The sequence below is a fragment of the Macaca thibetana genome, chromosome 4, assembly GCF_024542745.1.
Source record: "Macaca thibetana thibetana isolate TM-01 chromosome 4, ASM2454274v1, whole genome shotgun sequence".
Classification (NCBI taxonomy): Eukaryota; Metazoa; Chordata; class Mammalia; order Primates; family Cercopithecidae; genus Macaca; species Macaca thibetana.
The window spans coordinates 18,116,477-18,553,093 of NC_065581.1; the positions used below are offsets into that span (position 1 = coordinate 18,116,477).

Here is a 436,617-nt window from a genome sequence, read left to right on the forward strand (position 1 = left end):
CACATGCCACCTCCTTGCCAAAAGTATTCAGTGGGTTCCTATTTTCATATTTCAAATCAGATCGTCAGCCTGGTAATCAAAATCTTCCAAGATATGACCCCATAAAATAGCCTTCCAAAACTATTTCCTATTACCCTGCCCCATAGCCCATATCTTTTATTTACATGGCACTGACTTTGCCATCTGTTTTTTGCTCAGGCTGTTCCCTGTTTCTGGAATGTCCCTCCCTTTTTTACTCATTAGTCAAATTCTGAGGCCCAAAGAGGTTCAGTAACTTGCTCAAAGTCACAGAATTTGGATGAATATCACCTTTTCCAGTCTTGAGCAAGTAACTATCTCTTTGAACCTCAGTTTTGTCACTTGTAAAATGGGGTATATGAAAATATCTACCTTGCAGTATTTCCCACCATGAAATAATTTACTTGGTGATAGAAATGGACTTTCTCATACTTGTATTTCCTTTGGCTCTTAACGCGGTGTCTCATAAATCATATAGCTCAAAAAATGCCAATGGAATGACATTCCCTGAATATTTTTGAATCATGCTGTTAAGTTCCTTAGTCTTTTCAATTTTTTTTTTTCTTTGAGACGGAGTCTCGTTTTGTCTCCCAGGCTGGAGTGCAGTGGCACAATCTCTGCTCACTGTAACCTCTGCCTCCCTGGTTCAAGTGATTCTCCTGCCTCAGCCTCCCCAGTAGCTGGGATTACAGGCGCCTGCCACCATGCCTGGCTAATTTTTGTATTTTTAGTAGAGACATGGTATCAACATGTTGGCCAGGCTGGTCTCAAACTCACTCCTGACCTCAGGTGATCCACCCGCCTCGGCCTCCCAAAGTGCTGATTACAGGCATGAGCCACCGTGCCTGACCTGTCTTTTCAATTTTTAAACTTCATTGCTTTTCAAGTCACAGTGAAACTATTTGGGTTCCCTTCCTTCTTAAAATGAATACTTATTCCATGGATAGTAGGCATTTTAATGCCTTTTAATTTTTCCTTTTTTTGTTTTGTTTTGTTTTGGACACAGGGTCTCACCCTGTTGCCCAGGCTAGAGTGCACTGGCGTGATCTTGGCTCACTGCAGCCTCCACTTCCTGGGTTCAGGCGACTCTTGTGCCTCAGCCTTCCAAGCAGCTGGGACTACAGGTATGGACCATCACATCCAGCTAAGTTTTTTGTATTTTTAGTAGAGACAGGTTTTCACCATGTTGGCCAGGCTGGTCTCAAACTCCTGACCTCAAGTGATCCGCCTGTCCCGGCCTCCCAAAGTGCTGGGATTACAGGAGTGAGCCACCATGGCTGGCCTTTTTCCTTCTTTTTCTCCAGGCATGTGTTACTTTCTTAGAGGCCTAGGAGCATTTTTGTCTGGAACTATTGAAATAATTTCCATGTGGGAGTCTTCTGGTTTCAAAGAAGGAAAGAGAGTGTTTACACAGAAGTTGTCTGGTTTCAGGAAAAAAGCCAAGGGTGTTTTTTAATATTAGGGAAATTTGCCTCTCCTTGTATGTTTTTTAAAAAGAAAGAAACCAAAAGCTTGTTTAAACAGGTTCACAGAGGATTGTTTTTGACAAACATTTGTTTTATGTGGCAAACTGATTTTGTTGTAGGGGACGGTTTAAATAGGAACAAAGAGTGTCTCTAGCTGGTGGGTGGCTCTGTAATGAACACGCTCGAAGAATAATCACCATGCTCAGAATGAATGGAGCTCAGGCATAATGGGAAATGCACAGGAGTTGGGTTTATGTTTTGATTTTGTTTTTTACAGGTTTTATGATTTTGGGAAACTCCAAACCTGTTGTCTTCTAAAGTAGAAATAAGGCTGGGTGCAGTGGCTCACACCTATAATTGCAGCACTTTGGAATGCCGAGGCAGGCAGATCACTTGAGTGCAGGAGTTCAAGACTAGTCTGGTTCACGTGGCGAAACCCCATCTCCACCAAAAATACAAAACAAATTTAGCCAGATGTGGGTGATGTGCACCTGTGGACCCAGCTACTGGAGAAGCTGAAGTGGGAGGATTGCTTAAGCCTGGGAGGCGGAAATTCCAGTGAACCAAGATTGTAAGATCCTGCCACTGCACTCTAGCCTGAGTGACAGAGTGAGACCCCATCTCAAAAAAAAAAAAAAAAAAAAAAAGTTGCCACCTATCCCAAGTATATCATAGACTTATAACGATCAGGGGAGAAAAATAAATATAGAATCATTTTGAAGAATGAAATGATATAAAATATGAAGAAGTACTATAAAGCCTAAATTTGCCAAATTCTAATGCCCACAAATTCTGTTTGAAAATAGGTGGAATAGGCCGGGCGCGGTGGCTCAAGCCTGTAATCCCAGCACTTTGGGAGGCCGAGACGGGCGGATCACGAGGTCAGGAGATCGAAACCATCCTGGCTAACACGGTGAAACCCCGTCTCTATTAAGAAATACAAAAAAAAAAACTAGCCGGGCGAGGTGGCGGGCGCCTGTAGTCCCAGCTACTCGGGAGGCTGAGGCCGGAGAATGGCGTGAACCCGGGAGGCGGAGCTTGCAGTGAGCTGAGATCCGGCCACTGCACTCCAGCCTGGGCGACAGAGCGAGACTCCGTCTCAAAAAAAAATAAAAAAAAAAAAAAGAAAATAGGTGGAATACAAATAATATATAAATACTGCCTGTACATAGCTTAAGAAAGAATAGTATACAATTATTTAACAAAAGGAGATAATCTATAGTTTTGGTTTATAATAAAATATGGAATAATAAGATATTTAAGGTACCAAAATTCTCAGTTCATCTTATAGGCAAGTATTTTACTGATTTTTTTGTTTTGAGACGGAGTATTGTTCTGTCACCCAGGCTGGAGTGCAGTGGCATGATCTCAGTTCACTGCAACTTCTGCCTGGGTTCAAGCAATTCTCCTGCCTCAGTCTCCCTAGTAGCTTGGATTACAGGCATGCACCACTATGCCCTGCTAATTTTTGTATTTTTAGTAGAGATGGGATTTCACCATGTTGGCCAGGCTAGTCTAGAACTCCTGACCTCAAGTGATTCGCCCGCCTTGGCCTCCCAAATTGTTGGGATTACAGGTGTGAGCCTCTGCGCCTGGCCTTGCTGATTTTGGACAGATGGCAATAGGTCATAGTCATAAAGATATTTTCATTGAAGTCTGAGAAATTGTATATCCTATATTACTAAAGCTTTTGAAGGAGCTCATAATTGTAATTATAGTTTGCTCAGCTCACCTGGGTTTAGGTAGAATACAGTTGCCATATTTTATTCTTTTTTTTTTTTTTTTTGAAGACAGGGTCTCGCTTTGTCCCCTATGCTGGAGTGCAGTGGCACAATCTTGGCTCACTGAAACCTCTGTCTCCTGGTTTCAAGCGATTCTCATGCCTCAGTCTCCTGAGTAGCTGGGATTACAGGTACCTGCCACCACACCTGGCTAATTTTTGTATTGTCAGTAGAGATGGGGTTTTACCATGTTGGCCAGGCTGGTCTCAAACTCTTGACCTCAGGTGATCCACCTGCCTTGGCCTCCCAAAGTGCAGGGATTACGGGCGTGAGCCATCATGCCTGACCTATTCTTTAATAAAGTAGTGTTATGTGAGTTTTCAACTTGGAGGATTATATGCAATCTTGGACTAGTTGGAATTTTCTCTAAAGTCAGTAGTAGATATAAGTAACACTGGAAGATTCTGAGACAATAATATTTGTATCTTCCAATCTTATTAACTAACCATTATGAAGTTGTGGTAAGAAGCCTCTAAGATGTCCCCCAATGTCCTCCACCTCCTCATTCATATCCTGGTATAATTCCCTCCTCCTGTGTGTGGGCTGGGCTTATCGATTCATCTCTAAGGAATAAAATACAGCAGAAGTGATAGGATGTCACTGTGTGATCATGTTATAAAAAGACCACGGCTTCCTTCTTTGCCACACTCTCTCTTGCCCTCTCTCAGATTTCTCACTCTGAAGGAAGCTGGGTGCCGTGTTGTGAGGTCTCTGTATGGAGAGGCCCATCTGGTGGGAGATTCTGGTCAGCTAATAAACACACGAGTGAGACTGGAAGCACCTCACCACCACCACCCCATCCCCACTCCAGCTGAGACTTCAGATGAGACCCTGTGAGCCTCTGAGAGCTTAACTGCAACCTCATGAGAGTTCTTAAGCCAGAGGCACTCAACTAAGCTGCTCCTGAATTCCTAATCCACAGAAACTATGAAGTAATACATGTTTGTTGTTTTAAGCCACTAGGTTTTGGGGTACTATGTTATACAGCAATAGATAACTCCTATGAAAGCCCTGTTAAGGTTTCATACGTCAATATGTAAAGATACATGTTTAAAAAGAAATGTTATTACTAACAACAACAAAGGTTTACTAATATCAAGTAGTTCAGGACAATCAAATGGAAAGGGAGAAAACTAAAGACATTTTACTTTTTATTTTTTAGGAGACAGAGTTCACTCTTGTCACCCAGGCTGGAGTGCAACAGCATGATCTTGGCTCACTGCAACCTCTGCCTCCCAGGTTCAAGTGATTAGCTTGCCTCAGCCTCCCGAGTAGCTGGGACCATAGGTGTGCACCACCACCACACCAGGCTAATTTTTTTTTTTTTTAGAAATAGGGTTTCGCCATGTTGCCCAGGTTGGTCTTGAACTCCCGACCTCAGGTGATCCGACTGCCTCGGCCTCCCAAAGTGCTGGGATTATAGGTGTGAGCCACTGTGCCTGGCCCTAAAGACATTTTAAATTGAGAAATATGAGATCTCTAGAGATTATAACCTTAGGAACTTCCATTAAAGTTAGGGATGCTGTTGTCTATATCGTATCTGGCATATTGCCAAATTGTTATGCCTATGTCCAACTGCAGCAATATTGCAAACTTTCCAACTTAAGATCAAAACTTTCAGAGCAAGAAAGCTGTAAATAACAGGATACTAAAATAAAATTCTCTATGGCTTGATTTCAAGTGAGCTCCCCAAAGCCGAGAACAAAGCAGTAGTGCCAAGTATCCCTCAGATGATAGAGGCAGATGCTGGTCTAGCCATGCAGGGAACATTAAGGGTTGGGGGGAAAAGAAAAAAAAAAAGACCGGGTATAGTGGCTCATGGCTGTAATACCAGCACTTTAAGAGGCTGAGGCGGGAGGATCGCATGAGCTCAGGAGTTCAAGTCCAGTCTGGGCAAGATAGTGAAACGTCATCTTTACAAATAATAAAACTATTGGCTAGGCATGATGGTGCACGCTGTGGTTCTAGCTACTTGGGAGGCTAAGATGGGAGAATGACTTGAACCCACTGTTGGGGATGGGGGTCAGGGGTTCGAGGCTGCAGTGAGCCAAGATCGTACCACTGTACTCCAGCAGACAAAGCAACAGAGCAAGACCTAGCATCAAACAATCTTTGTTATTAAAAAAAAAAAATTGGCTGGGCGCAGTGGCTCACACCTGTAGTCCCAACCCTTGGAGAGGCCAAAGTGGGTGGATCCCTTGAGCCCAGGAGTTCAAGACCAGCCTGGAAAACATGGTGAGACCCTGTCTCTACAAAAAAATAAACAAAAATTAGCTGAGTGTGGTGGCATGCGCTTGTGGTCCCAGCTACACAGGAGACTGAGGCAGGAGGATTACCTCAGTCCGGGAGTTTGAGGCTGCAGTGAGCCAAGATTGTACCACTGCACTCCAGCCTGAGTGACAGAGCGAGACCCTATCTCAAAATGAAAAAAAAAAAAAAAAAAAAAAGAGAGAGAGAGAGAGAATCAGAAACCAGTCATGCCTACATTATTAGCCTATCACAGACACCTACTTTTTTAAGATGGAATTTCAATCATCAGTAGTAGAGGGAGGATATTTGTGAGAATTTTCAGTGTGCTGGGTATCCCATGCCCACAGGCAGGAAAAGGATGCACTTCAAAGGAAGTTTCTAGAGAACACTTGTGGGGACTGGTGTCCCACTCTTGCCTAGTGAGAGATAGCTGGGACTGCTTCTGCCTCACGGTGAAGACAGAATGCCTCAAAGGCCCATTACATTTCCACTGCATTTTACTAGGACCTGGATATGAAGGCAGCTGGCCTGGAATTTGCTTAAACATGACTTTTTCCAAGACACCTGCCTCAAGGGACAGTGCCACCCAGGCAGATGGGTGGACATGGGATGCTGAGGGGTCAAGAGCAATCAGGAAAGGCATATTTTCTCCATCAAAGAGTAAGTGGGCAGCTCTCTGGAAAGCCTTCGAAAGCTCATCAAGAGAGAAGGCATCTGCCATCCAGAGGGTACAGGCAGCAGGACCCCAGCCATTCAACTGAGTCGAGCTGTGTCCTTTTCCTGAATCTCCTCTTCCCAGGACCCAACCCTGCAGGGGTCACAAACACCAGCTATAAAGTGGGAAGCAAGAGGATTGGGAAAAGAGAAAAGAAATTGATGATACTCTCAATTCTGCCTGCCAGTGTGGCCAGGTCCAAAGTGGAGAAGGGAAGAAATCTTAATTGGATAAAGATTTGGAGTTAATTGGAGTTCTGATTTTTATCCTGGGCTGGATTGGAATTATATGATTATGAAACAGACTTTATTTGTTAATAACCAAACAAGGGGCTTTTCATTTATTTTCCAGGGATGACTGGAAAAGTCATGGAATGTGCTCATGATCCTATCCTGGGGCAAGGAAGAATTAGACCGTGGAGTGATTTGAAGAGGCCATGGAAGAAAAAGTATAAAGTTATTTTGTGTTTATAAGCCCAGCTAAGTCCAGCTCATTCAATGAAATGATTATAAGCATTTATGGAAAGCAGAAAGGGAGGGTTCCTCCTGCCAGGAACCCGCCTCTAGCCACAGAGGATAACGATCACTGAGGATAAGGGTTTTCCCAGTGAAGAGCTTTGGAAATGTTTCACTTGACTAGAAATGATCCTGACCCCAAGGTTCTGGCCCACCAGAGAACAGTGGGAACAATAGTTTATCTCCTTGAGTAATGAGAAGGATTCCAGTTCTCAGGTGAGCTGCGCCTCTTGACAGGTAGTCCAGAGCCTTTTAAGTCTAAAGCCCACATCAGTGTTTTCAAAAGTGTTTCCACAAAGCATGACATCCACGGATTATGAATAGGCATTACCAAGGAAAACAGGGTTCCATGGTTTAAAAGTTTGAAAAATGTGGGCTGGGAATGATGGTTCATGCCTGTAATCCTAGCACTTTAGGAAGCCAACACAGGAGGATCACTTGAGCCAAGGAGTTCAAGACCAGCCTGGGCAACATAGTTAGACCTTGTCTTTTTAAAAGAAAAAAAATTAAGTTTGAAAAGTGCTGTTAAATAAAACTAAACAGTTATCTTTCCTGCAGGACTTATCAGAGCCTTAGAATGCTAAGGTATGTTGGTCATGCTTCTATAAGCATTGTTCATTTCCTGCAGCTCGTTTTGCTACAGAACACTTTAGTTTGTTCCTAGGAATGCTCTGGAGTGGTTGGAAGTGCACTTCACTCCCCTGTGCAATGCCCTCCTCCTGCTTCTGTCAGCATCAGCGACTATAGCCTTTAGCATTCTCAGGTGTATTTCAGAAATCATTCCCTGTGATCTCTGACTCCAGGGAAGGTTGTCGAGTTATTTGAGTGCTCCTCTTGAATGCCAGTTCTACTTAGCTTCAGATAAAGAAGAAAACCCTCTTTGCCTTCTCCTCTGGAGAGGGTATTGGAAGTTTATTATACATTGAAAATGTCTCCAAGGTATCTCACTTCCCCCAGCCTCTTCTACCATAACTCTTTTGCAATCTGGGGGTGGACTAATACCAGTTTTTAGATCTCTCTATGTACCCTGCAGTGGTGGCTGTAGCAGGTGATTTTGGTGCCCTGCCCCGTGGTCCTCATGGTTGTTCACCTTCTGACTCCGGGATTCCAGTGTTTGTTCTATGTAGTAAATCAATTGTTGTGATAAATGAATCCCATTTTATTCACACTCAACCTTTGTTATGTAATGTACATTTAGTGACAATGAGTATGGGTAGTTATAAAAATAATAATTACTGTTTATTGAGAGATTAATATGTGCCAGTCATCTGCCACAAGCGTTCTCTCAGTAATTAAAAATAGGTATTAATGCTTCCATGCTACAGACGAGGAAAGTGAGGCTTAGGAGACTTAACTCACCAGAAGGCACACACTGTGTGGATGTCTAGATCCAGTCGCCTATTCTTATATGCACTGTACCAGTCTTACCAGTGCATCACAATGTATCAGACTCTTGTTGTCTGAGGTAAACCCAAAGTTCTTCGTCCCACTGAGAGGTGAAGCCAGCTGGATTTCCTGGGTAGAGTGGGGACTTGGAGAACTTTTCTGTCTAGCTAGAGGATTGTAAATGCACCAATCATTGCTCTGTGTCTAGCTAAAGGATTGTAAATGCACCAATCAGCACTCTGTAAAAACACACCAATCAGCACTCTGTGTCTAGCTAAAAGATTGTAAGTGCACCAATCAGCACTCTGCAAAATGGACCAATCAGCACTCTGTAAAATGGACCAATCAGTGCTCTGTAAAGTGGACCAATAAGCAGGAAATGGGCAGGGCCAAATAAGGGAATAAAAGCTGGCCACCCCAGTCAGCTGCGACAACTTGCTCAGGTCCCCTTCCACGCTGTGAAAGCATAGTTTTTTTTCACTCTTCACAATAAATCTTGCTGCTGCTCACTGTTTGGGTCTGCAACACCTTTAAGAGCTGTCACACTCGCTGCAAAGGTCGACGGCTTCATTCTTAAAGTCATGATAAATCTTGTTGCTGCTCATTTTTTGGGTCCACACCACCTTTAAGAGCTGTAACACTGGCTGTGAAGGTCCACGGCTTCGTTCTTGAAGTCAGCGGAGACCAAGAACCCACTGGAAGGAATAAATTCCGAACACACCATGACCAAGAAAGTTGAGGAGCGCAGACATCAAGGGTGAAGTTGGAGCATGAGTTTCATGAGCAAAAGTAGAAAACTCTCTGCCATGGAGAGGGGACCTGAACGAGGGTTGCTGCTTTTACAGTTTAATGTAAAAGCTTTTATAAGAAACTGATTAGGGCTGCGTGTCTCATTTGAATAAGGGGAATTTCTTATAGCTCCACCCAGTCCTCCTAATGTACACATGGACCCTTAGCTTGAGTTACTCCATATTGTTTTGTTCCACTTACTGCATATGTGTCCGGAGATGGAAATTTCCAGGGTGGGCATGTCTAGGCAAGTCACCTGTGCAGACTTTTTAATCTTTGAGAGTGTGGGCATGTCTTAGGCAAGCCCCGCCCCGACCCCCCTGCCCCCGTGCAAATTCCCTTATCTGGCCTGCAGCTTGATTTTTCAGGCTGTTTTTTTCTTTGAAAGAATTCAACCGAGGACCCACCCTAACTGCCTGCCTGACTGATTTCTTTCTTTCTCCTTTCTCAGCCCTAGGTTGTATTACTTGCTTGTAGAGGAGATCATTTCAATGTCTGAGATGTTACTTAAAAACCTTATTATAATCATCTTCCCACAGCCTGATTTCTTAGGACTCCAGTCTAATTTCTGTTGGGTCTTCCTTAAGCTTCTATCTAATTTTAGAATTCATGAGCTGGTCAGAAAGAGTACAACCAGTGACAGCCAAAAGACATTTGGGGAAATAATTAGAAAAAACTACTGAAAAATAGCCTGCTGATTTGGCCAAATGGAAATGGTCAATGGGCTCTCTCTGGTAGACATGGCTTTTTTCTTTTGGTCTGAACATTATGTGATTTCCTCCCTCCTTGCCATTGCTCACTCTGTCTCCTCTGCCAGCTCCTTCATCTGTTTACTACTATTCACCCTTTTAAGCCTCTGAGAATTTCCTTGAGGAAGCCTTCCCTGTCCTCTCCCACTATCCAGTCCTGAGTTGGATTACTATGATTATATATTACTCCATAGTTCTCCCCAGAAGTGTCATGCACGTATCTATCACTATTGGAACGGGCTGTCTAGTGATCTGCTTCCCTCACTGGTTTGTAAGCTTCTTGTGATGCCTTATCCATCTTGAATCCTTGCACATAGTTACAGCTTACTAAACCCTTACTAAACCCTTGCAGAATGACTGGTTCACTGCCTGGTTCACTGCCTGGTAGAATACAGGATCTCCTTTTCCAAGAACCTTGACCACCTGAGCCTCCCCTAGGTGAAGGATATAAAGGAAGAAGAATTGGCTGCACAAATTGCTCAGAAAGTAGAACTCTTCCTGGTGGATGAAAATAACAGCTGGTCAGAGCCCAAGTGTGATCTGAAAGGGAACATTCAATATCAGACCACACCCCTGGACTAGGCTGGTTCTTCCTTATTTGAAGGTGTGTTGCTCTTTTGTCAGTTGTTACACCGCTCGAGGAGGTGTTGTTATTTGCTTCTAGTTTGAATGATGCAAGAACTAGGTGCCCTGAGGGTCTCTGGGCCTCTTATGAACAAATGGTTTTCATTATAGATCGCTTGGTACAATGGGCATAAATGAATACAATCAAGCCTGTAATCCCAGCACTTTGGGAGGCCGAGACGGGCGGATCACGAGGTAGATCGACCATCCTGGCTAACACGGTGAAACCCCGTCTCTACTAAAAAAAAATACAAAAAACTAATGGCGGGCGCCTGTAGTCCCAGCTACTGGGGATGAGGCAGGAGAATGGCGTGAACCCGGGAGGCGGAGCTTGCAGTGAGCTGAGATCCGGCCACTGTCCAGCCTGGGCGACAGACGAGACTCCGTCTCAAAAAAAAAAAAAAAAAAAACCAAAAAAATAAATGAATACAAGGCCTGAAGATAAACACTGTATGAGACAGTTTTTATCAGCTCAACATCCTCCAGGCTTTACTGACAAAAGCAAAAATGCACAGATTCCAGGAGACGACATGGCGATGGGATTTTAGTGACAAATAGATTCAGGGCAGAACGAGGTGGCTCATGCCTCTTAATCCCAGCACATTGGGAGGCCAAGGCAGGAGGATCCCTTGAGCCCAGGAGTTTGAGACAAGCCAGGGCAACATAGGGAGACACTGTATTAAAAAATAAAAAAATGGCTGGGTGTAGTAGCAGGTGCCTATAGTCCAGCTACTCAGAAGGCTGAAGTGGTAGGATCGCTTGAGCCTGGGAAGTCGAGGCTGCAGTGAACTAAGATTGCAGTGAACTATGATTACACCACTGCACTCCAGCCTGGGCGGCAGAGCAAGACCCTGTCTCAGGAAAAAAACCAAAGCAAAAACAAAAGAAATGGATTCAGGGCTCACTTTTTTTTTTTTTTTTTTTTGAGACGGAGTCTTGCTCTTTTGTCCAGGCTGGAGTGCAGTGGCACAATCTTGGCTCACTGCAAGCTTCACCTCCCGGGTTCACACCATTCTCCTGCCTCAGCCTCCCTAGTAGCTGGGACTACAGGCGCCCGCCACCACGCCAGGCTAATTTTTTGTACTGTTAGTAGAGACAGGGTTTCACTGTGTTAGCCAGGATGGTCTTGATCTCCTGACCTCGTGATCCACCTGTCTCAGCGTACCAAAGTGCTGGGATTACAGGCGTGAGCCACCACGCCCAGCCTAGGGCTCACTAGTTTTTTGCAGTTTTTAGACGAATCACTTAACCTTGTTCAATCTCCCATTGATCAACTTTGAAGTAGAGATTAGAATATACCTAATTTTGTAGTGTTGTTGTCAAGTTTAAATGACACAGTTTCTATACCAGGAACATAATGGAGACTGTCAATAAATATTCCCTCCTTGACCTCCATACTTGTTTAGCTCAAGGGCATTCACCTGCAGTTCATCTCTGGCGACCTTCCTCTAAAGACTGGTTCTCAAGCCTCATCAGTTTAAGAATCACCTAGGATCCTTGTTAAAGTGCAGCTTCCTGGCCCTGTGCCCGGAGATTCTGGAGCAGTGGGTCTGGGTATAGCCCGGGGAGTTTCCTTTTTAATTGTCCCAGGTAATTCTGTTTATTTATTTATTTATTTTTTAGATGGAGTCTCACTGTGTCACCCAGGCTGGAATGCAGTGGCAAGATCTTGGCTCACTGCAACCTCTGCCTCCCAGGCTCAAGCAATCCTCCTGCCTCAGCCTCTCGAGTAGCTGGGACTACAGGCAAGTGCCACCATGCTTGGCTAATTTTTGTATTTTTAGTACAGACAGGGTTTCACCATGTTGGCCAGGCTGGTCTCGAACTCCTGACGTCAAGTGATCCACCTGCCTGAGCCTCCCAAAGTACTGGGATTATAGGTGACAGCCACCGCCCTCAACCCTGTTCCAGGTAATTCTGAGTTTGGTGAGCTGTTGTCCATCTTTCTGGAAACATGATTTTAAAATTTCAAAGTCTTTCTTCAGGTTGATATGAAGACTATTTTCCTTTCATTAGTGATAACCCAAGGAAAAGCCCTTTTTAAGTTAGAAGGTTTAATTGTATAGTCTGTCCGGGAAGTGGTGAGAAAAAAAGCTCAGTAAACTGAGGAAGTAGAGATGGTGGTGGAGATGGTGGTGGAGGTGGTGGTGTAGATGGCGGGAGAGATGGTGGGAGAGATGGTGGTGGAGGATGGGGAATGTTGGCATTTTTCATTGGCCTTCAGAGCACCATACCCCCTGGGAAGTGAAGTACAGGGAGAAATGGAGAAATGGAGGAGATGACCTATATTGGAAGTGGGGCTGCAGAACGGGGGGCTGATAGGGGTGGAAAGCTTCCAGCTTATAGTAAGTCAGCACTTGGAAGTACAGCTTTATTATCTTACTTTAAGAACTGTAGATATTCTCTATGTCAGAACCATTCAAATTTAGCATCAATCTTAATACGTTTCCCTGAGCCAAATATAAGAGATATTGCTATTATCAGTAGTTTTAAATTGCCCAGTCCCAGTGGCTTTCACTAGAATGGGAAATTGAGAGGCGAGTAGACATCTGGCCAACCTGACTCTTGCAAAAGCCGCGCTGAGGCCTGCAGTGGATGGGACCTCAGGCTGTCTCACCTTTCCTGGCTCTCAGCAGGGCATTTTGCCAAAGAACACCTGGGAGGGGCTCTCAAAAAGGTGGTAACCAACTAGGCGTGGGCTATTTCTGGAATTTCGCTCTTAATTCTTTTTTTTTTTTTTTGAAACGGAATCCAGGTTGGAGTGCAGTGGCGTGATGTAATCTCCACCTCCTGGGTTCAAGCGATTCTCCTGCCTTAGCCTCCTGAGTAGGTGGGATTACAGGTGCCCACCACCACACCTGGCTAATTTTTGTATTTTTAGTAGAGTCGGGGTTTCACCATATTGGCCAGGCTGGTCTCTAACACTTGACCTCAGGTGATCCACTTGCCTTGGCCTCCCAAAGTGCTGGAATTAAAGGCATGAGCCACCATGCCCAGCCTTCCCTCCCAATTCTTATTTTCCACCCTCGTCCCTCTTAATTATCACTGGAATTCATAATTATTGCTCTTTAAAGAATGCAATCTGCTGTTTTCAGAGTACTTCTGCCCCATGCAGCTTCCCCATTTTTGCCCTGACGCCAGCTAGCCACTAGTACAGAAGGCAAGTGGAGCAAATTCTCAGCTCTGCATCTGTTTAACAAACATCTTTAAAATCGTGGTCAAATCCACAAAGCAAAATGTACCACCTTAATCTTTTTGTGTGTGTGTGTGATGGAGTCTTGCTCTGTCTCCCAGACTGGAGTGCAGTGGTGCGATCTCGGCTTACTGCAACCTCCCTCTCCCAGGTTCAAGCAATTCTCTGCCTCAGCCTCCCGAGTAGCTGGGATTACAGGCACCTGCCACTACGCCCGGCTAATTTTTTTGTATTTTTAGTAGAGACAGAGTTTCACCATCTTGGCCAGGCTGGTCTTACAGGCTGGTCCAACTTCTGACCTGGTGATCCACCCGCCTCGGTCTTCCAAAGTGTTGGGATTACAGGCGTGAAACACCGTGCCTGGCCCACCTACACCATTTTTAAGTGTATAGTTCAGTGGCGTGAAGTACATTCATTTTGTTGCACTACTATCATCATTATCACAATCCAGCCACAGAACTCTTTCATCTTGCAACACTGAAACTCCATACCTATTAAACAATAACTTCCCAGTCCTCTCTTCCCCCAGCTTCTGAAACCACCATTCTACTTTCTCTATGAATTTCATGGCTTTAGGTGTCTCTTGTAAGTGGAATCATACAGTATTTTTTTATCTTTTTGTGACTAGCTTATTTCACTTAGCATAATGTTTTCAATATTCATCCTTGTTATAGAATGTGTCAGAATTTCCTTCCCCTTGAAGCTAAAAAATACCCCATTGTACCACACATTTTACTTATTCATTCATTCATCAAAGGACACTTAAGTTGCTTTCTGGGCTATTGTGAATAATGCTGCTATGAACATGGATGTACAGATATCTCTTTGAGACCCTGCTTTCAATCATTTGAAGTGTATTCCTAGAAGTGGAATAGCTGAATCATATGGTAATTTAAAAAATTTTTTTAGAGGAACCATTATACTGTTTTCCATAGCAGTGGCACTATTATGCGTTCCTACCAGCAGAGCACAAGTGTTCCAATCACCCACGTTCTTGCCAACACTTGATATTTTCTGTTTTGATAATAGCCATCCTAATGAGTGTGAGGCAGCACTTCATTGTGGTTTTGATTTGCATTTCTCTAATGATTAGTGATTTTGAGCATTTTTTCATGCACTTGTTTGGCATTTGTGTATCTTCTTTGGAGAAATTAAAGAAATCTTTTTTGATCTGTGGGTTGCATATCCAATAGACATTTCCTCTCATTTTCCTGACTGGGGTTGAGTTTTATCTCTCCCTGACATGATTCAGGGGTAATTCCTGATTAGTCTAAGTCAGTGGTTCTCAATCCTGGCTGCACATTAGAGTCACCAAGGGAAGCTTTAAAAAATACCCAGGTTTGGGCCACGTGCAGTGGTTCATGCCTGTAATCCCAGCTCTTTGGGAGGCCGAGCAGGTGAATCACTTGAGGTCAGGGGTTTGAGACCAGCCTGGCTAACATGGTGAAACCCCATCTACGAAAAAAAAAAAAAAAATAGCTAGGCATGGTGGGAAGCACCTTTAATTCCAGCTACTCAGGAGGCTGAGGCAGGAGAATCACTTGAAGCCAGGAGGCAGAGGTTTCCGTGAGCTGAGATCACACCACTGTACTTCAGCCTGGGCAACAGAGTGAAACTCCATCTTGGGGACAAAAAAAAAAAAAAAAAAAAGAAACAAAAAACTCAGGTTCAGGCCTCCTTCCCAGACCAATGAAATTAGAATGTCCGGAGGTAGTCCTGGGCATTGGTGTTTTTACGAATTTCCAACTGAGCCCCAGATACTCAAATATGTTGCCACAGTCCAGGCACAGTGGCTCATGCCTGTAATCCTAGCGCTTTGGGAGGCTCCCGTGGGTGGATTGCTTGAGCTCAGGAGTTAGAGCCCAGCCTGGGCAAAATAAGGAGACTCCATCTCTACAGAAATTTTTTTGAAAATTAGCCGGGCATGGTGGCGCACGCCCACAGTCCCAGCTACTCAGGAGACTGAGGTGTGATAGTCACTTGAGCTCAGGGAGTTGAGTCTGCAGTGAGCTATGATCATGCAACTGCACTCCAGCCTGGGTGACAGAGTGAGACTCCATCTCTTTAAAAATAAAGTAAAATAAGTGGCCTATGTAAGCTGTTTTGAGTTGGTTTTTCTGCTGAAAGTGCCTCAATGGTACACTGACTATGTACTAGGGATTTCAGGAAGGTACGGGACTATGTTATCTGTTACGATAGGAAAAGGGAACCAAGGCATTGTCTTAGATAGATTTAACCCCTGAATCCTCATGTTGAAAGTCTGAAGCTCTACTCTCCAAGGTTTTTGGGTTTCACTTAGAAGCAGGTGAGACAGGAAACCAGGAAAGTTGGATGGGCTGTATAATCAGCTGACAGATCTGAACTGGAGACATCCCGAACTTAAATGTAGAGCTGGAAGCATTCTCAACTTAAATGCTGTCTCTTCTACAGCTTACCTGGTGGTCTAGGTCGGCCAAGTCGTTAAATCTGGGTCAGTTACAGGGCTTGGATGCAACATGACAAGGGAAAGAAGTGTGTTCAACGAGAACATTCTGAGTCCAAACCACATAAGTCTTTAGAGATTAAATTTAACACCTTGGTGTGATACCTGAGCCCAAGCAAGTAACTTATTTAAACTAATGGCCAGCCAGGCAGTACTTATCATGTTACATGATTCTCAGGTTTATAGCAGGAGTAATCTTCTCATAGCGGGAGTAATCTTCTCTAGCCTCTTCTTCCCTGGAAGAGACCTCGGTGTTATCAGATCAGGCCTCACATCTACTACAGTTTCCTTCAATCATACCTGTGAGGGTAGCTTCTGAGTAGGTAGTGAATTCACCAATTAGTGAGTCTCAAAGGTAAGGCTGAGTGAGGAAGCGTATGAGAGATCCTGTTGGCTGGCCACAGTTCTCTGTTGAAATGTTAATTAGAGCATATATTCAGGACTGACAAATCCCAAGATACACCAACATGTTAAAAAACAACAACAACAACAAAAACAACCAATCAGCTGCTTAGCTAATCGCACTGTGTGACAATAAAGTTTTGGTTCAATATAAAATAGTGAAAAGAGTACGTATGTGTCTAGGAAAGCCATTGAAGTGGAAGATACTAAAACCACACTTTCTGTGGACCTTTCAGAGCTATTTGCTAATCTATTCTTGTAGAGAGTACTAAAATTTGAAGTGAATGCTGATGAGTATTTATAAGTTTATTTAGAGCTCCAGCTGTCAATAACTCACACCTGGCCTTTGAAATTGCTTGTTTGGCTGTGTAGTCTCTATCGTGAAGCCAAAGGCCTGCATTAGTCTTTCTGAAACTCCTTAAAATAGAGACTTACATAAAATGCATCTCAGTTTTAGAATGAATGTGAAAATGTTGAGGAAAAAAAGTGCAAGCAAGAGAAAAAGCCTATGGCATTCATTTAATTGGATCAGCACTAACGTTGGTTCTAACGCTGTGTTGTTTGCATGGAGGCATCACAGTGATGCCTGCAAGGCTGTCATTTGGTCTGTGAAGACCCTTGAAAGTAAAGGAATTTTGAGGAGCTGGGCGCGGTGGCTCACGCCTGTAATCCCAGCACTTTGGGAGGCCGAGATGGGCGGATCACTTGAGGTCAGGAGTTTGAGACTAGCCTGGCCAACATGGTGAAACCCCATCTCTATTAAAAATACGAAAATATTAGCCAGGCGTGGTGGTGCACTGCTATACTCCCAGCTACTTGGGAGGCTGAGGCAGGAGAATTGCTTGAACCTGGGAGGTGGAGGTTGCAGTGAGCCAAGACTGCACCACTGCACTCCAGCCTGGGTGACAGAGCAAGACTCCGTCTCAAAAAATAAATAAATAAATAAATAAATAAATAAATAAATAAGGAATTTTGAGTGTGGAAATTATAAATGAAGATAAATTCTACCCAGTGTGCAAACTATACTAAAAATTTCTGCTAGAATTTTGAGGACATAAGGGTAATGTAGAAGACACAACACTTTTTAGGACAATAAAAGACAGCACCATACTTAGTGACGACTGTGGCAAATCTTAATCAGGGAGGCTGATTCTTTCAGTGAAAACACAAATGTCACCCTGGACAGAGGGTCAGCTTGTCAGCTTGTCGGGGGAGAAGGGGCTAAGTGCTAAGCTGGAGCTGACTTTCTCATGAGATGCTGGAAGTCAGGAGAGGGGCTTCCTATGTTTGGGAGCTTCGTGGAGATGTTCTGCCACTGGGCTTGGGCCTGGGAAGATAAGTAGGACTCAACAAGGGGGACAGTGGCTTTCTTGGCACTTCTGGGCAATCTTTGAAAGCATTTGTATGTACTGCTCCCTCCCACAAGCACACCTTGGGGGGTGAGAGTATTGAGATATAATTATTATAAGTCAGGGCTGATCTTGTCTTTCTGAGAGTGTTCAAGCTGATCATTCTTTATTAAACAGAACTCGCCAGAGACATTGTCTCAGCAGAACTCTTCACCCCAAAAATAAAGGCCACACACAAAGAGACTGAGAAAAGGAACCACAGCCAGAAAAGCAACCACATACAGAAACTTGGAGAAACAAGAGGGAGTATGAAAATTGAAGGTGAAAATTTTAAATGGAGAACTGGGCTGGGCACGATGGCTCACGCCTGTCATCCCAGCACTTTGGGAGGCCAAGGCGGGCGGATCGTTTGAGCCCAGGAGTTTGAGACCAGCTTGGGCAACATGGCGAAACTCCATCTCTACAAAAAGTACAAAAATTAGCCAGGCGTGGTGGTGCGTGCCTGTAGTCCTGGCTACTCCAGAGGCTGAGGTGGGAGGATGGCTTGAGCCCAGGAGGCAGCAGTTGTGGTGAGCTGAGATTGTGCCACTGCACTCCAGCCTGAGTGACAGAGTCAGACCCTGTCTCGAAAAAAATAGAATTAAAAAATAAAAATTAAAATAAATTAATAACATAAAAATTAAAAGGATATCCAGAAAGAACACCAAAGAATGAGGCAGAACTGAATCAAGGGGTAAGATGATTGTTCAACCTTGGAAAACAATGTGAAGATTCATGCCTCTAATGCTGCATTTCCCAGAACACTAGATCTGTGGTAAGATGAGTCTGAAAACACTGTATCCTATGTCTAACCGCACCCTGCCCTATTTATAACACAAAACAGCTTATTAAAGGCTCTGAGAAGTACTGCAGTAAAGAAACCAATTTAAACCATACTTTTTTTTTTGGACTTGCTCTGTCACCCAGGCTGGAGTGTAGTGGTGCAATCTTGGCTCACTGCAACCTCCGCCTCCTGGGTTCAAGTGATTCTCCTGCCTCAACGCCTTGAGAAGCTGGGAATACAGGTGCCTGCCACCAAGCCCAGCTAATTTTTATATTTTTTTGTAGAGACAGCGTGTCACCATGTTGGCCAGGCTGGTCTCAAATTCCGGGCCTCAGGTGATCTGCCCACCTCAGCCTCTCGAAGTGCTGGGATTACAGGCATGAGCCACTGCACCCAACCAACTCATACATTTTATTTATTTATAAGGGTTGAGATTGGGTTTTGCTCTGTCACGCAGGCTGGAGTGCAGTGGTGCTATCATAGCTCACAGTAACCGCAAACTCCTGGGCTCAAGCAGTCCTCCCGCCTCAGCCTCCAGAGTAGCTGGGAATACAGGCACATACCACCGGTAATTAACTCATTAATTTATTTAAATACAGAACTTCTTTTTCTGCATTACTGCATTCTAGAAACATTCTGTAGGGCTAGAGCTCTACACTGCACATTTGTTACTTGCTGTGTACTGTGTAGTCTCTCCTTATCCACAGCGGTAGGTGCCAAGACCCCCAGTGGATGCCTGACACTGCAGATAGTACCAAACCATACATACACTATTTTTTTCCTATACATACATACCTTTGATAAAGTTTAATTTATAAATTAGGCACAATAAGAGGCTAAGAACAACAACAATAAAATAGAACAAATAAACAACATGCCGCAATAAAAGTTAGACAAATGTGATTCCTCTCTTTCTCAAATATCTTATTGGACTCTCCTTACCCATGCTCAGACTGTGGTTGGCCACAGGTAACTGAAACTGCAGAGGTGAAACTGTGGATCGGGGGTGGAGACTATTGTATTAAGTAAACATGGTGGCCACAGGAAAAGTGTTTAATGATAGGAAGAAGCATGATACAATGAGAGAACCACCAAGCTAGGTTAGGAGTCGGGTGAGCTGATATAAGCTGCTGACTGTAATTCTGCATGTCTTTGTCCAAAAAAAAACCTATGTGCAGCTTATATTGCTGAAAATCCAAAATCAGAGAGAATTCAAATGACAGCAAGGTTTAGAACCTGGTTATTCTCCTAAGTAGACTAATCAGCTTGTCCAAGTTACGTAATCTTTCCAGGTTGCAATTTACTCATTCGTAAAGTGGGAAAGTTAAGACATCAGGGTCTTATGAGCCTGCCAAACTGTAAAACCTGTGTGTGAAAGGAGCTATAATAATCCAAAAAAATCCTTTCAATTGGTACCATGCAACTCTCCTCCCTCTAGTCAAGGAAAAAAAAAAAAAAGTTCCAACAACTTATAAGTAGCTTGACTTCCCATTCAACACTCAAGGGAACCAAATTATTTTCTTCTATTGTAGAACTCTGAGCACAACCAGCTTTATTAGCTGCCTTGACACAAGGCTAAAGCAAAGACCTGGAAATGCACATTGTTTTCTAGAAGTGTCTGCCTGAGACTCTCTTAAGGTTCTTCTAGACAAAAGTCATAGGTACCCAACTCAAGCTTGTTTAAAAACAGAGAATTTATATTGGCTCAGATAACTAGGACATTTGGGGTTGCATCTAGCTTTGGGAACAGAAAGATTTGAGGGCCCAAATAATGTTACATGGATGTTGTCTTCCTCAATCTCTCAGCTCTGCTTTGTTTTCAATGGGCCTCATTGTCAGGCGGGCTCACTGTACATGGTAACAAAGAGCGCTTTCTGCAATTCTAGGCTTCGTGGTCCTTAACTGCCATGCTTAAAAAAAAAGAGAGCACTTTACTCCAAATACTTGAAGCAAAATATTAATTGCTAGGAATTTACTGAGCACTCACAACGTGCCAGGCACTGTTCTAACGTACATATTTAAACTTACATAGGCCTCACCACAACTCTAGAAAGTAAGTACTATTACATTTCTATGCTATAGACAAAGAACTAAGGCTCAGAGAATTTACAGAGTGTGTCTACTTTCTGTACAAGTGATCTTGGGCAAATTATTTAACCTCTCTGTGCCTCAGTTTCCTCATCTGAAAAATGCCGATAGCAACTGTTTAGTAGGCTGTTTTGACAGTTAGGTAAGTGTATTAGGCCGTTTTCACGCTGCTGATAAAGACATACCCAAGACTGGGCAATTTACAAAAAAAAAAGAGGTTCAATTGGACTCACAGTTCCATGTGGCTGGGGAGGCCTCACAATCATGGCAGAAGGCAAGGAGGAGCAAGTCACATCTTAGGTGGATGGCAGCAGGCAAAGAGAGAGCTTGTGCAGAGAAACTCCTGTTCTTAAAACCATCAGATCTTGTGAGAGCAATTCACTATTAGGAGAACAGCACAGGAAAGATCTGCCTCCATGATTCAATCATCTCCCACTGGGTCCCTCCCACAGCATGTGGGAATTATGGGAGCTACAAGAAGAGATTTGGGTGGGTGCACAGAGCCAAACCATTTCAGTAAGTATATGTAAGAACCGAAGGAGAGTATCCAACATGGAATCACTGCATGCAACAAGAAGCCAATAATTCTTGGTACCATTTCCACCTGCCATTCTCTTATTTCCTGCATCTTTCCCTTTAACGGTTCAGAAAAATTCAACTTTATAAATTCCATGTTCTCGCTGGGTGCAGCGACTCATGCCTGAAATCCCAGCACTGTGGGTGGATGAGGCAGGTGGATTGCTTGAGCCCGGTAGTTTAAGATCAGCCTGGGCAAAATGGCAAAACCTCATCTCTACAAAAAATACAAAAATTAGCTGGGCGTGGTGGCATGCACCTGTAGCTCCAGCTATTTGGGAGGCTGAGGTGGAAGGATTGTTTGAGCCCAGAAGGCAGAGGTTGCAGTGAGCGGAGATGGCACCACTGCACTCCAGCCTGGGTGACAGAGGGAGACCTTGTCTCAAAAAATAAATAAATAAATAATAAATTCCATGGTCTTTAGTAGCATTAGATATGATAGAAAGGGACACAATGGATTACAGCTGTATCTGGATACAGGGAAGGAAGCCCAAAGCAGCAAAACTAGGGCGAAGCTGAGACCAAGATGTAGTATGCACATTCGGAAGGGGAGCTGAAAGTAAGCACGAGGTCAAGGCTGTCAATCTAGCCTAGATGGGAGCCAGTAAGGAGACCTGTGCACCGGATGGCCAACCCCAGACATCAGGCAGGAAAACCTGTATAAGAGGCCTCTTATACTTCTCCTGCTGGGGCAGAAGCCAGCTTCAGAGTGTGCCAGCAGGAAAGCTGCAGGTGGTAGCCTATTCTCCTCATGAGGAAGATGGTAATGCATTAACTTGACTGGAAGAGAGAGTATGGAACACAAGTGAAGGTCATATGCTGACAGGAAGCCTTTTATTGATGGTGATTGCATGAAGAGATGGTGCTAAATAGTATTCATAAATTATTTGGCAAGTTTCACAACAAAGATAGGATCTTACAGAAAATTTAACACATGCCCTGGCAAAAAATACTTAGTTCAATTGTGAAATAGCCCATTAAATCAACCTGAGTGTGGTTTCCATTAGAACTGGAGCAGCTATTCTGGAATTTCCTGACCAAGCGATAGACGCCTGGAGTCAAAACTTTTCTGTTTTTTTGTTTGTTTTTGTTGTTCATTTGTTTATTTTTGAGACAAATTCTTGTTCTGTCACCCAGGCTGGAGTGCAGTGGTATGATGTCGTCTCACTGCAACCTCCACCTTTTGAGTTCAAGTGATTCTCCTACCTCAGCCTCTCGAGTATCTGGGACTATGGGCACACGCCAACATGCCTGGCTAATTTTTGTATTTTTAGTAGAGATGGGGTTTCACCATGTTGGCCAGACTGGTCTCAAACTCCTGACCTCAGGTGATCCACCTGCCTCAGCCTCCCAAAGTGCTGGGATTACAGGTGTGAGCCACTGCACCCGGCCTGGAGTCAACACTTTTCTGAGGCTCCGTATTTCTCCTACACTGTTCTTCAAAATTACTCAGTGCTCTGACCTCTTTTAACATGCAGTTCCCAATCTGTTAATCAGAGCCACCAAGTGAAAGCTTGTGGTATCTTTAGCTTGAATATTTTGCTCTACTTGGTCCCTTGATAAGTGCGTAGGAGCTATGCCACCTGATTTACTACAGGTGGACAAGGGGAGGACTCAGGTGATACTCTCAGCACCAAAGTATCTAGTACTGATCCATCAGTGCTTGTTGGCAGGTGTCAAGCATCACAAGATACCAAGAGCACAGAAGGAGAAGGCAGAAGGACATCTTCAATGTTAAACATCTCTGAACTAGGGAAATATTTTCAATGTCAGTTTGACTCCTCCTCTCATAAAATCTTTAGTTGTCATAATGAGAAAGAACTAAACATCAGAGGAAATTACAAAATACTATGGGAAATATTTTATCGTAACATACACAAGCTTTGTTCAAAATAGGCACTCTTGACCTAGGCAGATATTAATAGATTTACTACTGTGGTGTTTAGCTTAATGCCAAAATATCCTACCCTCAGATGCCCTGAAATACAGCTGTCATCTTGTCTTCTTTATATAACCCCAGAATCCTGACTGGGTACAGCTACAGAAAAAAAGATCCTGGTATTGGTAACACAAAGAAATAATGCAAGCTTAAATACAGTTGTTTACTTCTAGAATTTGTACTTCATTTTAGATGAATCATCTAGAATTTATGACATTAGTCAGTCTGAAATTCTAGAGTTGCATATATGCCTGTTCCAATATATGCCTTTTTTGCAGTAGCCATTTTGGGGTTATCTCTCCCCCTTCACAGTGACTTGAGCATGTCTTTATATAGCACTCCCCATTCCTTACCATCTTCTTCTGGTTATCTTGCTCATCCCCATGCCAGGTCATTAGTCCCTTGAGGACATCTTTATATCCCACTGCCTAGCACATTGCTTAACATACAGTGAGCACATAGGACAGATTTACTGAATAAATGCTTGCCAAACAATAAATAAATACATTTAAAAAAATTTTAATGGATAAACTTCCTTTCCAGTATGGTTGAAGAAGTTCCAACTGGCTGATCTGCCTACAGAAAACAACTACATACACACACACACACACACACACACACACACACACACACACACACAGATTATTTCCTAGAGAGTAACCAGATATTGGAGAGCAACCAAATGCAAACAAATTTTGGAGAGGATTTTATCCTTGGAAAAAACAAAAAATGGCACTGGGTGAATGTGTTAGTTCGTCTCTGCATTGCTATAAAGAAATACTTTGGTCAGGCACAGTGGCTCACACCTGTAATCCCAGAACTTTGGGAGGCCAAGGCTGGTGGATCACGAGGTCAGGAGTTCAAGACCAGCCTGGTCAAGATGGTGAAACCCCGTCTCTACTAAAAACTACAAAAAAATTAGCCAGGCACGGTGGCAGGTGCCTGTAATCCCAGCTACTCGGGAGACTAAGGCAGGAGAATTCTCTTGAACCCGGGCGGCAGAGGTTGCAGTGAGCTAAGATCACGCCACTGCCGCCAGCTTGGGTGACAGAGCGCGATTCTGTCAAAAAAAAAAAAAAAAAAAAAAAAAGAAAGAAAAGAAAAAAAGAAATACCTCTGTGATGAGGTGGTGTGGCTCATCCCTGTAATCCCACCAATTTGGGAGGCGAAAGTGGGTAGATCACTTCAGGGCAGGACTTCAAGACCAGCGTGGTCAAGATGGTGAAACCCCGTCTCTACTAAAAACTACAAAAAAATTAGCCAGGCACGGTGGCAGGTGCCTATAATAATCCCAGCTACTCGGGAGACTGAGGTGGGAGAATTATCTTGAACTCGGGTGGCAGAGGTTGCAGTGAGCTAAGATCACGCCACTGCCACCAGCTTGGGTGACAGAGCGCGATTCTGTCAAAACACAAAAAAAAAGAAAGAAAAGAAAAAAGAAATACCTCTGTGATGAGGTGGTGTGGCTCATCCCTGTAATCCCACCAATTTGGGAGGCGAAGGTGGGTGGATCACTTGAGGGCAGGACTTCAAGACCAGCCTGGCCAACATGGTGAAACCCCATCTCTACTAAAAATACAAAAATTAGCTGGGCATGGTGGCGGGCACCTGTAATCTCAGCTACTCGGGAGGCTGAGGCATGAGAATCACTTGAACCTGTGAGGTGGAGGTTGCAGTGAGCTGAGATCACGCCACTGCACTCCAGCCTGGGCAACAGGGCGAGACTCTGTCTAAACAAGAACAAGAACAAGAACAACAACAACAACAACAACAACAAAACTTCTGGGTTATTTATAAAGAAAGGAGATTTAATCAGTTCACAGTTCTACAGGCTCTACAAGAAGCATGGAAGCATGGCACTGGCATCTGCTCAGCTTCTGCTAAGAGCCTCAGGAAGCTTCCAACCATGGTGGAAGGTGAAGAAGGAGCAAGTGCATTGCATGAGAAGAGCAGGAGCAAGAAGGAGAGGGAGGAGGTGCCACACTCTTTTAAATTTTAAATAACCAGATCTTGTTTGAACTCAGAGTGAAAGCTCACTCATTACTGTGAGAATGGTGCTAAGCTATTCATGAGAGAATCTGCCCCTATTATCCAACACCCCCTACTAAGCCCCACCTCCAACATGGGAGATTACATTTCAATGTGAAATTTGGTGGGGACAAACATCCAAATGAAATCAAGTAAGTTTTCCCATTTTCATGGCTTCTACCCTTGGGACTTGTCCCGGTGTGTGTCCTGCAGTGTGGCTAAAACTTCAATAGAAAACCTTTAGTCATTTGGTCTGTTAATCAGAGCACTGCCAGAAAGTGAAAGAGAAGTTCTGAAGAGGAAAGAGTCAGAGAGTATGCCTCAAATTTTGTGGGAACGTAAACTCTGCCCAAATCTCTAGTTGATCCCTAAACCACGTGTTCACCAGGCAAAATTTAAGCAACCTACCTAAGGAGAAAAGAATTGAATGGAAATTTAAGCCAATGATTAAAAAACGTAATTTGTAGTTTGAGTCCAATCCGGTCAATTGTCTGTTACAACAAACTGACAAACAAAAAGTCTGACAATCTTGGAAGTAATATATCAGAATTAAGAGCCTCTACAACACAACATTCACAATATTCAGAATATAATTCAAAATGAATCAAAATAGGAAAAAAAACCCAGAAAAATGTGATCCATTTTCAAGAGACAAGATTATCAACTGAGATCAACCCTGAGTAATCCAGATGTTGGAATTATCAAACAAGAAATTTAAAGCAGTCATTTTAACTATGCTATGATATAAAAGAAAATATGCTTATAATGAATGCACAGATGGAAATTTTAGTAGCAAAATAGAAACAATAAAGAACAAAATAAAAATTCTAGAAATAAAATTATAACATCTAAACTAGAAATTCACTGCACAGGCTTATCAGCAGACAGGAGACAAAGTAAAAGTTGATGAACTTGAGAATGGATAAATGAGACTATCTCCACTTGGAACAAGAGAGGGAAAATAGATTTAAAAAAAAAAAGAACAGAATCAAGGACCTGTAGGATAATATCAAAAGATCTAATGTATGTATGGTTAGAGACCCAGAAGAAAAAGTGAGAGAGAATGGGGCAGAAAACATATTTGAAGAAACAATGGCCCAAAACTTCCCATATTTTATGAAAGACATAAATTTACAGTTTCAAGGAAATCAGTGAAATCTCAAACAGGATAAATATAAGGAAAACCACATCAAACACCTCATAGTAAAACTGCTAAAATTTAAACATAAAGAAAAAAATTCTGAAAACAGGCAAGATGAAGACACATGACAAAGAGGAAAACAACTATTCAAATTGCAATAACTGCTTATTAGACACAATGGAGGCTAGGAGGTAGTGGAACATCTTCAAAGTGCTCAAAGATAAAATGGAATGTCAGGATTCTATATCCAGAAATTTTTTTTTCAAGGAAGAAGGCAAAATAAGGACATGTCCAAATAAAAGAAAATCAAAAGGATTTGTTGTTAACAGATTTACACTAGAAAAAAATGTTTAAGAAAATTCTTCAGGCTGAAGGAAAATGATACTAGTTGGAAACACAGGTCTTCAGGAATGAATGAAGAGCCCCAGAAATAATGAATGTCTGAATAAATATAAAAGACTCTTTTCCTCTAATTGAAAAGAACTACACACATATGAATCTTTAAAGTAAAAATTGTAACATTGTCTTGGAAGGTTTATATGTAAAACAGGTGTCAAATAAAGTGTAAAAATTGGGCATAAAAAGACCTATATGATTACAAGTTTTTTGCATTAACATGAAGTGATGCCGGATGTGGTGGCTTATGCCTGTAATCCCAGCACTTTGGGAGGCTGAGGTGAGTGGATCACCTGAGGTCAGGAACACAAGACCAGCCTGACCAACATGGAGAAACCCCCTTCTCTACTAAAAATACAAAATTAGCCAGGCGTGGTGACGCATGCCTGTTATCTCAGCTACTTGGGAGGCTGAGGCAGGAGAATCACTTGAACCGGGGAGGCAGAAGTTGCAGTGAGCGGAGATCGCGCCATTGCACTCCAGCCTGGGCAACAAGAGCAAAACTCCATCTCAAAAAAACAAAACAAACAACAACAACATCATCAACAAAAATATGAAGTGGTAATATTCCAAGTAGACTGTTTAAGAATATATATTAAATTTTCTAGATCAACCACTGAAAATAATGCAGAAAAGTATGGCTAAAAATGCTATAGATGAATTAAAATAGAATTCTGAAATATATCCAACTAATCCACAAGAAGACAGGGAAGAAAGAATAAAGGAAAAAAGCAGAGGGGATAAACAGAAAACAAACAATAAAATGGTAGCTTGAAATCCAACCCTATCAAGAATTACATTAAATATTAACAGATGAAATAATACAATTAAAAGAAAGAGACTGTCAGAATGGGCTTTTAAGAAGCAAAACCCCATTGTATACTTTCTACAAGAAATACAATTTAAAAATAAAGACATAGATTGAAAGTAAATTGATGAAAAATATACATCTACCATGCAAGGAGAATGGCCATATTAATAACAGATAATAAACTTCAAGGCAAAGAATATTGTCAGAGATAAAGGGGGACAGTTCATAAAAGAGTTGGCTGAAACTGCTGCCTCAGGCCTGTAATCCCACCTCTTTGGGAGGCAGAGGCAGATGGATCATTTGAGTCCAGGAGTTTGAGATAAGCCTGGGAAATACAGCAAGCCCCCATTTCTACAAAAAATTTTTAAAAATTCGCCAGGTATGGTGGTGCATGTCTGCAATCCCAGCTATTCAGGAGGTTGAAGTGGGAGGATCACTTGAGCACAGGAGGTCAAGGCTACAGTGAGCCATGAACATACCACTGCACTTTAGCCTGGGAGACGGAGCAAGACCCTGTCTCAATTTTTAAATAAAAATAAACATAAACATGACATGAAAATATCAATTTATCCGGAAGCCATTGCAATTATACTTGCAATTGTGCACATAATTGTGTGTGTGCCTAAAAATAGAGCTTCAAAATATATAGGGCAAAAATTGACAGAATTAAAGGGAGTAACAGACATTCCATAATCATTACTACAGATTTTAACATCTCTTCTTAGCAAATGATAGAAGAACTAGACAAAAGAATTAGTGAAGACACAGGTGAAATAAACAATACTATTAACCACATTGGCCTAAATTACTATTTATAAACACTATCACCTACATAACATATATTCTTTCAAGTGCACATAGTATGTTGAACAAAATAGACCATCTGCCAGACTGTAAAACAAATATGAAATCTAGAAAAATACCAAATATGGCTGGACGCGGTGGCTGACATCTGTAATCCCAGCACTTTGGGAGGCCAAGGTGGGTGGATCACCTGAGGTCAGGAGTTTGAGACCAACCTGGTCAACATGGTGAAACCTCGTCTCTAATAAAAGTACAAAAAATTAGCTGGGCATGGTGGCGGGCACCTGTAATCCCAGCTACTCTGGAGGCTGAGGCAGGAGAATCACTTGAACCTGTGAGGTGGAGGTTGCAGTGAGCTGAGGTTGCGACACTGAACTCTTGGCTGGGCAATAAGAGTAAAACTCTGTCTCAAAAAAATAAACTAAAATAAATAGAAAAATGCCAAATTTTTAGAAATTAAATACCATATTTTGAAATAATTCATGAGTCAATTAAGAAATGAAAAAAGAAACTAAAAAAATGTTTGAACCAAATGGTAATAAAAATACCCATCTCGGCCGGGCGCGGTGGCTCAAGCCTGTAATCCCAGCACTTTGGGAGGCTGAGACGGGTGGATCACGAGGTCAGGAGATCGAGACCATCCTGGCTAACACGGTGAAACCCCGTCTCTACTAAAAAAATACAAAAAACTAGCCAGGTGAGGTGGTGGGCGCCTGTAGTCCCAGCTACTCGAGAGGCTGAGGCAGGAGAATGGCGTAAACCCGGGAGGCGGAGCTTGCAGTGAGCTGAGATCTGGCCACTGCACTCCAGCCTGGGCGACAGAGCGAGACTCCGTCTCAAAAAAAAGAAAAAAAAAAATACACATCTCAAAATATCTGGGATGCTGCTAAATCTGCACTGAGAAGGAAATTCCTAGCTTTTAGTGCTTACATTGGAAAGGAATAAAGGTCTAAAATCAATATCCTGTATTTCTACCTTAAGAAGCTAGAAAAACTACACATAATCCAAAGTAAATAGGAAAAAAAAAAAAGAAGCATAAGAAGAAGAAGAGGAATCAACGAAATAGAAGGCAGACAAATAATCGAGAAACACAGTAAGGCCAAAAGCTGGTTCTTTGAAATTGTGAGGAAAATCAGTAAACCCCTAGCTAGACAGATCAAGAAAAATAAAGAGGGATGGCTGGGAACAGTGGCTCACACGTGTAATCTCAGCACTTTGGGAGGCCATGGTGGGTGGATTACTTCAGGTCAGGAGTTCAAAACCAGCCTGGACAACATGGCGAAATCGTTTCTACTAAAACACAAAATTAGCTGGGCGTGGTGGCATGTGCCTGTAGTCCCAGCTACTTGGGAGGCTGAGGCAGGAGAATTGCTTGAACCCGGGAGGTGGAGGTTGCAGTGAGCTAAGATTGTGCCACTGCACTCTAGCCTGGGGGTAAGAGTGAGACTCCATCTAAAAACAAAACAAAGCAAAACAAAACAAAAACAGAAAGAGAGAAAATACGTAATACCAATATCAAGAATGAGCAAATAGTTACCACTACACAGCCTACAGACATTTAAAGGATAAAATGGGGCATATTTTAACGTTATTGTCAACAACTTAAATTAAATGGACAAATTCCTTGAAAAATACTAGCTACAAAGCTGACATGACAGGAAGCAAAAAATCTGAATTGCCATATATATATGTAAGAAATTAAATTAATAATTAAAAAATTGTGGCTGGGTGCAGTGGCACACACTTATAAATCCCAGAACTTTGGGCGGCTGAGGCAGGAGGATCACTCGAGCACTTGAGCCCAGGAGTTTGCGACCAGCCTGGGCAAGATGGCAAAACCCCGTCTCTAGAAAAATACAAAAAAGTCGCCAGGCATGGTGGCATGTGGCTGGAGTCTGAGCTACTCTAGGGGTTGAGGTGGGAGGATTGCTTGAGCCTGGGAGGTGGAGGTTGCAGAGAGCTGAGATCACACCACTGCACTCCAGTTGCGTGACAGAGTGAGATCCTTTCTCAAAAAAAAAAAAAAAAAAAATTAGAAACCTTTTAACCAAGAAAAGTCTTGGCCACAACATTTCACTAGTGAATTCTATCAAATGTTTAAGAAGTTATAGTAATGATACACAAATTCTTTCAGAAAATAAAGGAGGGAGCACTTCCTAACTCATTTTGTAAAACCAGCATATAACCCTAATGCCAAAACCTGACGAAGATATTACCCTCCCCTTCAAAAAATGTAAATTGACAAACATAGATAATTAAAGAAATGCATTTGGATATCCTCTGCAAAGTTTTAGTTGTGCGGATAGTTCTAGCAAGTTTAACGAGTACTTGCAAAGCATTTATGTATTCATTAGAATAGAGGAAGTGATAATTTTACAATTTATATTTTAGTGTCTACCAGGGAGAACTGGTCTGGCCTTGAGGAAATTCACTCCAAAATGTGATGGAACTGGCCTCCTATATCATCAATTTCACAGTCACTCCAGGCATATCATTCAGTGGTTTGAAAACAGAAATAGACTACACACAGTTGTATATCTAGGAAAAAAAGTCGTTCTGCTGAGGTTTATTTTGGAACACCTTGCTCATCAGAAAGCAAGCTGGGTAGAGGGCATAAATGGCTGATGGGAAGAAATTGGAGCAGGAGGCTGCTTTGATCCTACTGCACAAGTCACACTGGGTCCCATGCAGCTCACAGCTCTGCTGCTAATGTTTGAGTTCACATATTTATAGAGCTCTCCACCCTTTGTCCAGCAGCAATAACAAATGACCCCCATGACTGGTGAAAAAAATATCCTGAGTACATACACTAAATTGAATTTTCCCGGTTATCATGCAAACTTTGATATGATTGAAAAGACGGAAAGCTGTTATATTAATATCAAAGTGAAATTCAAGACAAAAAGCATTAAAAGGGATAAAGAAAGTAATTTTTCTTGGCCAGGCGTGGTGGCCCACACCTGTAATCCCAGCACTTTGGGAGGCTGAGGCTGGCAGATCACCCGAGGTCAGGAGTTCGAGACCAGCCAACATGGTGAAACCTCGTCTCCACTAAAAATACAAAAATTAGTGGGGCATGGTGGCATATGCCTGTAATCCCAGCTACTCTGGAGGCTGAGGCAGGAGAATAGATTGAACCTAGGAGGCAGAGGTTGCAGTGAGCCGAGATTGCGCCATTGCACTCCAGCCTGGGCGACAAGAGCAAAACTCCATCTCAGAAAAAATAAAAATAAAAAGATTAGGAGCTTAAGTAGAGTTCATGTAAATTTTACTTGTGTAAAACTTATATACAGAATTTTCCCTGTGTAGATTATGACACTTTCATTATGAAACTTGAGACTTCTGCTTAACCTTGAATTTTATTTGTATCTTCATCACTTTCTTCTTCTTTGTTCTTATCACTTCACAAAAATTGGGTTCACGGCAAGAGCTGATCACATCGCCCCTTGCAATTAAACTGCAAGGAGCTAGGAACTGTGGAAGGCAAATGGAATATTTGGTAAATCAATTGCTCTCTGTCTCTCTGAGAGTTCCGTATCCCATGTTTTGGAATTTCCAAAATTGAACTTCAATTAAATGCCACTAAAATTTACTTTTTGGCAGAAAATTTGCAGTTTATGTGATACATGCACTGTTTTACAAAATTTGTATATGTGAAATGATTTTCAGGAATACGAATTTCATAGTGATGAGAGTCAACTCAATTCAAAAATGGTAACAGTTTTGTCTAATAAAAGTGATTAAATGTCTGTATGCTTATCTGCATTTTCCAATTCCACAAAGAATAGGTGTTACTTCTGTTCAGGGGGATAATTCAGGGGGAAAATTCTAAAGAAATGATTCCCAAGTCGAAGGCACATAAGAGAGAAAAATGGAAGAAAACTCTGGGGTCTCAGTGTTTGGAAAGAGTGTCCTCTTACAGGCTAGGCTTCTGCCATTTGGCACATGGATATTTTTTTTTGGAGACGGAGTCTTGCTCTGTCGCCCAGGCTGGAGTACAGTGGTGCGATCTCGGCTCACTGCAACTTCTGTCGCCCAGGTTCAAGCGATTCTCCTGCCTCAGCCTCTAGAGTAGCTGGGATTACAGGTGCCTGCCACCACGCCCCGCTAATTTTTGTATTTTTAGTAGAGATGAGGTTTCACCATGTTGTCCAGGTTGGTCTCAAACTCCCGAGCTCAAGCAATCTGCCTGCGTTGGCCTCCCAAAGTGCTGGGATTACAGGTGTGAGCCCATGCCCGGTGGGCACATGGCTCTTAAAGTTCCACCCCACCTTATGGGTTAAGCCCGACACAACACTCTGGCATTAGATCAGAGAGCTGCAGAGCACTGTGTGCCGGACAGCCAAAGAACTACATTCACGGATTTCTGAAAATAAGAACATTTCATTTAAAAACAAAACAAAACAAAACAAAACAAACAAACAAACAAAACACAAAGACATTTGGTTTAAGGGAAATAGCAGAAGCTGACCCCCATCGCCAAGTCTTCCCCTGAGACCCTTGCTCTTGTCATGTCAATAGGTGTCTCTCCACAGTGCCTCTAAGTAAGGACCATGTGTGGATCCTGTGACACTCCGAAATTGACAGGATCCAGCCTACGTTATGAGCTGAAGTTCTGAAACAAGAGGGGTGTCAGTATTTCTTCCCAAAGAACATTACCTAGGGCTTGATATGAATGATAACTATAAATCCCACGAAGGGATGGTTGGGATATTTGTTTATTCTGTAGAGCAGTGCTACCCAACTCTGGCTGTAAAATAGATGTACTTGGGAGAGATTTTTAAAAATAGCTGCCCTCCTCCAACCTAAAGCACCAGGCGTTGGTTGGGTAACCTTGGGCAAGTCACTCCATCCCTGTGGATCTCAGCTTCTTCTCCTGTAAAGTCAGCTTAGTAAAACCTGCCCTGTCTACTTCAAGAAATGTTAGGATCAAATAAATTAACAGCTTTGTGAAACAATGTATGAGTATTATGAAAATGTTAATTATGTTTAAGTTCTTTAACCACACTCTTTGTAACCAAAGGCCTCTTTCTATAACAAGGACAGGCACTGCTGGAATACATGGCCACGAATGAAGTTATCTGGCCCCTGTAGGAACTGATTCTTAGGATGTTGGACTGATTAGGCCCTATTTATGCAATGAGTAAAAAGTCTGGCCTCATGATTATGGTGTAATTGGTTAACTTGGAAATACTACAGTGTTCTCTTGGGCCCGCATGCATACAAACCTGGATGCCACCTGAAAAAGAAACACTAAAATGTATATGCGGAACCATGAAAGACCCAGAATAGCCAAAGGTATCCTAGCCAAAAAGAACAAAACTGAAGGAATCACATTACCTGACTTCAATTTATACTACAGTAACCAAAACAGCATGGCACTGGCATAAAAACAGATACATAAGCCAGTGGAACAAAATAGAGAACCCAGAAATAAATACATGCACCTACAGTGAACTCATTTCCAACAAAGACGCCAAGAACATACACTGGGGAAAGAACAGTGTCTTCAATAAATGATGCCAGGAAAATTGGATATCCTTATGCAGAAAAATGAAACTAGACCCCTATCTCCCACCATATACAAACACCAAATCAGAATGGATTAAAGACTTAAATCTAAGACTTCAAACTAGGAAGCTGCTATAAGAAAACATTGAGAAAACTCTCCAGGATGTTGGACTGGGCAAAGACTTCTTGAGTAATATCCCACAGGCACCAGCAACCAAAGCAAAAATGGACAAATGGGATCACATCAAGTTAGAAAGCTTTTGCCCAGCAAAGGAAACAATCAACGAAGTGAAGAGACAGCCCACAGAATGAAAGAAAATATTTGCAAACTACTCATCTGACAAAGAATTAACAACCAGAATATATAAGGAAATCAAGCAACTCCATAGGAAAAACAATCTAATAATCTGATCTAAAAATGGGCAAAAGATCTGAAAATGGGCAGAAGATCTGATTTCTCAAAAGAAGATACACAAATGGCAAACAGGTACATGAAAAGGTTCTCAATATCATTGCTCATCAGAAGAACGCAAATCAAAACTACAATGAGAGATCATCTCGCCCCAGTTAAAATGGCTGGAGAGGACGTGGAGAAAAAGGAACCCTCATGTAGTGTTGGTGGGAAGGTAAATTGTGCAACTGCTATGGAGAACAGTTTGGAGGTTCCTTAGAAAACTAAAAATAGGGCCTGGGCGCAGTGGCTCACGCCTGTAATCCCAGCACTTTGGGAGGCTGAGGCGGGCGGATCATGAGGTCAGGAGTTCGAGACCAGCCTGACCAATATGGTGAAACCCCGTCTCTACTAAAAATACAAAAATTAGCCAGGCATGGTGGTGCATGCCTGTAGTCCCAGCTACTAGGGAGGCTGAGGCCGAAGAATTGCTTGAACCCGGGAGGCAGAGCTTGCAATAAGCTGAGATCACACCACTGCACTCCAGCCTGGGTGACAGAGCAAGACTCCATCTCAAAAAATAAAAATAAATAAGAAAACTAAAAATAGAGCTACCATACAATCCAGCAATCCCACTCCTAGGTATACACACCCCAAAACAGCAATCAGTATATCAAAGAGATATCTGCACTCTCATGCTTATTGCAGCACTATACATAATAGATAACATTTGGAAGGAACCTAAGTGTCTGTCTACAGATGAATGGATAAAGAAAATGTGGTACATATACACACAATGGAGTACCATTCAGCCATAAAAAAGAACAAGATCCTGTCATTTGCAACAACGTGGATGGAACTGGAGATCACTATGTTAAGTGAAATAAGTCAGGCACAACAAAAGTCAAACATTGCGTATTCTCATGTACCTGTGGGAGCTAAAAATTTTAAAAATTGAACTCATGAAGACAGAGAATAGAAAGATGGTATAAGAGGCTGGAAAGGGTAGTAGGGGGAACTAGTTGGGATGTGGGGGGCAAGTAAAATATCAAGCGCCAGCATGTGTGTGTGTGTGTGTGTGTATGTGTGTGTATGTGTGTGTGTATGTGTGCGTGCGTGTGTGTGTGTGTGTGTGTGTTTATCCCCAGCCTCTGACTTTTAGATCTTTTCCCACTAGAGAGGTTAATGTGGAATATGGAAAGGTCCATTTTCTAGCTCTGGTTCTGCTCTTAACTACCTGTGTGACCTAGACTAGTCTTTTCATGTATGTAGGTCTCAGTTGTCATTTGATGGCATCATAATAAAAACATGCCTAAGTTTCTTTTCAGTACTAATACTCTATGGCTTGACACACAATTTTATCTGATCATTTTATAAGTGATTTCAAATTTTCAGTGTAGGTACTTTTGTGACATTGTTAGTGAAGCCAATGATTGATTTCACCAAAGTCCTTTGTCAGGAAATTAAGCTCCTATAAATAATATCATTATTTTTACAGAAAAAAATATGAGCTACTTTTTAACTACCATAATGGGTATACTGTATATTATAATTTGCAGCCTATTAGTCAACAAATGACTGTGGTTGGGCTGTCCACGCTGCATGGATGGCTCCTGGGAAAGGCAGAAGCTTCTTTATGTGCCCATTATTAAGCAGATTTAACCCAAAGATGAGTTTGACAACACTGCAAGCGCACCATCAGGTGAGTGATCCAGGAACACTTTCAGTTCATTCTCTTCCCTCCAGATGGAGTTGGCATCACTGCTATCACTTGATATTGGAGAGCTTGCAGAGCTGTGTTTTCTCCACTCTTCATCGTTTGACAAAGGATGTGACTCATGAAGATCAGGCAACCTCAACACCGCAAAGTCCCATGTACTTAGGTGAAAATGGAAAACGTGGTGGTTGAGAACATGAAGCTTTTCATGCAATTCCAACCCAGACTACCACAAAGTCACCATAATCCTTTGTAACTCTTTGAGTCACTCCGCAAACCCACCACAAACCACTTTAATTCTAGACCAGCTTCTCCAAGCTACCCGGCTACCTATACCACTTCCCTTTTATCAATGAAAGAAATACATAGTCTAGAAAAATTCCTTGGGAAAAACATGGTAATTCAACAAATATTTTTGAACGCCTACGATGTGTAGAACACTGCTCTAGACACTAGTGATACACTTAGGAACAACACAAACATCTTTCTTGGAGTTTACATTCTAAATGGCTAGAAGCTAACCAAAAACAAAAACAAAAAAACCAAAAACCTGATGCTTTAGCTTTTGATTCTTCTTCATATCTTTTAAACATGCTCCAGGTTGTCATGATCTTTCTTAAAATGTGGCATCCGAAATTGAGCAAAAACTCCATGCAAGTATTCTAAAATGAAACCTGGCCTTCCAGATCATAATGAAGGTATATTTTTAGGGTTGGCATGGTGGCTCATGCCTGTAATCCCAGCATTTTGGGAGGCCAAGGGTGGAGGACCACTTGAGCCCAGGAGTTTGAGACCAGCCTGGGAAACCTAGTGAGACTCTATAAAAAAAAAATTAAAAATTTGCCGAGTGTGGTGGTATGTACTTATAGCCCTAGCTACTCGGAGGCTGAGGAGGGAGGATTGCTTGAGCCCAGGAGTCGAGGCTGCAGTGAGTTGTGATCACACCATGCACTCCAGCCTGGGCGACAGAGTGACACCTTGCCTCTTAAAAAATATCTATCTATATATAATCTTTTATAAATATTTAAATAGAGATGGGATTTCACCATGTTGCCCAGGCTGGTCTCGAACTCCTGAGCTCAAGCCATCCTCCTGCCTCGGCCTCCCAAATTGCTGGGATTACAGGCACGTACCACTGATCTTGGCCAAAAAAAATGGTATATTTTTAATATGTACATTTACCTTTGTCAAGATAGGAAGATCAAATGTATTTTATTTAAGCTTGATTGATGTATAGGTCTTAAATATTTAGACCTGTGGTATGTAAGCCTGTACTTGTTCTTTGGTCTCATACCCTACCAGTATTAGGGAATTGATGAGTTAATGGGAGAGTGTTCCTCTCCACAGAATTAGTTTCCTACTCATGGCATCAAAATCCGTACATTTAAGACCAATTTTCTTCAAACCAATCATCAAAATATTACAACTCTTTTTTGTTTTGAGATGAAGTCTCACTCTGTCGCCCAGGCTGGAGTGCAGTGGCTCCATCTCGGCTCACTGCAACCTTCACCTCCCAGGTTCAAGCAGTTCTCCTGCCTCAGCCTCCCGAGTAGCTGGGATTACAGGTGCCTGCTACCACGTTAAATTTTTTTTATTTTCAGTAGAGACGGGGTTTCACCATGTAGGCCAGGCTGGTCTCGAACTCCTGACCTCAGGTGATCCACCGGCCTCAGCCTCCCAAAGTGCTGAGATTACAGGCGTGAGCCACCATGCCCGGCCAAACTTTCTGTTGCAAAAAAAACAGATTTGTGCAGGTTCGCTGAAGCAGTGGAGCATTTAGTATAAGAATTTGCATGGGATAGGAGAGAGTTGTTGGGACTCCAAGAACAGAAACCATAGGGCAGCTGGGCCTTGCAGAGAAGCAAAGTGGAGTCAGGGCAGCTCCACAGATCTTGCAGTAGGGACCATCATGCTGGTGCCCTGGAGGTAACATGGCTCCAAGCCACTGCTTCTCCGGATGCATTTCTTCCTCCCATTCTTACCTGGATTCCTGTGAGTTTTGTCTTCCCTCTGCCTCATAGCTTCTTATTCATGATGTGGCTTGTCCACAGGGACTCTCTGCACCCCTGTAACTGAGTGTATTTCTGTCATTCCCCAGGCTGCCATCAGCATAACATGCTCCATATTTCTGAATTCAAAATATCAAGGATGGCCAGACGCGGTGGCTCATGACCAATCCCGGCATTTTGGGAGGCCGAGGTGGATGGATTACCCGAGGTCGGGAGTTCGAGACCAGCCTGACCAACATGGAGAAACCCTGTCTCTACTAAAAATGCAAAATTAGCTGGGCGTGGTGGCACATGCCTGTAATCCCAGCTACTCGGAGGCTAAGGCAGGAGAATCACTTGAACTTGAGAGGCGGAGGTTGCAGTAAGCTGAGATCACGCCATAGTACTCCAGCCTGGGCAACAAGAGAGAAACTCTATCTAAAAAAAAAAAATCAAGGACCGGAATGTAATTGGATCTCTGTGCTCCTTGTAAGGAAAATATGTTTATCCCAAGCCAATTCATAGTCAGTTTCCTGGTCTAATTAATACATCGGGTAGAGTATCATTGGTTGATTGGCTGTCCTTCTGTTAGGTGTGCACCCCTATCCAAGTAGCTATGGTCCGAGGGGATCGTGTAATAGAAAACCCGGCTGCTGACGGCTGGCTCATGATGGGGCAGTTTTTCTTAGACGTGGCCGTGGGCACAACAGACACCATGGTTACTCAATACAGTAGTTGTGGTGAGTCTCAACTCACCCTGCCCTATCATATTTGCTACACATTCTCCAAGAAAACAGTTCACCTCCTGACTAGCCATGATACACCACCATAGCATATCTCTATAGTGGAACACTAACACCAGTATATATTTCTTTTTAATATGGCATGTGTAAGGATTATTAGATTTGCTATCATCAGTGGTTCTTCCTCATTTTTCTGAGGTGCACAGGTTAATGCTTGTTCCTTAGAAGGTTCATAATTCACTTTAGGTGGGGTCTGCACCCCACTTAGTTGGGGGCCGGGGAAGGTCTGCATAAGGCACTAGCAAAATCGTGATGGTCTGGATCCTGGGGTCCAGAGCTAGATTTGCTAGAGGGGAGATTTACGAATATGAACCAAGGTCTTTACAAAATGCCAAGGAAAGAGATTGAGAAAACCAACTCCAGGCGGCAAGTCCAGAGGGTGGAACAAGGTCAAAAGCAGGAGACAATCGAAGGATTGGGAATTGGGCAAAATTGGAATAGATGGAGGGTGATATGAGAACTGCTGACACAGGAGCCAAAGTGTCTGTGTTTGCTTTTATGGACTCACCAGGCAGGCCATGGGGGATATTCTGGAAGAGCCTATTTTCTTTTCCTTCTCCCTTTACTCCTGGGCACGTTCTTTTGTTTCAACCTCTGCGAGTCATTCCAACCCTTCTTCATCACCTTGGAAGCTTTTACTTTCTGTTGGGGTTATTTTTTCCTGCCTGTCTCAGAATTCTCCAATTTCTTCAATAACCTGGAGTTCAGCATGACATATCTCAAGCCTTTTAACCAGCTTGCTTTAAAGAACACAGTCTGGCTGGGTGCGGTGGCTCATGCCTGTAATCCCAGTACTTTGGGAGGCCGAGGCAGGTGGATCACTTGAAGTCAGGAGTTTGAGACCAGTCTGGCCAACATGGTGAAACTTCATCTCTACTAAAAATACAAAAATTAGCTGGGCATGATGGTGGGTGCCTGTAATCCCAGCTGCTGCAGAGGCCGAGGCAGGAGAATAGCTTGAACCTGGGAGGCAGAGGTTGCAGTGAGCAGAGATTGCACCATTGTACTGTAACCTGAGCAACAGAGCCAGACTCTGTCTCAAAAAAAAAAAAAAAAAAAAAAAAAAAAAAAAGAACACAGTCTGGAAGATGAATTTTGCATCTGCCTTACAAGTCACTGAAACTATTCTCTCAGCACGTGTGTGCCTGATAATCAAGAACAACAAGCTTCGTGTCTTCCTCAAGGAAACTCTGCTCCTGTCCTAGGACATTCCTGGGAAGTGCTGCTTTATACAGTTCTTTTTATGTTGTGCATCCAGCCCCATTCCAGTCCCAAGCCTGATAATCTACCAAGGAAAGATACCAGTTACTAAGATGGCTTGTTATCACAGGTCTGATACACTCCCACATCATCTCACAGATGCGCACCTGATTCTTGAAGTCAGGTAATCCACACGATGACCAGCAATGCTACCTTGCTCACATACCTCCCTGCATTGCATATTCCACACCTTTATCATGACTGCTGTCTGAAAAGGACACATGTCCAGCTTTATAATCAGAGACGATGCCATTAATAATTCCAAAGAGAAAAATCTTTTGAATTGGCTCTACTAATCCTAAAATCATTAAACTGTCATTGTTCTTAAGGAAAATGGTCTAAGATCTGTCCTCAGTTGCTCTATTCATAAATGACCAAATAAGTCTGAATTCACATCTCCACTTGGAATGTTTCTTGGTATGTATTCAGAACACCTGTGAAGTCACCAACCTAGGGGTGACTTTAATGGTGGGATATGTGCATGTGGGGACAAGAGATTTGTCCATAGAACTTCTGTTTAGAATGCATTTATAAATCGTGGTCTAGGGTGCCCCAAATCTTACTATTAGTGCTATATGATGAGAGCATTGACAACAAAATGGGTTTTTGTGGACTGGCACGGGAGTTAGGCTCTCACTTTTACTTTACATGGGTGAGGCACAGTGGCTCATACCTATAGTCCCAGTGCTTTGGGAGGCCAAGATAGGAGGCTCGCTTGAGCCCAGGAGCTTGAAACCAGTTTGGGCTACAAAGCAAGATCCCATCTCTACGAAAAAATTAAAAATTAGCTGGGCATGGTGACACACCTCTAGTCCCAGTTATTCAGGATGCTGAGGCAAGAGGATCGCTTGAGCCCAGGGCGTTGAGACTGCAGTGAGCAGTGATTACTCCACTTCACTGCAGCCTGGGCAACAGAGCAAGACCATGTCTAAGAACAAACAAACAAACAAACAAACCCATAAATATGTAACATAAACATGTAACAGGAGTGTCATCTGGCCCTCTGACAATAGTATGTAGTGTGTTCTGCAATAGTTTAGAACTTATGTAAATATAGGCCTTTCTCAAACAACCAAGTGTTATTTTCTGAGTATGTATAGTGGAGAAGATATAGGCATTACAAGACATGTTTACCTTTTTAATAAGCAGTTCAATTGTTTTTCTTATTCACGTAATTCAGGATCAACAGTAACTTCATCTAATGTGCCATCAGAGCAGTCACAAATTGAATGAAAGTGATGGCCACCACAAAATCCTTTTTCTCCTGAACGCTCCATAAAGTCTCCTTTCTTTGCACATCTTTGTGCTAAAATAATTAGCTACTTGTAGAGACAGTACACATAGCAACACTATTCATTCACCTACTTTTCCCCACATCTGCTATCTTATTTAAGCACAACTTATTTGGAATCAGAATTGAATGCAAATTGTGACTATGGCAGTAAGTAACTATGACCTCGAGGAAGTCACTTAAGCTCTCTGGGTTTCAGTTTTCTCACTTGCACGATGAGATTAATAATAAAAATTATGGCTAGGCAAGGTGGCTATGCCTGTAATCCCAGCACTTTGGGAGGCCGAGGAAGGTGGATTGCTTGAGCTCAGGAGTTTGAGACCAGCCTGGGCAACATGATGAAACCCCATCTCTATCAAAATACAAAAATTAGCTGGATGTGGTAACGCACGCCTGTGGTCCCAGCTACTTGGGAGGCTGAGGTGGAAGGATCACCCGAGCGGTGGAAGTTGAAACTGTAGTGAGCTGTGATCATGTTTCTGCACTCCAGCCCGGGTGACAGAGCTTGACTCTATCTCGGGGGGGAAAAAAATTACCTCACTGGATAGTATGGATTAAATGAGCTAATATTTGCAAATTTCCTTGCACAAAGAGTATGCATTCAATAAATGGTAGATTAATCTCTAATAATTGTCCCAAGCTTTGTAAGTCTACCAGACAGTTTTAATTATCCCTGCCTGCATAGATGAGTTTAAGTGACTTATCCAGGGTTAAACAATTCATTAATGGCAGCACTAGTGCTTCTGATTCCAGGGCCCCACCCCAGCCCATCACCCCCAGTCAACTTTATAGACTTTTATAGAATGAGATGCTGTGTCGAGCACAAGAAGAGAATTCTCCTTGGTGAAGGTAAGAGCCACAGGATGGGAAAGACCATGAGTGACCATGGGCTTCAGTACTGGAAACTCCTCAGGTTTTCCTAAGCAAAAGATAGCGGGACCAGAGGTATCTGCAACAATTACATTTCCCTGGTGATCAAAGGTCACAGCGGAGGCAGTTATTTTGGAGGGAAAATAGAGGCTCAACCCAAAGGTATCCACCTGGCCGACAAGTTGCATACTTGAGCTAAACACTTTCACCCTGGTGCTGCAAACCCCAGTCCCCAGGGCCAGGGGGTGCTCCAGGACTGCAATGGCCCCCGTGAGCCAAGACACTGCCACCCCTCGGGGACTGCACAGATGAGCTTGCAACTTTTCAGTTCTCCGAAGGACCCCTTCCGCGAAGTCGACGTCCAGGAGGTGCAGGGACCCTGCCTCCGCGTCAGTTACCACAATCCCATTCTGAGGGGTGGTCTCCACACCCCAAGGTAAGGAGAATTGGCCTCCAATGACAAGCTTGATCTGGCCAAAAAAATCAAACACTTTGATGGAGCGATCGCCGGCGTCAGTGACAACCACATGGCAGTCGTTGGTGATGGTGACATCCACAGGATACCTAATGTCTTGGGAAGCGTCCCCCTTCTCTCCAAACTGATGCGCGCATCCTCCCCCAGAGTCAAAAATCTTGACACGCCTCCTGCCGTCGTGCACCACCACGACCCGCCCCGTCTTGGGACAAAGCGCCAGTCCGGTGGGGTTGACCAGGGTCCCCCAGCCGCCAAAGGTATGGTGGCAGGTGAGGGCTCCGGGGGCGCTGGGGGCGGCGCGGTGGGCGGCCGGGGACTGGCGAAGCGCTGAGCCCAGGAGCTCTATGAGGTGCAGCACCGGCAGGCAGTCGCTGGTGTCGCAGCCCCGGCAGGCTCGCCTGCAGAATGGGCACTCGAGGGCCAGCGTGCGCGGGTGCGCCAGGGCGGCCACGCAGGCCAGGCAGACCACGTGGCCGCAGGACAGGTTGCGCGGGCGCCGCTGCTGCCGGTGGCCAAACTTCTCAAAGCACACCTTGCACTCCAGCAGGCTGATCTCCGCCTCGCGCATGAGCTCCTGCAGAGCCGGCTCGCTCTCCGAGGCTTCGGCCGCCATGGCGGGTCCTGTGCACTCCCGCCGCGCCGCCCGGCCGTGTCCCAGAGACGCTCTTGGTCACGGTCACAGTCACGGTCACGGGGTGGGACGTGCGCCCTGACGTCAAGCGCCGCGGGCCTCTGCACTGCGATCTGCTGCCCCTTGGTGGGCATGCGCGGCACTGTTTCTTGAGGGCCTGGTCGTGGACGTTTGCAAGACAAATCCACATGTGCATTGTGTAGACCTGTAATCGTCACATCAGTCATGGATGGATTTTGTACACTTTCAGGTGAGGAAACACACCTATTGAGGACAACAGGATTGCTCCCTGTTACCCAGCCTGTAAGTGCCAAAACAAGAACCAGAACCCAGTCTTCCAGCCCGGGTACCTAGCAGTGTCTCCAATCCTCAGCGTTGGGTGCTAGGGCTGTCCAGGCATCAAACATGGTCCCCTAGCTCATGATGCTTTTGATCTGAACTGGAAAACACGAGCACACGGGAGAAGACAAACTCCAAGGGAGGTGAGGCAGATGTGTATATTTCTTTTGTGTCTTCTTTCACACTCGTTAAGTCAATGAATACATACTTGTAAAATGAATTCGTGCATGAATGAAAGAATGTTATAGAACAACAACAAAAAATCAACTAGGTGAATGAGTGTCAGACGGGGGAACCACGCTGGAAGTGTCTTGCAGAGTAATTAATATGAAATAAGAAAGCTGTTAGTTAATAATAATTACCATAGAACTTTTTTTTTTTTTTTTTTTTAAAGACCAAGTCTCACTCTGTCACTCAGGCTGGAGTGCAGGGGCACGATCACAGCTCAGTGCAGCCTCCATCTCCCAGACTCAAGCAATCCTCCCACTTCAGTAGCTGGGACTACAGGCATGAACCACCACACTAGGCTAATTTTTAAAATTTTTTTGTAGAGAGGAGGTCTCTCTGTGTTTGTCTAGGCTGGTCTTGAACTTGTGAAAATTGTTCACAATCCTCCCCACCCCTTGGCCTCCCAAAGTGCTGGTGTGAGCCACTGTGCCCAGCCTATAGAATTCACATATGCCTGCCCTGTTGTGTTAGGTTGGTGCAAAAGTAATCGCAGTGTTTGCCATCACTTTTAATGGCAAAAATCGTGATTACTTTTGCAGCAACTTAATAGTTTACATAGATTATCTTGTTTAAACCTCATAGCAATCCTACAAGAAAATGTTATTTTTATCATCTTTTTTTCTCATAGAGTTCACATAAATCAAATATCTTGCCTAGGGTCACATGGCTAGGAAGTGGCTGGCCTGGAATTTGAAGCCAGGCAGTTTGACTTCAGAGTTACCTATTTTAGTCATTTTCAAACTTCTTTGCACATGGTAAACACTTGGGTCACACCCGAAAAGTTTAGTTGGCCCATGGTGTGGTCTGGACAGCTGGGATTTATAAAAGCTCCCCAGGTGATTATAATGGACAGCCAAGTTTGAGAACCGCTGCATTATAATAATTCCTTCAAATGGCACTAAATTCAGTTTTTCCAATCTCAGTGAAGACCAAAAGCAAAGAGAATTTGCCATATGTTGGAAAATCTTCAAACAAGGGATAGCATAATCTGCGTGAAGAATCCATTGTGGTATTATGAATCTCTCATTTTTCTTTTTTCTTTTTTTCTTTTCTTTTTTTTTTGAGATGGAGTCTTGCTCTGTCACCAGGCTGGAGTGCAGTGGTATGATCTCAGCTCACTGCAACCTCAGCCGCCTGGGTTCAGGTAATTCTCCCGCCTCAGCCTCCCGAGTAGCTGGGATTAAAGGCACCCACCACCACATACGGCTAAGTTTTGTATTTTTAGTAGCGATGCGGTTTCACCATGTTGGCCAGGCTGGTCTTGAACTTCTGACCTCAGGTGATGCACCCGCGTCAGCCTCCCAAAGTGCTACAATTACAGGCATGAGCCTGGCCCTGATCTCTTATTTTAAGGGGTTCTCCCCCAAATGTCTTATGTGAACATTGTGCTTAACAAAACCTTATATCAGAGAATTTCTGTTCCTTCATAGATCATAATCATGATCGTTCACCTTCTGATTTGCTGGATTTCTGAGAAAACACAGCATTTTATACCCTGTTAAGGCCCCTGCAAAGAGTTTTAATGTAAGACAAGAAAGAACGTTTGCTAATCAAATGTCATCTGACCCAAAGATTGTACAGCCTGTACCCCTAAGACAGCCGTACCATGCTATATAGTAAAGTTCAGTGTTCAGCCCCTACTCCTACAACCTGTGATGTCTGAGAACAGGACTATCTTCAACAGTCAATAAACCTTTATCTGCTAGCACACCCAACAGTACTTAAATTGCTGAATGAATGCTGACTCTAATAACACGAGAAAGACTAAATAATAATGGTACTGCCACATTACAACATTATACAGCTATTTAAAAATCTTGCTTTTGGGCCGGGCGCAGTGGCTCACGCCTGTAATCCCAGCACTTTGGGAGGCCGAGGCGGGCAGATCACGAGGTCAGGAAATCGAGACCATCCTGGCTAGCAGGGTGAAACTCTGTCTCTAATAAAAAATACAAAAAATTAGCCAGGCGTGGTGGCGGGCACCTGTAGTCCCAGCAACTCGGGAGGCTGAGGCAGGAGAATGGCGTGAACCCGGGAGGCGGAGCTTGCAGTGAGCCAAGCTCGTGCCACTGCACTCCAGCCTGAGCGACACAGCGAGACTCCATCTCAAAAAAAAAAAAAAAATTGCTTTTGAAAACTATTTAGTGATGTTGTAACCAGTAGAGGGTCTTGACTACAAGTTGTCCAGATTCTTGGCTTTTTCAACAAAGAATTGGACAAAATGAAGCAATGAAAGCACAGATTTATTGAAAATGAGGGTGGGACCTGGCTAAGCAGTGGCTCAAGGGCCCTGGTTACAGAATCTTCTGGGGTCCAAATACCGGCTAGAGGTTTCCCATTAGCCACTTGGTATTCATCCCATGCAAATAAATTAGTGGCCTGCCATCCGTCTGATTGGTTGCTTTTGCTTTCTGCAACCAGAGGCTGAAGTGAAGTTACAAAAGTTACACTCCCATGCAAACGTCTGATTGGTTGCAGACGTTTCTGCCACTCAGAAAAGGCAGGGAGGCGGGGGAGGGGGGGGGTTGGAGAGGTGTTACAAAGGGAGTAGCCTCTGGTCCTTTTGTTACTTAGGCATGGAAAGTTGAGGTTTTCCTTTCAATTTAGTTCTAGGAAGTCAGCATCAATCAGCCTTAGGTTCCTTGCCTCCAGACCCTATTCTCCTGCCTCAACATGGCGAAGGGCGAATAAATAGGAAGGAAGATAGTGGAGATGCAATGCTGTATCGTAATATGATCACAACCTTGTGAAAACATACACATGTATGAGCAGACAAAAAAGATGAGAAGAAAATACATCATCATCATGGCAGTAATTATCTCCAGTGACAGGACTTGATTGCTTTTGTTTTTCTTTTTAAACTTCCTAAATTTTCAATGCATAAAGGATTATTTGTCTTGTTTAAATATAAATAACTTAATATTTTATGGTTTATTTCATTTCTAAATATCTGCCTTGATTATCCTCCTGTTGTTGAAAGTTAACACTGATAGTGAAATAAATTTCTATTAATACTCACTGTTTAGGAATCACAGATTTTCAGACATATTTTCAGCCCACAAATTACAGCTACACATAATTAATAAATCTGGGACATGGCTATTTTCTGCAAATCAGAATGACTATGCTTAAGGCACATAAATAGAATTCTATCCGATTCCCATTAACTCAGCCACTGATCAGTTTGTCATATAATGTTTTATAAGGCAAAAAGCCATCACATAAGAAGCGATTGGAGTCAGAGCTGTGGGGATTAAAGATAATTTTGATTTTTTTTTTGAGACAGAGTTTTGCTCTTGTTGCCCAGGCTGGAGTGCAGTGGCGTGATCTCAGCTCACTGCAACCTCTGCCTCCCAGGTTCAAGCGATTCTCCTGCCTCAGCCTCCTGAGTAGCTGGGATTATAGGCACATGACACCACGCCCTGCTAATCTTTGTATTTTTAGTAGAGATGGGGTTTCACCATGTTGGCCAGGCTGGTCTCAAACACCCGACCTCAGGTGATCCGCCCACCTTGACCTCCCAAAGTGCTGGGATTACAGGCGTGAGCCACTGCACCCGGCTGATAATTTTGATTTTTAAAAAGCACTCAGTAGAAATCTTACTCTGACTTTTCAGAAAGAGTAGGTGTAGGCTGAGCAGTACTTTGGGAGGCTGAGGTGGGAGGATCACTTGAGGCCAGGAGTTCGAGATCATGCTGGGCAACATAGTGAGACCTCATCTCTATTAAAAAGAAAAAAAAAAATTAGCTGGGTGTGGTGGCACATGCCCGCAGTCCCATCTACTCAGGAGGCTGAGGCAGAAGGATTTCTTAAGCCTAGGAAACCGAGGCCGCAGTGAGCTATAATCACACCACCGTACCCCAGCCTGGGCGACAGAGTGAGACCCTGTCTCAAAATAAAAAATAAAAATAAGGAGTAGGTGCAACATAAACATATACATGTATCCACAAACACACATTGAAATTGCTCCCTTGTATTAAAATAAAACAATGACAGGTATGTACTGCAGTTGTGACTGGGTAAATTACTTGAACTAATATCTCCGTGGGTTGGGTTGTATTTGTCACTTCATTCTGCCAACAAATCCCGTCAGCTGGGAGCTCTCTCATAGGTACATCTTTCGGGCCACCTTCCGTGGTCCCTGTGCCATTCTTTATGGAGCCAAATCTCTAACTTGCCAGTGATAGCTGTTTAAGCTTTGGTTATATTTCTTTGTATTTTTCTTTCCACATTCACCCAAACAGACTGATTATTACATACCTTTCTTTCTTTGTCCTGTCTGCTACTGATAACATTGTCTACACTGGAGCATTCGTGCCTGCTTCATAGGCAGGGCAAGGCATTTGTAAACCACAGTGTGCAGGGTACAGAGGCTTAGATAATCTGTTACTTAAATAACAAAATGAAACAAGCAGCATTTTTGGAAAATCCTAAAAACAATTCAATTGCTCTAAAATAATTTATATGTGGTATATCTTCCATCTTGAGACTTTGAGAAGTCAGTATTCCCCAATGAAGACACATATTACATAAAAGATCAACTACGGAAGGATATCTCATTTGTATTATTGAAGATTCTTTGAGCACAAGTGCAAGAGGAGAGGACTCTATCCCATGGACACAGGGTGTTCTTCCCCACCCTGGGCAGCTGGGCTTCAGGAAGGATGAAAATGGACCCAGAACACAGGTGGCCTCTCTTTCCGCAGATCAGCATTCTGTTTCTCAGATCCACGTGGTGGAATGTGGCTGCCCCACAGCCCCCAGGCGTACACATTACAGATTCCCCATTCAGCAGTCAACTTGGCTTTCTTTCTTTTCTGTTTTTTGAGATGGAGTCTCGCTCTGTTGCGCAGGCTGGAGTGCAGTGGCGTGATCTCAGTTCACTGCAACCCCCACCTCCCAGGTTCAAGTGATTCTCCTGCCTCAGCCTACTGAGTAGCTGGGAGTACATGTGCGTGCCACCACACCTGGCTAATTTTTTGTATTTTTAGTAGAGACAGGGTTGCCTTTCTATTCCCAAGTCCAAAAGTCTATGAAGAGGGCCAGCGCAATGGCTCACACCTGTAATCCCAGCACTTTGGGTGGCTGAGACAGGAGCACTGCTTGAGGCCTCACATCAAGTTCCACATCAGCCTGGACAACAAAGTGAGACCCTGTCTCTACAAAAAAAGTAAAATCAAAAGTCTCTGGAGAGAATTGTGTTGGTCCAGCTTGGGTCAGTTTTCCATTCAACTGGTGATGCAGGCAGAGTTGGGGAGTCATGGCTTCTGAAGCCCACACGATAGACTGGGAGCATGTCTCAGAGATGCAAGAATCATTGTGGGCAAGGAGGTGCTTCAAATTAATAGCCTTACAAATCTATTAGAATACATCAATGGCAGAGAGCTTCTAGGGTAGAAGTTTGTACATGCAGGTCAAGGAGAACTAGAGAGGTTGACAAGACATATCTCTGGGGAGAATACCATAGCTTTCACCAATGTTAAAGGGGACCCCAAACCCCCCCCATTAACAACCTTTAAGCCAGCACACACGCATGCGCACACACACACACACACGTAACTCATTTTTTATGATGCACAACTATCCTATTAACATGAGCTGAACAATCTAAACCATTTAGTTGTTGGGTAGTACAGAGCTGTAGAGGACTGTCTGATATAACAAAATGTGATCGTTAATGAAAAACTGAAAAATCTAAACTTTCATAATAAACAGCCATGAATCCAGCTCTAAGTACATTATACTTTATAAGACCTGATGATGTAAACAGGTTAAATTATAAAAAACAACAACTGCCAAACTAAGAGAAAACTCAAAGAAAAATTTACTCTTAGAATTTGGGAATGTTTATTCCACATAGATTATTTAATTAAAGTTTGTTTCTTGATTCCATTACAGATTGTTTAATTAAAATTTGTTTCTTGATTCTGTTATATATGGAGACACCATGTGAAAAGGGATGCTAGGATCTGAGTAAAAGACTTTAAAAAAAGGTTTATAGGGCCGGGCGCGGTGGCTCAAGCCTGTAATCCCAGCACTTTGGGAGGCCGAGACGGGCGGATCATGAGGTCAGGAGATCGAGACCATCCTGGCTAATATGGTGAAACCCCGTCTCTACTAAAAAATACAAAAAACTAGCCGGGCGAAGTGGCGGGTGCCTGTAGTCCCAGTTACTCGGGAGGCTGAGGCAGGAGAATGGCGTGAACCCGAGAGGAGGAGCTTGCAGTGAGCTGAGATCCGGCCACTGCACTCCAGCCTGGGTGACAGAGCAAGACTCCGTATCAAAAAAAATAAAAATAAAAAAATAAAAAATAAATAAATAAATAAAGGTTTATAGTAAAAACTAATCTTTTATATAACTTTTGGGACCACCTTGAACGCTACTGAAGTGTTATATTTCTTCGACAATTCTAAATTTCATAAAGAATGTCAGGCCAGGTGCAGTGGCTCATGCCTGTAATCCCAGCACTTTGGGAGGCCAATGTGGGCAGATCACCTGAGATCAGGAGTTCAAGACCAGCCTGACCAGCATGGTGAAACCCCGTCTCTACTAAAAATACAAAAAATTAGCTGGGCGTGGTGGTGCACACCTGTAATCCCAGCTACTCGGGAGGCTGAGACATGAGAATCACTTGAACCTGGGAGGTGGAGGTTGCAGTGAGCTGAGATTGCATCATTGCACTCCAGCTTGGGAAACAAGAATGAAACTCCATCTCAAAAAATAAAATAAAATAAAATAAATGCCAGTTTTTCCGTGTGTATTATATTTAATATGCATTGCATTTAAAATTTTTTTTAATTGTACAGGTAACACATGCTGATTGGTAAAGTATCTTGTAATCTGCACGACACACAGGTATAATCTTCCACATCATAATGTCCTCTCCTAAGGAGCTACTTTAAAAGTTTAGTTACATCTTTTTCTTCTAAAACTTTTTTAGAAAAAGTAAACGGCTTTACTAAAAAGCCATTTTTAGTAAAGATCTATCATATGATTTATAAATAATTTAAAAAATTAATCTGTTACATTTTCAGGTGTTAGCAGAATTTTCAATTCCTCAAAAACATGTCAATGTGATTTTATTTTATCTATGTCTCATTTACTTTTCTGTAAGTAGATACAACTTTTCAAAAAGATAGTCAATTCCCCAACTTTTATGTCGTTCTTCAAAAGCATCAACCTTCTCTAGACAATGTATATTGCATATTTTACCTGAAACAAGAAAGAGTAACACATTAAAATACTATGAAGAATGACATCAGGGATTCTTTTAAAAATACTTAAAATTGGCTGGGTGTGGCAGCTCACACCTGCAATCCCAACACTTTGGGGGCCGAGGTGGATGGATCACTTGAAGTCAGGAGTTCATGACCAGTCTGGCTAAGACAATAAAAATACAACATGAGCCGGGTATGGTGGCACATCCCAGCTACTTGAGAGGCTGAGGCAGAAGAATCGCTTGAACCTGGGCGATAGAGGTTGCAGTGAGCTGAGATTGCACCATTGCACTCTAGCCTAGGCAACAAGAATGAAACTCCATCTCAAAACAAACAAAACCTTGAAATTATTTTAAAAACAGTGTATACTAAAGGTTTTTCTCTTCTTTTTAATCAAAACAAAGGAATGCTAAGGCCAAATTTCCTGAACTCTGAATTGCTATCATCACTTTTAACTCCCAAGAAAAAAATAAATATACCACTGGGCATGGCGGCTCATGGCTCTAATCCTAGTACAGCGGGAGACTAAGACAAGAGGATCGCTTGAGCCCAGGAGTTCGAGACCAACCTGGGCAATGTGGTGAAACCTCATCTCTACAAAAAATTACAAAAATTAGCTAAGCATTGTGGTGCATGCCTCTGGTCCCAGATACTTGGGAGGCTGAGGTGGGAGGATCACTTGTGCCCAGGGAGGTCGAGGCTGCAGTGAGCTGTGATTGCACTTCCGCACTCTAGCCTGGGTGACAGAGCAAGATCCTATCTCAAAAATAAATAAATAAATAAATAAATAAATAAATAAATAAAAATATACCATCTCTCTAGAAAAGTTCAAATGCCTTTAACATAAAGCATATAGCATATATACAGAGCATATTTACAGAGATTAGTTCCTTTTCTAAGATAAAACAATTTTAAATAAAATGATCTTTATCTTTTAAATTTTATAGACATACTCTAGATACTAATATACTAATAGTTCACAACAGATTTTTTTGGTGTGGTTTTTTTTTTTTTTTTAGATGGAGTCTCACTGTTACCCAGGCTGGAGCACAGTGGCACAATCTTGGCTCACTACAATCTCTGCCTCCCAGGTTCAAGCAATTCTCAGGCCTCAGCCTCTCAAATAGTTGGGACTACAGGCACATGCCACCACACTGGCCTAATTTTTGTATTTTTGTAGAGACGGGGTTTCGCCATGTTGGCCAGCCTGGTCTCGAACTCCTGGCCTCAGGTGATCTGCCCACCTTGGCCTCCCAAAGTGCTGGAAATACAGGCATGAGTCACCACGCCTGGCCTAAAAGAGTTAACTTGACTTTATTTAAAAAGTTACAGCATAAGTCCACAAACTTACCAAGCAACTTTTCAATTTCAGCATGTGGAACATAAAATGGTGGACCTAGGTAAAAGAGAAATAAATTCTCAGTTTATTTCCAATGACCTAGGTGTACTTGTTCTATATATAACTTCGTTATCCAAATAGGTGATGATGTGGCATGTTCTTCTCATTCTTCTTTTGCAAATCTCATACTGAATAAATACATTGGCTTGCTGAGAGGATGGCAATGTTACATACCCATCATATCCATCTTTAGCTTCGATGAGACAGCTAAGCCAGTCAAGAGACTTAGGCTCATTGAAATCAGAGTGGAGTCCATCAGCAGATTCCTTTGGGGCTTCAACCATCTTCTAGTATACTGATTTTCTACCAACTCCTGCACTTACCCACATTTTATACACCCCTCCTGCTCTGCTGCAGGATATAGACTATAAGGAAGCTGAGCTTCCGTCCCCTTCTAAGAGCAGTAACCTCAGCCATCCACCTCCAGACAGGGCCTGCTGTATTTTCTTCCCAAAGGTTCTTTGTTAGGGCTCCTATTCATGAATGGAATTTAAATCAGATTAGCAGAGCTAACTTCTGCCTCTATTAATTTCTATTTCCATTTGATTGTCTCTGATTTAATTAGGGACACTAGGTCTCATCTTTTAATGAGTTTTTTAAGACCTCAATTTATTCAAGCAGAAACAAAATACTAGCTGGGCACAGTGGCTCATGCCTGTACCGAGGAGGGCGGATCAGCTGAGGTCAGGAGTTCGAGACCAGCCTGGCCAACATGGTGAAATCCTGTCTCTATTAAAAATACAAAAATTAGCTGGGCGTGATGGCATACACTGTAATCCCAGCTACTTGGGAGGCTGAGGCAGGAGAATCGCTTGAACCTGGAAGGCAGACATTGCAGTGAGCCGAGATCAAACCACTGCACTCCAGCCTGGGCCACAAAGTGAGACTGTGTCTCAAAAACAAAACAAAACACAACAAAACAAAAAACAAAATTCTAACATATGTAAATACTTAAAAAACAAGCATGTAAAAAGGCTCAGTTGAAAATCAAAAAGGTGATTCTTACAAATTAAAAGTCTACGTATTTCTCCCTTTACAAGTCCAGCCATGACAAAGGTTAAGTTTCAATGTTCGAATGCATTAAAATGAGTCCAGGAGAAAACATACCCCCAACAGATTCAAAACAAATAAAAGAATGCAATAGATAGATTTTAAAACTTCAGAAATTAAAAAAGGACAATAATTTATAGCTTTTCCTGCACAACTCCTACATCCCCATATTCACTTCTCACCCCGGGCTTGTGTATGTGAAGGCATCCGTCCAACACATCACTACCACTTGGATGATATGGATATGCAATATCCAACCACATTCCACCTTCCTCCCAATAGGGCTCACGAGATTTCTCTTGTATATCAGGATCATCCACTTCCCCCCTTTCTCCAGTCTGAGTTGTGAATGGTAAACAAAATGGGAAAGGAATACAGGAAAATCATGGACAATATAGGAAGAGAAAAAATTATTATAGTTCCCATTAGCCAAAACTGGAATTACCTCCATGTATATATGCAGTATGCTTCCTGTGAGATAAATTAGGAGAAAATAATGCTTTTCCATGTCAGAGAATTTATATCAAGAAACTAGGCAACTAGTAAAAGAAAAAAAAAACAAAACCCAACAACTTTACCTGGATGTTTAGTTGGATCATAAGAAAAAACACACAGGAGATATTGAAACTTCTTTCCCAGGAGGGATAACATTGTATCTGCATAGCTAAAAGAACACAAGAAGGTATTCGTTACATTTCTCTACACAGGCAAAGGCTGGAGGGACAAAAGGCAGGGAAGGAAGCCAGAAGTTACTTTGGATGATATTACTGAGTTTAAATTCTCCTAATAATCACAAGAGGTTGATTCTCATTTTAAAAGTGAGAAGTGGGTTTAGCAAATTATGGCCCCTGCCTAAGCTGGGAATTGGTCCAAATGGGAATCAAATCGAGGCCTGCTTCCAGAGCTGATTAGAGCAGAAGACATCACATAAGGTTGGGTAGAGGCTCCTGGCCTGAAGAAGTACTCGAGGGCCTGCTTGGATGCCTGTGTGCTTGAGGGCAGTGGTTTCTAGACCAGGCTGGGTGTCAAAATCACCGGGGTGCTTGTTGAAAGAAAAGATGCCCAAGCTCCATCCCCATAGACTGATGCAGTCAGTTTGCCATGGGGCCTGGGATGCTGCAATTTAACAAATATCCTGGGTGACTGGGACCCCTCCAGGGGCCTTATGTAAGAGAAAACACAATTCTTTTCCTCTATTAATTAGAGAGAAATTAGAATAACAAGCAGGTCAAAAAAAAGGTGGCACGAAATGAAAGCTCTGCAAGTGTGGCGTAAACCATGAGTGCAATGGAACTGTCCTTTGACAGCCAGGTCTGATTGGCTCAGAGCGGGAAGCTGATGCTAACAGGACCCATCGATGGACTGGGCAGAAGCCAGGGCTGGACCAGGGACAGACGATGAGTTGCCCAATCAGATGACTGACTTGGAAATTGAATTAAGAGACCGAAGAGGAATTGCTAATTAGCTGTGGTCCTACTGAAAGTTGGAGCTTTTCTGTTGTATGGTGATTGGAGCAAGGAGGCTGAGGGTTGAAGGCAAGTCAGCTATGTGGGAATAAAAATGGAGGAAGCTGAGGGATAAGGAGAGGACAGGAGATGCATGCAGGGAGGTAGAGAGGCCACGAGAGACAGGTCAAGGACAAAGATGGACACTCTTCCCCACACTGAGGAAGGAGCCTGTGCTCTTGGCACTCCAGTTTCTACAGAGCCTGGCTAGACTATGATCTGTGTCCAGAGGTCTGTGAGAAGTTGGGGAGGCAAGTGTGGAGATTAGGAGTGTGGACTCTACGAGATGCCCAAGCTCAAACCCTAGTTCCTCTACTCATTTATTTAAAAAACATTTATTAAGCTCTTACGAGGTGCTAAATATATACTATGCCAGACACTGGGGAAATAACTGACCTCAGGTGATCTGCCCACCTCAGCCTCCCAAAGTGCTGTGTCTACTCTTGGTCTGCACTTGGTGACTTTCAGTTTGCTTCCCACTGCTTGGTGGATTTTACCATGCCAACCAGAGCCTGTAGAAGGACTAACCTCTAAGGAGTGGATGAACATCTTTAGGGAGTGGGAAACACCTACAAATTTAGACATTAGCAGATCAGGTTTCATATACAAATGTGTCTTATGGAGACAGGTCTCAGTGATATTTTGAGTTGTTAAAGGACACTGATGTCACATGGGAAATGCAAAGCAGACACTGGACATGTGATGTGGATGTTTGGGAGAAAGAACAGAGCTGGAAATGTAAAGATTGTCAGAGCAAATACCATGTATAATCTGTTCAGTTATTTCCCCTGCTTCTGGCACAGTATATATTTAGAGCATCGCAGGAACTTAGTAAATATTTGTTGAATAGCTGAATGAAAGTAACAGAATTGATCTTTAAAGATTTGATTTTTCAGCCAGGCATGGTGGCTCACGTCTGTAATCCCAGCACTTTGGGTGGCCAAGGCGGGTGGATCAGCTGGGGTTGGGAATTCGAGACTAGCCTGACCCACATGGAGAAACCTACTCTATTAAAAACCGTCTCTACTAAAAATACAAAAAAATTAGCCAGGTGTGGTGGAGCATGCCTATAATCCCAGCTACTTGGGAAACTGAGGCAGGAGATTCGCTTGAACCCGGGAGGCGGAGGTTGAGGTGAGCCAAGATAGCGCCATTGCACTCCAGCCTGGGCAACAGGAGTGAAACTCCATCTCAAAAAAAAAAAAAAGAAAGAAAGAAAGAAAGAAAGAAGAAAGATTTTATTTTTCTCTCATAAAATGTTTTTTTTTTTTTTCTTTCTGGTAGGACAAATATTGGCAATTTTTGGGTGAGAGCAAAAGGCTGAGGATGGTGGTCCCTTGGGGAATCACGACTTTTAGGCATGCAAGGAGGACGGGAGTTCTAGAAAAGAGATAAAGGAGGAACAGTGACAAAGAGGGGGAAACAGGAGCATGAAAATTAAGATGTGGCATGGTCTAATTTAAAAAGGTTAGGTTTGGCAGTAAGCCTTACTGATGAAACAATTTTTTAAAATAAAAATCTTATTTCACTGATGTGGAGCCTAACTTGTTTTTATATGTTTACTTATTTTTTTGAGATGGCGTCTTGCTCTGTCACCTAGGCAGGAGGGCAGTAGCACAATCTTGGCTCACTGCAACCTCTGCCTCCGGGGTTCAAACAATTCTCCTGCCTCAGCCTCCCAAGTAGCTGGGACTACAAGCACATACCACCATAGTCAGCTAATTTTAAAAATATTTTGCAGAGGTGGTGTCTTGCTTTGTTGTCCAGACTGGTCTCAAACTCCTGGTTTCAAGTAATTCTCCTGCCTTGGCCTCCCACAGTGCTGGGATTACATGTGTGATCCACCACACCCCGCCCACATAAAGTGTTTTGAACAATACCCGGCATAGGCAAGTGACCAATAAGTATTACCTGGTAATATTAGTGGAGGTGGTGATGATTGTGTTAGTATTACAGAAATATTCCCATTTTGCAGGAGTAAACCAAAGCTTAGAGAAGTTGCATACTTGGACCAAGGCCACACAGCTTGAAAGTGGTACAGCCACAAGCCTTATAGCCTTATACCCAGGTCTCTGTAGCCAAATCCTATACTTTTTTAGACAAAGCTGGTATTAGATTTAGGTCTTTATAAATTCCAAATATAATAAGCTATTTCAAACTCATAAAAGTGTAGCTGATTTTCTAGAACCCAGAAAAAGTAGAGAATACTAAAAAATTAAGAAGGCTAAACAAAAAAAGAAAAATTACTTACCGTTTGCGATCACCTGGATTAATGGCAACTAATGCTCCTCTATCCCAAATCATGTCAAATTTGCCAATATTTGTCCTACCAGAAAGAGAAAAAACATTTTATGGGAGGAAAATCAAATCTTTAAGAAGATGAACAGCGCCCCCCATGGTGCATGCTGGTACTTCAAACATCGTCAAGATACTAGGATCTCACGTCTGCATTTCCTCATAGAGTCCATAAGGATGTGTGGACCTGAGTGTGGAGAGCTGTCCATCCCCTCACGGTTTTAGGGGCCTGTGGCAGCAGCCTCCCCACTCTGGTATGACTTGGGGACATGAAGAAAGAACAAAGGATGGTGTGCAACAACTCTGTTCCCAGCCTCTGGCTCAGGTATCAGGGACTTTCAGGAGATGAGCTCTTATCTCCCTCGGCCACTTGAAATTCATTTCTATTATAGGCCCAGGTGCAAGGTAGAAGACACTGTCTTACTCACCTTTCTTTTTCCCTAGCTGCCTCAGTTTCCCATAGTTTGGGAGCTAACCAAAGACAAAACACATTAAAGTGTGCAGACAAGAATGTAACAAAAATACCTGCAGAACAGACATTCAAAAAAATGCTTTGTGGGCAGGGCGCAGTGGCTCAAGCCTGTAATCCCAGCACTTTGGGAGGCTGAGATGGGCGGATCACGAGGTCAGGAGATCAAGACCATCCTGGCTAACACAGTGAAACCCCGTCTCTACTAAAAAACACAAAAAACTAGCCGGGCAAGGTGGCGGGTGCCTATAGTCCCAGCTACTCGGGAGGCTGAGGCAGGAGAATGGCGTGAACCCGGGAGGCGGAGCTTGCAGTGAGCTGAGATCCGGCCACTGCACTCCAGCCTGGGCGACAGAGTGAGATTCCGTCTCAAGAAAACAAAAACAAAAACAAAAACAAAAACAAAATGCTTTGTGGATGTTACACAAGTGGAGGAGAGTGATGAAGAGACCTCCACTCCCATGCCTGCACTGCTTGGCAAGCATTCAAGTTTTTTAAAGTGCAGATGTAGTATTCAACCTACCTGGGAAAATCAAAAATGCTGCAACAGTACAATGAAATGTTCCCCGAAGAACTCTGTAATGAAATAATGAAAACAAAATTTTTTTTTTACTTAGTACTTACTTGAATAGTCAAGAAAAGAGGGCCAAGCAAAGCAAAAGTTCTAGGGAAAGAATGTGTTAATAAAACATAATTAAAGTAAATAATTTTACTGTACTTTATTGGCACTTTATTTTTTTCTTTTAAAACCTGTGTGAGGTTCTTTTGGGCCAACTCAGAGGCATATCACAGAGGACAACCTTGAAGATCAGTTGGCTGTTATTCACTTCAGAGCTTGCTATAAAATTCTAGCAATGTTTCCTCAAGCAGAGTGATATTTTTACTCTGCTAAAGATAAATCTGCAGGTCAACCAATTACCAGGCAGGGTGGTACTGAAAAGTCAGGTATTTTAAGTTATTCCGGAAATGTGCAATTGTGCTGATTCTTCCATTTTTGCTCATTCATTCAGCCAATGAGCATTTATTTGCTGAGTGCCTAGTAGACAAGACACCTATCCTGGGTTCTAGACAGATTTGAATTAGACACAGTCTCTGACCACAGTGAAGACAGACTACAGCAGAGAAGCGTGGGCACAGAGAAACATTACAGTCCAGAACGGCCTGCTCTGTTATGGTTCTGTGCCTGCGAACTATGTGAACATATGAGGCAGAGCAGGGGCCTGCCTGTGAGCATCAGGGAGACCAAACAAAAGGTGACTTTTGGCCAGGTGTGGTAGCTTACACCTGTAATTCCAGCACTTTGGGAGGCTGAAGCAGGCAGATCGCTTGAGCCCAGGAGTATGAGACCAGCCTGGGCAACATGGCAAAACTCCAACTCTACAGAAAAAATGAGATGGGTGTGGTAGTACACGCCTGTAGTTCCAGCTACCTGGGAGGCTGAGATGGGAGGGTCACTTGAGCCCAGGAGGTCAAGGCTGCAGTGAGCTGTGATTGTGCCACTGCACGCCAGCCTGTGTGACAGAGTAAGACCCTGTCTCAAAAACGAACACTTGGAGCAAAATAATCCTAAGAAATAAACAACAACAACAAAAATCAAGAGAACAAAACAAAAAAGAGGTGACTTTTGAAAGGGTGACATTCTAGGGTGTGGTCTGGGGGTGCACTCCAAGAGGGGGCAAAATAACATAGACTTTAGGATCCTGGGAGCTGGGATGAAGGGCAGTGTAGGAAAGGTGTATCAGTGCACAAGACTGCTAGATTTTATTCTGAAATGAGGTCCCCACACAGGTTTACAAGTAGAGGAGGAAGGGTCTTTGACAACCAGCCTGGGATCACTGGGTCAGCCCAGAGACGGGTGGGCCTGGAGGCAGGAGAACAGCTGGGTCTCAATTTTGCCTGCAGATTGGAATCAAGGGGAGCGTTAAACAGTACTGATGCCAGGGCCCCACCCCTAGAGATTCTGACATAACTGGCCTGGGGTAAGACCTTTGGATTGGGAATTTTTATAAGATCCAGAGATGATTTCAAATGTGCAGCCTGGACGGGGAACTGCTGCTCCAAGAGGGGCCTGGAAGCAGGACTAGCCCTCTTTGGACTGAGTAAACTCCTTGGATTCTCTAATGCTTTGAGAATGGGGTGGGAGGAAGATGTGAAATAAAAAATACCATCGAGTTTCCTACTGATCTGAGCAAGAATTTTTTTTTTTTTTTTTTTTTTTGAGACAGAGTCTTACTCTATTGCCCAGGCTGGAATACAGTGGTGTGATCTTGGCTCACTGCAACCTCCACCTCCCAGGTTCAAGTGGTTCTCCTGCCTCAGTCTCCTGAGTAGCTGGGATTATAGGCACACATCACCACAGCCAGCTAATTTTTGTATTTTTAGTAGACATGGGGTTTCACCATGTTGGCCATGCTGGTCTTGAACTCCTGACCTCAAGAGATCCACCCACCTTGCCACCCAAAGTGCTGGGATTACAGGCATGAGCCACCACGCCCAGCTGAGCAATTAATTTCAATATTTAGAAAAGAGTACTTTGTGAGACACTGAGTATACAGATGGACGATAGATCCTATATGACAATACAACTCTGACCCCACAACTGATTCAGGAGTTAAGAAGAAATTACCACCGGGCGCGGTGGCTCAAGCCTGTAATCCCAGCACTTTGGGAGGCTGAGACGGGCGGATCACGAGGTCGGAAGATCGAGACCATCCTGGCTAACACGGTGAAACCCCGTCTCTACTAAAAAAACACAAAAACTAGCCGGGCGAGGTGGTGGGCGCCTGTAGTCCCAGCTACTCAGGAGGCTGAGGCAGGAGAATGGCGTGAACCCAGGAGGCGGAGCTTGCAGTGAGCTGAGATCCGGCCACTGCACTCCAGCCTGGGCGACAGAGCGAGACTCTGTCTCAAAAAAAAAAAAAAAAAAAGAAGAAATTACTTAGGCAGATAGTGAGGGTATGGAAGGTTTTCCTCTTAATGAAAAGCAGCCTTACATCATTTTTCTTTCTAACAAAGAGCAGCCTTTAAAATCGAGCTGCAGACATAGATGCCAGCAGTTTGTGCCAATCATGTTCAAAATGGTGGCTCTATCTTCCCTTCTCTGCCAGCCACCTGTACAGTAAGAAGCAGACAACATGGCGCCAGCCAAAGGAAGAGTTCATTTGCATAATAATTAGGGCGGGGAGACCAGCCTTCCCAGCACTTTATGTAAACATCACACTTGATCGAACCAATCTGTGAGCCCTATGTAAATCAGACACTGACTCCAAGGCTGCACTATAAAATCTGGTGGTTGCATACCTGGCAGGTTTTTTCCGCTCAGAAGTCCCCTCTCTCTCACTAGAAAGTTGTTTTCTTTTCTCTTTCTTTCCCTCTCTTTTTTTTTTTTTTTTGGCTATTAAACCTCCACTCCTAAACTCCTCGTGTGTGTCTGTGTCCTAAATTTTCCTAGCACAAGACGACGAACCTGGGGTATTTACCCTAGACAAGGTAGCCGCTTCACAACCTCTGCAGTGACTTGGTCAATGACTGTCAGCTTCCCTAACTTTTACCATCACACTTCTTCCATTTTAGGACCAGCCAGAGAAAGGCAAACATGCTCTCCAAACCAATTACATAGGATGCTCCATTCCTAGTTGCCCACCTCCAGCTTCCCTGTGCCAACAGCCTCCAACAGCCGGGAGTTTTACTTTTGTCCACTGTAAAGCTTTTTCACTCCTCTGCCTGCCTTTGCGTCTCTGCCAAACTGATTCTCTCTGCTTGTTCTCACTTGGGTAGTGTTTATTTACAGTGGATCATTCTGCTCATAGCATAAAGACCACTCCCAAACCTATCATTTTCAGCCCAAACCCCACTCCATGCTTCAGACATAAAACCTTTGCCACTCCACAGGTCCCTTAAACTCATCATCTCTAGAAAAAGACTCGTTCTTTCTGCCCTTCTCACTTATTATTGACCATCCAGCCAGTTATCTGCGCTGGAAATGTGAACTCATCGCTCCTTTGGTCCTCATTCGGTCACAGAATCCTGTGGGTCTATCGTACATGTTGCTTTAATCCATCCTATCTACTCGCTATGCCCCATCACTCTTCTCGCTCAGGGATTCATGATGTCTTTCCTGGACCACGGCCACAGCCTCCTGTCTGGTCTCTCTGCCAGGAGGCTACTTCCCTTCAAATCACTTCCTATGAGGCCTCTTGGGTGACTGAAGTAGTATCTTCCCCAGGTGTCCAAGGCCATGGACCCAGGCCCTGCCTGATTCCAGCTCTATCTGTCACCCTGCTTCAGGAAGCACTGCCAGGCTGGGCAGGTGTAACTCCCATCTCTTTCCTTAATACCCTATGTCTTTACACTTAGCTCCACGCATTACAAATAGCTTTGTCCCTGTTTCTCTTCTCTCCTAAACTAAGAGATTCTTTGGCGGGGAGGGTTGGGGTGGGTGGGGGGTGGGGGTGTTATCTTTATCTCTTCAATATCTTAGGCGGGGTCTGGCACATGATGGGTTCTCAGAAAATGCATGTTAATAAAAATAAAACAAATGTAAAAACTTGAGTACAGAAAGGCTTTGACCTCAGCTTTTATATACATATGTCTATATCTGTTTAGGTAGCTATCACCTACATTTTTAAGCCCTTGCTCCTGATACTATATAATGTCTAGGATGAATCTGTGTGCTAAATAGGAACCACTGGACACATATATGGTATCCTCATAATACTCATGCTGAGAAAAACTTTTGTGGGGATATGGATACAATTATTTACCCAAACCAAAACAAACCTTAAATACTTTGGCTCCAGGAATTTCGGTGATTGGTTCTTCTGTGTAAGAAAGATTCTGCTCTGTAAAAAATTCTCGTATCCCAAGTTCACTGATTTCCACACCAATTACACTGTGTCCCCGGTTTGCAAACCTGCATAAAATCATACATTTACACTTAAATTATGTTCTCAAATGACTAAATAGAGGGTTATATTGGAGTAAGCATATATTTTCTTTAATTTAAAGGAATTTATATGAATTCGGGTTCACAGGGTTTCAAAGAACATGCAGGAAAGCAGATCTATATTATTTTCAAACCTTATAAAAATTCTGAAAACCTGACTTATATGACCTCAGGAAACAATAAACATTTGGAAAATTATATATATCTTATTTTTTTATGTATGGAACAGTTGGAATATAATTATAGATATGTAACTTAAAATACTGATTTAATACGAATTGATTTGACTAGAGGAATGCTTTTCAATTTCTCTAAATCAGTACTGCCCATTAACATTTTCTGCAATGATGAAAATGTCTGTATCTGTGCTGTCCAATAAAATAGCCATTAACCACGTTGGCTCCTCGTGATTGAGGAACTGAATTTTAAATTTTATTTACTTTACATTTAAATAGCCACATGTGGCTAGTAGCTACTGTACTGAAGTGAACAGGTCTAGAACATTAGCACTCATTTGTATACTAATCTTGTAGTTTCCACTTGCTTAAAATAAACACTATCCAAAATTTGTTATATACAATAGCATTTTCCTGGTAATTTTATCTGTTTGTTTATTTATTTATTTATTTATTCATTTTTTGAGACGGAGTCTCACGCTGTCACCCAGGCTGGATGGAGTGCAATGACGCAATCTCGGCTCACTGCAACCTCTACCTTCTGGGTTCAAGTGATTCTCCTGCCTCAGCTTCCCGAGTAGCTGGGATTACAGGTGCCTGCCACCATGCCCAGCTAACTTTTTTTTTTTTTTTTTTTGAGACAGAATCTCACTCTGTCAGCCAGGCTGGAGTACAGTGGCACAATTTATCAGCTTGCTGCAACCTTCACCTCCTGGGTTCAAGCAATTCTCCTGCCTCAGCCTCCAGAGTAGCTGGGATTACAGGTGTGCCCCACCACACCCGGCTAATTTTTGTATTTTTAGTAGAGACAGGGTTTCACCACGTTGGCCAGGCTGGTCTCAAACTCCTGACCTCAAGTGATCTGCCTCCCAAAATGCTGGGATTACACTCCTGGTAAGTTTTATAATTAACAGAACTCAGTCTCAAGATCTTGGACTCAAGAGAAAACAGTACCGGTGGCACAAATACCTAGGACAATTATGATTTTATGTCAAGTGAAATAAAAACATAGTTCTGCTATAATATAACATGTGCCTTCCTACAATCACTGCACTATGCTAAATCACACAATAAAAATCACCAGGCTGGTGGGGAAAGTGAGGGCACAGCATTTAAAATCTTTGTCAGTGCCACACTGAAAAACAAAAACAGGAAGCTAATAACAACAGTTTTACATATGTTAAATGGTTGAGAAATAGATAAATACTACAATATGGGACTTTACTGTGAAAAAGACCTCATGCTTACTGAGGTAGCTGAGGGATGTTTGTGCATTCCTTCTATTCATACATGGCTCAGTTCAACTGGGTGCAGTTTTCTGCTTTTACCTAAGGCTTCTTATAGATGAAATCACACACAAGCAAATGTGAAATTTATTTCATGCTCAAATTGTTCCCTAATATATCAATTGAGTTAGAATTCAGTTTTGAAACAAGTCTAGCAGGACTGACTGTACCTTTTATCTACAAAAGAGTACATACTTTCAGTGTGGGCAGAGCATGAGCTGTTGAGTTGTAAAATGAAACATCAATAAATTGTCTTTCATCTTTCATATTTCCTAGGATATTTGTAAACATACAGGGAGTTTTAAAATTCTCCATACATTTTAAAGTAATAAAATGTAAACAAAAATGTTATTCAAATTGGCTGCATGTGTTTTTATTTCTCATTCAACAGATGGAAAAATGAAGCATAGCCTACTACAACCTGTAATAAAAACAAAATAAGACCAAGTGCGGTGGCTTATGCCTGTTATCCCAGCATGTTGGCAGGGAAAATCTCTTGAACCCAGGAGTTCAAGGTTGCAGTGAGCTATGATTATGCCACTGCACTCCACCCTGGGTGACAGAGTGGGACTGTCTCAAAAAACCAAAAACCAAAACCTAAATATCTTAAACATTTTGTTTTAATGCTTTTTGGCCTTAGCTCATGATCAGTTTTTCTATTCACATCTGATGTCTGTGTAGACCTCAATACATAGATCAGTTACATAAATGAAAAATCATCTACTACCATAACTTCTTACATATAATTACAGTAGCTCAGTTCTTTTATATATATATTAAAAAACTGTATTTACATATATATACACACACGTATTTTTGGAGATGGAGTCTCGCTCTGTCACCTAGGCTGGAGTGCATGGGCTCACTGCAACCTCTGCCTCCTGGGTTCAAGCAATTCACCTGCTTCAGCTTCTCAGGTAGTTGGGGTTACAAGTGTGCACCGCCACGCTTGGCTAATTTTTGTATTTTTAGTAGAGACGGGTTTTCACCATGTTGGTCAGGCTGGTCTTGAACTCCTGACCTCAAGTGATCCACCCACCTTGGCCTCCCAAAGTGCTGGGATTAAAGGTGTGAGCCAACACACCTGACAAGTTCTGATATTTTTTGTAATTTTTTAAAAATGACTTTAGACCCCAAATATTCAACAATCACATTTAATTGGCTATTTCATACCATTTTCCTAATGTTTGCTCAGAACCTGTTACATTGTTACCATTTATGATGACATTGCATGACAATCTGTTTATAGAGTTAATATTTTTTTGAGGGTAGTTTTGAAAGTATCTCTTCTAGGCCGGGCGCGGTGGCTCAAGCCTGTAATCCCAGCACTTTGGGAGGCCGAGATGGGCGGATCACAAGGTCAGGAGATCGAGACCAGCCTGGCTAAATACGGTGAAACCCCGTCTCTACTAAAAAATACAAAAAACTAGCCAGGTGAGGTGGCGGGCGCCTGTAGTCCCAGCTACTCGGGAGGCTGAGGCAGGAGAATGGCATAGACCCGGGAGGCGGAGCTTGCAGTGAGCTGAGATGCGGCCACTGCACTCCAGCCTGGGCGACAGAGCGAGACTCCATCTCAAAAAAAAAAAAAAAAAAAAAAAGAAAGTATCTCTTCTGGCTCAATGAATTGGTTAAAATACAGGTGTAGTAATATAGTTTAAATATTCTCAATTTCACACGAATTGAAGACCACACTTGAATCTTAAAGTCATAGCAGCCCTCTAACAAAGGCTCTCAGCTACAGTTGAGTGTGTGCTGGCTGCAAAAATTCTATCATCTCTACTTGAAAATCAACTCCCAAAAAATACATGCATACTCTATGTTAGTCACCGATATTTATATTCAGAATAGACCATTTTTACGTTATATTTTACATTTATTAATCTTTTAGTTTTAATTTATTTTTTGAGGCAGGGTCTCACTATGTTGCCCAGACTGGTCTCAAATTCCCGGGCTCAGGAGATCCTTCTGCCTTGGCCTCCCAAAGGGCTGGGATTACAGGCGGGAACCACCACACCTGGCACATTTACTAACCTTTTCATACATTCTTTTTTCTTTCCTGCTCAATGATCAAAGTTCTCAACATTCAAGCTTATAAATAAATGCATATTTTGGCAGGTATGATTGTGTCTGTATATTATCATTACAACAGAGTTCTGTATAGAGAATGATGTCGAGGTGACTTTAGGGTAACTCACAGTAAAAGTGGCTTGTGAAAGTGAATTCTCTTTGTAGAGAATGACTCACAAGAAATACCTTCTTAATCACTGGTTTTATAACAACGGTTCATGATAACAGAAACTCCTGTGTTCCCTGGTGGGAGGGGAAGGTTGAGCTGAACTGTGGACTATGAACATTGTCCTGCCAAAAAGCTGTAATTCATTTTGAATTTCTCTGTCCACCACCATTTCAAATATCTAAAAATTAACTTAGCTAAATTCCTAAACCACCTACAAAAACTGAACCACATACAAGGATCCAGGAAATGTAAGAGGGAAGGCTGTTTTTTCTCCCCACATTGGCTCCAAACTGATTTTTTGATTTTGAAACTCAATCCAGAAAGACTTCATACCTGTTTCTGTTGTTTCTTACTGTTTGAGAATATTATTTCCAATTATATACCCATCACTAACAGAAACATAAGGAATTCCTGTGTATTTCCTGAAAATGGAGTTTCTAAATTCACATCCTGTTAAATCACCCAAAGAATTCATCATTAAGACAAGATAATTCTGTTAATGTTTATCTGCTCATACCATTTCATCTCAACCGCTTTTCCACAAAGAGGAAAAAATACCCTCAGTCCACTCTTGTCTTTGAGAAAAGTATCTAAATGCTTCTTTAACAGCCTGAGGAGGAAAAAAAAAAAAGTTTTCAGGACAATTGTATCATGGGTGAATACTTTTCATTCATTATCTCACTTAATATTCCCAACAACCTTAATAAGCAGATGCTATTAATTATTATACTCTCCAGCTTACATATGAAGAAACAGGTAACTTGCTCAGACACCCACTCAGTCAGTGATAAATCTGACTTACACCCAGGGCTCTCCTGATTAGTAATTAAAAATAATTTTTTTTTCTTGGGTATGTTTTGAAAATTCTTTATTAATTCCCTAAATATATACTATTTTGGGGGTGATGGAGCCTCTGGAGCCATGGATTTTTCAGCATTCATTTCGTGGTAAGTTCTCTAGACATGGACTCAAGTTTCAGAAGTAAACCTGAGAAGTGTAACTCTTGTAGTTTCTTGTAATTTCCTTCGTGGAGATGTGGCTCTTCTAAGGCCATCCACACGACAGAAATAAGCCAGTGTTTCTGGGATGATGATGATGATGATGTCATCTCCTGGGGAGATGGGCGTGGCTGCCCAGAACAAGCAATGTCTATAACAACCACTTTACTCAGCACTGGTCCCATGATTTACTTCTGCTATGAAGACTACTACTACATTGCACAACATCCTAGCTCACTTTTTAATTTTTTGCAACTTCTCTTCTCCCACCGTAGAGATAATTCTTCAGCATCTGAACACATCCTATTGGAAAGCAAAGTCAGACACTGCTGGTTTTCAGTATAAAGAACTGTAAGCATAAACATTGCCTGAGTACCTGTTGCAGGTATAAATATTCATGACGAATACACAGATGCTGCAGGGATCAAAGAACGTATTTTATAAATCTAAGTTGTCATCATTCGTAAGTCACACCATTATTTACACACTGTGGGAAGAAAAGACACTGCCAATTAAACTACATCATGCCATAGATGCACTGTGATTCAGGAGACACAAAAATGTGAAGAATTAAATGTGCATCTGAAAAATTAGTCAAATAATGTGTACTTATATGATTATTTCTATCTCAAAGTCAGTTTCTGATAGAACGTTTCTCTATTATATACTCAATATTTCTTACTGATGTCCTTGTTCCAGATGAAAAGCAGTTTTGCCGTTCACCCACTTGTCTTGCCATTCTTCCAGAGTTAGTACTTGGTTTTTCTGTACCTCAGTATCGGAGTACTCTTCGATGTCAAGTGAAGTTCTTGAACCATCCATAGTTTCATAGACACCTTTGTCTCACAAGCATATGTCTTCCCTGCCTAAGTGGAAAATATTTGCAATGTTGTCATTTAAGGTTATTGGAATTCTATTGATGAGCTAAATGAAAACCTATTATTCTTAGCAGTATGACTTTTAAAAAAATATTTCTTTCTTTTTTTATTTTTGTTTTTACTTTTGAGACAGAGTCTCGCTGTGTCTCCCAGCCTGGGGTACAGTGGTGTGATCTTGGCTCACTGCAACCTCTGCCTCCCAGGTTCAAGCAATTCTGCTGCCTCAGCCTCCCAAGTAGCTGGGACTGCAGGTGTGTACCATCACGCCCGGCTAATCTTTCTTTCTTTCTTTTTTTTTTAAGAGATAGGGTCTTCTCTGTTACCCAGGCTGGAGACCTTGGCTTACTGAAAGCCTCAACCTCCTGGATTCAAGCGATCCTCCAACCTCAACCTCCCAAGTAGCTGGGACTTCAGGTACACACCATCACACCTGGCTAACTTTTGTGTGTGTATATATGTGTGTGTGTGTGTGTGTGTGTGTGTGTGTGTGTGTGTGTGTATATATATTTTTTTTAGAGAGATGGTTCTCATTTTGTTGTCCAGACAACAAAGAACTCCTGGGCTCAAGGGATCCTTTTGTCTTGGCCTCACAAAGCCCTGGGATTACAAGTGTGAGTCACTGCACTTAGCCATTTCAGCATCCAATAAAAAGTGATACAAAAAATTATTTTCAGTGCGCCTGGTGGTAGAGGCAAACCCCTTAATACACATTATAAGAGATAGTTAAATAAACTGAATTATATCTTAATACAAGTGTTTCCTCTCTCTCACGCCCCAATCATCCAGATTTCTGCGACCAAATGTGGGGGTTCTTCCCCCAGCACACCACATATTGGACACCAGTTGGGTATCTTCTGATTTAATTCTGACATTACCTACCTGGAGATAGTGTCAGATCTGTATGTTGGGAGTTCAATCCCTACGACTTCCCTCCTCACTTAGACCTACCAGTCGCAAGTCCAGGTCTTGATCGGCTTCAAGTTGGGGTTCCCACACCCTCCACTTTGGGTTTAATTTGCTACAGCAACTCACAAAACTCAGAGAAATACTGAGTTATCTTTGCACATTTATTATAAAGGATACTGCGGAGGATTCGGATGAAGAGATGGGTTAGCTGCAGGTACCTTCACCTGTTCGGCTATTAGGAGGCTCTCCAAACCCCATCCTCTTGGGTTTTTATGTAGGCTTCATCATGAAGGCACGATCGTACTTACTCCTAATTCAACTCTAAATTCTGCCAATTGTCCCAATTTCCTATCAATACGCTCTCAGTCTCTCCAGTCATCAGCTATACTATCAGTATCATCTTGGAGAATTCTCTCCTGGAATCTGCCCTGACTATTCTCTATTCCTAGCTTTTTGGGATCTCTCTTCATCATCATTCTGGAGATTTCCTTCTTGTCTAAATCTCCAGCTTTATTTCATATCTTCCTCTTTTTTGTTGGTGTTGTTTTTTAGTGACCACCCTTATATTGGTGAAGCCCAACCTCCAGAGCTTCCTGAAAAAGCGCAAGGAAGAAAAATATTGTTTTTCCATTCGGTTAGACTTTCTCATCCTTGATGTATAGCTCTGCTGGGTATCAAATTCTTGGTTAGAAGTGTGGGGGCCATAGGGTGTTGGCACCCTAAATGTTTTCACTAAACAGTGAAAAATCACGCCCACCTCAGCCTCCTGAGTAGCTGGGATTACAGGCGTGCACTACCAGGTCCAGCTAATTTTTGTGTTTTTAGTAGAGAAGAGATTTCACCACGTTGGCCAGGCTGGTCTTGAACTCCCGGCCTCATGTAATTCACCAGCCTCAGCTTCCCAAAGCGCCGGGATTCCAGGCGTGGGCCACTGAGTCTGGCCATCCCTCTGCTTTTTTTATTTCTCCTTTTGGGACCCCTATTATTTGTCTCTAGAATCTTCTGACATGGTACGGTAAATTTCTCATTTTTTCTATTTTTCTGTATCTTCATCTTTTCGCACTATTTTCTCAAAGATTTATCTTAATTCTTATTTTTAAAACTTCTTCTTCTTCTTCTTTTTTTTTTTTTTTTTTTTTTTTTTTTTTTGCTATCAATCACCCGGTGCTTTGGGCGAGCAAGGCAGGATGATGGCTTGAGGCCTGGAGTTTCAGACTAGCTTGGGCAACATAGTGAGACTCCCATCTCTACAAAAACAGTTTTAAAATTTGCCAGGCATGGTAGTGCATGCCTGTAATCTTAGCTACTCAGGAGGCTGAGGCAGGAGGATGGCTCAAGCCTAGGAGTTCGAGGCTGCAGTGAGCTATGATGGTGCCACTGCACGCCAGCCTGGGCTACAGATCAAGACCTTGTCTTAAAAAAAAAAATAGAATAGGCACTAAAATGAATAAAGGCACAGAATGTGGGTGGGGCTTATATTGTAGGGTGATGTGAGGGTATTTCATTTGGAAACCTAGATGTATTTATTTATTTATTTTTTAGAGGTAGGGCCTCACTCTGTCACCCAGGCTGTAGTGCGGTGGCACAATACAGCCTCAAACTTCTGGGCTCAAGTGATCCTCCTGCCTCAGCCTCCAAAGTAGCTGGGACTGCAGGTGCACAACCCCATGCCTGGCTAATGTCTTTAATGTCTTTGTGCTAGTCAGACTTTCCATAGATGGATCTCCCAATTCCTGTCTTAAGGATTCTGTTGTTGGAGCCACTGTTATATACTCATATAAGAAAAGAAGCAGCAAAGTAGGCGAGGGTCCCAGTATCCAGTTTGCTGTACTCAATTAATCCTCATGTTTTCTGTATGTTCCCATGCTCAACTGTGTATTGTATCTTCTCAGTCTAGACACTCTTTGTTTTACCCTTTCCAGAGAATAAACCCCCAAAGTGTGGTGAGATGCACACACTCGGTTGCAAGAAGTTGAGAAAGGGATCTGGGAATTTGGCCTGTTCTGAACCAGCATTTCAAGCAATCCTTCTTGTTTCAACCATACTCTCACACTTCATGGAGGTACCTGGTGCTGCTAATCCTGAGCATTTGGGGATTCTGTAATGCAAACTGGGCTGCTCAATGGCTTTCCTCATTGCTGGTTTAGAATTCAGCTTCCTTGAAGTTGCAAAATCCTTTCCCACTTGTCCGTTTGCCTTTCCAAAATTTTATTAATTTTGTCTCTCCTGTCCTGGCTATCCTAGTACTTTATGCCTTAAAAAAAAAAAAAATCCTGTTACTTTCAGGAGGCAGCAAAAACAGACTAAAGTAGATATTGAACCATAGTTTAATATCCTATCTCTACTCCACACATTTGTATTTTCAAGTAATTTTCTGCAGCTTCTTTTTTTGCATGGGAAATGCACACTAAGGAAACTGATAAAAGACATGTACAATGTAAACTAACAATAAAATTCAAAGCCTCCCAACTGGCTGAAGGCACAGTTTCTTCCCTTTCCTTTCTTTTTTTTTTTTTTTTTTGAGATGGAGTTTCACTCTTGTTGCCCAGGCTGGAGTGCAGCAGTGCGGTCTCGGCTCACCACACACTTTCTTGGCTAACGGGACCCCCAGAGTAACCTTGAAAACTGAGTTCTGGGCCAAGAGTAGATAGAATGTCAGATACAACTCTATATCTCCTCTCCTGCTAACCACAGTTAGGCTTTGTTTCCTAAGGGCTTAAGGGAAACCAGCCCTTTCAGAAGATTCTACTATTGATATCAACCAACCCCCTGATGCTGCCCCTCCTTTTGTGCCTGATAAGAAATCACAGACCACAGAATGGTTCTGGCCAGTCTACTGAGAATGCACAGTAAGGGTTTTTCTGTCCTCTGCTTCACCTTTTGATGTAAGAGGGCCAAAAACTCCATCCATCCTGTGATCGTGGTAACACTGCCATTTTTTGTGCATGGTACCCATGAAGCTCAATTACACATGGGTACCTTTCCTCCTTTCATAAATATTCATGAGTCATCCTACAGCTTACTGAATATGTATATTTGGCCACCTTCCTCAGCATAAATTCCTGTTCCCTTTGCCCCTCCCTGGAAGTGTCAGTTTCTGGCTTCTGGCCTGAGGCTACACTTTTCAGCCTGTGAGAATGGCCACTCTACAGTCCGAAACCATTCATGAGAAAAAGATCTCCTTTCTAAATTAAGAACTTCTCATTCTTTAGCTGACAGACCATAACTGCAGATCCATCTGAATGTATGAGGAAAATGCCTGTTCTTTCAATGTCAACTTTGCAATATTAAGGACAATATAACACCATCATTCCAACATTCCCTTTAAATTATCAGTGGAACTAGTTTGGATTATACTAGCATGCCATTATTGGTGGGTCTAATTTAATGATTAATCTGTGAAATAGCAAACATTGCATAAAAGCATGTATTTCAGGAAAATTTCCCCTTTTGTTGCCAAATTTGGCCTCAGTATGGTTAGGCTATAGGGAGGAGGCATTTCTCTCATTACTTGGGAACATGAATTCACTTCTTATCAAAGACTTGTTGACAAATGGCTTCTGCAAGACCCTGGTGGTATCAGGAGGTGACTCTCAGAGTTTTCTGAGAAGTCAGTGGAAAATTTCTGATTTATATTGGGTATAGAAAAGCAAAATAATGTTACAGTTTTCTCATCTTCATTTTCATTCAGAAACTCTGGAACCTAAATTCAAGGCTTCATAAAGCAGTTCTCTACTTAAAAGAGAAGCATAATCTTTATCATAGTGCCACAGCAGCTGGAGTAGCACAACTCTATTGCTTTCACACAAACTTGAACTGTCTAACAAAATCATGCACATAATTTAATCACGTCTTAGCTGTTTGTTTTTGAGACAGGGTTTCCCTCTATCCCCCAGGCTGGAGTGCAGTGGTATAATGACACTTCCATCTCCAACACTGGGGCTCAAGGAATCCTCCCACTTCAACCTCCTGAGTACCTGGGACTACAAGGGTGTACCACCATGCCTGGCTAATTTTTAAATATTTTGTAGAGACAGGGTCTTGCTAGGTTACCCAGGCTGGTCTCAAACTCCTGGGCTCAACGTCTTAGCTGTTCTAACAATTTCTCAGCATGGACTCCACTTGTACACACCATTTCTAGAGAAATAAAGTTTATTGCTATAATAAAAAAAAAAAGTGCACATTACAAGAATTAAGGAAGGGAAATTTCACAATAATTCGTGCCCACAAACAGAAAGTGTAGATGTGCTCCTTTGGTCATACAAGTCCTCAAGTTGTTCTAGTCTCCATTCTCACCTTTTCAAAAGCATCTGCTATAGTTTTGTTTTTAAATTTCATAAAATTGAAGAGAAACTTCCCTAAGGTGCACAAATCTTAAAAGAGTATGACTCGGTGAATTTTTTACATATGCATACACCTGTGTAACCCACCACAGAACAAGACAGAATGTTTACAGCACCCCAGTTTCCCACATCTCCAGGGAATCACTCACTATTTGGCAGTATTTCTCTTTTTCTAAAAATCATTAATACACCAGGCCGGGGCAAAAACCAAGAGTCCGTTTCCATAAAAAAAAAATTTGAAAAATTAGCCAAGCGTGGTGCAGCGAGCCTGTAGTCCCAGTTACTGAGGAGGCTGGGGCGGGAGGATCACTTGAGCCCAGGAGTTTCAGGTTACAGTGAGCTATGATTGTGCCACTGCACACTAGCCTGGGCGACAGAGGGAGACCCTGTCTGTAAAAGAAAAAAGAAAAAAAAAAAATTAAAACACACCAATGCTTTGGACACACTTTAAATATTGGACCTTGGATTCAGGTCATTTATTGTCCAATCTCGTTCTTCCCAGTTTCCACTTCAGCCCTGAACCCCACTTCACAGGCCTGATTGCTGGGTTGTCTACGCTTGTAAGAATTCCTGGGAGCCCTAGCACAAGCGCATACACTCCTAGCAAATCGTTCCGTTTCTCACCCGCACCCTCCGCCCCCTAGGGAGCCTACCTCGCTTACAGCGCGTTGCCAGCCTTTGCCTCCGCCACCGCCGACGTCCTCAGGAGCCAGTCCAGGTCCGCGCCAGCCTCCGCCACCTCTCTGCGCCCCGCCTCCGCCCGCGCCCCGCCTCCGCCCGCGCCCCGCCTCCGCCCGCGCCCCGCCTCCGCCCGCGCCCCGCCTCCGCCCGCGCCCCGCCTCCGCCCGCGCCCCGCCTCTTTCCCGCGCCCCGCCTCCGCCCGTGCCCCGCTTCTTTCCCGCGCCCCGCCTCTTTCCCGCGCCCCGCCTCTTTTCCGCCCCGCCTCAGTTCCCGCCCCCTCCCTCGGCGCCCCGTCTCCACTCCCGCCCCGTACCTCGTTGCACAGACTCCACCCCCTTCCCCAGGCGCCTGGGTTTGCGCAGCGGCGGAAATGGGCAGGGCGGAGCGAGCGCCGCGGCTAAAGCGAAGGCGGGGACCCTACCCATCCCTGGTCCCGTCGGCTCCTCCCACCCCGGGTCACGCCGTGACAGGGGCGGAAGCGGCGGCGGCGGCGGCGGCCGAGAGGAGGCTGGGGCTCGCGGCGCGGCTCCTGCCGTCCTGTGCGCGCGGCGCGCGGCTCCGGAGAGGCGCCCGCAGTCCAGGGCGGCGCGCACCGCCTCGCTGGCGCTCAGAGGTGGGAGACTCCCCACTCCGGGGGCGTGCGTGGGGACCGTGGCGAATTTCGGGTGACAGCGTTGCATAAAGCAGCTTGGTTGGGGTGCAAGCCCTCCCTCTCCCCCTGTGCAGCGCCCCTCGCCGTAGTGGGAGGTGGGCGGGTGCCCCAGGGACGGATACCTCATGCCCCGGATTAAAAGAGGGTGCGGGGTGGGTAGCTGTCTGAAGAAGGGGGAATTCCCGGGCTAGAGTGTTGGGGTAGTGGGGTCGCCAGATTCGTCGCGATGTTGCCGGTCTCCTAACCGCCCTACAATGTTTCCTTTCTGTTCAGCGGTGCCTTTTCCCCGAGACTCCCGGCATCTCTTCAGCGAAAAGGTGAGCCCCGGGGCAGTTGCTTCTCCGACTTCGAAAAGCTTCCGAAAGCTTCTTGGAAAGCGAGGCGGCTGCAGCTGGCACCGGGAGTTTGGGGCTCCCTCCTGGGGACTGTCAGAGCCGCGGGAGAACCCCACGGTCCTGGAGTAGGAACTCCCTCGCTCGTTCTTCCCGGCCGGTAGGGTGCGGCCCGGAGCCCACACAGCCTTGCAGGTGTTGTAGTAATCCTCTGGCACAGCCACCACGCATTGAGACTTGATGAGCATTGCCAGGTTGCTGGGGTAACTCCTCTGGGATTGGAGATTTGGAGGAGGGGTGGCCCGATTAGGGTAGCTGTTAGTCAACGGCCGGGCAGCTGACAGGTGAAAGAGGAAGGAAGAGGCCGACCCAGCTGTAGAAAGTTAGGGTTCAGTGATGTGGAAACCAGCCACATAGAGGCCCAGTCTTCCCTTGGGTGAGCCTGGAGGACTCCCCAGTCCACTCCAGTTGGGGAATCCCCCACACCACGTATACACACATAACTCAAGGCTTTGGCCAGTTTTGTTTTGTGTTTTTAAATCTATTTTAGTGGCAGAAAGGCGAGTGGGAGGGAAGGCTTCTTCAGGAGGTACATGAGAAAATTACCATCAATAATTAATTGTCTTGCAGGGAGAGTCAACAAAAGATATCTAGGCAATTGGGGATTTAATATTGAATCATTGAACTGCATGCTGAATATTGAATAATTCAATATTGAATTGTACTGGATCCCTATTTCTGAAGATTTGATTAGTGTGGGAGTAATAAGGTGCTAGTCCCCCATTTTAAGTGTCCCAAGGAAAATTTCTGTTTCTGTTGTCTCTGAAGAAGTTTCTAGTAGTTTGTCCTATTTTTAGAAGTTGTACTGACTCCACTATGAATTTGTATTTTAGATTGGTCCTTTTGATTCATATTTGTATGAATTCTGTGTGTTTCTTAAACATCTTTTTGAGGCCGGGTGCCGTGGCTCACGCCTGTAATCCCAGCACTTTGGGAGGCCGAGGTGGGCGATCAGTTGAGGTCAGGAGTACTTCAAGACCAGCCTGGCAAAGGTGGCAAAACCTGGTCTCTATTAAAAATACAAAAATTAGCCGGACGTGGTGGCACACACCTGTAATCCCAGCTACTTGGGAGGCTGAGGCAGAAGAATCCCGTGAACCTGGTGGGGTGGAGGTTGTAGTGAGCCGAGATGGCACCACTGCAGTCCAGCCTGAGCCACGGAGGAAGACTCCGTCTCAAGAAAGAAAAAAAAAAACTTTTTGAATAAGCTGCTTCAGAAAAACCTAGGAATTATAATGAAATCTACATATTGATATATCCACTTATATATTTACCAAAAAACCCCACTTTTTTCTTTTTTTTTTTTTTTTTTTTTTTTTTTTTTTTTTTTTTGAGACGGAGTCTCGCTCTGTCGCCCAGGCTGGAGTGCAGTGGCCGGATCTCAGCTCACTGCAAGCTCTGCCTCCCGGGTTTACGCCATTCTCCTGCCTCAGCCTCCTGAGTAGCTGGGACTACAGGCGCCCGCCACCTCGCCCGGCTAGTTTTTTGTATTTTTAGTAGAGACGGGGTTTCACCATGTTAGCCAGGATGGTCTCGATCTCCTGACCTTGTGATCCGCCCGTCTCGGCCTCCCAAAGTGCTGGGATTACAGGCTTGAGCCACCGCGCCCGGCCCACTTTTTTCTTTTATCACATTAAAAGAAAACCAAAGCCAAATTTTAAATGCTTGAATTAAAAATTAGAAATATGTGTATAATGTTGAGCATGAAACCAATTGATTATATTTAGGTGTGTTTATTAATTTGAAAAATCAAAAAGGAAAACATTTTAATATACTAAAAAGTTTTTTCTTCATTTTAAGACCTAAGGACCCAGCAAGTGGAAATATATGAATTACATTAAGTGTCAAAAATTCTTAGAATGGATTCATATAACCCTCAATTGTATAATTAAAGTTGAAAATATACTACCATAAAAACCTTCAGTCAGATTTAATAATGGCTTTTGTAGCTCATGTTTTCATTTCCTTGTTAACTATTTCTTGAATTCTTTGTTGCATTAAGTACATATTTTCTAGTATTCAGTTAGATTAAAATGTTTGATGAAATTTCAGGAAACTATACTTTCTTTTGAGAATGCACACCTTCCCAGGTGACAGGGTCAAATGTTGCATGAACCTAAGCTGATTCATTTATGTTCCTAAACCTCACATTTGACTTCAGATATTTTTGCTATAATACTTACACATGTAAGTATTTTATGTATGCTATATGTTTACAAATACTATATTATATATTTACATATGCTATATTTGTGGTTCATGTTGTGAATAATGTCAGGTATATTTTATATATAAATGAAGAGATTTGTATATTTACATATATAAGAATGCATATTTATATGTGTCTGTGGAGAGATTTGTTAGAGTGGACGGCCTGTTTAAAATAGAGTCCAAAAAGCCTTCTTTGGGTATAACAATTATAGGTAGATAGTACTTTTTCTTTTTTTGAGACGGAGTCTCGCTCTGTCGCCCAGGCTGTAGTGCAGTGGCACGATCTCAGCTCACTGCAAGCTCCGCCTCCCGGGTTCACACCATTCTCCTGTCTCAGCCTCCCGAGTACCTGGGACTACAGGCGCCCGCCACCATGCCCGGCTAATTTTTTTTTTTTTTGTATTTTTAGTAGAGATGGGGTTTCACCATGTTGGCCAGGATGGTCTTGATCTCCTAACCTCATGATCCGCCGGCCTCGGCCTCCCAAAATGCTGGGATTACAGGCGTGAGCCACCGTACTGGCCGGTAGATAGTACTTTTAACATTATTAGCATTTTCTCCAACAGCGTGATAGATGCTGTAGAACTAAATGGCAGTTTATTTAATGCTTAAAGAACTATAATGCATTTCAGAACATGTAGGGATTATGTGTTCACAGCTAACATAATATGTATTGGTTCTGAGAAAGTGAAGATTAAGTCAAAGAAGTCCGGGCGCAGTGGCTCACACCTGTAATCCCAGCACTTTGGGAGGCCGAGGTGGGCGGATCACGAGGTCAGGAGATTGAGACCATCCTAACACAGTGAAACCCCGTCCCTACTAAAAAATACAAAAAAAATTAGCCAGGCCCATGGTGGGGGGCGCCTGTAGTCCCAGCTACTCGGGAGGCTGAGGCAGGAGAATGGCGTGAACCCGGGAGGTGGAGCTTGCAGTGAGCCGAGATCACGCCACTGCACTCCAGCCTGGGCAACAGAGCAAGACTCCGTCACAAAAAAAAAAAAAAAAAAAAAAGTCAAAGGAAAATTATCTGTAACATTGATGTCAAGATGTCCCAGAGTCAATGTAGATGGCAAAGTGAATTTTTCCATAGGATGTTAATAATCCATGAAAAATACTCTTATGAGTGTTAATACAGCTCACAAATATGAAACAATAGGATTACAAGCTCCTTAAAGCTTTTCTCCAAGACTAAGATTATATATCTGGAATTTGTATTTTATGGTTCTACTTTTCCACTTTCAAATTCTTTATCCATTGTTATGTCCTATTTATTTTTTGTTTATCATTTTGTGTGTGCATGTGTAGTTAAATCCAATGGATCAAGAAAGGAGATGAATGATAATTATAGATTCTATATATTACTGAGTACTTAGGCTAAGCATTTTTCATTTCTTATCTAATTGAAAAAAATGCTGTTAGCTCTTAATCTTTCATAGCTGCTACACATTATTTCTCTTGTAGACTTTGGTTCTTAATATTTGTTTAACCATGCTGTTATTGGACTAGTTTGGGAAATTTTTTCCAGTAGAAGATACCAGTGCTTCTATCTAATTTAGATCTGTATATTCAGTAGTGACTAGTTGGTTTTCTTAATATTTATTTGTTGAATTGTACTAAGAAGGAATGAATGAGTTTTCTTTTATTTTTTTTTGAGATGGAGTCTTGCTCTGTTGGCTGGAGTGCAGTGGTGCAATCTTGGCTCACTGCAACCTCTGCCTCCCTGGTTCAGGCAATTCTCCTGCACTAGCCTCCTGAGTGGTTGGAATTACAGGCACATGCCTCCACACCTGGCTTATTTTTGTATTTTTAGTACAGATGAGATTTCACAACGTTGGTCAGACTGGTCTCGAAATCCTGACCTCATGATCCGCCTGCCTGGGCCTCCCAAAGTGCTGGGATTACAGGCGTGAACCACTGTGCCCGGCCATGAGTTTTCTTTTTGAAGTATAATAAGAGATCAAAGTGCAGGAACTGCTAAGAAGACACAGTAAAATGGGGAGGAACATAGACAAAACTAGGTGGTTTTCCTCATTGAATTTTATAAACATAGTGTGATTTGTTTATTGGTCACACTACTTGGAGCTGAGGTGGGAGAATCGCTTCAGCCCAGGAGTTCTAGGCTAGCCTGGGCAACATGGCGAGACGTCTCAAAAAAAAAAAAAAAAGAGAAAAAAATTGTAACTTTGTATTCAGGCAATCTAACATACATTCTTACCTACTAAAGTGTGTAATAACTTGCTCCAGACTGTTAAAAATATTTGCAGATGCTACTATTTAATGCTCTGATTTTTCTTTTGCAGATTATTTAATGTAATGGCAACCCCACGGGGGAGGACCAAGAAAAAAGCATCTTTTGATCATTCTCCGGATAGCCTTCCTTTGAGGAGCTCCGGTAGGCAGGTAGTGTTCATTTATTCATTCAACAAGCCTTTTTTGAGCATGCAGAATTACTGATTGGGACTGGAGAATTAGAGTTGAAAAGACTACTCCAGTCCTCAAATTGCTTGTATTCTAGTGGAGAAATTCTCAGTATGGTCATAACACAGTGTGATAACATGATAGAATATAGAAAATAGAAGCATTATCTGGCAGAGGGAACTGTAAGTATAAAGGTGTAGAGTGTGAATCAGCATAGGATGTTCAGAGAATCACGGCTGTGTGGTTGCTTCCAGAATGTGAGGCTGGGGCCAGATCATGGCTGGCTTGGATGTCATTCATAGGAATTTGGACTTCAGCTTGTAGTTGATTGAGTGCTATTGGAGGGTTATGTATAGGGCTTTTGGGGTAGGGCTTTTATTCTTTTAAAAGAAAAAATTGAGCAATATAATTCTTTCTCTATGATTTTTCTAGCTTTTTATTTAAATTACTGAGAGGACGCTGGGCGTGGTGGCTCATGCCTGTCCCAGGACTTTGGGAGGCCAATGCGGGTGCATCACGAGGTCAGGAGATCGAGACCATCCTGGCTAGCATGGTGAAACCCCATCTCTACTAAATATACAAAAAATTAGCTGGGTGAGGTGGCGGGCGCCTGTAGTCCCAGCTACTCGGGAGGCTGAGGCGGGAGAATGGCGTGAACCTGGGAGGCGGAGCTTGCACTGAGCAGAGATTGCGCCACTGCACTCCAGCTTGAGCGACAGAGCGAGACTCTGTCTCAAAAAAACAAAAAAACAAAAACTGAGAGGGTATAACTGCTCTACGTAAAGAAAGAAAAAAAAGTCTCAATTTGGGGAATGACTTGTTTGTTTTTTGACTCGTGTCACTTTTTTTTTTCTTTTGAGACAATCTCCTCTGTCCCCCAGGCTGGAGTACAGTGACACAATCGTGTGTGCCACAATGCCTGGTTGATTTTTTTTTTTTTATTTTTAGTAGAGACAGGGTCTCGGTATGTTGCCCAGGCTGGTCTTGGACTCCTGAGCTTAAGTGATCCACCTCAGCCACCCAGAGTGCTGGGGATTACAGGCATGAGCCACCACACCCAGCTGATGTCACTTTTTTCTAAGAAAAACTCATGTGAATTTAGTTATTTGCTTAGACATCTGTTGTTAAAATGCTAGTTCTCTATCTCTAGCAAGCTAGTAAATTACTCGCACAGTGCAGTCACCAGGAAATTGCTGTATTGTCATCCCTAACCTACTGCCAGGATGGTTTTCACCTTCATGTTTAGAACTCAGATGTGATTTCAGTAGTGAACCTTTATCCTTAGTCATTTTGCCATCATCAGTGAAATTTTAACGTCAGCTGTGACTCCCTTAGGCGAAGAAGAAAGCAACAGAGACAACGGATGAGGATGAAGATGGTGGGTCAGAGAAGAAGTACAGGAAATGTGAAAAGGCAGGCTGTACGGCAGCATGTCCTGTGTGCTTTGCAAGTGCTTCTGAAAGGTCTGTTTAGATGTGTGTCTGACCTCCCATTTCTGCTTGTGAGAAGTTCTTTGTGGAAACATCATCCTTGAAGATAGTTTTCCTAAAGATAGATACAGATACTATAAGTCATCTAATCTAATAATAGAGACATTGCCCAGACATTCTGTGCATACCACACCCTCCTCAAGGCCCTCCCTGTGTTAGCCCTAGCCTACCGGGAGAGGCCACACCCATGTCAACTTTGCAACACAGTGTCCTCAAATCCAGCCAACCATATCTACCTCTCCGAGGGTTGAGGGTGGGATGGTGTATGTCATGGGGAGACAGTGGAGAGAACTCATGAGCTCTCTGTAGACACCAGCATTTGTTTACTTCTCACTGTGCTTTTCTCTCTCATGTAATGTGCCGCCTCTTCCCATACGCACGTAAGGGTCTCATAGAAACTACAGCTAACTGCAGCCTTGCCATTTTTATTGTGGGGTGACACAAGTATGACCTGTTTTTTTTCTTTTTTACTTCCAGAGGAAAATCTTTAATTAAGGGTTAAGGTTCAATAAAATCTAGAAAACAAATCCTATTTGTTTTTAAACACAAAGAGGGCCAGGCATGGTGGCGCGCGCCTGTAATCCCAGTACTTTAAGAGGCTGAAATGGGCGGATCACTTGAGGTCAGGAGTTCCAGACCAGCCTGGCCAACATGGTGAAACCCCGTCTCTACTGAAAATACAAAAATTAGCTGGGTGCAGTGGCAGACGCCTGTAATCCCAGCCACTCGGGAGGCTGAGGCATGAGAATCGCTTGAACCCAGGAGGCAGAGGTTGCAGTGAGCCTGAGATCGTGCCACTGTACTCCAGCCTGGGAGACAGAGTGAGACTCCATCTCAAAATAAATAAATAAACAAAATAATAAAAATAAACACAAAGATGTGGCGGTGATCGTGTTCATAGTGGCATGATTTTTCATTCTTTTGCTATATTATCCACTGTTTGACAAGTTTTCTTTGCCAAATTGCCTGCTTGATGTTCAAATTACAGCTGACCAGATTCCCTCGCTGTTCAGTACTGGGCCCCATGTTATTCTCTCCTGTCCACATATGCAGCCAGCAGCAAGCACAGTGGTATCTGCCCTTATGTGTCATAAAACCCTATCGTTGCCCCACGGAGTCTTCTTAAGACTGCTAAACCCCAGGCAGTCGGCTAGCTTAGGTCCCATGGTCTAAGTCCCTGCATCCTCCCTGTGTGTTGTTATCTGCTAGTAATCCATTCCTGTTTCCCCTGTCATTAGGGAGCTAAGTGGAGATAGCGCAAAATGGGTTCATAGATGGTGCTTGCAAGATGGTTTTTTTTAAAAATGGGAGGAGAAATGTTTATTCATTCCCAAAGCTATATGTTTTTCACTGTTTTCAGATGTGCCAAAAATGGCTACACCTCCCGATGGTATCACCTCTCCTGTGGGGAACATTTCTGTAATGAATGCTTTGACCATTACTACAGAAGGTATGTTCACTAACTGTGTGAGATTTCCGTGGAGAAGGGGACCGTGGCAGGGGCAGTGCGTGTTGTCAGCTGATTAAAGCTTAGTCCCCAGGCTTACTGAATTATTCAGCTCTTTCAGCTGTGCCTGCGATGACTGTAACTTGGACAAGAACTTTGAAGTTGTAGTTTGTGTGTGTGCATGTTTATGTGTGTGTACACTCAGGGATCAAAAAATACTGGCCATGAAGTAGATATTTTTTTTATTTTTTTATTTTTTGAGGCAAAAGTCTTGCCCAGGCTGGAGTGTAGAGATATAATTTCAGCTCACTGCAATCTCTGACTCCTGGGTTCTTTAGTAGAGACGGGGTCTCGCCTTGTTGGCCAGGCTGGTCTCGAACTCCTGGGCTCAAATGAACTGCCTCGGCCTTCTGAAGTGCTGGTGTTACAGGCGTGAGCCACTGCATGCAGCGAAACAGTTATTTCTTTAGTCTGCAAGTTCTGGAACGTCTAGGAGATGTTGATTCTGTTTTATTGTTTTCAATTTCATTCATTTGTCCTCTAATTTTTTTTATTGTGTTTGCTTTAGGTTTGATTTTTTCTTATTTAGTTTCGTAAGCTAGTAGCTGAAATTATTTATTTTTAGATCTTTCTTCTTTTCCAATAAATACATTTTTTAAATGCTATAAATTCCCCTGCAAGTAGGTTGTGATATTTCACAACTTTTGACAACTTTTATTTTCATTTAGTTCAAAATCTTTTTTAATTTCTCTTGAGTTTTCCTTTTTGATCCATAGGTTATTTAGAAGTAAATTGTTTAATTTCCAAATATTTGGGACACTTGCAGCAGTTTTCTGTTACTGCTTTCTAGTTTAGTTCAGTAATGGTCTGAGAATATACTTTGTATGATTTCTGCATTTTAAATTTGTCAAAGTTTGCTTTATGGCCCATAATGCAGTGTATCTTGGTAAATGTCCCACGTGCAGTGGAGAAAAGTGTGTATTTTACCATTGTCAGGTGGGTCTATCAGTGTCAGCTAGACCAAGTTGGTTGGTAGTGCAGTTCAGGTCATACACACACACACACACACACACACACACACCCCTTTCTGATTTACTCCTACCTGATCTTTCAATTACTAAGAAAAGTGTCTTAAAGTCTGCAATTATAATTGTCTCTTAACATTTCCAACTATAATGCAGATATGTCTATTTTTCCTTTCAGTTCTATACATTTTTACCTCATGTATTTTTTTCTTGAGATGGAGTATCGCTCTGTTGCCCAGGCTGGAGTGCAGTGGTGCGATCTTGACTCACCATAACTTCTACCTCCTGAGTTCAAGCCATTCTTCTGCCTCAGCCTCTCAAGTAACTGGGATTACAGGCATATGCCGCTGCACCTGGCTAGTTTTTGCATTGTTAGTAGGGACGGGATTTCATCATGTTGACATAGCTGGTCTCGAATTCCTGACCTTGGGTGATCTGCCTGCCTCAGCCTCCCAAAGTGCTGGGATTATAGGCTGGAGCCACCATGCCCGGCCGTCATGTATTTTTAAACTCTGTTGTTGACATTGTACTTCTAACATTGTGGATTCTCTCAAAATTAACCCCTTTATGTAATATCCCTTGTCTTCTTATCCCTGATAATATTCATTATTCACATTAATGTGGCTGCCTCAGCTTTTTAAATGTTAGCATGATACACCTTTCTTTGTTTCTTTACTTTTTACCTTTCTGAGTCTTTGTATTTCAAGTAGATTTCTTTTCTTTTCTTTTGAGACAGGGTCTTGCTCTGTTGCCCAGGCTGGAGTGCAGTGGCGTGATCTTGGCTCACTGCAACCTATGCCTCCTGGGTTCAAGTGATTCTCGTGCCTCAATCTCCCAAGTAGCTGGGATTACAGGTGTGCGCCACCATGCCCAGCTAATTTTTGTATTTTTAGTAGAGACTGGATTTCCCCATGTTGGCCAGGCTGGTCTCAAACTCCTGGCCTCATGTTATCCTCCTACCTTGTCCTCCCAAAGTGCTGGGATTACAGGTCTGAGTCGCCATGCCCAGCCTAGAGATTTCTCATTTACACATACAGTTTTTTGTAATCCCACTGACAATCTGTCTTTTAATCTGTGTGTTTATGCTATTCATGTTTTAAGTGATTGTTGATATAACTGGATTAAAATATCTTGCTAGCTGTTTTCCATATGGTGCATTTTATTCTTTTTCCCCTTGCTCTGCCTTCTCTGATTTTTTTTTTTTTTTTTTTTTTTTTTTTGAGACAGAATCTCGCTCTCTCCCCCAGGCTGGAGTGCAGTGGCGCAGTCTCGACTCACTGCAAGCTCTGCCTCCCGAGTTCACGCCATTCTGCCTCAGCCTCCCAAGTAGCTGGGACTACAGGCGCCCACCACACCTGGCTAATTTTTTGTATTTTTAGTAGAGTTGGGGTTTCACCATGTTAGCCAGGATGGTGTCTTATCTCCTGGCTTCATGATCCGCCCACCTTGGCCTCCCAAAGTGCTGGGATTACAGGCGTGAGTCACCGTGGCTGGCTGCCTTCTGTGATTTTAACTGAGCATTTTTATGATTGTATTGTATTTCATCTACTGATGTAATTTTTAATGACTGCCCTAGGATTTACTACACACATTAAAAAATATTCTAGGCCAGGCGGAGTTGTTCACACCTATAATCCCAGCACTTTGGAAGGTTGAGGCGGGCAAACAACTTGAGTTTAGGAGTTCGGGACCAGCCTGGCCAACATGACAAAACCCCGTCTCTACTAAAAGTACAAGTTAGCCAGGCATGGTGGCAGGCGCCTGTAATCCCAGCTACTTGGGAAGTTGAGGAACAAGAATTCCTTGAACCCAAGAAGTGGAGGTTGCAGTGAGCCAAGATTGTGCCATTGCACTGCAGCTTGGGTGACAGAGCAAGTCTCCATCTCAAAAAATAAAATAAAATAAAAATATAAAAGTATTCTGAGCCAGTTCCAGCTGCTTGGGAGCCTGAGGCAGAAGGATCGCTTGAGCTTAGGAGTTCGAGGTTGCAGTGCACCGTGATTCATGATTGCATCTGTGAACAGTCACTGTACTCCAGCCTGAGCAACATAGCAACACCGTGTATCAAGGGGGAAAAAAATAAAAAAATTTAATTTCCCTTTCAAATAATATTATGACTTTCTTAGTTTTAGATACTAAAACTGACAAGAATATACCCCTTTTGACAGCCTGTTTTATAGGTGCCATAATAACTTCTTCTACTTTTATAACAAGGCTAGTTAAGTTTGTTACGTAAGATTTACTAACCTGCTTCTTGTTTTGAAAAACCTGATTGCTTGTAGCTCGATATATTAATTTTTCTTGTTTTCCAGCCACAAGGATGGATATGACAAATATACTACATGGAAAAAAATATGGACTAGCAATGGCAAAACTGAACCTAGTCCCAAAGCTTTCATGGCAGACCAGCAACTCCCCTACTGGGTAAGGAGAATGGTGCTCTCCATCTGTGAAGTATTTGTGGAGCCAAATGCAAGAGGAATGGATGAAAATGCTATATTTAGGAAATCTCTTGTTACAGTTGTTGTTCTTTCTATGACTATTAAAGCAAATATTTTTTATTTTTATAGAAAGCTCAGATATTTCAACATAGTATGAAAGAGGAAACTAGGCTGGGTGTGGAGGCTCATACTTGTAATCCTAGCCCTTTGGTAGGCTGAGGTGGGAAGGTTGCTTTGTGCCCAGCCTGGGCAAAGTGAGACCCTATCTTTACAAAAAAATTTTTTTTTCAAGTCGCCAGGAGTGGTGGCAGGTGTCTGTAGTCCTATCTATTCAGCAGGTCAAGGTGGGGTAGTTGCTTGAGCTCAGGAGTTCAAGGCTGTGGTGAGCTGTGATTACACCACTACACTCCAGCCTGGGTGACAGAGTGAGAGGCTATCTCAAAAAAAAACAAAAAGGAAAAAAAATTGTTTTGAAAAAGAAAAAACTAAAGGCTCACCAGCTGAGCTGGCTGAGCTTGGTACATAGCTTTTTAATCCTTTTTTTTCTTTTCATATTTTTGTCTGTTTAAACACAATTTCATGCTTTATATACATGTACTGATTAGGTTTAAAATCAGGCTTCAGATACTATTTTTGTAATATTTAGCTTTTTAAAAATTAATTTGGGCCAGGGCTGTGGCTCACACCTGTAATCCCAGCACTTTGGGAGGCTGAAGTGAGCAGATCACAAGGTCAAGAGAGCAAGACCATCCTGGCCAACATGGGGAAATCCCATCTCTACTAAAAATATCCAAAAATTAGCCAGGCGTGGTGGCACGCGCCTGTAATCCCAGGTACTCGGGAGGCTGAGGCAGGTGAATTGCTTGAACCTGGGAGGCGGAGGTTGCAGTGAGCCGAGATCGTGCCATTGCACTCCAGCCTGGTGACAGAGTGAGACTCTGTCTCAAAAAAAGAAGAAAATTAATTTGACTTCGTATTCTTTTTTCATTTAGTCATTCTTTGAAAATATATTTTCATTATTACATAATGTTGTTGAAATATACCACCATTTAATAAATGATTCGCTATTTTTTTTTTTTTTTCTGAGACAGGGTCTCACTCTGTTGCCCAGGCTGGAGTGTGGTGGCACAATCTTAGCTCACTACAACCTCCACCTCCCGGGCTCAAGAGATCCTCCCACCTCAGCCTCCCTAGTAGCTGGGACTCTCTGCACACGCTACCACGCCTAGCTGACTTTTGTATGTTTTGTAGAGATAGCATTTCACCATGTTGCCCAGGCTGGTCTTGAATTCCTAGACTTAAGTGATCCACCTGCCTCAGCCTCCCACAGTGCTGGGATTACAGGCATGAGCCACCACTCCCAGTTTTTTTTTTAAAGATGGGGTCTTGCTCTGTCACTCAGGCTAGAGTGCAGTTGTGGGATTATGACTCATTGCAGCCTCAGTCTCCCAGACTCCAGTGATCCTCCCACCTCAGCCTCCAGGGCAGCTGGGACTACAGAGTGCACCACCATGCCCAGCTAATTTTTTAACTCTTTATAGAGACAGGGCTCGATATCTTGCCCAGGCTGGTCTCAAATTACTGGATTCAAGCAATCCTCCCACTTCAGCCTCTCAAAGTGTTAGGATTACAGGCGTGAGCCCCTGTACCCGGCCAGTTTGCTAATTAAAAAAATATTAGTAATGCTGAGCTTTGTGCATGCTTAAAGATTTTTTTCATTGAAGTAAAATTCGTATAACATAAAATTAACCATTTTAAAGTGTGCAGTTCAGTGGCACTTAGTATATTCAAAATGTTATGCAATTACCACCCCTATCTAAATTCCAAAGTATTTTCATCACCCACAAGGGAAGCCCTAATTCTTGCTACCCCCAGTTCCTGGTAACCACTAATTTGCTTTCTGTGTTTATGGATTTATCTATTTTGGATGTTTCATATGAATGGGATCGTGCAACATGTGACTTTTTGTATCTGAACTTTTTCACCTAACGTAATGTTTTTGAGGTTCATATCCATTGTAGGATGTGTCAGTACTTCGTTCTTTTTTATGGGTGAATAATATTCCATCGAATGGATATGCCACAGTTTTTTTAAGCATTCATCTATTGATGGACATCTAGATCATTTCAAGCATTTAGCAATTGTGAATAGTGCTGCAGTGAACATTCTTTTACAAGTATTTGTTTGAATACCTGCTTGCAATTCTTGGGCATGTACCTAGAAATATAATTGCTAAATCATATTTGTTAATTATATGTTTAACTTCTTGAGGGACCTCAAACTCTTTTCCACAGTTGTTCTACTGTTTTTCATTCCTGTCTGTAGTGTATGAGGGTTCTGATTTCTCCACGGGTTTGAAGTGGTATCTCATAGTGGTTTTAATTTGTGTTTCCCTAATGACTAATGCAACCTTTCATGTGCTTGTTGTCCATTTGTATATCTTTGGAGAAATATGTTATCCTTTGCCCATTTTTGTTTTGTTGTCTTTGAGATGGAGTCTCGCTCTGTCGCCCAGACTGGAGTGCAGTGGTGTGATCTTGGCTCACTGCAACCTCTGCCTTCTGGGTTCAAGCCATTCTCCTGCCTCTGCCACCTGAGTAGCTGGGATTATAGGTGCGCGCCACCACCGTGGGCTAATTTTTGTATTTTTAGTAGAGACGGAGTTTCACCATGTTGGCCAGGCTGGTCTTGAACTCCTGACATCAGGTGATCTGCCCGCCTCGGCCTCCCAAAGTGCTGGGATTACAGATGTGAGCCACTTCGCCTGGTCTTCCTTTGCCCTTTTTAAGTTGTTTGTCTTTTTGTGGTTGAGTTGTAAGAATTATATATAATTTTATTTTTTTTTTTTTGAGACAGTTTTGCTCTTGTCACCCAGGCTGCAGTGCAATGGTACCATCTTCGGCACACTGCAGCCTTCGCCTTCCGGGTTCAGGCGATTCTTCTGCCTCAGCCTCCCGAGTAGCTGGGATTACAGGCACCCACCACCACGCCGGGCTAATTTTAGTAGAGATGGGGTTTTTGCCATGTTGGCCAGGCAGGTCTCAAACTCCTGACCTCAGGTGATCTGCCTGCCTCAGCTTCCCAAATTTCTGGGATTACAGGTGTGAGCCCCGTGCCTGGCCTTTTTATGTATTTTGGATACTAAACCCTTATTAGAGCTATGATTTGCAAGTATTTTTTCCTATAGGTTGTTGTCTTCTTTGGTAGAGCCCATTGGTGCCCAAAGGTTTTTAATTTTAAGGAAGTTCAATTTATCTGTGTTTTTGTTTTGTTGCTTTTGGTGTTATCACTTAGAATTCATTGCCAAATTCGAGGTCATAAAGGTTGACTTTGTTTTCTAAGAGTTCTGTTGTTTGAGTGCTTATGTTTAGGTATTATTTTATCAATTTCAAATTAATATTTGTGTGTAAAGTAGGGTGTCTAACGTTGTTCTTTGGCATATGGATATCTGCCCACTTTTTAAAAATAAACTTTATTTTGGAATCATCTTTTTAAAATTATTTATTTATTTGTTTATTTTGCGATGGAGTCTTGCTCTGTTGCCCAGGCTGGGGTGCAGTGGTACGATCTCAGCTTACTGCAACCTCCACCTCCCAGGTTCAAGCGATTCTCCTGCCTCAGCCTCCCGAGTAGCTGGGATTATAGGCATGCACCCCCATGCCCAGCTAATTTTTGTTATATTTTTAGTAGAGATGGGGTTTCACCATGTTGGCCGGGCTGGTCTTGAACTCCTGACCTCAGGTGATCCACCTGCCTTGGCCTCCCAAAGTACAGGCGTGAGACACTGCACCAAGCCTGGTATCATTTTAAATTTGCGGAGTTGCTAAGATAGTACAGAGAGTTTCCATATATCCTTCATACAGCTTCCCTTAACGTTGTTGTCTTACATACCATGATTATTTGTCAAAGTAAGAAATTAACTTTGGCATAGTACTAATAACTGTAGATTATATTTGGATTTCATCAGTTTCTTCACTAATGTTCTAGGATCCAACGCAGCATACCACATTGCATTTAGTGTGCATACTTGTTGACTAACTGAAAGTAAATTTCAGTTTATTTTATGCTTTTTTTTTTTTTTTTTTTTTTTGAGACAGAATCTCAGTCTGTTGCCCAGGCTGGAGCACAGTGGTGTAATCTCAGCTCACTGCAGCCTTGACCTCCCCAGGCTCAAGCCATCCTCTTACCTCAGTCTCCTGAGTAGCTGGGACTACAGGCATGAACCACCACACCCATCTACTTTTGTGTTTTTTGTAGAGACGGGGTATCACTATGTTGCCCAGGCTAGTCTGGAACTTCTGGGCTTAAGCAGTCTGCCCGCCTCAGCCTTCTAAAGTGCTGAGATTACAGGTGTGAGCCACCATGCCTGGCCCTGATTGTTTCTTTAGGTTAGAGCTGGAAAACCTTTTTTTTTTTTTTTTGAGATGAGTCTCACTCTGTCGCCCAGGCTGGAGTGTAATAGTGCGATTTTGGCTCATTGCAGGCTCCGCCTCCTGGGTTCATGCCATTCTCCTGTCTCAGCCTCCTGAGTAGCTGGGACTACAGGCGCTCGCCACCACGCCCAGCTAACTTTTTGTATTTTTAGTAGAGATAGGGTTTCACCGTGTTAGCCAGGATGGTCTGGATCTCCTGACTTTGTGATCTGCCCGCCTTGGCCTCCCAAAGTGCTGAGATTACAGGCATGAGCCACTGCGCCCGGCCTAGAAAACCTTTCTGACAAGACTCAGATCCCCTTGGCACTTTCCTCACCCTGAGAAAGTGTTAAAGCAGAAATTATCCTAATGAGGTGAAAGTGGATTATATGGATGGTGGTGATGCAAGGAGGAGAAAAAATACTTAGGATTGCTAACAGGTTGGAGAAGATGGCCAGGTGGTGGAGAATAGAAATGGTAACTGAAGATTAGCTCACTTGTTCATCTTGACTTGATACTTCCCATCTAGGTTCAGTGTACAAAACCTGAGTGTAGAAAATGGAGGCAGCTTACCAAGGAAATCCAGCTTACTCCACAGATAGCCAAGACTTATCGATGTGGTATGAAACCAAATACTGCTATTAAGGTATGTTCTCTATCTTTTTGCTTTTGAATTAATTGATACATTAATGTAGTCAGCAAATAGTAATGGTGTATGTTTTTCATGTATTGTGTTGATCATTCTATCAAGGTTGTATTTGCATGCATGTAATAGAATCCCAAGTATAATGGCTTAACCAATTAAGGATTTTACTTTTCCGTCATTATAAGCAGTTAAGACAGGCTGTCCAGGGTTGGTTTTGTTGCCCAAGGAAATCTCTTTGTAGTTTCCACTCCAGGCACCTGTAGTCTAACTTCCATCCTCAAGGCCACAAGGTAGTTGCTACACCACCAGTCATGTGTCCAAAGTCTAAGCAGAAAAGGGTGGAACAGTCAAAGGGTAAGAGGGTTGTATCAGCTGAGCCTGTCCCTCTTTTATTGGGGGAAACAGGAACTTTCCTGAAACTTCCATCAGTAGATTTCTATTTATATCTCATTGGCCAGAACAGGATCATGCAGGTACTCTAGTTTTAATTTTTTTGTTAGGTTTGGTTTGTTTTGTTTTTATATAATGATGTTGATACCATAAATGCAGCTTCCCTAACTACAGTGAGGACAGAGGAAGAAAATATTTTACAACTGAGCATGTTGCAACAGTAAACAAAACCGGATCCTATTAGTGAGGAAGAAAAGATTAACTGATATGCTTGGCAGTTAGGAATCGGCCATCGTTGTTATAATTTGCCTTTTTTGAAATTTGGCAATTACTTACTGTTTAAAAACTTAGTGCCTAGTGCGTTAAAGGTGTTAATCTATGTAAATGCCACTGGTACCTGCAGTACGTTAAAGAATATTAGGAATCGTTTTAATCTCGAAAGTAAAATACTTTGTTTCTAGAAATTGAGATAAAATTAACATATTATAAAATTCACCCTTTTAAAGCATACAATTGAGTGGTTTGTGGTGCAGGTTGAGCACCCTAGTCTGAAAATCTGAAATGCTCCAAAATCTGAAACTTTTTGACCACTGAGATGATGCTCAGAGGTTCTGCTCAAAGGAAATGTTCATTGGAGCATTTCAGATTTTCAGATTAGGGATGTCCAACTGGTAAGTATGTTGCAAACATTCCAAAATCCAAAACGCTTCTGGTCCCAAGCATTTCAAATAAGAGAAATTCAACCTGGGATTCAAAATATAAACATCATATTTTTATAATGCCTGGGATTCAGTAAAAGCCTGGGATTCAAAATGTAAATATATTATATTTTATTATATTTAATAATAAACTATACAGTTTATTTTCTGTGCCTGGCGTATTTGTTTCTTATTAATAAAAATATATTAGGAGTGGCTGGGTGTGGTGGCTCATGCCTGAAATCCCAGCACTTTGGTAGTCCGAGGCAGGCGGATCACCTGAGGTCAGGAGTTCGAGACCAGCCTGGCCAACATGTTGAAACCCTATCTCTAGTAAAAATACAAAACTTAGCTGCGTGTGGTGGCATGTGCCTGTAATCTCAGCTACTCGGGAAGCTAAGGTAGGAGAATCACTTGAACCCTGGAGGCAGAGGTTGCAGTGAGCTGAGATTATGCCATTGCACTCTAGCCTTGGCCACAAGAGTGAAACTCCATTAAAAAAAAAAAAAGAAAGAAAAAAGGAGGGTAATCAGTGAATTATATCATAAATTTATGTTTAATGTTTGCAAAACTACCAAATGTCTTTCATGGTTGTACCATACTACAACATTTTGTAGTGTTACATGTATATACACATACATACACACACCCCACAGTTTCTTCATCCACTCGTTGATTGATGGGCATTTGGGTGGGTTCCACAATTTTGCAATTGTGAACTGTGCTACTATAAACATGCGTGTGGAAGTATGTTTTTTGTATAATGACTTCTTTTCCTCTGGATAGATACCCAGTAGTGAGATTGCTGGATCAAATGGTAGTTCTATATTTAGTTCTTTAAGGAATCTCCACACTGTTTTCCATAGTGGCTATACTAGTTTACATTCCCACCAGCAGTATAGAAGTGTTCCCTGATCACTGCATCCATGCCAACATCTACTGTGTTTTGATTTTTTGATTATGGCCATTCTTCCGGGAGTAAGGGGCTATCACATTGTGTTTTGATTTGCATTTCCCCAGTCATTAGTGATGTTGAGAATTTTTTCATATGTTTGTTGGCCATTTGTATATCTTCTTTGAGAATTGTCTATTCATGTCCTTAGCCCACTTTTGATGGGACTGTTTGTTTGTTTCTTAATGATTTGTTTGAGTTCATTGTAGATTCTGGGTATTAGTCCATTGTCAGATGTATAGGTTATGAAGATTTTCTCCCACTCTCTGGGTTGTCTGTTTACTCTGCTGACTGCTCCTTTTGCCTTGCAAAAGCTCTTTAAAGTCCCAGTTATTTATCTTTGTTTTTATTGTATTTGCATTTGGGTTCTTGGTCATGAAATCCTTGCCTAAGCCAGTGTCTAGAAAGGTTTTTCCAGTATTGTCTTCTAGAATTTTTGCAGTTTCAGGCTCTAGATTTAAGTCCTTAATCCATCTTGAGTTGATTTTTGCATAAGGTGAGATATGAGGATCCAGTTTCATTCTCCTAAATGTGGCTAGCCAATTATCCCAGCACCATTTGTTGAAAAGAGTGTCTTTTCCCCACTTTGTTGTTTGCTTTGTTGAAGATCAGTTGCCTCTAAGTATTTGGGTTTATTTCTGGGTTCTCTGTCTTGTTTAACTGGTCTGTGTGCCTATTTTTATACCAGTACCATGCTGTTTTGGTGACTATGGCCTTATAGTGTAGTTTGAAATCAGGTAGTGCGATGCCTCCGAATTTGTTCTTTTGCTTTGTCTTGCTTTGGCTATGCGGGCTCTTTTTTGGTTCCATATGAGTTTTAGAATTTTTTCTAATTCTGTAATGAATGATAGTAGTATTTTGATGGGGATCACTTTTAATTTTTAGATTGCTTTTGGCAATATGGTCATTTTTACAACATTGATTCTACCCATTCATGAGCATGGGATGTATTTCCATTTGTTTGTATCATCTGTGATTTCTTCCAGCAGTGTTTTGTAGTTTTCTTTGTAGAGGTCTTTTGACTCCTTGGTTAGGTTTATTCCTAAGTATTTTATTTTATTTTGCAGCTATTGGTAAAGGGGTTGAGTTCTTGATTTGACTCTCTGCTTGGTTGCTATTGGTGTATAGAAGAGCTACTGATTTGTGTATGTTAATCTTGTATCTGGAAACGTTGCTGACTTCTTTTATCAGTTCTAGGAGCCTTCTGGAAGAGTCCTTAGGGTTTTCGGGGTGAACGATCATATTGTCAGCAAACAGTGACAGTTTGACTTCCTCTTTATCGATTTGGATGCCCTTTATCTCTTTCTCTTGTCCGATTGCTCTGGCCAGGACTTCCAGTACTATGTTGAAGAGGAGTGGTGAGAGTGGGCATTCTTGTTTTGTTCCAGTTCTCAGAGGGAATGCTTTCAACTCTTCCCCATTCAGTATTATGTTGGCTGTGGGTTTGTCATAGATGGCTTTTATTACATTGAAGTATGTCCCTTGTGTGCTGATTTTGCTGAGAGTTTTAATCATAAAAGGATGCTGGATTTTGTCCAGTGCTTTTTCTGCATCTATTGAGATGATCATGTGATTTTTGTTTTTAATTATGTGGTATATCACATTTATTGACTTGCATATGTTAAACCATCCCTGCATCTCTGGTATGAAACCCACTTGATCATGGTGGATTATCTTTTTGATATGTTGTTGGATCCGGTTAGCTAGTATGTTATTAAGCATCTACGTTAGCTAGTATTTTGTTAGTGTCTGTGTTCATCAGGAATATTGGTCTGTAGTTTTCGTTTTTGGTTATGTCCTTTCCTGGTTTGGTATTAGGGTGATGCTGGCTTCATAAAATGAATTAGGGAGGGTTCCTTCTTTCTCTATCTTGTGGAATATTGTCAAAAGGATTGGTACCAATTCTTCTTCAAATGTCTGGTAGAATTCTGCTGTGAATCCATCTGGTCCTGGACTTTTTTTTGTTGGTAATCTTTTAATTACCATTTCAATCTCGCTGCTTGTTGTAGGTCTGTTCAGGGTATCTAATTCCTCCTGATTTAAGCTAGGAGGGTTGTATTTTTTCCAGAAATTTGTCCATGTCTTCTAGGTTTTCTAGATTACGTGCGTAAAGGTGTTCATAGTAGCCTTGAATGATCTTTTGTATTTCAGTGGTGTCAATTGTAATATCTTTTTTTTTCCATAATGAAGTTATTTGGATTTTCTCTCTTCTTTTCTTGGTTAATCTTGCTAATTGTCTATCAACTTTATTTATCTTTTCAAAGAACCAGCTTTTTGTTTCATTTACCTTTTGTATATTTTTTTTGTTTCAATTTCATTTAGTTCTGCTTTGATCTTGGTTATTTCCTTTCTTCTGCTGGGCTTGGGTTTGGTTTATTTTATTTTTAATTTTTAAAATTTTCTGTAGTGTCAGGGTCTTGCTGTATTGCCCAGGCTGGTCTTGAACTCTTGGCCTGAAGTGATCCTCCCTTCCCAGCCTCCCAAAGTGCTGGGATTACAGGCGTGAGCCACCGCACCTGGCACCACACCTGTTTTGTAAATACGGTTTTAATTGGGACATAGCCATGCTCATTCCTGCTCCTGGCACCATACCTGTTTTGTAAATAAAGTTTTAATTGGGACATAGCCATGCTCATTGTTATGTATTGGCTGCTTTCATGCTACAATGACAGTATTTGCGACAGAGCCCAGAATATTTATTATCTGGTCCTTTACAGAAAATGTTTCCTGACCCCTTTTCTGACCCATGGGCATGGTATTTGTCTCCATCTTTTAAAGGTTAATGTCTTCCAACAGTGTTTTCTAATATTCACTGAGGATATTTTTTATGCCTTTGTTCAGTTTATTTCTAGATACTTATTTTTTTTTCCCGTAGTTGTAGATAAAATTGATTGATTTTTTTGTTTTGGACGGAGTCTCACTCTGTTGTCCAGGCTGAAGTGCAGTGGCACCGTATTGGCTCACTGCAACCACTGTCTCCTGGGTTTAAGCAATTCTTCTGCCTCAGCCTCCCGAGTAGCTGGGATTACAGGCACCCACCACCATGCCCAGATAATTTTTTTATATTTTTAGTAGAGACGGGGTTTCACTGTGTTGGCCAGGCTGGTCTCGAACTCCTGACCTCAGGTGATCTGCCTGCCTTGGTCTTCCAAAGTGCTGGGATTACGGGCATGAGCCACCGCGCCTGGCCTATTTTTTTATTATTTATTTATTTTTTGAAACGGAGTCTTGCTTTGTCGCCAGGCTGGAGTGCAATGGCACGATCTTGGCTCACTGCAACCTCCGCCTCCCAGGTTCAAGTAATTCTCCTGCCTCAGCCTCCTGAGTAGCAGGGACTACAGGCACGCACCACCACACCTGGCTAATTTTTTGTATTTTAGTAGAGATGGCTTCCCTGTGTTGGCCAGGCTGGCCTTGAACTCCTGACCTCGTGATCTACCTGCCTCGGCCTCCCAAAGTGCTGGGATTATAGGCGTGAGCCACTGTACCTGACTGATAAAATTTGTTTTTAACTCCATTTTCAAGTTGTGCACTGTTGCGACTATATAGAAATACAATCGACTTTTGTATATCGGCCTCGTACCCACAGACTTTGTTAACTTCACTTAGCAAGTTTCATAGATCTTTTTGTAGATTCCTTTGGGTTGTCTGCAAATCAGTCATACAAACAATCATGATTGTCTACAAACCTCTTCTCAGTCTTTTTTCCCTTTTTGTTGCCTTACTACATGGGTCAGGACCGCCAGTGATAGTGTTCTATAGAGGTGATGAGAGCAGGCCACCGTCCTTTGTTCCTGACTTCAGGAGGAATGTGTTCAGTGTCATATACAGTGTCGGCTATAGCTTTTTGTAGACATTCTTTATGAGATTGAGCAGTCTCCTTTTCTCTTCCTAATTTGCTGATAACTTTCTATGATGAACAGACGTGGGCTAATAGTTTTCCTGCATCTTTTATGATGACCATTGCTTTTTCTTCTTTCGTCAGCAAATGTAATGAATTACACCAATTTGGGAATGTTGAATCAATGTTGCATTCCTGGGGGAAAAAAATCCATTTGTTTTTAATATATTGTTCTTTTTATATATTCCCAGATTTGATTGAATTTTGTTAAAGATTTTTGCATCTGTGTCTTGGATACTTTGTTACTTTCCTTTCTTGTAATAACCTTGTCAGATTCTGCTTTCAGAGTTATGCTGGCTCTGTGAAACGAGCAGTATATCCTCTTTTCTATTTTGTTTGTCATATAAGTTTGATATTACTTCTTTTTTTGTGTGTTTGGTTGAATTCACTAATGAAACAATTTGGGCCAGTAGCTTTCTTTGTAAAAAGTTCAGAAATTGCAAATTCAGTTTCTTTAACAGATACATGGCCATTTAGGTGGTTTATGACTTCTTTCCGTTTTAGAAGGTTGTGTTTTTCAAGCAGTTTGTCTTTTTCATCTGTGTTGTCACATTTTTAATTTAAAGTTGTTCGTACTGTTTCCTTGTTCTCCTTTTAATGTTGGTGGGCTCTATCTTGGTATCCCTTCTTTTATTCTTGATGTTGGTGATTTGAGACTGAGGGAAGGAAAGCACTGATCTAAGCATGGGATTAGATTCCTGAAATTGGTAAGAGCCTTTCCAAAATCTTTCCATTTAGCACTAGATATTTTTCTTTTTTTTTTTTTTTTTTTTTTTGTAAGGCAGAGTCTCACTCTTGTCTCCCAGGCCAGAGTACAGTGGCGTAATCCTGGTTCACTGCAGCCTTGACTTCCTGGGCTCAGGTGATTCTGCCACCGTAGTCTCCCGAGTAGCTGGGACTACAAGTGTATGCCACCATGCTTCACTAATTTTTGTTTTTGTTTTGTTTTTTTTTTTAAATAGAGACAGGGTTTTGCTATCTTGCCCAGGGTGAGGCCCTTGATTGATTCTGGAACTCAACTTTGAAAGTGGAAGGCCTCTCTGAGAAGAGGAAGAGAAAAAAAATGGGAGGGAGCTGACATGAGGGCGTGGGCAGTTCATATCCAGGCTGTGTGGCTGCACTGTTGGGAGCTGGGAACTGACCAATGAAAATACCATGAACATGTGAGGCATAGGGGAGCGTGTCCAGCTGGCAGGAACAATGTCTTGGTGGCACTAAACTTAATTAACTACCTGTGTCCCAGATTACTTGACAATGAAAAGTTGACTCAGTGTCATTTCATTATAATATTTAAAGGAGAGTTCAGCCAAGCAACAGTCAAAAAGAGCTATTTTAATAGATTCTATTTTTTTTAGCCATTTTCAGTCAGCCTGTGTATGCGATGATTCTAAAAATTGTTTCAGATAATTTTTTAAGATTTTGGGTGATTTGTGTAATATTACATTAGTCAATACTAGCTGTGATTTTGTTGTTGTGGTTTGGTTTTGTTTGAGAAGGAGTCTCGTTCTGTTGCCCAGACTGGAGTGCAGTGACACCATCTAGGCTTACTCCAACCTCCGCCTCCCAGGTTCAAGCAATTCTCCCATGTCAGCCTCCCGAGTAGCTGGGTCTGCGGGTGCTCACCACCATGCCCAACCAATTTTTGTATTTTTAGTGGAGACGGGGTTTCACCATGTTGGCCAGGCTGGTCTCAAACTCCTGATCTCAGGTGATCCACCTGCCTTGGCCTCCCAAAGTGCTGGGATTACAGGTGTGAGCCACTGCTCTCAGCTACTCTAGCTGTGACTTTTACATTTTGTTCTGTGCTTTGACTAAACTGTAATTGGAGTGATCCATAATCTGACCTCTCTTTTACTTGCTGACAATTGAATGGACAACTTTGACTTGATCTCTACTAATTCAAACTATGCCTTGCTTTTTGTTTTTTAAATTTTTTCTTGGGTGGTGGTCATCACTTTCAGTTTCTCTAAGTAGTTTTTGAAAACTCAAAGGTTTTCTGTAGAATAACTTTACTTTTAGACAAATGATATATGTTCATTATTGAAAAATTCCAGCAATATAGAAAAGAACAAAGATAGAAAAAATGCATGCAGTCATCATTGTGAAATAACCACCATTGAGTGAGATTCATTCAAGAGTATCTATATAGTATACCTCTGTGTATATTCAGGGAGAAGGCCTGATTGACAAAGAGCTTCCTGTTAAGGAATAGTACTATACACACTTTGTTTTCTAAGTTGGTTGTGTTTAATATAACATCAATTTAAAATAAGAAAAGGAAGCCAAAGTGAAATAAGAAATTGTTGAACATAAAATACTTCTTTATCCCAAGAAATAAGTTTCTAAAAACTCTCTAAAAGGTTAAGAAAATATGAAAATAAGAAGTGGGAATCAGCTGGGCACAGTGGCTCATGCCTGTAATCTCAGCCCTTTGGGAGGCTGAGGCAGGAGTTTGACCTGGGCAACATGACGAGACCCTGTCTCTGCGAAGAATACAGAAATTACCTGGGCCTGGTGACATGCGCCTGTAGCCCCGGCTACTTAGAAGACTGAAGTGGGAGGAACCCTTGAGCCCATGAGGTCAAGGCTGCAGTGAGCCAAGATCGCACCACTGCACTCCAGCCTAGGTGGCACAGTGAGACCCTTTTCCAAGAAGAAAAGTAAAAAAGTTGAAATCACTCTTAACTTGAAAAAAAAATAAAACTTCATGTTTCAATTTTAGATGATATTGGTCAATACCCTGTTATGAAATCAGAAAAAATAAATTATATAACACTTTCTTTTCTTCTCTCCCAATTTTTGTTACGGTTTTGTTTTTTGTTTAGTTTTCTTGGCGATTTTATTATTTTGTATAACTGTATTCCCTCCATTGTTCACTCTCACTTACATGTTTATGTAGATTTACTGCTCTCTGTAATTTCTCTTACCGTGGTTCCCTCTATCCCAGGTTCTTTATTTTGGTTTGAAACCTGGCTGGCTGTATTTTAACATCAAGCATTTTTTTCCAGGAGGGCCTCAGAGGTGTCAGATTCCTTACATTTTTGAAAACTTAATTACTTTTCTTCTCACCTCACCTTAGTAAAAGCCTTTATAGTCTTTTTAAATTCCAGCTTTTTTTTTTTTTTGAGATGGAGTCTCTCTCTGTCACCCAGGCTGGAGTGCAGTGGCGAGGGGACTACAGGTGCCCGCCACCACACCCAGCTAATTTTTTGTATTTTTAGTAGAGATGCGGTTTCACCGTGTTACACAGGATGGTCTCAATCTCCTGACCTCGTGATCCGCCCACCTCGGCCTCCCAAAGTGCTGAGATTACAGATGTGAGCCACCGCACCCAGCCCTTAAATTCCAACTTCTATGGATAATATCAAATCTTGTCCCGCAACCCAGTCACCCTCCTTTGAGACCCCTTCATCTTACTGTTCCAGTATGAATCGATTGCTCTCCATAACCTGAGCTTTTGAAATACTAATTTAAATGGTATTTATTGACCCTGAGTAATTTTGGTTTTCAGTGTAGTATGCTGTCAAGGAGAAAGTCAGTGAAGGTTTATTTGTAGAATAACATGAAAAAGAACAGTTGACAACTCTGTATACCGTTTTTGATCTTGCTCTTTCTCATTTAATATGTCTTCAAAGATGTGTTCATATAAGTATATAAAGATCTCTTCTTTCTCTTTATTTTTATTTCATTCTTTTTTAAGTGATGGTGTCTGTCTCTGTCATTCAGGCTGGAGTACAGTGGCATCCTCTTAGCCCAGTGCAGCCTCAAACTCCTGAGTTCAAGTGATTCTCACCCTACTCAGCCTCTCGCCACAGGCACACCACCATGCACAGCTAATTTCTTTTAGTTTTTAATGTTTTTGTAGTAACAGGGTCTTGCTGTGTTTCCCAGGCTGGTCTCAAACTCCTGGCCTCAAGTGATCCTCCCAGCTTGGTCTCCCAAAGTGCTGGAATTACAGGTGTGAGCCACTGTGCTCAGCCCTTCTTTCTCTTCAATGGCTGTCTCATAAGTAGTCCACTGAACAGACGTCCCGTGCTTAATTTAGTGCTATTGAAGGGCGTTTAGGTTACTTTTAAACGTTTACTGTTCCTGACTGTGCTTTAGTGAAAAGCTTTCTATTTGTGCTGTTTTTGAGTATATTTATTTGTAAGATCAGTTCCTACAAATGAAATTTCTATATCAAAGGGTAGATGCTGTTGTTTTAAGATGAAATAAGTTATAGACACAAAGAATTATAATTTGCATATAAGGAGGAAAGAATAAAAGCAAACACTGGTGTATCTCCCTACTACTCAGTTGAAGAAACAGAGCGCTCCCAGTGGCTTTGTCCCTCCCTCCAGTGTGCTCCTCAGTGGTTATTATTGTGCTTCCTCTCTTGCCCTTACAGGAGTAAACAGTGTCCTGAATTTTGTGGGTTTTTTTTTTTTTTTTTTTGAGACAGAGTTTCGCTCTTGTTACCCAGGCTGGAGTGCAGTGGCGCAGTCTCGGCTCATTGCAACCTCTGCCTCCCAGGTTCAAGTGATTCTCCCGCCTCAGCCTCCTGAGCAGCTGGGATTACAGGTGCCCGCCACCACACTCGACTAATTTTTTGTATTTTTAGTAGAGACGGGGTTTCGTCACGTTAGCCAGTCTTGTCTCGAACTCCTGACCTCAGGTGATCCATCCACCTCGGCCTCCCAAAATGCAGACATTACAGATGTGAGCCACCACGCCCGGCCTTGAATTTTGTGTTTCTTATTCCTTTGCTTTTTGTTATAGAGTTAATACATATTTCTGAAACCCTAAGTAACATAAGTTTTGCCTATTTTTATACTGGTTACAAATTATATCACAATTGTTTATATTCCTCTTTAACTTGCTCTTTTCACTCAACATTAAGGTTTTGGGGATGCATCCATGTCAATGCCTAAAACTTTGGTGTGTTAATACCAAAGAGTAGTATTACATTGTGTGAACCTACCTTGGTGTATCTATTCTTGTGTTCATGAATATAAGGGCTGTTTCTAGTTTTTGGCTGTTAAGTACAAATGCTACTGTGAGCATTCTTGCCTGGCACAAGGACAGGAGTGTCTTTGAAATATAGTCCAAGGACTAGAACTGCTGGGCCATATGGTATGACAATCTTGTTTATTTAGGCAACTTTTCTTAGTGAAATAGAACATATAGAAAATGCACAAATCAAAATGCATAGCTCAATGAATTTTCACCAAGTACCCATTTAGCTGGCTCCCAGGAAAGAAACTGAACACACACCAGCCCCTTAGGAGCCCCGTGTCACTTTTAATCACAGTCTGTAACGCTTGCTGCCCTAGAGTAACTGCCTACTTTCCTGACTTACAATCATATCGTTTTGTTTTGTTTTGTTACTTGCTTTTAAGTTTTACATGAATAGTATCCTACACTGTGATTGTTCTAGCTTCTTTTTTTGTTTTGTTTTTGAGACGGAGTCTTGATCTGTCGCCCAGGCTGGAGTGCAGTGGTGCGATCTTGGCTCACTCTAACCTCCTTCTCCTAGGATCAAGCGATTAACCTGCCTCAGCCTCCCAAGTAGCTGGGATTGCAGGTGCACACTACCATGCCCAGCTAATTTTTGTATTTTTAGTAGAGATGAGGTTTCACCATGTTGGCCAGGCTGGTCTCGAACTCCTGACCTTAGGTGATCCACCCACCTTGGCCTCTCAAAGTGCTGGGATTACAAGCATGAGTCACTGCACACAGCCTGTTCTAGCTTCTTTTGCCCGACATTGTTTGTCAGATGCATCCATGTTGTAATGTGTGGTCGTAGTTTGTTTTCATTGCTGTGCAACATGCCATTGTTTGACTGTAATACAATTTGGGTGTCCATTGTACTGTTGATGACCTTTGGGTATTTGCTAGCTTTTTTCCTTTTTTTTTGAGACAAAGTCTCCATTACCCAGGTGGAGTGCAGTGGTGCTGTTACAGCTCACTGCAGCCTCAACCTCAAACTCCTCAATCAGTCCTCCCACTTCAGCCACCCAAGGAAGTACAGGCATGCACCACCAAGCCTGGCTGAGTTTTGCAATTTTTGTAGAGATGGGGGGGTCTCTCTGTGTTACCCAGGTTGGTGTTGAACTCCTAGGCTCAAGCGATCCACCTGCCTTGACCTCCCAAAATGCTGGGATTACAGGTATGAGCCACTGAGCCTGGCCAGTTTCTAGCTTTTTTTGAATACAAATAATGCTCCTTTGAACACTTTGTAATACTTTGGTTGATGCAAATATACAAGAGTCTCTCTCTGGAAAATATAACCCAGTTAGAATTGCTGGATGTATCATATGTATTTTCAGTTATAAAAGATGATGTCAGATGATTGTGCATTTTAAATGTTTGTATTTTGTCCCCACCCTTCATGGTTGTTGTAGGCCTTTATTTTCCACCAGGAACGTCCTTATGAGAGTGCCTGTCTCCCCACACCCTAACTTTTTTTTTTTTTTTCTGAGATGGAGTCTTGCTCTGTCTCCCAGGCTGGAGCGCAGTGGCGCAGTCTCGGCTCACTGCAACCACCACTTCCTGGATCCCAGCGATTCTCCTGCCTCAGCCTCTCCAGTAGCTGAGATTACAGGCACCCGCCGCCATGACTGGCTAATTTTTATATTTTTAATAGAGCCAGTGTTTCACTATTTTGGCCAGGCTGGTCTCAAACTCCTGACCTTAGGTGATCCGCCCACCTTGACTTCCCAGAGTGCTGCTCGACCTCCCAAAGTGCTGGGATTATAGGCGTGAGCCACAGAGCCAGGCCTCCAGACACTCTTATTTATACGTTGTTTCATCAAAATGTTTTTCTTTGCCAGCCTGATAGGTGAAAAGAGATATCTTACTGAAGACAAATTGATACCTGAGACTATTTTATAAGCAACCCTAATTTAACACTTGGTTTTCTTTTGTAGCCGGAGACCTCAGATCATTGTTCCCTCCCAGAGGATCTAGTGAGTACTTCCGCATGCTGTGGATTGGGGTTAATTGCGTCTTTGATGATAAGTGTTATAAGGAAATGATAGTAACAGCTTCATGAATTTCTTTCTCTTTGGTTGATGATCAGTGACTTTTTAATCTTACATGATCATAACTATATTATGAAAGTGGTAGCAATAGTGATATTATGGGTAGTCTTTCCCCCAACTTAAAAAATAAAAATAAAGTTCTATTGGTTTTCTTTAAAAGGAAATGAAGAGGAAGACACAGCTCTCCTGCCTTGCTCTAGGGCTCAGGCTTGCTCTACTTGTTTTTCAAGGATGACTTTGTGACCTTTTCTCCACTTGAGTCCTCCTAAGAAAAGCACAAGAGGGCCACAATTTGATTGTCTTGGCTTGGATTCAGCTGCAGGAGTGTTCTTGTGCATTTTGACCTCAGCATGTTGGCTTTGTCCTGTCCTCGCCCAGATATGGAAGGGGGAGCAGTACTTCCAGCTGGCAAAGCTGGTCACATTTCCTGTGTCTTCGTAAGACTTTGCTACCTGAGTTGACAAACTCCAGTGTACCATGTAACCAGATTCAGTGACTATTTCAGAAAAGAGTTTTTTAAATTTTGGGTTTCTTGAGTTTCTAGAATCCTGAGTCATTCTGATTTTCAGTGATTCAGGATTGGATTGTTCTAGATGTCTGAAACTCAGGAACTACGATAGCTTTTCAGGCAGAGACAGCATTGTCTTTTAGCAAATCTCCTTTAAATCCATTCTGTTATATAAAAGGGTGTGTGTGTGCGTATTAGCTATAAAGAACTGCCTGAGACTAGGTAATTTATGAAGGAAGGAAGTTTAATTGACTCACAGTTCTACATGGCTGGAGAGGCCGCAGGAAACTTAGAATCATGGCAGAAGAGGAAGCAAATGTGTCCTTCATGATGGCAAAGGGGGAAAAGCCCTTGTAAAACCATCAGATCTCGTGAGAACTCATTATCAGAAGAACAGCATGAGGGTAACGCCCCCATGGTTTAATTACCTCCTACCCGCTCCCTGCCATGACACATGGGGATTATGGGAACTACAATTCAAGAGGAGATTTGAGTGGGGGCCCAGCAAAACCATATAATTATGTATATATGTGTGTGTACACACACACACACACACACACACACACACAGATTTTTTTTTCTAGGCTCCAGAATAGACATTTTTTTTTTTCCGAATTCCTGGAGCATAAGTGTCGGATTGCATTTAGAAAAGCCTGTCTACCATGGATTGTGGCAGTGTTGCTTTAGAAGCCACATAACTTTCTTTTTTATTTCAGTAGTCATCATGAGAAGGCTCTGATTTGTTGACTCCATTTGTTAAGTCAACTCTGGAACAGGATCACATATTTGAAGACTGAAAGTAACTGCTTTTGTTCAGTTCTACATTTGGCATCTTATTCTGATGGTTGCAGTGTACTTTCCCGTCTGAAAGTTTTTTAGTAGTCTTTGGCAAAAAGCAGTAATACTTACTACTTGGGAGCATTATTTTTTATGCCCAGTTTCCCAATTTTAACTATCTTGAGGTCCTAAGTTAAAGGCGTGGGGCTTGAATGATAGATGATTACTGAGCAGAGATACATTTCTCACATCAGACTTAAACCTAGGCTTGCGATCTAGTAAATGGGCACAGCTTTCAGACTCACCTGGCGCTGGGGGACTTGTTTTAGGGGAGGGGTAAGGGAGGCTGTTGCTGTATGTCGGAAATAATTCTGCTTGGGAGACATTCTTGCCAGGTGTTAATCAGCCCATTTTTGTTTCTACATCTGTGTGTGTAGAGCTCTGGAATAGAATTGTTAAGTCTGAGCGAGAAAAAGCATAGTGGGTTAAAGATGAATAAAACGAAGAGAACCCTCTTTCCTTGGCAGAATCTGCTTGTACATTTCTTGTCTGTGCTTGTCTCTCTTCTTCCTGCCTGGCCCATCGCAGAGAGTATTGGAAGTTTCCAATCACTGGTGGTACTCTATGCTCATCCTACCTCCTTTGCTGAAAGACAGCGTGGCAGCGCCCCTGCTGTCTGCCTACTACCCTGACTGTGTTGGCATGAGCCCCTCCTGTACCAGCACAAACCGCGCCGCTGCCACTGGCAATGGCAGCCCTGGGAAGCTGGAGCACTCCAAGGCCGCCCCCTCCGTGCACGGTGAGAGCCATTCCTGGGACTCCCTGCTTTCCATTCCCCACTCCCCTCCCTGGGGAATGTATGAGTAAGCAAAATGCAAAGGATTTTTTTAAATGTGCAGGCTGGGCACAGTGACTCATGCCTGTAATCCCAGCACTTTGGGTGGCCGAGGCAGGACGATCCCTTGAGGCCAGGAGTTCAAGACCGGTTTGGGCAACATAGCGAGACCTTGTCTCTAAAAATAAATAAGTAGATAAAATTTATTTTTTAAAATGTATGTGACCTATGATATAAAGCCCCTCATTATTTCATGGAAATGGTTGTACTGTGGATCAGTCATATCATTTATGTATAGTTTGTGGTTAATTTTTCCTCAGTAATTTGGAAAACCTGCAACACTCTAATTATCTACAGGACTTAATGAGTGTTTATTTGGAAGTTGGATTGCTGTCTCGTTTAATGATAATATGAACTCTGACTTACCGGGAAAAAGTTTTCAACTACATGAACAGTCCTTTTTCCTCTGAGTCTTTCTGCCTCTAATTATTGCCATTGGTGATTCCAGAAAAATGACCTACTCTCAAAAAAAACTGCAGGGCAGGCATGCTTTTGATTATTTACTTTATTTTATTTTTTTTGAGATGGAGTCTCGCTCTGTCGCCCAGGCTGTAGTGCAGTGGCACGATCTCGGCTCACTACAACCTCCAGTTCCTGGGTTCAAGCGATTCTCCTGCCTCAGGCTCCCGAATAGCTGGGACTCCAAGCATGTGCCACTACACCCGGCTAATTTTTTTTTTTTTTTTTTTTTCATTTTGAGACAGTCTCACTCTGTCACCCAGGCTGGAGTGCAGTGGCACGATCTTGGCTCCCTGCAACCTCCTCCTCCCAGGTTCAAGTGATTCTCCTGCCTCAGTCTCTCGAGTAGCTGGGACTACAAGCACATGCCAACACACCTGGCTAATTTTTATATTTTTAGTAGAAACGAGGTTTCATCATGTTGACCAGGCTGGTTTCAAACTCCTGACCTCAAGTGATCCACCCCTTTCGGCCTCCCAAAGTGCTGGGATTACAGACGTGAGCCACTGCATCCAGCCTGGTTATTTACTTTAAAGGCATCTTTAAAATTCTACATTCGAATTCTTGGTGTAGAAGCAAGAATTCTGGATTTCCTACACCTGGACAGGAACAAATGGCATTTTTGATTATGCAAATAGATTTTTGCACTGTGGTCCTGTCTTAAGGTTTTGTTTTTTGTTGTTGTTGTTTTTTACCAGTAACACTGAAATCTAGATGTGGTGGAAATCAAAGCTAAAGTGTAATTCCCAGGGTTGACGAAGATGTGATGAAGAGGCACTTGACTACTGTTAGGGAGAGTGTATGTTCACGAAGGAAGATTTGGCAGCGTGCATCAAAAACTGGAAAACAGAGACTCTTTGACCCAGCAGTGCTATTTCTAGGAATTTATCCTAAACAGCTAATCAAACGTAAACCCAGAGATTAGGTACAAAGAAATTTCTTTTCACATTGCTTGTAATAGTGAAGTAATTGGATGAAATTTAATGCCTAGCAATAGGGAAATGGTTAAATAATAAGAAAATATTATACAGCCATTGAATGCATATGTAGTGACACAGGAAAGTATTCATGATATTGTACACATTAAAAAGCAGGTTAGAAAACGACACTTTCATGACATTTTTTTCCGGTTTTGCAAAGGCAGATATCTATTATATGAATATTCTCCATTAATAGACACAGAAATAAGGATAATGTATACTCCTAAATGTAACTCCACTACTGACATAATCAGGGGTTAGTGATTGTTATTTACGTCTATGAACCTATTCATTTTATAGTCAGAAAAAAATGCCATAAAAGTTATTTTAGGCTGGGCACAGTGGCTCACGCCTGTAATCCCAGCACTTTGGGAGGCCGAGGTGGGCAGATCACTTGGTCAGGAGTTCGACATCAGCCTGGCCAAAATGGTGAAACCCTGTCTTTACTAAAAAAGAAAACATAAAAAAAATTAGCCAGGTGTGGTGGTGCATGCCTGAAATCCCAGCTACTCGGGAGGGTGAGGAAGGAGAATCGCTTGAACCTGGGAGGTGGAGGTTCCTGTGAGCTGAGATTGTGCCATTACACTCCAGCCTGGGTGACAGAGCAAGAGTCTGTCTCGAGAGAAAAAAAAAAAAAAGTTATTTTGAAAACGTATCTCCATGAGGAATGGGCATTCAATGGATACAGAGTTTGTCTTATAAGATGAAGAAGTTCCAGAGATCTATGGCACAGCAACATGAATGTACTTAACACTACTGAACTGTACACTTAAAAACAGATAAGAAGGCTGGGTGTGGTGGCTCATGCCTGTAATCTCAGCACTTTGGGAGGCTGAGGTGGGTGGATCACGAAGTCAGGAGATCAAGACCATCCTGGCTAACACAGTGAAACCCCATCTCTATTAAAAATACAAAAAAAAAAAAAAATTAGCTACTAAAAATACAAAAAAAAAAATTAGCTGGGTGCAGTGGCAGGTGCCTGTAGACTAAGCTACTCGGGAGGCTGAGGCAGGAGAATGGCGTGAACCCAGGAGGCGGAGCTTGCAGTGAGCCGAGATCGCACCACTGAACTCCAACCTGGGCGACAGAGTGAGACTCCATCTCAAAAAAAAAAAAAAAAAAAAAAAAAACAGATACCTGGGCATGGTAGCTCATGCCTGTATTCCCAGAACTTTGGGAGGCTGAGATGGGTGGATCATTTGAAGCCAGTACCTTGAAACCAGCTTGGCCAACATGGTGAAACCCATAGCTACAAAAAATAGAAAAATTAGCCGGGTGTGGTGGCGAGCACCTGTAATCCCAGCTACTCAAGAAGCTGAGGCATGAGAATTGCTTGGACCTAGGAGATGGGAGATGGAGGTTACAGTGAGCTGAGATCAGACCACTGCACTCCAGCCTGGGCAACAGAGCAAGATTCTGTCTCAAAAAAAAAAAAAAGTTGATAAATTTTATGGTATGCATTTTTTTTTACCACAATTAAAAATAAAAAAATTTTTCCATGCTATAGAAATTAAAGTTGAGAATACTGTGAAGAAAGAATGAGAAAAAAATTTATGTACGTTTTGTCTAACTGGGTGGAGGAAGCAAAGGTATTTATGTAGGGTAGACATGGAGCTTGTCTTGGCTTTTTGGTTTGCTTTTGCCCTTTAATTCTTCTGGATTTGGAAGTTACAGCTTGCGGGAGTTGCCCATTTGTGTTACCTATCAGTTCCAGGCATGAACCGATACTTCCAGCCTTTCTACCAGCCCAATGAGTGTGGCAAAGCCCTCTGTGTGAGGCCGGATGTGATGGAACTGGATGAGCTCTATGAGTTTCCAGAATATTCCCGAGACCCCACCATGTACCTGGCTTTGAGAAACCTCATCCTCGCACTGTGGTATACTAACTGCAAAGTAAGTAAGGGCATGTTAGCCAGTAGCACTGGACAGAGAAGGACCATGTTGAAAAGGAGGGAATACTTTATCTGGGGATGGACACTTTTACGCCAGGGTTTCTCAACCTTGGCTTTGTTGACAATTTGGGCAGATAATTGTTTGTGGTGGGGGCTGTCTTTGCACTGTAGGATATTTAGCAAGATCCCTGGCTTCTACCCACTAGATTCCAGGAACACTTCCCACCTGTGAAAACAAAGTATGTCTGTAGACATTTCCAAACGGGGACAGAATCACCCCTTGTTGAAAACCACTACTTTAGACCACAGATAGAATGCTGACTCTCCAGTGGTGAGTATAAGGTGCAAGGTTTGATCCGAGGAGTTCCAATGACAATGGCAAGAGGGAAAAACATCGAAGATTGAATTACAAATCCTTGAGGACAGGAATTTTTATTCACCCCGGCGTCCTAAATCAACCAAGACCAGTACTTTTCTTCTGTTGGGACTAAATAAATGTTAGGGCTGTCACACTGTACCCACCTTGAAAAAGAAAAAGGTGGGGAGAATGGGAATACTAGCTAAAAACAAAAAACAAAGGGGCTGGGTGAAGTGGCTCATGTCTGTAATTCCAGCACTTTGGGAGGCTGAGGCAGGAGGATTGCTTGAGCCTAGGAGTTCAAGACCAGCCTGGGCAACATAATGAGACCCCCATCTCTACAAAAAATTAAAAAATTAGCCATGTGTGGTGGCACATGCCTGTAATCCTAGCTACTTAGGAGGCTGAGGTAGTAGGATGGTCTGAGCCTGGGAGGTCAAGGCTGCAGTAAGCCATGATTGCGTCACTGTACTCTAGCTTGGGTGACAGAATGAGACCCTGTTTCCAAAAAAAACCCACAAAGATTCTCTTGACCCTAGCATTTTTCTGATTTATTAATTTAATCAGCAATTTGAGTCATTGCTGAATTCAGAACGTTGTGCAAGACTGCCAAAGTAATCTTAACTAAAGAAAGATATGCCAGTTTCACCATGGCATTTCACTGGATTAGAATCCAGAATGAAATGACATAGCCTGATTAAGTTATGGCTGTTAATGTGACTGTATGAATTATAGCCAGGTGAGTAGGCTGTGCAACTGATTTTCTGCCCAGTAGCCTTGAAATAGGTGCTCAGTAAACCAACTGAACAAAATTATGGTCAGAATTTCCTATAAATAAATTATAAAGAGTGGTGGTGTGGCCCTGTAGTCCCAGCTACTTGGGACACTGAGGCAGGAGGATCACTTGTGCCTAGGAGTTCAAGACCAGCCTGGGCAACATAGTGAGATCCCGTCTCAAAAAAAAAAAAAAACCAAAAACACAACAAAGAAACAGCCTTGGATTCATTTTTCTTTTGGCCACATTTCTTTTTATTTGACTTTGAAATTTGACTTATACAGGGGAAGAATCTTATAGCAGTCCTAAACTTACCTGGATCTATTTTAGTTTTTCGTAAGATAGAATTTATTGTGTATACTGGCCGGGCGCGGTGGCTCACACCTGTAATTCCAGCACTTTGGGAGGCTTAGTTGGGTGGATTACTTGAGGTCAGGAGTTCAAGACCAGCCTGGCCAACGTGATGAAACCCCGTCTCTACTAAAAATACAAAGAATTAGCTGGGGGTGGTGCCAGGTGGCCTTTAATCCCAGCTACTTGGGAGGCTGAGGCAGGAGAATCGCCTGAACCTGGGAGGCGGAGGCTGCAGTGAGCTGAAATCGTGCCACTGCACTCCAGCCTGGGCAACAAGAACGAAACTCCGTCAAAAAAAAAAAAAAAAAAAAAAGAATTTACCGTATATACTTAATATTAGAGTGGGAAAACATAAATATATTTGGTTTAAAAGAATCAAAGACTTTGAAATGTGTGCTTTCTTTTTTTTTTTTTTTCTGAGACATGGACTTGTTCTGTTGCCCAGGCTGGAGTACAGTGGCACCATCACAGCTCAGTACAGCAGCCTCGCCTTCCCAGTCTTAGGTGATTCTCTCATCTTAGTCTTCTGAGTATTTGGGACCACAGGCACGTGCCACCATGCACAGCTAATTTTTTTGTAGGATGGGATCTTGCTATGTTGCCCAGGCTGTTCTCAAACTTCTGGGCTTAAACAATCCTCCTGGCTTGGCCTCCCAGAGTGCTGGAATTACAGGCCTGAGCCACCACACCTGGCCTTGAAATGATTCTTGTTAAACTTCATGAATACAAACAAATGTATTATCTTCTGCAGCAATCCAAGCCGGTGTTGTATGTGTTATTTCTTGAATATTCGGTTCTGATGGAGCTGGGGATTGGTGACAAGGGGCAGAGGAGAGGCCTGGGGTGGGAGTTGCTTGGTGCCTGTTCTTGCTTCCTGACGCTGGGTGGAGGTAGTGGCATCATTACTCTTGAGTCTTTGAAACAGATCAAGGCCATGCCAAGGCTAGGTGAGCAGAGAAAGATGGTGTCTTTTTTTTTTTTTAGATGGAGTTTTGCTCTCGTTGCCCAGGCTGGAGGGCAATGGTGCGATCTTGGCTCACCGCAACCTCCGCTTCCTGGGTTCAAGCGATTCTCCTGCCTCAGCTTCCTGAGTATCTGGGATTACAGGTGTGCACCACCACACCTGGCTAATTTTTTTGTGTTTTTAGTAGAGACAGGGTTTCACCGTGTTAGCCAGGCTGGTCTCTAACTCCTGACCTCAAGTGATCCACCTGCCTCGGCCTCTCAAAGTGCTGGGATTACAGGTGTACTACGCTACCACGCCCAGCTAAATTTTTTGTGTTTTTAGTAGAGATGGGGTTTCACCATGTTGGCCAGGCTGGTCTCGAACTCCTGACCTCAGGTGATCCACCCGCCTTGGCCTCTCAAAGGGCTGGGATTACGTGCTGTAAAGGCATGAGCCACCATGCCCGTGCCCCCGTCCCCCGAATCTTATCAGTCACAAGAATCCAGCTTTTTCTGTGGTCAGTAGTATCAGCAGCCTGGATTTCTGTAGTGGCCTTTGTTGAGTCAGGAGTGTGATGTGCTCTCCCCCCATGCACCTGCTGCAGTCGTTCTTGCTCAGGGAAGACCGACATGATAAAGTGTAAATCGCCGTATCTTCCTGTTGTCTCCTCCTCCTGCTTTTTCCCCACTGGGGAAACCTCCCTTTGTTCTTACTGTCTTAGTGATAAGTGATGGATTTGAATTACCCAGAGAGATTTTTTTTATTATTATGGTTAAGTACTCATAACATTTATTTGTTTTAAATGGAGAAAAGGTCTCGCTGTGTTGCACAGGCTAGTCTCAAAGTTTTGGGCTCAAGTGATGCTCCTGCCTCAGCCTCCCAAAGTGGTGGGATTACAGGCATGAGCCACTGTGCCCAGCCCCATTCCATCTTAACCATAGTAAAATTTACAGCTCAGTGGCATTAAATACATGTATAATGTATAACCATCACCGTTATCTGGTTCTAGAACTTTCTCATTATCCCAAGAGGGAACCCGATACCAATTAAACAGTCTGTTCTCATTTTCTCCTGTTCTCAGCCCCTGGCAACCACAGATCTACTGTCTGTCTGTATAGATTGTGGTAGATATTTCCAGTAAATGGAAGCATATAATATGTGGCCTTTGGTGACTGGCTTCTTTCGCTTGGCATCATGTTTTCAAGGTTTATCCGTGTTTTAGCACATGTCAGAACTTCACTCACTTTTATAGCTGAGTAATATTTCATTGTACACATCACATTTTGTTTACCCGTTCATCCATTGATGGGCATTTGAATCGTTTCCTCCTTTTCCCTATTTGAATACTGCCGCTGTGAACATTTTGTTTGAACGTCTGTTTTCAGTTCTTTTTGGTATATACTAAGGATTGGAATTACTGGGTCATATAGTATTTTAGGTTAAACCTTTTGAGGAACCAAAAAAAGTTTAAAAAATTAATTGGTTTGCTTTTTAAATTGAGAAACATTGTATATGTTTATCATGTACAATCTGATGTTTTGAAATACACATATATATATGTTGTGGCCAGGCGCGGTGGCTCACGCCTCTAATCGCAGCACTTTGGGAGGCCAAGGTGGGTGGTTTACCTGAGGTCAGAAGTTTGAGACCAGCCTGGCCAACATGGTGAAATCCTGTCTGTACTAAAAATACAAAAAATTATCCGGGCTTGGTGGCAGGCGCCTGTAGTCCCAGCTACTTGGGAGGCTGAGGCAGGAGAATTGCTTGAACCCAGGAGGTGGAAGTTGCAGTGAGCTGAGATCGTGCCACTGTACTCCAGCCTGGTGACAGAGCGAAACTCCATCTCAAAAAAAATATATATATATACATTGTGGAATAGCTAAATTGATGTAATTAACATATGCCTTACATCATATACTTACCTTTTTTTGGGTCTCTGGGAACTTAAAAATCTCTCCATGATATTCAAGTATATAATACATTGTTATTAACGATGTATTGTAGTTACCATGTTGTAAAATGGATCTCCTGAAATTATTCCTTTTGTCTAAACTGAAATTTTGTGTCCTTTGACCAACATCTCCCCGCTATTCCCCCTCCCCTCAGCTCCTGCTAATGCCTGTTCTACTTTCTGCTTCTGTGAGTTGGACGTTTTTAGATTCCACGTGTGTATGTGAGATCACACAGTATTTGTCTGTGTCTGGTTTATTTCACTTAATGTCCTTCTGGTTCAACCATGTTGTTGCAAATGACAGGACTTCCTTTTTTTCTTTTAAGGCTGACTAGTATTCCATTGTGTGGATATAGCACATTTTCTTTATTCATCCATCAATGGCCTCTAGGTTGATTCCATATCTTGGCAGTTGTGATAATGCTGCAGTGAACATGGGAGTGCACATCTCTCTTTGACGTGCTGATTCATTTTATTTGACTACCCCGCAGTGGGATTGCTGGATCATACGGTAGTTTTACTTTTAGTTTTTTGAGATACCTCCATACTGTTTTCCATAATGACTGTACTAATGTACATTCCACTAACAGTGAATAAGGGTTCTTTTTTCTCTTCATCATTTTGTTACCTTTTGTCTTTTTTGATAATAGCCATTTTAACAGCTATGAGGTGATTTTCATTATGGCTTTAATTTGCTTCCTTGATGATTAGTGGTGGTGAGCAGTTTTTCATATATACTTGGCCTTTTGTACCTTTGGGTTCCACATCTTGAAAATATTTGGGGCTGGGCGCAGTGGCTTACGCCCGTAATCCCAGCACTTTGGGAGGCCGAGGCAGGCGGATCACAAGGTCAGGAGATCGAGACCACGGTGAAACCCCGTCTCTACTAAAAATACAAAAAATTAGCCGGGCGCGGCGGCAGGCGCCTGTAGTCCCAGCTACTCGGGAGGCTGAGGCAGGAGAATGGCGTGAACCCAGGAGACGGAGCTGGCAGTGAGCCGAGATCACGCCACTGCACTCCAGCCGGGGGGACAGAGTGAGACTCCGTCTCAAAAAAAAAAAAAAGAAAAAAGAAAATATTTGGGGAAAAAAATGGATGGTTGCATCTCCACTAAACGCTATACAGACTTTCCTTGTCATTATTTCTACACAATATTATGTAACAGCTATTTACATAGCATTTACATTGTCTTAGGTATTATAAGTGATCTAGAGATAGCGTAAAGTATGCTGGAGTCTGTGCATAGATTATATGTAAACACTGTCATTTTATATAAGGGACTTGAGAATCTATGGATTTTGGTCTTCTTAGGAGGGTTCTAGAACCAATCTCCTTCTGGAAACCAGGGAGGACTGTTCCTGTTGGCCATTTGAGCATCTACTTTTGAGAAATGTTGATTCACATCTTTTACTTGTCTTTTAAATGGATTGTTTTCCTGCTATTGTTTGAATTCCTTGGGACTTTTTTTAAAAAGCAGTTTGGTTTTATTTCCAAACACAGGAAGCTCTTACTCCTCAGAAATGTATTCCTCACATCATCGTGCGGGGTCTCGTGCGTATTCGATGCGTTCAGGAAGTGGAGAGGATACTGTATTTTATGACCAGAAAAGGTCTCATCAACACTGGAGTTCTCAGCGTGGGAGCCGACCAGTATCTTCTCCCTAAGGACTACCACAATGTAGGTGATTGTAGCTTTAGTGATAGCCTTGCCATTGATCAGCACAAACGCTAGTCTATTGCTGTTAATAAATATAGTAAAAGCCACATCATCACCATAAAACTTACAGAAGCAAGGCTTTCGCAGAATGTGTTTCTCCTGAAAGGCAACTATCAAGCACTCTTTCCTGAGATTGTAGGGGAAAAGGAAAGGGAGTAATAAGACAAGTGCCACCACATGCTTTTTGAAAATAACTTTCTAAGGACATCAAAGAAATGTAAATGAACGAATTTGCTCTGCAGTTCCAGAACAACTAAAACAGGACGTTGTTATCATCTGCTCTAATTGGAATTTTGTTTCTTTTCTTTTTAAGAAATCAGTCATCATTATCGGGGCTGGTCCAGCAGGATTAGCAGCTGCTAGGCAACTGCATAACTTTGGAATTAAGGTAGGATTTTGGGGACATGGAGTTAGAACAGATGGTTGGCTGCTCCTTTTGGTCCAAATTTCTAAGATTTAGAAACCAGTTCCTATTTTTATTGAAGAATACTAAATATATTGTATGTTTATATTAGGTCCTAGAAAAGTTATAAAACTTGAAACTGATTTCATAAGGAAAGGTAAATAGAAATTCTCACAGCTTTGGAGATAATTTTAGACTCTAATGAGCAAGTCAGAAGAAATTCTAACTCGGCATCAAAGTAGAAATTCTGTTTTTTTGAGACAGAGTCTTGCTCTGTCGCCCAGGCTAGAGTGCAGCAGTGCGATCTCAGCTCACTGCAACCTCCTCCTCCTGGGTTTCAAGATGGGATTACAGCTGTGTGCCATCATGCCCAGCTAATTTTTGTATTTTTAGTAAAGCAGGGTTTCACTATGTTGGCCAGGCCGGTCTTGAACTCTTGACCTCAAGTGATCTGCTTGTCTTGGCCTCCCAAAGTGCTGGGATTACAGACGTGAGCCACTGCGCCCGGCCAAAGTAGAAATTCTTGACAGGTTATTGTTCACACAATAGAAATGATGAGAAAAGACTGTTTCCGCAGTAGTTTGAGACAGCAAAAAGTGCTGGATATTCGCTGTTTCTCGTGTAAAATTTTCTGAAATACTCAGTTCTAAGTTTTTTTTGTTTTTTTTAATCTAATTATTTATTTTGAGACAGTGTTATGAGACTGGCTAATTTTTGTATTTTTGGTAGAGACAGGGTTTCACCATGTTGGCAAGGATGGTCTCAAACTCCTCAGTTCAAGCGATCTGCCTGCCTTGGCCTCCCAAAGTGCTGGGATTACAGGCATGAGCCACCGTGCCTAGCCTCCAGTTAAATTTTTTTATGCCTGTCAAAAACGCCCTTTGCGGAGCTTGCAGTGCGCTGAGATTGCACTACTGCACTCCAGCCTGGGCGACAGAGTGAGACTCCATCTCAAAAAAAAAAAAGAAAAAGAAAAAGAAACGCCCTTTGAATCTCATTTCAGACATGACCCACTGCTCCGGGCCTAGCACATGTTTCAGTTGATTGTTTATTTCAGTGTTAGATATTTGGGCCAAGGTTATTTGAGTTTTACTTGGGAAACCTACAGATTATATTATAAGGAAGGTTATTAAAATCCAAAATCTAGGGAGTCTGGTCTTTAATGTTCAGCTCTCCTCTTACACTAAAAAGAAACTAGAAATGGGCTGGGCACAGTGGCTCAGTGCCTGTAGTCCCAGCACTTTGGGTGGCCAAGGTGAACAGATCGCTTGAGCTCAGGAGTTTGAGATCAGCCTGGGCAACATGGCAAAACCCTGTCTTTACCGAAAAAAAAAAAAAAAGCAAAAAGAAAACTGACCGGGCATGGTGGTATGCACCTGTGGCCCCAGGTACTCAAGAGGCTGAGGTGGGAGGATCTCTTGAGTCAAGGAGGCAGAGGTTGCAGTGAGCCGAGATCTAGCCACTGCACTCCAGTCTGGGTGACAGAGTGGGATCCCAACTCAAAAAAAAAAAACAACACAAAACCAGAAAGAAAAACTAGAAATGGATGGTTCTGTGTAAAATTGAAGTCAGAGAAAGAGGGTAGAACTACAAGGTGCAGCCTTCCTAGTTAGAGAAAGTGAAGAATTTATGTTTGAGAAAGCAGTTTGGAGAATCAGTATTACTTTCTGCCCCATCCCCAAGTGATGGGGGAGATCCCCAGGAGGCCCTTCATTCCCCACATGGGTGGGAAATAGATTCCTCTGAGTAGCCTGAAAGATGGTTAACTTGGGAAACCTCTCCTTGAGAATTTCAAGTAGTTTCTAGAGATCCAGAAGTGAAAGACTGGCCTTGTGATGAATAGGACTCACGTTTTCAGGTGATGCAACTCAGGGAATGTGGCACTTGGAATCCCAGGGCTGCAGGTGAGGCACTGCCTATGCACCCAAGAGCAGCTTCTCATGCCACCAGCATTAGAAATTTGGTGGCAATAAAATAGCCTGGGTATGAGACAAACCTCATTAGGCCAAGCCCATGAGGTCATATTTATATGGAGTGGCAGACTTTTTTTTAAAAAATAATATATCTTAGGGAAGTTAAGGCTTATTCGCAGTGCTAAAGGAATTTTGCTACGTAGATATTTCTTAGGAAAAATCACCTAAAGAAGTTTTTAACTGCTTCTTAACTTATGGAATACTATTTTATAAAAAGCTTTCAAAGTACATTTCATGTACTAGTTCATTAAATCTTTTTGTCTTTTTGAGACAAAGTCTCGCTCTGTTGCCCAGGCTGGAGTGCAGTGGCGTAATCTCTGCTCACTGCAGCCTCCACCTCCTGGGTTCAAGTGATTCTTGTGCCTCAGCCACCTGAATAGCTGGGATTACAGGTGTGTGTCACCACGCCAGACTAATTTATTTCTGGTAGAGACGGGGTTTTGTGATGTTGGCCAAACTGGCCACAAACTCTTGGCCTTATGTGATCCTCCTGCCTCTGCCTTCCGAAGTACTGGTATTTCAGGCGTGAGCCATCTCATCTGTCCTAGTTCATCAAATCTTATTATCTGGTTTGAGTGATTCTTTCAACAGACCACTCAGTTTTTCCTTGCTAGAGTCTAGATGGATTGTTTTGAACATCTGTTTTGGCTTCTGTTCACACTGCCTGCTTTTTAAAGTTGTTTTTGTAGAAATATTTTGAATTAACTAAATATAGAGGCTATTTAACAGTGTCCTTCTACATTTTTATAATACTGTGTCTGATATAACTCTTGTGTCCTATTTAGCTTCCCTGACTGTCTGTCTTTTTAGGTGACTGTCCTGGAAGCCAAAGACAGAATTGGAGGCCGAGTCTGGGATGACAAATCTTTTAAAGGCGTCACAGTGGGAAGAGGAGCTCAAATTGTTAATGGGTGTATTAACAACCCAGTAGCATTAATGTGTGAGCAAGTGAGTTTCTTTTAGCTTTGTGTTGTAGATAAAGGAAAGAAAAACAGTTTCAATTTGCTTGCGTGCAGTATTAATATGCTTCTAAAGTAAATTACATACAACAGCCCCCTCATCTCCTCTGCAAAGTAGTAAGAATTACACTTCTGCCTTTCTGAGAAGGTAGAACTAGAGGATGTAAAAGACTTTTTTCCTTTTTCTAAGCTCTTTAATTTCATTTCCTTGTTATTTGCAGGTCACTTGGTTAGCTCGTAATTTTAGGGTTGCCGGATTTAGCATATAAAAATATAGAATTCTCAATTAAATTTCACTTTCAGATAAACAAGTAATTTTTTACCCAAGTATTTCCCAGTATTATGTGCAATATTTACATGCAATATTTGGGACATACTTAAAAAATTATGTATTACTAATCTGAACGTCATATTTAATGAGGCAGCCTGTCTTTAATCTGGCAGTCTTACAGAGTTTATTTGAAGAGTTGGTGGGCCCAAGGCTTTTTCTGAAATGTTTATTGATGGTCAATTCAGTTTCAGCTTCTGCTGTGAGTGTTTGTGTGTTTGTGTGTTCATTTACATGAGGGTCCACAGAAGAGAGAGAATGTTCGAGCAAGGACAGGCAGTGTCTAGCATCTGAAACATTAGCCAAAAAGTTACAGTGGGCGTGGCGTGGGAGCTGTTGCTGCCCCTCTCACATTCTCATCAAATAAAATCTTGTAGATTTCACACTTTTTTTTTTCACTGCCTGCCTTTGCTGCCATTCCCCGTGAAGCATATTTAGCTTTATTTTTGAGAGGTATTAGCCCATTTTCTCCATGAGAGCTCTGTCTGATGTTCAGCTTAGAACCTGTAAATATTTTTTTCCAGGAAAAATTTTCACCTTCTTATTCTTATTATTTTGAAGCTTGGCATCAGCATGCATAAATTTGGAGAAAGATGTGACTTAATTCAGGAAGGTGGAAGAATAACTGACCCCACTATTGACAAGCGCATGGATTTTCATTTTAATGCTCTCTTGGATGTTGTCTCTGAGTGGAGAAAGGATAAGACTCAGCTCCAAGATGTCCCTTTAGGAGGTATGGGGAGAACGGTGTTCTGATTGTTCCATCTCAGTTTCGTTGTTACCTAAGCTTCATCAGCAGTGGCATCGTTCATTTGCTAGGTTGGATGTCAGCAACAGGGAAGCTCTCCTGAGCACTTCTTTTGGACTGATGGATTCTCCAAGTTCTCAGGGGAGAAGAACTTTTTTTAGGGAGCCTTAGATGCTTGCATTGTGTACACACACACACAGACCTTACTTTACACAATAGCTGGTGTTTTACAAAATTACTACCTACATGTTTAATTTTAAATTTCCCAGAGTAGCTTACTTTTATGGAAACATGTGGTAAGCCCTGTGTGATAAATCATCACCTCGTAATGTCTTTTCTAGATAAGGGTTTCTGTGTGCCAGGATTTCTTTTTGTTGAGCAGTGAGTTAAGGTTTTTTCCAGTATATTTTAAGAATGCCAGAGTATTACAGTTTAAGAATTTTAATCCATTAGGCGCAGTGGCTCACACCTGTAATCCGGGCATTTGGGAGGCCAAGCGGGGAAGATCACTTGAGCCCAGGAGTTCAAGACCAGCCTGGGCAACATAGTGAGCCTTGTGTCTACAAAAAAAAAAAAAAAAAAAAAAAAAAAAAGGCAAGCATGGTGGTGTGTGTCTGTAGTCCCAGATACTTGGGAGGCTGAGGTGGAAGGATAGCTTGAGCTGAAGAGGTTGAGGTTCTGGTGAGCTGTGATCCCACCACTGCACTCCAGCCTGGGCAACAAAGCAAGACCCTAGTTCAAAAAAAAAAATTTAATTCAAAATCTTTTGGCTTTTGTACTTAAATGGGCAATGTTAGGCACAACTCTTTAGAAAAGTTGACCACCCATAGTGGCTCATTTTCACAAGGGTGCCAGCTGAAATTTCACTGTATTGCTTCTTAAATTGGTATTTATTTGGCCTACAATTTTGTGACCTGAATGTATTCACTTGTAGTTATTGGAGGCATATTGGAATTTCTTGTAGTGTGAACATTTGAACTCAGTTTGCAAGGTGTTCATTTGCTTCAACTATATGTTTCTTTGCAAGAGCTCTCAATTCTTCAGGCTGATGTACAGTTCATCTCTGTTTGGGGTAAACTTCTTAGTAGCAAGGACTATCTGTCTCTTCTTTTTCTCTTTTCCCTCCGCCTCTACTGTGGCAACCCACCACCTCTAAGAGATCTACACTGTAATTGTCCTTAGTCAGTTTTGACTGATATACTATAAGAGAACATTTTCAGAAATATACTCCCATCAACAGGGATCATTTAATCAAATGTTGTAGTGTCCAGACTAATTCATAGGTTGTTAAATGTTCTGGAGTTGAGAACAGTTGTTAGGCTAACTGGCAGGATATTCTCAGGACTTGGTTAGTGTTTTGTACCTGTGTTGCAGTTACTGACTGGAGTTTTCGTTGCATTTCTTTCAGTGTCACCCAATAAAAATGTTTAATGATAATGCTTTGCCTTACCCTTACCTAGAACAAGCTGTAGGCCAGGCATGGTGGTGCGCACCTGTAATCCCAGCTACTTAGGAGGTGAGAGGATCGCTTGAGTCCGGGAGTTAAAGACCGCAGTGAGCTATGATCTTGCCACTGCACCGCAGCCTGGGTGACAGAGTGAGACACTGTCTCACAAACAAAACAAATAAAAAACCCAAGTTGTTAAGGCAGGCTCAGCAATTCTTACTGGGTAAGTAGGTATTTCATCTTACCAATAGCTTGTTTAAAAGCTTTGGTAATAGTGCACATATCTCTGTGTAAGGCTATAGTTATATCCTGCCTGTTAGTATCTTAGCTGTCTGAGATCTCATCTCACCATCACAAAGCTGGGGAAACTCGAATCTATATACTAAGGGACTAGATTTCATTTCAGAAAGCACGTGCACTAAAGCTATTTTAAATATTATTTACATAACATTCACACTGGGCTGGGCGTAGTGGCTCATGCCTGTAATCCCAGCACATTGGGAGGCCAAGGCGGGTGGACCACCTGAGGTCAGGAGTTCGAGACCAGCCTGGCTAACATGGTGAAACCCTGTCTGTACTAATAATACAAAAATCAGTTGGGCATGGGTGGCGCATGCCTGTAATCCCAGGTACTTGGTAGGCTGAGGCAGGAGAATCGCTTGTACCTGGGAGGCAGAGGTTGCAGTGAGCCAAAATTGGCCCATTGCACTTCAGTCTGGATGACAAGCGAAACTCCGTCTCCAAAAAACAAAAAAAAAAAAGAATCACATTGCGGCCTCTCTCAGTCTGTTTATATTTAATTTTATGTACTATCCTAGCAATCTTGGTTCCCCGCCCACCCCCTCCACAAAACCAACAGGAATGTAGAAACTGCACATCAGGAAGTAGGGATGGGACTTCTACAAAAGTCACAGAAAGTGGCACAGAGCCCAGGGGTCTGGGAGTGACAAAGCGAGGCACAAATCTAGAGGTCTCTTGGGTTTCCCCGTGTTACAATCTAGTGCAAGAACTGAACATTTTGATGAAAGCCTTGAGCTGTTCTAAAAAACTTTTTTGAAGTAACTGATACCTCAGTTCTGCTTCTAGTCAGACAAGTGTGTGACACTCTATAAACTTGGGGGCCAGGCCTGGTGGGATTACACCTGTAATCCCAGCACTTTGGGAGGCTGAGGTGGGTGGATTTCTTGAGCTCAGGAGTTTGAGTCCAGCCTGGGCAACCCGTCTCTAGCTGGGAATGGTGGCAGTTGCCTGTGGTCACAGCTACTTGGGAGGCTGAGGTGGGAGGATTGGTGGAGCCCAGGAAGTTGAGGCTGCAGTGAGTCAGAATGGCACCACTGCACTCCAGCCTGGGTGACAGAGTGAGACTCTGTCTCGGGAAAAAAAAAAAAAAAAAAAAAAAAGAAAAAAACACCAGAAAAAGACACTTGGAGTCTGTGATGCATGTTTTGGATGGTTGTCATCACTGGAACAGCTGTAAGGAAGTAACCTGGACTGAGATGCTGAGAATTAGTCAGACATGAAGCCAGAACCCTCTTCCAGCCCTGCTGCAAAGGAATGTAAGACAATAATGACATCACATGGCTGTGTCCATGCAGTTACAAGGTCCGGTTGAGTGGGACAGACAAGGGCTGGAGTTGATGACAGGGAGAAATTCTGGAGGCTTGCCATGGCCCATTGATGCCGGATCATAAAGAATGGATGGGATTGGGTGGGAGAAGGCATTCCTGTGAAGGAGAGTAGGAGGTCTCAGACCCTGCAGGGTAGGAATTTACCAGGAAAAAGATTCAAAGCACCACAGCAGAGCCTGTGAGTGGGCAGATAGTAGCTGCTCCCTTCGGAAAGGTTAAAATATGTGCTAGCTTTGCCTGGCTGTTGTTGGGGAATTTGTTACATAGGCAGCCAGTAGTTGTAGATATGGAGGCAGAGGGCTGACAGCATACGAGCCCATAATGGAATATTCTTATTTGGGACAGACCGTAGCCAGTAGGTTACAGGTCTCTTAGTTGAGGTGAGATGTTGTAAGCATTGACTTTAAGGTGATGGCAGCAGGACCAGAAAGAGAATGGTAACTTCTGTGTGTGTGCATGTACATCTATGTGTGGGGACACTTTTTCTGTATCTTGAGCAAAAGACGAAACCGTTTCTCAACTAAGCAAAATTGAGACGTTTCTGAAGATATAGAACTTACATATTTTTGTTACTGGTTAAGATAAACTTTCTCTTCCTGAGAGAAATGGACCTTGTCAAGAGATCTTTTCCCCTCTGACTTTACTTGGGAAAAGACTTTGGAAGTTTTGGGTGTTGCTGGGTGACAGAGGTTGAAAGCAAAGGAGAAGGAATTGGAGAATCTCATTACAGCTGTTTTTTTTTCTGCTTTGATCCATTCCCATTACAGAAAAGATAGAAGAGATCTACAAGGCATTTATTAAGGAATCTGGTATCCAGTTCAGCGAGCTGGAGGGACAGGTGCTTCAGTTCCATCTCAGTAACCTGGAGTATGCCTGTGGCAGCAACCTCCACCAGGTGCGGTTGAGTTTTGTGAAAGGTGTGCTCTGAAAATACTTGGTTTAGGCCAGGCGCGGTGGCTCACGCCTGTAATCGCAGCACTTTGGGAGGCTGAGGTGGGCGGATCATGAGGTCAGGAGATCGAGACCATCCTGGCCAACATGCTGAAACCACGTCTCTACTAAAATACAAAAAGTTAGCTGGGCGTGGTGGTGCACGCTTGTAGTCCCAGCTACTTGGGAGGCTGAGGCAGGGGAATTGCTTGAACCCGGGAGGCGGAGGTCGCAGTGAGCCAAGATCATGCCACTGCACTCCAGCCTGGAGTCTCAAAAATTAAAAAAAAAAAAGAGAGTACTTGTTTGTGTATATGTGTATGTGTTTTGTGTGTCAAAATATTGAATTTGCGCTGGTTTGGATAAACAGGAAAGAATGGTTCTGCTTAAAAGTTTGAAAACCATGACTTCTGAGCATATTAACCCTATAGTGGTTTTGGTTGTTTTTTCAACTTTTTTTTTTTTTTTTTTTTTTTTTTTTTTGAAGCAAGAGAAACTCCTCTTCAGATAATGCTTGTGAAAGAAGCTCAATACATAAAAACAAAGGAAGAGGCTGGATGCAGTGGCTCACCTCTGTAATCCTAGCACTTTGAGAGGCCAAGGCATGTGGATTGGTTGAGCCCGGGAGTTTAAGACCACCTTGGACAACATGGCAAAACTCTGTCTCTACAAAAAAAAAAAAAAAAAAAAAAAAGCTGGGCTTGGTGGCATGTGCCTGTAGTCTCAGCTACGTGGGAGGCTGAGGTGGGATTGCTTGATTCCAGGAGGTTAGAGGTGCAGTTAGCTGTGATGGTGCTGCCACACTCCTGCCTGGGTGCTAGAGTGAGACCCTGTCTTGGGGAAAAAAAGAAGAAATCAATCACTCCAAAGGACGGAGGGCTACGGGGCTGAATCAGAGCAGGGTCTCTTATTTTGTTCTTATTTTTTGTGGAGATGGGGTCTTGCTATGTTCCCTAGTCTGATCTTGAACTCCTGGCTTCAAGTGATCCTCCTGCCTCGGCCTCCCAAAATGCTGGGATTACAGGCGTAAGCCGCTGCACCAGGACTTGGTCTCTTTAACTACCCTCCTTTCCCTGACCTCTGCAGAGGGCCTTGTGTCATTTCTGTGGAACCTTGGAGTCTAAAACAAAACACTGCTCTCAAGAAGCCAACATAGGGTATCCTTGCAAGTCTGGTCTGTTTACCTTGTTAAAGTCAATTTAAGCTTGCCTGACTCATTTAACCAACTGTGAACTTAATACTCCAGTATTCTGTATTTTGAATAGAACTCCACGGATGATTTCAGAGGCCCCTTTGGGACCTCTCCATTTCTGCTTGGTTTTGCATTGTGATTGGAATCGTGCTATTTTCCAAAATCGTGCTGGGTTTCTACTCTGTAGAGCTTCCATGTTGAGGACAGATAGCATATTTATAAATGTTGATCAAATACAGTTTTACCCTCATAGAATTCTGCTTTGCCAGAGTTGTCAATACATAAAATCAGCTTCTGTTGTTATCAAGGAGTGGTACCCATGCCCAAGTCATATAGACCTTTTGTTCTCAAATAAGCTTTCCTCCAATAAAATTATCAAGATTTCCTCCCTGCAATGGTGGTCTCTGCCTGGGCTGGTCTGCCCATCTCCTGCCCTCCTGCCTTGGTGACTGTTCCCACCTGGAGCTCCTCGTATTGGCCCTCAGGCACAGGCACAAGGATTTACACAGCTGTGTCCCCGACCTCTCGTTTCCCAGGTATCTGCTCGCTCCTGGGACCACAATGAGTTCTTTGCCCAGTTTGCTGGTGACCACACTCTGCTAACTCCCGGGTACTCGGTGATAATTGAAAAACTGGCAGAAGGGCTAGACATTCGACTCAAATCTCCAGTGAGTATCAACTGCTGGGAGGCTCTGGCTCTGCCTTGTTTGGGGAGGATGTGAAGTTCTGAGCATGCGGCTCACGCAGGAGAGTGGGGCTGGCTTTGGTGTTTAGCCAGGGTCTGGAAGTGCTTTTGTGGCTCATTTGTAGCCTGTTTAGCATTATCCATGTCAGTGAGGCAGCTGCTGCTGCTTGGAAACCGTAGTGGCCCCAGTGCATTTCTATTAAGAAGTTATTCAAATTGCTCACAACCTTCCTAACCCAGTGCAGTTATTTTCACTTTAAAATTTTCCCTCCAAATCTTTGTCTCCGTGCATTTGTATTGTGTGCTATTGTAATCATGGGGGTGATAACTTATCTGTATTTCCCTTCACACCATATTATAACTATTTTCTATATTCTGACACAGTATTTATTTTGTATATTCTGACCTAACTCCCTGAGTTCAGCTATAACAATTGTTTAGATCTCTGAATGCCAGGAAAAGATTCCCCTTAGCCTTGGAGATGTAAATTCATGTCATATGAGAATCGGAAAGGATCCTGGATCCCGTGGTTCCATCCCTCACTTTTTGTCATAATTGCTTTTTGGGCAGGTGCAGAGTGTTGATTATTCTGGAGATGAAGTGCAGGTCACCACTACAGATGGCACAGGGTATTCTGCACAAAAGGTAAGAGCTTGGGCAGTACAAGGGTGGGTAGAAACCCTTGCTGCCAGGGGCTTGGAGGGAAGGAGAAATCTTTCCCATCAAGGAGTTTGCCTTTGGGAATCTGCCTGGAGCCTTGTTGGATTTCTGGTAAGTTATATATCTCCACTTAATAGTGTGTAGATATGCAAAGCTGACTTCATTGCTCTAACACTGTATAGATGCATGGCAGATGGAATTCTGAATTGCATTCCTTGAGGTGAGTTCTAGAGCACGTTAGTCCTGAGAGTTGAACAAGAAAAAACATTCCTTGGTCAAATAAGTTTGGCAAGGCCAAGTAAGTTTGGGAAGTATTGTATATGATACTCTACTTTTAGAGTTAAATAGGAGTTGTATAGGGTTAAATAGAAATATATTAAAGGCTCTGAGAAGTCCTGCATTGAAGAAATCTATCTTAATTCATTAAAGAAATCTGTTTTATTTTGTGCTTTCCACATTTTGTTTTTAACCACGGAATCCTTTTTCAGATCAAGAAAGTTGTATTTTCATCTTGAAATCTTGAAACTGTCAGAAGTACTTTTATATGGCTTAAGTTTTTTGTAAACAGCTTTAGTAGGTGAACAGTACAAGGTACTGCTGAATTGAATACCTGAAATCACACTGAGATTTATAGTACTGGAGAATAAAGGTGCCTGCTTGGGTTAGAGGGGATTTAGTAAACCTTGAAAATTTAAGTTTAGTTATATCTTAAGTGACTATGAAAAAATGTAATTGATGAACTATCACTAGTTCCGAGACTCGCTATGCTTCCTACGCTTCAGCTATCTAAAACTTGTTTCATAGTCTTTGGTTTTCATACAGAAATAAAGGAGTGCGCATCACATGGGAAAGACAGGTCTAGGGAATGAGTTAGGGTTGGGGCAGGGGGTCCTAACATTGCTCCTGCCATTAAACAACTAGGAGATTTTGGGCAGCAATCCCTGGGCTGCACTTCAGAATCACTGGGAGGTGCTTACAAAGAAAGGTTGCAAAGCCCCACCCTGATACATTCTTGTTGAATTGGCCTTGCTTTTTTGTTTTTTTCAGAGACAGGGTCTCGGTCTGTTGCCCAGGCTGGAGTGCAATGGCACAGTCATAGCTCACTGTAGCCTCGAGCACCTGGGCTCAAGGGATCCTCTCACCTGAGCCTCCCTCGAGTAGCTGGGACTACAGGCATGCACCACCATGCCTGGCTAGTCGTATTTTTAAAGCTTCTCAAGTGATTCCCGTGTGCAGCTGTGGTTAAGAACCTTGTCTGCAGTGACCTTCTCTGTAAGCTCTTAATAGGTTCTGCCTGGTGGTAAACAGTGTTTAAAAACACTACCTTTTAAAATTGCAAGTCATCCGACAGTTCAGCCTCTGCCGTTCTGTGGCTCCGCTTCTTGGTGTCCGGGACAGCAAGCTGGTTATGACCCCCCTCCTTCGCTGGCCCTGGCCAGTACTTGTGCCTTTCTGTGTTTGTATTCCAGCCTTCTGGAGAAATTAGGGCACAGCTTCAGGCTGCACTTTGAGATGTTTAAAACAAATATTTTTATTGTAGCTAGCACACATCACAGTTTGCATTGGAAGTTTCCCTAAACTTGTAAGAGAAAAATTTTCAACCTAACGTGATAGACCAGTGAACCTCTGGCAAACTCACTCAGTCTAGGCTGCTTCCATTGACATCTCGCTTTAGTTCCTTACTAGGATGTGTTTATATCATTTGCCTATTTGTTTACCCAACATTTATCTTTTTTTTCTACAGGGTCTTATTCTGTTGCCCAAGCTGAAGGGCAGTGGTGCAGTTTGTAGCTCACAGCAGCCTTAAACTCCTGGGCTTGAGTAGTTCTCCCACCTCAGCCTCCTGTGTAACTGGGACCACAGGCACATGCCACCACACCCAGCTAATTAAAAAAACTTTTTTTTGTAGAGACAGTGTCTCCCTATGTTGTCCAGGCTGGTCTTGAACTCGTGGTCTTAAGCAATCCTCTCGCCTTGGCCTCCCAAAGTGCTGGGATTATAGGTGTGAGCCACTGCACCTGGGCTACTCAAGTTCTTATGCTTTTCAGTGCTCTTTTGTCATTAAGAAAACATCTGGTTATTTGGGCATGGTGGCTCACGCCTGTAATCACAGCACTTTGGGATGCTGAGGTGAGAAGATGGCTTGAGGCCAGGAGTTTGAGAGCAGCCTGGGCAACATGGTGAGACCCGGTCTCTACAAAACAAAAAGATCACCACCATGGGTGTGGTGGTGTACACCCGTGGTCCCAGCTACTCCAAGAAGCTGAGGCGAGAGGATCACTTGAGCCCAGGAGTTTGAGGCTGCTCTGAGCTGTGATCATGCCATTGTACGCCAGCTGGGGCAACAGAGCAAGACCCTGTCTCTTTAAAAAAAGGGAAAAAAATCTAGATTTTATTTATTTTCTTGTAGTTCTTATATGTAATTTAATTGGATAGTAATTGATTTTTTGTTGTGGTTTGCCTGATTTTTTTTTTTGGTTGCATGGCAATTATCTATAAATAGATTATAAACTTGATGATAGAGAACATATTTTATACTTTATAAAATTTTCATGTGGCAGAAAATAGTGACAAAATCACAGAACTCTGAGCTTCCTGTGATCCTAGAATTGAGAGTTAAGCCAAATATACAACATACAACATCTTTGAAGGCTCGGGTAGATCAGGTGGCTGGTCTTCAACTCCATTCCAGTCTGAGCCTAGGGTGTCATCCTGTACTGCAGATATCAGAAAGTAAATATGCACACCCTTCCTCAACTCCCTACAGCAGGTTTCTAAACATCATGCAGCCCAGGCAATCCGATGCACTCGCACGAGATTTAGAAGGTGTAGGTTGACTTTCGCTTCCCTTCTGCTGCCTCTGTTGGAGAGCACACAATGGTGGAGGTGTTTGGCTCTTCTGCAGCAGGGTTCGTGAAAGACACAGGGTTTAGTCAGTAACCACAAGTCAAGAAGGAGGCCGTAAGGCATGCATTTTGCTGGTGCACATTGTTCTGTAGGTGGTGTGATTCTGGAGCTGGCAGTAGTAGTAATGGCGTCCTGATTGTAGCAGCAGTAATGGGGTCTGGAGCCAGAAATATCCAATTCCTAATGTTTGTGATGTGCTTTACCACTTATGAAACATATTGATGTATCTTGTAAATTTTAGTTTTAAAGCATCACCCTAATTCTCAGAGGTTAGTGGGGCACATACTACCTTCATTTTATAGCGGGATGGCAGAGATGAGTAGTGGGCTTGGCCACACAGTAGAATGTATCAGGAATGATGCACAAAGCACTCCTGACTCCATAGTTAGGGCTCTTTCCTCCCCAAGTACTGCTTTGCAGGGTTGGGTTCTGCTGACGCTTTTTTTTTTTTTTTTTTTTTTTTTTTTTTGAGACGGTGTTGCTGTGTCACCCAGGCCACTCTGTCACCCAGGCTGGAGTGTAGTGGTGCAATCTTGGCTCACTGCAACCTCTGCCTCCTGGGTTCAAGAGATTCTCCCACCTCAGCCTCCCGAGTAGCTGGGATTACAGGCACCTGCCACCACGCCCGGCTAATTTTTGTATTTTTGTACAGATGGGGTTTCACCATGTTGGCCAGGCTGGTCTCGATCTTCTGACCTCAGATGATCTGCCCACCTCAGCCTCTCAAAGTGCTGGGATTATAGGCATGAACCACTGCACCTGGCTTCTGCTGACTCTTCTTATCCAAGATTATTATTCGCCATCAGTACATTTTTTTGCAGATTCTTCCCTGTGGTTGCCACTTCTGCTTAGCCAGGCACTGGCACCCTTGTGCAGTGAACAACCTGCACAGTTGCACATGGCAGCCCTGTTCTTGCCCATATAACAGCGTGGGTTGTTGATACCGGTGTAGTTGTACTGTGAGGTTCTGTTGCTGTTTGTGTGTTAACTGTTAATTATTTTCCACAGGTATTAGTCACCGTACCACTGGCTTTACTACAGAAAGGTGCCATTCAGTTTAATCCACCGTTGTCAGAGAAGAAGATGAAGGCTATCAACAGCTTAGGCGCAGGCATCATTGAAAAGGTGACTTAAATGACTTCATCCTCAGAAAGAGATTAATGTCAGATGATAGATGTTCACTTCTGATATGGAGAAGTAGGGGGTACTATCTGAATAAAATTCAAAGATTTCCTTGTCATTTGAGTAATAAGAACACAAAAGAATATCAAAACGAAAGGAGCAGAGCTGGCTGAGGTCTGTGGGTTTTGACTTTAGGAGAAAGAATCTTGTTATTCAGAATTTGAATTTGGGATAAGCAATTCTTTTATCTCTTTTTTTCCCCCCTTGTGCTTGCTTTCTTGGCTGCTTTCCACTCGTTGGCCCCAGTGAGGACAGTGGTTTATTTCTCCTGCCTTTAATATCTCCTGTAGCAGAATGTGCCAGTGCTGTGGCAGATTCTGACACACCTATGAGTAGTGAGAGTTTAACTTAGGGACATATGCCCAGGAGTGAGTCTTAGGAATGCTGGGCATCTTCAGACTAGCTTGTAGGCTGCCAGTGAGTTCCATTATCCATGGGAATGGAACTGAGTGGCATCAAAGGAAGGAGCTGGGCTGGGCGCGGTGGCTCACACCCGTAATCCCAGCACTTTGGGAGGCTGAGGAGGGTGGATCATCTGAAGTCAGGAGTTAGAGACCATCCTGACCAACATGGTGAAATCTTGTCTCTACTAAAAATACAAAATTAGCTGGGTGTGGAGGTGTGCGCCTGTAATCCCAGCTACTTGGGATGCTAAGGCAGGAGAATCACTTGAACCTGGAAGGTGGAGGCTGCAGTGAGCCAAGATTGCTCCATTGCACTCCCACCTGGGCAACAAGAGCAAAACTCCATCTCAAACCACCTCCCCCCACCAAAAAAAAAGAAAAGAAAAAAGCAAGGAGTTCACAAGGAGAAAAGGAGGTGAGGAAAATGGAAAGAGCGGTACTTGGGTTTGTTCTTTCGGGCAGTGTGTGTGTGAGAGTAGAGCTACAGCTCGCTGCTTAGAGATTGCGTGTGGTTTTGTGACAACAGACACCTAACCATCTTTCTTTTGCTCACTTTGCAGATTGCCTTACAATTTCCATATAGATTTTGGGACAGTAAAGTTCAAGGGGCTGACTTTTTTGGTCACGTTCCTCCCAGTGCCAGCAAGCGAGGGCTTTTTGCTGTGTTCTATGACATGGATCCCCAGGTAAAAGCATTCGTGAACTGTGGTTTGAATTTCCGTCTTAAAGTTTAGAACTTGATGTGATAATTACTCACCTATCAAACTCAGGAACTAACAAACATTGTGGAGACCCTTAGTCTGTATTTATATTCTGGGAGGACACTTGGACTGGACATTTTCCTATAGGAAAGGAGCCCCAGTATTTGCCATGGCTTTTTTTTTTTTTTTTTTTGGAGACAGTCTTCCTCTGTCACCAGGCTGGAGTGCAGTGGAATGCACAATCTCGGCTCACTGTAACCGCCCCCTTCTGGGTTCAAGCCTTTCTTCTGGCTCAGCCTCCCGAGTAGCTGGGATTTCAGGTGCCCACCACCACACTCAGCTAATTTTTGTATTTTGAGTAGAGATCAGGTTTCACCATGTTGGCCAGGATGGTCTTCTGACCTCGTGACCTGCCAGCCTTGGCCTCCCAAAGTGCTGGGATTACAGGCGTGAGCCACCGCACCTGGCCATGTCTTGTCTTCTTGAAGTCCTCATGTTGCTCCCTGGGACATGAATTGGATGCTTGTGGAAACTGTCATTTCAGGCTCTAGGGGAGTTCCTCTTAGGTGAAGTTGGAGACAGCAGAGAAAATGAGTGGTGCTTGGAACTTCCTCTGTTAGGGCCCTCTAGGGAACTGGGAAGGGGTGTATGATTGGTGAGGGAGGATGTGAGTGTCAACAGATGTGAGAGCTGAGGGAAGGAAGGAGAGAGGAGAATGGCATACCCAGAGCTGGATGGTGGTGGTCACTTTCCCTGCCGTCATGGCGCTGCCACGCAAAAGAATCACAGCTGTTTCTGACTTTCAATTTCAAGAAACTGTCTTAAAAGGTTTCACATAGGAGCTGAGGGCAGATTTTCTTTACCATTTGAGGGTTCTTTTTTTTTCATTGTTTTATCTGGAGATTTTCCTTCTCCATCTCTTTCTACTTCTTCTGAAGCAAGCTTTAATCAGTGAACAGCCAAGGGAACTCTAAATTTGCTATTTACATTTCTTAGTGTTTTTTTTTTCCCCCCAGCAGGAAGCAATAGATGGATGAATAATGAATAGATGGATAAATAATGTGTGTTTGCGAGGAAAATGGACTGGCGAGTGACATGAGGATAAGGGGCAGCCAGAAATAGTGAAATTTAACTCGTGAGAGTGGGGCTCTTGGCCGGGCACAGTGGCTCATGCCTGTAATCCCAGCACTTTGGGAGGCCGAGGTGGACAGATCACCTGAGGTCAGGGGTTTGAGACCAGCCTGGCCAACATGGTGAAACCCTGTCTCTACTGAAAATACAAAAATTAGTCGGGCATGGTGGCAGATGCCTGTAATCTCAGCTATTCGGGAGGCTGAGGCAGGAGAATCACTTGAACCCAGGAGGCAGAGGTTGCAGTGAGACAAGATTGCGCCATTGCACTCCAGCCTGGTGACATAGCAAAACTCTTGTCTCGATTAAAAAAAAAAAAAAAAGTGAGGCCCTTATCTGTGGGAGCTGAGCACTCAGAGACTTTCTGCTTTTTTCCCTTTCATGTCTCCAGAAGAAGCACAGCGTGCTGATGTCTGTGATTGCTGGGGAGGCTGTCGCGTCCGTGAGGACCCTGGACGACAAACAGGTGCTGCAGCAGTGCATGGCCACGCTCCGGGAGCTGTTCAAGGAGCAGGTGAGAGAGAGAAAGCCCTCCCTGAAAGGGGCAAGCCATGCTTGCTATACAGAGCAGATGTGGAAGCCCAGGCAGCCAGCGTCACTGAGAATCACAGGAAGGAAGGCAGAGGCCACAGTCTTCTTTCTTTCACAGTCCCACTGCCCACCTCAGCACTGAGGGCTGTCATCACAGAGCACCACAGACTGGCTGCCTTAGACAACAGAAACATTCCTCACAGTTCTGGAGGCTGGAAGCCTGAGACCAAGGTGTCGGCAGGGTTGGTTTCTCCTAGGTCCTCTCTGCTTGGCTGGTAGATGCCATCTTCTCCCTGTGTCCTCACATGGGCTTCCCTCTGTGTGTGTCTGTGTCCTCATCTCCTCTTCTTATGAGGACACCAATCAGATTAGATTAAGGCTCACCCTGGCGACCTCACTTTAAAGTAATTACCCGTTGGAGACCCTGTCACGAAATACAGTCACATTCTGAGGGTCAGGGTGTCCACGTAGGAATTTGAGGGGGACATGATTCTGCCTGTAACAGTGCCCTGTGCCCTTTTTTACACAATTGTCTTCCTTTTTTTCTTCTCACATCATACACACTTCCTTTTTTTTTTTTTTTTTGGTAAGGATATAAAAGGCTCAGTATTTTCTACATGAATTCTATATTTACTGAAGCCCTACAAGCTTTGACTACAGCTTTCCTTTTCAGAGGAGCCTTGTCCAGCTTTTTAAAATACCCCACACATGGAGATAGTCTCTTTTCTCCAAGGAGCTCAGGATACTTTGTTCGCCAGTGTACTAAATCTCACCATCTCTAGAGATTTGTAAATGGCCATGGCCTATGTCTTTTTCAAATAAAGGAGCAGAAATAGAAGTGAAATGACTCAAAAGTTACATAAATTAAAGAGAAAAGGGCATTCAGATATGTTGCTTATTTTATTTCATTTTAATTTATTTATTTTTGAGACGGAGTCTCTTTCACCCCGGCTGGATTGCAGTGGCACAATTTTGGCTCACGGCAAACCTCCGCCTCCTGAGTTCAAGCGATTCTCCTGCCTCAGCCTCCCGAGTAGGCTGGGATTACGGGCGTGCTTCACCACACCCGGCTAATTTTTGTATGTTTTATTTTGTATTTTCAGTATTTTTAGTAGAGACAGGGTTTCACCATGTTTGCCTGACTGGTCTCGAACTCCTGACCTCAAGTGATCGGCCTACCTCGGCCTCCCAAAGTGCTGGGATTACAGGCGCTCTGAGCCACTGTGTGGCCGGCCTTGTTGCTAATTTATATGAGAGGATCTATCTAGTGATGCAATCCCTTGGTTGGAGTTTTTGTTCAAAAGTTTGTTTTTTACATTAGTTGTTTGGAACTTAGCATACTGTTTCTATAGAAATATTATTCATGGCCGGGCGCGGTGGCTCAAGCCTGTAATCGCAGCACTTTGGGAGGCCGAGGCGGGCGGATCACAAGGTCAGGAGATCGAGACCACAGTGAAACCCCGTCTCTACTAAAAATACAAAAAATTAGCCGGGCGCGGTGGCGGGCGCCTGTAGTCCTAGCTACTCAGGAGGCTGAGGCAGGAGAATGGCGTGAACCCAGGAGGCGGAGCTTGCAGTGAGCCGAGATCGCGCCACTGCACTCCAGCCTGGCCAACAGCGTGAGACTCCGTCTCAAAAAAAAAAAAAAAAAAAAAAAAAAAAAAAAAAGATTATTCATGGTGATGCTTGTTGGAGGCCAGTTGACAAATTACAGTCATTCTCTCTTACTCGAGGCCTTGCTTTCGTGGTTTCAGTTACTGTGGTAAACCAAGGTCTGAAAATATTTGATGGAAAATTCCAGAAATAGATTCCTAAGTTTTCAGTCATGCACCGTTCTGAAGAGCATGTCCAGTACCTCCACACTGAAGATGTTGCCTGCCCTTTAGTCACTCAAGGGTCATCTGTTATCAGAGCCATGTTCACATACCTTTTATTTCAGTATAGCGTTATAATTGTTCTATTATTATTGTCATTAATCTCGGTACCTAATGTATAAATGAAACTTTATCATACGTATGAATAGGAAAAAACATAGTATGTATAGTATCGGTCCTGTCCATGGTTTCAGGCATCCACTGCGGGTCATGGAACATACTCCTGGCAGAGAAGAGGGACTGCTATATTTTAAATTGAGTGAATGTGAAACATACCCTGGTATCACTGTTTTGTGGAGAACCCTGTTGAGAATTCCAGCCTGTGATCCTGAGACTCCACCTTTCCCTTTTCTTCTTGGGCCAGAGACTCCTTTCTGCTGCCACCCGATGGAAAAGGGAAGGCCCAAACTCTTAGCCATGGGTGATAGCCCCCAGTAGAGCGAGTGTGTGTCCCGGGCAGAAGGAGGAGGTATAGAAGTGAGGGAAGTGTGTGTGGGCGGGGGCAGGAGAGAGAGGATAATATGCAGATACCGGCCTGGGTAGATTTAAAGGCAGCAGGAGGAACATCTTGAGAACTGTTTCAGAATGATACAGGAATGGGCAGGGGGCAAAATGTACGAGTTGGGTTGCACCATGTCTACGTCCCTTCTTGATTCTACTTCATCATTCCTTTCTGTTGGACACAGGAGGTCCCAGATCCCACAAAGTATTTTGTCACCCGGTGGAGCACAGACCCATGGATCCAGATGGCATACAGTTTTGTGAAGACAGGTGGAAGTGGGGAGGCCTACGATATCATTGCCGAAGACATTCAGGGAACCATCTTTTTTGCTGGTGAGGTATGGATCTTGATTCCAAACCCAAGTTTCATCTCAAATGATATCTGCCCAGAGTTCAAAAACCAATTCAAATACTGTCAAAAGTCTTATGACCACAGACAGCAGAAGCCTTCTCACCGTCCTCTTCTTGCTCCCAGAGGCAGCCGTTTTTAACCTTCCAGCTACTCCTTCTGGACTTCACTTCATATTTTGAAAGTCTTTATATTGCATCTCTTTTTCTTTTTCGTTTTTTTTGAGACAGGGTCGCTCTGTGGCTCGGACTGGAGTGCAGTGGTGCCATCGCAGCTCACTGCAGCCCCAAACTCCCAGGCGACACTCCCACCTCAGCCTCCCAAGTAGCTGGGACTGCAGGCATGTGCCACCAAGCCTGGCTAGTTTTTTAAAAAAATTTTTTGTAGAGACGGGGTCTGTGGTGTTGCCCAGGCTGGCCTCAAACCTGTGGCCTTAAGCAGCCCTCCCACCTCAGCCTCCCAGTGTTAGGATTATAGGTGTGAGCCACCATGCCCGGCCTATGAGTCATCTTCTGATTTAACATTACACAGACATTATTGACTGCCTCCCTATTGGGTTAAAGACTTAGCCTGTTCAGTGTCTGCACCATTTGCTCAACATGGTTATTTCACACTTTTCATTAAATTGGTGTCAGTATTTATTTAGGTGGCTGTGTAAATGTTGTTGACTGCCGAGCCAAGGAGGTGTCCATTGATACCTTCTTACACAGTTTTCTGTTTTCTTGGTAGTTATAATGGCTCCTTTGGTCATTAGCTTAATTCCTTTGTACCTCTCCCCACGTCTCCCATACCCTGCGTTTGTCTCTCATTTACAGTTGACACTGTCTGAGCTGGCCTGCTAGCTCCAGTCCCTGAAATGTCCCCTTCCTGAGTCCTCTTCCCTCTGCTCTGGTCCACACTGGTTGACCTCTGAGATGACTGCAGAGTGTCCTCCTGGGTCTCTCTATTTTATTTTATTTTATTGAGACAGAGTCTCGCTCTGTCACCTAGGCCGGTGCAATCTCGGCTCACTGCAAGCTCTGCCTCCCGGGTTCACGCCATTCTCCTGCCTCAGCCTCCTGAGTAGCTGGGACTACAGGCGCTGCCACCACACCCAGCTAATTTTTTGTATTTTTAGTAGAAACGGGGTTTTGGCCGGGCGCGGTGGCTCAAGCCTGTAATCCCAGCACTTTGGGAGGCCGAGACGGGCGGATCACGAGGTCAGGAGATCGAGACCATCCTGGCTAACATGGTGAAACCCCGTCTCTACTAAAAAAATACAAAAAAACTAGCCGGGCGAGGTGGCGGGCGCCTGTAGTCCCAGCTACTCGGGAGGCTGAGGCAGGAGAATGGCGTGAACCAGGGAGGCGGAGCTTGCAGTGAGCTGAGATCCGGCCACTGCACTCCAGCCTGGGCGACAGAGCAAGACTCCGTCTCAAAAAAAAATAAAGAAACGGGGTTTCACTGTGTTAGCCAGGATGGTCTCGATCTCCTGACCTCGTGATCTGCCCGCCTCTGTCTCCCAAAGTGCTGGGATTACAGGCTTGTGAGCCACGGTGCCCGGCCGGGGTCTTTCTTTGTTAAAATCACTCTCCAGCACTGGGCCTTTATTTCCAGGATCCCTCTTTCTTGATCTACTTCTGTTGAAAAATGTTTTGCTATTCTGATTTCTGATCCTTTTACTTCATTTTCTTATTTATCTGCTCAAATAAAGATGAGTTTTTCTTTCTTTCTAGAAATTCTGTTCCGTATCTTGGAACTTTTTAATTGACCATCTGATTTTTCCTCTTTGCTATTATTCATCTCTTTCTCTACTTTTGGGGGAGATTTTAAAATCGTCCAACTCTCTAATTGACTTTTAAAATTTTGGCTTTTACTTTATGAGCACTTTCTTGTTTGCAGAATGTTCCTTTTTGGTAGCATCCTCTTGTTATAACTTGCTTCTAAGGTTTTAAAGCTTTGGATGTTTTTGCTTTTCTGCTCCCTCCCTCCCTGGTTTCCTCAGAGTCTCAGAGTTCCTGTTTTGTGTGCTGTAGTCTTTGCCTGCTACATGTCCAAATCCCTGATCCGTCACTGTCGGCTTAGATTTGAGCGAGGCATTTTTTTTTTTTTAAATCTTTGTGAAAGCTCCAGCAAGCTTATCAACCAATGGCCAGAGTCCCAAATATCACTGTCTATCTGGGAACAGTTAGTTTCCTGTGTGGTGGAAGCTCAGCCCCTGGCATTGTGGGCACTGGAAGCTTCATTGTTAGTTATGAAGGCTTCATTTCACTTCATCCCCATTTTATTTGGTGCTTCCCCCTGATCTCTAAGTCACATCTCTGAGGAGTTGCAGCCGGTCAATGGGGAATCTGGTGAGGGACGTATTAATAATTGTTCTCTATAGTCTTTAAGCCAATCCTGTTTTTACCCCTTGCTAACCTCTGCCTCCATGGTTCCTCATACTTCCAATGACTGAGATTTTTTTTTTTTTTTCTTTTTTTTTTTTTTGAGACGGAGTCTCGCTCTGTCACCCAGGCTGGAGTGCAGTGGCGCAATCTCGGCTCACTGCAAGCTCCGCCTCCTGGGTTTACGCCATTCTCCTGCCTCAGCCTCCCGAGTAGCTGGGACTACAGGCGCTCGCCACCTCTCCCGGCTAGTTTTTTGTATTTTTTTTAGTAGAGACGGGGTTTCACTGTGTTAGCCAGGATGGTCTCGATCTCCTGACCTCGTGATCCGCCCGTCTCGGCCTCCCAAAGTGCTGGGATTACAGGCTTGAGCCACCGCGCCCGGCCATGACTGAGATTTTCTAAGAATTCTTTGGGATGAATTGGTTTGCTTTTTGTTGTTAAAACCCCTGCCCCCAACCCCAAACTTAAAATGAACTGTTACCACTCTTTCACCTGTGTTCCTACTTTGTCTAATATGGTTTGGAAGTACACATCTCATTGTTTCATCTAAAATATAGTTAATGTTTTTGTTTACAGAAGTATAACATCGGCCAGGTGTGATGACTCACGCCTGTAATCCCACCACATTGGGAGGCTGAGACAGGTGGATCACCTGAGGCTAGGAGTTTGAGAAGAGCCTGGCCAACATGGTGAAACCCTGTTGCTACTAACAATACAAAAATTAGCCGGGCATGGTGGCGGGCACCTGTAGTCCCAGCTACTCAGGACGCTGAGGCAGAAGAATCGCTTGAACCTGGAAGGAGGAGGTTGCAGTGAGCCAAGATCACGCCACTGCACTCCAGCCTGGGAGACAGAGACCCTTTCAAAACAAAACACAATAATGACATCTGAAAACCAGATGATTTTGATGACTCCTTGGCCTATGAAGACCTTACTCTGTGGAAAGGAGACAAAGGCTGCATGCCAGACAACAAATGCCAGCAGCTTCTGAGAGACAGCTGTTTCAGGCTGCCGTGCCTTAGGGTTATGAACATGGCCTAGATGGCGTCTTGCTTTCCTCTGCTGCTTTGATGCAATTATCATCTTGCCTTTTTCTTTTTTTTTGAGATGGAGTCTCGCTCTGTCGCACAGGCTGGAGTGCAGTGGCGCAATCTTGGCTCACTGCAACCTCCGCCTCCTGGGTTCAAGCGATTCTGCCTCAGCTGATGTGCGCCACTGTGCCCGGCTAATTTTTGTATTTCTTTAGTAGAGACAGGGTTTAATCATGTTGGTCAGGCTGGTCTCAAACTCCTGACCTCAGATGATCTGCCTGCCTCGGCCTCCCAGTGTTGGGATTACATGCATGAGCCACCGTGCCCAGCCTACCTCGCCTTCTTCTAAAAACCTATTTCTGAGGCTTCTTTCCCTCACTGCCACTTTCTCCCCGTGACTAGTCACTGTATTCCTGCTGACGTAATCACTCCCCCATTCATTGAAGCCTTTGGCCCCTGGATGTTTTCCCTTCTACCCAGGCGTCAGTTTAGGTGACTGCACTTAACTTCACCTCTACATTTCTTATCCTCCATTTTCTGTCGTCTGTTCAGCTCCTCTTCAGCTACCCCTTTCCACAGCCACATCTGACCTTGTCATAATTACTTAAATCACCAATTTAGGGTTCCTCCTATCCTGTCCTCCCCTATCCTCCTGGTTCACTTACTCTATTCCCACCCCAGCCATTCCTTGAGTGAGGTTCTACTGTCATTAAGTCGTTTTACTTCCTCCCAATCCAACAGCCCTCACTCACATTTGGTCTTTTTCTTACTGAACTTATGGTCCCTGGTCTAGCCTTTGAGTAACTTAATTCTCTACCCATTTTTTCTACCTATCTAGCAAAACTCTATCTGCGGCTTGGCTGAATTGCCTTTCATCTTTTGTACTTGTTTCACCTGTGATTGTACCAGCTACATTACTTGTCTGATGGGAGGGATTGTGTCTTAATTATTCTTAACTCTAGTACCTGTCACATATAGATACTTAGTATTTTAAAGAGTGCAGCATAGTACTTCAAGATAGCATACACGAGTGAATTTGACAATGCATGGCTAGATAACCAGAAAAGTTCCAGTGTTACGATGGGTGAGTGTGAATATGAGCGCATAGGAGTGGCACAAATCTTTGTTAGACCGGATAAAGTCTAAGCTTGTTTACCTTTTGATATCGACTCAATTCTTTATGCATGATCTCCAATTATGTAATTGTTTTACAGGCAACAAACAGGCATTTTCCACAAACTGTTACAGGGGCATATTTGAGTGGCGTTCGAGAAGCAAGCAAGATTGCAGCATTTTAAGAATTCGGTGGACCCAGCTTTCTTCTGTACCCCAGATGGGACAATTTGAATCACATATTAAACCTCAGTTTTATAAGATGGGAAAAAACCCTCTCTACATAGCAAAACTGAAATGTTTCTAAGATGATATGATAATGTAAACCTATTTCATCACTCTGAAAGCACTGACTCCAAAAATCCTTATAAGCACTTAGATTTAATTGCATTTTCCATAGGTTCAACTACTGCTGAAAGTCTGGATTTCAGAATAAAGCAGAATATAAGTTTCAGTTGAGGCCATGGATATGATTGTTCCATGGCTGGAAGTTCCCTTTAGATTTCACATTTTGTATGGCTGATCAATTTTCATACACTGAGAAACCAAGTCAATCAAGCAGGAATCATTTAAAAACCAGATAAAGCCATGTTTTTCTTCTGTGACAATTTATCAATATCTTTACCAATGAGCCTTAATATTTTTTATATAGCTCCAAGATTGAGCTTTTACTTAAAATTTAGATAGAACTTTTTTTGGATACAGCACAAACTCCAGTTGACATTAAATGAAGCTTCTAGTATTTTATATTGTACATATTTCCTCCCATTGGGTGTTCAAAAGAAATTTAAATTCAAGTATCTTTTGTGATAAAATGTTTTAGATTTGTGCACCCATTGGCAAAACAGTAAAGTTTCCAGATAGGTATTGCATCATTGAGAATGGAGCACAGATAGTGTGGGCCTCACACTATAGACACAGAATATACCTTTTTCTTAAAGCCAAATTTGGGTGATAGGACACTTTATCCTTAATTTTGGCAACCACTAGCAAAAAAACTTGTCAGAATAATTTAATCAAAGCCCCTCTCCCCTTCTTTTATTTAAAAGAACTGATTCAATCGCTAGAAATATTTTTGCAGACTTTTCTTTACAGTATTCCATAGGCAGGTCCACTGGAAAACTGCAGAAAAATGTGAGCTCTCCTGGTCAATAGCACATTTTATAAGCCATATTTTAAAGGCCTAAGAACATGGCAAGTATTCACTTTCCTTTTTTTAAAAACCCTCATGGCAGAAAACAGTTTAATAATATCTCCTTCTAAAATAAACACTGGTTTCAGGGTCTTCAGGATGCCTATTTTGCCAAGAAACTTCAGTATACAGGTTAGAAATATGCTTTTGTTTTTGAACAATAATTATATTGGTTTGCTTTAAAAAAAGGGAGTAAATGTGACTTTAAAGAGACTTCAAAATATTGAATATTTTAAAAATTAAAAGTAGGTCAGTTTATAACGAGTAAATACCTAACACACAAAGAATGTGCAGTGAACCTCAGGCATTTAAGACACATCCCCCACCGCCCGCCCCTCCGAAGTATGGTCCAAAAACAAGCTAACAGCTGTATGTCTCAAAGAAGACAACTCTGATACTTAGGTTATTTGTTGAGACTCATTGGTACTGACTGGCAAGTATTCTGCTTTAAAGTATCATGTATTAAAATGTTTAGACAGCATGTGTTTTGAAGTGATAAATGTAAAATGTTAAGTTTGAAATGGTTAACAGTAAATTATTATGTTAGTTTCTAGGCACTTGAACTGTGCTACAAGTAGGGAAAGCCTACTTTAAAGTATGGTAAATGTGTGTTTTAAAGTTCCTATCAAGTGACATACTTCATTTGATTTTTTGTTTAAGGAGCCGTGCAACTTTTTTCTTGTGTTACTTTGGATATGTTTTTTCAATGCCATCTGAAGATTTTGTAATTGAGTAGCAGTAAATATACAAATTTACCATGTTCTAACTACAGTTCATGAATAGCTGATTGTGTAAAACTACTTAATAAAAAACTAGACTTTCAAATGTACTCTGTACTGTAGTGGTGATACATCCATTTAATAAGTGTGCACACTCATCAAGAACTTTCATACAGAACAGCTCCATTTCCTCACTTCCAAATACTCTATGCATCACTACTTTTCTTCTTTATAGTAAATGGTCAGGAAATTAACCTTCATTATTGTTTTGTGAAGTCACTCCAAGAAAATGCTCCATTATCACAAGAGTGCTCCAAATTGTATAGGTTACACGGCTCAATCAATTTAAAAATCCCCTTTCAGAATGATTCACCATAGGGAAGGAAATGCTATATAACCTATAAGACATCAAATGCAAGAGACTTAAAACACCAGTGATTTAGATTAATTTTATTGACAAGGTTTATAAGAACAAATTAAATATTTAAAATCGAAGGCCAATTATTAGATCTCATTTAGTTGCTTATTTTGTTCACTTCTATTTACCTTTCCCTAGTGTCTGAGTAACTATCAAACAAGTCAAACCTGTGAAAATACCTGTTAACATTCAACATATGTATTTCTGTTCTATGATGCAAAGATATTTTTCAACACTTAATTGGTACATCAAATGTGTCATTCTGTCATAAGCAGCATGTTTTAAAATTCAGATTTAATAAACTGATTTAAGACAGTAAATTGAAAGACAAAATTAGTCTCATTCAGGAGTGGTCCGTTGTGTTGATCATCTAGAATCAACACTGATTAGACAAACTTTAAAAGCCAGAGCCCCAACTCCAGAGAAACATTAAATTTCTTTAATGTAAAAGTATATTATTTTTGAGACACACTTTGTCAGAGATATCCACGATTACTTGCACATTATATTCTGGCATTATAATCTGGTACTTTAATCGTAATCATGAAGGTGGCTAGGTTTCTGGTAAATATCAGTATTTTATATGGGCAAAAGCAGTTAATAAAAATCGGTTCATTTACTATAAGCCAAATGTGCTTGTACTTAATCCCACCCTTTCCCGAAGTTTTTGAAGCTTTGATATGTTGATTTTTGGTCTGTCCTTAATATAAAACGTACCTACAGACACTTTTACAGAGTTAATACTAAAATTACAAATTGATGACACTTTCGAGCAAAGCAGGATAACTGTCTGTTCCTTCAGTGTTCCATCACTGAATTGACTTTCCATGCTCCATCATACTGTCTGGCTGAACACTGACATTCCATAGTCTACAACTGTAAAGATACCTACCTATGTGAGTTTAAAAAGTGGTCTGCACAAAAGAAATAAAAAAACTTTATATACAACAAATTGTTTTTTAAAAATACAAAAATAACATCTGTCACTTTTGTCATGCTAACAATCTGACATATATACACATGCGAGGAAAGTTCCAATTCAGTCATCTGGACAACTGTAGCTTGTATATTTTTAATATGATGGACACACTGCTGCTGAATTTTCACACTGACAGAGATGTGTATTCAAAATATTTCATATACTAAATACCCAATCTCTGTGTGTATAAATCCCAGTCATAATAGTTTCTGTTCTACTTGATTAAAAGTATGCCTTAAGCTAATATTAAGCGCACTAAAAACCACGACAGTTCAAGAATCTATGACCTTATATAAAGAAACCCAAAATGTACAAAATACAACTATAAAAGCAAGGAACAATTAATGCCATGCAAGATTTTAAACTAAAAATGGCATAGAAATGCAATTTAAAATAGCAAACTCAAATTCACATAACACTCAAGATAAAAAGGTCAGCAGTAAGTTCTAATGTTGCTTAACAAGGATTTAGAAAAGGAAATACATTCTCTTTGCTGGTATAATGGTATAAATCAGATCTTTGAAACTATGGGAACGAGTCATCTTCTCTGTCCTCTATCTCAAGAAATTAGCTGTAATGAAAGAGAAACATTTTGCCATAAATCATAAACCTTTATCCCATTTTTTCCACATCTATTTTACTATTTTGTCCTTCAAAAACCAGTTGAGCTCAATACAGAATTATAGCTACCTGCTGATCTTCCCCTCACCTTTGCCTGGTAGACAGGAACTTCCTCAAGTATCTGTGAGAGCAACTTTGAGATGCCCAGCTACCCAGGTACACCAGGAGGCCACATCATAATCTGAGTTCAGGTCTTATCACTAACTGTTCAAACTTTAATTTTAAGCTTTAAAGTGGGAATGAGAAAAAATATACTTCCCTGTTATGAAGAAATGTGAGAATCAAATGTATTTAGTGACATGAATATTTTGAAAAATACGGAGTATTTTATGTAATTATTTTTGTCTTATATTTCTAAAGTCAAACTTGAAAGATTGAAATATTTACCTCTTTTACAGTTGTTTTTATGAAATCTTTCCTTTCAGTTAAATCATAAGTAGGATAATTTTCATAGACCTATGTATAGTGAAAAGGAAAAATGATGTTAAAAGCAGATTTTAATATCCAGTAATATTGTCTTTGAATAAAAGCAGGAAATCTGCTACATTCAAATAGCCACAACCATCCCAACTGTACTCTGGTTCACCCACATGGAACTGTATTCCAAATGAGTATTTTAATAATATTGTATATGATGTGGAAAACTAGCGTGCAAACATTCTCAGTGCGTTCAGGCTGAGAGTTTGGGATGAATTAACAATAAACAAGCCACATGTGATGTCTCACGCCTGTAATTCCAACATTCTGGGAAACCTAGGTGGGAAGATCGCTTGAGCCCAGGAATTCGAAACCAGCCTCAGGCAACCTGGCGAGACCCTGTGTCTACAAAAAATTGAAAAATTAGTCAGGCATGGTGATGCATGCCTGTAGTCCCAGCTACTGAGGCAGGAGGATGGCTTGGGCCCAGAAGGTTGAGGTTGTAGTGAGCTGTGTTAGTGTCACTGCATTCCAGCCTGGACCACAGAGCAAGAAGACCCTGTCTCAAAAACAAAAAACCCCAACAATCATGGGTTAAGAAAACCCATCTAGATAGATCTCAGATAAGTGAACTCAGTTCTTTACATTGGCAAGTCATTTGCTAAATGTCTTTTAGAGAAAGCTTCTTTATTCTCCAACCCTTGTTATCATCCAACACCCTACCTACGATTCCACAACCTGAAACACAATGAACTGCTTCCTCTACTCCACTGCTCAGTCCCTCCCTAAAGTTAAATCCTAAGACCCAGGTGGTCTCAAGAGTCCTCTACTACTAAAATTTGACTCTAAATTTCTCCCTTTTGTCAATTTTCTCAGTCCTATTATACTTGCTGCTTGATTCAAATCCTGACTATAAGCTCAGTCTGTAAGAACCCTGCGGGCTTTACTTCCGCTGTATAGTTCACGGTCAGCAACTTTTTCTGTAAAGGGCTAGATGGTACAAAGAGTTTCAACTTTGCCAGTCAGTTTCTACTCAACTATGCGTAGACAACAGTTAAATGAGTAGATGTGGCTGTATTACAATAAAATTTTGCTTACAAAACCAGGCAACAAAGATAGAATGGTTTGGTCCACAGACTATATAGTATGCCAACCCTCTAAAATATGGTCGATCATTTAAATTACTCTAATTGTTTGCCCGGGAGGTTCCAAGATGGCCGAATAGGAACAGCTCCAGTCTACAGCTCCCAGCGTGAGCGACATAGAAGATGGGTGATTTCTGCATTTCCAACTGAGGTACTGAGTTCATCTCACTGGGGCTTGTCAGACAGTGGGTGCAGGACAGTGGATGCAGCCCACCCAGCATGAGCCGAAGCAGGGCGAGGCAGCGCCTCACCCAGGAAGTGCAAGGGGTCAGGGAATTCCCTTTCCTAGCCAAGGGAAACCGTGACACACAACACCTAGAAAATCGGGTCACTCCCAACCTAATACTGTGCTTTTCCAACAGTCTTAGCAAATGGCACACTAGGAGATTATATCCCGTGCCTGGCTTGGAGGGTCCCACGCCCACACAGCCTTGCTCATTGCTAGCACAGTAGTCTTAAGATCTTAACTGCAAGGCGGCAGTGAGGCTGGGGGAGGGGCGCCCACCATTGCTGAGGCTTGAGTAGGTAAACAAAGCCGCCAGGAAGCTTGAAATGGGTGGAGCCCACCTCAGCTCAAGGAGGCCTGCCTGCCTTTGTAGATTCCACCTCTGGGGGCAGGGCATAGCTGAATGAAAGGCAGCAGAAACTTCTGCAGACTCAAATGTCCTTGTGTGACAGCTTAGAAGAGAGGTTCTCCCAGTACAGAGTTTGAAATCTGAGAATGGACAGACTGCCTCCTCAAGTGGGTCCCTGACCCCCGAGGATCCTAACTGGGAGGCACCTCCCAGTAGGGGCTGACTGACACCTCACATGGCCTGGTGCCCCTCTGAGACGAAGCTTCCAGAGGAAAGATCAGGCAGCAACATTTGCTGTTCTGCAATATTCGCTGTTCTGCAGCCTCCGCTGGTGATACCCAAGCAAACAGGGTCTGGAGTGGACCTCCAGAAAACTCCAACAGACCTGCAGCTGAGGGTCCTGATTGTTAGAAGGAAAACTAATGAACAGAAAGGACATCCACACCAAAATCCCGTCTGTATGTCACCATCATCAAAGACCAAAGGTAGACAAAACCACAAGATGGGGAGAAACCAGAGCAGAAAAGCTGAAAATTCTAAAAATCAGAGCGGCACCTCTCCAAAGGAACGCAGCTCCTCGCCAGCAATGGAACAAAGCTGGACGGAGAATGACTTTGATGAGTTGAGAGAAGGTTTCAGACCATCAAACTTCTCCAAGCTAAAGGAGGATGTTTGAACCCATCACAAAGAAGCTAAAATCCTTGAAAAAAGATTAGACAAATGGCTAACTAGAATAACCATTGTAGAGAAGTCCTTAAATGACCTGATGGAGCTGAAACCATGGCACAAGAACTACGTGATGCATACACAATCTTCAGTAGCTGATTTGACCAACTGGAAGAAAGGGTATCAGTGATGGAAGATCAAATGAATGAAATGAAGCGAGAAGAGAAATTTAGAGAAAAAGAGTAAAATGAAACTAACAAAGCCTCCAAGAAATATGGAACTATGTGAAAAGACCAAATTTACATCTGATTGGTGTGCCTGAAAGTGACAGGGAGAATGGAACCAAGTTGGAAAACACTCTTCAGGATATTATGAACTTCCCCAACCTAGCAAGGCAGGCCAACATTAAAAAATTCAGGAAATACAGAGAACGCCACAAAGATACTCCTCGAGAACACCAACTCCAAGACACGTAATTGTCAGATTCACCAAAGTTGAAATGAAGGAAAAAATGTTAAGGGCAGCCAGAGAGAAAGGTCAGGTTACCCACAAAGGGAAGCCCATGAGACTAACGGCGGATTTCTCGGCAGAAACTCTGCAAGCCAGAAGAGAGTGGGGGCCAATATTCACCATTCTTAAAGAAAAGAATTTTCAACCCAGAATTTCATATCCAGTCAAACTAAGCTTCGTAAGTGAAGGAGAAATAAAATCCTTCACAGACAAGCAAATGCTGAGAGATTTAGTCACCACCAGGCCTGCCTTACAAGAGCTCCCGAAGGCAGTAGTAAACATGGAAAGGAACAACAGTACCAGCCACTGCAAAAACATGCCAAACTGTAAAGACCATCCATGCTAGGAAGAAACTGCATCAACTAACGAGCAAAATAATCAGCTAACATCATAATGACAGGATCAATTTCACAGATAACAATATTAACCTTAAATGTAAAAGGGCTAAATGCTCCAATTAAAAGACACAGACTGGCAAATCAAGACCCATCAGTGTGCTGTATTCAGGAGACCCATCTCATGCGGAGACACACATAGGCTCAAAATAAAGGGATGGAGGAAGATCTACCAAGCAAATGGAAAACAAAAAAAAGCAGGGGTTGCAATCCTAGTCTCTGATAAAACAGACTTTAAATCAACAAAGATCAAAAGAGACAAAGAAGGCTATTATATAATGGTAAAGGGATCAATTCAACAAGAAGAGCTAACTATCCTAAATATATATGCACCCAAAACAGGAGCACCCAGATTCATAAAGCAAGTCCTTAGAAACCTACAAAGAGATTTAGACTCCCACATAGTAATAATGGGAGACTTTAACACCCCACTGTCAACATTAGACAGATCCACGAGACAGAAAGTTAACAAGGATATCCAGGAATTAAACTCAGCTCTGCACCAAGTGGACTTAGTAGATATCTATAGAATTCTCCACGCCAAATCAACACAATATACATTCTTCTCGCCACCACATCACACTTATTCCAAAACTGACCACATAGTTGGAAGTAAAGCACTCCTCAGGAAATGTAAAAGAACAGAAATTATAACCAACTGTCTCTCAGACCACAGTGCAATCAAACACTCAGATTGCAAAATCAAACATACTGAACAACTGAATGACACTGGGGAAATTAAGAAATAAAGATGTTCTTTGAAACCAATCAAAAAACCCGACACATTTCAGTGTGTAGAGGGAAATTTATAACTACATAGGAAACTGAAAACTAAAATTGACACCCTAACACCACAATCCTAGAGAAGAGAATGACTACTGAAGGAGATAGGTAAAAAACCCTTCCAAAAAAAAAAAAAAAAAATCAATGAATCCAGAAGCTGGTTTTTTGAAAAGATCAACAAAATTGATAGACTGCTAGCAAGATTAATAAAGAAAAGAGAGAAGAATCAAAGAGATGCAATAAAAATGATAAAGGGGATATCACCACTGATCCCACAGAAATACAAACTACCATCAGAGAATACTACCAACACCTCTACACAAATAAATTAGAAAATCTAGAAGAAATGGATAAATTCCTGGACACATTCACCCTCCCAAGACTAAACCAGGAAGAAGTTGAATCCCTGAATAGACCAATAACAGGTTCTGAAATTGAGGCAATGATTAATAGCCTACCAACCAAAAAAAGTCCAGGACTGGACGGATTCACAGCCGAATTCTACCAGAGGTACAAAGAGGAGCTGGTACCATTCCTTCTGAAACTATTCCAATCAATAGAAAAAGAGGGAATCCTCGCTAACTCATTTTATGAGGCCAGTATCATCCTGATACCAAAGCCTGGCAGAGACATAACAAAGAAAGAGAATTTTAGACCAATATCCCTGATGAACATCGATGCAAAAACCCTCTATAAAATACTGGCAAACCGAATCCAGCAGCACATCAAAAAGCTTATCCACCATGATCAAGTGGGCTTCATCCCTGCGATGCAAGGCTGGTTGCACATACGCAAATCAATGACATAATCCATCATATAAACAGAACCAAAGACAAAAATCACATGATTATCCCAATAGATGCAGAAAAGGCCTCTGACAAAATTCAACAGCCCTTCAGGCTAAAAACTCTCAATAAATTCGGTATTGATGGAATGTATCTCAAAATAATAAGAGCTATTTATGACAAACCCACAGCCAACATCATACCAAATGGGCAAAAACTGGAAGCATTCCCTTTGAAAACTGGCACAAGACAGGGATGCCCTCTCTCACCACTCCTATTCAACATAGTGTTGGAAGTTCTGGCTAGGGCAATCAGGCAAGAGAAAGAAATAAAGGGTATTCAGTTAGGAAAAGAAGTCAAATTGTCCCTGTTTGCAGATGACATGATTGAATATTTAGACAACCCCATCGTCTCAGCCCAAAATTTCCTTAAGCTGATAAGCAACTTCAGCAAAATCACAGGATACAAAATCAATGTGCAAAAATCACAAGCATTCCTATACACCAATAAGAGAGAGCCAAATCATGAGTTAACACTCATTCACAATTGCTTCAAAGAGAATAAAATACCTAGGAATCCAACTTACAAGGGATGTGAAGGACCTCTTCAAGGAGAACTACAAACCACTGCTTAACAAAATAAAAGAGGACACAAGCAAGTGAAAGAACATTTCATGCTCATGGATAGGAAGAATCAATATCATGAAAATGGCCATACTGCCCAAGGTAATTCATAGATTCAATGCCATCCCCATAAAGTTACCAATGACTTTCTTCACGGAATTGGAAAAAACTACTTTAAAGTTCATACAGAACCAAAAAAGAGCCTGCACTGCCAAGACAATCCTAAGCAAAAAGAACAAAGCTGGAGGCATCACGCTACCTGACTTCAAACTATACTACAAGGTTACAGTAACCAAAACAGCATGGTACTGGTACCAAAACAAAGATATAGACCAATAGAACAGAACAGAGCCCTCAGAAATAATACCACACATCTACAACCATCTGATCTTTGACAAACCTGACAAAAACAAGAAATGGCGGAAGGATTCCCTATTTAATAAATGGTGCTGGGAAAACTGGCTAGACATATGTAGAAAGCTGAAACTGGATCCCTTCCTTACACCTTATACACAAATTAATTCAAGATGGATTAAAGACTTAAATGTTAGACCTAAAATCATAAAAACCCTAGAAGAAAACCTAGACAATACCATTCAAGACACAGGCATGGGCAAGGACTTCTTGTCTGAAACACCAAAAGCAATGAAAACAAAAGCCAAAATTGACAAATGGGATCTAATTAAAGAGCTTCTGCACAGCAAAAGAAACTAGCATCAGAGTGAACAGGCAACCTACAGAATGGGAGAAAATTTTTGCAATCTACCTACCTAAGGGCTAATATCCAGAATATACAAAGAACTTAAATTTACAAGAAAAAAATCAAACAACCCCATCAAAAAGTGGGCAAAGGATATGAACAGACACTTCTCAAAAGAAGACATTTATGCAGCCAAGAGATACATGAAAAAATGCTCATCATCACTGGCCATCGGAGAAATGCAAATCAAAACCATAGTGAGATACCATCTCACACCAGTTAGATCGGCAATCATTAAAAAGTCGGGAAACAACAGGTGCTGAAGAGGATGTGGAGAAATAGGAACGCTTTTACACTGTTGGTGGGACTGTAAACTATTCAACCATTGTGGAAGACAGTGTGGCAATTCATCAAGTATCTAGAACTAGAAATACCATTTGACCCAGCCGTCCCATTACTGGGTATATACCCAAAGGATTATAAATCATGCTACTATAAAGACACATGTACACATATGTTTACTGTGGCACTATTCACAATAGCAAAGACTTGGAACCAACCCAAATGTCCATCAATGATAGACTGGATTAAGAAAATGTGGCACATATTCACCATGGAATACTACGCAGCCATAAAAAAGGATGAGTTCATGTCCTTTGTAGGGACATGGATGAAGCTGGAAACCATCATTCTGAGCAAACTATCATAAGGACAGAAAACCAAACACCACATGTTCTCACTCATAGGTGGTAACTGATCAATGAGAACACTTGGACACAGGAAGGGGAACATCACACACTGTGGTCTGTCATGGGGTCGGGGGATGGGGGAGGGATAGCATTAGGAGATATACCTAATGTAAATGACAAGTTGACAGGTGCAGCACACCAACACGGCACATGTATACATATGTAACAAACATGCACGTTGTGCACATGTACCCTAGAACTTAAAAGTATAAAAATAAGAAAAATAAAAAAAATTGTTTGTCTCTTGTTCTTTCCCTGCAAAACCCCAATCCTGAATTGGTCTAACTACTCATTCTTCTATGGTTAAGCCTAAACTACAGATTGCTGTGGGAAAGCAGCTTTGAAGAGGCGGGTCCCATTTTCAGTTCATGGTATTCACCTCCAAAGGCTCCTCCCCCAAAACCTCCCAGTCAGGCTCTCCTTTCATTCCCACCAATGGCAGTTTCACCTCCTTATTTAAGTGTCTGACACTCCTATCACAGCCAAAAAAGCCGTTATTATGAATTCCTTCAATTTTCTGACAGCTCTTTCCCCTCCAGTTTTATCTGGATTCATCAATGGTACTTAATTTTCTTTGCCTCCACAGGACCACCCTTCAACTCTCCTGGAACTTCTCCTTTCCCACCAAAATGCTTTCTCCCCTCCACCCCTACTGCCCATTAAAAATACTTTGTCACCTACCCCATTTACCTATTTTCCTTCCAAAGACAGCTGCTTGAAACAGAAGATTTACTTTGTTCATTTTCCTCACTATTCATTAACTCTTGCTTTTACCACCCTAGGTCATCGTCTCCTAATTGCAGACTCCAAAAAAGGTCAGGTCCTTCTCACCTGACCTCTCCATGTTAATAATCCCTTTTAAAAAATTACATGAAGGTATTCACAAAAATCCTTCTAATGAACAGAACTAGTTTCTCTTTGACTTCCTCCTCACTTCACACTGTCATTTTAATGATGACATAACTGGGTGTCCTGCTTCTCTCATCTCATCCTTTGCCATTCCATTGTTCTTAATGTTTCCAGGATAATTTTTAAAAAACAAAAATACATCTTATGCCCCTGCTAAATCTCTCTCAATAATCTACACAGCCTCTCAATTCCTCATTTATTTCAGGAAGAAACTGAAACTTTAACATGGCATATTTAAGATCTGCAAAACTCTAGTATTTTCTCCTAACTTCTGTGAGGACTTCTTTCTAATCCTAGTCTTGAGACATGTTGAACTAATACTATTCCTTGCAATTATCATTTTGGTTAATGTGTTACTGTTCCTCAACTGTATGGAATGGGTGATGGTCCACTAGGAAATTCAGTTAAGAGCTCTTCCAAGATGCTTTTCCAGATTCCCCCAGCCTCAAGTAGGGTGCTTGTTCCGTGGTGCTGCAGCACCTTCCATATTCTCCTAACACGGCCCTCACTTACAATATTTTAATTACTAAAATACTTATCTCTTTCTATCCCACTAGACTGTAAGCTCCTCTTAAAAGCCAAGTAATGGCTTCTCTGGTTCCACCTGTAACATTAAAAAAATTTTTTTTTGGTAGAGATGGGATCTCACTATGCTACCCAGGCTGGTCTTGAACTCCTGGCCTCAAGCAGTCCTCCTGCCTCAGCCTATCAAAGTGCTGGGATTACAGGCGTGAGCTACCACATCCAGCTTCTAGCTGTAACATTTAGCCCAGTGCCTGAAATGTAGTAGAGAATCAATTAATGGTGAATGAATAAACAAAATAATAATCAATGTCCTTTAAAAAAGCATAGACTATTTCACTTTCAGTACATTCCAAATTGTAATTTTATTTTACCGCAACAGACAAGTTTCTAAAATTTCCATAGAATCCCTTGGAATCATATTCAAGACTAGGCCACTTTATTTCCTAACAAATATTAGAAATATTAGAAAAATGCCACAGAAGTCTGAGTTAAGAACCTAATCTATAACAGCTCATTTATCACACTAACAAGAGAATAAGGCGGTTCATGAGATTCTGCTTCTTTGAACTAACATAAACTAAGAATGCATCAATAGAAACAACCTCCAGATCAGAAAAAGAAAGTTTCCTATGTGGTTTGGAATGTATCACTTTAATTTTATTCACTCCAATTTTATTCATTCTAATGTTATTTATAAAAATAAACCCATCAGGACAAAAACTTTGACTATTTTATTTAAAGTGGTATCCCAGCACCTGTAAGGAGATCTGGCATATAGTAGTTCAACAAGTATTTCTTCAATAAGTGAATGCACATTAAGTATTTAGCTTCAAATTAAGAGATAAGTGAAAGAATTTTTCTAGTAAAAGCAAAATAATCTAAACACTTGTCTAATTACCTTTTTGCAAATCTGTTTCATTGTGACTTCTTCCAAGTTAGCACTGGCCAGTAATTTCTTTATTGTTTCCTTTAATTCTTCATCTGTAGGGGGTTTCTTCAACTTTTTAATTAAAGGTTCATCATCTGAACTATCCTCAGACTCACTTTCTAAAAGTAATATAATAATAATAATTTTTCTTACATAGTAAATTAATATTTAACAAAGGTTGAGATGAATTTTAAGCTTTCAACAGATTCTCAAAGGGGTGTTGGATCAAAAAAATTATAAATCACTACTCTATAGGTTACCTATAAAACATGCATACAAATTTTATGTCAATTTGAAATATCAAAAACTATAAAAAACTGGTATACAGGTTGGGCATCCCTAATCAAAAAATCCAAAATCTGAAATATTCCAAAATCCAGCTTTTTAGAGCACCAACATGACACCACCAGGAGACAATTCCACACCCGACCTCACTGACGGGTCGCAGTCAAAACTTGGTTTCAAGCCAAGGGTAGTGGTCCAAGCCTATAATCCAAGTGCTCTGGGGGGGCCGAGGTAAGAGACTCGCTTGAGTCCAGCAGTTCAAGGCTGCAGTGAGCTGTAATGGCATCACTGCAATAAATAATTTATTTAGCTAAAATATTAAACTACCTTCAGGCTATGTGAGATGAATATGAAACATGAATGAATTTCATGTTTAGACTGGGTCCCATCTCCAAGATCCCCCCCATATATATATTTATCAAAATCTGAATCACTTCCTGTCCCAAGCATTTCAGATAAGGGATGTTCAACCTGTATTACTTCTCCTCGCAATGTTCTCTGCAATTTACCTGTTTCCCCCACACACTTAAATACTATGTTCAACACATTAATATATGCTGTATCTTTAAAGTTGCTGATTAATGTTATTTCTAACATACCTTTTTTGGAACTGTTTTGATTCTTCTTGGTGGTGCTGCTATCTGCCTTCTTAACATTGGCACTTTTCACAGATTTTTTACTTTTAGAAGTAGCTTTCTGTTTAGGTTTTTCTCTTTTGGTTGTCTTTTTTGGTGGCTGTTACAAAGGAAAGCAAAAGTACACATACTGATGAGATTCAATGCTATCCCATCCCATCTCTCTACTTCCCCTATACCCCCTTAATAATATTAGAGGAAAATTAATGTATTTGGTATCACCAATTAAAAATTGTTTTTGGGAGATGATTAATATACAACGAACTATTTTATCCCAACACAAGTCTAAGCATGACAAATCACAATCACACACACAAAAGAGTTGCCCATATTTATTCTGCACTATGGATAAACTATATATGCATTACTCTACTTAATCTTGGGGGGGGGAACCCCTAAAAACAGATAATATTATCTTCTCTATGTTCCCTCTCTCTCAACTACAATCTTTTTTTTTGAGACACAGTCTCGCTCTGTTGCCCTGGCTGGAGTGCAGTGGCACGATCTTGATTCACTGCAACCTATGCCCTCCCGGGTTCAAGCGAATTCTCCTGTCTCTGCCTCCCTAGTAGCTGGAATTACAGGTACTTGCCACCACACACGGCTAATTTTTGTATTTTTAGTAGAGATGGGGTTTCACCATGTTGGCCAGGCTGGTCTTAAACTCCTGACCTCAAGTGATCCGCCTGCCTTGGCCTCCCAAAGTGCTGGGATTACAGGCATGAGCCACCACATCTGGCCTAGAATCTTGTGTTCACTGATGGTTCCCTAACTCCTAAAATAGTCTCTGGTATACAGTAGTTGCTCAATAAATACTTATGACTACATGAGAAAACTAAGGCTCAGCGTGGTTACCTTGTCTACAGTCACATTAATAAACAGGCAAGATTCAAATATAGATGTGACTCCAGAACTTGTGTTCTTAAACACTAACCCACAGGTGATTAGACACAAACAAAACACATAAATATGGACAGATTAAAATGACAGGCCGGGCGTGGTGGCTCACGCCTGTAATCCCAGTACTTTGGGAGATCAAGACGGGCGGATCATGAGATCAAGAGATTGAGACCATCCTGGCCAACATGGTGAAAAAAATACAAAAATTAGCTGGGTGTGGTGGTGGGCATCTGTAGTCCCAGCTACTCAGGAGGCTGAGGCAGGAGAATCACTTGAACCCTGGAGGTAGAGGTTGCAGTGAGTGGAGATCGCGACACTGCACTCCAGGAGACAGACTGTCTCAAAAAAAAAAAAAAAAGACAAAATCAGAGTTCATACTTTGTCTCATGCGGAGCCTATGAAATTAGAAAGCATTAATTCTTAGTTTAATTAATATTCCCAAAGGAAAAGCATCCTATTAAACATTCCAAGATAATTTAAATTCTCCCCTTTACACACCAAAACTACTGAAATCACTTGACAGAATGTTTCTCCAAATGTTTAACACTTTTGATTCCTGAGTATTATCCTAAGTCAACCTGGTTTTTTTTGAGATGCAGTTTCGCTCTTGTTGCCCAGGCTGGAGTGCAATGGCGCGATCTCGGCTCACCGCAACCTCTGCCTCCCAAGTTCAAGTGATTCTCCTGCCTCAGCCTCTCGATTAGCTGGGATTACAGGCATGTGCCACCATGCCCGGCTACTTTTGTACTTTTAGTAGAGACGGGGTTTCTCCATGTTGGCCAGGCTGGTCAGGAACTCCCGACCTCAGGTGATCCACTTGCCCTGGCCTTCCAAAGTGCTGGGATTACAGCCATGAGCCACCATGCCTGGCCAAGTCAACCTGTTTTTAAAGACATAAGCACTGTGTTGAACCTGTCCTTTAAAGTACACAGACCAATCTGTTCTAAAAGTGGCCTCAAGTTATTCATTGGATTTTAGTGTCTTTAAAAAAAAGAGATGGTCTCGCTATGCTACCCATGCTAGACTCAAACAATCCTCCCACCTCAGGCTCCTGAGTAGTTGGGACTATAGGCACATACCACCTCACCTGGCTGGATTTTACGGTTTGTCTTTCTTTTTGCCAATATACCATCACTGTACCTATTTATGCAAGCCTATCATCACCCTGCACTCCCTCAATAATATACCACTAGCTGGGAAGTATGTAGTTTAACTGCTACTAAAAAAATACATTTTTAAGGTGTCAAGGGGCTGACATGCTTCTAAAAGTAAGTACATGAATTTCCCATGGACTTGTGCAATTCACAGGCTATTTTAACTTACTCCTAATTCTGAGAGATGTTCTAGATTGTGTGGGGCTAGGGGACAAGTATCAATGATTTATTATGATCAACTTAAACCAAGTTTTAAGGTTTATTAAGTGTCCACCCAGTTCACGTGAACTATGTATCAGGCTCTGAAAGGGAATCCTAAAAGTTCTTAAGTTCTTTAGCACACTTAATACACAGAATAAAATAATCATGATTATATATCATTTTTTAGTTAAAGGGTAATAAAATCTGGACTTTGTAGGTACAAGAAACTAAGTTATTCCCGAAAGGGTTGAAGAGGCTGAGCCTAAGAAACAACAGTATTATTAGTAATTACTCAATCTCCATTCAAATTAGAAAATCAGAATTAGATAACTGAAACACTTCCAAAGCCTTTTAAGGCCTGCCATTAAAATTTTAGATGGGATACACAACATGGCATCATTTTAAAACCTGCAAATTGCAAGTAGTGATAGTTTGACGAAGCATAAACATTTACAGTAATAAATAACGAGTCATCTCCATGAAATTTTACTTCTGTATAACAAAACTACATCTTTCTACATTTCCTATCTGCTGTAAGGGGTAATATTCTACAGTTTTTCTAAATGGACAACTAGCCTGTCATCTATTAAAATTTCTAAAAGATTGCAAATATATTGCACAAGCACTAAAGAAAAAAATATAATAGTTCAAAGAATACAGGCTCTAGTGGCAAGCCGCCTGGTTTCAAATTCCAGCCCCAGGACATCTCTAGGCCCTTGTCTCATTTACAAAACAAAAAGAAACAATAGTTCCTATGGTTTTATGAGGAGTAGATACATTAACACGTAAAAGTATTTTTGGTAGTACCTGGCAAATAGTAAACACTATTTTAATATTAACTATTATTACTGAGTGCTCCCTTTTGTAGAATGAGAAGTTCTTTCATTATGCAAATATAATTTCCTCTAATAAGTTAAAATTTCTAAGTGTTTTCAAAAAGCAGGGTGCAGTGGCTCAATCCTGTAATCTCAATACTTTAGAAGGCTGACATGGGAGGATCACTTGAGGCCAGAGCTTTGAGACCAGCCTGGGCAAAATCAGAAGACCCTAACTCTAAAAAACTAATTTTCTTTTTTTTAAAAGCAGGGCAGATACATAGACTGTAAATTATAAACACAGTGAGACAGACTCAAAAACAACTGTATTAACTAGCCATGATATATCACACTTATTTCACTACACTATGGTAGATATGACTTGGCCCACAAACATCTATAGTAGTATGTCATGTCATTTATACAGGATTTCATTTATCTTTAGCAACCAGCTGCAAATTCTTCTGTGACAACATCAAGGTAGGAATTTGGTAAAGTCTCTTTTTTAGATTAACGCTGAGTTAAGAAATCATGAAAGCTGAACAGTAAAACAACTAATGAAATTCGTATCTTGTGCTTTAGTCCTGCAGGTGTTCATCACTTTGGCTGCCCTGAAGGTTATTGGGTATAGGAGGAACAGGTCTCTGGAAAATGGGGGCATCTCAAAGGACATACCTTGGTATTAGGACACAATGGACAATTTTTGCTGTCAAGGTAAACATGGGTAACCAGTATTTGGAGGTAACAGAAAAAAACCCAGGGAGAGCTGAGAAGGCAAGTTAAACTATGTCCACTTTAATTTTACATGAACTTTCAAATCTTCATTTCTCTCATTCCTCTCCTGTACTTAGGAAAATCCCACTCATGATTCTAAACCCAGCTTAGCAATTACCTCCTCTAAATCTTTCACAAGGCCATCAATTTGATTAATCCATACTCTCAAAGTACTTGGCCTACAATTCATTATCCCTATTTTATGGAAGGTATTGTGAAGCTTTAAGAACAAGGGTGTCACAGCCAAACTTCCTGATTCCTGAGCACCTGTATATATTTTTGAAGCTCCAGAGCTGACTCATCTAGCTATACCACATAAAATGAAAAGCACATTTATAGACTAGATTTGTCACCAAGACTTTTCTTTAAAGTGCAAGATAGTAAATATTTTCGGCTTTCCTGGCTACATATAATCTTTGTTGCATATTCTTCATTTTTTTAAACAATCATTTAAAAATGGAAAAACCATTCTGAGCTTGAGGGCTGTATAAAAACAGGCAGGAGGCTGGACTTGGCATACAGGCTACAGTCTGCTGATTCCTAGATTATGAATTATTGGAGCTATACACAGAAAAGGCAGGAACCAGATAAAGCAATCAACAGGTCAATTCCTCCAATTATCAAGTTTTTAATAGCTTTTAGTTTTCAGTTCTGATAAACACAAGTGGATTTATACACATTAACTTTCTTAAAGTTATTGCTTAAAATCACATTTTGATCTAAATCAGGAATTCTAGAGAACTCTGAAGATAGAAGTACATAAACAAGAAGCTTTTAGAAAGAATACTAAGCCATGCACGATGGCTCAACCCTGTATGTAATCCCAGCACTTTGGGAGACCAAGGTGGGTAGATCACTTGAGGCTAGGAGTTCGAGACCAGCCTGGCAACATCGTGAAACCCTGTCTCTACAAAAAATTAGTTAGGCGTGGTGGCAAGCACCTGTGGATCCAGCTTCTAGGGTGGCTGTGCCACCAGAATTGCCTGAACCTGGGAGGTAGAGGTTGCAGTGAGTAGCAATTGTGCCGCTGCACTCCAGCCTGGGCAACAAAGCAAGACTGTCTCAAAAAAGAAAGAAAGAATAATACGGTAGTCTCCCTTTATCTATGGTTTCTCTTTCTGAATGTGGTTTCAATTATCTGTTGTCAACCATAGTCTGAAAATATTAAATGGAAAATTCCAGAAGTAAACAACTCATACATTTTAAATTGCATACTGTTCTGAGTAGTGTGATGAAATCTCATGTCATCCTGCTCACTCCTGCCCAGGATGTGAATCATCCCTTTGTCCAGCATATCCACTCTGTAGATGCTCCCAGCACCTTGGCCCATTAGTCACTAGCAGCCATGTTGGTTGTGGTATCAATTGTTGCAGTATCGTTGTGCTTGTGCCCAAGTACCCTTATGTGACTTAATAATGGCCCCAAAGCCCAGGAGGAGTAATGCTGGCAATTCAAACATGCCAAAGAGAAGCCATAAAGTGGTTCTTTTAAGTGAAAAGGTGAAAGCTCTTTACTTAAGAAAAAAATCATATGTTGAGGTTGCTAAGATCTATAGTAAGAACAAATCTTCTATATGTGAAATTGTGAAGGGAAAAGAACTTTGTGCTGGCTCTGCTGTCAAACCTCAAACTGCGAAAGTTATGGCCACAGTGCAGGATAAGTGCTTTGTGACGATGAAAAAGGCATAATTTGATGGTGGAAAACATGAACAGAAACATGCCTCAAATGACAGCAATCAGGCTTGGCAGGATCCGAAGTTTCAGGCATACACTGGGGGTCCTGAAACGTACTCCTTTCAGGTAAGAGGGGACTACTGTAAAGAGAAAGCACTATAAAAGTTCCTTATATATCGTCATATACAAAAATGAGGATATATACCTCACCTCTCATGGAGTCAAGACTAAATGAGATGCAAGATGTGAAAGCACATGGCATACACACTTTGAAAAGTTTCTTCCTTGTAGGAGATAATAAATGCTTACTGAATGAGTGGTACTTCCTGGAAGACAGAGGACGTGTCTCATTTTTTCTTCTCCCACTTAGCAAAATGCTCAGATATAGAGTAAGACAATCATTTTGAATGAGTGAGAATAATGAATCTACCACCAAACATATTAGTCACACAACAATGCCCAGACTCATGGGTTCTCTATAGCATGGATTCAACCTACACTACTCTAGTTTCACCTCTCATTGCTCTACTTCTGGGCACACAACTCTAACCACAAGTTAGTCAAAGGCACCCTGCCTTCCCTGCTCCTTATCTTTGTTCACAGTACTTTTCTCTCTATTCCCAAGGTCAACTTGAATTGGTAGTACTTCCACTTCTACCCAAAGCCTTTCCTCAACAGGCATGAAGATGTTCCTTCTTTAGAAATCCTATAATGCTAAGTATCAAAGAGCATTTGCTTAGAAAATACCTTCTGTAACCCTAACAGCACTTAAGCATACTCCCAATTCACTAACTTGAGCAATCAAAAAGTGGTTACCGCAGAAATCAAAAGCCAGTGGGCAACAGAGCAAGAACCTGTCTCTACAAAAAATTTAAAAATTGCTAGGCCTGGTGGCAGGATCACTTGAGCCCTGGAGTTCAAGGCTGCAGTGAGCCATGATCTCACCACTGTACTCCAGCCTGGGCAACAGAGTAAGACATACGCCTCTGTCTCAAAAATAAGTAAAGGACTGACCCCCATTTTAAGTCTCTTTCACAATATCTTGAAAACTTTAGTGATTATAATAAAAACATTATGTGAGCTGGGCGCGGTGGCTCAAGCCTGTAATCCCAGCACTTTGGGAGGCCGAGACGGGCGGATCACGAGGTCAGGAGATCGAGACCATCCTGGCTAACATGGTGAAACCCCGTCTCTACTAAAAAAAATACAAAAAACTAGCCGGGCGTGGTGGCGGGCGCCTGTAGTCCCAGCTACTTGGGAGGCTCTGTAGTCCCAGCTACTTGGGAGGCTGAGGCAGGAGAATGGCATAAACCCGGGAGGTGGAGCTTGCAGTGAGCTGAGATCCGGCCACTGCACTCCAGCCTGGGTGACAGAGTGAGACTCCGTCTCAAAAAAAAAAAAAAAACAACACATTATATGGCATTATGAGGAAATAATGTTGAAAATACTCATAATGGTCAACATCTTGTTATTTAACCTAACTGGAGACAAGACTGAGTCTTTTAACAAAATGGGGGGAAAATTAGGTTTTTTTAAAAAAGAATAAAGAAAAAGCTGACTTCCAAATTGTCATGAGATTTAGATTCTTCTCTATATGCTGAGTGGTTCAATCAGGACCATCAAGTATTTCTGATGTTCTAAAGGGGAACAAGTAAAAATGAACAGCTGCCATTAATTTCAGATAGTACAATGTACTATAATCTAAATTTTTAAAGGATCAGTAATACAGAAGTTTCAAAAATTTGAAGGGGATTTTCCCTGTCTCTGATAACCATGAAGGTACAGAATCAGAGGAATGACATAAGCACTTTTTGAAGAAAGGCAAAAAAATATCTTGGGAAAGCAAGGCTTACCTATCATTTATAGGCAGCAGGGCTCTTGAAGGAGGGTCTCCAAAAAAGACGCCTGTCACAGAGCCAGAATTCTGTCCTCACAGCAGAAAGGTTGTACTGGGTGAACAGACGAACAAAATAAAAATTAGCTTAAAATACACTATTCTTTCAACAACTTGGCTGAGAAAACTCAGAATGCCAAGAGGAAAGAATGTGCAAGTCTAGTTATATTTCACAGAAGATTATGAAAGCAAGTTTAAATGGGTTTTAGTATGGTGATTATTCAATTCTGCCTTCCAACAAAAGGTTTCAATGGTTTATACAGACTTTGCAATTCCTCTGATCAATGTGTGAGAGGAGGAGATAGTTTAGTTTTTTAAAACACAATGTGAAAGGACTAATAAAACTTTCACATTCACCTTACCACTACCAGATAATCCCCTGAATGGTCCAAATAGATAGTTCACCAAAAATTATAATGGAGTTTCTCTGACTTGGCAAACATTGTAGGATGGCTCACTCAACAACCCACTTTTGATTTGCCTTCCTCTTACAAAGGTAGGAAAGCTGATACCTAGATCTCAGAGCTTCTTTTGCAGTTAGGTGGGCAGATGACAAAGTGCTGGCTGATGCCATGTATATGGAGATCTCCAGTAAAAGGCATCCCATTCAGAGAAAAAAGTCAAAACATCACTAGAAGAAAACCTTTTGCTCTTCCTTATCTGGAACATGAATACAATGTCTAAAGGTAAAACAACCACCTTGTGGTCATGAAGTTAATTGCCATATACTAAAGATGAGAGATCAGGAAAGGATGGTACCCACATTCCTCAATACCTTTCTTGAGCTGCTGTACTGGCCCTGGAATTCCCTGTGGGCTTCTTGTCATGAAAGACAAATAAACTCCTGTTTTGAACATTATTGGTAAGGTTGAGAATTATTTCAGCAGAAAACATTCCTGATAACATATGGCAACATTCAGATAAATTCTAAATACTCATAAAGTAAAACTCCACAGTTTGTTTCATACTTTCTGGAAATACGTATGTGCTATAAAAACACTAGAAAATGAAAACTGAAGAGGTATTAGGGTAAGATGAAAAATAAGTAAAATACGCTTTTAAAGGGTCTAAAAGACTATTAGAATTGTTTTCTCCAATAGGTACTGTTTCCCCCTTCTTTTTTCTGTACTCTGTAGTAATTTCCCTATGCCTCAAGATTAACACCTGTGAATAGCATGACCAAATGTGGTTTAACTTGACTGGCTGATACGGTCTGGCTCTGTGTCCCCACCCAAATCTCACCTTGAATTGTAATAATCCCCACATGTCACGGGAGGGACCCAGTGAGAGTTAACTGAATCATGGGGGCGAGTTTTTCTCATGCTCTTCTCATGACAGTGAGAAAGTCTCACCAGCTCTGATGATTTTATATAACGGGGAGTTGCCCTACACATACACCCTCTTGCTTGCTGCCACCTAAGATGTGTCTTTGCTCCTCATTCGCCTTCCACTTTGATTGCTAGGCCTCCCCAGCCATGTGGAGCTGTGAATCAATTAAACTCCTTTATAAATTATTCAGTCTTGGGTATGTCTTTATTAACAGCGTGAGAACGAACTAATATACTCATTTTAGCAATCTGCCCTGAAGAAGCTAATCCAACATAGGAACCAGCTGATTTTCATAATCAATTTAGAGAAAATAACCTGTTTATTTTCCTATTCTCATCAACAGAAAAAAAAAGAAAAAAAAATTCATCCACCACTTCCTTCCCAACTGTTCTCCTTTTACTGCCCTAAAAAGCCAACGTCCAAGAGACAAGATAATAAGGAAATTCAAAATGGCTCTTTTATAAAGGAATTTCTTTCTGAAGTTACTCTCACAAAGAATATCCGCTTTTATTTAATTACAAGGAAAACAATTGCAAAACTATTGTGAATCACTCACTGCATATCATAAAAACGGAGGTATAGGTACAGAAAACCTCAAACAAGTGCTTTAGCAATTATCAGCTAATATGCTAAATCTGACATTTTCTTTTAAATTACTTTTTTAAAACTCTCATTTCAATTAACTATATGGATTTCAGTGACTTCAGTTTAACATGAATTTACTTATAAACACCTTAGTCTTCTACACATCTAAAGTTAAATATGAAACAGGAAAATAAATACAATTTAACCTCACATAAAAAGCCAAAGGACAACTACAAACTTACTCTGCTTGCATAAGATTTCTTACTTCAACAATGAATAAAGTACATTTGACTATACAGTTCAAAATTCTCATTTTACAGAGGAAACTGAAAAAAGTAAAATCAATCTACCCAAATTAAGTTATTTACTCCAAGAAAATCAGAACAAGAAGCTGATCTTAATGAATAAGAGTCTTTTATTTATCAAAGAAAAATCCATTTTAGGAAATAAAATTAACTCAGTAATTTCCTATCATAAATAAGTCTATAGGCAATCCAAAACTTTTGTGACTGATTGCAGCTTTCCTTCATGGCTTCTTAGAAAAGAGGTCCTTTCATAGTAATGACCAAAAATAGCTCCATGTATGAAGCTCCTAACGTGGCTGCCATTTAGAACTCAGTCTTCATAAAATGGAATAAGGAAAAACAAAGTTGCCACAGATATACTGTTCCTCCTGCCAGAACTTACCTTTCAAAGGCCTTTCACAGAAACTGAATCAGCAATAAAAAGTTGAAGACAGTGCTAAATTTAAATGGCCTGTAGAGTAGTAATACCTATGCTTGTTGAAAGGACATTTACCAGGGAAAAAAAAGGGGGCGGGGGGACAATTTCTCAGTCCAAATTTTATTTTACATTTTATAAAATCTGTCAAGTACTAGCAAAGTTAGGGGAAAAAATCCCTCTAATAAAATACGATATAGCTTTTATATTGTGATTTCATGTACCTAATGTTTGTAAAAGCATTTTTACATTTTCTTCTCCCATGGATTTTTATCAACTGATCTGGGTTTCTAGCCACAGATCCCAGATTAGGGCACTACAGAAAGTAAAGGTTTGATTTATAGTGAGATGGTTCCACTTGTGATTATTATCCTGGAACCAATATGGGTATAAATCAGGTATCATCTGCATACACCAAGTTCAACTACCTCTACTTAGAACTATGGGACAACAATTTAGAAAGCAAATTTTAAAAACGAGTGTAAAATGCCCTCATTTTTTTTTTTGAGATGGAGTTTCACTCTTGTTGCCCAAGCTGGAGTACAATGGTGCTATCTCAGCTCACCACAACCTCCACCTCCCAGGTTCAAGCAATTTTCCTGCCTCAGACTTCCCCCATAGCTGGGATTATACGCATGCACCACCACACCCAGCTAATGCTGTATTTTTAGTAGAGACGGGGTTTCTCCATGTTGGTCAGGCTGGTCTCAAACTCCCAACCTCAGGTGATCCGCCTGCCTCGGCCTCCCAAAGTGCTGGGATTACAGGCATGAGCCACCACACCCGGCCTGCCCTCACTTTTTAACCTGCACCTAGTAATGACAAGAAGATTCAATTTAGAAGTTTTACTTGTCATAAAACATCATTTTAATTCTAATAACAACAGCAACTAATACATACTACATGCACCAGGCATCGCTCTAGGTATTTTAAATAAAATCCTTCAATATGACCCTATGAGGCTAATATGATTATCATTCCTCATTTTACAGATGGGAAACTGAGGTACAGAGTTTAAGTAACTTGCTTATAGTCATACAGTAACAATCCAATATAGAAGTCGGATTTGAACTCAGTTTCCAGAGCCCATGGTAATGTCTCTATGAAAAAATTAGACACTTATATTCTATGACATTTCGTGCTTTAATTCTGCCCATAAAGAGAGTTTAGGAAACTGAATGGCACATAGTAGACACCAAGTATTTCCTGAAGATACTTAGTTTAAAATATTCCCCTATTTTACACACACACACACACACACAGTTTTCCTCCCTCCAATCCAAAAAGACCTTAGTGCTCAGATTACTTATTTTCCTTCGTGCCAAATATATATTAAGATATTTATGAAGCACCTGGTAGATTTGTAATCATCTTTCTTAAATGATGAAGTTATTTGATACTCAGCTTTATAGAAGTCTTTATAAAATTTGACGTTAAAACAAGCATGAATTGTAAATAACTCAAGACAAACATACATACTGAACACACACACATATCATATAATAACAGAGTTCACTATATCTTTATTTCTTCTAATTCAGTGGAGACGATTCCCTCTTTATCTCGCCCCAGGGACATTTGACAATGTCTGAAGAACATTTTTGGTTGTCACAAGGGGGGCTTGGGAGTATCACCCACAACTAAGAATCACCTGGCCCAAAATGTCAAGTTGACATTATCCATGTCCCTAAATAAGGCAAGGTTGATTACTCAATCTATAGAGCAAGTTCTGACCTTTGCAGGAAAACACCAAAGCAAAGTTAAAATACAGTCTACCACAACATCATTAACAATAATAGAAACCCATCTCCTGTACCCACTCTCCACGATCTACTTGACTGAAGAGGTTAACCCTCTTATTTAATTGCTTCAGCAGTTCTCTTCTTCATGAAGTTTCATTTTGGAAACTAAGTAGTCTCAACTTTTACAAATATTCCCAAATAAAATGACAGGTAATACAAAACTTATCCACTCATTACATAAACTTCAAATGCTGTTTATTCTCATTACGTACTCCCCAAAAGGTTGAGGGGGGAAAATGGCCCTTAAGTCCCTTGCTTTTTCCATAAAATGATTCAAGTCAATTACAAAATATCAATATATTATGAAAAAAATCCTCAAAAAATCTGCTCCTATGTGGTCCCATTCAGGATATGCATCACTTCTGCTTCCCTTCCCATTTATCTACTCTAGTCTTCAAGGTCCAGCTCAAGGCCCACTTCAAATTCAGTTCATCCCAACCTCACTCTTTTCTGACTCTCATACTCTGACATGGTAATGAAACTAAAAGCTCTTTAAGGAGAAGAAATGGGTTCATACTTAATTATTTCTGCATCTTCAGAATTAAAAACAACCAATAAGGAAGTGTTTTTCTGGCTGTACTTAATATATAACAGAAATATTTAATTCTCCCCATGGAAAGAAATGATTTAAAAATATAGTAAAGCATTTTACCTCCTCTTCACTTTCTTTATCGTCATCATCTGAAGACTCTTCCTTGTTTTTCTTTTCATCTTCATCACTACTAGATTCATCTGACAGAATTTCAGGACATTTGGTTCGCTTAGCCTTCCTTGCCATTCCAGAACTGTTCCGTTCCTTTTTACTGCCTTTGCTAGAAGTTTTTTTAGATTTTGGCAATGGCTGCATAAAAAATTTATAAAGATAACACCAATGAGGTATAATATTTCAATCAATCCTGTTCTTGATAACTTATCAACTCAATTTCTTGTTCTTCTCTCAAGAAATTGTATTTACAAGCCCAGCAGCTTTACAGAGAATAATCTTAAACTGTGTCAGATTAACCTAAAACTGTTACTAATACCATTTCATTTGTGTTCTAAACACCTAATAAGACCCTTCTCAATTGTTGAGAAATATGTATTCTAGGTTCTGACACGGGACTAGAAGCTCAAGACACATTATGTTAAGCTCCAACGGCTGTTAATACTTTGCCATGATAATATTTTAAGTTAGAGTTGTAATTTCTTTCATCCCTACAAGCATTAAAACTGTCACACTGCCAGAGAAGCTCCTTGCTTTAGAAGGCCCAACACTCCAATCAAAGGAGTGGGAGGAAAACCTTTTTTTTTTTTGAGACAGAGTCTCCTTCTGTTGTGCAATAGCTGGGATTACAAGTGTGCACCACCACGCCCAGCTAATTTTTGTATTTTTAGTAGAGATAGTGTTTCACCATGCTGGCCAGGCTGGTCTCAAACTCCTGACCTCAACTGATCCACCTGCCTTGGCCTCCCAAAGTGCTGGGATACAGGCATGAGCCACCACACCTGGCCCATAAAAAAATGTATAATTTGATTACCAATTATACATCTTGAATTTATGAATGAACTATAAAGTTTATATTCATATTACTTCTGGCCTCCACTTTCAATGATGTCAGGATCATATTCTCACTGATGCCTCTAGGTATACAATAAATGATAAGTATGTTAATTATGAAATTAATTAAGAATAAATATGTTGCTATTATTCTGATAATCAAACCATGTATATTTAAAAGGAGAGATCACCTGAGGAAAATGAGTTGATTAAACAACAAATTTAATTTTTAAGTGCTTTCTCAAGGAAGTTTTGCTAAATTCTAAAATTGAAAACCATAAAATTACCTAACATCAAGAATGTGAAAATGCGCATTACGGAATTAATATTTATTTCTGGGATTGAGCATCTTTTATTTCTTTTATTTCTACCTTTGTTACTTTGTTTTCTGCAATAAGCAGAAACATTAAGGTAAAATTCCAAAACATAACCTTAAGGTTTCCAATTGTGTAAATGTTTGTGATAACTTTAGGCAGTCTTTTTCACGCAGAGTAGAACGGCAGGTCCTTTATCTCCCAGGAACCTCCAGTCTCGGGGGGTCACTGTCACCTACCCCAAAATTAAGAAAAAGTGGGGGCTTTGTAATAATATGGTGCCCTCGAGCTCTCTGCAAACAAACCACAAGATAACCTCTAGATTGCCCCAACAACCTACCCTTCTGAAGGTACACTAGGAAACAGCCAAATTAGGTCATTCCAGGAACTTGAAGTTGGTGGATCAAAGACATTTCTCAGAGAAGATTCTCTATAAGAAACTGTGAATGCATACACATATCCTTGCTATGTGAGATACTACCATTATCAACTATTATCAGAACCTTAATCCAGGTGGATAAATTCTTTGATGACACGGTTTGGAGAAAAGTTAACTCTCACTGTCCAAGCTCTTACTACTTGTTATATGATTTCCAGGTCTCAAATTTATTAGAAAAACATAATATCCCTCACAACCTCAGTTCAGAAACCAGACACAGGTAGCAAGAATGTAATCTGTATATCGAATTATTAATATGAGGACTGAAACAGGTTCTGGATAAATCTATCCAGGTAAGTGAAAGGATGTTTAAATTATTCAAGCAGCCAATAAAAAAAAATGCAATTCCCAAAAGTAAACAAGGAGTTTTAAAACCAAAATCCAAAAAGTAGTAATATATAAATGCCTTAGAGTTTTCCTATACTGACTCTAAAAATAGTTAAATCTATTAATCAAAATCCAGTGTCAATAGCATTACCTCTTTTTGGAAACAAAATCTGATTAACAAATAAAATAAGTACAACAGAAGGATAGGAAAGCAATCAATGATTAATGCTGTGTTCATTTAACAACTGAAAAATTGTTAAAGAGGAGAAAAAGGAAACTTCTGGTAGCATAGAAAATAGCTCTAGGCCAGACATGGTGGCTCATGCCTGTAATCTCAACACTTTGGGAGGCCAAAGTAAGAGGATCACTTGAGTTCAGGAGTTTGTGACCATCCTGGACAATACAGTGAGACCTTATCTCTAAGAAAATGTAAAATTTAGCCACACATGATGGCATACACCTATATAGTCCCAGTTACTTGGATGGCTGAGGTGAGAGGATCACTTGAGCCCAGGAGGTCAAAGGTGCATTAAGCCATGATCATACCACAACATTCCAGTCTAGGCAACAGAGTAAAACAACGTCTCGAAAAAAAGAAAAGAAAAGAAAATAGCCTGAGCTCGATACCATCAGATTAAGGAGTAATCCTCACAGAGTCACATATGAAAAACTGGTGTTAAGAGTTAGACTCTATATGACAAGAAAAAACAGATTCTCACAGTGTGGTTCAAGGACTCGGGTTTCCTGAGACCTTTTTCGGAGTCCATGAGGTAGAAACTATTTTCATAATAATGGCAACACTATTTATTTGCTCTTTTCACTGTGTTGACATTTGTACTAACTGCAAAAGCAAAGGAAAGCAAAGGTGGGTAAAATTGATGGCACCTTTGTACCAATGAAGGAATTAACATATATTAGTCATTGTATTCCTCACAACACACAAGCAGAAACGAACAAAAAAGGCAAATGGTTTCACTTAATAATGTCCTTGATAAAGCAAAAATTACTGTGCTAACTCTCAAGTACATGTCTTTCTAATATCTGTGATAAAATGGAAGATATACATAATATGGCTACAATTGAAGTTCAATGGTTTTCTGAAGGAAAAGCATTTGCGTATCTGAGTTGTGAGCTAAACACGCTCCAAGCTCCTTTTTCATAGAACACCATATATATATATTTTTTTTTTTGAGACAGTCTCGCTCTGTCGCCCAGGCTGGAGTACAGTGGCATGATCTCGGCTCACTGCAAGTTCCACCTCCCAGAGAACACCACTTTTTAAAAGAACAAATATGGCTAACTCAGACTTAGGTACTTGATAAAGATCCTCAAAAATGAACAAGGTGAGCTTGTCACTTCAAGGAAAACTGACAGCATTTATCACCAATGATAAATGTTACGATTTCAAGAGGAAATTTAGAATTCTGGAAAATTCACATCTACTACTGCGAACTTAATAGTTTTCCAAGGCCTAAGTAACGTTTCTGATGAGATGGTGTTTATATTAATGAGCATGATTTAATGACAGTGTTCAATAAAACATGCCAACATTTGGAAGATATGATTCAGGGAACCAATATTTACAAATGGTAAATGCATGTTACAAAACTATATATATAAGACCCAAGTTAATTAACATGGTTTCAGACCTACATTAAACATTACAACTAACCTTTAGGAAACTACAACTTACGTAGTTTTCGTATTGTGTGGTATCAAAAAGAGAATACACACAATTATCTAAAAGGACTTTAAAAACATTCTTTTTATGTGAGGCTCGGTTTTCTTCATACACTTATTATATTTTGAGACAGGATTTCGTTCTGTCACCTAGGATGCAATGCAGTGGCATGAATATAGCTCACTGCAGCACTGACCTCCTGAGTTCGGGCTTCCACCTCAGCCTCCCAAGTGGCTGGGACTACAGGAGTGTGCCTCAGTGCCTGGCTAATTTCTTCGTGAGACAGTCTCACTCTTGTCACCCAGGCTGGTCTTGAACTCCTGAGCTCAAGTGATCCACCTGCCTCGGCCTCCCAAAGGGCAGGGATTACAGGCATAAGCTACTCCATCAGGCCCTTCATAAATTTTAAGCAAAACAATACACTGCAAAAGACTGAATGTGGCTAGGCGCGGGAGCTCATGCCTCTAATCCCAGCACTTTGGGAGGCCGAGGTGGGCGGATCACCTGAGGTCAGGAGTTCAGCCTGACCAGCCTGACCAACATGGCAAAACTCTATCTCTATTAAAAATACAAAAATTAGCCAGGTATGGTGGCACATGCCTATAATCCCAGCTACTGTAGAGACTGAGGCAGAAGAACTGCTTGAACCTGGGAGACAGAGGTTGCAGTGAGCAGAGATTGTGCCACTGTACTCTAGCCTGGGCAACAGAGTGAGAATCTGTCTCAAAACAACAATAAAAAAAGACTGAACACAGAAGCAAATGGTAATTAAGCTGTTTTCTCTTAAGCCAGATATTAAACGGATGTACAAAAACATAAAATAATGCCACTCTTTAATTCTTTTGAAAAGTTATTTTACGGCCGGGCGCGGTGGCTCAAGCCTGTAATCCCAGCACTTTGGGAGGCCGAGACGGGCGGATCACGAGGTCAGGAGATCGAGACCATCCTGGCTAACAAGGTGAAACCCCATCTCAACTAAAAAATACAAAAAAATAACTAGCCGGGTGAGGTGGCAGGCGCCTGTAGTCCCAGCTACTCGGGAGGCTGAGGCAGGAGAATGGCGTAAACCCGGGAGGCGGAGCTTGCAGTGAGCTGAGATTCGGCCACTGCATCCCAGCCTGGGCGACAGAGCGAGACTCCCTCTCAAAAAAAAAAAAAAAAAAAAAAAAAAAAGAAAAGTTATTTTTCATAAAAAATACTATTTTTAACATTTTAAAATAAAAATTTTCAGTTCTAATGTCAAATACAGTGAAGATCAAAATAACCCATATTTTAAAAAAAGCTCTTGGGGTCCTCACTAATTTTTTAAGAGAGTAATAGTATTCTGAAACCAATAAATTGGAAAACCACTGAGAAAAAGATAAATATAAAAATATCCATCATAACAACTTAGTAACTGCTTCTGAGGAAATAGTGATCACCTTGCCTCACACTAAATCCTTAAAAAGTACAAGTATAGCTACAGTAAAAGTTAGGGAAAAAAAAGTATTTTGTCGTCTTTCAATGAGCCAATTTAAAACACCAAAAATCATCATACACCTTGTGTTTGTAGTTGTATAACCAAAGTTAACACCTTAAGTGCTCTCTATCTGTCCTCGTGCAGCTAATGGTAATAAGGACCAAGGGCAGACCAAAACAAAGTCCCAGAGCTATTTTCTGGTTTTGATTCTTTAATGCCCTCTCCCATCCGAGATGGCATTCCCCTGAACTCCTAGACCTGCTCGCTCTCTTCACACCTCCTTTCCTGTCAAGATCGGGAAGAATAGAAAAACATTTGCTGACAGACCTAAATCACCCTAAAAATACAAGGTCATATAACACTTCAACAGACATTTTAAGTCACCTATGTTGTTTGTTACCATTAAATAATTAGGGCAAATCGACTAGCTTTTAGGAAGAGTGAGAAAACTATAAGGCCATTTTACTTCCCTCTCCGGCTCCTGGGCTCTGCTGCGGATTCTGGAAACCCAATACAGGAAACTTGTAAGAGCTTTTAAATGTCACTTTTAAATAATTCATTCCAGGATCCAGGAAAACATCCAGTTCTAATATACTCCCCATTTTGTCTTCACTTGATTATAGGTTGCACCCCTTCCCTCCAGCCTTGCACCTCATCCTCAGCCCAACCTCTATTCATTCTTCCAGTATCTTCTAGATACCTAACCCTGACTACTAGTACTTTCTGTCCCTTCTGACATTAATTCACTATTCTTAACCTTATTCCCTTGTATCTGATTTTCTGAAGCAACACATCCCTATGGCATCTGTATTATTTCTATCAGGAAATTATTGCAGATACAACAACAGAAGTTATATTCTTTGAATGTAGATATTAATAAATACTGACAGCAATGCTGTTATTAATCAATTTTTGTTTCGTATAAAAAAGAGGCTATGAATAACTGATTTCTTATGAAAAAAGTAAAAATTGATCCTCACTTTGCCAGAGGGCTTTGGATGCATTAAGAAATTCAAGATCCTCTTCACTAGTTCACTATTTACACCTGATCTCTCCAAATCAAGAACCTCACAGATGCTCTTTAACATGGCATTTCTAAATCTGAAACAGAAAATGGAAGAAACCAAGGTGTTAATATAGGAAAGCTTACAAATGTTCTCCACAATATAAAGGGAAAGCCAACCAAATTAGCTGACTTACATACATTTTAAAAAGTGGCCAATGCTTCTCTGAATCTTTCTTTCTTTTGGAGACAGAGTTTCGCTCTTGTTGCCCAGGCTGGAGTGCAATGGCCCAATCTCGGCTCACCGCAGCCTCTGCCTCCCAGGTTCAAGCGATTCTCCTGCCTCAGCCTCCCAAGTAGCTGGGATTCCAGGCATGTGCCACCACGGCCAGCTAATTTTGTGTTTTTAGTAGAGACAGGGTTTCTCCATGTTGGTCAGGCTGGTCGCCAACTCCCGACCTCAGGTGATACACCCGCCTCAGCCTCCCAAAGTGCTGGGATTACAGGTGTGTGCCACTGTGCCTGGCCCGAATGTGATTTTTTTAACATTAAAAAATAAACTTAAAGCATATTGATTAAAATATAGTATTTATAAACATAACTCACTTTTTCAACATTTCTTCCTTCTTTTTATACTGGACACTTCCTTTTTCAAACGGAAAGCCACTGAACTGACCCACATTCTTCTTTAATGAGGACACCTGAAAATGTTCCTTATTATTAACGCTATTTACTACCCAGTAATATACACAAGAATAAATTCAAAGAGAATTCAAAGCCAACATCTTTATTTTCATATCTATCTGTAACAATACTGGCTCAACAGTCAACCAATTCAATACGGGTTCAACATTCAACATTTCTTGTTCAAAACTGAAAAATATGTTACTAACATAATAACATTATAAAAATCCTACAAACAAGTCTCTGAAAATAACGATTTGAACAAATTTTCACTGGGGAATTATTACCACAATCAAAAGTTATCTGACAGTACCAGAGGATGTGGAAAGTTACTACTTAAAAAGATATCCTTTTCATAAGTAATAAAGTTACTAGTAATTCTTCTTTTCCAAATCAAGGACTTTATAGTTAATACTGTTTACTAGTTATGGGACTTATGTAAATTAGATTGGTTTAAGGATTAAATGAGATTAACAGACGTGAAAATAAATTATGTCATGCGTCAGACATTCTATTCTACTTCAGGCATTCTAACACCCAACTTTACTTTGCCCATGTACAACCTAAAGCAGTTTCCTCAATTATATAAAATACTAAGTTTTATGTACAGTATAATAATCCTTTAGCAAAAAACTATCATCCAATTTATCAGGTATTTGCTAAAAATGTGATACAATTATACCAAATCACTTATTCTGAATGACCAGAAAATCCAAAAACATGAATTTCTTTCAATACATTTAAAGGTCACTAAAACCATCATAATTTGGATTTCATAATTTGAAATTTCAGTTTGGAATAAAAACTACTACAGGAGAAAGAGCCCTAGAGCTGGGCATACTGGCTCACACCTGTAATCCCAACACTTTGGGAGGCCAAGGTGGGAGGACTGCTTGAGCTCCAGAGTTCAAGACCAGCCTGGGCAACATGGCAAAACCCCACCTCTACAAAAAGTAAAATTAGCCAGACATGATATGGTGGCATACGCCTGTGGTCCCAGCTACTTGGGAGGCTTAAGTGAGAGGAACACTTGAGCCCAGGAGGTTGAGGCTGCAGTGAGTCATGTATTGCACACTGCACTCCAGCCTGGGTGACAGAGTGAGACCATGTCTTAAAAAAAAAAAGAAAAAAAAGGGACAGAGCCCTGGATATTATAATCCAACTGCTAATATTCAGCTATATTTCCTGTGATAAATCATTTAATAAATATATATCTCAGTCTGCTCAGTCATAAAGTGTGGAAATTGAACTAGTGGATCACTAACATTTACAGAAACTGATTCCATTGTGAAGTAATATACAAGTAGGTTTAAAGTGTAAAACAGTCTTACAGTGCCTGGCCTGTTGTAAAGCAGTTTGTGCAGATTTCTAAGTTCATCGGTTTTCTTCTTACTTAGAAAAAAATGTATCCTCTCAATTTCACAAAGTTTCTGCCCCTTTCCTAGAAAAAAAAAAAAAAATCACAATTAAATACCCATGGCTTACTAATACATTTTACAAAGTTAATTTAATAGGAATTATTTTCACAGCATAATTTACATGTAACTTTGCTCTTACAAAGCAAATTAAATAAAATTATAATGAAAGTATAAAACACTACTCTGCTGATACTAAGCTATAAACCATCATTTTCACAAATTTAGACATTTTCACCACAAAATCAAAGAAAGCTAGAAGAAACTCACCTTGTGCAATTGTAAATGGTTCTCTCTGTAAGGAAGAGACTTGCATTGTCAGCCTCTCTACTTTCTTCTTTTCCCTCTTGCCTTCCACGATGAGACTCTTTTCTGGAAATTAATTTAGTATTTCTTAATTAACAAAAAGCTTAAACATTGTATTAACTTTATTAGATAAACATGTAGAACAAAGTCCCAAAACCTAACACTTTATTCTTCCTCTGGGCATGGTTTTGGAAAGCAAATAACATAAATGATGACAACACTTGATTAGTTAATAGAGCACCACGAAAATTTTTTCAGACTAACATTTTACTCACCTGGCAAACTCACAGGGACTCAGTTAAAAAAAAAAAAAATTAGAAAGCAAACTAATTTTTATCCAACTAAAATTATTGCCATTACAGTCCAGTCACTTCGTTTGTGAAATAAATCTAGCTCTGTTTAATCTTTGGACATAATTCTATTTAATAACTGTGATTCAGTTTGCTGTACTTCAGAAATAATCAAATTTAGAACTGAGAGATTATGAACTTCAAAAGACATACAGAGAATACTAATAATTTAGTCAACTGACAAAAGAGACACAAATAAAGACCTCCAGGCAGAACAGCCTGAAGTACCTGGATAAGATAAAACTCTCCAAGTTTACATCTAATGCAATCAACTGGGAGGGCATTACTTTGTAGTTTAGAATAACATTCATAATGATGGCCATAAATCACTCTGAAAAAAGTTAAATTGTTTAGTCGAGAAAGGGGAAAAAAAAAAACACAAAAATCTACGGCTGGGTGCAGTGGCTCACGCCAATAATGTTAACACTTTGGGAAGCCAAGGCAGGAGGATAGCTTGAGCCCAAGAGTTTGAGACCAGCCTGGGCAACATATTGAGACCCTACCTCCATTAAAAAAAAAAAGAAAGGAAAAAAACAAGACCAGGTGCAGTGGCTCACGCCTGTAATCCCAGCACTTTGGGAGGCCAAGGTGGGTGGATCACAAGGTAAGGAGATCAAGACCATCCTGGCTAACTCGGTCAGGCGATCGAGACCATCTTGGCTAACTCAGTAAACTCCCTTCTACGAAAAAATACAAAAAATTAGCTGGGCATGGTGGCAGGTGCCTGTAGTCCCAGCTACTCAGGAGGCTGAGGGGGGTGAATGGTGTGAACCCAGGAGGCGGAGCTTGCAGTGAGCTGAGATCACGCCACTGCACTCCAGCCTGGGCAACACAGTGAGACCCTGTCTCAAAAAAAAAAAAAAAATCTAGAAAACAGGTAGCATATACTTCAAAATTCAAAACATTAAGCTCCATTTATCTAACATAAAATCATTTTTTGAATGAAATAAAGTCAGATAAAAGAATACTATACATTGCTCGAGGTTCTGCCATTTATTCAATGTCTGTATTGTGCAGCTGCACTCAATACTAAGAGGGGATAAATGGATGATAAAGACTGCACATCTTTTGAAAGAGATGCTACTAAGGAAATGAGACATAAATATACACCAACATAAAAGATAATAAAACATCTTAAGAAAGATATAATACCAACAAATTGCTGTGCACTGAGGAGGAACTCATTATTTTGGGACTAGGGAAAAAGGAACAAAGCATGTGCGCTGGCTTTTAAAGACAACTTAGATTTAGTAGTATAAGGATTTGCACAGAAAGAATACTTCAGGACAAAGGGCTATCAACAAGTATATTCTGGCCATGTACAGAATGAAGACAAAACACACTAAAACAACCTCTACTATCACTCAACTTCATCAACTTAGTGATTTAAACCATTTGCTTGTCTCTGATTACCAACTACAAGCTAATGACTTCCCAGTCAATCTCCAAGCCATAACTTTCATCTGAGATTCATATTAACTAATATTGTCTCTCAGTATCCATGAGGGATTGGTTCCAGGACATCCCTCAGATGCCAAAATCCACGGATGCTCAAGTCCCTTACTTTAAAAAAAAAAAAATTGTGTAGTATTTACATATAACCTATGAACATCTTCCCATATACTTTATATCATCTGTTGACTACTCATAATGACTAATATAACGTAACTGATACGTAAACAGTTGTTACACTGTACTGTTTAGGGAATAAAAATATCTGAACATGTTCAGTACAGATGCAACCATCCATTTTTACCAATTTGTGGTTGATTGAATCCACAGATGAGGCACCCACAGATATGGAGAACCAACAGTATATGCCTGTCTGTCATTTGGACAGCTCCAATTCATGTCCTATAGCACCTAAACTCAAAACATTCAAAAGAAAAATCATAATCATCTCCAAACTTGCTCACTTTCTGAATTTTTTTCAAAAAACATTAATACCATCCACCCACCTGCCAAAGACAGAAACTTAAAAGAGTCATCTTTTACTAGTCATTTCTCTCACTTCCCTTTCCACCAAAATCACTGCCAATTTTGGTTAACCTGACCGCCCTTTTTAGGACAGACTTCAGAGGATGTATGAGAAAGCCTGGGTGTCCAGGCAGAAGCCTGCTGCAGGGGTGGAACTCTCACAGAAAACCGCTACTCAGGGCCAGGCGTGGTGGCTCATTCCTGCAATCCAGGCCCTTTGGCAGACGGACAGGTCACTTGAGGTAAGGAGTTTGAAACCAGCCTGGGCAGCATGGTAAAACCCTTCCTCTACAAAAAATACAGAAAGTACCCGGGCACGGTGGCACACGCCTGTGGTCCCTGCAACTGGGCAGGCTGAGGTGAGAGGATTGCTTGAGCCTGGAAGGCAGAGTTTGCAGTGAGCTGAGATAGTGTTACTGCACTCCAGTCCGGGTGACAAGTGAGACCTTGTCTCCAAAAGAAAAACAAAAAGAAAACCTCTAGTAGGGCCGTGAGAAGAGGAAATGGCGGGGGGGTGGACCCCTAGATTCACCACCAAGGCTCTATTGGCTAGTGGAGCTGTGAGAAAGGCGCTGCCACCTCCAAACTCTGGAATGGTAGAGCCACAAGCAGCTTGCATCCTGAGCTGCCCAAGGCCTTGGGACCCCTCACCCCTTGTACCAGCATGCCCTGGATGCCAGACATGGAGTAAAAGGAGATAATTTGGGAGTTTTAAGATTTAAAGACTGCTCTGCTAGGATTCAGACTTGTAGGCCAGGCATGGTGGCTCACGTCTATAGTCCCAACACTTTGGGAGGCTGAGACAGGCAGATCACCTGAGGTCGGGAGTTTGAGACCAGCCTGACCGACATGGAGAAACCCTGTCTCTATTAAAAATACAAAATCAGCCAGCCGTGGTGGCACATGCCTGTAATCCCAGCTACTAGGGAGGCTGAGGCAGTAGAATTGCTCGAACCCAGGACACAGAGGTTGCGGTGAGCCAAGATCAGGCCACTGCACTCCAGCCTGGGCAATAAGAGCAAAACTCTGTTTCAAAAAACAAACACACACAGAAAACCAAAAACCAAACATAAGCCAAACCAGACTGTGTGGGGCCTACTGCACCTTTCTTTTGGCCTTTCTCCCTTTTGGAATGGAAATTTTACCCAATGCCTGTACCATCACTGTATCCTGTGAGTAAATAACTTGTTTTTGATCTCACCGGCTCATAGGTGGAAGAAACTCATCTTCAGATGAAACTCTGGACTTATAGACTTGGGACTTTTGAGTTAATGCTGAAACAAGACTGGACTTTGGGGGACTACTGCGAAGGCACAACTGAATCTTGAAATGTGAGAAAGACATGAGATTTGGGGGACTGGGGGTGCAATGGTATGCTTTGGATGTTTGCCCCCTCCAAATTTCATGTTGAAAAGTGATTTGCAATGTTGGAGGTGAGGTCTGGTAAGGTGATTAAATCATGGGGGCAGATCCCTCATGAATGGCTTAGCATGGTAACTCTTAGTGATAAGTGAGTTCTCTCAAGATTTGTTTGTTTAAAAGAGCGTGGCACCTCCCCCTACCACTTGCTCCAACTTCCAAATGAGATGCCGGCTCCCCCTTTGTCTTCTGCCATGACTGGAAGTTTCCTGAGGCTTTCACCAGAAGCAGATGCTGGCGCCATGCTTCTTGTACCGTCTGCAGAACCACGAACCAATTAAACCTATTTTCCATAAATTACCCAGCCTCAAGTATTTCTTTATAGCAACGCAAAAAAAAAGAAAAAAATCCTAATACAGAAAGTATTTCACTGTCTGGCTTCCATGATGCCTCAATTCTAAAGTTAAATATTCAGGGTTAAGTAGAATAAAAACTTTCACAATCCTACATGTCCCACAAACACCTCAAATTAGTAAAAAGAATAATAAATCAGAGCTACAATAAAACTGTTAGGGGATAAACTTTCTACAAAATCATGTTTTAAAAAATAATGTGTCTAGAACAAAACATGGGATTATTTCAACTACCAACTGTTCCCCAAGCATTACTGCGTTGGCCATTTACAGTATATTTACATGACTTCTCTAATTCTTTCCTGACATGAAAAAAATTCACCATTTCTTTGGCATCTCAACCCTGCCCCCACAAAAAGACTAAAATACAAACAAAAAATTGGAGAAAAAGTGCAGAGCCTCTTTGGCTAGTAGTGAGATAGTGCACCCAGTTTTGCTGTTGTATTAAAAATAATTTTAAAATAACATATTAAGCAATAGTTTATATAAAAACTTATACTCAAAAAGCCATGCTTTACTTAAAAATGCCCTTCTTAGGGCACATACCACTTTAAACAAACAAAAGGCACATCTTGTAATGTTAACCCAGATTGTGACCACAGGCTGGTTGAGGCTTTAAAAAAAAAATCCGGGTTTAGGAAGAGAGAGCTTCAACCTCTTCCCAAGTGTGCCTGAGTCGTAAACATATACGAAGTAAACCCAGACTAGGCTAATATCAAAGAATGCTGAGAGACGCGACTTATACGAAATAAATTCAGACTAGGCTAATATCAAAGAACGCTGAGACGCGACTTGGATTTTTAAATGTTTGGAAACAGTCAAGAAGCGGGTACACCTGAAACAGACACTGCATGCATCCTGGATAAACTGACGCGGCACACTCCTCCATTCTGTTAAGTTTCCGTTTCACATCTCCAGTCAAATCAGGGTTCATAACGCCCTCCCTTAAAACAGACTCAGGTTCGAAACCGAGACAGTGCTGGGCTCACATTTAACTTTCTTTCAGAGTTCACTTTTTTCATTTTTAACTACTTTCTCAAGTAGCAACAGCTTTCACCGCTGTTTGCCAGGGAGGGAAACTTTTTGGCAAATGTAAAAATATTTTTAAGCATTCAAATACTTACAGGTCTCGCCTTAATAACTTCAGTCTTAACAGACTGCACTAAGACCTTACAATAACTTCAAAAGGCAAAAGATGTGTCATGAAACGGACAAAATTAGAACATCCACTTAGCAACTTCAAAGGTGCACACACGGAGTTAAAAAAAAAATCAAATCCAAGACCTACAAACTTCCCGTCAAACGATGAAATGTTAACGAGCATTCAGAGCGGGCGAGAAGTCGGCTGCACTCCAATACATCACTACTACGGTAACAAATACTTTAAAAACCGGAATTCACAAAGTCAATTCTACGCCATCGCTCAGCACAAAAGCAGATAAATTGTGCACACGTTCTCGCTGAAAATTACTCCGACTTTACGCCTCTAAACACGAAAAGAGCAAGAAAACTTGTTTCCTGGGGGAAAAAAACAAAAAAACTTCGGTCTGAAAAATCCATCACTTGGGACGCGACTCCCCCCACCTTTTTCCTCCTCTTCCTCCTCGTCGTCGTCCTCGTCTTCTTCCTCCTCGCTCTCTTCTCTGGGACCAGGCATTTCGGGTTCTTTCTCGGATGCGGGCTGGGCGGGGGTTCCCTCTCCCTCCGCAGCAGGGGCCGTGGCGGACATGCTGTGAACCTTCGTACGGGGAGAAAGCCGGACGTCTCTGTCCCCCTACTCCTGCGGGTAGGACCCGGCGGCCACCCTGAAGGATGCGACCCTTCCCGCGGGACACCTGCCCTGAAAGTTGCCTCCTCCCGTAGCGCTCAGTCCCCAGGGGCGGCTTCCCTCCCGCTACGCCCGCCGCCGTCCAGGGATTCCCGAGGCGGGAAACCGCGCCCGCTGCCCACGCGCGCGCGCGCGCGCCCGCCCGGCCTGCGGTGTTCCCGGCCCGGCCCGGCCCGAGCTGCCGGCCCTCCACGTCCCCTCCCCCGCCCCAGGCCGCCGTCCAAATGGCCGCGTCCCTCCCCCGTCGGCCGCGGCAGGGGCAACCGGGCCTCTGGTGTCCCGACGCAGCCCTCACCGCGGATCCCGGCCGCCACGGGCCTGGCACGCGAGGGCACGAGGAGGTTCTGGGAGGCGGCGGCGGCCGACGCCGAGGAGAAGGCGCGCGGGCCGCTGTCTGGCGTGACGCTCGCTGCCGCGCGCTCGGCTCCCCAGAATCAACAAGATTTTCAAAATGGCGGTTCGGGAAGGAGAGCGGGAATGCGGCGACCAATCAGGGCCGCGAGCTGGGAGTTGGCGGGCGCGGGGCGGGGGAGGCGGGGTGGCCGGGCGCCTCCACGGGAAGCCCGGGCGGGCGGGACCGCGAGGGGTCGCCTCGGCCGCGGGCGGAGGGATGCGCTCTCGGGGCTCTTCCCGGCTGCGCCTGGCGTGCGGTCGGCGCTCGGGCCCCGGAGTGCTTGCGGGCTGTGTCCCGCGGGGCGGGCGGGAGCGGGAGGCGAGGCGGCCTGGCAGCGCGGAACGGAAGGACGCTAGGGGGCCTGCGTGTTTATTGTCTTCACCGTCGCTTCCCGGAAAAGATGATGAGCAGTCCCGGGCGCGGAGGGGCGCGGCGGGCATCGGTAAAGAAGTTGAGAGATCCCTGAAGTCGCTATCTACAGTGTTTCTCCGAGGCGGAGGGGTATTAATCAGCCGTCTCATCAATGCCCCAGAAATCGTGCTGGGTGATAGATAATTTCCAAATCTGCTGTATTTCTGAGGACCCCATCGCTTGTAAGGTCTACCGTAAGGAAAAAGATCCTACCTGCCACGTTAAAGGTTCACATAGCCAACCACATAGATTTACACCCCTGTAAATATAAGGGGAATGGCTCCCTCCCACCCCATTCCTTCCCCTCTCCTCCTTCACACACTGTTCTATAGTAGAGGTAATTTGGCCGGTCCAGACCCTTCTACCTGAGTTCTAGGCCATCTATGCAAATGTTTTTACACATTCAACACTGCAGACACTCAAAGAAGTATCTTCCCTGCTCAGTGCTGCCTTCTTTTGTATGTGATTTCATTTTCTCCCAAATCTTCAACCACTAGCTCACCCAAAGGATCCTTGTACTCAGTGGACTTAATGGAAATGTGATCAGTGAAATTTGCTAGGACTCCCGGTTGCAGGACAAAAATTTGACATTTCCTTTGAATCTTCCCTTTTCCCTTTGTTCCCCTTCCAAAACATACACAAATAGTGTCATTTCTACCCTCAAATTGTATACCATTTTTCCCACTATTGATTCCACTCAAATCCTATCCAAACTCTACAGCTCGTCTCTCCTTGTTGCCTGAAATGTGGTTGGGAGTGGGGGGTTGTGTTTCAGCCCTATTTGTGTTACAACTCTTTCAGTCCTACCATTTGGCAGTCCCTGAGTTCTGGTCCTGTGTCCAGGAAGAATGAGGCACGCAAACGACTGGAGGGTGAGCAAGGTGGACAGGAGCTTCACCGAGTGACAGAACAGTTCTCAGGAGACCTGAAGTGGGTTGCGCCTTTCTGCAGGGGGGTTGTCCCGACTAGTGTCCTGCCCTCAGTGGAGAGGAGACCCGAAGTGGACAGCTGCTTTCTGTAGGCAGGTCGTCCTGACAAGTTGAGGAGACCAAACCGGGTAACTCCTTTCTGCAGCTGGTAGTCCTGACCTCTGGCTGAGTCTGGGTTTTTTTTTTTTTGTTTTTTTTTTTGAGACGGAGTCTCTCTCTGTCGCCCAGGCTGGAGTGCAGTGGCCGGATCTCAGCTCACTGCAAGCTCTGCCTCCGGGGTTTATGCCATTCTCCTGCCTCAGCCTCCCGAGTAGCTGGGACTACAGGCACCTGCCACCTCGCCCGGGTAGTTTTTTCGTATTTTTTAGTAGAGACGGGGTTTCACCGTGTTAGCCAGGATGGTCTCGATCTCCTGACCTCGTGATCCGCCCGTCTTGGCCTCCCAAAGTGCTGGGATTACAGGCTTGAGCCACCGCACCCGGCGAGTCTGGGGTTTTTATGGACCCAGAAGGGACCCAGAGCGTGTGCTGATTGGTCCATGGGTGGGCCCAGAAAAGGCACCATAAGTTCTCGCTCTGGGCTGCTTGCAGACTCTGCCTGGAATTAGCCACCGGGTCCCCCAGGCTTCAGGCCATCCCTGGCTTGAAGATGGGCAGGGACCTATCCCTTTCCTCCCAGGAAGGTGGCTGCCTGCCAGCATCAACATGTCACCCGTGGCGCCCAGGCTGTTTGTGCCGAGGGGTACCTGCAGGCCCACGCCGAGCCACCCTCAGCCCCACCAGCCTCTTTCTTGCACCCGTCGGTGCCCAAAGTCCAGAGGCGGCCGAGGCGGCAGGGGGCTGGTGTGTCAGTGCTGCCGTGAACACATGCACACCCAGCTGGGTTGCAGCAGTGCCCATGCTGGGCCACAACTTTGCTCTGCCATGGAGTGGGCCCTGGGAGTGGGTGGAGGGTAGATACCTGGCATCAGGCACATTTTTTTTTTTTTTTTTTTTTTTTTTTTTGAGACAGGATCTCACTCTGTCACCCAGGCTGGAATGCAGTGGTGTGATCTTGGCTCACTGCAACCTCAGGAGCAGGTACTTTTAAGTCTGCAGGGGCAGAGGCTTCCTGGGCCCCCAAGATTGCAGGGATGCCTGGGTCCAGAGCTGTGGCTGGACAACTGCAGCTGTGCCCAGGAACATGGGTCTCCTGCCTTGCCAACTTGATAGGGGACGGGGCTCTTGTGTGTTCCTGGGCCCTGCTGGCTCTGAGGAGTGTTCAGCTCTGGCTACGCCTTCCACGCTGCAGTTGGCATCCCCTCAGTGGCTGCTCCAGATAGGCTGCCACTGCCATCAAGACAATGAGCAAGTGAATATATATTCTATGACGATTAGTGATAGCAGTAAAGCAAGTTAAAGAAGATAGGAAGTACCAGTAGGGTGGATGGGATTTTGTTTTACATATTCAACAATTAAGCAACGTCTTATTAATAAGATGACATTTGAAAAGATCCTAAGAAAATGAGAGCTCTGAAGACCGACTAGGTTATTCCAAAGAATTCTCTAAAGTTTTGGATGTGGGGCACGAGAGTCAGCTAGAAGTCAATGATGACCTTGGGGTTTTTGGTTCAACAACTGTAAGGACAAAAGTAGCTATTCGTTAAAAGGAGAAAGACCTCGCGGGTGGGGGTGGGCAGGATGGTTTTAGAGGGGAAAGTGGAGGAGGTGGGAATGAGTTGTTTTGTTTTAGACATGTTAGTTTTGAATGAGTTGTTTTGTTTTAGACATGTTAGTTAGAATTTAAAATGCAGATTCAGGAGTGGCTGTTGGATTTGAGAGTCTGGCATTCAGCAGAAGAAACTCTAGCTCAAGAAATAAATGTAGCAGTTGTCAACATGTAGATGGTATTTAAAGCCCTGAAACTGAATGAAATCACTAATAGTGAACATAGGTAGGGATGAGATGTTCAAAATCGTACCTTGGCGCTCTCTGGTGTTCAGAGGTTCAAGAGTAAGAGGGGAACCAGCAAAGGAGAAGAGAAGAGCAACTGTAGCCAGTGAAGTGGGAAGAGAATTACATGAAAATTGTGTCCCGGAAGCCAAGTGACAAAGGCGTGTTTTTGAAGGAGAATGATCCACTGAGTCACATGCTCATAAAAGGTCGGGTAAGACGAGAACTGATAACTGACCATTGGATGTTCCAATGTTGTTTTATCAGTGGCATGGACTATTCTGCGGGGTGGTGAGTAGAAAGGTGCCAGGAGTGGGAATAACAGAGAGACAGGTAGGCAAAGAATGGATTCAGACACTCTTTCCAGGAATGTTGCTGTACAGGAGAACAAAGAAGGAGCAGTAGTTCAAAGGGAGTTTGGTTTTGAAGAAAGGAGACACATGTTTGTCTGATGATGGGAATGAATTAGTGGAGAAGGGAACACTGATGGTACAAGAGAAGGAGGAGACAGTAGCCGAAGCCAATCTATAGTAGGTAGGTCAGGTTGGGTTCTCTGTAAGCAGAAGCTGAAACAGAATTTGGGACACCAGGTGTTTATTAGAGGTGAAGAACTGTGAAGGGAAGGGGGAAGAAGCAAGATTTGGCAGAGGAAGAGGTCAAACTGCAAAGCTGGCTTGACAGAGCTTCAGACAGCTACGAGGGGAGCTCTGGAGGGAGTGCTGCTCTTCAGGGTATCCTGAGTGGCTGAACTTTTATATCCCCATACTGCTTAGTCACTGCATGCAGGCAGCCCCAGGAAGGTGTGACCTCGACTGAAGTGATTCCACTTTAGTGGCTGTGGCAGATCCTGAAGGAGTTGACAGATGGAGGCTGCCTGCTAACTCTGAGGTCTGCAGCTGGGCAGCAGATTCTTCCTTGAAGAGGCATCTGGGTGACACATCTCCATGTCTGCCACAGGAGATGAGAGGACATGGGATCTAGTGCACAAGTAGAAGAGTTGTCCTTAAAAAGGACAACAGAAAGCTGTTCCATTGTAACAAGAGGAAAGACAGTGGACTTGAGTACCCATGCAGGGCAGGAGTTGGCAGATGTAAGTGGGAGTTTTTGAAGTTTTTATTCCTTTAAGTTTCTCAGTAAAATCCAGGGCAATATTATTGACAGTGAGTGAGTGTGAGAGAGCCTGTTGAAGGTTTTTGGACAGAGGAAATGTGAAGTGATCATGTAGAAGAATGGGAGATGGATGCATTAGGGAATGTTTTAGGCTTGCCATGTAGCTGCAAGGACTCTCTGGGATCAGTGACTATAAAGTGAGAGTGAGACCAGTCAGCATTATTGTTTTTCTCCAGCCATATTCAGCTACCTGGGAGTAAGTACGAAGATGGCAACAACAACATCCAAAAAATGCATTTAACCAGATGGGGATTTTGCTAGGCAAGTAAGAAGGAAGGAGAAAAGGGTAAGTGAGTTGAGGATACACACAGGACAAGGAAGGTAGTGATGGACTACAGAATCTGAGCTGAATAAGGAGGGAAGTAAAGACATGAGAAGGGTGAAGCTTAGTGAGAAGGGTATAGAACCAATCAGTAATAACTTTATTTCTGTTTATTACATTTATCACTACCAGAAAATTTTATTTATTTATTTTTGTTTATTTATTTACTACCAGACATATATATGGAGAAACCTCGTTTCTACTAAAAATACAAAATTAGCCGGGCATGGTGGTACATGCCTATAATCCCAGCTACTCGGGAGGCTGAGGCAGGAGAAGCGCTTGAACCCGGGAGACAGAGGTTGCAGTGAGCCGAGATTGCACCATTGCACTCCAGCCTAGGAGACAAGAGCAAAACTCCATCTCAAAAAAAAAAAAAAAAAAAAAAAAAAAAGTCTGGTAATATCAAGTCAGTAAACTAACGTGGCTTGAATAAGCCGATGACCAGATTCTTTTTAAACCTGGTTACACAAATGTAAACTCCCCGAGGCTGCAGAGACTCTGTCTTGTTCTTCACTGTATTCTCAGCACCCAAAGCAGTACCTACCACATAGTAAGTATTTTGCTGAATGAATGAATGCCAGCCAAAATAAACCCTTACTGTGAAGATCCAGAATATTTTTTGGTTAATGTGATGAGAAAGTATATTAGGATAAAACGGGCTATTTCAATGGCCTAACTGCCAAGTTTTTTTCTTGCTCTATAAATCTCTGTCAGTTCAGGCAATTCTCCAGGGCTTCCGTTCATGTGGTTTACTCATTGCTCTAGGCTACTTTGATCTTGTAGATCTACTATCTTAACACATGTCCATCGTGTTCATGGTGGTAGGGGAAGAGAGCAGGAGGAGAACCCATACCTGCTGTTCTGTGGTTCTGCTCATTGGTCAGCTCAGTCATATGATCCCACCTAACCACAAAGAATTTAGACAATATAGGGCACACAGGAAGTAGCTGATGAGTATTGCTGTCTCTGACACAGAAGGGCTAATTGCAACCATATCTGGGACAATTGGGATGAACAGAGGATGTGCCTGAGAATATGTTGGTTTTATTTTGGCAATTATGAAAACCCTGGTTCTTAAAACACTTCCCTCCTTTTGCCTGTGAGAAGTTTTTATATAAACTGCACACACATACGGATCTTTCTCATGCACATAATCTATCTCTTACATACACAGATCAATTTTTCCCAAAATGTAAGTTTCGGCTGGGCGCGGTGGCTCAAGCCTGTAATCCCAGCACTTTGGGAGGCCGAGGCGGGTGGATCACGAGGTCAGGAGATCGAGACCATCCTGGCTAACATGGTGAAACCCCGTCTCTACTAAAAATACAAAAAACTAGCCGGGCGAGGTGGCGGGCGCCTGTAGTCCCAGCTACTCGGAGGCTGAGGCAGGAGAATGGCGTAAACCCGGGAGGCGGAGCTTGCAGTGAGCCGAGATCACGCCCCTGCACTCCAGCCTGGGTGACACAGCGAGACTCCGTCTCAAAAAAAAAAAAAAAAAAAAATGTAAGTTTCAAGGGCAGAGGCCCTGTGCTTCCTTTTATTATTCCCTCCTGGTACTTGGCATAGTGCCTGACACATAGTAAATACTTTTAAAATATTTGTTTAATTAAAGTGCACTCCCTTTTGGTTCTTAGACAGTGGCATGAGTTTGTTGTCTGGATGCTATTTAAAGACCATCCAGGCTGGGTGCATTGGCTCACGCCTGTAATCCCAGCACTTTGGGACGCCGAGGCGGGCGGATCACCTAAGGTTGGAAGTTCGAGACCAGGCTGACCAACATGGAGAAACCTCATTTCTATTAAAAATACAAAATTAGCCGGGCGTGGTGGTGCATGCCTGTAATCCAAGCTACTCGGGAGGCTTAGGCAGGAGAATTGCTTGAATCCGGGAGGCAGAGTTTGCAGTGAGCCGAGATTGCACCATTGCACTTTAGCCTGGGAGACAAGAGCGAAACTCCATCTCAAAAGAAAAAAAAAGGTCCAGTGATACCAAGTCAGTAAACTAACATGGCTTGAATAAGCTGATGACCAGATTCTTTTTTAAACCTGGTTATAAATATAAATATACTGACACATTTGGTTCTTCTAAAAACAAGATATCATACTCTATTTTGGTGGAGTGAGTTAGCCAAAGCGTACAGTGTAGCTATTTAAGATTGGGTTTGAAAAATATCTGAATGCAATAATATCCAGTCAGTTGATAATAAAGTAGATATTGTGGCTCGACTATGGTCAGGGAGGACCCTCAAGGTAAGCAGTTGGAGGAGGTAAGGGAAATGGTGGTGAGGCTTAGAAAACTTGGAGAACAAAGGATGAATGGCTAGCAAACTTTTGCTCCTAGTAACTAATTTTGCTCTAACTTTAAGAGTATTATTTGTAACACATTTCTTTAGTATATCTTATCAACTGTTCCATGGAATGAGAATAAAGGAATAGAGAAGCATAGATCCTTGGTATTATTGCCCTTATTTGCTGTTAAAAAACAAAACAAAACAGGGAAGTCATCTCTATAGGAGGGGGATTTTCTGCTAAGATTCAATACCCAGGTTATATTTAATGCCCTTGGCCAAATCATAACATCAGAGTCAGAAAAATGATTTCTACTACAAGTTGGCTAGGTATCAACATTGTCCCAAGACTGTCAAAATGGGGTGTCATTTTCGAAAATAGATATGTGTAACTCTAAAATATTTCTATAAATCTTATTTTTTCTATTTTTAAATTTTCTTTCTGTCTTCATTTTTTTTTTTGGTTTGTTTCGTTTTGTTTTTAGAGGGAGTCTCACTCTGTTGCCCAGGCTGGAGTATAGCAGTGCGATCTTGGCTCACTGCAACCTCTGCCTCCTGGGTTCAAGTGTTTCGCCTGCTTTGGCCTCCCAGGTAGCTGAGATGACAGACATGTGCCACCACGCCCAGCTAATTTTTGTAGTTTTAGTTAGAGATGGGGTTTTACCATGTTAGTCAGGCTAGTCTCCATCTCCTGACCTCAAGTGATCTGCCTGCCTCGGCCTTCCAAAGTGCTGGGATTACAGGCGTGAGCCACCGTGCCTGGCGAAATCTTATTTTTTAATCTGGACTTTAATAAGTAAAACATTTCTTGTTATAACTCATTCTAATTCATTGAGGGCCCAAATAGAACAAAACAGTGAAGAAAGATTGAATTCACTCTGGCTGACTGCTTGAGCTGGAACATCAGTCCTCTCCTGCCCTTGGTGCTCCTGGTTCTCAGGCCTTCAGACCAAGGCTGGAATCTATACCATTGGCTCTCTGGCTCTCAGGCCTTTGAACTACACCCAGCTTTCCTGAGTCTTCAGCTAAAATAAAAAGAGGAGAGAATAAATAGAAATGAAAAAAAAATACAAAGGAAATTGAGAAAAACCAAATTGAAATGATAGACAGAAGGTAGCAAATCATCTGAAAGAATACTATGAATTGAGTGATCGAGGGGTGAGATGTTTGGCTGTCTTGCTCTTGCTCTGCCCTCCTAAGGCCAGCCAGCCTTTCCCTCTTCCTTTCTTCTTGGCCTATTTGCTCTGACTCCGGTGGGAGGATCCATCAGGAGAGCCCTGCTACCTCCTAGCACCCTAGCCCGAGCACTCTAGCCTTCCATTAAGTCTTCTGAGTACAGCCCACCGTGGTTACAGCGAGGTAGCTCAGCTCCCAGGGACAGCCATAGCTGCCTAGACCTTAGTGAATCGAGAGAGCATGGCCTAGTGGAAGGAAGTAGCATGAACATTGGTTTGTAAAAACGTTTACATTATTTTTTTAAAAGCTAGTCAAGTGAAGCAATGACAATGGAGAAGGAACAAAGAGATCTGCAACTGGTTGTGATTAATTAGTTATAAACAACAATGCACTTGGACTAACCTAGCGTGGACTTTGACTTCAGACAGACGGGTGCAAATTGAGGAAGACTATAAAATGATTAGAGTGAGGGATAATAGAAATAGCTGGACACAGTGGCTCACTCATTTACTTTGGAAGGCCAAGGCGGGCGGATCACTGGAGGTCAGGAGTTCGAGACCACCCTGGCCAACATGGTGAAATCTCATCTCTACTAAAAATACAAAAATTAGCTGGGTGTGGTGGTGGGTACCTGTAATTCCAGCTACTTAGGAGGCTGAGGCAGGAGAATCACTTGAACCCGGGAGGCAGAGGTTGCAGTGAGATGAGATAGTGCCACTGCACTCCAGCCTGGGCAACAGAGTGAGACTCCATCTCAAATAAACAAGAAAAGAAAATAACTCTCTCAAAAGGAGAGGGAGAAGAGGCAGGAGTGTGCTGGTTTGCTTTTACATGGTAGGAAATTGGGGATATATATCAATATACCTCCTGTGTGTCAATTTCCCTTTAATTTATTCCACTACTCAGTTACAAATCAACATTCTTTTATCTTTGAACTGTGTGAGATAGCGTCACTGTATAAATATTTAATTTTAAAAAGCCATTTTCTCTCTAAATTCTATTTACCAATATGTTTCTCAGTTGTTTACCACCAGTGACCCTCCTCCCTCCACACTTCTCTTCCCTTCCAGGAAAGCTTGTCTCTTAGGAACTTGTCATGGGACTGAATTTAGATTCCACAAAGGTATGAGGATCTCTACATTGGTATTGATTGATTGATTTTTGAGACTGGGTCTCAATCTGTCACTCAGGCTGGAGTACAGTGGCATGATCATGGCTCACTGCAGCTTTGACCTCTCTGGCTCAAAGGAGCCTCCTGCCTCAGCCTCCTGAGTACCTGGGGCCACAAACACATGCCACCATGCCCAGCTAACGTTTTATCTTTTGTAGAGATGAGGTATCCCTATTTGCCCAGGCTGATCGGTCTTGAATTCCTGGGCTCAAGTGATCTTCCCACCTCACCCTATCAAAGTGCTGGGATTATAGGCAGGGGTCACTGCACCTGGCCTGGTACTCATTGATTAAGTGTCCTTTACAGAGATACTCTTCCTGATTTATCCTCTTTCCTCTCATCCCTACCTCCCATCCTCATTAGTTCACTGCCTGCAGCCAGAAGTCTTTAAAAAAAAAAAAAAAAGATCTCATTATTATGTTGTCTATAACACTTAAATGCCTCCCCATCGTCTGTAGGATCAAGTGTAATTTTTCAGTTTTTTTTTTTTTAGAGACAGGGTCTTTCTCTGTCACCCAGGCTGGAGCATAGGGTGCGATCATAGCTCACTGCAGCCTCGACCTCCTGGGCTCAAGAGATCCTCCTGCCTCAGCCTCCTGAGTAGCTAGGACTACAGGCTCATGGCACCACACCTGGCTAAGTTTTCAATTTTTTTTTTTGTAGAGATAGGGTCTCTCTATGTTGTCCAGGCTGTTTTGAACTGGCCTCAAGCAATCTTCCCACCTCTGCCTCCTAAGGCAGCCTCCAAAGTTCATGGTGTGAAACACTGTGCCTGGCCTAAAGTATAATTTTTGTTTTTATTTTTTGATTTAAGAAAAATATTTAAAAATTTTCAGTAGCTTTTGGGCTACAAGGGATTATTGTTACATGGGTGAATTGTATAGTGGTGAAGTCTGAGATTGCAGTGCACCTGTCACCTGAGTAGTGTACATTGTTACCAATATGCAATTTTTCATTCCTGACCCTCCTCCCATCCTCCCCTGTTCTGGGTTTCCAATATCCATGAGTACCCCTCTATATGCATTTGTATATCCATAGCTTAGCTCCCATTTGTAAGTGAGAACCCATGGTATTTGATTTTCCATTTCTGAGTTACTTTACTTACAGTAACGGCCTCCAGCTCCATCCAAGTTCCTGCAGAAGACATTATTTCCTTCTGTTTTTAATGACTGAGTAGTGGTCCTTGGTGTATATGTACCACATTTTCTTTATCCTGAAGTACAATTTTTAAAACATGGCCTAGACGACTCTACATGATCTGACTTCTGTTCATCTCTCTAGCCTTGTCTCTACATTGTTCCTCCCAGTCTCCCTGACTCCCACCCCAAAGAAAAGATCCTCCAGACATAGTGAATGGCCATGTTCCTTCTTACCTTTGGCTTTCTCTCCATGTTGGTGATCCTACTGGAAAACCCTTCTCCTATTTTCCTGTTCTGGGCCAAATTACCCTCACTCTTCAGGTCTCATTTATACTGCCCCAGATGTGTCATCCTCCACGAGAGCATATACTTTTAACAGCCTGTTTTCTTGTCTACACCCTCCCTCCCAATTGGCTTGATGGGAGCAGGAATGTTGTCTTTCTGATAGCTGTTCCATCCTCAGCACCCAGTATTTATTGAATGCTTGCTAGTGTGAGACTGGCAAACATTTATTCTGACAGAAGAAAAAAGAATGCCAGGCCAGGCGCAGTAGCTCATGCCTGTAATCCCAGCACTTCAGGAGGGCAAGGTGGGAGGATCATTTGAGCCCAGGAGTTTAAGATCAGCAAGGCCGACATGACGAAACCCTCTTTTTACAAAAAAATGCACAAATCAGCTGGACATGGTGATGCGTGCCTATAGTCCCAGCTACTCTGAGGTTGAGGCAGGAGGATTGCTTGAGCTCAAGGTCGAGGCTGCAGTGAGCCATGATAGCACCACTGTACTCTAGCCTGGGTGTCAGAGCGAGGCCTCGTCTCAAAGAAAAAAAAAGAATGCCAGCTTAGTCTTTGGCTGACCTCCCTCCTCCTCCCCCTTCACCTCTTCTTACATCAGCTAAGCTGGTTCTTTCAATTGTAGTAACTTGACTGGTGAGTTTATCTTCTGATATCTGCCTTCTATCTAATAGACAAACCTGACAGTTTTTAGTAAGTGCCCATTTTTCAGCCTTCAGATGAGAAACTTATTTGATAAATTTAGAAAAAGACAATGGATTAATATGGTGTCTCTTAATAGATATTTGCATTTTCCAGGGCCCTGTTATAAACTGGTTGAGAAGTTGATTCCTAGCAGCGTTTATAATGACTATAAATAATGCTTTATTGCCTTTAACATATTCCATAAATACATACTATTAATATACTGATAGGTGAATGAATGAGTGATTGGAGTGCCATTTAACAATTCAACTTCCACATTCCCAGCAGGGGTTATGTCACTTTCAGATTCCTGGGAGTTAGTGATACTGTCATGTTTGTTATTTTTAAATTACTTTTTATTTTTTATGTTATTTTTATTTATTTCATAGTTTTTATTAACTTTTAATTTTTTCTATTTATTCTTTTATAATTTATTTATATTATGCCCTCAAACATCGTCCTATCCAAGATACTGTCATGTTTCCAGGATCCCTTCCCATCGTTCTTTTTCTCTGTATTATTCAGTAAATTCTGCCCTTTGCTGGTTTTCTGCATTAGAACTTTCTTCTTTGAACACATCCACCTGCTTCTTTCCAGAACCTAAGCCTCAGAACTGAGTCCTAAGTGAGAACAGAGGCTCCGGGCATGCTCGGTAACCAAAGCCAGGGTGTAATTAACCGCTCTTGCCCTGACGCAGGGCCCTTACAGGTGGCAGGTAGCAGCGCTGCTGGGAAGAGACTTGCTCTGTCTTGTGCAGCTGAACATCTGCTTTCTGAGGCCAATCTAACGTCCTGGCAACCCAAGTTTATAAAGTGGGGATGTCTGCATTCTCAAAACAATAAAGCGGAAGGAGTTATTTTGGGAAAATTAAAATGCCTGGCAGGAGATTCTCAGAGTTCAACCTAAACACGAATATCAAGTGTTAAATAATGCTGTGGTTAAGACAAAAAAGAGGACGGAGCCAGGGAATGAATATACATGGTGCCCTACTTTGAACCTCATTGGGCAGATCAAAGATTTTAAAAGGGTTTTCTGAAGTTGCCCAGCGCCTGGAATTTCAAGGACCGCATTCGCCGCCTCCTTCCTAAAGAGGGTGCGTTTCTGGGGGAGGTGAGTGCGCGCGCGCCGGGGGAGGGCCGGCCGCGGAGAGGGGCCAAGGCTCTCTGGAATCAGCAGCCTGGGAGAGGCTCTGCGGGCGCCCGCGGGGCGGAGGGCCGCCGGGGCGAGGGTCGGAGGAGGGGTCCGAGACGCGCCAAAGGGTTGGTAGTTAGGCGACCTGAATGCCTTTGATACCTGAAGCCGCAACCTGCAGAAGCTGATAGCGGACCCCGAGCGTGCGCGCGCCCTAGCGGGAGCCCTGCGCCTTCCGGGGTCTCCCTCTCCTTACTCGGACCTCGGGCGCAAGGTAAGGAGGGGCGCGGGGTGCAGCGCTCGCCCTCGAGCTGCTTGGAGCCTCTGCGAGGGGCCAGTTCGGCCTCCCCCAGGCTGTCACCGCCTCGCCGCCTTCTCCCTCCCTTTCCTCGTCTCCAGGTCCCCTCCGCGCAGAGCTGAAGCCCCGGCCGGCGGCCCACTGGGGCTCAGACCCTCCGGCCATCTGCGTTTCCACTCCACCGTCCGCCGGAGCCCCGCTTCTTCTCCACGCTCTACTCCCCACTTTCTTCCCCGCCCCCGGGAAGCTCCCGAAACCCGCACCCCCGGCTCTGAGGTCAGGGCTGGCAGGAGTAATCCACCCTCTCCAGGTGTGTGGCGCAAACACGGACGCAAAGATTTCCCCTAGGGTCTGTAACAATTTCCAGGCTGAAAGGTCAGAACTCCTTCTCCTTCCAGAACATACCTTCCCCCCGCACCCCCCCTTCCTTTACTATCCTAACTTTGGGAGGAATATTGACTCTTGATCAAAGTAAATGCACTGTCGTACCTTTCGTATTGGTACAGGCTGAAGTGGTTGGTTTTTTTTTCCCCCTTAAGTATTATGATAAGTGTACAAGATTTTCAGGGTGACTGCGGTGCTAGAACTTTATAACAACTTAAAGCAAAAGCGCTTAGGCGCCAGGGAAAAAAGCTGGACCCCACCCTGAAATCCCGATTCAGAAATCTGGTGTGTGTGTGCGTGTGCGTGCATGCATGCGTGTGTGTGTGTTAAGGCTTGAGTATATTTAAAAAGCACCTCAGGTGATTATGATGCCCGCCCCTGCAACATACCCTCAAAGTATCTGTAAGGTCCGCAAAGAAGAGAGAGGGGCCACCCACTGTGGCTAAGCATCACTTGGGTCTATTAGTGTGAATTGAGAATAAAAACAGAGTGAAAGGGGTGAAAACCAGTTCCCCTCAAGTTGATTAATGGGATTGGTGCAGTATCATTGGATCTGACAAGGTAATTTTTAAAATTTTGTTTTTATTTTTTGAGACAGAGTCTTGCTCTGTCGCTCAGGCTGGAGTGCTGTGGCCCGATCTCGGCTCACTGCGACCTCCGCCTCCAGGGTTCAAGCGATTCTCCTGCCTCAGCCTCCCAAGTAGCTGGGATTGCAGGTATACACCACCATGCCCGGCTAATTTTTGTATTTTCAGTAGAGACGGGGGTTTCACCATGTTGGCCAGGCTGGTCTCCAACTCCTGACCTCAAGTGATCCGCCCGCCTCGGCCTCCCGAAGTGCTGGGATTACAGGAGTGAGCCACCGTGCCTTGCCCAAGACAGCAATTTTGGAAAGGGAGAGTTAACATTCATTTGAAACTCTGATATAACATTGGGGGAAATGCAGACTTCTAGGAGACCTGGTTAAACAGCTTTTAAATATCAATTTTTAAAATGTAAGAATTCTTTCACAAGTACTCTGGCATTTAGAAAGGGTTGAGGCCCATTCTCCAGAGAATCAGAAAATCTTCCTTCACTGCTCCCTTGACTTTTTGTCAATGATGGAGTGCAGCCCGTTGACATTTTTACATTTTTCTTACTTTAAGGCTAAAGACCCAAATGGACTATTATCTCTAGGAACTAGAAGGAAGAGTGATCATATTAATTTAGATCCTGTTTTCACTCCTAATTATTTGAACGAAGTTATTCTATCCTGAATTGAGTAAGAGAGTCTGTAAATTATATCATATTTACAGAAATACGAAATGTTTCTCCATCTTGAACTTTGTCATAGATGCATGTCTGCTACTTTTCATATATTCGTATATGTACCTGAACCATTGTAAGTACTTATCCAACTACCAGAAGATAACTACCAGGGAAAATAAAGATTTTTATTTTCTGTCTTTTGAAAAATTGAGGTGAAGTACCAATTTTTAAAAGTACCCTAAAGTAGTTATAACATTAAAACTTACATTTCTTTTTATGAAACCAGATGCCTGTTATGAAATAGGGATGATATTCCATACCCACTTTCAAGGATATTAAGGGCAAGCAGGAGGCTGTCTGTAAAGCATTTTGAACTTTTAAGAAAAGAATCACTGTCTAGAGATTGAGCCAATGTGATTGTTTTCCTGGCAAACTTTTTCTCCTTTCTAAAATTAACTTTCCCCCAGGAAAAATAGTGCAGATGCGCATGATTCAGTCAACCAAGTCCAGAAAATACTGTCTGAATTTTAAAAGTGACCTTAATTCATCCCTATAGATCTAAGGTTTGCAACCTATGCCACAAAATATGCAGAAATATTCCTTGCTTGCTGACCTTTGCAAAGTGTTAGCTTAATAAGGGTAGTTATGGACAGAGCACAGTATACAATTTACTGGTTTAGGCAAAACTATTAACATTATTTTCCTAAGGTTTTTGTGTATGTGTGTACACTGGTTCTGGGACTTCCATAAATATATATGTCGCATATGTTTTTAATAGGAACAAAAACCCACAATATTTTTTATCTGTGGCAGAACACTGTAAGCATTAGGTTTTGATTACTTTTTGATGGCAATTTTAAAATGACAGAACTGAGAGCTTCAAGGAAATAATTTCATAAAGATCTGTTTGGAACAAGAAGTCCTTTTTGAAAAAAAGATGTTTGAAGCCCGAAGTCTGTGTGCTTAGCTTCCATAGAACGGTCTTTTGTGAGTGAGTAAGGGTAGTAGATCCAGTTCTGGCAACCTCAGATGATGGATGATTAGACCCTGCGACTCTTCTCCAGACCTTTAATTTGGTCTGTAACTTGATGCTTCACTGACCCTACACTATCTCAGAGGAATTGTTGGCACTCTGAATTGAATTTTTTCCCCTCCCATCAATTAGAACATGTTTGCATAGGTTGCAGAATGCAGTTACATTTTTAGCTCAGTATTCTAAGAAATAACTTTGACCATGAAGAGCGTAGCCTTAGTGCAGCCTACACCACAAATTGCCTTATTTCATTGAGCTATGATAATGTACTAATGATTCAGCTATGTAGAAATAATAGCGTTATAGAGTATTAAAATTAGAAGTCACTTTAAAAGTCATCTAGATTTTAATCATTTCTTTATATAGAGAATACCGAAGTGCTTATAAGTATAATCCAAACTGAGAATAGACATTACATTTTATATTCTTTCCAATTCTTGTAGTAATGAGAATTTTGTTCATTTGAAATGAATTTATATATGAGTTTAATAATGTAGCAGTGACAGCAAAGTGGTTACAAATCTCAGCTAGATTTTCAACAAAACTCAGAGTGTGGCATTAGGCTGGGAGCAGTGGCTCACGACTGTAATCCCAGCACTTTGGGAGGCTGAGGCAGGAGAATCGCTTGAGCCTGGGAGTTAGAGACTAGCCTGGGAAAGATGGCAAGACCTGTGTCTACAATTAATTAAACAAAAAATTACAAAAAATGTGGCATTAAAGGCACTGTAAGTCATTTACAAAGGCAGTGAACTACTCTATACCAGCAGCCTAGGTTTTTCATTATCTTGAATGGGACTTCTTCAACTGACTGACACAAGAAAAGAGTAGTACACGAAGAGAGGTGAGTGTAGAGGAGGAAGGAGTAAGGTCATGGGTGTGTGAAGAGCATGACTTAGTAAATCAGCAAATCATTCAGGAATGGTTAGCCTTCACACCCTAGCCCAGAGATTTTCATCTGAACTAATGGAAACTATCACTGGAGGTTCTAGCTCTCAAAATTCTATTTCCTTTCCTTCTTCTTCTTTTTTTTTTTTTTTGAGACAGGGTCTTGCTCTGTCACCCAGACTAGAGTGCAGTGATGCAATTTAGGTTCACTGCAGCCTTGACCTCCTGGGCTCAAGCAATCCTCCCACTTTAGCCTCCTGAATAGCTGGTACCACAAGCATGTGTCACCATGGCTGGCTATTTTTAAAAAAATTTTTTTTTTATTTTTTGTAGAGACTGGGTTTTGCCGTTTTGGCTGAGAGCAAACATGATTCAGCCAACCAAGTCCAGGCTGGTTCAGGCTCCCAGGCTGGTCTCAAACCCCTGAGTTCAAGCAATCCACCTGCCTTGGCCTCCCAAAGTACTGGGATTATAGGCGTGAGCCACTGTGCCCAGCCTCAAAACCTTAGTTAATTAAAGCTTGCCCCGGAAGTAGTAGTAGTAGTTTTTGTTGTTGTTGTTGTTCTTTTCTTCTTCTTTCTCCTTCTTCTCATTGTTCTTCATTCTTCTTCTTCCTCGTCTTCCTTGTCTTCCTCCTCTCCCTTCTCTTCCTCTTCTTCCTCCTCTTCCTCTTCTTCCTCTTTCTCCTTCCTCCTTTCTTCTTCTTCTTTCTTCTTCTTTTTATGTAAGAGACAGGGTCTTGCTCTGTTACCCAGACTGGAGTGCAGTGGCACAATCACAGTTCACTGCAGCCTCGAACTCCTGGGCTCAGGCAATCCTCCCACCTTGGCCTCCCAAAGTGCTGGGATTACAGGCACAACCCACCACACCTGGTCTGGAAGTCCTACTTCTTGATGCTTTTATCTTTCAAGATCATCCGTCTTGAAGATCTACTCTCACTAGTTATAAAATAATTTGTACTTATATACAGACATTGAAAGGATTGAATTCAATCTTGAGAGACCATTTAGAGAGGTATTCTTGCTAGTACCACAATCTGCTACCATTTATTGAGGTACTTTACCTACATTAAGAAAATATCTTCAGAGACCTAAGAAGTAGCGATTATTATTCCCTTTATACAGATCTGTGATTCAGAGAAAGGAGCATCTTGATCAAGGATGCATACCCTTCTAACATGCCACATTGCTCCCCTAATAGGTACAAGCTGTAGAGTGAGTCTATAGATGATGATATACTCATTTTAAGATATCTGAGCTATTTCTTGATTCTGAAAAGACTTTGCAAAGTCTTCATATGTTTTAAAATTTCCGTTTAGGTGTATTTAACATGTGGAACTCAGTAGTCTTGTATCGATTTAATGATTAAAGACAACTACTACATTTAAAATATGTGTTCCATAATTATTATAATATTGTAGAAGATACCACCTAATCAGACCTTTTTCTTCTTAGCTGTCTAACCTCATTTCCTCCTGTTCTATCCCTCATTCACTCAGTTCCAGCAGGAATGACCTCTTCAATGTGCCAACCACATGTCCGCTTTAGGGCCTTTCTCTAATTTTCCCCCCTGCCTGGAACATTGTTTCCCCAGATATGCACTTGACAAGTTTCCTCACTTTCTTGTCTTCACTCACTTCGCACCTTCTCAATGAGGTCAACATCATCACCCTATTTCATACTGCAACCCAACCCCACTACTGTTCCTACCGAGGTCAGAGACTCCTGACCTCATCTCTACTAGACTCTTTATTTTTTCTTCCATAGCACCTATCACCTTACAGCATATATACAACATATACACACACATATACAACATATATGTATATATCACCTTACAACATACAACATATATGTAATATATGATATATATTGTTATATATAATATGGAACATAGCATATAATGTTATATATAACATGATGTATAACATATATAACATATATGATATATAGTTATATGACACACAACATATGTGATATATAGTTATATATAATGTTATATATAACAGAAGTTATTTATAACATATATGTTATGTGATAATGTATATGTTGTATGTTGTAAGGTGAGATAGGTGCTATGGAAGAAAATATATATATTATATATAATATATATATTTTTGAGATACAGTCTCTCTGTTGCTCAGGCTGGAGTATAATGGCATACAGTCGAGTACAGTGGTGCAATCTTGGCTCACTGCAACCTCTGCAGTGGGTTTGGTGCAGGTGATTCTCCTGGCTCAGCCTCCCGGGTAGCTGGGATTTACAGGCATGCACCACCATGCCCAGCTAATTTTTGTATTTTTAGTAGAGATGGGGTTTTGCCATGTTGGCCAGGCTGGTCTTGAACTCCCTGCTGCAAGTGATCTTCCCAGCTGAGCCTCCCAAAGTGCTGGGATTATAGGCATGAGCCGCCATGCCCAGCTGACATACAACATATTTTCTACTTATTTATTTTTTATTGTGTGACTCCCACTGCTAAAATACAAGTCCCAACTAGGGCAGAGATCTTGGTCTGTTATGTTTGGTGATATATCCCAAAGGCCTAGAAAAGCACTTGACACGTTTAGGGAATACTTGTGGAATAGTTTAGTTTGGTTTGATCCTTCCAGATGTTTCTCCATGAATTTCCATACATATACACAATCCTAGAAAAATAATAGCAAAAGGGTGTGTTTTTATATCTCATACATGAACTTCAAGACAATTCAGGTGTTACCTCCTACCAACCTGTTCTCAAAATTTCCCTTAATCACAGCACTTAGCTCACTGTATTGTCATTGTCTAATTACTTGTCCATCTCCCTCATTAGACTGTGAGCTCCTTGAGAGTAGGAAGCATGGTTTTTTTTTTTTTTTCATTTCTGCATCCCCAGGGATGGCTCATAGTAGGACATAATAAATGTTGAATGGTTAAAAAATTAAAAATGTGTTCCAAAGCAAAATGAATCCGTAATAATCAAGATGTCTTTAAACACCCATTTTAAAAAGTAATTTCATACACTTTTGGTGATTTACAAGACATCTATAATATGACAAATTTGCACACTCTCAATTGCATTTTTTTTTTTTGAGACAGAGTCTTGCTCTGTCACCCAGGTTGTAGTGCAGTGGCGCGATCTCAGCTCACTGCAACCTCTACCTCCTGGGTTTAAGCCATTCTCCTGCCTCAGCCTCTGGAGTAGTTGGGACTGCAGGCGCATACCACCACACCCGGCTAATTTTTGAATTTTTAGTAGAGGTGGGGTTTCGCCTTATTGGCTTGGCTGGTCTCAAACTCCTGATCTCAAGTGATCTGCCCACCTTGGCCTCCCAAAGTCCTGGAATTATAGACATGAGCCACTGCACCCAGCCTCCATTGCACTTTGCAAGTGATTCTTTACTGCACAATAACTTTTTATTCGAGGCTTTTTAGGAGTTCTGTCTTTTAGTGTCGTCATCCTGTCAGAGCAGTTCTAAATTAAAATGTGTACTACTTTATTAGAATTTACTTTATGTCTCCTTTATGTTATAATTAGGATGTTGCATTGTTTTGTTTTTAAAGTATGTATGTATTTGGCTATATTTTCTATGAATTTCACTTCAAGATAAAAAAGGGGTAGCTCACAAAATATTTGTTTTAAAAATGAACGTTAGTCTGGTAGGTTCAAGAATCATTGTTCTATACGAAATATTTCTTAATCTGAGACAAATCTAACAATTTAGTAGTAGTACAAACTGTACCTTCAGTTCCATGAATTTACACTTTTTTTTTTTTTTGAGATGGAGTTTAGTTCTTGTTGCCCAGGCTAAAGTGCAACGGTGCAGTCTCGGCTCACTGCAACCTCTGCCTCCCAGGTTCAAGCGATTGTCCTGCCTCAGACTCCCAAGTAGCCAGGATTACAGGTGCCATGCTTGGCTAATTTTGTTGTGTTTTTAGTAGAGTCAGGGTTTTACCATGTTGTCCAGGCTGGTCTTGAACTCCTGACCTCAGGTAATCAGCCCACCTTGGCCTCCCGAGGTGCTGGGATTACAGGCTCGGCCAGAATTTATACATTTTAATCTGCTTCTTTTGGCCTTTGTTATTTATTGGGCTTGGTTAATATTAAACTTTTACATGAAGAGGTGAACAGTTGCCTCATTACAATGGAATCTTACCGCTTCTACCCTAGGAGAAAGTCTTGCACCTGGAGAAGGCTGTCTTTCTCTTTCACTACGTTCTTCCAATGCATTTGTTTCCATATCCCCAAAGGCAAAGGCTATTCTCTGATTAGGAGGTTCATGGAAAACCTTTGTAAACACTTTGAAAGGCCCTACTTTGGGCCTAGTACATAAAGCAATTGGCCCTCAGCCATTCTCTTGGCAGGGCTCAGCTTCCTGGTCTGCAGCTTGGGAAGGTTGACAGAATGTTTGCCCTTTCCCACCTTTGCCCCCTTTTTTGGAGAATGTGTAATTAGTGTCTCATGAAATCTTGCTTTAAATTTTCAAGGTAGCCGGGTATGGTGGCTCGTGCCTATAATCCCGCCACTTAGAGAGGCAGAGGCGGGAGGATCACTTGAGCCGAGGAGTTTGAGACTAGCCTGGGCAACATAGCAAGACCTTGCTTTTCACACACACACACACACACACACACACACACACACACACCGGAAAAAAGTCAAGCAACTGCTTGTAACAATACTTTCCCATATAATATTTAATTAGTCATGACATTTTTTTCTTTTAAAAGTCATACTCTCAGCCGGACGCAGTGTCTCATACCTGTAATCCCAGCACTTTGGGAGGCCGAGGTGGGTGGATCATGAGGTCAGGAGTTCAAGACCAGGCTGGCCAACATAGTGGAACCCCGCCTCTACTAAAAATACAAAAATTAGCCAGGCATGGTGGCACACACCTGTAATCTCAGCTACTTGGGAGGCTGAGGCAGGAGAATCACTTTAACCTGGGAGGTGGAGGTTGCAGTGAGCCGGGATAAGGCCACTACACTCCAGCCTGGGCAACAGAGAGGGCAACTCTGTCTCAGGAAAAAAAAAAAAAAAAAAGTCATATTCTTCATTAGCATACTTTATCATTATTTAAATATTTTCTGGGAAACCATGTGAGTAGAAAGAGGTAAGAGTATTTGGAGAGTATTACACTTAAAATTGTTTTTATATAAATTTAAATTTATAAATAGGCTTATGGGCCAGACACAGTGTCTCACACCTGTAATTTCAGTACTATGGGAGGCCAAGGTGGGAGGATCGCTTGAGCTCAGGAGTTCGAGACTGACTTGGGCAACATAGTGAGACCTTGTATCTACAAAATTAAAAAAAATTGATGTGGGCCTGGTGGCTTATGCCTGTAATTCTGGCACGTTGGGAGGCGGACGTGGGCAGATCACTTGAGGCCAGGAGTTTGAGAACAGCCTGGCCAACATGGTGAAACCCTGTCTCTACTAAAAATACAAATAAATAAATAAATAAATAAATAAATAAATAAATAAGCTGGGTATGATGGCACATGCCTGTAATCCCAGCTACTCAGGAGTCTGAGGCACGAGAGTCGCTTGAACCTGGGAGGCGATAGTTGCAGTGAGCCGAGATCACACCACTGCACTCCATCTTGGGCAACAGAGTGAGACCCTGTCTGAAAAAAATAAAAAAAAAAATAAGAAATAAATAAATAATTAGGTGTGGTGGTGCACGCCTGTAGTCCCAGCTACTCGGGAGGCTGAGGCAGGGAGATTGCTTGAGCCAGGGAAGTTGAGGCTGCAGTAAGCTGTGATCGTGCCACTACACTCCAGCCTGGGTGATAGAGGAAGACCCTGTCTCTAAATAAATAAATAGGCTTATGAAAAAGGTTAAGGAGCATTTCAGGCAATTACCTTATTTTACATTTTTGGTTGGGGAAAATAGAGGACTTTGAAGATGAATATCAAAACTACCTCCAAACCTACCATCCAGAGATAACCACATTTAACAATTTGGTTTTACTTTCACAGTTATTTACTACAGTAATGTGTGTGAGTATATATGTGTACTAATTTTGTTGTTACAGAATTGACACTTTTTTCTATGCATTCTGCTTTTTGACCTACTTGGAAAGAATTTAACAATATATCCTAAAAATTGCCTGTGCTATTGAGACTGTTTCTTTTGTTATCTGGATAATACTATTATATTTGCTCACTTTCCCCGTGATAGTTTGGAAGGTAGTTCTCATATTTTAAATATCCACTACTGCTGCCTTTTGGGTTTTTGTTCGTGTTTGTGTATATACATGTTAATGTTTTTGTTTGTGTGCGTGCATGTGTGTGTGTATATATATATACACATGTATATGCATGTTTTCCCTAATCAATGCCAGGAGAAAATGGTATTTATTAACTTTATTTCTGCAAGATGGGAAAGTCGGCACATTTACTACCTCTCTTTCTCCAGCTCCCACGTTTCCTAGTTTTTTGTTGATACAATCTAGAATTATTTAAATCAATTATTATCATTATTAATGAATGCTAAAGTCATATTTTCTTTTTGTATTAGGTTATTTCTTGCTTCTGGCTTTATTATTATTTTAAAACTTTGCAAAATTGACGAATAATTGTAGATATTCATGCGGTACATAGTGCCGTTGTGATACATATAATTTATAGTGATCAGATCACAGTAGTTAGCATATCCGTCATCTCAAACATTTATCATTTCTTTGTGTCGGGAACATTCAGTATCTTCCTTCTAGCTATTTGAAACTATGTATTATTATTAACTAGAGTCATCCTACAGTGGTATAGAACACTAGAACTTAGTCCTCTTTCTTAGCTGTAATTTTGTTCTGGTGAGCCCAGATCGTGCCAGTGCACTCCAATCTGGGTGACAGAGTAAGACTCTGTTTCAAAAAAAAAAAAAAAAGAAAAGAAAAGAAATGCATTCTGATTTGCTTTACCACTTCAGGGAGAAGGGAGAGAGCAAGACACGATATTAGAGAAGGGAATTTGGACTTTACAAAATTTTCTTTACTATAAAATATCTGAATTTCATTAAAATATAAGCCTTTTGTTTGTTTCAGTCTGCAAATGTTTATACATTATTTTATCCTTAAAACAATTGCTTTAGAGTCAAATAATCATAACCTCTGGATTCAGAAGGTTGTGGACTGAATACTTCCTTAATGATGGAACTTCTTGCAGATTACTTGAGTTTTCTTAGCCTCATTTCCTTCACCTGGAAAGCAGCGTTTGAACTCTGGGAAAAGGTAACATTTACCTCATAGAGCTGTAAATATTGTGGGAGATAATTATATAGGAATTGTCAGAACTCAGACTGATGATAATAGCCATGCCCAGATAGCCCAGAAGGAGTGTGAAGCAGAGAGACTTTCAACAATGGAACCCTGAGGACATAGAGGAGAAGTCAACAGGAGGGTAAGAAGGAGTAGCCAGAGGGTAGAAGGAAGACCATAAGAGAGTGAAGTTGGGGAATTAAATGGAATATAGACATTTAAGATGAAAAGAATAGTCATTAGTGTCATGTGTTATGACAAAGAAATTTCCAGTAGCTTTGGCAATTAGGAGCTTAGTGTGAGCTCAGCCACAGGCAGTTTCAGTGGAGATATGCAGGTAGAAGGAAGACTGTAGTTGGACTGATTAATGAGGTTAAGGAAGCAAGGAAAGTGTAAACAGCCAATAAAAAAAATATGTTTCTCCCTTAGAAGAAAGGGAAAAGATAGAGAAAGGAGATGGGTCAGTAGCTAGACAGATACTTAAGATTGGGAAACTGGATTTAGATTTGAAGGAATAGCAAAATTAAAAAAAAAAATGTAAGGACTGAAAGTTTGCCATATTTAAATTTTTTCAAGTGAGGATATTAAAAATACTACTATCTAGGCTGGGCACAGTGGCTCACGCCTGTAATCCTAGCACTTTTGGAGGCTGAGGCAGGCTGATAGCTTGAGCCCAGGAGTTTGAGACCAGGCTGGGCAACATAGTGAAAACCTTCTCTAGAAAAGATACAAAAATTAACCAGGTATGGTGGCATGCACCTGTAGTCCCAGCTTCTTGGGAGGCTGAGGGAGGAGGATTGCTTGAGCCCAGGAGGTTAGGCTGCAATGAGCCATGATCATGCCACTACACTGCTGCCTGGGCAACAGAATGAGACCCTGTCTCAAAATAAATGAATAAATAAATAAAATTACTACCTAATATCATTTCAGAAAAGAGGGAAAATACTAACATTTAAAAATTGAATAACCTAACTTTGTGAGAGAGTTAGTATCTCAGTGAAGATTTTATTTTCCTGCTTAAGAGTGTCTTTTTCCCCCTGGTTGAAGGTTCCATCTCTCCTTTTATAGGAATTTGGCTTCATCAATTGTCTTCTCTCAGATACTTTCAACCTCTTCTTCTCTATTGACTCTTTTCTATTAGCAAAGAAGCATAGTCTACTCACCTATCTTAAAAAAAAAAAGCACAGGTCAGCTGGGCACAGTGGCTCATGCCTGTAATCCTAGCACTTTGGAAGGCTGAGGAGAGTGGATTACCTGAGGTCAGGAGTTCGAGACCAGCTTGACCAATATGATGAAACCCCGTCTCTACTGAAAATACAAAAATTAGCCGGGCGTGGTGGTGTGCACCTGTAGTCCCAACTACTCGGGAGGCTGAGACAGGAAAATGGCCTAAACCCGGGAGGCGGAGGTTGCAGTGAGCTGAGATCGCACCACTGCACACCAGCCTGGGTGACAAAGCGAGAGTCAGTCTCAAAAGAAAAAAAAAGCACAGGTCAAAGTTAGTGAGAACCTAAATGAAAGTAGTGGCAGAGGGGATGGGAGGAGGGGCTAGATGGGACAGATGGTATATAAATAGTGTGAATGGGACTTGATGACTGATTGAATACGGCAGGTGAGAGACAGAGGGAGGAATCTAAAATAAATCCTAGAGACCTGGTTTGGGTGATTATGGTACACGGTGCAGTCATAGAAAAGGAGAAGCAGGGCTGGGAGAATGAAAACCTGTAACTTCAGTCCAGTGTGGCGTAGGGTGTGTAGGTCAGGAACTCTGACTCTGCCTTTGAGTCCTGCTCCTGTATCCTCTAAGCTCCCATTCCACCTCAACACCCATTGTCATGACTCCTTTTTATAGCTGGCCCTTAAGCCCTCATTTCTGGGGTTATTTAACTATTGGGAGTTCAAACCCTGCTTCCTAGGGTTTGTGAGCCAACAGAATGCATTTTTTTTAAACTAAAAACAAATAAAAATGAACTAGTTGATAGAAATATGAGTACTCATGTAAACACAGGATGTTAAAATGGAACCGTTTTAGTTTCCGTGTTAGCTGTGGCCTAAGACAATAGAGGCCGCATTCCAAAGTCAGGTAAGAACACAAAGCAGGTGGAAAAGGAAGCACAGGAGAACAGGTCAGCATTGTCCTCCAACCAGGTTAGTTCACTGACCACATCTGGCCAATGAAACAAGTAGGAGAGGCCAAGAAGATGAAGACTAGAAGATGACTTTTAGAGAGTTGATGATGGGTTTGAGTCCCTCCCTCCTGGCCACCATGGGAGAGGGGTGTAAGGTCCTTGCCCCTTCAACCCACATCTAGAGATAGCGGTTTTATACAGACCTTTTGGAGTATTTAATGTGCATCCCGCCCCACAAGGATTGAAAGGCATGGTGGACCAGTTTGCATGCCTGAGAAATCTAAAGAACAAGAGACCTGCTGGCCAGCTCCTCTGATGGTGGAGCCAAAGAGATGTAGCACATCGTCTCATAGTTTGATAGAGCACAGAGTGCAGAGATGGTTTTCCAGAGACCAAAGGTAGACCACACAGGTCACTGAGGGGGCCTGGGGTCATCTCAAATCATGTGTAAGCATGCCTCCTGGACCCCAGCAAGAAAGAGCCATAAGTAACCATCTGCAGAAAGCAATCTGCAGGTGAAATATCTCTAGTGATGAGGGTGGGCTGGGAGCGTCTCTACTTCCCAACTTCCCATCCCCACCACTACCATCCCACCTGGGGCTCAAGAGAAGTAAGCTTTAAATGCCCACCAAGCCTGTAGATCACCAGCCTTAGGTCACTGAATTGTCTTAATCAAGGAAGAACGTTCCTTCTGCCTCTTCCTCCCCCCACCGCTTCCCCAGAATGAGGGATTCGTATCAGAAACTGAGGTTGCCTAAATTAGCAATCTAGCTAAGGAGAATAGAATCTTTCCATGTCTACCTTTCCCAGTACAAGTGGCTAGTGTTCATTCAGCAGGCCACAGCTGAAGGAGAGAGGTTTAACTTCACATCAAGTTGGAAGAGTTGGAGTGCTGTATTAGATTGGACACATCGATTACAAAACTGGGATTGATTCTCCGGACTTGGGTGACTTGAAGTGTCTTCATTATTTAAGAATAATTAGAAAAGTCATGGCAGCCTGGCTGCAGTGGCTCGCGCCTCTAATCCCAGCACTTCAGTAGGCCAAGGCAGGTGGACCGCTTTAGCCTTTAACTCCTGGGTTCAAGGAATCTGCCCACCTCAGCCTCCCAGAGTGTTGGGATTACAGGCATGAGCCACTGCACACTGCCCAGATCTTCTTTACTCAGATTTACTCAAACTTCAGATGTTAATCGTTAATCTCTCTCTCTCTCTTTTTTTTTTTTTTTTTTTTTTTGAGACAGTCTTGCTGTCATCTAGGCTGGAGTATAGTAGCATGATCTTGGCTTACTGCAACCTCTGCCTCCTGGGTTCAAGCGATTCTTCTGCCTTAGCTTCCCAAGTAGCTGGGATTAGACACCTGCCACCACACCTTGCTAATTTTTGTATTTTTAGTAAAGATGGAGTTTCATCATTTTGGCTAGGCTGCTCTCAAACTCCTGACCTCAAATGATCCGCCCACTGTGGCCTCCCAAAGTGCTGGGATTACAGGCGTGAGCCATCGCAGCCAGCCTCACATGATAATCTCTTCCACAAACGCCCTCACAGATATACCCAGAAATGATGTTTGACCAACTATCTGGGTATCCCATAGTCAAGTTGACACATAAGATTAATCATCACAAAGAGACAATGGAGAAAACAGATCCCTTCAGTATAATAGTCATTTATGTAAAACCATCTATAGATTTTCAGTGATACATGATTAGCAAAAGGATAGAAGAGAAGGGCAGAGATGGCTATTTTGTGAATTAAACGTATTCACAGAAATGTCAGAATAACTATTTTCACTTCTTAAAATTATGCTAGGACTATTGAAATCAATTTACATATGCATTAGGTAATTTTATTTACTATTTTTTTTTTTTTTTTTTTTGAGATGGAGTTTCACTCTTGTTGCCCAGGCTGGAGTGCAATGGCGTGATCTTGGCTCACTGCAACCTCCGCCTTGTGGGTGTAAGTGATTATCCTGCCTTAGCCTCCCAAGTAGCTGAGATTACAGGTGCATGCCACCGTGCCTGGCTAATTTTTGTATTTTTAGTAGAGATGGGGTTTCACCATATTGGTCAGGATGGTCTGGAACTCCTGACCTCGTGATCCACCCGCCTCGGCCCCTCCCAAAGTGCTGGGATTATAGGCGTGAGTCACCGTGCCTGGCCTATTTACTTATTTATTTAATTTTTTTGAGACGGGGCTCTATCTAGCTTCACCATATTAATCAGGATGGACTGAAGTGGTGCTATCATGGTTCACTGCAGCCTTGAATTCCTGGGCTCAAGCGATCTTCCTGTCTCAGCCTGCTGTGTAGCTGGGACTACAGGCACGTGCCACCATGCCTAATTTTTTAATTTTTTTTTGAGATAGGGGTCTCCCTATGTTGCCTAGATGGTCTTGAACTCCTAGGGTTAAGCAATCCTCCTGCCTTTAATGCTGGGATTATAAGCATGAGCCAACATGCCTGGCCTACATTAGGTAATTTTATTTTAAAAAATTATTTAATAAATTATTTGTGAGACAGGGTCTCACTCTGTCACCCAGACTGGAGTGCAGTTGCATGATATTGGCTCACTGCAACCTCTGTCTTCTGGGCTCAAGCAATCTTCCCACTTCAGCCTCCCAAGTAGTTGGGACTACAGATGCACGCAACCATGCCCAGCTAATTTTTAAATTTTTAGTAGAGAAGAGGTCTCCCTATGTTGCCTAGCTGGTCTTGAACTCCTGGGCTCGAAGGATCTGCCTGCCTCGGCCTCCCAATGTGCTGGGATTACAGGTGTGAGCCACCATGCCTGGCCTACATTAGGTAATTTTTAAATGAGGTTTACAATCTGTTCCACAGCTGGGGAAATGATCTGAGATATTGCCTGTGTGTGATAAGCACATAAGACATTCTTCTCCTTCTGTTCCAGAGAATCACAGAAGCAATAAACAGCTAAGATTTATTTTTCGCCATTTGTATTCTGCCACTGGTCAATTAAAACAAAACAAAACAAATGTGTGTGTTCCTGTAAAACAATAAAGATGATGCCCATTAGCCAATAAAATGTAGAATAAACAAGAATGCTAATGCATTTCTCTTTTCAGCTTTTAGGAATTTTAAAAGGGCTTTAAATTAGCTTTTAGATTATCTTTCCAGAATTTGCAGCGTTATTACTCAATCAAAGTCTTTTAATGGCAAAGGAGTGACAAGGGGACAATCTAAATAACATTTCTATTAATGTGTTCCTAAAAGTTGAAAATACAGCTTGAAAAACATGTGTGAGTTGCACATAAAATACCTACAATGGTGGGAAACACTTGCAATTTATTTCATAGAAGTGGAACTTTGGACTCAGAGGTAGGCTATTAGATTGGCCTGGAAGGATGGAAGAAAGATGATGACTGGGCATGAAGACGTGACTCAGCCTTCTGTGGTTCTAGTATAAAACCTTCCTGTGCCTGTACAATTCTAAGGGCAATGCCGTGTTGCCCTGGTGCGCTGCTGAATGCCTGCTATCCTTTAGTATAGTGGTAAGAGCATGAGTGCTAGAATATGCCTTAGGCATAGTCCCTACCCTGCCCTGCCCTGCCCTTTCCTGGTGGAGTCTGGCTGTGTCCCACAGCCTGGAGTGCAGTGGCGCGATCTCGGCTCACTGTAAGCTCAGCCCCTCGGGTTCACGCCCTTCTCCTGCCTCAGCCTCCCAGTAGCTGCGACTACAGGCACCCGCCACCATGCCTGGCTAATTTTAGTATTATTATTATTATTATATTTAGTAGAGATGGGGTTTCACAGTGTTAGCCAGGATGGTCTCGATCTCCTGACCTTGTGATCCGCCTGCCTTGGCCTCTCAAAGTGCTGGGATTACAGGCATGAGCCACCGCGCACAGCAAAGCATAGTCCATTTTCTATTACTGCTTTTTCCCTGTGGTAGGCAAAATGCCAAGGTGTGGCCCAGGATTCCCATCTGCTGGTATATATGCCCTGTAAAGGAAGGGTCCCCTTGAGTGTGGGTGTGACTTGTGAAGATGATGGTTGTAAAGACATGGGATAGTGTGACTCCCATGACTACATTCCATCGTGTAAAACTCAGCCAAAGCTCACTGGAAAGAAGTTCTCCCACTGGCTTTACAGAAGCAAGTCATTTTGTTCTGTAACGAACAAATGACTTGAGAGCCATGAGACCAGGACTCTAGAGCAGCCCCTAAGTCCTGCTCTAGAATTCTGTAGCCATGAAACAACTTGTCCTAAGTCGTTTCATGGTTACAGAGAATGAATACGCCCCCTATTTTCTCTAGTTTACACTCTCTGATTTATTGTAAGTGTTACCAGAAATTCTAATTCTGTTCTTGTGCTCCTTAACTTCATATATTTCCCATTAAATGTTTCTTCCTCTGTATTGTGCCCTGGGCTTTCTTCAGCTTTATCTTTAATCTTCAGCTGGCTCTACTGATCAGTCTCTGCTTTGATAATTCAGTGTAACAAACCCCCGCAGTGACTTACAGCCGATCCTGATTTCTTGCTCACTTTGCTCATCAGTGGCTGCAGGTGGAGAGCAGTGTCTCCGCTCCAAGGTCATGTTCAGTTGACCTCGCGTACTTTCTCACTCTGAGACCCAGGCTGAAGGAAGAGCGCGGCTCCTCTCTGGGACGGAGGTTCTCATGGTGGGCAGTAGGGCTGACTGGGGCTTGAAATGCTTCCTAAATCCCCTGCTTACGACTGGGTGCATTGTCATTTAGGCCATTGGTCCAAACGAGTTAGTGGTCCAGCCCAACATCAATGAGATGCAGAACTAGATTCCTCCCCAGGGGAAGAAGAAAGGAGTATTTTTGAGTAACAATACAATCTGTTACAATGGCCTACTGTAGGTTTTTTTTTTTTCGTTAATGATATTTTTAATACATCTCTATTGGTTCTTTTTGAATCTCCTTTTATTTCATAATGTCCTTTTCTTGACTTATGTGTTCTATCCATCCTTTATCTTTTCAACCATTTTAAAGCCATTAGCATTAACATCTTAGTGCTCTATCATTTGAACTTTCAATGGAGTCAATTATCTTTTTTGTTTCATCTCTCTTTTTTTTTTTTTTTTTTTTTTTTTTTTTGGAGATGGAGTTTCGCTCTTACTGTCCAGGCTGGAGTGCAGAGGCACAATCTCGGCTCACTGCAACATCTGCCTCCCGGTTCAAGCAAATCTCCTGCCTCAGCCTTCCAAGTAGCTAGGATTACAAGTATGTACCACCATGCCTGGCTAATGTATTTTTAATAGAGATGGGGTTTCACCATGTTGATCAGGCTGCTCTCAAACTCCTGACCTCAGGTGATCCACCCGCCTTGGTCTCCCAAAATGCTGGGATTACAGATGTGAGCCACCACACCTGGCCTTCCTTTTTTTTTTGAGACAAGTTCTTCCTCTGTCACCCAGGCTGGAGTGTAGTGAGGTGATCATGGCTCATTGCAGCCTCAACCTCCCAGTCTCAAGCAATCCTCCCACCTCAATCCTCTCACCCAGCTCTCAGCTACAGGTGTATGCCACCAGGCTGGGCTGATTTTTAATTTTTTTTTTTTTTTGTAGAGATGAAGTCTCATTATATTGCCTATGCTTGTCTTGAACTCCTGGCCCTAAGCAATCTTTTTGCCTCAGCCTCCCAAAGTACTGGAATTACAGGCGTGAGCCACTGCACCCAACTTCTGTCTTACCACTAATTCCCTCTTTCTCAGGGTGATTTATTGGCTCATGAGCCTTATCATTTTTGACTGTAAGTTCATCAACAAGTTCCACATGTTCTGGGGTGGAGCGGTGTTCCTGTGAGGCAGTTTTATATTTCGTTTGTCAAGGCCTGCATGTTTTCTTAGTTTTGGACCTGGTTTCCAATCCTGTGTAGTTAAGGTGCACTTGAGATCCTTTCATCTACCTTGAACAGGCTTAAATGTCTAATTAATCATGAGTGATTCTTTTTCCATGTGTAGTCCAGTGCAAGTGGCAAGCTTTTGTACTGCTTCCCTCTTGAGAGGAAGGTGGTTTTCTTTTTTTCTATTCCTTCCTCCTTTCTGACTTTATATATCAAAGTAAGAAAAAAAAATATGTATATGTACATATATATACACACACATATACATAGACACACATACACATATGCATAGACACACATATAAACATAGACACACACACACACACACACACATATATATATATGTTTTCTTTATAGTTTACATTTTTTTAGACATGGGGGTCTTGCTGTGTTGCCGAGGCTGGTTTCAAATTCCTGGCCTCAAGAGATCCTCCTGTCTCATCCTCCCAAAGTGCTGAGATTACAGATGTGAGCCACCATGTCCAGTCTATTATTTATATAAGGTGTTTGATTTCAGCTCCATGTGGTAGATAAATGCCACACTGGAAAGTGAGTATCCTATTGTCATATTTCTACTAGGTCTTCATTCCTACTCAACATTGTGGGTTTTGAGTTTATTTTCTGTTTCTGAGGGATTGCCCTTTCTAGCTTTCTGCCCAGCTATGCATTTAAAAGTATTTTGTTGGCCAAGCGTGGTGGCTTACGCCTGTAATCCCAGCACTTTGGGAAGCCGAGGCGGGTGGATCACCTGAGGTCAGGAGTTCAAGACCAGCCTGGCCAACATGGTGAAACCCCGCCTCTACTAAAAATACAAAAATTAGCTGGGTATGGTGGCACACGCCTGTAATCCCAGCTACTTGGGAGGCTGAGGCAGGAGAATCACTTGAACCTGGGAGGTGGAGGTTGCAGTGAGCTGAGATCGCACCACTATACTCGAGTCTCACTCTGTTACACACAAAAAAAGAAGAAAATTGTGGAACTTTGAGCAGACTTAGGACTATTGGTAGACAGAGGTGTTGAGTTTTAGGCAACAGACATTAAGTGAGCTGGGTGATCTTCATTGTTAGGGTGTGGTTAAGAGTCGAAGACACGACAGAAATTTTAACTTTCAAAGAGGCCTTGTAGAGGTGTCAGTGAAAACTCTCTGCCAAAGACCATCCCCTTTTCTAAACATGAAATGTGTGAAATACCATACGGATCCAATAGTAAAGCCTTCTCAACAGTTGTTCAGAAGATGGCAACCATTGTGTTTCTTCTTTCACTGCAATGCCGCTATGTAATCAATACACTATTATTGCTTACAGAGCCTTATTGATTTAACTCTATAGTGCTCTTTTCTCGTTGGCTCCATTTATTAATATAGACACTGAGAGCTGGAGGGAACTTCAGAAATTTAGAATTTACAAACTAAAGGTGTGTATCAGAATCTTTTTGTGGAACATTTTCAAAATACACACGACACCTTCTGAGTTAGTAGGTCTGGAGTACAGGTGGGTATGTGTGTTTGGAAGAGTTTCCTAGGTAATCTGACAAAGTGTTCTGGTTGGGAATTATTTCTCTAGTCTAACCCCTTAATTGTATAGAGAGTTTACTTGGAAGAAAAATGTTTCTAATTTAAGATTGCCTTCATTAACATAGGTAGTTAGAAAATTTAGGCCTTAATGATTCAATTTCTCCAGTTCTTTCTGAGCTCCTATTTCACCACCATCAAGCTGTAATTTTGTTTCTGACTTAAGAACTTGGAGTTTAGGTAGATCTTTATTTTCAAAACAAATCTCTTTATTTCTATAACGTGATGAATGAACAATGCTCTATACTGTTTTGGGTTTAGAAATTGTGAGAAGCTCTTTAATTATAATAATTCAAGTTAGTTGTAAACAGGTGCAGCAGGGAGATGGCAGACAGACCCACTGGGCCCAACGCTGGAAACCATTCTGAAGTTTTTACAGTGTCTATGGGACAAAGACTTAGCTCTAGCTGGAGTGTGTGTGTGTGTGTGTGTGTGTGTGTGTGTGTGTGTGTGTGTGTATATAGATACATGAGACAGAGTTTCGCTCTTATTTCCCAAGCTGGAGTGCAATGGCGCGATCTCGGCTCACTGCAACCTCTGCCTCCCGGGTTCAAGCAATTCTCCTGCCTCAGCCTCCCGAGTAGCTGGGATTAGAGTCATGTGCCACCACGCCCAGCTAATTTTGTATTTTTAGTAGAGACGGGATTTCTCCATGTTTGTCAGACTGGTCTTGAACTGCCGACCTCAGGTGATCCGCCTGCCTCAGCTTCCCAAAGTGCTGGGATTACAGGCATGAGCCACCGCACCTGGCCGGGAAATAATTTTTCAAGACCGATGAAGTTTATTTTACATTAATGTATATCTGAAGTAATGAATGACATGTACAATTTATGAGCTGGCATCATCTCCCGCCCTGGACACGTTTAATGACTTTTCAAGTCAGATTTTGGAAATATGGTTAACCAGACTTGGGGTTTATGCAAATACAAGTTTACTTTTTCAGATGGGTAAAGCAGGCTTCTGTAGACAATTGGAAAGCAAGAATGTCTGTCCTTTCCTCACGTTGAATATTAGGAAGAAACCCCACAGAGAATCTTAACATTCGTGGAAGAGAAAAGAGTAAACTTTAATCCTGGTTTGGACCATTCACCTCAGTTTATTAGTAGCTAACCAGGCTCTTTTTCACATTGGGCCCCACATTTAGCTTCCTTAACTACACTCGTTGAGACGGGGTCACCCAGGCTGAAGTGCAATGGATCACTCATAGCTCATTGCAGCTTTGAACTCCTGGGGTTAAGTGATTTCGCCTCAGCCTCCTGAGTAGCTGTCACTACAGGTACGCACCACCCATGCCTAGCTGTTGTTTTATTTTGTGTAGAGATTGGGTCTTGATATATTGGCCAGCCGGTCTCAAACTCCTGGACTTAAACGATCCTCCCACATCAGCCTCCCAAACTGCTAGAATTACAGGAATGACCAACGATGCCTGGCCCAGATCAAGACGTTTACTAACATAGGATCTAAATAGAGTGTCTTGGCTTCAAGTGACTTGCTTCACAATCTACCTTTTGTTAGAATGGATTAGGGAGTCATATATCTAATTTCATATTTTCTTTATCAGACAGGAGCTTATACTATTCTCTTTCCATATTATATAAAACCAAGTTTTTTTTTTTCTTTCAAGATCTGCCTAATGATCACGAATAAATAAGAGTGCCCGTATCTCATAAACTGGTTGGACCGAACGACTTTAATTCACATTAAGAGTATGGGCTGATTCCTATAAGGGAAAAGTATAATGCTACATTATTGCTTTGTAGAATTTAGAATTCCCTCAACCCTATAAGAAAAGGGACAAATACAATTATAGATAAATAAATAATGAAAAAATTGTGTATCAAAACATAGTAAAGCACAGTCAGGTCTAGAATGAACAGAGAACTTTTGCTTTGGCTAGAAAAGCTCCTCCTAGATATTGGTGTAAGAGTCTTTGGTGCAAGCCAAACAACATACTATAATTCCTTGAACAAAGTGAGATTTTCTGCTTCTGTGACTATTAAGAAAGTACAATAAAACAAAGCAACAAAACAAAACAAATGCCAACCAAGAAATAATTATTTTTGCATGGTTTTTAGAAATTAAGACTTTTTTTTTTTTTTTTGGAGACGGAGTCTCGCTCTGTTGCTCAGGCTGGAGTGCAGTGGTGCAATTGTGGCTCACCACAACCTCCGCCTCCCAGGTTCAAGTGATTCTCCTGCCTCAGCCTTCTGAGTAGCTAAGACTACAGGCATGTGTCACCCTGCCTGGCTAATTTTTGTATTTTTAGTAGAGACGGGGTTTCACTGTGTTGGCCAGGCTGGTCTTGAACTCCTGACCTTGTGATCCACCTGCCTTGGCCTCCCAAAGTGCTGCGATTACAGGCGTGAGCCATCACGAGCCCGGCCTTTTTTTGTTTTTGTTTTTGAAATGGAGTCTTGCTCTCGTCCAGGCTGGAGTGCAATGACGAGATCTCAGCTCACTGCATCCTCTGCCTCCCGGGTTCAATAGATTCTCCTGCCTCAGCCTCCTGAGTAGCTGGGATTACATGCACCCGCCACCACACCTGGCTAATCTTTTGTATTTTTAGTAGAGACAGGGTTTCACCATGTTGACCAGGCTGGTCTCAAACTCCTGACCTCAAGTGATCTGCCCACCTTGGCCTATCAAATTGCTGGGATTACGGGTGTGAGCCACTGCACCCAGCCTAGTTGTTGCATTTTTAAGAGAAAATATTTAGTATTGCTAATTCAGCAAAGAGTCCTTCTGAATACTCTCATAAATTCATGTAAATTAGGATTGTAGGTCTTTTTTTTTTTTAAACAGAGTCTCGCTTTGTTGCCCAGGCTGGAGTGCAGTGGTGCGATCTCAGCTCACTACAAGCTCCGCCTCCTGGGTTCATGTCATTCTCCTGCCTCAGCCTCCTAAGTAGCTAGGACTACAGGTGCCCTCCACCACACCCGGCTAATTTTTTGTATTTTTAGTAGAGACGGAGTTTCACCATAGCCAGGATGGTCTCAATCTCCTGACCTCATGATCCGCCCTCCTCGGCCTCCCAAAGTGCTGGGATTACAGGCGTGAGCCACTGAGGACTGTAGGTCTTATAAGGCCAGATAGGACCTCAGAAATCATCTAGTCTCACCCATTACATATTTTACAAATGAGGAAACTGATGTGACCTGCCAGGGTCATCAGTTAGCTGGTGGTGGAACAAAGGGTATTGCAGGAGGCTCTTGATTCTTCGTGACATTCTCTTTAGCTTCTTTTGGCTTATGATTTAAAAATTAAGTATTTCATAAACTGTTGAGTATTCAATCAGAGGGGGTCAATATTCAGTTTTTTATGTTTCAGAAATATAGAGTATGATAGTTACGCTGTTCTCCAAATATGTTCCGGCTTTCTGTCTTCTTGTTTCTGTTTTTTGATTTTTAGAGGGTTGGGGTCTCACTCTGTTGCCCAGGCTGAAGTGCGGTGGAGCAGTCATAGCTCACTGCAGCCTTGAACTCTGGGGCTGAAGCCACGCCTGGCTAATTTTTAAATTTTGTAGAGACAGGGATCTTGTTGTGTTGCCTGGGCTAATCTCAAACTCCTGGCCTCAAGTGATCTTCCCTCCTTGGCCTCCCAAAGTGCTGGGATTACAGGCGTGAGCCCCTACCCCCAGCCACTGCTTTCTACTATTGCATTTACTGACCCCATGTGGTTGGATGGCACGTTGTGATCAGTTTGACAGTGATTTGCAAGCAGAAGTGTACGTCACCTCTAAGTTATTTTTTTATTTTTTAAATTGACAAATAAAAATGGTATGTAGTTATGGTATACAACATGACGTTTTGATATGTGTATATATTGTGGAATGGCTAAATCAAGGTAATTAACATACACTGAGTAGGGGTTCTTAATCCATGAAGCTTTCTGGGGATCTGTTTCTGAGTGTTTACTTGCCGCAGCATCCCCTGTTGAACCAGCACGGACATTTGGCATGACTGAGAAAGCCCTTTTTGTTTTAAGCCACTGGGATTTTGGGGTTATTTGTAACCTCAGATTAAGGGTGTTTTCTTAAAAGGAAGACAATGCTTCTAATTTAGGCTTTGGCATTAAAGGGAAATGAATTTAGGCCACACATTTGGCAATTTAGGGCAAAAAAAGTAATACGAAAATTTTTTTGCTTATTGAGGGTGTTTTTTTTTTTGTTTTTTTTTTTGAGGAGGGAAAGTATCTGTAACTGTTATCTTTATTCTCCACTGCAGTTTTTTTGTTTTTTTTGTTTTTTTTAAATCTCCTGTGGTAGTAAACTAAGCATGGAATTACTGTCAAAATCAATCTCAAAATTAAAATTACAACCAGGATTCAGTAAATTAAGAGTCAAGGAATCTGGGTCCTGGTTTTCATCTTGCCACTGCATGACCTTCCATCTATCTGGATCTCAGGACACTCACTTATCTATAAATAGGTGTTGAAACAAATCATCTTGAATATCTTTCTAGCTCTGTTAATCTGTAGTTCCAGGAAATCAAGTAACATGCTGCTAGCTATTTTGGGTTAGGGATCTTAAACACAATTTTAAAATATAAGAACTAAGTCTAAAGGTATCTTGGTATAACAATTTAAAGAGTAATGAATACTTGGATTCATCTGAAACTTGAACTGCCCTGAAACATGATGTTTTGTACCTTCAGGGTTCTATGTCTTCTGTGAGTACTAGCCATGAATTTTAAAATGTACTTTCACTGGGCGCAATGGCTCATGCCTGTAATCCCAGCATTTTGGGAGATCGAGGCGGGCGGATCATGAGATCGGGAGATCGAGACCATCCTGGCTAACACGGTGAAACCCTGTCTCCACTAAAAATACAAAAATTCCCCAGGCGTGGTGGCACGTGCCTGTAGTCCCAGCTACTCAGAAGGCTGAGGCAGGCAGAGCTTGCAGTGAGCCGAGATAGCGCCACTGCACTCCAGCCTGGGCGACAGAGTGAGACTCTGTCTCAAAAAAAAAAAAAGTACTTTCCAGGTTTTTCTGATATTTAAATGTATTTTTATTGTATTTAATAATTGTTTCTTTTTAGTATTCAGAAAACGTTTCCCAAGGATGTCGTGGAACTGTGCCTGTTTTGTTTAACTTGCTTTTTTAGTCTTACCAACATTTTCTTGTAGAGATCTGGATGAGGTTTTTCAGCTTTATCTAAATGTACCTTAGTCTTACTGAGTTCTAAGACTTTGGAAAAATATTGACAGGTTCAACATTAGCCTCTCTCTCTTTTTTTCTTTTGAGACAGCGTCTCACTGTCACCCAGGCTGGAGTGCAGTGGCACCATCATGGCTCACTGAAGCCCTGACCTCCCAAGCTCAAGTAATCCTTCCACCTCAGCCTCCTGAGTAGCTGGGACTACAGGTCCATGCCGCCACACCCAGCTAATTTTTTGTATTTTTTGTAGAGATGAGTTTTTGCCACGTTGCCCAGGCTGGTCTCAAACTCCTGGACTCAAGCGATCCACCAGCCTCGACCTCCCAAAGTGTTGGGATTACAGGCATGAGCCACTGTGCCTGGCCAGCCTCTTTTTTTTTTTTTTTTTTTTGATGGAAGTGCAAAAATGGCTGCATTTAAAGGTTCAGCTGTTAAATATTTCGGAATGTTTTGTTTGCAAATCAATTTTGGCTAGAAGGCTCAAGTGAAAAAACCATTAGGATCAATTGTCATGTGTCCTGATGGTAAAGTGGTATCCCTGGTTTCTTACTCTGGCTTTTTGACTTCTGTCTTCTTAGAACAAAAAGTAAGCCGGCCACAGAGCCACAAAGCCATAGCCCCTGGCCGAAAGGTGCCATCTTAATTATATTAATTTCATTGTTAACAAATTGGTAAAGGGACTAGATGATCTATGGAAGCCAGTCCAGTTGTTTGCTTTTTTGTAGACACTCTTCTGGATTGTTAAGTTTTTGCTTATTAATGTTTTATACTGCAGTTCACTACTAGAGTTAGTGTTGTAGCATCATACTCTTTATCAGATATTGGATGATGAGGAAAGTTGCTCATAATGTTGTCAGTACTCTTGATTATAAAGTATACTTTTCACAGAATCAGAAACTGCCTGAAAATATAAACCTATTCAATTATACTGAGCCTTGTTTTAATTCAATGGCAAATAAAATGCTGTTTATATAAAATTCAATTTTTAAGAAAGCAGAGCGGTGACATTTTGACTGGTGTTACTTATTTTGCATTCCTTTTTTTTAAATTATTGTGTTTTTTTGAGATGGACAGAGTCTTGCTCTTATTGCCCAGGCTGGAGTGCAATGGCTCAATCTCAGCTCACTGCAACCTCTGCCTCCAGGGTTCAACCGATTCTCCTGCCTTAGCTGGGATGACAGGTGCCTGCCACCATGCCCAGCTAATTCTTTGTAAATTTTAGTAGACATAGGGTTTCACCATGTTGGCCAGGCTGTTCTTGAACTCCTGACCTCAGGTGATCCACCCACCTTGGCCTCCCAAAGTGTTGGGATTATAGACGTGAGCCACCGCGTCCAGCCTATTTTGCATTCCTAAAACATTATTTTCATTTTTTGCTTCATCTGAATCTTCCCCCACCCTGCCACCCCCCCGCGTTTTTTTAAGAGACAGATTCTTGCTCTGTCACCCAGGCTGGAGGTCAGTGGTGCCATCATAGCTCACTGTAGCCTTGAATTCCTGGGCTCAAGGGATCCTCCTGCCTCAGCCTTCCGGGTAGTTGGGACTGCAGGTGCATGTCACCACACCTGGACATTTTTTTTTTTTTTTTGCATTTTTTGTAGAGATGAGGTTTTGCTATGCTGCCCAGGCTGCTATCAAACTCCTGGCCTCAAGTGAGCCTCCCGCCCTGGCATCCCAAAGCTCAGAGATAACAGGTGTGAGCTACCACACCCAGTCAGAATCTTAAATGCAAAGGCAGTTTTAGTGTTCTTACCCAAAGAAATAAAAATCACCTAACATGAACACAAACAGTACTCAGCCATAGGAATTCTTATTAAAAATCCTATGTACACCATTCAGTGCCTTAAAAGACTGGAAATGGTTATCTTAGAGATATCATCTTACCATCTTAGACCAGTAATCCTCCTTGCTTTTAAATATTGGCTTGCATATACAAATTATTTATTTCCATAGGTTTTTAGAGAACAGGTGGTATTTGGCTACATGAGTAAGTTCTTTAGTTGTGATTTGTGAGATCTTGGTGCACCCATCACCTGGGCAGTATACAATGAACCCGATTTGTAGTCGTTTTTCCCTCACTCCACTCCCACCCTTTCCCTGAGTCCCCAGAGTCCATTGTATCATTCTTACGCCTTTGCATTCTCATAGCTTAGCTCCTACTTATGCATGAGAACACTCGATCTTTGAAAATATGGAATCCTTCACGAATTTGCGTGTCATCCTTGCGCAAGGGCCATGCTAATCTCCTCTGTATTGTTCCAATTTTAGTATGTGTGCTGCTGAAGCAAGCATGCTAGTGTAGTGTAGTGCAGTGTTGGAGAAGATGATTCAGTGTCTCCAGATTTCAGTTGACTTTGAAGAATGAACAAATCCCCAAGGCCAAGGTAATGTGCTGTAAGCTTTCTGTATATTTGCTAACCAATATACAGATCTTGGGGTCACTGGATAGGTATGAGAGGCATGTGGGGTGAGGTATCTGGCTGACTCATCTATGCCACCACACTCACACAGCACTCAGCTGAGCTAAACCAGAATCTGCATGTCACAACTTGGGTGTCTTACTTGCCAAGGAGTGTGAATGGGGTGGAATGCAATAATGGAGGATGCCCTGAAAAATGGTCTGATTTGATGGTATGCAAGATATGTGCATTTTGCATGACTATTTTCAGCAGAACACTTGCTACTTTAGACATTTAATTTTAGCCTTCTAAAAGCAAGTAATGTTGTTTGCTTGATTTGTTATCATATTCATTTCTCAGACTATTATTCAGGTTCAGTGAATAATATTAAGAAAATCCTAATAATTACATTATTCTGGGCTTTTAATTAATAGACCCACAAGATTTCTCTTAGCAACTACTCACAAAGGGAATCAACTATATTCTTATAGTACTTAACATCTGAGGTAAGTGCAGGTATTTTTCGTTCACATTTGGGAGTTTGTTTTGTTTTTTTTTTTTTGTTTTTTTGAGATGGAGTCTTGTTCTGTCGCCATACTGGAGTACAGTGGCGCAATCTCGGCTCACTGCAACCTCTGCCTCCTGGGTTCAAGTGATTCCTCTGCCTCAGCCTCCTGAGTAGCTGGGATTACAGGCATGCATCACCATGTCTGGCTAAGTTTTTGTATTTTAGTAGAGACGGAGTTTCACCATGTTGGCCAGGATGGTCTCGATCTCCTGACCTCGTGATCTGCCCGCCTTGGCCTCCTAAAGTGTTGGGATTACAGGCGTGAGTCCCCACGCCTGGCCTGGGAGGTTTTACAACATGTGTAAGTAACTGTACCTAGCACACCCTAAGGGAATGTTGACAATAATAGGTCTGATGTTTGGGAAAAAATGTTTGAGCTCATCAAAATAAAAGCAAATAAAAGAACAAGGAAACAATAATTCTTGCATAAGTGTTCCGTTAACTTGTCTATGTTGGGCTCGGATGGCAAAAGCAAGCCACTTCTCCTGGCTGAGTGCTAGCTGCCAGCTTGCATCTGCCGCTGCTGCTAAATGTCAGTTACGCAGAGCCCCTGACCCTTTCCATTTTCAGAACAAGAATAGAACTAATTGTAGCATCAGGATGCAATGCATTCCAAAATATATTTCCTCTGAAGCAGTAATCTCTTCCACATCCTGCAAAGCAACTGAGAAGGACTTTTTTTTTTTTTTTTTTTTTTTTTTTGTCACTGAGAATATTTTTGACATTGGATTTGAAACTCTAAACCTCAAATGAGCTGGAAAAAATAATTCAAAGAATCCAATTTGTATATACTTCAAGTATTTTAATAATGAATCCATGAGACCATCTCCATTCTTTTGCTATGGTGAAATTGTGCTGTGGTAACTTGCGCTTAAAACAAGAAAACCAGTTTTAGAGCGTATTTCCTCATAACAGTAGTTGCCATACTGGTGTTGGATCTGCATCCACATCTGACTCTAGCCCAAATCACAAACTTGGTAAAGTTTGCATCTTTCTTTCTCTCTTCCTTCCCTTCCTTCCTTCCTTCCTTCCTTCCTTCCTTCCTTCCTTCCTTCCTTCCTTTCTCTCTCTCTCTTTCTTTCTTTCCTTTCTTCCTTCCTTCCTTCCTCCTTCCTTCCTTCTTTCTCTCCCTTCCTTCCTTTGTCTTCCTTCCTTCCTTCTTTCCTTCCTTCCTTCCTTCCTTTCTCTGTCTTTCCCTCCCTTCCTCCCTTCCTCCCTTCCTCCCTTCCTTCCTTCCTTCCTTCCTTCCTTCCTTCCTGTCTTTTTTCCTTCCTTCCTTCCTTCCTTCCTTCCTTCCTCCCTTCCTTCCTTCCTCTCTGTCTTTCCCTCCCTCCCTCCCTCCCTCCCTCCCTCCCTCCCTCCCTCCCTTCCTTCCTTCCCTCCTTCCTTTCTTCCTTCCTTCTTTCCTTCCTTCCTTCCTGTCTTTTCCTTCCTTCCTTCCTGTCTTTTCCTTCCTTCCTTCCTTCCTTCCTTCCTTCCTTCCTTCCTTCCTTCCTTCCTTCCTTCCTTCCTTCCTTCTTCCCTTCCTTCTTCCCTTCCCTCCCCTCCCCTCTTTTCTTTCTCTTTCTTTCTAATATAGTCTTGCTCTGTTACCCAGGCTGCAATGCAGTGGTGTTGCAATCACGGCTTACTGAAGCCTTGACCTCTTGGGCTGAAGCAATCCTCCTGCCTCAGCCTCCCAAGTAGTTGAGACTACAGTTACATGCCACCCTGCTTGGCTAATTTGTTTTTGTTTTGTAGAGATGCTGTCTCACTATGTTGTCCAGACTGGTCTTGAATTCCTGGGCTTATGCAATCCTTCCAACTTAGCCTCCCAAAGTTCTGGGATTACAGGTGTAAACCTGTAGGGCATCTCTTTTCTTCATTATGTTTGTTCTTTAAGTTTCTCTCCTGCTCAGAAACCCTTACCCTCATTCCAATCAACTTCCATATTGGACAAAGTTCTTCCTTAACCACATTAAAAAATCTGATCTCAAGATAACTGTACCCCCATGTTTATGGCAGCACTATTCACAGTAGCCAAGATATGGAATCAACCTAAGTGTCCATCACCAGATGAATGGAGAAAGAAAATGTGGTGTATATACACACAATGGAGTACTATTCAGCCATAAAAAAGAACAAAATCCTATAATTCACGGCAACATGGATGAGCCTGGAGGACATTATAAGTGAAATAAGCCAGGCACAGAAAGACAAACATTGCATGTTTTCACTTATATGTGGAAGGTTAAAAAGTTGATCTCATAGAAGTAAAGGGTAGAATAGTCATTTATAGAGGCTGGGTAGGGGAGTGGGGAAGGGGGGAGAGGGAGAGTGGTTAACAATTATAAAATCATCAGGCCAGATGCAGTGGCGCATGCCTGTAATCCCAGCACCTTGGGAGGCTGAGGCAGGAGGATCACTGAAACCCAGGAGTTTGAGATCAGCTTGGGAAAGATGGCAAAACCCTGTCTCTATTAAAAAGTAAATAAATAAGTAAATGCCGAGACCAGCTCGGTCGTGGAGACCCTAACCTGGTGGCGTTAGAGGAATTAAAGACACACACACAGAAATATAGAGTGTGGAGTGGGAAATCAGAGCTGAAAGCCTCGAACAGAGATTTACCCACATATTTATTGACAGTAAGCCAGTGAAAAGCATTATTTCTATAGATTGTAGATTAACTAAAAGTATTCCTTATGGGAATCAAAGGGATGGACTGAAATAAAGGGATGGGTCTGGCTAGTTATCTGAGGCAGGAACATGTCCTTAAGGCACAGATCCCTCATGCTATTGTTTGTGGTTTAAGAATGCCTTTAAGGGGTTTTCCCGCCCCGAGTGGGCCAGGTGTTCCTTGCCCTCATTCCGGTAAACTGACAACCTTCCAGCATGGGTGTCATGGCCAGCGGCACTATTCACAATAGCAAAGACTTGGAATCAACCCAAATGTCCATCAGTGACAGACTGGATTAAGAAAATGTGGCACATATACACCATGGAATACTATGCAGCCATAAAAAAGGATGAGTTTGTGTCCTTTGTAGGGACATGGATGCGGCTGGAAACCATCATTCTCAGCAAACTGTCGCAAGAACAGAAAACCAAACACTGCATGTTCTCACTCATAGGTGGGAACTGAACAATGAGATCACTTGGACTCAGGAAGGGGAACATCACACACCGGGGCCTATCATGGGGAGCAGGGAGGAGGGAGGGATTGCACTGGGAGTTACACCTGATGTAAATGACGAGTTGATGGGTGCTGACGAGTTGATGGGTGCAGCACACCAACATGGCACAAGTATACATATGTAACAAACCTGCACGTTATGCACATGTACCCTAGAACTTAAAGTATAATAATAATAATAAAAGAATATTTTATAATATTAACAACAACAACAAAAAAGCATGTCACAGTGCTGTAGAGATTTTGTTTATGGCCAGTTTTGGGACCAGTTTATGGCCAGATTTGGGAGCCTGTTCCCAACAAGTAAAAAGAAAAAGAAAACAACTGATAGGAGGAATGAATTCTAGTGTTCTATCAGCACTGTAGGATGACTACAGTTAACATTAACTTACTGTATATTTTAAAATGGCTAGAAGGGGCTGCGTGCAGTGGCTCATGCCTGTAATCTCAACACTTTGGGATGCCGAGGCGAGTGGATCACCTGAGGCAGGAGTTCGAGACCAGCCTGGTCAACATGGTAAAACCCTGTCTCTACTAAAAATACAAAAAAATTAGCCAAGTGTGGTGGTGGGCGCTTGTAATCCCAGCTACTCGGGAGGCTGAGGCACGAGAATTGCTTGAACCTAGGAGGCAGAGGTTGCAGTGAGCCAAGATCGCACTACTGCACTCCAGCCTGGGTGACAGAGTGAGACTCCATCTCAAAAAAAGGAAAATAAATAAATAAATAAATAAATAAATGAAATAAAAATAAAACAGCTAGAAGAGAGGATTTTGAATATTTCCAACACAAAGAAATAATAAATGTACGAGGTGATGAATATACTAATTACCCTGAATTGATCATTATAAATTATATACATATATCAAAATACCACTGTGGTTTAAGAATGCCTTTAAGCGGTTTTCCACCCTGAGTGGTCCAGGTGTTCCTTGCCCTCATTCCGGTAGACTGACAACCTTCCAGCGTTGTCACAATATGTACAATTATGTGTCAATTAAAAAATAAATAAAAAGGAAAAATAGCGATAATTACATGGGCAAATAGAGCTTGATAGGGCTGTAAAAAATGTGGTCTTCAGAGGAATGTAAAACTAATACACACAAAGGCGTCATTAACCAATAATAACGAGCAGAAATAGGAAACCTCTAATTTTGATGCCCAGGACTAACTTCTGACAATAGGAAAGTTTTTGTAGTTTTGGCAGGACTTGGATCCACAACACCTGAGTCTAAGTCCTGCTTAGCAACACTCTCAGCACTCCGTCTTTGTCAGCTTCAATTTATATCTATTACTTGGGGGCTGCCGTGATTCTACGAGATAGCAGGTGTTGAAGTGTTTTATAAAACATGAGGCACCCTCACTCTGCCGTGTTTTTAGAAATTGCTTTAAAATCATGCAAGGAACTCCAACTAGGAAGTCAGAGGCCCAGGGTTTAGTCCTGCTTTGCCACTCCCTAACTTCAGAGACCTCAGAAAAATCTTCTAACCATGCCAGGCCTGTTTCTTTGTCATAAAAACCTGCAGGTTAAACCAGAATATCTCTAAAGTTCCTTTCAACGTGAGGCATTTTATGGTGTCATGAATTCAAATTGTTTGCAAAGAAAACACTGTGACATCTAGTTCCAGGAACACAGAAGGTGGCATGAGTTTGAACTAGGAGGTGAGTAGAGGGATAAAAGAGATGGTCATAGTGGAGGAACTGGGGTTTTCCTCCCAGAGGAGGCTGATGCGAGCTATAGAACAAGAGATCTGTGTGGCAGGATGCCTAGTAAGAGGGTCTGGATGGGTTCATGGCTTTGGGGCAAAAGGTTGCAGGAATTTGGAAGCTGAATGAACAGGGATTATTAGGCCTTTGCGGAGGTGCAGTGTTGTCCTGTGGGTAGCATATAATGCTGTGGGGATTTTGGGGGTCAGCAATGCAGAGGTGAAAGTGGCAGGAGGAGGGAGTGAATGATAATGACAGTGAAGACAGAGACTACCTTCTAACCTTTTCTCACTCTTGAATCCACTGGGCAGTAAGAGTGATCAAGTTAAAGTGTAAATCCCATACTTCTTTCTCTCCCATACTGCTTAAAATCTTTTCACGGCTTTCCTTGTATTGAGATTATGCAAATCCTTATCATTGGTTTTCAAGTCCCCAAGGGATTTGGCACTTGCTTATCTCTCCAACCACCTCCAACCCTCTGTTTCCATTCCACCTCTTCCTCAGTTCCAGCAACACTGAGCAGCTTGAGGTCACCAAGGTATACCTGCAGTAGGGCTGTTTCTCCATGCTTCTTCATAGGATTCACTGTGATTCTTGGGGAGTTTAGCTTAACTATTTCTTTTTTTTTTTTTTTTCTTTTTTTTTGAGAGGGAGTCTCGCTGTGTCTCCCAGGCTGGAGTGCAGTGGTGCGATCTCGGCTCACTGCAAGCTCCGCCTCCCGGGTTCACGCCATTTTCCTGCCTCAGCCTCCAGAGTAGCTGGGACTACAGGCGCCCGCCACCGCCCCCCTCTAATTTTTTTGTATTTTTTAGTAGAGACGGGGTTTTACCGTGTTAGCCAGGATGGTCTCGATCTCCTGACCTCGTGATCCACCTGCCTCAGACTCCCAAAATGCTGGGATTACAGGCGTGAGCCATCACTCCCGGCCTTAACTATTTCTTTAGACAGGCTTTCTCTGACCACGCTACTCTCTTCCCCTTGTCTAAGCCCTTTGTTTCCTAAACAGCTACCGCCACCGTCTGTAATTACGGTACTTTTTTTTTTTTTTTTTTTTTTTTGAGACGGAGTCTCACTCTGTCACCCAGGCTGGAGTGCAGTGGCAAGACGTCGACTCGCTGCAACCTCCGCCTCCCGGGTTCAAGTGATTCTCCTGCCTCAGCCTCCTGAGTAGCTGGGATTACAGGCGCGCCCCACCATGCAAGGAGAATGTTTGTATTTTTAGTAGAGACGGAGTTTCATCATATTGGCCAGGCTGGTCTCGAACTCCTGACCTCGTGATCTGCCCGCCTCGGCCTCCCAAATTGCTGGGATTACAGGCGTGAGCCACCATACCCGGACGATATACTTGATCTTTTGTAGCTTTAGCTTCACTTAACACATGTATCAATGTTTTTTCCCTCTTCATCACACTCATCCCCCTTCCATACAGCTCAAATTTGAAACGTGTTTTATTATTCACTGTATTTATTGAAGAGTTTTAAATCCTGTTCATCTCCCTTCCCTTCCCTTCCCTTCCCTTCCCTGCCCTGCCCTTCCCTTCCCTTCCCTTCCCTTCCCTTCCCTTCCCTGCCCTGCCCTGCCCTGCCCCCTGCCCTGCCCTGCCCTCCCCTCCCCTCCCCTCCCCTCCCCTCCCCTCCCCTTCCTTTCCCTTAGTCTCACTCTGTCACCCAGGCTGGAGTGCAATGGTGCAATCTCAGCTCACTGCAATCTCCGCCTCCTGGGTTCAAGCAATTCTGCCTCAGCCTCCCACGCAGCTAGGATTACAGGTGTGCACCACCACACCCAGCTAATTTTTGTATTTTTGGTAGAGACAGGGTTTCACCATGTTGGCGAGGCTAGTCTCAAACTCCTGACCTCATGATCTTGCCCGCCTTGGCCTCCCAAAGTGCTGTGATTACAGGCGTGAGCCACTGTGCCCGGCTCTATTTTTCTTTTTGAGACGGAGTTCTGCTCTTGTTGCCCAGGCTGGAGTGACGACAGTGGCGTGATCTGGGCTCACTGAACCCTCCACCTCCCGGGATCAAGCAGTTCTCCTGCCTCAGCCTCCCAAGTAGCTGGGATTACAAGGCCCGCCACCACGCCTGGCTAATTTTTTGTATTTTTAGTAGAGATGGGGTTTCACCATTTTGGCCAAGCTGGTCTCAAACTCCTGATCTCCAGTGATCCACCTGCCTCAGCCTCCCAAAATGCTGGGATTGCAGGCGTGAGCCACCATGCCAAAAAGCAGTTGAGGGCAGTATTTTCAACATTTAACAAAACCATGTTGCTGTTTCCTTTAAAAGACTGTTAATTAGTCAAGCCTGTGCATCCTTCCCAGGGAGCTTTTCCTGCCCTTGACATTGGTGGTATTCTTCTCTGCCTATGAGTTAGGCTGGCCCTGCCTTTTTCAGGCATCATCCGGTATTTATCTTTGGTATAAAAAGTAACTGTTATTCTTGTCTTTCACTGCCAGCATTGCAGACTGGGCATTTAAATGCTTTGGATTGTGTGTTTGGAGAAGCTAACAGCTGCATGTGCTATTTCCAATACTCTTTAAGATCCACCCAGGATGTGACCATGGGAATGCTTATCATTTTTTTGGAGGAGAGAATCGATGTAAAATTGGTGAGTAATATACAGAGGTGAAAATTAGGTGAGAAATTCTTCAACAGATTGTAGGCTTGCCATCTGATACCTAGAAAAAACTGTATTCCTTTGAGCAGCTCTCAGAATGCTCATCTGCCTGAACTTGGGGGCAGCCACAGATAGGGAGTGCTTTGGAGGCTCAGTAAGTAACATCAGTATGTTTCCAAAACAAGCAAGCAAACAAATCCCACTCTGTCCTGCCTTATGCATATATTGGGGAACAGCACTGTTGCATAGTCTGTAAATTACTAACCAACCGAACAAACACACGAAAACAAAAGAAAAACCTTGATTTTTCTCTTTAAAAAGAAAAAGAAAAAAAAGGCTGGGCGACGTGGCTCATGCTTGTAATCCCAGCACTTTGGGAGGCCGAGGCGGGTGGATCACGAGGTCAGGAGATCAAGACCATCCTGGCTAACACGGTGAAACCCCGTCTCTACTAAAAAATACAAAAAAATCAGCCGGGCGTGGTGGCGGGCACCTGTAGTCCCAGCTACTTGGGAGGCTGAGGCAGGAGAATGGCGTGAACCCGAGAGGCGGAGCTTGCAGTGAGCTGAGATCCGGCCACTGCACTCCAGCCTGGGCGACAGAGCGAGACTCCGTCCCCCCCCCGCCGAAAAAAAACCATTTGGATCAACTAGGGAGCAGTGGGCAAAGCCTTCCCTTCATTGAAGCATTGAAATACACAGCTGAATTGCTTCTAGTTGTTTATATGCACCTCAAGCTCAATCAAGAAATGATTCATCGACACTGTTTGTTTGGATTAGGCTGAGAAATCCTTGTTATATTTTAATAGGGCCAATTTCATGGCTTTTTCTCAAATAACTTGCAGCCCAAAGTCTAACAGAATATAAAATATAAAATGTTTACGTATTCTTTTCTTTTCTTTTTTTTTTTTTTTTTTGAGACAGAGTCTCCAGGCTGGAGTGCAGTGGTGCCATCTCAGCTCACTGCAACCTCTGCCTCCTGGGTTCAAGTGATTCTCATGCCTCAGCCTCCTAAGTAGCTGGGATTACAGGTGTGGGCCACCACACCCAGCTAATTTTTGGAGTTTTAGTAGAGACAGGGTTTCACCATTTTGGCCAGGCTGATTTTGAACTCCTGATCTCACGTGATCCACCCGCCTCAGCCTCCCAAAGTGCTGGGATTACAGGCGTGAGCCACTGCTCCCAGCTGGAATATAAAAATCTAGATTTCTGTCCTTTTCATGTAATAATATTAAATTATTTTATGTTTTAAATTTTTTTTTTTTTTTTTGAGGCAGAGTCTTGCTGTCTCACCCAGGCTAGAGTGCAGTGGCGCGATCTCGGCTCACTGCAAACTCCGCCTCCCGGGTTCAAGCAATTTTCCTGCCTCAGCCTCCCTAGTGGCTGGGATTACAGGCGCCGACCAGCGCGCCCAGCTAAGTTTTGTATTTTTTAGTAGAGACGGGGTTTCACCATCTTGGCCAGGCTGGTCTTGAACTCCTGACCTCATGATCCACCCGCCTCGGCCTCCCAAAGTGCTGGGATTACAGGCATGAGCCACCGTGCCCGGCCTAAATTTTTGTTTGTTTGTTTGGGAATGTTTAATTTAGAATTCTCTTCCTTGGCTGTAATTACTTTAAAGCCCATCACTGCTAGACTTTGACCATTATTTGTCTGTTTTTTTGTGAGATGTAGGGTGGGCAGGCAGCATGATGGTATTTACTTAATTACTGGATATGAGAAAGTACTTTAGGCTTGGAGGGATGTAGCAGATGCTCTCAGTGTCCTGCCCACTTCCTTTAAGACCTTGTTATTCCATTGTGTTTTAGAGTTCCAACTGATAGTATCTGGAAATGCTGGGGAGTTCGCACCAACCCCCAGAAGTCCTCAATCAGGAGCTGATGGGAGTTAGGGTATAATTACTCCAGATCCCCCATCCCTGGAAGGAATGAGTGTAAGGGCTATGTTTGCCTTCAGCGTTTCCTGCTGAGGTTAAATTCTAGCTTTGGTTTAACAACACATGCTTAATTAGCAATCTTCCCTTTCCTGCTCCCCTACCAGCCATCCCTTACCTCCCTAATGGACTATTTGCAATCATATCTTTGTCTCAAGTCAAACCATATTAGGATTTGGGAGATATCTAAATCCAACACAAACGTCTTACTTTTAGGCAACATTTTATTTATTTATTTTTAATTTCAAAAGTTTTTGGGGAACAGGTGGTTTTTGGTTACACGGGTACGTTTTTTAGTGGTAATTTCTGAGATTTTGGTGCCCCCATCATCTGGACAGTGTATACTGTACCCAATGTGTAGGCTTTTATCTCTCACCTCCCTCTGTCTCTTCTTCCCCACCCCGAGTCCCCAACATTTATTATATCATTTTTATTAGGTGACATTTTATTTATTTGTTTTTGAGACAGAGTCGCGCTTTGTTGCCCAGGCTGTAGTGCAATGGCCCGATCTCGGCTCACTGCAACCTTTGCCTCCTGGGTTCAAGTGATTCTCCTGCCTCAGCCTCCCAAGTAGCTGGGACTGCAGGCACGTACCACCACGCCCAGCTAATTTTTATGTTTTCAGTAGAGGCAGGGTTTCGTCATTTTGGTCAGGCTGGTCTCAAACTCCTGACCTCAGGTGATCTGCCTGCCTCAGCCTCCCAAAGTGCTGGGATTACAGGCGTGGGCCACCACACCCAGTCTAGGTAACATTTTAATCTATTATCCTAGGTAGTTACATCCTTGGAGTAATCTACTTAACAGGTACTTTATGTATTTTCACTCTCTGCTAGCATATATTGCTAATTGTCTACTAAATAATGTCTTTCTTTTTGAGGGGAAACCTTTTGTACATATAAGACATAACTGAAACAATTAAAATACGATGAAAGCATTGGAAAAATAAGTACCTAGGTTAAACACAATGGTATTTTAAGAGTTTACCTGTACAGTGGTTCACACCTGTAATCCCAGCACTGTGGAAGGCCAAGGCGGGTAGATTGCTTGAGCCCAGAAATCTGAGACCAGCCTGGGCAACATGGTGAAACCCCATTCTACAAAAAAAAAAAAAAATTAGCTGGGCATAGTGGTGCGTAACTGCAGTTCCAGCTACTTAGGAGGCTGAGTGGGAGGATCACTTGAGCCCAGGAGTTTGAGGCTGCAGTGAGCTATGATCATGCCACTGCACTCCACCCTGAGTGACAGAGTGAGACCCTGTCAAAAAAAAAAAAAAAGGCCAGGTGCGGTGACTTATGCCTGTAATCCCAGCACTTTGGGAGGCTGAGGTGGGTGGATCACATGGTCAGGAGATTGAGACCATCCTGGCTAACATGGTGAAACCCTGTCTCTACTAAAAATACAAAAATTAGCTGGGCATGGTGGCACGCACCTGTAGTCCCAGCTACTCGGGAGTCCGAGGTAGGAGAATTGCTTGAACCTGGGAGGCAGAGCTTGCAGTGAGCCAAGATCATGCCACTGCACTCCAGCCTGGACAAAAGAGCAAGAATCCATCTCAAAAAAAAAAAAAAAAAAAAAAAAAGAGTTCATAGTCTCAAGAATGACACTTAAAGACAGAGGAAGAGGACTATGTACCAAGTGCTAAATATAGTACAAAACTTATACTTTTATTGTTACATTTCATAGCATAGTCTATATTATAGGATAGCCAGAGATGAAGAATTTATAATTTTAGCGATGCTAAGATCTGAGGTCAAATACCATTTAATTCACATTAATGCAAGAGCTATACATTATGGTCTGCCCCTTGAGTGTCTAGGATACTATTTAAAGTAACAATAAAGAAAGATTTTCCAGAACTGGAGGTTACACATACAAAAGACATGTGTAGTTTGAAAGACATGGGGTAAGCGTGACTCTCTTAGGTATAAGGGTCATTAATTGCTTGGGTTTAGAGCTGTCAACCTAAAATAAGCAAAAGGGTCAGAGTTCAAAGAGAGTTTATTCAAGTGCAAACTTTGAGATGACCACTCAACCACCCAAGATGCACATATTCCAAAGAATGGAAGCCAGTGTTCCGAAGTGTAGAATCTTGGTACCCTTTATATAGACATAGTTTAAGGAAACGTAATAGAATTTCGTGATCTTTCTATATAACGATTAATACATAGTTACAATGATCTGATGAACTGAGGTTGTCTTTTTCTTTCAAGAAAGGTATATTTAACATTCCATGCTGAAGATTTTTGCATCATCTGGGTTGAATTAGGTGAAGGACAATAAAGGAGGCAGTTAATCTGGAACAAAGATCAGTGATTGGAAGAGGAAGAGGTCTTGTCTCTGGTCCTTCCCGGTCATTTACAGAACAAGAACAATGAGGAAGAGACATGATGTAATTTAAGAAGCAGAAGTTACAGCTACATGCTATGTGACTCAGATCACAGTCACGTCTCTCTCAAGGTGTTTTCTGGGTTCTGGCAGCTTTTAAATTTTATTTATTTTCACATAGCTATAGTCTGCCTTCCAAAATGTGCTAGCTGCCCTGAAAATGCACAGCCTTGGCACATGGGTGATGGGGTCAGAGGCCAAGATGGACCTGAATTCGTGGTTCTTAACTGGAAGGGCATTCCACCTTTGGTGGGCCAGTAGTGTGTCCTGTTGATGTAGGGAAAGATGTAGTAGAAGATGGTGAGTGGGGAGTGTGGGCTGAGACTGGAGACACATTCTTGTACTGCACTTACTATCATCAGGTGGAGTTTTCTGTGAAACGAAGATGCTCATAACGACCTTTCAGAATGGTTGTAGACAGTAAATTGATTCAAGCACAGTGCCTCATAAATAGTAAGCTCTTAAGAAATGGTAGCTCTCTCTCTCTTTTTTTTTTTTGAGACAGTTTCACTCTGTTGCACAGGCTGGAGTGCAGTGGCGTGATCTTGGCTCCCTGCAACTTCCGCCTCCCCGGTTCTTTTCCTGCCTCAGCCTCCTGAGTAGCTGGGATTACAGGCACCCGCCACCATGACTGGTTAACTTTTGTATTTTTAGTAGAGACAGGGTTTCAACATGTTGGCCAGGCTGGTCTCAAACTCTGTACCTCAAGTGTACCATCTTGGCCTCCCAAAATGCTGAGGTTACAGGTGTGAGCCACCATGCTCAGCCTGGTAGCTCTTTTTAGGGTAATTTATTTTCCAAACCAGTACACTTAGAAAAAGTACTAAAATAATACATACAATATAATTTACATATGTTTGAATATAATTTCTAAATTATTTATATATTGACTGATAAATTAGTTTTATTATATGCATAGGCCAATAAAATATAGTTCTATTTAAAAACTTTTGAAAATGAAATTCTTTCTAAAAAGTAACAACTATCTATGTATATTAAAGCAAAATAAAAAAATCTTTAGTCTTATCAGAATGAGGAAAATAACATAAGTGGTATGATTATTTTTGTTACATAGCAGATGCTTAATCAGCTTCTTAGTCTTTGTTTTTGTTACATAGTACATGCTTAATCAGTTTCTTAGTCTTTTTTTTTTTTTTTTTTTTGAGACGGAGTTTTGCTCTTGTTGCCCAGACTGGAGTACAATGGCACAATCTTGGCTCACCGCAACCTCTGCCTCCTGGGTTCAAGTGATTCTCCTGCCTCATTCTCCTGAGTAGCTGGGATTACAGGCATGCGCCACCATGCCTGGCTAATTTCGTATTTTTAGTAGAGATGGGGTTCCTCCATGTTCCTCCAGCTGGTCTCGAACTCCCAACCTTAGGTGATCTGCCCTCCTCGGCCTCCCAGAGTGCTGGGATTACAGGCTTGAGCCACCGCACCCGGACTTTAGTCTTATCTGTCTCAAATATCATGTCATTTTTCTGACGCTGGCATTTTTTGGAAGAATGCATTTTTTTTCTTTTCTTTTTCTTTTTTTTTTTCCAAGACACAGTCTTGCTGTGTTACTCAGGCTGGAGTACAGTGGTGCAATCTCGGCTCACTGCAAACTCCACCTCCCAGGTCCAAAGGATTCTCCTGCCTCAACCTCCCGAGTAGCTGGGATTACAGGCGTGTGCCACCACACTCAGCTAACTTCTGTATTTTTAGTAGAGACGGGGTTTTGCCATATTGGCCAGACTGGTCTCGAATTCCTGGCCCCCAAGTAATTCACCCACCTTGGCCTCCCAAAGTGCTGGGATTACAGGTGTGAGCCACCACGCCCAGCCAATACTGCTTTTTTTCTAAAATAGACTTATTTTTAACTTCTCCTTATTCGAGGAGTTTTTTGATGCTCCTTGAATTCTTTGATTAAAATTTCTAACTGATATTGAACAAAATGCACCCTAAATCTAGAGGACTAATTTATGAAAAAATTCAGTATCATTGGTCAGACAACAGCTGATTTACTAAATAGTTCCAATGGACGATGGGTAGCAGAAAGGAAATAAAGCTCAGTACTGCCATGCTGAAGTGTTTTGGTTTTTTTTTTTTTTTTTTGCAATCAACATCAACTTATCAACTTTATACGAAAATTTTGTAGTTTAGTTGGCATCTTCAAAATTTGTAAATTTTTACAAATATGGTTTCATTGCAATTGATACAATAATGCAACTTCTTTGGAGAAATTATGACTCTGTTTACACTGTAACCAACTTCAATTATAGTTCTGCATCTTTAAAATTAGATGCCTTAATTTTTTTTTTTTTTTTGAATCGGAGTCTCAGCTCCGTCGCCCAGGCTGGAGTACAATGGCACGATCTCAGCTCACTGCAAGCTCCACCTCCTGGGTTCACACCATTCTCCTGCCTCAGCATGGCGAGTAGCTGGGACTACAGGCACCTGCCAACATGCCTGGCTAATTTTTTGTATTTTTAGCAGAGACGGGGGTTTCACCATGTTAGCCAGGATGGTCTCGATCTCCTGACCTTGTGATCCGCCCGGTTTGGCCTCCTAAAGTGCTGGGATTACAGGTATGAGCCACTGTGCCCCACCTAGATGCCTTAATTTAAGAAGATTTTTTTTTTCCCCCAGAGACGGAGTCTTGCTCTGTTGCCCAGGCTGGAGTGCAATGCATGATCTTGGCTCACTGCAACTTCTGCCTCCTGGGTTCAAGCAATTCTCCTGCCTCAGCCTCCCAAGTAACTGGGATTACAGGCACACACCACCACACCCAGCTAATTTTTTTCTGTACTTTTAGTAGAGACAGGGTTTCACCATGTTCGCCAGGCCAGTCTTGAACTCCTGACCTCATGATCTGCCTGCCTTGGTCTCTCAAAGTGCTGGGATTGCAGGTGTGAACCACGGCGCCTGGCCAAGATACTGTTTTTACCATGATATCATGTTCCACAAAAATGTTTATATAGATTATCACTGCAGAAATAAATACTTTTATCTTAAATATTGAAAATTTAAACTAAATTTATAGCAAGATTCACAATTATGTCAGATGTTTCATCTTAAACAGACAACAATTCCAGAAGCTTTACATTGATTCCATGAAGTAGATAAAAAAGTTAAACCATTATTGGAATTAATTGATCTTTCTTTCTAGGTGAAGCCTTAGTAACACTGTATAGAATTCTGCTATCAATCTTAACACATTATAGGTTTTGCTTCAGTTTTGGTACATGAACACAAAAGCATGAAATAAAAATTGGCAAAGTCAGTGTATGACAATAATTACTGGATTGAAATGTCGTATGATTACCTTCCATAGCTGCATGTAATAACTTGTAAACTTTAAGTACAGGGTTTCCAAAATAGCTACTAATTTTATTTTTCTTTTAAAAATAGAAACAGGGTCTTGCTTTGTTGCCTAGGCTGGAGTTCAGTGGCACAATTATAGCTCACTGCAGCCTCGAACTCCTGAACTCAAGAGATCCTCCCATGTCAACCTCCCAAGTAGCTAGGACTACAGGTGTGTATCACTACACCTGCCTAGCATTTTTTTTTTTTTCTGTAGAGATAAGGTCTTGCTATGTTTCCCAGGCTGGTCCTGAACTCCTGGCCTCAAGTGATCCTCCCACCTCAGACTCTTAAAATGCTGGGATTGCAGGTGTGACCCACTGCACCTGGCCACTACTAATTTTTGATGTAGATTATAACACTTCAGGCCCACGCCTGTAATCCCAGCACATGGGGAGGCCGAGGCAGGCGGGTCACATGAGGTCAGGAGTTCAAGACCAGCCTGGCCAATATGGTGAAACACCACCTCTACTAAAAATAGAAAAATTAGCTGGGCGTGGTGGTGTGCGCCTGTAATCCCAGCTACTTGGGAGGCTGAGGCAGGAGAACCGGTTGAACCTGGGAGGCAGAGATTGCAGTGAACTGAGCCCAGTTCACGCCACTGCACTCCAGCCTGAGCGACACAGCAAGACTCTGTCTCAAACAACAACAATAACAACAAAACAAACAAAAAACAACCCAAGAAAACAAAAAACTTCTTCAGATTTGTGTTTTGGGGTTTTCATTTGGTTCTGGATATCACTTTGGTGATTTCATTTTGTTCTGGATATTCATTTGGAGGATATCACCATATGTCCTCCATGGGTGTGGAGAGTAGCAAATGATGACATTTTATGCAATTTCACATTCATCAACTTACTTGAGGATAGAAAAATTCCTCACTTAATATTTTATGAAGTGTAAACTTTCACTTTTATTTATTTACTTTAAAAAATAGAGACGGGATTCTGCTATGTTGCCCAGGCTGGTCTCAAACCCCTTGGGTCAAAGAATCTTCCTGCCTTGGCCTCCCAAGTGCTGGGATCACAGGTGTGAGTGATTGAACCTGGCTTAAACTTTCACTTTTGAGTATATTGTTATTGAAAGATTTCTTGCAAAATAAAAAATCACCACCAAATAATAACACAATACTTTTAGATGCACCTCATAGAAGAAATGACCAAATCATATTGGCCAGATTGGTTTCTCTATGTCCTAAGGCAGTACTTTCAGCCTTGTTTCCCTGCACATATTCCTCACACCCCTAACCTATGATTTCTCACATATCTCAGGGACCCCAGCAGCTGTGCCTTGGCAGTTGTATGCATTTTATAAACCTGAGCATGGGCCATGGCAGACCTAGTCGGTGAGTCCCAAGGGTTCAGGGCAGCAGCTGTTGGAGAGCTCTCTTGCCACCGTAAGTGCTGTCCTTGGACACAGAGTTGAACTTGGAGGCTGTCTGAGGGTCTTTTTTTTTTTTTGTAAACAGTGCCTTGCTGTTTTTGAAAGGGAAACGTGTTAGTTCCATTGCATGTGGAAAGGACTGGGGAAAATAGAAATGGGTCACTACTAGCCGCCTTACAGATTTAACCACATGTGGCATCTTGGCTTGTGTCTCATACAATACTAGACAAGACCATGGTAGAAGCTGAAAATATAAAGGGCTACTAAACCAATCCTAGCTTATTTTAGTGCAGATATTAATGGTGACTCTCCATCAAAGTGAAACAATCCAGGGAAATGTTAAAGCAGACAAAACAGCAGGACAATACCCCTAAACCAGTAATGTCCAGGGCAGAAAAAGACTCTAGTTGTAAGGATGGCATATTATCCTGGGAGTTTTTGCATAAGAACACTAGAGGGCGCTTTAGACTATAATTAAGAATCCTGCTTTGATTTACAGAAGGAAACTTACTATATCAGATTGACGTTATAAGTTTCAGCAGTGGATGGTTTATACATTGGTATTCCTAGAACATGGAAAAATGCAATACAAATGTCTTCGTGTTCCTCCTTCCCATGCTGGAGTGGCTACGATAATACTGTTTGTTTTACTTTAGATTAAAATCTTCAGAAGTGCCCTTTAGTTGTCAAAAGTGTCAAACATTTGGGATAAAAAAGTCACACATTGTTAGTGAGCAATGAAAATTTAGTATGATTAACGGATTCAGATAACAACTTATTTTGAGTGCTCTTGATGTGCTAGGTATGTTTCCTAAACCTTTTACACAGGACACACTTAATTTTTTATTACAATTCTATGAGATAGGTATGACTGTTATTTACACTTTGTAGATGAGGAAACTGAGGCAGTTGGTGTTGAAAAGACTGCCCAGGGTCACACGTGTTGTGCATAGATAATGTACTGTTAACCATTGTATTGTGCAACTATGCAACACAGTTGCGTGGATAATAATTAGTGAATAATATCTCTATGAATGAATGAATAAATATTATGTTACAGGCCGGGTGTGGTGGCTCACACCTGTAATTCCAGCACTTTGGGAGGCCAAGGTGGGCGGATCACGAGGTCAGGAGATCGAGACCATCCTGGCTAACATGTTGAAACCCCGTCTCCACTAAAAATACAAACAATTAGCCGGGCGTGGTGGCAGGAGCCTGTAGTCCCAGCTACTCGGGAGGCTGAGGCAGTAGAATGGTGTGAACCAGGGAGGCGGAGCTTGCAGTGAGCCGAGATCGCACCACGGCACTTCAGCCTGGGCCACAGAGCAAGACTCTGTCTAAAAAAAAAAAAAAAAAAAGAATTATGTTACATAGATACTAAGCATATGGGAAAGGAGTAGGGAAAATTGCACTTCATTTTTTTTATTTTTCCTAGAGGCTGGCCCAATTATTTAATGAATCCCATTTCAGCTCTCAAGAGTCCTGTAGAATCTGCTCAGGGTTGGAAATGGATTCGTCTATGTTACACTATGGTTTACCTGAAAATAGTGAATGGGGGTTCACGGTCACTCAGTCATCCAGCTCTTGAGAGTTTGGCGTGGGGATGGAATAGAGGAGCATGAGGAACAAGAGTGGGAGGAATGGGGTCCACTTTTGGAGAAAACAAGAAAAATGCAAGGAGGAAAAGTTGCTTCAGCTCCCTGGTGGACTCGTTCTCTAAGACCAACTCAGGAGGTGGCGGAGGCTCTCTCTGTGTCCCTCCAGGGGCTGCTCCAGGAGCCAGGCTCCTTTGGGGTGATAAATATGTCCACCCCAGTAGAACCAGAGAGTATGAATAGATACTGAAGTCCTAGGACTAAAACCGGTTTCAGTGAGGAATGGGGAAGGTAGGGGTTGGGGAGGAATGGGTGAGATTATCCCCCTATGTAAACATTTTCTTTTGTTGTATTTTTTTTTTATTATGGTAAAATATACATAATATAAAATTGACCATTTCACCAGTTTCACGTGTGCAATTCAGTGCAATTTTCTTTTCTTTTTTGTTTTTTTAGACAAGGTCTCGCTCTGTTTCCTAGGCTGGCGTGCAGTGGCACTATCTTGGTTCACTGCAGCCTCGACCTCCTAGATTCAAGCGATCCTGTCGCTTTAGCCTCCTGAGTAGCTGGGATCACAGGTGTGCACCACCATCCCTGGCTAATTTCTGTATTTTTTGTGGAGACAGAGTCCCACTGTGTTGCCCAGGCTGGTCTTGAACTCCTGGGCTCAAGCAACTCTCCCGCCTCAGCCTCCCAGAGATGCTGGGATTACAGGCATGAGCCTCTGTGCCCAGCCTGTGAATGACTTTCATAATCACAAATAGCAACTCTCCATTTCCTTCTCTCCCCAACCTCTGGCAATCACCATTCTACTTTCTGTCTCTACTCTAGGTACCTTGTGTAAGTGGAATCATACAGTATTTGTCCTTTTGTGACTGGCTTATTTCATGTAGCCTGATGTCCTCCAGGTTCATCCATGTTGAAGCATGTGTCAGAACTTAATTTTTTGGTCAATGTTAGAAGACTGGAGAGGAGATGGGAGGACATGGTCGGGCTTGCACTCCTTGGGTGGCAGTGGGAGAAAGACAGTAGGTGTGGGATACCTTTCTCCTGCCCTTCAAGAAATATCGTGCTTCCTTCCAAGGCCAGCAAGTGGTGTGACTGATCAGGCAATAGAAAACCAGCCTCCCATTCCCGAAACCTATCCCCCATTCCTTCTCCATACTGCCTAAAATACACAGACTTGGAGACTGGTTTCATTTAGCAATGAGAGTGCATGGGGAATTGAGGTGGGGAGAAGATGCTGTCAATTATTTACTTTATTAAGTATTACTGTAATGTGGATTAGAATATCAGATCATTTTCCAGCTCTGTCCACCCCAGCTGAACTAATGAAGCAGGAATTATAGAGTTGGAGTGGAGAGTAGAGAAGGGATGCCATTTTGGGCGTGTATATGGCAGGCTCATACCATACCATGTGAGCCCCAGGAATCCGGGGAGAATGGGAGAAAGAAGGAGAAGCAGTTGTTTTTGACAGCCCCCAGCTAACTTGGGGTTCTAGTACCAGAGCAGCTAACAATGCTGCCCTGATGGGAAGTGAAGGGGAGCTGGGTGTGAGTGTTCACTGTGTGCCTTTCACAGGATACGTCTACTTGGCGGGTGGCCTAAAGCCTACTTGTCCAATCTGTGACCAGGAGGGTTCTCTCACGGGAACCTTGTTTATACTGGCAGATACCCACGTGGCTCTTGTCTGATTGGGTCCAGTTTATGCCTGTCTGACTGTCACTCTGGTGCTGGGAGCCTGACTTTGTGTTCTCCTTGGTGTCCTGGAGAAAATCAGGCCTGGGGCAGCCTCTAGTTCTTCAGATGGAAGGTGCAAATTCAGTACAGCACCCTAATAGGAAACAAATCCAAAGATTTTCACTTAAACAGTTCCTGGGCCGGGAAAGCACCATGAGTCTTTGGACTCTTGGTCATGTGAGGCAGGAATGAAGGATCAGGTGGAGAGAGAGAGGGAGAGAGAGAGAGAGAGAGAGAGAGAGAGCACGAGGGAGCAACTAGCAGTATATTTTGCATAGTACAGTGTGGGTCGTTTTCAGTTCGAGGGTAAATGCATGAATGGTCCTTTTACAGGAAGCAATGGGAAAGTGGGGAGCCCAGTGGGCTAGCGGTGGAAATGTCTCTAAGTTCTTATCTCTGGCCACCAGCTCCAGCCATTTGGGTGTGATGCAGAAAAGAGAAAAAAGCAAGGACAGAGGAGCGCTAGGACCAGATGGGGTACGCCCCCTTACGCACCCAGCTGCTGTCCTTGAACGCATTTAAGGGCTCTAGCTCACCTGGAGTTTTGAAGAGAATGGGGAAGAGCTAGATTTTGCAGCCTTCCTCTCTCCTTGGCAGAGTCTCTGGTGATAGAGACATAGAAGAAGTTTCGAAGGCTGATGTAAAGCAATGCAAAACATAATTTATTTGTGGAGACAGTTTATGTTCCATTCAGCTATAAGTCATGATGGCCATGACTCTGAGAGGCTGTCTCATAGGTTTATATAATTTGACACTCATAGAAGGAGGGGCCTCCTTTCACCCGAATGTTGTTCTTTCCTAGCATTTTATCCTTGGATTGGTTGGTGAAAAAGCAGCTAGCATTGACTGAATTGTGTGTGGAGTTGGGAGACAGGAAGGAGGTTTCTAGGTCTGTATTGCTGACCTAATTCTGTATTATGTTTTCAGCTTTGCTGACCTAATTCTGCATTATGTTTTCATTGAATGAGCTGATTATTTTTATATCCCTTTCTGGTAACTGAATTACCTTTACTACTTTCAGTTTTTCCATGTCCCAACTTGCCACATTTTACATGCACTTGAAAATTCACTCCTTAAGCTGTTTTTCATTCTTTCAACCCAGTAGGAATAATATTACCTGCTTATTATTTGAATAGCAGCGTTGCTGCTGGTATTATGAACTTGCTGGTCTTGAGCATAATTTGTATGTGTAATAAGTTAATATTTGTTGTCAAGCCTTTAAAGGGGCTGTGTCTTTGGTGTTGCATTTTAATAGTTAATGAACCAATGGAATCTTTTTACTTTGATTGCTTTCCTTGGGTAATTAGATATGCATCATCAGACCTGGTTTGCTTTCACCAACCCTGAAAACAGGTTTCTTGTTAAACAAGTCAGTTACTTGTTTCTGAAAGTTACATTTACCACATACTGTGATGACTGGCATTGTTTTTTGGGTTTTGGTTTCAATGTGAAAAAATTACTTAAAAAAATGTTCTCTTTACATTTTGAAATTGTGATACTCAGCTTGTGATTAGCACTGGCATTTGAGGAACATTCTAAATTCAATCTCTGAGGCATGTTAGCTTCTTTGTTTCTAAAACTTGTCCAATTATGTCTGATTTCCACTGGTAAGACATAATAACTCTTTTGTGCAAATTGGATGTTTGTATCACTTCCCTGCTTTTTAGTAAACTTTGAAATTCTTTTCAATTCCAAAAATAAGTGGGAATGGTAACTGGATTAAGCATGGCTTTTTTTTTTTTTTTGGTGTTTGTTTTTTTTTTTTTTTTTTTTTTTGAGAGACCATAGCCTTGACCTCCCAGGCTGAAGTGATCCTCCTGCCTCAGCCTCCTGAGTAGCTGAGACCACAGGTGCAAAGCACCAGCCCAGCTAATTTTTTTTCTTTTCTTTGTAGACATGAGGTCCTACTGTGTTGCCCAGGCTGGTCTTGAACTCCTGGCCTCAAGCGATCCTCCTACCTCTGCCTCCCAAAGTCCTGGGATTATGGGTGTGAACCACCATGCTCAGCTAGCTTTTAAAAATTATGAGCAGGAGGCAGGTGGATCATCTGAGGTCAGGAGTTCAAGACCAGCCTGGCCAACATGGTGAAACCCCATCGCTACTAAAAATACAAAAAGTCACTCGGGAGGCTGAGACAGGAGAATTGCTTGAACCTGGGAGGCAGAGGTTGCAGTGAGCTGAGATTGTGCCATTGCACTCCAGCTTGGGAGACAGAGTGAGACTTCATCTAAAAATAAATAAATAAATAAATAAATAAATAAATAAATAAAACGAACAGGACATCATTGCTTGAAAATTATTTTCTAAAAATCAGGACATTCCAAAAATAATGGTTCGTATGAAAGTATTAAGCCCTTCTTGTTGCAGGCCTTGTGGGTGTGATTGGTTTATGTGTGAGAAAACCATGCTAAATGTAAATAAGTACATTTAGTAACTCTTTAAGGAACAATTACTTCCTTTTCCCAGGACAAATTTATTTTACAAGAAGTGATAAAGTGAATATTTTGTAAGAAGTATAATTTTAAAATTATTTAGTGTGATTTTTTGGCACATCAAATATGCAAATATAGTATTTGTATTTCTCTTTCCTGTTACTAAAGAGAAAAATAACTCTAGTGAAGAAAGCAGGAGAAAGGTCTTTCTGGTCTCTGCCCTTTCCTCTGACGGTATTTCTTTGCTGTAGCTGTATTAACTGAGTAGTTTGCTCTGATCACATAGTTCATCTTTGCAGCAGCCTCAACTGATTCAGTTTAAAATCAGATTAAAACAAAACTTCCTTCTCCTTATGTGTGCAACCCCATCATTTAGACTGTTCTGAACTTTTAAAAGAATGCTTAGCCAGTTTTTTTCCTCCAACCGTAATTTGATATAATTTCCTTAAAAAGCAAGAAAATTGTGCCGCATTTGAAGATCCTAGATGTCGTTGTCCAGGGGCTGTTTCTGATGATCAGGAGAAATTCAGTGGACCACCGTGTAGTGTTTTCTTGTGTGAGAGGTGGAGAGAGCCGGGGGAGGGAGATGAGTGGGTTCGTCTCCAACAGCTCAGCAGGAAGAGCCGGCAGAACCGGGATTCCGCATCTTTGACCTTTTAGCGTTTCAGTGGGTCTTTGTTTTCATACGGACTTTTCCCTCTACTCCGTTTTCTTCCCGCTTTTTTATATAAACCTTTACAAAAAATTGGTAATATTTAGATGCCCTCTGAGCTTTGGAAAGGTATTTTTGTTTGTTTGTTTCTGTCCCTTGGGTACATTTAGTTCTGCTGTATCTACATCAGAAAAACCCTAAGTGTAATAAAGCACGCGAAGTATTAAATTATCTCAAGTTCCTTCTTGAGTCACTTCAGCTGTGGAGTTTCTCTTCCTTTTGCTACTTAGAAAATTGGGGCCTTTGGCTGGAGAATCACTTGAACCCGGGAGGCGGAGGTTGCAGTGAACTGAGATTGCGCCATTGCACTCCAGCCTGGGCGACAAGAGCGAAACTCTGTCTCAAAAAAAAGAAAATTGGGCTTTGGAATCAGAGTCCCCAAGCCACAAAAAGCTCCACCATAGCTCCAAGTCCTGCAAACCAAACCAGTTTCCACTTCCCCATGTAAGTCCAGCATTTGGTTTATGGTTTGGTAAATGCTGAAAGGAGGAGCTTTGGCGTCAGCAATTGTCAGAAGGAAACTTAGCACTAGCTCCACAGCGTACCAGAAAGAGAACTATGTCAACATGAAGATTGATATTAAATAGAGAAGCAAGGGACTGGTTTAGATATATAGGTGACTTGCATAAAGGAAGTTTGGGGTGGTGATTAAGGCCAGATCATTGGCTTTAGATAAACCTGATTCAAAATCTGGATGAGCATTATTAACAGTCAGAAAAACAGTAGATGTTGGTGTGGATGTGGTGAAAAGGGAAGACTTAGACACTGCTGGTGGGAATGTAAATGTGTATGGAAAACAGTATGCAGATTTTTTTTTTTTTTTTTTTTTTTTGAGATGGAGTCTCGCTCTGTCGTCCAGGCTGGAGTGCAGTGGTCTGATCTCCGCTCACTGCAAGCTCCACCTCGTGGGTTCACGCCATTCTCCTGCCTCAGCCTCCCGAGTGGCTCAGACTACAGGCACCTGCCACCACACTCAGCTAATTTTTTGTATTTTTAGTAGTGATGGGGTTTCACTGTGTTAGCCAAGATGGTCTCGATCGCCTGACCTCGTGATCCACCTGCCTCGGCCTCCCAAAGTGCTGGGATTACAGGCATAAGCTACTGTGCCCGGCCGCAGATTTTTTAAAGAACTAAAAGTAGATATATCATCTGATCCAGCAATCCCACTACTGGGTATCTACCTAAGGAAAAGTAAGTCATTATATGAAAAAGACACACGTACCATGTATTTACAGCAGCACGATTCACAATCGCAAAGATGTGGAACCAACCTAAGTGCCCATTGACCAATGAGTGGATAAAGAAAATGAGATATATATACACCATGGGATACTGCTCAGCCATAAAAAAGAATGAAATAATGTCTTTTGCAGCAACTTGAATGGAGCTGGAGGCCATTATTCTAAGTGAAGTAACTCAAGAATGGAAAACCAAATACTGTATGTTCTCGTTTATAAGTGGGAAGTAAGGCATGTTCACACAAAGGCATACAGAGTGGTATAATGCACTTTGGAGACCCGGAATGGGGAGAATGGGTGTGGGGTGAGGGATAAAAAACTAGATATTGGGTACAATGTACACTACTCGGGTGACAGGTACACTAAAATCTCAGACTTCACCACTATACAATTCATCCATGTAGCCAAAACCACTTGTACCCCAAAAGCTGTTGAAATAAAAAAAAATAAAGTGAGAAATGTAAAAAGAAACACAAAACAACACCCCACAAGATCTGGCTGAGCCATTGACTAGCCAGGTGACCTTGACCTAAGAGTTTTTCATCTATAAAGATAATATATAATGTTTAAAGGGGTTATTGTGGGAATAACATACCTATTGTGATGTCTAACACAAAGTCCTCAGTAATGGGTTATTTTTCATCAATATTTTGTCATGTGTGTGCAAAGTGAGAAATAGACATTGCAAATTTCTTTGTGGCTGTCTAGTTGAAATAAGAATGATGGATATTGTCTTCAGCATTAAATGTACCCACGGATACGGTAAATTGATGGGATATTCAGTGGTGTTGATATGCTTTAGGCAATTCTCCCACCTCCTGCCTGATGAACCCCTGGTTTTCCTTTAAACCCCACTATTGGTCAGTATCCCTGACCCTCCAGATAGCTCTTTCCTCTCCTCTGTGTGGCCTTTGTGCCCAGGCCACTAGTCTGTTGTTACCTTTATCATGGAGTTCCTGTGTTCTTCCTCCTGGACTGTGAACATTTGAGACCGGGATTATTTTATCCATATTCTCCCTCCTCCCACCCACTGTCTAGCACAGGACCCGGCATATCCATTAGTTGGATTGAAATGGATTCAATTTAATGGAATCAAATCCTGTGTAAAAAACAGGGTCATACCAAATATTTGGGGCTCACAAAGGTGTTGGCAGAGTCTGTGAGGTGCCCCATTTTACAGCCTTGTTTTTGATTCCAGGTCCCAATCTTAGCCAAGCACCAGATTATACCTCACATTTGATATCATTCAAGACTCTTAAATGTCATTGCAGACAAACAACGTGGTGGCATTCAGCTGCCAGCAGATGTCAGATTTCTTGAGGCTTTACAGTTGGATTTGCTGTTCTCTGGGATATGAACAGCTGTATGGTTCAGGCTTCTGGAATTAAGACAGCCAATGTAACAATAGGGAATAAGAGCTCAGGTATAAGTCAGGAATCATGCTCAGATGTCATGGATTGCCTGGTGAGAATGTCCAAATGGATTTAATATTTTATCTTGACCAGGTGCAATTCCAGCACTTTGGGAGGTTGAGGTGGGAGGACTGCTTGAGCCCAGGAGTTCAAGACCAGCTTGGGCAACAAAGTGCGATCCTGTATCTACAAAAAATAAAAAATAAAAAAATTAGCTGGGTGTGGTGGTTCATATCTGTAGTCCTAGCTACTTGGGAGGCTGAGGGGGGAGGATCGCTTGAGCTTAGGATTTTGAGGCTGCAGTGAGTTACGATCATGCCACTGTGCTCCATTCTGGGAAAGAGTGAGACCCTGTCTCAAAAAGAAAAAAAAAAACAACCTTTAACTGCCAATAGGAGTATTTCTTTATTCACAGCCTCTATTGATGCACAGGATTACCTTTGTATCCTTTAGTATCCTTTTTAATGAAAATAAGTTATTCCCCTTATGGTGCCCATTGCTATTATTTCCTTTTATAATTATAACAAAAATAAATTTGTCATATAGAGAAGGATGGTGTTACAAATTAATTTACATGAGGTCAAATTTTCTAGATAGGCTACTGCTTCTGGGATAATTTTCTGCATAAACTTTGCCATCTCTAATAACTTCCCTTGTACTCCTATACTCAAGTAAGCAAATCCTGCTTTTATATAATGACATGTTTCTGGAAAACTCGTATGTAATCAGAATCTTTGGAAAACATTTAAAATACATTATTTTGAACATGTGAGCTATCCGTTTTCTTTTCAACAGGCTTACACCCCAGTTACCTTCTCTTCTTTTTTATTCTTTATTTTTATTTTTATTTTTTTGAGACGGAGTCTGGCTCTGTCGCCTAGGCTGGAGTGCAGTGGCCGGATCTCAGCTCACTGCAAGCTCCGCTTCCCGGGTTTATGCCATTCTCCTGCCTCAGCCTCCCGAGTAGCTGGGACTATAGGCGCTCACCACCTTGCCCGCCTAGTTTTTTGTATTTATTTAGTAGAGATGGGGTTTCACCATGTTAGCCAGGATGGTCTCAATCTCCTGACCTCGTGATCCGCCTGTCTCGGCCTCCCAAAGTGCTGGGATTACAGGCTTGAGTCACCGCGCCTGGCCCTTTTTTATTCTTAAAACAGAAAGAAGCGAGAAGGTCCCATAAAGGGATATTTGGTGTTCTGGGCAAAGGATGTCAGATGCTTCTCCCACCCATCAGATACCTTGTTTTGGTTAAGGGAGGCGTAGCTTAGCTCCTTTCATCCCCAGAATAACTTGGTTCCAACCTCATGGGTCCTCCTTGGTCCTAAAGACAGTTTTAGATGCTGTCAGTTAACACCACATGTCAGACTTCTGCTTGCCGTAACTTTGAAGTCACAGGCCAGCTTCTACCCAGCTGGAACCAACAAAGCAAAAGGTTACCTGCCAAAGGCCATCCAGGAACCACTTAGGCCAAAGATAAAGACATGGTTTCTCTGATGCAACCTGAGGACAGGGTAGATGCAAATCATATCAAGAAACAGGCTTTGGGCATGGTGACTCACGTCTGTAATCCTAACACTTTGGGAGGTCGAGGCAGAGGATTACTTGAGGCCAGGAGCTCAAGACCAGCCTGGGCAATATAGCAAGACCCCATCTTTACAAAAATAAATAAATAAATAAGCTGGGTATGGTGGTACATGCCTGTAGTGCTAGCTACTCAAGAAGCTGAGGCAAGAGGATCAGTTGAGCCTAGGGATTCAAGGTTACAGTGAGCTATAATCATGCTGCTACACTCCAGTCTGGGTGACAGAGCAAGACTCTATCTCTAAAAATATAAAAAATAAATTAGAAACAGGCATATAATATGTGCTTGAATAATATGTGTCGGCTAAATGAATGAGTGCCTCACTGTTACTGGTAAAATCAACTAGGAATTTCTGAATGTCCCTTAGACTGTTCTTAAGGAGTCATATCATCAAATTCTTAGATTCCCTTCATAGCCACATGCTTAGATATAGTCACTGCATTCAGTTGTAAATTTTCCCAAATGTATTTTCACAAGAGCTCTTTTAAGAGTGGTTTAGACAGAACTTCTCTGTAATTCATTCTAGTTGTTCAAAGTATGAAAGTAGTACCTATAATGGGATGCCTTGCAATCTGGATATCAGTGCCACACTGTTATAAGCCAGCCTTCCCCTAGATCCTTTCGTTTTGCTTGCTTTGCTTAGTTCAGGTGAAGCATCCCTGCCTCTTCCTGCAGAGCCAACTTTCTGCTGGATGGCAGTAAGAGATATGCTCTTCTGAGCACAAGCATCAGCCGAAGTGTGTGCCACTGTCTCACATAAAACCAAGATGTTTCCTGAAGATGTTTAAGGAGAGCAATTAATTGTGTGAATTTCAGGCTAATGGGGGAAAACTGTGTGGCATTTTCAGAGGAAATTTTGGCTTTGGCATTAGAAAGATCAGGATATAAATCTGGTTCCTGAAGTTTATTTGCTAGCTGATATTGAGCCCAAGCCCTCTGAGAGTCAGTTTCCTCATCTTAAAAATGGGAATGATGATTCTAATGGGCAGGATTAATTGTTTATTTATGTATTATTTTTATTTTTTTGAGACAGAGTCTCTCTGTCTCTCTGTAACCCAGGCTGGAGTGCAGTGGCACGATCTCGGCTCACTGCAACCTCTGCCTCCTGGGTTAAAGCGATTCTCCTGCCTCAAACTCCCGAGTAGCTGGGATTACAGGCATGTGCCACCACACCTGGCTAATTTTTGTATTTTTAGTAGAGACAGGGTTTCACCATGTTCACCAGGCTAGTCTCAAACTCCCAACATCAGGTGATCCACCTGCCTTGGCCTCCTAAAGTGTTGGGATTACAGGCGTGAGCCACTGTGCCCAGCCAGGCAGCGTTGTTTAGTTTAGGTGGAATAACAGATGTTAGCATGCCTAGCATATTATAGGCTCTATTGATTGGCAGGTATAATTGTGGTGTATAGAGCCATTTTAAGCTTCTCTTAAGTTATATTCTGTACATGAGTTTCTGCCTGGATAGCTGATGCCAATAACTGGTTTCCCTTGGAGTTAATAGGAAAACTCTTTCAGTCGGAATTGGTATCCAGACACTTAAGGATCATTAGTCTGGATGTTGGTTTTATTATTTGCTTCATGTAGGTTGTTTTATTATTCTAAAATTATCTCCTTTGGATTTATTGGCGTCTCCTCCAGTGTATGTGATGCTGACCACAGAGTAACTTGGTGGTTCAAGGGATGAGGCATTCACTTGGAGGCAATAGCTTTTCCCTGAAAGGAGGTCAATGTTTATTCTTAAATAAAGGGGTGGTTTTACATATGTCCATAATAAAGGCAAGAAAGTATTATTTTGGATGTATATTGAAAGTATATATTTGTATATTGAAAGTATATATTCAAAGTATATTTGAAAGTATATTTCTAGACCCTTACATTTACATGTACAGGGCCGAGAAACTACCCTAAAAGAGACACACAATTATAACTTGAATATATGTTAAGATGGTAAGCCTTAGGTTTTTCTACTTGCAGGGCTTGTGGGTAGAGGGGGGAACTATTATTTCTCCTTACATGAAAAACCCCAATTAAAATGTTAAGGAGCTTTAGAAGCCCCTGCTAAAGGCTCTGAGAAGATGATCTGGACTGTTTGTTAACCCATTAATCCAGTGTACTTAATTCCTTTTGGCTAAGGGGGAATTTTTTTTATCCTTAATTTCCACACTAAATGAAACACTTCGACTCTGGTATCTGTTTTTCATGAATGAATATGACAGCTGCAAAAGCCATTTAATTTGCCTGTCAGTTTCTTTATAAAATGAGGGAGCTGGACCAGGCGGTCTTCGGCGCCACCATTCTCTGAATTATAATGCAAATCGGAAGGATTGAACGACTCTGCAACATCTGTCAGTCACTCCACACGCCTCAGACGTCTGGCCTCTAGGAAACTGTAAACTTCTAATATTCAAAGGGAAGAAGTTGTTTAAACTGTCATACATAGGGTGAAAAAGCAGTAAGAGAATTTTGAGTTTTCACTTTTTTTTTTTCTTCTCCACCAGCAAGTCATTGCTTCTTCATAAAGTTTAGAAAATGTTTCTGTTGAGTTGTTCTGGATGCCTTCTCAGGAACGTTGTGCTTTTCTGTGATAGAGAATGTGCTATGTTGGCTGGGTGCGGTGGCTCACACCTGTAATCCTAGCACTTTGGAAGGCCAAGGCAGGCGGATCACTTGAAGTCAGGAGTTCAAGACCAGCCTGGCCAACATGGTGAAAACCTCTCTCTACTGAAAATACAAAAATTAGCTGGGCGTGGTGGTGTGCGCCTGTAATCCCAGCCACTCAGGAGACTGAGGCAGGAGAACTGCTTGAACCCAGGAGATGGAGGTTTAGCGATGCCGTCTCAAAAAAAAAAAAAGGAAAAAAAAAAAAAGTGAGCGAGAGAGAACATGCTGTGTTAAAAACTTTTTCCTGTTCCATGGAGTTTTTGTTTTTGAGATGGGGTCTCTGTCACCCAGGCCGGAGTACAGTGATGCGATCATAGCTCACTGTAACACTGAACTCCTGGGCCAAAGGGATCCGCCTGCCTCAGCCTCCTGAGCAGCTGGAACTACAGGTTCATGCCACCATGACTGACTGATTTTTAAAATTTTCTGTAGAAATAGGGTCTTGCTTTGTTGCCCAGACTGTTCTATGGAGATTCTTAAAACTCTGCCCACTGGCAGCCTACTACACTATTTTCTGTAGGTTTTGTTTTTTGTTTTTTGTTTTTTGTTTTTTTTTTGAGACGGAGTCTCGCTCTGTCGCCCAGGCTGGAGTGCAGTGGCGTGATCTCGGCTCACTGCAAGCTCCGCCTCCCGGGTTCACGCCATTCTCCTGCCTCAGCCTCCCGAGTAGCTGGGACTACAGGCGCCCACAACCGCGCCCGGCTAATTTTTTGTATTTTTAGTAGAGACGGGGTTTCACCGTGGTCTCGATCTCCTGACCTTGTGATCCACCCGCCTCGGCCTCCCAAAGTGCTGGGATTACAGGCGTGAGCCACCGCGCCCGGCCTTTCTGTAGGTTTTGTTACAAATTTGCTTCATAAAGCTTAAAAATGCAAAGATCAAGTAGTCTGGAATTAATTTGTAAGTGACATGTAAGTTCAGACTTTCTATCAAATTTGACTTCCTCTTCTATTTTTAAAATGTCACTGGTTTTTACTATATATTTTGGTGGTGACTTTGAGAGAAACACTTTGAGGAGAACATATTACCTTTCCCAAGAGTTTACAAAGAATGCGTATATCACATTTTAACAGTTAAGGAAATGCTTTACTCATACTTTAACTCATTTAACCTTCACTTAAATTGATTTAAAGCCTCACAACACGTTTATAAGGTTAAACATTGTTATATTGATCAACTTTTTATGGATTAGGAAATGGAGATGTAGGAAGGTTATGTTAAAAGGGAAACTTTAGACAAATTAAATTTAGCAGAGCTTAATTGAGCAATGGGTGATTCGAGACTAGGGCAGCCCCCAAAACCCAAACAGGGTCAGAGCACTCTGTCCTGCAATATGGTCAGGTGGCATTTATGGACAGAAAACAGGAGTGAAGTACTGAGACCACTGTATTGGTTGCAGCTCAGCGTTTGCCTTAGTTGAAGATGGTCTGGTTAGTTGGCTCCCTATGATTGACTGAAGCATGGTGGTTGTGGTTGGCTGAGACTCAGTCATTTTTTTATAAAAGTATACAGATGAGAAAATGAGTCTTAGAAAGGCCAAGCCGTTTCCTAGGAAACCATGGCTAGTACGTGATGGCTCAGTGATGCTCAGTAGGAACTGTGACACCACTCTCCTGGGTTTCTTTTTTTTTTTTTTTTTGAGATGGAGTCTTGCTCTGTCGCCTAGGCAGGAGTGCAGTGGCACGATCTCAGCTCACTGCAACCTCCACCTCCCAGGTTCCAGTGATTCTCCTGTCTCAGCTTCCTGAGTAGCTGGGATTACAGGCGTCTGCCACCATGCCCGGCTAACTTTTTTATTTTTAGTGGAGGTGGGGTTTCACTGTGTTGGCCAGGCTGGTCTTGAACTCCTGACTTCAGGTGACCCACCCGCCTTAGCCTCCCAAAGTGCTGGGGTTACAGGCATGAGTCACCGCACCTGGCCGACTCCTGAGTTTCTTAGATGAGTGTCTTTAAGTGAGATGCCTCTCTTATGTCTTTTCAACTAAGCAATGTATATAAGTACCAGATGAATGTGAATGTGAAAAGACACTTGGGTGTTTGCTTGAGTGTCTAATTAAATCCCCTTTTTTTGTATGGCTTTAGACAAGGATGTTTCACAAATGCATGTAAGTTTGGTTTTCACCTTAGGCAACTTCCATTCTTTTCACAAATGTTTATTGAATATTTATGTTCCATGCAGCATATTAGGCACAGTAGTGAACAACTGTAGACACAATTTCCCCTCCTGTGACATATTTGTCTAGAGTCATAGACAAATAGGTCTTTAAATACCATGTACTCTTTGCTGTCATGAGGATTTGTCCAATTTGGGAGAAAGGTTAACTTCCTTAAGCCAACAAGTGTTTTCCACAGCATTTTTTTTTTTTTTTGAGAATTCACCAGATTTATTGCTCATGGACGTACATCAAATAGTTCTTAGAAACAATAAATGTGTTTTTCATTAGATATGCCTGGGAATGTACTAAACATTTGGTGGTGTTTCTTGCTTTGAACATTCAGTGAGTTGCAAGCAGGTATTGCGTTGTTTGCCAACAGAGAAGTCATCCTCAGCAGAGCACATAAAGGAGATTATGACTTTATAATATATGAAGGGAAAACAATAGGTATGGATTTTAAGTAGATAACACTAAAGGTGGGAAATGTGAGTACAATTCCCCTTGAAGCAATGTTAAATTACAAATGCTGTCTACTATTATTTCTTGGATGAAGGAAGTTTAAAAAAAAAACTTGAAACATTAGTTCTGATTTTTCTGGTATACATGGTCTACTTAGCCCTACATGTCCAGGGAAAATAAAACATATAAAGGAAGGTTTGAAAAATAATAAGCTCATCCATCAGCTTCAATCAGGCTTTTTTTGGTAATGCTTTACAAATTTGCAGATAAATCATGGTAGGAATCAATAAGAAAGAATGAAGTGCAGGACAATTTTAAATATTATTATTTATTGCCATCAGTGAAAGTCACTGCCTGTGTTTCCTTTTGTTCATTGGACCCTCTTTTAGGCATGACTGCATTTCACCTCCTTATCCACTCTCCTCACTCCTGTGATGCTGTCACTCACACTTGACCTAACTTACTTGCTCTTGGCGTTGTAAGGGAATGCATGTCTGGTAGAAATCCTAGCATCTCTATCTTTGCTTTGGTTAAGGGTGGAATTCATCTCCAGAACTGTCTACCTTCCAGTTCCAATGCCGTTGGGCCCAAAGCTGTCCGTAACCCACACAACACCACCCAGTAGCTTATATTCTAGGATCAGAGCTATAAAATCCAGAAGGCTCATGATGCTGCAAGTTCTCTGCCAGCCCATCTAGACATCCCTGCTACCGTCTGAAGTTTTGTGTTCTTCCAAAAATCTTATTGTTGGCCGGTTGCAGTGGCTCATGCCTGTAATCCCAGCATTTTAGGAGGCCAAGGCTGGTGGATCACTTGAGGCCAGGAGTTGGAGACCAGCCTGGTCAACATTCTACTAAAAATACAAAAATTAGCCAGGTATGATGGTGTGTGCCTGTAATCCCAGTTACTCAGGAGGCTGAGGCATGAGAATCGCTTGAACCTGGGAGGTGGAGGTTGCAGTGAGCTGCGATCATGTCACTGCACTGCAGCCTGGGTGACAGAGCAAGACTCTGTGTAAAAACAAAACAAAACAAAAACAAACAAAGCAACAAAACACCCAAAATCTTATTGTTGAAACCCTAACCCCTAAGGTGATGGTATTTGAGGGTGAGGCCTTTGAGAGTTGATTAGGGTATGGGAGCAGAGTCCTCACGAATGGGATTCATATCACTATAAAAGAAACGCCAGAGAACTTGCTGCTCCTGTCTTCTGCCTTGTGCAAACACAAGAAGTCAGTACCTATGAGCCAGAGATTGGGCCCTTACCAGACACTGAGTCTGCCTTGATCTTGGACTTCCCAGCCTCCAGAACTGTGAGAAATAAACATGTTGTTTATAAGCTACGCAGTCTGTGGTATTCTGTAATAGCAGCCTGAATGGACTAAGATTCTCTCCTTCTCCACTTCTCTGGGATTTGTCTTCATGCATGTAGTCCTGGGTTTTTTAGACCCTTTCTGTTTAGCCATTGGGCATAGAGTCCAGTATTGCTAAGGCCTCACTCAGTGTGTGCCCTGTGCCCCGGACCTCCAGAACCCTGGAGCTCAGGCAAACTTCCTTGAGGCTGAACTATAGTGTGGCTCTTCTTAGACAGATGGGTTATTTGGGACATGTGATGTCCCTAAGCAGGTAGATAGGAAAAAGCTGGTGTTTAACAGCCACTTACCATTGTTTTCCCTAAAGACAGTCTCTTCAGGCCACTGGCCAAATGCTTAAAGTCCTTGGAGTAAGGCACTGGGTTTGTAACTCCTTTCTCCCCCTGTGCCACTACTCAGGAAGAAACCTAAGGCAGGACAAGGAAATTTTGTTGTGTTTCCCTGTATGAGTTAGAGACATCAGATTCTTTTTAAAGGCAGCATCATGTCTTGTCATTCCTTAAACTGGGTGGACCTCAGCTATTTGTCCTGACTTGTTGAGATTTGCCCTGAGAAGCAGTATGTCTGAATGAAACTCCTGTCCCCTACTGAGACCTCAGGAAGCCCTGTCTTTTCTCTGAGCCAAAGATCTTCATAGCTCCACCACCTCCCAAAATCCTTTTACAGCCAGCCACAGTCACCCTCTGCCCGGCCTCCTCTCGCCCCAGCACGTAGTGTGTTCATGACAATAGGGATTATATCTGACTTACAGATTAAGTGAAGTAATATCCCCACCCTTCTCTCATCTATGTGTGTGTGTGTGTGTGTGTGTGTGGGTGTGGGGGAGTGTGTGTGTGTGTCACATCAGATTGGGCTAAATTCTGTTTGGAATCAGATTCATTCTCTAGGTAACTTTAGCTTTCAAAAACTTGGCCTCCATTTTTAAAAAAGTCTGTAAAATCCCTAAGTTGTCTCAACATTAAAAAAAAAAAAAAAAAAAAAAAAGCCTTTGAAGCAGCTTTGCTGGGATCAGTATTTCTGACTCAGTTGAGTTAGACACATTTCTCAAACCCCATCATAAGAATCACCTGGGGCACTTGTCAGACACACCGACTAGGGCCTTGCCCCAGACCTACTGAATCAGACTTCAGGGAGGGGCCTTGGAATCTGATGTCTAACAACCTACACAAATAGTAACACCTGGAAACACTACGTCACCTGGGAAGCTTAGGAAAATGCCTGTTGCCTGGGTCTCATGCGCTGGATGTTCTGATTTGATTGTTTTGGGGTTTTCGCATACAGGCATGGGAAGTTTTTTGTTTTTTTTTTGTTGTTGTTGTTGTTTTAGAGCTTCTCAGCTGTATCTAATGTGAGCCAGGTTGAAAACCACTAAAATCATATATAAGTCAATTTGTTACTTTCATTACTCGCTCTCTTTTCATTGGTATAGAGTTTCTAGTAGTTGCTTCATGTTTAATATATTCGGATTTACCCTGGCGGAAATATATGGGAGTTTTTTATTTACATTCCTGGCCGTGTGAATGTATCAGTTCAGATGATGAAACCTGATCAACATACTGCAGAGCACAGTTGACTGGATGAACAGGTTGTGTAGCTTGGCACAGAGTAGCTGTGTTCTCAAGGCTGTTAAAGCAAGGGTCTGACACCACTGAGTGCTAGTTGATATCTATTATGGAAATGGATATATAGAGCAGCCAAAACCTGATGGCATGAAATAGTTCCATAGTCAACCTCTCTTGAGATCTAATTCGTATTCTGCTCACCAATGAGCTCTGATACTTGGACTTCCCATACAGCTTGTCTAGACCGTTGCTGTTTAAAGTGTGGTCCATGGGCCGGCAGCACTGGCATCACCTGGAAACTTGTTAGAAATGGAGACTCTCAGACCCCACTCCAGCAAGCCTAGCATGTTGGGTTTGCCTGATGATGTGGCATCCTGTTTTTCTATATCATACTCATTTCTATTAGTCTGAATCAGCATCTATGAGTTTGATTAACATCAAGACACGGATGAAGTCATTGCTGAGCTGAGAGCTGACCCTGGGCAGAGGTGAATTTATCAAGAGAATATCCCTAAAGGGGTGGCCAGTTGGCTGCCTTCAGGTGACCTCCCTTCTTGTGGGGTGTACTTTAATTTTAGCATCGAGACCCACTACAAGTTGCCTCAGATAACAGCAGGGAGCTCATTTCCATTCTGGCACGTGCTCGCCAGTGAAGTCCCCTTGTTCCCAGATGCATGAGCATGCTTCCTCCAGCTGCTTTTCAGCCAGCCTGGACTTCAGCAGTTGGTGAGAGTCTTTGCAGATGGTGGAGAAAGAGTCTTGTTGAAATCCTGTGAGGTACATCTGTCTGTGAATTATTATAATTTTTTTTCAGGCTGGGTACCATGGTTCACACCTATAATCCCAGTACTACGGGAGGCTGAAGGTGGAGGATCGCTTCAGTCCAGAATTTTGAGACTGGCCTGAGCAACATGCAAAACCCCACCTCTAAAATTAAGAAAAAAAAAAAAGCCGGGCGTGGCAGCTGTGGTCCCAGTTACTTGGGAGGCTGAGGCAGGAGGATCATTTGAGCCCAGGAGGTCGAGGCTACAGTGAACTTTGACTGCACCACCGCACTCCAGCCTGAGTGACAGAGCTAAAAACAAACAAAAAACAAACAAACAAAATAAGGATTTTTTTTTTTTCATTTTAACGACTATTTATTCTGAGCAGTTTTAGGTTCACAACAAAATTGAGAGGAAAGCATGTGGGATATTCCATATACTCCCTGTCCCCACACATTCATGGCTTCCCCTGTTCTCAGTATTACCCACCACCTCTGGTACACTTAATGGTTTTCAATTGAAGTACATGATTTATTCACACTTCCTTAGTTTTTACCTAATATCCTTTTTCTTTCTAGAATCCCATCCAGGGTACCACATTCTATTTAGTCGTCATCCTTCCTTAGGCTGATCTTGGCTAAATTCTTTTAGACTTCCCTTGTCTTTGATGACGTTTTAATATTGAGGAGTACTTTCAGACTATTTTTAGACTGCCCTTCCATTGGGATTTGGAATTTGTTAGATGTTTTTCTCATGATTAGATTGGGGTTCTAGGATTTTAGAAGGAATACTGCAATAGAGTGCCTTCCTCCTCACATCATATCAGGGGTACAGACTACCTCTATAGAGACCATATCTTCTGGCCGGGCGCGGTGGCTCACGCCTGTAATCCCAGCACTTTGGGAGGCCGAGGCGGGCGGATCACGAGGTCAGGAGATCGAGACCATCCTGGCTAACACGGTGAAACCCCGTCTCTACTAAAAATACAAAAAATTAGCCGGGCGCAGTTGTGGGCGCCAGTAGTCCCAGCTACTCGGGAGGCTGAGGCAGGAGAATGGCGGGAACCCGGGAGGCGGAGCTTGCAGTGAGCCGAGATCGCGCCATTGCACTCCAGCCTGGGCGACTAAGCGAGACTCTGTCTCAAAAAAAAAAAAAAAAAAAAAAAAAAAAAGAGACCATATCTTCAAGTACAGTCACATTTTGTGGTGCTGGGGGTTAGGACTTAAACGTGTGTATTTTGGTGGAACACCATTAGGCCCATAACACTCCTCGAAGGAGTCTCGGATAGATACACATTTTTGCAAAACATTAACTAGAAAGGGCAATCATTAGTTATTTATTTTTTTGAGAGAGGGTCTTGCTTTGTCACTCAGGCTGGGGTGTAGCCTCAAACTTCTGGGCTCGAGTGATCCTTCCCCTGCTAGCCTCCCGAGTAGCTAGGACTACAGGAGTACATCATCATGCCTGGCTAATTTTGGTTTTTGTTTTTGTGTGGAGATGGGGTCTCACTATGTTGCCCAGGCTGGTATTGAACCCTTGGGCCCAAGTGATAATCCTGCCTCAGCCTCCCAAAGCACTAGGACCACAGGTGTGAGCCACGGTGCCTGGCCTGGTTATGTTCTTTGGTTTGCCTTACTGACACTACCATTATTGCCATGAGGCAGAAGTCTGACCCCTCTAGGACAGTCTAAGACACGGGCATTTGGGGATGGGAACTTGGAAAGCAGCTGCTTTGCAATGGGAAAGCTGTGACTGAGGACTCTCGGCTATGGGCAGCATAAGAACACTGGGTACCCAGTGGGTATGAGGGAAGTGAGAAGAGTTTCAGGGCAAGCTGTATAAAAGAGGTTATGTGACATTAAATAGGAGGTTTGTAGTAACCTACATTCTATGCAACATGGCTCTGCCTATTATTGAAAAGCATCTTACTTTAGCTGCTTGACCACTGAGAATCTATAAGAATGACCTCAGGGTCGGCCGGGCGCGGTGGCTCAAGCCTGTAATCCCAGCACTTTGGGAGGCCGAGACGGGCGGATCACGAGGTCAGGAGATCGAGACCATCCTGGCGAACACGGTGAAACCCCGTCTCTACTAAAAAATACAAAAAACTAGCCGGGCGAGGCGGCGGGCGCCTGTAGTCCTAGCTACTCGGGAGGCTGAGGCAGGAGAATGGCGTAAACCCGGGGGGCGGAGCTTGCAGTGAGCTGAGATCCGGCCACTGCACTCTAGCCCGGGCGACAGAGCGAGACTCCGTCAAAAAAAAAAAAAAAAAAAAAAAAAAAAAAAAAAAAAAAGAATGACCTCAGGGTCAAATATATGTAAGAAAATTGGGTGATTTATATTGCAACAGTGACTACTTCTTTGCATACCTGCCCCTCAGTATGAGAGAGAAGAATCTCTGTCCCTGTTTTTAGCTTCGGATTATTTAAAAGAGACCTCCTGGCTTGATGCATGCCTCGCCAGAAAGGGAATGACTAGTGTGCACTGAATGCATATCCCTGGATCATCAGTCCAGTTTCTGAAGCGACGTTTGTTATGACCTCTTGGACAACAGATCCCGCCAGTAAATGTGGTTAAATGTCTTTAGCTTATTCAGCCATGGCAGAATGGTGTCAAGTTGTTTTGTGTTTGATGTCATACACTCGTCTTCTAAGGCCGGTAACAGCTTGGGACAACATACAAAAATGAGGTTGATTCAAGTCACAGAGAGAAAGTTTGAATGGAGAGAGCCTGAACTATGTTGCTGATTTCTTTTCATTTCTTTTCTTTGCTTTCTTTCTTCTTTCTTTTTCTTTCTTTCTGATGGAGTCTCGCTCTGTCTCCCAGGCTGGAGTGCAGGGCACGATCTTGGCTCACTGCAAGCTCTGCCTCCTGGGTTCAAGTGATTCTCTTACCTCAGCCTCCTGAGTAGCTGGGATTACAGATGCCTGCCACCACACCCAGCCAATTTTTGTATTTTTACTAGAGATGGTGTTTTGCTGTGTTGGCCAGGCTGGTCTTGAACTCCTGATCTCAGGTGATTTGCCTGCCTCGGCCTCCCAAAGTGCTGGATTACAGGCGTGAGCCACCGTGCCCAGCTGCTGATTTCTCAGTCTGTGGCAAGGACTACTAGTTGCCTTCCCAAATTCCATTTTCAACTTTTCCTTTAGCAATAGAACGTTAGCTCAGTTAAAGGCTATACTCAGCCTCCTTTGCAGTCAAGCTGATGTAAGTCAAAGTGTGTGGGAAGCTCCAGAAAGGCTATTGAACTTGGCCCTTTAAGAAAGGGCAGACGTTTTGTTTCTTTCTCCTTTCCTCTTTCTGCTGGTCCCAGACGTAACGGCTGTGGTTGTAGCAGGCATCTTGGACCATGAAGTGATATTGAAAATAGAAGCCTGATGTGAGATCACAGAGTGGGAAGACAGAATAAGCTCAAATCCTGAATGACTCAAGGAACTGCAATGCGTGCATGATTGTGTGCGGACTTGAAAAGTTTGTTTATTAAAAGCTTTATTTATTTATTTTTTGATACAAGGTCTGCTTTCTTGCCTGGGCTGCTGGAGTGTAGTAGTGCAATGATAGCTCACTGCAGCCTTGAACTCCTGGGCTCAAGCGATCCTCCTGCCTCAGCCTCCCTAGTAGCTAGTATTACAGGCACACACCACCATGCCCAGCTAATTTTTGTAGTTTTTTAATGTAGGGATGGGGTGTTACTGTGTGGCTCAGGATGGTCTCAAATTCCTGAGCTCAAGTGACCCTCCTGCCTGGGCTTGTTAAAGGGTTGGGATTAAAAGCATGTGTCACTGGGCCTTGCCAAAATTTTTTTAATATGAAAGAGAAATCCCTCCTATCTTAAGACATTGTTCTTTTTTTTCTTTCTTTCTTCTTTTTTTTTGAGATGGAGTCTCGCTCTGTCGCCCAGGCTGGAGTGCAGTGGCACGATCTCCGCTCACTGCAAGCTCCACCTCCTGGGTTCATGCCATTCTCCTGCCTCAGCCTCCCAAAGAGCTGGGACGACAGGCGCCTGCCACCACGCCTGGCTAATTTTTTGTGTTTTTAGTAGAGACGGGGTTTCACCATTGTTATCCAGGATGGTCTCGATCTGCTGACCTCGTGATCCACCTGCCTCGGGCTCCCAAAGTGCTGGGATTACAGGTGTGAGCCACCGCGCCTGGCCCTTTTTTTCTTTTATATGCAACCAAAGCTTTTTTTTTTTTTTTTTTTGAGGCAGGGTCTCGCTTTATCACCCATGCTGAAGTACAGTGGCATGATCAAGCTCACTGCAACCTCTATCTCCTTGGCCCAAGCGATCCTCCCACCTCAGCCTCCTAAGTAGCTGAGACTACAGGTGTGTGCCACCATGCCTGGCTAATTTTTAAAAAAATTTTAGTTTTAGTAGAAACGAGGTCTCATTATGTTGCTCAGGCTGGTCTTGAACTCTTGAGCTCAAGCAATCCTCCCGCCTTGACCTCCCAAAGTGCTGGGATTATAGGCAACTGAGCCCAGCCAAACCTAATTCTTAATAAACCTTGGGTTTACATTAAAAGCATCTGGGGAATATATTTTAAAATTCTACTGCTTGGACTCTCACCTCCAGAGATTCTGATTTCATTGGTTTGGCATAGGAACTAGGCACATGTCCTTCCTAAAAAGCACCCTAAGTGATTCTCATGTGTGACCAAGTTTGAGAACCCCTCTTCTAACTGATACTGTCTCCTCCAAGTAACTACTCGAAAGAACTGTGGTTTCCAATACCACTATGACACTTGTTCTACTTCTGTAGCTCTGTTAGGAAAGGGAACAGTCCTCAGGATAACCCAAAAGAAAACTAATGGAAACAATTTGTGTTTTAGCTATTGAAGTAATTTTTTTTTTTTTTTTGAGATGGAGTCTCGCTCTGTTGCCCAGGCTGGAGTGCAGTGGCGTGATCTCGGCTCCCTGCAACCTCCGCCTCCCGGGTTCAGGTGATTCTCCTGCCTCAGCCTCCTGAGCAGCTGGGACTACAGGCAGCACCACGCCCAGTAATTTTTGTATTTTTAGTGGAGACAGGGTTTCACCATGTTGACCAGGATGGTCTCGATCTCTTGACCTCGTGATCCGCCAACCTTGTGATCCACCCACCTCGGCCTCCCAAAGTACTGGGATTACAGGCGTGAGTGAACCACAGCGCCTGGCCTGAAGTAATTTTTGAGATTGGAATGATAATGTGGATATTAGCAGATTCTGAGACTCAGAAAGCAACCAGATAATGACACTGTCCCTGAAGGCTGCACTCTCTGGCTTTACTTCTGAGGAAATAAATGGAACTCCAGCCTTCCACACTTCCCTCCCTCCACCAAATTGAACGGTACTTCTCAGAGTAATCAGCGGAGATTACAATGAGCTTAGCAGCAGAGAGCTGGGGGCTAAATAAATGTGCCTTTAAATTTGACCTATAGGTGAGCTGGATTGAGGCAGAACAAGGGTGGCTTTTAGATTTTTATTTTCCCTGAGCACATTTAATGCATGAGTAGCTGGGGAGAATCAATGGGGGATAAAAACCCAACCTGATTTCCCAGGCTATCAATTACGTCTACTTGACAGTGATTTCTCCCTTCCCTATAGTGTTCTATAGTGTTCTGTTCCAACCCTTTTTTCAAAGTCTTAGAATACTAACTTTTAATTTTATTTTAGAATGCATACTATGGATCAATGTCTCATATTTGGCCAGGCATGGTGGCTCACGCCTGTAATCCCAGCACTTTGGGAGGCTGAGGCAGGTGGATCCTGGCTAACATGGTGAAACCCCGTCTCTACTAAAAATACAATAAGTTAGCTGGGTGTGGTGGCGGGCGCCTGTAGTCCCAGCTACTTGGGAGGCTGAGGCGGGAGAATGGCGTGAACCCGGGAGGCAGAGCTTGCAGTGAGCCGAGATTGCGCCACTGCTCTCCAGCCTGGGCGACAGAGCGAAACTCCGTCTCAGAAAAAAAAAAAAAAAAGGTCTCATATTCATTAATAGCACTAGCGCATGGTATTAATGGGGAAAGGCAGATGAAATGGCAGGGAGCCGGAGGGTAGGCTGTGGTGGGGCACACTATGAGGGACAGAACTCGGGAAGCGGCCCAGGCGCTGAGGTCTTACCATGTGCTCCAGCAGTATGGACGTTCAGCCTTCACTTCAGTGTCTTTGATATGTTGGCATGATTTCCTATTAAGAAGACCTAAATCATTTCAAATGACTGTTGATGTGTGTGAGACTTTGCAGAACTGTATGTGTCTATGGCTATGGAGAAAGAAGGGGGGGATTCGCTTCATTAATATTTTACATTAACAACTACTTCTGAAAGGTTTTAAATGTAACTCATGAAAAGCACCAACTTTCGTACATTACATTTTCTCCTTTTGAGATTGCTAATTTGTGGTGCAGTTTGCTATAAGAGCATCTTGTTTCGGCCTCCTTTTAATCGCACTGTATCAGTTTAATTCTGTTCTTTTATTTAAATTGCTCTGGTTCCTCCCTGTCCTTCAACAATCATTAGGTTTATTAGTAGCCTAACCACAGGTATATATCTAGATTATGTTGTCTACTCTAATTAAAATACACACTTGTTTTCATGTTTGAGTATTCATGCATCTCATATAATTTATTCCTTTGGAGTCTATCCAGTTTGCAAAACAGACAAAATTTTGAATGATTAAGGGCTGAATAAAATATTTTCTTTCTATTGCAAGTTCAATTATGTTTTGTACTTTGCATTGGATAACAAGTTTCCTAAAAAGGCAAAAAATTTCAACACATCAGTAAGCTGGACATGTACTGCATGACATTCCAGGTTCTTAGAAAATGAGATTGGAAATAGAACAAATGAATTGTGTCATTAGCACTGCCTCTTTCTGGTGCCATGAAAGGAATAAAAAGGACTACTGCTTTACTCAGTAAGGGGAAAACTCTAAGAGCTAGAACTTAAGGTGGACACAGCCTCTCTTCATTTCAAAGAAGCTACATTTTGAGCCAGATTTAGTGTGACCAGTTGTTCCAGTTTGCCTGGGATTGGGGGTTGGGGGCGGTGGTTTTTTGAGACATAAGGCTTGGTCTTTCTGGTCACCAGCCCCCAAGCTACCTAGAAACTTGTATGCTCCTGTAACCATTATCACTCAAGAAATTCCAAAAGCGTTTGGAGTTCTGTGCCAGGACCCGGGGACATAGACCAAATATATTCCTCATTACACCACAGCTCCAGATTAGACTCATTCTCAGCAGCTCCCATAATAAGTATGACAACAGTATTTACAAATATCCCAGGGTTTTTCATCACTGACCTAATGAAAACACTCAGAGAAAGTGAACACAGGAGTGTGTGCCCCACTACAAAGTCTTACCCACGAGTCTTTTATCTAAGGAATATTGTTCCTTAGGTTAAGTCGTGCGAACCGTACTCTTGGACTCATGGTCCAATCTGTTCCCTCTTTTTCAATGGCCTTGTACTGTAATTTATCCCAACTCTCTCAAGTATCTTTTCTGTCTCTGCCTTTTCATTTTAATCTTAAATATTCATTAAAGAGTATTCATTTATTTCCACATCCTTCTCTAGGTTCCCATTGATTTCCTCATCTTTAGAATCAAATTTCTTGACCATGTTGCCTACTAGTCATCCTCATTTTCTTATCTCCAGGTCACTTTTCAGCACTTTCCAAGCTGGTGTTCATCTCTTCCACTTTGTGAAACTTCTCTTGTCAGTGTTTACCTCTAACATCCTTAATCCAACGGACCCTTTTGGTCTCTTCTTGCTTGAACTTTCACACTCTGTGATCCTCTTTTTTCCTCTTAGAGCTTTCTCTTCACTTGGCTTTCATGTATGACACTCACTTGATCGCTTGCTTTTCCCTTTACTGCTCTGACCATTCCTTTAAAAAATGCTTTTTTGGGGCTGGGCATGGTGGTTCATGGCTGTAATCCCAGCACTTTGGGAAGCCAAGGCGGGTGGATTGCTTGAGACCAGCCTGGGCAGCATAGGGAGACCCTGTCTCTACAAAATATTAGCCAGATGTGGTAGCATGCGCCTGTAGTCCCGCCTACTCTGAGGGCTGAGGTGGGAGGATTGCTTAAGCCTGGGAAGTGGAGGCTCGTAGTGAGCCATTTTCGTGCCATTGCATTCCAGCCTGGGTGACAGAGCAAAACCCCATCTCAAAAAAACAAAAACAAAAACAAAAAAACCAGAAATTATTTTGTATTTCTTTCTCCTTTATTCATTATTGTTCTTAAGAGGATAGGTTCTAAGCTTTCTTCACCTCAAACTTTCATTACTCTGTAGGTTAAATCACATTTACGGCTTCAATAACCATAAATAAGCAGACTACTACTAAATCAGTATTTTTACAGACTTGGTGTCAAAAAGCCTACTAGACATTTACACTATATATTTTATCTCAAATCCAACATGCTTAAGTCTGGATTTGGATTTTTTCCTCCCAAACCACTCAATTGCTTTGATCAGAAACAAGGAAGTAACTGTTGAGTTCCCCAACATCTCCAACATTCTGCAGATTCCCCACAAATCATTGAAAAGGAAAGCATCCTGTGTATTGCTTAAGAGAGCAGTTTTCTCATAAGTAATGTGTGAAGCTGTTCACTTCTCTCCAGACTCATTGCTACCATCTGCTCATCTCTCACCTGTACTGTAACAGGCTCTCACCTGGAAGCACTTGCATTAAATTTTGCTTCGCTTCAACCAATTTCTTCACTGCAGCCAGGATGATGATTTAAAAAAATACAGGTCTGGTAATGTCAGGTTGCCTAAAAAAGCTGCTCATGGTCCCTTAGTTCAACTCTCAAATTTACAAATTCCTTCTTTATTATCTGGCCAACCCCTTCACCCTAGTCTCAAAACGCTCTTCCTCAACCTTTCTACGATCCAGCCCTGTTGAATTTTTTAAACTCTTCAAATGCAGCTGCCTAATGCCCTTTAAATATGCAGTTATCTCTGTGTTGAAACTTTTTGATTCCTACTCATCCAGGTGTCAGCTTAAATGTCAGTTTGCGGGCCAGTAGTTGTCAGCTCTTGGCTCCAAATTAGAATTAGCTGGGAAAGTTCTTTTGTTTTTGTTTTTTTAATCAATGATCCAATTTAACTGCTCTCCGATGGGGTGTGAATCAGAATCACCTAGAAGGCTTGTTAATCCCTGTCACCAGGTAATAATAATGCTGCTATCTGGGGACCACACTCTGAAACCAGTGCTCTAGATTAGACTAAGTTTGAGCTCAGGCAAAGTGCTTCCACAGCACATGTGCAGCCTTTAGCACACCACCTGTCATACTTTATTATTGGTTTTAAAAAATTTGTCTTTCCTGCTGAAAAGAATGGCAATTCTTCTTTGTTTGGCCAGGCACCCCAGCTTTCTTGTTTACCTTGGTATCCCTTAGGGTCTAGCACTATGGCACATAATAAGAATTTACTTAATATTTGTTGAATGAATGAATAAAAGGCTAAGTTTGGGGAAGAAAGTGGTGTCTAGATTATCCATCAATCAATTGAGACAGTATATATATATATTTTTTCTGAGTCTGCTTGCTAGAGAATAAAGCAGTAATTAAATAGAGGTGAGACTAGGGTTTGGTATCTATTTTTATCTAGTTTCAAGTTTGTTTGATTTTGGTTTATTCATTCAAAATCTGATTGAGGGCAGTACACGTGTCTTGAGATGCCTCTACACCCTAATTCTCACTCTCATCTCCACCACTATGCTCCACGTATGTGAAGGGCAGTAAAAGAATATATTTTGGTTGGTTATGATGCAAGACAATCCCACGAACATCTGGAACTTATTTGTGGTGTGTATATGTGTATGGTTACATGTTTGTGTGTATGGTTGTGTATATTTTAGAAATGTCTTAAGCAGAATCAGAAAAACAGAAGTTGTAATTGTATAGTACTCCACTTCTAGACAATTTAATTCTTTAGAATTGACCATCCAGAAACTTCCTTCAGCCTCGATAGGGTTGTTGTGAATTGAATTGCTTTTTTAATTTTTATTTTTTATTTTTGAGACAGGGTCTTGCTGTGTTACCCAGGCTGGGGTGCAGTGGTGTGAAAATAGCTCACTGCAGCCTCAACCTCCTGGGCTCAAGTGATCCTTTCTCAGCCTCTTTAGTAGCTGGGATCACAGTTGTTCACAACCATGCCTGGCTAACCTTTTGTATTTTGTAGATATGGAGGTCTCATTATGTTGCCTAGGCTGGTCTTGAACCCCTGCCCTCAAGCCGTTCTCCCACCTCAGGCTCTCAAAGTGCCAGGATTATAAGTGACCAAGACCAGCTGAGTTACATTTTTGAGGGATGTTCTAAGGTAGACCCAAACCTTTTAATTGCCTGCATGCTATCTTGAATGTGTTATTTATTGAGTGAAAGACCATTATAAATCATGGTTTGTATTTACAAACTATTATGTGCTTATTTATAATTATATTTATTGAATACTTTCTATATGAAGCATAATCTTAGAAAAGACACACATTTTCTGCCCTCCTTCAGTTTTGTATGAGAGACGTGCAAGTAAGCCAATGATTACAATACAGCAGTGTAAGTGCTGGAGTAAGCAGAGTAAATATGTAAAGACTACCTTGAGAATACCCAGGTCCTACTCCCAGACAAGCAGGGACCTGCTGCGTTGTGTTTTAGCAACACAGGATGTTAGTCTGAGTGGCAGTGGGGGTGTTGAGGCAGGTTATTTCTTGTCTGTAGGCCACACCCAGGGGCACATTCCGAGATTTAGAAAATGTGAAGAAATGCCAAGAAAAGAAATAGATCAGACTGTTCAGTCCTTGGGGATTCAGAGATGTGGTTCGGCAGGACCATGCACACCAGAAAATGTGCAAAACTTCCTGTGTATGTACTTGAATCTTTTGAAATGAAACCTTATGGTTTGACCATGTTCTCAAAGGGGCCTAGGATTGCCATAAGAATTAGAACCATTGTTCTAATGTATAAACTGATGGAGGAGGGAGATGAATTGGTGAAGTGATCCTGTACCAGGATTTCCCTAGGACTTTCTCCCAAAATACAGAAGTCATCTGTTGCAGATGATAAATTAAAAAAATTTGTAATGTGCTAGGTTAACTCACTAAGGAAACTTGGGTTGAGTTATTTTGTGAAGTAAGGAATTTAAGAAAAACATCTTTGAGTATTCTTAAGTTCTGTTTTTTTTTAATGTAGCCCTCCTATTAAGATGGCCATAGCAATACCACTACTGCCACCATGATTACTACTCCAGTGAATTGTTCTAGAAGCTATACTTCATGTTTATTATGTGCCAAATGCTGTACATATGTTATTCTGATTTCATAGCAACTATTTATGACAGTTGTTATCTACATTTTCTTTCTTTTGTGTTTTTAACTATACTTTAAGTTCCAGGGTACATATGCACAATGTGCAGGTTTGTTACATATGTATACATGTGCCATGTTGGTGTGCTGCACCTGTTAACTTGTCATTTACATTAGGTATTTCTCCTAATGCTATCCCTTCCATTCCCCCCACCCCACGACAGGCCCCATTGTGTGATGTTCCCCACCCTGTATCCAAGTGTTCTCATTGTTCGGTTCCCACCTATGAGTGAGAACATGCGGTGTTTGGTTTTCTGTCCTTGTGATAGTTTGCTCAGAATGATGGTTTCTGGCTTCATCCATGTCCCTACAAAGGACATGAACGCATCCTTCTTTATGGCTGCATAGTATTCCATGGTGTACATGTGCCACATTTTCTTAATCCAGTCTATCATTGATGGACATTTGGGCTGATTCCAAGTCTTTGCTATTGTGAATAGTACCACAATAAACATATGTGTGCATGTGTCTTTATAGCAGCATGATTTATAATCCTTTGGGTATATGCCCAGTAATGGGACAACTGGGTCAAATGGTATTTCTAGTTCTAGATCCCCGAGGAATCGTCACACTGTCTTCCACAATGGTTGTAATAGTTTACAGTCCCACCAACAGTGTAAAAGCGTTCCTATTTCTCCACATCCTCTTCAGCACCTGTTGTTTCCTGACTTTTTAATGATTACCATTCTAACTGGTGTGAGATGGTATCTGATTGTGGTTTTGATTTGCATTTCTCTGATGGCCAGTGATGATGAGCATTTTTTCTTGTGTCTCTTGGCTGCATAAATGTCTTCTTTTGCGAAGTGTCTGTTCATATCCTTTGCCCACTTTTTGATGGGGTTGTTTGATTTTTTCCTTGTAAATTTGTTTAAGTTCTTTGTAGATTCTGGCTATTAGCCCTTTGTCACATGGGTGGATTGTAAAAATTTTCTCCCATTCTGTAGGTTGCCTGTTTACTCTGATGGTAGTTTCTTTTGCTGTGCAGAAGCTCTTTAGTTTAATTAGATCCCATTTGTCAACTTTGGCTTTTGTTGCCATTGCTTTTGGTGTTTTAGTCATGAAGTTCTTGCCCATGGCTATGTCCTGAATGGTATTGCCTAGATTTTCTTCTAGGGTTTTTATGGTTTTAGGTCTAACATTTAAGTCTTTAATCCATCTTGAATTAATTTGTGTATAAGGTATAAGGAAGGGATCCAGTTTCAGCTTTCTATATATGGCTAGCCAGTTTTCCCAGCACCATTTATTAAATAGGGAATCCTTTCCCCATTTCTTGTTTTTGTCAGGTTTATCAAAGATCAGATGGTTGTATATGTGTAGTATTATTTCCAAGGGCTCTATTCTGTTCCATTGGACTATATCTCTGTTTTGGTACCAGTACCATGCTGTTTTGGTTACTGTAGCCTTGTAGTATAGTTTGAAGTCAGGTAGTGTGATGCCTTCAGCTTTGTTCTTTTTGCTTAGGATTGTCTTGGCAATGCGGACTCTTTTTTGGTTCCATATGAACTTTAAAGTAGTGTTTTTCCAATTCTGTGAAGAAAGTCATTGGTAGCTTGATGGGGATGGCATTGAATCTATAAATTACCTTGGGCAGTATGGCCATTTTAATAATGTTGATTCTTCCTATCCATGAGCCTGGAGTGTTTTTCCATTTGTTCATGTCCTCTTCTATTTTGTTGAGCAGTGGTTTGTAGTTCTCCTTGAAGAGGTCCTTCACATCCCTTGTAAGTTGGATTCCTAGGTATTTTATTCTCTTTGAAGCAGTTGTGAATGGGAGTTAACTCGTGATTTGGCTCTCTTTCTCTTATTGGTGTATAGAAGTGCTTGTGATTTTTGCACATTGATTTTGTATCCTGAGACTGCTGAAGTTGCTTATCAGTTTAAGGAGATTTTGGGCTGAGACTATGGGGTTTTCTAAATATACAATCATGTCATCTGCAAACAGGGATAATTTGACTTCCTCTTTTCCTAATTGAATACATTTTATTTCTTTCTCTTGCCTGATTGCCCTGGCCAGAATTTCCAACACTATGTTGAATAGGAGTGGTGAGAATACTGTCTTGTGCCAGTTTTCAAAGGGAATGCTTCCAGCTTTTGCCCATTCAGTATGATATTGGCTGTGGGTTTGTCATAAATAGCTCTTACTATTTTGAGACACATCCCATCAATACCGAATTTATTGAGAGTTTTTAGCATGAAGAGCTGTTGAATTTTGTTGAAGGCCTTTTCTGCATCTATTGAGATAATCATGTGATTTTTGTTTTTGGTTCTGTTTATATGATGGTACATTTATTGATTTGCATATGTTGAACCAGCCTTGCATCCCAGGGATGAAGCCAACTTGATCATGGTGGATAAGCTTTTTGATGTGCTGCTGGATTCGGTTTGCCAGTATTTTATTGAGGATTTCTGCATCGATGTTCATCAGGGATATTGGTCTAAAATTCTCTTTTTTTGTTGTATCTCTGTCAGGCGTTGGTATCAGGATGATGTTGGCCTCATAAAATGAATTAGGGAGGATTCCCTCTTTTTCTATTGATTGGAACAGTTTCAGAAGTAATGGTACCAGCTCCTCTTGGTACCTCTGGTAGAATTCGGCTGTGAATCCGTCTGGTCCTGGACTTCTTTTTGGTTGGTAGGCTGTTAATTATTGCCTCAATTTCAGAACCTGTTATTGGTCTATTCAGGGATTCAATTTCTTCCTGGTTTAGTCTTGGGAGGGTGTATGTGTCCAGGAATTTATCCATTTCGTCTAGATTTTCTAGTTTATTTGCATAGAGGTGTTTATAGTATTCTCTGATGGTAGTTTTTATTTCTATGCGATCGGTGGTGATATCCCTTTTATCATTTTTTATTGTGTCTATTTGATTCTTCTCTCTTTTCTTCTTTATTAGTCTTTCTAGCAATCTTCAATTTTGTTGATCTTTTCAAAAAATCAGCTCCTGGATTCATTGATTTTTTGAAGGGTTTTTTGTGTCTTTATCTCCTTCAGTTTTGTTCTTATCTTAGTTATTTCTTGCCTTCTGCTAGCCTTTGAATGTGTTTGCTCCTGCTTCTCTAGTTCTTTTAATTGTGATGTTAGGGTGTCAATTTTAGATCTTTCCTGCTTTCTCTAGTGGGCATTTAGTGCTATCAATTTCCCTCTACACACTGCTTTAAATGTGTCCCAGAGATTCTGGTATGTTGTGTGTGTGTTCTCATTGCTTTCAAAGAACATCTTTATTTCTGCCTTCATTTCGTTGTATACCCAGTAGTCATTCAGGAGCAGGTTGTTCAGTTTCCATGTAGTTGAGTTTTTTGTGAGTTTTGAGTGAGTTTCTTAATCCTGAGTTCTAGTTTGATTGCACTGTGGTCTGAGAGACAGTTGGTTATAATTTCTGTTCTTTTACATTTCCTGAGGGGTGCTTTACTTCCAACTATGTGGTCAATTTTGGAATAAGTGTGATGTGGGGCTGAGAAAAATGTATATTCTGTTGATTTGGGGTATAGAGTTCTGTAGATGTCTATTAAGTCCCCTTGGTGCAGAGCTAAGTTCAATTCCTGGATATCCTTGTTAACTTTCTGTTTTGTTGATCTGTCTAATGTAGACAGTGGGGTGTTAAAGTCTCCCATTATTGTTGTGTGGGAGTATAAGTCTCTTTGTAAGTCTCCAAGGGCTTGCTTTATGAATTTGGGTACTCCTGTATTGGGTGCATATATATTTAGGATAGTTAGCTCTTCTTGTTTTGAATTGATCCCTTTACCATTATGTAATGGCCTTCTTTGTCTCTTTTGATCTTTGTTGGTTTACAGTCTGTTTTATCAGAGACTAGGATTGCAACCCCTGCTTTTTTTTGTTTTCCATTTGCTTGGTAGATCTTCCTCCGTCCCTTTATTTTGAGCCTATGTGTGTCTCTGCACATGAGATGGGTCTCCTGAATATAGCACACTGATGGGTCTTGATTTGCCAGTCTGTGTCTTTTAATTGGAGCATTTAGCCTATTTACATTTAAGGTTAATATTGTTATGTGTGAATTTGATCCTGTCATTATGATGTTAGCTGGTTATTTTGCTCATTAGTTGATGCAGTTTCTTCCTAGTATTGATGATCTTTACAATTTAGCATGTTTTTGCAGTGGCTGGTACCAGTTGTTCCTTTCCATGTTTAGTGCTTCCTTCAGGATCTCTTGTAAGGCAAGTCTGGTGGTGACAAAATCTCTCAGTTTTGTTTGTCTGTAAAGGATTTTATTTCTTCTTAAGTTACGAAGCTTAGTTTGGCTGGATATGAAATTCTGGGTTTAAAATTCTTTTCTTTGAGAACGTTGAATATTGGCCCCCACTCTCTTCTGACTTGTAGAGTTTCTGCCAAGAGATCTGCTATTAACCTGACCTTTCTCTCTGGCTGCCCTTAACATTTTTTCCTTCACTTCAACTTTGGTGAATCTGACAATTACGTGTCTTGGAGTTGATCTTCTCGAGGAGTATCTTTGTGGCGTTCTCTGTATTTCCTGAATTTGAATGTTGGCCTGCCTTGCTAGGTTGGGGAAGTTCTCTTGAATAATATCCTGAAGAGTGTTTTCCAACTTGGTTCCATTCTCCCCGTCACTTTCAGGTACACCAATCAGATGTAGATTTGGTCTTTTCACATAGTCCCATATTTCTTGGAGGCTTTGTTCGTTTCTTTTTACTCTTTTTTCTCTAAACTTCTCTTCTGGCTTCATTTCATTCATTTGATCTTCAATCACTGATACCCTTTCTTCCAGTTGATCAAATTAGCTACTGAAGCTTGTGCATGCGTCAGGTAGTTCTCATGCCATGGTTTTCAGCTCCATCAGGTCATTTAAGGACTTCTCTACACTGTTTATTCTAGTTAGGTATTCATCTAATCTTTTTTCAAGGTTTTTAGCTTCTTTGTGATGGGTTTGAACATCCTCCTTTAGCTCAGAGAAGTTTGCTATTACCGATCGTCTGAAGCCTTCTTTTCTCAACTCGTCAAAGTCATTCTCTGTCTGGCTTTGTTCTGTTGCTGGCGAGGAGCTGTGTTCCTTTGGTGGAGAAGAGACACTCTGATTTTTAGAATTTTCAGCTTTTCTGCTCTGGTTTCTCCCCATCTTTGTGCTTTTATCTACCTTTGGTCTTTGATGATGGTGATGTATAGATGGGGTTTTGGTGTGGATATCTTTTCTGTTTGTTAGTTTTTCTTCTAACACTCAGGACCCTCAGATGCAAGTCTGTTGGAGTCTGCTGGAGGTCCACTCCAGACCCTGTTTGCCTGGGTATCACCAGCAGAGGCTGCAGAACAGCAAATATTTCAGAACAGCAGATATTGCTGCCTGATCCTTCCTCTGGAAGCTTCGTCTCAGAGGGGCACCTGGCCGTGTGAGGTGTCAGTCAGCCCCTACTGAGAGGTGTCTGCCAGTTAGGCTACTTGGGGGTCAGGGACCCTCTTGAGGAGGCAGTCTGTCCGTTCTCAGATCTCAAACTCCATGCTGGGAGAACCACTACTCTCTTCAAAGCTGTCAGACAGGACATTTCGTTATTTGCATTTTCTAGTAAGGAAACCAAGGCTCAGACAGGCTAGGAAACTAGTAGTGTCCTTACTGTCGACTAGACAGCTGATATTCAGGGGGGCCATGGTTTGAACCCAGCATTGGTAGATTCAAAAGTCTATGCTCTTTTCATTGCAGAATCTTCATTTAATTTTTGGTAATGTGATTTTACTCCAGGTGTTTCTAGTTTCAAATAACTGAAACAAATTTGAACTAGCTTTTTTAAAAAAGGAAAAGTTGTTTTAAAGGCAAGGAATGTCTTGAGGAACCTAAAGATAGGACTCCAGCTGGCTTCTGGGAGGAACTGGAACTGAGAACTGTTTAGCTAGAGTTCTCTTCCTCTGACTCTTCCCTCCTGTCTTGCACATCTGCTTTATGTTCTGTCTCTGGCTTTCTCTGCTGCGTGTATAGATGATGGAATATGGCTGATGCACAGCTTTGACCAAGCACAGAGATGAGCTGTCCCTAAATCCAGATTCCTAGCAGGGAAAATCTGATTGGCTCTGTTTCATTTGTATTTTTATTTATTTTTAAGACAGGGCCTTGCTTTGTCACCCAGGCTGGAGTGCAGTGGCACCATCATGGCTCACTACAGCGTTGACCTCCTGGGTTCAAGTGATCTTCCTGCCTCAGCCTCCTTAGTATTATAGCTGGGACTATAGGCACATGCTACCAGCTAATTTAACCCAGCTAATTCTTTTCTTTTCTTTTCTTTTCTTTTCTTTTTTCCTTCCTTCCTTCCTTCCTTCCTTCCTTCCTTCCTTCCTTCCTTCCTTCCTTCCTTCCTTCCTTCTTCTTCCTCTTTCTTTCATTCATTCATTCTTTCTTTTTTTTTTTCTCTTCAATGTCTTGCTCTGTTGCCCAGGCTGATCTCTAACTCCTGGCCTCAAGCAATCATCCTGTCTTAGCCTCCCAAAGTGTTGGGGTTACAGGCATGAGCCACTGCACCTAGCTGGCTCTGCTTTCAACAGACATCCATCGTGGGTCCAATCAGCTTTTAGTCAAGAAGGCAGAATTACATAATCTAAACATGGCTGCCACTCATGGCACCAGTTTTTACTGGTAGGAATGTGTAACTCTAATCTTTCCTTGCTCATCTGGTATGGCTGCAGCCTATTCTGTGTACTCTGTTACATGGAGAAGTCTAATAGTTTCCTTTCTGGTTTGACCCATGATTATAGCTCTTTGAAGAGCAAATAAGACTAGGACAGGCATGGCCAATATGCTACATGACAGTGATTTTCTTCTTTGGAAACACATCCTCATTGTTTCCACAATCTCATTCCTTATAGCCTGATTTTCCCCCACCCCACCCCACCTCTTTCATATAGGAATATAGTTAGAGTATCTGCTCAAAAGAAATCACCCACTTTCTTTGGAGCTCAACTTTTCACTTGGGCTACAGCTCCAACTGACTCCCTTTGCCAATATAAAACCCTCCCCAAACTTGTTGAGCTTATTCTCTATGATAATGTTGAGAGTCCTTTTCCCAATTGTCACTACTTATCCAGAAGTTGGTCCAGTTATTCTCACTGGGCACACTGAGAGGAATAAATTTATGAGGGCTCTTAGGAACAAATGGTGGTCACCAACTCTTTTCTCAATTGAAGTTGATCCAATGGAAGGGGGTTCAAATCTCAACACCCAGTTATATACATGTATACTTTCTGTTTTCTTCTGCAGCTGTAAAGAAAAAAACTCAAGAGGAAAAGAATTATTGTTACATTTTTTGTAGGTGGTCCCAAACTTATGAATGTTTAGGGTTCCTAAATGTTTAGGGTTCTAGTTGTTTAGAACTTGGAACTTATTTTATTTTGGAAACAATACTGTACTTGCTGGTTTAGGTTTCTAGCCAAACTGCAAATAATAATTTGGCCTACCACATAGCTGATTTGACCTTTAATTATGACCTTGAAATTTTCCTTACCCTTAAAATTAGAGTCTGAACTCTTCTGGTCAGTAGCCTGAATTCATTAGCTTTCTAAATACTCATTCCCCTAAGCTTCTCTAAAGTATGGTACTCCCTGGAATCTCTGTTATCCTCTTACTGTAGAAGAGGTAGGGGGACAACATAGAGGTATGTAAGTGGATGATGAATGTTGACTCCAGGTATTCCAGTGGCACTAGATGATACAAAAAGAAGGATAGGACTGAGTAGAAAGTAGTGAGTTTTATGACCTTAGTGATGCTTAAAAAAAGAGGAGGCTGGTGAAGAGGAATAGGGAGGAAAGAATGGCTGGCTGCAATGGTTGATAAATAGATATTGTCTGTAGTCAATATCTGCATTTAAAATATTAATTGTTTTTCATATGCAATTCTTTGAGTTGCTCTTCCCCCCCATTTATTTTATTTTATTTTATTTATTTGTTTGTTTGTTTTGAGACAGGATCTCACTCTGTCACCCAGGCTGGAGTGCAGTGGCGTGATCATGGTTCACTGCAGCCTCAACCTCTCGGGCTCAAGCAATACTCTGGCTTCAGCCTTCCCAGCAGCTGGAACCACAGATGCATGCCACCACACCCAGCTAATATTTTGATTATTTGTAGAAATGAGGTCTCCCTATGTTGGCCAGGTTGGTCTTGAACTTCTGGGCTTAAGCAATTTTCCCACCTTGGCCTTCCAAAGTGCTGGGATTACAGCTGTGAGCCACTGCGCTGTGCTTATCTTTCTTCTCCATTAGCCTGCAGTAAATAGAGAATAAATTTTACAGCATTTATCATTTGCTTAGCTGGATCCCTGAACTTGCCTCCCTGGGATAAGACACCGTGACCACACAGAAATCCAGCCAGATAATGGGAAGGTGTGCGTTGGCCTCTCACTGCACGGCTATGGGGCTCCTGTTTATGTGGCTTTAGTAGATGATTTCATCCTCTTTTCTGACTTGGAACCAGACAACTTTACATTCTCAGCAAACAGATGGACAACAGGGTTGAAATAAGATCTCGTACTGAAATAGTCCTTGAGTCATACTCCTTGACTGTTCTCTCATACGGGAAACTTGCCTCTTCCTTCTTGCAGAAGGCCAAGGCTGAGAATTCAGTGTACTCAGAGTTCTTGGACTCTTTTCTCAATATATGTTATGTTGGATATTTTTCTTCTTGGTCAAGATTGAGAGTCTGCCAATATAAGAATATTATCTAATTTGTTTTGGCAGAACACCTGGCCTTTTGCCCTAAGTCGATGTTTAAAAATAGAACTAAAAGTTTTACATTAACTTGTTTTTGTCCTCTTTCCAGAAAAGATCCTGACATGAGAAAAAAGGGGAGCTTGATTTTACCTATAACTTTATTTGGGAAGCAGGGGTGCTGTAGTTCAGGGGCGTCCAATCTTTCGGCTTCCCTGGGCCACACTGGAAGAAGAAAAGTTTTCTCGGACCACACATAAAATACACTAACATTAATGACAGCCGATGAGCTAAAAAAAATTGAAAAAAAAAAAAATCGTATAATGTTTTAAGAAAGTTTACAAATTGGTGTTAGGCTGCATTCAAAACCATCTTGGGTCACAGGGCTAAAGGCTGTACAAGCTTGCTCTAGCTGAAACTCACTTGACTTGGTCATTGGGTTCTAGTGCACATTGTGCCAGTAACTGTGTGACCTCGGAAAGTCAGTTGTCTTTCAATGCTCAGTTTCCCCATCTGTAAAATGGGAATGATAAAACCTCAACTGAAGGGTTGTTGTAAGTATTAAATGAAATGACATTTGTAAAAGTATTCAGATGAGATAACATTGCTGTATTAACATAGATTTTTTTTAAGGTACAAAAAGAATTATATTAAAACAGTAACATACATTTGTATGTATGAGGGAGGGATATTTAAAATTAAAATATTATATAATCACAAGAAAGACCAGATATTCCTTGCTCTGCCATTGGGCATCCAAGAAAAGTAAAGCCTGTTTTATATCCCCAAAATAAAAAAGAGACTTGATAGAAGTAACAGTGCTTGGAACCCAAGTCAATTTATACTCTTGTTAGATAAGTCCAAATCCTAAAAGCTACAAAAATCCTGTTAAATCAAGGGGAAAATTCATTTTAGGATAAAGTTATTCAAGATGAAAGAAAGGCATGTCTTCAGTGAGAGAACTGCCTGCTGTCGGATGATTTCTTGCTAATGTGTTTGAAGATTTTGAACTTCTCAATTTTCTTGGTTTTCCGGTAGCCAAATCTACCACCACCCCCTCACTTTTTCTGCTTGCCTTCATTGCAGTTGATGTTCAGATCAACAAAGGGAGGTACCTTGAAACCAAATGACAGAGCAACTGGAGGCAAATTTAAGTTATTAGCATTAAAGATCTGTTTCAGAGAATGGGAATCATAGGCTCATATGTATGGCTTATATGCTTCCTGGGCTGACTTATGAAGAAAGTAGTTCTTTTCAATCAGTTTCTCAAGCTGGGGCTGAATGTCAGAAATTTTAGACCAGGAAAAGTCAAGTTCACTTAATGGAACCTTGGATTGTTTCAAGTAGCGAAGAAAACCCAATTATTCTGGGCGCAAAATGAGCAGGGCATGCCCTCTCCCAATTCAGAATCAAAAAACACAAAGAAGAAGAAAAAGAGGAAAATGCCAAATGATGCTGGGCCTGATACAAAAAAAGCAAAAACTGCAAACAAAGGGGAATCTGAAGAAGAGAGTGCAGAAACTCCTAAAGAAACAGAAAATAATGTGGAGAAGCCAGATAATGATGAAGATGACAGTGAGGTGCCCAGCCTACCCCGGGACTGACAGGAGCTTTTGAGGATACTTCATTTGTTTCTCTATGTAATCCTGTCAATGAAAACACTCTGAAGGCAATAAAAGAAATGGGTTTTACAAACATGACTGAAATTCAGCATAAAAGTATCAGACCACTTCTGGAAGGCAGGGACTTCTAGCAGCTGCAAAAACAGGCAGTGGTAAAAGCCTGGCTTTTCTCATCCCTGCAGTTGAACTCATTGTTAAGTTAAAGTTCATGCCCAGGGATGGAACGGGAGTCCTTATTCTCTCACCTGCTAGAGAACTAGCCATGCAAACTTTTGGTTTGGTGTTCTTAAGGAGCTAATGACTTGCCATGTGCATACTTATGGGTTGATAATGGGTGGCAGTAACAGATCTGTTGAAGCACAGAAACTTGCTAATGGGATCAACATCATTGTGGCCACAGCAGGCCGTCTGCTGGACCATACGCAGAATACCCCAGGGTTTATGTATAAAAACCTGCAGTATCTGGTTATTGATGAAGCTGATCATAGCTTGGATGTTGAGTTTGAAGGGGAATTAAAGCAAGTTATTAAACTTTTGCCAACACGTCAACAGACTATGCTCTTTTCTGCCACCCAAACTTGAAAAGTGGAAGGCCTGGCAAGGATTTCTCTGAAAAAGGAGCCATTGTATGTTGGTGTTGATGATGATAAAGCTAATGCAACAGTGGATGGTCTTGAACAGGGATATGTTGTTTGTCCTTCCAAAAAGAGATTCCTTCTGCTCTTTACATTCCTTAAGAAGAAACGAAAGAAGCAGCTTATGGTCTTTTCATCTTGTATGTCCGTGAAATGCCACTGTGAGTTGCTGAAGTACATTGATTTGCCCGACTTGGCCATTCATGGAAAGCAAAAGCAAAATAAGTGTACAACCACATTCTTCCAGTTCTGCCACCCAGATTCAGGAACATTATTGTGTACGGATGTGGCAGCAATTAAATAATTTTGTTTAATTTTCAGAGATTAGAACTATCCCTCCTCTATAACAAAATAGTTTGTAATGAGCAAGAAGTAATTAATCTACTTAAAGATTTACTTATTCTAAACTAAGTATATTTGCTCACTGCCTTTTATTCAGTCCTTGCTGGAGAGGGGTAATAATGTTGACCTGTGATTCCATTTTTTTTTTTTTTTGAGACCTGCTTGATTTATTCCGATTTTTTAATACACAGTGACACAACTGTGATCCCAAACTGTGCAGAGTTAAAGCCTTCAACTGCAGCTGAGGAGAGGGCAGGAATGGTACACCTGCGAACAGTGGTGAGTCAGGAATGATGGGCAGGGGGCCATGACCAGGGCAGCCTCCTCCCCAGGGCCAGGGACAGGGGAGTGGCCTGAGGAGCAGGACCCAAGGGTAGCCCAGGGCCGAGGAAGGGGTCAGAGACCTCCCCTTGGCCTAGGTCTGGAGCTCAAAAGTGCCACATGGCTGAGGGGGCAGCAGCCCGGGAAGGACCAGAGGCAGGGCCTGGAGAGCACCATTTCCTGGGGGGCTGGGGGCAGGGAGGTGCCCTACAGGTGAAGCCAGGAGGGGCTGCCTGCCCCTGGGGTGGGGGCCGGGCTGGAGCAGCCTGCAGCAAGAAAGACCTGAGGCAGGCACAGGGCCTGAGAGCCTGGGGGGATGGTGTGGGGGGGCTCCCAGGGCAGCCTGGCCCAGGGAGCAGTCCTGACTCAGCAGAGGATGCCCAGGGAGGGGCTGCAGAACCCTCAGGACCTCCCCTCGTCTCTCCCTGGAAAGTAGCTGGGGAACCTATAGTGCAAATCTGTGGACCACTCAGTTATGGAGGGAGGCTGTGCCTGAAGGGGGACATTGGGGTGTGCCCTGTCCATCACCTCGGCCTCCACCGTCTTCAGTACAGCCGCTTCACGTAAGAGTGCAGGCCATGGATGCCATCCTCGATCTGGGCCGACAGGGTCTGCTTCTCAAACTCGAGCTCTCCTGAGTACATCATGGACCAAAGGACAGACAGACTGTGGCCCTGATATCCTGGCAGCTGTGCTGGATGCCCGCTATGAGGTAGGGCATGAACTTCTGATTGGAATCTTTGTCTTGGATGGAACATGAGACACCCTGCACGATCTTCACCTTATCCCCCTCGCTGACGTATGGTTTCTGGCTGCTGCTGCTTTTCTCCATGGCATCCGGTGAGCCCATGCCCCGGTACTTCTTAAGCCACACCCCGTCTGAGAAGTACTCGCAGGGGGCCTCCATGGTGGCAGCCAGCAGGGAGCCCATCATCACTGTGGAGGCTCCAAGTTCCAGGGCCTTGACCACATGCTCCACGGTCTGGATACCGCCATCCGGCTATGATGGGCACACCAAAGTGCCGGGCATACTCGACCACCTTGTATACAGCAGTGCCCTGGGGCTGACCGCAGGCCATCACTTCCTGGGTGATGTAGATGGAGCCGCAGCCCATCCCCACGTGCAGCCTATCCACACCAGCATCAATCAGTTTCTTGCCCTGGGCTGCTGTCACCACGTTCCCCCCAATCACCTGGAGATTGGGGTACTTCTGTTTGATGTAATGCACTATGGCAATCTGATACACCAAGTTCCCTTGGGATGAGTCCAAGATTATAACGTCAATGCCCACCTGGGTGAGCAGGTCCAGGTGGTATTTGCCATCCTTATGGGTGCCCACAGCTGCCCCCCACAGCAGCTGCTGGTGGGAATCCTTGGAGGTCAAAGGGCTCAGTTCTTCTTCAGGTCGGAGCGGGCGATGATGGCCACCAGTTCATTGCGATCATTGGAGATAAGCAGCTTCCCTTTCTTGCTAAGCTGCAAGATCTCATTTGCCTCTTTCAACCTCAGGCCTGCTGGAGCCACCACCAGCTCGATCCTTGGTGTCATCACCTCACTGAGGAGGGTGCTGTGGTCCTTCTCAGCAAGAAAGTTGATGTCTCAGGAGGTGACGATGCCCACCAACTTGCTGCCCATGATGCCCGTCTCAGTGATCGGGATGCCAGAGAAGCCATGCCACATGTTGGCCTCCAGCACATCACCCATGGTGTGCGAGGGGCTCAGCACCACGGGGTCGGTGATGAAGTCCCCCTGTTCAAACTTCTTGACTTTCCACACTGCTTGGCCGGGAACTCTGGGGTGCGGCTGTGGTGAATGAGACCAACCTCTCCCATTAGAGCCATCGCAATGGCCATGTCGGCCTCTGTCACAGTGTCCATGGGGGAGGAGATCAGAGGCATCTTCAGTGTGATCTTCCAGGTCAGGACTGAGGTCAGGTCTACCTCATCAGCTGTGAAGTCTATGAATCCTGGGAGAATCAGGACATCGTTGTAGGCGAGGCCCTCAGCGCTGGTGAAGAGCTGCTGCAGGGTGCGCCCGTCCTCAGGCACGTAGCAGGTGCCTCAGCTGATCAGATAGTCCACCACGCTGCCGCGAGACCCCGCGAGCCCACGTAGACACCCGCGCAGCCGCCGCCGCTGCTGCTGCTAATGCCGCCATTTTAAAAATACAATATAAAATATATTCTAATTCAGGACATGCTGTGGATCACAATGCCTCATCCTGCTCACTTGGGGTTATTTATTGCCGGCACACTTTCTGGTAAGAGGCATAAACTGATGTAATATCAAAGGAACACCATAAGCCATCTGAACTGTTGAGATAATAATGAACTGGGCAGGTGGCCATCCAAGTTTACTGCATTCTTTTGGGCATGATGGTATCTGATTTCTGCTTCCTTATCTCTCTCCAATTTTGATACCCTCAGGTATGTGCTGCAACATATATATTGTCCAAGGTCCTGTAGAAGTGTGTGTAAAAATTGCAGATTGAAAAGACTGGAAGATATTTTTAAGGATTAAGTAACCCTATGTAGTAACGTTGTTCACTCCCAAAAGTTTTGTCTCTGTTGGTCGGTTCGTGGATTACTTCCGTCAAAAGAGGATTTTGGATTGGTTATTTTCAACATAACCGCTGAGAATGAGAGCTTCAGCCTGTGTATGCATTAGGTCCTACGAAAGGAAGACAGATACTGGGCAAGGACCCCCTCATCCTGCTAGAGTGGTCTGGGAGCCTTGCACCAAAGTTTCTCTTATTTGTTTTGATTTGTTCTCCCTCTTACATGGGGAGGTGAGGGTGAACTAGTTATGACTGAACTACTTATCTTTATTCACAGTGCTTATCAGAGGAGTATAAAATACTTCTTTTGTCTTTTGATAAAATTAGAAAATTAGGTGTTGTTAACACATAAGTGATAATTAATGAGCCTTCTTTAGGTTTAAGAAAGCACCAGAAATTAACAAACAATTAGGAATAAAACTAGGGTTTACTTTCCATGATTATCTTTTGCTTTTATTATAGCTTGACAACGTTTATAAGTAAGTAGTTTTAAAGTTTTTTAAAAAAATATTTTTTAAGACCTGGGGTCTCACTATGTTGCCCAAGCTGGTCTTGAACTCCTGGCCTCAAGCAATCCTCCTGCCTCAGCCTCCTGAGTTTTCAAGTTTTTTTGTTTGTTTTTTAAATGAAATGCCTGGGATGGAGAAACTTGTTTTCTGCCATCAACAAAGCTTACCTCTTACCCACCTCTCTGACTTTGCTCATGTAATTCCTTTTGCCCAGAAGGCCCTTCTTCCTCCTTCTCTCCATTGTCTTCCCACATTTCTACCCACGAAATTCTCCAGGTCTTACAGGGCTGGGCTCAAAATGCTGAGTGCTTTCCTGAAACCCGGTGCTACTCTGACCAGCTGACAAGCCTAATTGTCTTTTTTGACACCACTTGAAGTCTTATGTTTTATTTATCTTTGTATTCCCAGCACCTAATAAAGAACCTGTAGATAATAGAAGCTTTAGAAGTGTTTGTTGAATAGAGCAATGAAAGTAAGAGCATTACAGAAGAGAGGAAGCCTAGAAGAGGGTGTCTAACTATATGATGGGGAAAGGTGAGTAGGAGGGAGATTACAGAAAAGATAGACCTTGAGTGACATTTTTTTCTGTGTGTGTGTGTGGAATGAAGAGCTATTGGTCAGGTGGAAAAGGTAGGGAAGAATGGCCTTGGTAAATGGAGAACCAAGGAATCTGTGAATGTGAAATTTAGAGTACTTAGAAATATTTAGCATGGCTGAAACTGAGATGCAAAGTGAAGATGGATGAAAAGAAGATGAATCTAAAATGAAAGGCAGGTTGTATATTTGAACTTTGTGCCAATTAAAAAATCGTTTAGGTGAGTAGTTAGAATTGCCTCTGTGGTGCTCAGGTCAATAGTATAAATAAAAGTCAGGTGTGGGATTAGATTTCATGAGCTCATTTGATTAGAAGAGCTTGAATATTTTGTTCACTATGTAACAATTACCTCAGAGTAAATGGGCTGGACATGGTGGCTCACACCTGCAATCCTAGCACTTTTGGGAGGTCAAGGCAGGAGGATCACTTGAGGTCAGGAGTCTGAGACCAAACTAGGCAACATAATGATATTCCTGTCTCTATAAAGAAAAAAAAAGTAAATGGGTGGGTATAACAGTTTGTGTTTGAAACAAATGTTTGCTGAAATCACAAACTGAAACCATAGAAATTTTAAGGTAATTTTTCCTGATGTAGAGGCAATTTAGGAGTCTCAATTTAACCCTAAATGGTTAAATAGTGAATGTCCCATTTTGTGGGACAACTTTATAGCTAATACTATGCCCCAGTGAGGCTTTCCTGTTGTATCAGTTACTAACCATTTAAAAATGTGATACTTATCAGCAGTTTATAAGTAGATAAGCCTTTTTTTTTTTTTTTTAAATAATGACTACTTTTGTAAACATAAAGGAAATAATGCATGTAGAATGCTTAGTACCAAGTACCATGCCTGGCACAATAGGTATTCAATAATATAATACGTTTTTTTCCTCAAACTCCCAGACAGCTGAGGAAGCTTCCACTTTATCATTATGAACTTTCAGAAGAAATAACATCCTGCCTCCAAGTGTACCCTTGCTAAAATATCCGCTAATTCTTTTGTAGAAGTTTGGAATTTCCTTGGTGATTTTAAACAAGATTTCCGCTCTTAAGTGTGTTCATTGTATGAGTCCTGTATCACCAAGACTGATCTGAGTACAGAATCTTCAAACCTCAGTGGGACTAAATATTTCAGGATTACTTGTATTTGAAATAGTTCTGGCCAGGCACGGTAGCCCATGCCTGTAATCCCAGCACTTTGGGAGGCCGAGGTGGGTGGATCAACTGAGGTCAGGAGTTTGATACCAGCCTGACCAACATGGTGAAACCCCATCTCTACTAAAATTACAAAAAATTAGCCAGGCATGGTGGCAGACACCTGTAATCCTAGCTCCTCGGGAGGCTGAGGCAGGAGAATCACTTGAACCCAGGAGGCGAAGGTTGCAGTGAGCTGAGAAAAAAGAATTAGTTCTGATCTCTTTCATCTCAAGGGTTCAGTGAATCATGTTGAGGCCTTTCTGAGGTATGAGATAGATGGTTTTGTTTTGGATTTGTGGGTGGGCAGCAGGTTTGCCTGAGCTACTAATACTGAGTAGGAATTGAGATGCCAGGTTGGAAAATGAAAACTTAAACCAAGTTATTGCTGGGCATAACTCAGGAGTATTGCATGCCTTTGGTTTGTTTTAATTAAATTCCAAGATGATACAATCATCAGGCTATTAAAAATAATTAACTGACTATTAAAAATAATTAATTGCCTTGTTTTCTACTTAGCGGTATAATGGTTCCAGATTTGCAAGTTAGAATGCATTTTGCAATGGGGCAATGAAACAGGGGCAATTGTTACTGTGATTTAATGTTTAGGGGGCAGGGCAGGTTCCCTGGCCACATCACCATGAGGCTTTTCAGGGAGCATTTCTTTGGATATGTGTAATTTTCCAAGCCCCAATAACTAGAAAAATAGACTTATTAACCTACTTGGCCAAAATAAAGTAAAACCATAACAAATATAAAAGTAGGGATTTTGTAGATCACATTTCTTCACCACAACCCAGTTAAATTAGAAACCAATACTAAACATATGACCAGAAAATAACTACTTGGAAACTAAGAAACACTCTCCCAGATAAACCTTTGATCAAAGAGAAAATAAAAGAGAAGCAAAAGGTTCTTTGGAAAGGAATAAAAAAGTATACTTTATACCCAAATCTTTAAGGCATAGCATACACTCAAAACTTTACTTAGAAAAAAATTTATAACAGTAAATATCTTTATTATTCATGAAGAAGAGGACAGCAGAACACCTACCTGCCTCCAACCCCTCATAAACCAAACAAACATCGTACACACAAGGTAGGAAGAGGGGCTGATAAAGTTACAAGTGAGAGTTAATGGAATAAGGAAAAAATGTAGGAAGGCTAAATGAGACAAAATACTGGAAAAAGAGCAAGAGTATAACAAGATTAGGAACAAGGAAACAAATACATTACAGATGCATGAAAGATAGAAAGAATTATACACGGACACTCCTGGCTAACATGGTGAAACCCCTTCTCTACTAAAAAAACACAAAAACAAAATTAGCCGGGCGTGGTGGCGGGTGCCTGTAGTCCCAGCTACTCGGGAGGCTGAGGTGGGAGAATGGTGTGAACCTAGGAGGTGGAGCTTGTGGTGAGCCAAGATCGCGCCGCTGCACTCCAGCCTGGGCGACAGAGTGAGGCTCCATCTCAAAAAACAAAACAAAACATATATATATATACACTTGCACACTAGGAGCAAAACTCTATGGAAACTAATATGAAAATAGGGAAGAAGCGGATAACTCATAAGCAAAATACAAATGACCAGAATTGATTCAAGTAGAAGACTCAAAAACATCAATTACCGTAGAAGTCCCATTTGATATTTGCTCTGAGTTTCTTATTTTTAAGGAAGTATTATGCTAACAAGACATTAAAATAAGATGGGATGGTGGCCCTCCACTTTGTATACTGGGTTTTGCTGTGGTCTCTTCTAGTGGTGTGTAAGGTGCTTGTGTTGTGAAGAGTAATTTTACTCGTGTTTAAATTTGAAAGGTGTGATGCATATAACCCTGCTTTCCCCCCATTTCTCTTTCAATGCAAGTTAACTTACACCTCCCTTTAAAGAACAGCATGCCAAGAACTGGCTGATAAAATGAAATATGTTCCTACCCTGCTGGCTAAGGACAGCCAACTCCTTCCAGTCTAGATGGTGCTGGGAGAAGTATCTGATGCTGCCACCTCTGTGAGCTACTTGGTGTGCCAGTCAGTTGTGCCATGGTCCCCACAGGGACCTGCAGAAAGCTGGAAGCGGCCAGGCTGACTTGGTGGGTCAGTTGGAAGTATGTGAGGTCTGAATGCTCTTGGTATGGTTTTGCCATTTTTGTATGGTGTAAATCTGTAACTGTTGTTTTAACATTTATTTTGGAATAATCCCTTTTGTCAGGAAATGAGCTAAAAAAGGGAAAGTTTAATAAAATTAAGTAGCAAATTTCTGTTTCTCAAGGATGTTGGTGATGAATGTGTAATTCACAAATCTTCTGAAGCTGCCTCAGTATCTACTTCAAAAGTTTGTCATTGTTTTTAAGAATACTTTGCTCAAAGACAAAGATTTAACACATGCTGGCTGCAGGAGGTGCCATTTTATTTCATTCTGTGAAGCATGACTTTTCATTTAAATCAAATGACTTTTCTAAATAGATTTTCGCCATTTTCGATTTTAAGTTTTCTTATGCATATATAAAAAGTGAAGTATTAGCTGTTAAAGTGGTTTGCTCCATTAGCAGAAAAGGCATTTTTGGTTTTTTTTTTTCTATAGTGCCGAGGTCTTACTATGTTGCCCAGGTTGGCATTGAACTCCTGGACTCAACCAGTTCCCCCACTTTGGTCTACCAAAGAGCTGGGATTACAGGTGTGAGCCACCATACCTGGCCTGGAAATTTTTTTTTTTTTCTGTCACCCAGGCTGGAGTGCAGTGGCGCCATCTTGGCTCACTGCAACCTCTGCCTCCCAGGTTTAAGCAATTCTTTGCCTCAGCCTCCGAAGTAGCTGGAATTATAAGTGCCCCCCACCACAACTGGCTAATTTTTGTATTTTTAGTAGAGACGGGGTTTCACCATCTTGGCCAGGCTGGTCTTGAATTCCTGACCTGATGATCCACTTGCCTCGGCCTCCCAAAGTGTTTTTTTTTTTTTTTTTAAATCAAGATATGTGTGGGGGAGATTTATGGTAAATCAATCGATGAGACATATGACTTATACTCAGGGATGTTACTGGAACTGGCTATTTGGATTTTGCCATCACTAGAAGTAATGCTAGATCTTTTCACTGATCATAGAGATGTTTCAAAATCAGTGACATATGGTGCTGTCTGTGATAGAGTTCACTGAGGCCAACTGCAGCAACAAATGTATTGAAGTATTCAGTCCAGCAAAGATGCATGTTCCTCTGGCTTTGACTTTTGCTGTAAGGGCAGAAGTAAAGAAACATTTATTTTGGCTAACATAAAGCCATTATAAATGAAGCAGGAGGGCTGTGGAGGATAAAGAGCAGTAGCCCGATCATATTAGTGGGGAAATTAAGAAATGGTGTGTGCTTCATGTCGGCAGAGGTGCCATGAGCAGGATTCACACGTGCATCCATTGTGGTCATTTCTGGACTGTCTGGTGGGAACCCTTGAAGAGGGGACTCCTCTCCAAGTGCATGAAATTGTTGAGCCCTGAGTGCCAAAGTGGGACAAAAATGGAGCATAAGCAACACTGACAGGCTTCAGGTTCAAGTCGAGGACAAAGAAACAATTGGAACACACTGTAAAGGCAGGCCTTCCAACCTAGATTTCCCCTCAGTGAAGAAATCCCTTTCATTGTGTCCTGAAAAAAAGCACAGTCAGTAGGGTATCCCCATGGAAGCTTAATGTCAATCTATGGATTGGCTTCATCACAAAACTTCCTAGGAAGCTTTAGATATCAACATCTCCCAGAGATTTTGATTCAGTGGGTCTGAAGTGGGGCCTGGGATTCTGTATTAAAAATATTTCAGGCAGGCACAGTGGCTCATGCCCGTAATCCTAGTACTTTGGGAGGCCAAGGCAGGAGGATCACTTGAGGCCAGAAGTTTGAGACCAGCCTGGGCAACATAGGGAGACCTCTGTCTCTTCAAATAACAATTAAAAAAAAATTAGCTAGGCATAGTGGTACCTGGTGGGACTTGGGGTCCAAGCTACTAGGGAGGCTGACGCAGGAGGAGCGCTTGAGCCTGGGAATTTGAGGCTACAGTGAGCTGAGATGATACCACTGCATTCGAGTCTGGGTGACAGAATGAGACCGTGTCTCAAAGAAAAAGGAGCAAGATGAGCAGAGAATGGGAATAATGAAATGACCCAGATTTGGGGATTGGAGTGCCGATGGAAGATTAAGGAATTGAAGGATCGTAGGATGCTACATTCCAAATAGGAAGACAAACACATATTTACTATTGATTAAGTGGAAGTGGATCATCATAAAGGTCTTCATTCTTGTGGTCTTCATGTTGAGTAGGTTGAGGAGCAACGGATTGGTCTTGCTGTCTCAGGGGTGGCAGAGGTGGAAGAAAATCCACACATAAATGGACCCGTGCAGCTCAAACCTGTGTTGTTCAGGGTCAACTGTAATTCAATATAAACATTAATCAATATAAAAATATTTTAGGTTGGGTGTGGTGGCTCATGTCTGTAATCCCAGTGCTTTGGGAGGTTGTGGTGGGACTATTTCTTGAGACCAGCCTCAGTAATACAGTGGGACCCCATCTCTACAAAAAATTTAAAAAATTAGCTGGGCATGGTGACATGTGCCTGTAGTCCTAAGGCTGGAGAATTGTTCAAGGCCGCAGTAAGATGTGATTCCACCACTGCACTTCAGACTGGGCAACAGAATGAGACCCCATCTCTTAAAAAAAAAGTTTAAGAAAAGTTTTATTTTTGAAGATCATTTTTGAACTATTTTATTAGTCCACCAATACAGTAAAACTAATTATTTTGTCAGTTCGTGTATATTTTAAAAGTTCCATCATTTCCATTATTTATTAGCATCATCTTTCATTGTTAAAGTGTCCTGGTTTGAATGAGAAATTTATGGTCATTCTGTCTTTAAAAGTCAGATAATTACAATGTTATTTAATCTATCCCAGATTATAGAAAAAAATAAGTATTTCCCCAATTCACTTTATGCAGCGAGCATATCTTGAATACCAGTATAGGATAATACAATATGATCAAGAAAGTATTATTCTAGGATTATGAATTTGGTTTCATATCAGAAAATCCAGCCACTTAGTCCATTATATAAAAACTATAAAAGATGAGTGACATATGATTATATCAAGTCTCTGAAAGCCATCTGATGAAGTTCTATTCCTAATAAAGTACTATTCCTAATAAAACTCTTAAGGAGGAATAGAAGGAAATTACTTAAACGTAATAAAGACTGTTTGTGAAAAAACTAGCAAACTTCATTATAAATGATGAACTATTAATTACATAAAAATCTAGATAGGAAAGCCTGTGATCAATTTTTTTATTTATCATTACCTTTTGTGTTCTAACAAATGCAACAAGACAAGAAGTTGTGTTTTTGATATATTTACTGGAAAATAAAAAATAAAAGCATCTTTTTTGTTGTTTCTGACATGATTGTGCACACACCACCAAACATAAGACTAAATTTAAAAAGCCACTCTAGTAGAATTAGTAAAATATTTGGGAAAATGGCTGGATGCAAGATAAATATATGAACTGAAATCTTCTATTTTACCAGTAAGCACTAAGAAATGGGGATATGTGTTCCCTTAAATGATATGATAAAACTCTAAAAATAAACATAATATATAAAGTTCTTGCAATTCAGAATAGAATAGCAACTTAGTGTTCAAAAATTATATAAAATGACTATATAGCTTTATATTGCCAAATGCCCTATTCAAGAAAAGTATGAAAAATAAGAATGCTATAAAGTCACTGTAATTAAGATAGTATTGGCCTAGCAATACACAAACATTAGAACAGAATAGATTCAAATATAGATACTTCAGAATAGATAAATCAGAATACAGATAATATTTGAAACATATTATAGTCCAATTCAGTGGAAAAATTGTGAGTTAACAAATTATTCTGGCATAGGTAGTTCTCTATCTGGTTAAAATACAACAGGACTCATCATAAATGATATAAAGTTAATTCCCTGATGGATGAAAAACAAATTTAACAAATTACCATTTCACAGGAAAATCCAGAAAAACACACATGTACAAGCTAAAGCTTAGGAAACTTTTTAAGGATGGAAACCCCAGAAACTATATAAGAAAAGGAATAAATATCAGACATATGCAGTCAGAACCCATTGTGTGGCAGCAGTAATGTTTAATCAATAGACATCAGCTCTGTCTGGAAAAAGTATTTGTAAAATATACTGCAGGAAAAGTACTATTAACGATAATTTACAAAGAGCTCTTATACATTGACAGGAAAAAATATAAGCTATACTAAAGCAAAATGGATAAAGGGAATAAATAGATGATTCACAGAATTAATATGATAGGGGGGTGTGTGTGTGTGTGTTTGTGTACACCATACGTAGTCTGATGAAGGAGCACAGAGAAAAATGCAAATGGTCAGAAGACTCTCTAGGAAAAGAGGTGAGTGAGGAGCTGATGTGAATAGAAAGTAAAAAAAAATATATATATATATATATGATGACACTCTTCTTGCAGGACTATTGAAGGAGATGGGCATGTAAACAATGAGAGTGCTTTATAAGTGCCACAGAAGAGGAATACCGGAAGCTGTGTTGGAGGAGGGAGGAAAAGACTGTGCATTGGAGTGGAGATGACCCTGGGCAAGAAGGTGTTTTCTTCACTTTTGGCCTTCCGAGATAATTCTTTGCATCTAGGGACATGGTGACTTTCCTGAGATTAGCATAGTTTTGTTGATCAAGCGTAATAAGAATTTAAAAGTTATTTCTGAGACCCTTGGAAAAAGGCGCTTTGCAAAGACACGTCACGTGACTGATGATTGCTTATTTAAACCCATGGTCATGTGTTTAATCTGAATGTGACTCCTCTCCAGGAGAATGAGAAAGATCTATCTTAGGACTGCTGATGTATAAGAAGGACCTCTCTGAGGTTCCATTTTGTTGGAGATGTAAACATGGTGGCACACAGAGTCTGTGGTTGTTACTGCACTAGCTAAGGCCATGAGATGTTTCTCGAGGGCTGTCCTGTGACATGCGCTTTGGGGAGATGTATTAAAACAACAGCCAACCCCCTTGAGACATATTCTTAAGGTATGGGTATGGAGGGTATGGAGGGCTGCAGGTGCCCAGTAGTAACTGTAGAAGGGAAATAGACTTTGCCAGCATAGGGGATATTGTTTCTCCTGTAGGATCCAGGACAGGGTCCCTCATCCTTGAAGCACCTGCATTTATTGCCCCACGCAGTGGTTCTCTGCTCCTCTCCATACTGCATGCATCCCTGGCTTCCATGTCTTCACTTTTGTTTCTTTGATCTGTTGCAGATGGTAGTGTTTGTTAACTCCGTCTGGTTTCCTGGTTTCACTGGGGACTTGGTGATTCACTATTTTGTGGGAAGAGGGAGGAGATGGGGAAAGGAGAAGGTGGGGAAAAGAAGGACGTGACATTTCTGTCATAGAGAAAACAAGTTTTTAAGGTGCCTTTCAAAATAAAGTCCTGCTGGAAAGTTAACATCTATAATATTCCTATCTGTGAGTAATTTGGTGTCTGTAGGGTGGAGTCTGAATTCCAAGAATTGAGTTCCCCATCTGTTAAGCCAAGAAGTAATTTGAATCTTAATTCAGGGCAGTCCTCTGTGTCAATGTTGGATGCAGATGCACATACCAAGTGCTTCATTTCCTGTAAACTAGTTAATACATTGGCTGTGGTGATGACTATGGGAACATTGGGGATTTTTTTCCCCCCAAAATTGATTGTCTTATGCAGGAATTTGGAGGTGACAGTAATAGCAGGATTACCATAAACCTTGCAAACATAAGGATTATCAAGACAATTTCATATGACTCTCTAGTGGAGAATTTTAATTCAGGGCTAGTGCAGAGTCATTTTTTTTCTGGAGAGAGTGAGGTGCTGAACTCCGCGATCTCATTGGTCCTTAACTGTAACTTGCTAGTGGTGTCATATAGGATATGACAGTCCTGGACAACACAGTCCTGTGGAGTCTTGCTCTCTCATTCAGCTCTCTGTCCATAGTCATTATGGGCTCTCATGTGGAATAATGGCAATGGCAGTTGGAGATGATTCTGTTTTTTCTTGTTGGGTCCTAGTTGGTTTTGACTTGCTCTGTAAGGCATTGTGATGCTTCTTGTTAAGTATGAAATAGAACCAAGATGACATGTCTCAAGTTTTGTGAAACTTATGTTATACTACGTGACTAGATGTATGTCCTATATGTGTGTATGTAACTGGATGATGTCCTCCGGTCACAGTTTTACTTTTTTTTTTTTTTTTTTTTTTTGAGACAGAGTCTTGCTCTATCACCAGGTTGGAGTGCAGTGGCACGATCTCAGCTCACTGCAAACTCTGCCTCCTGGGTTCAAGTGATTCTCCTGCCTCAGCCTCTGGAGTAGCTGGGATTACAGGCATGCGCCACCATGCCCAGTTAATTTTTGTATTTTTAGTAGACACAGGGTTTCACCATGTTGGTCAGGCTGGTCTCGATCTCCTGACCTTGTGATCCACCCGCCTTGGCCTCCCAAAGTGCTAGGATTACACACATGAGCTACTGTGCCCAACCCACAGTTTCACTTTCTATGTAGTTTGGTATCTGTTCTTTGACTGCCGTGCTACCTGAATACATCTCTGGCATAGATTCTATCATACTATTTTGTAATAGTCTTATTTTGTATTGTCTCTCTTAGTTCTAGATGCAAAACACTCAATAATGCTGAAAGAATAAGATCCATGCCGTTAGATGCAATAGAAAAATGCAAATGAAATTGTATTTATTTGGAAATGAGAAATGACCAAACTGTCAGAACACCATGACCTTTGTCTTATAGCTGTTCCTGTGGGGAGAGATTTGCATCTATTGCAGAAGCTGATTTTCCAATAGTTGGATTCTTAAATCTGATTTATTGAGACCAAACAAACCATTTTAAAAAATTATGTTTTAACCACAGGATGTAATGAAGATGTAAAGTCTAAGGTATGTGTTTCTAACGTAGGTACTAAGGTAGAATAGAAGGATAATATCAAGAACAACTCCAGACTTTTCTTTATTAATTAAAGAGAATAATTTTCCAAAGAAGAAATTCTACTTGTTGATTCTTATGTAGGGGTATAATGCACTTTATATTATATACCTATTATATATTATATAGTATGATATATATTATTTCAGTATCTTACACATATATAGGATCTGTAAATTATATTTATTTTTTGGCCTCACATGCAGGGAAAACTTCAAGTATGTTTTAGATTTATTTTGATTTGTTGCTCAGGCTGGAGTGCAGTGGTGCGTGATTGCAGCTCACTGCATCCTCTGCCTCCTGGTTCAAACAATTCTCCTGCCTCAGCTTCCTAAGTAGCTGGGATTACAGGCATGTCCCACCATACCCAGCTAATTTTTGTATTTTTAGTAGAGATGGGGTTTCACCATGTTGGCCAGGCTGGTCTTGAACGCCTGACCTCAAATGATTCACCTGCCTTGGCCTCCCAAAGTGCTAGGATTATAGACGTGAGCCATTGGCCAGGCTAGTCTTGAACTCCTGACCTCACATGATTCACTTGCCTTGGCCTCCCAGAGTGCTAGGATTACAGGCATGAGTCACCTTGCCTGGCCACTGATTAATACAATTTGGATGGCTTACTATTAATGTTAAAATTTTGTATGCTTTTTTAAAAAAAGGTCTGGAATTCAGATTAGGAAATAATTCCCTGTTATGATGAAGGTCAACATGATTGCAGTCTCTGGTGAACAATTTGTAATATGTCATTGCTCAGAAAGTTAAAAAATATTTTTGTAGATTGTAGTGTCTGAATTTTACATCTCGGTTTGAAATATGAAATGTTACATTTATTTATTTTTTAAAAAATATATGTATTTATTTATTTATTTGAGACAAGGTCTCACTCTCTTGCGCAGGCTGGAGTGCAGTGGTGTGATCACAGCTCACAGCAGCCTCAACCTCCTGGGCTCAAGTGATCCTCCTGCCTCAGCCTCCTGGGTAGCTGGGACTACAGGTATGTGCCGCCATATCTGGTTAATTTATTTCTTATTGTTTGTAGAGATAGGCTCTCACTATCACAGGTGCTAAGGCTAATCTTGAACGCCTGGGCTTAGGCCATGCGATTTTCCCAAAGTGCTAGGATTACAGGTGTGAGCCACTGTGCCTGGCCTACCTTTATTTTTGTAGTATAAAATAAGCAATTTTTTCTTAGACTTATTTGAGGACTCCTTTTTAACCTACCCTTTAAATACTGATGTTCTTTTGGGTTCTCTTTTTTAACGCTTTCTTTTCCTTCCCCTTTCCCTTTCTTAGATAAATAACACTGACTGAGTTCCTAATGTGTATCAGGCCAGGACCATGGTGTACAGCTGAGCAGGTTGTGCAGTACACAATTCCAGGAGCTGCCAGTAACTGCCTCTACCCCAACCACCACCCCGGCCCATCGAGATTTGATTTGTGCAGGCATCTCCGTGTATCAGGCACTATGGTAGCTACTTAAAAAACCACTTTTACCCTCACAACAGCCTGTGAGATGAATGTCATCATTCCTATTTTATAGATGAGAAAACTGAGTTTCGAGTGTATTAAATAACTTCATTAAGGTTACATAATAATGAATGGGTAGTGGAGTTTTCCAAGGACCAAAGCCTCTGCTTCTCTCTATAGCATGTGGGTTGTCTTAGCTTTTGGTAATCTCGTCTATGGCCACTACCTAAATGATGGCAATTCCCAAATGACTCTCCACCCTAGATCTCTCTCTGTTGGTAGCCTACTGTCAGTTCTTCCAGTATTCCCCGGAGGCATCTCTGATTGTACAGGTCTTAATTTGAATTATCATGGTTTCCTTACTATCACTTCTCTTTTATTCCCCCTCTTAGTGGTGCCAGCAATTGGGGCTATTCTTTTTCTCTTATCCCCCTGCATCTGATATAGTTTGGATGTGTGTCCCTGCCCAAATCTCATATTGAAATGTAATCCTCATTGTTGGAGGTGGGGCCTGGTAGGAGGTGATTGCATCGTGGGGGCAAATTGCTCATGAATGGTTTAGCACCATCCCTCTTGGTACTGTCCTGGGGATAGTGAGTGAGTTCCTGTGAGATCTGGTCATTTAAAGGTGTGTAGCACCGCCCCCCCAACTCGCTCTCTTGCACTACTTTGACCATGTGACAGGCCTCTCCAGAGGGCCAAGCAGATGCCAGCATCATGCTTCCTACAAAGCCTGCAGTACTGTGAGCCAATTAAATCTTTTTTCTTTATAAGTTACCCAGTTTCAGGCATTTCTTTATAGCGATGTGAGAATGGACTAATATAACATCTTATCAGATACCAAGTTCCATCACTTCCATTTCTGAAATCTCTCTCCATTGGTTCTCTTCCTTTGCAAGGCAGTTGTCACTGCATTAGCTCAGACCCTCATTCATTTATTCTGGATGTATCAGCTCTATCCGAATTATGAAAAGCTTCACCTGGAGTCTTATGTCTAAGCCTTTGTTTTAGCTGTTTGCTCAGTCTGGTTTACCCTTCTCTACCACCCCTATTGGGCTACTTGAAGACTCAGATTTAAATCACTGATATGGTTTGGATCTGTGTCCCCAGCCAAATCTCATGTCGAATTATGATCCCTGATGTTGGAGGTGGGGCCTGGTGGGAGGTAATTGGACCATAGGGACAGAGTTCTCATAAATGGTTTAGCACCATCTCCTGGTGCTGTTTTTTGTGACAGTAAGTTCTTGAGAACTTAGTTGTTTAAACATGTGTGGCATTTCCCCACCCTTCCCCCCGTGCCTTGCTTCTGCTCCAGTCACATAAGACATGCATGCCTGCTTCCCCTTCACCTTCTACCATGATTTTTACCTCCTTGAGGGCTCCCCCGCCATGCTTCCTGTCCAGCTGCAGAACCATGAGCCAATTGAACCTCTTTTCTTTATAAATTACCCAGTTTCAGTTATTTCTTTATAGCAGTGTGAGAACAGATTAATACAATCACCTTCTCAGAGAAGACTTGATTCTTTTCATCAAGACTTGATTCTTTTAAATTCAATTTAAAGAAGAATTCTTTAAATTCTTCTTCTCTGTATTCCCAATAGCACATCATGCTTAAGTCGGTCATATCACACATCATGTGTCACTCACACATTGGGTACAACTATCAGTACCCTGATAATTGATTTGCTTGTCTGACTCCTTCCCTGGGTTGAGAGGTCTTTGAGGACAGGGAGACCATCTCTAATATCATTATCGTCATAGCACCTAGCAGCTTGTCTGGGAGGAGATCAATAAATGCTCCAGAGAATGGATATCCATTCACACTGTAGACTCCTTAGGAAGATCTGAGAGAGTTTGTTCACATAATATTATAGCATTCATCATGTTTATTTAGTCTTATTAAATTTTGACTGCAATTTTTAAAAATTTGCATAGTTGCATGGTTGAAAATAATCAGTGGTGATGTTACTCAGTTGTGCAAAATATTTGGGATAATAGGCAGCACTATTCATGCTTAACTTATGTTCTCATTCATATTGGCAGCAGCTTCTTCCCTTACCCTGTTAACAAGAGATTATCATTTATGAATGGTAATTTGAAAAGTGGACTCTGTATTGAACTTTGGTTGAAGGCTCAGGAGATTTGCGTCAACACCAACGAATAAACTAACCTCTTAGAGGATGCTTTATCTTTCCTAGTTCCTGTCCACCAAAATGGTCACTATGCCAATAAAATGCCTTGAAATAGATTATCCTCAGAAGCTAAGCCATTGCTCAGCCTGAAGGTTGGACATCGTTTGGGATGGTTTTCATTAACATTCACCTTCCTCATGTAACTCAGATTTAGGTTTCATTCTAGCTTGGCCTGTGTCTCATTTGGGCCAATCTCTTAAAAATCTCCCTGGACATCAGTTTCCTTATTATTTTTCTTTTTTTTTTTTTTGAGACATAGTTTCACTTTTGTTGTCCAGGCTGGAGTGCAGTGGCACAATCTCGGCTCACTGCAACCTCTGCCTCCTAGGTTCAAGTGATTCTCCTGCCTCAGCCTCCCAAGAAGCTGAGATTATAGGCGTCCGGCTAATTTTTTGTATTTTTAGTAGAGACGGGGTTTCACCATGTTGGCCAGGCTGGTCTTGAACTCCTGATCCCAGATGATCTGCCCGCCTTGACCTCCCAAAGTGTTGGGATTACAGACGTGAGCCACCATGCCCAGCCCAATTTACTTATCTTTAAAATCAGATTATTTGCTAAAATAGCTAGGAAGACTTTTCAAGCTCAAATACCCTACTGTGGGTTCTCTTACCATCTTATTGCCCCTGTCCTTTTTCTCTTCCTCCCTGACTGGTGAGCTGGTCCTCCTGCCTGTCCTAGCATGGCACATGTAGATACACTGTGTTCTTCAGCCCTTCGCTTTGACCTAGAGGTTTTCTTCAACTTGGAGGGCTGAGAAGCAGTGTTTGCTTGTGTCGTTTGGAATGGTGCCCGTTGGCGCACACAGATCCTTTCCACAAAGGGCCTGTGAGTCCTTTCCTTTTAGGAAGCACATTCCTGACAGTGGTTGCAAAAGTAGAGAGGGGTTGCAGAGTGAACACAGATTCCTGTGTCAGAGCGACATTCCTAAATGGCAATGCTCAGCAGACTTAGGTGATTTTGATCTTAGTGAGTAGGTATGCGATTCATTATGAAGGTCACACAAATGAAATGTCCAAGGTTTTGGAGCAAGGAAGCACTTCATAATACCTCACAGCTTCTAGATTATTTTGTTACATTTCTGTTTAATTGAGGGTACCACCAGTTAAGTTACAAAGCACTTCAAGTGAAATCATTGTTTCATCAAGAAGTGTCTGTATTTTATGAGGTAAACTAAGATTATTCCTGATTTGATTCACAGGTATTCTAATTTCATCATTAGATGCAAAAGGACCAGTCAGATACAAGCTGTTTTTTGATGAGATGTGCATAGGAAGTGTTTCTATAAAACAGTTGTCTGCCATGTGGGAAGGCAGGTCTGGGCTGTTAGAAGTAGAAGAAAGAGATTTAAAGAGCTGAGAAGGAGGGAGAAAATAAAGAAAGGTGGCCTGTGAGGATATGTACAGACAGAGAGGTAGCAGGCGCTGAAGGCCAGGAGGTGAGCTGTCCCTGTCTGGGCAGGAGAAGGGCGCTAGGGGCAGCTGCCTGCACCCGCTGCTCTGAATTCCTGCAATAGCGGTCTCCGGAGAACAAGAGACAGGTCCTGACAAGTAGTAGAGCCGGTGCAGCGCGCCCGGGTTGGGATAGGGTTAAGGCCATCACCTGCAGCTGAAGTACGACCCAGATGGGAAGTAGGAAGTGCGGCGCCTGAGCTTCCTGTATAAATAAACGCGCTGCTACCGCTGCTGCTGGCGAGCTGTGCCCCATGCTCGCGCTGCAATGTTCCCGGGCATCGCAGCTGCCAGTCAAGACTTGGAGGCAGTCGGGGACTCCGCCTCCTCCCGACCCGTAGGTCTGGGAGTGCGAGTCCTGTTGCAGTCTTGCAAAGTGTAAAGCCGTCAGCCGCAGAGCGCGGAGGAAAGACGGAGAGAATGAAAGAGCTCCTCCTGTCCAGTGTGCCAGCAGCCCGGACTGGCGGTGAGCTCGAGGGAGGCTACTGAGAAGCCCGGCGGCGGAGGAACGCAGGTCTCCTGCCAGGTAGGTTTAGCGAGCTTTTTAAAGGCTACAGGCGTTGCAAGACCGAAATGGTATTGCTGGACTAAGGGAAAAGGACAGGAGACTATCTGTGACACCATGATTTTTCGATTTTCTGTCTCTAGTGCTCAAACCATACAGAACTGAATTCATTCTGAATGCCTTAAACACCTGTTAACTTAAAAGAAAAATGCCTTTGTTAAAGGAAAGTAGTTTCATTTCTAATAAAACAGTTTCTATAATAGAATGTATTATAGAATCCAAGATTAGACCAGACCTCTCCCTAGGTCTTAAGGGGAGACCAAAAGTTGGCATAATCTCGGATTATGCATTATAGTGCTTATTTTATCAGGTAATTGCTGATTAAACAGTGAAACTCTTGATTCTACAAGAGCCATTCTCAAATTTAAGTTAAAATCGAACTGATTGTCGTTTCTACGGGGAAAAGGTATCTTTTACTTATTCTTTCTACAACATATTTTGTTTTTCTCATGAGTTTCAAGGATCCTGCTGTAAGTCTACTCCTCAGGCATATATACTCTTCACATAAAGATTTCCCAGAAATTAATTCCCTTCTCGGGGAAACGTTCTTTCTTCATGTTCCCATAACAGACTGTCAGTTTCGTATTGCTTTCTGCCACATGTATCTTATCAAAACATTAGCTCTGAGGTTCTCAACAGGACTATCTCTGCTCTTCCGATTTGGCATTTCTGGACGTTTATTTGAACATTGAGAGGTATAAATTAAATGACAATGTATGTAACATTTCTGAAGAAGCAGATTAGGGGGTGTCTTTGCCCAGAAGCAAAATAAATGAACTTTGGGATGACTCAGTTTTTAGGGTGTGGGTAAGAGGCAAAAGGAACCTAGCCAGTCCTAACTGAGTTGCTGGCTAATTAGAGTATCTGTCTGCCGCAGCTTTCACTGAAATGAGCCTCTTGGTCCCTTTCACATCTACTGCCTCTGTGAGTCCCTCCTTCCCTTAGTTTATCTTTCCTTCACAACCTGGGTCCTTTTCATGGGTAGCAGTGCCTTAAATACTTCTGAAACTATCTTGAGGGGGAGAAAAACCTATAGCAGATCCACAAAGCCACTTGTAGATAATCGTATTATGAAATCCAAGGTCATGGTTTCATACAACTCCTACTCTGCCCTTGCACACCTTTGACTAGCATTTTTATTTTATTTTTGATTTTTGTAGTGGGCATAAACTTAGAAAAGTGGGAAAGGGTAAAACCTCAGTTTCAAAAGTAGTCTCTGACTAATTAATGATCTTGATGATTCAAAAAAAGGTAAACATGTATAGTGAATGTGAAAAAGATGTTGAGTAGTAGAATTGGGTTGCTTGGCTTTTTATTTAAAACAAACAAAACTCAACCAGAAAAACCCCCCAAAACCCCAAACCAATCGCCCTAGATAACTTTCTCCTACACTACTGTGCTGGAAGTAGGGCTTGAGTGTGGTCAAATCCTGCCCATTTACCCAGAGTTTTACAAATATTTACAGTCATCTATGCCAAATATCTTTGTGCTGAGCCCCAAAGAACATTCTCAGCATTCAAAAGCCCCATTCTCATGAATGGTTTCAGTTCATTGGCAATTTAAAGGCATTCAGGCTTCCAAACTAGGTCAGCTTAAGACATGTCTTTTTAAAATAATCAGTTTTTGGGTCTCAGATTGTGAACCAGGTTTTCGGAGCCAAACTCTACAGCAGAGAGAAAAGTATGCTCTCTCTGGGAAGAAAAAGCTTATTTTATCTGCCTGGTATGACCATTTAACTTCCTGAAAAACATCTTTCTCTTCAGTAGTATGAATATTTTTCATCTGAGGAGGTGCACTTCAAATTTCCTTCTTGAAAAGTCATTTCAATATTTTAGACATTTAGAAACATTTATATGTATGTCAGAATCCTTTCTCTGAAGTATTTCTGCTAATCCTGGCTTCTTTGTTTCCCCTGGCCTTGACTATGACATTATTTTCTTGGTGAGTGAAATTCTTAGTGTTTGAAATCTCCAGTTTGAGATAGAGGTCAGGAATCATGCTGAACCCAGATGTTAGTGAAGGAACAAAGTCCGAGCAGTTTTGGGACTAAGCCTACTTTGTGCAACTGATTATTTTGGGTGTGGGAAAAGGGCCAAGCTGCCAGACAAGTCATGCTTTTCACTTGGGCTTTGGGGAATAGGTATCTGTGGCCATTGCCCCTAAGTACTGAAACATTTCTTTCAGAGGTGCCTACCTTAATTTATAGAAGCTCCTTGCCTACAACAAATGGTCAATATTTTCAGCTTGCGAATTTCTGGAAGTGAATACAGATGAGAACCAGGCCTTTAATATTTTATCTCCTCCACGTACAATCAGAAAAATTATCCACTCTACTACTGAGTGACTGTGATTTGCTAGGTGCCATGTTAGATGCTGAGATATAAAGATGGCTAAGATGTGGTCTGTGTCCTGAAGAAATTCTTATAAGCTCAGAAGTGACTTGGGTCTAGAGTGGTAGTTCTTAATTCACGTTGCTTTGCCAGATTATAAAAAGTACTCTGATGTTTGTCACCTCAATCATCTTAATTTTCTTGGTAGTGTCACCTTGACCATTTGACCATTAAGCAGCCAAAGAGGTATATGACACCTAAGTTAATTTATATAAATATTTTAATTCATATTTTTTACCTTTAGGTATATGTGGGAGGTCTTGGACTAAAGTTTTAGTTTCGTTAACTTTGGCATTTGCTATTTACCTAGTCGGTGAGTACTTTGGAACCCAATGCATCATATCGTAATGGTTATTAAAAAATGGATAACTATGTATTAAATGAGTAAAAATGACCAATGCTTCTGCAACATGGAATAAGGAGCTTCTCATCTATGATCAGATCTCTTTCTTGAATGCAAAACACAACAATCTAAGTGAAATACACTTTTCTTATTCATAGCTGGAGATACTTCTGATCACATGGTTTATAGTATTTATTAAGAGCATACTTTGAAAGCCATGTCCCATTGTTTTTTAAATCTTTTGAAGTCACGAGTTTGAGTCCCAGCCCTTCATCAACTTCTTTGTTTTTCTTGGGAAGATGGAACAAGACAATTCATTTCTCTCTGTTGGACTTGTGGCTGAAACCTTAAACCCACACATTCTCCTGCATATGATTATATGAAATCCTCTATTGAAAACCTCCTCAACTAGTTGACTCTTAATAAGTAGGAGCTGGGTGTAATCACCTTTACGTCCTTTACATCCCTAGCACCTAACTTTGTGTGTTGACTTTGTTTCCTTCATGATAAATTCCTATTATAGGAAATTAATTGGCAAGGACATACAAAATTCTACACCTGCACTTTGCTCAGGTGGGATGAAGATTCCTCTTCCAAACTGGTTTCCAATTTGTTTCTAATTAAAATTTCTATATGAAACTTTTAACTTTCACAGGAGGGGGTAATATTGGCACATGCTTTTATTCATTTGAAAAAAAATTTTGATTTAGATATTCGTGCTTTAGCGGCTCCGGTTTTCTGGTAATGTCCTGACCCAAGAAATCAGCCTGGGTCTTGCTCTGTAAGGCTCTTTGAAATACCACTTCTCCTTGATCGGTTAATTACATCATTGTCTGACCTGCCTTTAAGTGGCATTCCTTCCTGCTTCTGAGCTTTGTTGTTATGCCAGGCAGAAGGAAGAGAATTATTTAGCAGGGCTGTGTGAATAATTGTGGGAGGCAGGGAACCACTGATTAAAACAGGAGTGGGCAAGGCACAGTGGTGATATTGAAGAGGTAGCTATCATGATGAATGCAAAGTTGCCATGCCAAAAATATCATTGAGCTATTATTCTCATATTCACTCCTACCTTCTTTGATAAGTTTATATTGTTTGGAAAACTGGATTTGGATTTCTGCCTCTTGGGCCTTACCCTGTAGTGTAATGAGAACATGGAAAGAAGGAAAGAAGAAATGTGCTTTTAAGAAAAAGGAGCCAGGTGCGGTGGCTCACACCTGTAATCCCAGCACTTTGGGAGGCTGAGGTGGGCGGATCGCAAGGTCAGGAGATCAAGACCATCCTGGCTAACACGGTGAAACCCCGTCTCTACTAAAAATACAAAAAATTAGCCAGGCGTTGTGAAGGTCACCTGTAGTCTCAGCTACTTGGGAGGCTGAGGCAGGAGAATGGCATGAACCCAGGAGGCGGAGCTTGCAGTGAGCTGAGATCTCGCGGCTGCACTCCAGCCTGGGGGACACAGTCAGACTCCGTCTCCAAAAAAAAAAAAAAAAAAAAGGAACAGCATTTTGCAAATGTTAAAACTCGATGTGCCAAGGGCCAGGCTCAGTGGCTCACGCCTGAAATCTCAGCACTTTGGGAGGCTGAGGCAGGCAGATCACGAGGTCAGTAGATCAAGACCATCCTGGCTGACACAGTGAAACCCCATCTCTAATAAAAAAAGAAATACAAAAAATCAAGCCAGGTGTGGTGGCAGGCACCTGTGGTCTCAGCTACTCGGGAGGCTGAAGCAGGAGAATGGCGTGAACCCGGGAGGCAGAGCTTGCAGCAAACTGAGATAGCGCCACTGCACTGCAGCTCTGGGCGACAGAGCGAGACTACGTCTCAAAACAAAACAAAACAAAAACAAAAACTAGATGTGCCAGATGTTCTGTCTTCTGGAGTTAGCTTATCACGACGTCATGTACATCGTTGGCCATGCTTGGATATCAGCACCAATATATATTTTGTGGGAAAAAATATTAGATCTCACTAAATTAGTTGTAACAGACTTCATTCATAACCTAATTTCAAGAAGCAAAGGCACTGTTCAGAAAACAGTTCTTGCTAATACCTTAAGATGCTTCTCCTTCCTGATGAAGTACCTGCTTTTTTTTTAAACCTACAAAAAGGTTAATAGGGCTATATTTGCATGTCAGTTCCATTTTTAGAAGGTAATAGTCTCCAAGTTATAAAGTTGTGATCTCATTGCCATCCTAGAAACTGTTGAGATGACGATGTTAAAAGTAAGGAATTGTAGACTAAAGTGGTTTTGGAGCACTTTAAGCCATGAAACAGTGTAGAGAAATCAGAAGTCCTCTTCCCTACTACAGGAGGCACAGCAATACAATACTGCCACTTCACAGAGCCTGAATAGGTGAATATTTACTTTCTTACGTCTAAGACCTAAATATTTCCTGGGTTTGCTTATGCTCGAGGATATTTTCTAATCTATTTTTTCAAATAATGACAACTTATCTCATGTGTGATACCATGTATGTACTCATTGGGTTTCAGCATTATTCTTTTAAAAAGGGCAGATCATGAGGTCAGGAGATAGAGACCATCCTGGCTAACACGGTGAAAACCCGTCTCTACTAAAAAATACAAAAAATTAGCTGGGCGTGGTGGCGGGCGCCTGTAGTCCCAGCTACTTAGGAGGCTGAGGCAGGAGAATGGTGTGAAACCAGGAGGCGGAACTTGCAGTGAGCCAAGATCACACCACTGCACTCCAGCTTGGAGACAGAGTGAGACTCCATCTCAAAAAAAAAAAAAGTAATTAATAGATATACAATATATTTGAGTAATTGCAGTTCCCTGACTACGAGAGGGGAAGCCTATGTTTTCATTTGTTCAGGTCCTCTCAGGGCATACATTAGAACTGTTTTTGTGATTGAAAGGATGGTTCATCTTGTCCTTGAATGACCAGTTAGGTGGTTGGTGATACAAGCAGAGAGTAGAGCTACAACACTGACCACAAAGGAGGTCTATCATAAACCCTCGCTTCCTTCATTGCTTTTGCTACTGCTACCAGCCAGCAGGTCACCCTGCCATTGTATTTAGATTGTATTTAGGGTAGAACTTCAGCTAATGGCTGATAATGGTCAGCACTTTACTAGACTCAATTAGGACCATTGGGTTCACTAATAGTTTCTGTTAGGAAAAGGAACCATTAGCTAACTAAACCACTCTATTGGGCAGAAGTACCAAGATCAACATAATGCTGATTTTCAGATTGTGTTGAGTGGAAACTGGTTGCCTGGTGTGTTCTTAGCTGGTATGAGGAGAGCTTTCCTAACAAGGCAAGGATGGGACCTTTAGATTGCTGCTCTTTTTTTCTGCTTTATTAGAATATTAGCTTCCCGAGAATATGTCTCCATTTTACAAGGCAACACTTCAGCCTTTCTTCATCACCACCCACCCTTCTTGAAAACTTTCCCCTTTGCTACCTCACTTTCATATTTATGCATTCATATCTGTTATTCTAGCTACTTCACAGCGATGACTCCAAGTCTCACAAAGGCATATAAACACGTTGAAAGTATTCATATGTCTCCTCTTCTGTTTTGTCCCCTGTACTTGAGTAACTCTTAGAATTTCATAGCATAGCTTGGAATTAAGACCTCAGTGCAGATCAACTGGATTTTTATTTACATTAATATCCTGTGACATCAGTAATATCCAGTTGATTCATTTTAGTAGCTTTCTATTTCTCTTAGTCTCATTAGTTGTGCTTTAGCAGTTTCTCCAAATGTTAAAGCTTTTGCATAATAATGTAAAAATTCCAAAATAATTAGGGATAAGTGTCCTAATAATAATTAGGGTAAGTATCTTAATAAAACATTATCCCTTCCAATTACACTGTCTTTTTGTGTAAGGGAATAACTGTTAATTTTGGATAATCAAACAGACATAAACTAAATTGGTTAAAAATACTTTGAATGGCTGGGCACGGTGGCTTACACCTGTAATCCCAGCACTTTGGGAGGTTGAGGTGGGCGGATCATGAGGTCAGGAGTTCAAGACCAGCTTGGTAAATATGGTGAAACTTCGTCTCTACTAAAAATACAAAAATTAGCCTGGCATAGTGGCGGACACCTGAAATCCCATCTACTTGGAAGGCTGAGGCAGGAGAATCGGTTGAACCCGGGAGGCGGAGGTTGCAGTGAGCTGAGATTGTGCCACTGCACTCTGGCGTGGACGACAGAGCGAGACTCCATCCCCTACCCTCCCGCCAAAAAAAAAAAAAAAAGGCTTTGAATGTTGGCTCTCCCATCATTTGCATTTTTGTAGCAGATTGCTTTTTCAGGCCACCAGCAGAATATGAAAATTCCTTGTGCATCCTGTGCTGAAGTATTCCTTTCTTTGGCAATTCTAATGAAAACACATGAGGGAAAAGGTGACTTTCTATTCTTTCCTATCAGATAGTACTTGCTTCTCAAATAATGAACACTCTATAGTGCAAGAGACACATAGAGCACATAGAACTAACTGCTGGTTCTCCTTTCCTGGTAATTTAGTGCAAACTCAGACATTTTAGAATGGCTTTCCTTCCTTACATGGCCCAACCAATCTGTCTTGTTGTATGATTGGGACTATGTAAACAAGTGATACCTGCTACCAACCTTAGAATGCCTAAACTTGAAAGGCAGCTGTCAGATTTCTTTTCTTTCCAGGGTGCCCCTTGCATTCTCTGCCAAAATCCTTTTCACAAGGGGTTCTTGACACTCCGTGAGACGCACAGTCACATCTATAATCACTGTAAAAGTAATTATAATTGTTAGCTTTTAAAATCAAGTGGTAGGGTGGATAATTCAAGTCACTTTCTTATTTTTGATAGAAATGTGAGGTATGAGGCAGTAAGAGTGAGTTAGCCTCTCTCTGGAGTGAAGACTTTTCTTGAAAGCTGGAGGGGAATGGATGTGAATTATCTGTGCCCCTGTGAAGCTGTGGCCTGATGGGAGGGACAGGAGGAGCTGGGAGTGTGTTATCAAATGTCCTGAGCTTCCTGAGGCTCTGCTGTTGGGGGTTTCATGCTGTGAAGACTGGTGAATCTTAACATGACACAAAGGAAGAAAAGCAAGGAGACCTTGGAGCCATTCACAGGCATCTCAGGTGTGAGGAAATTCATGAGAGGCTTTCAGGATTCTCCTGTTTACTGCTTGAAGAGCTCATTTTGCAATGACTCAATGGTGAAAGGATTTCTTGTTTGATATTCTTTTTTTTTAAATGAAGTCCTCACTGCATTTCATTCATTTTTTCAACATTCATTGTTGGTTTTGCCCAAAGTGAAAAACGAAAGGTTTGGTTTTTAATCTGTGCATGGTGCAGGTTTAGGCTTCTGTGATGGTGGCTGGGGGGCTGCTGAGTGGGGAAGGTCAAGGGGACTGGCTCTAGACACCCACTATTGGGTGCTGGCACTTGTCTACCTGAATCTCTTTTATACAGTGGTGGTTTGACTACGATTTTTGTTTTTTCTGAAAGTTTATTGCTTGAAAAATGTCTGAGAGCCATTGCCTTAGGGAATTGGTGTTATTCCTCTAAATCACTCTTTGAAGAAGCATTTTGAATCGTTCACATCTCAAAGAGATGAAATATGTGACTTTTTTCCTATATGTCACTGAGTCACAAGTCCTGCCTGTTTGGAATGCTTGGAATTCTTAAAAAACAAAATGCATCTCTGCTATGTAAAGGTTTTTCTATTATAAAAATATTTTTACATTATATGTATATTTTATAACTTTGACTTCATAGCCTATAGGCATGTAACTCCTTAGTTTTAAGGAGTAAAAACTTTCGTACTGTTTATAGTAGAGATAATTATGTTTCACATGGTCTTGATTACCACAATTTTTAGTTCTACCTTCAAAAGAAGACTATTTCTAAGAAATATCTAATTATAGGTATTCAATTATGGATAATAATTGAGGTATTATTAGAGGAATCCAATGTGTCTTTCAAGAGTATCCAATTAATTTCTAAGAGGTATCCAATTATGTCTTTGTTTTTCAAGAGTACATTAAAACTTTGGCCTGTTTAATGTTTCCTTCTAAAAAAAAATATAGAGTAAGACTGAGAAATACTTGGATTTCTTGAAGAGTACCTAGATCTCTTGCTAGGTCAGAACATCAGGATTGACTATTCACACCAGATACAAATGGCTAAGCGTATTTGACATTTGGGGTGTGGAGTGGTTCTGGCCTGTGTTATTACCCCTTTTCCCCTACTCAGGAAGCATTTACTACCACGTTTATTCTTGTTGTTTTACTTGGGATTTCTTTTGAAAGAAAGATAATTCAGAATAGGTTGCATAAGCAGTGAAGCAGTGTTGAGAATGTAGAGATGAGAAGACAGCAGTTGGGGAAGTTGGTGGGACTGTGTGCCATGAGCCGCGGAGTATTGGAGACACAAGCTAATGATAGTTGTTAAGCATGAACTGGGAGGAAGGAAAAGGTAAAGTCATTCATTTTTACCCCTACGTTTATCATAAAGAGAGGTTTTTTAAAAAAACTCAAAATCCTGAATTCGACGTGCAGGTCTATTTGAATTTAATTTGCTCTTGGATGACAGCTCCTCAGTAGTTAATGGAATATCGCTGTGTCTTGAACTTTATCAGGCCTTTGCTGAGAAAAAACCATGCCTTCCACATGGAAACTAACCATTAGTTAGCTTCCTATTTAATTATTTTGAATCAGGTTTTCTGGTACTGAGTGCTGGGAGTAGGTGAAAAACCTTAAATGCTTCAGGTTGCTAGAGTTAGTAATTGTTGACTTTCTGGTATGACATTAAGAAAGTGAATATGGACAGATTGACAAGCAAATATCTCATTTATTTTTTTTTCTTTCCATCTAATCAAATTTGATTTTCCTCTACTTGTTTTAGTACTTTTGTACTTACCTATTGAGACTTAAGCTGTTGTGGGACTAGGTAGCAAATGATTACATGTAATTTCTTTTGTCCGAAAATTAAGAGGAAAAGAGCTTGGTTCTTGTAGGGGGAGGTATATTTGCAATTATTTCTATGGTAGAATTTATTAGAATTGGCCACTCTTTAAAAATAGTAAGAACTATAGGATTTTGCTTTTGTTTAATCAGAACATGAAATTTCCTGATGTGATATGAAATATGAATATGTAGAGAAATTATTTTCACAATTATTTAGTCTCTGTTAAAGATTCAGAATAAAAACAATCTAGTAGAGGAACTTTGCCAGCAGTTTTTATTTTTCATCTAAAGACATATTTTCCCATAGTCATGCCATGTGTAGAGACAAATTTTGTTCCTGTACAGCTTTGACCTTAAGGATAACTGTAGTCATGGACTTCCAACTCTTTTCCTCTTTCTATCCCCCTTCCTCCTTTCTTTCCCTGCTTCATCTGTTCATGTGATATCCACGTAAGGCAGCTCTGGTGTAATGGATCTGGCACTGGGCTTGGTGGCCTCAGAAGGTTGAGGATTGTGTTCTGCTCTGCCATGTACAAGCTCTGAGAACTCTGGCAGATTACCTAACTTCTCAGTACCACAATTAATCTATAAAATGAGGAAAACAATTATTTCATCACCTCAAGCAGAAACTCTGTACCCATTGAACATGCCAGGTGAGGAAGCGTACCCTGACTCGGGAGGTGGAGTCGGGAGGGTCATGTCAGCCCAGGAGTTCGAGGCTGCAGTGAGCTATGTTTGTTCCACTGCACTTGAGCCTGGGCAATAGAGAGAGACCCTGTCTCTAGGAGGAAAACCCCACAAACAGTAACTCTTCATTTCCCCCTCCTACTGGTCCCTGATAATCTCTATTCTACTTTTTGTCTCTCAGAATTTGACTACTCTAGGTACCTCATTTAAGTGGAATCATATAATATTTGATTTTCTGTCTGGTTTATTTCAGTTAGGCGATGTCTTCAAGGTTCATCTATGTTGTAGCATGTGTCAGAATTTTATTTCCTTTTATTCCATTGTATGTATGTATATATACCACATTTTGTTTGTTCTTCTGTCTTTTTAATTTTTAATTTTTTGAGATGAAGTTTCGTTCTGTCACCCAGGCTGGAGGGCGGTGGCACAATCTTGACTCACTGCAACCTCTGCCTCCTGGGTTCAAGTGATTCTCCCACCTCAACTTCCTGAGTAGCTGGGATTACAGATGTGCCACTGTGTCTGGCTAATTTTGTATTTTTGTATTTTTTTAAATTTTGTATTTTTAGTAGAGACAAGGTTTCACCATGTTGGCCAGGCTGGTCTTGAACTCTTGACCTCAAGTGATCCACCTGCCTCAGCCTCCCACAGTGTTGGGATTACAGGCGTGAGCCACTGCGCCCAGCCTCATTCTTCTGTTGATAGACACTTGGATCACCTCCACTGTTTGGCTATTATGAATAATGTTGCTATGAACATGGGTGTACGAATATCTCTTTGAGACCTTGCTTTCAGTTCTTTTGGATATATACCCAGAAGTGGAATTGCTGGATCATATGTTACCTCTTTGTTTAACTTTTTGAATGACATTCTATTTTTAAGTACTTTTTGAGTCTGTTGAATTGATTGTAGTGATGCAACTCCTAAATACGTTTGCTCATAGTGATATTTCCCGCCGCCCACCTTTATTAAGGTATAATTGATAAGTTACATTTGCAGTATACAGTGTGATGTTTTGCTATATGTATACATTGTGAAATGCTTAAATCAAGCTAATGAACATCATCACTTCACATTGTTTTGTGTATGTGTGGTGAGATCATTTAAAATCTCTCGGCCATTACAGTGTATTATTACTAACTCTGGTCACCATGTTATATGAGAGCTTCCCAGAACTTATTCATCTCATCTAAATGAAACTTTGTAAGCTTGACCAACATCTCCCCATTCTCACCCCACCTTGGTGATCTTTTAATTTCCATAGCTCATATGATATGAATCAGGACAGTGAAGTCAGCTTAAATTTCAGGACTTCAGGGACACCTTGCTGAGGTAGGTGAACCACTCTCTAGCCCATGGTTCCCAGAAGTGCATTAGCTGTAAGTTTCGGGATAACTGAGGGTGAGAATTTGATCAACTGACCTCCAGATGTGTTGGCTAAACAATAGCTTTATCAATCCATATAGTATTTTCTGCTTTGGACCTTTCTATAGGGATTGAGGAGACTGAAGAACGCTGAAGACAGGCTGATGGGCTCAGCTGGTAGGCTCCACTATCTCGCCATGACTGCTGAAAATCCCCCTGGAGATCTGGCTCCGGCCCCCCTCATCACTTGCAAACTTTGCCTGTGTGAGCAGTCTGTGGACAAGATGACCACACTCCAGGAATGCCGGTGCATCTTTTGCACAGCTGTAAGTTTTCCTTGATGCTTTCACTATGAGAAAATACAAAGGGAAAATTATAAAAGTAGGATATATTTCTGTGGTTTACTGAGAAGCCAAAGTTTGCTACAATATGATCCTGCTTTGGAAAGCATTTCATCTTTGAATCTATTTCCAAATAGTATCTTAAATGGTAAATCCTGGGTTTACTTGTTTTAGCTAAGTATAATGTATGTTTGAAATTTAATTATTGGTTGAATAAATAGTGTTTCTGATAAGGTTCAAACTATGCAATAGAATAGAAAAATTTTAACATGGTGGCTGGGCGTGGTGCCTCACACCTGTAATCCCAGCACTTTGGGAGGCCGAGGCGGGCGGATCACAAGGTCAGAAGATCGAGACCATCCTGGCTAACACGGTGAAACCCCGTCTCTACTAAAAACACAAAAAATTAGCCGGGCGTGGTGGCGGGTGCCTGTAGTCCCAGCTACTCAGGAGGCTGAGGCAGGAGAATGGTGTGAACCTGGGAGGCGGAGCTTGCAGTGAGCCAAGATCACACCAGTGCACTCCAGCCTGGGTGACAGAGCGAGACTCCGTCTCAAAAAAAAAAAAAAAAATTAACATGCTGTAGTTAACTACCACCTATAAGAAACTCACCAGGTATTTTAAATGATAAGAGAAGTCAGGTAGTAATTTATGTACTGAATTTTCATTCATATACTTGTTCATCTTCTACAACGCACAAGGTATAAATTGTACTTTGTCATAGCTTCTTTTATTCTGTTTTCACAATATGCTGAATGCTTCTTATTCCACTTAATGAGAGCCCTATAGACCTGCAGAAGTGGGCTTTATCTCTTTTAGTGTGACACCTGGTATCGACACTTGTGACCTTTACTGCCGCTTTTCCTCGAAGGTTGGTTGGTTAAGGTATAAAGGTAGGAAACAGACTGAGTTCCTGTAGGATTTAGTGATGACAGAGACTAGCATTGTTCATTTAATCAACAAATACCTATTGAGCAGGAACTATGTCCCAGGACTGGTTCTAGGCACCGGGATTTATCAGTTAAGGAAACAAAACCCAGCAAAGTTTCTTGCTTTTAGGAGCTTACATTCTATCCAAGAACATTATGTAGGAGTTCAGGGCTGAGAGGATGTTGCTGTTTTAGGTGGGGGGTCAGAAGTAGGCTTTGCTGAGGAGTAATGTTTGTGCGGCTTCTCCTTCCTCTTGTTGTTAGTGTGTGTTGCTTTATAGGAAGTGAGGAAATGGCCTTGTTGTCTGAGAGTAACTTCAGTTTCCTTTGGTCTTGCTTTGTTTCTGAAGGCTGTCCTTCAAAACAATTATTTCTCTGACTTTCTAACCCTTGCTAATCCTTGAAACAAATGAGTCAGAAACAACATTTGGTGAAAACCAGGATGCACATATTTTGCTGAGGGTTACTGCTGTTTTAAAAGAATTCAATTTTTGCTATGACATTTAATAGTGCAGAATTTAAGTGTGTGCGTCAACATTGGGGAAATAATACACGGTGAAGGTTGTATTTCATCTTCACAGGGAGCTAACCCTGTCCTGTTACTGTTTCAATAGATTTTAGTTCCTGATTCAAAACAGCATTGCTACTTCTCATTTCTGTTTCAGCAATTTGAGGGTAGGAGTTAGTACCGTTAGCTTATTCAGTCATCTAGATTCACACTTCCTCATTGTTAGGGAGTGCTCAAAAGCAGAAAGTCAAATGGCTTAATATTTTTGGTATCCATCAATTTTGGATCTTTTTGCACCTAGAAACATTAACTTTCCCTGGCATCCTGTTACCCTATTACCTGTGAGCTGCCAAAATAGTAAGCAATGTATGATTACCTTAGCGTCTGTAAAATTGTAATTTGAATCAGACTCGCCTGAAATACTACTCTAACTTTCTTTTGGTTAGAGATTTATTTCTGCTTTTTAAAAAAATGACTTAAAATGTATCTTACACTTCCCAGACTTTATTTTGCATCTATATTACAGTGTCAAATGTTTTGTGTTTTTGAGACTAAAAAGAAATTTGTAACTTTTTAATATGCCACATACTACTGACTTCTACTTTTAAATAGGATTGGATGACATCTCCCAATTGCTTGTGCCTACCATATATTTAAAATGGCTTTACTGAGAACCACCCCCCTGCCCCAGGGAGTATCCACATGTAATGATCTTCCTGCTAGATTTGATGTTATGCTGGTATATACTGGTATATGTAATGTGTGTATTTTTTCTTTTCATGTTAGATGGATAATGTGCTTACTGTGTAACAAGGTTTTGCATATCTTACGTGACTGTGGGAAACCAATCATCACTCTTATGAACTACAAAAGGATCTATACTGGAATAGTTTCTTGGATTTAATAAAGCTTTAACAACATTCTGTCATTGTTCTGTCTTCTGTAAGAGGCATCCCTGGCCATTTTGCTGCGAGCCTAGCTTTTTTTTTTTCCCCCCAGGATTGCCACACTCCAATTCCAGCTGTACCCCAACTCAGCTGTGTAATTGGGCACATGGTAAATCTCTTTGGGCCTCTGATTTTTCATGTGTAAAATGAAGGTGCTAGGATCCTTCACAGTGCTCCAAAGAGGGGGCAGTATACTCTGGGTATGCAGAGGGACAGATGTGGAATATTTGACTTGACCATTGAATGTTAATCAGTTATTTCCTTATCTTTAGAGAGACCTGGCCTTTAAATGGATGCCCCCACCCCAAGTGTGTTCCATAGACCACCAGCTCTGGGAAACAGAGATATCCTCGAATGAAATGTTCCATAGTCAAATTAGCTTGGGAACTACAATGTTCTTCTGTTCCTTTCTTGGAGGGATGTAAGGCACATTTGCATTTTAGAGGCTCTGTGAAATCTTGTAGTTAGAGGGAAAGCAGGGGAATCTTGCTTAGCTTCTAGGATGTGAAGCATTTCCATTTGACCCTGCCACCCTTTTGAGTGGAACACCTATTGCCCACAACCGATGCTCTGAAGAACACTGCTTTAAATTATTTCATGTAGGTGATTCTTGATTTAAATAACATCCAGGGAAAGGAATGTGGTAGATGTTGTTTCACATAAACCATCAATATTATCTAGGTTCTTGTTAAAGGATGTTCTAGCTGTGAAGATGGTTTCTGCTAGACTATTTGCTCAGCTTTAATATGGAGAATAAAGTGTAATATAAAGTAAGAGAAGCTTTGGGAGGCCGAGACGGGCGGATCACGAGGTCAGGAGATCGAGACCATCCTGGCTAACATGGTGAAACCCCGTCTCTACTAAAAAATACAAAAAACTAGCCGGGTGAGGTGGTGGGCGCCTGTAGTCCCAGCTACTCGGGAGGCTGAGGCAGGAGAATGGTGTAAATCCGGGAGGCGGAGCTTGCAGTGATCTGAGATCCGGCCACTGCACTCCAGCCCGGACGACAGAGCCAGACTCCGTCAAAAAAAAAAAAAAAAAAAAAAAAAAAAAAAAAAAAAGAGAAGCTGCATATACAGGAAAAATGGGGCATAGTTCTTACTGGCATGACTGACGTCATAGAACATGAGTTGTATTACAGAACCAAAGAGGTTGATGTCTTGGGGTTACAGAAAAAAAGATGTAGCATAATTACTTGTTCTATTTTGAAGGTTAAATATCTTAGGGATGTTTGTCTATTAATGACATGGAAAGAGTATCTGTTTCTCCCTTCTTCTCTTTTGCCTGTATATTTAAATAACCCAAATATGACAATTCTAACTTTCCTTTTCTGGGTTTGCAACACGTTCTTTCAGATAATGCCACACAATGTTAATTCAAGCGAAATAAATTCACAAGTCAGTTATCAAAGTAATGGAAATTTGTGGGTTTGCTCCCTTATGTACAATATTTGCTTCTGATTTATTTTAGAAGTGATTTCTGTCAGCCGTGAATTAAGGAATAGTGAAAACACAGTTGTTGCTTGTTTTTATAACCTAGATAATTTCACCTGAAAAGAGTCGGTATGTTGGGCATGGCCTATTTACCTTTCAGATTAAATACAGGATGTGCTAAGCAAAAAGAAAATAAAGTCCAGCCATATTCTTGCCTTTTTTCCATTACGTTCTATTGGCTCTAGGTAGTTAGAACTTCTTTTACTATTCATTTCTTGGAGCCAAATGGATTTTCCAATGTTTAAAAAGTGAGAGGAAATATAAAACATTTTAGACCAAGCCCTTCTTTCCCTTGGGGCCTGTCGGGTGACCTTTAAGAAAAGCCCAGAGTTGGTTTGGGAGACTGTCTTGGTCCATTTTGCATTACTATAACAGAATACAGAGGCTAGGTAATTTATAAAGAAAAGATATTGATTTAGCTCACAGTTTTGCAGGTGGGAAGTTAGAGAAGCATGGTGCTGGCATCTACTTGGCTTCTGGTGAGGGTCTCATGCTAGGTCAAAACACAGCAGAGAAGGTCAAAGGGAAAGTGGACATGTGCAAAGAGACAAAACCCAAAGGCCATCCTGGCTTTGTAACAACTCACTCTGGCAGGAACTATTAAGAATTCATTCCCTCAAGAACTAATTCATTCCCAGCAGAGCACGAACTCAGTCACTACCCAGAGAGTGGCACCAAGCCATTCCCCAACTAGGACCCACCTCCCAACACTACCACATTGGAGATCAAATTTCAATGTGAATTTTGGTGGGGACACACAAACCATATCCAAACCATAGCAGAGACATCTACCATTTGGGAGGATTTGCAATGTGTATGTGCACACACAGTTTGGTAACTCTCAAATGAAGCATGAATCCGTGGTGGATCTTTCCTGGGTTCTAACTGTTATCTACACTAGGAGAAAGGAATGCCACTTCCTGTTTCCACCTCTGTTTCTCCCTTGCAGTATACCATAGTGCGTTAGAATGCAGATATGGAGATGAGAAGACCCAGGCTGAAGTTCAGGCTTTGTCATTTGATGGTGTATGATTTGAGGCAAGTTGTTTGCCTTCTCTAGACCTTGGTTTCTTTGCCTGTAAGATGGAGGGAGGGAGGCGTTGAGAATACCTACCTTTATTTCCTAAGATCCATCAGTGTGCTGAGCTGTTATGTTCTTCAAAAAGATTTCAGAGAAGGGAAAGCCTATAATAATTTAACTGGCTTCCTCACTAGCCTTTAATAAAAAAGTGGTTATATGGGTAATTACAACCTCACTAGTATTCTGAGATACCCAGAGATTAGCAGTTAAGATAGAGAGAAATGTCTCTTTTGGATTTGTTCAAAGTGTGGCTTTGAAATATTTAAACCAAATATCTAGAATTAGAACTTACAGGGAAAAAAAGCGTCAATACTGCTTTGACAGTAAATAGATGAGCACATTTCTGGTGGGTATAAAAGATGCAGATGAAAGGATGTTTCAAAGTACCATATATTTAAGAACTTGCTTACTTCCAATAACATAATAATATAATTACTTGTTGGCTTGATATGTTAGTCTAGTATCATTTTAAGTACCTGGTATTGAGAACTCTCTGGAACCACCAGAAATAATGAGGGATCTTACTCAAGGCCAATGTCACAGAACGATTTTCTGTCCCCTCTTCTGGTCATGAGACCTGCCAACCTTTCCCAAAGCTTTTAAATTCTCCAGCTCCAGATTCCCATGTCTTCTACTACTATTAAATGGGCCGAAGTAAATTCTGCCAGTTCAAAGCACTGTATTATTCTGTTAGTTTCTGGTACCCAAATATGCTTGCTTGCAAGGTTACTTTTTTTCTTTCTTTTTTTTATTTTTATTATTTTTGAGATGGAGTCTCGCTCTGTTGCCCAGGCTGGAGTGCAGTGGTGCGATCTTGGCTCACTGTGACCTCCGCCTCCCGTGTTCAAGTGGTTCTCCTGCCTCAGCCTCTGGAGTAGCTGGGATTACAGGCATGTGCCACCACGCCTGGCTAATTTTTTTTTGTATTTTTAGTAGAGCCAGGGTTTCACCACGTAGGTCAGGCTGGTCTTGAACTCCTGACCTCTTGATCTGCCTGCCTCGGCCTCCCAAAGTGCTGGGATTATAGGCGTGAGCCACCATGCCCAGCACAAGGTTAGTTTTATGCTTTCCCTTAGCTTTGCTTGGGGTGGTTAGCAGTGAATTTATCTTTGTTTGTGAAATAACTTCAATATACTCACTGCTTATATCTATTAAGAGATTTAATGACAATACTATGGTGACTTTTGTATTTATCGGTCAAGTCATAGGTATACAATGCCAATTTTATTGGCACTATATTTTTCCACTGACAACGGAGCCACTGCAGGGTCAGATGGCATCTGTGGAAAAAGAGCAAACAGTAACAGCATGAGAAATGGATTAGAGATGACTCAAGGAGGAGCTGGCTTCCTGGACCTATGATCTCATCCATGCCTAATGCTTACCACTTACTTATTCAAGGAAAGTAGTAAAATGTGGCAAGAGAGGAAAGAACAGCAGAAGAAAACCATACTATTAAGGCCCTAATGTCTTTGTCATAGCATCATAGTCCTAGAATTGGAAGTGACCTTAGATCTTCTAGTTCCCCCACCCTCCTAATGAAAGAAGTCCTTTCTGAGATGCCAGTATGGTTTGGCATTTAAGAGAATGGGTCTCGAGTTTGGTAGCTTAGGCTTTATTTATTCAACAAATATTTGCTGTGTCTTACATAGTTCTGATGGTTTGAATATAGTGGTGAACAATCAGATTAAGCCCTGGTTTTCAAATAACTCAACTTTTAGTATGTGACATAGATGCTAACAAGTAAATACAGAAATCAGGTAATGGTATGTGCTATGGAAAAATAGGGTGAGGGGGGTCGGGAGTGCTGTGGGGAAGGGGGGCTTCTACTTTGTTAGATGATCAGGGAAGTCTCAGTGATAAGGTATTATTTGAGCAGAGACCTGAAGGAAATGGGGAACAAGCCATAAAAATATCTGGGAGAAGAGGGTTGTCGCCAGAGGGAAGCAGTATGGAGGTCTTAAGTTGGGAGTGTGCTTGGTGTATCAAAGAGGCTGGTGTGGCTGGAGAAGTGTGTGTGTGTGTGTGTGTGTGTGTGTGTGTATAGGGGGAGTAGTAGGAGATGAAGGCTAAGTCCTGTAATCAATCTGCTCTTTGAAAGCTGGAGACCCAGGAGAACCAGTGGTGTATTTCCAGTCCAAGTTTGAAGGCTTGAGAACTAGGAGAGCCAATGGTATAAGTCCCAGTCCGAGGGCAGGAGAAAACTGATGTCCCAGCTCAGGCATTCAGGCAGGGAGATGAATTCTTTCCTCTTTTTGTTATTTTTAGGCTCTTAATGGATTGGATGATGCCTGCTCACAATGGGGAGGGTAAACTGCTTTACTCAGTTTACCGATGCAAGTGCTGATTGTATTAGTCTGTTTTCACACTGCTATAAAGAATACCTGAGATCTATAAAGGAAGGAGGTTTAATTGACTCACAGTTCATGGGGAGGCCTCAGGAAACTTACAATCATGGCGGAAGGGGAAGCAGCCACATCTTACACAGTAGCAGGCGAGAAAGAGAGCACCACACTTATCAAACAACCGGATCTCGTGAGAATTCACTATCATGGGAACAGCATGGGGAATACTGCCCCTATAATCCAGTCACCTCCCACCAGGTCCCTCCCTCAACACCTGGGAATTATAATTCAAGATGAGATTTGGGTGGGGACACAGAGCCAAGCTGTCTCACTGATCTTATCCAGAAACACTCACACACACATGCCCAGAAATGAGGCATATAGGAGGCATCCTGTGGCCAGTTTAACACACAAAATTAACCTTTATGCATAGAGAATACACTACAGGAGCCAGGGTGAAAGCAAGAAGACTACTTAGAAGGCAAACATAGTAATCCAGGCCAGAGATGATAGTGGCCTGGAAGCTGGTAATGTCTTTGGGCAGTCTATTGGGTCATTTTCTTTAATATAATATAGGGGAAAGAAATCATCTCATAAGATTATATAGAAGATTACAGTAGATAATCTAGATAAATTACTTAGTACAGTGCCAGAATACAACTAGCATGTATAGCTCTACTCTTTTTAGTGTGGTCATCTAGCTTTTGACTGATAATTTCCAGGATTGGGCCATACTATAGTACTGACTATTCAATTATTGGAAATTTCTAAATTGAAACCATCTTTTGCTCTACATTCATTTGAAACTGGTTTCTATGTAAATTCTGTTAGTGTTACTTCCGCTCTCTAAAATAAAATTGGTTAGAATCTAATTTTACTATTCCTGGTTGAAATCTAATTTTACTCACTAGCTTCATATTATTTGAATGAAGGTTATCTTTTTTTTAGAGGGTGAACGTCAGATGACTCATGAAAAATTCTCCTATAGTGCTCAGTCCAATGTAGGAAATAGTGAGCTATCTCTAGTAGTGAGATAATTAGGCCTGCCTCTAGTTCCAATTCTGTCAATAACTTTATGACTCGAATCAAATAATTTCTCTAGAATTTCCTCATTTGTAAAAATGGTGGCTTGGTTTGGAATTTTTCTTTTTAGTTATTTCTTTCTTTTTTTTTTTTTTTTTTTTTTGAGACGGAGTCTCGCTCTGTCACCCAGGCTGGAGTGCAGTGGCGTGATCTCGGCTCACTGCAAGCTCCGCCTCCCAGGTTCACGCCATTCTCCTGCCTCAGCCTTCCGAGTAGCTGGGACTACAGGCGCCCGCCACCTCACCCGCCCAGTTTTTTGTATTTTTTTAGTGGAGACGGGGTTTCACCGTGTTAGCCAGGATGGTCTCGATCTCCTGACCTCGTGATCCTCCCGTCTCGGCCTCCCAAAGTGCTGGGATTACAGGCTTGAGCCACCACGCCCGGCCTCTTTTTTTTTTTTCAGAGTCTCATTTTGTTGCCCAGGCTGGAGTGCCGTGGTGCAATCTCAGCTCACTGTGACCTTTGCCTCTTGGGTTCAAGTGATTCTCCTGCCTCAGCCTCCTGAGTAGCTGGGATTATAGGTGCCTGCCACCATGCCTGGCTGATTTTTGTACTTTTAGTAGAGATGGGGTTTCACCGTGTTGGCCAGCCTGGTCTCAAACTCATGACCTCAAGTGATCCTCCTGCCTTGGCCTCCCAAAGTGCTGGGATTACAGGTGTGAGCCACTGCACCCAGCCTGGGATTTTTCTAAAACCATGATTTCTTTTTCTTCATCATTTTCTCTTCTTTAAGCTGAGAATCCTCAATTACTTTAACCAGCCAAATTATTTTCCTATGGGAGGTTTCAGTTTGCTAAGGAAGATATATCATTCATCTTACTAGTTACTATTTTAATATGCATTTATCTTCTACAGTTAGGTCCTGTAACCAAATTAGCATGATCTTAGTCCGTTTTGGATGGAAACATGACTGTCGTGGAAACTGTGGCATTCACTTGGATCCCTATTTAGGGCAATGTTTCTGTCCTCCCATTTCCCAGGGACTAGCTTATGGAACAATGCTGATTGCTACAGGGATATAAAGGTCTTTCCCTTTCAGCTTAATGAGGTGCAGATGCAAAGGGCCCTGCCTACCTTCAGAGTACCCTGTTGGATTGCAGGACCAGATGAGGCCCTGGCTGCAGCTGCATGGCGGGTCAGGATCTCCCTCTGCCCACTTGTATTCTCCTTACTTCCTTATAGGCATGACTTTGGTGAGAATATACCCCATAAATCTTCTAAATGGAATTCTCCATCCCTGAATCAATTTCTAGAGAACACAGTTGAAGACACAAATCTGTGAATTATTATTTTTCTTCTCGTAATGCCTCTACCTATATAGTCCAGAAAAGTGTTTCCTTTTTTTTCCTCTGCAAAATGAGCATTTCATGACTTTTACAGGGTCTGCCTTTCATCCCATTGCCTCTAAGTTAACTAACAAAGTATGATATATTCCTTAAGTGTGTTACATTCCTGCTTTATTAGGATATTTACACAATTCTATGTAGAAACTGGAAAGTTTGGCCAGGTGTGGTGGCTCATGCACTTTGGGAAGCCGAGGCGGGCGGATCACTTGAGGCCAGGAATTCGAGACCAGCCTGGCCAACATGGTGAGACCCTGTCTCTACTAAAAATACAAAAATTTGCCAGGCACGGTGGCTCCCAGCTATTTGGGAGGCTGAGGCACGAGAAGTGCTTGAACCTGGGAAGTGGAGGTTGCAGTGAGCTGAGATCTTGCCACAGCACTCGCACTCCAGCGTGGGCACCTGAGTGAGACTCTCAAAAAAAAAAAAAAAAAAAAAGACCCTGGAAAACTCTTCTTTTTCTGGGTACAGCTCTTTGAACATACTTTAATATATTTTACCTTCTTGCCATAGGTCTATTAAGAAATAGTAACTTATGCCCTCCCCCACCCTCTTGGGTTGACAGAATTCCTTTGGGACAAGCTTCACTTGCATAACTTTTTTTTTTTTTTTTTTTTTTTTTTTTGAGATGGAGTTTTGCTCTTGTCCCCCAGGCTGGAGTGCAATGGCATGATCTTGACTCACTGCAACCTCTGCCTCCTGGGTTCATGCAGTTCTCCTGCCCCAGCCTCCTGAGGAGCTGGGATTACAGGCAGGTGCCACCACGCTGGCTCATTTTTGTATTTTTAGTAGAGATGGGGTTTCACCATGTTGGCCAAGCTGGTCGTGATCTCCTGACCTCAAGTGACGTGCCCGCCATGTCCTCCCAAACTGATAGGATTACAGGCGTGAGCCAGTGTGCCCCGGCCTACATAACATTTTTTACTTTGATCATAGACTTCACAAGTACTTTAGGCTTGGTATCAGGAAAAGGAGTGATGTTATAATGTGGAACAGGATTTTATTTCTTTTTTACAAAGAAAGTTATGAAAAGATAGTTCGGTGATGTGTGCTTGTATGTTGTGTAGACTTTTTCGCCCCTTAAGCGTGCCTTTGCTGAAGTTTAATTCTTCAAACCACATATCAGAATGTAATGGGCTGGCCAAACATGCAAATGATGACCAGAGAACAGACAAAAGTTGGTTTCTGATGAGAGAACTTTTCCGCTGTCGCCACTAAGTCACCAAAGTTTATGTATTTATTCTTTTGAAGTTGCACTCTTATTCCAATATTCCACCTTTTTCCAGGCTCTACTGATCCATTTGGTACTAGTGTGTGCCAGGCATGGTGTTAATTGTGGAGCAAGTGGCAATCATCAGACATAACCAGCCCTGCTGTTATGTGGGCAGTAGACCCTCTGATAAGGGAAGTACAGTGTGTTATAATAAAGCATACAGGAGACTCCCAAGAGGTCTTAGGTTTCCTAACGGCTGAGACTGAAAGATAATAGGGATTGCTTGATGGCATTGTTGATGGGGCTGTGGGTGAGAACAGTGCTCCAGGGAAAAGAGTGATCTGCTGAGGAACCAACCCGGAAGATGTTCCTGGGACACGTTGTTGGAAGTGTGGGTGTGCTCAGGCAGGAGGCCGGAGAGGCAAGAAGAGACCAGATGGAGGGCCTGGTATGCTGTGTTCAAAAAACATTATGGAGCCACTGGAAAGCTTTGTTTAGGAGTGAGATAGGGAGAATAGCGTTGGTACAGGATAGAGAATGGACTGAAAGTGGACAAGACCAGAGCAGGAGGAGGGAACTGTGGCAGGCTGAAACAGAGCTCAGAGAACAACGTCCTTATCACCTTGGGATACATGTGTACGGCAGACCGCAGTTTTGATGTCTGGAGTATTTAAATTATTTTTATGCCCCAATTTCTCTTGTTTCCTATCCTTTTGGGATACTGTCAGATTTCTTTTCTTTTTTTTTTTTTTTTTCTTTTTTTTGAGACAGAGTCTCATTCTGTTGCCAGGCTAGAGTGCAGTGGCGTGATCTCGGTTCACTGCAACCTCTGCCTCCCGGGTTCAAGCAATTCTCCTGCCTCAGCCTCCTGAGTAGCTGGGACTACAGGTGCCTGCCACCACGCCCGGGGAATTTTTGTATTTTTTAGTAGAGATGGGGTTTCACCATGTTAGCTAGGATGGTCTTGATCTCCTAACCTCATGATCCGCCCGCCTCGGCCTCCCAAAGTGCTGGGATTACAGACGTGAGCCCCTGTGCCCAGTGAAAGTGCATTTTTAAAAGTCATGGCTAGTACTCACAGAAGAAATAGGACCCCGAAAGTACAAAATATCATGTTTCAGGGCTCTCTCGGTTTTTTAAATTGAAGATAATTTTTAATTATAAATGTAACGCATGCTAATTTAAAAATAAACCAAAAACCTCAAAAAGTGTGTGCATGATGACTCACCTATACTTTTTTTGGTTTTTTTTTTTTTTTTGAGACGGAGTTTTGCTCTGTCGCTCAGGCTGGAGTACAGTGGTGTGATCTCGGCTCATTGTAACCACTGCCTCCTGGTTTCAAGTGATTCTTCTGCCTCAGCCTCCCAAGTAGCTGGGATTACAAGCATGTGCCACCACGCCCAACTAAATTTTGTATTTTTAGTAGAGAGGGGGTTGGCCAGGCTGGTCTTGAACTCCTGACCTCTGGTGATCTGCCCGCCTCAGCCTCCCAAAGTGCTGGGATTGCAGACATGAGCCACCGTGCCTGGTCCACCTGTACTTTCTTCTAGACTCTTTCCCTGTGTACTTATGCACATCACTTAATTAGAGAAATGGGATCTTTACCTATGGATACTTTTCTTTAACTTGAGTTTTACAAACATAGTACATTGTGGACAAGTTTCTGTGCAAAAATATACAGACCAACCTTCCTTTTTAAGTATTGCATAGTGTTCTATGGTATGGTTGTATGAAAATTTATTTAACCGGGCCCCTCCTAAATAATGGATTTTAGGGTTGTTTCCAGTTTTTGCTATTACGAATAAATTTTTTAACTTATATAAATGTGAAAATACCTGTCCTTAGGATAACTTTTTGGAAATAGAATTGCCTAACCAAAATAGATGTACATTTTAAATCAATATGTGTTACCAAATTACTATTCCAAACTGTTGCACCAGCTTAGCAACTCCACCCACCGAGCAGGAACAGAGGCCTCTCTTTTGACACTGGGTATTTTCAAACTTTTCACCTTCTCTAATGTGGTATGTGAAAAGAACATATCTCATTGTTTAATCCATACTTCCTCTTTTTAGGAGGAAGCAAATTGTTGTAAGAGAAGCTCATCTCATGAATCCATCTTTAAAAAACATACAGTGTGTTCAGTGCCAGTATAGTTGCAACTGATTTTATACGTTGGTATTAATAGTAATCAAGTTAGAAAAAAATGGGCCATATCTAGAAAAGTATATTACACATAGAAGACATGAATGAATGAAAAAATATTGGTGTTCAGACTGTGGGAGATGCCTCATCACAAAAAAGAAATTCATGTCCAGTGACAAAATGTTACTAAGTAGGAAAAGGAGGTTTAAAACATTTAGGCAAGTTGAAAAAGGGTGGTGAGTTAACTAGAAAATTCAGTTTTTTAAAATCCCATCTGTATATTTCAGTTCATTAAAGACTGGTTATATCAGGCTTATCTATGTGGATTCCAGATATGCAGTGTACCCCTTGGAATCAGGTGAGACACGGTGCCTCATTTCCAAGGAAATACATGGCTCTGTGTTAACTGAAAGCCTGGGTGGTTTTGAATCGTTTCCCACCCACAGTAAGGAGGTCTTTTTGGTTTGACTTTTCTGGAAAATATGTGTGAGGTATGTACTACATGAATGTAGGGTGTTTTTTCAATCTGCTTAAACCTCAGTTTATTCATCTGTTTAAAAAAAATTAAGGCAGGAAAAGCAAGGGCATTTGAGTACCTTTCATATAATATGTCATATGCAAGGGTACTATTTTTTTCCCCATTTACTCTTCCAGTTTACAGATAAAGAAACCAATTCGGAGTTAAATAACTTGCCAAGGATCTATAATGTTAATTCCTGCATCATAGCTTCATTTGGAGGAAATAAAAACAACCTCTGTGAAAATATATAATATACGGCCTAGCACATAGTATGTGGTCCCTAAATTTTTTTTTGTTAGCATGAAAGTGGATGAAAGCTCATATAAGGCTTTTGTGATCTTAACCTGAAATGTCTAAAGCTTGACCATGTCCTATATAATGCAAAATTGACAGCTGGCTACTGATTTTATATACATAAAAGTTTAGTCAGTACAAAACAAATGTAAAGAACTACTGGTTTAAAAAATCCAAGGAGTTTTTCGGAGAACAGAAAGTATGTAATCAGAATATAGTGGTGGCCATGGCCTCAGATTAGAAATTGAGCATGAACGGGAGTGTTCTGTGAACTTTCCACTGTGTGATTTCGGGTAAGTTATTTGAGGAAACCAAGGCCGAGACATTCAGAGGTCTGATTTACACAACTGGAAGTTCCCAGTGCATTTAGCATATTTTCAGATGTTGAAACTGAAGTCAAGGTTCAAGGCCAGGCCTTCTGCCTCAATGACTGATGTTCTCCCACCCTCCAGGCGCATTGTGTCTGGAAGTTACTGGTGTTTTTAAGAGGACCTCAGTCTGACGGTTGTTTCCAAGTGATTCCTCTGTGTTGAGGGTGTTTAATGCATGGGTTACTGCAGAGCACAGAGAACTTTTCTGCAAATGGAAAAAAAAAATTATAGCTTAACATCTGCTTTCTCTAGGTAGTGTGTTAATTAAAGATTGTTTTAATATGGAATGATGTCTAGCTTTTGAAAAACTTTATCTTATGGTTTACGGTATTGATAACCTTCAGAAAAGGAAGACTGGTTCAAATTATAGCATTTAATATGGAAAGCCCACTCAATATGAAGCCCCTTGACTTCTAAAAACTTGCTTTTTAGAAAATGTTTTTAAAAAATTCCAGGTTTTGCAGGATAAATCCTCAGGGGAATATTATGAGATAAGGAATAGTTGCAGTCTTGATGCAATGTAAATTATAATTAGAAAGATTCTAATTTTGCTAGGGACTCATTGCATATAATTATTTCAAAATAATTTTGAATAAAATGAGATTTCGAATAACCAACCTATTCGAAATCTTTTCTACTTTTTCAGAGTTCAGTTTTCTTAAATCTAAGAGATTCTCTTTTGTAATGTAGCTAAAGAGGAAGTTTAAGGGTTAAGTCTATTCTTAACTGATGTCCCTTGTTCCTATCATTCCATGTATGGAAACAATATCTTCTTGAGGAAACTGTAAAGCCTCACTCTTTCTCAACTTTTGGGTCATTAATATGAGCTATTTTGCATGCTAGCTTTGTAGGTTATATCCTGTAGAAAAAAGTGCTGGTGATGAGTTAGCTTTATTCTGTCACTTATACAATGTTAATATTCTTTTAAAATTTCAAATATTCAGATAGTTATTAATATTGCTACCACTAGTTTTATTTTAAAATGTTATAATTTATATAGATACATAGTAGGTATATATATATTTATGATTAGCTTTAATTAAGACATTATTTCATTATAATTTATTCAGACTTTGGTTTAAATACTGAGACAGATTTTATTTAAAATATAGGATTTCTGCTTTTAAGCAGTATTAAAATCTGAGGTTTGATGAATGGTATAAATTTTATCTTTTGCTTTTAGTTTTAAAAAATTGTACAACATCCTGTTTCTATTCTTGAAGGTGAAAAAGAACAAAAACTTTTAAAAATATGAAAAAAATATATACAACAGTTTGTTATAAAACAAGATAAAAGATTTTTACCACAAATACCTATAGAGTTATCCCTTGGTATCTTCAGGATATTGGTTCCAAGCCCCTTCCTACTGCCCACCCCAAAGATACCCAAATTCATGAATGCTCAAGTCTCTCATAAAGAATGGTGTAGTAGTTGCATGTAACCTGTGTACATCCTCCCTATACTTTAAATCATCTCTAGGTAACTTACAATATCTAATACAATGTAAATCCATATAAATGGTTTTTCTACTGTATTTTTTGTGTATTTCTTATTGTGTTTTTAAAAATATATTTTCTATCCGTGGTTGGTTGAATCCATGGATGTGAAATCTGAGGATAGGGGGGCTGACCATATACCAACTATCTCTTAGGCTCTGCCTAAGTCCTTTTGTGTTGATATAACAAAATATGTGAGACTGGGTAATTTATAAACAACAGAAATCCACTTCTCGTAGTTCTGAAGGCTAGAAAGTCCAAGATCAAGGTGCTGGCAGGATTAGTGTCTGGTGAGGGATGCTCTCTGCTTCCAAGATGGCGCCTTACTGTTGCTTTCTCTGGAGGGGAGAAATTCTGTGTCCTCACATGACAGAAGAGATGGAAGGGCAAGAGAGCACTCCCTTTAACCTTGAGCCCTTTTATAAGGGTGCTAATTCCATTCACGAGCGTGGGGTCTTTGTGACTTAATCACCTCCCATGGGGGTTCAGTTTTAACATAAATTTTGAAAGGGACACCATCATTGAAATCATAGCGGATTCTAACATTAACTTTTTGCTTGCTTTATCACACATCTCTCCGTCTATTTAGCCTGCTGTCCTTTGCGTGGTGTAGTTTAATATTCATTCGACATTCTCTAGTGGAATGTGAGTACTCAATGTGTTTGCTTATTTTGGGTTGAATGGTTATATTTTATTCAAGTAACTAGCATAGCCATACTTCATGGTCGAAGGGGTTTCTTGAACCTTTACTAACTTGAGGTTTTTTTTTTTTTTTTTTTTTTTTTTTTTCTGTGTTACTGAGACCTTAAGTGCACCTTTTAGAGATTCAGAAATGCTAATAGTTCAAGCAGAGACTCTAACAGTAGGAGGAAGAATGAAGTGGCAAATGAATTCAGTGGAATCTGGCTATGCTGAATCCGTGGTATGCTTATTCTCACTGCCTGTGCTGGGTCTGTGTGCTAAGGCTTTGGTGTCAGCTGAGGGCTTACAGTTCTGAAGGCTAATGTTTCTTTGGAGGAAGTAGAAGGATGTAAACTTGGCAAGTCTTCTTGTTTTCTTTCTCCTGAAATGGTCAGTTGCTTTTCTGAGCATACTGTGTCATAAGATAGCACCTAGGCCAGAGGGATCTCTTTGAGACTAGTATAAAAAGTGGTGCCTCCTTCTGTTAAGAAAGGCAGCACAAATGGGACAAAAGAAAACTCCTCTGAAAGGTTAGCGGACAAGTGATTGAATTACTTTGGAAGCAGATTTTTCCAACGCTAATGTCGGTTCACTGCTCTGATTGGAATGTTCTTCCATTTTAGCAAATTTATTTGGCTTTTTTTTGTGAAGCCAGGACCGGGCTGCAGCATTTCCAATGGGTTTCTCTTCAGAGCTATTTCTGTCATGGAGTTTCTTAATTTAGATATTTCATGATCACTTGAGATAAAGATAGACGCGTTTGATCACTCTTGGTTGGTGGGAACTGGAGGTACTTTTGATGGGAGTCCAGATTTAATCTCCCATATTGAATGACTGTTCTCAAACTTACAAGGTGGATCTTAGTAATCTCTTCCAGAAAAAGTAACGGCACTATTTTGGGCTAAAGTATTTAAAGGCTCTCAATCAGAGTTTTAAATTTTTGCATATATAATTTCCCCCTTAAGCTTCCTTTGCTGTTTCTTTTGGAACTAGCTGAATGCATGTATTCTCCATGGAGAGGTTGGGTAGAAAATAGTGATGAGGGACATAAAAGTATCTTCCCTGATTAGAATGGAGGGCATGGATGGTACTGAACTAGTGGTGCTTAGACTTGGTTGCAAATGGGAATCACTTCACTAGTTTAAAAATATTGATAACAGTTCAACAAGGTGGCAGAATATAAGATCAATGCACAAAATCAATTGTATTTCCTTATACTAGTAAGAAATAATATAATTGCATTAATAAGAAAATAATTCTGTTTACAATATCAAAAGGAATAAAATAGGGATAAATTTAACAAAGTACAAAATTCTCTGAAAACTGCAAAATACTCTTGAAAGAAATTTTAAAAGACTAAATAAAAGATATCCCATCTTCATGGATTGGAAGACATTAAGGTGGCAGTACTCCCCAAATGAATTTATAGATTCAACACACCTCTCATAAAAATGCCAACTAAATTCTAGGCTTATCCTAAAATTCCTGTGGAAGTTTGAGCAACCTAGAATAGTGAAACAATCTGGAAAAAGAACAGAGTTGGAGAGCTCTCTTCCTGATTTCGAAACTGATGACAGAGTGACAGTAATCAAAACATTGTGATACTGTCATGAGGCTGGACAGATAGATAAATGGAATAGATTTGAGAGTCCCGAAATAAATAAATCTTACTTTTTGTCAGTTGATTTTCAACAAGGGTGCCAAGACAATTCAAGGAGGAAAGAAATGTTTTTCAACAAATGGTGCTGGACAACTGGATTCTGTTTGCAAAAAAATAATTAAGAATTAAGATGTCTGTGATCTTCCTCATACCACAGGCAAACATTAACAAAAGTGGACCATACACCTAAATATAACAGCTAAATCTATAAAACTCTTAGAAGAAGAGAACATAGGAAAAAGAAAAAATTTCATTATCTTGGGTTAGGCAAGACATTCTTAGATGTGACACCAAAAGTTTAAGCAACAAAAGAAAAAGATAAATTGGACTTTGTCAAAATTAAAGACCTTTATGCTTCAATGGACAATCATCAAGAAAGTTAAAAGATAACTCACAGAATGGGAGGAAATATTTGCAAATCATATCTCATAAGGGATACAGCTAGACTATATAAAGAATTCTTACAACTCAGTAATAAAAGCACAAATAACTCAGTTACAAATGGATGAAAGTATAGATAGTTCTAAGTAGAGGCTTCTTCAGAGATGATGTAGAAATTACCAATAAGCACATGAAAAGATGCTCAAAATCACTAGCCAACAGGGCAGTGCAAATCAAAACCACGATGATATTCGACTTCACATTAAGATGGCTATAATAAAAAAGACAGAAAATAACAGGTTTTGGTGAGAATTTAAAGAAGTCCAAACTCTCATACACTGCTGGTGGGAATGGAAAATGATACAATTGCTTTGGAAAATCGTCTAGCAGTTCCTCGAAAGGCAAAGATAGAGTTACCATATACCATACCTACTCCTAGGTATATATCCAAGAGAAATGAAAATGTATGTCCACATGAAAACTTGCTCATAGCAGCATAATTCATAATGCCACTCAACTGGAAACAACCCAAATGTCCATCAACTGATGAAAGTATAAACAAAATGTGGTATATTCACACAATGGTATACTATTCAGCAATAAAATAAATGAAGTACCAATACATGCTACAACATGTATGAATCTTGAAAATATGCTAAGTGAAGCCATTGATAAAGGACCACACATTGTATCATTCTATTTATATGAAATGTAGAGAGTAAGAAAATCTATACATACAGAAAGTTGGATGGTGGTTGCCTAGGGCTGTGCATGGAGGATCTGGGGAAGAAATTGGGAGCATGTACTAATGGGCACAGTGTTTCTTTTGGGATTATGAAATGTTCTAAAATCAAATTTGGTGATAGGTGTACACTGTGAATATACTAAAAATACTGAATTGTACACTTTAGATGGGTGCATTGTATGGGTACGTGAATTTTATCTCAATTATAGGTATCTGAATTATATCTCAATAAAACATACATGACATATATAAGATATATAATTACATATTATATATAATAATACTATATATATATAATATAAACCGACACTTGGATCATTCTCTTAGAGAGTCTGAATTAATTGGTCTGTGGTATGGCCTGGGCATTGGACTTCTGGAAACCTCCCCAGATAGTTCTATGAAACAGCTGATGTGGAGAATCTTTGACTTGGGTCTTGGTACTTACAAGTGCGGTTTGTGTGCCAGCGGCACCAACGTGACCTGGGAACTTACAAGGAGGGAAAAACCTCAGACCCCACCCAAGATCCACTGAATCCGAATCTGCATTTTTGATGGGATCCTCAAATAACTTGGATGAATATTCAAGTCTGAGAAACATTGTCAGTAAGGTAGTTGAATAGTAAAGCAGGCGGATGTTATCTTTGAAGTTCCTTATCCTCTGTCCATCCACCCCTCCTCCTCCTGCCTGTGGCTTTTTATTAAGGATACTCTTCCCAGTAGTGTCCCATATCTTCCAGTGTTTCTTGTCTATAAAAACATACCAGGCTTAGATCATTTTCTTTGGGGGCACTGCTCTCTGCCAGGGAACCACTGGCCTTTTGGAATATGTTCTCCTGAGAGCAAATAGGCAGTGGACTAGCACAATTGGTTCTATATAGTGAATGAGGTGACCCAGGAAGAAAGTGTAGAAAGAAGAGAGTTTAGGTCCTTTCCTGAAATTCCAGCATTTAAAAGTTGAGTTGAGGAAAATGCAGAAGATTGAGAAAGCATGACTAGAGAGGAAGAATGAAAACCAGAAGAGTATGGAATCCTGAAGACAAGGGGAAAAAGGATTTCAGGAAGCTGGGAATGGTTAGCTGTGTGTGATACTGCTGTTGAGAGGTTGGGAAGGAAGGAATGTGTACTGGATTCAATGACCTAGAGCCACTTCAGTTGAGTGGTAGGGAGAGGTTGGGATGGGATTGGTGAAGGAGTGAGGGAAGGCAACTCTTTCAAACATTTGATTGTGAAGAGCTGAGGAATGAAGGCAGTATATAGCCAGGAAGAGGAGTAAGGGAGGGCTGTTGTTCTTTGCTGGTTTATTATGACTTTTCTTTGATTAGGATATTTTGAACATGTTCAAGTTTAGACAGGACAAAATTCAAGGCATAGGAAAGAAAACAGATAATGAATAAGTTATTTTCCTGAAAGGCAGGAGGAGATGGGAACCAGAAAAGCAGAGTTGGATCCTATGTGTCAAGAAAAGAAGAACAGAGGATGGATGTGTGTGTGGGTGGGTTTATATGTTTCATTATCAGAGGTGAAGGAGCTTGGCCACAAAGCTGAGCACAGACTGAGTATCCGTTATCCAAAATGCTTGGGACCAGTAGTGTTTCGGGTTTCTGAATTTTTTTTTTTTTTAATATTTGCATTATACTTACTGGTCTACCATCTCTAATCTGAAAATCTGAAGTCCAAAATCCTCCAATAAGCATTTCCTTTGAGCACCATATTGGTGCTTAAAAAGTTTTGTATTTTGGAGCATTTCAGATTTTGGATTTTCAGATTAGGGATACTCAACTGGTAAGTGCTGAATTCAGGCTTCCAGCTCCCAGAGAAGCCTGAGTGTCTACTACGTGCCAGGTCCTGTGATTGATTAGATGCTTGTAGGGAGCACGAAGAGGAGCAGATATAATCTAGATCCTGAAGGAGCTTCTAGGCTATAGAGGAGGCAGGCAAATTGATAGTCATTTGCAACGCAGCATGCTGGGCGCTACATTGCTCATGTGTACAATAAACATCTGGTGTTACCTACGGTCAACATAGAAAGGTTGGCAAGTAGAGGAGAAAAAAATCAAGTCTTCTGGAGAATTTGGGGAGGGGGGAGGTTGAATAATTTGTAAAACTCCTTCTGGATCGTCTGATATTCTAGTATGTCCCCAAGTGAGAAGGCAGTACCACCAGCCTCACTGCTATTGAGAATCATTCCATTCTCCCTCTTTTTGATGATTTTATGTGGCTTCCTTTTGAAGGGGAAAAGAATTGGAAGTTAATATCAAACTATTTTAAAATTTCATTTATTAGAGTCTTACCAAAACTTATACAAACATGATACAAGGTACTAAATAAGCATATTTAGGCATATATCTCTTAAAGAATAAGAACACCACAATAAATACACAAACTGAATATTGATTAAAATTACAGACCGATAAGGCCAGGTGTAGTGGCTCATGCCTGAAATCTTAGCACTGTGGGAGGCTGAGGTAGACAGATCACTTGAGCTCAGGAGTTCGAGACCAGCCTGAGTAACATGGCAAAACCCTGTCTCTACCACAAATACAAAATAGCCTGGCATGGTGGTGCATACCTGTGGTCCCAGCTAGAGGCTGAGGTGGGAGGATCACTTGACTCCAGGAGGCAGAGGTTGCAGTGAGCTGAGATCGCACCACTTCGCTCCAGCCTGGGTGACAGAGTGAGACCCCATCTCAAATATACATACACACACACATATATATGTGTGTGTGTGTGTGTGTGTGTGTGTGTGTATATATATATAAAATAAAATTACAGACCAATAAAATTTAAGTTAACATTAATGTGATGAGTGATGTTTAACTTTGGTTAAATTGCTTTTTCCAGTTAGGCTCTGAGTTTGATGTGTTCCAATGACTAAGTGGTAATTCAGTTATCTTGTCACCTTTCTCTGTTGGAATCACTAAAAATTTTGATGTGTTCAGCATTCACTGGGCCCAGATTCTTCTCTTTTTTTCATTTGCCTGTGACAATGATAGCACCCCTATCTGGCAAAGCAGGATGGCACCACAGACCGAGGGTTAGCACGGACACTGGGTGGAAATAGGGAATTTCCCGAGGTGGTCCCAGGCATGCTTTTAGTAAGATCATTGAATAAACATAAAATGGGGAAAATCTTGCCATGAAAAACTCTTGGGTTCCCAATAGTACACCCTTGCACCCAGTTTGAAAAATACAGTGCGAGCTGGGCCTTAGGATGCTATGAGGGCAGACGGGCTGGGTGTGCTGCCTCACTAGGGGATGAGGCAGGGAAGGCTTCTGGAATAAAAAGGGCTGAGGGACGACTACTGTCAAACCAAGGTCTCTTTTAAACCGTGCTTATATGGCTTGCTGTTTGATTTGGTGCTTTTTCCTTTAATCATTTGGCGCCAGGTTTTCCTATGAGTCCTCTGATGTCCTCTGTGGTTGGCAAACACCTACAAGGGGGAGGTTGGTCACCTAGGTAATCTCATATTGGTGAAAAACCCAAGGTATCTGAAAGGGGTTTGTAAGAAAAATTTTAGGATCAGACTATGCCAGGAAACAGCTTCGTGCCTAGCTGTAGGTTGTTAATTTGTTTGAATGTTTTCAAACCAGGTTACTTTTGGTGTGTTGGATAGGCTTTTGAGTAGGGAGAGATACTATCTTGAGTTGTACTAATAATTTAACTCAACAGCATCTAACAAAGGCAGCTTTATTCTTGGATCATGTATACAGATCATAGTCTGAAGTGGAATAAACAGAATATTGGCCTCAGTGTGAGACGTTATTTAGAACACACTGGAAACATTGTGATGTCATTGTGCACTGAGGCAGGGAAATGTGAGTCTACATTTTATGGAATATCTACTTCAATGTTTGCATTGTACCTGGAGTGATAAAAAGCAAAACAGGTACTCAAGGCCTGTCTGGGTTTTGGCCTTTAGGCACATTCCCCCTCATCACCTTCCTTCCCACTTGGCTGAGCTATGGATGAGAAAACCTAGGTCAATAGTTCACCAACTCAGCTTCAAGCCAGGTGGGCTGACAGTCCTCCTTTGACCACAGGACCCCAGTGCCCGTATCCAGAAGCATCTAAGATCCTGAAAGTCAACTTAAATTTTCAACGAATGGGCCAGCTGTGGTGGCTCATACCTGTAATCCCAGAACTTTGGGAAGCTGAGGCAACAGGATTCTTTGAGCCCAGGAGTTTGAGACCAGCCTGCTTGGGCAACATAGACCCCATTTCAATCAATCAATTAATAGCTGAGTGTGGTGGCAGGCATCTGTAGCCTCAACTACTCAGGAGCTGAGGTGGGAGGATCACTGAGCCCAGGAGTTTGAGGTTTGCAATAAGCCATAATTGTGCCACTGCACCCTGGGCAACAGAGCGAGACCCAGTTTCAAAAAAAAAAAAAAAAAATCAACTAACGGCACTCATTACCTCCTTCCTCTCAACAGTACCTATTCTCTTACCTATTCACCTCACCCTCAGGAAGCTTTTCTAAGGTTCCTATTTGTCTATGGACTTTCGTTTCTGCTTCCTGCCTACTCAGAAACATCTATTCCATTCTCCAAGTATACTTTACGTTTGCATACCTCTTTTCACTTTTCTCCATTTTCCCTGAGATCAGCCTAGACAGGTGAGATTGTCCCATTTTATAAATGAGAGCACTGTAGTTCGAGAGGTTAATGACTTGCTCAAGATGCAGAGGAGACTTTAGAGCTTGTGCTTCAACCTGGATGGTTGGAATCCAGTTCCACTGGCTATTCATTAGAATGCTTTATTTTTTCTTAGAAAAAAACTTTAAGAAGGGCATAATTTAGTGATAGAGAATGAGGAACTATACAGTAAGTTTTAAAAAATATGCATATGTTCCCTGCCCGCTCCTGTGATTTGTTCTTGGGTGGGTACATAGTAGCTTTGTCTTTACACTGTGACCCTTTTTGCCGCATCCATCATAATAGGTGAGAACGCCTTATATGAAGGATGCCTGTGACTTCGGTACGTCGGAATCTAATACCCTTGAAAGGGGTCTAGGAGACACCTGTTTCTGAGAAGATTCTATTGCATACAATTCATAGATTCTCAGAGTTGGAAGAGACAATATGAGTCATCTGGTTCACCAGGTGTTTGGTTACATTTTTGGTTAGATTCCATATGAGTCCTTAAAGGGTTGTGGAGTGAGTTTGATGAACAATCCTTATTGTTTTGCATGACGCTTCATGGCCTAAAAATAATTCTGTGTTTTACTAAACTAATTAAATGTTGACTATTCAAAAGAAAAAGTTTTTTTTTCCTTGGGTCATTTGGGTTTTGAGATGTTCTATTTGAAACATTTTCCTTAAAATTTGCTTACCTGTTAAGAAAATTGCATATTTAAATATCTGTTGAATGCTACTTAATAAATGTAATTTTCAAAATGTAACTAAATGATGGTAGTTTTTAAAAAAATATTTATTATTTTATTTTGCTGTTCTTGCATGGCTATAATCTGTTTTTGTTTTCTGTGTTTCTCTCTTTATAAGCTAGATGCCAGTTTTCTCCCTAGAATTGTTCATCATTTACCTGTGTTTTGTATGACACGCACATCAGATGCATGTGAATGTTTTCAGTTATTTTGCACTTTTTAGCCAGAGATACAGAAGAAGAGAGGGACACTCGAGATTAAATATTTTAGTGAAAGTTAATGGATGGCATTTAACAAGCCTGGGGTACTTGAAAATTCAGTAAAAAGCAATAACTAGGGCTGGTTGTTTCCCCTCTTTGCCTTTGAATAGAAGTGCATGCCCACACTGATGGAGTGTCAAGTGCCTGTGCTGTAGGACTACTTAGCAACCTGCCCTTACAAATCTCTATCTTGAACCACTGTTTCTTAGCATTAAAAATAAAGGGTATATGTACTTAAACCCTGGAGTCAGTGTACAGAGGTCTAACTTCTCACCCCAAAATCATGGGTCATATAATATTGTGGTCAGGAGAGTGCTTATAGGAAGTTTCAAAATTCATTTAGTTGATATATTGTGGTTTGTAGTGTACCTAGGAACATTACATTATTAGTAAGAGGCACATCCATTATAAGTTCTTGGGAAGGTGTGTATTTCAACTTAACACATTTGCAGTTATATTTGAAATGAATGTGTTTGCCTAAAAGGACTCACATAGTATCTTTAGTTCCTATTTAATGCTAAACTTATTCTGTAGACCCAAATGTTTCTAAGAAGAGCCTTGCATAGAGGCACCTGGGATATTCTGTTACAAATATCTGTTCTGTCTACATAGCTTCTCCACCTTAAGTGGTTTAACTGGTCCTTTGCAGGGAGTGGAGAAGGGATATCTCAGAAGGCCAAAGGATTAACATTTTCCCACAAAGTCTTTCATGGAAAGTCTAAAAACAGGAGAAGAGAAGTAATAACATGACCTATTCTTCTGTAATTTGCAAACTCATGAAGAGCTTCCATATATAAATTTCACGTGTGTGTGTGTGTGTGTGTTAAACCCTGTGAGGTCACTATAACAGGTATTATTGTCCCTACTTTTTAAATTAAGGAAAGCAAGTCTAGGTAATAGGCTAAGTCGTTTTCCCATTATCACCTAGTAAAGTGGACCCTTCACCCTGGTATTAGGATCTGAAGTTCTTTGCACTGTTCACTTTGTTTTCCTCAAACACCTTCCCCTTGAGCCTGGAAACCGTATCTTCCAGTCTTTTTACTTAAATTTATTTAAGTGGCTGCTGGGGGTCAGCGGGAAGATCAAGGCAGTAACAATGGAACAGGTGTGGCTGATGGAAGGCTGAGATGTCCTCAGCAGCAGAACAGGATGGACAGGCTTTCACACTGTTTATTCATTTGTCCCCTTGCACGACACTCCTTTTGGTGAGCCGCCTTGATGGTTCCCCTGGGTGTTAGCCTGCCCATTGACATTCTTCCTCATATTTCCTTGCTGCTGCTCTCTTCTATGTCCCACTGCTGCCGCTGGTGGATACCATGTTTGGCACAGTAAATCCCAGAGCAAGTGATTTTTCACCCTTCTGTTGAACAAGAAGGTCAGGGTTAAAACACAGTATCTATATGGCGGTCGAGTGCAATGGAGGAGTGACCACAAAGGATCTCTGTTCCCAGATATCTTTTATTCCTCAGTTTATACTAAATCATGAGCATTTGTGCATGTCTTTTGAACATCATTTGAAGACTCTTTTCATGATTCTGCACATTCTATCGCATAAATTTAGCAACATTTATTTCAGTGTTCTATTTTGGGTCTTTAGGTTATTTTCTAGTTTTTGCTGTGGTGAATATTATAGAAAAAATTAACTCCTTGGAGAAAAAACCTGTTAACTATTAGAAGAGATACAAGTCTGGTTTAAATGGTTTGCCCTAGTCATTGATTCATCAGTACACTGTAAGTTATTTATAATCAGATAAATACATGATTAGTTTTCTGAAGTAATATAATAGTGATATTAGTTTTATTTTCAGATGGAAAAAATGAGTAAAGATGGTCAGTAACAGGGATAGATTTCATAATTACATCATCAGTATTCTGACCCTAGAATTTTACTTTAGGCTCGTGCTTTTTTAAAACGTTGGTGCAACAGCAATATTTTTAATGCAGTAAGTTGATACATAAATGTATTAGTTTGAAAAATGTAAGCCCAGTTGTAAATAATCACCACTTTGTAAGAGTCACTGCTTCAGTGGCTGGCTTATGTATTTTTGGTGGAAGGTACTCCTCAAACATTTGAGCTTGACTTTTTTTTTGTCATGCATGTAGAAAAGGTTTACCAATTATGAGCAAATTAGTGGAAGTTGAAGAACCAATTTTGGATTACTTAGAGGTTTATTTCCTGGAACTACTGCCTTCAATTTATTGTGCAGACGGGTAGAGAGGGATGGGGGAGGCATTAGAGGTTTCCATAAAGCTATCAGTCCCTCTCCTAACTTCTCAGTCAGACTCACATCTCCACCCACTGTCCAACATCCAGACACAACAGGCAGTGAGCAGACCAACTTTGTTCCTAGTGTTCTCCCTTTTCTCTCTGGGTTTCTTTTTTCTTTTCGATTTCTTCTCTGAGCTTCTTTTTTTCTATTCAATTTCTTCTCTGGGTTTCTTTTTTTCTATTCAGTTCCTTCTCTGGGTTTCTTTTTTCTATTCAATTTCTTCTCTGAGTTTCTTTTTTCTATTCAATTTCTTCTCTGGGTTTCTTTTTTTCTATTCAGTTCCTTCTTGGGTTTCTTTTTTCTATTCAATTTCTTCTCTGAGTTTCTTTTTTCTATTCATTTTTTTCTCTGGGTTTTTTTTTTTTTTCTATTCAATTTCTTTTCTGGGTTTCTTTTTTTTTCTATTCAATTTCTTTTCTGGGTTTCTTTTTTCTATTCAATTTCTTCTCTGAGTTTCTTTTTTCTATTCATTTTTTTTCTCTGGGTTTCTTTTTATTTCTATTCAATTTCTTCTCTGGGTTTCTTTTTTCTATACAGTTTCTTCTCTGGGTTTCTTTTTTTCTATTCAGTTTCTTCTCTGGGTTTCTTTTTTCTATTCAATTTCTTCTCTGGGTTTCTTTTTTTCTATTTAATTTCTTCTTTTCCCTGGGGACCAGTGCCTTTTTTCCTACTCAAACCTCCTTTACATGGCATCCACCAAGGCCCATATTTTTGGGAAGGTCTCGTTGTCTTTGAGATAATGTCTTTGGGACAATGCGTCATTGTCTTTGGGAAGCAAATTATCTTTGCTGTCCCCAGTCAGCAGGAAGTCACCTGACTTTCCCAAATTTGACATTATCTTTTCCAGGTGCACTTGCTCTTAAGAGTGGTCCTAGAAATGTCACTGCCTTAAGCTTACTTTGATTGTGTGGCTAGCTCAGTGCAAGGGTCCCAGCATTCTGTTCTAGTTTTGGGTAAACTTTGATGGAGAGGACCACTAGGTAAAAATGGACTTAGGAACTCATACAGGATTTTTTCAAAAAGGAGGAGGCCTTCAGTGTTAGAAAATAGTGTTTTTTCTTTTCCTAATCTATGGTGGCTGAAATGTGTGAGCATAGGGAAATCTGACTTGAATAAACTCTTAAGATGAAGTAATGCATAATTAATTGCCTGTCTGCATTCTTTCCAGAGTGATGGCTCTTAGTATTCACACTTGTGATAACTTAAGTTTCTTGAGTACAAGAGCCTCAGGACAGCCAATTAAGGAAGAAGAGGCAGTGGTGGTTCTGTTATGTAACCTTTCTGCTACTGTAATGGGATAGGTAATTGTCTTTTTTTCCTTAACTTCCAGTGCCTGAAACAGTACATGCAGCTGGCAATCCGAGAAGGATGTGGATCTCCCATCACTTGCCCTGACATGGTGTGCCTAAACCACGGGACCCTGCAGGAAGCTGAGGTATGAATGACTGCCATTATCTTCCCTTCTTTCCTATTTATGTTATTTATTAGGATCTTGAGCCCTGATGTATTTCCCTACCAGGGAGTCTAGCAAGAAAATACAGAGGTTAACTTTTTAAAGGAGCACTTTATTGCAACATACCTTTGGATTTTTTATACAGACTGTTAAAGCTGTCATTTATCTCAGTTCTATTTACATATACCATCTTGAGTATTGAAGAAGCTGTAGAATAGGCAAAAGTGCCAGAAATCAAATTTACCAAATGTGAAGTTTGGAGGCTGATATCGTTTGGCTCTGGGTCCCCACCCAAATCTCACCTTGAATTGTAATAATCCCCACATGTCAAGGGTGGGACCAGGTGGAGATAATTGAATCATAGGGCGGTTCCCCCATGCTGTTCTCATGATAGTGAATTCTTGTGAGAACTGATGGTTTTATAAGGGGCTTCTCTGCCCTTCACTCAGCTCTACTCCTTGCTGCGGCCATGTGAAGAAGGACGTGTTTGCTTCCCCTTCTACCATGATTGTGAGTTTTCTGAGGCCTTCCCAGGTCTGTGGAACTGTGAGTCAATTAAATACCCAGTCTTGGGTATTTCTTCATGGTAGTGTGAGAATGGACTCATACAGAGGCTGAATAGTGAGTCGTCTTGTAAATTGTAATACCCTAAAGATAAATAGGCAATAGAGTGAGATTTCATCTCTTAAAGAAAAATGGGAGTGGGGGCATAGAACTAGGTAGGTAGATAGAATGTATGATAAACGACTTAATAATTGGAAGCTCAGTTTCAAAAAAAGCCCATGAAATTTATCGGATACCTGTATTCTAGACCTGTGCTGACTAATCCAGTAGCCACTAGCCACATGTGGCTGTTTACACCTAGATAGATTTAAATAAAATTAAAAATTTAGTTCAATCATGCTAGTCAGTAATTGCTGAGTGTTCAGTCACATGTGGCTAATGGTTACCAGACTGCACAGCACAGAATAAAATATTTCCGTCAGTGCGGAAAGTTCAAATGCATAGTGTTTTAGAATTTTCAATAAACGGTAGCCACCAGGCACTGACATTTTGAGGTTCTAATGTAAGGGACCAGTGTACCCAGACAAGTGGATCAGGACGGGCTGTAGTGTCTGTCTTGCAATTCTTTAGAGCAGAGCTTAAGTAGTCTTCTCATTTTCTTTTTTTCTTGCTTCTTGCTTTCTCTCTCTCTCTCTTTTTTTTTTTAAGACCTGGTTTTCCTCTGTTGCCCCCGCTGGAGTACAGTGGTGCAATCACAGCTCACTGTAGCGTCAACTTCCTGGGCTCAAGCGATCCTCCCACCTCAGCCTCCCGAGTAGCTGGGACTACAGATGTGCACCACTATGCCTGGCTAATTTTTAATTTTTTTTTTTTTTTTTTGAAAAGACAGGGTCTTTTTATGTTTTCCAGGCTGGGCTTAAACAATCCTACTGCCTCAGCCTCCCAAAGTTCTGGGATTACAGGTGTGAACCACCACACCTGGCTTCATTTTCTTTGAATAGACATTTTCTCTTTGTATTTTCCCCCTCCTTTGTTCTCCTTATCCTTTCCCCACTCTATACCTTCTCTGTCCTTCTGGTTCTCTTTATCCAGTTTTACTCTAAAAGCAATTTTACTTTTAGACATTAAAACCAGATAAACCCATAATGAGTCTTAAAAATTACAAAAGGAGGCCAGGTGCAGTGGCTCACACCTGTAATCCCAGCACTTTGGGAGGCCGAGGTGGGCGGATCATGAGGTCAGGAGATCGAGACCATCCTGGCTATCATGGTGAAACCCCATTTCCATGAAAAATACAAAAAAATTAGCCAGGCATGGTGGTGGGTGCCTGTAATCCCAGCAGGAATTACGCCTCCCAACCCAGGAGGCAGAGGTTGCATTGAGCCGAGATTGCACTACTGAACTCCAGCCTGGGCAACAGAGCAAGACTCTGTCTCAAAAAAAAAAAAAAAAAAAAAAAAAAAAGAATCAAATGTTCTCTATCAACTTGCTACTGTCTTTTTCAGTGATAAAAATATGTGGTAGTGGTGATTGATAATCATTTTGAATTGAGAATGGAATAGAAGATTATATTGGAGATGTAGGTAGCTGCATCAGTTTACATAGGCCTCCCCCTTTGAAAGTAAATACCACACACATGAATTGGACTGTACCACCTTCATTTCTAACTTGCTTGAGATCAAGATTTTATTGCATACAATTATAACATGTGGCTTATAATCTATGTATTATTGAATATACCACAATAGGGTTCATTCACAGATGCTTGACTAGGTTCTATCTCCACGACTACTACTTCCTTCCACCTTTTAAAAAATGTTTAATTACACAGGTAACACATAAATATACTTTGCTTGTTAAAAATAATTCCGATTAAGCCTGGTTCCCTTTGTCCTGCTGCTATTTATATTACAACACGTGATTCTTCATTCTTCATTGTCTTACCAAATGCATTTAAGTCTAACATTTCTTCATCTTCAAAGGATGGCAGGAATGTAAGCTCTTTCCTCTGAGCACTTCCTTATGCAGGTCTAACTTACAAAATTGGCTGTGCTCCATGTATCTGCCTTCTTGATTTTTCCAAATTGGCTCAGCTGTGATTATGCCTCCTAACTTTTATCTATCAAGAGTAGCCTCCTTAGTGACACACTTAATGCCCAGTTCAAGTACAATTGACCCTCAGTGTCCGTGGGTTCTGCATTTGGGGATTCAACTGCACATGGAAAATACTCAGAAAAAAATATTTTTACTGAACATGTACAGACTTTTCCTTGTCCTTATTCCCTAAACAATACAGTATAATGATTTACCTAGCATTTGCATTGTATTAGGTATTATGAGTAATCTAAAAATGACTTGAACTATACAGGAGAGAGGATGTGCATAAGTTATATTCTAATACTACCCCATTTTATTTCAGAGACTTAAGCATCTGAAGATTTTGGCATCTATGGGAGGTCCTGGAACCAGTGCCCTTCAGATACTGAGGGATGACTCTACTGTTCCCTTGTATAGGAAATGGTAGAAAATGGCAGCTTCCCTTTCAGTGTCATGGAAGCTGTTGAGAGATAGTGACTCAGGAGGACTTGTGGCTAGAGGTGAACCCACTAGGAGCCAGGGAAAAGTAAAACTTTCCTCTATTGCATCATCTGGTACTTTTAGCTTTTGCTCTGCAGAGCTTTTCCAATGTACTTGATCTTGTAGTTGTGTCCAACATGAAATTATGAAAAGCAGGACACAGATTGTTTACTCCAATAGCATTACTTCAGGCAAAGCCCTTACTTGAAGTTAGTAGCCCTGTTAAAAAAAGGTGATGTCTAATTTAAGCAGTTCCCGTATAGTTTATTGAAGTAGCATCCATCACTTCCTGGGAAAGCCTGAACCATTTGTCTGGCCTGTGTAAATTTTGAGTGGTGAGTGCATATACCTATTTGAATAGTAGCTGCCATTACATGTTCTGAGAATTTTAACTTCTTCCAATTGCTAGGCGTCAGTGGAGGGCAGGGAAGAGCTTGTCACTCACTAATCTTCTTTCCAAGCCCTGGAACACTGAAATGACCAGCCTGCCTTTTACTGCTAGTGCCCCAGTGTGCACCAGAGAAAGGGTGGGTGCAGCTGCTCTCCCCAAGAATGGAGGCTTCAGAATTTCTGTAGGAGGGGATTTAGGGCAGGGCCCTCTGGAGACCTGGGTTAGAGGTATGGTGGAGGAGGGATCGAGTACTGGGGAATTTGAAGTTACGTTTGCAAAATAAATATAGTTTTTACTCAGATTGCATGTTTATTTGGGTGGCTTTGGGAAAGTTGGCTACAGTGATAGGGAATCCAAGTGTTTTTCCCACATCCTCTGCCTCCACTTGCCATCTCTTAACATTCTTCCTTCCCATTATCATGGTGGGAAGCTGGGGCAAAGGCAGGATGAGAATGCCCAGGCAAGAGGCCATATTCCTGTTACTGTGGTGTAAGGATCTGAATGGGAAGGGGTGAGTGTGTCTGTAATAACCTTTGGCTGCAATATGTCTTGGCTGGAGAAAAGTAAACCTTTGGGATGGTGGGGATAGAGGAATCCGCCAAGCCAGAGTTAATAGATATTTTTGAGTTTCCTGGCTGAATTACATTTTAGAAAGTATTTAAAACTTTGTTTTAAAATGTACTTAAAACTGTATAAGTGGGTAATAAGATTTCTAAGATGCTTCTTTAACTAATGGCACATAGAAAACTAAGCCACAATGGGTTGAATGTGTCACGTGAGTGTATGGATGTGTCCCTTTTACTTATGACTGAGTGGAGGGAGAAAAGGCAGGGGATGATATGTGGAAAGATGATCTTGGTTAGATCATGTACAGAGACTTCTGTAGCACATGTGAAACAAAGAACAGCGAAAGCTGCCCTCTACAGTGGACTGCGAAGATCTGTGATCCTGGAATTCCATTTCTTGCCTTCTGCCTCTCAGACAGTGATGCCCACATGTGGTTTCTAATCAGGACTTTTTATCTAATATTCAGTTGAGAGACTTCACCTTGTTAGTTTCACTCAGGTGAATGGGCGAATGTGCTGTTTTTCTTCTCTGTTAGGAAGACCAGCTCTCGTTCTCTGGGTTATGAAAACATTTTTAGTTCCTATGTTAATGTGATTAGACATTGATCCGCAAGGTGAGTGTTATTTCCCCTGCCTTGCATTTTGCAAGTCATAGCATCCTCCAAATTGCCCAAACCTTGACAGGTTGTAATGATCTAGTTACTAGTGGTCAATTCCATCTCCAGATGCACTGATATGTTTTATTATTTGTTTGCCCTGTTTAATTTTTTAAAAGCAACTGTAGCAGAGGCATGATTTGAAGGACCAAACCTAAGTGAAGTCTGGGCGCCTTTTCCTTCTGTCCAGGCTTTCCAGACTCTGATGGGTAACATTTCCCTAAAGCCTATCCCCAACTTCTGTTTCACTTTTGAGTGTTTTTTTCCTAACTAAAATGCAGTATACATTGTATTTATTAACATTTCTTATGGGAACTCATACCACTTTTGGCATCAATACTTTTGTGGTGAGCAGGCTCCCCTTTCTGCCTCTCTTTTTTTTTTGCAGGGGGATGGGGGGAGGTGGGTAAGGTCAGTGTTAGTGTAGATGATGATGCTTGTTTAAATATTATGATCGTGGTTAATACTGATTAACAGGGTGTGCCTCACTTTTCATTTCTTCTTGGTTGTGTACGTTAGAGAGATTAATTCACAGTTATGTGTAACTGTTACAGCACTCCCATGTGTAGGTGTGGTCTGGCTTCCCTGGATATGCTCTGCTAGGGATGGAATGGAAAAGGGAAGACATTCAGCTGAGTAGGAACTGAGTATTTTTTTTTTCTTCTTTTTATTTATTTATTTATTTTTGAGGCAGAGTCTTGCTCTGTTGCCCAGGCTGGAGTGCAGTGGCATGTTCTCAGCTCACTGCAACTTCCACCTCCTGGGTTCCAGCAATTCTCCTGCCTCAGCATCCTAAGTACCTGGGATTATAGGTGCCCACCACCATGCCCGGCTAATTTTTGTGTTTTTCATAGAGATGGGGTTTTACCATGTTGGCCAGGCTGGTCTCAAACTCCTGACCTGAAGTGATCTGCCCGCCTCGGCCTCCCAAAGCGCTGAGATTACAGGCATGAACCACCTTACCTGGCCGGAACTGAGTATTTAAGAAGGATCATAAGGTTCATTTTTATCATAAATGAAACAAAACAAAATAGTGATTGTGAGCTAAAGTTAGTAACTTTTGTTATTATTATCCTGATATTATTGCTCTTACTCTATTAACATGAAACTGAATGTATTTTATCTTTGAATTAAAGTTTGGGTTTTTCCCCCCCTTTGGAAAGAGTTTCTAGAATGATGATGAGGAGCAAAAGTTGTCTTTTGTGCTTGGATGGGAGGAGAGATAAATTTCTGTTTAACATTAAATTAGCACAGCTTTCAAAGGAGAAGTAGCAAAAATTAACTTTGAAGACTATTAAGTAGTTGATCTGAGGATAGTGGTCTCATGATAGCTGAGAATTACCTAGAGAGCTTTGCTTTTACTGCTCGAACATGGATTTGGTTAGTAATGAATTAGAAACCACTGAATAAAATAAATGTCTGTAGTCTATGCTGACTGAAATTTAAAAAATGAATAAATAGAGAAGGGACAGCTTTCTCTTACAGTGGAATTTTAATCACCAGTACAAAATGAATGATGGAAATAGAAAAATCACTAAGCAAATATTACAGTAATAACTATTTTTGGCAAGAATTGTCAGTAGATCAAAAATTAGTGGGCAAAGTTTGATTAGAAACAGGATTTTGCATAGTTTCAAAATATCTCCCTACAAGATACTTGTTAATTCCAAATGATGGAGAAACTGGCAGATACCACCTTAACCACATTAAAAAGTTAAAATCATCAATAATGAGACATGTTGTCCTCATGTAACTCCTGATAGCCCCAAGGACACATCTGTGATATTCTTGCCAAAAATGCATAACCTCAGTCTAATCATGAGAAAACATCAGACAAATCCAAATTAGGGGAACATTGTACAAATAACTGGCCTGGACTCTTCAAACTCATCAAAGTCACGAAAGGCAAAGATAAATTGAAGAACTGTCCCAGATTGGAAGGTCAAGGAGATACCACAACTAGATACAAGTTGGTAACCTTGATTGGATCTTAGACTGAAAAAAAGACCTTAGTGGGACAATTAGTGAAATCTGAATAAGGCCTGAAGATGTTTTAATTCCATTGTATCAAAATATAAATTTCATTATTTCAGTACTATGATTATCATTAGGGAAAATTGGAATGGCATTTAGGAACTAAATTTAGAAAGTGTTATTAGGGGAAGTTGAGGGATTGGCATTTAGTAACTCTATACAAGTTTTGCAACTTTTTACATAATGGTCTGGTGTGATTTTGAATGATTTGGAAATTCTCGGTTGGCAGAAAGAAGATAAATGTATACCACAAGATACCTCTTTATAATCTCTCTTATTCTCTAGGATTGTCAGGTGTAGCAGTCAATTTTAGAGTACTTGTGAATATCCTCAAAAAATTGGTTGTAGCCCGTTTACCTGCAGCCTGATTTAGTCTTCTAATCATCATCCTAACGCAAGAATTAATATTTCAATTTTACAGTAGTAGAAATGGAGGTCTTGAGCAATAGTGACTTAGCTCCAAATGACAGTGGAACCAGGGATTTAACATTTTGTATCATTTGTTGTTGTTGTTGTTTTTGTACAGCTCTCATCTAAAGCCAAAAGTATAATAGAAATATTTCAGAAAATTAGTTCTATTCTGCAAAATCCAACAGACAAAATCAAGGGGTAGACCTTTTGTGAATCTTATGTTTATTGCTTTCTAAGTAATTTCAGCCCCTGGAGTGTAGCTTCTGTATGTCCTGCCTCACTGTATGCCAGGCTTCCAGACCAAAGCTTTACTCATGGTAAGCTGTCAACAGATATTTAGAAAAAAATGTGACTGGGTGCAGTTGGCTCATGTCTGTAATCCCAGCACTTTGGGAAGCCAAGACAGGAAGATCACTGGAAGCTGGGGGTTTGAGACCAGCCTGGGCAACATATTGAGACCCCATCTCTTCAGAAAATTAAGAAATTATCCAATTATGATGGTGCATGCCTGTAGTCTCAGCTACTTGAGAGGCTGAGGAGGGAGGATTGCTTGAGCCTGGAAGTTTAAGGCTAACGTGAGCTATGATTGTGCCACTGTACTCCAGCCTGGGTTGACAAAGTGAGACCTCATCTCCTAAAAAAACAATAATAGAAAAGATGTAAGTCTAAATGAGGGGAACTGGGGAAGAGAATGGTGCATTCTGTGGGTGTCTTCATTCCAAAAGGACAAAATAGAATGAGAAGCAATGTAATTAACTTCTTGTAATCACAACTTTCAATTAAAAAATTGATTTACCTTAGTAAGTCTTAGTTCCATACAACCTTTGACTTCAATGAGAAATCCAAAGTAGCATAAAATACCAAAAATTAGAAATCTGTGACTTCCCTGTTGGCAATAGTGTGTACTCCAATGAAATTTATTTTTCTAATTTAAAATTAAACATCCATCTCTACAGTTGTTTACTTTTTACTGCATGAATTTCTGTCATTTTTCACATTAGCATTTCATCTGTATCTAAAACATCTTCTGTTTGCCTTGTCTTCCATAAGCTGTATTTGACTTTTATATAAATTGCTCATCATCGAAAAGAGAATCAGAATTTTTAGGGGTTGACTTTGAAGGATTTAAAAGGAGGTCATCAATCCAAAAACTATTTTAGATGAGGGTGAGTGGGGTACAGGACTGTCTTCTGGAATCAAGGAGAGTGGTTGGTTAAAAAAAGATTCATAGAATAGTATTGAAGTCTCTTGGGCCCAGGTGGTATCATCCCCAAGTCATGTTGATCCAGCAGTTGACATAGCATTTGTTTGTCTTCCACCCATGATGCATTAGTGACAAATTCAGGAACTAAACTCTGGTTCCTAAATGCTTCCTATCACTTCATTTGCCTGTACCTTCTGTCTCCAACTCTGAATTTTATTTGAGACACCTTTGTCTTTCAGGAAAGATGTCTGGGTAGCATTATAACAGATGAATAAACCTGACTTTCAATGTGATGAAAGTCCAACCATACCATTGAAAGAACTATGGTAAAATACATATAACATGATATTGGGCATAATTTGTTTTTTTGTAAAAATGCTAAGGAGCTTTAATTTAAGGTACCACATGAAAATGCAACATTTTCTCCCCAATTGGAGAAAGAAAATTTGGATAAAAATGTTTCTATAATTAAAGTTATGTTTTACCATACTTTATGTGGAATGAGGAAGACCAAACTTGTTTTGTGGTCCTTTATACATTTTAGCTAACTTAGATTCATTTGTGAAATGAATAAGGGAAAGGATTAGATTTTGAATGCATTATAAAAGGTATAATATTTGTTAAATACAATTTTAGCTGCATCATTTTCTTACTCCAGTGTTCTCAAAGCAGATGTCCTTTCCTTAGTTGCAAGAATGTCAATGTAGGTATATTTTGTGCCAAAAAAAGTTGATGGTTTCGAGTTGGAATTGTCAGGGCTAAAACTCTGTCCTGTATCAACTCACTGGATGTCTGGAAGGCTAATATCAAATCCTTTAATTTTCTCATATGTAAATCTTTAAGTTATGTCAATATGTTTACATTTGATGTCAATGGAATTAAAATGTTTAGAATGCTGGTTTAAGAGCAGTTAGCTTTTCTTGCATCTGCCTTTAAAAATGAGTAATTTGAAATGTCATTCAGTTAAGTATGAATTGTTGTTTACTAGTAAACCTTTGGTTTATATTGCCATCTGAAATGGAATAGGGGTCTAGTTGCAAGAAATATTTTAGGCATTTCTTTTCTACTGGGGTCTGGGATGTCAATGTCCCATAACCGGGGGCTCCAGGAAGTGACTCTTGTCAGAATAAATGATTTTTATATTGTTTAAAAGGTAATCTTTCCTAGGTGACAAATGACATTTGCATAATTCCTGAGTTGCTGTCTACCTGACTTTAGTTTTTAAGGATTCCAAAGCTAGAACTATACTTCAAAAAATTATTAAATGAAGATACAGAGAAAGGAAGCGTCTTTAATATATAAATATGAATAGTGTTAGAAGTCCCTGTAATAACATTTTGTTGTCCGGTCTTGGTAGCTACTGACTGAAGGATAGAAGGTGATCAATGAGAACCCTTGAGCAGTGATTCTCAACTGTGGTGGTGGAGTGGGGATGACTTGAAAATTGTTGCATGTGTTTTACTACATGAACAGTGTAGAGAAAAAGAGGTTTGCAAACAGTTGGTGTAGAGGAAGTATAATAAGCAAAGCCAGAAAGAGAAATCAAAAGGCTGGTAACTCAGGGCCCTATGATGACTGAAGTCTCAACCTTTTATGTCTCTGGTTTCAGATTGCCTGTTTGGTACCTGTGGACCAGTTTCAGCTTTATCAGAGGTTAAAATTTGAAAGAGGTATGAAGTCTTCTTTTTTTCCTGATGGTGAATGTGGTTTTACATGTGTCATTTTTACACTAACCGGGATGGAAGATAAAGGCAGCTGTCGGCTGTCAACAAAGCCACACGGGTACTCCGAAAGGAGGATACTGTAGTTGCAACATAAAATTTCAAGCCTCTCAGCTACCACCAGAAAAAAATGCAGAATAGCAGGAAACAGAACTTTCCTTATGTTGTTTGTTTTGTATTTTTAATTTGGCTTATGTAAGAAAGGTTTTGCGAAATTTAGATGGCTTTGTAATCACAATAATACAAAAGAAAGTGACTCTCAAAATGGGTTTTACCACTAATTTTCGATTCTTGAAGATCACTTGGAAACATTACCAGCCAAAACATCTTTACTGCTCCTCAAAATACTCACCACCTACTTTTTTGATACTACTGTTGTAATCATGTAATAACAGACTGTGGATATGTATCATTCTTGTGCAATTTACAATGTATTGGACTGATTTTCTTTCTGACTTTGGACTTGGGGGAACTTATATAACTTTTCTATTTAGCTATAAGAATTATGTTTTTACTTCATTTGGCTTTTGACAGGTATTTTTTAGGAGCCATTTCCTTCTTGTCATACCCTAATCTATTTTTGAGGTAAATGGACTATTTCTTAGTATCTCAGAAGTAGGAAAAAAATTGTTTCTCCCAGAACTCATTGGACTGATATAGTCTCATTGAGTATATTAAACTGAAGCCTAGCACGAACATAAAGTTTTCTGATTGCTAACTTTTAAATATGGATTAGTAAAGTCTAGAGGTGAGGGTGGCGGGGGGGGAATGAATATTTGTCATGTGCCAATAAGTTTGGTCAGTACAATTATTTTTATCTCATTTACTTTTTACAACTACCCTGAAAAATAATTCTTACAGGAAAAAAGAAAAAAAACATAAGAGCATGAAGAGGGGTAGAGTAGGAATGCTTGTTGGGGATTCATAGGTTGTTAATCGCAACCTTAGATCTAGATCTGGCTTCTTATAGGAGAAGAACACTGACTTTGTTTTTGCATGTGTGTTTTTTTTTAATCCAGCAGCCAAAACCAGATTCATCTCATGGGTGGATTACTTAACTCATAAGGCTGATATATTAAGCTAAATTTACAGGAAAAAAAAAAAATCTTGGACTAGGTTGTTTGAATTCCAAATGGTGGGTACGTTTTTGCTGTATATCCAGATGGGAAGTAGGAATAATAGTTTATAATGTTGAACATGGAATCAGAACCAGGGAGTCAGACGGATTTTAGGTTTAATGGATGATGATGTAATCTGATGCTTCTGTCCTGTGATAAGTTAATGATGGGGGTAGTTAATATTGACCCTCTCTAATCCATCCACATGGGCTGATTAGATTGTGTATTATAACGCCAGATGTGATAGCTAAAGATAAGAGCATCAACCATCTGCCCTGCCATTTTCCCACTTTATCCCAATATCCTCCATATAAAAATCAATTATAATTAGAACATGGACATTCCCAGTATTCACCCTGTGGATGACTGGCTGTAGCAAGTACCATGATTTGAGGGCTTTTACCTGGAGAAAGCCTAAAGAGTTAGGTTGGATTTTCAGGCTGCTGCTTAAATGGTGAGATGTGACCTATCAACCATGTCAGTCCTACTCAGTCACTGGGACTCAGTCTATTTATAGTATTCTCATGCCTCCATCAGCACTTCTCCTCTCCCATGACTGCCTGTTACTTCTCCGGCTAACTTCACTGCCCCATATGTCAGCAACAGGCCTTATTCCTAATTGTTTTACATTTTAGGTAACACATCTGTTACCTCAAATGGCTTTTTGTAATTAGAATATTCTAATATTACCAGGAATTACAGCTTTCTGTGGGTTGCTTCTCACTGATGAATATAAAGTTTTGGTTTATTTTAGAATGGTAGCTAAGAGCCTGAGTGCAATTGCAGGCTCCACCACTGGTAAGCTGTGTGACCATGACAAGGTCCTTAATATTTCTGCATCTCAACTTCCTCATCTGTGAAATGGGGATAACGAGCATCTCTAAACCATAGGGTTGTGATGAGGATTATGGGAATTAATACTTGTAAAGCACTTCTGGTGAGTGCTTCCTGTGTCTCAGTGTTCAAAATTTTAACAGTCGTTGGCAATAAAAATAAGTTAAAAGTAGCACCTTTAAATTAGATTATTCTCAATGTTCTCCTGTACACTTTTTTCCCCATGAGATAACCATACTGTTCTTCAGGAAACATCATACTGAAATAGATATTATTGATTGTCTTGTTGTCAGTGGGATTAGAACACTTGAAGTTAATTGGCACCATCCATCTTTATGTGGGGCAAGGTAGATGTGGAAAATCATTGGCCAAGATTTTCACTCTTTCCCCAGATAGTGGTTGGCTTTTTGAGTTTTCAAGCAGTAGTCAAACCTACTTGTGACTGGCTTATTCCTTCATTAGACATGATAATATGTTCAGTCTGGCTACAATTAAGTTGGGCAGGCCTCTGAGCCAGTCTGTCTTTCTTAGGTGGTGATGGCATATTTCTACTTTGCTCTGTTACAAATTGATCAAATAGTTTTATTCATACATGGAATTTATTTTTTTTTTTTTCTCACGAGTTCTAGGCAGATGCCCCACTATGGATCCCATGCATTGACAATTCATGTTGCTGTTCTTACTTTATAGATGAAGAAACTGAAAACAGGGCAGATTGAGACTTGCCTAGGACCACGTAGACTGTGGCTAACCTTCCTCATCTATACAAATGTTAAAATTCTCTACTTTTCTTTTTGTTATTAAACATATACCTAACATAAAAGTTGACATTTAAACCATTTTTAGATGTACAATTCAGTGACATTAATCACATTCATACAGTTAGGCAGCCATCACCACTGCTTCTAAAAGCTCTTTCATGGTCCCAAATTCTGTAGCCGTTAACCAATAAGTCCTTATTCCTCTTCTCTGCAACCCCTAATAACCTCTAATCCACTTTCTCTTATTTGCCTATCCTAGATATTTCATGTAAGTGGAACCATACAATAGTTGTCCTTTTGTATTTGTCTTATTTACTTAATAAATGTTTTTCAAAGTTCCATTCCTGTTGTAGCGTATATGAGAATTTCATTTTTTAAGGCTGAGTCATCCATTTTATGTTTTTAACGTCATTTTGTTTATTCATCTGTTGATGGACATTTCAGTTGTTTCCACCTTTGGCTGCTGTAAACAATGCTGCTGTGAACACTGGGGCGTAACTATCTGAGTTTCTGCTTTCAGTCCTTTTGGGTAAAGTAATAGAAGTGGGATTATGGGATCATATGGTAATTTTACATTTATTTTTTGAGGAACTGCCAAATTGTAAAACCCTATAATTTAAATATAAATTTAATTAGACATCTTACTGTCATAAAGTATTGCAATGTGTTAAATTTAGTGACCTTTTGATTTAAACCCCTCATTTTATGAAAAACGTAATTGAGGCCCGGAGACAATTTCCTCTTAGGTGATTTTGTTTTTGTTTTATTTATTTTTTTTGAGATGGAGCCTCATTCTGTCACACAGGCTGGATTGCAGTGGCATGAACTTGGCTCGCTGCAACCTCTGCCTCCTGGGTTCAAGCAATTCTCCTGCCTCAGCCTCCAGAGTAGATGGAATTACAGGTGCCCACCACCACACTTGGCTAATTTCATATTTTAGTAGAGATGGGGTTTTGCCATGTGGGTTAGGCTGGTCTCGAACTCCTAACCTCAGGTGATCCACCCACCTCGGCCTCCCAAAGTGCTGGGATTACAGGCATGAGCTACTGCGCCCGGCCTCTTAGGTGATTTTGGAAGGCAATTTGTAATCATGTAATTCTTCATTACCATCCATTATAATTATTATTGGAAAATGGACATTTCAAGTAAGAGTAAATTTAAGTTAATAAAGTGCTACATAATGGAATTTACATGGTTGGGATACACTTTATCTAATCCTATCTAAACTTTATCTAAAGTATATAAAATAGACTTCTTATCTACCTCAAACTCAAGACCTTCATCAGCTAGGTGACTTTGAGATCTATGTTGTGAATGTATATTTAATGTGAAACCGTTTATAAGCGGATATGGGGGTGCATTAAATACCCACTAATACTGTTAATGAGTTAAATGACGAATTGACTGAAAGAAAATCTCATTGCTGGACTGTGAGACAGAACTGTAGAGATAGCTGCTGCTCTGGAAAAACGTAGAATCAGAGTAGATGCAGCACTATTTCTTAGTTATGAAAAATCATCCTTAGTTTTTTCCAATTAGTGTCTGCCAAGTTCTTTTAGTCTTTAGCTTGTTGTTCAGTGTGTGAATTGTCCTCTGCTTTGTGTTACGTATTTGATTAGCTTGTCCTTTATGTCTTTGTCTTCAGCTAAGTCTGACAGAAAATATTTTGAATAGGATTGCACAAAAATCATCCTGCTGCTTATGCAACTCGAAGAAACACTATCTGATATTGGTTGGTTATTCTACCCACTTTCCACCCATCTGCGACTTTTCCTCTGGCTACCACTATGTTTCTGGCTTTCTCTTTCTGCATCAGTTTTCCAGTATTAACAAGGAAAAGGGAATGCTAAGTTTGGCATGGATTAATGACCACTGCTTTACTTTCCAGTGGTTCTCCAAGTACATGCCTGATGATTAATGCTAGAATTTTTCTTTTTTTTTTTTTTTTTTTTTTTTTTGAGACGGAGTCTTGCTCTGTGCCCCAGGCTGGAGTGCAGTGGCGCGATCTCGGCTCACTGCAAGCTCCGCCCCCCCGGGTTCACGCCATTCTCCTGCCTCAGCCTCCCGAGTAGCTGGGACTACAGGCGCCCGCCACCTCGCCCGGCTAATTTTCTTGTATTTTTAGTAGAGACGGGGTTTCACCGTGTTAGCCAGGATGGTCTCGATCTCCTGACCTCGTGATCCGCCCGTCTCGGCCTCCCAAAGTGCTAGGATTACAGGCTTGAGCCACCGCGCCCGGCCAATGCTAGAATTTTTCTTGCCTCTTGTTTCCAGAGTCTACTTTTCCAAAATAGTTTTTTTTTTTGAAAATTGGGTTAAGATGATCCATCTCGAGTTCTTAAGCACTTTTCCTTTTTTTGTGACCCTGTTTGACTTTCTGTAACTATTTCTCGCTAGGGTGATGTATCTGTTCTTGAATATTTATTTATATTATTATATAGCAGTTTAAGAACTCTTACAGAGGGGTTGTGTCATATTGTTCTCCTTCATTAAAAAAAGTGAAATAGGAAGTTGTCTTTCTGTTGTTGTCTGTTAATATTACTGGCTTCACTCCTGTATTCATTATGTGCTTACTGATGTATTGCGTGTCTATCCTATGCCAGGTGCCGTTCCAGTGCTTCTTCAAGCTGTGATTCCATCTTTCTTTGAAAGCCCTTTTGTTCTCAGCATTCTCCTCAAGCCTCCTTTCATTTCATGTCTTCACATTTATGACATAACTGTAGTTTCACCTTACTCTCTTATTTCTTCTTGGTGACATGCTTCCACCCCAGCTTTTGTATCTGATCATAAAAGGTTTTATTCCACCAGAGCTCCCTATGTAGTTATGTAGTTTCTTTTAGTGATTTTTCCCCCTATTTTTAGACTGTGATGCTTAAGTGCTTTGCTCAGTTTGATTTTTTTTTTTTAACACCTCCCATATCTCAGTCTACTAAAACAGTTTTGTTTATTACAACTGATAATTAAATTAAGTGCATGGTGTTTCCCACAATAATAAAAGTTCGTGTGATGTCTTTTTTGGCACAACAGTGGAGAATGACAGAAAAACCACTCCTGCTAGGAGAATGTACAACAGAATCAAAAGCAAACTCAGCATATGTAATGGGGATGGTGCCAGGTGGGAAAACCAAGGGTTTTAGATTAAGATTTTGAAAACTGAAAGCAATCATTAAGGTCAGATATGGTCTTTAGGTCTCATGGCAGTTTTAATTTCCCAGAATGTTTCTGTTTCCCAGTAATAGTTAGAATACAGAAGTAGAAAATAGTTTTAAATAGCATTTTCTTTGCATTGCATAATTTGCATGAACATGCAGAGTCTCAAGATCAAATAGCTGTGGGGCTTTGCTTCAGTAATCAATTTGACTTTTTGTAAGTAAATTGCAGTTTACATCTTTCAATTTGTCTCTATCTCTGATGTAAATATGTCAGAGTTAATCACTTCTAAATCATGTATAGTAATATAAAATTTTGAGGGCACTATTATTTAGGGGCTGACTTACAGGTCCCTGGTTTCTCTTTTACGAGATTTCTGAACTTTTTCCCATCTCAAAGCTATATGATGTTTTCATCACTGCTGATGCAGAAGTAATTAGTTGACTAGGCATCAGTTCACTTTCTTCCAACATTGGAATAGAAATTTGAAGGGGGAGCAACCGGACCTTCAACTTCTGGATAATTGTACATTTTGTATATCTGTATTATAACTGTGTTTCCTAGGCCAAAAGCCAGGAAGTAGAATTGAATTTACAATAAAAGTAATAAAAAGTGCTGAAAAAAATATCCTGTGACTCCTATGGGGCTCCACTTTGTCTCAAATTCCTTACAGATCATTGGTGTGAGGAGAGAAGGAGAAGAAGAACAGCTCTTCATGTGATAGCAATCTGACTTCCCACTGGTGTCTACCAGTTTGTTGCTTTTAGCTTGGGTTCTGTGTAGTCCCATTAGATGCCAGGGCTGTTGGTGTCTGATGACTCTTCTGCATTTTTTCTATTTCTACTAAACCTGGCCTCTAGACCACTTGTATACCTTACATTGGCTTTTCCTTGTATCTGCTCTTCTAGGAGCTGAACTGAAGGGCATTCTGAAGTGTAGGTGCCATGCTGTGCTCGGACGTCTTTTCAGTGGAATCTGGCCAGACTTCTATGTCTTGATCCCTGTTTTTTGGGGGGAAGCACTTCTTCAAAAGTGCCCTATTGCAAATATCTCTCTGGGTTGTTACTGCTGTTCTCTGGAAATATCTGAATGTAGGGCTGAACAATCTAGAACTTGGCTACATATGCTATCATTATCTTTTTTATTATGGGAAATTGATTTACTGATGCTATGTCTTATCTTTCTGTTATGCCACTCTATTTATTTACACAAATGCATCATTCTAGGCATCTTGCTAGGTCAGTGATTGTCAGAGAAGGGTGAATGTATCTCCCAGGGACATTTGGTGATGTCCAAAGACATTTTTGATTGTTATGACTTGGGTGGGAAGCTACTGGCATCTAGTGGGTAGAGGCCAGGGATGCTGCTAAACATGTAATGCATCATTCATAAAAGTTGTATTGGTTCTGTTTTAGGGTGTGTGTGTGTGTGTGTGTGTGTGTGTGTGTGTGTGTGTGTGTGTTGGCTCAACAGATATGTCAGGACATCTCCATGACAGTAAATTATCCAATCCAAATATCAATAGTGAGTGCTGCTGTTGAGAAATCCTTTCCTAGCTGATGGGGAATACAGTGATCATCAGGACAAAATCCCTGCCCTAAAGGATCCTGCATATGTGCATGTGTGTATGTGGGAGGTTAGATAATAAATAAGTAATATTAGATGATGGGGATATATCCTTTTATATAAATAAGGGTAAGGGGAAAGAGATAGATGGGGGAGGCTATTTTGGATAGGATTTTCATGGAAGACCTCTTTGACGAGGTTATATCTGAAAAAGGACTTGATTTGATGTGAGCAAGTCATGCGAATACTTCTGGGAAGAGCATCATTTCAGGGAGAGGTAAAGGTACGTACAAAGCCCCTGAGGCAAGAACGAGCCTGATTTCTGTTTGGGAAACAGCAAGGAGGCCCTTGTGATGGAGCTAGGAGAGCAGAGGGGAGAGCCATAGGAGGTAATTTGGAAGTGGTAGTCAAAGGCCTGATCCCACAGATTATTAAGATGAAGTCCCAGTGTGATGGGAAGCTACTGGAGGGTTTGGATCAGGGGAATGTCATGATATGATTTCCATTTTAGAAGATTACTCTGGCTGCTGCACAAGAATGGATGGTAATGGAATGACATGGCAGCAGAGAGATTTATTAGGAGGCTGTGGTAGTGATCGAATCCAAGACAGTACAGTAGATTATATATTGAAAGCAGAAGCATTGAAAATCCCCAGATTTGGAGTCTATTTTGAAGGTGGAACTGTCAGGATTTCCTGGTAGAGATACATCTGGATTATATGAGTCAGGATCAGTAGTATAAACTTTGGAATCATCAACATAGAGGTCAGGTTTAAAGCTGTGACATGGGATGAGCTCATCTAAGAACCGAACATAGATAAAGAAGCAGTCTCAGGACTGAGCCCTGGGACACTATAGGTTTTAGAGGTGGGGAAGAAAAGGTGGTCTGGCAAAGGAGACTGACAAAGGATGGCCAGAAATATGAATCTAGAAGCTGGGTGAAGACAGTGTTTAAGGAGGAGAGTGTCCACTGGGTCAGATGCTATTGACAGATGAGGAGAGATACGGTCTGAGAGTCGGTAACAGAGGTCTTTGGTGATCTTGACAAGTGGGTTTTAGTGGAATGACAGAGAAGTACCAGCTTGGAGAGGGTTCAGGGTACTATGAGAAGAAAAATGGGTGCAGTGAATATTCAAGGAGTTTTGTTTTATTTTGTTTTTCTCTTGAACTCATGATCCAGCAGAAAGGGATGATACAGGAGAGGGATGGGGGAGGTAACTGCAGAAGCCAAATCCTTGAGATTGTGAGGAAAATGGATTTCAGTGCCAGGTGGAGGGATTGGATTTACTCGGGGGTAGGTTTAGGTCATCTTCTCTATCAGGAAAGAAGGTGGAGAGGTTACAGACATGAATGCAGATGGGCTGGTAGATTTGTTGTGCATGGGTTCTCTTCTAATTGCTTGTTTCCTACGTGAAATAAGGAGGGTCAGCAGCTGAGAGTGAGAAGAGGAAAGGGGTAATGCAGATTTGAAGCAAAAGGAAGAGTTTTACGTAATATGAAAGTATAGTGAACCTAGCAATATCGAACGTGAAGTTTACAGAATACCTCCCAGGTTGCATCCGTTCATAAATCATCCAGCAGATATTAATAGAGCACCAACTTTGTGTAAGTTACTGTTTTTCAAAGTATAGAACTGTGACCCAGAATAATAAATGCATTTTACTTTGAAAGCCAGCACACACGTGCGCTCACACACACACACAAACACACACACACACCAAGATGGAACCAGCAAAAGTTTCATGAAACTAGTGTGAGATACACTCTATTTTCTTTTCTAATCTATTTCATTTTTATGCTGGTCACAACCCATTAAACTGGTATCTCAATCCCCATTGTTTGAAAAGCATCATGATAAAAAAATACAGATTTGTGTGTCCCCTTTCAAAGAGTTTAAAGTCACACATGAAGGTTGAGGATTGGGGGAAATTTCACTAGTTCTTGTGTAGAACCTGCTTCGTGTCAGGCACTGTGTTAAGTGTCTTATTTACAGTGTCTATTCAATCTTGAACATCTCTATTTTATAGGAAAGAAAGAAGTCTTGTGTTAGACGGTTTCTCTAGCGAGTAAAACCACACTTTCTTCTATGATAACCCTAGCTGGGTTCAGTGAAAACGAAAGGCTACTTCCACTCTGGGTTTTCCTGCTTTTGTAAAATTCAACTGCTTTATTACATGTGAGAATCTCATTTCCGTTTGCATTATTTGGATAAAATGTGGAAATCTTTCAGATCGAAACTATCTGTAGATTGGTTGCTTATTCATGGTTCTAACCTATAGGTTTAAATGCAATGTTAAAAAATGTGCAACTGTCAGTAACTCTCAAAAGCTAGACTTAGAATTGGCTCAGTGTCATCCGGTTCTCACAAACGTGATCATCGCAAAGGCTTTATCTCTGGCATTTTTTATCTTTAAAAATTATAAAGGTTTTAACATTTTTATTTCACAAAAATCAATAATACGTAGACAAGAGATAAATCTAGGAAATATACAAAAGTAAAGAGAGAATTAAAATCCCTTTGTCTAAAGACCAGTTGAAGCTTGCTTTACCCTTAGTATTTTTAGCTCTATTAATTTGTATTGCATGTATATTTACTAAAAACAAAGAACTTATCTTATTTGTTCATGTATTTACCGAATTTTTAAAAATTGACAGATAAAATTGTAGGTATTTACTGTCTACAATGTGTTTTGAAATATATATATATATATATACACACACACACACTGTGGAAATAACTAAAATTAACATGTGCATTATCTATCTTATATAGTCATCGTTTTGTGATGAAAACATTTTACATCTACTTTCTTAGCATTTTTCAAGAATATAATATATTAAGTATAGTCGCAATTGTAGTTGTACAATACTGTCTAGCAATTCTAAGTTAGTAGTTACCCAGTTGAAAGAGCAAAACATGTACTTTGAGCTCAGAGGTCCCTACCGTGAATCAAAAATAGAGAAAGACGGAAAAACAAATTGCATAAGTATTCTTTGTGCCTTCAGACAGAGTTACCAATTTCCCTTTTCTTATCCAAAAATGCCATTTATGAATTTCTGTAAATGATCTGTGTGTAGCTGTTTGACTGTAAGGGATAAGTCAGCTGTCGCTGTTCCAGTTTTGGTTTCTCCTCTTTTCGTGCTGGGCAAATTCTGCACTTGACTTTCCCAGACTTGTCTGTGCCGGGTGCAGGTTTTATATTAATATATTGGTATGTTTACTTCCAATTCATTACTTCCATGGTCTGTATTTAATGAGGTGTTGGTCAACAGTCTTTGGCGGGATGAGGGGAACAACTCTGATTGTAGTGCTTGCTGGGTTTTTTGTTGTTGTTGTTGTTTGTTGTTGTTGTTGTTGTTGTTTTAGACGGAGTCTTTCTCTGTTGCGCAGGCTGGAGTGTAGTGGCAATGTTTCAGCTCACTGCAATCTCTGCCTCCTGGGTTCAAGCGATTCTCCTGCCTCAGCCTCCCGAGTGGCTGGGATTACAGGTGTGTGCCACCACGCCTGGCTAATTTTGTATTTTTTAGTAGAGAAGGTGTTTCACTATGTTGGCCAGCGTGGTCTCGAACACCTGACCTCAGGTGATCCACCCACCTTGGCCTCCAAAGGCGCTGGGATTACAGTTGTGAGCCACCACACCCGGCTGAGTTTCTACGGTGAAATATTAATACTTCCACTATGGCTAATTTTAAGCTACCAAAGTAATGTCACTGAACTTGGAGTTGGAAAGAGAAGCAATTGGTTCTCATGAGCTGGGAAGATCCCACTTTGGGATGTGAATGCCAGTGCCCTTGTTCAGTGTTTTCTTTAAGGACAGAATTTTAATTCTAATGTCCAGAAAAAGTGTGTTCTGTCTTGTACAGCTTCCAAATGCTGCCTGCAAAGTTGCTGCCTCGGGGATTTTTTTTAAAAAGATCTGTTTATATGGTGCTTTATCTCTGTGTAATGTCATGTCATTGTAATTTGTCTCAGTATGTGTTTCCTGCTTTGTTTTATGATTAGGAAGGACTAGTTTTACTCCCTGTTTTTAGAGTTGATTAAAGGGAAAAATTCATTTGGATATTTGGATAAAAAAAATCATAAGAAACTTTCCGTATGTAACTATTAAATATTTCTTTCCTCTTCCCCTAAGAGATGCTCATCAATAGTTGTTGATACTTTCATTTTTGTTATCTCATGGGATGCACTGTCATTTATTTGCATTGCTTGGTTTCCCTTTTTTTTTTTTTTTTTTGACATTGTATTTGTTTTAAACATCTATTTCCCTTTTCATACTGTGAAGCTTCTGAAGAAGAAAGCCTCTATTTTTCATCTTCATATGCCCAGGGTCTCTAACAATTACCTGAAACCAGTCCTTTGTTGAATAAACAATGAATAATTGACATTTATCTAATTTTCAGTCTTATAGTCACAAGAGGTCATACCTGGAGAAGTCATTTGGACTAATCCAAATTTAATTGAAGTTGAGGCTTAGTTATGATATGAGTTCCGTAAATAAGCAAGAAAGAAACCTAGGAGTAAGGCCTGGATACCATCCGTGGATGGGAGAAGGAAAGCAGTATTGACGATAAAGGAGAAAGGACCATGAGAAGAGAAGAGAGGGCAGGGCCTGACACATAGAAGACAGAGTGACGAGAAGAGTCCAGGGTCAGAGATGGATTTGGAAACATTCGCTGAATGTGACTATAGAGGGATGTCACTTGTACTTTTTAGACAGCAGTTTGTTAATGTGTTTAGAGCAAAAGTTCATTTCAGATACTTAAGGATTTGAGTGGATAGGAATGAGAACCAGTGAATGTGAATTGCTCATCCAAGACTAAGCTGAGATAGGAAGTAAAATAAAAGTTATATATTAAGAGTAGAATTCTAGAAGGGATAGTTATTTGCTTTAATGTTAAATTTTTTTCATTGTTGCCCTTATAAGTGACACTTCATAAAGGAGGTTTAATGTTTAAGTGCTATACGGAAAGTTCCAAGTCTTACCAAATTGACGACTCTCCAGATTTGAGAACCCTAATTGAGGTGGGTGGAGATCTATGGTCTAATAGAAATCATAAAATACTTTCAACAATAGGATTGATATTGAATGATTTTAATATGCTGTGCACGTCTGTTGATGAGAGTACTAGAAGTGAATTGGAAAATTCTAATACAAGGCAATTCAAGATGGTATTATTGGTATATGCATTATAAGTCAATTGTTGGCATAGAAATACATCTATATGCTTTTGAAAAACCCAGAAATTACTGCTCTGAATCAATAGGTAGGCATCCCCTCACTGTGTCAGGTAAGTAGGAGCACACAAATATTTTAAGAAACAGCCTTGCCTACAGTCAGAGAGGCCATCTCCATGAAATGAATAGAGAGCAGCAATTAACAAGATGCTGATTCTATGCCCCTCCCCCAAATTAAGGCCTGTGCACAATAGAAGGTAGTTCCCTTAAGAATGGATAGGTTGGCCGGGCGCAGTGACTGACGCCTGTAATCCCAGCACTTTGGGAGGTCGATGCGGGCGGATCACGAGGTCAGGAGATCGAGACCATCCTGGCTAACACAGTGAAACCCCGTCTCTACTAAAAATACGAAAAATTAGCCGGGCGTGGTGGTGAGCACCTGTAGTCCCAGCTACTTGGGAGGCTGAGGCAGGAGAATGGCGTGAACCTGGGAGGTGGAGCTTGTGGTGAGCTGAGATCGCGCCCCTGCACTCCAGCTTGGGCGACAGAGCGAGACTGTGTTTCAAAAAAAAAAAGGATAGGTTATGACCTGGTGAAGAAGAAAGGGAACTTTTAGGGCAAAGTAAAAGCATGGGATGAGAATTGTATATATGGAGAAGAATGTGAAACAAAGGGGAAATTTGAATGTGTTTCAGTATGATAAAAAAGTAAATGATTTTCCAGGGACAGCTTAGTTCCAGAATTGCTTTATCTGTGCATATGCCGGATCAAAAGTAGCTTTTTAAAACCAATTTTAAAAAATTATGAAAGTGATACTTGAACTTTTTTTAAAAAAATTCAAATTTAGTGATGAAGTAAATCTTTGTCTCCTCCCCTAACCGCTGCCTTTACTCGAGAGTAACTTATTAATATTTTTAATATTCTTCTGCAAATGTTAAAGTATATTTCTATATACACATATTTTTATTTTATTTATTTTGAGACAGGGTTTCTCTCTGTCACCTAGGCTGGAGTGCAGTGGCATGATCTCAGCTCACTGTATCTTCCGCCTCCCGGGTTTAAGCAATCCTCCCACTTAGCTGGGATTATAGGTGTGCGCCACCATGCCTGGCAACTTTGTTGTTGTTGTTGTTGTTGTGGAGATGAGATTTCACCACTGTTGGCCAGGCTGGTCTTGAATTCCTGGGCTAATGTGGTACGCCAGCCTTGGCCCCTCAGAGTGCTGGGATTACAGGAGTGAGCTGCTGTGCCTGGCCTATATATACATGTTTTTATAAGCATGTTTCATTTATACTCTTTCTGTCTCCTTTTTTTACACTTTTTTTCTTTTTTTGAGATGGAGTCTTGCTCTGTCGCCCAGGCTGGAGTACAGTGGCACGATCTTGGTTCACTGCAACCTCTACCTCCTGGGTTCAAATGATTCTCCTGCCTCAGCCTCCCTAGTAGCTGGGATAACAGACACCCACCACCGCACCTGGCTAATTTTTGTATTTTTAGTAGAGACGGGGTTTCACCATGTTGGCCAGGCTGGTCTCTGAACTCCTGACGTCAGGTGATCCACCTGCCTCAGCCTCCCAAAGTGCTCAGACTACAGACATGAGCTACTGCACCCAGCCTGCTTTTTTTTTTTTTTTTTCTTACATTTAATATATCCTAGAGGTCTTTCCAAATTGTTATATTGATTTCCTTTTTTTTTAAAAAAAAAAAAAAGCTATGTGGCGTTCAACTATATGAATGTATATTATTTGCTCACCTACATAGAAATCTTATAGACTTGGCATAGCATGTTAACTTTTTACAAAGGTGTATAAATTTTTTATTGTATACAATGTTTTCTACAGGATAATGTATGTGGATGCATTTTTAAATTTCTGCTTACATACACATTTCCATGTGCCTCACATTTAGAATGATAAAATCATTGGTTTGAAAAAGACTTTAAAAGTCATCTTGGACATGATGCTTTAATCTCCTTGATAAAATATCTGCCACATAGGAGGAATAGTCCTTGTTTGAACTGGGTACTTGCTTGCTATTACCAGAAATAGCCACATCAGCTAAGATGCTTTCAGATGCAAGGAACAGAATGCCTGCCTAAAAGTGGCTTAAACAGCAAGGGCATTTCAGTACCTCACTCATAAGAAGTCCAGAGGTAGGCTGTCATGGGTTTTGGTTAATTTATTAGGTTCATGCAAAAGTAATTGCTGTTTTTGCCATGTTTTTAATGTTTTTAATTAAAACAGCAATTATTTTGCACCAACCTAATAGCATCTCTGAATCACTTAGCTTTCCCTCAGAGTTGCAAGATTATTTTGGTGGTCCAAGAATCATAACCTCATACAGTTGTGTCCAAAGGCAGACAAACAGAATGGCCTTTCTTTCCTACATATCAAGGTGGAGATCCAGTCCCAGAAGCCCCTTGGTGGACCTGCCTTTCCTTCTCATTGGTTAGAATCATGTCACACGCCCAAGAGTTAGTTTCATGGAATTGTGGGAAAGAATATCTCCAGAATATCCAGATTTTATAGTGATAGGTCTTCTTCATAAGGAAGGTTCAGGGGGGTTGGGAGAGATGTAGAACACGTACTGTACAGAGTTGGCTAGAGTAGTCAATTTCCTTTTTGGATAGAGTCAAAATCTGTCTCTTAGTAACTCCACTATTGCTCTTAGTTAAGCTCTGTAACCCATTCCTAAGGAATAAGGACTTCTAATGAAGGAATTGTGTAGAAAACTGTAATGTTTTCCCCATTTTTCTTTTTCTACACTCCTTTGCATGGTCCTTTATGTGCTGTCATAATAGTGAAAAATACAGAAGGTCACTGTTTTCTGTGGCTCAAACTCTTTCCTTGCTTTCATTGGACTGTGCCATAGCTACACTGCACCATAGCTGCACTGCTTACTTTCTTTTTAGTAATTCATCAAAACCTATCATTGCTCCTTTATTTATTGTCTGTGCTTCCATTTTGTCACCCCAGATACCTGAAATAATAAGCTGATAGAAACAAGTCAGAACTTGTACCAAGTAGTTTTAATTGATTAGAGCTACGAGAACAAGTTGCAGCCTTGTATCTTTTTAAGGTGATCACTAGGGATGCTATACATTTTAACAGTAATATGTATTTTAACTTTCCTTTCCGTTTTCCTTCTTTTTCATCAAACTTTTAAAAGACCTCTGATTTAGAAGGGATGCTAAGTAGATATTTGATATGGGAGTCTCACTCTGTTACATACTAACCTTCATTTCTTTGGGCTTAGTATTTGTGAAGTGGTTGTCATAGTTTGGAAGAAAATATTAAATGGTGTAGAAATAAAAGACCAAGACCTTAGAGCCTATGTGTGCCACTGTTTCCTTGACTTCTTAAGGTTTTAGGGATCTTGGAGGGTCCATCTCTGTTGGGGTCTGAGCATCTGTGAATTACAGGATTTTCCTCCTTGTGATTGCATTTGTGTGAAAGGCTCATTGTTCTTTGACCCCCACCCTCCAGAATTCCTAGATAAGACCATATGTTTAAGGATACAATTTTTGAATGAAAACTTATAACAACCCAAATGTCCATCAGTGACAGACTGGATTAAGAAAATGTGGCACATATACACCATGGAATACTATGCAGCCATAAAAAAGGATGAGTTTGTGTCCTTTGTAGGGACATGGATGCAGCTGGAAACCATCATTCTTAGCAAACTATCACAAGAACAGAAAACCAAACACCGCATGTTCTCACTCATAGGTGGGAACTGAACAATGAGATCACTTGGACTCGGGAAGGGGAACATCACACACCAGGGCCTATCATGGGGAGGGAGGAGCGGGGAGGGATTGCATTGGGAGTTATACCTGATGTAAATGACGAGTAGATGGATGCTGACGAGTTGATGGGTGCAGCACACCAACATGGCACAAGTATACATATGTAACAAACCTGCACGTTATGCACATGTACCCTAGAACTTAAAGTATAATAACAATAATAATAAAAGATAGATCCAATTATTTCATTTCTAGGCGAGACATCAGTGGAGACAGTAGTTTACCAGAACATTTCAGACTTTCTCCCTGATATTGAATGTGTAAAATTATTGACTTTCGAAACTAAATTCCTACTTAATACCTTTATTTTCTTTTTGCACCATCCTTTGGATTTGTTTGCCTCATGTGTGTACATTTCTAGGAATCATGAAATCATGAGCCCTAGGAGGTTTAAAACTAGAATCTCGTCAGTTCAAAATTTGCAAAATACATGAGTCCAGAGAAAAAAGGGGTACTCTACCCCTCAAATAACATTTTTTTACATGGTATGTTCCCTTAAAGGTCACAGTATATGGAAAGAACATGGGGTCTGCTACTGAGTAAAAAAGAGATACCAAGCAAGATTTTCAAATCCTTGAATAAATGGCTGTCTATTCTCCAGCTCTACCTTCTTTCCTGCATGTCATATGGAACTAGCCTATGTGTTATGACTGGCTATTATAATGGTCTGTGAAAGTCTCTACCTTTTGTTTCTAGAACACGTGGGTCTTTTACACATTGTTCCTAACTTGCGTATTGGTGGGGAAGCAGAATATCCAAACTGACAGGTAATCCGACTTCTTGGCTAAGCCACACGAAATACTGTTTGGTCCCTCAACTATTTGATTATTTTCTTCCTTGTTCTTTAATTTCCTGGGAATGTGGAAGAAATCTCACTACCTGTTTCTCAGTGCCTGAAAGGACAAAGTCTTTTTGGAAAAATGCCTTATTAAAAATTTGCTTTTTATGTTCAATTCTCTTCCAGGATAGTGCCCAAATAATTGTAGAAGGGATTTGGGATTTTTGCCTATTTTACATGCTCAAAAGTGGGAAATATTCTAAAAGTTTTGTGAATTTTGTTTATAGAGAACACTTTTTATCTGTTCATAAAGGCAATGGTGAACTATTCCATTAGTACCTACTTGGAGAAATGTGGCAGGGCTTAACGACCTTGTAAATGATAGGTTTGGATCCATTATGAAGACTAAGAGTCTTATACTTCTATAAACGTCAGTTTAAAAAAGAGGGTAAATGGGGCAAGTGCGGTGGCTCATGCCTGTAATCTCAGCACTTTGGGAGGCCAAGGTAGGCAGATCACTTGAGGTCAGGAATTCGAGATCAGCCTGGCCAACATGGTGAAACCCGTCTTTACTAAAAATACAAAAATTAGCCAAGCATGGTGGTGTGCACCTGTAGTCCCAGCTATTTGGGAGGCTGAGGCAGGAGAATCGGTTGAACCCGGGCGGGGGAGGTTGCAGTGAGCTGAAATCGTGCCACTGCACTCCAGCCTGGGCAACACAGTGAGACTGTGGTTCCAAATACATTATATAAATAAAAGGGCAAATGAAGGTGAGAAAGACTCAAACGTGAATCGGGCAGACCATCACATTTTCTTTCTTTACACTTTAGAAGTTCATCTGGACCCCTACCGAACATGGTGTCCTGTTGCAGACTGTCAGACAGTGTGCCCTGTTGCATCGAGTGACCCAGGACAGCCTGTGCTGGTGGAATGCCCTTCTTGCCACCTGAAATTCTGCTCGTGTTGCAAGGATGCTTGGCATGCAGAGGTCTCCTGTAGAGACAATCAGCCTGTTGTCCTGCCAACAGAGCACAGGTAAGAAAGGAAACTTTGTCTTTGGGATTATTCACTAGTTTTCTTAGAAACTCAACATACGTTACATGTAGAAGGAGTTACGTTGTGATGGCGTTTACAGATTGGTTGTTTTCTTGCAGAACTTCCCGTAGAAGTGTCTCAGAATTGGTAAGTTGCCAATACAAAAGCATTTCTAGTTGTTCACCCCAGAGGAACCTTCCAGATATTGCTGGAATTAAAGTTTGTATGAGTTTTGCTTTCTCTTTAGGTAGCAAGGCACTGTGGTCTACTGGTTCTCAGTAGGAAATCGTGACTTGTCCCAGCCATTTGCTCAGATGCCGTATCTGCCTGTATTGGGATATATTATTCTTGTTGCTTGCAAAATGAGACAGAAATTTTCTTAGCTGACTAAATTGCCAGCTCATGATGTGTGACAGTCATATTAGAAAGAATGCAGGAATAGAAACAATGGTCCTAAATTATTTCAGCACATAGAAAGGAGGGTTCTCTCGTGATACTTTATGCTCTGTAAAGGTTGAGATTTTGTTGTGATAGGAAGCAATTAAATCTGTACCTTTTTAGTACAGTGGGGTTTTTGTTTTGTTTTGTTTTGTTTTGTTTTTGAGACAGAGTCTTGTTCTGTTGCCTAGGCTGGAGGGCAGTGGCATGATCTTGGCTCACTGCAACCACCGCCTCCTGAGTCCAAGCGATTCTCCTGCCTCAGCCTCCCGATTAGCTGGGGTTACAGGCACTTGCCACCATGCCTGGCTAATTTTTGTATTTTTAGTAGAGATGGGGTTTCACCATATTGGCCAGGCTGGTCTTGAAATGCTGACCTCAAGTGATCCACCCACCTACGCCTCCCAAAGTGCTGGGATTACAGACATAAGCCACTGCACTTGGACGATACAGAGGGTTTTTATGGCAGCAGCAGTGCCCAGAGTGAGAGACCTCTGTATTTCATTCCTGCTTTGCTTGAGGCTATAGTTGTTCTGCATCAGCAAGAACAAAATACCAGTGTTGTAACCCCACTGGCTTAATCACACAGTGCACCCAGAATGTGTAGAACCAGGCTTCAGGAATAGTAATGCTACCTGGCTACGATGCTGTGCTTGAATGTCAGAACACACAAATGGAGAGGAATAAAAGAGCTAATACACGTGGCACGCATGTGCCCTCTCAGCCAGATTTAAACCAGTGTTGCCTACATTTTCGTGGCCGTAGCAGGAAGCTCCGCGGGTATCACAGGGCAATGTAAAGAACTCAGAGGATAGGAGGGTTTGCATTCTGACATTGTCACTTAGCATCTGTGTGTCTCATAGAAGTCACTCAGCCTCTGTGAGTCTGTTTCCTTATCTGAAAATAAGGGAATTAAGATACCAGTTGAGCGTCCCCTATCCAAAATACTTGGGGTAAGAAGTGTTTCAGATCTCAGTTTTTTCAGATTTTGAAATACTTTCATTATAGGTTTATTGGTTGAGCATCCTTACTCGGAATATCAGAAGTCAGAAAGGCTCCAATGAGCATTTCCTTTCCTTTGTCATGTCGGCACTCAAAAAGTTTCAAATTTTGGAGCATTTTGGATTTCAAATTTTGGACTAGGGATGCTCAACCTGTAATAACTGTCTTATAACAATATGAGGTTATTGTTCATATGAAATCTGATAATAGATTTGACAACACTCTGTGAATTGGCTATGTCTGTGTGCTGGGTGGTAGTTTTGATGGGCAGTAGCTAAAGTGTTACCTGGTGCTATCGCTCACCTATCCGTCTCTCCCACTCCAATTCCTGTTGCTTATTTTCTGTGCCCCTTGGGGCTGTGAGCCTGTATTGGTCTATTCGTCTGTTTGGAGAAGGTCTTTTGAAAGTATTGGACATTATTTTAAAGTGTCGATATTTGAGACCCCCTTCTCCATTTGTCTAATGAACAGACCATTAGATTATATACGCCCAGTTTGACCCTAACCTAGTTTCTCTGCTGTGTAGCCAACTCCTTGCTGTTCTTATTTAGGCAATGCATGCTTAGGGAATGAAATATTAATTTGACAAAATAGTGAGTTAAATCAGTGGTGGAAACTGTAATTATATAATTCACAGAAAGCCAAAATAAATATTCTTTCTTGTATGAGTTGTCTGTACATCTAATGATGTTTTTGCCCACACCCTGTCTTTTGGAAGTGAATTAAGCATGGATAACTATGAGTTCATTATCTAACCATCAGGAGCCCTGGGAATTCAACTGATGACCATTTCTCATCCATTTTGTTTCTAGAGCCCTCTTTGGGACAGATGCAGAAGCCCCCATTAAGCAATGCCCAGTTTGCCGGGTTTATATCGAACGCAATGAAGGCTGCGCTCAGATGATGTGCAAAAACTGCAAGCATACATTTTGCTGGTACTGCCTCCAGAACTTGGATGTAAGTGCCACCTAGGTTTGTTGTATGGTTTTTTGTATACTGTATCTGCACCACAGCCGATATCCTACAGATTTTCCTTTAAAATATTGAGATGATTTTTGTCCTGCAAAAGGAATTTATTTTTCTTAATGAGACTTCCTAAGTCTGCTACTTTAGATATCTAAAAACATCTTTTTGATGACCTTACATATGCCACCTTGGTGTTAAAGGCAAGCTTTTGTTTTAGGGGCATTTCTTGCTATTTGGACATTGTCTCTATTATGTAAAGGACTATTAATGTCTTCATTTTATATTGCTGTTGTAACTAATTAGCACATACTTAGTGGCTTAAAATACCACACACACAAAAAATTATCCCACAGTTTTTCACTTTGGAAGTCTGATATAGGTCTTGCTGGATTAAAATCAAGGTGTCAGCTGGGCTGCATTTCTTTCTGGAGGCTCTAAGGGAGAATCTGTTTTCTTGCCTTAGAGGCTGTCTGCTTTCCTTAGCTTGTGGCCTCTTCCTCCATCTTCAAGCCAGCAACATCAGATCTCTCACTCCCTTCTTTCTTAGTCATTGCTCCCTCTGACCACAGCTGGGAAAGGTTCTCTGCCTAAAGGACCAATGTGATGAGATTGGGCCCATCAGGATAATGTAGGATAATCTCCTTTATCTCAGGGTTCTTAATTTAATCATACTTGCAGAATCCCTCTTGTCATATAGGGTAACACATTCACAGATTCTGGGGATTAGGCCATGATATCTTTGGGAGGTAGTTATTCTGCCTACCACTATTAGGTTTTTTTCTTCTTTTTGAATTTAAAGGAAAATGGTTCAAATCAATGGTGTCTCTTAACTCTCTTCTCTCCCTCATGCTCTCTCTCTCTCTCTCTCTCTCTCCTCTCCCTCATGCACGTGCTCTCTCTCTGTCTCTCTCTCTTCTTTTGTTCATGGGCATGCAGCATTATCACTACTGTTTTGACAGTGTTCCCTTCCCAGATCAAGGGGCGTGGCTTAATTTTTTCTCACCATTCACGAATCAAGTCTTCTCACATTCAGGTGCAGTTTTATTCAGCCCTGTGCCAAGGCTAATGGTAACTTCAGAGTTAAAAATGCAGTGTGAAGGGTTAGTGAGTTGGTCTTACTTCACTTCTGGTCTTTTAAAGTTTGGGGTAGCATAAGTTGTTTGTAGATAACACTCTGTTTTGGCAATTTGGACCTCTGAAATATGTCCATATCAGTGTAAGCCCTCAGTTACCATTGAGTTGCTATTCTTTTCTCACTCTTTGTTTTGATTGCTTGATTTGCTTTAATCCAACAAGTGATTTGTGTAGTGCTTTAGTTCAGACAAGCTTAGTGAGTAGTGAGTGTGCAGTTAGCATGTAATGTCTGCTGGCTACCACCTGCTTGATTTTTAACTGAAAACTCGATATGTTGTTTAAGATGACATGTATGAATAATAATAATAACCTCCATCTTAGTGATTTAAGAAGAGGTATGAACTGGGGGGAAGAAAATGGACATTTTAGACTCTAGAAGTTCAGCAGCTCAGGTTGGAAGATATATTTTCCATTTAGAAATTGATTTGTCATAGGCCCTTGAGTTACAATTTTGTTTGATATTTAAGACCTAGCACGCACCTAAATGAGTGATATTCTGGATGAGGATTTTATTGACTGTACATTACACATGCATTACAAGTGAAAAACAGTTTTTTTTTTTTTTGTTTTCCTTCAGGTTTCACCAGATTATTAATTGGGTTCATATCCACAAGGAGGCCGAGCCCATGAGGTTCTCTTTAGGAGGCCAGAGTATAAGGGAACAATTATGTGCACCAGATCTCCATCCTTTGGCTGAAATGTGTTTGGGGGATGGTGTTACAAAGAACATGCTGTTCTGTCTCTTGTGCTGTTCTGGTTCTGGAGATAAAATGGTGCAGATGTTAAATGGCTGAATACACATACTTCAAATGTTGAAGCATCTTTTTTCTGGTGACTGTTTTCTAAGATCTCATTTTCAGTTTTAGCCAGGGGCATTGGATTGTTGGTAATTATGTTTTTCTCTACGCAAGTGGAGTTCTACATCAGATGATGTTGTGGATCTCTGTTTATAGAAAAGTGGGAGAGCCTGGGACCAGGACAGGGGTGACTGTCTAAAATCCAGGCCTGAGACCGACACGAAACAGGAATTTTGAGTGTTGTTGGAGTTGAGCTTGTTCCTGCCTTGATTCTCACCCCTGTAGTTTCAGAGGATGAGTTATGCTTAATTGTCTGCTTTAGAATTCTATTCCTGTCCATAGCCTTAGAGACTTGAGCTGTTCAGTTATCTCTTTCCTCTCCTGTGGTTTCAATTTCCACTCTACACTCTCTCAGCATATCCATGCATTCGACTGTGTCACATTTAAACGTTAACACAAGTAAACGTTTTTCTTAAAGCCTGCATCTTTTCCTTACTACCCCTCTATTTATCTTTCCTTTAGAAGCCAAGCTTCAAAAAAAGCCTAATCACCTCTTGCTACTGACATTACTTACCTTCCAAACACTGCAATGTGCGCGGATGGCCATGTAGTCATACCCCGACTGTACCCCTTTCCCAGATTTTGAGTGATTTCTTACTGGCAGAATCCAATAATACTTGTTCTTAGTGTACCTAGATTCTCTGCTGCATTTAACATCTTGACCACATCCATTTCAGTGATACTACCTCTGTTGGTTTCTCTTCTACCTTTCTGGTCATATCCCAGTTCCCTTTCTAGCCTCTTCTTTGACCCAGTCTTAAATGCCTGTGTTCAGCGGCCTCTTCGCTTCTCAGTTTAGCCCTCTTCCTAGTTAATCTCAGTCTCTTCTATGGTTTCTTCTGTCCCACGTACGCTGATGCCCAATTGAGACCCCTTTCTCCATTTGTCTAATGAACAGACTATTAGACAGATTATCTACACCTAATTTGGACCCTGAGCTAATTTCTCTGCTGAGGTTCAAGTTTTGTTTTTGTTTTTGTTTTTGTTTTTGTTTTTTCAGTGTAGTTCTATATGATGAACTTTTTGTTTTTGTTTTTGTTTTTGTTTTTGTTTTTTTTTTTGAGACAGAGTCTCGCTCTGTCCCCCGGCTGGAGTGCAGTGGCGCGATCTCGGCTCACTGCAAGCTCCGCCTCCCGGGTTCCTGCCATTCTCCTGCCTCAGCCTCCCAAGTAGCTGGGACTACAGGCACCCGCCACCGCGCCCGGCTAATTTTTTTGTATTTTTTGTAGAGACGGGGTTTCACCGTGGTCTCGATCTCCTGACCTTGTGATCCGCCCGCCTCGGCCTCCCAAAGTGCTGGGATTACAGGCGTGAGCCACCGCGCCCGGCCCATGATGAACTTTTTGAACAGCCCTGCTTGGATGTCTCAACCATCTCTCAAGTTCAACATGTCCAAACTTACCTTCCCAACAAACTCCATCTCTGTGTTGTCACTTCTCTCAATAAAGCCACTGCCTTCTTTCAACCCAACCACTTTCCCTTCTCTGTGATTGCTTCTCCTTGTTTCTCTCTAGTTACTTTCTTAATATCTTAGGACTGTAACTTCCTCTTCTCCATCCGTCCTCAGTCACTGGTGTGTTCTCTCTCCTGGTTTGCCACGCCAGCCTTTCAGCTACCTTGTTCCTGGTCTTCCCATTCCACTGGACCTCTGCCAGAGCTGCCTTGCTAAGATAAGTAGTCAGGTCATTACTACTCTTTTTTCTTTTTTTTCTTTCTTAAAATTAATTGAGATTCTTATTGATTATGATCTGTTTTTACTTGGTGATTTACATAACTACCAAGATAAAGATTATGGGCTTGGAATTCTAGAGGGAGTCACTGATATCACCAGAGAAAAACTTTGCCTTCCATTTGGTGATCTGATGTGGTTTGTATTCATTTCTCAATTTAAAACTGCATATTTACTGAAACCAATCTTTTTATTTTTCAGAATGACATTTTCCTCAGACATTATGACAAAGGGCCATGCAGGAATAAACTTGGCCACTCAAGAGCGTCAGTGATGTGGAACCGAACACAGGTACCCTGACCTTACAGGGAGCGTGACATAAACCAAAACCGTGATGGCTTAAAGAGCCCCCCTCTTCCTCTTCCCTGCACTGTTCCCTCCTGGGAGGTCCCATCTCAGCCTGGGAGCTTCTGGAGAGTGCCAGGGCAGGACTAGGGAAAAGTAATGGGGTAACTACCTAAAGTTAATTCATGAGCACGGTCTCCTTAAGGACAAGTGGAGGAGCAGGGACACCAGAGCTGCCAGGCAATCAACAGTGACATGCAGAATGCAGGCAGATATTCTTTCCTCTTGAGAAACAGTGGAATGACTTTCCTAAAGCCCTTTAAGGCATATTACCTTTCAAAGGTAGTGTATTAGTCTGTTCTCACACTACTAATAAAGACATACCTGAGACTAAGCTAGTTATTAAGGAAAGGGGTTTAATGGACTCACAATTCCACATGGCTGGGGAGGCCTCACAGTCACGGCAGAAGGCAGAGGAGGAGCAAAGTCACATCGTAAATGGCGGCAGGTGAGAGAGCTTGTGCAGGGGAACTCCCATTTATAAAACCATCACGTCTCATGAAACTTACTCACTACCACAAGAACAGTATGGGGGAAACCACCCCCATGATTCAGTTACCTCCACCTGGCCCTGCCCTTGACACATGAGGATTATTGCAATTCAAGATGAGATTTGGGTGGGGACACAGCCAAACCATATCAGGCAGTGCTCTGAAACCCTGTGAGCCCTTCCTGGGGCTTAGATCCCTCTGTACATGCCATTGTGTGTTTATGTGGCAGGTTCAAAAGGAGTCATGGTTTATTTTTAATAGTGTTTTATATTTATTAAAGGCCGTGTCCCTTTGGATGGAGTCAGTGCTAATATCCTAGTAATCATTAACATCCCCATGAGCTAGTTGAGGAAATTCAGGTAGAGAGAGCACCAACACTGATAATTCATGACTATCCTGAGCTTGCGACAGCTTGAGTTGGCATTTGGATGGTTTCCATCCTTGATGTGGTCCTTTGTATCTCTCTGGCTTCTCTCCAATTCAGATCAATCCTGGGCACTAGCTGAAAGATCCCAGAAATGTAACTGTTCTATGTGCCTGAGATGATGTCTTGTTCAGGCTGCTATAACAAATGACCATAGACTGGGAGGCTTAAAGAACAGAAATTTACTTCTCATAGTTCTGGAGGCTGAGAAGTCTGAGGTTCAGGTGACAGCATGGTCATGTCCTAGCAAGGGCTCTCTTCCTGGTTTGAAGATGGCCATTTTTTTTTGCTGTGTCTTCACATGGCATAGAGCCTAGAGAAAGGAAGCAAGCTCTCTGGCATGTGTTCTCGTAAGAGCACCAATCCCATCATGAGGGCCCTGCCTTCATAAACCAACTAGCTTATAAAGGCCTCGTCTCCAAATACCATCACATCGGGAATTTAAGGTTTCAACATATGAGCTTCAGGGGGACACAAACATTTGGCCCACAGCAGATAGTATAGTTGGAATAAGTATACATATTGAAAGACTTAATTGCTGAAATATGCTTTTCTTTGAAATTTCCAGGTGGTGGGGATTCTCGTAGGCTTGGGCATCATTGCCTTGGTTACTTCACCCTTGTTACTCCTGGCCTCCCCATGTATAATCTGTTGTGTCTGCAAGTCCTGTCGGGGCAAGAAGAAAAAGCATGACCCGTCCACAACCTAAAGATCTCTGTGTTCGTTTGCCCCAGATGTGTGAGTTACGTGAGATGGCACAGTGATGAAGCCCCATTTAGTGACCTTGCCTCCTTCTCCTTGCCAACTTTGAAAGTGCCTCTGTGTCCAGACTTTGAACTTGCCTGCCCACCTTCAGCATCAGGAAAGGCCAAGTCCTGGGTGTGAGCGTTCCTGTGTAACAAGAACTGGGCTCAACAGTCCAGCTGTGTCTATGGAGCATGTCAGGAGCTTTGGGGTTGCTTGAGATGAATGCACATACCATTTTATCTTCCAAAGGATCTCACTGGACTGTTCAACTTCCAGCCAAATTCACGGAGCTTGAGGGAACATTTGATATAACAAGTGTGTTGTCATGGTTGGCAACATACAAGATAACCAAGAAGCCAGAGCCTGTTCTGTGTTGATTTGACTACCACGAGAAACACAGGGGAAACCTGATGAGGAGAAGGATAAGACTGTGTGACGAGAAATCCTCATAGGAGCTGTAAAGCAGGCTGCTGATCTCAGTAGTTGATATGGTGGTTGTGCCTCTGCTGGCTACTGGGTGTGCTGTCCCCAGTGTTCCCGCTGTGATTTGGCAGAAACACAATAGGTTTCTCTTTGTGTGATCTCAGCTTCAAGCAGGAGAAACTGCTGTGCAGAGGGAGTTGCCCCTTCCCAGTAAAAGAGTTGCAGCCTGTTAAACAATATGTTCTAATTTAGTGTCTCTCCCTTGGCAAATGTAAGTTTTCTAAGTTGGCCAACTTGTCTCTTACAGCCGGTAGCTGTGATCTACAAAATTGTTTCATATGAAATACGGGTAGAGTGGTAGAGTTTCAAAACTTCCGTCATAGATAACTGGGACCTTTCTCAGGATCTGTGTTCACATACCCAGTAGATTTGGAATCGGGCCTAAGAGTACACATGGAGAGTAAATATTAAAGTGTATATTATGTACATCTAGAATCCATGTGACTTGCAGCCTGCCTGTAATTTCTATCCATTGAGCATGCATGGATACACCCAATAGTACACACAAAATAAATGTTTACTTAAGAGCCATTCTATCCTTCTGTGACTGAAATGGTTTATTGTAAATCTGCCTAAAGATTTTTTGCATATTATATATGTGAATTTTGGTTGTAAGTTCATAACTTACCCAAGGGTATAGACTCATAACTCTTTTAAAACAGTACTTAGTACAATGTCCTGCCATCTCTGTTTGTAAAAACACTAATTGATAACCGAGTCATTTACATATTTTCAAACACAGAGCAGCTCTTTTCTCAGCATAATTTATTATTGCTGTTTCAGCATCTGTTAGGACAGTCTGAATACTTTGTTACAAGGCACTGATAAAACAGCAACAAAAACATGTAAGAAATAAAACAGAAATGCTTTATATACTTTAGTTTAAATTTATATATCACCTCATTGTGACTTATTTTTTCCATTATACCATTAGTCAGATTTGAATAACGAGGTTTTGAAAGGATAAAACCGGCCGGGCGCGGTGGCTCAAGCCTGTAATCCCAGCACTTTGGGAGGCCGAGACGGGCGGATCACGAGGTCAGGAGATCGAGACTATCCTGGCTAACAGGGTGAAACCCCGTCTCTACTAAAAAATACAAAAAACTAGCCGGGCGTGGTGGCGGGCGCCTGTAGTTCCAGCTACTTGGGAGGCTGAGGCGGGAGAATGGCGTGAACCCGGGAGGCGGAGCTTGCAGTGAGCCGAGATCACGCCACTGCACTCCAGCCTGGGAGACACAGCGAGACTCCGTCTCAAAAAAAAAAAAAAAAAAAAAAAAAAAAAAAAAAAAAAAAGAAAGGATAAAACCTTTTCTCCAATGACAGGATTATATAATTGCTATTGACAGTGTAGCCTGGTGCTTCATGAGACCTATGCTAAATGTTACTGTAGAGTTCTTGAAGCCAGGTACCATATCAGGAACTATTCAGGATCTATATTTTCTGAGGTAACTGGGTAATAGAATATCAAATTGCTGCTATCTTGGACCTATTATTAAAGGATGATGCTTTGCCTATGTAATAGGATATATCCTAAGTGGGGATGTGTATATTTAAGGAACTTTAATTCACATGTATATATTGATATCTGATGTATGTGTAGTACATCAATTGGTCATGTACATTTTAATTTACACATTGTATAGAACATAGATGAGAACTCTGGGAAAACCTGGGAATGGCAACCAACCAAAATCCTTTTTAATCATCTATTAGAAATTTCTTAATATTGTGTCTTTTTCTTTTGAAACTCTAAATATTTCAGAGAAAAAAACACTGTCTTCTATCAGTGTAGTTCATGTTAGTATAATTATAGATTTACATATATTTGAACAGTTCATTTGCTTTGTTTTACACATAGCCTACTGCCTCATTATAGGTAAAAGGCATTTATAACTGCTCAGGGGAACTCAACTGAAACTGAATTTTTGTAACAAGAATGTTAATAGTGGCGATGTCCTCTGTCAGTAAACTCTTTAAGCTTGGTGCCACAAAGAGTCTTTTAAATGGGGGCTGATTTCAAGTAACATAAAATACTGTGTTACCAGAGGAAGAGGTCCCAAATTTGGAGTTAAGATGGAAGAAAATATATATGCTATTTCCTTGGAAAATTGAAGGAATTTGCCGCCTTACAGAGATCGTATCACCGAATTAGCTGCTTATTTTTTTTTGGCCAGGGCTACGGAGTGGGGGTTGTTTGTCAAACTGATTTTCAATAACTGGATTTAATTTTTTTTAACGTTGAAAAGTGCCTGAAAAATGGTAAATTCTTAAATGTGTGAGATTGTCAGAATCAACAAAACTAGGTTGGTTAAACATATCTGGTGCATCAAAGGGCATGATGCAAACCAATCTAGAGACTGTTTATAGAGAAGACAGCTGGCAACTTTTTGTTTTTTTGGACAGGGTCTCCCTTTGTCACCCAGGCTGGAGTGCAGTGGCATGATCATGGTTCACAGAACCCCTACCTCCTGGGCTCAAGCATTCCTCCCACCTTAGCCTCCTGAGCAGCTGGGACTACAGGCACACACCACCACACCTGGCTAAGTTTTGTATTTTTTGTAGAGATGGAGTTTCTCTGTGTTGCCCAGGCTTGTCTCAAACTCCTGGGCTTAAGCGATCCACCCACCTTGGCCTCCCAAAGTGTTGGGATTACAGGTGTGTGTCACTGTGCCTGACAGCTGACAATTTTAACTGGCAACTTTGATAACAGAGGCTGCTATTCTTGTTTTAGATAATTGGCCAGTGACAGAGTTTACTCTTGCCTCCTTTCTCAGTCTGCCAGCTTTGTCCTTTCTGAATGATTCTCTTTCTGTATTAGGGATATTTGGATTCTCTGCTATGGCAGGAATCTTTTTGTGTTTGGAGTGTAGTCCATTTGCAATAGATATAAAAAATCCATCCCCAAATTGTAACCTGGATGCAATAGTCCAGCATCCAGAAATCCTATGGAATGTATTAGCACAACATCTTACCATTGTCCCATCTAGGAAATTTTTTCTTGTTATGAAGTAGGGAAGTGAGGAGGAAAGCCATGCAGAAGCAAATGTTAGAATCTTAGGCATCCTATTTGTTCATGCTGTGGGTATTTGCTTTGGACTTGGAGTCTGTACTTTGAAAGAGGCCTTTGAAAAACAAATAATTCAGTGTGAATTTTCTAGTAGCGTGCTTCATGAAAATATTACTTATCCAGGTTTGCAAATGTACATGTTCATTTGAATGTAAATCACCGTTTCTTGGAACCCCACGTTTTTTCTTAAAAATTATTCTGAATCTAAGTATGTATTACTTTAGCCTTCCCTACACAGTACTTATAAAAGACTTTTCTTTCTGTTCATGGATGGATGCCTTTATGTGATATAGAGTCATGTGTGTATATGTAGCTTTAAGGGCAATTTCAGAAATGCATTAGATGAATGACATTTTATAAAGCGATCACAATTGATATATACAGGCTATTATGTCTCATGTCATGATCTGGGAAGTTTTATGTATTTTTAAAAATTGCTATTGTGTTATATTTTTCCAATTTTTGGAGAAGAAAATAGGCTCTCTAGCCACAATAAATGTGAGCAGGAAATCAATTGTGTTAACCTTTGTTGTGCTGCACAATTCTAAGCATGTTCAATTTTATCCTCTAAGAACCAACCAAGTCACTGTTAAATCCTAGGTTCTGAATTTACAAAATGTACCAGAATTTACAATACCATCTATGGAAATAACTCTTGCTACTTTACTTCTTAAAAGAAATGGGGCCAGGTGGGTGTGGTAGCTCACGCCTGTAATCCCAGCACTTTGGGAGGCCAAAGTGGGCAGATCACCTGAGGTCAGGAGTTCGAGACCTGCCTGGCCAACATGGTAAAACCCCATTGCTACTAAAAACACACAAAAATTAGAACCCTGTCTCGACTAAAAATACAAAAAAATTAGCTGGGCGTGGTGGTGCATGCCTGTAATCCCAGCTACTTGGGAGGCTGAGGCAGGAGAACTGCTTGAACCTGGGAGGTGGAGGTTGCGGTGAGCCAAGATTGTGCCATTGCACTCCAGCCTGGGCAGCAAGAGCGAAACTCCGTCTCAAAAAAAACAAAAAAAACAAAAAAAAAAGGTGGGGCGGGGGTAAATGTAATGTCTTTGTTACACACTTTCTTCTTTGTAGGTGTGGTAGTTCACACTGCCCGGGCACAGGAATTGATCATTATCCAGAGAAATAACGAATAATACAGATCTTTGATCATTCTAATAAAAAATGCTGCCAAGTGTCAAAGCCGTTTGTTCTGTAAAATGAAGTTTGGACTAAATGCTAAGGTCAGTTCTAACCTTCCAAAAGGGTAGAGGAATGTGTTTCCTTGTTACGATTTTTTAACAAAGGATTTAGAGTGTTAAGGTCATTTCCATTTGAATTAGTATTCAAGGCAGGCCTTAAGTTGGGCGCCAAAGATTACTTAACAACTAGAGCTTGTGTTTCTACAAAACCGAAAGCTCACTCTCCTGTACTGGTGTAGAAGCCTTTTTATTGAAGGCGAGATGCTTCTAAAATGGTACCTGCATACAAAGGTTTACAATTGACGTACAATTCAAATTTCATTTTCTAATCATTCAGTTTTGAGGAAATCAATAAGATCATTTAAAAACACTTTTGGGTTGTGGTTTCTTAATTTTCTTAATCATCTCCTAGAATGTCAACATTATTTCATTTTGAAAGTGTGCTTATTGTTTGCTAAACTTGAATTTGCATTCCCAAAGAAATATTGAATGAACCATTTTATATAGCAGTGATTTTAATCAGTGCCCTAACCAGGAAACTCATTGCAATGTAAATTATGAATCTGGTGATTTGGAGGAGAATAATAATTAGGTTTTTCTGTAATTCAATTATTTTCATTTGTTAGATAATAAATCTAGTTTTCTTTAGACCCTAAAGATAATGCCCAACTCTATGAGAAAAAGGAAACAAATCTGCTTAAATGTGTTCATAGCAATTATAATGTTTTATTTGTATATTTTTATGTAAACTAAAGAACTTTTGAGAACAATCCTTTGAGATAAATGGAGCAGATTAGATCCATTTTATGGAGAAAGCAATGTTTTGTATTCATGTCTTGCTAAGAGTCATAATGATGAGTGACAGCCGGGAGAAGAATGCACTAGGACTTGAAAGTTCTATAATGCTCTTTCATTAGTAATTTTGAGTCTTTCACTCCCAAATCTGTGAGTCCCAAGAGAACGTAGTACCCTCTCATTTATCTGTATCAGTGGAGATGTACGTAAGAACATATTATTTCAAATCATCACTTAGAGGCTGTGTTTTGGTGGGTACCCCTGAGATCCCCTCACCTCACTCCTTTAGGTTTGGCTAGAGAAGGACAGGAGGTGGAAGGTAATTAGAAAGATAACACAGTGGTCTGCATCTGACTTGCTAATATTGGAAGCAGAATTATAGCTGAATCTATATACTCACCCCAAATGCCCCAGTGCTTGCCTCTCCTCTACAAAGTACATTCTCAGAAGTTCCAATCAAGACTCAAAGGGACTGTTAACTCAGATCTAACTCCTTTCTTCTTAACGTTACTAATTTGTACTCAAATGTATATTTGTAGCCTACCATTAAATAAATCAATTGGCAGTTTCAGAAGCTAGAAAGGGGACTCCAAATAATGAACTTAATTTCTCATCCATAAAGAAGTCCTTTCAATCCCATTTTCTGCCTTTATGATTTGCGATTTTTGTCAGTGCTGTATTTGCCCTCAGTTTTGCTTTTAAGATGTTAAATATGGAATTCAGGCTTTGGATGAGAAGGAAATTAAGTCGAATGTTGGTCGTTTTATCTTGTAGTTCCTTAAGGACCTGACATGATTCAAGAAGATCTGTTTTCTTTTGTGGGGAGTGGAGGGATGGTTAACATCAATAGCACTGAACACATTCAGATAAAATGAACGTGAAGGTATTTTTGAGACAAGTTGTGGGACTTCTGATTATTGATCAGCTTTGACCTGCGTTTTGAAGACAAGCCAATTCATTTTAAAACAAGTTCAGAGATCCACGTACCACCCTGCGTGGTGTGTCCTGAATTCCAGCCTGGCCCTGGGACTTTGGCACCACCAGGGCATGTGAACAGGGTGCTGGGAGAGGGCTGGCAAACCTGGTGCCACCCTGGCCACAGAACAAGTGCGCAGCGTCCTCTGTCCTCCCGGCCCTTTGCCAATCCAGGTGGTGTGCGGTTGGAGGCAGACACCCAGCTGGCAATAAGATGGCTTCAGCTCTAGGCCTGGCTGTGTTCTTGACTGGTGGTATGGTCTGGGGCCAGCCCTTTATTGTATAGTGTCATTTCATCCCTATCTCAGGTCAGGCTTAGGTGGATCCAATAAAATCCCGAATGTCAAAGTGCTTCTAACTGTTGGTTGGTAGGGGGGTGTGAGGAGAGCGAGCCACTGAGTTAGGTGTGCTTGCAGCCGTAAGTGTAGTTGATCCGTTTTTTGTTTGTTTGTTTGTTTTGAGACGGTCTCTCTCTGTCGCCCAGGCTGGAGTGCAGTGGTGCTATCTCTGCTCACTGCAAACTCCGCCTCCTGGGTTCAAGCAATTCTTCTGCCTCAGCATCCCGAGTAGCTGGGACTACAGGCATGTGCCACCTCGCCCAGCTAATTTTTGTATTTTTAGTAGAGACAGGGCTTCACCATGTTGGCCAGGCTGGTCTTGAACTGCTGGCCCCAAGTGATTCATCCGCCTCGGCCTCCCAAAGTGCTGACATTACAGGCATGAGCCACTGCGCCCTGCCGAGGCAATCAGTTTTTAGCCAGTCATTGTTCCGAGAGGAGAAGAGGGGACACAGTTGGGGCAGGAGGAGGGTAGTCCTGAAATACATTTCAAGCTTGTCTGTATTGAGAGAGAGATGATCCCCTCAGTAAATGTATTTTCTTTTTAGGTTTTAAAAAAAAATCCTATGTCATTGTTTAACAAGTATTTCACAAAATAGTGATCTAAGTTTATGCTTCATTAAAATGAGGGGAATATGTGAAGAGAAATGCAGAATTTATATCAACACATTGATTTTGGGGGGAAGGTTTATGGTAAAAACTTAGTATTTACATAATGCCTTATAGTATGCTAAGTGTTTCCTTTTGCTCTTCGTACTACTCTAGAAAGTAGATACTACTATTCACACCCCACACCCCCAATATACAGATGGGAGATGAGACTCAGGGGTTAGAAGACATGGTGCAGGTCGTACAGCAGGTGAGTGGCAAAGCTAGAACTTGAACCCACATCTTGCATGAACTAACTCAGGACCTCGTAGCATTATTTTAATTTTTAAGAGCATCTAAAAACAACACATTTATTACTTCAGTTTCTGTAGATCAGAGGTCTGACATGATGTGGCTGGGTTCTCTGCTCAGAGTTTCACTGGGTTAAAAAGGTGTTGGCCAGATGCGGTGGCTCATGCCTGTAATCCCAGCACTTTGGGAGGCCAAGTTTGGCGGACCACAAGGTCAAGAGATTGAGACCATACTGGCCAACATGGTGAAACCCTGTCTCCACTAAAAATACAAAAATTAGCCAGGCATGGTGGTGGGCACCTGTAGTCCAGCTACTGAGGAGGCTGAGGCAGGAGAATTGCTTGAACCTGGGAGTTGGAGGTTGTAGTGAGCTGAGATCGTGCCATTGCACTCCAGCCTGGTGACAAAGTGAGACTCCATCTCAAAAAAAAAAAAAAAAATCGAGGTGTTGGATGGGGCTGTGTTCTCCTCTGGTGGGAGGCTCAGGGTCCTATTCCAGGCTGTCTGGGTGTTGTCAGAATTCAGTTCCTTCTCACACCTTCCACGTGGCCCCCTCCATCTTCAAGCCTGCAACAGCTCATTGTGTCTTTCTCATACTTCAGATCTCGTTGGCTGCTTCTTCTGACACATCTCTGGCTTCCATTTTACATTTTCAGTGGCTATGAGAGTATGTATATTTGTCATTTTCAAAAGGAAATTTAGCTTTTTAAAATCTATTCTGTTTCCCAGCCTCATGAAGGCAAAGAGTTTTTCACAGGTAATAGAATCTGCTTGAAGATATATAAACTTGGGGAAGAGTTAGCAAAATCTAACTTCTATCTGGGAACTGATGACTTACCATTGCAACTGGGTCTAGTATAGCCAAGGAGACCAGCAGTTCTGCTTCTGGCTAGTGTCCTTGGGAGGTCCACTTGGTCTATATGTGGCATAGATTTTCTTAAATGGACTCCGAAGAAAACCTGATCTGAGCTTTCTAAACAAACCTTCAGAAGATTCAGGATTGGATTGAATCTTGTTTTGGATTCAGGAAAGACAACTCTTTCAAGAGCTGGCTTGAAGTACAGGATGGTGTTTCCATTCAAGTCAGACCAATAAAGCAGACAGATCTGAGTTAACCAGTCACTGCCTATTGTTGAGGGACGTGCAACAAAAGTCAAGGTCATTGCCTCTTCCCCTCTCCCACCCCCAGTGCAGCAATACAGACCCTGGGCAGATGCTCTAGATGTTTTAAACTAGCATAGTCATACTTTTGACCAGAAATGAAAGACTGGAGGGAAGTTTGATAGCTCTCCTAGTCTCTTGTGGACGAGTTACTATTTCTCTTGGCTTCAGTTGCCTCATCTAGAATATTAGGAAGTAATTGTTTTCTAGGATCAGTACAAACCTAACATACTGACTAAGATGGAAAAAACCTCCAGCCGCCACTGTGAACTCTAGATGCATGAGAGTAGTTAGCTCAAGGGAAATTCTCCTTCTTAGACAAAGTAATCCTCAGAAGCACTTCCGGATGCTGTTATGGATAATGCCAGAAGCATATGAAATGTATTGCCAATTTACTTAAGATGAGCAAATTCAAAGAGTAATGGTTGAACCTCATGGTTTATCTACAGCTCTTGGTGGCTAAAACGAACTATAATCGAAGTTACTTGGGGAATTTCCAGGGACATGTTTCTTCTAGTACCTATACGAAAAATATCAGGACCTCAGTCTTCTCATTTGAAGCACACCATGGATTATTATGAGTGTGTTAGTCTAAGTGGCTTGTTATTAATTTTTTGTTTTCAGTATACATTGTATTTTCTGTGAATTGAGTTAAATTTAAGGTACATACATTGATAGCATATAGGATGGTATATATATGTATATTTGTGTGAATGAGAAGATTAATAGGCACATCGACTTTGGTACAAAATTTTTATTCAGTCTTTAATGACTTCGATTTTCAAAAGTAGACCACAAAACTACTTGTGAACTTTGAAAACAGTAAATTAAGAAATAAGTTAATTAAAAAACAAGTTAATTAAATATTCAAAGAATGCTTTAAAAGTTTTAAGAGTGGTCATACTAAAACTCAGTCCTCATATTTACATCTGATATCACAAGCGTATCATAGCCAAGGAAGTAAAACAAGAAAAAAATCTTCAGGCTTAATTTCTGTTTTCTATCTTAAGGAAAACAAAAATGTGTGTTGATTGCACCTTAAAATGAAAATGATAAAAATAAGTGATTGTATTTTTCCCCCACTCCCCATTCATAACCTGCAGGGTATTTCTCAAACAGTAAATATCCTCAACTGGTATAAGAATGTTAATTTACTACTACAAGGAACAGAAGATGACCTGGAAGCATAGTCCCAAGTTAACTGCTGATGGTTAGACACTTATTTGAGGTCTCCGGTTTTATTTTTCAATTTTATTGTTCATTTAAAATTCATTAAAAATTATAACCTCCATACTATTTTGATTTTAATTAATTTTGTTCGTGGAGACAGGATCTTGCTTTGTTGCCCAGGCTGGAGTACAGGGGCACGATCAGGACTCACTGTAGCCTCAAACTCCTGGGCTCAAGCAGTCTTCCCACCTCAGCCTCCCAAAGTGCTGGAATTACAGGTGTGAACCACCACAACTGGCCTGATTTTATTTGTTTTTATTTTTGAGACAAGGTCTTGTTCTGTCGCCCAGGCTGGAGTACAGTAGCGTGATGATCTCGGCTCACTGCAGCCTTGACCTCCTGGGCTCAAGTGATCCTCCCACCTCAGCCTCTCAGGTAGCTGGGACTACAGTGCATGCCACCATACCCAGCTAATTTTTTAGTTTTTTTGTAAAGACAGGGTTTCACCATGTTGCCCAGCTTGGTCTTGAACTCCCAAACTCAGGCAATCCTCCTGCCTCAGCCTCCCAAAATCCCAAAATCACAGGTGTGAGCCACCAGACCCGGCCTGATTTCATTTTAAAGATTACATTTTAAATTACTGAAGTAAGACTAACTTCTTTGTTTTTTTCTTTCTTTCTTTTTTTTTTTTGGAGACAGAGTCTTGCTGTGTCACCCAGGCTGGGGTGCAGTGGCAAGATCTCGGCTCACTGCAACCTTCACCTCCTGAGTTCAAGTGATTGTCCTGTCTTAGCCACCCAAGTAGCTGGGACTACAGGTGCACACCACCATGCCTGGCTAATTTTGTATATTTTAGTAGAGATGGGGTTTCACCATATTGGTCAGGCTGGTCTCAAACTCCTGACCTTAGGTAATCCACCTGCCTCGGCCTCCCAAAGTGCTGGGATTACAGGTGGGAGCCACTGCACCCGGCCAAAATTAATTTCTTAAAGATACTTTATCTTTGTCTTGTATCCTCCAGTACCCCAGAATACCTTGGGGTGCACATACACCTGTTTGAGAAGCATGAGCAAGTCTACTATTTTAATCACCAAGCATATATTGAGTGCCTTCTTTGTACAAACAAAATGTGTCTCAATTAGTTGTTTCAAGCAGCTTAGTTAGGGTTAGGAGAAAGAACACGTTGATCTACAGAAAGAGGAATGACTGCATTGGATCATGCCTGGTACATGCCAGGGGATTGGTGTAGACAGGTGCCATGAACCTGTGGAGAAGGAGTGAGATTGTTGGAACTTTTCAATTCACACTTCATGGAGATGGTGCTGATCAGGGTGTTGAAAGACAGGATTGTGATCAGCAAGGGCATTACAGAGAGGAGGCATGACAACAACAGTGTGGCATGGGGAGTGAGAAATAACGGAATGAAACAGAAATAAAGCACCTGTGGGATGCAGAAACAGAGAACCTGGAGTGCCAGGCTCCTATGTTGACAGGTTCTTTTTGGGGTGAGGAGCCATTTCAGGGTTCTGCGCTTGAAAAGTGGAGGAAGGTGCAATGACTCATGCCTGTAAACCCAGCACTTTGGGGGGCTGACATGGGAGGATCACTTGAGCCCAGGAGTTCGAGACCAGCCTGGGCAACATGGCAAAACCTCGTCTCTACCAAAAGTTACAAAAATTAGCCGGGTGTGGTGGCATGCACGTGTGGTCCCAGATACCCAGAAGGCTGAGGTGGGATGACCACCTGAGCCTTGGGAGGTTGAGGCTGCAGTAAGCCGTGATGGTGCCACTGCACTCCAGCCTGGGCAACAGAGTGAGACCCTGTCTCAAAAAAAAAAAAAAAGTGGTATGTGCAAAGTTACATTTTAGCAGGTTAATCTGACAATCTGACAACTGTCTGTTGGTTAAATTGCAAGGGGAGAAGCTGGAAGTGGTATAGCCAATTTGAGGACAGTACTACAATAGTTCAGGTATCATTTAATGAGAGCCTGATCCAGGGTGGTGTCTGCAGGGAATGGTCGGGGGAAGGCAAATGAAAAAGATCTTACATAAAACAAAACCAAACCCAATGACACTTTGGTAACTATAGCATCCACCAAACTAGTGCTTTAAAAAAGTTTTCCATTGTAATGTTATTTTGTACTCGAACATGTTACTGTATCGAATCTTAAAACCTCCATACAATTGCTATCAGTCTTTACCCAGAGCCAGCTTAGAAAGGGTTTCATTAATGTGAAGCTTACTCATAGGACTCACCCTTAAATCATTTTTGGAACAAAGCAGGGAATAAATACAATTACTCATAGGGTATGTTGAAGGAGCAGCCAGATTGGATGCAAAAAACTGAGTGGGAGATGCATTTCTACTTGGTTTTATAACTTTAGTTAATTCTTATGAAAGTAGGGGGTAGAGGAGAGTTTCTTAGAGTGATGAATTAATTCATTTAAGAGATGCTTTCAACCCAAATGCCTTCTCCTTTTTGGGGGAAAGCCAGGAGCACTGAAGTACATAACTAGCTTGACAAAGACGGGAAATGGAGTTGAATTCTGACAGTGCTTTGAGGAAGTTAATTGACCATGTTGTTTTCATTAACTTGGAAAGAAATTCTCTTTGAAAGTGTATGAGGTGTGTCTTCCCCTCCGCTGCCACTCTGTCTGCTCGTAAGATAAAGTGATGCAATCTGATATTATATACTTCCATCTTGTATGTGAAGAACTAAAGCTTGTCACGAAACCGCTGAACATTTCTGCTATAACTGATGATTAGCTTGTCCTTATTAGAATATTCTTTTGCCCTATGCCCATGGAAACTTTTTGCTCTCTGTATGTCTGATACAGTAGCTGTTAGAGCTCTGCTTAATGTGATTGAACCCAGAGGCCCGGGAAGAGAGAGGAGGAACACTGCATTATGGCCAAATTGGCCTTCTGTTAATCAATATCCATTACTTTAGGAGGGGAAAGAAAGGAGAAGCTGCCTGTCATATCAGAGACCAGCATGGCATTCAATGCAACAAAAAGTGTAAGAAAAGCTCAGCCTTCCTAGGTTTCTTGTGTGCTGATCAGTTAAAGCTCAGGGAGGATAAGTGAAACTTGGAGAAATGCTTGAACAGTTTTCCTAAATTATTCCATAAATTTTGGAAATGTTCCTCTATCAATTCCGTTAATACGTACATGGGTTATATATATGTATATGTATGCGTTAAAACATGTGCATCACTTCTATATGCAAATATTCCTCTATCCATTATGTTAATACTGTGTGTTGTATTGAGAGGGTGAACATTTTAAGAATTGAGTTGTGTAAAGGTCTTTAACAAGTAAAAACAAACTCTGAATCTCAGAATGGTGTTTTTATCTGGTTTCCTCATAGTTGTTTCTTCATTGCCAGATATTTGTCTATTTCTTAGCCTTTTCAGATAATGAGCTATTACATTTATTACTTTTATGTTTGCTTTCTAATTCACTAATTTGGTCTTAATCTTTATTAATTTTTCTTGGTTTCCTCATAGTTGTTTCTTCATTGCCAGATATTTGTCTATTTCTTAGCCTTTTCAGATAATGAGCTTTTAGATTTATTGATTTTATGTTTGCATTCTAATTCATTAATTTGGTCTTAATCTTTATTAATTTTTCTTCCTGCTTTTCTTGTTTTTTAATTGCCGTTTTTTAAACTTCTTGAGTTGACTGCATCACTTATTTTCATTCTTTCTTGTTTGTTTAAAACTGAATTTTCCTTCCAGTATAATTTGATAGCCTTGAATAAATAATGTTATTATTGGTCGTTTCTGCAAAATAAGTAACCATTATATTGCTTTCTACTTTCATTCAACAACTGTTTTGGTTATATAGGCTTTGGTTTTCAAGTATATTTTGCTTTTCCATAAAAAGATGACAAATTTCTAATTTCGTTCATTTTTGCATTGGAATCTTGTTGCCTGTACAAGCTCTAGTTTTGGAAATTCACTGAGAATTTATTTGTGGAAAAAATTAGACAATATTCCATAAGTAAGTATTTTCTGTGACGCGCACACAGTTTGACATATAAACATTGAATCTTGCTTATTAATTCTATTATACAATTCCATGTTGTCTTTGTTTACTCTTAGCTTTATCTACATGGAAAGAAGGTGTTGGTCTCTCCATATACTCTCACTTTTATTGATTTCATTGTATTTCTAGTGTTTCTTGCTTATGTGTTTTAAAATTATTTAATTTCAATCAAAATAACATTCACATTTTAACATATTAGGATATTTTGTTAATACAAATTTAAAAAATGATAGGATAAAATAAAACAAGAGCCTCTGACCTCTTCTTTGTATTTTTAGTAGACCCCAGGAAACCCCTTTTAACTATTTTGGTTTTGAGTTTATTTGGTGGTGCCTTTGCATATCTAAATGGCCTTTGCATATCTAAATGGTATGTATACACCACAAATTCTTGCTTGGGAAATTTAAATTTGACATAACCACCATATCAATTGATTTCTTGCCATGAGTTATGAGGATTTAGCTCACTTATACACTCTCTCCTACTCTCCTGGCTCCTCCCAGTGTTGTCACATCATTACTTACTTTTCATTCCTTTCTTGGCCATCTTTCCAGTCTTAGGAATTCCTAAGACCTCCATTCCTCTTTCCATCAACTGTAGACAGCACCTCTTGACTCCGTACTTTATAAAGTTATGCGCATCCCTATCCTTTTCTCTACCTCTCTTTCCATCCTCTCCCCATTTTAATTTGTAAAGTTTATCAGTTGTACTTGAAAAAAATTTTTTAAAGTAAAAACAGAATACGAAGAATCAGTATCTAGTACATACTAAAATGCTCATTAAATATTTGCTGTTAATGTTATGTTTATTATTATGAACAGGCCAATGAAAATACTTTGTATGATATTATAATGGTAGATACAATAATATGTTATATCATTAATATATATTGTTATATAATAGTATTTATATATTAATATTTATCTCAAAACATATTATTGTATCTATTCATTGTCCAAACTCATAGAATGTACAATAAGAGTGAACAGTAATGCCAACTATAGACATTGGGTAGTCATGATGTGTCATTGTAGGTGCATCATTTGTAACAAATATACAACTCTGGTGGGAGTGTTGACAATGGGCCAGACTATGCATGTTTGGGTGCAGGGAGTATACAGAAAATCTCTATACCTTCTGATATGGTTTGGGTGTGTCCCTACCCAAATCTCACCTTGAATTGTAATAAACCCCATGTGTCAAGGGCAGGGCCAGGTGGAGATAATTGAATCATGGGAGCATTTCACCGGTACTGTTCTCCTGGTAGTGAATAAGTCTCATGAGATCTGATGGTTTTATAAATGGGAGTTCCCCTGCCCAAGCTGTCACCTGCCTGCTGCCATGTAAGACATGTCTTGCTTCCCCTTTACTTTCTGCCATGATTTTGAGGCCTCCCCAGCCATGTGGAACTGTGAATCAATTGAACTCCTTTCCTTTATAAGTTACCCAGTCCTGGGTGTGTCTTTACTAGCAGCATAAGAACAAACTAATATACCTTCCTTTCAATTTTTCTGTGAACCTAAAGCTGCTTTGAAAAAAAAGCTGTGAAAAAGAAGTGAGTAGGGTGTATAGTATAGTAACTAAGAACTCTGCCTCAAGAGCCAGACCATTCCTATTTTTGACCCACTCACTCTATTGTCTGTGTGACCTTGGGCAAGTTATACAATCTCACTGTGCTTTATTTTTTTTTTCTATCTGTAAATTGGGAATAGGGGTTGTTTCTAAATTCAATGTCTGGTACATAGTAAATGCTTATTAAGGGTTTGTTGCTTTTATTATTATCCATACATATCAAAGTAGATTGTATTTATTTATTTATTTATTTTTTTGAGATGGAATCTCCCTCTCTTGCCCAGGCTGGAGTGCAGTGGCATGATCTTGGCTCACTGCAATCTCTGCCTTCCAGGTGCAAGTGATTCTCCTGCCTCAGCCTCCCAAGTAGCTGGGGTTACAGGCGCCCACCACCATGCCTGGCTAATTTTTGTGTTTTTTGTAGAGACAGGGTTTTGCCATGTTGGCCAGGCTGGTCTCAAACTCCTGACCTCAGGTGATCTGCCCACCTTGGCCTCCTAAAGTGCTGGGATTACAGGAATGAGCCACCGCGCCCAGCCTTATTTTCTATCTTGTAATATAATTTGATCCTTTACACTTACATTGTCAATTGATTCTAAAAGGAAATATTTTCATTTTATGAATATTTAACTATACTCATTATAGAGTCAAGCTGTGTTCTATGGTTATGTTTCCTTAACTAGATAAACATTTAAAGGAGAATGTCGAACTACATTGTTATTTCTGACGCTCATTAATTGTTCAAAATGCTGTATCTTGGACCATGTCTTTGTTAAAAAGCTTTTTGTTTATTCTGGATTTTCTGATTGCCTTTTCTTTTTCTAATTGAGAAAAGAAACATTTATCTTCAGTATTAGATCATTATAATTTTTTAAATTCCTAATTATTCTATATTTGCTTGAAATTTATTTTTTGTTTCAGAATCCATTGAGGTGCTTTTTTATTTTTTTGAGACACGGTCTCTCTCTGTCACGCAAACCGGAGTGTAGTGGCGTGATCTCAGCTCACTGCAATCTCAGCCTCCAGAGTAGCTGGTATTACAGGAGTGCACCACCATGCCCAGCTAACATTTGTATTTTTAGTAGAGTCGAGGTTTTGCCATGTTGGCCAGGCTGGTCTCAAACTCCTGACTTAAGTAATCCATCCGCCTTGTCCTCCCAAAGTGCTGGGATTACAGGAGTGAGCCACCATGCCTGGCCAAGGTGCTGTTCTTATTGGTTAATTCCTTTTATATTGATACCCTGAATTTTTGTATAACTTTTTGCTTTTCTCTGAGTGTTGCGTATCTTTTTTATTGCACTTGTGATTTTATCACATATTCAGGTACTTCCCCTTCTCAAATTCTATCTAGTCAATGGTATTTTCCTTTTCCCCAGTGACTTCCCACCCAGAGCCCTCCTTCTTCCTGCCTCCATCTTTACCTCTAGGTCAGTTCCATAGCTGTCATGCTGAGACCTCCCTTCCCTGCTCCTGGTTCTGGTTCACTGTCCCCTGGATCGATCCTTCCTTCCCCCTCCCCCCCCCCTCCCCCCTCCCCCTCCCCCTCCCCCCCCCCCCCCCCCCCTCCCCCCCCCCCCCCCCCTCCCCCCTCCCCCCTCCCCCCCCCCCCCCCCCCTCTCCCCTCCCTCCCCTCCCCTCCCCTCCCCTCCCCTCCCCTCCCCTCCCCTCCCCTCCCCCCCCTCCCCTCCCCCTTCCCTTTTCTTTTCTTTTCTTTTTTCTTGGTTTGTCCCCTTCCTTGCTTTGCTGGAATAAATCCTTCACTGAAATGTGTGTGGGAGGCAAGTGTTCTGGGTCTTTGCTTGGGTGACGTGTTTTTTTTTTTTTTTTTGTCTTCTTTCACATTTCATTAATTATTCCATTAAGTATTGAATTTTAGACTGAAATCTAAAGATATGAATTCTGTATCTTTCAATATCTAGTTTGTTTGCAGGGGATTTTTCTCTGTTCTTAACTTTCAAAGTAATGTTTATAGCTGCGAGCCCTTTTCCTTTATCTTGCTTATTAACTGGTAAATCTTTTCAATTTGAAGTACAGTTTCTTAATAAGCCCTGGAAACCTCCTTTTATTATTTATTTGCCTCCATTTTCTCATTATAAAAGCCCTATTAAATATTGAGTTTTCTGAGTTGATCTTATGTGTCTTGCCATTGCGCTCCCATTTTCCATTTCTTTGTCTTTTTGTTCTCCTTTATGACAGACTTCTTCCTCTATTGTTACCTTTTAGCCCTTCTATTTTATTGTGTATCTTAGCAATCCTGTTTTTAATCTCCTGGAGCTCTTTTTAATTTTCATATTCTCCATTTCCAGAGCATCCTATTATAGATGCAATCTCTATTCTAATTTTTCTAAAGACATGAACAAGAATTTTACTTTTCAAAAAGGTTCTCCACAGTTCTTTTCTTTTGTATTTCAGGCTTCATCGAAATGTTTGATGTCTCTTGGTTGTCTGGTTATGTTTAGAATGAGTGAGTTGAATGGTCAGGAGCGCTGTGTAGACAGTTGGGTACTGTTGACTGGGAGGCTTCTCTTTGAGCTGAGTGGAAAGGGAATTTATGCCTTACACAGTAGCCCTCTGAGTGTCACAGTTAGGAAGGATTTTCTCTAATGTGCCAATACCCATGCTAATTGCCCTAGTTTCCTCCAGACATTTTATCAATTTTCTTTTGAAAAGACTATTTATTTATTTATTTATTTATTTATTTTTGGCCTAGGAATAAATGCCTTGTTTCAGCTTCTGCTGAAAGAAGACAAGGAGGCAGATAGGAAGCTGTGGTTGGCTATTCCTTGTATAGACCTTCAACAAATTCCCCTGTTTTCAGATCTGGGTCTCACTCTTTATCTCTGTTGTATATACTCAGATTCTGGAGTAGGAAGCCAAGTAAGTTAATTCCTTCATTGCAGCAGTACCTTCCCCTCCTCGTTTATACATAAAGTGGCTACTTTCTTTGCTCTGCTTTATCCATTGGTCAATGTTTCTCCATCTGTGTTCTGTATTCCAGCAATTTATTAAACTCTTTAATCCACTGATGGCATGGTCTCATTATTCTTTATTTTTGGAGGTTTATACTTTTAAAAATTACTGTAGTTACAGTGAGGTATCATAGAAAGAAAATAGAAACTTTTATTTCTTCAGACCTACCATTCAGAAATGGAATTCTGTTTTATATAATTAAACATGAATGCTCTGTTGTTTGATGCAGATATGTTCAGGACTGTCATACCTACATTTTACATTCTACCTTGTGCAAAAAGAAAATTCCTTTTTTTTTTTTTTTTTTTTTTTGAGACAGAGTTTTGCTTTTGTTGCCCAGGCTGGAGTGCAATGGCACGATCTCGGCTCACTGCAACCTCCGCCTCCTGGGTTCAAGCAATTCTCCTGCCTCAGCCTCCTGAGTAGCTGGGATTAAAGGCAGGTGCCACCATGCCTGGCTAATTTTTTGTATTTTTAGTAGAGATGTGGTTCTAAGTTTTTGTATTTTTGGTGGAGACAGGGTTTCACCATCTTGGCCAGGCTGATCTCAAACTCCTGACCTCAGGTGATCCACCTGCCTCAGCCTCCCAAAGTGCTGGGATTATAGGCGCGAGCCACCATGCTTGGCCAAGAAAATTACTTTCTTTGTCCCTTTTGATGCTTTTTGCTTGAATTTAACTTTGATATTAATATTACAGCTTTCCTTGTCTTTTTAACTGCTGTAATTTTTAAATCTTTAGCATTTATTTTATTTAATATTGTGAGCAGATAGTACAGAGTTCTCATAAATCCTTTCTCCTTCACATGTGATCTTCTCTATTATTAATCTTTAGAGTTTTCATGCTAAGATAAATATAACATCTGGTCAAGGCGGAGAATATGATTTCTAGTAGATTACCAGGAAAACTTCAGTAATAGTAGTCACAGCAAAGAATAAACCCAAAGCAATCTGGAGAAAGAGTTCAATATTAATAATAGAGAAGACTGACTTAATAGGTCTCTTATCTCAGAGATACTTTCGTTATAGAGGGTTCTGGAATCTCTATCACTGGAAAAACTTAAAGGATAAATATTAATATGGCTTTGGAAAGAAAAACTACATTAGTTCTACAATTACCTTGTTTTACCTTGGACAAAATGTTTATGAAGCTCCTACTGTGTACTAAAAACTTTGGTGGGTGTATGGAGTACAAAGACAAATGAAACATGAGCTATGCTTTGATGTCTAAATAAAGAGATAGACATGCAACCAAATAATTTAATACAGTGTTCTAAGCATAATAACAGAGTCTATTCCAAGTGAAGTCCTGGAACATAAGAGGGAGTGAACAGTTTTCCTTAGGTGGGCCCAAAAAAGGTTCCAAATAATTGTGGCTTCAATTTTCTATCTTGACTACAAAGATTCATTCTGTGGTATTTATACCTGGAAAAACAGCATTTTACTTTTCTAAAACAATGGCCTTTGTGCATCTGGAATTTCACAGATGGTTCTCAGGTGTATAAGTCAGAATTCAATCAGAAAATAAAAGCCACACAGTCATTAGAATAAGGCAAGTTTAATATGAAGAATGACTATCCATGTGGGATTAGAATGATAAGAGACTGGCTAGTAAAATGTAAAAAGAACTCTAAAGAATTTAGGAACTGCAGATACAGGGAGAAGCCATTATGTATAGGACTGAGATAGAGCACCCAAGGAAAAGGATTTCCTTTCTCTCAGGGCTAAGATACATATCTCAGTGGAATGGGCATAGCTGTGGCTCACTGGATAGTGGAGGAGTCCCTGAAATACCTTGACGAACTTGTTGGAAATCTTTCCTCTGAGGTGCTTAGGAAGATTTTGACAGGGACATACTGTGCCTCGCAATTCATTGCAACGTTACCTGAGGAATGTTGGGGGAGGTATTGGCCATTGAGTGCTTCTGGCTGCCATATGCTGCAGGAGCCAGGTGCTAGAGGAGCTCTTCACTATAGGAACTATTTATTGTAGGTGTCAGTGGCAAAGCCATGACTGCGGAAGCCTAGTGCTAAAGAAATTGGGTGCTGTAGCAGCCTGAGAAGAGGAGCATATAAGAACCACCAAGAGAACAATACCCTTTCTCCTCCAATGTCTCTCCTTCTCCCTCTACCAACAAAGCTTAACATGTGCTAGCTGGCAAAAAGAAAGTGTAAAAGACCCATATGCATTTTTACAGAGCAGGATATGAAAGATGGATTTTGGGCCCCAAGGCAAATAAATTGATAACTGACACAACAGGATAAATTTTTGTGACTTTCTCTAAAATGAATCATCTCTTTGAAAGTTCATATCATATGCCAGTGTTCATCCTACTGATGTCTTACTGATGGTTTACTGGTTTTCTTACTTGCAATATTTGCTTAGTAAACTTTTGACACTTTCATTTTGACATTTCTCTTGAGGTCTAAAATTTAGAAGCATGTCTGGCTTCAAGGTGTTGTTTCTCTGCCTTGACAGAACAATGGCATTTTGTGGTTTTCTATCTACAGAATTCTAAATTTGTAGTTCCTTAGTTAATTAATCCAACCTTTCACTGAATCTTTCTATGGTAACTCTAGTCATCATTTTCTTTCTCTGGTTGCTCCTTTCTCACTTTATGAAGAAGACTAAGGCAATAGCATAAAGTGAGAAAGGAGCAACCAGAGAAAGAAACAGTGATCCAAAAAAGGCTGAGAGAACTATAGAACTGTGCCCAAACCTTCTTTTTGGAATTCTTTTCAATGCTTGTAGAGATTTTGGAGAATGGAGATTTTATAAGACCTTTTTGCTGTGATACATAATCTGAATAATTAATGCTTGTCACATAATCTTATTTTTCCATAGCAGTGATATATTTGAATGTCTACTATGGGCTAAGTACCATTTAAAACAATATTTACCACCACTTATAAGATGCAAGTTATAATCATTTTTTATGGGAAAACTGAGTCTTACAAAGTTTAGATAATTTGATGTAGGCCAAGTCTTGGACCTGGGTATAAGTTCTGTGAAGGCAGATATTATAACTGTTTTGTTCACTTGTTACCCCTGGGGGCTGAAGAGTGTCTATCTATCACATAATAGGTGCTCAGTAAACATTTGTTGACTGGATGAATGATTCCCATATCTCCCTCTTTTTCAGTATTTCATATTGAGATTATTTAAGAGTTTGGGCCATGGCTCTCCTAGTTCTCTATAATGGATATTCCAATGGGTTCTGAGAGTAGGAAGATATTAGATGAAGGTAGTAATGTTGAACTGGTAAGCCGGAGGTCCTTGCAGGTGGGAATAGGCTAAGGCTGGCATAATCATACAGAACTCATGGCAGATCTAGAGAGAGGTAAGTCATCATTTAGTAAATGGCTTTGTCCTTCCATTTAATAGATTTCATACAGGAATCTTTAACCTAGGAAGTATCGTACCCAAGGGGTTCATGGGAGGTCCTCAGGAAGTCCACTGATTACTGAAATTGCATGTAAAGTTGTATTGTGATGTATTTTTCTAGGAGGAGGGTACACCATTTCTAGGGGACTGTGACACTAAAAATATTAACTATTCAATGAGAACACATCATTTACCTTTTTCTTGACAGGTATTTTTGTGTGATATTAGACTTGCCACATTCTTTTTGTTGATTTTTTTTTTTTTTTTTTTTTTTTGAGACGGAGTCTCGCTGTGTCTCCCAGGCTGGAGTGCAGTGGCGTGATCTCGGCTCACTGCAAGCTCCGCCTCCTGGGTTCACGCCATTCTCCCGCCTCAGCCTTCCAAGTAGCTGAGACTACAGGCGCCCGCCACCACGCCCGGCTAGTTTTTTGTATTTTTAGTAGAGACGGGGTTTCACCATGTTAGCCAGGATAGTCTCGATCTCCTGACCTCGTGATCCACCTGCCTCGGCCTCCCAAAGTGCTGGGATTACAGGCTTGAGCCACCGCGCCCGGCCTGTTGATTTTTATTAAAAGGAGAAATTTCATTTTGTCCTACAAATAGTGAATTTTAAATTGTTTTTAGGTATAGTTGACATTTCTGAGCTTAGGCCTGGGGCACTTCTCTTACTGAAAAACCTATGTCACTCAGACGCCCGGAGAAAATATTAATTAATTTCCAATTTACTTGGAGGCAGGATGAAAATAATAGGTTGGGCTTTCCTTCTGACCACCCAAGATGCCAGCCACCCTGAATGCTTTTTCTTGTCCCTTCATGTTTTGAATCCAAACTAGCTAAATCAGGGTCTTTTAGAGGTTTTCTCTAAATAAGCTAGCAAGCATTGACCTGTTTCGAAACAAAACCCACAGACCTGCTTGCCTAATTTTGGCAACCAAAACCCTGTGGCTGCAAGCAAGTTTGCCTCCGCTTTGATCCATGATGTGTATGACAATATATTTTTTGGCTGTTCTAAAGCAGACTGCCAATTAGATCCAAATGTGTCAGACAGACTCAGAGAGGGTACTAGTGGCCAAGTTTCCATTAGTGGTTACTAGTGATTGATGCCTGAAGCTTTCTGTTCATGTACAAATAGAAACCTATTCTCATCTTTAATCTTGGGGTTGGAAGTTGAGGTAATGAGGAGAAAGTCCCAGAACACAATTAAATCTCTTTGTATCTCTCAACTTGTAACTTTTGTTTTCCATTTAACACAAGAAAGAATATTAGGAAGTTGTGATTCTCTTGTTTAGACTAGGGCATGCTTTTCATTTGCTCCGATACAGAAGGATGAAGGGAGAAGGAAAGAAACCATGTTTATGGAAACACAGCTCTGTGCCTGTAACAGTGTTAGATGCTTTCCCACGTGACCTCATCTAATTCTCTAACAACTCTAGAAATCGAGGATTCATATTCCACATACTCTTAAGGAAACTGCAGTTCAGAGGAGAAGGAGAATACATTCTTCTGTGTTGTGCACATTGTAAGTGGCAAAACAAGTTGAAACAGGCAACTGTTGGCCTCAATGGCCTGTGGTATTTCCACTCCACGGTATAACAATGTAAGTGATTATGGTGTTAATCCTCCTGATACTGCAAAGGAGCTTTATGAAAACCTTGAATGCACAATGGGAATGGGAACTATTCTGAACAGCTTATTTAGTCTAAAAGCTTACCTGTGAGTCATCATAGACCAATACAGAAAAATCAGAAACCTAATTTCTAGATTTTAGCCTTTGCATTAAATACTTAGAAATAAGCTGGTCTGTCTGTCTGTCTGTCTATCTATCTATCTATCTATCTATCTATCTATCATCTATCTATCTATCTATCTATCATCTATCTATCTATCTATCTATCTATCTATCTATCTATCTATGTATGTCTCTGCCTATAGTTTCTGAAACCAGAACCTTGTTCTGAGAAGTAAACTGTGCAAGAGGAAAGGATGAAGGAGAAAAAAGCCAAGCAAACCTCTTTTCTTTGTAATGAGTCATATTGCCTGCACTTGCATTTTCATTGACACCAGCTGGGACCGTTTCTGCCCCCTCCTCTCTCAAGGAAGACCTTAATGATGGTTCACAGGGCCTGAATCTTATTTGTGGTACCAATTAATTCTGGAAACTAAAAGTGCACTCATTTGAATGTATGTTTAATTTTTTTTCTTTCTCCCCCCTATACTTATTTTCTAGGGAAGTAATTTGACATTTGGGTCTGCATTACACCAAAGCGGGTGAAAGATACTTTGCTACAGTTTTTCAGGGAAGGGAGGTTTATTTAGCTGTGGTAAATAACTTAGAACAGAGGTTGGTAAACTTTTTCTGTAAATTGCTATATAGTAGGTACTTAAGGCTTCACAGGCCATATGGTCTTTGTGGTTACAACTCAACTGTGCTGTTGTAGTGTGAAAGCAGCCAGTCAACACATAAGTGAGTCATTATGGTTGTGTTTCAATAAAACTGTATTTATACAAACAAGAGAGGGGCCATATTTGGCCCCTGGGCTGTGGTTTGCCAAACTTTGGCCTAGAACATATCTCAGGTTTTTCTCTGTTTGACACCCACTGCCAAGCACACAGTAAGTGCTCAATAAATAATAAATGTTTTTAAATAACTGCACATGTAAGGGAACAACAGAACTCTTTCCAGACTTTATAACTAGCAACTATGTTATACATTAAGAAATGAGTTGGTAGGAGTAGAGTCAATCTATAGATAGAAGAATAAAGCATGAGAGGTTAGGGCCTCAAGAAGCTACAGGAAAATTTTCATGCAGAATTCAAGCTTTCTGACTCTAATCAGTGGTGCATTTACTGAGCTCCTTTGATGCATGCAATTTTATATTATTTTACCATTTATTTTAAAGAAATCTATTTCTTTCAAAGAGAGTATTAATTTCTGTTGCATCAGATAAGCTCCTCTGGGTTGCAAGAGATAGAAAACCCAGTTCAAACAAGCTTACACAATACAAGGAAGTTGTTGGCTGATGAAACAGAAAAGTCTTGATATAGAGTAGGCTCCAGGCAAACTTGACTCAGGCACCCAAAGTTACCAAGAATCCAGTTCCTTTCTGCGTCCTCGTTCTGCCTATCACTTGGTCATCTTCGTTGTCAGATTCCACCCTGTGGGGTGCTCCTTAAGGTGTTCTTACTTGGGATGGTAGAATAGGGAAAATGAACTAATTCCTCCTCAAACTTTTGCTGACTTTGGCCAATTGAAGAAACAGAGCACAGATAAAAAATGGACTAACGTGTCCTGGCTGGTGAGTGGGAAGCAAAATGAAACTGGGCAAGTCAACTGAATATTTGGCAGTCCTGAAGACGGGGAACAAACCAGGGAGTAGATGCATTCTAGGGAGAGAGACATGTTTGGAGGTATGCAAGAGCCCAGCAAGTTTGCTTAGTCCAAAGTTGTTTAGAATCACTGGAGTATAACGGGTAACGGGGATATAAGGATGGATGGACAGGTAGGAGACGATCAAATCCGGAAGTGACTTGAAGAAATCGGCTTTTACCTCCAAGATAATTGAAGCATTGCTGAAGTCTGAGCAAGGAAGTGATGAGATGAGGCTTACGTGTTAGAAAAATTATGCTGATAGTTTTGTGGAAGGAGGTTGAGGGAGAAGTAGGGAGAAAATCAATGAACCGGATACAATTAGTTGGATGTAACATATGATGGTGGGTATGAACAAGAGAAGAGTAAGAGAGCCATTTAGATAGAATGAACCTGCTGGATACGGGGGAGAGTAAGTCAACCAGAATGACGCTAGTCTTCTATTTCAGCAGCTCTGTGCGTGGTAAGGCCACAGTCCGTGATAAATAAATAACATATTTTGGCCAGGCACGGTGGCTCAAGCCTGTAATCCCAGCACTTTGGGAGGCCGAGACGGGCGGATCACGAGGTCAGGAGATCGAGACCATCCTGGCTAACCCGGTGAAACCCCGTCTCTACTAAAAAATACAAAAAACTAGCCGGGTGAGGTGGCGGGCGCCTGTAGTCCCAGCTACTCGGCAGGCTGAGGCAGGAGAAAGGCGTAAACCCGGGAGGCAGAGCTTGCAGTGAGCTGAGATCCGGCCACTGCACTCCAGCCTGGGTGACAGAGCGAGACTCCGTCTCAAAAAACAAAACAAAACAAAACAAAAAACATATTTCTCTGTATTTCCTTTTGAGGGCATAGACATAGGAATCTGAGATGTCTTGTTTATTTTTCCAGATATGCTGGATGGGAAGAACCCAAATAAAGGTGACAGTCTCCAAACAGTATCCTAATTGCTCAAGTCATGATAGGCTCTATGCAAGGTCTGTAACCAGTTTTTACCCATGGTCCATGGTCTGACTGTCCGAAGCATAAGTGAAGATAGAATTCAGATAGAATTCAGATGTAGCCCCAGAGCCCCTGGATACTCAGTCTTTTCAAATACCACTGGGTGGAAACCATTGTGAGGGAAACTTCTGTATAACCTTTTTTGGCTTCTGTTGCTAATGGAACATACTCTAGGCATCAAAGCCATTGTCAGTTCTGAAGGAGAAAAATGCCTCTCTTTGGCTTTTGTAAATATCTTGGCTGGGGGATTCACCATATGCAAATGCCTTAGGCATCCTGGCGGTGAGGGCAGAGAACACTGTGTCCATCTGTGACTCAGCCAGGCCCCACAAAGAGCAATCACCAAACCCGTGGAGGGAGAAGGAGAATTGGAAGGAGCCTCAGCATTGTTCTGGCCGTGGGAACATATGTTGGGAATATTGTTCCAGCCACTGCAAAAGGGCTCCCAGCATTGCTTCCCAGGCAACATCATGTGTTACACTGGCGACAGTAGCAGCCGCACAGGTTGAATGACCACTGCGGGGGTGGACAGATGCTCAGAGAGCAGTGTGGGCAGTTAGGCTTTGCAGGACACCATCCCCCTCTACAGGGGGTCAGAATGGAAAGAATTGTGGGTGGGAGCCAACGGAACATATTATTTAAGAGAGATTGGTTCTTCAGTTAGAAAATGCTTAGAGATATGGCAGAAAGGATTCTAAATTGAAATGCAGTGTCATTGTCATTAGATCCAGGAAGTCTTTGAAAGTTGAGTTAGTTGCTTTTCAGGTAAAACCAGTCCCCAAATCGTAGTTGAATCGGTAGTGCAGGATTAGGCAAATAGGCAGATGTGGCATACAAAGAAATAGAAAAGACAGCTATAAATGTTGGACAAGAAAGCTTTTTTGTCTACTCTCCAGCTTCCTTACTTCTCTGGATCCTTCTTTCTTGTCTATTAACAATGCTGTCTCTTGGCCGGGTGCGGTAGATCACGCCTGTAATCCCAGCACTCTGGGAGGCCGAGGCGGGCGGATCACCTGAGGTCAGGAGTTCAAGACCAGCCCAGCCAATATTGTGAAACGCCGTCTCTACTAAAAATTAAAAAAAAAAAAATTAGCCTGGTGTGGTGGCAGGCACCTGTGACCCCAGCTACTTGTGAGGCTGAGGCAGGAGAATCGCTTGAACCCAGGAGGCGGAGGATGCAGTGAGCCGAAATTGAGCCATTGCACTCCAGCCTGGGCAACAAGAGTGAAACTCCATCTCAAAACAACAACAACAACAACACCTCTCTCCTGATATTATGGCAAGGAAAGAGTTCCCTGAGACTTGGTTTTAGACACAAATGAACAAATGAAGTAGTAGGAGTTCTGTTCAATCTAGTTCAGCATCCTCTGTTGAATGTTCACTATGGGTGGGGCGATGTGCTATGGATGAAGGTCAGGGGAGGTGGTGAAAACAAGACAGAGTCCGTATTCCCAAGGTGCTCACGGTCTTTCGGGGAAGACGGGCATCTTTCAAAGTAACTATTACACAAATCAAACTGTAGTAAGTGCTCTAAGAAAGGTATAAACAAGATAGACAAGTGAAGGTATTTTGACTAGAGACATAGGAGAGATGCAGGAAAGAACTGACCTGGGTAGAAAGATGGAGTAAGAGACAGTGCAAGAGCAAGATGGCCACAGTGATAGACAAAGCACTAGAATGTTCCGACAGTAAACGTCCCCACATAAACACCGCTGGGATAGGTGGCATGGCAGAGAGCCCCCCCATGATTAACTTGCTTCTCTGAGGGTATTGGAATTGGGACAGTTGCTTTTTCAGGTTTAGGAAAGTTTAACACCTGAGAGTCTGAGACAGACTAAAGAAGGGCCACTCCTCTTTGGGGATGGGTGATTCTCCAGGAACAGACTAAACACAAAGGCTCCTGTGACCTTTCACAGTTAAATGACTGTGCCAGGACGGGAGAAAACTAAGAGTTTTTCCTGGTCTGTCTTTCCTTAGTTAATATTTATCAAGAGTCCTTCCTGGGTGCTGTGGAAACCCCCTGATCACAAGGGATGTGAAGTCAGATGGAGAAGATACAGAAGCTGCTTTTACTGCTTTAAATATGACACTGATGTTTTTCAGAGACCCTGGAGATACTAAAACCATTCGTCTATCAAAGCCGTTCTCTTAGACCTCTATTCTGTGCAAGCCATGAAAGAACAGGCCTTCAAGAAGTCCTGCTTTATGTATTTTTTGAGACATGCATTTCTGAAAACTTGACTAAACTATACGCTTACCTGATTTTGATTCAGCGACTGCCTCTAGAGAAGATTGGGTTAGAGTATTACGCGGAATTTTCACAGTCAACAAAGCCCATCCTAAGAAAAGTGGAAAAATGCAGGTGCCAACCCACAAGCCCTACAGAAGACGAGGGGTGGCGTGTGGAATGTGGACAGGGCAGAAAGTCACATTTCTTGAAGAACTTTATTCACCAGGCACTGTGCTAGGTACTTTAGAGGCAATCCTTAGTCTCCACTATGTCCTAAATGGAAAAAAATAGGTGGCATCTCTAAATAACAATGAAGAAACTGAGACCTGAGTGGTTAAGCAACTTGCCTAAGGCTCATCTACTCAGCAATGATGCAGCCATTATTTGCAGGCCAGAATCCAAGGTTTACTCCCTGCTCAGCTGCCCTGGGGAGAGTGCTGCTCTATCAGAAAACAATGCTGTTCTTTCATTGTGCTAATACCAGGAAAGGAGGAAGTGCAAACAGTACTACCACTCGGCTAGGGCAAGACTTCTCATACTTCTTTTGTCCACCACTGTAGTAAGAAATACATTTTAAAGGAAGACCCAGTGCAGCTGTATATATAAACCTTCACATTTTTATATATGGAACTGAATGAAGCAAGTCTTATGTTTAGTAAGTGGGAAGTGCTCTGACTTCTACTGAAGTAATCTGATCTATTAGTTCATAAAACAAACAAAATGCTGATCCTGATCCTGCAGGTTGGGGGTGGTCTGCACAGCAAAAGCATTCTTTGGGTGTTTCAGACTGGAGATTTGTTTGCACTTTTGGACAAAGGAATTTTCACAGCCTCTTTCCTCTTTTGCATTCATTTCTCGGGCTAAGGACCCAAGGTTACCATTTTATGACTTATTTTTCCTGTAAAGGCTGTCTGGTTCTATGATCTCCAAGAGGCTTTCCACTCTACTTGTGTGTAGGGTTACATCCCATAATATATTCTACATCTTCACCTTCCTGAGAACAAAGGACTCTACTGTAGCCCTAATCTGTTGACGACATTTGCACAGACACAGCTCTGAGGGTGTGTGCATAACAGGCAGGTTAACGCAGGAGGAGGGCTCACTGGTCCTACCCCTACTGTGGGGCATAGACTATTTTTAGATGCAAAAGTTTAACGCAGGAGGAGGGCTCACTGGTCCTACCCCTACTGTGGGGCATAGACTATTTTTAGATGCAAAAGTTTGGAAAGGCATTTGCTCATTCCTGTTAATTATATCAATTTTCTTTTTCAAAGAATAGTTAAACTACAGTTATCCTCTACTGTGTACACAATCATAGAGGAGTTTCGAATGTGAGAAAGTTGATCATGTTTGCTTTTTAAAAAATTCCCCCTTATCTAGCTTAGGTATATAGATTTCCCCCTTATGACTTCTATTTTTAAATCAGCGCTTTTAAACTTCATCTGCTGAATTTTTTGCTAGAGTTGGTGGTCCCTGGTACTGAGATGACAATGTGCTAGCAGCCACTCTGGCGGCGCTTGAAGAGCCCTTCAGCCCGCCAGGGCACCTTGGGAGGCCCTCTCTGGCCTGGCTGAGGCCGGAGCCTCCTCCCTCTGCTTGCGGGGAGGTGTGGAGGAAAAGGCGCGGGCGGGAACTCCGGCTACGCTCGCGGGCCGGTGTGAGTTCTGGCGGGCGTGGGCGCGGGCTCAGCGGGCCCCGCACACGGAGCGGCCAGACTGCACTGCCGGCCCAGGGCAGTGAGGGGCTTCGCACCCGGGCCAGCAGCTGCGGAGGTTGCGCCCGGTCCCCTAGCAGTGCAGGCATGCCGGTACCACACTCAAATTCTCACCAGGTCTTAGCTGCCTCCTGGCGTGGCAGGGCTTAGGACCTACAGCCCGCCATGTCTGAGCTCCTCTCCCTGCGGTGGGCTCCCTCGCGGCCTGAGCCGCCTCGACGGCCGCCGCCCCCTGCTCTGTGGCGCCCGGTCCCATCGACAGCCCAAGGGCTCAGGAGTGCAGGTGCGGCTCAGGATTGGCGGGCAGCTCCGCCTGCAACCCCAGGGCAAGATCCACTGCATGAAGCTATCTGGGGTCCTGAGCCAGACGGCGACTTGGAGGACTTTTATATCTAGCAGGAGGATAGTATGTGCACCAATCAGCACTCTGTGTCTAGCTTAGGGTTTGTAAATACACCAATCAGTACTCTGTGTCTAGCTCAAGGTTTGTACATACACCAATTGATACTCTGTATCTCGCTAACTAGCACTCTGTGACTCTGTGTCTAGTTTAAGGATTGTAAACGCACCAATCAGCACTCTGTGAAAACAGACCAATCAGCTCTCTGTAAAAGAGACCAATCAGCTCTCTGTAAAATGGACCAATCAGCAGCATGTGGGTGGGGCCAGATAAGGGAATAAAAGCAGGCTGCCCAAGCGGGCAAAGAACCACCGGGTGGGTGATTTTGCTGTTTGCTGTTAGTGTTGCTGGTGGTCGTTTTTTTGGTTTTTTGTTGCTTTAATGAGCTGTAACACACATTGGGAAGGTCTGTAGTTTCTTTTCTGAAGCTAGGAAGGCCGTGAAGACACTGGGAAGAGTGAACGATTTCAGACAGGCTGTCTTGAAGAGTTGTAATACTCATCAGGGAGTCCGTGAACCCACTGGAAAGAAAAAGGTCCAGACCCTGAAAGCAAACTTCAGATAAGCCGTCTTTAACGACTATGATACTCAACTGTGAGGGTCCATGGTTTTTTTTTTTTTTCTTTTTTTGAGACGGAGTCTCGCTGTGTCACCCAGGCTGGAGTGCAGTGGCGCGATCTCGACTCACTGCAAGCTCCGCCTTCCCGGTTTACGCCATTCTCCTGCCTCAGCCTCCGAGTAGCTGGGACTACAGGCGCCCGCCACCATGCCCGGCTAGTTTTTTGTGTTTTTAGTAGAGACGGGGTTTCACCACGTTAGCCAGGATGGTCTTGATCTCCTGACTTCGTGATCCACCCGCCTCGGCCTCCCAAAGTACTGGGATTACAGGCTTGAGCCACCGTGCCCGGCCGGCTTCATTCTTTAAGTTGGTGAGACCAAGAACGCACCAGTGCGGAACACTGAAGGACCACGAATTATGCATCTCCATGTTTTAGTCTGTTCACGCTGCATAACAAAATGGCTGAAACTATAGGAATTTTATTTTTTTTTTGTTCTGGAGACTAAGGAAGTCCAAGATAATGGTCTTGGCTAGGAAGGTTTTATTCTGTGGCTGCTTTTCTTTGCTTGTAGGCAGCTGCCTTTTTGCTGTGTGCTCACATGACCTTGTTGAAAGAACTCTGGTCTCTTTCTATAAGGGTACTGATCCCATCATGGGGGTTCTAGGATAACCGCATTTAAACCTCCCAAAAGACCCCACCTAAAAATACGAACACATTGGGGACATTAACCTCAATTTCGGAGGGATGGAAACATTCAGTCCATAATACTTTGTACGCTCAAGTTGTATGATGGAGGGAGAGAGAAGCTTGTTAGAGGGCCCACTTAAGTGAACTTTGCTGTAGAGAGCGCATCCTAGCTACTCTTACCCTTTGTGCTTAGTTCTTTCAAGGGCACACTGATTTCAGCATCTTCGTCATAGTTGAAATTAAAGCTCTGAATGTTAAATTGGAAGGCTGCTGTGCACGAATTTTTGTGTTTAGTATTAAGGCCTCTTGAATGCATGCATTTGAGAAATGTACGCTGCTCTGTGCAAATCATACAATTTATCCATCAGCTTCCATCGTTAATTTAACATACTGGTAGCAGAGAAGGCACTACTCAGTTCTCAAGTGACTGCCTTAATAATACTCTCCCCTTTCTTTGGTTCTTCCACTTAGTATTTCTAGTGTCATCTTCCTCCTCTTTGATTCTTCACTGCCTCTTCCTCCTTGCTCAGGAAGACGTGAATAAAGGAGCAGTGAGCTGTTTATTTTTCTGCATGTGTACCGAAAGGAGCCAGACCTGGTACATTCATTTGAGATAAGCAGAGTTGGGTTGTAGTTAAATGTTTGCAGAGAATGTTCCAAGGAAAACAGTGTGCGGGTTTAGGTAGGGAAAGTGCCCTGTGAGTCAGTATCAGATGAAGCCTTTGTTGTGGTGCTGGGAATGTGGTACTTGGGCTATGGAGAAAGACTCCCACAACCTGAATAATAGCCTGTGGCCAAGAGACTTCTGTGTCTTCCAAGTAAAGCGGGCTACTGGGCAAATTCCAACTCCGGTGATCACATTTTTTTCAACATTAATCTTTCTCAGAAATACGGAGTTTTCTAAAGTGTTTTGCCAAGGCGTCCCTTGGAAGCCTGTCTATTCTTCTGGCTGAACCAACCTAAGTCACATCACTCCAGATACCATGGAGGATATCCATATAGTTATATGGAATCATAGAAATTTGTAGACGGATGAACCTTAGGGATTATCAAGTCCAACCTTCTTGATTTCAGGTAAGGAAAGCAAAGCTCCCTGGCTAGTGTCTTTTGCCAAGTGGCAAAAGAACTGGGCCTCTGTCTGGGCTTCCTGACTCTCACTCAATTCATGATTCTGTTGAATATGCCCGGTTGGGAAAGTCTATGTTTTGTTTTGTTTTTCGGTTGCGGTAGGCTTCCTTTGAGGATGGCTTGGTATTTTAGCAAAATGCTGGGAGTTTTGCAAGCTCATGGTTTAATAGGCAGGGTTGGCATTGATTTCACGTCTAGCTGAGCTAGTAGTGGATAGAGAGGTGATAAATAAAGCTTAGAAAATGTGCTGGGATAAAATCTCTTAAGTCAACAAAACTAAAGCCATGTTGCATTCAAGACTGAATTTTGTTATTAATTCATTCTGGGGTCGGACTGGAACATTAGCTTTCCCTAGGCAGTTTTCATGGGCAGTTGTATGAAGAGCTTCTCTGTCTTTAGGCATTGCGATCTATACTGAGGGAGGGGAGGGTGTGGTATTACAGAGGAGGACTGAAGGAGTGAGCTGTGTAGCCAGGAAGGAAACGGCATTTATGATTTGAAACATATTTTTCTTCTCGGTTATTTTCTTCTCTTTTTATTGAAATACAGGTTATCTAACATCTTAAGGCTTCCTCTGATAAGACGGAAACTAAAGATTAATTAACAATGTGTTTTATGGCAGGTTATGTGTTCATAAAAGGTCTTTTGACGGGAAGCCAGGAGACCAAGTAGCCTCAGTTGTGCCACTAAGAAGTCAAGAGCACCCAAGTCACTTCTACCCCTTGACCTCCACTTTTTTTTTTTTTTTTTTTACTATGTTGCTCGGAGTGGAGTGCAGTGTCACGATCTCAGCTCACTGCAACCTCTGCCTCCTGGGTTCAAGCGATTCTCGTGTCTCAGCCTCCTGAGTAGCTGGGACTACAGGCGAGTGCCACCATGCCTAGCTGTTTTGTATTTTTAGTAGAGATGGGGTTTTAACCATGTTGCCCAGACTGGTCTCGAACTTCTGGCCTCAAGAGATCCTCCTGCCTTGGACTCCCAAGGTACTGGGATTATAGGCATGAGCCGCCATACCCAGTCAAACCCCAGTTCCTTTATCAGTGTCATGAAGAGGTGAATTATTAATAGATGACTTCTTGGATTTTCTTCTAGCTTTGAAATTCTATATTATCACTTAGAGCGAGAGACCTTGTTCCTGAAACCGTTCTGATTGGGTTGTGTATTCTGCCACACAGTGCAACGGCTGCTAATGCATACGGTCCAGAATTGCCTGGTTTGCTCATTAGCACCCTGAGGATCCTGAGTCCAAGGCTGCCTTCCTTTCCCTACCAGAAGCTGATTAGGAAGATTTCATAATCTGGAGATGGATGGGATGTCCCAGACTGCAACCTCTACCTCCTGAGTTCAAGCGATTCTCGTGCCTCAGCCTCCTGAGTAGCTGGGATTACAGGCGTGCGACACCATGCCCAGCTGTTTTGTATTTTTAGTAGAGATGGAGTTTCACCATGTTGCCCAGACTGGTCTCGAACTTCTGGCCTCAAGAGATCCTCCTGCCTTGGACTCCCAAAGTGCTGGGATTATAGGCATGAGGCGCCATACCCAGCCAAACCCCAGTTTCTTTATCAGTGTCATGAAGAGGTGAATTATTAATAGATGACTTCTTGGGGTTTCTTCTAGCTTTGAAATTCTAGATTATCAGAGCAAGAGACCTTGTTCCTGAAACTGTTCTGATTGGGTTGTGTATTCTGCCACACAGTGCAACAGCTGCTAATGCATACGGTCCAGAATTGCCTGGTTTGCTCATTAGCACCCTGAGGATCCTGAGTCCAAGGCTGCCTTCCTTCCCCTACTAGAAGCTGATTAGGAAAATTTCATAATTTGGAGATGGATGGGATGTCCCAAAGACATCTTGTCCAAAGGATTCTTTCATCTCTTGTCTTGAAGGCTTGTTGTGCTACAGGTACTTTACTCAGTGTCTGCCCTGGGAGGGTAGTCCCCTTCCTCTCACAGGATCTCTCATCTGGTAGAGGTCATGAAGGGCTCTTGGCAAGTATCTTTGATTGTTTGAGGCAAGACTCAGGTGATGGTAAATGAAACTCGCCTGGGGACATTCCCTAATGGCTCAGTGCTCAGCCACTTCACTTCTGGGCCACAGATCAGCCTTTTCTGACTGCCCCCTTGGAACTGCTGATTCCCTCAGGCTGCTTCTTCAGGTCTTAGGGCCAGCCCTTCTTTCAGGGAGTCTCTACCCCTTGCCCAGCATGTGCTTTGTTCACGTAGGGTTCTAACCACTCGTCTACATGGCATCCGATGGTTTTCGGCCCCTAATCTTACATCTTACACACACACACACACACACACACACACACACACACACACACACACACACGCTTTTTAAGTAAATTTTAATTTAATTTTTTTGTTTTTGAGAGACAGGGTCTTGCTCTGTCACCTAAGCTGGAGTGCTGTGGCATGATCACAGTGTGCGCCACCATGCCTGGCTAATTTTTAATTTTTTTGTAGAGATGGGGTCTCACTGTCTCACTATGTTGCCCAGGCTGGTCTTGAGCTCCTGGGCTCAAGGGATCCTCCTGCGTCAGCCTCCCAAAGTCCTGGGATTACAGGTGTGAGCCACCATGCCTGGCCAGGAATGTGAGTTTTCTTGGGTCATAGCTTGGTAGAAAGGTGGTGAGGACCCCTGGGACTATGAGAGGTGGGAGGATAGCAGGAAAGACCTCTTGGATATTGAAACATAGAAAACTGTTGATGACAATTAAAAAAAAAAAAGTGAGAATCCTCTGGGGCAGAAACCTCGAGAACAACATTGCCTAAAACTCAATGGTAAGTTTTTGTTTAGGAGCTGTAGTTTTCTATTAAACCTAAGCTTTTAGTAAAAGTTTGTTTCATGAGGTAGTAGTGATAGAGTGTTGCTTTGAATGCTGGAAAGGAGGAGGGAAGGTGGTGGCCAAAGGTGTGGGAATGGGATGAGAAATCAGAGCAGTATCCACAGGAAGCAAAGTGAGAAGTAAGACTGAGAAATCAGCAATAGCAGGAATTCGGAGTGGGATGAACCAGGAGAACATGTCTTCTGGATGCCTGGAAAAATTAGGGAGGGTATTCGATGGAAGATGGCAGATAACTGTGAAAAGGGTGACCCTAGGTAGACCTGGGGATGTTTGGTTTATCTAAATGTGACATCCACACACACAATTGTGTGCAAAATGATCTGGCATCATGCAGTACATTGGATGAGGCTGTGCACTCCCGAACCATGTAAGTCCACGGTTGCACATTAAAATCTCATGTTGAGCTTTAGAAAATACTTTGCCCTGTTCCCTCCCAGGTAGTCTGCTCTAATGGATCAGATGTGAATCCTAGACACTGAAGTTTTAAAAAAGATCTCAGGTGATTCCTAGTGTGCAGGTAGATTTGAGAAAAATCAACCAAATTGTAATTTTAAGGTGAGTTGCATCCAAGTGATTTTTACTCATTTCTATGTTTATTTCAATTATAGAGACTTAAGGGTAATCTGGGGGGTATTGTCAGCAAAAGTAATTCCCAAGAAAGGTTTATAAAACATCAAAAGTTTATACTCCGAACTATACAACATTTTAAAGCTATGTGTCAGGGACATGAAGATATGAATAAAGCATTGAACCTAGAGTTTCATTTTGATTCAGACAAACACTGTATTGAAAGTTTAATTTCCTTATCTGTCAAATAGAGCTAATCATGGTATCTGCCCAACCTCACAATTTTGGAATTAAACAATAAAGTAATAGATGCAAACCTACTTGACAAAGTTAGAAAGTTTTATTTCTAATACTGTGGGGTATTGTTTTTGTTTTTATGCAGTCCCAGTCATGAAGGATTGTATATGTGTGTATATATATATACGTATACATATTTAAAGGTACATATGTATTTATAAAACACCTAATTATATAAACATAACATATTTATAAATGTGTGTTGTATATTAGGTATTTATATGTATACTGATAGGTACATTTATATACACAAAAATATATAAAAATATATGTCTGCATATACACGTGTATGTACATGTATACAAGGTAGCCACTGGGCCTTTGGAAGCAAGGCCTTTGGAGCCTAAGGAGTGCTGTGCCATGCACAGAGAAACCGCTCAATCACAGGTGCTGATAATTCCCAGGACTACCACCAGCCTCGCCTTTGTGCTGACAAGACTTCCTGATATATCCTCAAGAATGATCAAATGAACTGCATGCCTTATTTCTGTTTCTGCTCTTGGATGACTTCTGTGAAATCATCTCTAGGTAAGGGATTGTTATAATTTAGGATCTTTAAGATGAAGGGCAGCCCTTCATTGATTAGGGGGACGCAAGATGGAAATAAAGGTTTTATTACTTACAGGTCCTGGAGGTTACATGTCATGCCCAGAGGACACACACTGAGGTCAGGGAGCACATGAAGACAGAGAGAGAATGGAATCCATGCACCAATGACTTTACTGGGTCCAGGGTGTTATCCAGGCAGGTTTCCAGTGGGAGTTTTACCTGGTGGGTTTAGCGCAAGCAGGCATGAGTTCAGGAGGTCATGCTGTGATTGAGTGGTGGTCACTGTGACACATCTGCACAGTCTACGTGGGCTGTGGGAGTCAGCAGGGCCTGTCCAGCACACTGTATCTAGATGTCACTGGGAAGGGGGTCACCAGGAGGAAGTTGTATAAGGCAGATATCTGGATGGACCACACTGGGGGATTAGGTTTGGGAGTATAGAACTAGAAACTGTGCCAAGGATAACTAAGCCCTGCTTCTGGTATGAGAAAGTTAAATTTATATTCAAAATGGATGCTGAGACAACATAAAATGATAAGAATTCACTTCAGGGATATAACCTGGAGGTTAGCATGGGGAATGGGATGCCCTGGAGAGCCACGGCCACTTTCCCAGCTCTCAGACAAAAGCATTCACAAGGATGTTATAGAGTTTCTTAGAAGGGCCACTGGCAGGAATGGCCCTCCCTGTGCCCCCACGCCCCCCACCCCCCGCCCCGACCCATGAGGAATGGCCCTTCTCAGTAGCTCTTTTCAATTCCTCTCCATCCCAGGTTACCTCTGCCGCATGTTGAAACTCTCAGTGACAGAGAAGTTCTGGGCTCTTCATCCCTGTTTTGGAGCAGGGAATCTCTCTTTTGGCCTTGGGCTGTCCCTAGTAAGGAAGGAGCTCTAACAAGGCTTTTGTGTGTGTGTCAGAAGACGGCCCACCCAGCGGGAGCGCAGCAGCTCTGTTCTAGGCCCAAAAGGAAGCTCTGTAAGAACAGTCTGAGGGGAGGAGCAGCGGTTGGTGGGCATGCTGCTAAGTCACGTTAGGGGATTCCAGTAAACACATAAAAAGAATGTGGTGGTTCCCCTTCTTACACAACAGCCTAGAATGTACTTTCCATACCGTGCATCCTCAGGGAGGATTAAGAAATAAGGAATTAAGGACATGGTTTTAGGCCCTGATTTCTTTGCTGCTTAGAGCTCTTCTTTCCTCCCTTATCTTGGGGTTTTTCAAGGTATTCAAGGTCCAAGATTGAAGCTGGGATTTAGGAAGGTCACTCTGAATTTTGTTCAGCTCAAGGTACACCTTGTTTTAGGTATTCAAGGGAATTCAAGAGAGGGCAGTGGCAATGGACTGAGAGAACATCTACCTTCATCCTCATTCCCCTGTTGCCAGCAGCGAGACGACCAATGCTGGCTGTAGATATGATTACCTTTGGTCCCCATGGAAGGTCTGTGGGCCTGGAGGTGCAGGTGGGACATCAGGGCACTCCCCTGGCAGTACCATTTTGTTTTTCAAGGCTCCTTTTCCACAGCTTCTGGAAAGCTCTTAATGTTAGAAGGGAATGGTCTTCGGACCACGGAGAGACAGGGGTCTGCATTGAAGTCTGAATCCTGCTTCTGGTTAGCCCTGGGACCTCAGGCCATTTCCGACATGTCATCCCCTCCCCTTCCCCTGTTTACCTGTTGAATGGAAACACTCTGTCAATTATAAAGTATTACACGGAGTTAAAATATTATTGTTAAGATTTGGTGCTTACATGGAGGCTAGCTTGATTTCTATTGAGCACATGTATGTGTGGTGGGAGAAGAACTTCAACAGGGAGGTAAAGGTCAGAAAATGTAGTATATGTGCTGTGGAAACGAGCACAAGTTCAGAAAATTTAAAAGTGCGGCTGCTGGCCGGGCGCAGTGGCTCACGCCTGTAATCCCAGCACTTTGGGAGGCTGAGGCGGGTGGATCACGTGAGGTCAGGAGTTTGAAACCAGCATGGTCAACATGGCGAAACCCTGTCTCTATTAAAAATACAAAAATTAGCCGGGCATGGTGGCAGGCGCCTGTAATCCCAGCTATTTGGGACACCGAAGCAGGAGAATCACTTGAACTCAAAGATTGCAGGGAGCTGAGATTGCGCCACTACACTCCAGCCTGGGTGACAGAGCAAGACTCTGTCTCAAAAAAAAAAAAGTGTGGCTGCTGACAGGCATGGAGGGAAAAAAGAGCAGAGTGGACACTTCTCACAGAGTGTGATCAGTTATATAGACCAGAAGGAAGAAGTTGGGGGGCAGAAAGGGTGAAAAGCTATCTGGGCCTTGTGTTAAAATCTATGAGAGATGACTTTTTTTTTTTTTTTTAGTGGGAGGAGCTGGTGACTTAAAAACTCTCCCTACAGGCGCTCACATTTGATTGTTACTTTTTCCTTTAGATGAAACATGGTTCTTTCACCACAATTCTCATTTAAAATATAGATATTTCTTGAAGAGGTAACATGTTAAGCTATCTATTCCTTTTCCTGTTCATTTTCCTTCTGACGGGGCAGCCTGGGTAAAAATGATGGCACGGAATTATCTGGAAAGGGAAAATCGAAATCAGGATGTGGAACAGAGGGCTTTAGAGACTCTTCTTCTTCATCACTTTGCTTTGGTTTTAGTTTCACTGGGATTTGCTGAGAGGACAGGGAATGAGTGCCCCAGGCTGTCTGCCTGAGACTGGAATTGAGGCAGGGGTGAGATGTTAACCAGAGAGCTGGGAAGGCAAATCCCTGGTATCCAGAAGCTGAATAGCACTTCTGTTCCCTCTCTGTACGCTATTGAGTGTGTTGGCCCAGCACGGTGGAAACACCGCATTACCGGGCAGAGCACCTCATGCTTCTGCAGAGAAAATGCTTTTCCGCCTCAGCTTGTGTCGCCCCAGATGCACTCTGATCTCAGAGGGAAATGTGTGCTAATGGTAATTAATGAATAACCTATCGCAGTTTACAAAAACCTTTCAAATCCAGCACGGCATTAGGTTCTCATGTGTTCCTCTCAGGGTGCTAGATGAAATTCTGACTCTAATTCCTCTAGTAGATGAGGAAATAAGAACGCGGAGTTGCTTAAGATTACTCACTTGGAAAGTCATGAAGTTGCCCGGAAGCAATATGGCTCGCCCTTGCACCAAATCTTACTGTTGACAATGACGATGGTGGGTGCTTCTCTTACTGGAATATCAGTTTATTTCTCCAGCTCTTCTCTGAGGAAAATAATACCCCTGAGGACAAATTTGAGGCACTCTTATGTGAAATGCTGACTCCCTGAGAAGAAAGGGAACGTTGGAAGCCAGGAATGCTTGTGCAGTTCCTCTCATGCTGCAGTTTTCTGGTGCCATCTGCTGCTCTGTTCAAGTAATGGCAGACAAATGGCTCTTGGTTGAAGAAGGGCAATGGTTGTAGTGAAGTGAGTCTTTCGGGTAACATAATTGAGTTTTTTATCAAACTAGGGTGTGTGTAGGACATTGTACTCATTTCAGTGGTTTATGAGGACTTTTTAAAAGTTGTCTTTTCCCATTTATGCAGCCAACAGACACATGAAAAAATGCTTATCATCACTGGCCATCAGAGAAATGCAAATCAAAACCACAATGAGATACCATCTCACACCAGTTAGAATGGCGATCATTAAAAAGTCAGGAAACAACAGATGCTGGAGAGGATGTGGAGAAATAGGAACACTTTTACACTGTTGGTGGGACTGTAAACTAGTTCAACCATTATGGAAGACTGTGTGGCGATTCCTTAAGGATCTAGAACCAGAAATACCATTTGACCCAGCCGTCCCATTACTGGGTATATACCCAAAGGATTGTAAGTCATGCTGCTATAAAGACACATGCACACGTATGTTTATTGCAGCACTATTCACAATAGCAAAGACTTAGAACCAACCCAAATATCCATCAGTGACAGACTGGATTAAGGAAATGTGGCACATATATACCATGGAATACTATGCAGCCATAAAAAAGGATGAGTTCGTGTCCTTTGTAGGGACATGGATGCAGCTGGAAACCATCATTCTGAGCAAACTATCGCAAGAACAGAAAACCAAACACTGCATGTTCTCACTCATAGGTGGGAATTGGGCAATAAGAACACTTGGACACAGGAAGGGGAACGTCACACACCAGGGCCTATTGTGGGGTGGGGGGAGGGGGGAGGGATAGCATTAGGAGATATACCTAATGTAAATGATGAGTTAATGGGTGCAGCACACCAACATGGCACATGTATACATATGTAACAAACCTGCATGTTGTGCACATGTACCCTAAAACGTAAAGTATAAAAAAAAAAAGTTGTCTTTTCCCCAAGAAACTAGGATTGCCCGGAAAGATCTGATGTGCACCTCATGGTATGCTATGCTATTAATTATACCCATGAATAGTTGCATATTAAGAGAGACAGAAAGAAAGAACAGTAATTCCTTCCAAAGGAGGGATCCCTCCAGTAGACTCTTGAGTATTTGAGGGTAAGAACCAATTTAGTTATCTTCATACCACTAACCTACCAAGTGCCTGCCACCAGTTGTGGGCACCAATGAAATATATGCTCAGTCTGTCACCGATGGTACAATTTTGAGCATGGTGGCATATGGATGAGACTATGTACATCCTCCCTGGCCAGCAGTCTTCTCAGAACATGAGTGAGTTATGAAATTCTTCTCTTATTTCCACGGAGGCAGGTAGCCTGAGCATGGGGGATATACAACTTTAAGAGACAAATCCAATCCAGTTCTTTATAAAGGACAGGGCTGGATTTTACTTTTAGAGGCTAGTTAAGGAACATGAAAAGATGACAGCATTTAATCTATAAAATGGAGAGAATGTGACATAATCCATTTGTAGGCCCCATTCTTAACATCGAGAATTAGGATTAGAGACAGGGACTCTAGCCGAGGGACGGGGCAGGAATAGTTCCTAAGTTTAGAAAAGTTTCCACTGGGGCAGAGATTCCCAAGATACGCCTCTTGCGTCTCATGAGAAGATACAGAAGGCAGACTTGGAAGCAGTTTTTTCTTTGGACATCTTGCTCCTGCTAACCACCTGTGCAAGGCATCGCCAGGTGTCCCTAGCCCTAGATTTCACCCAGCTACTTCTTGTGGGCTGTGGGGAGGGTGTGGAGCAGCATCTGCTAATGTTCAATCTAACACCCACATATAATGGCTTGGGGCCTTTCTGTTAGGAAGTGGGAGTGTTGCTGAGGAGGCAGAGTCTACAGGCCTAAAATGAGAATGATGATATCTCCCCTTTATTTTATTTTTACACTTAATTCAGCAAGCAGCTATGTGCATGAACAGGTGTGTGAGTTAAAATATGCCTTTACATGTGATTATTTAAAGGAAACTAAGTTCTTTTGAAAAGCAAAGAATCTTTTTGCAAAGTGAATAATCATGACACAATTCAATTGATAATCTATGAGTTAGCTAGGATGTATTCATTAAAAGGTCTCTGTTGTTACCCACATTTTATATGTTTAAGGGAATATAGAAGAACTTTTAGTCTTTGACCAAGAAATGGATTAGCTGGTAAGTATTGAGGCAAAAATACATGTTCTTATTTATAAAATTATAAGATTATTTATACAAAATTATATAATATTAATATGATAAATATACATTATAAATTGGTTTCTAGATCAACTCTCCAAAATCAATTAAATCTATGATATAGGTGAAACCACAACATTTGTAATTAAGAAGAATGCTGATAGAATGTTCAAAATTATAAAGGAGATAAAAATACTGAGTAGAAATATGTGTTTAGTTCTCATTAAAATGTTTGAGTAGATATTTGAGTATTAAAAACACAAGAAGAGATTTTCGTTAAGCTTGAAGAACTCCAAGAATTTGAGATGTTGGTGCCTTGATTCTTGTGGCTAATTCAATCTAAAAACGTGCAGCTTTGCTGTCTGAGTACATACATATATATATACTAGTTTTTACTTACCAATTAGGCAGTTTCTCTCTCAGAACTGAAACAGAGGAAGTAAGGAGAGATTTTCCTGGACTTTCTAGGTAAGATCTAGAAGACAAAGATGGAGGAATAGAGTTGGACAAAAATATGTATAGGTGTGATAATACAGATACAGTTATCTTGGTCTGTGAGTGATTACTGGCCTGTAAGTGGAAAAATTAAGAAAATCAACTCATGTTAGTTTGCACACTTCCCTGATTCCTGAAAGAAGAGCTTTATCTGCTGGAGTTTCCATGTTGACTGACAATCATATATGTTAAAAGGAGAACAACATTTTACATGTTTAATGACTTTTGGAAAGTCATTTGCAATTTTTTTTTTTTTTCACACAGCAGCATTATACAGTGGTTTGGGAAAGGAATTTCAATTTGGGAATTTTATTTAAAATCAAAATTCAATTGCCTTCCCCAAACTCCTTTAAAGTTGCTAATTTTTATTCTGATACCACTAGTGAAGGGCCTAACTCGGGCTTCTCAGGATGACATCCCAATAAAATCCCGTGGCAACCAAGCTCTTCGCGACAAGTACTCAGCTGCCTTTCTATCTCTGTGTGTGTTGAACAGGGAGACAGCTGTGAGTCATCAAATACACATTGGGGCCATTTGGGAACTAATCTTTATAAAGATGAAAACTGCGTCTGAGTGTTTATTGATGTCTTCACTTCAGTGCAAGATAAAGAAGCTCCGCCAAGTAATGCAGTGGGCCCTCAGAGTGTGGTCCTGGGACCAGCCATGTCAGCATCAGTAGGGAACTTGTTAAAAAAGCAGTTCTCCAGTGAGAACACATGGACACAGGGAGGGGAAGAACACGCACTGGAGTCTGTCCAGGAGGGGGGTTGTGGAGGGAAAGGGAAAACATCAAGATAAATAGCTAATGCATGCTGGGCTTAATACCTTAGATGATGGTGAAGCGGCTACATTACCTGGGGTATATATCCTGGGGTTTGTTGTGGTGTGCCAGGAAAATTTAGGACACAGACACACATGAGGAGTTTAGGAGTAGAGGTTTAATAGGCAGAAGAGAAGAAGAGAAACGGCTCTCTTTATAGGGAGAGGGTTCTCCCAGTGGAAAGGAGGGGGCCAGCGGTAAATGTGCCAGGTTTTATAGTCAGATTTGAGGAGGTGATGTCTCATTTACATAGGACTCACAGATTGGTTCAATTGGGTACGATGTTTACATAGTGTATGGGGAAGGCTGGTTCCGCACCCTAATCTTACTATGCAAATGGACTTTCCAGTTGACTGGGGACATCTTGTCTGCTCCTCACTGGACACGTGGCTGATAAAGGGAAGGGAAGACAGAGCCACCATCTTGAACATGTCTTGTCCCTAGTTCCTGGCGGCATTCACCCGTGCAAGCTCCTAGCTTGCTTGTCTATGTCTGCAGCTTGACTTTACAGGCTACTCTTTCTTAGAAAATGATTTTGGGCTGCTTTTCGTTAAAAAAAAAAAAAAGCCTCACTGATGACTCCCATACCCTTACTATCTGCCTAAGTGATTTCTTCTTAACTCCTATATCAATGGGCTAATAGGTGCCCTGCACACAAACCACTATGGCACACGTTTACCTATGTAACAAACCTGCATGTCCTGCACATGTATCCTGGAACTTAAAATTAAATTTAAAAAATTTTTCCAAAAGCAGTTCTTGAGCCCCATTCCAGACCTCTTGAATGAGAAACTTGGGAAGGAGGGTTCAGTAATCTGTGTTTTAATACATCCTCCTGGGGATTGTGATGCAAGCTTAATATTGAGAACCACTGAGTAATGTGTGAATGAGGTCAGGAGAGTTAAAGAAGTAGGCTAAGGGGAGAAGTCAATTCAGGCTAATTCACTCCAAAACACCAACATTATTCTATATCTGAAAGAAAATTGAAAGGAACCTTAAGAATGATCTTCCTCAGGGTTAGAAAATAAACTAAACACAGCCTAAGGAACAATGGGAAAGGATCGTGGATACTACCACCGATTTCTCTTGGGGTTGAAGCTGAAAGTGTTAATCAGGTCTACCGTACCTTATCTAAAATTTCAATGTCACCAAAGCTCTGGCAATTAAGAATTTTACTGTAGGTCTGGTACCAAAACTCATTGGTGGCAAAATCTAACTGGAGTTCATCTGAGGCTTTAGATTCATCATATTTATCCCACTTCAAGTGAATATTCATGTTTTGCTTTAATTATCAACTTATTTGTAGGATAGCTCTGCTGGGGAGGCAGTGGGTCTGAGAGCCACTACTGGGTAGGAAGTTTAGCCCTTCTCTGTCCAGTGCTCCCTAGACTGCAGCTTCCTTGGGCACAAAGCCATAGCTTGAACCACTTTGAGGCCCAGTAGCTTACACGGAGCCCTGTGTGCTGAATGAATGGGAAAGTTCCTATCATGAAAAGGTGTCATCAAGGAGGTCCAAGTGACCTCCAGTTTCCAGAGTTGAGGCAGTTAGCTTTCCTGTCATCACACCAGGCCATTGAACTCTCAGAGCAAAGACCAACTGAAAGTGAATGTAAAGATTACCCTTCCCTTCCTAAAAACAGAACGAAGCAAAACAAAAAACAAAAAACTAAACTAAACTCTATCCTATATTTCAGTTGTATAGTTTTTCTGTAATATCCTTTCTCCTTTCTCCACTTAGTCATCATGTCTCCTTAGACTCCTCTGGGCTGTGATAATTTCTCAGACTTTCCTTGGTCTTGATGACCCTAACAATTTTTTTTCATTTTAGTTGACATGTAATAATTGCACATATTTATGGGGGTACAGAATATTTCAGTATCACTAATTTCTTAATTTTTAAATTAATTTCTTAATTTTTCCACTTACAGACTAGTAATCTACTCACAGACCAAGATAGCTGTATCTGTATTATAACACCCATACATATTTTTGTCCAACTCTATTCTTCCATTTTTATCTTCTAGATCTTACCCAGTCAATCCAGGAAAATCTCTTCTTACACCCTCTGTCTGTTTCAATTCTGAGGGAGAAATTGCCTAATTGATGAGTAAAAGCTAGTATATATATATCTACTCAGACAGGAAAGCTACATGTTTTTATTTTATTTTACTTTATTTATTTATTTTTTTTGAGACAGAGTCTTATTCTGTGGCCCAGACTGGAGTGCAGTGGTGCCATCTTGGCCCACTGCAAACTCTGTCTCCTGGGTTGAAGCAATTCTCCTGTCTCAGCCTCCCGAGTAGTGAAATTACAGGTGCCCATCACCACACCCAGTTAATTTTTGTATTTTTAAAGTAGAGACAGGATTTCATCATGTTGGCCAGGCTAGTCTCGAACTCCTGACCTCAAGTGAGCCACCCGCCTCTGCCTCCCAAAGTGCTGGGATTACAGGTATGAGCCACAGTTCCCGGCCAGAAAGCTACATGTTTTTAGATTGAAATACCCACGTACATTGTGTAGTGATCAAATCAGGTTAATTAGCATATTCATCACCTCAAACATTGATCATTTCTTTATGTTGGGAACCTTCAAAATCCTCTCTTCTAGCTTTTCAATATATGCAATAAATTATTATTAACTATAGTCACCCTACAGAGGTACAGAGAACATTATAACTTATTTCTCTTGTTTAGCTATAATTTTATTTCTGTTAACCAACCTCTCCCTATCCTCCACTCCCTCTATCCTCCCAGCCTCTAATAACCATTATTCTGTTCTCTATTTCTATGAGCCCAATTTACGTTTTTAGCTTCCAGATGAGTGAGAATACGTGGTATTGATTTTTCTGTGCCTGGCTTACTTAACATAATTGACCTTGACAGTTTTGAAGAGTACTGGTCAGGTATTTTGTAGAATTCCCCTCTATTGAAAATTGATGTTTTAGCCTCTTGATTAGACTAGGATTATGGGTTTTTGGAAGGAAAACCACAGAGGTGGAATGCCACTTTTATCACACCATGTTAGGGGTTATCCTTGATAGGGCTCTCCTTAGCTGAGGTGGTGAATTGGTTGCTATCTCATCACTCTCTGTATATCAGGACCCCCGCCAGCCTTTGATGCTCCAGGATTATGCCTAATTGCCACAGAATTCAGAGTTGAGTTTTGGCTGACTCAGCTGTGCTAGCCTTGCCAATGGAAAAATAAATCCAACTCAAACCAACTCAAGAAAGGAATTTCTTGACTCATGTTTCTATAAAACCTAGAATACTGTTTTTAGGCATGGCAAGATCCAGGAACTCAATCACAAGCATTCAGAAACTCTCATGTATTGGCTGTGGTTTTTCTTGGGTTGATTTCATTTTTAGGTTGGCCCTCTCCAAATTATAGAAAAGATGATTACTAGACATTCCAGAATCATTGCGTGATCCCAGAGCTAGGCTTTTTATAGAAGAAGAACATGATAATATGAAAGCCCAGCAGAAGCCCCAGGAAAGCGCCATGCTCAGTTCAGGTCGGATGCTTATTTCAGGATCAGCTGCAGGAAATGTGCCACTCTGATTGGTCAGGTGTGAGTCACGTGCCCATACCCCTGCCCCCATCTAAAACCACGAGGACCGAAGAAGAGCAAAGGGAGAGAAAGGTGAATGGCAGTACACATATGATGTCTTTAGTGACTTATCTAAACTCGTTTGTTAAAGTGGAATTAGTACTATGTACAGGAGGACTTTTGAGAGCAAAAAGAGAAAATTTATATAATATTACCTACACTTAGTTCTATGGTAAGCCAGGTGGTTTTCTAAGCATTTCACATATATCAACTCACCTGATCTGTAGAACTGCCCTAGGAAATAGACACCTTTATTACCTTAATTTTACAGACAAGGGAACCCAGGCACAGAGAAATTAGGTAACTCTCCCACCGTTATATGACTGATAATTGGCAGAGACAAGACTTGAACCCAGGTATTCTGACTCGGTGTGTTCTTAACCATCTTGTGATACTGTCTACTGAGAAAGTGATATGGGAGGGGTCAGTGAAGTGCTGGGTAGAGAAGGGCAGGGTCCGTGGCGAGGGCTCCACCCTCAGGCTTGTGCCCACAGACCTAAGTGAGAAAAGGAACTTCTGTTTTTGCGCCAAAATGTTGCATTTTCCAAGACCACTCTGGCCTGCCTTGCCCCCAACCCTGTGCCTATAAAAACCTGAGACCGTAGCAGGCACAGGCACATGCAGCTGGACATTGAGAGGAGCAGAGGAGCAGAAGGCTCAGACACCAGCAGATGCCAGCAGGCCATAGACGGCGGGAAGATGTCGAATTTGGTTGGCGTTGGTTGGAGGAGAGTCTAGCCGCTGGGTGGCCCATCTCCAGGGGAAGGCCACCTTCCCTTTCCATCCCCCTTCCGGCTTCCACATCCATCTCACTGAGAGCTACTCAATAGAACCTTGTGCTCATTCTTCAAGCCTACGTGTGATCCGATTTTCCCGGTACACAAGGGCAAGAATCGGGGACACAGAAAGCCTTCCCTTCTGCCCTTGTGATAAAGCAGAGGGTCTAATTGAGCTGATTATCACAAGCTGCCTGCAGACGGCAAAAGCTGAAAGAGCACACTGTTACACGTGCCCACTGGGGCTTCAGGAGTTGTAAACACCCAACCCTAGATGCTGCCTTGGGGTCGGAGCCTAAAAAGGCTCCCCACGACCTGCCCATCTGCATGCTCCCCCTAGGGGGGCACCAAAGATGCAAGCCACACCCCTGTCGCATGCCCTGCATGGGGAAGAAGGGAACTCCTTCTGTTTCAAAAGCATTGGACAAAGTTAGTTTGATGGATGTTTCCTTTGGGACCAAAGCGCTTATGCAATTGCTGGGATTGTTGGTTGTTATTGGTTCAGAGCTGAGTCCTCATCTGAATGGAGCAGCCGACCCCAGGGTTCACTCCATTCTTGGGGACAGCCTCCATCCAGTGCCTGCCTGATGTGGAGGTCAAAGGCCTGTGCTCCTGGTCCCTGTAGGGTTATCACGGTGCCAGAGCTTCCTATCAGACCAGTCAACATGCCCCTCTGCCTGATGCTGCTTGCCTCAACCTCTTACAGGTATCATTTCTGGGACCATTCCCGAGTAAAACTTTTTCCTGCTTAAAAATCTCATTTTAGAGTCTATTTTCCAGAAAACTCAACTCACAGAGGCCAACTGCTATTCTTCATATTTGTGCATTCCACAGGGTCTAGCATAATGAAATTGCAAATTGACTCCAAGATGAATGAATGATGTATAGGCATTTCTCAGGAAATGTTAAGATGAGACATATTGACCCCATTCTCTTCCTGATAAAAGGGCCTCAAATACCTAAAATATTGACTTAAGTCTCTGCTTAATGGTCACTTTACTATAAAGCCTTTCCTTATCAACTGGTATAAAATTCCATCCCCCTCTCTATTACTCTCAATCCCTCTCACTCTGCTTTATTTTCTTATCATAACACTTATCACCAAGTATCTCCCTCTCTGTTTATATCTCTGTCTCTTACTTTCTCTATCTCTAAATCTTTCTTTATATCTATTTCTAAATCTGTATTATCTCTATCATCCGTCTATATCTTTAAATCTGTCTCTATTATCTATCTATTGATAAATATCTAGATATAGATCTCTGTCTTTAAATTACACACACACACACACACACACACACACACACCCCTCCTTCTGCACCCCATTAATAAAGAGTCAAGAGAGGAAGAATTTCTATTTTGTTCATTTTATCCTCAGTGCCTACATCAGTCTCTGGCTTGTAGTGGGTGCTCATTAAGTATGTGTTGAATGAGTGAAAGCTAAAATCAAGGAGATGAAGTAAGAGAGAGGGCCAGGCGCAGTGGCTCACGCCTGTAATCCCAGTACTTTGGGAGGCCGAGGCAGGTGAGTCACCTGAGGTCAGGAATTCAAGACCAGCCTGGCCATGTGGCGAAATCCCATCTGTACTAAAAACACAAAGCTGGGCATGGTGGCAGGCGCCTATAATCCCAGCTACTTGGGAGACGGAGGCAGGAGAATCCCTTGAACTCAGGGGGCGGAGGTTGCAGTGAGCTGAGATTGCGCCATTGCACTCCAGCCTGGGTGAAAGCGGGAGACTCTGTCTCAAAATAAATAATAAATAAATAAATAAACAAGAGAGAGGCAAAAGGGCAACTCACAGAAAGACTAAGCTGGTAGCATAGAGAACACCAGCAGCAGCCCTGCTGAGACATGCACCATGCTCTGAGGCTCAGACAACAGCTGTGTTCTGCACAGTGTACCCCTTTCCTCTTGGGCACCGGCTTGCACTCTGACCTTGAGTCTGGATCCTTTTCCATAGGCAATCGCGAGCCTGCTAATTACACAGTGTGTGATTTTAGACAAATCTCTTCCTCTTTCAGCTTTAATTTTTCTGTCTGTAAAATGAGAATTCTGTGCTTCTTACCTGATAGGGACTAAATGCAATACCTTACATAAAGCTCTTAGGAGAGTCATGTACACAGTATGCTCAATAGATTCTCTGATTGGTTGTGATATTTGTGGCAATATTAGGAGATGTATGATCTGTTGGGGGTACAGAGGGGATTTATGCTCTGAACTGGACATTAGACAAAGATTAGACAACTTAGCTTCACTAATTCTGAGTCTGTGGTTTGAGGTGACAATCTGAGTGGAAACTAATTTGCTTTTTCTAAGCAGAGCAAAGCTCACTCTTTGTATTGATCTGAGTAGGGCACTTTTCCTTAGAAACATATATACGTAGTTTTACAGTGCAGCACAGGGCAGTCGTTAAGAGCATGAACTCTGGGGCTAGATCACTTGGGTTTAATTTTTGGCTCTATGACACACTAGCTCTGACACTGGGCAGTTATGTAACACCTTCTGCCTTGATTGTTTTCATCTTTAATATCAGGATAATAGAAAAGGGACTAGGTCTACTGTGCTCAGTTTTTCTTAGACCTTTTAGATACTTGTTTGAGCCTGCACATGGACTGGTCTTGTCACAACTGTCATGTGATGGCTAATTTACGATGGAATGTCTGGACAATAAAGCAAGATGATGCCAATGGGATTGTAAGTAAGTGCATGAAGAACTGGATGGTAGGCTGGGCGCAGTGGTGGAGGCTGAGGCGAGCGGATCATGAGGTCAGGAGATCAAGACCATCCTGGCCAACATGGTGAAACCCCATATCTACTAAAAATACAAAATGTAGCTGGGCATGGTGGCACGTGCCCGTAGTCTCAGCTACTCAGGAGGCTGAGGCAGGAGAATTGCTTGAACCAGGGAGTCAGAGGTTGCAGTGAGCCCAGATTGCACCACTACACTCCAGCTTGGCGACAGAGCAAGACTCCATCTAAAAACAAAACAAAACAAAACAAAAAAACTGGATGGTAGAACCAACTGATGTGGCTAACTAGTGTTAGTTTTTGCAGCCATATAAAGCAATTATTCAGAACTTCACAGTGGCAGGCCTTCCAGCAACCTGGCAAAATTTCTCCTTGGATGGGCAGAATACCATTGCCCCTGACCTACGCACACCTCCTATCAGAAACCAAGGACACTTGCAAATTCCCCCTCCCCAGGCATCTCCCCAGTTTGATGTTCTCTATGAACATGTGATGAAAGTGTATCCTTTGAGCTCTGTAGTAAATTGTGGTCTTTAAGATTTATGTGTCCAGGTACCCAATTCTATCGGGCCTCTAACCTAGTCATTCATAGAATCGCTTCAGTTCTAGGTAGTTCTGGAGTGAACATTTCTTGTTTCTCTGATCACCTTTTACTTATCCTCTCCAAAGTTAGATAAATTGCTGATTGTTGAGTATGAATCTACTGGGCCATGCACAACACAATGGCTAGTTACAAAGCCTCCAAAGTGAGAATCTGACTTGACTTTCTCTTGTGCTATAAATCTGTAGGAAGGGAGAGGGATTTTGCACTGCCAGTCTCCATGAGCTCAGCGGACTGAACAGGATCTGCTTGTTTACCAGTGCCTGATGGCATGTATCGGGGAGATTTTGACTGCAGGCTGTCAAGTCCAGACTTGGCATCAGACCCTGTTTTTATTTTATGTTTTTTCAAGAAGATTAAACATCAGCCATTAGTGAAGCTGATATTCCAATTGCCACTTGGGCTGGTGAACTTTGTGAATGTTCTGATAGGTTAGAATTGTGAGGAGAGAAAGTGAGGCAGGAGGGAATATTGATTCCCTAAACTCTAGCACTTTGAGATATACAATAAAAAAATTTTTTAGAAGTGGTGAGGGAAACACAGGTTGGTGAAATGATTTATTGAGAGCGAAGGCTAACTACACAGGGACATAGAATGTGAAATGATAATCATTGGAGACTTGGAAGGCTGGGAGGGAGGGTGGGTGGCGAGATATTACTTAATGGGTACGATGTACATTATTTGGGTGATAGGTACACTAAAAGCTCAGAATTCACCACTATGAAATATATTCATGTAACAAAATTGCACTTGTACTGCTTAAATTTGTACAATTAAAACATTTTGAAAATAAAGGCAAATGTAAGCATGCTTTCTTAAAAAACTTGGGTGTTTCATTGAAAGAGAGAAAAATTCTGCATCTTAAAAATTCCAGTTGGCCTTTTAGTTACTTTGTGGTCAATGATATTGTCTCACCTCTCAAACATCCATTGGAATAGTGATGGTATCAAGGAATACACAAATATAAATGAGAGGAATGCCATGATCCAAGGGGCAGAGGTCTGTGAATGGCTCGTAACTACCTTTCAGGATCTGAAATTCTGTGTGTCAGGGGCATGTGGAAGTGGAAAGCACACATTTCCATATCTGTGAAGTGTCTCTCTTTCCCTTGACGGGTCTGTAGCTTCTCTCAGACTCTCAAAGTTCAACCAATCAAAGATGAATTGATTCTCAAAGTTCAATCAATCAAAGGTGAATTAATTCAAAGTCATTAAGTTTGTAGCTTGTGCTGTGTCTTTAGGTAACACTTGGGTAGTGAAAATAAAGTAAAGAAAGAAAGCAAAACATAGTGCTTCCAAAGGGTTATATTATTTCAAGAGATTAACAAAGATTTGTCATGCATTCCAGAGCTGTGGGGTGGCAGTGCACTGCAACTTGTTTTTAGAGCCTGCCTGTTGCTGCCACCAAGGTCAGGCTGTCCTTGCCACCCCTCAGTGCCCATCAAAATAATGCACAGATAACAAAAGCTGTAGCAGCTTGACTGACCTCTGCTGCACCCAGAAATTTTGGGGGTAAACTACAAAGGGAAGCTTTGAATTTCTCTGTTACGGAAGGATAACCTCCATTTCCTGCTAATTAGGCCATATTAGGAGGAGGCAAGGATTTGTGGCAGATGAAATCAAAACTGAATTGAGAAAGTTATTAATGAAAATTAATCTTTAAGCTCTCCTTCATTCCCTTTTCTCTAGACTAGCATGGTTTCTTTCTTTCTATATAGCCATTTTAATATTCAGGCACAATTTTCCTCTTAATTTTCAACTATTGTTAGCATGATACTTATAATTTTTATAGTATTTACAAGATCTTTTAAATTCAACTTTTTCACTGAACATTTATTTTTAAAATAATGTTTTTATTATGAAAAAATTATATGATTATTATAGAAAATTTGGAAGCAAGAGGCAGTGACAATTAAAATCTAATAATATATTAAGTTAATGATAGATATGAAATTTCTATAGCCCAATTCAGGCCTCAATTCATCAACAAGGTTGCTTAGGGCCCAAAAGATTTTTTATTGTAGGTGTATTGCTATTATCGCATTTACCATATTTTAAAAAATCAAATCATTACCCGTAGTCTCATTTAAGAGCAGGTGCACTTTCTTACTCATTTTTCTCCACAGATTTCATTTAATCATCAGGTTTTTTGCAGCTTCTTTGAGGTATAATTGACAAATATTAAAATCCACATATTTGTTTATTATTATTTTGACTTTTTTATTTTTTAATTTATTTATTTCTTTTCATAGGTTTTGGGGGGAACAGGTGGTGTCCGTTTATATGAATAAGTTCTTTAGTGATGATTTGTGAGATTTTGGTGCACCCATCACCCGAACAATATACACTGCACCCTATTTGTAGTCTTTTATCCCTCACCCCCTTTCCAGCTTCCCCATCAGAGAGTCCCTAAAGTCTATTGTATCATTCTAATGTTTTTGTATCCTCATAGCTTAGCTCCCACTTAGGAGTGAAAACATACGATGTTTCAAATCCTCATATTTAAAATGAACAATTTGATGAGTTGGAAATACATTTATATGTATCCATGAAACCTTCACCCAAATTGAGTTAATTATCACCTGCTTCTCCCTTCTTCAAGCAACCACTGATTTCTGTCACTATAGATTAGTTTGCATTTTTGAGAATTTTATGTGAATGGAATCTTATTTTTTCTAGCCTCTTTCTCTCAGAATAATTTTTTGGAGATTCCTCTATATTGTTTTTTATATTTATAGCTCATTCCTTTTTTTTTTTTTGTGAGACAGGGTCTTGCTCTGTTGCCTCCACCTCCTGGGTTCAAGCAATTCTCCTTCCTCGAGTTTCCGGGACTACAGGCACGCACCCGAGTTTCCGGGACTACAGGCACGCACCACCATGCCTGGCTAATTTTTGTATTTTTGGTAGAGACGGGGTTTCACCATGTTGGCCAGGCTGAGCTCATTCCTTTTTATTGCAGAGTAAGAATTTGCTACATTTTTAAATCAATTTATCTATTGATGTGCATTTGGCTTGTTTCTAGTTTTTGGTTACTACAAGTAAAGCTGCTATGAACAGTCACGTATATGTTGTGTGGACATATACTTTCATTTATCGTGGATAAATAGCTAGGAGTAGAATGGTTAGGTCATATGGTGACTGCATATTTACATTTTAAGAAATTGTTTCTCAAAGAGGTTGAACAGTTTTACATTTTCACTAGTAGTGTATGAGATTTCTAGTTGCTCCACATCCTTGAAAACACTTGATGTAATCAGTCTTTTCAATTTTAGCCGTTCTAGCGTGTACGTAGTGGTGTAGTTGAACATTTTTTTCATGTGCTTATTTGCTATTTGTATATCTTTTTTGGTGAAGTATTAATTAAAATATTCTGCCTATTTTTAATAAAATTGTGGTGGTGGTGTTAAGAGTTTTTTTTTTTTTTTTTTTTTAATGTATTCCAGATATCAATGCTTTAACAGATATATTATTTGTAGAGATTTTCTCCCAGTCTAGGGTTTCTCATTTCCTTTTTAAAATAGTGTCTTTGGATAAAGTCTAATTTATGGTTTCTTTTTCTTCTTGTATCCAAATCTTTGCCAAACTGAGGTCACTACGATTTTTTTTTCCTATTTTGCTCTCTCTGGAAGTTTTATAATTTTAACTCTTGTATTTAGGTTTATGTTTTATTTTGAGTTAATTTTTGTATATTAAGAGGTATTTTTTGGTATATTAAGTTTTATTTTGAGTTAATTTTTGTATATAGTAAGCGGTAAGAATCAAGATTCATTTTTGTACGTATAGATACCAAGTTGTTCCAGAACCATTTATTGAAAAGATTATTCTTTCTCTTTTAAATTGTCCTGGCACCTTTGTCAACAATCCTAAATATGTGGGTCTATGTTCTATTCTAAATCATTTATTGATCTATTTTTATGTGAATACCACACTGTCTTGGTTAACGAAATTTTGTAAAAGCTTTGAAGTTAGGCAGTACAAACCCTCTGGCTCCTTTTTCAAAGTTGTTTTTCCACAGAACTTTCTACAGAGTCAGTCATGTAATCTGCAGATAACAACAGTTTTATTTCTTCTTTTCAAATCTGGATTCTTTTCAATTTTATTTATTTATTTCCTATTGTATAGAATAAAATCTCCAGCACTGGATACACATATTCTCTGTCATAAAGAGAGGTTATAATTCTCAACTAGAGGAAGGATTTATGAAATGTCCCTTGGTGTATGGCATTTTAGATTTCAGTTATAGAATGAGATTGTGTGTTCAGGATTACCTGTCTCCAATGCCTGATATTTTCCTCTTGGGCAGGCATCCAACGTGAAAAGGATACTAGTGTCTGAGAGGGAAATCCAGTAGCCAGAAGGAAGGACTCTCCTTCACATTAATTCTCAGGACAATATTATTTGACTTTATACAGATAGAATAATGATGACATGATAATTATAGGCAGGAAGGCTCTGAAAAATAAAGCTTGAAGTAGAATCTGAACACCTCATTTTTGAAGGGTATCTCCAAATATTTTATTGGAATACCAGATATATGAATTTCTCTTAAATTCATAGGCTTCAAACGTTCTAACAAAGCACAGCCCTGAAAAAATAACTTGAGGGGCTTCACAAAAGAAGATATAC

At 41.6% G+C, this 436,617-nt stretch overlaps 5 protein-coding genes, 1 non-coding gene and 3 pseudogenes across 12 annotated transcripts; 3 read left to right on the forward strand and 6 right to left on the reverse strand.

Annotated features, from left to right (window-relative positions):
- Positions 1-41,931: 41,931 nt before the first annotated feature.
- Positions 41,932-44,981, reverse strand: NHLRC1 (NHL repeat containing E3 ubiquitin protein ligase 1). The gene has a single exon (XM_050788668.1). The coding sequence runs from the start codon at positions 43,242-43,244 to the stop codon at positions 42,057-42,059; it is 1,188 nt and encodes a 395-aa protein (XP_050644625.1). The 5' UTR covers positions 43,245-44,981; the 3' UTR covers positions 41,932-42,056.
- A 3,265-nt stretch (positions 44,982-48,246) lies between these two features.
- TPMT (thiopurine S-methyltransferase) lies at positions 48,247-74,312 on the reverse strand. Of its 2 annotated transcripts, none has more exons than XM_050788670.1 (9): positions 74,187-74,312; positions 68,089-68,272; positions 66,926-67,018; positions 62,545-62,677; positions 58,289-58,341; positions 57,253-57,327; positions 54,075-54,160; positions 52,399-52,443; positions 48,247-51,042 (listed from the first exon to the last, which is right to left on the reverse strand). In XM_050788670.1, exons 2-9 carry the CDS (start codon positions 68,226-68,228, stop codon positions 50,930-50,932), a joined length of 738 nt encoding a protein of 245 aa, XP_050644627.1. In that variant the 5' UTR covers positions 68,229-68,272; positions 74,187-74,312; the 3' UTR covers positions 48,247-50,929. The 2 variants fall into 2 exon arrangements, with proteins under 2 accessions (XP_050644627.1, XP_050644626.1); XM_050788669.1 differs by having other exon boundaries at positions 50,999-51,295; positions 74,196-74,312.
- Positions 74,313-74,650: 338 nt separating this feature from the next.
- KDM1B (lysine demethylase 1B) lies at positions 74,651-142,990 on the forward strand. Of its 3 annotated transcripts, none has more exons than XM_050788664.1 (22): positions 74,651-74,827; positions 75,140-75,183; positions 79,770-79,869; positions 81,223-81,350; positions 82,738-82,827; positions 86,162-86,273; positions 91,232-91,348; positions 104,198-104,236; positions 106,185-106,395; positions 109,639-109,823; positions 115,708-115,884; positions 116,237-116,311; positions 119,110-119,247; positions 120,148-120,319; positions 124,177-124,304; positions 126,068-126,199; positions 126,787-126,861; positions 130,792-130,908; positions 131,930-132,055; positions 133,593-133,715; positions 136,293-136,445; positions 141,071-142,990. In XM_050788664.1, the coding sequence occupies exons 3-22, from the start codon at positions 79,783-79,785 to the stop codon at positions 141,152-141,154; spliced, it is 2,469 nt and encodes an 822-aa protein (XP_050644621.1). In that variant the 5' UTR covers positions 74,651-74,827; positions 75,140-75,183; positions 79,770-79,782; the 3' UTR covers positions 141,155-142,990. The 3 variants fall into 3 exon arrangements, with proteins under 3 accessions (XP_050644621.1, XP_050644623.1, XP_050644622.1); XM_050788666.1 differs by having other exon boundaries at positions 74,701-74,827; positions 139,402-141,161; XM_050788665.1 differs by lacking the exons at positions 74,651-74,827; positions 75,140-75,183 and adding an exon at positions 75,230-75,358.
- A 325-nt stretch (positions 142,991-143,315) lies between these two features.
- On the reverse strand, positions 143,316-182,608 carry DEK (DEK proto-oncogene). The gene is made up of 10 exons (XM_050788671.1): positions 182,224-182,608; positions 176,505-176,606; positions 176,151-176,260; positions 174,742-174,836; positions 174,113-174,233; positions 168,028-168,216; positions 155,493-155,628; positions 154,579-154,727; positions 145,286-145,354; positions 143,316-144,848 (listed from the first exon to the last, which is right to left on the reverse strand). Exons 1-10 carry the CDS (start codon positions 182,366-182,368, stop codon positions 144,837-144,839), a joined length of 1,128 nt encoding a protein of 375 aa, XP_050644628.1. The 5' UTR covers positions 182,369-182,608; the 3' UTR covers positions 143,316-144,836.
- Positions 182,609-195,651: 13,043 nt separating this feature from the next.
- On the forward strand, positions 195,652-381,355 carry RNF144B (ring finger protein 144B). 3 transcript variants are annotated; one of them, XM_050789558.1, is made up of 8 exons: positions 195,652-195,782; positions 314,745-314,942; positions 343,437-343,541; positions 353,512-353,572; positions 371,648-371,852; positions 374,105-374,249; positions 378,180-378,269; positions 379,807-381,355. In XM_050789558.1, exons 2-8 carry the CDS (start codon positions 314,781-314,783, stop codon positions 379,945-379,947), a joined length of 909 nt encoding a protein of 302 aa, XP_050645515.1. In that variant the 5' UTR covers positions 195,652-195,782; positions 314,745-314,780; the 3' UTR covers positions 379,948-381,355. The 3 variants fall into 3 exon arrangements, with proteins under 3 accessions (XP_050645515.1, XP_050645516.1, XP_050645517.1); XM_050789559.1 differs by lacking the exon at positions 195,652-195,782 and adding an exon at positions 285,535-285,626; XM_050789560.1 differs by lacking the exon at positions 195,652-195,782 and adding an exon at positions 302,775-302,872.
- On the reverse strand, positions 223,457-223,559 carry LOC126953962 (U6 spliceosomal RNA). Its single transcript, XR_007725432.1, has one exon. It is a non-coding gene; the product is annotated as a U6 spliceosomal RNA (small nuclear RNA).
- Positions 280,866-283,132, forward strand: LOC126953860 (ATP-dependent RNA helicase DDX18-like; annotated as a pseudogene). The gene has a single exon (XR_007725382.1). The product of XR_007725382.1 is annotated as an ATP-dependent RNA helicase DDX18-like (transcript).
- Positions 283,912-285,280, reverse strand: LOC126953861 (inosine-5'-monophosphate dehydrogenase 1-like; annotated as a pseudogene).
- On the reverse strand, positions 317,175-317,270 carry LOC126954105 (uncharacterized; annotated as a pseudogene).
- Positions 381,356-436,617: the final 55,262 nt, after the last annotated feature.

Coding starts and splice junctions, on each gene's coding strand:
- TPMT (XM_050788669.1), bottom strand. CDS start 68,228: ATGGATGGTTCAAGAACTTCACTTGACATCGAAGAGTACTCCGATACT. Junction 54,161..57,252: donor AATCCAGGTGATCGCAAACG/GTAAGTAATTTT, acceptor GTGTTCTTTTAG/CTATGCAGATACAATGTTAT. Junction 51,296..52,398: donor TGAAATTGAAAAGTTGCTTG/GTAAGTTTGTGG, acceptor TCTATCGCCCAG/GTTCAAGCGATTCTTCTGCC.
- KDM1B (XM_050788664.1), top strand. CDS start 79,783: ATGGCAACCCCACGGGGGAGGACCAAGAAAAAAGCATCTTTTGATCAT. Junction 81,351..82,737: donor TTTGCAAGTGCTTCTGAAAG/GTCTGTTTAGAT, acceptor CACTGTTTTCAG/ATGTGCCAAAAATGGCTACA. Junction 86,274..91,231: donor ACCAGCAACTCCCCTACTGG/GTAAGGAGAATG, acceptor CTTCCCATCTAG/GTTCAGTGTACAAAACCTGA.
- NHLRC1 (XM_050788668.1), bottom strand. CDS start 43,244: ATGGCGGCCGAAGCCTCGGAGAGCGAGCCGGCTCTGCAGGAGCTCATG.
- DEK (XM_050788671.1), bottom strand. CDS start 182,368: ATGTCCGCCACGGCCCCTGCTGCGGAGGGAGAGGGAACCCCCGCCCAG. Junction 176,607..182,223: donor GGAGGAAGAGGAGGAAAAAG/GTGGGGGGAGTC, acceptor ATTAATTTCCAG/AAAAGAGTCTCATCGTGGAA. Junction 174,837..176,150: donor TTTACAACAGGCCAGGCACT/GTAAGACTGTTT, acceptor GAACATTTTCAG/GTGTCCTCATTAAAGAAGAA.
- RNF144B (XM_050789558.1), top strand. CDS start 314,781: ATGGGCTCAGCTGGTAGGCTCCACTATCTCGCCATGACTGCTGAAAAT. Junction 374,250..378,179: donor ACTGCCTCCAGAACTTGGAT/GTAAGTGCCACC, acceptor TTTATTTTTCAG/AATGACATTTTCCTCAGACA. Junction 378,270..379,806: donor TGATGTGGAACCGAACACAG/GTACCCTGACCT, acceptor TGAAATTTCCAG/GTGGTGGGGATTCTCGTAGG.